The sequence below is a fragment of the Melopsittacus undulatus genome, chromosome 5 (genome assembly GCF_012275295.1).
Source record: "Melopsittacus undulatus isolate bMelUnd1 chromosome 5, bMelUnd1.mat.Z, whole genome shotgun sequence".
Taxonomy (NCBI): domain Eukaryota; kingdom Metazoa; phylum Chordata; class Aves; order Psittaciformes; family Psittaculidae; genus Melopsittacus; species Melopsittacus undulatus.
In genome coordinates, this window is record NC_047531.1 from 27,578,898 (window position 1) to 28,155,613 (window position 576,716).

General features: G+C 40.3%; 12 protein-coding genes across 20 annotated transcripts; 4 read left to right on the forward strand and 8 right to left on the reverse strand.

Moving 5' to 3' along the window:
• Positions 1 to 3,453: 3,453 nt before the first annotated feature.
• ERGIC2 (ERGIC and golgi 2) lies at positions 3,454 to 25,780 on the reverse strand. The gene is made up of 14 exons (XM_005148414.4): positions 25,607 to 25,780; positions 23,146 to 23,291; positions 20,144 to 20,252; positions 17,538 to 17,584; positions 16,658 to 16,728; positions 16,136 to 16,176; positions 15,320 to 15,421; positions 13,968 to 14,063; positions 12,181 to 12,236; positions 11,127 to 11,225; positions 10,248 to 10,345; positions 7,179 to 7,341; positions 6,236 to 6,315; positions 3,454 to 5,494 (listed from the first exon to the last, which is right to left on the reverse strand). The coding sequence occupies exons 2-14, from the start codon at positions 23,249 to 23,251 to the stop codon at positions 5,429 to 5,431; spliced, it is 1,134 nt and encodes a 377-aa protein (XP_005148471.2). The 5' UTR covers positions 23,252 to 23,291; positions 25,607 to 25,780; the 3' UTR covers positions 3,454 to 5,428.
• Positions 25,781 to 40,179: 14,399 nt separating this feature from the next.
• LAMB4 (laminin subunit beta 4) lies at positions 40,180 to 83,085 on the forward strand. Its single transcript, XM_031048318.2, has 34 exons — positions 40,180 to 40,213; positions 43,176 to 43,333; positions 46,679 to 46,814; positions 48,707 to 48,780; positions 49,432 to 49,620; positions 50,198 to 50,261; positions 50,808 to 51,022; positions 51,846 to 51,966; positions 52,618 to 52,806; positions 53,830 to 54,009; positions 54,790 to 54,899; positions 55,377 to 55,456; positions 56,435 to 56,585; positions 57,496 to 57,627; positions 58,337 to 58,522; positions 59,676 to 59,797; positions 60,531 to 60,651; positions 61,765 to 61,942; positions 63,276 to 63,419; positions 63,652 to 63,883; positions 65,471 to 65,628; positions 67,062 to 67,286; positions 68,418 to 68,638; positions 69,858 to 69,954; positions 70,308 to 70,683; positions 71,055 to 71,215; positions 74,286 to 74,491; positions 75,363 to 75,573; positions 77,086 to 77,238; positions 79,056 to 79,251; positions 79,872 to 80,010; positions 80,242 to 80,418; positions 81,383 to 81,536; positions 82,871 to 83,085. Exons 1-34 carry the CDS (start codon positions 40,180 to 40,182, stop codon positions 83,008 to 83,010), a joined length of 5,430 nt encoding a protein of 1,809 aa, XP_030904178.2. The 3' UTR covers positions 83,011 to 83,085.
• Positions 83,086 to 87,824: 4,739 nt separating this feature from the next.
• LAMB1 (laminin subunit beta 1) lies at positions 87,825 to 132,484 on the forward strand. The gene is made up of 33 exons (XM_005148413.3): positions 87,825 to 87,978; positions 88,129 to 88,298; positions 90,460 to 90,595; positions 92,536 to 92,609; positions 94,534 to 94,722; positions 94,841 to 94,904; positions 96,325 to 96,527; positions 97,746 to 97,866; positions 98,045 to 98,233; positions 98,583 to 98,762; positions 99,173 to 99,285; positions 100,262 to 100,341; positions 102,776 to 102,911; positions 104,990 to 105,148; positions 105,952 to 106,079; positions 106,520 to 106,643; positions 107,182 to 107,386; positions 107,611 to 107,754; positions 107,851 to 108,082; positions 108,536 to 108,699; positions 109,050 to 109,274; positions 109,956 to 110,173; positions 110,274 to 110,370; positions 121,122 to 121,491; positions 123,204 to 123,388; positions 124,586 to 124,827; positions 126,799 to 127,002; positions 127,377 to 127,521; positions 128,249 to 128,456; positions 128,650 to 128,791; positions 129,599 to 129,775; positions 131,019 to 131,178; positions 132,036 to 132,484. Exons 1-33 carry the CDS (start codon positions 87,942 to 87,944, stop codon positions 132,170 to 132,172), a joined length of 5,358 nt encoding a protein of 1,785 aa, XP_005148470.2. The 5' UTR covers positions 87,825 to 87,941; the 3' UTR covers positions 132,173 to 132,484.
• Positions 132,485 to 134,665: 2,181 nt separating this feature from the next.
• DLD (dihydrolipoamide dehydrogenase) lies at positions 134,666 to 146,893 on the reverse strand. Its single transcript, XM_005148412.3, has 14 exons — positions 146,792 to 146,893; positions 145,823 to 145,898; positions 144,730 to 144,809; positions 142,277 to 142,345; positions 141,465 to 141,534; positions 140,991 to 141,091; positions 140,518 to 140,661; positions 140,253 to 140,354; positions 138,984 to 139,174; positions 137,487 to 137,657; positions 136,908 to 137,097; positions 136,223 to 136,360; positions 135,392 to 135,481; positions 134,666 to 135,284 (listed from the first exon to the last, which is right to left on the reverse strand). Exons 1-14 carry the CDS (start codon positions 146,828 to 146,830, stop codon positions 135,219 to 135,221), a joined length of 1,527 nt encoding a protein of 508 aa, XP_005148469.2. The 5' UTR covers positions 146,831 to 146,893; the 3' UTR covers positions 134,666 to 135,218.
• A 26,628-nt stretch (positions 146,894 to 173,521) lies between these two features.
• Positions 173,522 to 185,895, forward strand: SLC26A3 (solute carrier family 26 member 3). Its single transcript, XM_005148447.2, has 20 exons — positions 173,522 to 173,652; positions 174,444 to 174,583; positions 174,681 to 174,791; positions 174,873 to 175,030; positions 175,791 to 175,955; positions 176,632 to 176,784; positions 177,558 to 177,640; positions 178,953 to 179,100; positions 179,232 to 179,345; positions 179,460 to 179,537; positions 179,958 to 180,053; positions 181,133 to 181,239; positions 181,497 to 181,566; positions 181,653 to 181,745; positions 182,355 to 182,450; positions 183,313 to 183,543; positions 183,746 to 183,800; positions 184,283 to 184,428; positions 185,194 to 185,259; positions 185,872 to 185,895. The coding sequence occupies exons 1-20, from the start codon at positions 173,522 to 173,524 to the stop codon at positions 185,893 to 185,895; spliced, it is 2,265 nt and encodes a 754-aa protein (XP_005148504.2).
• Positions 185,896 to 191,925: 6,030 nt separating this feature from the next.
• On the reverse strand, positions 191,926 to 199,138 carry CBLL1 (Cbl proto-oncogene like 1). Of its 4 annotated transcripts, none has more exons than XM_034063201.1 (6): positions 199,006 to 199,138; positions 196,231 to 196,398; positions 195,793 to 195,890; positions 195,452 to 195,535; positions 194,548 to 194,621; positions 191,926 to 193,989 (listed from the first exon to the last, which is right to left on the reverse strand). In XM_034063201.1, the coding sequence occupies exons 1-6, from the start codon at positions 199,016 to 199,018 to the stop codon at positions 192,948 to 192,950; spliced, it is 1,479 nt and encodes a 492-aa protein (XP_033919092.1). In that variant the 5' UTR covers positions 199,019 to 199,138; the 3' UTR covers positions 191,926 to 192,947. The 4 variants fall into 4 exon arrangements, with proteins under 4 accessions (XP_033919092.1, XP_012984330.3, XP_012984329.3 ...); XM_013128876.3 differs by lacking the exon at positions 199,006 to 199,138 and adding an exon at positions 198,407 to 198,566; XM_013128875.3 differs by lacking the exon at positions 199,006 to 199,138 and adding an exon at positions 198,407 to 198,566 and having other exon boundaries at positions 195,793 to 195,893.
• A 4,073-nt stretch (positions 199,139 to 203,211) lies between these two features.
• On the reverse strand, positions 203,212 to 225,234 carry SLC26A4 (solute carrier family 26 member 4). The gene is made up of 20 exons (XM_034063397.1): positions 225,080 to 225,234; positions 224,646 to 224,785; positions 222,399 to 222,509; positions 220,635 to 220,825; positions 220,025 to 220,189; positions 217,262 to 217,414; positions 217,068 to 217,150; positions 215,967 to 216,114; positions 213,418 to 213,531; positions 212,552 to 212,629; positions 212,256 to 212,351; positions 210,846 to 210,952; positions 209,421 to 209,490; positions 209,010 to 209,102; positions 208,811 to 208,906; positions 207,647 to 207,877; positions 206,133 to 206,187; positions 205,667 to 205,812; positions 204,841 to 204,924; positions 203,212 to 203,235 (listed from the first exon to the last, which is right to left on the reverse strand). The coding sequence occupies exons 1-20, from the start codon at positions 225,232 to 225,234 to the stop codon at positions 203,212 to 203,214; spliced, it is 2,340 nt and encodes a 779-aa protein (XP_033919288.1).
• A 7,060-nt stretch (positions 225,235 to 232,294) lies between these two features.
• Positions 232,295 to 270,144, reverse strand: LOC101879244 (tRNA-dihydrouridine(20a/20b) synthase [NAD(P)+]-like). Of its 4 annotated transcripts, XM_034063400.1 has the most exons (12): positions 269,281 to 269,883; positions 268,914 to 269,035; positions 267,415 to 267,532; positions 265,844 to 265,966; positions 264,698 to 264,924; positions 256,396 to 256,498; positions 252,812 to 252,912; positions 251,326 to 251,476; positions 244,824 to 244,959; positions 242,059 to 242,170; positions 234,656 to 234,756; positions 232,295 to 233,297 (listed from the first exon to the last, which is right to left on the reverse strand). In XM_034063400.1, exons 1-12 carry the CDS (start codon positions 269,385 to 269,387, stop codon positions 233,259 to 233,261), a joined length of 1,440 nt encoding a protein of 479 aa, XP_033919291.1. In that variant the 5' UTR covers positions 269,388 to 269,883; the 3' UTR covers positions 232,295 to 233,258. The 4 variants fall into 4 exon arrangements, with proteins under 4 accessions (XP_033919291.1, XP_005148467.1, XP_030904206.1 ...); XM_005148410.3 differs by lacking the exons at positions 232,295 to 233,297; positions 234,656 to 234,756; positions 242,059 to 242,170; ... (2 more) ...; positions 252,812 to 252,912; positions 256,396 to 256,498 and adding exons at positions 260,474 to 263,074; positions 270,075 to 270,144 and having other exon boundaries at positions 269,281 to 269,409; XM_031048346.2 differs by lacking the exons at positions 232,295 to 233,297; positions 234,656 to 234,756; positions 242,059 to 242,170; ... (2 more) ...; positions 252,812 to 252,912; positions 256,396 to 256,498 and adding exons at positions 260,474 to 263,074; positions 269,915 to 270,046 and having other exon boundaries at positions 269,281 to 269,409.
• Positions 270,145 to 270,147: 3 nt separating this feature from the next.
• Positions 270,148 to 463,170, forward strand: COG5 (component of oligomeric golgi complex 5). The gene is made up of 22 exons (XM_034063396.1): positions 270,148 to 270,286; positions 271,167 to 271,306; positions 272,278 to 272,335; positions 275,478 to 275,532; positions 275,627 to 275,696; positions 280,853 to 280,973; positions 348,296 to 348,426; positions 392,697 to 392,862; positions 393,963 to 394,075; positions 394,170 to 394,247; positions 415,035 to 415,116; positions 417,420 to 417,624; positions 418,790 to 418,951; positions 420,388 to 420,487; positions 438,085 to 438,195; positions 439,491 to 439,553; positions 440,343 to 440,446; positions 441,794 to 442,031; positions 451,787 to 451,863; positions 452,363 to 452,489; positions 453,041 to 453,120; positions 462,528 to 463,170. Exons 1-22 carry the CDS (start codon positions 270,202 to 270,204, stop codon positions 462,640 to 462,642), a joined length of 2,481 nt encoding a protein of 826 aa, XP_033919287.1. The 5' UTR covers positions 270,148 to 270,201; the 3' UTR covers positions 462,643 to 463,170.
• Positions 304,050 to 310,069, reverse strand: GPR22 (G protein-coupled receptor 22). Its single transcript, XM_031048329.2, has 2 exons — positions 309,627 to 310,069; positions 304,050 to 305,649 (listed from the first exon to the last, which is right to left on the reverse strand). Exon 2 carries the CDS (start codon positions 305,622 to 305,624, stop codon positions 304,323 to 304,325), a length of 1,302 nt encoding a protein of 433 aa, XP_030904189.2. The 5' UTR covers positions 305,625 to 305,649; positions 309,627 to 310,069; the 3' UTR covers positions 304,050 to 304,322.
• A 158-nt stretch (positions 463,171 to 463,328) lies between the features above and the next one.
• Positions 463,329 to 481,376, reverse strand: HBP1 (HMG-box transcription factor 1). Of its 3 annotated transcripts, none has more exons than XM_005148408.3 (11): positions 481,345 to 481,376; positions 476,997 to 477,189; positions 475,669 to 475,903; positions 474,666 to 474,798; positions 473,780 to 473,891; positions 473,528 to 473,640; positions 473,052 to 473,208; positions 472,363 to 472,507; positions 469,805 to 470,134; positions 465,973 to 466,114; positions 463,329 to 464,418 (listed from the first exon to the last, which is right to left on the reverse strand). In XM_005148408.3, exons 1-11 carry the CDS (start codon positions 481,357 to 481,359, stop codon positions 464,401 to 464,403), a joined length of 1,593 nt encoding a protein of 530 aa, XP_005148465.2. In that variant the 5' UTR covers positions 481,360 to 481,376; the 3' UTR covers positions 463,329 to 464,400. The 3 variants fall into 3 exon arrangements, with proteins under 3 accessions (XP_005148465.2, XP_033919289.1, XP_030904188.2); XM_034063398.1 differs by lacking the exon at positions 481,345 to 481,376 and adding an exon at positions 481,042 to 481,064; XM_031048328.2 differs by lacking the exon at positions 481,345 to 481,376 and adding an exon at positions 481,000 to 481,022.
• An 8,181-nt stretch (positions 481,377 to 489,557) lies between these two features.
• Positions 489,558 to 571,497, reverse strand: PRKAR2B (protein kinase cAMP-dependent type II regulatory subunit beta). Its single transcript, XM_034063381.1, has 11 exons — positions 571,130 to 571,497; positions 542,870 to 542,905; positions 509,535 to 509,587; positions 508,321 to 508,404; positions 498,734 to 498,840; positions 496,460 to 496,613; positions 495,103 to 495,204; positions 494,425 to 494,499; positions 493,512 to 493,577; positions 493,212 to 493,350; positions 489,558 to 491,761 (listed from the first exon to the last, which is right to left on the reverse strand). The coding sequence occupies exons 1-11, from the start codon at positions 571,470 to 571,472 to the stop codon at positions 491,628 to 491,630; spliced, it is 1,293 nt and encodes a 430-aa protein (XP_033919272.1). The 5' UTR covers positions 571,473 to 571,497; the 3' UTR covers positions 489,558 to 491,627.
• Between the last annotated feature and the right edge of the window lie 5,219 nt (positions 571,498 to 576,716).

Below are 576,716 nucleotides of genomic sequence, written 5' to 3' on the forward strand. Positions count from 1 at the left end.
GCTTCTTGAAGCATGAACTACTATACATTAATGATACACTCAGGCAAAAACATTTTCTCTAAACTACAAATCCCTGACAAGTCCAAACACTGCATGTGATTTGCATTAATGGAGTGTTGTTAGAAAACAGTGTCTTTACAAGAAGTAACTTTGCTACAGAAGCATCAATCCATGTAAGCAATCCATGCACTAGATTTATTCTCTCACACCCCCGGGGTGCCTTCTAAAACCAGAGAGAGATCCTTGCACCAAACCAGCTGTCCTCATTTACCATCTTCCCAGGAAAAACAAGCTGCAGAACTTGGATACCTCTGAAGAAACAGGGAGCAGGGAGTTCTAGTATCACTAATGCCACCAGAGGGGTGAACAAAGTGACACATCCATCCTGTTATGTCAGTAGCAAATTATACAGTACATCCCTAGCATTGGATCTTGTCACAAAGAGCAAGGTAACAAAAGGAAGAGGCAACAGCTGTCTCCCTGACCTTGCTTCGTTGGTATGGTGAAACACAGCTCCATTTGTACCAAATGTATGTCTGCCTCTGGCCGTTCCTAAGCAACTGCGCTGAGGATTAGGGCTCACTTCATCAGATCTGTCCCTGAAAAGCTCATGGGGATCTGGGCCAGGGCCAGGTGGAGGAGGGAGAGCCCTTGTCCAGCTCCATGCTGAGTCCGTCCCAGGGCAAAACCACAGCAGCAGAGCCAGGCTGGGGACTGCACCAACAGTGCGGGGCCCACTGGGAGCTTCTGGGATGGAAAGAGATGAATGATCTCTCCAATAACTCCCTGGTTTTAGAATGAGGATTTCAGGGCAGTAGAGTGCAGCTTGGGTTTGCTTTTTTAAAGGAAGCCTGGTACACCGGTGATCCCAACCCCTCTTGTGCTGAGGACACACGAGCATTTCTTCCTCAGCTTGCTGCAAGCAACAGCCCCAAGACATCTGCTAGAAAAGTCAGGAGAGGAAGAATGAAAAGAGCCTGAAGTACGGAAATTTCCAGTCATGCACCCACTTCACTCTGCTTGTCATCTGTCCCTCAACAGGCACCAGAACACACAGAGGTGGCAAGAAACATGGAGCAACAGGCAGCATGAAGACAGTAGCCACAATATACAGAAGGATCCATCATAGTCTGACTGCCACAGCTGCCCCATCATGCTGTTAACACTCCGAGCACCGCACACCTCACCTGACTCAGGAGCACAGCACATCACTCATCTAGAAGACAGCGATATCATAAATTACATTAATTTACTCCTTGTCACTCATTATCAGTTCCATCTGCCCAAAATTCTCTCACAGCTGTAGGATTTGATCACATCTTCAGTTTTTACTCTGCTCTTTTGCTTTTGCTGCTTCTTCAACAGAACAGGTACCTGCCCTGCAGAGCCTCCCCTCCCTGTGGAAACACATTGTCCAGTCTTCTGCTGTACCATAAATCATAGAATAGTTAGGATTGGAAAGGACCTTAAGATCATCCAGTTCCAACCCCCCTACCATGGGCAGGGACACCTCACACTAAACCATATCACCCAAGGCTTCATCCAACCTGGTCTTGAACACTGCCAGGGATGGAGAATTCACAACCTCCCTGGGCAACCCATTCCAGTACCTCACCACCCTAACAGTAAAGAACTTCTTCCTTATATCCAGTCTAAACCTCTGCTAAGTTTGAACCCGTTTGTCATGGGTTCAGCAGTAGCTCATGCTCTGCCAGGCAGGAGGGAGAGATAGGGCGCCTGGTCTGGGCTAGTCGGGGAGGTATTCCATACCACAGCACGTCCTGCTCGGGGAGGGGACTGGAAGCTGGCCGGAAGGGAAGGAGTTAACACGCCGGGCTGGGCTCGGGGAGGCAACTGTAAGCTGGCCAGGAGGGGAGGGGGGAAGCTCTCTCTCTCTTCCGGGCTGGCCTCGTGGCGGCGGGTGGTATTGTATTCTCTCTCCCTGTATGTCTCCTCTAACATTGATTTGTTATTGGTACCGGTAGTGATTCTGTTATACCTTAATTGCTGGACTGATTTTACCTCAATTCGTGGGAGTTGTATTCCTCTGGCTCTCCTTCCCATCCCTCCGGGAGTGGGAAGGTGGAGGGGGGAGGGGAAACAAAGGGGAAACTGTGCAGATTTAGTTTAAACCACGACACCGTTACCCCTTGTCCTGTCACTACAGTCCCTAATGAATAGTCCCTCACCAGCATCCCTGTAGGCCTCCTTCAGATACTGGAAGGCTGCTATGAGGTCTCCACGCAGCCTTCTCCAGATCACAGAATGGTTTGGGTTGGAAGGGACCTTCCAAAGATCACCCAGTTCCAACCCCCTGCCATGAGCTGGGACACCTTCCACTAGAGCAGGTTGCCCAAAGTCCAACCTGGCCTTAAACACTGCCAGTGATGGAGCATTAAGCAAGCAAGCTCCCTTACTGCACTCCTGCAGGTGCCAGGGCTGGTTATGTCCTCACTTTTTTCTTTCTCTGATTAGAAACCTTTTGTCACATACCCAGAAGCACAGTGAAGTGTGTAATCTTAAAAGGCTTTACAGCAACTTCTTGTCAACACTGTGATTCTAGCTCACGGTGACAGGGCCATGGGTGGCCTGTGCTGTTAAAAACCCAGCTCAGTGCTTCCTCTTGAGCCATAGATCTACCTGATCCCATCCCCTCTGACCTCTTGGGCTGGCGCTGGGTTTCTGTGATATGGGACACTTGAGCTGCAGCTCAAGGGGTGTGGGGACATCTACATCCAGACACAGCACTCCCAGTCTTGGAGGCAGCCAAGGCACTCCTGCTCCTGCTAACATAACCTGCAACCCAATAGCATGGCAGAGCGGAGCAGAGCCCAAACCACCAAGCTGGAAGTGGGGAAGGCTTTTTGCCCAGAAAGACAGCTGAGGGGGACAGAGTAATTGCACACAGCATGTCAGGAACACATCATATGAGGAATCAAAATTTCTTCCTACGTTCTCATTCTACACTGCGTAAGAGTCAAAGATAAAAATATGTAATTTTGACCATGTTTCCTGACCCAGAAAATAGTATTTTTTCATCTATCCCTCCCCCCCCCCCCCCTTTCAGAAGATACACATCAACATTAGGGCTTCCATTTCCCTTAGGACACCCATTCCTTTCATTTTTCTACACTACACTCACTTCTACACAATGTAAATAAGTATGACCAAAAGAAGTCACTGCTATAAACTACTATTTTCTCTGGAACACACTTGCACATGCTGGTTAAGGTAATGACAATGTGTGGAACAAGCATAAGTGGTTCTAGTGCAAGAACCAACCTGTCTGTGGAGAAAGCAAAGAGCACGGCAACAGGTTCAACTGATCCTGTATTTACTCTGCAATGCAGCATTTCACAGCTGGAAGTTGATCCCAAATTCTCTTCCTTTAAGCAACCAACTGCCACACAAGCTTTGCTCCTGACAGAACACCATGAATACACCACACAAGGATTTAAGACATACAAAGCCGCCTGGCTCTTTTATGTGAGAATAGAAAATAACACTTCAGTTCTGGTACAGAAATGTCAACCAAGGTCAGTATCTCCCACCAGCACAGTCTGCTCCAGGAAGGTAAGAAACAGGTGTCAGGACAAAGCCCAAAGCAGAACCAGTCCAAGCAGAAGTAGGGAAGAAACCTCACAGGGAAATGCCAAAGAGAAGTGGGAACAGAAAACACACAGCTCTTGATTTTCTTGCTCATCAGGGGCAAGCTTCTGAAGCTGCTGTTCTAATCGGTGTTAAACAAAGGCAGAGAAAACCCCAAACCTGGCTGCCAACCACAAGGACACAGCTTCCTTGAACTTCCGTCATTCTCAACAGTTGAACTGAGTAAAGATACTTCCTCATTTCCCACGTTTTATTTACTACTTCACGTAATTTCTCAGTTTAGAAAGCCCTTTGCTTTGCATAGCAAATCAGCAACATTATTTACACTGTGCTCGTCACCAAGATCCAAGCGTCCATCAACAGAAGTCAGCACAATCTGACACCACAGAGGTTTTTATTTTTCCATGATTAGTCCTCTCAATTGTAATATTCATTCCATGGTGAGTAAGGCCAGGGTCAGCATCATATCCTAATGTATTATTAGATCAGTTTTGCTGAGAAGGAATCACATTAGGATGTTTTTACCCTGTTGGAGTAACTGTGACCACAGGTGCAGGCCAGCAGTTCAGCAGTAAGAGGATGTTTAGTTTCTCAAAGCACCATCTGCATTAATAACATTCATTCTCTGTAGCATATTTACAATATAAAACTGATACTGCTCTCCTCATTTATTTTACAAAAGCCTTCATGAACAGAATTAATTCTGCAGATCCCTTCTCATCATCTGTCTGTAGCAAAATGAATCAGGTTCCCTGAAGCCACCTACTACTAACTCCACCACTCCCTGCCTGGGAACTGCCACAAATCCCGTGTTTCTGCAGTGTTCAGCTGAAACAAAGCAAGCCAGTTTCTTGCTCTTTTTCCCTCCCCATTTCCAGGATTTACATACCATAACTTCCATACTAGCAGCAGGGATAAAACAAAGGTTCCATCAAAGCAATTTACCAAGAAAAAGGTGTACAAAGATTTCCTGATGAGTCTTGCCTTTTACCAAAACTAGTGTCAAATGCCTTATTTAAAAGGCTTCTTATTACAATTCAAAAAAAGTACACACTGGAACCCCTCCTCAGAGCCCTTGGGCCCTCCCATTATCAACATCAGAAGTTAAATTCTCACTGTTGGCAAAGCAGCTGTGTGAAAACACAGAGGAACTCCTCTGCTCCACATAGTTTCTTCCCCTAAGGAATGGTGGGAATACAGAAAGGCAGTGGCTATGATGAGCATCACAGCTTGGGCTCCACCTTACAAGTTCTCTCATCCCCCTCGTCTTCAGGTTTTTCCAGGATAACTCCCCACCACTAACAACTTCTTAGCCCCCAGCCCCATCATTACAAAAGAACAAGAAAACCCAACCCCCAGGCTGTACACCCAGGAGAAACCCCAGCTCTTCTCCTCTCCCTCTTTGCCTGCTTCCTGGCCCTTCCACGCATCCCACTTGCACTCTTTTCTCCTTGGAGTCTGCCAGCTTTCTCAGGCACAGAACCAAGATCACTGAGGGGCTTTGGTGTCAATGGCAATCATCGCAAGGACGTTCAGCTCAACCACGAATACTATTTTGGCAGCAATGCTCCTTTAATCTCCAGAAGATGGTCCACCTCACTGGTCTCACAACTTCCTATGACTCCATGTGCACTCAGAAAGACAGAATATTACAGAAATTGTTTTGCTGGGGTTTTTTTGTTCAGATTTCCTTTTTTTGTGTAAAGGCTTCACTGTTTGCTGCCCGCCTGCACTGTCTCAGCATATTGCACAATGTTTTCTTTATTATAAAAAACTGTCTTCTGTATCAGGCAGGAAGCAAGAAAGTTTCCTCAGGAGGCTAATGCGTACTATTGTCTGTAATTAGAGGTAAGTGGTTGCTTGTGTGGCCATCAGGAAGTGGGACCTAGTCAAACAGAAACAAAGTGTTATCAATGGCTTGCCCAGAAACAGAATCTCCCCTCCCTCCCCCAAAACACACACTTCTTAATTCTTGGCCATTTCTTGTATGCCTTTTGCCTGGTCTCTCATAAAAGCTACACAAATCTGCTTGTCTTCGCTCCTTTCCCCCACTCACATAGCCTTGCCAGCTGGCAAACTTCAAATTGAAGAGGAAGGCAGAAATCTTAAAGCCTACCTACAAGCTTAAATGGGAAAAAAGTAATATTAAAGCAAGTAGTTGCTAGAGGAGCAATCCCAGTGGAGGGAGAGGTGAGGATCGCAGTTTCACATCACTTGGCAACAGCTTGCAGGCCAATCAGTAGCAACACAGTGCTTCTTGTTTGGTCAGCACACCAAGCAGAAGAAGAATCATGAGAGATCCTGATGAGGCCTAGGAAAACATTTTTGCAGCAATATGAAAATAAAAAGAATGTAATGGGGACGATGGAGGGAATGTAGCAGAGAAACCTCTGAGAGACTCAGTTTCATTAAGTTTGCTTCTCAGAAAACCCCTTGCTTCCTTACATGTCAGGTTTTACCAACTGTTTTTTAAAAGCTCTTAGATCTCTGCTCATATGCATGTCAAGGGGAGGGTTTATTGCCAGCATCTTAAATTCTGCTAGGACTGAGTCCCAAAGTTGTCCTTAACCATCCATCCTCAGGCAGCTGCACCACTTACTTAATACTTTGAGAAAGGTTTTCTTACCGTTGTGGATTTGTAAGAGCCCAGTCTGAAACGGCAAAAAATAACTTCTACTACAAACCTTCCAAAACCGTGTAAAATTCCTGCAATGCCAGACAAGATATATGTTGTCACAAGCAGTAAAACTGTAATACTCACAGAAATACTACAAGAAAACTTAACATGATACTTAAGTAGGATTCAGTGCAATGTAAAGCTCTGAGAAATTAACATCAGATAAAAGAATACATCTAGGACAGGGGAAATTCTAACATTCTGAAATGCATCGATGAAAGCTAAACCAAAAGCTATCCAAGCACATATAATCTCCTCTCCCCGAACTTCAGGGGTGAAAATACATTCTGTGGAACAGAAACATCTACTTTCAAAAAGCAGCTTACTTCAAGTGCTCTCTTCAAGTGAAAGCCAAGAAAAGAACTAACTTGTAATGAAGATATCCTATTATGTCTTGACTAATAAGTGAATTGCGCCTTTTCAACTTAGTTTATTTTCTTTGAAGAAGCAAATCCTGCAGTACATTGACAAGCTACACGAAGAAAATCCTCCCAATTACTTTCGACAGAAATTTTATCTCAGCTTCTGGCACTCATTCAGTATTGGATCCCAGCTATTGGAAATATGCAGAATATTGTAAGTCAGTTATGTGTGTGTGTATATGTGTATAAATATAGATTTCCAAGTGTGTATATATACATACACACACACACATATATATACTTACTCTTCCGGTAGTAAATAAATTATACTATAGTTACCAAAAGGGAGACAACCTCTCAGAACAGCAGAAAGCGCATACTGAATAGATTTCCTTGCACATTTCAGTGCACATAATGGACATTTCAGCCTGATACAGGTTCAGGAGTCCCCCAAAATTTACTTATAACATAATCACTATGACCAAAAAACCATTCTGATAGAATTTATGAGGGAAAGCACTGACAGTTACCTGTAGTTGAAAAAATTCCCCCAATAATACCACAAAGCCTCACTAAAAACTGCCAGAAAGGCATGTGTTCTTCTGTCACCGTCACCATCAGTGAACTGATATCATATTTCATGAATATTCCTGACACCCCATGGCTGCCAGCTGCATGGTTAATTACTCTTTCCTGAAAGAAGACAAACGCAAGTTAGTCACTTCTTATTAGTCCCAAGAAAAACAATCTTAATAGATATGATGTCAGAAAACTACTTAATCAGAGTTAACAATCAACAGAAGATGAGGGAACATGGAGATATCTTTGGCCAGTACCTTCTAAGAGTCAAACATCACTAAATGACACTTTACTTTCCCTGTCACTGGTCTTCTGTGCTACATATTGATGTTCACTGTCCTGCTCTGGTACTATCTGGTACAAAACCCTCATGACTGTACCAGCCACAAAGCCAGAGGCTTACTTGCATGATATGTCTATTCCTGGTTGCACCCTTTCCTTTAACTTGTAAAATGGAAGATAATTTAGACACCTCAAAATTTTTGTCAGTCAGGTCATTGCAAACAGTCCCACAGAAAGAAATCCACCTCAATATAAACACAAACTGGATTACCCTGACTACTCTAAACAGCTCAGATGTCTCAGTCCTAATCCAGGACCTTCCATAATTTCTTCTTGCTTGCCCAAATTCTTAAACCAAAAGACACCAAAGAGGAGGATGGGGAGAGTATAGCTACTATAAATCTCTACTTTTATAAAAGGTTTCATGAGAAAAAACCTCAGCACAACTTTTAAGTTTCTTTCAAAAGTTTGCTATAATGTTGTTGTTAGCAAAAGGTGCTGATAAAGACACTGCCAGGTAAGGCTGGCTGAAAATGTACAAGGGCAGCAGAAAAGAATGTAACTGACTGAAGACAAACTCAGCTCTAAGCTAATAAGAGTAGAGAAGACAGACAAATAACACTGAGCAGAAAAGCAATGTATCACAGCTCCATCCATCTGTAGATTTAACAGTCTGTGCTCAAAACTCATGCAGAATAAAGTATAAAATAAAAAAGCAGAATTCTGCTTTGGAAAATACAGACTAGGCAACTTCTCCAGTCAGCTACCATTGATATAAACTACATTGCTCCTTTCGCTACTGAAGTAAAATGTGTCACAAAACAATATATCAGTTATGATACCAGGTCACAGAAACTCTCCAATACTTTCTCTACTGCAAGAGTATGACAACAGTCAGCATTAGAAGATAGATGACCAGGCATATCAGGAAGAGAAGACTGAAAGTAGTTAAACAGAACCTTGCCATTGGCAAGGGACAAAAAGCCTTCTGTTTGTTCTTCCTCTGTTGTTTCTCTAAGCCTTACTGGTCTTTTGAGATCGAATGGTGAAAAAAAGAATATGAAGTTAAATAGAACACCCAAACCTCCACCCTCTTTTTCCACAGACGATTTTGGTCTGCTTCTATCTTTTGCTGCTGCAGATTTAAGCTCTGATCACTAAAACCTGCTAACTATAACTAACCCTGCATCAGGTATCTCAGTGAAGCCTTGCTAGAATGAAACACTTAACTTAGATGAACACAGTATCTCAAACAGCAACAACAGTGGAGAGGGTTCTGCGCATCTTTCAAACTCTGATTCCCACTGTTCACCACTGGCAATTCAACCCCACTGTATTCACATTTTAGCCATGGATAGCTGACCACCTTTTCCCACATCTGCTTATGTGCCTGCTCTTTTTAAATAAATGCACTAAGTTGTTCAGTCAGTAACTGTTACCAGTAGCCTTTTTCAGCTCATCTGCTGGGGGTATTTGGCTTCCAAAGATAAACACAAAGTTTTGCAGGCAATAGGGCTACCTCCTGAGACAATGAGAGCAATCAAGTATGTAATGCCATTTTACCTCCACTATTCACAAGCTTTCTCCTAAGCTATCTGTGACTGTTGCAACTACCATAAAAAATACATCCCACAAAAAAACTGCAGAGCTAAGACTGCAGAGTTAATTGACAGAAACCATCTTTATAGCAGGAGAGAAAAAACGAATACAAGATGAAAAAAATGCAGTAAGGATTTAGATAAACAGTAGACTGACATCGAGAATGCTTTAGTTACAGAGATTGTGCAAAGAAAACATGAAGCAGACTGTCAGACCATCAGGAAGTGGGAATACATAATGCATTATGGAATTCCTCTTTATTCCGGTTTTCATGCGTTTTAGAGCAAACCTCTCCCTCCAGCGGTCTGCACATCCCAAGCTGAACACCAAGATATCACTTCCATCTTACCTCCCCTAGTTATGTATTTTTCAGAAGCACAGCAATAAGTTGTGAGAAAATACAAAGACTTCTCCCTTGGAGAACACCACAAACTGTATTGCAGTGAACTCCTAATCTCCAACTTTCCTTCCAACCCAAGGTTTGCTTCTTACCTCTCACTTTTAGCTAAAATTTTTGCAAGTATTTTTTATTTCTTTGACTTTTGAATAAAAGATCAAAACAGAGTTTGGTTTCTGGAAATGAGACACATACGGTAAAGTCTTTTTCTTATTTACAGCAGCCTTTAAAATTAGTATCTTATGATCTGCCCATGTAGTATGCTGCAATACGTACCTTCTTTATGGATTCAGAATTAAAAGCCTCTCCAAGCCCAAGAGCAGAAGCTCTCTAACCTGAAGAATAATTGAAGCTGGTGGTTCAACAAAGGTTAAACAAGACAGCTGAGACAGAGATGCTATCTGTGTGATTAGTTTTTCATACAGACTAGCTTTGTTTTTATTCCTAACACCACAAACAAGGTCATGACATTCAAGTGAACTTTTTTTCTTTGCTTCCCACACAGATAAAAAGCTAAAGGTGGATTAAATGTTCATAAAGCTATACACAAGGCTACTGAGCTAAACCTAACAGAATGTCCTCAACATCCAGTGAAGTGGAAATGCCTAGGTATCCACCATTAATTCTAACATCAGATTCCAAAGAGTCTCTTCACACTAAAAGGAAAAACCACAGTACAACCAAGCCTCCATTTTCACATCACTGTTAGATTTTTCTCTGCATGGTTTTCTCTTGTACTTACCCTTTCTGTCACTGAAAACTGATGCGTTTCTGCTGAGATTTTATGTGTGTGGAGTTTGGTTGGCACAACTGTGATAAAATATTGGAACATCTGGTTGTCTAGAAGAAAACAATTCTCACTGTTGAATTAAGTACAGAGTCATAGACCATCTGAGACATGTAAATCAAACAAACAACATTTAAAATACTTAATGAGCTAAGCCATCCACACTAGGGATGCTCCTCAAGGAGTCCCAGCACTGCCAAGACTACTTCAGCACCATTTGCATTAACAAAGTTAGTTTCTGTGGGCAAGGCCTGCATCACATTTGTACTAGAAGAAATTTACTTTTACCCACGTAATGAAACAATCCATTAAGGTCAGGCCACTCAAAGCTTCAAATTAAACACACAGAGTGTTTTCCAGGGCACTACAAGTGAGCAAGTTTCTTACAGTCACATTCTGCATACATCTCAATGGTGGTTTGAATAGATTTTAGCCACTGAATTGTCTATACAATGCTGGAAGCCTTTGTAAACTGATTATTTTTTTTCTTGATTAGACATATTTTAAAGAAAATTCTTCTAGAGCAATCAGCATGCTTATGCATTTACAACTGCATTATGTCTTTATGCAGTTCCTTAAGAGAACAAACACTGGACTACACCATAAGCCATTCCGCCTGGAGCAGCCAACGGATCAACTGACTTTTGAGACAATGGCAGTATTAGAAGATTCTGGAGATGGCAAGTCACAGGATGAGGCTTAAGTACATCGGTGAAGTAAGTTACTATACTCCTTTATTTATATATGAGGGACATGAACCATGAAATATTTTAAATGTAATTACTGAAAAAATATTGAAAACAAGATTTTTTTTTAAAAACACACAGTACTTACGATCTGATGCTATTTTTTCTGTTCCATCCAAAGGATTAATAATTCCTGGAATAAGCTCTCCAAATGACAAATGATCTATTCTGTGAGAGAAGTTATAGGCTGAAAGACAATACAGAGAAATTAAACATTATTAAACTATGAGATTCTGCACTCAGAGAAAAAGATGCACCCATTTATCATATTGGAAAATATTAGTTAAGAGTATTTCAAACACTGGTGTGCATTTTGTGATTTGTGCCTGTAACTGCATCATGTACATACATTTCAAGCAAAACTCAAATAGAAAATATTTAACAAAGAAATATAATTTCTCTAGAAAGAACTTATGAAACAAATTCTAAATCTATCTGAAACCCTGAAGCTGAAGACAGTTAAAATTTTATGACAGGAAATCTCTAGTTGGCCAAATACTTACTTTATTCTACAGTTCTTGTATGTAATATTAAGTCTAAAATTTCATAAATTAAATGTACAGAGGAAACATGAGGCAACTTCCAAGTTACTACCCTTGCCTGATTTTGTAAAAGTATTTAAGATCTATAATATTATACGCTTGTGTTAACAGATTCATGGGCAGACATCTGGAGGTTTAACCAACACCAAGTTAATTTTTTTACAGCAAATCACCCTCGCATTGCATTAAGTATGGCGGCAACACACACGTAGTTTCTAGACTCATAACCTAAAAATGAAGTTTTTAAGGACAAAGGTCAGAAATTTTTCACCTTCTAAAAACATATTTTGCAGGAAATATGTTGCATCTACAGTAAAAATAACACAAAGAAAATCTCAGAGGTACTTTGTTTTACACAGATACATTATGAAATTCCTATTTTTCAGTCCAAAGTACCTAAAGACAATATTAATAGCATTAAACGTATGAAAGTCACTGCTGTGTCAGAACATTTTGATGAATATTCTTTACTTTCTTCTACAATGCAATTGCCCAGCTAGAACATCTTTACAACATCAGCCTATGTTAACATGCAAACTATGAGACAGCAGTCTGAACAAAATGATACTTGTTCATATGGAGATGATAGAAAAAACTTACACTCATGGCTTACAAGGGCTGCCAAGTGTGCATGGCCTCGAGGGTGTGGTATTGCCCTAAAGAAAGCAAGATATGTTTTATGAAAAATCTGTTTCACAAATCCACACAAAGGACACAATTTTACTAAACAGTACTATGTAGAAAAATTACCTCTCCCTATTTCAAGAAATGCTTTTCATATATGTATATAGAGAATATGTGCATATATTCGTATTTTATATATGTATAACATTACATGTTCAAATACATAGAATATATAAAAGTTTCTAAAACACATATACATGTAAAATGTGTGTATCTATATAAAGAACAAAAATGACATTTGTATTACTGCCAAGTGCAGAGAGCCTGAATGACATATGAACAGCAGACTCATGCAAACCCTCTTACACAGAATTAGTATCAAAACCACATCAAGCAATGAGGCTATCAGAAGAGCCACCAAGGCCTACCATGAAAAGCTGCGGAACTGCTCAAGTGACTGATGAGACCTTTAGCATACTTGTTCTGCTACTAAGCAAGTTAACTACACTCTGTATTTGCTCCCTGACTACACAAATTAACTTCAGATCTGGACACTTATTTGTAGATCTGCAAAGTACAATGCAAAAACTGGTAACAGTGCAAAGGGGGGACATAAAAGTGCAAGTCTGTCTGGAAGAAACAGCCTGTAAAACAGTCTCTCAGACACACTTCATTCCTACCACTACAGCAAACAATGCAAGAAACCTTCCCTACTTAGGCTCAAGTTAAATCATTGCCAAATGCATGCAAGTTTTGGACAAATAAAAGGCAGAGAAAGACCATGAGATCAGTCAAGACAGGATGGCAGTAAATGAACAGGCAATAAGATACAGAAAGCGGTCAGTGAATAAAGCCATAAAAATAAACCTCAAACCAAACTACAAGACAAAGAGCAACTTGGTAAAGGTACAAATGTAATGATGGGCAAAAAGAAGCAAAGGAAAACAAGAGATTATCAAGTGTGGCAGAACTAGAGACAGGAAGAGAGATGTGATGGCAGTAAGGCTGAAATGATCAGCTTTGACAAGGGCTTTCTTAAGAAGTTGGACATCTATGGGCAAATCAGAAAGGTGGTACAAGACCAGACAGAAGTGACATCTGGAAAAACATTCAGACAAAACAGCAGCTGAAATTACATGTGGAGAAAATTAGAGAGTACACATTGTGTGCTAGGATCACTGGTGACAGAGATGGCAGGAAGACAAGTGAAGACAGCAGAACTGGAGAGCACTGAGAAGAGTTAACAGAAGTTTGCATGTAGGGTATATAAGCTGATGCCATTGCTGAAGTGTATCAGAAAGCCTCTCCACAAATCAGGGTGAACTGGCATTCAGCTCCCTAGATGTGGTTCTATAACTATGTTATGTCAGCAATGAAATGTCATATATCCACACTTCAACCATGCTAGTGAACTGCATACTAACAGAAAAGAGAAGTTTAGACAGGCCCAAAGAATGGAGGGAAGTACAAGCAATCCACTCTACACCCTACACTTACAGAGGATCTATTTTCAAGGGTTTTCAGCCTGTAAGACACTGGAATTCGTAACCACCACATTGCAACAACGCACTGCACTGTCAAAGAAATTTGGTTTTAAACACTCAAGAACAGGTATCAGAGGGAAAATTATACTAAGCGTGTGTATGGGAAGGTTAATGAAAAAGAGTCGATAACTCAAAAGTGTGAAAGCATACACACACATGCGTGCACTACACAGAATGTAAAGTCAATTCTTTTATTTCCAGGAATTCAACAGAACATACTTGCCCACAGTTATATGAAAGTTCCCTGCCACTTTATTGACGTAGAGATGGCCATGAATTCTGCATGCATCTGGAGACTGTAATGAATTATCTTCCCTGTTTAAACAAAAACAGCATAAAGAGTACTTAAGAACATTCACTGTCTACCAGAAATAACAGCAGTATAGTTAGATTTCTTTTTCCTGGCATTATCATTATATGACATTATCATCTACCTCTCCTCATTGTATTCTTCTGAAATTACAGCAGAGATGGTTGAAGGGAGGGAAACTAATAAAGGTCAGTCTGATGAAACCTGTAAGCTTTAGCTCGTACTCAGAGAGCTGGCCTACAAAGCTAACTTATGATACCTGAACATGTGAAGAGAAAACATAAGACTGTCAGTGTATCCTGCTGCCCTGGGGATTTTTTTTTCCCCAATTACTTCTAGCAAAAACAGTTCACTGGGGAAGTTTTAACACTACAATGAACAGAACAAAACACATCAGTCATGTTAACAACACTGTAGCAAGAGGAGCTTTAAACATTTATTTTTTATGAAACCTTCCTCTTCCCACCCTTGTTGGGATCTCCACACCTCAGAGCATATTTCCACACCTGCTCCTTACAGTGAGATGAAAAGATATTTTTTTAACCACATCTCAAGCATACATACAGTCTCAAATACTGCACTAACAAGAATCACAGAGGCACAGAAGGGACTTCAATTAATCTGAAGACATCACTTAACTGAGGGGAAAAAAAAATCCACATATTTTGAGCCCTCTTCAGCCTTGCCTTAGGAAGAAAGGATGCATTTGGTCTTCAGACAGGGAAATTAAAACATGTGAACTGCATACAACCTTTTTTTGGTGTTTGCTTTGTTTTATTTATGGCTTGCTTGTTTGGATTTTACTGTGCTTGATTTATTTTGCTTGTTTTATTTATGGTTTACTTGTTTAGTCACAGCTAATAGCAGGACTCTTAAAAGTTGCTGGACAGAAAGATATTCTTTCATTTTTAATAAAAGAAGAGTTTAGCATTGCTTTGGCATTACTAATTCACATAAGGAGGAAGCATCAGATAAAATGGAATAAAAAGGGGTGTATGTTTTATACATATGCACATACTTATACACACAAACACAAAAGCTGAAGACATTCTCCAGGTTGGAAACACCAGAGGCTTTCATAAAACAACGGCTCTCCAAAGCAAGTATTAAGTATGCTATTTTAAAATGCAATAAAAAGCAGTAAGGCCTTCTCTTCTTACCTTCTGGGGGGAGAAAAATCATAACGACACTAAAACGTGAAGTCTAATTAAATAGGGCAGGAGGAAGGGGGAATGATGACACAAATTCCAATATTTCTTACCGTGGTGGCAGTGCTGTAGAAGCACTTTTAAAAGCACTTTTGAATATCACATCTTGAAGAGAGTGTTCTTCCTGCAGCCTACTCTGAATTAGCTGCAGCATCCTAAAGATTACAGACCAAGTGTGAAAGCATGCAACAGTAAAGCAAAAAATAACTTCACAATTAATTATCAGCTTCAGTTGCAGGATATAAATCAAGAAGTTAGCAAGGTTCATGCTGGTATTAAAGTGTTACATTAAACTTTGAGAATGGTATTTTATACAGAGCTTACAGCTCTGGTATTCACAGCACTGTGTGAATACTGAAACTTAGCCAGATTCAGGTTCTGTTACATGACTATCAGTATGGTGAGCACACACATAACCAAGCTATTCTAGTTTAAATCATAAACAGTGTATCAATTCACTTATATAAAAGATTCAAACTAATTTGCTTTTGCAATAATTTGCCAATTTCTTACTATGGTTCAGCTTTGACATTTAAGCACCAAGCTGTGTTATGCACCTGAAACCACAATTATAACTTGGCTACCAAATATTCATCTGGAAACATAAGTTGAGTGAGTCCATATATCTTGGCTTGCAACTGCATGACCCAATTCCACAAATAAGACCAAAGCCAGTTTTTTCCATAACAAAGATCTCAAATCATGAGAAGACCAAAGAAAATTAGTATCTTTTCACAGGTCTGCACTCTTAAATTACAAGCAGGAGCTGCAACACCCAAGATGCACTTCTGTCATGTGACTTTGGTGTACCTCAAAGTCACTTTCAGTACAAGTAATACAAACCATAGACAGGCATCTCCATACTTTACCTTTGCCATTCTTTTTGTTGTGGGGTGAGATCAAATACTACCTGAAACAAAAATAACACATCTAAAACACGTAAGAAGAATTGAAGTCCCATTCATGAAACCCAGAAGAGAAATGGGGTGTGGGAAGAAGTGGGGAGTTATAATCAACTTCAAAACTGGTACCACTTACTGGAGTTTATGAAATGACTTTGTGCTTTAAATAATACATTTAGTGGTCAAGTATGGAAATTTCTCTGTGTGTCCCTGGAATTACTCACTTGTTTCCATTTGTAACTTTGGCATCTTTTCCTGAAGCTCTTGAAACTTTCTTAGTAGAAATCCCAGTGCTTGCCTATTTCCCTAGCAGATTCCTGGGCTAAGCACTACAGATCTCACTCAAGAATGAGACAATACTTAGGGAGAGGTTCTGTGCAGTCCAACTGAGGTGAAAAAACCCCACAAGCAAGCAAACCAGCCCAGCAGTGTTTTGCACAAAGTAAATAGCAATTTCCTTTTTAAGTAAAAAGGTAAAAATCAGCTTACTGGTTCATAGATCAGCCCATCTGCAGAGGCAACCATTGTTTCTGCTAAATCCAGAACATCAGCCCCTACATCTATTTTAAACAGGGAGAAAAATATGAAGTCACACATACCATCAGAAACAAACGAAAAACATTTCAAGTTGAAACGAAGTTTCACAGTACAGTGAAGTTTCAGTATAAGTTACTGTTTCTTCAACCCACCTAACCTTCAACAGTAAGGGATGTACAGTGACCAGAAACAAACTCTTCATATTTGTAATATTTTCTAAGTGATGTAACACCTACAGAGAACTGTTACAATAACCACATATACCAGCTTTCTAGGACCTGTTATGCATAAATATTTTTCCTGTTTCATAAGCACTGAATACAAACCAAGACTATTCAAAACAGAAGATAAAATTTCATTTTCCTCAAATTAAAAAAAAAAAGAAATTTTAATATACACTGATGTACCATACTTAAATGGTATCAAAATAACAGTAAGCATTGCCTTTAAAGAGGAAGGCCTCCATATGTTCATGAGGAGGATGAAATTACCCGACGGTTCTAGTACTGTTAAACAGTAGACCAGGTTAATATTTGCCAAGTTCATAAATAAATAAAAGTTGTGATAAATTCCTGCTGTTGCTGTGTCTCACAATAAGCTTTTAAGAATATTCCTTGCTGACAGACAAAGCAAAGTTCTGCGAGATGCAAATGAAACGGCAGAAATATTTTTCTTCACATCTCCTACCAATTCTGCAAGTCCTACATCATCAAGATCGTAAGAAATTTCACAGTTAAGAGTATTCTGAACAATATCCAACTGTATTGCAAGTAAATGTATAGTCTGAAGAGCCCTTAAAGTGTTTCAAAACTTTCACTGATGGAATACTTACATTGACACCTCATGGCGACTGTAATATCAATATTGATTCTTAACTTACTGGAAAGAGAAAAAAAGGGCAAAAAGCTGATAAGTAACATTGAGCACAAGTATCAAAAGATGTATTACTAAAATTTTCAGATTCCTTGCAGAAACCCAGTCAAATAATAAAATTTACATCAATATAAACTTAAACTGTTTAAAATTTGAGTGAACCAAGATGGGCTTTAATTATTAAAATTTCTTGTGGCCACTCATTACCTAAAAGATAAAAGCATCAGATTTCCTGTTGAGTTTTACTCTGAAACTCCTAACAGATTTTCTGGAAATATTACTGGTCCAAGAGTTTGTCAGACTCTAAGAGTATATAGTTTTCAATGCCTGCAATGAGTTCTCAGGACAGTGCCAGTGCATGCCAGGCTTTGGAGGCCAGACCTGCCGCGAGTGCCAGGAGCTTTTCTGGGGTGACCCAGGCGTGGAGTGCCGAGGTGAGTCCAACCCCAGTGCCTGCTCCGCTTGGAGATGACCCAGTGGGCTGTGGTCACCCTCTGTGTGCTGGGACACTTCTGGGAGCAGCTCCTCCAGTGACCCCTGCCAGTGTCCACACAAGCCTTGGGAATGATGGAGATGGCATGGGGGGGTCTGTCCTTGCGGTTTTGGTGTCTCTGAGGATGGAATCAGCAGGAGCCTGGCCTGGCGCTTGCCTGGTTTACATTATTTCTTGTAGGACTCTTATCTGTGGAGAGACTTTTTAGGTGGGGTTGTTGTGATAGGATGAGGGTTGATGGTTTTAAACTTAAAGAGGGGAGAGTCAGGTTGGATGCGAGGAGAAAATTCTTTACAGTTAGGGTGGTAAAATACTGGCACAGGTTGTCCAGAGACGTGGTAGATGCACCATGATCCTGATGCAACCTGATCTAGCTGAGGCTGTCCCTGCGATGACCTTTGAAGGTCCCTTCCAACCCAAACTATTCTATGATTCTATGATTCTATATTTTACACTTCTTTTTTCCCCTCATACAACAGTGCAATAAATTCCACAGAATACAGTAGATCAGGACAATTCAGGAGTTACAAATATAAACCCAAGTAAATACTTGAGCATCTTTCTCCTGTCTGTCCTTAGACAGGCCATTCTATTTCCAATCCTAATCAGAATTCCTCAGGACATTCAAGATCAGGCTGAGAAATTGCTAAAGCCAGTTCCCAGAAAATGCTACCACGTCATAAAGACTGATGGTTCTGCTAGTACTGCTCCTGGAAAGACCTGTTTTCTCAAAACCATTCCCATAATAGCAAAGTGTCTTGTACTTTAAGACCATTATCCAGAATATTTCCATTAACAAGGGAAGGTAAAACATAATTCTTCCTAACACCCCAAAAAAATCCATCATATCAGAAGCCTGATTCTGTGGCATTCCCTAATATTCTGGGCATTTCCTATTGGTTTTCATGTTAGTTTCATGAAAGCAATTTAAATTATAAATAATGAATCACCTCACTATAATCACACGGTCCTCTCACCTCCTGGGAGCTTCTGGGAACTGAGCTGATCACCAACTGATCATGTAAGCAAAGGATTCAACACTGGCTCAACTTGGGATGAGACATAATCAGCAGACAGAAGAAAAGCAGTTAAAGTGATACCAATATCCATCGTTTTAACTCCAGGCTAAGTGATTAGCCCACAGTCCAACCAGAAAACCTGCAGCAGGACATCTCCCAAGTCCCACAATAGTCTCTAAACTGCTAGACTACCCTTCCCACACGATAGCTCCACTAGGGAAATAACCTACTTCAGCAAAGATGCTTTCAAAAAAGACATTTTCAAAACGTGAAATTCCCATCTGGATTTACTCTAATCTGAGTTCTTGATGCATCTCCCTTAAATTTCTCATAGTTTTTATTTTTTCCTTACAGAAACCTTTGCTATTTCTGATGTACAAGATACCAAATTAATACATGTATCTTTAGCTTGTTTCCACAGCAACTAATCAAACAGCTTTTAACTTTCTTTTTGTTCTAGATGCATAATATCTAAAGGTCATCAGTGCACAGAATCCCCATGGGCTCATGGCTGCCTGACCACCTAAGAAGAAAGCTGAACACAGACCAGACAAGCATATGAAACCAGCAGCAAATGTATCTTCAGCTGATCTCAGGGGCTGGAACTGGAGGCAAGATCAGCAGAAACCTTTAGATAACGCAGTCAAAGCTCTGAGTGCTAGAGGTTCACCTCCAGCAGCACAAAGTATAATGGTAGTAACAACTGTATAAACTAGAGTAAGCATCATGAAAATGTAGTGGGTTTACTTAGCTGAGGTGGATTTACGTATTACAATGAGGAATTATTTGCTCACAGTTCAGAGGACAAAGGACTCCTTCACCAACAAACCTACACTATTTTGATTTCTTTGTTGTGGAAATCTTCATTTTTCTTCTTCATACATTCCAGAAAAGAAAAAACCCAAAATCAATCATGGAAGAGAAATCAAGTCCCTTTAGTACTTCATTTTTAATATCAATCATAAATTGTTTGCAGGTAACACAAACATTTTAAACCTGTTCTTTCCTGAAATGCAGACAACTTAAATTTTAAAAATAATAAAAAGAAATTACCTCATAAAATCCTTGTCTACTTCATATTCATATTTCATCCATGTGTCCCGATATACCATGAACTCCATTACAGTCAGGAAAGCTATCGTCGTAAATGCTATCAGAGAAACTGAGTGGCCAAAAGCAAAAAACAGAAGTTTAGATTGTGAGAAATACTATACAGAAACATGATCAGAACAAAATTCTGAAGTTGCAGAATATTAGCATTACCAATACAATACTGGTATGTTTGATCTATGAATTCATAGCTACTTTTGAAATAATATTTGATTTTACGTGGGAGGGGAAAAGAACAAGTCCTACCTTTGCATCAAGGAAGAACTTTTTATATTAAGTACAGTCAAATACTAGAATGATGGGGAGGTTGTGAAATCCCTCTGTGGAAGGTTTAAGAACTAGATCCTCCTCCACACATAAAAGAAAATGCCCACAGATATCAGGGGTGGTCTAGGCAAACACAATACTGAATTCAAGCATGAAAGAAGGAGAAAGTGCACCCTGAAGTCCCTTCAAGACTCCACTTGCCTACAACCTAAGCTTCTGTGACAAACTTTTTATATTTAGTGTTAGAGCCAAGAAGCTAGCAGACAAGAGAAATATATGTACTGTTCAGGTAGAAAATGCTGCCCTGACTGTATTACTGGTGTACAGCTACAGTCAGGACTCCCACCCCAGTATTGTAAACAATTCTCCCTCTGGCCATACGCAACACATGGCTATCCATTCTACTAACAGCTAGGTTCGTGAAGAACTACTCTGAAATTGTTTTTAAGAAAAAGCTAACTGGCATGTTTGAATGGTATATGTGCATCACCTGTCTCCAAAGCAGCCCATTCATCACACTTGCAAAGTTGTACAAAGGGAAGATCAAACTGCTACCCACAGTCAGAAAGAGATGCTCAGAAGCACCTGCTATACCCCTTGTATTAAATCACAGCTTTTAAATTGGAAAAGACATTCAGTTATGGAGCACAGTAGTGATTTGTGCAGCTTATTGACAGGTTATGTTTTCCATTTGCAGGATATTTGTTTTCCATTATGTGGAGTATTTCTGTGGAGTCTGTGAAGACCAACTTGAGAAAAAAACAACCCTATTGTTCATAGGCTTCAACTCATGACACAGTGGTCTTCAGGCCAGACAGAGGTGGCAGCAAGGAGAATAAACATGCTGTCCTATGGAAACCATTAACTGTTGCATTGATCAGCAACATTTCAATCTCCAGCTTTCAGCTGAAGCTGTGTAACAATCATATATGTGAAAAGCTTCATGTCAATGCATACTGTGAAAGCAGATGCAAGAAACAGTGAACTATTCTGGCTACCAATTTCCTTTCAGATCCCAGTAGGCTAGACTCACCCCAGCTATGCAACAGAAAAGCTGGAGCCATACTGCCCATCCAAAGCCACAAGGAAACAATTTAGAGCTGTAGCTGCTTTCTGGGTAATTCTCCGCAAATGTATCAGTGGATCTGAACAGGAAGACACAGTTTTAGAGTTTCCAAAGACAGATCCTCTTTTCTGAAGGCTCTCCCAGCCCCAGAGCTGGAGTTTCAGCCTGTTTGAGAGACCAGTACTTCTTTTGCAATGGGTTTGAAGGCATTGAAAGTCTGAGAACATTCTTGGTATGTTTTGCATCATTATCACATTAGAAAGTAAGCCTGGCACTTTAATCCTGAATGAAACAGGAATATTATATACAGATTTTATAATGGCATAGAGTAAGACAATACTACATTGTCATTTTTAAGGTTACTGGGATAAACCAAACAATGCTAAAGCAACTTCTGGTGCTGAGAAATACTTAGAGCACCCTTCACCAAAGTGAGGTTCTCTCTGAAAGATGGTGCTACACTACAAAAAAAGGGTTGCTTTTCTGCTTTTCTCTGCTTTTCCGTGAACTGCAACATAAATCACTGCTTTTCTGTGAACTGCAACATAAAAACAATTTACTTGCTTTTTCAGGAGCTGGGACTAACATTAACAAAGAGTTATTTCATCAGCTATTAGAGATTATTTTATATACAATAATCATTTAATTATTAACAGCACAATTCAGGAAACACAGCAAAGTAATACAGATCCTTGTGATATTTACTTCTACAAGCGGCATAATGACTTCAAAAGCTTATCTGTAGATTGCAATTGCTTCGTGGACATTTTATTCAACTGAGTTTCAGATGTAATCGCACATGAGATATTTTAATCTTCCATTTCAAACTAACTGCTAGCAGTTTCCTATCTAACTGAAACAATTCCAATAGTCCAAAAGATGAAGTCATTATTTGCAGATCAGACTACCTCTAACCCAACCCAAGTTAAAAGCACAATTTTCTGCTCAGATACACATAGAAAAGGTACTTCTTACAGCTACCACCTTTTTGAGAGAAGTTCAAGTGTCTAATAGGGACAGTACAAGCACATGCCCTGGAGTGAAGTTTTTAGTTCTTCAAAGGGCTTTCCTTATTCTTAAAAACCAACAGCACCTTCAGGACAGAATGCTTTAGAAAGCTACTTTTCATCCTGATGCTTAACATAGCTCTTAAACACCTCTAGAGAATGTTTTTCTTCTGTTACAAAAGCACAGAGTTGAATCCAACCTGCATTTCAACTCACACTTATACAGTCTCACCCAGAAATAAGGGCTTAGTGAGACAAGAAGTGAGAAAGTTTTATTCCAGCTTTGGCACAGTGTTCTTCCAATTGTAATTGGTTACAAGTTTTTAGAGTGAACCTTTACATTGGTTGAAGTCTCACCCACCAATTTCACACAAAAATCTCCCTTCAGATAAGTGATGAATGCATCTACTTGGAAAAAAAGACTATGTCTACTTGGAAGATTAGCTCTGTCAATCCACGAAAGAAATCAAGAAACCAATTTTAGCTATTTTCAAGTGAATAGAGAGAAATGCCTGTCTTCCTCCTGTTGAACTCTCCACTCCCAAAGCATGTTGGACTGAGCTAACAGCCAACATGAATCACAGCAGCATCCCAGTAATGCCTACCTGTGCCTCCACTCGCTGAAGTCTCCACATAGCTTTCAGGAACCTTTGGAAAGGCATCCAATTCTTTCACCAAATTCAAGGTCTTCTTCCGATTCAGTCGCCTCATCTTCAGCAGACTCCTCCACCTCCTCCTTCATATATTCCCTCTGATTTGAAAATAAATTGTTGTGATTACAAGTCAAAAGTGAAACTGCTCAAACTATCTATAATTATAAAGCAATAATGAGGTAATTAAAACCTAAGAAATATGTTTCCAAGAAACACATGCCAGGCAAGTGGATTATCACTCTTGCTTCAAGAAAACTGTTTAAACTGGCCTGGATAGTGCTACTTAAATTCCAGGTGCATCCAGCACCATTTAATTACTATGGTTAAAATTCAATATATCCCATACCGATAAGGATTAAACAAACAAACTAACCCAGTCCTGAAGTAAGCTTACTGACCAGACCTAACAATGCTTGAAAGTCACTGACTTAGCAGGGAATATCTAATAGACTGCATAAACTCAGGATGTTAAACTGCTCTGGGCTTCTATATTCAGCTAATGTGTGCTAAAGCAAAACAAAAAAGGTAAAATAAAGGTGTGTTTGCATTTTTTACAGTTGTAGAATTTTATGACCATAACAAAATCCATGGGGTTTTTTCCTCTATAAAAATGCCCCCCAAAGCAAATTGAGTCTCAAATCCTAGCTCCATCCTTCAGACTCCTTTTGACCATGCATGATCTCTGCTCCGCCTGGAGCTGTTGATACATCAAGCAGCAGGATGCTGAGAGAAGCAGCCTGCTCAAGAAATGCTTTCTTAAACTGTTTCCAAATCATGCAAATATGCTCATAACCCAGTCCCAGCAATACACTGCATGTTTTAACAGGTTGGCACTGCTGTTCTCCTTCTGAGGAAATGCTGCGCTTTGCCCAGAATTTCTAAAGCTATGAAAACTATCATGCATTTACTATATTCTGAGAACACATCATATTATTGTTCCCTATTTAAAGACAACAAAGATGCATGCTAACCTACACTGCCAACATGTGAGAGGGTCCTCATTGTCTTGTAGATAAATCTGTTACCTCATCTCCCCTTTCAAGGGCACACCAAGTCTCCAGGGTGTCCTAGTGAAATTGCACAGAGTTATTCCCTGTTCTGCCCCTCCCTGGTGCTGTGCAGGCTCCGTACTGTGCAACAGCAAAGCAATAGGCTTTATGGGAAATGGAAGTTCATAGGGGAAGTATCATGATCCACGCCTGCAATACCCTCACTATACAAATTCACTTCAGACCCAGTGAGAAGGTATAGACTGCACTTGGTGGGAATATCAGTCACGTTAGCCTACAGAAACCAGCAAAATGATCCTGTGTGTGTTGCAGAAGATTCAAAGAAACCACAGTTAAGGCAGGCAGAAGACTGGTGTTGGACCAGAATGTTAGTTATACAGCATCAAATAATAATAATAAAAAAAAACCAACAGGGAAGCAAGGTGCTGTCCTTACTATGCTACATAACTATGTTTTAAGAATTAATACCATTCAGAGTAGCTTAAGAAAAAGCTGGAAAACTGGTGCACAGATATGGCAAAGCAGCTGCTTCCACACTGGAGCTACACCACCTGTTAGTATGGAGGGAACACAGGATGGGATTGCCTGCTGTCCTACACAGGAGTGAATTTAGCACCACTTCATTTTCCTTATGTCTTCTCTGTTATCACATGTGTAGAAACACATCATGTGATATGCTAGAAAATAAAACTAGAAAATTTGAGAGCACTTTACTAAGATACTTTCTAAATCATCCTGCATCAATAAGTATACAGATTTGTGTAATCTAGCTGGACGTATCTACTTGGTCTATTAATTTCTTTAATCCCACAGACTCACTTTCTGTTACAAACCACAACAGACATCTGATACCTCCCCCCTGCCCATCTTACCACACACACCTCAAAAACACCAAGTATAAAATCTGGAATCTATTGCTACCCAGGTAACGTATTATTAATCCAATATTCAATTACATGTGTGTATATATAAAAAAAAAATGAGATCAGAAAAAGCATAGCTCAAACGCCACTCAAAACCACAGCATCCATAGCCCAGACCCACCTGAGGGGCTCGGGCAGTTCGCTCTATCTCTCAAACTTGGAAGCAAAGCCGTGACGGGAGCCGGTTCGCGCCCGAACACCCGTACCCCGCACTCACACCCGCGGAGCGGCCCCACGCCTGACTCCCCTCCCTGGCCGGCCGACCCCCGCCAGCTACCCGCGCCGAGGGAGGCCTCAGGACGCGGCCGTCAGCTCGGAACCCACACGCCTGTGCGGGCCGCGGGAGCTCCGGGTGCGGGAACTCCCGGCCGCCGCCAGGCAGCACGCAGCCGCGGGACGGGACAGGCCGCACCGGGCGGCCAAGGCACGGGACGGACGGGACAAGGCCTCACCGACTGCCTCGCTGCCACCCTCCCCTACCTCTCGCTTCTCTCGTCGTTACCCAGCGCCGCGGACGAGGCCGGAGAGTGGAAGGGAACCGCAACGCCCTGCGCGGCGCCCGCCACGCTGAGCATGGCAGCGCTCGTGGCCCCGAGCGGGCTCACTCCGCCACCGACGCCCGGCGGGAGGCACAGGCCGACGGGAGCAGCGGCGGCGCCCCGCCCGCGCGCATGCTCGCCGCCCCACGGGCATGCACCGCCCACCGCGGCAGCGGGTCCAGCCTCCGGGAGCAGCGGGGCAGCGGCGCGGGGAGCGGGATGGGTGCAAGGGGAACGCGTGTCCGTACATCCAACGGATGCCGTTTCCCGCCCGTGCGGCGCTGAGCTGTGGCGGATGCCTCAGGCGACTGGGGCTTGGGAGCTGCGGCTGCTGCGGCGCTGAGCCGAGCGCCGCCAGCACAGGAACACCAACGGGAGAAACGTACTGCTCCGAAGAGGGCAAAATGGGTGTCAGAAAGAATTCGTGAAGCTGCAGGTTACCGAGTGATTGTTTGAAGTGATGCACATCAAGTACCTTCAAAAGCGCTGTAAGCTGAGCTTGCAGCAGTAATGCTGTTTAAGATGCTGTGGATGTAAAAGGAGAGCGTTTGGGAAGAGGCAGTATCTTTCCTTAGGTTTTCTACAGCGAAAAAGGATTCAAGGCAGTGGGCTATAGTAGTAGGGAAAGACAGATTTTAAGTTCACAAGCCAGTTTTCAGGCCTGAAGTGAAAAAAAGATCTTGTGCCCAAGACCTCCATTCATTTCCTTGTGTTGGTGGAGCTGCCTCTCGCCACAAACCCCACGCCTTAGTAAAAGCAACGTTAGATTATCTCCAGATTTTTCCTTAAAATTGCATCATTTTCTCTGCCAGCATTCCCTCTGGGGCTTTACAGTTGTGCTGCTACCAAACGGACTTGCAAACTCATTACCGTGGGGCTACATTTATGTTGCTGCCACCAGGCACTACAGCCAAAAGGAGAGCTCTCCAATGTCTTCTGGGAAATACGAACATGTTAGTGACATCAAAGTTATTCAAGCAAAAGTGCTTCATGTAAGATATAAAGATATATATACGCCAAATATTTGTATTCATACACCAGAAAAGAGAGACACTGAAGACTCCAGTGGTGTTTTTGATGAAACAAGTAAATCAAACCCACACCCCAGAACCACAGAAAGTGATGAGTTTCACAGCATTCATACAGATTTGCTCTTTGTAATGGTTTAGAGGGAACAGTAGATCCATGACAAGAGTTTCAAGCAGCATGCAAAAGTATATACAATTTGAATAAGAAAACCCTTTGTCTGGATATCTACAGCATTAGGAAACAAAAGGAACCTGCAAATGAGAAAACAGTACAGATTCAAAGGGTAATTTTTGCTTTTTAGGAATAGGCAGTGGGTTTCAAGGAACATACAGGAACAGTCTGTTGTGATCATTTTGGCAACTATAATAACAGTTGGATCAGAGAGTCACAAAGAAAAAGGGGGGGGGGGGAGAGAGAGAATGATACTAAAAGCGAAAAATAATTAGGCCAAAATATATTTATCGGTATATTTATTTCCTCATCTTAGAAACAGCAGGAAGCTTTAGCTACAGCACTTAAAGCTCTTATATTGACATGACAGTGCTCAAAGGGTATAATTCAGCAGCCAGGGATTTTGCTGGCTAAGCCCTATTTCCCCTCGAAATGCTGTACAGCACTGAGGCCTGGAAAGAGCAACTGATAGATCTGGTTATTAGCTGCGCATCAGAGATGCTCAACAGATGTTCTTACAGGCTACGAACTGAAGCAACCAAATCGGCTCACAGACGAAAACTGGCTTTGATACTCAATTCTGTACCGAGATGCCTCTTACGTCTTGTGGCTTGGGACAAAACTGCTTGCAGCAGTTTGTCCTTACAAGGGAAAATACAGTAAGCATTTTTCAGAATTTAAGAAAAATAGTGAAAATTATATAGTGAGAACACTATACTATATATGTACGGACACTATGTATTTGTCTGCACTGTGCTAAAAAATATTAACAGTGATCATATTGCATCCATCAAATACCAGACTCCTAATTCAAACTGTGCTCCTTACCTTATACCTTTGTGTGTTTTCTACTCTCCTGATAAGACTCAATGGCAGCCTACAAGCACCTGCCAGGAGCCTGAAGGGATCAAGGAAGGAGAGAGAAACCCCACTGTCAACTGCAAGCCATGTAGGCAAGGCAAGGGGCTGCCCCTCACATACACACCTCATTTCACAGTGGTATTTAACAAGATCCCAAAGCACCCTGAGACTTGAGTGCAGTCATCTGTAAAAGTACAGCTGCCTTCCCCCCAAAGCACAGCACTTCTTAACTGTTATAAATTTATGGAGTCCTTTGATATGTGCAAAGAGAGGAAACCACATAAGGTGTCTCGTATGTCAAACCACAACTGAAGCAGGACAAAAAAAATAAATTCCAGAAATATTAGGCTATGAAGCATATTGATATCAAGGAGAATAAAAGAGGAGTAGACCAAAGAGGAGGAAATGTAAACATCCACATATACCCCCCCCCCTGCACTTCAACACACTTCAGCGTTAAGAATGCTGGAAGCCGTGTGCAGGATACACAAAACTGAAAACCTGGCTAAAGCATTCCAAGACTAAACCCAAACCCCATCGTTTGCTGCTGCTGCAGTCGCCTGCTCGGGTGTTTCACAACGGCTAAAAAGGCGCTTTGAAACCGTTAGCAAGAAGCAGCGAGCAAAATGGAACGGGCAGCAGGAGCTGCGGTGATCGGCCGAGAGAGCCTAGGCGGAGCATAGGGACTGAAGCAGCTGGGAGGGGGTGAGGCGAGGCAGGGGTATGGGGAGCGAGCGGCCGCTTTACCGGAACATGGAGGCATCGAGGTGGCATTTAGAAAGGAGAAGGAAATACAGGTGCAGGAGAGCACATACGGCGATGAGGGGGTGGGAGTGGCTGGAAAGTGGGTGGAGGGAAGGAAAATCAGCCCTAGCGACTGAGCGGTGGGAGCTGGAAGAAGTAGGGGGTGTAGGTGTCCTCTGTTGGGACAAGGAGGATGGTGAGGGGCAGCCGCAACGGTAGTGAGAGCGCTAAACCCCGGCCATGAGGGGGAGCGGGCCTCAGGGCAGACCCCGGGTGGTGATGGGGGCGGGAGATGCTCTCTGCCAATCAGAAGGCACCACGCTCACAAGAGCCGGGGACCTGAGATTGCTGGAGGGTTCGTTCTGTGTTCGTCTTGCCTTGCCCGGTGGCGGGAGCCGGTCGCTGCCGCCCCCTGCCCTGGAGCCGTGCTGTTTCTTGCCAGCGTCCGCCCTGGGCCGCGGTCCAGCTTGGAGAGGCTCTGGGTGAGCCCCAGACTCTGCCGTAGAGGGGTCGTCTGTGCTGCCGCTCGCTGGGTGGCTGTGGTACACCTGCCCCTCAGGCGGCGAGGCTGGCTGATCAGACTAGGATTTCGGCATTTATACGTCCCCTACGTTGGCTAACTCTTAAAAGCGGTTTATATCATCCCAGGTTGCCGCACGGCTCTGTCTTCTGCCTGTGAGGTAACCCGGTAACAGCGAGCCCGGTGGAGACACAGGGTGGGCAAGGTCTTGCCTCCATCGCTGTAGCAGTGGTTTCAATGGTGCCATTTCCTTACCCAAAACCTGGATGGAGTTACCGTGACTCCATGAGTAGGAGCTGCGATTGCAATGCAGTGATGTAAGTGGTTATCATGGTGGTGTTTATGGTCTTCCATTTTCTTGGTGTCTCTGTGGCTGGTTTAAATAAAAACAACCTGGTGATGGAAGAAGGCCTTGGTCTCTATACTGCCTTGTTTTTCTGTCCCACTTCTGGTCTTTTGAGAGACCATTTTTTAAACTATTTTAATGAAAATTTCTTTTCATCGGGTCTCAAAAAGCAGCAATCTAGCTTACTGAAAGGAAAAATACATTAAAGCCACTTCAGCTACCTGAAGCAATTCTATTTGCCATTAATTTATTGTGTAAGGGGGGCAGCTTCATTCTATGAAATCACAACTGTTTTAATCCATACTCCAAAATAATTTGTCACAAAATCTTTTTTGAAGATAAGTTAATTCTAATTTTCCTTCTGAATATTTCTGTCAACTAACATTTAAAATACAGCTTTCCCAGCTGCTGCATGAGGCGCATCTCTCACAGGGGAGGTATTGTACGTAGCAAAGTACTGTGGAAACTGGGGTTAAAACATTACAGTGTAATCTTGTTGGGGTTTTGGTTGTTGTTTTTTTTTTCTTTTTTCCTTTTCCCAAGAATTTAAATTGTTTGGTGTAGACAGATAACCAGTTTGAAGTCATGTCTTTCATTCAGCAGAGATTTCCTATATGTTGTTGATGGATTGTATGGTCTGTGTGTGGAGGAAAGGAACATCAGTCATGGAGCTGAATTCCTCTCTAGATTACCAGTGTCGGGTTAGTAATAAATCCTGATCTATCACCTCTTGGCTATTTTTGGTAATTAGATCATGATTACAAAATAGAAATATTTTTATAATTTATCAAGTTACATAAAAACACTAATCTTTTCACATAATGGTTTCTTGAATTTTCTGAACACTTAGCACAAGGCCAGTAACTATCAGGAAACAAAGACACAGTAGTGTGCATTGTGAGCATCAGTATTTCTTTGATTTTGATGTTCTGTTTTACATTCTTTGAAGCACAGTTTTCCTGAAGAAAACACATGACCATTAATAAATAGGTCTCTCAAAGCTTCTTTGAAGTTGTATTCACAAATAATCATGTCTTTACTCATTAGCTACAAGTGTGCTGTGTCCCAGTATAAAGCTTAGTCTTGAAAAGTATCATTGGTCTTAAAAACCTGGATAGTGGGAAGGATTTAGGCTTCTGCAGGGCTACCTGCAGAACATTGTTACATGGCATAGTGGAGGGATATGAATGATTAGCCTTTGATAGAGGAAGAGACATTGATATTTGTTAATTGCATGAAAGTCACTAAAGTATTTTTCAGGGTGGGGGAGAGCTCTGGGTAAGCTTTATGTGAAATGATGTCAATACTAGGATATTCCTAAATAGTGACAAGCTTGACATTGTCTTACTAATATTCTATCTAAAATGTTCAAGCTCTGGTGATCCTTGTGGTTTTACAAATATACTAGTAGCATGCAGGTAAGTTGATGCTTAATTGGCAGAACAAGGGTCCCCAAACTTACTGTGAAATCTGTGCAAGGAAGTATGTACATTTAATTGTTTGGGCTCTACAAGAAATAAATCTTTAGAGTTTTCTTGAAAATTATTCTCTTGATGTTCTGCCAGGCCAAACAGGTTCTAAGAAAATCTTGCAAATGGCTAGAAAGGTTTTACTTTGTAAGAATATTGTTCTAGTTTTAATAATAAAGAACATTAACTCCATGTTTTAGTGCTGGTATTTTTTGTTTGGTTTTAGTTATTATTTATTTTTATCATACCTGTTACTTTCTGTAAAAATCTGAATATGACTGGTGAGAGCTGAACCTGGCAAAAATAACAATTGTTAATTAAGCTGCATCTATTGTAATTGAAGTCACCAGGGTTTCAATTAATTTTCAGGACACTTCTGCAAGGTGATCTGAGGGGGTCAAGATATTCTTACATGAGCACCTTAACATGCTGGGTAGGTCAGTGCATGCCAACTCTTTAAACAGATGTTGTGTTCTGCACAGACCTGCCCACACAGTTCATGGAGACCCTGTGGCCACATCTGTGGATAGCTCTGGTTTGCTTCAGCCTCTATTCCTGCATGGCCATACTTTTTTTTCCCAAACTCTTAGCACATGGCACTTCTTCAATGTTCATCTGACTAAGCCACAAATTCTAGTTGCAATTTTCAACATCTCTGCAATCCCCTGCCCAGCTCTCTCCACATCATCCTTGCCCAGCCTGTGTCCCTAGGATTAATTGTGGACCTTCTCAAAAGGCTTTTCTCTGCCAGGGTACCTGAATGAGCTGCTTTTCTTCCCTCTCCCACCCTCTCAATCCCCAGTGTCAAATTGACCCTGGCTTCCCTGAAGCTCCAGTTCTGTTCTACCCTGTTTTCTACTGCAGGTTGCTTTACCCTTCAAGATATAGCAGGGACTCTGAAGTGCAGCCTGGCTTGGTGTTCATTGACACCTACTCCCTTGATTCCATTGCTGGAAGTTCAGGTTATAGTCACAAACTATCTGTTGAGGAAGTATTGGCAACGTATGAGCAAGTCAATTGCTGTTGAAATGTGCTCCACATGGATGGTTAGCAAGTGAAAGACTGCTTCCTGCTTCCTTCTGCTGAAATAGAGCTACCTCAGTAATAGTGTTTGAAAGCAAGAGGTATTTCCTTCTCTAGGCTTGCTGCTGGCATTTTCTATGCTTGGCTAAGTTTTCATCATACCTAGCTGTCCTGGTGGTGACAACGCTTCCTTTCCACATGATAAGGGGATGTCAGGAAAATGAAGAGTGACATTAATTTTTCTGGCTTTCTCCCATCTGGTATAATTAAGTACTTGAGGGAAAGATAAAGCAGAGGTTATAAGTACTTGATCCTGGGCAAATTATATAAATCAATGCACCAGTAGCACACAGTTATTGATGTGCTACTGTTTATATTGTTAAAATCCATGACAAAATCTAATAATTTCCCTCACTTATTTTATATGTGACTTATATGTGATACTTCCTGTGTTTGTACAGATTCCAGATGTTACAGGATAGACACAGATAAAATTAAATGGCTTATAGTCAGCCAGCCATTATTCTGTCATACTTTTAGGTAATTAACATGTATATGTTGATAGATTTAAAAACTCCCCAGAAGCCTTCATATTAAGTTTCATTTGCAACTGAAAATGGACAATCTCCAAAATGTCAGTTTAGGTGTTTATACTGCCAGGTTAGGCAAAAGAAGTTGTGTACAACTGTTGAGGCTTTTGACTGAGTTCTGGTTCATCTAATGCCTGTCTCCTGCTGTCTGTGCTTGCTATCTTCTGCAGCCAGGAACATCATGGGTGACCACAGGAGAGGGGGCCATGTGAGAGTGCTGTTGTGCTGCGTAGCCAGACACCACATGTAGAACCCATGTGGGTGACTCCAGATGGAAAATGTCAGATTTCCCAGTTATTATACTGTACCCATCTTTGTTTCTGCAGCTTCCCAAATCTTATTCATTTCTACAGGTTTAAATGTACTTCCTTGGATTTCTAGTGATTTTGTGCTCCTTTTGTTTTCCAGTTATATGAGAAACTATTGCTTCCAGCCAACAAAATAATGAGAAGGAAAAGTCCATCTCACTTTTACTAACCCAAATAAACTAAACAAACCAAAATTATTTTATTCCAATTATACTGAAGTTTGTAGTTATTGTAAAAATAAAGGAGAAACTCTGAGGGCAGGCTTTCATTCTTGAGACCAGTAAGTTTGGACATTCCCCAGGACAGTAGAAGAGCTGTTTTCACTTTGTGCTTCCAACTGGACTGGAGGCAGTGGCTCCCATGGGAGCTCTCTAACCACCAGGCTTTGGTGGCTCTGCAGTGGATGCTTTTGCAGCTTCTGCCATCACCATTGTCTTACAGCCGGCACATTTTTCCTTCCACTGTTTTCCTCTCCTCAAACTGAAGCTGTCACCCTATGTCTGTCATGTTCTTTTCCTGGTGGTCCAAATTTCCTAGTTTTTTTTGAGGAGCTTGTGGAATTGACTTTCCCTTTGCTGTTTTTTTGGTGTTTTTTTTAATTGTGGTCTCCTGATTTTTGTTTATCCTCAAACAAAACAACCCAAACTTAGAACTTAGTTCCCAAACAGACCACACTATGGAAGGTGTGAGAGGTTTGAAAGGTTTCTGCATGGGTAGCAAAATGTTTCTCAGCCAGTAGGCCACAAAGGTTCCTCAGGGGCCAGAGAGATTCTCTGCGCTCAGGATAATTTCTAAACATCCATTTAACCTTTGCAGAAGAACTTACTTTAACCTAGACAAAAATACATAGGATAATTTAGGCTGACAGGTATGGGAAATCTAATAATAGGATTTTTAAACAGAACATTGCCACAGAAATTTGGGTGAATAAAAATAGCACAATCTTTTCTTAGCACTTTCAGCAGTACAGAGACCATTATAGCAGAATAAAAGCACTGTTATGCCCTATTAACAGATACTGTTGTGGGAAAAGCTTTCCACTGAGAAGCTTTGTGATTTTATATTGCAGGGTAGTGGCTGTTGTGGAAAACTGCTGCTGTTATCCTACCTCCTCATACAAATTGTACTTAAATTCTACAGACCTATAATAGAATTTTAATCTGTGGCTTATTAAGGGGATTCTTTGATCTTTTATTTATTTGCCAAAATACAGCTTGTTATTTTAAAACAAAGTATGATTGACTCTTTAAAAGCATATAGGTAGATCAAATTCAACAACTGTTCTTCATGCTACTCAAGTCAATTTGCTGGCAGAGCTGGAAGGACCATACTCTCTGGCCTGTGTTGTGTGTACTTTGCAGGTTTTGTTTTTTTGAAGAAGGCAATTGAAGAAATGTCTTGGTCAAATTGTCTTTAAATTAGCCATTTTGTGTGACTGATATCAAGCACCTTAGCATGAGCAGCTTGAAATGATCAACAGTGCCCTGACAAGCAAACCTTTCCATGTAGCTAAAATGTGAGATGGGTGAAGCAGACACTGGCTTTTAAAAATCTTTTCCAGTAGTCTTACTTGCAGAGACTTTAGATTATTCCTAATAAAGTTATCAGTATAAATATATCTCTCTTAACTTCTGCAGGTTTGATACAATGCTCCCTTTTTAGTGGAGACCTGTTTTAGACGAGAAACAGTGCATGGTTAATTCCTAGAGTTGTGAAGCATATATATGTAGCCTACAGCACTTCCATTAAAGCCTTGAAATGCAGTTTTCTCTTGATAATCACAGAGGAAACTTGTATGTGGACTTGATGGGGCCAAATAAAGGCAGGAACCCAGAGAGTGTGCTTCAAAGGGGAATTCTGCCCTCTTCGGTGTGCTTTTCCTTCATTCCCCTCTGGAAGGTCCATAGGGACCCAGGCAGCTGTGGGTGACAACCCATAGGAGCAAATACTCCAGGGTGAAGCACTTCTTCAGTCTGGGTCTTTGTTGATGTCTCAAAATCTGTAGTGGAGCCAACAGAGCTTCTCTGAACAGCTGTGGATATGTTGCTCTGTACAAAAAAAGAGCAGGTCATTCCAAGGGAAGAGGGTTATCTGTGCCTCCCCAGGCTGGATGTTGCTTTGTGTTCCCATTTGGAAGGCAGTTTTCATCAAGGAGGTACCAGTTCCATGGTTTTTTTTTTTTCAGTTTATTTTCAGGTATAATAAATCATCACTTGAAAAATATATCTTAAAGTTCACCATAGCTATCCTGACATTGTACAAAGCAAAAAGCAGGGCTATATCCAAGCCCTGGTTACTGGCACAAGGAGGGGAAGACTATTCACAAGGACTGTGGTAAGGGAGCAGGTCCCTTTGGGGGGACATCCAGAGCACCCACAAGTTCTGATTCACCATATGGCTGTGCTGATCTAACAGTTCTCCACTGCTGGTGATCTGGCATCAGCCTTTGTCCACGTACCTGGCATCACTACTGCTGTGCCTCTGATCCCGTGCACCATGGTACTGATGGATGCAGTCCCACAGCAGGCACAGCTAGGTAATGGTTTGTCAGTACTCCCAAGCTTGATAAAGGGTGAAGCAGGCTTAGGGGTCATCCAGAAGGTCTAGTTGGGAGGGAAGACAAGAGGAAGAACCAGAGGCATCTCTGGAGACAAGGCTGCAGCACCCTGTGGAGGCTGAAAAAGCTCTTTTGCTTCCTTTTCCTCATATGTGTCTTCAGTTGTTTCTTCCTAAACATGTTCCTTTTCTTTTTTAACTTTCTAGTCCATTCTGCTGTGTTTCCATGCACAATAATCTATTTTATTCTCTTGAATTTAGGGAGAATAATTATTTCTGATTAATAGGCCATTAAAGCAATGCAAAGTGGAAAAAAAACAAGAACTTTTGTTTTACTGATGTGAGAAGGCTCCTAGAAAGAGATTTGTCCAGTTGTACTGTGTGAACTCATTGATTCTGCATAAACGTGAGATGGCAACAAGGTATGTGACAGACTTCCCATCCTGCCAATTGTACCGCCAGCTTGGAAACGTCAAGACCTTAGGAAACAGCATGAAATATCGTATCTTGAATAGCACTTTGAAAATTATACTGATATTTTAAAACAAACCCGCTCTTGTCTTTTTTTTTTTTTTGTCTGTAGTGTTGATTGCTACTATCAACAATGCTATGCCTACCAAGGAGACAGTAGTCAAGGTGAAACTGTACTTCTTGTTTGTGCTAGAAAAACCAGACTTCAAACACCTGAAACACACAAAAGATGAAGGGCATCATGGTGTGCTATGGCTGTTAGAAGATTAAAAGCTTCTTATAATTCCTAAGTAGATTTTACATTATTTTGAACTGTGGAAAAGCTCTTTTAAACAATTATTAACTATGGTTTTAAAAGCAGCTGTTTGCTCGAGGAGCAACATGGAGAAGCAGCCAGCTGGTGGGATGCAAAGGCAAGGAGGCTGGGGGACTTCGTGGCCTCCCTCTCCCCTGTCCCTGAGCTCCTCAGCATGTTCTTCTGCTGTCCTGAGCACATTCCTGATCAGATTTATCAAATAAAATACGTATTTTATTGTAAGCTTATACTTCATTCTGGTTTTATTGTTCAGTGCTACATTCTCCCAATGTGTAGAAAATCAAAAAGTATGCAATCTTTGCCATTGAGAAATTACACTTTATAGAAAAGATACTCTTGAAAAAGTGAGAGAAGAAGCAAAAGAGGAGAGTTATGTAGCAAGATGGTTTTGCTTTTTGGACCATTTAATTTCATTTATGGTTTTGGCCAATTTTTAACGGATGGCATTAATCTCAGTACACTTTAGTTCTTACAGTAGAGGCATCTGTCCTCAGCTAGGGCAATCCCAGGCTCAAGTGATTTTATTTCTTACTGAAACATTAAGGAAAGCTGCAATTATTTTTTTTCTAATGTTTTTCACATTTTTATTACAGCAGAATAAATCCATATATCCAATGAGACATTCTCATTCTGAATATCCATCGGAGGAAAATGTGTACCTGTAGGGGCTTGTGCCAGCTGCCCATCATCAAGCAGGCTGGTGCCTCTACCCCTGCTCTCTTCCCTCACGGCTGGCTGGTGTCTCTGAAGTGCTAACAATTCCTGCCGTTTGTGTGTGTTACAGATATGCCTTGGGCTTAAGAAATTACAACCATAGGACCTGTGATGACTTGAAAACTCACACACCAATGTTATCTACCCTCCAGCCAGCATGGGACAAGTGATGCATTATAAATCCAGATCCTCTACCTGTGGAGAGATTAAAGCAAGTAAGAAGTTTCTTAATCCCTGCCTCAAGCAGTTTAAAACCTCCCTCTTGCTTGGGGTCCTACATAAATCAAAACACAGGACTGGCTATATTCTGCAAATAAATCTTCCTTGATATTTACTTCTCACATAACTTCTCTGTAACAAAATCTGAATCCCCTACCAAATATGCTAATAAAATGTCAACCCTTCTATAATTTAGTAGCATCACAATGTTAACACCTTCTTCAGTTATATGTTACTCTTTCAGAGAGCACTTGACATAGTGCTTACACATAAAGAGTAAAATTATTATCTTAATACATTATTTAGTCTTTTATTTTTTAAAATTGAAATACACTAAATATAAACCATCTGTACAATAACTAATCATGAACCAATACAAAACAATGTAGATTAAGTTAGCCTGAAAAAAGTCCCCCACAAGTAAGTTCCATATGCACTTGAGGAAAACGACTTCAGAAAATAAAAGTATATTAATTATTCCTGTTGGAGTGAACCATCATAGTAATGGCAGAGGACACTTCATACTGAGCATTGCAATAGGTTTGAAGAACATGTGTATTTATTTTTTCCTAAAAGAATAGGACCTACCAAAACAAAAGTGATGATTAGTCTATAGGGAAAACCTTCTGTTTGAGGGTGTGATGGTACTTTACACGCAATCTTGAATTAGGCCTTAAAAGCTGTCACAGGAGAACTGGTAACAAATATATCACAACTAATAATGTGTATCCAACACAACCTGCCATTCTGAAGATTGGAATCTAAGTGCCACAGGTTTCAACAAAGGCACCAAAACCCAGTAGCCAGTTCTGGGCATGAGCTGGTGAATGCCATTTTAAAGTGGCTCCATTACCATGTTTCCCATGGCCACACTGTACTCCGCACAGCACCCTTCCCTATACTTGCTGCTGGAGACAGTTACAGGCAAAGCTTATGCTGAAGTGTGGTGACTGTGACTCAAGCTGCTGTGTTGTCTTTAGCCTTAAATTGAAAAAAAACCTAGTGCTCCTTGGCAGGGATCCAGAACTTGAGCTAATCTGAAGCTGGTTCCATACGTCCACACAGGTGCGATCGCATCTTTCAGGTGTGATCCTCATCTGATTGCACCTGTCTGGATGGCACAAAACCCCAAATCAGCACTTCTGCTTTTGCACTGGATGCAAAACCCCAAATCAGCACTTCCACACCATTTGTGCTCCTGCTGGGAGGACTTGTCCATTCAGATAAGTCAGTGTCACGACTTTGATGTTTGATTGCAAACTGGACCAGCAGTTGATTAATTAAACAATCAAAGAGTTGTTGGCAGCACTTTAGGAATCCCAGCATTTTCAGTTGCATGAACTTTTCTGCTGTGAACTTAACCTGTCACAATTTTCTTTCACTGCACATATTTGCTGATGCCAGAAGCTCCGTCACAAAGACTTCACAAATCAAGTGTTTGGCAGGTTGCAGGCTGGGTCTCATTCTCACCTCCACCTTGGTGCCTCAGGGGACATGCTGTCTTCTCTAGCTGAAGCACACAGGTATGCCTTTGCTTGCTTTCCTCAGTCAGTTGTGCTCATTTCCAGCTAAAACACTTGGATGTTTGAAACCCAGGTAAGACCTCTTCAATATTTAAATTTCCCTACTAAGCATGAAACTAAAGTATGTTGGGGTTTGGCCAGTCCTTGTTTCTCTTTTAAAGGGAGTCATGTTTAAAGAGTATAATTGGTATTGAACATCGCGGTGTTAGCATAAGGACTGGGACATGTACCTACCAGGATTATTTTTACTGTGGATATCTATACTTACTGCAGTGCTATTGCAGTGGTTGCAGCTTAAGTCATCTCTGAGACTGTCCATTATTATGATAGACTATAAAATTTAAAGTACACTGCAACAGGAGATTGTTTGCTTGGTTTTGCTCAGACACTGGTTTCACCACCATCTCTCTCTGTAGCTGGGAGCCAGGCTCAGCTGCTCCGTGCTCACTGACATTGTCTCCCTGTCACACCCCAGGCTCTCTGTGGTTGTGGCAGGTGAGAGGAGCTAAAGCAGCATGAAAGGCTGGTGATCCCTGATAGCTTTCCCTACCTGTGGTTGTTGAAATAGCCATCTAGATATGGCTGTTGTGTCATGGGTTGTATAGAGCTGCGTGAATCAAACTTACATGCAGCCTACCAGAACACTTTTAATGCCTTTACTTATGTTGCCCATACTCAGGGCGGGGGGTGTTTCATCTTAGCACATTTAGCACAGCAATGATTGTATGAAGGTGAGGAACAAGAATGGAGCCAGAAAGTTGCACTTTGGGCATGCTCACACAAGGGATGCCCCAGCAACTTGAGCTGCATCAGAGCGTGCTGGCCTCACTGGTGCCTACAGATGGAGAAAGAGTTGGAAGGTGCAAAGATGGGGAGCAGGCTGTTGTTTCAGAGCTCTGCTTGGTGACAAGATGCTGGATTGTCTTTCATATCCATGTCTGCCTTCTGTTTTTCCAGCAGATATTTTGTGGTGGCAAGTCTTGCTTTCCTCCTGGTAAGCAGAAAGAGAATGGGTGTGAAGTAAATGCCACAGTAAAACGTCCACTGGGTTCATGCTTTGGTTCCCCCGTATGAGTTTTTTGCATTGATACAACATTTTTTCTTCGCTATAAGATGCAGTTGTAATCTTGTTTCTGCCAAAATTCATAGCACCTGACATGAGGCATTCCTCAGTGGCATCTTCATTAGGACTGCAGCCTTTGTTTTAAGCTAATGAAAAGAAATAAGAACCTCTAGAGAAGGAGTTAGACTTCTCCAAACAGCCCTGCTGAATCTAATTAAGATTAAATAGCTGGTATTTGAATCATAGAATCATAGAATAGTTACATTTTTGCTGATAGCATTATGTTTTTATTTTACACTAAATGTGAATGTGTTTTCAGTCTTCTCTGACAGCCTTTGTGACATGTCCCTCTGTTTTCATCCTGGTTTCAGTGCAGAAATTTCTGTGATGAGAAATTTTTGCTACAACAAAATCAAAACCAGGGCTTCATTTTGGTTTTTATATTTTTCATTTTGACTGTCACTTTACTAAAGGCTAGCTCTGGGTAAGCCTACACACAAGGGTGTGTAGACTTACCTTGATGAGGCAGAGCACCAAGTGACCCACCAGTTCTTCTCTTGCAGCAGTACCAGTCTGAGTTTCATTGGAGGCATGAAGCTGGGGCTGACCATCCTGTTGTACCTCAGTAAGTACAGATGTTACATTACTCAGGCCGGTGTTGGAATATTATCATGTGATTTACACATCTCTGCAAGATTTTATTAAAGTGCTTTTTTAAAGTATATTAAGACATATGTGGCAGTGGGTACTTATTAACCACTATTCTGCCTAGGAGCTATGAGTGATACGAATCCTTTAAGTACAAATGAAAGATACATGTTGTAACTCAGTTTGAACCAGGCCCTTAAAGGGGCAATAAATATCTGCTAACAAATAATGAACATGGATCTGTATAAATAAAGAAGAGCTGGCTAACCAAACTTACATGTTGTTTTATAACTAAAAGTCAAGTGTCGCTCATCGTCTGAAGTATAGCCTAAGCCATGAACTGAAATCTGGCTGTAAAATACTGCATTTTTACTGCTGTAATTGCATGACTGTTTCTAGTGTTCTGTGGGATCTTCATGTATCAATTTTTGGAGGTTTCTTTAACTACACTTTTTATAACAAGTTCAGCCAGGTAAAATTGAACAGATAAAGCCTCCAAGGTGCCCATTCCTGTTCAGGGTGTCAGGACAGAACTTGTTTAAAAGAACAAGCCCTGTAAGGGAAATCTTAACATAATGGGGAAAATATTTGAAGTTGTTTCAGGCAAAATACACAAAAAAGATCCTGCAATTATTTAAAGAATTCAGAATTACTGTGAGAATGAAGACCTTGGGTCCACTGTAGGACACGATCTGGTTCGAGACCATCCTAAGAACCTGAACATACACAAGTCCATGGGACCTGATGAAATCCATCTGCGGGTCCTAAAGGAGCTGGCAAATGAAGTTGCTAAGCTACTGTCCATCATATCTGAAAAATCATGGCAGTCAGGTGAAGTTCCTGATGACTGGAAAAAGGGAAATATAACCCCCATTTTCAAGAAGGGGAAAATGGATGACCTGGGGAATTACAGACCAGTCAGTCTCACCTCTGTGCCTGGCAAAGTCTGGGAGCAGATTCTCCTGGAAGGCATGCTAGGGCACATGAAAAACAACAAGGTGCTTGGTGACAGCCAGCATGGCTTTACTAAGGGGAAATCCTGCCTGACCAATTTGGTGGCCTTCTATGATGGGGCTACGAAACTGATGGACAGGGGTAGAGCAGTTGATGTCATCTACCTGGACTTGTGCAAAGTGTTTGACACTGTCCCACACAACATCCTTGTCTCCAAATTGGAGAGACATCAATTTGATAGGTGGACCACTCGGTGGATAAAGAACTGGCTGGATGGCCGCACGCAAAGAGTTGTGGTCAATGGCTCAGTGTCCAGCTGGAGACCAATAACGAGTGGTGTCCCTCAGGGATCGGTGTTGGGACCGGTCTTGTTTAGTATCTTTGTCGCTGACATGGACAGTGGGATTGAGTGCACCCTCACAAGTTTGCCGATGACACCAAGCTGTGTGGTTCTGTTGATACGCTGGAGGGAAGGAATGCCATCCAGAGGGACCTTGACACGCTTGTGAGGTGGGCTGGTGCCAACCTCATGAAGTCTAACCATGCCAAGTGCAAGGTCCTACACCTGGGTTGGAGCAATCCCAGGCACAGCTACAGGTTGGGCAGAGGAGAGATTCAGAGCAGCCCTGAGGAGAAGGACTTGGGGGTGTTGGTCAATGAGAAAATGAACATGAGCTGTCTTCAGCATGTGCTTGCAGCCCAGAAAGCCAACTGTATTCTGGGCTGCATCAAAAGGAGCATAACCAGCAGGTTGAAGGAGGTGATCCTGCCCCTCTACTCTGCTCTCATGAGACCTCACTTGCAGTATTGTGTGCAGTTCTGGTGTCCTCGACATAAAAAGGACATGGAACTGTTGGAACAAGTCCAGAGGAGGGCCACAAGGATGATCAGGGGACTGGAGCACCTCCCGTATGAAGACAGGCTGAGAAAGTTGGGGCTGTTCAGCCTGGAGAAGAGAAGGCTGCGTGAAGACCTCATAGCAGCCTTCCAGTATCTGAAGGGGGGCCTATAGGGATGCTGGGGAAGGATTCTTCATTAGGGACTGTAGTGATAGGAAAAGGGGTAATGGGTTCAAACTTAAACAGTGGAGGTTTAGACTGGATCTAAGGAAGAAATTCTTTACTGTGAGAGTGGTGAGGCACTGGAATGGGTTGCCTAGCAAGTTGTGAATTCTCCATCTCTGGAGGTGTTCAAGGCCAGGTTGGACAGAGCCTTGCGTGACATGGTTTAGTGTGAGGTGTCCCTGCCCCTGGCAGGGGGGTTGGAACTGGATGATCTTAAGGTCCTTTCCAACCCTAACTATTCTGATTCTATGAATTATTCTGTGTAGTCATTAATTAATATGCAAATACGTAATTATTAATTAATTTGTAACTATTAATTATTACTAAATTAATTATTATTAATTATTTTAAACTAAATTTAAAATTATTAATTAATGTGTAATTCCATGGGGTCTGAACAGAGGGTTCTGAGACCAGACATGGGAGTTCATTGTAAATCATCAGAAAATCTGAGAGACCCCTGACATCAATACATCAATCCCAGTCTCAGTTCCACCATTAGCACTTGGAAATCAACAGAAATCAATAGAATTAACCCAAATCTGTCTTTGCTCACAGAGTCAATCGAAATGCTGGTGATTCTGCTGCAGGAGTGCTGGTTATGGGTATGCCAGGGTAGGAAGCATAATAAATTATTGCACATAGCATATTGGCATGTTTACTGTGCAATAATGTTCTGAGAATTTCAGTTTTAGCATAGATTTGCAATATGCTAGCTGTATTTCTTATAATGATTTTACAGCAAGTGTGTTCAATATCAAAGCTCTTTGAGATTCTACCAAATTGTATCTTTAAGGGTAAAAGGAGTACAGCAAAGAATAATATAGTTTTCTGCTGATGTTGGGCTTTAACTGATTTTGTCTGGAGAATACTGCTGGGTACACAAAGCCATTTAATCACTCTTTGATCTTTTGCTCTCAGTGCTGATAAGACGCCAGCATGCTCAGGATGACTGTGATGCTGGATCCTGCCACCCAGCTGTTGGGGACCTTCTCCTGGGTCGCAGCAAGCAATTAACAGCTTCATCAACCTGTGGCATGAACAGCCCTCAGAAGTACTGCATTATAGGCTACCTAGAGGTTGGTTAGCTCTTTCTTTTTCAATAAACTGAACTCTGCTTACTAACAATAATATTCTCATCTGTAAAGGGAATTAGCTCAGACTAAGAAGTTTCTGTTGGAGATGTCTGAATAATCATTAGACAGTGTGACATAAATCTGGTGGAAGCTCTGCCTTACTGCAGCACATATGGAGGGCTTGGCAGCAAAGAGCCTCCACAGTGATATATAGCTTCTCAAGAGGAAGAAGCATCCATGAGATGCAAATAAGCACAGGGATTTCTGAAGGAGCTTTGCTCTGCAAGTCCTTTTCCCACTGATACCTCAAGGTGAAGAGCACAGTTTGCAGGAGTGTGAGTACAGAAGGACTGTGATCCTGCGGGCTGTGGACACTGCCTTGATGGACTTTCACTGACGAACATGTCTCATGCAGATTCACACCATGTCCTCTCATATCTTTTGATCTGAAATAAGACCAGTGTTGATAAAAGCAGAAAACCATGTCTGGCAGAGGGAAAACCTAATGATATAGTCCAGTCTTTGGTAGATAGGCAGAGCCAAACAGTGGATGATCAGAAAGATCCCTCTTGCTCCCTGGCTACAGTGATGGGGGCTGTGGGGGAGCAGCAGGTGTGTGGGATATGCACCAGACAGAAATGCGACACATCTTGGAGGATGTGGCCTGGCTGAGCAAATAAATTATCACATATAGAAATATTTTCACTAAATATCGGCTTAGGTTGAAGAGGAGGTTAATAAAATATAGCTTAATTTATAAGCAATTGAAATAATTACAGTTTATGACCTTCTGGCAAAATGGTGTGAGACATCTGCAGAGTAAAGCTAGGCCATACTGAGATGGCACCAAGCACTGCTCCAAATCACATATTGCAGCCATGGCTTTCTGCAAAATGTGAATGTTTCTTTCCTCTTCTGTAATAGCCTGAGTTTTGGCACTGCTTGGGAGATGGGCATAAAGAGCAATCTCAGAGACATCATCTTTCTTGCCCTAAGCCAGATGGTTGCCTTTTATTTTTGCTTTTTAAGAGGAGATCAAAGAGCAATAAAAAATTAATATTTTCACTTGCCTGTACTTATCCGTCAAATTGTGTAACTACAGATTCATGAAAAGGAACAGCTGTTCCACAATAATCCCTGTGATTTAATGCTGCTTCAATATATCTTGACCCCTGGTGACTGTCTCCTGAAGAGAATGAGAGCTACAAATTCTGCTGCTTTTCAGAGCTCAAGAGATAGGGGCTTATGCTCTGGCAATGTGTTCTGCTCTATCAGCTCCCCTTAAATGTGTGTGTCCACTTCAGTACATCAGAGTTCCACTGAAACTAATTCTCCTTCTCACTAGCATATTTCAAAGGCTTTGCTGGAGACAGGCCAGGAAGCTTTGCATCTTGCAAAGCAAAGTTCTTCCTCCCTCAGTTCCCCTCCTGGTGACTTGTGTCAGGCATCGTGAAGAGAGCAAACCTTTCTTGTGAAAGTCTGTGTTTGTCAACATGTAAAGAGCCAGGGCTCAGCTGGGATGTCTTATTGGAAATTAGACTGAAAAAAAATTAAGAGTTCAACTGCTTTGTGTTTGAAAAGCAGCACTGCAAATCATTTTCAGTCTTTAATGTGTCTTACTGTTTCTAAATGTATGTTAAGTGGGTTTTAGCTCTATGATTGGATTTACTACTTATACATGTTTTAAAAAGAAAACAAGAGCACTCAGTATTGAGGAGAGTATAAAGCTGCATACTTCAGAGGCAAATGGAATCTGACAGATTTGGTTTATGTGAACATGTATGAGTTTGTCCTTTGGGCACAGAAAGATGTTTATGTAGCAACCTCAACCATAAGCTGACTATCATATTGTACACCTCTATATAAACCAGAGAGTGGATGTATACAGTCCTGCCAAATGCTTAGATCACCTGAGCTCACCTTACCAGAGCTTTGTGAAATGAGATGACATGAGAGTATCTTTTGTATTTCTGTCTCATCTTCTAGATCATACATTTGTACACTTGTCACGTGTGGTATAGAATGACTGAATATATTCTGTATTTATTATACTGTTTAAAACACATGACATATCCCTGTAAATCTGTATCTCTTCACTTATTTAAATGTGAATAGCTCCCAGGTGATTTCACAATATAAAGACATGTAAATCATTCCTAATGCTTCTCTGTAGATCCTGAGCATCTACAGAGGGCAGGGTGCCACTCCATTAATCCCATTCTGGGTTATTTCCAGCCCAGCTTCTGCCACTGACTTCTACTTTCTGATTTCAGCAGCATCCCTATCAGCCTTTCAGCTTTGGCTTATGCTCTCATACTCATGCTCTGCTCAAATCTTGCAGAGTACATCTATGAAGGGCAGCCACTATTGCTCACCCTGCCATATGCTGCCCTGTGGCCCTGTGATCATATGCTGCTTGGGTCATCTCCCAGCCCAACAGTTTTACCCTGTCACCTCTCTTTACATCTCCCACTCAATCCCCATCTTAGCACCTCAGGAGTTCCTTGCCCTCACTTTCAAAGCTCTTTTGCAGGCAGAAGCTTCTCATTCAGCATTGAGATATTGGCCAATCACTGTCACCTTCATCTTCTGCTTGTCACATTTTCAAACAAGAGTCTTTCATCCTATTGACATCACAATTTTCTTCCTTTGCATTGCTTTTAAACTTTTTCAGTTTCCCTGCGCCTACAAAAGGCACTGACAGCAATTGGGGTGGTGGTGTCAGCCCAGGCCACCTATTTATATACTACCTGGATCCATCCTTTCTTTCCATTTGTACAATGGCATCTGCCTCCTGCCTCTGGTTGGGTCTCCAAGTTGCTAGAAAATAAGCAAAAGGGAAAGAAGAAAAATGTATAAATGATTTAGTGAATGCTCCTCTTCAAGGCTTCTTCAGATCTTGAAAGACCCTGTTCTCCCTTGTATCCCCTCTGCCTCCTTGCTGTCTGGCTGAAAGTTTCTACAGCCTTTTTGACACATGAATAAAAGATCAACTTTTAAAAAGTAAATTCCTCCTGAGAAACTCTTGCAAAACAAACCCTCTGGAAGAATCAACACCTTGACAAGCTTATTTCTTTGCTCTTTCTGAGATCACTTCTCCACTGAAAAAGTGCATTTTGAATAGAGTACCTGGGGCAAACTGAGGCTGACATTTATTATATGCATGCTTTGTGCATATGGTTATTTTCTTGGGCTTGTCCCTTGTATATGAAAGTCTGAGTGACTGAAAGCACAGACATCCAAAGCAACATGACAGGTTACAGTCTTGCAATGGCATAAATACATGTAGATCCACCTGATCTTTAGAGAAGAGACCAAGCCCATCTTTCTTCTCATTTTGTTTTTTAGGCTGAACAGAAGTGCTTTCTCTGTGATTCCAGGTACCCATATAATCCCTACACTCAGCACAATAGCCACATGGTTGAAAATGTTATAACAACTTTTGAGCATGACAGAAAAAAGACGTGGTGGCAGTCAGAAAATGGTAAGTTTCTTTGAGAATATATTACTGCATAATGTTACTGTGAGAGTTATTTATGCCATTGGCATTCACCATGTTGCCTTCATGAAGAAATGAAACAAAATTGCATCTATTTTTTGACTGGGTAATACTGAGTGATTTAAACCTATTTGCGTGTAGCAATGCAGGAGTTTAGAAATTCTGGTTTCCCACACAAAAGTTTTAAGCACAACATCTCCAACAGCTAGGCAGAGGACCTGAGACAGTACTGTGTTATACATGGTGGCCATGTATAACGGGGTGTCTCCCTTTCAGGGAAACATGATTTGGAGCAAAAGGTACATTTGCCTATGGAAGGGTAATGACAGAGTGTGTAGAATACAAATTTCCATTAAAAAAGGTAGTGCTTGCCATGTAAAGACATAACAATTTAGGGAATAAATAAAGCCTTACTATGATCACCCTTATTGCCTCATGTTAATTTTGTCACAAGCTTCTCTGTAATAGTTCTTCACTGATATTATAGGATAATAGAATAGTTTTGTTTGGAAGGGACTCTAAAGGTCTAGTCCAACCCCCGTGCAATGAGGAGAGACACCAACTAGATCGGGTTGCTCAGAGCCCAGTCCAAACTGACCTTGAATGTTTTCGGGGATGGGGCATTTATAACATCTCTGGGCAACCTGTTCCAGTGCCTCACCACCTTAATCATAAAATTTCTTCCGTATATCCTGTCTGAATCTCTCCTCTTTCCATTTAAAACCATTACACCTTGTCCTATTGCAACAGGCCCTACTAAAAAGTTTGTCCCCATCTTTCTTACAACCCCTTTTTAAGTACAGTACCTGTCTTTCATGTGTGTCAACCACACCATACAGTTTTGTGTCACCTGCAAACTTGCTGAGGGTGCACTCAGTCCCACTGGGTAAAGGTTGAACTTGATGATCTAGGAGGTTTTTTTCCAGGCTATTTGATTCTATGATTCTGTGTCACTGATGAAGATATTATCCTTAAAGCTTCTCTGTGAAGGCATGCTAGGAGGAATAGCATTTATCTTATTTGACATACAGTGAACACGTAAAAAAATATTTGACAGGTTTCTATGAAGGCATAGAAAAAATAAGACATGTTACTTCTATTTTGGGCATCCAACTAAGTATTCATAAGCCTTGTTTTTTCATAGAGTGTAGCAAGGAACTGTCACCAGCCTTGGGTACCACTGCCAATAAAGCTGTGGGCCAGCTGTGAGAGGATCTTTTCTTGTTCTCACCAGCTTTATTCTGGAATGAGGTCTCATGCACTTAACTGAGCTTGTGCTGAGCAGGAAGCCTAGGAAGCTGCATGGAGATGAAAATGATGGGGATATCAGCTGAGCTCCCTCAACTCTCTACAGAGAATGTGTGAATTGTGGGGATTTTTTCTATACTTGTTACAGTTTTGGACAATGCCTGGTGTGATAGCTCTGGTCATGATTGTTTTCAGGCCTGGTTGTATAGAAGGGTTTAACAGATCTGTTGAGCATGAAGAGAACCCCATCTTTTTATTGAGTTTCATTTTATTCTTAGAAATAAGCAATTTGTTTTGAGTTTAAAAAAATTCTAACTGGATAGAGGAAGCCATAAATCTAGAACCTTGCCATCAGCATTACTTACAGTCCAAATGGTCTGAACAGGACCTTTAACCATCTCATGCATTCTCAGTGACATGCAGCATCACCAGTGCCACTGCTGGAAAGGCTGCACATTGCATTGACATGAGAGAGCAATCCAGCCGCAAGTTGGGTTTGTGCACAGGGGATGCCCTAAAGAGTCAAACTGCTGTGCTGGAAAAGGTGTCTTTAAATTCCCCAAGGGAAAGCTGTTTCAGCAACCCCTCCAAAGTGTGCACTGTGTGCTTCATTTTCATTCTCTTTTCAGGTGTTGACCATGTCAGCATTAGATTGGACCTAGAAACCTTATTCCAGTTCAGCCATCTTATCCTGACTTTTAAGGTACGTCTTTTACTGGAGCTTTTATGTAATGTTATACACCAATTACTTAACCACAGGAATAAATTGCTTACAGAGGCAGTGAAAGCTTCATCATTAGAGGTTTGTAAGAACAGGTTAGATAAACACATGTCAAGTGTCGTTAAGTTATAGTTGATCCTGCCTTAGGGGAGGAGGATAAACCGAATAGCTTTCTATTCATGTGCCTTCAGGTTCTGTTTTCTATAATCTGAGAAGTAATGCTGGAAAAAAATTGCAAAATGAAGCCCTAAAAATTTATGTCATCTCTGAACTGTTGCTGTTCTTTCAAATCTGTTCAGCCTTCTCATGCGTACCCATTATGGTCCAGATGGTTACAAATTTTTTTTTATAAACTCCTTACACTGTTATAGTAAAATTCCTCACTTAGACAGTGATCTTCTATCTATGTGGAAGATTGCCCTTTCCTTTTGCTAGAGTGTGGTTCACATGGAAAATCTGGCTTTTTCAGAGAGGCATGTAACCAGCACAGTTGCACTGCAGTGAGTCTACAATCTCCCAAACAGAATTTTAGTTGGAAGCTGTTGGCATTACACAAACAGGAATGTCAGAAAAACCCCTGAGATGTTTTATCAGTGCCTGGTTAAAGGGTTCTTGAAATACTGTTTCTTGCAGACATTTCGCCCTGCAGCGATGCTGGTTGAGCGCTCCACTGACTTTGGTCACACCTGGAAAGCGTTCAGATACTTTGCACAGGACTGTGCAGCTTCTTTCCCCAACATCTCTCCTGGTCCAGCAAAAAATGTGGGAGATGTCATTTGTGATTCAAGATACTCAGACATTGAGCCCTCCACTGAAGGCGAGGTATTGCCAAGTGTCTGTGTTTGTATAAGTTCAGATCATATGTGTCTGGGTTTCTGGAGCTGAATGTCTCTCATCAGTATCCCTCAAATCCACTTACACACATTCTGAGACATGAGGTATTATTGACTTTACTGAATTAAGTGTTTATTTTATTAGCACTGTATTTTACCCTCAGTTTCACACTCAAATGACTTCATAAAACAACTTGCACAAAACCTTCTAGCGCTTTTTCCTGGTTTCCAAATTCACACTGAAGTGCCCGTTGCAAGAGACCTTGAGTCCCCATCTGCCTCTGCCACTAAAGGCTTTGATACATTTGACGGGTGCTCATTCCATCTCTACATCACTGTAGGGCATTGTTTTTACTTTCTCTTGACACATCAATCCACCAAAAGGTCTCTTTGCCTCACTTAGCCAAGGCCAGGTTAAAAGGATGAGAGCACTTGCTGAATCAGGGCCACAGCCTTGTTCTTTTCTTCTAGGTGCTCATCAGTACCTAATGGTCTCAGCTGACAGACTTTATATCTGAAAAGAATAGCTTCAGTGATCTATAGAGCTGCATTAATTTGTTTTGCAGGTTGTTTTAAAAGCTCTGGACCCCAGCTTTGAAATAGAAGATCCATATACGCCTTATATCCAAGGTAGGGACAGTACAGCTTTTCTCCAGCAATACTTTGCTGGTGTTGCTTTTTTGTACACTGAAAGGGTCAACAGCTCAGTTGGTGCAAGTTAATGATATTGAAAAAAGTAGCTAAAGATCTTAGGAGATATCTATGTTAATTAAGTAGAATGGGCCAGTCTTGTTCTTTAGCCCTGAGATCAAACAGCATAGCTCTGCAGACCTCATCCATGTAGCTAAACTGTCTGTCTTTCTGGGATCAGGTGGCCCAACCCACACTGCTTTTTCGGAACAGTCCCTAAGGTGTACATGAACCCAAAAAGGCTGGGAAAATAGGCTGGCTCCAGCCAGAGCCACACCAAGGAGGGTGCTTGTGCTTACGCAGCTGTGTGCCACGGCTAGGTCCATGGCTTGGCACTGTCCAGGTTACTGCTCTCAGCCAAGATCAGATAATTTTTACTATTTCTTCAGTATGAGGGTATTCTTGGATGACTGATCCAAGCTGAATATTTAATACTGTTCATTTTCAAGTGAACTTGGCCTCTTGATTTTTCTTTTTTCATTCCAGAGCTCATTACATTGACAAACCTAAGGATCAATTTTACTAAACTCCACACCCTTGGGGATGCTCTGCCTGGAAGAAGGCACAGTGAACCCCTCGAGAAGTACTACTATGCTGTCTATGAGATGGTTGTGCGGGGCAGTTGCTTTTGCAATGGCCATGCCAGCCAGTGTGATCCCGTGCAGAATCTGCGGGGAGATGTCTTCTATCAGCCTGGGATGGTGTGTCATTAACTCTGTCTCCAACAAGGGCAGTCCATACCTCATATCCTGGGGAAAAAAGGAGGTGGAGGGCGGGAGAGGAGGGAAAAGCTCTGACAATCTTTGTATTGACCATTTGCAACTCTAAGTTGTAAAATGTTTCAATGCATCTTCTTCCTTTAAAACCCTGGGCTGGACTGCTCAGGTTTCAGAAGAGAAGAGAAGCTAGCTCTTTGTTGACAGTAGCTGGTGTTTCAAAAGCAACTGGGACAAGACTTGTTGATAATAGCAGAAAAATACCACAGCTGTAATGGTGCAAATGTAATGCAGCCTGTGGTGTGTGCAGACCTGAATGGCCAGTCCTTGGGTGCATTCCACACTCCAGCTGGGCTCAGGGGCTTTGCAGCAGGAGAGGAGCCATAGGCATAAAGAATGGTTGATAATGCAAAGCTAACCCATGAAAAATGGATTATTAAAAAATAGAGGAACATGATTGTGAATTCTTTCCCTCTGAGAACAAGAGGGATTTTTTTTTTAACTCCTGGAAAATATGTATCTCAATTTAGAGAAATGTAGGGGAAGAGAGAGAATTTAAAAGGTCTCCTCTCCTTTGCAATGTTTAGAAGTTCGTTTGTTTTTCAAAAATGTTGCTCAATGCCTTTGGAAAAAAATTGGTTAAAGTTTGCAGGTATTCTTCAGACCTTTTACTCACGTAACTGAGAATTATGTCAGCTGAGGGAGCCAAAGAGCTTTGAATTTTCCTGATCCTTCTGATATACCTCAAGCAGATATCTTCTCCTCTCTTCTGTCCTCTCACCTCCTCTCTGTTCTCACCATATTGCAGGTCCATGGGAGATGTCTCTGCCACCATAACACTGAAGGTTTGTCTTGTGAGAGATGTAAAGATTTCTACAATGATGCTCCTTGGAGGCCAGCTGAAGGGACACAGGATAATGCTTGCAAACGTAACTCAAACATATTCTTTTCCTTTTTTATAGCTCAGGGTGCAGCACAGTCCCAGCCCAGTGTGTAATGGGATGGCTGGATTGCTGGGAGGGAGACTTTTCCATGCCTCACCTAAAAACAGATGGATTTCTATATCCATTAGTGCTGTGTTGTCCTACAAGGAGAGCTTCATGGTCTTTTGTTTAGATAAGAGGGAAGAAACCTAACAAACAATAAAGAGAAAAAAAGCAACTAATACAAAAACAGGTCATCCATTGGTTTGCATAGGGTCTTTCTTGTGAATAAAAGAAAAATTTAGACAAGGCTGAATTATTTATTTTCACAATAATGGCTAATGTTGGATATACAAGGATATTAGGGTCTGTAACAAATATTCAGCTAGATCTTTCTTCAGTGGAGCAGTGTTTTCTCCTACATATCCAGCCCACTCACCTGCATGGTATTTGCAAGTATAGGGCCCAGCTGTGTTTCAAGTATCCAGTGTTTCCCCTCAGCTGTAAAGCACTAGGCCTGGGAAGCTATGATCTTGCTGGGCACTGAGATCATGGAAGTAACAAGTAACCCTGTGTTAAAGGTGGGCAGCAATAATGGCAAGACCACAGTAATGGGAGTCATGGTACAAAATACTCCACTGTTTGTTTTGGTTTCAGGGTGTAACTGCAACGGCCACTCTGGCAGATGCCACTTTGACCTCGCCATATACCAGGCCAGTGGTGGAGTCAGCGGTGGTGTTTGTGAGGACTGCCAGGACAACACTACAGGGCAACACTGTGACCAGTGCAAACCTTTCTTTTACCAGGATCCACTCAAAGCCATCTCAGACCCTCAGGCATGCCTTCGTAAGCTTCCCTTTATTACCTTCTGTAAGAATGACTTAAACCAAGGTGGTTCTGGTTCTCTGTGCTCTGAACCCTATGACATCCCCAAGCTTAAATGTTCATATGGTTGTAAAAGTGTTACCAAACCTGTAACATCCAAATTGCCTTATAAAGTAACTGCATGACAGTTTCCTTGAACCTGCATTGTAAAAAGAGCTGCATGTTCCAACTCATTGCTAAGCTGAGCTTAGAAACCCAGCAGGGCTACTATATTTATTGAACAACATTAATATAAATATGAATAGCAGTAGTGCTGTTGCTTCTGTGGTAGTCAGAGATTACAGAAGAGGTGTGAAATGATGGGAGGAGTAATAACTGTTGTTAGATAACCTGCCATATGCAAGAAAAAGAGTCTTTCAGGCATGAAAGCCCTTCTTCTGGAAGATGAGTTAACTTCAGTATTAACATAGGATGGGAAAAATCCTCTGAGTATAATTTCATTGTAGTAACTAATTGGCATCAAGTCTTCAAGGAGCCAAGGGCTGATTACCCAGGGGAGTGGTGTGGTCAGCTCTGCTGTGAGAAATGGGTAGTGCCTTAGGGAAAAATGGGATGCATCAGGAAGGCAGTGTTCCATGCTGAATCCATTGCTTCCAGTAAATAATTCAGCCATAGCCAACTGGAGGTGTGGTACTGCTGCAACCCTACAGCTTTCATGAGAGCATCCCCAAAAGTATGGGGCCCACTCCTCCCTGAGTATTCTGAAGAGGGTAGGGAGTGGATGCATGATGCCTATTTCTACCCAAACAAAGGGTATATTTCTACCAAAGGAAAGACTGTAACTCTTCTCCAGAGAAAAAGCAGATCTTGGAAACATAATATTTCTTAACAGCTACTGTGCATTAATTGTAAAGCATCCAACAGCAAGCACAGATGAACATCTCTACAAGAACCCTGAATTTGTGTCTACCAGCAGCTCTGTCATTGAATTTTTGTGCTTATATCTTAATGTGCTTTTTTATGTCTCCTTGGCCATGCCTGCAGCCTGCAACTGCAACCCAGAAGGTACATTGCACAACGGCATGTGTGAGAGCCACACCAACGCTGCTCTAGGAACGGTCGCAGGGCAGTGCCCTTGCAAGGAGAATGTGGAGGGTGTCCACTGTGACCAGTGCAGGGCCAACTACTACGGGCTGAGCAGCAGTGACCCTCTGGGTTGCCAGCGTATGTAAACCACCTTTTATTCTTTTTTCCAAAACATTTTTAAGAGATGGAGGTAGTTGGATGCACACAAATACCCAGGTACCTCCTATAATTTATTGTTGGTGTAAAGTTCCTTGTTCAGCATCTAAGACTGAAAAGATACAAAATCACTTGCAGAAAACATAGTATACTATAACAGATCAGACTTTTGTCGATAGAAGGATTGTTAAATATGCAATTTAGTTGAAAAGGGAGATTCTAAACACGTGAAAATTATGTTACCATCAAAATCAGCATAAGGCTGAATGAAAAGCCGCGGTTAGGCTGTTAGGATAGTTGGACTGTGTACTGCACAGTGGAGTGTGTAGGTAACAGGAGCTGCTGTCTTGCCATGAGAGCTTTCAGCCAGCTGTTCCTCTGAGAGAGGTTCACTGACAAACATATCCCACCCCTACCCAGGCACACTGTAGGTTTGTGAGCATGTTAAGTCTACAGCATGGTACTCGGCACTAAGCGACGTGCAAGGACTATGTAGTGTGGATCAGCACACAGCACATGGCAAACCAGACTGGACTTCTGCCAGTGCCCCTGCTCCCTCCAGAGAGTGTATCCACTGAGGAAACAGACCATTCCCCAAGAGCAATCTGAGAGCTGTGGGGTGACAGGGCAGGTCCATCTGTAGAATATCTGTCTGGAGGATGGAGACTGTCTGTCATGTTGATGCCACATCTAAAAGCAAAAGCCAGCCCTGCTGCCGTGACTGGGGCCAACAGAAGTAATCGTGTATTTCCCTCCCTGTAGCCTGCAACTGTAATCCTTCCGGCAGTTTGCCTTTCTCCATCTGTGATCCTGCCACGGGAGCATGCCTCTGTCAGCGATTCACTACTGGACGGCGCTGTGAAAAATGCCTAGTACGTACTCAGCTTTTGTTATTAGCTCTGTATGCGGGTTTAGAAGTCTCCTCTGCCATCTCCCACTTTTTCATTGCCAGCAAAGTAAAAAGTTAGTCAAAATTCAAAAGAATTTTGCATCTTCATGTTCTCATTTTGCAAAAGAACACATCTGGTTCTTTTGAACTCTCGGAAACATTTGTGCAATCAAATTGCCCTAGGAGGAGCACTTCCAGGAAGGAAAGGAAATGCAGAATCATGTCCTCAGGCCATCTTTGCTGTTTAGAGAGCAGCTTGCTTGCACAAATGGGTAAATATCTGGCTTTTCTTGCAGTGGCTGAGCACCCAATACAATCTGGGAAGAGAAACAATCTCTCATGGCTAAACACAGACAGCAGGAGAGTAGTGCTCAAGAAAAAAGTTCATTCAGGGGAACAAGTTCTGCTGTACTTCACATAGTTAAATATTTGCTGTAAAAAGTCTTTCTTTTTATCCCAGGTAGGATACTGGGGTCTTGGCAGCAGTTTGCATGGCTGTTCTCCATGTGACTGTGACATTGGTGGATCCCAGAATAATTTGTAAGTTAATGTTCTTCAAGTTCTTTCTTTGTTTTGATTTTTACAAACTCTTGGGCTAAATTTTCTGGTTAGATTAATACAGTCTCAGTACAAATGGGAAAATAGACTGTGGACATAATTTTATCATATATAAACAGTATAAAATCGGGTTAGCATCTTGGAAATTTACTTGTGATAAAGGGGTTTATCTTCTTCCTTTGAAGTCAACTTCGAATCGGCTTAAGCCAGGGTTTGTTTAATAACAAATATAAACTGCGTGACTTGAGAGAACTAGAGACCCTAATATTAATAGAAATTAGAAGTTAGAGGTGACATTTTTAACTTAGCTTCCTACATCTACTTCGAAGGCTAGAAATATCTTATTTTTTTACATATAGGCTCCTATTCAAAATATATAATTTTAGAAGCAAGCTTGGTTTCAGTTAGGCTCCTCCAGAAGTCTGTTGGGCAGGGTCTTTAGGCACAGCAGCACATAGTCCAGTGCTGTAGAGCAGCTCCTTGTGACCAGGCAAATCAGAGCTAGTAATCATCTGGTGTGTTAAATAAGAGTGTAAGTATATGAAAACTACCATATCACATCAAAACAAAGGGCCTTCTGATCTCATGTCCTACCTCCAAAATTGCAGGTGATAGATGATTAAGGATAGTGATAGATACAGAAACAGATACTAGAAATGGATACAGGGATAGATAGTAACGGATGCTCAGGAAACAAAGGGATCTGTGCTTCAGTTGTGGAATGGACAGAGAAAGACAAAGCATGTCATGTCTCCCAAGCAATACGAAAGTATCACTGACTAAATCCAGCATCGGAAATGGAGGGGCTGAGTGGCAGGAAGAAGTTTAACAGGGCAGGCAATCCAACCATGGAAGAAACAAAGCAAAGCTGAAGCAAGGGTGGAGCTGAGCTGCTGTCATGCTGTTAGGCCCCAGCCATGCTGCACTCTGATGTCCTCTCTTTACCAACTCTCACCCCAGGTGCTCACCAAAGGATGGTCAGTGCAAGTGTCTTCCCAACATCGTGAGCCGCCAGTGTAATGAGCCAGCACCGGGCTACTTCTTTTTACCCTTGGATTATTATATTTATGAAGCTGAGCACGCAAAGCCCCTTTCTGGCTCAGCACCCTTGGTACGTAGTTGGCTTTTTAGGCATGTACTGAGAGGGGATGTATGCGATGGTGGTACAGGAGCCGAGGCTGAGGATTGGAGCCCTTGTTCATGGAGCATACAAAGCAGTGTTTTAGCAGGAAGGTCCTTTGACCATCCTCAGTTCATCCTTGTTCTTCATGGGCATGACTATTCTGTAACTGTGACTCTTACCAAAGGACAGTCACAGGTAACAGGCGTGACCTACAAAGCTGTCCTTGCTGCTTTTCAAGTGCTGGCTGGTCTAGCATAAATTAGAGAAAATAAGTTAGTTATCTAAATTACAGGAAAGTGAGTTGCCAACAGCTATCACGAGCTGTGATATTTCTGGGAATCTCCAACAGAGGAAGAATCAAATTCCTCTCTGTTCCATTGGACTCCTTCCTGCTGCCTTATATAATGCACTGATTGCAGCCCAATTTCCTCGAGAATTTGGCATCCATCTGGAATGTTTTTAGAAAAAATAATTTTTATTTATTTTTTTGGCCCTCAACATGGAGGTAGTTGTTCCCTATGCAGAGTACAAGTCTGGAATGCATCCCTTCTGATGCCTATGTTTTTACTAACATTTCCTTTTCAATGTGTTGTCCAGAAGTTATAGAGAAGGAATAATAAAAGATATGTTTATTTGCAGGTCACATCCGCAAATATTTAGCTATAATCGCAATCAGTAATCAGCCTACTGTCCAAAAATGAAATGGAAAGCAGATGTCTGGGACAGCTTGTGAAAGGAAGTGCAAGTTAATTTTAAGGGAGTGAGGGAAAAGGGTTTCTAGCAGAATTTCACCCAGCAAAGAATAGAGCTTTGTTTAAGAATGTGGATTTTCATGTAGCTGTCTACCTACCCTTCAGAACTGTTGAGACCATGCTGCCCATCTCTCATTACTTCATAGGTTAAACCAAGCACTCTTCCAAGGTGTGACATCTACTTCCGGAAGCAAGGCTATGAGTTCATGATTGAAAATGGAAAGATTGTGTTAAACAGGAGCAAGATACGAAGCATAAGAAAATCTGGACTGGAACAGGTAAATTGGTTCTTGAGTAGTTGCTTAAGGGTACCCCAAATACTAGAATTTTATTGCAACAGAGGGCAAGGAAATCTCTAAGCACATGGGATTCACAGTCCTGGATTTTACAGTCCCGACACCGTTGTGCCAGACAATTTGTAATTCATACAGACAGGTTTCCTCTGCCATGTCCAGTGCCATTTTAGACTGAGGTCTAATAATTGTTCAGAAGAGCACTAATGAAAGGCAATTTTTGTTTGCTTGTTTTGATTGCAAGACATTTCCAATGTTTTCCATTTACTAACAAGTTTACCAAGACATTGACATGGTATCTACTGCATTTAAATGCTGTCAACTTTGTCACTCTAAGTATTGACATTTATTTTTTTCAGCTTATAATGAAAAGTTCAGCCATGTATGAAATCAAGCTTCATCTGTTTAAGGTTTGCAATGTGAATGCTTGGAGATGCCATATATACAGAGATGGATGGACTATTCCAGTCCCTTTCATTCCTGTTGTTGCAAAGCTATAGGAAGCTTTTCTTTGTTACCCTAAGCATTTGGGAGTGTTCTTAGACTGTTGATCTCGAGCTTGTTTGGAAAATGAGGCTGACTGATGTCCAAAATAAGTAAATAATATGGCCAAAATAGTTTCTTTTTTTTTCTGAGTTTGTTTTTTTGTCATTTGACTCTGTGAGTTGTTGAAAATGCTAGTATGTCTTTGCAGGGTGTGATGCAGTTTGGACAGGACTTGGCTGTGCTGGTGGTTTTCAGGCAGCCCAGCGCTAATCGGTCTGTTACGTGGACAGGACCTGGCTTTGCCCGCGTTCCCAGTGGAGCTGGGCTGAGATTTGCCATCAACAACATTCCCTTTGCTATGGATTTTGATATCGCAATCCGTTACGAGCCTGAGGTACTCGTGATGTTTTGTGTGTCCTATGATGTGCTAGATGCATGGTCCATTTTGTCAGTAATAGGATGCAGCAACTTGTGCCACTCTCTATATTTAAAATTAAAACAGTTTGTCTTTTTGTCCTTACCAACCAAGTAACATGGCCTCCATTGAGCCTCTTTAACCCTTTCCAGTGAAATCTGAAAAATCAGCACTACAAGTGTTTTCTGAGCATCAGATCTCAGCTTCTGGAGTTCCTCTTTAGTACCTTTGCTTGGACCAGACTTCTGTTTACAAATCAGACACATGCAAAATGCATCTTCCTGTAGATGGGCACCTGTATTTCTAGCTGGAAGTTTCTGGACAGGAAAATGTGCACAGGCAGGAATGATTTGAGTAGAAATTACTCCAGAGCTTTTGCAGACATCCAGCTTCACAATGGCTCCAGATGGGCTCTGAGTTGTGTGAAAATCATAGAAAAATAACCAAAATGTTACATTTTTGCCTGGGAAAAGTTTCTCAGTGATGAAGACATGTCTAGGGAAACCTGTTAACTCAAATCTGGTTAAACCCAAGACAGCACTCATGTCTTTAAAAACACAGGCAAGTGTTTTACTAGTAGCAGTGTTCGTACATGCCTTGCTTTCAGCTCCATGGGACAGTCCCACCACTCAAGATCCTCCTTCTGTGTATTGTATTCTGTTCTCTTACTGTCATTCCAAGTCAAACAAAACTCCCAGGGTCTTGAAACATGAGAGCAATTTTGCAGTGGGCTGGCTGCTGCTGAGCTTTTTCCATCTAAGAATGTTTGACTTTTAAAGACTTATTACAATGTCTTTTATGTTTGTTATTACTTATTAGATGTGAGAGGAGGCAAATAATGAAGGATATCTCCGGGACAACACTGCACTGAGAAAGGAAACAACTCCAATGACTTTAACAGAGCTGTTTCCATTTGGACCAGCTGAGGTCCCATTTCCGTCCCTGCTCTTCAATAGCTATTGCAAATACAATGCATTTTCCACAAATAACTTTTTTTTAGTCCTGTAAAGAACAAAGAGAATCTGTTTTGTCACTGTAGTGTGCAATCATTCAGATGGCTTTCATTAACCCTGGCAAAGAGAAAGTTTTTCAGATGTGAAAAATGACCATAATGTTTGTCCTTTGTTTATAGTCCTTGGAAGACTGGCTAGCAAGTGTTGCCATCCAGCCCACTGGTACTTTGTCAAGTCAACGCTGCAAAAACAAGGGCCTTTCACAGGAACCTCATGCATTGCCTCTCCCAGCCACAAAGAGGTTTGACTATTCCTGTCCTTTTGCCTGTAGATTTTCTATGTAGAAATCATTTACTGAAGCACAGTATTTATTACACTGAATAATAAATGTGTGGGAAACTGGGAATATTAGAAACACATGTGTGGCCTTTCCTGTTGCTATCACACAACAATACCACGTAAGCTCTAAGGAAGAGTAATGCTCCAGTTCTCAGCCTGGCAAAGGTTTGTCCAAGCCAGGAAGGTGGCCTGACATCCTACTGGGGTTAGTGGTTGCTTTGACAAAGATTCTACTGCAGCTATTTCAAGTATAGAGAGAAAATATTGACTTAAAGTCACTGTCCTGGCCTGTTTTCAAAACCAGCTTTTCATCTTGTACCTATGTAAAGAATAGAGACAAGCCAAGAGGATGTGACCAAAGTCTTGATCAAACAGGGACAGAAAAGTACAAATATGAACAGTGAGTTGCAAACCCCTTTGCTTGAAGCAGTAAACCCTGCCATTCTCAATTTAATCTCAGCAGGTTTTAATTGCTCCTGGTGAATCGTCCAGGCAGAAGTCATGAAGCTTTCCTAAAGCCTGCAAGCAGTGAGGCTGGGCGTGCTCCCCACATCAGCAGGGATTGCTTGGGGGTGCAGGCCTTAAGGTGCAGGCCTTAAGATGCTGGCACAGAGGGAAGGGATTGCTCACAGCACCCTGTAAACTTGCTTTGTCCCAACTCCTGGCTATAACTGTGCTTTATTTCTGCTAAACAGGGTTGCACTTCTGCAAACTCCAGTCTGCCTGGAGCCAGGAACAGAATATTTTGTGGATGTGTATTTTTCTCAGTCCTCTGCCTCTGACCCAAAGGCCAAAACGTTCATCTTGATTGACTCAGTGAGTAGTTCTGTCACAATTCCCTTGAGGCTATATTTATACCAGTGGGATTTTTTTTTACAGTTACTCAAATTATTTTAAAAACACTTATAGCTGCCCCCTCCCTGGCAGTGTTCAAGGCCAGCGTGGACAGGGTTTTGAGCAACCCAGTCTAGTGCAAGGTGTCTCTGCCTGTGGCAGGTGTTTGGAGCTGGATGATCTTAAGGTCCCTTCCAACCCAAACCATTCTATGGTTCTATAATTCTATAATGTGTTTTAATAGAAATCAGGGAAGTGTGCTGCTGCTTACCTCCACTGGCACTGTGTTTGCGTGGTTTTGTATGGCAAGACAGAATTGCATCTGTTTTGATTTTCATGGAGCAATACCAAAATAGCTCATCAAGTCATACTTGTTGCATGTGTTAATGGTCAGAGTATGTTTCTCTATCTGTTGCTCATTTGAGCACACTCAACATATGCTGACAAGATGCTGTGGTTAGGGATATAAATTCAGGCAGTTTTTCATCACTTGGCTTTTTAAAAACATTCAGTAATTTATCTGAATCTAGTTAAATCATGGATATATTTAAAGATTACATTGGAAAATTAAAATTAGTTCTGTACTTTCCTGGGAATCAGGTCCAGCCAGTTCCCAAGTTTCCACCAAGTCAGGAACTGGGTGTTAGTTTTGAGTTCTTCTTGAAAAAAATATTTTTAAGTCTACTCCTCTAATTATTTCTGTAGAAGTGGACCTGACAAGGCCTGGCCATACTTGGACACAGAACCTTCAGCTGAATTTTCTCTATATCAGTAGTATGAGTGAAAATTTGGGCCAGATACTCCTTTTGGAGTCATCAGCATGGCACCTCTTGGAAGCAAAACCAGTTCTGAACATATATCTGAGGTCTTATTATAATCTGACTTTTTTATACACAGTCTCTTTTATTTTAAGAACTCAGGGAATGTCTAGACCTTCAGAATATATGTGAATTCAGATGACTGAGGAGCACAATGGCAGATTTGGAAACACGGTGCTCCAGGCCTGTGTCCTTGCAATGCGGAGCACAGTAAGAGAATGTGGGAAATTCAGTATATCTAAGCAAAAATATTTTCTTTTCCCCCTTAATGCCAAAGCTTGGACTTATTCCCAGAATCAGCTCCATGGAGAATTTATGCAGTGAAAAGGATTTAGATGAGTACCAGAAGTATCACTGTATTGAAATTGCATCAGAAGTTGGACCTCATGTCCTGCCTGAAGCGTGTGCACGGCTCATAGTGAGCATGTCAGCCCGCATCCACAACGGCGCCGTGGGTAAGGAGCAACCTGCACAGGCAGCTCTTTTGGACAGTTATTGGTTTTCCCTTGAGTTTGTAGGATATGTTGACTGGGAAGCTCTCAGCCCCTGGTGTTGTAGGTAAGTGTGGGATGTATGGATGTACAAGACACATCCCACTGAACCCTGAGTGTACTGCAAGCACTTTTTGTTGTCATGGCTTTCAGAGTCCATCACACCTGATAAGCTTCATGGAGCAGCATGACAAGGAACATAGCAGTGGTTGCATGTTTTCTGAAGAGCATTTCAATCAGATGCAGCTTTACCAGATGACCAAAGCAGTAACTTTCTTACTTTTCCAGCTGCTATAAAATGATAAAGGAGTTTTTAAGCCCTGTCCTTGAATGGTGCAGGCCAACTGAATGCACTCCAGACCCCAGGCATGATGGCACACAAGCTGACTGACACGTTGGAAGAGATTCACCAAGAAAACCTTAGTTTTCTCCCATCAAGAGAGTAGTGGCAGGTGGGGTTTGAAGCCCCAGGCATTTTTCTGGACCCACTGCAGAAAGGGCAGATGGGATTGGTGGCTCAGGAGACATCTCTGGTGTTGGACCCAGAGAAATGGAGCTCCTCTGCACCTCCAGTAATAGGAAGAGCCTTTCTGGGCAACTTCAGTGGCCAGCTCCTTTAAGGGAGCCTTGTCTCCATGGACCAAATAACATCTGCTTGGTTTGGGCTATTTTTAGAAGGACCAATGCCTCATTCACACGTTATGTGATGTGGTCATGGCTATGCAGCCACAAATCTCCCTCATGTAAGTTTGAGTTGTGCTGATGCTGACTCCTCATCAGCCTGATTCCCATAGTGATGGGATTCTCCCAGTGAAACACGGCAATTTGGTTTCTAGCACTAGCATCTGAGCATCCCAGACAAACAACCTCTGTGAATTAGCAGACCAGCTACACTCAACAAGTTAGTCCAAGGTGTCCAGAAAGCAACAAACTAAACATACGCAGGCTGTCTAAGCTCTGCTTGCAGGTTATGTCCAGTGCTGCAGCCAGACACTGATTTATGTCAAACCCTTCTAGACTTCAGGATATCCCCATTTTGGATCTACATTTAGAATGCCCTCTTCTGTCCTATCCCAAATATGTGCTGAAGGCAGTGCCCTGAATGTAGCAGCTCCAACACCAATATACCATTGCCATCAAATAATCCAGTGCATGGCCATCAGTGGTTAATGAACCCCTATTGAGAACAAACAAGCTCTTTCCTTACTACTTTTCAGTGTAAAACCTGCAAGTTTATGACTGCAGTCATTCTCCTTTATATAAGCAAACCTGTTTTGATTTTCTTTCCACTTGGCAGCCTGTAAGTGCAATCCCCAAGGGTCACTGAATGCCAGCTGCAGTAAACTGGGGGGCCAGTGTCAGTGCAAAGCCAACGTTGTGGGACGTTGCTGTGACATCTGCTCTGCAGGCAGCTATGGCTTCGGCTTCCACGGCTGCTACGGTGAGTACTTGACAGCCATCACTGAAACCAGCACCAAGACCTGGCTCCTCATGCATCCCCCAAGTTTTTAGAGCTTTGAATCCATGATTATGTATAAAGCAATATAAAAAATATTTCCACAAATACTGACTTTTCAATCCCCACTACTCGCACTGCCATTCAGCAGTGTCTGCAATGAGTGGGGCTGGTGGGAATATGTTCAGGACACAGCTTTGCTGTTGGTGTTTTCCAGCATGTGAGTGCCATCCGCAAGGCTCGCTGAGCACACTGTGTGACCAGATGACAGGGCAGTGCTCCTGCCGCCGGGAGGTGGATGGCCAGCGCTGCAGCCGATGCCTGGCTGGGTATTTTGGGTTTCCCTACTGTCGTCCTTGTGTGTGTAATGGCTTTGCAGAGCTTTGTGACCCAGTGACCGGTGTGTGCCTGAACTGCCGGGGGTTTACAGCTGGAGGCCACTGTGAAAGGTAAGTTGATGGGCAGGGCTGCCGAGCTCACTCAAATACTAGTGCTCTCTGAAACATATGTGTACCTGGGGCCCATCTGCACGCCCATGAATTCATTGGTGACCTTAACTGGAAACACATACCTAAACCTAGGATTAAACTAGGCCTAGCTGCTGAATGGCAGGTACCTATCGTCTTAGCAAATGCTTGTGGGAATGTGTGTGCATGTAGTGCCTGTGGGGGGACTGCAGGCAGAGAGTGGGCATGCAGCACTGCAACAAGTTCCCTACATGAAGGCATTTGAGACATGGGTGCCATGGCACCATGTCACTGCATGTGACATACACTGACCTCTGCCAGCTTTTAAATTGCCAAGGGGCTAACCTCTTGCTGAATACTCATTTTAACACCTGCAATTATCTCTGAGGAGCTTAAATAAACATAGCATTTTGCTGGTTTGTATTAGTTCCATATGACCAGCAAATAACTTTTCCCATATATTCCAGCTCCATTCAAAACTGTGTTCCCCTTTTTAATTCTATACACTGACAGCAGCATCTATACACAGACATCAGAGTTAAATTCATTAGCTATTTAGTTTAGTTTGGCTGGATTGTACCTTGTAATTTACTTTTAAGATGATTTCCCCAGGAAACCTACTGAGCTTTTCTTGCAGAGTTTTGGACAATACAGCCTTTGGCTATTGTGCTTGTAGGTGGCAAATAGACTGAAAGTGGGAGACTGAAATACTCGTTGCCCTGTGCCTCTGCAGGAGCTCCAGACCCCAGGATGAGGATAATAGAATAGCCAAGACTTTTTGCCTGGCTCATATGCATAAAGAGAGTTGTCTTCCCATTTACCATAGTAAAGCAGATAAAAGACTGAGGGTGCTTCAGAAGCTGCTGCGTTGTCACAGCTGTGGGGCCATGGGGATCCATGACTTAGAGGCAGTGGTGGCAGGCAGGGTAGCAGGGGTGGCTGAGCCCCCAGGGAGCCCTCAGAATCACCCTTTCCTGTCTGGGTGACAGCACAGCCACCACCACCTCGAAACAGCTATCACTCTGGCTTTGCAAAACATGTCAGGCAGAGCATGGCTAGTTTCAGTACATATGCTGTATCTAAAATATGCAATATTCTCTGAATGGTCTGAATTAATCATGGCTTTTTTGCCCATGCAAGGACTTTCTAATGTCATGGCAGCCACTCTTCGTGTGTGTGTGTGTAAATAAATGAATATATATGGTGACAAGAATCTTTTACATGGCAGCTTTTAGCTGTGCAAAGCATGTGTGATATTTCATATGTATATATATATATTATCATTTAGATTAAAATGGTTCCAGAGCAGGTAAAAGTCTTCAGAAAAATTCCTTGAAAAGAAGATGTGGTGTATTTTGTTGGTTTTTTTCTGCATATTTTGGGAATGCAGCTCTGATTTTCCATTTTAGAACACCTTTGAAGCTTGCTATACCTGTACCGATTAATGGGATAGCATTACAATGACCTGGAATGTTAAATTAACTATACATACATATAAATTAATTCACTTCCAGAGACTGAATGGAGCATTTAGCAATTTCTGCTGCTTTGTGTTGACTGCTTTGACAGGTGCATGGATGGCTATTATGGAAACCCTCTGAACAGAGAACCCTGCCGCCCATGCATGTGCCCAGAGGAACCTACAAGTAATCGGTATTTTGCACATTCCTGTTACCAGGATTTCCAGTCTGCACAACTAGTCTGCAATTGTCTTGAGGGATATTCAGGTACAAATCAAAATAAGGTCTGGGTTTGATTCTATTAAAATTAATGTAAGAGAGTAAAATTACCATCCTCTGCCCATCATCTGCTCAGAAATGACAAGTGAAGTAATGGTAAGAAAATAGATAAGAAAAGTTAACACTCAGATTTACTGAAATTAGGTGGGGAAGTCCTGACTGAGAAGAGCTGGAATTGTGCAACTAGGGTTTGAAAAAGGGATTCACTTACATGAATACAGTGAAGCCATTAATTTATCTGATGGCACTCTGTGGAAACCTTTCCAGGAGCACTATATTAGCATGATGGAGAGAGGGGGGAGAACTGCAGTTGCTTGCTACCTCTGAAAAACAAGCCCTGCAGGCCCAAATCAGAAAGAACAGAGCAGCAAAAGGACCTGAAAAGATTTTCTAATCAGAGAAAGTCTTTGTTCATGTAGAGACATTTTGCCCAAAAATAACTGCTTCCCTGTTCAAATGGTCACTATAGAAAGATCTCCAGTGATAGAAGCAAACCCTAATAGCAAACACTGCCAAAAACTGAACCAATGCTGTCATCTTTACTTAGGCCAAGTTCCATCATAAGTCAAGAGCAGCTTTGCTTTAGTAATTGCTAAAGGGCCACAGTGATCCTTGTTGGTTCTTACCCAAGGGACTTCTGTCGTTACAAACCACCACAATCCTCAGTTCTGCATTTTATTCCTCCTGCTCCTTCCCAGCAAGGCTCTTGGTCATCACTTCTGTGGCATTCTGTTCACTTCCTCAAAGATCATGGTCTGGCCCTGTGTAGCATGGTGAAAGAGCAAAGTCCTTGGTTGAGAATGAACCAGTGGATGAGGTCTTAGCAACACCAGCCTGCCCAGAAAGGTTTCTGAGATGCAGAGAGGTAGCACCCCAATCAGGGCAAGCATTGGGGTGGTGTGCAGGAGTAATTTCAATGCCTGCAAGCAAGGAGAGAGCATCCCAGAGCTCATATGACCTCCTGGGGATCCTCCACTGTGTTACAGAAAGGAGGGCAGGTCTGCCAGATGCTGGGTTACTCCAGGAAAGGGCACCTTCCACCTCCCCACGCTGCATGTCAGGGTGAAGGCCCCAGGGAAAATCCTGCAATATGGCCTGACTGCTGCCATTGAAAGGACTTTGCTGAAAAAAAATGTTTAGAGGTGTTGTGTGAGGGAGTACCTATTTACTACTACTGAAAGAACTTCCTTGATAAAAACAACTTGGGACAAAGAGAGCGTTTCCATCAGATTTTATTGAAAGAGATGTAATTTAAATGAATCATAGGATTAAAGGGCAACAGTCTCAAGCATGTGGATATTTTCTACTGGAAATGTGCATTTGAACAGTCAGGTTGAATCTTTTAATAGTATTACTGGAAATTACATGTTTCACTTGAATTCCCATCAGCCAGCAAATATTTTTACCTTCCTCTCCGACAGGCAGTCGGTGTGACGAGTGTCCTAGTGGGTTCTACAAAAACCCAGGCAGCCCTGGTCTTGACTGTGCACCATGTCCCTGCAATAATAACATTGATTTGACAGACCCAGAGTCCTGTAACAGGATCACTGGGGAATGCACCAAGTGTTTACACAACACCCATGGAACAAACTGCCAGTTCTGCAAACCAGGATATTTTGGCTCAGCCCTTGATCAAAACTGTCAAAGTAAGTAAGCAACAGCACTGCAACTGTGTATTGCTACCCCCCCAAAAAAGCAAAGAAATTAGGCTACAGGAAGGGGGTAGCCCTTGGAAGGACAGTAAACCCAAAGCGAAACAATGGAGCAAAACACAAGAATACTAAATATATTTATATATATACAAAATATATAAATCAATGAAGCAAATAACTGTTAATATGGCATCTTTGTCATCCAGGTCTCATTAAATCTCATACTGAATATCACTCCTAGGAAACATTTACTTGTAAAATGAAATCATTGCTCTCTGTTAGAAAGATAAATGTTCATTCAGCCCATTGAGGAAGGAATCAAAACTAAAGGAATCAAAGATGGTGGCAGGGGGGTTGCAACTAGATGATCTTAAGGTCCTTTCCAACCCTAACTATTCTATGATTCTATGATTGTTTATCCATGTTGCTGGCTAATGCCAGCTAAGCAATGCTCAGTTAACCAGATCATCCCTTGCTGAGCTCCCTGCCTTACCAGTTGTTTCCATTAAGTGACTACTAGAGTGAGACTGTTAAAGCAATTTAAAAGGCTCCATGACACTGTCAGTAACTCCTCATTTTTAACAGAAAGGCAGAAGTGTATGAAAAAGCAAGGCATAAGTTTCTTCCCAATGTTTCTCAAGGACTATGTTCACAAAGGTACCTGACTGAGGCTCTAATTTCTTCAGGACAGACAGTGATATATATTTTCAAGAAACTCTTGCTGAGAGTCTCTAAAACACAGTTAAGCCCATTCCTTGTTCATTCTTGGAAGATGTCCATTAGAAATGGTTGAGCAACAACTGTCTCCTCACAAGGAAGGCTTCTTATCTTACTTGTCTTACTGGCATTTCCCACGCTGGATAGTGCCTACTGTAAATCAGCTCCTCTTTACCCAACATATTTAACATTTCTCACTATGCCTTCATTTTTTGTGCCTGTATTAAAAGTACTGAATGCTCCCAGTAAGTTTGCTTGAAAAAATGTAGAAGCTATTATAGAAAGATAGGTAAACTGCATGAGATTAAAAACATGTTCAAGATTACTAGAAGTAAACTTACAGCACAGACTTTATGTACAGCTCTGATTGTCCATCAACTGTCTGTATTGTTGTTCTTCTTTTTGCAGAGTGCACATGCAATCTGTCAGGTGTTCACCCTTCTATGTGCCCAGGGGGGGATGCAGCCTGTCTGTGTGACCCAGCCACAGGAGCTTGCCCTTGCCTGCCCAACGTAGTGGGCATGACATGCAACCAGTGTGCCTCTGGGTACTGGGACCTGGCTAGTGGAAAAGGATGTCAGATCTGTGATTGTGATCCAAAAAACTCCCAAAGCAACCAGTGCAACCAGGTGAGAAAATTATTCTGCTTTCTGGAAACCTGGGTGGTTGTGTTTTGGTGTGGCACAGTGGGGGGGGCGTGCTTCTTATAAATGGTTTTTGTCATGCTCCCTCAAAACAAGTAGTCTTTAGAAGTTTGCAACTGGTGCAACCTGCAACCACCCTTAGAGTTATTAGATCAAATGTGCTCTTTTGGTAATGTGGCTCTGCTTGTAAGCAGTTTCCCTTTGCCTGTATGTTTCTTTGTCAAGTGGATCTTAGAAATACTTAGTAGGAAAACTTCATAGGAAAATACTGCCTTGGAAGTATATGTATAGGCAGGAGGGAAGTTCAGGCTTGGACCCAAGAGTCTTATGAGTATTTTTTAAAGTGTTTATTTTAATAAAGTAGCAGCTGTGGCCATTAAATTAATTGTGCCTCATCTATCAGACTGCTAAAATATTTTTCTCATCTTTAATTCCTGTGCAATTTTTAGGGCTAGAACATGGCATAAATAAAACAGTTTTAGAATAGAGAGGTAAAATTGCAGTTCTGTGGAGTCAATAGCAATTTTTCTATTGATTTCAGAGCACTTATCCCAAGCTCTTGCTGATGTACTTTCACATTTTCCTTTCAATATGCTTTCTGTTTGTTCCAGTTTAGTTAGTAGATTTATAATTTTTCCTAGCAAATGTAGATCTTAACCTCAAAGAACTACTACTGCTTTTCCAAGCTATACCAGTTACCAGAGCTGTAATTCCCTGCAGTTTAATTTAATAGCTGAATTCCAAAATAAATTCTCTAGGGCAATGTGCATAATGTACCCTTGAGGTTTTCAGTTACAGTTAATATATTATATAGTTAAAAGTTGAAATGTTAAGATGAGTACTTTGCCCCAGCAAGAATATGAAATTCATCTGTTTTGCTAAGAAAAATAATCTTCTCTCTTAAGTCAGAGGATGAGTTCTCAAAGAGTATCTGTAGGCTGGAACACACAAAATCCTTCATCTTAGTAAAGTAAAGCCACTTCTCAAAGTCCATTTTGTTTTCACATCCTTGAGGAACAATATGGGAAAGTTGGGCCAATACTTTATAAACCATGGTGTTCAAAGACCACATGCAAGCAGTGTCACTGCAGTCCTCATACATCTATATGGCATAAGTCACAGGGAGAAAAAGAAAGCCAGTAAATAATGTATATCCAGCCATATGACTTGGCAGGAAGCTATTTAATTCTAACTGTCTTTACAGCTTACAGGCCAGTGTCCATGTAAGCTAGGTTACAGTGGAAGATGTTGTGATGAATGTGAGGAAAACTACTTTGGCAATCCCCAAGCACATTGCATTTGTAAGTATTACTGAGAGGGGACAACCGGATTAGAAACTGCCTCAAAAGAAATGTTTGTCTTTTATATTCATAGGGAAGACATAACATACATATAAAAAAGAAAGCTTTCATACATTTATGAGTATGAAATGGATAAAAGTGTTTATATTATTTATCTATATCGTTCTTTCCACGGTTGTGATGGGACCATGGAAGTTAGAAATGAAGAAGAGCCTTTAACCAGGCAGTCCACTTTGCTCTAACTAGAACACTGGTTTGCTTTTATGTCTTGAAATGCACAGTTGTACGTTTTGCATGTGTTAATCCCATAGAAAAGGAATGACTGGTTGTAACTTGATGTCCCTTTCTTACAGCATGCGAGTGTAACCTGGAGGGAACCAGCCATCCCAAGTGTGACAAAGCCACTGGCGTGTGTAACTGCCGTGCTGGTGTCACGGGCCGGTTCTGCAACCAGTGCAGCCGTGGCTTTGAGAAAGACTTCCCCTCTTGCCGCCAGTGTCATCTTTGTTTTGATCAGTGGGACACTGAAATTACTGCCCTTGCTCAGACTGTTCAGGGTTTAATGAGGTTTGCTGCAAACCTCGAAGATGGAGGGAGACAAATGCCCAGCTGTGACACACGCTTCAAAGCCTTTGAAGATGCCATTTCTGAAACTGAAAGAATTTTAAAACATCCTGTTCTTTCACTGGAGGCCATCTCAGGCATCAAGGATTTCCAGCGCTATGTTCAGTAAGAGCTTGACTGCTCCTGAAAAAATTCCCTTGGCTGAGAAAGCAGTCTTCCCCCAGACTCCACCAGCCATCCCTAGACATCAAGTCTCTTTTCACTTATCAGCACACAGATGCTGGACTTTTAATTCACTGTTTTCAATAGATCTATGAACAAAATAATCCTTATACATATTATCTGTCCTCCACAGGCAGATACTTAAATGCTGGAATTTTCCAGTTCCTCCTAAGGGTTTTCTAAATAAGCCATTACAAGTAAATGTTTCTGCTCATTTAGAAATTTATCTCTTGTCCTCTAAAATATTGTGCATATCGGTTCTAGTTTAAGAACAATCTGGCCTGACTTCTGCATAAGTGCCATTTCTCTTTCAGACAGAAAGTTGCAGAAATGTATCCCCTTCATGGTACACAGTATGAGTTTTCTGATCTTAATAAGAGCATAGAAGACATCGGGGAAGAAGCTGACCTAGTGTATGAACTTCTACAACAGAAAATACATCTGCATCAAAGTTTTCATTACTTGAGCCTCAAAGGTAAGGCAGCCAGCAATTAATTGATATAGGGGGACATTTTCCATGAAATTTCAGAATGTTTTTCTCACTACCAAACCATACAACATTCCAAAGATCCCTAGATTTTAGCTTCTTATGGTAGTGCAAAAATAGAAATACTAACATTTTCTACTGGCTTTCCAAACTCCCTTTTATCTAAAATGCCATCTAGCATTAAAATGTATATGCTAGGGTCACATTGGTCAAAAGTCTCATGAATCCCAGTGTCTATATCAGGATTTAAAAGTGACTGAGTTTCACAGTATAGACTCACAGATCATACACTAGGAACAGCAAAGGATTTTTTCCCCACTTCTGACTCCTCTTGCTCTTAGCAATACTTAAAGAATGTTGTACGGCAATTGTTTGTTTAATTAAAGTAGAGATTCATAGCATAAATTCTTAGTGTTCCCATGGGAAAATACATGGCTTTACATGGTAAGGAACTAACTCTCCATCATCAAAAAATGTGAAGTCAGAACTGGGTTCCTTGGCATTTTTGAAAGAATTACACAGTCTGTGCTTGAGCTAAGTACAGTCTCCATCAACTGCTGATAGCAGTAATGACAATGTCACAGACTTGTTTCTGAAGAAAGATGGGGATATATCAGTTGGGGATCTCAAACAGATGCCAGATCATCCACAATGGCAGGAGACTATCAGTAGCATACTCTCTAGAGAAATGGTTGCTGAGATATGAACCCCCAGAAGATAAGGTGTGCACCACACAAGACACAAGCTATAGGCGTGTGTCTCCCATTTACAGTTCTTCCGTGTTTCATTCAGGCAAGAAAAAAATTGGCCTGGACAAGATTAAAAGAAGGAAAATTCAACAGAATACAAATCTGAGGGAAAGGAAGACGGGAAAAGAGGGATTAATTAAAATTTAGGGCTCCCCTGCTCTGTTGTACTTAGCAGTGCCCCCAGGGCCAGCTCTTTGCACAGTCAGCACAGCTCTCCCAGGCTCCACTTCCCAATTCAACTGAGTCTTGTGCAGATTCTGAAAAAGGCAGGAAGGCAAAGAAACAATAAATCCCAGGGAGGTCAGTGGATACACAGCTGAAGCATCTGTGGTGCTCTCTGGTCATGTTCCAAACCCGCTTCATCTTTTGGCCTCAGGAGATGAATAAACAGCCCTATAAAAAGCATATGGGAGTGTGGGGAGGGGAAGACCTTGGATTTCAGCTGAATTTCTGGTGAGGCCCATAAATATTCATTGGTCCTGCTACCAAGCATTTAACAGCAGAGAAATAACATTTCCCTCAAGAAAACCAGCTTCTCTGATATCCAGGAGAAAGCCTGGCTCCCTAATCTATCTTCATTTCAGGATCAGCAGTATGTCCTTAGCATGGCTCTTTCCTTTATCTTTTCTGCTGGGGTAGAGCAGGATATGGCCACATACACCACCTGGGCCACATTTGGCACTTGTGCTCTAGACACATGTGGGGAATGGGCTCCTACCTACTTCTCTTTGCAGAGAACCAGAACTCAGAGTCTTCATTTTAGGCACACATTCAGCTGACTGACCTGGAAATGTCAATAGCTAATGATGAATTAAAATCACTGGAAAAAAAGAAGACACAAGTGTCCTTAAAAGAATGCTTGCAGTTTATGAAAGCTCATGAAATTACAGCTTCCCAGCCTTGGCCCCTGGCTTTGAAGCCACGGTGGTATGGTAATGCATTGAGTACAACTTCCTAGGTTGTAAATCAAGCCTGTGCTGCAAGGCGGTGTTCAACGTGAAAGAACTTGAGAGCTCTACAGCTCCATAACAATCCAAGCATGGAAAATGCATCTGGGACACTTAATGAAGAGCTGATCTACTGTAAAATATTCCTGTGATGGAATTGTCACACAGAAGACAGTTTCTGGTTTAGATATGGAGTTACAGCAGCCTCTTGCTGGGTATTTTGGATTAGAAGCTAACTTTAAACTGTACCTTGTTTCCAAGAGTCACAATATAAAATAAATAGCTCTAGTTCCGTAAAACTAAACATTGTTCAGCTTCAACTAACCAAGGCCAAGGACTTCAGAGTCTGATTCAGAGCATGCAGGACTCGACGAGTGCCTTGTTATCGACATCACTAGTAACTGATTCAGTTACCAGCATGAAGAAGGATATTAATCAATGACTTCTAACACTTTTTCACTGCCCACACATCAGTTCTGGCTCATTGCACATATTTCTGCCCAGGGATCTGGGGACAACTTTGGGTTCTCTGGAGATCTGTGAAGCCTCAACAGCAGTAACTTTAAATTATGTGTTTTGCAAAAGGTCTGAGTGTTTTCCTTAGGCCATTAATCTGCAAAAATGTAATATTCTCCAACCCTTCTGAGTCTGTTTAAGGGAAAGCTTACATTAAGCAAACAAGACTCTAGCTGGAAAGCATTTTTTGTCTGGCCTACAAGCTTATAATGGAAATGCTTTTTTTTTTAATGCATCAACCTTGAAACTGGATTTTCCAGAGCCAAAGAAAACTCATAAATCCCTATTTCTAATATAAATTTTGGCCTCAGTTTGGTAGACCATTTAACTTTTGGGTGCTATGCTGAATAGGCTGGACAAATGCTTTTCTTACTCATAATCAGAGAGTTGATCATTTCATAGGTTTTACAACTGGCAGAAACAGTTCACCTGCCTAAACTTCAAAACATCATAAATGACAGGAACTTTATCAAATCAACAACAGCACCAATGGATGAATGCAGATTATGTTATTAATGCAGTAGCAGTTTATGTTATTAATGGGATCCCCTTTATACCTTTTTATCTTTGTATCTTTCATTCTCACACACTATGGACCCTGAAGAATTACATGGGATCCACTGTATTTGCATCTATTTGAGCAGGTTTTATGAGTATCAATAACTATTCCTGTTTAGCAACTGGCTAAGCAGTAAAAAGCTTGACTGAGAAAATGACAGCTTCTGTCCCTCCTTGCTGTCCCAAACCAAACACTAGTGGCAACAAACTTAACCATCAGTCACTCACCATTTGTCCAGAATTCAAGCAAACACATTCATTAAATGCAACCTATTTCTATTGCTACAGAGGCCATCAGAAACATTAAGAAACACTTTGAAGTATCATTGCTGGCAGAACAGAAGACCAGTGAGACAGCCCCTATTGTAAGATACTCAGAGTATACCAGGAACCATGTGCTTACTATGTTGGGCCATCAGGCCTTGAAAGCAAGCAATGTGCTGGAACAACTCAAGATGATCAAGAGCCCTGATATCCAAAACTTGAATGAAAAGGTAGGTGTTGTAAATTTTGATTGGAGACCAAACAAAACTCTCTTTTGTGATGATGTTGGAAGGTTTTAATTTAAAAGGGTGCTTACATGCTTTTTTAAATCTGAAAAATGACACTATCCTGGCAGGACATGCAGTCACATCGGAAACAGCTGCATCTCTCAGCTGCAGTTACTACCAACCTTGTGGAAGCCATTGCTCCTGAGGCAGACCCAGCACAAGGAACTGTTGAAGAACTCTCTAGCCTCAAGAGGACATCAATGTAAATTCAGAAAGACTAACCCCAGCCTCATCCATCAGTAACTTAAACTAAGCAGGGCAACTTTGCCTTGGACGGGATGCCCTGGAGTGTTCACATATCCTTTCCATCACCATGGGACAGGAAGGGATTTGTGTTTTGTGAGGCAGCAATGGGTACCTGATAGCACCTTCAGCCAGCTCTGACAGATCTGGAAGAGACCATCCATCTAGGTCTTTAGTCTCAAGATCTGTGTAAAACTATACAAAGGGCTAGACATAGTACTATGTTGTGTGAGAGGTGGTGTGCTTTAGAACAGGCCATTGACACATAGGCCAAAGGAAGAGTTTCAATCCTTTTGCCATAGAGGAGCAAAGCAAGGGTCTTAGTGCAACACATGGAGCCCAACAAATGGCTCCAGCAAGCCATGGGCTGCCATTGTATCCTTCAAGTCAGATATGGGGGACCTCTAACCAGCAGTGGCACCATCTTTGCAGAGACCAGACCACTGTCTCTTTTGAAAAATCCCTTCCTATGTTCAGTGTTCATAGGATGTCAAACATTTTCCTTCCCCCAGGAGCACATTTCAGGCCCTCAGAGGAGACCTGACATAAGCATCTTCTTTTCTTATTTCAGGTCTGTGGTGTGCCAGGAGACGAGACCTGTGTCACAGCAGCCTGTGGGGGAGCTTTGTGCCGAGACAGTCATGGACTCAGGCAGTGCGGTGGGCCAAACTGCAGCGGGGCTCTTCCTTTCTCCACTGATGCCTTCAGGAAAGCTGAGGAGACTTCTGTGTTGCTAAATAACTTGACTACTCAGCTACAGGAACCTGAGAATCAGGTGCTGTATATCAAACCTACATTTGTTCAGGGAAATGGGTGGAGGATGAGATTTGGGAGGTCACAACTCTATAAAAACTCACCCTGTCCCAGCATCACAGACCTATCATGGTTCAGTGCCAGTATTATTAAGCATCAGTCCCAATAAGAGACTGTAGCTTTAGCTATTCCTTCCTCTTCCTCAGAGCTTCCAAGATCTTATGGTTCATGGTGCCCTGTGTCTATGGAATTTGGTGGCATCAGGCTAGTATTGTCTATATTTTTATAGGGAAAGATTCAACTGGCACCATTTGTCAGTAGCCTCAGTATGGCCCATGCTTATTGCAATGGGATTACTGCTGTGCATAGGGTTAAGCTTTTTATACAGATTCATATTAATCTTATGTTTGCCATTAAATAATTTTTGCAAATAATTTCAAGACAAAGCTTTTCTACCCCTGGTGATATTTAGAAGGGGATCAAGTAGTCAGCTCTACTGCACAACACTAGTGAAAAATAAGCAAAGTGTGGCTGATGCAATATGTGCCAAGGAAACAAAATAGACAAATCCCAAAACACCAGTAAAGACAGTTTGTTCTTAATAACAGCCAGAGCCAATGCCTGTTGAAGTTACAGGCACACACATTTTCCAACAAAAATGTAATTCTGCTGTGGCTTTGTCCTGTCCCTGCAGGGTGCCTGGGCATCCATTTCCTCTTCTTAAAATGTACCCATTCTGCATCACAGCTAACCAGTTTGGAAAGGAGCAGTCAGGGCACATGTCTGGAACCCCAGGACACAAAGGGGCAGCAGCAAAAGGCATCTGCTGAGGTGATGAGCTCCAGGCTGCCAGGACATTGTCCTTGGTGCTCGCCAGCCTCAGGCAGCTCTGTGATAATATCAGTGAAATATTTTGAGATGTTTGGAATTTTAAAAAAAAAATCACAATTTTTCATGTTGCATGCAACAGTGAACCTCTTCCCTCCATAGACTGCAGAGAGGCAGTGCCTGTACATTTCCTTCCCAGCAAAGCAAAATAATGATGGAATTCAATGGTTAATCTAAAGCTGTCATTTAAGTTATCAAGAATACTAACTTAATGGTAAAATGTAACTTTTAAAGACAAGCCTTAAATTCTATGTTCCTTATTTGTGTTCTGTTAAGCGTATTTTTAACAGGAAGTCCAATGTGAAAAGGCAAATGGAATTGCATGCCTTTTCTGTGCTGAATCTGATCACTGACATATTGCAGTACTACAACAGAAGATAACAGTTAGCACCTTCTTTTAGAAACAGAGGGAGCTGTGGTTTATCAGAAAATAATTAAGAGAAAATAATGTTTGATTTAGGCTTTTCCTGAGACCAGATGAAGGCCATTTTGTAGCAACTTCTGGAGTCCTCCAAAGGGGACTCCTACTAATTTTCAAAGCCACATCAGGTGATTTCAGCTAAGGCCTAGATCAAAACAACCTTTGTGCAGAGCTCAACATGCCAAGCAATGATAGATAACCTGCAGAAAATGGCACTGCTATTTCTAATAACATTTCCAGGTTGAAAGCATTAGAAAAATGGCAGAAGACAGCAAGTTGAAAGGCTCACAATTTAATGCACAGCTGGAAAGGACTAAGAATCAGATTGAAGTGGATGGAGAGATCACTAAGGAGTTCATCCAAAAAGTGAAAAACTTTTTGTTAGGTAAATAGACAGAGTTCTTTCTGACTAATTTTTAACATATATTCCAATATAATATAGCATAATAAATGGCCAGAAAATTATCTAACTGCATATACAAAAGATTTCTTGTCTACCTCCTGCTCTGTGCGATCTTCTTCAATCCCTTTTTTCTAGTGCTTTTTTCTACCAGGTGACAGTACGCTGTTATCATTTCCCAATAGATCTGTTACATTCTGATTTTTGTCTTTTATTAATGCACTTCATTTGAAACATCAAGTAATTCCCTCAGCTCTTGGTTTGTCTGAATAAAGGAATACTTAAATGATTTCATACAATATATCAAGACCAGGCATGTCCAATACATCCTCAAATTGTTATTCCACCACCTTATTCCAGGCCCATAAATAGAGGCTCCCCATAGGGAGCGTGGGAATTAGGACACATACCACTCCATCATCTCTGTAAAGCTGTAGTTCAAGGAATCAAAGGATTCTGGTAGAACTTCACAGCTTTCATAAAAAATAACCAAACAACTATATATGCACTAAAACTTTTTCCACCCTCAGGACTGCAGAAAACTGCTGTAAGAAACAGACCCTTAGATTTTTTTTACCAGATGCACATCAAAAGAGTTCAAATGTGGTGGGGTTCTTTTAATCTCTTAAAAGAATCATCTCATAAATTTCTAAGGATTCCATGTTGGCAATCCTTTGGCATTCATACCTTTATCTCCATATGGGAGCAAGGGCAGAGGACACAGGACTTTGTTTAGGAATATTTAAGTTATTGTATTGAATTGGAAGAAAAACTCCATTTAAATCCTTAAGATCTCAGATTTTTATTTGACAGAGATTGAAAATTCTACCTTTGGCTCTCCTTTGTTTCTCAGCAGACATACAGCATTTACAAACAATTATAAAGCATTTTTTTAAATGAATTCTTGTTTTGTAAATTGAAGTTTAAAAACAGTAACACCTGGGACAAGTGCAGTGACATTAAATCTGCTGAGCTCTACATTGACATGAATGGTCACTTTAATATATTTCTCCAGAAAATAGCTCTCAGAAATGCACTACTGATTGCACAATAAATGCCTTTAATTCTTGGTGAGTTACTTTGGAACATTAGCACAAACATTTAATATGTTTCAACTGTTTAATCACTGAGGAAGGTCTTGTCTATAAAGGGAAATGAGCAAAAACCAGATGCGGTGATGAGATGTCACAAGGCATTGACTACTCTAACTACATGTGCCTGTGCCTATTCATAAAGAACTAGGAAGAGCTCTTTATAAGGAGAGTTGTCAAAAATACATTTTTTCTACTGTAAATTCCCATCCTATCCCAGTCTGACCCAAGTTCCCTCTGTAGTTTAGCCCTTCTCATTAACCACAGAAGGAACCACTTTCTCAATATTGTGGTGACTCCAGGGAAGGGATTACACCCACTGGCCGGCTTGGAAAGCTCCATTCACACCCCAGTCTCTCCAGCTCCTCTTTGATCTGAGGACCAAGGGAAAAATGGGCCCTGACACATCTAGCTGTGCTGTGCACTGATTTAAAATCTTCTACAGGCTCAGTTCTACATCAAAAATTTAATAACACAGTTCAAAGTGGGTTCAAATCCTCATTTTAGTCAGTTCTGACAACACTAACAGCAGTACCTGGAAGCACAATATTAAATTACAAAACGTTAGAGGTAATTCTCTTCCCCCCTTGCTGTGCCTGTCAGTTTTATTCTCCCACATAACTAAAAGTGTAGGCAGCCATAATGATCATTTACATTCCACTGGGAGGAAAGAGCTGCTTCAGGATACCCTCAGCTCCATTTCTACTGCAGATGACAGTGTGCCTCCAGAAGACATTGAGAAGGTGGCAAATTACGTTCTGCAAATAAACCTTCCCCTGACTCCACAAGAGCTCATGGGCATGCTTGGCATAATGGACCACTGTGAGAAGTACAAGCTGGATGCACATAAGAGAAACAGAAAATGGGAGAAAGCTCGGATGCTGCTGGTGGAGGCACAAGAAGCTGAGTGAGTAGAGCATTCTCATACTGATGTGCCACTTCAGCAGGGTGGCACTGTGCCTGTAGGACTGCTCCATACCCCAGGAAGCATCCCAGTAACACTGGAGGGAAAGTTCAGATGACAACAGATTTCAGCTTGCCATTTCCAGCAGGAACAAGCCAGTGACAACTGGGCTGTGGGAGCTGACATGCTGCAAGGAGGCAGCTCCTGCCAGCTCCTGGCTCCTCTGTCTGCTGAGTCAAAGAGCCCAGAGCAGCTACTTACTTCCACATTGGACCTAGTGAAGCATTACATCTGGTTCACTGGGAGGTTTAAATATGGATGAGAAAGAACTAAAAAGGATTGAGGAGGGAGAAAACATGTTTACCCATGAGTCTTCTTTAACTAGCAAAGCAGTGCACCACCAAGCAGCCTGCAGCATGCAGCCTCACCTTTAATACAGCAGCTCACATGCTACCACACAAAGTCCCCTATGAAGGTTTTGCTTTGCCAACATAAGAACCACAATTTTAATGGTTGTTGTTGAACTTGAGGGAACATTTCTGCATGCAAGCATGGATGCATTTGAAACATGTTCTTGCTTTGTTCTCCATGCCACAATACTACACATGCTTCTTCCATTTCAGCAAAGCAGCTAAAGCTCTTCTGCCTGTGGATGAAATTAATAATAAACTTAAAAATGTTGTGAAGTCCCAAGGACACTCCAAAAATACTGTCATAAAGATAAATGAAGAGATACAAGGCATCAGAACACAGATCTCACAGGTATCTTCTGTAAAACTTTTATTTACTACATACATTATAGAAAAAGATACTTAATTTCAAATTTTCCTTAATGTAAACTTACATGAAACCAGAATGTGGCGCAAATCTGACACAGATTCCATAATGCTTAAAGGTCTCTTCTTCTTAATCAGTTGACATTAATCTCCCTCATTACCCCACTCTCCAAGCTGGCTGGATGTTGCATAAGAAACCACAATTGCTCTGTTTTAGGCTGAGAACCAAGTGAATAAGACAAATGACAAACTAAATGACTTGTCAGCAAAACAGTCTGAGATGGAAGATGAAATTGCAACACTGCAGGCAAAAATGCTGATGAACAAGAATCATGCTACAAACGCAAGAGAAGGGGCAGAAGCAGCACACAAGCAAGCCCAGAACATCGATAATGTAAGCCTTTCTGTCATGTGTTAAGGGAAAAAAAAGATTCCTTTCATGTTTAATAGTACTTTTGCTTCAAAAGTGCCATTGTGTTACCCCTCCTCCTCAAAACTGTTACATTTTCCTTATGCCATGCAGTGTAAAATGTCACAAGTAAGAGTAATTTATTTTTTTATTTTAAGGCTTCTAGCATATAACACTTCTGTTTGCTTGAATGAAAACATACATATTTCTCTGGCTACTCTGTGACATTCTTCCTTGCACTGTGTATAAGACTTAGTCACCATGGGCACCAGTAAACACAACAGAACAAATCACAAAACCAGATATTAAAATATGCTACTGATGTAAGCAGACTGGCCATTCATCCCATGCCATTCTCCTTCAGGGGAAATTGCTCTGGGAGTTACTTGGAGTTTTTGGTAGGCTGGGTGCTCTTTAGTAGCTCCAATTTTTGAGGATGTACTAAAATTGCAAGAAGGACCAGGTACCCACAGTGCAAGCCTGGAGTTTCCACCAAGTTTCCTTGGAGTTTCACCAAGCTTCCAGGTTAAAAAACTTAGTCAAAATCTAAACTGCAGTCTCAACATCACCTAAATCAGCAGGGAATGGATTATCCAGTAAATATTCCTACAGACAGTGTTGCTACAGATAATTTGCCTCCTGGCAAAATAAAATTTACAAAAAAGCCCTATTAAAAGAAGTAAAAATACCATAAAATTTATAAAGTTTAAATCATATTTTCGTTACATCCTCCCCTCCCCTTTAGATTGCTCCACTGGCTATTTGTTTTAATTGATTTCTATGAGATTTTGTAAAGCGTTGTTCCATGTACCCTCATTATGGATGTTTTATTTAAAAGAATGAGGGATTTAAAGTTTGGTTCAAAGAGGATATTCAAAGAAAGTGTGTACCCTTCAGTACTCCGAATTAATTGTGAGATGCTCTTAAACCAAGTAACATTTTGTTACAGGAGTTTGCTGACATTAAAAGAAAGTACAGCATTCTTCAAGAAAAGCTGAAAGCCCGAGGACCTCCAAAAGCAACACTAGAAAAAGTGAAGCAGCTGAAAGAAGAAGCAGAGAAACTGGCTGAGGAGACTGAGAAGAAAATGAAAAGAATAACAGGTGGTGTTATTGCTTCAATAGCGAGAGGTGAAAATTGTGACAGCCATGAATTCAGCTGAAGCCTTTGCCCATAGACACTGACAGACCAGGATCACCTGAAATAAGGTTTAAAACAGTTTAACTAGTGAGAATCTCTTCTCGAAGCTACTCAATCAGTCTAAAAGTAGTTGAATTGATTTGGCTTATGTACTTTTTCTGACATAAACTTGTAGCTATACACAGGGACTTGCAGTGATTAGATTCAGTCAGTTTAAAAACAGGACAAGTGCAAAATCTGCTAAAACTTTGCTCCAGATTTAGCTGGAAGCCTTGATTTATGCACTTGCTTTGGGCATTTGGACCTTAAATTTTTTCTCTGCAGTCTATTTTTCTTACCCAAATGATGGCTTGTGTTGTGTAGCTGCAGGATAGCTGTTTTCCATCAGTCCATACTTCAGTCAGTTCTCTGAGCAATGGCGGAACCAACCAGATACAAATACTGTCTTGTGAAGACTGAAGCTGACATGCCCTGGGGCTGCAGGGCTGTGGCTGAGAGGGGTCACGGGCAGGAGACTGTGGCTGCTGTGGCCATACTGGCACCGGTTCTCACACAGCCTCTTGGGTAGGTTTAGAGGATCACCAAAAATGAAGAGCACATCTCATTTAATTGCACACAGGGAACCTAATTCTGCTTGCAGTGAAGGTCTGGGCATTCCCACTGGGAATCATTTGGCTTAGGATCCTGCCAGGCTCAATGTCCAAAAATACTATGTAACATCAGCAAAACTGAAGCATTTGCTCCATCCCAGGAGCAAACTCTTCACAATAGGATCTGAATAAATATTTTGAGAATATACCTTGACGAAAAGCATTAAGAGCATCCCAGTCACTCCGAAGGCCCGGATGACAAGTGTGTTGGAAACAGGCAGTGAATAATGTGGCTTTGATTCACTACCAGTATGTTTACACTGGTGTAGCTTCACAGGGACCAGCAGAAAACATTCCTGTAAATGAGGAAGACCTAACCTCATTATGCCCAAATTGTCCAGGCTTTACACACAGCAGTGGGCACACTGTTCCTCTAAGTGTTTCCACTTAAACCGGCTCCTTTAAGAGCTCCATGTCCTGCCCTATCCTAGCTGACAGACAAAAGCACATGCTGAGACATTAATTTATTTAAGGCTGTCACATTTCTCTTGCTATGCAGAAGCCAGACTTTTCCTTCCAGTTGCATATATAACATTCCCCATTTGAAATGGGCATATTGCCTCTTAAACTCCTGGGAAAAGAAATGCTGTTAATCCATGGATTTTATTTACACAACAAATATAAGGATCATTGCATATGTCTTCCAGATTTGGAGAAGAAGCTTCAGGATCTGAATCAAACCAAACAAGACAAGGCAGAGCAATTGAGACAACTAGAGGAACAAGTGATAGCCATCAAAAATGAAATCACAGAGCAGGAAAGCAAGTATGCAACATGTAAAAGTTAGAGTCTGAATAGACCATCAGGTAAAATGCAGCTGAAGTCTCTGTGCTCACCACTTCCTGAGCTTCCTGGCACAGAGGGCTGTCCTCCCTAAATAAATCTGAAGGTGCCTACAGTACTTTGGCAGTGAATAATGTCATTTTCTCTTGGGTATTTTTTGTCCAGCTGAGTTTATATGAAAATAGGAAATACCTTTTAATAAACCAGCTGATTAAGTAATCAGGATGTAGTCTTTAAGGGAGCTTTGTAATACACCCCCATGCACAGCCTAGAGCTTCTTGCTATAGGGGGTTGGAAATGCAAAAGGAGGGTTGCTCAGAGAGTAACTGCCTCAAAGACAGACTCCCAACACTCTGCGTGTTCTGCTGAACCCTCACAATAACCTGTGGCTGTGTCACAGCCCTGTATGGGTCTGCACAGACAAGGATGTGGTGATGTAGATGAAGGACTGTGGGCTTTGGTAGCCATCCCTGCTGACAACTGTCAGTGTCCTCAGGGTACTGTCACTCCTCCCCATCCCCATCTCTTCACTGAGACAGAGCAGGGGGAGCACTAGGAATCCCTGACCATATGGGGGTCCCCCTGTGTTCGCTGAAAATGCACACGTACCTCCATGCATACTGAACCATCAGAGGTGGACAACAGGGAGACAATTCCCCAGTGCCCACTGGATGGCAGCACACTTATGTTTAATGCTGAAAACTTCAAAATCATTCTTTTGTCAATGTCCCTCCTGCAATAGCTATTTTTATTATGCTTCTAAGGGGTTTCCCAAATTTTTAGTTAATGCAACTAACAGTTGTAAAATGACTCCATCTCTTTGGTTTAAGCAGTGAGTCTAAAGGCCCCACAAATGTTGAAAAGCAGTTTCTCCAGCTATTCTCCCACATGCAGCATCTCACAGAATTCAGAGCTCAGCCAGTAGTTTCTTATAGCCATTAAGAACATAGAAATTGTCCTAAATGTTCATTTATAGTTCCTTATATATATATATGTAAAGAAGGAGAATGAGGCTAAGCAATTGCTACAGAAGTGCTAGAGTTTTAAAAAGGCTGAAGGGACCTATACCTTGATTCTAAAATCCCGCCCTTGGTATACATACTTCTGCAGGATGCTGAACAGACCGACAGTGTCTCTCCCCAGTTAAAACCAGTTGTGTCATTCCTGGCTGGATTGTCCCACAGCAAGCATCCCAAGAGCAGCCCAGCATTGCTTCAGAGCTCAGGTGTAGCCCAGAGGACATCCGTAAAATGATGAAAGCTCTGCAGAAATACACAGCTCTTCTCATTTACCCATCCTCCTGCCAGCAGCACCCATAAAACAATCCTTATTGATCCGAGGGAGATAAATCATCCCAGTTATCACCCTGTGTTTAGAAGAGCTAAAGTAGTATTTGTATGCAGTGGGGACTTGGATGGGAATTGCTGGCATGGATAAGATTTCAGAGATACTCCTCTAACTCAAACCAGCTCTCCTCCAGGGCAGTGTGCAACACGCATTATCCATCTAATAGCTTCTATTGTGAAAATGATGGAATCAGATTATAACTTCGATATAACCCAACAAAGACCTGAATGCAGTATGCACATAATTTGCATTTTATTTTTTATCTGATTTTTAGCACTTTAAAAATTCACCTGTGAGGTGTGAGGCTTCTTTATAAGTCCCTAGGCTGTAATCAGATGAGTGTACTTAGATTGACTTTGCCATAATGAAATTGAGCATTTCTGTTTTACTCAGAGCACACAACTCACCAAACTGCTCACAAATGGGTCTCCAGGTAATGAAGGTTTCAGTGCACTGTACCTGAAACAGGCAACCCAAAGTGTTTAGATAAATTCCCACAGCATTCATGGCTTTAACAATCTGAATTCACAAGCAGAAAGTTGAAAGATAATGTCCTCCTAAAATCACTGTTGGCTCTGAGAGTTGCCATATGGCTTTTGACAAGCTGCAAGGATGCTAAGTCTGTAAACAGTTAGAGAGGCCTGGAGGGGAGATGTATCCATGTGGGAAAACAGGGATCGCTGGATAAAAATGGAAACAGGAAGAAGAAAGTCAGCATGGAGTCTAAGCTCCCCTGACTTCTTCCAAGCATGCTCAGACACACGAAGTGAGCAGACCAGAAGCTACAGAACACCAAATACATCCTGTGACAGCTTCCAACACTTACAGCTGTGTAGCATTCCCCACTGGATGTGACACAAAAGCTTTTAAAGTGGTTTTGCAAAGCTAATCTGTAGGAAAATGCTGCATCTGGATCGAAAATACCTATTTTTAGTTACCCCCAACCCTCCTTCTTGTGGGCAGAAGTGGTTTCAGAAAACTTTCTTGACAAAAAAATACTGAATGCTATAGAGCATTTTGACTTCAATGACATTAAACAATACACAAACAACAATCAAATTTACATATAATCCAAGATAAATTTAATCAGAAGTTACTTTATTAGCTCTCTTTGTTAGGCATTCAACCTCTGCACTGTTACAAAAAGTGGGTCTCACTGGGGTTAAATTCTGAAATTTGGCTCTTTGAGAAGACTCCATATGCAGCACAAAGACACCCAGGACTGTAAAGCTGCTTCACCAACCACAAGGATAGGACACAACACAAAACTGAATTTTTATCATTTAAAAAATCAAATTAGAATCATGGACTGGTTTGGGTTGGAAGGGACCTTAAAGCTCATCCAGTTCCGACCCCCTGCCATGGGCAGGGACACCTTCCACTAGACCAGGTTGCTCAAAGCCCTGTCCAACCTGGCCTTGAACACTGCCAGGGATGGGGCAGCCGCAGCTTCTCTGGGCACCCAGTGCCAGGGCCTCACCACCCTCTCAGGGAAGAGCTTCTTCCTAATGTCTAAACCTCCCCTCTGTCAGCTTAAAGCCATCCCAGTGATCACTATTGCTCATGAGCATTGCAGAGAGGGACGGACACAAACAAGTTCACTGCATGTAATGACCCACACAGTGAATGCTGGTAATTTCAGCTGCCTCTGAAAGGTGACCTCGGTTATGGGTGACAGTGCCCACCCTGGTCCATGACTGCAACTCCAAGTCGATCCCTGATGCCACACATTCCCTGACGCCTAGGCTGGAATGCAGCGCATTCCCTCTGCAGCAAGGCACAAAAGGAGCCTTAGTCACAGGGTAAGGAGCTCCAGAGGGCAACATGAGCCCACTTCAGCTTTAGGGGAGGATGGGACTTCTATATAGCTATGAAGCAGAAAAAAGATGAGAAAACGTTGATAAAAATTGAAAAAATATGGGACAGAAAAAAAATCCAATGGCAATAAAACACTGTCCTTGCACAGTCACACACAGAGCGATGCCACTGCCTGTCTGCCACAGCCTGGAGGAGCTCCTAACCGCTGCAAACAGTTTCTGTCAGTGGGATGAAAAAATTTGTTGTGCTGAAGCTTAAAAACAAAGCTGTGCTGTGATTTACATGACAGGATTGTGAAGCGGAATTAGTTTTGTGAATTTAGAAGACCACATTGCAGAAGAGGTTTAGTATTACAATACCTGCCATGTCAACTTAAAATGGTTTAATTTCCTGGATATCTTTAATGAAACAGCCCCACTAGTTCTTCAATTAAGAGTCCTGGGTTATGTTTCAGAACTGGTGTTTAACCTTTAGGGCAAGTCACTTGGTATCTCTCTGTTTCTGCTTATCCATCTGTAAAATGAGAACTAACATATTTACCTACCTCGGCAGGGTTTGCTGGACGGACAGACAGCGGTGTGTTTCCACTGCACTGCAAATAGCAAGGGCAAAGTGTTCTTGAGGGACACGGGTACCTGGTAAAGATTTACACAAGTTTAAGTGTTGCACGTGCACAGGCAAAACTCTGGTGTATAAACCCAGGGATGTGTCCCAGCCTGCATCCAGCTACAGCCATGATCTTCCAACACATCCATCTTTCTTACCCGCGCCTTGATGTTTATTTACCAGTAAACCTTTCTCCTGGTGCCAAAGAGACTCTGCCACCAGTCGATGAAGCCATCGTGTCTCTGGCACAGCCCAGGGAACTGAAGTTTGTTCAGCTCCAGCAGCGCCAACACACGCATTGACCCCTTGCAGCCACCCCAGCACCACTGGGAAGGCAGTAGCACTGCATGCTCCCAGACAATGAGAAACAGCCTGGGAGAGACTGACCCTGTATCAGCGGCCCTGCCATGGACAGACCCAGCCATGTATGGCCCGGGAATGGCACTAGGAACCACCTCTGTTGGCACCACATCACCAGGAAATTCAGGGCCACTGAGCATCACAAACAACAGTTGTCAACACTCTGGCCCTTTGCTGGGCTCTGAGCATGGGTATGCCCACTCGATCCATCCATCCATCCATCCATCCATCCATCCATCCATCCCTCTTTCCCTCTCTCCCTCACAGATGCCCAGCCCCATCAGCAGAAGTCAGGATTGGGTCAAAACCCCCATTTCCGCAGTTTCCCAACAGACAGAAGCAGAGAGGGGTCACCCCACCGGTGATATCCCTCCACCCCGCCGATTGCTGTACCCTGCCCAGAGCCCGCTTCCAAACCCGGGAAGCAGTGCGGAGGGCACAATCTGTAATGGTAGTGGTGCGCAGGAGTTCCCCTGCTCTCCCCTCGGAGCTCCCCAGTGCAGCAGGGCAGGCGACCCTTTCCCCCAGACTGCTCCAGCGGCTGGGTTACACTTCCTCGACGGCAGCCGCTTACCCGCTCCCCACGGCGGGCCCGGCGCTGCGGCTGGGCGGGGGGCCGGGACGGGCGGGGCCGCAGAGGGCGGAGGAAGAGGAGGGCCGGGGGGCGCCGGCGGTGCGAAGCCGCTCCCCAGGAGTCGTGGGGAGCTGCAGCGCCTGCGTGCAGGAGCAGCAGCGTTCGGCGGCAGCGTGGAGGGGAAGACCCGTCCCGCCGCGTCCCGTCCCGTCGGTGCCTGCCGCCTTGCCATGGGCCGCCTCCTCCTGTACCTCTGCTGCTGCCTCGGTAACTCCCGACCCGCTCCCCTCCCGCCGCCGTCGGGGCACGGCGGGCTGGGCGAGCCCCTGCAGCGCCCGCTGGGGCTGCTCGGGCTCCCTGCCTGACCGCGCTCCCGTTCCTCTTTCTCACCCATCTCTCCTCCCCGCGGGCGCGCAGCGCTGTGGTCCGCGGCCGCGCAGGAGCCCGAGTACAGCTACGGCTGCGCCGAGGGCAGCTGCTACCCGGCCACCGGCGACCTGCTCATCGGCCGCGCCGCCCGCCTGTCCGCCTCCTCCACCTGCGGCCTCCGCCAGCCCGAGCCCTACTGCATCGTCAGCCACCTTCAGGTGAGCCCGAGCTCGACCGCGCTCCGGGGCACTGCCCTCGGCTGCGGGGCTGGAGCAGGGCGAGCACCGTGCCCGTGGGGACCCCCGCGCCCCGCCAAAGCAGCCCGAGTCCAGGGAACCCCTCGCGGCTTTTGACTTCTTTCCCCCGTCCCTTATCGAGGTTAAAGAGGAGGAATGTGCCGCGGGAAGTTCAATTAGTTCATTTGCAGAGTTGCTCGGAGCCGTCTAGACAGCTTCCTGACTGAGAGTGGTCTGTAGGACCCGGGTAATGTTTTGGCCACTATTACCGTAATGTAATTGCATTTTTATGATTTCCAAGCGAAGGGATGCAAATAAGCTTGCCTTGCACATCTGGTGGGAAACACAAAACTCCTTACTCTTTGAGCCAGAAGCAGCTCACCAGACTTAAAAAATTCAGAGACAGAAGAGATGCTGGAAAGAATAAAGTATCAGTTATAAGTGGAACTCTGTTGAACTGAAAGCAAAGGATAATCTCCGGCCGAATTTACTGTGGAGACAATAGGGCCGGATTCTGGCACTTGGAAGGAAAACCATGGGAAGCATGAGGAGTGCTGCCTGAGGGGCTGTAGCACTTGGCCCATTTGTACCCTTAAGTTATCAAATTCCACCCCCCACCCAGCCTTCTCCTTCAGTTTTACCGTGCTGCTCTGTCTAGCAGAGTTGTGCTTGGTTTGACTTAAAGTTTCTCTGGGACATTTTCGGGCTATGTCCGGATTAACTTTAAGAACATGAGCATCTCTGGTAGAGCAAAATAACAAAAGCGCTTTGTTCTGTTTTCTGAACTGCCGAAGTGCTGTAGTAAAAAGCATCACTTCCGAACTTCACTCCTGACCTCACAGCCCCAGTTCAGTATTTGGGATGTCCCTGGTTACTTATGCATAGTAAGGTGGTATTGAAATCGCAGGAAGGTGCCAAGTCTCCTCTTAATAACATGGGACTTGGGTGGGATGAGTGCTTTGCAGGGTTCGGCTTTCTGGGATTGCGTTGTAGTGGGAGAAGGAGCAAGTCATGGCATGAGGCAGGGGCTGCGGTGCTGGCAGAGAGAGGCCTGGAGTGGGGGAGAAGGGGACATCTTTCCCAGGACCCTGCTCTTGTCATGCTCTCTGCTGGAGGAGTCTTTGGGACCTAGTGGGGGGTGAAGCGTGAGGCTTGGGAGGGGGTGGAATTGGTGAAGTGGGAGTCCTGTGTGGTACAGACCTGCCAGCCCTCACATTCTTGGCTGATAAAGCACCGCATTTGTCTCCATAAACCTGCTGGAGGAATGATGCCTGTATAGCTTCTGACAGTGATGAGTTGCTGGTGTGTGTGGGCTCCCTCACTGCAATGTGATGTGCTCCTCTGCCAAACCATGAGGTGGTTTGGGCAGGAACCCTCCCTTCTGGTTCGGTTTGCATCTTGCCTTGCAAAATTGGAAAGTGGTGGGTTTAGGCATCAGTGCAATGCTAAACCAGCACTGTTTGTTGTAATAGTCATGACAGGGTTTTGTCCTCCTGGAGAAGCACATGCCAGATTTGCACCCAGCTGTTTTTTTATGGGCACACCTGGTAATGCGTGCAAACTGAGTTTGTGTGCATAGCTAGAGTGTTGCAATGGCAGGTGGAGATGCAAGGTTTACTTAGGAGCTTGACAAGCAGGATTCAGGGTAAAATCAACGCTGTGCTGGAAAGGCTCAGTCACTAAATCATTGAGACTTGCTAGAGGTATCCCTAATGCCAAGAGCTTACATTTCCAAGCTAGCTCCCAAAAGCCAATGTTATTTCACACAAGTTGTTGAAGATGCAGTTTTGCATGTGTGCCTGTGCAGAAACAGCTCAGCAGTTTTCTGTAGATAGTATGTTTGGTTCTGACTTCTGCTGGAGAATCTCTTGAGCTAGAAGAGATTTCCTGAAACTGCAATTTTGATAGAAAAATATTTCTCCTAAAAAATGAAGTTTGTGGCATTCCGGGCATATTTTCCATTTGGCAATTTGCGTTAATTCATAAAGGTAAATACACTTAACGTTTCAACAAAACTCCCCTTTGATGACTCCTGCAGGCAAAATGAGTGGAATGTGATATGGACGGAAAGCACTCTTATCTGCAGGAAACAACTATTGCCCCACGGATAAAATCAGTAATGCTGGTTATTTTGTTGTTTCAGGAGGACAAAAAATGTTTCATATGTGACTCTGAGGATCCCTTCCATGATACTCTCAATCCTGACAGTCATCGTATTGAAAACGTTGTCACCACATTCGCGCCCAATCGCCTGAAGCTCTGGTGGCAGTCAGAAAATGGTATGGAGGGGGGTTGTCCATGCGGCAGCCATTTCCAGGGCTGGAAGCTGCTTCCCCTCCTTTTGTTTAAGGGTACCTGCAGGTTTGCTGTTATCTCTGGCATGCTGATTACTGCCCTGGGAAGGATCATGCTGTTCGAGGAGGACTGAGTAAAACTGGCTGTTTTTGTGTGCCCTGGAGCAGTTCTTAATGAATAATAAAGCCCCCTCCGCAGCCCCCTCATCCCTCTGGGAGTGTTGGAATGACCCCACTGTGCAGGAATTCCTAAAGAGAACTGGCTCCAGATCTCCCTCGTGTTTGGGCAGTGGGAGCAGAGCAGCCTTCCAGGAGAAATATCCCGTGGCTGCGCTGCCAAGGGAGCACCACAGGGCTTCCCCGGCGCTGGGCTGGACGAGGGTGTGGAGGGAAGGAGGAGGTTTGGGACTGCCGTCCTGCCTGCAGACCTCCCTTTTCCCCTCCTACCCTGGCAGAGCAAAGCCGGGGGTATCTCTCACCCAGCCTCTCTCCTGGCTCCCTGAGTGTCTGTGTCCATATGCCAGACAGTAAAATGAACACCAGAAACAAGCCAGCTACTTAGAACAAAACCCAATATATTGCGTGTTCGTTTGGTGGCTTTGTTTTAAATCCTTCCTCTGCCCTTTTTACTTTTATGGTTATGCTTTGGCATGCCTTCATACAAGGCACTGAGGTTTCTCAAACAGCAGTCCTACCCTGAAGCCTTAAAGCCAGCTGGACAGGATGGGATTTCTGCAAATGCATTGGCAGAAGCTGTCTTACTGTATATGAAAAGAAATGGCAATATTTGTAACATTTCTGCAGGCTAGTAAAGAAAGGTTTTCACTAAATCATTTTTAACCATTGCTGGATGAGCCTAGCAAGCCTCTTGTTTCCAGCAGCTCTCTTCTAGCGTTCCAAATAATTCATGTTTTTTGCAACAGGCTTGGCAGCATCCATGCAGAAAAGTTCTTAGCTCATAAGGTCATGAAAATGTCCTTCAACAATAAAAAACAAATGATTCTTTCTGTCCAATTCATGTTTTCTTCTATTCAGGCATAGAGCAGAAGGAAGCATTGCTGCACGCTCTTCATAATGTTACAGCTGGTCAAAAATTGAAGCGCTTTGTGGGTTTATTATTTTCATTTCTTACCCTTTCTCCTCTCTGTGTATCTTGATTTATCTTTTTTAATTTCTAACTACAGCATAATGAGCATCCAGCTGTTTTGAGAGGCCTTTTCACAGGACAAAATAATGTTTGTTACTGTTTTTCTTCCTTTCTGCATAGAGTCCTTGACTGTAGGTAGTCACACAGCAGAGGCTGGAAAACCCTTTTCTTCTCACCAGTTTCCTAGCTCTCATGATTGTAAAGTAGGACTGTAGTACTTGCTTTAGGAGTATTTCCAAACCAGGTTGTAAAGGAGCGGTTCCTGCATCTGGATGGACAGGAGAGTCCAGAGCAAGTGAAGAAAGGGCAAAACCAGCCCCCAGCAGCTGATATTTAGAGTGTTAGGGCTGCAGAAGCTCAAGCCTCTACTGGTGCCAGGTGTACTGCAGTGTATGAGGATAGTCTGGGGTCACCACACAGGTCCATGCTCAGTATTCTCAGTTGAAACAGCCCTGGGTGCTTTGGTGGCTGGATCTAGCCCACAGCAGTCCCCACCCTTAACGTGAGCCATGTTACGCAGCCTGAAATAATGGCAGTGCAGGCTCATGGTTTGAGTGCAGCAGATGATGCATAAGGATTCCACGTGCAATACTCTTCAGCAGGTACTTGGTATCCCCCCTCATACCTCAGTAAAGCACTAACCCTTTTTGACAACAGAGCCAAGTGGCAAAATAAAGGGTCTCTGCGCCAGTGGAGCAAAGAGCTTTGGCAGAATCTAGAGGTGGAGGCTGGCGGGTGTCCTTGTATGCTGCATGGCTTCTTTTCTCTGCCCCTGCAGGTCTGGAAAACGTGACAATCCAACTGAACCTGGAGGCTGAGTTTCACTTCACTCATCTCATTATGACCTTCAAGGTAAGGCAGGCACAGCTTACCCTGAACCCTAAGGCACAAGGAAATGAGAGGTCTTGTAGTCCTTCACATCTATTGATATTGGGGATTTGGGCTTTGGGCTGGTTTGCCTAATATTTTTAGAGTTTCCAACCATTAGCTCTTGCTGACATTGCACAGGAAGGCTGAGTTGTGACTTGTGGCTTGCGTTGTGTTTGAACCCCAGTGAGATGCAGAAGGAGTTATACTGAAGCTGAGCTTTGTGTTGGTGTCTCTCTCTGGTGGTTGTGTTCTAGAAGGTCATTAGCTAAATCATGTAGTAGTGAGGATTTTTTTCTTCTAAAAAAAAAGCAAAACAAAAATTGGCCATGGTATCATTTTTCATTTGGCAAATAGAAAGGTCTTCAGGAAGAAGAAACATCTGTACACAAAGTGTCTTTGTTTCTTTACAAACAGATGTCTTGGAATAGCAGATCATGTCCTGTATATCCTAAATCTCACAAAGGCAAGTACTAGTGGCAACCTTCAGCTGAGGTTTCAGAGGTTGCACTTCCTGCAGGGCTAAATCCCTGCTTGTTGCACGTAGACAAATTAATCTCTTCATTCTTACCTATCAGCTTTCTATGAGAGCTGGTTCTTTCCTTTGGCACCAACTTGAGTTTCTGCGCTTGCCTCCGGGTGGTGCCTGAGGTGGAAGGTGGTCCTTTCTGATGGACCCCAGCAGTGAAGGGCCCCTGAGAGACCCCTGACCTGATGCAGGTGCTGTGGCCACTGTGCCACTGGGATTGGTCTGCTGTTGAGAGGAAGACTGCAGGAAAAAGGTCGTTGTAATGAGGATATGTTGACTGTGTGGTAGACACTTGGGCTGCCTTACCTCTCTCTCAGTTGCTACATTTTCTATTGGGTGAGATGCCCATTTGTAAGTTGGATGATATTTTCAATCAGGAAGCAGAAAGAAAACTTCTTTCCAGCTGTGAACTGAAGTGCTTTTGTGCATAGCTCTCTGAGGGCCTCCTCTGAATACATAAAACTAATGAAGAGACTGTTTGCATTTCTTGTTCGAGCCAGGTGTTACATTACTATCTGCTCTGTGAAAGGCAGTGCAGAAGTTGAAACATGAGACTTTTAGGTCAGAGAGATGAAGAATATTTTTTAAATCTCATTAGCTCATGGTTCAGCAGTTGAATACATGTAGGTAAGAAGGACAGTGGTCTGTGTGAATCAAATGCAGTCAGCTGGACTCTAGGCAAGGCCAGCTGGAGGAGGGTCTCTGGGGACTGGGGGAGTCAAATGCAGCAGCATGGATGAAGCTGAACCTCTCAGTATTCTTTAAAGAAGAAGGTTTTCTTAATGCAGCACAGAGGACGGCTGGCATGGATGGCAGAGATGGATACAAAAGGTAGCGTGGTCAGACAAAGAGAGGTGAGCAATTGGAAGGCTTCTCTGAGCAACAGAGATAACTGCTCAGCAAGAGCTTCTGGGCATCGGCTGGAGGGGGAAGCGCTGAAAGTGGCCTCCTGGTTTCCAGGGCAGAAGAGGAGGCCCATTAGGTCCTTTGCAGATCAGGCAAGGAAGAAGACTATGTTGCTTTCTAAAAGCAGTGGAAAAAGTCCTTTTGAACCCCTAGAGCCCTGGTTTTGAGAAGGATTTGGAATAAAAAAACTTACAAATTTGCTTATTTATTGTAAGCATGTTTAAGTGTGTGGCCACTGAGCGCTGTCTTTTTAAAGATGGTTAGTCTGGGTTTTGATATGTGTTATTTCAAAGATCTTCCTCTGAGCAGAAAGTGGGGTATTAGCAGAAAACCACTTCCAGTATTCCCAAATATTGGAAATAGTGCAGGAAGAGAGATTAAAATCAAGCATGTGGATTGCTCATGCTTAAAAACACATGTAAATGCAAGTAATAATTAATTGAATAAAATCTCTTTTGGTTTTGTTTCTGTTAGACATTCCGTCCTGCTGCAATGTTGATAGAAAGATCATCTGATTTTGGAAAAACGTGGCAAGTATATAGGTATTTTGCATATGACTGTGAGAGCTCATTTCCTGGCATTTCAACTGGACCCATGAAGAAAGTGGATGATATCATTTGTGATTCCCGATACTCTGACATTGAACCTTCAACGGAGGGAGAGGTCAGAGGATTGGGGTTGTTTTTTTCCCTATTACAATTATTATGTAGACTTTTTCCATATAAATTTAGATTCCCTTATTTTTAAAGCTGAATCTTTCATTTTATCATTTTTTCTCCAGGTAATATATCGTGTTTTAGATCCTGCTTTTCGAATTGAAGATCCGTACAGTCCAAGGATTCAAAGTATGTATGCAGTTGCCTTCCAGACTCATTTGAAAGCATTTCTGTACTTAAACCACAAATAAAGCCATGTATTCGCCCCAGTAACAATTTTGAAATCATGTGAATACATCTGTGGTATGGCTTCTTTCACGTCAGACGGTGACATGCTGTGAAATAACGATGTGTTGCCATCTCAAGTGATTGCTCTTACATGCATCATTGTAGTTGGTCTTTTTCTTAATTGATCAGGGATTTATTTTCATTAAAGACACCCTCTCCCCAAAATACATGCAATTGTGGAGATAAAGTTGGAAAGTGATTCCATAATTTTACAGTGTTCAGAAAGCAGAGAAATGGAACCACAAAGGAACTTGGATCATTTTTGATGATTCTATGATTTTACATTTCTAACTAAAGTCAAGGGGGTCGTGTTTTATTTGTTAGAACACCTGAGTCATGAGTTTGGAACAGTTGGCCCTGGTAGCACCATGTGGCTGGACCAGTTCAAAGGTAGAGGGATCTGTTGCTGAGCATGGCTCAGAGAAAAACCTCTTCAGGGCATTTGGCTTGAGTAGGGAACTGCAGTGGTTTGCCTTAAACTTGACCTCTGATTTAATATGCGTTCTCAGTTTCAGTTCATGTCCTTCAGCATAAAACTAACTGGAGCAGAAGAAAATGTCTGCCATAGAATAGTGTCTGCTAGTTGCTGTATCAGTTGAATGTTTGGGGTTTTTTTAACCAACATTTTAAGGGAGAAACTGCTTTCATGGGCTTGAAGTGCTTTTTAAACCTAGTTTCAAGGCTATAAGAAATTAGGATTCATAATACCAAAGTGAACATGTAGCCTGAATTAATTACTGTAATACTGTCTTTCCATGGATTATCCCTTGAGAGCTCCTTTGTATTTGGCCAGTGATGGGGTGTTGCTTCTTTCAACAAAATGTAACTAATTATGTTTGCTAGGAAAGTTGGGCTCAGAAGAAAGAAGAATTATTTCTGTCTTGTTTCAAACTAAGATTTTTTTTTCCAAAAGGCTTGTAATTCTTAAAGCTCCTGGTCCACTTGTCAGCAGTTCCTTAGTATCAGGTCCTTGCCCATTTTGCATTATATAAAGCCCCAAAGAACCAGTGTCTTTTTGGTGGTACTGCTGTGTGTACCTTTGATATTTATGTTTGTGTCTATTTATGTATAACAAAGTAGGGTAGTATTTTTAATTAAGCTCAAACTCACTTATACAGCGATTAACCTGTAGTAAAATAATGTTTGGGTTTTTTTTTATTTGGGAGTGTGATGTGTAGCATGTGAGTATTGAGATTAAATCTGATCTATTCTCATAGGAAGCGTGCTTGGGAAGTCACTCCTCACTTCCTCCCATTCAATGCAGTACCTGGTAAATGATTCTAAACTGAGTTTGTTGTGTTTTTTTGTGTGTCCCCTGTAGATCTATTAAAGATAACAAATCTGAGAGTCAAATTCACCAAACTGCACACGCTGGGAGATAATCTCTTGGACTCTAGGATGGAGATCAGAGAGAAGTACTACTATGCCATCTACGACATGGTGGTTCGTGGGAACTGCTTCTGCTATGGACATGCCAGTGAGTGTGCGCCAGTGGATGGCTTTAACGAAGAAGTGGAAGGAATGGTAAATATTCATACTCTTCTGCATAAAGCTGTGCCTGTCTGTGCCTCTTTTGATTTAAACACAAATTTAAAGATGATACTTTCTCCTCATTCCCCAACATTGAAGCTATTCCTCCTCAGCAAACATTCTGTCATTATTGGTGTTCATCAAGCACAGAGAGCTCAGATTAGGTGAAAATTGTTTTAACATTCCTTTTCTAATTATATTAAAGACATGATGAAATTAAAAGGCAGGAATGCAGAAAGGGAGTGTATGGGGCCAGATGAGTGTGTGGGTTGAATTTGTTACCTTAAAATTGAAGGGAATAGAGGCATCAAAGAATAAAACACCTTTGTGAATCATACATGACCTGCATTTGTATTGGTTATCAGCTGAGAAGTGGAGACTGTAGCCATAATAGCAGGATCTGAAGGAAAATCCTGCTGCCCGAGTTGTACACTGCTGCCCAAGTGCCACATCCCTTCTGGGTTCTGGTTTTCCCCATGATTTTTGCCTGACAAGCACTAGTAGCACCCCTGTTAATGAGTGAGTTATTAACTAGATGAAAATGTGGAGGCATACAGGGAGGTTGTGTGGGCTATCCCAGGGGGTGCAGGATGCTGGTGAGCAGGTATACTCCATTGCCCTGCATTTGTGGTGAGTGCTTCCACCCGAGCAGCAGCAAAACTGGCTTTGCCCTTAAAATCATGGCTCCAGTGCTGGTAGTCCCTGTTGTCTATGACAGCAGCTGTCACAAAATCACTGTTAGTCTGCTTAGTGCTTGTTCTGTACATGTCAAAGGCACAGTCTGGGGTTGGTGGATAAAATACATCCAAACTTTCTGTTATCTTTGCTTTAAGAACCAAAGTAGGGCTGGAAAGAAGGTGCTGGGCTAGTGACCGCTAACTAGATGCATGTTAATAGCTAATTAACAGCTAATAAACAGCTAACTTGTAGGTCCAAGAGGCTTTTGTGATTATTGGGGTGGAACTGTGCTCTCCTTGTGTTGGAAAGCATTTATTCAGGCATTAGTTCTGGTAAGGAAAGGACAAATTTTGTGAGGACACGTCTGTGGCCCTTTATGTCTCCCTACATGCAATGACATGTATTAAAGTCTCTAAAAGTATATCCTTTATGTACTAGCTATATTTTGCATTACTCAGAGCATGTTGGGTTTTTTTCCCTGCTTGTTCTATAACCACCTATATTACTTTTTTGTTGTTGTTGTTTCAATGACAGGTCCATGGGCACTGCATGTGCAGACACAATACCAAAGGGTTAAACTGTGAACAGTGCTTGGATTTCTACCATGACTTACCCTGGCGACCTGCAGAAGGCCGCAATAGTAACGCATGCAAAAGTGAGTTTGAGTAAAATGCAGAGCTGGATCTGGTGTGAGCATTACATGCCGTTACTTGGGAGCTTGTGACAATACATGATGTCCTGCCTGTTCTTTGGTTGACACTGGAGTGTCTTTTCTGCTGACTTGCATCTCCCCTAGGACCAGACTCTTACTTTGTTTTCTGTCTTTGTCACAGAGTGTAACTGCAATGGCCACTCCAGCCAGTGCCACTTTGACATGGCTGTGTACATGACAACGGGGAACACCAGCGGGGGAGTGTGTGATGACTGCCAGCACAACACCATAGGACGCAACTGCGAGCAGTGCAAGCCCTTCTACTTCCAGCACCCAGAGAGAGATCTAAGGGACCCTGATGTCTGTGAGCGTAAGTGCAGTCACACTCCTTGGGTGGGAATGGCATGGAATCCTGACCATGCCCCCACCCCAGGGCTTTCCCTGGAGAATTCAGGATTTGCTGGCATTCTTTTGGCTGCTGAACAAAGATCCTTAAGGGAAGGTTGTCTTGAAGGTCTTGAGCAAGCCTGGCTGGGTTTTATCTTCTGTTCAAGAATCTGGAAGTTTATGTGGTCATTACTTATTCAACCCCTGCCATGTCTAATACTTGCAGGAATGATACACTCTCTACACCACAGCTGACTTCAGATAATTCAGTGTGAGACCTCGTCTTTCTTTCTGAAGCAGTTAATAAAACACATGTGATTCTTCCTTCCTAGCTTGTGACTGTGACCCAGCTGGCTCCCAGAATGGTGGCATCTGCGACCGCTACACTGATTTCTCCACTGGCCTCATCGCCGGACAATGCCGCTGTAAATTATTTGTCGAAGGGGAGCGTTGTGACCTCTGCAAAGAAGGTTTCTATGGCCTGAGTGCCGATGACCCAGCGGGCTGTCAGTGTAAGTAAAAACATATGTTCCTTTATGTGTGATCAAAAGCTCTTTGAGGAGCTGTTAGAGCTGGGAGAAGCTGGTTTGTGGGGTGGGTTTCTTTATTCCTTTGCTTCGTGTTCTTGCTAAGGGAAAAACATTCCTGTAGGTTTGCCGTAACTTGAAGTCCACCCACCCTTAAAACTCAGTTCCCTTCCAATGTATTTGGTGGAGATAGCAGAATCCTCCTAATTTGTTTTCAGTTATAAGTCTCTAAGCCAGGGAAGTTTTAGTGGGATGGGTGGTGGGCAAAGTGTGCAATTAATCTCCTTCCTGGGAAATTCAGGGGAAGCTTTAATGTAAATATTTAAGTTGGATACTGTCTAAAATGTAATACAAAACCTCTGTTTTGACCTGCTTATTTGTATTTCCCAATTTAGCTTGTGCATGTAATCCTCTGGGTACCCACCCTGGGGGGAATCCTTGTGATTCTGAGACGGGAAACTGCTATTGTAAGCGCCTGGTGACAGGAAAGCAGTGCAGTGACTGCCTGGTAAATAGCTTATAATCAAATAAATGAGGAGATGCTGGTGTGAGGGAGGCTGGCATGTGGAAAGCATGGAGTAAGGTGCTGGCTGCTGTCTCTGCCTGCCTGTGAGCAGGCACCTGGCAGTCGGGCTGGAGCGGGCACCTTGGAGTGTCAGGAGCCATGATGCATGCAGTGTTATGGGGAGCTGGGAGGCACATCAAGGCAGACAAAAGCATCCGCATTAATTCCTGGGTCTGTAAGGAGGGAGACATTAGGATTCCTGTAGTGCTTGCTCTGGGAAAATGAAGGATCTGGGGCAGATCTGCTAGAGCCCTCTCTGGGGTGAAAGATGAAATGGTCAGAGAAGTGTTAGCTTCCTACATAGGCCGTTAATTTGAGCAGGGGTTATTTCATGAGCATACATTTCCATTTAGTGTTTATGTGTGCTGGAGTGTTGTAGAAACACACTGTCAGATAACTGAATGTTTGTATAAACACTGGCAGGCTGTCTTATCTAACAGAGAACTACATGGAAAAGCTGAGCAAGGCTGCCTGTCCAACAACCAAGTTGCAGAGTAGCAGCCCTGCAGGAGCATTGGCCTATACAAAGTCCCACTGCCCCACACATGGATCTTTGCTGTGGTGTGATGTGCTGGGCTGTGATTATCCAAGCCCTTCGTGGGTCAGGAGCCCAGAGTGGTATAAGTGGTGCAGTAGGAGTGAGGTCTCTGAACTTGGGTCCTCTTGGGTCTTGCTTTTAAAGCTAGATGGAAAGATGTGGGTTTTCTTCTCAACCCCTTGGGATGGTTGACAAGGTGAAGGGGAGCTAGTGGGGAAGCTGCGTTGGTGGTTATGGGGGTAGACCCACAACCAGGGGAGCAGGGTTCATGGGTTGGGGACAGTCTCGGGTAGCTTATGCTGAATATGTTAAATGTGCCTTTGGGGTAGATGGGGTTAAATCGGCACCAGTTACAGTGCTGGTGATTTTTTTCTCTGGCAGCCTGAGCACTGGGGCCTGAGCAATGACATGGATGGATGTCGGCCATGCGACTGTGACCAGGGAGGAGCGCTGAACAACAAGTGAGTCTCAGCCTGGTTACTCTCTTGTAATCATTCACCCCAGTGAGTTCCACTTCGTTTGCAACCACAACATCCAGGATTCAATGTGCTCTGGAGGAGGATGTCTGGGACCATCTTTTTGCTCCAGAAAGTGGCAGGTCTTGGTTGCAGCAAGGGGTGACAGAGGCATCTGATTCTTCTCCATGCTGAGCAGCCTCCATTTGTGTCACCGGTACAGATGAACACGTGAAGCTTTTTAATGTAGCTTTGCCTTTGGTCAGCCAGGGTGGGAGCTAGCTGTGGGTTGAGCTTTGTCTTGGCCATAACCCAGGGTATGGTCCATGTCAAAGCTTTGTTCTCACAGGATCAAAGCAGGAATCATAGGAAAACACAGGTCTGGTTCTTGGTTTGCTCTCAAACTGGCCCTTTGGCAAATTTGTCTGTCTTTCTAGCAGTGCTGAGGGCAGCACTCTGGCAGCATTGTACTGCTGCATTGCCCTAGGGGTGCTGTGTGGGGTGGGATGCGGAGCTGGAAATGCCCATTGGGAAGGTGGAGATTTTTCAGAGAAGTGCGTAGTTTTGAAGGTGCATCCATCAGTAAGAGCATGGAAAGTGCTGGCTTAAATGCCTTGTCAGAGGGGTGCTGGGCAGCCAGCTCCTCCAACCACAGCAGTTTTCTGTTCATTAGGAGCATGTCTGACCCCAGGTTTTTCAGGAGCAGCAGCGTGCTCCTTCACTCTTTCCCCCTGCCCTTCCTTTCACAAGTCCTTTGAAATGTCCTGCTTTTGTCCAAAGCCACAGAAGTTTCCCAAGGGGGTAGATGAGCTGTTTCCCACTGAAACGCACCAGACCACACCAGGGCAATTTGGGACTGGTCCCAGTGTAACTCCTGTGGACACCCCTTCTGCAGCAGGGAGTGCCATGGGAACACCCTGCAGGCTGTCTCTCCCTTCGCTCCTCAGTGAATTATGACCCCTTCCTTAGCAGACAGTGGTGTGGTTCTTGGTGATCAGTTACTCCTCCGTGCTTGCTCCCTGCTCACTTACTCTGCACAGCTGCCCCAGCACAGCCACCTCCAGAGGTTTGGGGCACGGCTCAGCAAGGCTTTGCGGCATGTTTCCCATGCACTGAGCCCAGCGATTGCAAAACCTCGTGGGGAGGGGGACATGCAATGTCCTGGCGTGGGCAGGGGCCAGCTGTGCTTTCCTCCAGCTGCAGGAGAGCCTTGAAGCTCAGCTCCAGCTTCACTCTCTAACCTAAGTGGGAAGGGGGAGCTTTGCCCTACCCAGGGCTTCTCTCAGCTGCTAAATTGCTGCCTCCTGGTGCTGGTTCAGGGTGTGGGATGCAGGACTTGGCACAGCTGCACCTTACCCAAAATTCATCCCCTCTCTATGCTGTAGCCATCGTCATCCCCAGAGGGGAGACTTCCCTGCTCCCCTTCTGGGACACCTGGGGCACTTCTGGAATCTGAAAGTGAATCTCTAATTTCAGAACTGGTTTTAGTTAAAAATTGCTCTTAGCTTGGGGGCTTAAGAAGCCTGGAGATTTTCCATGGACACAATAGGGGTTTGACTTTGGAAAGTGTTCCTAAATTACACTCATATTTAAAGAAAAGGGCATATTTTGGTGGACCAAAAAACCTTTGTATGAAAACAATGTACCCAAAGATTCTTTATAATGTGGGGCTGACTCTCTGGGGACAACAAAATCACCAAAGGCAGTTTGGGGGTAGAGCTGTATTGAGAAAAGGAAATGGCTCATTATGAAGGAAGTGGAGCTGCTGTATGTCACCCTGGACAGATGTTCTGCATGCCCCAGAGATGGCTCTGGCTGTCTCAAGTCTTTAACTGTGTTTGTCATACTTTACATCAGTCAGGTGTGGTTTTCCCGTGTATAGCTGCTGGTGGGTGACCTCTGAGGATGTGCTTTGCAGCATACAAGAGTATACAATGTCCCAGGGCATGCAGGGTCATGCATGTTCTTGCTTTGCGTGAGCCAGACAAACAGATATGCTGCTTGCATGGCCTGCAAGCCTGGAGCTGAAGGCTGCCCTTGGCTTGCAGGACAGACATGCCTCTTGACTATGTCTGTGGTAACAAGTGAAGCTCCCCTAAGACTTCTGTCTGACCCCAGGGAACCGCCTGTATCCATAGCATGAAATCCTCTCTTAATTCAAATAGAGGAAACCACATGAAAACTGCCTACTGGAAATGGTCCCTGGTGTATGCTCATTCCCAGCCTGAGCCTAGGAGTTGTTTGGGAGAATAATAGCTGGGTTGAACCATTTTAGCAGTGCAGATGATCCAGCTGCAGAGCCTGAGAACATTCTGTGTCTAGACACAGCTGTGTCCAGAAGGGCTTCTCCTGTGTCTTAAAGCGTCAAAGCAGAAAATAGCTCTAGCACTGTCTTAGCATAGCCAAGATGTGTTGTAAATTCATTGCTCTTCCATTTTAGCTGCTCGAGTCAATCTGGCCAATGTGAATGCCGGCCCCACATGTTTGGACGTCAGTGCAACCAGGTGGAGCCTGGCTATTACTTTATTTCACTCGATCATTACATCTACGAGGCAGAGGAAGCCAGCTTGGGTCCCGTGAGTAGCAGTTTTAATGGGCTGGTGTTTCTGGACAGCAGCTGTGGGAGGGTTCTTTCACCATTTGAATGTTGGAAGCATCTGTTTCATACCCTGAGTGTTTTGCAATTAAAATGTGGAAAACAATACTGAATTGTATCAGAAAACCATCAAGCTATAGCTCTTCAATCTTAGTATCGATAAATAGTATGGTAATTTAAGGGGGGAAACTGCCATTTTTCTTTCTAAACCCATTTCTTTGATCATGACCATACAGTTCATTTCCTGTCAGCATCCTTCTTTGTCCCCCACTACATGTGCGCTCACCACACCCACTTCTCCTTCCCCTCTTATCTCTAGAGCTGGGGGAGACCAACACTGGCTCTTCCTTTTGGTGGCACTGAAACTGGTAGGAAACAAAGCACATATAAGCACATTGCCACAGCTTTGAGAGTTTCTGTACCTCAGTAACATTTCTTCTGTTAATGGCTTAAAACCATACTTGATTGTGCAAAAAACTGGTAGGTGACGTTGCCTCTGGCTTGGTTTTCCACCAGCATGGTTCATCAGGGTCTCCATCTCTTTCCATTCACCACTGCACGGCCTTGCTTTCAATTCATTATAACATCAAGGTGATTACATCAATTATTTCTGCCTCCAGCAAGGGGTCAGGGAGATGAGATAATGGTTCCTCTGAAGCAGCAGATGTCTGTCTGTTTGCCTGCAGCTGGGGCACCTGGTCCTAATTTATTTCTTTGAGGCAAAATGCAGCCACTTTGCAGTTTCAGACAAGGCAGATTTTTGCTCTCCAGTAACTGCAGAGAGAAGACAGTGCAGAGCACAAGTTGGGCTGCAGCAGAGGACATGTGAGCTGGCACAGGGAATTTGGTGCATTTGTGCCTCCCTGACTGGAGAGGTGGTACTCAAAACCTTGCCAAGGGTCAGGGATGGAGGATCCCGGTGTGAAAGCCAGCCTTGCTAAGCAAAGTGAGGGGATGTGTTGCTAGTTCGCATTCTGAAAGCTTCAGAACAAACCATTTTAAATAATGCCAGTACTGAAGATCCTCCTCACAGATCTGGTGGCGAACTGAAAACCGAATCCCTCGGCAGGGGCCCAGCACAGGACAAAATGAAGTGGCACAGAGTTGCAGGGATTTTCCGGGGGTACCAAGACCCCATGCTCCCCACAGCTGCATACCCTCACATCTCACCTGCCACCCTATCTAGGGAGCTCCAACTCTGTGTGCAAAGCGAAAGGGTAACAACTTATAGCCAAGCTCTCTTCAGAGTGTGAGAATACATGAGGGGATATCCTGAGGTGGTATATATGTATATATATAGTCACTTCCTTACGTTTTATCCCTGTCTTCTGAAGCAACTTCCTTAGGAATGCACAGGATGTTGTTCTATGGAGAGAACTATGCATGGATGCAGATACATTTAAACGGGAAGTTAAAGCACTTCACAACTCTGTTGCCTTTTTCCTCTCCTTTGCTTTATATAAAAAGTAGCACACAAAAACCTGGCCCTTCAGACCGAAAGGAGTGACCACATATTGATTTAACTATTAAATATCTAACAATGATTAGGATCTCTTGTTATTTAGTGACACCCTACTCGTGATGGCCATGGTCTGCTTTCCAAGTCTTATCCTGAGCAGTGGTTTGGTTTGGACCAGCCTGCTACAATCAGGAAGTAACTGGCACTCAACTTGGGCAGTTAACAGAGTAGTTACATGCCACTGCAGTAAATCCTGCTGCTGCAAGTATGATGTGAAAGGTCTTATGGTGAACAAGATGTAGTAGCTGGTGTATTAATTACTCACAGCAAGTTTTTAAATTTAATTCTCCATCATAACAGGAATGGGTGAACACTGCAGTGTTGTTTTATTTTATCTTTCTTGCTTTTTGTATATTGTTAAGTGGAAGGGCAATGGTGTGCACACATATGGGTTTAAAAGAGTTCGTGTTCTCTGGGCTGCAAACAATGGATGCTGTGATCCAGAAGTGATCCATCAGCAGAACTCATCACTTACATACTCCTGTGGGACTCACAAATTTAATGTATCCATATTAAATCTCTGTTCCCTGTTTCTGTAGGGAGTAAACATAATAGAGCGTCAGTACACGCCAGACCGCACACCATCATGGACAGGCATAGGATTTGTAAGAGTCCCTGAGGGGGCATACCTGGAATTCTATGTCGACAACATCCCCTACTCCATGGAGTACGATATCCTAGTCCGTTATGAGCCTCAGGTAGGTCTGTGAGCATGGGCATTACTGTATCCCAGCAAGTGCTGGCTGTCCCAGTGCATGACTGGAGCTTCCAGGAGTCATCAGGACTCTAAGGCAAGGATGGATGCTCAGTTAAATATCTGAAATATGCAAAAATCCAAGGAGACATTGACTATTACTGGTATTGTTTGCTTCATGGTTTCATTTATTACTGCATTGTTTCAGCACCTGTTTAATGAGCAAATTAAAAAGTGACAAGCCCTATCGGGACAGGTTAGAATATAAATTTAGCATCAGCCAGGCAGCCTTCTAGTGGGTAAAAAACAAAGTTATGTACCTTAGGAGACAAATTGTGTGTCTTAGATGTTGAATGCTGGCAGCCAAGAGTTTGCAAGCAGTTTGATTTTGCCTAAGGATAATTTGCAGGGTGAAGGGAAAGAGAAATAAACCCCAGGTCCTTACCTAGAGCTTGACAGCAATTGACTGCAATGAAAGATGCAGTATCCAGAGGTGGGGGGAGAGGAGGTCACTAAAGCCCTGTTGATGCTATGCCGCAGATGGGGCTGCTGCTTCCCTACACCTAGGAAACACAGGGAGGGAGGGAGAGAGTCTGTCGAGTTGGAGGATGACCAAGGGCACTTGCCTTGTCTTAAGCCAAACCTTCAGCTTGTGGATGCCCCATCGGTGCTGGAGCTGCAGCCCTATCCTCCTTGAAGCACACCAACCAACCTGTCTGTGCACACGTTTTTCCTGTCCTTAGCTCTGGATGCTCCCAGGAGCTTACAGCCATTGCTTGATGCTGATCACCCTTTATTGTCCCCCAGTTGCCAGATCAGTGGGAAAAAGCTGTGATCAGTGTCTCGCGCCCGGGCAAGATTCCCACAGGTAGCCGCTGTGGCAATACTGTTCCTGATGATGATCATCAAGTTGTCTCGCTGTCACCTGGCTCCAGGTTAGTACAGCTGGATGGGCTGAAAGGAGAAAAAAAACATTTAAAATATTGAAACAGCAATATCACGTTTTCAGCTTGCCTTGGCCTCCATGAACATGGATGAAATGTTATTTCCAGTGGGTTATAAAAACATATTCAGCATTGTATCTGTAGCCTTAAAACTTTAAGGTTTTTCTCATTTTCTGATGTATTTTGCTCAGTGTAAAGAGGGGGGAGTGTTTGCACAGCCTGTGGGTGAACATGGGTATGACTCTTTACCTTGCCGATAAGCTTTTCCTGTTCTACTTGCACAAGGCTTCAGACTGCCTCTCTCACATCACAGCTTTTGTTCTGCCTGGTCTTGGCTGCTTTTCGTTATCTTGATTGCTTTATAGGGCCACCTGAAATGCTTTATGGTGCTGGATGTTTGAAGTAAGAATTGTTTCCTGTTCTTACTCCAGATACGTTGTTCTTCCACGGCCTGTCTGCTTTGAGAAGGGGCTGAATTACACCATCCGCCTGGAGCTGTCCCAGTACTCCTCGGTGGATACAGAGACAGAGAGCCCATACACACTGATTGACTCTGTGAGCAGAAATTATTTCAGGGGTGCTCTGGGTAAAAGTGTATTTAAAAGCCTGAAAGTTTGCATCTCCTCTGGCATCCAAAATCCAAAAGTCCAAAGTAATGTTTTACAGCGTTGTTGCTTATGGCTGAAGCCAAATTGTAGCTAAACAATGTAAAGCAGCATAGGCTTCTTCAGTCTCAAAGTATGTGGGTTCTTCTGCTAAGAGACTTTTGCTGTATTTTACAGGACTGCAACTAGTTCCCCAGACCTATAGTTTCTTTGAGGGGGTTAATGTGTGCCGTGTATGTCATGAATGTTAACATCAACCTTTTTATTTTGAATGGATAAAATACAGATTTGGTGAGAATTTGGTAGATACCAGAACTGTTCCACCAAAAACTGGAGAAATGTCATCACTTCCCTTCCAAATTCTATTTGGCTATTTGTTTTGTGGATGAAAAAGTATGATAGAAAGCAGGATAATACTAAAATTGCACAGTTTTGATGGAGGTTATTTATAAATAGTGACACTCTGTCATTGTAAAATTGTTTTGTAGCTTGTTCTCATGCCATACTGCAAATCACTGGACATATTCACAGTGGGAGGCTCAGGCGAAGATGTGGTCACGAACAGTGCTTGGGAAACTTTCCAAAGATACCGGTGTCTGGAAAACAGCAGGAGTGTTGTGAAAACCCCCATGACAGATGTCTGCAAGAACATCATATTCAGCATTTCTGCACTATTACACGAGACCGCACTATGTACGTAACCATGAAGTTGTAGGGCAGCTGTTCCTAAAGTTGTAGGGCAGCTGTTCCTAAAACCCCTGTAGGGCAGGGATATCTTTGGGGTCAGCTGCGCCTGGAAGCTGGTTGGAGCTTGCAGGCAGAGTGGTTTGCATAGTGAAGGTGTGTGAATGGGCTGAGGCAGGTGAGTCATGTCTTGTGCCATGGTACTCACTCCCCCCATGCTTTTCTCCACTCAGCATGCCAGTGTGATCCGCAGGGCTCCCTGAGTTCAGTGTGTGACCCCAGCGGAGGACAGTGCCAGTGTCGTCCCAACGTTGTTGGAAGACAGTGCGACAGATGTGCCCCTGGCACCTTCGGGTTTGGGCCAAGTGGATGCCGACGTACGTTAAGCCCTTGGCTCTGGGCTCTGCTCTGGTCAGGGCCCTGCATTTAGGGCCTCCTTTGGAAATACAGCTCCTCTCCCTCTCTCCTTGCAGCATGCGAGTGCCATGTCCGAGGCTCCTACAATGCCTTCTGTGACGTGGAGACGGGCCAGTGCCACTGCCTCCCCGGGGTATATGGGCGGCAGTGTGACCGCTGCCTACCTGGCTTCTGGGGCTTCCCTAGCTGCCAGCCCTGCCACTGCAATGGCCACGCTGACGACTGTAACCCCTACACCGGGGAGTGCCTGAGCTGCCGGGACCACACGGCGGGACACAACTGTGAGAGGTACAATTGCCCCTTCCCCAGCCCCACTCCTTCCCCATATCAGAATATTTCCCTCCACTACTGATGCTCAGATGGGTGTAAAGCCACAGGGGAAGTCTCTGGATCCAGGAGCCAGAGCAGCGCTGGTGGTCTTGGAGGAGGATGGGAACGGGGACACCTTCTACCTGACTGCAGCCCTGCACCTCCCAGCAGCAAATGTTGCAGGACCCCAGGGCTTCAGAGAGGTTTTTTCCATTGCAAGCCTGCCTTGGGTCTCCTCCTCTTACACTGACAGCAGCCAGACAAATTTGCCGTTGTGGGCACAGCTACTTGGAGTGTGAGCGGCACAGGGGAGCCATAAGGGTGTTTCTGCCCTTTGGTTCTTCACAGTGATTGAAAACCTGAGCGTAGTTAGAGCAAGGCTACAGTCTGTTTGCCTGCAGTCCCTTGCATGCCATGAACCCCACTGTGCAGGTGCCAGGCTGGCTACTATGGAGACCCCGTCCTGGGATCAGGCGACCACTGCCGCCCCTGCCTCTGTCCTGACGGCCCCGAGAGTGGACGCCAGTTTGCCAGCGGCTGTTACCAGGATCCAGTGACGCTGCAAGTCGTGTGTGTCTGTAGCGTGGGATACATAGGTACTGGGCGGGTGCATGAAGGGGGGCTGGTTGGGTTGAACCTTCCCATGAGAAAGGGTCCAGCATCACTGTGTTGCTGCTGGAGGCTGGCAGCACTTGAAGGTGCCAGGTCAGAGCAGGTTGTACGAACCTCATCCTCGTCACCATGGTGGTTGGCAAAGGCAGACAGGACAGCAGTGGAACCAAGAGGATGTGTGTGCTGACAGCACTGCCTCTGTTGCTTTGAGCATAAGCCAATTAACACCCACCCCCCATTAATAGCCTTTGTCTTGCCTCAGTCTTGCCATTTATGGGGCTGGCCTCTAGCGATCCGTGATGGTAATTCCCACTGTGCCTGTTTGTTCAAACAGGCAGTCGATGTGATGAATGTGCGTCTGGCTTCTTTGGGAGCCCCGACGAGGTTGGCGGCGCCTGCCAGCCATGCCAATGCAACAACAACATCGACACTACTGACCCGGAGGCCTGCGACAAGAAGACGGGAATGTGCATGAAGTGCCTGTATCACACGGAGGGTGAAAACTGCCACCTCTGCAGACAGGGCTATTATGGGAGTGCCCTGCAGCAGGACTGCAGAAGTGAGTGGGGAGACAGTGGCCACAACCCCTCAACCAGCCATGAACAGTTCAGTGGCTGCCTCAGCTCTTCTGTTGGGGGACATTTCGGGTGGAGGGGAAACCTCATTACCTCCATCTGGCATTTTGTGCCAGTGCCCTGGAGTAGGGCTCCTGGCTGGGAGAGGAGTCCTTTACTTTTGACAGGGAGAGCAGGGACAGCATTTACATGTGCTTTTGCAGGAGCGGTGTTTCTTGCCTTCTTGTTTGCCTCTTCTCCAGATATGGGGTTGGTGGGGTGAGGGTTTGGCTTTTGTCTGCACCAGTATCCTTGCGGATCTGGCTGGACAGTGCGAGCCAATCCAGGCAGTGGGGAGGCAGACCCTCCTCTCCCTCAGCACCAGACACAGCCTGGCAGGGCAGATGGGTTGCTGGGTGGGTGAGCAGAGCCCTGCTCTGTTTGATGTGCCGTTGGCCGCTCCAACTGGATCCGCCACTGTAGCCAGCTGACGGGATCTGGTCAGGCTTAGGCTTTGGTTGAATACCAAAGGAGGAAAGAAGAGGGGGAAGGCTGGACTCCTAGAACAAGAGGCTGCTGTCACCTGCTTTGTGCTTGGGCAGAAGCTATAGAGATGGCCAGCCCGAGACATCAGTATTCTGGTACTGACAGGCAGTGGCATCAGCTGCCATGCTCTTCCCTCACAGAGTGCGTCTGCAACTACCTGGGCACCATGCGGGAGGACTGCGAGGGCTCAGAGAGCTGCCGGTGTGAGGCAGCCACAGGGCAGTGCCGGTGCCTCCCCAACGTGGTGGGGCAGACCTGCGACCGCTGTGCCCCGCACACATGGAGGCTGGCCAGTGGCACCGGGTGCGAGCAGTGCGACTGCGACCCTGCACGCTCCCTCGGGCCTGCCTGCAATGAGGTGAGGGGAGTGTGGGGCACACTCTGACCGCTTGGCCTTTGCTCTGGTGCCGGGCTGAGCTGCTGAGGGATCACATCACCTGTTTCATTGTCTTTGTCAGTTCTCAGGACAGTGCCAGTGCATGCCAGGCTTTGGAGGCCGGACCTGCCGCGAGTGCCAGGAGCTTTTCTGGGGTGACCCAGGCGTGGAGTGCCGAGGTGAGTCCAACCCCAGTGCCTGCTCTGCTTGGAGATGACCCAGTGGGCTGTGGTCACCCTCTGTGTGCTGGGACACTTCTGGGAGCAGCTCCTTCAGTGACCCCTGCCAGTGTCCACGCAAGCCTTGGGAATGATGGAGATGGCATGGGGGGGTCTGTCCTTGCGGTTTTGGTGTCTCTGGGGATGGAATCAGCAGGAGCCTGGCCTGGCGCTTGCCTGGTTTACATTATTTCTTGTAGGACTCTTATCTGTGGAGAGACTTTTTAGGTGGGGTTGTTGTGATAGGATGAGGGTTGATGGTTTTAAACTTAAAGAGGGGAGATTCAGGCTGGATGTGAGGAGAAAATTCTTTACAATGAGGGTGGTAAAATACTGGCACAGGTTGTCCAGAGACGTGGTAGATGCACCATGATCCTGATGCAACCTGATCTAGCTGAGGCTGTCCCTGCTTATTGCAGGGGGTTGGACTAAATGACGTTTGAAGGTCCCTTCCAACCCAAACTATTCTATGATTCTATTCTGATTATTTAGAAACAAATACCCCTGTTTAGAAACTAACTCTTCTTTAACTGTTATGTACCAATTCTGTCAGGTAAGCCACTGTGGTAAGAAAACCATATCACAAGTGCTTGGGTTGGAGAATTGATCTGGAAACCAGTTTACTTTGCCTTTTGGTTTTACATAGTGGAAGACCACTGTCTCCTCCTGTGTCCTGTCAGGGAGACTGGGTCTAAAGAAGTACGGTTTTTGGTTTAGTAGGCTTTTCTTATGTTGTGGTTTAACCCCAACCAGCAACTCAGCCCCACGCAGCCTCTCGTTTGCTCCCCACAGTGGGATGGGGAGAGAATCAGAAGGGTAAAAGTGAGAAAACTCATGGGTTGAGATAACGGCAGTTTAACAGGTAAAGCAAGAGCTGCACAAGCAAAGCAAAACCAGGAATTCATTCTCCACTCCCCATCACAGGCAGGTGTTCAACCATCTCCAGGACAGCAGGGCTCCATCACCTGTAGCAGTTACTTAGACACACAAACACCATCACTACAAATGTCCCCCCTTCCTTCTTAATCCCCACCTTTACATGCTGAACATGACTGCATATCGTGTGGGATATCTTTGGGGTCATCTGTCCCAGCTGTGTCCCCTTCCAGCTCCTTGTGCACCCGCAGCCTGCTTGCTGGTGGGGTGGTGTGAGGAGCAGGAAAGGCCTTGGCTCTGTGTAAGCACTGCTCAGCAGTAGCTAAAACACCCCTGTGTTATCAGCACTGTTTCCAGCATAAATAAAAACCATAGCCTCATACTATGCTATGAAGCTACTATGAAGAATATTAACTCTGCCCCAGCCAAAACCAATGTACCTTATATTTCAGTTGAAAATAAAGGAGCTAGTAGAAACCATGCAGTGGGTTAGCCATAGCTACGTGCCACAAAGCAGAGCCACCATGAGGTAGCTTGTTTAGAAAACTGGATGCTCTCTGTCCTTTCATTATAAACAAGTCTGTTCATTAGCTAGAAAAGAAACTTCAAACACTGTCCAGACCAGAACAAACTTGTAGCTCTGATCTGTTCAAATAGGAACCTTTGCCAGGAGGGTTTGCAATAGATTAAGGTATTTTTTCCTGCAGGGAAGAATGTGCTTGCTGTGGTCTTTAATAAATCGCTTACAATAGAGATACCTTAGAGGCCATTATCTAACCAGATAGGCAGGTCGCAGCTACTTGGTTAATGCAGCAGATGAAAGGAGTGGGGAATTGTCCCAGTTTCTGAGTACATACTGGGTTTCTTGGGGAGAGGCAGCCTTTCGGGGAGGCTATGTGTGTTCTGGCATGGTGAGGGGCACTGACCCTGCTGGCTCTGCAGCAGTAATTGTCTCTTGGTATCAGCTGTCTCCATCAGGGTTTATTGATGGAGTCCATCTGCATACCTAATCGTCAGGATTCTGCAGCATACCAGCATTTCTGGTCTCTCATGGAGTTTCTGCTGGCTTTTGAGCATGTCAAAACCTTTTTTAATGTTTCTGAAAGACAGGACCTATCCTTCTGAGCCTGTTTTTTACCATGCAAGCTCTACACTTTCCTTCTAACCTGCCACTCCTGCCAGGAGACTCATTCGAATGGAAATGCAGATTTTCCTTCAGGATTGCATCTGAGGCAGGTGGAGAGAGCTGGTGCCAAGCTGGTGAGGTCCATTGCACCCTGTGGCACAATGCTTCGGATGGGCTCCAAGTATGCATTTGCTTGTGGCACATATCCAGCCCCATGGTGCTGTGTGGTGGAGTCAGTGCTTCCTGCCTTGTCTCTCATCCTTCCTCATCAGGGAGAGAAGCAACTGACTTCTCAGCCCTCATTTAGTCCCAGTGAGTGGAGGGATGATGTTCAGGTTGGCAGATATGCAGCTACTGCATGGGCAGGCAGCCGAGTGATAAGCAGCTTGCAGGCGAACTGGAAAGCTGCCATTTAAGGAGTTATAGAGCAATACCCATGGAATATAAGTTAAATGTGGCCTGTGGCCAAGGTGAAGCTAGAACTGAGGTGGGGATTCATCACAAAGAAGTTGGCTCTGGTTGCAGGGGGACACATGGACTCCTGGCCATGGCATTTGCTACCTGCCCTTGGCAGCATGCACATGCTGGCCCAAGCAGCCAGTAGAGCCACATTTTGTGCTGTGCTCAGGAAGAAAATATGAACTGATCTGGGTGGGAAGTAGAAGAGCTTTGAACTGGGTTAGACTGGAGAGTCTTCACTGTGAGCACCAGGCTGATAAGAGGTGTGAATGTCAGTCTCAATGACTTCAGGGTGGGATTTTCCACTGGCCAGAGCACATGGCTTCTGCTCAAAGTTGCAAATTGCAGGGTGAATCACTCAAGAGGCAGTGATGTGTGATCCCCTCACAAGAGGTCTTCAGGCTGTTGGCACTAAGAGACATGGGCTTCTGCTGAGAATTGGGAACTGTACTGCCCATGTTGCTGTGACAACTTTTACAGATTTTTTAATTACAAAAGAAAAGATGAGGTCATGTGAACATAAGTGCCTGCAAATAACAGCTATATGGAGATGTTCTAAATGGTCCATCTAGGGAGCCCCCATGGGTTTCCCGGCGCTTGCAGAACACTGAGCTGTGGATGTAGTGCAGGGGTCCCAGCACACTGTGCTGGAAACCAAACTCCAGGGCATACTTCCCTGCCATCGCATCCTCATTGGTGGCAGTGACCATTGCTTGCTTGTGTTCTAGAAATCGTAAAATCGGAGATGGTGAAGCAGAACCCCAGATAGGCAGGGTTTTGCATCTGGTCTGGGTACTTTGATTTGCCGTCTGTGCTCCTTGTGGTGGAGAGAAAGTGTCACCACACTCTTCTCTGTGTGGATCACTGAGACCACACTGCTGGGGCAAGCTAAGGTGGATGCCGACCTTTGGGGAGCATCTCAACCCCACAGGACTGGGTATGCCCCCACCACCCACAGATGTTCACTGGGAATTACACAACACAGTCCGTAGGACTGGGTCTTCAGAGACTGCTTATCCTATGCCTTAAAAAAGCATAAGGCTTACTCAGTTAATTTAACATGAAGTGTGAAACAAGCATAGAGGACAGGGGAAAGCACGTTTCTCTTGGCCTCATCCAGATTCATAGGAGGATTACAATGAGAGGAGCTATGCTGTGAGAATCATCTGCTCAGGGGGGCAATGCCGGCCCCTTCTGGCTGTTGCTTCAGTTGCAAGCTATATGCATCTCTGCACAAACCTGCACATGAACATGTGTGTGTGCATAAGAAGCCTTGGTAAGGTAGTAATAAGATTTCAAATTTCATGAAACTCTAGTCTCCCAGGCATTCTGCTGGAGCTTTTCCAAAGCCTGGCAACCAGAGTGCAGGACTCTACATGTTCAGCTCTGCACCAGCTTCAGCCCACAAAGCACATTTCTGGCAGGAGGCTCCATGCTCCCAGGAAGCCTCAGAGGTACAGTGTGGTTTTATGTGCAGATCAGACCATGCCCTTTTACAGTAGGTATTTGAAATATATGTATTTCATATAATATAAAGGAGGTGGCAGGTTTAGTATCATTACTGTTTTAATGAATTGAACAGACAGAGCAGAGCACAGTTAGTGAAAGGTACGGTGTGAGATTGAAAGTTAGATTATATTGCTGTATCCCCTTTTCAAGAAGCATACCATTATCACTCTTTTTCTGTGTTGAACTTGAGTATCAAGCCCTGTTGTAAAAAAAAAAACAAACAAACAGAATTTAACTGAACTAAAATGAAATAAGTCATGTTTTTTATCCAATACTCATTGCAGACATTGCAGAAAGTTAATTTTATCAGTTTTTCATCTTTGTGATGTACCTGGTGCCAGAACATCTGTTCTGTGAAAATTACCCCATTGCCATTTAAGAATAGGCTTTGTAGTCTTAATTTAACACCTGTGTCTTAAGCTAGACAGGCTGAGAAAGTTGGGGCTGTTCAGCCTGGAGAAGGCTGCGTGGAGACCTCATAGCAGCCTTCCAGTATCTGAAGGGGGCCTATAGGGATGCTGGAGAGGGACTATTCATTAGGGACTGTAGTGATAGGACAAGGGGTAATGGGTTGAAACTTAAACAGCAGAGGTTTAGACTGGATATAAGGAAGAAATTCTTTACTGTTAGGGTGGTGAGGTACTGGAATGGGTTGACCAAGGAGGTTGTGAATGCTCCATCCCTGTCAGTGTTCAAGGCCAGGTTGGATGAAGCCTTGGGTGATAGGGTTTAGTGTGAGGTGTCCCTGCCCATGGCAGGGGGTTGGAACTAGATGATCTTGAGGTCCGTTCCAACCCTAACTATTCTATGATTCTATGTAGGCTGCTTTTACAGATGTTTATGGTTTGGAGAGAAGGATTAGCAGATGTTTGCCTTCTGTCATAACTGTCTAAAGGAAGTTGGACAAATTCTACACTAAAGAAAATATGGTTTTCACTTTGAATTTCAGAATTTCAAGTGACCTGTGGTCTTAGAATACTGTAATCTACACTGATAGTTCCCCAGAAATTGCCCTTTTGGCAAGGTCTGCTAATATGTTACAGTGCAACACAACTTGAGTAATTCTAGGCTGGGATCTTAACACTCATGCTGCAAATCGTAACACTGAGGAGTCAGCAATATGCTTATGGGGTAATTTGAATCAATAGCTGATTATTCTGAAGAAATTTGCTAGCTCTGCAAAACCTCCCACCTTACAAATTGCTGGATGGTTTTCTCATCAGAGTGTCTCACTACCACTGGGAAACGATGCCAGAAAATCATGTCTGAACAAACCCTTTGTTTTCTTTGCTGCGGAGGAGTTAAACATTTGATGCTTTCCATCTCCCATCTCAAGCTGCAAAGAAAATATTTCTGCAAAAATGACTCCTGTTCTGTGTAGGATGATGCAGGGAGCTTGCTTGTTCCTAGCATCCTGCAATAGGGCATTAAACACTGAGACTGATCTTCAAACAGCCCTTTCAGTATCCATTTTATCATCTCAGCTGTCATATCAGCCACTCGGACACACCTTAATTTAAATGAAGAAGTATGCAAATATGCTACGTATTAAATTACAGTCATTTAAATGGAAGTCAGTTCTAAACACTTAAAATCAGAGGGAAAGGTAACAGCTGTCAGAGTAAGTGAAAGATAAAGCAATTCATAGACACTCATGAGCTTAAAGCAAACTATACGAGCCAGTCATTTACTTTAGAATTTCCCCCCTTAGGTCTCCCTAAGACTACATTCAGTAAACATGTATGAGTGTTACTTGTATCTTAAAGATCAGGAAAAATTACTGAAAGAGGGAATGCATTGATCAAGGTGGTATAAAAATTACCCATGGATACTCTGTGTGTGTGTACGCACATACTGCATATGCACTTATGAACAGATGCAGCTGCAATCTTTTATACTTATAAGCTGATAATCAGCAGAGCCTGACTGAATTTGGCTAAATAATTTTCCTGTCAAAAAAGAGATTTCACTTAAGTCAAATTATGCCACAGGAGAATGTCTGATTGAGTTAAACACTTGTTTAAAGAAAGCAATACATCCAGTTACAAAATGACATTTCAAACCAGAAACCTATTAATTTAGTAAATAGTCCCTTGAAAACCCTCAAATCTTTGGCCAGCCATTTCAAAATACCTTTTTCCTTCACTGTATTTTCCATGGAGGACCCTGCTTTGCTTACCCATGACAGATTTGGTCCCTGTCTAACACTGATTTTCAAAGCAAGCAGCCCATCTGGGTTAACTTACAGACCTTCACCTCAGCCTTGCTCTACCCCTGTGTATGAAGGGAATCAACCATTTATCTTGAAGGCTGTTTCCAATCCAAACTTGTTAAGGCATCTAAATCTCTTGCAGTAAACTCAGTATCTCTGTGATTTTGCAGTGCAAAATGAACTACTTTTCTTAGTTTCTAGTGTTGTAAGCATAAGCAAGGCATTTAAAAGGGGCATACAGGACTTTGTTTTTCCCTATACCACATTTTCTATGTTAAGTGGAATATAACATCCTGGCTAGCTATTGAGTAATATCTATAACACTTCTGCATCCTTAGATAGGCCTCTCTGTGTGTTTCTTGAAAAAAAAATAACCAGGTATATGCTAGAATTAGCTGTGATACAGCTACTCAGGTGTTATATCAGACTTAGTGTGCAGGTTGGAGCCAAAATCTCCAAAGCCAATAAGATTCTGTTTGGGTTAGCCTGTTTTTAGTACATCAGAAGCAAATCAGTCATAACAGCATCATTAGCACTGGACTGTGTAGAAGCTGGCTTACATGGTGACCATAGGAATAGTTGGACGTCAGCAGAGAAGGCGTTAGAGGAGCAAGAACTCCATTGTGGCTGGAAGTGATGCTGAGATACTCTGGCCAAAACCAGTGCTGGGCATGACTTGCTGGTCATATTGGCATAGTGTTCACTTTTTTTCTAGCAGGTGATAAGATTCAAGGCATCTCCCGTTTTCACATCCCAGTTTATTGGTGGTGATAATCCAATGTCACGTGAATCTTTCTGGTGGATGTGCACCTACCACCATGAATGATGGATGAACGTGTAATACAGTTACTTTTCCATGAGCTATTTGCCAGTCCTGTGCTTGCCTTATGCAGCCTGTGCCAGCTAGGAGGTCCTCTTTTCCTTTCACATGGATCCTGCCAGTGTCACTGTGCTTTTGTCCCTTTTGGACAAAGTTGCTGCTTTTGTCACTTCAGGACAAAGCACCCTGAAATCTCACAGAGGCTGAGGCTGGTTTGGTGTTGTAGGAGGCAGAGAGGTGAAGCCTGTGTACTGAGCTATTTGCCTAGTGGCCTACAGTGTTCCTGTACTGTGGCCTACAGGAGCTCCTCACTACTTAGAAGGCTTTATATGCTCTTGGCCTGGGCTTGTTTACTTCCTCTTGAGAACTGGCTGCAACTCAAGTCAGTGGAAGGTTTGATCCCCACTATGCTATAAAGGGAAGATGGTCTCTGCAATGGCCTTGGACATGCTCCTTGCTGGGATGTGAAGTAGCCTGGTAGTGGTGGTATCCAGGGCCCAGGAAATGGGACTTGAGCATTAGAGGTGTGGCAGATGTTGGAGGTCCTGTTCCACACTACCTTGAAGGGCAGTTTCTGTGGGTTTCTGGCTTAATTTCATCATTAATGCAGTGTCCAGAAATTCGATATCAGCTTCTGGTAAAAGTACTCAGAGACTGCCTCTAGCAAGGAACAGAGCTGGTTTCTGTCATCTCTGGTGGAAGTGCTTGGCTACAGTCAGCTAACCTTCAGAAAAGAAGATCACATATAACCGAACACTGGCACGTGTGTGTCATTTGTGAGATGAAAGGTTTGCTCACAGTATGCGAAATGTAAGAGGGGCAGTCATGCTTTTGTGAGAGTTAAAAAATGTTTCAGTCAGTGCCACAACAAGGAATAGTCCAAGAGCTGTAGCTAGAGAGACCATACCACCAACCTAGGGAAATGCCTCCAAAATCTGTGAAATGGGAAGAAAATAAAATCAGCTGGAATCTTCTTATCCCAGTACTGGGGGAGGCTGTTTATTGTTTTCTTTTAACTTACGTGATTTTACTCAAAGATAAAATTGTCCTGTTCTAGTTTTTAGTTTGAAAGCTGGTGTGGCTCTGTGCATGGTTGATGACTTGGGAAGAGCATAAGGAAAAAAAAAAACAAGTGTGAAACCAGCACTTTTGAAGGCTATTTTATATGTTGGGTTCACACGACTGAGGTAATGCAGAGCCAGCATTGCCTGCTTCTGGGCTTATCAGAGAATCCTAAAATGGAGAAATAACCCACATTCTAGCTGCCTTGTATAATTTTCTCTTGGGCCCCACAAAGCTTATTTGTAAGGTTTGTAGAATTCTAGAAATGTGGTAATTCTTCCAACTGTGGTGCTGTGCTTAGAATAAATGACTTCTTTGCTCTTTATCATCTCTCAGCAGGCAGCTGTGGAGTTTGGGTTTTCACTTTGCGCATGAGTTAGTACTGAAATTCTCCTCTCCCCTTCCCCAGTATTTTCTGGCTTCAGAGATTTTGGAATCCACATTACGATGTAAATGCTACTAAAGCCATGTCATCTGCCTTTCCTGAACATGCAGGTATTCAGGAGTAGAATTACCAACATGTTAGGGTGAGGTTTTTTCCCTTTAAGCTTTGTAAATCCTCAAGTAAATATAGCGATCTCATTTGCCAGCAGCAAGAATTCATGTAACTTGATCAGATCTCTGGATCTTTGAGAAAAACCACATGCCATTTAGCCTCTTTCTGTGCAGAGGAATTTGGACAATTCATCATTATACTGAGGGCCTTATTAGTTGACAGAAGGGTTAACTGACCTTCAAACAGGAACTCAACAGTTTGCCTGCAGGGAACATATTCCATGGTGAGTTGACTACTTAAGCACTTTCGATGTAAAGTAAAAACACTCTCTTGTGTCAGGGTATAATTCAAAGAACAAAGGACCATTTTGCTCAATTGTGCAGGCAGCAGAAGTTATTTTTGTCTCTTGCCTATCATATTCACATTGTACAAGAAAGTCATTTTGTTGAGGAGCAGTTTGTTCTGCTGAGGCTCTTTGTGGGATTTTTGAACTGAAGACCACCACTGTGTTTTAGCATTGAAGCAAACAATGCATGATCTTGAAAACAGCTTTGTGTTTTACCCTTTTTTCAAGGGGGCATGTGCTTGGGGTGTGTGAATTGATTTATGGGCCTTTTTGAGCCATTAACCTCCTTCAGGGATGCCTGGTAAATGGATGTGTAAGTAAAAGCTTTTACTAGGTATCACAGTCCTCTCCCTGTTGAAGGAATGTGTGCGTGGCCTGCTTTAGGTGTACTCTGCCATGACTGTGGTAAATGATCTGTATATTTTCAAGGCCCCTCTTTTTGTTTCTTTCTGCCATCCCTTTATTGAAAGCTTTGCAGGTTGATAGTTTCTTCTGGTGCTGCCGCCCACGGAATTAAGGAGGAGAGGTGAAGTGTAGCACCACTGCATGGAAACACTTCTGCTAGCGTTATTGGGTACAAATTGTGTCAGTCCTTTTAGAAATGACTGTGCATCAGTAAATTAATTAAGTAACTTATCTTCATGGTGGGTTAGTGCCAAAGAAGTGCATCTTTATCCTAAAAGCATATTAAAAAAGGGTGGTGCTCAAACCCTATCACTCCAATTTGGCAACCACCTGGAGCCCCAGGGTCTTACCTGACTAGCATGTATAAAGATAGGTAGGTGCTCACAGTTACAGAAATAAAGTAAGAATGAACATCCATTTCAGGAAGGTGTGAATAGTAACTCCTGAGATGGTGCTCAAAATGCGAAGCAGGTAAAATAGAAATACCTGTTTCATTGTCTTCATTCCCACTTGAGAGTGACAGTGTGTGGGCTCTGGGTCATTAGCATCTGCTCTCTCAGACACGGCTGCCTATGGCCACATTCTTTGTTCTATTCTACCTTTCACTGCCTGATTTTTTTCTCATTTTCTGTATACGCAAAAAATCAGCCCAGTGCCAGGCTCCTCAAGGCACGTCCTGAGCCAGGCCCTGTACCTCTGCACAAAAGATCTCTTATGGGCTGTTACACCATAAATTTGTAATGTTCTTTTCATGTTCTTTGAAGCAACCTCAACTTTTAGCACCCATAGTGTCTTGTAGGAGGGAGCTCTGCATCTTAACGGAGTGCTGCATGAACTATGTCCTTTTATTGAGCTGTTTGTGTCAGGTGCCTGAGAAGGTGGTTGGGTTTTGATCTGCTGTATTCTTCAGTTCACCCCTACACCCTGTGCTGGAGGAGACTGTTAATGGTTGTTCCATGTTCACTTTTTCCATTTCATTCATGTTTTACTCTTTAAACCCTGTACTATATGTCTGCCTGTCATTTCTTTTCCTGTCTGGAAAGCCTTGCTCTACTTACTCTTCTCTGTAGGTGTGAAATTGATGTTGTCTTCAGTTGCTATTCAGTTAATATCCAAACACTGCAAGAAGTGTTCATCCTTGCTCCATACTTTGCCTGTTTCTGAGATGTGCAAATCCTGGTCTCCCTTAGAGTTCTTTCCCTATCTGTCTCCCCTTTCACACTCAGTCCTGCTTCCCTATACCCAAGCAGGCACATCCATAATTAGCTTTTTATAATCCAAACACAGACCACTTCTATACTCATTTCACCACTTCATTGTAATCGAGTTTATTTTCTCCCTGCCTCTGTCCCTGTCATTTCCCTCACCACAGCCTTCACATGTACCTTTTTCTCCTTCCAGCATGTGATTGCAACCCTCGTGGCATTCAGACCCCACAGTGTGACCGTGCCACTGGGCAGTGCATCTGCAATGAAGGGGTGGAAGGGCCACGCTGTGACAAGTGCTCCCGGGGCTACTCAGGCTTCTTCCCTGACTGCGTGCCATGCCACCAATGCTTCGCCCTCTGGGACATGATCATCAGTGAGCTGTCTAATAGGACCCAGCAGTTCCTGGACAGGGCTAATGCCCTCAAAATCACTGGAGTCACTGGCCCATACCAGCAGACACTCAATACCCTGGAGGAGAAACTCAGTGAAATTAAAACCATCATTGCTCAAAATCCAGCTGCCGAGCCCCTGAAAAACATTGGGAATCTCTTTGAGGAAGCAGAGTGAGTACAGTCACAATTATATGGATAAGTCTGGTGTGGGATGGCGTGGGAGTGAGTGCCAGTGAGCTGGGATTTACATGAGTGACTGGTGTCATGAGTGAGCTGGGATTTACATGAGTGACTGAGGACACCCAGCTCTGCTCCTCCAGATGTGGCTCCTAGTGCTGGTGAAGCACTTTGCCATGCTCTGTTCCAGCAGTGAGCACCTGTCCTACAAGCAGAAACCTGGCCTGGAAGGTAGGAGCAGTGCAGCTGACATGCTCTGAGCAGGGGTTGTCCTGCTCTGCTGTGCACCAGGCAGCTAATTACCACTGAGGCACTCATGCTTGCCTTGCACTCCCCTGGGGCAAAGGACAAACACTGCTATTATGTGAGAGAATGAAGAGGGGAGAGATTAAATTCCTGGATTTCCGAGTGTAGCTGATGAGTTGGAAACTTGGTCTCCTTTTGCACTCTGAGCATGTATGTGTGGGAAGCACCAGCTTTATAGCAAAGATTGTTTCCATTTTTCTCAGGATAGGAGCCTTGTATTTTGTGTTAGGGCAAGGCATACAAAAGATGGCAGTTTGTGCTTTTGGAGATGAGGCAGTTTAACATCAAGTAGGATTACAGATGCTTTCTAGTCCTGGGTGCAACCACTCGAATTTGCTTGTGCATTATGAAGGGGACTGCACAAAGCAAAAGGGTGAGGATTAAAGCACAGATGTCTCAATTAGGAATAGCTTGTGCCCTGCAGCTCACTCTTTCCAGCTGGAGAGCTGGGGGTTGCTGCTGCATTTTGGGCTCTGTGTGTGCTGAGGGAGGACAGAGCAGCTGAAAAGCTGCTTTTCCTTAATGTACATATATATATATATATGTACCTGTCTTGCCCCTTTCTAGGTGTATGGAAGTAGTACTGGCCTTTAGAGGACTCTTGGAAAACAGCAGGATTTTGGGCTGTTAAGAGAGCTGTAAATTGATCACAGAACTTAAAAACTGCCTGATTCTTTCAGAATGAGGAGACAGTGGGTTTGGTGGGGTCATCATGGATGCGAGTAGCTTCCTATAATCCACTTGTGTTCTGCAGCAGCACTAGTGTGTAACATATACTTGCTTTTCCTTTTAGGGTTATCCCACTAGCTAAGTCTGCTCTGTAGCTCACTGAGGCCATGCTGAATGCTGAAGGCAGGAGGTTTTTCTTCATAGCCCTAGAGAAATGGCTGGAAAGGAGGCATCTTTGTAGACGAGTTAAAAGAATCCATTGTGTTAAAACTAAAGCTCCCCCCTCCGGCTTCCTGAAGTTCCAGTCTGTCCCATGAGCTCGTAGTAATCAAAACTGCATTTGTAGCTATGTGGGATGGGAAGAAAATTATGTATGGATCATAGTAGTCAACCCTGACCTATGCAGTTGCCACGATACAAGAGCATTACAGCAGCCCTCTGGAATCTGCCTTCAGTTAATCTTACACAAAGCATGTGTTTTCTGAGCAGTTTGGTGCTTGGAGTTTATAAACTTGCTGTAGATTAAAAAGTAGTTTTGTATGATAAAGGAAACAAAACAGTATTCTAGGTAGGCATGTTGTTACAAATCACAGCTCCACCAAGGGAGGACAGGTCCTGCTGTAAGAGAAGTTCCGCATGGCTCTAACCACTGCTCTTCAGGGATGAGTAACAGTGAGGCTTTTACAACCCTTCCATCTCCCACTGTTGAGTCCTGTGCCTCTGTTTTACAGAAAGCTGACAGCAGATGTTACAGTTAAGATTGCTGACATAGAAGAAAACCTGTCAGCCTTAGCAGTGAAGAGCAACAGCACAGACACTGACCTGAGCGCACTGGAAACAGATGCCAAAAGCCTAGACCATGTTGTAAAAGAACTTGCAGAACAGCTAGAGTTCATCAAGATCTCTGATGTTCGGGGTAAGTGTCACAGGGAGGGGGAGAAAGCAGTGGGGTTGCTAAAGATGTAATTAGTGCATGGTTTTAGATACGAGGTTAATCTTCTAACTTGTAATAAAGCACAGTTCCTAGGAGCACGGCATCTTTCTGTGCATTAGCAGAGCTGCTGATGCAGCAGGAATTTTATTTTGCCCACTCCTCCCCTCTCTCTTCCTCTGAACATTGCAAATGGGCTTGAGTTATTGGGGTACAGAATTGTCTTAAAGCCTCTTCATTAATATATTTTAGATGAGACACAACAGCAGAGTGCAAGATACACCTGAACATCTCCCTTGTTCTTTGTCCTCTGTTAACTTCTGTTTCTGATTGAAACCAGCAAACCTGGGTCTTTATGACTAAGAGCACACCATAAGGGCCTCTTCTGAGCCACCCAAGCCTTGCAGGTCCATTGGCACACTGAAATGTGCCAAGAATCAAAATTCGCTGGAGAAGGAGGAATGTCACCAAATTCCTTGGAATTTTGAAAGCTGACTTCACTCCAGCTTGACAAAAAGGATTATTTTTTATTTAATTTTCTGCTTTGCAGGAAGTCTGAGATTGTTAAATTCCGTGTTCACTGGAAACAGAGGCAAGTAGGATGTAGAACAGGGGAGTCCCTGCTTGTGGCATTCTGCAGAGGAAAGCTGCCCAAGGTGCAGTGTGGCCACCCCCATGGGATCCCTCAAACCCACTCAAAGCCTCTCCAAGAGTTTTCCAAAACTAACAAGTCCATAAATCAGCATCTTTCATCAAGCGGTTGTTGTTTTTGGGAAAGCTCTGACCAGGTTCCAAGCAGTGACTCCTTAAGCCAGACATCCCAAGCAATAACAATTAATGGGATAACTGAATCCTTAGAACACAGACTGTTGGCCTATAAACCTCAGAGGCTGGATCTCCTTTTGCCCTCAGGGTAAGCAGAATTCAGTCACTAGAGTCAGAGAAAGGCTTAACCTCAAAATCTAGCAAATACTGCCAACCAAGAAAGAAAATTAACTCCTTTTTTTTTCCCCACAGTAGGCCAACTGCCTTGCAGTAGCTCTGAGTGCAGCCACAGAGGCTGGCATATCACTTACATTGATACGCATATTACTAACCCTGATGTCATCTGCCAACCACCATAATGCAAGTTACTTTGGGTTACTTAACAGATTTCTGAGCAGCTCCATTTGATTTCTGCAGGAGCCTTGGACAGTATCACCAAGTATTTCCAGATGTCCCTGGAGGCAGAGGAGAGGGTCAATGCCTCCACTGTTCACCCCAACAGTGCCGTAGAGCTGTCAGCACGGACGCGGCAGGAAGTGGAAGACTTAATCAATGAGAAGGAGGCCCAGTTCAAGGCTAAACAAGAGGAGCAGTCACGCCTGCTGGATGAGCTCGCAGGCAAGCTGCAGAGCCTGGATCTCTCTGAAGTGGCTGAGAAGGTACATAGCTGAGATTGCTGGTATAAAACCTCTAGCAAAACTAAAGTTGGGTTTGTGAAGAAATGGGCAGGAAGGAAGCATTTATGGCTCAAGAGGGTTTGATACACAGTCTGTTCATGAGAAGTGCATTTTTCTTGGGTGATGGGGTATTTTGTGGGCTAGAAGTGGGGTGCTTAATTGGTGGGCTCTGAGACCTACTGGCTTTCAGCTCTTCATGCTGGTCTTCTCCTACCCTTCTGCCCCAACAGAGTACCCATCTTTACAACAGTGAGTCTGCTGGACTGAGAGCCATCTTTTTGAGTCTGTCCTCAGTCCATGTGCTTGCTTCCTCTATGCTCTTCTCTCCCTTTTGTAGCTCCACAGGATACACATGATGCCTGTGCAGCACTTGGGCAGTGCAGCTGCTTGCGCCAACAGGCTGCCCTCCTCAGCATTACCATGGTCCCATCCTTGTGCTTGAGACAAAACAGAATTTAGAGAGAGCTGGAGTCAAAAGGGCATTTTCTCTGTTGAAGCTGCCTGCTCATCTGTAAACATAATCAAGGGTGGCTATTTCTTGGGAGAGGCTGGGTGTTCCCTCAGCTTTGCTTTGAAGTCAGCCAGCTGCATTGAGAGAACAATCCCTGGTGAAGGCAGGCGGCAGGGGACTGCTCATTAACTCCCCTTGGCCTGCCAGGCCTGTGTTAGAGGATGAGTTCCGCACATGCTGAATTGTCCCTTGTCCTTTATTACTACTGTCATCCCTCTGAGTCCCCCAGCTCTCCTTTTCTCTGGAGGGTTAAAAAAAAGACATCTTTTTGTTTAGCTTCCCTGCCCCTACATTCCTGCCTAACTGCTCTGGAGGACTGAAAATCTTGGATAGATGTTTATCAGGGCCATAAACACGGAGTTGCTCTGAGGTGTAATCCCAGGACACCAGAAAAAACAAGAAATGGGTTTTGCTTTCTAGCTCCTGCTGGGTTGCATGCCAAGCAGGTAAGAGGGACTCATTTACACTTCAAGGGAGACAGCTGCAGCTCACTTGGCACAGCCCCTAGGTTTTCCCAGAGAGGTTTTTTGGCAGCAAAGTATGTGACTATCATTTGGCAAAGGGGGGTGAGGAGGGGAGAAGCTCACAAGAATGGGAAACCTTCCAATTTTCTCTCTGGCTAATCACTCCTGAGTGATTTCATTGTCAAACAATTGACCCTGGAGTGATGATTCTCAGTACAGTGTTGCTGACTGATATAGTTTTGCTTTTTTATTTAAACAAAAAAGGTCTACCCTAAGATTTTCTCTGGGAACACATCCTTGACAGTAATTCGCAAATTGGAAGGTGTTCTGGAAAGATGGAATCAGAGGAAACATTCGGTGGACAAGAATGGGACGGCACTTTAAGGAAGATGGAAAAGTTTTCTGTTCAGCTTGGACCATCTTAGCTTCTATTTTGCTTCTAGGGCATTAGAGCAAAGGAAAATACACTATTTTGCACCAAACACTTTGTTCCTTAAAAAATAGCTTCTTGGGATGGCCAGTTTTTCTTCCAACGGTCATGAAGACTGATTTCAAACAAAAGAAGGCATGCACAGAATAGTAGCTTCTACCTTGAAACCACAGCTTAAAGGTAAACTCTCCAGTGAAATGTGATGTACAGGGCCAGTAAATGATAAAGGCAGAGCAAGGCTTCCCTCATAAACCTCCAGCTACTTCAGCATCAGAGAGCTACCTCTTTGTAACTGAATTAAAGCAGGAAGGTGCAGGGATGGGGGGCACAGAAGAAAGATTAAAGCCATGCTGGTATGAACCTGCTGCAGGAGCCACCTCCAGCTTGCAACTCTACCTCAGCTTCTTTCCCTGTGGTACTTGGGATGCTGCTGCAAGAGGCAGAATCAGCATCATGTTTCTGTCATGGTAGGGCCCTGTCCTGCTCCTTCCCTCACAGCTCAGGTATGGAAATAAAGCTGTGACCACTTCCCTTGTTTGTCCCTGCAGACGTGTGGCACTCCCCCGGGAGCCTCTTGTGCCGAGTCCGAGTGTGGTGGTTTAAGCTGTCGGACAGCTGAAGGCAAGAAGAAGTGTGGAGGACCTGGTTGCGATGGGCTGGTGACTGTAGCTCACAACGCCTGGCAGAAAGCCATGGACTTTGACAGAGACATCCTCAGTGCATTAGCAGAAGTTGAGCAACTCTCCAGAATGGTAACATGCCAAATCAATTGTTAGATATTGAAAAAAACACATAACACAAGTTTCGACACTAATTGACAAAGTATGTGCCTGGTTTACTTCAAAATACTGCTTTTCAGTTGCGTAACTCTGTCTTGTTTGTAAAGATCCTCAGAAAGGGAGCTTGCTCAAGTGAAGCCCCATGGATAACTCTAAGCATTAGCCTGAGTTGTTTAAACTAGCATTGGTGGTATGGCTCTTGGCCAGCTTTTAAAAGTGTTCTGGGAGTTTTATGAGAAAAAGCATTTCTCATTAATTACTAATACCTCTGCCTCCAACTGATTTTTTTGTTTTAAAATGGGCCTTAAAGCTTAAGCACGTATGCAGTCCTATTTTTCTCTTTTTAGGTTTCTGAAGCGAAACAGAGAGCTGATGAAGCAAAACAAAATGCACAAGCAGTTTTGCTCAAAACCAATGCTACAAAAGAACAAGTGGACAGAAGCAATGAAGATCTGAGAAATCTTATTAAACAGATTAGAGACTTCCTTATGCGTAAAAACCTTACATTTAAATTAATTCTGGGTTTATAAGAACTATCTTTAGCTCTGAATCATCCTCTAAGGGGTAATGCAATAGTTGTGTCTCCTCCTGCACTTCAGCCAGCCTCAGCATGTATGATGAAATCTAGAAACAAGAAAAAACCAAGACAATAGGAAAGTGAGAGCAAACTGTGACATGTTCTTGTGCTCGGTTCAGCTGAGGCTGTTGTACTGCTGCAGTTTGCCAAGTGTGTTCATAAGTTCTGGCTAGAAAGATAAAGTTCTATTAAAGGGGAGGAAAGTCAGGAACTGTGAGTTTATCTCTCCATAAGGCAGGTAAAGGTTAAATGAGGGCCTTGTTCGCTTGCAAGCGGCAGCATGGCAGACCCATTCCTTCCCTGTTTACACAAGGCTGAGTATACTGTTAAGCACAAATACATTTACGTGCAGCTGTTGGCTTCCTTTCCTGAGGGCTTATGCCTCCCCCCAGCCCCAGCATAGTGCAGCTAATCACTGAGATCTTGAAATGGTTTCCAAGAGAGCTTATGCCAGCTGGGCCTCTCCTGAGAGGGAAGTTTCAGCCTAAGGAAGCAGTTTTAATACCTTAGTTTTCCATAAGTCTGGGGGAACAGGTTTTCCTACAGTTTTCCTTCTTAAGGGAGCAGCTGGGCAAGAATTTGGATGCTGAGACCTGACAGAGGGAAACTTTTACGTCTTTGTCATTTGTGTCCATCTGCTAGAAGACAGCGCGGACCTGGATAGCATCGAGGCAGTGGCTAATGAAGTGCTGAACATGGAGATGCCAAGCACTCCCCAGCAGCTGCGAGCCCTGACAGAAGACATTCGTGAGCGTGTAGAAAGCCTTTCTGATGTTGAGGTCATTCTGCAGCAGAGTGCTGGAGACATTGCCAGAGCAGAAATGCTGCTGGAGGAAGCTAAAAAAGCGAGGTATGCAACCCTGCTCACGAAGAGCTTGAGCAGCCAGACTTTAATTTCATTGTATCAGAAAACGCAGTTTAACTTCCCCTGATGCGGATTCATCACTAAGGGGCAACAATAACCTTTTGCAGTGTATGCCTAGTTCTTTTTCTAGTTCCAGAGTAAAAGCATTTTTAACATTAACGTAAGTTTTGCTCCACAGCAACGGTGCAACAGATGTTAAAGTCACTGCAGACATGGTGAAAGCAGCACTAGAAGAAGCAGAAAAAGCTCAAAATGCAGCTGAAAAAGCCATCAAACAAGCTGATGAAGATATTAAAGGAACTCAAGACCTGCTGACCTCGGTATGTTCTTCATGATTATTTTAAGATATAGAAACAGTATCAAGTCTGCTACCTAGAAACTGATGGAAGCCTGTCTAGGGAAGGTTCCTGGGCACTGCAAATCAAAGACTGCACTTAAAATGAATCTAAACCATTCCTGCCTTCAAGTGAGCTTGTAGTGTGACAGATGCCAGGGGGACCTTATGCTCTTAAGAAAAACAAAAGCAAACCACAAACCAAAAACAAACAAAAAGGCTTTTCTGCACCAGTGACTTTAAACAAGCAGGACTGTAGCCTTCAAACACAGGTGGGCCAGGATCCCTGGGAAGCCCTGCCTGTCAACCACACTGGTAGTGTATTGGTGTAGCCACTCTGTCAGTGTCCCCTGCCACTACAGCACAAGACTAAAATGAATGCTGGATTCAAATGGTAATTGCTGTATTCTTGTCAGATACCATATCTTCAGACTTCATCTCAAGCCCTCATGAGGCCACAGTGCCTACACCCATGAAGCTTGCCCAGCTTGGAAGATACGCAGCTTCACAAGTCCATTATTACATGATGGAAAGTGAAACTTCAGATTGAAGTCTGAGGTTTTGCCTGTGGATTAGGGAACACTTGCACATGTAATGTAGCCCCATGTGTACCATCTCTTCAAACTGTGGGCTTTTTCACCCTAACTGCAAGTGGCCATTTGCAGCAAAACTGAAACCCTGGTTTTTGTATCAGGTCTATGGAACACACACTTGTTGATCAGGGCTTGTCTAGAAAGTTTAGTGTATGTTCAGTGTCTTTTGGAATTGTAACTCTCATCCCTCTTTCTATTAGATTGCATCTGAAAATGCAGCGTCTGAAGAAACACTGAACAATGCTACCTTACGTCTGTTTGAGCTGGAGAGGAGTGTTGAGGACCTTAAGCAAAAGGCTGTTACAAATGCAAAGAATGTGGACAACATAGAGGAAAAAATTGTTACTGCAAAACAAAATGCTGAAGAAGTTAAACAGGTGAGAGGCTCAGGAAAGATGCTAAAGGAAAGCCAACAAAACTCTCACCCCAGTTTGGGTAAAGGAACATTAGTGAACACATAGGATCCATTTTATTTATTGTTCAAGTACATGGCAGGGTGGAGGAGGCAGTTTACCCACTTGCCAAAGATAACTGCTTTATACTTTGGTACCAGATACAGAGAGGAAAAAAGCACTCAAAGTTTTGAGGTTCTCAGATAGCTGTAGGAAGCCTGTCAGGCTGCCATGCTGTCAGCTGTTCGCAGATTCTTTTCTGTTCCTCAGCTTTACTATCTGCTGCAGAACAATTAGTCATCTTTTTCCCCTTTTGTAGAGTATTTATGGTTCTATGACAATGACAGATTCAGGACAATCTGGAACTGGGCATATACAGAATCAAGAAACAAGGAAAAATTATTACCTCAATACAAACCCAAAGTAATTTGTAAATACGCAAGATGCACAGTTTGCTCTGTGAGCACAAAGCACTGCTCACAATGTCAGCTACCCTTTGTAATAGCAAAAGAATGCCCATTAACAAAACAATTGACAGATCTGCCACAGGAAGTTTCATTGCTCCCATCTGTTATCTCCAGTTAGCCCACCAGTCTCCAGAGAGGCATCTTCTGCCAGGAGAGATGTATTATCCATCAAATCAATTATTTGCAAACACTAAGTAGTGTTTCAGGTGGGTGTCCAGTAAACACAAGAGATTTCCAGCACTGCTGCAGCTTAGCTTGCTTCTTTGTTGAAATCATAGGACTTCTTAACCTCACAAGCTGAGGAACCAACTTCATGACTGCTCCAGCAGCTTCACCTATACAATCTAGGCAGCTGTTCTCATTGCTGAAAGGGTAACAAGGGTATTTATTTCTCCCCAAGTGCAAGGATTCCACCAGAAGCAGTACCAGTACTTCATTAGATGCAGCTTTCCAGGTGTACTGAGGCCATGTCTTCTATTAATTACAGAACTAACTGAATCCTGTAAAATCCTTGCCAAGTGTCAGCATTAGAGCCATAAACCAACCACATATCTGCAAAACGGCAGCTGCTGAAATCTTCACCCCAACTCTTAAAGTCTTGAATATTAAGTACAAGCTATCCCAGCACTGTTTCTGCTTTTAACTGAGCTAATTTTGCAGTCTGCCCTCACTTCCGCATTAGTAAGGCCAGAGGAAATGCAAACGCCAGCTGTATTGTCTTTTGAACGAGCTCCATCTTGTGTTTCAATCTGGAACAACAGGTCCTCGACACCGAGCTGAATGACAAGTATAAAACGGTGGAAGATCTCATTGCCAAGAAGACAGAAGAGTCGGCTGACGCTAGGAGGAAAGCCACCATGTTGCAAGATGAAGCTAAAGCCTTGTTGGCTCAAGCAAACAGCAAGCTCCAGCTGCTCAAAGGTGAGGCTGGTCTGAGGGGCAAGCGGTCATCTTAGAATATGAAGCAGTTTAATGTTGTTATACCAGCTGTTCATCAGCAAGGGAGAGAATGGAAGTTAATTCTTTGTTACTGAGGTTTTATCTGCTTTCCTTATTCTTATGCACATAGAAATTATTGATTCAAAAGACTAAAAAAATTGAAACTTACCAGTGAGGCACAAACTTCTAGTATGATCACCAATCACTGCTTAAGAACCACTGCAGGGAAGGAACATAACTACTGTGCTTAGGACAAGGCCTAACCTATTCAAGTAAGATGCCCATCTTTCAAGCAATGCTACACACACACACACACACACACACACACACACACACACACACACTGGAAAGCTGTTATAACAAAAGGTGATCGGAATACATTAGTTCCAGGTTACAGACTAAACATTTGTTATTCTTGGTTAAAGTTGATTGAGCCAGGAGGGAGCAATCTGCCCATAGCAGCCAGGGAAGGGGCTATGTTTTCCCTGGTTTTGCCAAGCCAGGAACACAATTCTTCCACTCATTTGCTCCTGCACACTGAATAAGCTTAACCATAACATTTCACCGTTCTGTAAAAGCCACCACAGGCCAGAGAATGCCAGTTATTTTCAACATGAACCAAAGTATACTTTTGTATTTCTACTTAATGGGCAATTACTTCCTTGTCACTTTATATTCCAACGTTAAAGAAAAGATTCCAGCCTTTGCTTTTTTTAAATGCCTGATCAGATTTTCTTCTGCAGTAAAAATGAATAGTAACTTATCCTTAACCATAATGATTTGCATTTCACTGTATTAAAACACTGATTAAGCTGGGTTTCCCCTTCCTTTTCTGACAGACTTGGAACATACATATGAAAACAATCAAAGAGTTCTGGAAGACAAAGCAAAGCAATTGGTGGAGCTGGAGGAGACAGTCCGCTCCCTCCTACAGACAATCAGCCAGAAGGTGGCCGTTTACAGCACTTGCTTGTAAATGGGAGCAGGAAATGCTTGTGTTCAGGATAGAGTCTACAAGTATTACACTGGTTCTTTTTGACACGAGATTAAGACCTGATAACGTGAACAGGTTTTGTATTGACTTTGAAGTTACAGAACCAAAGACAAGTAACTTTTTGATGTTGAAAATAAACAATACTTTTGTATCACTGTATGTACCTAGTATGAATCATTAAGTTCCTTCGTATTTTCAGTAGCTGAAATGATACCTCAGTTAATCCATTAGCAAGTCTTGTTTTTAAGCTGCTTAGAGATCTAATAAAATCTTGGCTCCAACTATGTATTTCTACATAAGGGTTCCAGTTACTGTGAAACATGGATGGTCACTCACCAAAATTACAAGTGAATGAAGAAACACCATCCCCTTGTGTGGGTATGTCATGGTAACTCAATATTTATGTCATGGTAACTCAAAAAGGATTATTTACCTTCTGCAGGTTTGACACTAGTTTCATGTCACTGATTATGAAACACTTGCTATGTGGACACAGGGCAGCACTGAAGATGTGAATGTCATTTACACTTCAAGCACCAAATTTACATCATAAACCAAGCCTATCTGAAAAAGGGACTACAGAAGTTCACAGGGTGCTGATGTGAAACAGTGAAGGAGCTGCAGACAGCTCATTAAGACCAGCTGCACTTTACAAAACACAAATAAGACTTTTGTCAAAGTGCAACTTGCAGATCATCATCTCAGCTAGGTATAGAGCAGTGCACCTGCAGTTGTACAGTACTGCACAGATTAATCAGCTACACAAATTAGCATCCAAAACTGCAATGTGCATTTTCACATCCTGAGTGCTAACTCTGAGCTAAGGAATACATCTGTGTATGTACTCTGACCTTACCTAACCTTGACCAATGTCAGTTAAAGTCAGTCAGGACAAGTACAGCACAATGTATCACTACCTAAGCAAAGTGAAGAGCAGTATGTTTAAATAATCATCCCCAAGCTTCCACAGGAATTGGTTACCACTGTACCAGCATTAGACACAATTTCACTGACAGTATATGTAGCAGCTGTTAAAAAACACAATTTGCAAACTTGCAGCATTCAGATTCTACTGCCATGAGATCACAGACAGGTGGCACAGTAGCACATCTTTTACCTTTACACACACTCTTTGTACATTCACTAGAACAGGAAGGACAGCCAGAGAAGTAACCATACAGTAACAATTCTGAGGCCTTGAATTTTATTTTCAAGTATCTGGGAAATTATAATCTCCAGTATAATTTTAGCCTCCCTGACTTCCCAAACTCCATTTAACATGAACAAAGAGAACTTGTAACTTAATGAACCTCAAGCATGAGCTGCTGTAAGATTGCCCCAAGTATTGAGGGAGGCAGAGCGAGTGGATGCAAAACTGTTTCAGGGCTTCCAGGAAGAACACAAGATCAACACTTCATAGCATTTACCTGCAGCAGCTAGAATTGATTATGAAATGATTATTGGAATGATCAAGTTTTTCTTCCCTCACTCTTGTCTTACCTTTGCTTTTCCCTTCAGCAGCTTCCTACTAGTGCCTAAAAGCAGATTCACATTAGTTCACTTAACCCAAGAGAACTGTGAATCAGATTATCTCATATCCTGGTGACAAGCTGTCATGGTTTAACCCCATCTCCATTTAAAACAGGAGTTAAAAGAACCCAAATGAAAAACAGCATCATTGATGCTTGTTGATTAACTGGTATCTTCATAAAATGGTACATTGGTATATATTTCCATCACTCAATTCAGATAATGGATCAATAATAGATCGAATAAGAAACTCTAAAGGCAGGGTATAACTTTGACTACACAGAACCAAGTAGCTTTTGCACCATTTTCTGCATGTACTTTTCTCTTTCTATTGGCATAATGAGAAAGGACATGCACAACCCCAGCACGTATTAAGGTCTTCAAGGCAGATAAGCCTAACAATTACAGAAAAGGTACCCTTCGAAACAAAACTTTGTATCAGCTACTGGAGTTGAGCACATTTCACAAATATGTTGAGGATCTTCCAAAGATGCCATTTGTTCATGAGTTTCTTCATGTATTCAACACTAAAAGGAGTAATGGGGCTGATGAGCAAACAAAACCCAAGATCACTCTCCAGCCATGTTAAATATTTATTGAGCTCTCTCATTACAGAAGAGACAGAAAGAGAGCACAAAATCGAAAACAAAAGAAAGTATGTCTTAATTCTGTGGAGAGCTGGCACTGCAGCCCTTATGTGTGGAAGGTACAGAACAACCCCCATTTCACAATACTTAACTGCAAGTGCTACTTCACTACCCAGTTTTAGTGTCTCAAGTTTAAGAGCTGGACAAAAAAGCTTTAAAACCAAAAAAAGAGTAAGTGCAGTAAGATCAATTCTTCAATCTTTCATTTCTCCATTAGCACTTAATTTTTACCTCCATGAGTTTTCAATATGAAAACATGACGTGTGGAGAATCACACACACAGAGAGCAAAGTCAACATAGTTTTAAAAGTCAACATAGTTTTAATTGATCTATACAAGCCCCTCTTCTCCCAACATCCTAACACTACTAGGTCACATACAAGTACCAAAACTTGTTTTAAGAAGTAGGTTAAATACTAATTAATCCTTTCAGAAGGAAACACATTTTTGTGCGAAAGTGACAGTGGCATTTTAAGTGCCAGCATTCAACTGGTTTAGCCTATCACTACTTCAAATAAGAAAACACCAGGTATGCTGAACAACTCATCCAGAGTTTTGGCCAGCAAACCTGATAATCCCATGCAGCAGCTCGATGTTTGGTTTTGAAAGAGAGAAGAGTTCTGTCAGGCTGTTTTCTGTAACATTCATCATGTAAATAAACATGTAATTTTAAGTATTTAATTTACAGAGATTGGATAATTCCACTTGCTCCAAACACTACTTGTTTAAATATCTGAATGAAGAGATTAAACTTAATTCAGTCCTAAAATCCTCTGACTCAGGATTTCATAAGGGCCCACAGTCCATGTCCAGAGATGCCCTATACACATACAAAGATCTGCTCTTTCATTTTAGAAGTTGATAGCTTTGCCAAAAGATGCTGCTAGGTTTGCTTCCCTGAAGGCTTCTGACACTGTCTGTAGAAAGCAAACACAAAAAGGTGTAAGTCATTAATAGTCATTAATAGCTATAGCACATCTGTCTAACAGTGGTGTTCAACAGCCTGTTTTAGGAAAAAACTTACTGGATGGGCATGGCAAACTCTGGCTACATCTTCACATGATGCTCCATATTCCATAGCAAGGGCAGCTTCATTAACCATTTCTCCAGCACCCTGTAATTTAACAGTATTTGGAATTAGCACAAATCTCTGTGCAGTTGTCTGGGTTCTCCTGAATGAGTAACAGCTTGTAAATAAGCATCTTTGGCTAAAAAAAAAAAAAAACAAAAGGAAAGTTGCATAATAAGCAAACCAGAGACAGATTAGGGTCTAACTTTGGAATGTGTGGGACAGCAAAAACTGATGCTTTTCCCAAACAGAATTACCTGATTTCTCATTTTTACAAAGGACTTTTAATCAAAGTTCCATAAGTAACTGACCCCACATTTGGTGACTGCAGCAGAAGGTTACCAGCTCTGCAGAAGTCTGGAGTTCAGAGTGGGGAAAAAACCCACCAAAAAAAAAAGCCAGAGTCATGTCTGCTCAGCTCCTTCAACTTCCAGGACTTGAGTCAGCAACTTCTGCTGTTCTCTCAGGTATCTGGCACTATTCTCACGACATACTCAAACATCCCACTAAAAACACCCCACCACCAAGAAAAAAATACAACCCAAAAATGGTCAGAGAAACGAATTCATCCTGCCAATTCTAGGGGTAAAAATAAGTGCTGGGTCTAACACCACAGTAACAGAAAAGTGGGAAAGCAGCAGGGCTGCAGAAGAGAAGAGAAAATAAAACTGACTATGGTTCTTTCTGCAAGCACCACTTCTCAGTTGACAGCTACTTTGCAACTGTGCAACACTAAACAGCAGACCCTTACAAGGCCAAGACAGCAGAACTATTTACAAAACTTACTGAGCCTAAAATGTGAGCACCCAGCATCCTGTCTGTTGATTTGTGACTAAGGATCTTCACCATTCCATCCGTGTCAGCATTTGTCTTTGCTCTGCTGTTCGCCGCAAATGGAAATTTACCAACTTTATATTCTACACCCTAAAGAACAATGGAATCATAAACACAATTTTGTAAGTACAAGAACAGAAACAACAGAAAAGTAAGAGACACATACTAGGAAGAAATTCTTCACTATGAGGCACTTGAACTGGTTGCCCAGAAAATCTGTGAACGTCTCATCCCTGGTAGTGATCAAGGCCAAGTTGAATAGGGCTCTGAGCAACCTGGTCTAGTGTAAGGTAGGGGGAGATTGGATCTGAATGACCTTTAAGGTCCCTTCCAACCCAAACTATTCTGTGATTCTGCAAGATGACACACAGAGCAATAGACAAGAACAACCACCAAAGGGTTAAAGAGGTATTAAAAAAAGATAAATTAACAAATAAACAATATTAACTCTGCAGAAGTCATTAAACAGTGATCCCTGGGACAGTGGCACATCAGATGAAATCATTCAATCACAGACCGTAAGCAATAAATTAAGATGCAGAAATTCTCCTGGAAAAAGTAGCCAGTCAGACTACTAGACAATGAACCCATGCCCAAGGGTGGAAAAGGTTTTGCTTGAGAAGAAAACAAACAGTACCTCTTCTTTCAGCTGTTCTTCCGATTTACCAACCCAGGCCACCTCGGGGTGAGTGTATATCACAGAGGGTACGCAGTTGTAGTCAATGTGAACTGCTCCTCCAGCCATCCCTTCTACACAAAGAATGCCTTCATCTTCAGCTTTGTGGGCCAGCATAGGTCCAGCAACTACATCACCAATAGCATAGATGCTATCAGACCAATGAAACAGAATAAGACACTGTTTAAAAACATCCTAGCACACCTAGGCTACCTTATATAAGTCAATTTGAAACATGTTACTGAAAACTTTGATCAGAACAGATTAAAATACTGAATTTCAAGAGAAATACAAAGTATTTTTAAAAAAGCAGTTTCCACAGAATGACCATACTTCAAGTATCAGACACGAAATACAAGCAGTGACTTTGAAATTACAAAGCTTCAAAGGTTGACTAAAATCCTTCATTCCTGAAATACACAGAAATCTTTAGTCTTCCTTTCAGAAAATAAAGATACATTCTGCAATTGAAACCAAACAAATAATTGTTTTAATAGGTTAAGCTTTTAAAAATAATAGAAAATACTTAGTCTTACTTACTTTGGAATTTTGGTTTGGAATCTGTTATTGACTGGGATTCTCCCCCTCTTATCAAGTTCAATTCCAAGATCCTCAAGACCTAGATTTTTGGTAAAAGGACGTCTCCCTATGCAGACTAGGAGCACATCACAAGTTATTACTTCTGCCTTGCCACCAGCAGCAGCTTCAAGACTATAAAAAAACAAGTAGCAAAAAGGTTAAGCTGTAAACTTTCAGCACTGCATTTCCCTCACTACTAAGATAATCCAGGCAGAGATCTATGGGCTGAATTGGTCATCAGAACCCTTTGATTCAGCCTGCCCCAAGCTTCTTCCTTGCAAGAGTTGAGGAATACAAGGGGAAGAAGGGACAGTAACTCTTACTACACTTTTTAACAACTCTTCAATACAGAAATTCAGGGTATATTTCCACTAGCAAGTAGCATGGCCTGACAGGATCAAATCTGTACAGCAAAAAAATTGGTGCAGCATCCACTGTATATATTCTTGGGGTGGGCCATTTATTCAGAGCCAGCTGTCTTCTGGCACACAGAACCAAACACCTGCTAGAAGCTGCCCTGCACTGGGTACACTCAAGTGCATCTTTAGATTTAATTGCCCCTGGAACAAGTTCGCTCCACATGCTCTGAGAGCACAAGAACCAAAGCACACAGAGTGAGAATAAGCACGAAGTGTGTTTCAACAGAATACTCCTGAAACAGAATGAAACTCCAGCCATCATCAGCATGGTAAACACCAAATCTAGCACCTTTTCAGTGGAAGACAGACTATCTCGAGCTATGGCAATATAGCAAATACAAGTCACCATATTAAGACTGCAGTAAAAAAGAAAACATTTAAACTTGCTTTTGTTAAGTAACATTAAGCATTTCCTTAAAACTCAAACTACAGTTTCTGCATAGAGAATACATTAACGAGAAAGAACAATAACAGTGTATACATATGGGCTTTCACAAAAAAATTGCTGTTAAATTTCTGTATTAGCTGTTCATCTCCAATTCTTCAATGGGCTCAAGTGGGGTCATTAAAGGACACTCCAGAGCAGTTTCATCTATTTCTAGTCAAGCACAATCAAATATCTGCCACGCTTCTTGTGAGACAAGAAGACGTATGGACAGAATAACCCTTACAGCAAGTAGCCAAGAATTAATGGCTTGAAAATAAATGTCATGATTGCTCTAACAGTCATGTTCCATGAAATGCATGATTTAGAATTTTTATTACTGATCTCAGTACATCAACACTGGTTTTGTACTAGCACAAAGTACAAGTCAAGTCAATAGAACCTCTCCTGAGTAAGCAATGTGGGACTCAATACACCCAAAATTATGAGCCCTGTAAATTACAACACAGGATAAAAAATCAAATTGCATTAAATATTTAAGTGTCATCCAAAACTTTTTTTTTACTATTTAAAAAACAATGTCAGACTGTTTGATGGATTGAGAGGAAAAATATATATAAATAGCATTCCTCCAGTTTTCTGTTAAACACTTACGCCACATCAATTTTTCCATCTGGTTTCTTGGTAGCACCAGTAACTTTGGTGTTCAGTTTAAATTTAAAACCCTGTTTCTGAAGAATCCGCTGGAAGTTTTTAGAGATCTCCATGTCAATTCCCATTCCACCAACATGGCCCATGAACTCAACAGCTGTCACATCTGCACCAAGGCGCTGCCAAACTGAACCCTGCAGTCACAGCAATACAGGGAAAAAAGTTATGATACGCAAACTTTAGATTTAATACTTGCCACAGACCATAAACTTCTGAAAAGAAGCAATATAACATAACAGCAAACTCATCAGTTTTTACAAATGTTACAGTGTAGAGTAAAACAAATCCAACATTCTCCAGCCTTTCCCACAAAAATGGATTTATTGCTGCTTGTTTGCATACCCAAAACTTCAATACTGAATTCACAGAAATAAGCCTTTAAAGAAAGAGCTAACAAAATAATTCAGTCCAGATCAGGTATGGTTTAGGTTAAAGGTATAGAAAAAAATTAATATCAAAGAACCCGAATGTATCTCAGAAAACCCAAAGGGAATTGCTTGTGGTGTTCTAACACCACATTAAGGAAACTATGCAATAAAATGGAGCCACTGCTGGTTGTGCATGTATTTTTAACCACAACCACTACAATCAGCTTCACACCCTATTTACCTGCAGTTACCCACATCCATCCAACACAGTATTTCACATTGCAGACTAAGCAGCTACTAAGTAGAAGTTTCCAAGCAGCTGCAAGAGCAGCAAATACACATTCTTTTTGGGCCACACAGGTATGAGACATAAGAACTCGAACCAAGATGAACTACAAAGTCTCCACTCCTTTAGTTGTTAGACAGAATATGTACAATCACATTACATTAAAATTTCTTGGGATTAACTGCTACACACAAGGATTTGTCCTAGCTTAAAATGGACTTCCCTTAAAGCAGGAAGTCCTGTACATATAAGCAGGTACAAACCTCAGTGAAAGATACTACCCCTCTTAACCTCCCCAAAAAACTCCAACACCTGTATGTTGCACTCCCAATTCTCTGCTTACCTAACCAGCTAAAGAAGCACAGATCCTACACACACTTATCCCAGCTTTTCTGGTAGAAAAAGGAGCTAGCAGGCTATAAAGCCTGAAGAGTTTCATTACAACTCACTCAGCCAAACATCTGTGAAATCACAGCCACACAATCAAGTGCAACACAAAGAAAATATCACTCCGTTCCACTATAAATTAAAAACCAAGTGGTTTAAATTTCCTCTCACCAGTTCCACACCAATGACTCCTGCACCAATGACAACCATCTTTTCTGGAACTTTTTTCAGTGACAGCGCACCAGTGGATGACACAATATTATCTTCATCAATCTAATGACAAATCCACAAAGCAAGGTTTATGACCTCTTTAATACATTATAAATAAAACACATAAAGGTGAAGTGCAGGGAGATGCACAAAATTGTTACACATTGGATTACTTGGACAAAACACATTAAAAAAAAAAAGTATCATTTAGAGTTCAAATACATACAGTAATTCCAGGGAAGGGAGCAACTTCTGAGCCTGTGGCTATCAGAATATTCTTTGTATTGACGACCTGTGTACTGCCATCTTCTTTGGTTGCAGTGACTTGGTTTTTGCCAGTTATTTTTCCAAACCCAGATACATGTATAACCTTCAGTAATGAGAACACAGTAAATTCATATTCAAATTACTTACATAAATTGTGATACATTTAATCTGAATCTCCTCGTTTTAAAACAGCTGCTAACGCATACCTTTGCATCACTATCTGCTGCAAACCACAAAGTATGTTTAAACTATACTTTTATGCAGTTTAAGAATGAAGGAACTGTTCTTTTAAACATCTAGAAGAGAAGCATTCAAATTCTGCCTTTACCAAGTCCATCCACTCACATTACGTGGCAAAAATATGCAAATGCAAAAAGAAATTCTGATCAGAGAAAATCCATGGATATACCTCAGTACATAATCCAAACTAACCTTGTTTTGTTTAAATAAATGAGCAATTCCACCTGTTAAGGCCTTCACTGCACCGCTCTTCTGTTCCATCATCTTCTCCAGATTCAAACGGACTCCTGCAACTAAGGTAAAAAAATCCCAACAGCTTTAATCAAGCACTGCGGTGTTTTTAAAGGAGCTAACCTAAACAAAAGTAATAGCTCTGCCACAGTAAGATGTGCTGAATGGCCCCAGGAATGCTAAAGGTTACATTCAACAACTGCTATGTTATATCTGAAAAGTATAATAAAGCATAATACTGCTGTCTTATCTATCCATCCAAGGAGCAGACACATATCCCTAACCCTCCAACTGACAGATAAAGGGCATTATTTGTAAATCTAAAAAGTTTTCTGACCAGAAAACTATAGTAGTCATGTTTGAGTGATTAAATATACTTTCTGGTGGAAGCCACTTATGTTAACAGGCACTGAACCAGTTACTCTTCACACTCACGTTCAATTCCTCTATTAGCAAAATCTTTTCCATGGGCCAAGTGGTACAGATGTGAGTTGTTCAGCAAGGCCTAAAACACACACAGAGAAATGTGACCTGGGACATTCATTCATAATTTCATTGACTGTATTATCAGGAAAAAAAATTCTCACGTTATTTGCAAAATACTCTCAGTACTATGAAAGTCTGACATGTATTTAAAGATGTATTTCAAACACAGAAATTGTACAGCTCTTACGCAAGTGTTTTATAGAAGTTATATATTTAATAAAAATAGAAAATAGTTAAATCCACACTTATCCTTTTGCTCGTTTCAGCAGAGAAACTGGTAATGACTCTACGGGGATTAAATACCACCCTCCCCAAAAGAATCCCACAGGGACAGACTTCAAGTAGAGGAAAGAAAGATGGTTCTGACTGACTCACAGGAGAATTTCCTTATTACCTCAGACAAAGAGACTGTCAACAAAAAGAGGATACAGAAAAACTGGATGAGGAAAAACTGTACTGAAATCCCTGTTAAAATATTAGCCTGAAACAGTTCTCATCACAGGTCACACCACAGACTCAAGCGCTCAAAGTGAAAAAATTTATCTATTTTGGCCAAAAGCAGTCTGCAAACAAAACATTTCTATTAAGCAAGTAAAACTTTAATCCTACTTATATTTATTTGCATCCTCAGCTCATTTGGATTACAATTTAAATGTTTACAGAAAGTACCACGATCTTAAGAAACTCCTTAATCTTTTTCCAAGTAATGCATAGAATACCTGTTGTTCTGAATGAAGTTACGACAAACTACGTGCACTTACCTTGGATGGAATACACCCAACATTCAAGCAGGTTCCACCTAATGTTTCATTTTTCTCTACACAGACAGTCTGAGGAAAAAGAAGGGGGGGAAAGATTATTTTAGCAATACCATGCTACCATTTCCTTAATGAACGTATCACAAATTCAGAGTTTGTGGCAAAGACCAGGCATTTACCTGGTAACTCTTCCTCTACAAGTGTCTCATTAATTTCATTCCTAGATTGATTTCCAGGCTCAGATTTCTCCTTCCTTATTTTTTTTCCTAACTTAAAAACCACAAAATGGCTCTTTGCAACAAAATTCTCTAATAGAAAAGAGCCACATTCTCCACTGAACCATTTATACTTTCATACAAGTTGAAATGGTAGTGTTCTACTTCAAAAATATACATTGCCTCAATTAAATACAACACTCGGTCTGTGCAAGATGTTCCCCTTACAATCAGGAAAAAAACACATCTGCATAAAGCAAAAACTGTAAATCACACAAAAGTCCCTAAAAACAACTAATCACAAGGAAATAACAAATAAATGGACCAGCACTCGTTGTAACTGCATGAAGCTATCTTTTCTTTAAAGAAAATAGAACAAAACCCCCAAACCTGAAACATTTCCATCTAAACATGCTATCCTGCAAGACCCATTATAAGTATAACTATATAGAACTACAAAGCTTGCCAATACCTAGGAAAAAAAAAAGTAAAATTCAAATAAAGCAAAGTCAAGCAAAAATAAGGTCAATAACAACAGGGATGAAAAATATTTCATCTCCTTCTCATCAACCTGTCAACATCAAAGTATGCAAAGGAAAAAAAGCCCAAACAAAACATCAACACAAAACCAACTGACAAAACCAGATTTCGGGGCGGGGGAAGAGAGTATCATAAACCTTTTCTATAGAAGCAAAATAATTGGCATCTCCTTTTCTGCAAAGCACACACATTCAAAATAATAGTTCCTTGGTTTACACTCTTAAGATCTCCAATTTGTGAGGAGTAACTGCCCAGGTTAAAAGCTTTTCATTATTTCTTGAAGTTGCTGCTTTTGTGTTGAAGCACAGGTGATGGCAACATGAAGAGCAGAATTTGCCATGTCAAACTAGAAACTCACTGACCTGCCTCTACCCTTCCTCCTGTTTTAAGCGCAGGAATGCATGAAAAAATGATCCAAGTGCTTTAAAAGCTGCACTATGGATCAAACAACACCAAAATGCTCTTACCTTTACCTCATAAGGAGGTTCTGCCTCATCTACTTTACACCAACTACACCAAAAAGGCCAAGCAAAGTTAAAAAGCCAGAAAATATTGCTGGCAATAACATGGGATACTGTGGTAGCGCTACAAGGGCTTAAAGCTTGTACTGGCAGATACAGCACTAAAATTGAAGGCTGAAGCTCAGTAACCCAGTAGAGCACACTTGGGTTCTTCCACTGATGGTGTAATTATAGAATCCATCTTTTTGAAAGTCTTACAAAAACATCTCCTTACATTCAAGGACAGCATAAACATTTTTCATGTTTATTCAGTCCTACAGGTGACACACACAAGCATGTACAAGGATTTTGCCCACACTGACTAGCTGTGAAGCAACATAAGGAAACTATTTTTTTGCTATGATAAAAACAGAATCCAGGGCACTTTTTAACCTCCTTGTATATGGTACCCTTTTGTTAATCACAGATGAAGGACCAGAGAACATCATTGCTCCAAGGAAAGCAGGCAGATAGCCAGAAAAGATAGGTTTAGAATAAACAAATATGAACTTACATGGCAGAAAACCTCAATCACAATTAAAACCTGTATCACTGAGCACCTTTAGAAAATCTGAAATGCATTATGCACATGTAACTCTCACAATACTCAATTAATAATTAGTCATACACACAATTAGTACACATCAGATAAAGTTGCCTCTCTCAAAAGGTAGACAGAATTTGTCTACCTCAATTTTGTCATCTCAAAGACAACAGAACAACAGACATGAACATAAATAAGTGTAAATGAAATATACGGCATTTCTACACACACATTTTCACCTCAAATTCTCAGGTCAATGGAATTCCTCTACCCACACTCAAAAAGCACATTTGTCAAATACTGTTTTTTCTTTCTTGAGTTTCCTCAGGGTAGTTTTTCACTGCCCTTTTTGTCACTGTCTTTCTTTTCCCACCTTCTCTTCCACAAGAATAACAGCCCACCTCAATTACAACTTCCAGTCAAAAGTGCACTGTCCTGAGCACATATGTCAGTAGCAAGGCTGCAGACAGTACTACGTTCACATCTCCATTTCAACTTCTGTATAATTTGGGTAAGCAAGGTAAAAAAAGATTACTGCCACATAAATAGCGTCTGGTGGCCCATGATGCGACAGAAGAATTTCAGGTTTTCAGTATTACAAAAATACCTTTCATGTTCATGGGGAGGACTATTCTGCTGAGTGAGATCTCATCTTACCTTAAACCCAAGCTGAGCTGCTTTGATAGCAGCAACATACCCTCCAGGACCAGAGCCAATAACTGTGACATCAGCATCAACTGAAACAGAACATTTGAGTTACTTTTGTTTCAGCAATTAATACCTTACTGCAGGAATATCAGCTTATAAATTCTGAAATAATTCACATTTGAAAAGGTATTGTTTAATAAAAGAAAAATAGCTATTTAAAATGATGCAATAATAAACTTGGGTTAGATAATTACACCTCATATCTGAAAGTAACTTTCTGCATGAAGGTTGCGTCAAGGAATTCACGCCTGGGAAGATTCTCTTTGGACACTAAGAGGAAAAATTTTCCCAATGAGAACAATCAGCCACTGGAATAATCTCCCCAGGGAAGTTGTAGATTCCCCAATATTAGATATTAAAGATTTGGCAGGACAGGGTGCTGGGACATACAGTCTAAGTCATGGTTTGCTAACGAAGGCTGGACCACATGATTCTTGAGGTCCCTTCCAAACTGGTCTTCTATGATCCAATAAAAGTAGCCAGTCTCAAACTTTACAGGGAAGAATAATGTAAAAAGAAATGAAGGAACTGAATTCTGTCTGACCCATCCTCTTGCTAGAAGTCCTTTAAGAACTTAACCCACAATGTCTGGATAGTTTATTGTAACATTTTTCTAACACAGATTCTACTGACATTTAGTGCAAAAGATAAATGCTTACTGAATGCCATAAAATCAGTAGTTTATGAAGGGGAAAACATGGCTGAAATAGGAATTTATAGAACCTCTACGAATTATGAATGCAACAGAAATGAACTTCATATCTAATTCATATCTCAAGACACAACTACCTTTTGAATATTAATTACCATCACTGTTCCTACATTATATAAAGCTCAACTTCTATTTATAGCTTTAGCCTGCTATCAAAAAAGGCAAATAAGACACTATTGTTCATCTAAATCTCCACATTGACATTGATTCCACTGTCACCTGGAACACTTATTTCCAAGTTGGAAGCACTGCTTTGGTTTCTGTAGGGGTTTATTTGGGAGGGTTTAGGTTGGGGGTTTTTGTCTAAAGAAATTCTTTACAGTTAATTACCTTGATCAGCATAGGACCTTTGTGACACTGCACCAATTCCCTGGAGACCATGATGAATTCGATCAAAATGGCTTCTCTAGAAAGTGAACAAACTTAAGCTGTAAAAGTTGAAGTCTACCTTTGAAGCCAAGTAAGCACTTGGCCACACAGAAACCAGTTACAGCCACCAGCTAAAACAGCACATGACTGAGGCAGACACAGAGGGCACTGACCGGTATGGGAGGTACAAGTCACTCTGCCATTTACCTGCTGCGCAACCTGAGCCGATCATTTGAACTGCTCTCACGTCTGCCTCGCCTAAGGCTGCCTCTACACAAACCTTCAATCCTTGATGTAGCTCTCAAAGCTTGAGTGGCTCTCAAACCACTTCACGACATTAATCAGACACCCACAGGTCATACTAAAAGTCTGTTTCACTCCCTTCAGCCACCTCCTGTGCGTAGGAACACCTCAGAGGTGGCAATGGGCCAGCACAGTCACTATACTCATGTCTCAGGCTGATCACCCTGTAACTGCAGGACGCTCCTTAAGGTATCCGGAAGCCCACAGTGCTGCCCAGGAGACGGGAAGCGGCGCTCGGACATCCCGCGGCTCCCACAGCTCCGCAGTACCACTCTCACCTCCGCCCGGCCGCTCCCCGAGGCTGCGGCCTCCCGCGGGCCGGGGCCCAGCGACGCCGCGGGCGCCGGGTCACCTCAGCCGAGCCGAGGTCGCGCTGGGCGAGCAGCGGCTCCCCTTCCCAGCGAGGGAAGCGAAAGCAGAGAAGGGGCAGAAGCGCAGCCAAGCTCCGCGCCCACCGCAGAGCGCCTGCTCCGGCTCCGCCCGCCTTCACGCCCGCTCCCGGCGAGGGGTGGGGGGGGCGTAAGGAAAGCACAGGCCAGAAGTCCCAAGCATGCCGTGCCGTGCCTCAGTCACCCACCCGCCCGCCAGCCCGCCCCGCGGCAGAGCCGCCACCCGCCAGCCCCGTACCCGGGCGAGCGCACAGGATACACGTCCCCAACACTGCATATCTGCACCCGGGCCTGCACCACCACCGCCGCTCCAAGGACTCCGCGGACTCGCGCAGGCGCAGTGGCCGAGGGAGCAAGTGAACGGCGCCACCTTGCGGAGACGGGCGGCACGGACAGAGGCGCTCGGGGGCGGGGCCTGAGCGGTGGGGGGGGGCATGCAAATAAGCTTCTTAAAGCAGTAGCGCGGTAGAAGGCCGGGATTGCGTTATGGGCGCTGAACTGAGCGTTTGTGTCCATCACAGCAGCTCCCAGGCATACATGCAATGGAGCAAAATGAACCGTGGGAACAGACAGAGGAAGTCAAAATATCTCACTTTTCACAATGAAACCGCATTCACCTAAATGTATATAAATTCAATTTTAAAACCTTTAAAAATACAAAATCTAAGGAATTTCATTTTGGAAAAAATGTTAAGTGACTCAGAATAATTTCTTTCAATTTATTTAGTCGGGATAAAAGATTAACTGGAGCACTGAGACGTTTTTGTTTAATTTCATGCTATTTATGTTCTTCCAGTCTATTTGTTCTGTAGAAGAAAGAGTGAATGCCCTGCAGTCCTCTGTTATTTGTACTGCAGCACAGCAGTATTTGAAAACCTTAATTCTTCTTTGCCTGAGGGGAAACAGCAACGGGCCAAGACCATTTTCCTTCTATCCTGAATTCCACCTGGTTTAGAACATGTGCAATAATCTATTCCATTTATGCTAAAAAAATCTCAATGTGGCTTTAGGTAAGTAATATGCAACATAGCTCGTGATGTTGGCCACTCATCTTGCTGGAAAGTGAAAATACTTTATGTGACAAAGAGTTTTCAGGTTTTCTAGGCCTACTTTCTAATTTCTTCCATACAATCAAGATTTCCATCAGGTGAGCACAAATTTTGGATATCCATTAGAAGAGATGCATAACATTCATAAATGTCAGGCTTTTTTATTAGAGCAAATTTTAATTATTTAGAAGAACCACCTGGGAGAAGAAGTTCACCCATTAATAAAATATAGTCAGATCTGTTGAAAGTACATTAGCTAATGAACGTGCCGGTACTTATTAACACTCTGAAAGCACCTGGGTTCAAAAGGAAAGGCCATGTTCAGTGGCCAGAATTCTTCTTCTTTCTTTCTACATAAGGATTTCACTGACTGCACCTCGAGCAACACTGGAGACTGGATGTGCCTGGTATTTTTATATTTAAATCCCTAACTCTTAGGCTGGCTAATGAGAAAACATCAGAGAGTCCCAATAGGCTTACAGTGAAAACTACTGTGGCTCCATCATTTCTTCCCATCCTCACTAATGGTCCAACCAAAGAGAATAAAAAGCAAAACTCCTTCAGCTGTAGCTAACTGAAAGTACTCAGCCAACATGTTTTAATTCTCCATGGCCTGTTCCCCAGCCTGCTCTGATGCACAGCAGGGTACCAGAGCCCTCCCCTCTGCACAGGCAGCACTCAGCAGCACATGAGTGCTTCTAGGAAACTAAATCTTTTTCAGACATAGATCTGAATGCCATGAGCATGTTTTATTGCTAGGACTGAATGAGACAATAAGAATTGACTCGAGGCTCTGAAGGACACACTTTGGGCAAGTCATGTCTGGCTAAGAGAGCAATGTCTGGGTACCAAGTGCAAAAACAGGACAGGGTTGCCAGTCACTGCATCCCTCCAAGAGGGAAGCTGAGGCCCCAGTGGAGCTGCGGGAAACCCTGCTGGGGAAACCTCTTTGCACTCCTGGTGTCCCAGCCAGAGTGTTCAGCCATGGTTTCATGTTTAGTTTTCTCAAATTAGAGAAGACACTGATGATTGTTGTGGCCACAGAAGGGAAGGTGGATTGTGTGGTGATTGCTTCAGAACCCAGGGTGTAGAGAACCTGGGGGATTGCAAAAAGCATCAAAGCATGTCTTGGTGGATGGGGACAGTGGAAAGGCAAAGGGGCATGGGGGGAATGTAGGGACCTCTCTATTCCACTTGCCACAGGCCTGGCAGTCACCTCTGAACAGTCTTGGCTATTAACTGCCTGTCACTTGGGGTCATGGTGGCTGGGAATAAACCTTTCTGAACCATCCTGGGGATTTTGCTGGAATTTGGAGGTTGTTAAAATACTTTCTTGAGGTTTTACATCTCTGAGTAATAGAGACAATGAAGATCAGATCCTTAGTGGATTGCCTTCAGGGCTGTGATAGTTGTAAACCATGATTGCCTGAGTGTTGTTTCATTCTGTTGCTCCTGGCATGACTCAAATTCACCTTTCTTTGGTTACGGCACCCCTTTCATGAACACTGAGGCTGTGATACCTGGGTACACTCCTGCTTTTTATTGAATTCATTAGTATACATTAAATGTCCCCTTACAGCAAAGCATGCCCCCAGGATCCTGGGCTACATGAGGAGAAGTGTTGCCAGCAAATGGAGGGAGGTGATCCTTCCCCTCTGAGCAGCACTGGTGAGACACACTGGAGTGCTGGGTCCAGTTCTGTGTTCCCAGTACTTGAAATATGTGGACATATAGGAGAAAACCCAGCAAATGGCCACCAAGATGATTAACTGGAGCATCTCTCCTGTGAGGGAAGGCTGAGAGAGTGGGGATTGTTCAGCCTGGAGAAGAGAAGATTCAGGGGGATCTCAGCCAAGCCATCAATCTGTCAAACATATGTGTATGTGAAGGGAGTGTACAGAGAGTACAGAGCAAGGCCCTTTTCAGTGGTTCCCAGTGACAGGACCAGAAGCAACGGGCACAAACTGAAACACTGGAGGCTCTCTCTGAATGTCAGGAAACACTTTTTCACTGTCAGGCTGACTAAGCACTTGCACAGGGTGCTCAGGGAAGTTGTGGAGTCTCCATCCTTGCAGATACTCAAAAGTCATCCAGACACTGTCCGCGGCGACTGGCCGTAGGTGACCCCTCTTGAGCAGGGGATTGGATCAGGTGACCCTACAGGTGACCCCTACAGGTCCTTCCAACCTCAATTATCTGTGATTCTGTGTCAGGAAAGTGAACTGCATCATGAAGCCTTCTGGTTAGCTGCCCTGAGTCAGCTCTGACCTCGAGCTAGAGGAAAGCTGCAGGTTCATACAGAAGTCGACAGAGGGCAAAACGGCTACACAGACCAACAGATCTGCAAGGATGCTTCAAAGTAGAGCATTATAATTCTTTGAAGTACTGAACATTTTCTTGCATTACAAATTTCATTTTTACACATATGCCTATGCACACATGTTTATTTGTACAGATCAAGATTATAAATCTGGACAGGCTATTACGCTGCCTCTGATTTGGGAAAACAGAATTAAAAACTCTACCACACTCCATCCAAGGATTGGATGGTGGCCATCAGTGTCTTGTAGCTTGCAAAGCTATATTTAACAAACACATTTTCAGATTATTCCTCCTATCTTTGGTAAACCCTTTTAGTAAACTCCTTTCTTTGGTGAGTGAGCAACATAGCAGGTAAGGTACCTCTAGAAAGAGACAGGGGTGGCACTTTGCATCCTTGTCCAATGCAGGGTACTATACTGTTATGCAGACTGCTCAGCTTACTATTCTGCTTAGAAAAGCTTCCTATCTCTCAAGCAGTAAAGCAAAATGAGAAGTGGAGAGAAAACTACAGCAAGCCCATGACCTCTGAGTTTCTGTACCAGTAAGTGGGCAATATGGGATAAAGAAGAAGATGGAAGGCAAGTGAGATGGGGCCAGGTGCAAAAGAGCAGCATACTTCAGATTCATTGAAGAGGCAGGATGAGTGCCTCAAAAGCATATCAGGAATCCTGGTATGTTCTCTGTTCTGGAGGTATTTTACAAACATCTGTGGCTCTAAAATGCTTGCAGGAAAGTTAATTGGTCAGGACATTCCTCTGGTAGTTGGAGCTTTATGTGTGTTAGAGCACACGTAGACAAGCAGGAGATCAGGGAGGCTGAATCACTGCATTTTCAAGCCAAAGGGGGTTGGAAACAAGTCCCAGCCCCCGCACCTCAGCTGGATCTGGTGGCAGGACCTATTTGGGTTCTCTCACGTCACACGGCAATCACAGAAAAGAGCAATAGTCCAAGCTAAACCATGACATACCTAACACCTTGTCATATACCAGGGTTAAACACCCGGCACCCTGCCCCTGGCAGTGGCTTGTGAGTGAGGTGCAATCCAACTGCCACACCTGTGGGAGTGATCTTGTTTGCGTTTACATGCCAGGCAACTAGTGAAGCCGTCCTCCTAAAGCAAGTTCCTAACTTCCCTGGATGGTCAGCAGGTGCCTTTAAAAATAAGCATCCAGGAGATCTTGTCTGCCTACCTTATATGCATGCAACAAGGCCAACAATACCTTCCTTGGGGCTTTTAGGGATTCCTGCCTTTGCTTTTACTACATGGAGAAAGTGAGCAATCAAGGCAGGACTTGTCTTACCTCACTGCAGCTGTCATGGTCCGACACAGTTTAGCAGGTCTAATAGAAAGCTTGTTTTCAGGGCTCTTGTGGGAGATACAGAAAACTAGCGAATTGAGAGGGTTATTCATCCGGTCCCAAGGTAAGTGTTAAGGATTGCTCTCCAATGGCTGACTGTAGCATTGCCATCCATTTGTGACCTGCATTAAACATCTAACTTTGAGATAGTCAAAGCTGGTGGGGAAAAAGCTCACACCTTGTTGACGAAGGAGTGCCTCCATAGACATGGAGAACTTGGGTGCTAGCTGAGCATTTCCACTGGGTACTGCCTTGGGTGTCACAACTGCACTGCTGCCCCTCAAAGGAGGCAGAGATGGATCTCCTTCTAGTCATGAGTTTGCTGAACTTTAGCAAGTCTGTGCTGCTTAAAGAAAGTGGAAGCTTTACATCCTTCCCTTCAATTTCCTTCCATCTGACTTCCTCCTGGGTATTATACATTTCTCAATAGCAATGAGTGTTTTTGCATATCAGTAACTCAGTGTACCTTGTAAAATTCTGTTCCCTGCACATTACTCAGCTCTGAAAATCTGTGACCTCATAGCTAGAGTGGAGATTACAAATGAGGCCTAAGAAAGCCTTGTTTGAACATGGGGAAAAAGTCTGCATTATTTCTAGTAAATAACACGAAAGAAAAAATGTATTCAATGCAGGATAAAATTATGCAGTGCTCCTAATTCACAGTCTTTGCAATGAGAATTAGGATAGGATTATGTATTACTGATGTTTTCCTATTCTTGTGCTCAATTTGTCATTGCCCATTTAAACTTCTTAATAAACATTCATACCAGAGCTCATCATGAAGTGCCAGTCAATTTTCACATTAAAAATAAGCACTTTCATTTGTTTTAAGCTTCCAGTCAAATGTTCAAGTTCTTCATAAAGAACAAACCCAAAACTAGGAATATTTTATATTTCTTAAACACTCACACAATCCATTGGTTCTATTGCTTGGAAAAATGTAAATCTAAACTGAGGTGCAAAGTTCCCACACCAGTTTTCCTGTTAAATAAATCTCACGTTTTTCCCTCAAACAAGGCCATTACAAATGCAGCCACTGCTCAGTATTTAATTTTCTTCCATTCCAAAAGCTCTGGCAAACATAGTAATTAAAATAAAAATGGAACCTAATTAAGAAGACAATTAACTCGAAGATGCCTTCAAAAGATATGTATTACTTCAAGCAAATGGCACATTTCTACTCAAGGGATAGGTTTTCTTATGCTCTGTTCTCCTAATCCAGAATCTGGCCTTCAGATCCCCTGAGCAAGGGGTGTTTGTGGTTAACAGGAAGTTTTGCACCATGAGTCAGGGACATTTTCTCTATTTAGACAGAAAATCTTCCAAGCAATAAATTCCCATTATTAGATCATCTTGGCTTCATGAAAGTCAAAGTTCTCCCTGAAGCATAATGTTGTTGTGCATCTTTGAGCTTTCTCAGTGATAGCAGGGTGATAAACAGACCATATTTCTGGTACTGAAGATTGCTGCAGTGTTAACATAGTAAGCACTGTATGATATCTGGATGAGAGAATGTCCTGACCTAGCACAGGAAATCAACTCACAACATGAAAATAAAGGTGCATGCACAGTGCTAATCTGTAGTTTGCCCTTGAGGAACTGTGATTGATATAGATTAGTTGTATTAACATTAGTGTTTGCTTGTGATATTGTGTGCTTGTGTCTTAATATAGTACATTAGAACAAGGTCATGCACCTGGGAGGCACTAACCCCACTCTACAGCATATGCTGTACCAGCTGTTGGGAAAGCAGCCTGGGAAAAAAGGATCTGGCAGGACTGGTGGGGACCAAGTTGACCATGAGCCAGCAAAGTGCCTTAGCAGCAATGAAGCCCAACAGCCTTTTGGGCTGTATAACCAAAGGTATATCCAGCAGGTGGGGAGAAGGGATTGCTTCCCTCTATTCAATGCTTGTGGGACTACACCTAAAGATCTGTGCCCAATTTTGGCTCCCCAATGCAAAAAAATAAGGTGCTACGGCAATGGGCACAAATTGGATTACAGGCGCTGTACGCCTGCCCAGCTATCCCAAAGGCTATCTAACCTTCTCCTTAGGAGTTCCAAGGAAATTTTCCAATGCTGATAGCTAGCTATTCCTCATCTCTAGTATTGTTAACATTAGAAAGTTTCATATCTACCTTAGATCAACCCTGGTCTGGTTACTGAATCAAAGAGAACATTTTATGACTTTGATAAAGTTTGTCCTTGAAAAGTGTCTGTTCATCATTGCTTATCTCTTTATTATCTGTAAGGTACTAAAATTTACATAAAAGTGTTGAAGTAGTCTTGGGTTCCCTTGGCTTTCCTTTCTCCTTCAGTTGAAAATATAGAGAATTCTTTTGCGCTCAGCAAGACTCCAACATCCCATCCTTCCCCAAGTCTCTGAAAACAGCACCAAGGCTTTTTCTGCTCCTCACACTGCCATGCTAATGAATGGGCTGGGAGTGCACAAGATGCTGGGAGGGGACACAGCCAGGACAGCAGACCCCAACTGACCAAAGGAATATTCCATATCATACGATGTTGTGATCAGCAATAAAAGCTGGGGGAAAAGGAGAAAAAAGGGACATTTAGAATGATGGAGCTTGTCTTCCCAAGTAACTATGACATGTAATGAAGCCCTGTACTCCTGGGAATAGCTGAACACCGGCCTGCCAATGAGAAGTAGTTCATTAATCCCTCATTTTATTTAGCTTGTGTGCACAGCTTTAGTTTACCTATTAAGCTGTTTGTCTCAACCCACAAGTTTTCATATTTTTACCCTTCTGATTAGCTTCTCCATCCCACTGGATGGAGGAGCAAGCAAGTGGCTGAGTGGGGCTAACAGCAGGGGAAGACCCTGGGAATGCACTTTGGTATACTGCACTTGCCTGCCTGCAGCAGGGCTGTGTGCCCTTCCAGCAGTTTTTTTTTGCCCCACTCAAGCCCAACAAGGCATGTGTTGTGTCTTTCACTCTAATTTGTGTCCTAGAAAGCACTTCACATGCTTGAATACAGTCACTTTGCCAAATCCTGAACTGCACACCAGTACAAATGTGCTCTACTGTCAACACTCCTGGACCCAGATGTGCAGGAAGCTGGACAGACCTTCTGTGCTACCCTATGACTTCTTCAGTAGGGAAGTCTCCTTACATCATGGACTTGCAGGCAACTTTTTAGCACCAGAGGAAGGCTAAAGTGCAGTCAGAAGTGACCCAGGGAGCCAGTAAGATGAAAAAAAATACCAAAAAAAGTATTGGATACAAGAACCCAGCAGCTGCAGAGCAGAAGATGTGGATCAGTTTATATGCAATTAGGTGCAAGTCAAACCAGAGTGTTTTCTGTTATCAGCATCTAAATTAATCAGTTTTAGCCAGTTCAGTTATGTCTACTTGACTGAGGGTGAAGTGCAGCCATACTCTTAAACATAGCTTCAGGGTGATAGGATTGCTTGGAAAAGCTCAGTGAGGCTCATTTTCTTTGGGAAAAAGATGTCTATGGATCCAAGGTTGGTTTCAAGTTGAATAAAAAAAAGAAGCACCCAGAAAAGCAATGTTCCTGTGCCAACTTCTGGGCAGATTTATCCCCACTGCCCTCCTGGGTCATCAGATGTTCCAACATCCCAAAGTCACCAAGAAGCAGCCTGAAGTACAGGGTCAGCATCTCAGCAGAGACTTCTTTTGATCTGAAAAAGGCAAGAGTCCTGTGGGACATAGCCATGACAACCTGCAGTTAATGTCTATATCCAATGCATATAAGCATAGGCAGCTTGAATTCTGTCACACCCTAATTTGGGATGCTTTATTTTGCTATCTTAATAGTTTTTTTTAACTAGTGTTTGTTTCTAGGTTCTTTAAAAAAGTGATAACAAGAAACCAGGAGATACCTGGCTTTGTTTTTGTCCTTTCTCAGCATGTCTGTAGCCTTGAGGCCCACTGCCTGGAGCATGTTGGAGTGTCAATGAGCAGAGGTGGACATTTCACAAGATAAAGCTGATGGAAAATGAATGCATTCTTCCTAAGTCTTATTCTTAGGAATACCTGAACCATCTGGATTAACACCATCCCAGAATTCATTCTGAAGCAGATTCTATGCACAGGAGCTTATTGCAAAGACCTGCAGCTCAACACGGAGCAGTACAGCTGCAAAGCAGGCCAGTCAGTGTTCACTTGCAAAATTCCTGTCGGACTACGGGCCTCAGTGACAGCATATAGTAGGAATTTAATCATGAACTGGGCACTTGAAAAAAAACGTTTTTCTTTATGGACTTTCAGTTTGGTTCTCTCTAGTTTAATTTACAATTTTGTGTTTCTAATATTGATTGCTTGGAAGATCAGAAACTCCCATTCAGTGTCCTTTGCACAGAGGTACATGTGCCTTTTATATAGCCACATTCTTAACATATTTGCTGAGTACAGTCATAGTAATGTCTAACAGACTAATGACAAATACCTGCAATGCCCCCAGACCTCCCAAACAACCTCAACCACAGTTAGTGCAATTCTGGAATGCTTGCCAGACGCCTAATCAATAACTAAAATGGATTAAAGAGATATTGTTGGGAAACAATCAAGGAAGACATCTGACAAGACATCCTTGTGGATGGCAGCACATGAACAATAGCACCTGAACACCAGGTCACATAGCTGAGGCACAACAACCCACACAAGGGCATGGCTGCCTGCCCTGTATGAGCTAGTCAGTCATGGAGCAAATCTGTGCAGACTCCTGAGGGACATGGTTGTGATTCTGAGCTGGTTGCTAGCGAGGACAGTGAAAAGCATGTCAGTGATTGCAGCACAAGAACAACAGCTCTGCCAGCATGATCCCCATTCTGCTTGTCACAGCCTGCTCCCCTGCTCAGGAGGGAGCAGATTTCTAGGGCGGAGTTTTTCAATCCAGGGATGTTAAGACCTATAATATTCTCAAGGACCTGTTACTGACTCGAAGCATGAGTAAGAGAGAATACAAGAATGGTGTTTTTCCTCTTGAAATAATTGAAAGCTTGGTCAGGCTCTCAGGAGGCTTCTCCCAGTCAAAGTTATTTTAATTCCAGAACAAAGAATAATGTCAATTGCTATGAGCTAATATCTGCCTCTAACAAGGGCTGCACTGGGCTGTGTGGGCACTCACAGGAGAAGGCTCCCTTGCAAAGGAAGTTTCCGAAATATCTATCAACAAAACATCCTTTGATATAGAACTGAATGATTTTTACATGCCTCACTTTATTTTAAGTAAAGCAAATGTCATCTGTTTATCTGCTATGGAAGGCTGTTAGAAAGTCACACTAACAGTTATAAAGTAATTCACGAATCTTGAGTGGAAGGCCCTAAAAAATTGGAAGTGCTATTTTATCAATATATTAATAGTGAGATACTCTGGGTAATGTTTAACTGTAGAATGAGGCAGTAGTAATAAAAATTACACTTAAATCAGCATTAATTGCTCCTCTAATCAAGATTGTGGTCCTCTAATTGAACCGTTATCTTCCCAGAAATTGGAATGATTAAATAAGAAGTATATTTACAAACACTTTATCTTCAGAGAGAGTGTAAACGTTATCAACATAGATTTATGTTAACAAATAATACTTGAGTAAGAATTATGTTTTGGATTAGTTTTCAAATGCAAACCATGAATACAAGTGTTCAACGGCATTTTATATGCTGTATTTTTAGACTGTCAAGGCATAATATTTTATATATATCAATATCAAGATCAATATAGTAAAATATAAATATATACACAAAGAATGGTTTACAGTAGCTGCAGGAGCCCCAGCTCATTTTTGTGTATGATCAGGCCAATCTAACGGTTGTGCTTTCATTGTTGTTGATATTGATTAATGGTTGTGGTGGAACCATTAGTATTCATTTGTGTTTTTGTAAGTGTACATAAGGAATCTGGCACAGACAGATATACATAAGTAGATGTCTGAGAAGTGAGAAGAGAACTTTATGTACTGATTCTTAAGAAAAAACAGGTGTTCCATCTACATTAACCAGTGCCTGGGATATTCTTCCTCAGTCTTTCCTGATGAAGATTTAGACACCAATTTATCGATGCCATAAGGAGAGACCCACTACTCTGCACATCATTTATTCCTTCTACACAGTTTGCTGGCACCTCGTGCCTCTGCCACAGACATGACACTCTTTCATCTTTTCCATCCTGCCTTCAGCATATTAAGACTGCCCACATTTTTCTTGCCTTCTGTGAGCACAAGGCACATGATGTCATAGGACGTTTATGGATGGTCTTCCGCAACCATTTATAACTTTAGCACTCCATCAAAGTTGCTTTCATCTGCACTCCCCAACCAGGTCTGTGGCTTTCCCCACTACTGGTGCTGCTCCCTCATCACAGGGACAAAGGCCAATAGGTTTCCTGTTTGCCCACCAGGTCTCCTTCCTGGCACAAACTCAAGTCACTCTCCCAGGATGCCTGGCAGGTCAGCTCTCATGTGTGATAGCTTCACCAGTAGTACTGCCTGCGGCTCCCAACTGCCTGCAGCTCCCTGGAACAAGCCTGGATCATCCAATGTGATGTTCAGCTCATGCACCATCAAGCTCTTGATCTGCAGGGGTGCATGCGAGCTCTGCCATTCAGCAGCTCAGACCTGCCCACGCTGTCTTTCTTACGCAGCATTGTTCAAATCACAAAGCCTTGCAATGGCTTCTTGGATAGGAGTCAAAAGACAGAGTTTAAATATTAATAGTCTGCAGTGCACCAGGCAGGCAAGGCTGAGCACAATATTCTACAACTGGGTTGCACCAGTTTGGAAAAATCTTAGATTTCAATGGTCTCATGTATACACAATAATGTTTCTTTTTCCAACACGCAGGCAAGAGAAGATACGATTTGTAGGCAAGAGTTGGCAAGAGTAGGTATGATCTGCTGCCCTTAATAAATTACTTTTTTTACCTCATGTGGCTAAATCATGCTCAGAATTGTCTGTTTTCAGCCTGCAAGGAGTGCTCAGCTGTTTCTGCTTCCCTGTGGGTGGACAGGAGAAGTGGAAGGGCTGGGAGCAGTGTGGTTAGGACATCTCCCTGCTCCTCCTCCTTGGAGGGGCTGATTTCTGAGCCCTATGAAGGAGCCTGATGATGAATTCTGCCAATCCAAACCAAGCCGCAATTGACTCCTTGGTGCTGCTTAAACCAGGTTTTGAGTACACAGTTGAGTATATAAAGGGATAGATAGGTTAGAAAAGCAGAGTGGTTTAATGAAATGAAGGAATACACATTTGCGTGGCTGTTTTTCCATGGGCCTGTCACAGGACAGACAAAATTTAACTAGGGTTTGTACTGATAGCAACATCAGACTGCAACCGACTCACATTTATCAGATGTACTTAGATATATGAAGCTCATTTAGAAGCTCATTTCCTGGGTTTTTATTTTAGGCCCATCCTGAGTCATAAATAAAGTCTTTCCAACAGACCTTGGAAAATATGACATCATGCAATTGCAGCCAGTATGTAAACAGTAATTAATTTTTCATCATAAGGGTAGCTAATAAAGAGAATACAGATATTTGAATGCATTTTTCATGAAAGACACTAGGTATGAAAAGGTACTACTATATTTATAATGATGAATCCTTACAAGTTGGTTATAATTAATGTCTTTGCAAGGGATATAACACAAATGAAGAATTTCCTCAAACTCTGCAGCATTTTGTAATACTGTTCCAGGTTTGAGCTTTAAGCCCCAGGAGCACAAGGGTTTATGGCATTATGAAGAGCAAGCATTTACTCTCAATTGATAACTAGACCAGATCACCCAAATATGCTCACTCCAAGCACATTGTCTAAGTGACCATTTCTTTTCTTACAAACATCCTGGGAAATGAGATAGTTGTGTTTGTGGAGCTTCCAGGTGCTGTTGGCCCCATCCCAAGGAGCATTTGCCTCCTCGCCCTTCAGTGAGAACTCTTCTGGAAATCCTGCTCTTATTTTATCCTCCTTCTGTTTGCTCTAAATCACCTTCTTCTTGACTTTGATAACTGGATGGTAAAAATGAGCAGCTCCCTTTTGCCCTCGCATTCACCAATGTCCCTTGTTCTCAGGGGACTTGTGTCAAGGATTACAGTTGTTTTTCCCAGTCCCAATGTTGCCCCTTCAAGGCTGACCAGTTCCTTACTGACTTTTATATTTAGGTGGCTTCTGCATGAAGCTCAGTGTGGGGGAGATTCCATTTTTAGTTTCACCCAAAGACCTTTTTCATTTGACAACTCCTGCCCAGCACCCCAAGCCCTATCAGTGACTCAGTGGGAGTGATGCCAGCTATTGAGAAAGAAGCTCATTTCCTGGAGTAACTATCTTTCCAAGATGGCCTTTATTCTAAACTGATTAGACACAATACATTTAGCTTGTTTGATCTGGCACAATTACAGCCTGAAGCAATCTGTGAAGGAGTAACGTAGAGCACCAGTTCCAGCAGTGGGTACTGTGGCCAGGGTCTGTTACCCAGAAGGTGCTGCAAAAGAAAGTGCCGTCACCCCCAGACTGGAGGGTTTTCCCATTGCTGTTAATGCCTGCTGGCTGCAAAATGCCTTGCATGTGAGTGGCTTTGGGATTTGTGGCTTTGTGTATTTTTATCCCAGCTGGAGGAAGTACAGCTCTTTTTATCAATAATGTTGCAGATAAGAATCACAATAGTGACCACTTTGGGATCCAAAACGAACTCTGGGCCTGATTACAGCCCTGGGTGGCCAAGCTATTCTTCAGGCTTGGCACAGGGAGCAAATTACTCTCTTTTTTACTGAAGCAGCTATAAAACCCAAAAAGGCTGAAACCACAGGCTGTTTGCAAGTCTGAGCTAAGCCACATGAACTACAAGGCTTTCTGTTGTACATGCAGAGGCCAAAGTATCAGCTACAACCATCATGCGGGGGAAGGAAAATAAATAGAAGTCAGGGCTTAGCTGACTGAGAGATGCCGTGGATGAGCAGAGGAGTCCTGGAGCTGGTGGGTCTGGGACTGTGAGCACACAAATACAGACACTGTTCCCTGCTCTTTGTTTCACCAAGTGATAGATGAAAATTCATTCAAATACTCCATTTGCGGTTGGGTTTTTTTTTTTTTGCTGGATCTCTCAGATGCCGTTCTTGTAAACCTTGTCAGGTAAGCAGTGCAGGTATGGAGTGCCACAGCTGGGATTGTCTTGTAGTCCTCAATTACCTGTTTTCTATTTCTGCCTTCTCCTGATCAGACAGCTTGCCAGGTCAGGCTGATCCCCATACAGAAATGTTATCGTTTCCCTGTGTCAGTCTACAAAGAAGCAGATAGGAAGGATATTCGGTGGTATGAATACAACACAGGGTACTGTGGGGCTTTTTAGCAGCATTTGTGGATGAAAATGGGAGAGAAGAACAAAATGGTGTTTAATTTCTGTTTACAGCTGAACTCAGCTCTTGAATTTTCCCTACTTATATTTATGATAATAGTAAATTTAAAGTATATTTAATATTTTGTTTATTGTTACGTTATTTTTTTCAGTACGTGGTAAACTTTAAAGAAGTGAAAGTTTGCTAGCACTTATCTCAAAAATTAATCTAATCTACTGATCTTCAGCATGCGGCCTTTGAACCTTCTGCTTTACTGCTAGAAGTAAGAAGAGCAGGCTTTTCTGTGCTAGATTGAAATGTATGCTTGAGAGACTTGCAGGGGAATGTTTGTGAGCCCACAAATGGAAAAAGTTACATATGTTAACAGTAAATTGAAAGATAAATTAAAAAAATCCAAATGATTCAGTGACAATTCATAGCACTGCAGGAACTGGGAGTCCCTCTCTTAATAATTACCAAACTATTCGAGAAAGTGAAGCTTCTTAACTAATCTGAAACTGTCATGACTTAAGAACAAAAGACAAAATGCTTCATATCCCAGCACTAACTGGTCTGTGCAATTCGAGGGGAAGAGCAGGCTGGTAATAAAAGTGAGTTTAGGTTAAAATTCACAAATCCAGATGTGATTTCAAAAGGTTCTAAAGAGGAGGGTTGTACACACTTGAATAGCTCTGGAACACTTGGAAATTATGTGGGGCATCATAGGTCCCAGATCTGCTGGGCCACAGAACCTGCAGCTAGGGCAACCCCTCTGCTAGACAAACCCAGCAACGTGGCTCCATGGGCCAAATCCCATGTCATTTAATTCACACATTCTTGCAAAATAAAGCTGAAGCTGATAGGAACACAAGAACTGACAAGAAACCTGCTGAAATATTGGGAAATATATTTTTCCATGTAACCTGAGGGAAACCCCAGGCATAATTCACACAGTTTAAGGAATGGCACAGTCTAAAGTATCGAGATAATGGAGTATTTTATTGCACTGCTATCTGCAGAGGTACACCACACAGTGAGACCTAGAGCACAAACATAAATGATTACAAGGAGCTGGCTATGACTTAATGTTTGAATATATTCAAATGTTTCACCAGCTACATAGAAATATCTGCTGCATATTTATTTATTTATTTTTAACAGTACCCTTAAGGGCGTTTTGAAATGGATAAACCACTTAAAGTGTGCTGAGCTGGATAAAGAGGAAATTGGGAACAGTGGCCAGGGCTTGACTAGGTAATGCAGTACCAGCGCCTGTTCATAGAAGCTGCTTGTTGTATTCTGCCAGGCAGCACTTCAGCCATTTATAATTACTGTTTGGTTTTGATTTTGCTTTCATGCCAATTTGACTTTGTTCCTAATTAACAGAAAGATTTTGGGCCTAGTAATTCAGTAATTAGTAATTCAGGTGACCACTGCTGTGGTCTTCAAGGCTCATTATCTTGACTGACTTCTGGGGAGGCACAAACTGGATCAAAGTAATGGCCTAGAGATGGAGTCATGGGCAAATGGTCCCACAGTTCTGAGGGGTGGGAAAATGGGCTTCTTCTGGCCCAGAAGAGCTGGACACAGACACTAGTATCAGGCCCCATCCAACACATGCAACAGCACCTGGGCTTCAGTTGACCAGCTCCCACCAAGAGACAAATAAACTGTGGCTCTCTCTGCCATCCCACTTGCCAGGAGGAAAGACCTCTAGAGAAACCAGTGAAGACACCACAGCTTTCCCTGGGGCCAACATCACTTTTCCATTATATTCACACAACAGACCTGCACAATCTCAGCAGGACAGGGCTGCAGTATAAAGCCACTGGCAGCCGGCACTGTGGCTTCCTAGAGACATGGTATACCTAGAATAGGGTTATACATAGCTGCTGTATGCAAGTCTGAGGTGGACAGGACACCCTGCAATGCCTTTCCTTTAACCTTGGTGGGATGTAGGATGCTTTTACACTCTCACATGGTTGAAAACCCTTTGCAAATGGGTGTCCCACAAGTATCAACTGAGGCAGGTGTTCTTGGAGCCAGCCAGAAGTTCAGGGTGGAGAGGCAAGGCTGTCCCATTCCAGCACAGCACAAGCAAGGCTATCTGTGCATCTGTTTTGTTTTCAGATACCTGAACACTCACTACTCTCTGTGTTAAACATAACTCCATGCACATATATCCGTACCAAGGAACAGAACACATCGGGTTGTGACACTGGAGATTCCCTGACTCACTCATCATCACAAGAGAAGCTCTGTGATTGTGCATCATCCATCACTGTGATTCCCAGCCTGGCTGAGCCTCAATTAGTGTGTTGCTATATTCAGCCATGGTGTAAACATGCAGTTAAATGCTGAATCCACAAGTCTAATCTGGTTGGTTGTCTCTAATGTGAGACATCTCTTAAGAAATTAATTTGCTTCATGACATTACTAGACAGGCAGCTTTAAATAACAACAAAGGAACTACATTTGTCCTAAGCAAAATATGGGAAGTTTGTAAGAGTGAAAATTACATTAATGTTGGAGTTTTTATCCAGTGAAGCACAAACCCCAGTTTTTAATGTTGGCAGAGGAGGATGACAGAACTCTCCCTCATCTGAAAGGCAATAAGCAGGATTTAGTGTTTGTGCTCTTTATGGTGTAATAATGCACATCATGCAAATGCCCATCATCCAGGCCAAAATTGATGGCTTTCAGGGCACAATAACCCTGAAGTCCATAATTAAATGGAATTAAAATTGAGAAATAAGTGTGAATAAAAAGTGAGAAGGATGTGAACATGGCACAATAACCCTTTTACTCTAATTTTTCAGCTCCTCTGCACAATACAGTGCTGTAAGAGCATTGGGTGTGCCATCTTATTGTGTGCTCTGTACAAAGGAGTGATAACCTTCAATGACCCGTACCCTAGCAAGGTGTTTTCTTTTCCTGAGTCACTAAGAAAAATTCAGACCCTCTTTTTCTGCAAAAAAAAAAAAAAAAAAAAAATCTGAGCAATCCAGAAATATCATTGTTGCTGGCACTGACCTTCCCTTCCTGCCCAACCTCACTGCCCTTGCCAGTCTTACATTAGCTGCTTGACACTTGTTTCTTAACTAAGCTCATCCTCACCCACACTTTGTGCATCACCACTGAATGTGACCTAGTAGCATGGCTGATTTGATTTGTGATTCAGGGTACTAGAAAGAGAAACTTGCTGAAAAAATCAAAGGTACTAGAGAGTACGAGAAGCTGGAAGTGAAATGTTATGTTTCTTAGCATAATGCTAGGCATTATGCAGACTTAGGAATCAGTGTCCTAAGTCTGTGAGTGCATGTGACATGTCTGTTTTTTCACCTCTCAGGGCCAACCAGTTTTCCTTTTATTTCTTTGAAGTCCCCAGTGGGGCTTCCTCAGGATATCATCCTCAGGCTGCAGTCTCCAAGATGGGAGCAAGAAACCGGGATCCACCAGTGGTGCATGGCCAGACTAACTACCACACTGCTGAGCAAAACTTACTTCTTTTACCCACTGAGCTGCCCAAGTAGAGCAGAGTGTCATGGTTGAAAGGGCTGGAAGAACTTGGGTTGGGGTGTTTTGCTCTAGAAACAGCACTGCAGATAGTGTTGTGAGTGATATTTTCCTTGAAGGTTTTGGGCAGAACCTGGCAGCAGGGTGACCAGCTGGGCAGCAGAAAACAGGTCATGGCCAGAAAGCTACTTGACAACAGAAGCTTTATACAGCACATGGTGAAGGAAAACATTGGGAAACACCAGAAATCTGCACAGGCCGATGATGTCATCCACATTCTCAGCCAGCTAATCTCCCAGTATCAATACTGGTGTTTATTTAACACTAAAAAAAGATGTGGAGCTCTTCACAAAACAAGTAAAATGCATCTCTGGCAGAACTGTTTTCTTCTTTCTCTGTGAAAAATAGCTTCTTTCTGCACCTGTAAGCCACTCAGACAATTTATTACTGCTTTATCTCCCTCCAGTCATTTTTTCTTCCCTCCCCATCTTGGCCAGGGTTGGAGACAGCATAGGTGAAGCCCTTCAGAGCAAAACTCACCAAGCAGCTTTCAAGAGCTGTGGTAGTTTCCAGCTCCCTTGAAAGTAAGAGGAAGCTGAGGGTACTTGAGACTTGGCAAAGGATCAGGCTGTGACTGATTTACAGCACTGAAAGAAAGTGGCTTTCTGAGAGAGAGCAATGAGGAATCCTCATTCCTTCCTCTTTGCCTTGCCTTTGCAGAAAATGCCATGCTTTCCCAGCTGGCTAATGCTGTTTAGCTGGTGTTTAAGCACCCAGTGTAAAGAGATCAGGGCTTTGCACAGCTGAAGTTCTGCAGTGTGAGACAAAGACAACTTGCCTCCTGTATGAACCTTGTGCATGAAACCTCTTCTGCACCATCAGGAGAAAATCATGTTCTTAACATTACCACTGCAAACAGAAAGGCCAAAGTGTTTTACTCCCTTTGACACTCCATGTGGTAACTTAATGCTTCAGTGATTTAGTGGAAATAATCCAAGAGTAAAGCACTTACAGGTGGATGAAGGTAAAAAATTTCATTAGAGCCTCCTTAGAGATCCTGTGTTTAAACCTAGTTCTAAAGAAGCTGTCCTGCTCTTCTACATTGCAGCTTCTCATGGCATATCCCCAACACAAGAAAATAAGAATACATTCAACACTTCAAAGGGGTTTAAAGCACTTCATGCCTGCACTTTGAGGAGGGAACTTCAAAGCTCTGTTTAATGGCTTTCTGGTTTGAGGTGTGCTACGTCTTTTTAAATGTTATTTTAATGGTAAAAGTAATTTCTGTGTCAGTTTTACAAACTACAGCAAATCCCTTAAGCCTAACAGCAGTTAGGGGTTACTTAACAGGGGTTTGCTGTCACAGAGAAAGCACTTTTGTCAATTTAGGAACTGACCTGGGATCTTCACCAACTAGGGGATCTTATGTTCTTGGTTAGAACTGTAGCTCCAAATTCCAAAAGCTCCTGAGCTCCATAAAGACCCTTAGGGAACTTGGAGCCATGGGCTAAGCCACAATAAAGAAACCCTGACTGAATGGTGGGGACAGATATTGGAGTTCTGCTTGCTTCATTACTTCTGGGTCTAATCATTGACTGATACATGGGCCAACCATCTGAGAGTAGAACCTCAGGCTCCTTCTGCCTCTTCTTCTCCTAGACCCATGTGTGTGACTGTCCCTCCAGAGTACACAGGATGCTCTCCCTCAAACCCTGCCCTATCACCAGATGAAGAAAACTCTGTTGAGGGACAGGGTCTGTGATTTCGAACCTCCAAAGACTAAGCCAAGATCTGGCTTCCAGCCTGGAGGAGTGTCCTAAGAAGCCTGGCACCCCACAACCTTCCTGATACTGTGGGTAGCAACAGCTGAAGCATTTCTAGGTGTTCATGGCAGAATGACCTAAAGAAAGAGTTTTAAGGACATTTTTCATCAGGGAGCTTTGATAGCTTCTATGGAAACTACAGCTTCCTCAGCAGCTCAGCACTAAAGACTTACTGTTGTCCTGAACATGGGACACCTGAACACGGGCACATGCAACTGAAGTTGCAGCTTCAGGCATCAAAATACTATTTCAGCCATCTCATCAGGTGGTTTTAGGTATCCCAGGAAAATGCTTACAAAGGCTTGCTTTGGCCTACAGAGCATGATTTCTCTTGATTCCTCTATACACAGTGGAGGGGAGCAGGACCCTGCAGGACAGTCCAACCGGCCCAACACCATATTTGTGCCCCAACACTTGGCCACACAAACATTCTGCACCTTTCCACTGTCTGTCATGTGATGACACAGCTGTCAGCACCACCAAGTCACAGGTGGCCTTTGGAAATCCCTGCAAAGGCTGTTTCTGGCAATAACCTGAGCATTCAGGACTTGCTTCTGGAAAGACAATTTAGGGTCCCTTAAATGTGCTTCGGACGAAGGTTGCCCCATCCCTGAAAGTGTTCAAGGCCAGGCTGGGCAGGGCTTTGAGTGACCTGGTCTAATGTGCCTGCTCATGGCAGATAGGTTGGAAAAGGATTATCCAACTCAAGCCATTCTAGGATTGTAAGGTTCACAGAGGCACACTTTGCTCAGGACTGGCATGCCCAGTGGCCCCATCATCCTTACCACTGGCTCATGCTCCTTCAGGAATGAAGGGTACCATAGCTGAGCTCTGGTCACTGCTTCCCACCCTGTTCAACAGAAACCTGGCAGATGCACAGCACAGGATTGCAACAGACAGTCCTTCTTATTCATCTCTCTTTTTCCATATTAGTCTCTGCAGGCCAATCAGAAGCAGTTTACCAAAGTTAAGCAATATCACAGAGAACTTTAAGAAATTACTCTTATCATCCCTCCTGAGGACAGGCTCAATGGTCAAGGCCACAGTGAAATCTTCCTTTTCTTGTAAAAGTTAACTGAAGTTAGCTATTAAAGTGCTGCCAGTATTTAGGGAGGTTCTGAAATGAAGAACAGCACAAGATACCTGCACTGCCTCTGAAGACTTCAAGGATATCTCTTTCCATAAAATCTTGGTGTGATTTCTCCTGAAGAATTTCCTGGAAGACATCTCAGGTACAGTTCTGACTTGTCAGTCTGGATGTGAGATACATGAAGTAATGTTTACAAATGAAATGCTTTTAGTAATGTGTTGTTTATACATGAAATGCTTTTAATCAGGTTTTGCACTTCTTGCAAAATGTAAAATTTTCCCTTGTGGAATTTGTATTTTTCAAATATAAGAGAAGTAGGGTTTGTGGGTGTGTGCACATGGATTGAAAAGTGGGATGAAGCATGCTAATATTTAATTATTCAGGTAAAGTCACCAGATTTTTGTCTACTTCTTAGTCAATATTTAGAGTAAATTAATAAAGGGGAAAAAGTGTGCCTTTTTAATCCCCTCAGCAAAATGACACACATCGTTATATGCATTACTAAGGGTTCACAAATATGGGGAATTAGCAGTGAAGTTGGAGACTTTTATGTGTGAGAGACAGTAATGCTGTTAGCTGCTGGCCATGAGAACAGAATCAGAGGCTATGTGGAATAAAACTGAACCAGAATGTTATAGTTCAGGCCTGGTCTTGGTCAATAGTGAGTGAAAGCTGTTACCACCCAATAGCTGTGCAGTGTAGGCTTGGTCTGGGCTCCTGTTCCTTGCATGTGGGTGGACATACTGAAGAAATCATCAGAAGAATTGTCCTCATTGGTCATGTACTACAAAAAGTTCAGGGATTACCAATAGGAGCACTCTGGAAAGGCAGTGTGGGTTACTGGAGCACAGACCTCTCTTTTAGGGGATTTTCTGAGGATGCTGGCTTCCACCACACTGGTACTCATCACAGTATCCCCATTTTCTTTAAAACATCCAAAATAAGTAATGGCGCTGACTGCCAAAAAAAACCTCCCAGTGCAGAGGGCTCCTATTTTTCAAAATACATATGGGAAGAAAATGAAACGGAGAGGAAGGCAATCCTGGCTGAAGTCATGGTAGTTGATAGCTGCCAACAGCACATGTGGAAGAGGGAAGGAGATAAGAAAAGCTCAGCTAGAGGGTGACTAGCAGTAGTGGACATCTAGCTGCAGCGAGGTGCTGCACCGTATGTTCTTATTTACCTGCCTGGAAACAGGTTGGAGGCACCTTCCACTACACTTCAAAGTGCTCAGTTAACTTAGTTAAACTTAACTTGTGTCATGCCACGTGTCTTTGAAGCCAACTCATCCTCACATGGCTCAGCTTAATGAGACCTTCAGGGCGAGGCTCCAGGTCTCCTTCAGCTCTAAAGCCATTAACCCAAAGCTAACCCAGAGGAGAGTTAGTAAATTGGGGTTCCTATCAGGAGGAAAACACATATGGAAAACATACCTTCAGCAAGACCAGCACTAATAAAAAGGAGATTCAGAGAGTTGTAAAGAGGTGTATTGTATGTTCCCAGAGATCGAGGCATAAATATGACCTGAGGGAAGATCAAAGGCTGGGCAAGGGCAGGAGTGACAGCTGAAGTATTCACAGAAGATGGGAAAGTCCGTTTTGAAAGAGTAAGCCACTGCACCCATTTCAAAGGGTACAAATAGTACATCTTGTCCCCTACAATGTAATGAGCAAAACTATTCAACTATTATTCCATCAATATTCCTCTCTGCAACAGATTAGGAAACAGAGCAATTCTAAAATCTTCAATAGATACAACTTCCTGAAAATCTAAGTACATTGAAATTTATCAGATAAAGAACAAAATGAATCATTTTATTCACTAAAATTTCATCTGCCTCAGGTTTAGAGATCTGATCCCAGCAGAGAGAGGGACAATAGTGTACAGTTACAGGACTGGTGTATTATTTTAACTGACTTTGGATGGGGTCTTGAATGAGCTTTGATTTTGGGTATTAGTCTGCTAGAATAATTAGCCAGCAGTTTTTGGAAAGTATTACCGGTCTAATATTTTATGTTAAAGCAGATTGTAAAAATGTTTAACCCATTGCCAAAATATTGAATCCTTTGTGGAAAAATAGCTTATCAACAAAACCAGCCTAAGAGGCTCATCTGATGTTATTTGGGCTTCTATACATCCATTACTGGATTAGGATGAACTATTAGGATACTTGAAATAGGTCAATACTGGGACCTGGGGTGTAGCAAAGTAACAGGATAGGATTCACATTTTAATGTCAAATTGTCACAGGTATAAAGCTTTCCATCTGTTCATAACTATGCAAACTGCTTTGTGCCACCTTAAAATCTGTCTTGTGATTATCTCCAAGTACTGAGTACACACTTCTGAGTTAGAAAAGCACGCAGGCAACAGACATAGGTTAGGAACTAGTGTTGGTTGGGTATCTCTCACAGGACCATCAGCAAGCACCCACACGCCAAGGACCATTTGCACTAAGGGAAAGAAAATGAAATGTTCTATCATGAATTGCTGAGGTGAGAGCAGCTCGAGAGAGGGCGCCTTCAACACCGGAGCGGGGGGGGGAGCTCAGCATCCAGGAGCCTCAGCTCAGAGCACCAAGAGCCACCGAGGGAGCCTCGAGTCCCCAACAGGACTTGCTCAGGAGCCGACAGCTCAGCTCAGGCGAGCAGGGACTCACAGGGAGGGAGCCAGGAGGAGCAGGTGGGATGGCTCCTCTGACTGGAGTGTTGGAATGGAAGGTTACAGGCTCTCTAGAAAAGACAGGCCCGGTAGGAGGGGAGGGGGAGTTGCCCTTTATGTTAGGGATAGGCTGGAGAGTATGGAACTCTGTCTGGGGACAGGTGATCAGTTAACAGAAAGTTTGTGGGTCAGGGTTAAGGGGAAATCGGTGATGGGACACATTACTGTGGGGATATGTTACAGACCACCTGATCAAGAGGAACCTGTGGATGAAGAACTCTACAGACAAATAGGAAAAGCCTCACGCTCACAGGCCCTTGTTCTCATGGGGGACTTCAACCACCCTGACATCTGTTGGGGCAATGGTACGGCCCGGCACAAGCAATCCAGGAGGTTTCTCAATTGTGTGGAAGACAACTTCCTTCTGCAAGCAATAGAGGAGCTGACAAGGAGAGGTGCCCTGCTTGACCTTGTGCTCACCAACAGGGAAGGGCTCGTTGGAAATGTGACTCTCCAGGGAAGTCTTGGATGCAGTGATCACGAGATGGTTGAATTCGAGGTCCTCAAGACAGTGAGAAGAGCGTGCAGTAAGCTCACTGCCCTGGACTGCAAGAGAGCAGACTTTGGGCTCTTCAGGAACTTGCTTAGCAAGGTTCCATGGGATATAGCCCTAGAGGGTAAGGGGGAACAAGACTCTTGGTTGATTTTCAAGGATCACCTACTGTAAGCTCAGGAGTGTTGCATCCCAACTAGAAGGAAGTGCAGCAGGAGGGCCAGGAGACCTCCTTGGATGGGTAAGGAGCTGCTGAGGAAATTTCGAAGGAGAAAAGAGGCTTATAAAAGGCGGAAGCAAGGACAGGCGGCCTAGGAAGAATACAGGGATGTTGTTCGGGAAGTTAGGGACCGGGTTAGGAAAGCTAAGGCCCAGTTAGAATTACACTTGGCTAAGGATGTGAAAGATAACAGGAAGGGATTCTATAGGTAAGTAGCAAATAGAAAGACTGGGGATAATGTAGGCTCCCTCCAGAAGCTGTCAGGAGAACTGGCTACCCTGGATTTGGAGAAGGCTGAGCTTCTCAATGACTTCTTTGCCTCAGTCTTCACTGGCAAAGGCTCTGAAAACACCACCCAAGTCTTGGAAGGCAGACACAGGGACTGTGAGAAAGAAGACCTTGGGCCCACTGTAGGAGAGGATCTGGTTCAAGATCATCTTAAAAACCTGAACAAGTCCATGGGACCTGATGAAATCTATCCTTGGGTCCTGAAGGAGCTGGAGAATGAAATTCATAAGCTACTGTCCATCATATCTGAAATATCATGGCAGTCAGGTGAAGTTCCCAATGACTGGAACAGGGGAAATACTTTCAAGAAGGGGAAAATGGATGACCTGGGGAATTACAGACCAGTCAGTCTCACCTCTGTGCCTGGCAAAATCTGGGAGCAGATTCTCCTTGAAGGCATGCTAAGACACATGAAAAACAACAAGGTGCTTGGTGACAGCCAGCATGGCTTCACTAGGGGAAAATCCTGCCTGACCAATTTGGTGGCCTTCTATGATGGGGCTACGGAACTGATGGACAGGGGCAGAGCAGTTGACATCATCTTCCTGGACTTGTGCAAAGTGTTCGACACTGTCCCACACGACATTCTTGTCTCTAAATTGGAGAGACATCAATTTGATAGGTGGACCACTAAGTAGGTAAAGAACTGGCTGAACGGCTGCACGCAAAGAGTTGTGGTCAATGGCTCAATGTCCAGCTGGAGACCAGTAACGAGTGGTGTCTTTCAGGGATCGGTGTTGGGATCGGTCTTGTTCAACATCTTTGTCGCTGACATGGACAATGGGATTGAGTGCGTTCTCAGCAAATTTGCTGATGACACCAAGCTGTGTGGTTCAGTTGATACTCTGGAGGGAAGGAATGCCATCCAGAGGGACCTTGACACACTTGTGAGGTGGGCTGATGCCAACCTCATGAAGTTTAACCATGCCAAGTGCAAGGTCCTACACCTGGGTTGGAGCAATCCCAGGCAGAGCTACAGGTTGGGCAGAGAAGAGATTCAGAGCAGCTCTGAGGAGAAGGACTTGGGGGTGTTGGTCAATGAGAAAATGAACATGAGCCAGCTTCAGTGTGCGCTAACAGCCCAGAAAGCCAACCGTGTTCTGGGCTGCATCAAAAGAAGCGTAACCATCAGGTCAAAGGAGGTGATCCTGCCTCTGCTCTGCTCTTGTGAGGCCTCACTTGGAGTATTGTGTGCAGTTCTGGTGTCCTCAACATAAAAAGGACATGGAACTGTTAGAACAAGTCCAGAGGAGGTCACGAAGATGATCAGGGGACTGGAGCACCTCCCGTATGAAGACAGGCTGAGAAAGTTGGGGCTGTTCAGCCTGGAGAAGAGAAGGCTGCATGGAGACTTCATAGCAGCCTTCCAGTATCTGAAGGGGGCCTACAGGGATGCTGGGGAGCGATTCTTCGTTAGGGACTGTAGTGATAGGACAAGGGCTAATGGGTTGAAACTTAAACAGCAGAGGTTTAGATTGGATATAAGGAAGAAATTCTTTACTGTAAGGGTGGTGAGGCACTGGAATGGGTTGCCCAAGGAAGTTGTGAATGCTCCATCCCTGGCAGTGGTCAAGGCCAGGATGGATAGAGCCTTTAGTGACATAGTTTAGTGTGAAGTGTCCCTGCCCATGGCAGGGGGGTTGGAACTATATGATCTTAAGGTCCTTTCCACCCCAAACTATTCTATGATTCTATCAATGTCACAAGAGAGTTGTTACTAACTTCTTCCACCTCTGAGTCAAATAGGGTAGAATATCCAGTTGGAAAGTTCCCACAATGGTCACCTAGTTAAGCTATGGGTACCCAGAGCAAGTTCCATGACTCCTGTCCAGGACTAGTACTGTATTACATATTTAATGATGGATGCAGCAGAGAGAAATATTTTTAGATAGTGCATTTATTTTGGTGAATTTAATGTGGGAGAATGTGAGGAACAGAAAGAAATGTAACATAACAGTGGGCAGCATAGTAACAGCATCAGTTAATTGCTGTAAAATATCTAGTGGTATTGAACCTTCTCATGTGTAATGTGGGCCTCAGGGGTCATTTCTGGAATGATCGAGGACATTTTCTATTCAGCACAAACATGCAAATGTGGGTTGGGACAAGGCAGAAAATAGCATTTAGGTGAGATGTTGCAGCAGTTGTGAGCAAGAAACAAAGAAGCAGTCCAGAAAACCTGTGGGAAATAAATCTCACAAATAACATGACAAGCAGCAGTACCATGCTCTGCTACTGAGCCTCCACACATAGACCCAGGATCAAAGATGCAGACCTGTCTCTGAGTCCAAGAGGGGATGGTTGAGCCCTGCCTGGGCTCTGCCTTTCCATCATGTGTCAGTGGGTTTCAGTCAGCTCCCAGCTCTCCTGATGGTGCCACAGAGAAATCTCTTGGGATCCACTTGTTTGTTCTTTAAGAAACTAGCCTCCCTTGAGGAAGGAAGGTTCTGATTGTTGATAGCTGACTCAAAGATAAATCCATCATGTCCACTTTTTGGCTGCATATTTAGAAAGAAATACCTCATGCTCCACTGAAACACTGCCCTGCAGTGGGAGGAGGAGGAGGGCAAGAGATTATCTTGGCAAAGTGAAGTGGATGTCTCAACCATCTCTCTTTTGATCTTCAAGTGTGGTTAACACTCAGTTTAGAGTTTATTCATCTGCACTACACCCACATGCCCCACATTACATAATCCTGTTCTCCATTTCAGGTTTTAAGTGACTACGGCCAGAGAGAAGCACACACAAGTCGCCATCCTCACTTGACATTTCAGGAGAAATGGTTGAACCTCTGGGTAACCACTATGTTGTAGCCAGACCTGTGTACTCAGAGAAGTTATTCAATGAAGAGCATGAGAAATTGCACAGATACCATAAAACCTTTTGGGATCACCTGAAACTATATTTTCGGTAAGGAGATCTTCTTGGGTTTTGTAAAATTACAGATCTAAGAAAGAGCTCAAACTGCCACTCTTGGACATCATGAACTCCATCCTGACAACTTCCATCTCAGATTCCAAGAAAGAAAAGGAAAACTCGTTCACTAAATGCACTGCTATATTTTTCTAAATATTTTTATCTGCTATTACCATTAAAGACTTCCTACAACTTCTCTTTCCCATGATACTTGGCAGCAGAGACTTTGGGAAGATCTTATTGTGGCCCTTCAATACTTAAAGGGGGCTTATAAGAAAGATGTTATCAGACTTTTTAGCAGGGCCTGTTGTGATAGGACAAGGGGTAATGGTTTTAAACTAAAAGAGGGGAGATTCAGACTAGATACAAGGAAGACATTTTTTTATGATGAGGGTGGTGAAACACTGGAACAGTTTTTTCCAGGAAGGTTGTAAATGCCCTGTTCCTGGAAACATTCAACATCAGGTTGAACAGGGCTCTGAGCAGCCTGATCTAGTTGAAGATGTCCCTGTTCACTTCAAGGAGCTGGACCAGGTGACCTTTAAAGGTCTCTTCTAACCCAAATGATTCTGTGATTATATGAGTATTTTGGTTGGAAAGGACCTGGAGGCCACTGGGTGTTGCTTGAAGTACAGAGGGCAGAGCAGGTTGATCTGTGTCTGGGTGAGATCTTGACCTCTGGCAACCTGAACCTGAATCCTTCCCCTTTAATTCTGCTCCAAAGACAGGCTGCAAGTCAGCCGAGCTGCTCACCAGCAGAGCTCTGTCCTCTTATGTTTTTACAGCTGCTCCCCGCAAAGGGTCAAAAAAGTTGCCTTGGGTTTGTTTCCCATTGCCTCATGGCTGCCAGTGTACCGCTTCAGGGAGTGGATCCTGAGTGACATCGTCTCCGGCATTAACACAGGGCTCGTGGCTGTCCTGCAAGGTACCTGTGGGAACAGCGTGTTTATCCAGACACAAAGGGACTGCTGTCTGCACCCTGTAACACACACATCACCTTCTCTGTGCCTCTGCCCCTACAGGTCTTGCCTTTGCTTTGCTGGTGAATGTGCCCCCTGGTTATGGACTCTATGCGGCATTTTTCCCTGTCCTGGTCTATTTTATCTTTGGCACATCCAGACATATCTCAGTGGGTATGTTGAGGCACCCTCCTCAGCGGTGAAGAAGTATGTGCTGTCCCTCTGGGTCACTAACGAATGTCTTGTGCTGCTCAGGTCCCTTCCCTGTCCTGAGCCTGATGGTGGGAGGAACCGTTGTCAGGCTTGTCCCTGATGACAGTACTGGAAATGGCACTTCCATAGATATCTCAGCAATAAATGAAGAGAGGGTGATGGTGGCTGCATCTGTAACCTTCCTTTCTGGGATTTTTCAGGTTGGTAAACTTATGCATGTGTGCCTACAAGTGTCTATATGCACATGCGAGGACAGAAGGATCGTGGACTGACCTTCCTCTTTGGTTTCTGCTGATGTAGTCACCAAAGTAATTCTCTTCCCCTTCCCACAAAACTGACCTTGTCTCATTGATTAGGAGACGCCTGGGCCACTCCAGTGACCAGGCACTGATCCATACTGTGAAAACCCCAGGTTTGCCCAGACCTGAGCTTGCAGCCCACACAGCTGCATCCCACCTACAGCAAAACCCAATCTGCTGGATAGGGAAAAAGTGGTTGTGAGAATGACGCAGACACACCAAGGGAAATAAAAGCTCTGTCTCATAATAATATATTTGGATTTGTCTTGTGAAAGAAACCCCACAATTTCTCTTTACTTCCTAATACAGAATTCTTACAGTTCCTTCCTTCCTAACATCATATGTTTGTACTTCATGAAACATTGGTACCATGTGCAAATACAGGTACTGAAAACCTGAAGACTAAGGAGGTTTATTTTAGCTATAAAATAAAAGGTTTTAACTGCTCTAGCAATTACTGTTGTGCTCCTTTATGTTTTATGCCCCTTGTTGCCAAGTGTAATTTTTTTATTGCAGGTCTGGTGACAGTATAATCCTTAATCCCTGGATGTATGGGATGAGGAGAAAATCTTTGTTTCTAGTAAATATGGTTCTCTTTGTTGCAGAGATTGCTTAAAAGTACAAATGAATCCTACTGACATAGGGTCATTTTGCATTCCAGTTGCTTCTGGGAATTCTCCAGTTTGGGTTCATTGTTATTTATCTATCACAATCATTAATCAGCGGTTTCACGACTGCTGCAGCTGTTCATGTTGTGGTATCTCAGCTGAAATTCATGCTGCAATTGTCTGTCCCTGGATATAATAAACCACTGGGCATCATCTATGTAAGTACTAAGTATTCATTATCTGCTAATGCTATTGAAACCTGCAATGTATATCTGACTGTGTGTCACAAAGCTGCAATAACAGAGCTCAGCATAAAGACACCCAAGCAGCAGGAAGCACAAGAGAAAAATACACGAGATGTGTTATTACCATATTGCCAATCTTCAAATTTATAACCAAATACCAAGTTACACCCACAGGGCTAATTAGATAATATTGTGTGTTGGCATATTTGAATTAAGTGTTCAACTTTGCCTCTAGTGTTTAATTGTTTATTTTTAATGGATATGATATATTTTTAATTTGGATATGGCTGTGAGTGCTGCTGGATGATAAACAAGGATGGAGAAGGACAGGAAAGGAGGAGCAGAGAGAGGCTCTGGCTCCATAATTCTATTGCTCACATTTGCTATCACATATATACGTGTTGTTCTGATGCTCTCTCAGGGAGAAGCCAGGAGGAGAGGGCCGAGGGCCAGATTTTTCATGGACACTTTAACCATTTGGATCATGTACATGCATATTAATTGGAACTTGCAATCCACATCATGCCCCAGGGAATAAATCCCAACTGCTTACAGCAATTCAAACCCAGGCTCTTCCAGAAGGGATAGTGCTACCGTGCCAGGGCACTACTATTTACAAAGTACCACTTGTTTGCTCTTGATTTTGCAGACTCTGAAGAGTATTTTCAGCCAAATCACAGATACAAATATCACTGACCTTGTCACGTCCCTTATTGTTTTGCTTATCGTGTTTGTGGTGAAAGAAATGAATGATCGATACAAAGCAAAGTTACCAGCTCCCATCCCCATTGAACTCCTTGTGGTAAGGGTCACTTCTCTCTGATTTTGCAATTGCTCCATCACTATAGTGACACGGGGAGTAGAGTTTAAACTATTTCTTCTCCTGTCCTGCATTAGATGATGGGTTATCATTTTAGTCATGAGGTACTGTGAGTTGTTTTACCTCTCCTAGATGTTTCACCTCTACTTAGCTGTCCTTCACTGAATACATCTGTAGGAAGTAAGATGCTATAAATTATATTTTCTTTGTTTGGAAGAAATTGGCCCTGACACCAACCAGCTGCAGGCCCACAGCTAGGGCCCCTCTGCACTACTCCTGCAAGCAGTCACTGAAGTCCTGGCCATCTGTGGCCAAGCACAAAGTACCTTGGCCCTCCAGCAGTTGAGGTTTTTGCCTACCCCAAGCAGCAGTGGGGTGGGGGAAACCTCACACAGGCAGCAAGTTCCTAAAGTCCAGGAGGGTGTTGCTATAAACACACGTAGTGCTTGTTTCCCCTCAGAGTTAGTACAGCACCTTGTTAGAAAATACCTGGTTTATTGGGTGGGATGTTCTCCACTGTCAGTGAGATATTCTGATATATGCTCTGTGTGATTTATGAACATAAACCCATAGCTGTAACGTGGTTCAGGAATGAATCTGAACAGCAAAGGCAAATTATGCACACCTGTGGCATAATTCTGACGCTAACGATGAGACTGGAGGGCATGTGGGAAAGGGAATGTAATGATTCTTATTGGTTTCTTTACACTCTTGCTTGAATGTGTCTAATGGAGGTGGGGTTTATTATCTTTCAGACAGTCTTAGCAGCACTGATTTCCTATTTCATTAACTTTGAAGAAAAATATAATGTAGCTGTTGTTGGAAAACTAGAGAAAGGGTAAGTGATTTACTTAAAATTCACCAGTGGAGCAAAATGTTCTCTCTAGTTTGTCAGAGTTGAATCAGTTCAGCTATGTTTGATTAAACTGATCTGCTTCATCATCTTTCAGTAAGCAAACATTTTGCTCTTGACAATAGGAGGACACACTTCTAATATGTAAAAGTTACTCACTAGAGCACATCTACTCAACAAAGAATACATGGGAACATGAAATAATCACCTGCCTCATTTTCTGAGACAGCTGTTGAGCAGGAGGTTCATATTTGTTCCTTTTACTGAGCTACTCACTCCTGAACCCCTCTGTTTCCCTTTGAGCACACACATGGTTCAGCATCCATCCCCAGCTTTGGGAAAGCACCAGGACACTGCTGGTCCTGTGACCAGTTGCCAGCATCTCCCCAGAGACCATTATCCTCCAGAGGCCCCAACATTTGCTCCTCCAGGCACATGTTCATATAGACAGTGTATATCCACACATGGAATATATATTCATATATACAGTACATCCAGCTATGCCAGAATTTTGGCATAAAAAAATAACAGGCACACATTAAGTTAAAAAGAGGAAGACAGGACAGCACTACTAGGACAGCAGACTGCACCCATTTAGTCGCCCAGGTGCTCTTGGTTGCCTCTCGAGGCCTGGGGGTTTTAGTGAATGAAGTTTGCAGAGGAACAGCTATTTCTGCTCAAGAATCTCCATTCTTCGGATTTCAGTTCATTGAAAAAAAAAAGAAAGAAAAAGAAAAATTAATAAAAGTCCAGAGAGTAATTCTCTCTAGAATCTGCAAAAGACCCTGATCAAAGGAACAGGAAATGGTAAAGTTACAGCACCTAGCAGATAGATAGCCTGAGAGACTAGTCAGCATTACCTGACTGAGCACATATTTGTCTAGCCGACTAAAGTGCTTCACACAGGGATGAATCACACAGAGATTTTTCTTTTTGTCGTAGTTAAATAAAATCCTGCTGTGCACAAATTGCCTGTGCAAAGGCTTCAGCTCTTTACCACATTTTATATCCATGCATAATGAGAAGGCAGAACTGTGCATGCACCTCAGACAAAATAAGCTGTGGCTGGTCCTGACCAAGTAAATGAGAATCTGCTGGGGCACAAACTGAGCCAAGTGCAGATAAGCAGAGTCCATGTCCCAGTTAAGGATTCTCCAAAGTGTCATAGGGTTCAGACATGCAGTTCTGTGTCACATCTTCCCAGAGTTCTCAGAATGAGCTTGACCACTGCCTTGCTCACTTGTTTGACAACTTGTTTCCTGAGGCATATCCTCAATGAGTAGTTTTTGTCTTTCAGATTTCAAGTGCCTGTTGCACCTGATGTAGGTGTCCTCCAAAAGTGCATTGATGACAGCATTTCCATCGCAATTGTTGGGTTTGCTGTAGCCTTCTCTGTGGCTAAAGTGTATTCCATTAAGTATGACTACTCATTAGATGCCAACCAGGTAGGCAAATAACACAGAAATCAAGGCAGTGCATTTCTCAATGGGAAATAAGTAATTTTAAGAATAGTTTGCCTTGTGAATAACTGTCATAACTTAGCTTTTTAGAACAATCTTTTCTGGTTTTATTTCAGGAACTAATTGCTTTTGGGCTGGGTAACATAGTTGGTGGATCATTCAAAGGATTTGCTTCCAGCACTGCTCTGTCAAGATCAGGTGTGCAGGAGAGCACAGGAGGCAAAACACAGGTACAGAAAACAACAGATCGTGATGACATTTAATGCTAGAAAGCTCTCTTTTTTTCCTAGCTGACTGTAATGCCTGTGGACACTTACTCATGGTGGAATTGTTCTCTCATGCAGATTGCTGGTATTATCTCCGCTGCCATTGTCTTGATTGTGATCTTGGCCATTGGGTTTCTCCTGGCACCATTACAGAAGGTATTCACTGGTTTCACCAAGCAGTTCCTCCTGCTTGACAAAGACAGGGCTGCTCTAGGAGTCACTGGAAGTGTTTTTGGGCTTCAGTGGGGGCCAAACAGGGTTTTGCAAAGCTTGGTTCTTCTTCCCAGATCATGACAGAGAAGACCACTACATCTGGTCCCTCAAAGGGAGCACAAGTGCCAAACACCAAACACCACAGCACCAGCTTTTAGGTGCCAAAAATAAGCGGGACTCGCAACTTCAAGTCAGACACCTGCACTGCACATGGCTAGGGAGGTTTCAGCAGCAATATATCTAGAGATGCTCCTTGGCCTTTAAGCTGAACTTTGGCCCTATTTATATGATAATTTAAGTCTTAATGTACAATATTTGCTTAGCTTCTTCAAAATTTAACATGTATTTTGGTCATTTTGACAGTCAGTCCTTGCATCTCTGGCTCTTGGCAACTTGAAAGGAATGCTCATGCAGTTCAAAGAAGTAGGCATCCTATGGAGACAGGACAAATATGACTGTGTAAGTTGAGTCCCATGAGCATTCAGGAATGAAGCACTCTGGAAAACTAATCTATTATGCAAATTCACTACAGGCTATCTTTTGTTTTCTATATATATATGTAAGTATATATATATCCCCACCTTACTTCTCTAAACAGAAATTACAGTAGTGGCAAGCCTTTTTTACTCATATACCCCTTCTTTGTGTCTTTCATTTTGTTCCACCCATTGTGAGTTGATTAGCTCTCAAAACTTCATTTTCATCCATTTAATCAAAATCTATTTAAATACAGTTCATTTTATAAAGTCAAATATAAAAGGCAGTTACAGAAAATGTCTAAATACCTACTGCATTGGCTATATATTCAGGGACACTTTCTCACACACATGCAGCATGTTACATGGAAGTTACACAGTAAAAATCAAGTGACAGCCATGGCTTGAAGGGTTTATTCCAAGTGAGCTTTATTTCTCATGGCTGGAGAGAAGGACTGCTTACCTCTAGCACCCAGAACATTTAGGCTCTTGTCCTTCTCATGGGCCAGCTCCTTGTCTTGCCAGATGGTTCCAGGCATTAGTTTTCCCAGCTACCAATCAGTTATTTACCATATGAAAATGCTTTGAGATCTGTGGCTAAAACGTATTATCATCTTGTAATTTGTGCTTACCAGTTGTGAACATTCACAGCACCTACATTTACAACTCTCAGCTTTACTAGGATCCTGATTTGGGTGTAACCTTGCCTTTCTGCTGGATTTTTGTTGAGCATTTAGCGAACCACCTACCAAAGATACACAACTCCCTGCCCATGGCAGGGGGGTTGGAACTAGATGATCTTGAGGTCCTTTCCAATCCTAACTATTCTATGATTCTATTCTATGATTATTCTAAGCCTTTATTCTGTAGAAATTGTCATCCCTAGAAACACTCCCTAATGCTAGAGTCTGGTCCTGTTTTACAAGAAAAAAACTCCGAGGAAACATAAACCCCTTTACCAAAGGCAAATGGACAGCCTGGACCAGATCTGAGGTCTGTTGCTGCTCTTAGCTGGAGCTCACAACTCAGCTTCTTGACACACTCATAACCTGCTCCTTACAGGTTATATGGGTGGTGACTTTCTTGGCTGCCATTTTTCTTGGTCTGGATATTGGACTAGCAATCGCTGTGGCATTCCAGCTGCTGACTGTGGTGATCCGCTCCCAGATGTGAGTACTTGTTGGATGCTGTGATATCTTAGAATCTCCTGTTATAAATTAAATCTCCCTGCACAGAGAAGGTCAACAACCAAATGCCTTGTTCAGTCCTGCAACCAGGTATGGAAAAACAAATCACAGGCATAAACCCTTGGATTTGGGGCCCCACTCCAGCCTACCACCACAGCTGAGGTTGCTTTCTCTGATCATTCCTTCTGCCGGGTTTTGGTACAGGGTACAAATAACTGCATGTGTGTGTTTGTTCACAGCCCAAGATGCAGCATTTTGGCTAATGTTGGAAGAAGTAACATCTACAGAAACAGGAAAGATTACAAAGACGTAAGAAATGTCTTGTTTATTTTATTATCTGCAGCATTTGTGTCTATATAGCAGATGTTGTTACTGATGCTTTTGCTTCATTGTAGAACTATGAACCAGAGGGAGTGAAGATTTTCAAATGTGCGTCTCCTATCTTCTTTGCTAATGCTGACTTCTTCAGAGAGAAACTCATCACTGCTGTAAGTGCCTGGGGCTGTTGTTCTGAATATATGAATTGCATGATGCATTAAGGTGAATACAATTTCCCAATTATTACTATATATGCAGTCAGTCCACAGTTCAAAAGATTATCACTAACTATTCTATGACTTATTCAAATATTGTTGTCACTAATGTAATCCTACATGTACCTACACATCCCTGAGAAAAAGCAGCCCGCCTCATGTTGAGTTTATACCATAAAAATGTATATATGTGTTTTAAGTCCTTTAGAGGAAAGTAGTGCATAGACATTATTTTATTTTATTAGCATTTATATTATTTACACCTAACAGCTGTTAGTTTACTCAACTTCCCCCAAAGTATGTAACCACACCAGTCAGAAGAACAGCTGAATGAAATCACACTGTCAAAGTGGTCTTAATGTTTTCCATGACAAACTGGGTGCAGGCAGCTGTTCTTTTCATAACCAGCACAGAGAGCCAGGACCCCTGAGCCCTCACCATACCAGATAGGCTACCATCCCCAGACTGAACCAAACTTGCACGGTAAAGAAAAGCCATGTGAGATGCTGTGTCCTCCCCCTGGTATCACTGGATTTTTAATTATGCAAAGTGCTGTTTCTGCAGGTTGGCTTCAACCCACAGAGAATCCTGAGGAAACGCAATAAGGCTCTGAGGAAGGTCAGAAAGATGCTGAAGAATGGAGAGCTGCGTGTGACGCCTGTATGTAAGGCAACGGCACCTGGGAGGGGGTTAACAGGGGGTGGGGATAAGCACACAGCTCCCTGGCTTGGCACAGCAAAGAAGTGCCTAGAGTCCCCTGTCCCACTTAGATATGATATTCCCAGGCTGCCACTTCATGACAAACACATTTCAAAAATAAGATTTGAACGCCTCTCACAGTTAGAAACCTACAGCTCTACTATGAGCAGAACTGTATGTCTTGACTGGCATTTTGTTTAGCATTAAATGGCAGGATCAGCTCCCACAGAGGCAATGTCCATGGTGCATTAATGGTAGGATCAAGCCAGTTTTCTCTCACCCCAAATCCTGCAAGCTCTTTGTTGTTTTATTCCAAAACTATCAAATTAAAGCATACAGAATCATAGAATCCTAGAATGGTTTGGGCTGGAAAGGACCTCAAGATCATCTAGCTCCAATCCTCCTGCCACAGGCAGGAAGACCTTCCAGTAGACCAGGTTGCTCATGGCCCTGTCCAACCTGGCCTTGAACACTGCCAAGAATGGGGCATTCACAGCTTCCTTGGGCAGCCTGTTTCAGTGCCTCAGCACCCCCACAGTAAAAAAATATGACAATTGACTTCAGAGAGCAGTAAGAAGACATTATTAATTTACTATAATTCTGATCAAATGATTGGTAAGAGAAAAGCCAATATACCCAGGCTCCTTCAGCCAAGGGAGAGACAGAACTTTTCCTATTGTAAAGTGCAAGTGGGTCCTGCTCCATCTCATGAGTACCTCAGCTTTGCATTCTCACCACTCTTATCCTTGTGTAAGATGCACTACTACTATGGCTGGGTCTTACAAAGAAGTATGAGTTATGCTACTTTTCTCTGTGAACACAGAAGGGCTTGATTTGCACGGCAAACCATACACTTGAGTCAGATGAAGAATTAGACCACAATATAGAGGAGCTGGACCAGCCCACCAGCATGACAGACTTGCCCATTCAGATAAACTGGGGCGCTGACCTCCCCCCCAGCATCACTGTGCCCCGGGTTGACATCCACAGCATCATTCTGGATTTCTCTTCAGTGTCCTTCCTCGATTTTTCTGCCATGAGAGTCCTCCAGAAGGTAACTGTAATTCACAAAATGAACAGTGATCATATGAAAGAAAAATGTATGAATGCAGTTACATGGGGGATATGCTGGAGGGAAGGGATGGTATCCTGACAGATAGGCTTGAGAAGTGGGACAATGCAATGGCTAATCACCATAACAGCTGTTATCAGCAAAACCAGCAGTATCTAAATGGTGTCTCTTTCTGGTTTAACAGACTTTGAAAGAATTTGTCCGGATCAACATCGACATTTACATTGCAGCAGCACATGGTGAGTACTTGCCTTTCCATCAGCATCACCACAGATTCCTTGTTCCACTGTCTTCCCTGTCTACCAACGAGGTTGGCTGCAGAGGATGACCCAATTTTACCTTCCAGTCTTGGACAGCAAACAGATCCATCTGAGCAGACATCTCATCCCTCCCATGCTGTCCCCAGCAGGCTGGTTTTACCTACAGCCATCACTGTGTTGTACAGCTCTGGGCTGTGAAACCCACTATAGGGCAGCCTACATTAGGTATTATATAAGAAATAGGGCTCAAATTCCCTTCTGCCTGGCACTGAGCAGAGAAAGTATTGATTGGCATTTATATCCCATCCTCTCCACGTCACTAAAGAGGAACTCATCTGCTCTAATAAAACAGTGTAATATACTGGCAGTTCCCATACTTCCTCAGTGGACATGCTCAGGAAGCACTTCTTCATTTTCAAGACCCACAGTTCACTTTATGCTTCGATTTTGTTCCCCTGCAGAAGGCCTCCTGGAGAAACTGGAGAGATGTGCGTTTTTTGATGAGGAGATTAAGCCATCCATGTTCTTTCTCACAATTCATGATGCAGTTTTACACATTTTGCTGAAGAAGGACATAGACAGCTCCCCTGAATTAAAGCTCCCTGAGGTAACACTACAGCTTTCACCTTTCGCTATTTTAGTGCCTTTACATTCCTGACAGGCATCCAGCAGTGCCCTGCATAGCCAGCCATGTGCCCTACACATTCTCTATATCCAGAAAGCTAACGATTACAACTGAGCAGGTCTCCAATGCATTTGGAGAGTAAGAGTGGCTCCTGGTCCAGACACCTGGCAAACCAGTAGTGAAAAAAGTGAATAATTCCCACTGAAGACTGGCCTGGCTGTTGACTTCACCTGAAGGCACCTCCTTGGGAAGAGCACAGTGTGGGGTGAAATCCCAGCCCATCCATCCTCTGTGGTCACCTATCAGCAAGGACTGCTGCATGCACTGTAGTGGCTCTAGCAAGGCAGACTTCATGCTGCTTGCATGTGGGCTTTCCACAACTGCCTGCCTTCAAAAGGAGTGCTAAAGGAGTGCACATACATCAGTACATCCAAATCTGGTGATGGCCTTTCTGGAAGTGTTCTTCCATCAAGAGCAAGAAAGGATCCTACATGTTAAATCTGTTTAAAAGTACCAAACTCAGAATGCTGTTCACCTGGAAACTGTCTAATCCCACTCAGCTAAACTGGCCCAGCTCTTCCACACTGACCCAAGACATGGTAGGGGTGTAAAAGGATGACAAGTGAGAGTTTCCTTCCTTCCAGGTCAACTTTCCAAGTGTGTTCCAGAGATTTAAAAAGCAAGAATGTGAAAAAGGAAAAAAAAACAGCAGTCCATTTCCTAACCCACAATTTGTGTTCATTGCAGGGGAAGGGTAATAGTAACAACTACATCATCATCCCCAGCAATGGACTGCGCAGCCGGGAGTGCATGGTAAGGTTCTCATCCCTCCTAGTGGCACTCCAACTGTAAGAAACACAGCCCCAAAAGCTGACATGGGAATTGCTAGGTCGGGTGACAAAAGCATCTTCATCCCTGAGCTCCTGTGTCAGGCCAGGGCAGAAAGCAGGCAAACAGCTTATTGATGGGATCTGACTTGAGGCAAAGCCTTAACGGAGTAAGAGGCATGGGGCTCAGCTCACAAGCCTTGTGCACTGAGAGTCATCAGAGGAAAGGTGGGCAAATGCCATCGCAACAGGCTCTCACCTGGTCTTCTCGCCTGTCCACTACAGTTCCCCTGTGATGAGCTCATTGGTAGAATGTCCAAGTGGCAGAAACATCGGCATTTGTTCCATTTATGTAAATGCTCTGGGCAGAAGGGGAGTCTGGAGACAGGGATAAAAAAGGGACATATGCAGCCTTTCATAATGACTAAAAAAGACAGGCAGTATCCAGCACAGAACAACCCCATAAGAAGAAAATGTCAGACCACAGTCTTTCCACACAAATGCTTTAGAGGGGTAAACTCTTAATATCACTCACCAGAGGGCACCTACCTTGTCTATTTCCTACAGAGGGTGACGTTTTTCTTTTTATTTCCTACAGATTCCAACAGAAACAAAATTTTAGAGATTCTAAACATAATATCCTCCAGCAACACAACATCACTTAGAGAAGATGAATGCAGATACAGTGATGAGCATGAAGACAGAAGGATACCTTTAAATACCTTAAGAAGGATTTACTACATATGGTCATGTTCCAAGTTTTGGAATGTGCTTTTTAGTCTTTATGTGTCTCTGTATATATAGAAATGTATTTATGTACATACATAGAGGCTAAAATCACACCAATATTCCATACCTTGTTGACAGCTTAGCACAGAGTTGGAGAAGCAGGTAATGTTAACCCTCTTTGCATATACTTGTATATATGTTATTCTGACAGTTTGTAGACAACCTGCACAGTTATTAGAGAAATATAAATATTTGAAATCTTGTAATTTATAACACAGACTAACAGTTGGGAACGATATTTTATCTTCAGCTTGTATATAACTTGTATATTTTTCTTGATAGTTTGTAAGTTACCTAGTACACTGAGTTATTAAACTTGTTTTCAGCTCACTGCCATGAGCACAGGGTACATAGTGACTAATGTATCTCCTGTCAAACATGAGGATTGTTCAGGAAAGTCACAGCATTTTCAGATCAGATCCAAACATGATTCACTGATTTGGTTTGGGCTGGTATAGAGTGCACAAGAGAGTATACATTTATAGTGAACTATTAAATAAGGATTTTGGTAATTCTGCATTGCTTGCTGTGTTTGTCAATACACCATCGAGGATGATCATAACCAGTGAGACCTGGCACATGTCCTCCAGGAAGAGGATGACCTGGGTAGGCTGGAAGGGTGGGCTAACAAGAACCTTATGAAGTTCAACAAGGCCAAGTGTAAGGTCCTGCACCTAGTAGGGGCAATCCCAAGCACAAATACAGGCTGGGTGGAGAATGGATTGAGAGCAGCTCTGAGGAAGAACTGGGGGTGTTGGTTGACAAGAAGCTCGACATGGCCAAACATAAACATAAGCTATATCAATATTAGCAGATGTTTCATAATTTTTGCAATGGTGAGATTCTGGAATATTCCTTCTAGTCAGAATTAGAGGAGCAAAATAAACCTAAATTACTTTTAAGAGACTTCATGTATTTATGAAAGTCATGATACTGCATCACATCAGTGAAACCTGGACTTTCTAACTCAAGACTGCTCTTTCCAGTCCTGCACTCAAGCACATCTATATAGACTGAAACAAACATCTCTAGCAAAAGCAAGTCAGTCTGGTGGAACAACACATACTGCATTTCAAAACCACATTGGATTTGCTGACAAGCTCCAAGTTAAGAAAAGCTATTCTTTCTAAATTGCATTCAAACCAAATAATTTCAATACTAATGACTCTTCTGACATAGCACAGTGGGCAAGAGCATAAATCCCCCTTCCAAAAATATTCACCATTTCTTAAATGAAGATACCTGGATAGCCTTACCAGAGAGCCATGTCACATATTCCTACCAGCTACTTACCATACTCTTAAATCACCCCACTCCTTATTTTTCAGTGTTGACAGCATCAGTGTTGTATTTCTTATGCTTTATGTAATTTCCCCCACCAGGTACTGGTTATTTCTTCATTCAGCTCTCTGTTACTCCAATACTAAAGTTCCTCTGGGCATTTCACCCTGATACAGATTGTAGCACATACATCTTGTTCTGTTGTGGGATATCGTGGTGATGCAGATTTACTGGCTTATTCTTGAGACAGGGACATTTGGAAACCTAGATACTTATTGATCCTTCACTGGGCACTGTTGCTGCTTAGTTAGAGCAATACCATTACCACTTTTCAAATGTTTTACTCAAAAATAAGCCAAAAGGCAAATTTCATACCTGTTTTCTTTTTGGAGAGCAGATGGGTATGGTGTTAATACATCATCACATATCCTGAGCCTATCTCTCCTCAGCGCTGTGCAAATGCTTGGTAACTACATAACAGGCATTTTATAGCCAGCAAGAGGGATGGAGAACAAAGAAGCCCATGGTCAAGCCTATTCTCAAACCTGGCTTTCATTTGGCGGTGCAGAAGAGATTGCCTGTGTGATGGAGAAAAAAAAATTCAAAGGGATTCAGCTATTCAAGGTCTTGGGCCCAACAGAGACAGGATTGCAACATGCAAACCTGGTTTCTCAATTTTAAACTAAGCTTCTATTAAAGAAAATGTATCTTTAAGTACTTCTTCCCTGAAATGTCACTCCCAGTTCTCTGCTCCTCACTTCTGTGCTGAAGGTGGACAGCTTTCTTTTCTCACTCCACACTTGTGTTCCCTTCTGCTTGCTAAGAAAATGCCTGAAAGTTTACCTGATCCAGAAATTATCATGGAGCTACACTCCAGCATTGGTTTTCACAAATAAAATGAAGAAAACTCATCATGTGTTGACTGACACATACAGCTATTTGAAATAAAGTGTTTGTAAGCAGTTAAGCTGAAGCTCTTTTGTGAAACATTACTACATAAAAATGAGAACATTCCTGCCTGCTCACACGTATTATCACTCTTTCCACTAACAGAATTGCATTACAATCACTCCTACTAGCACTCCAGAATCACTTGCATTGTATTATCAAAATTAATTACTAAAGGTTCAAAATTTACCAGCTTCCTGCTGCTATTACATCCACAAATTTCCTAATGTATGTTGGATTTTTAAATCTTTTAAACTCTTGTACTCATGAACTGTGTCAAAACTGAAAATAATTAAAAAACCTGAACAAACTAATGCCCCATATTGAGAGAAAAAGAGGGTACGATTCAGAGTAGGAAAGCTGCTAAAGCCTTTCTGTCTTATGGCTAAGGCAAGAGTAAAAGGAACTTTAAACTTCATCCTTCTCACTCACATTGCCCAAGCCAAGGCAGCTAGTTCAGTTCACAAACTGGCCAGTACAAAACATCAGTGTAAATAGAACACACCTGAAAACAGTGTAGAACCTCACAGTTATGAAGGCAGCATTACTACATAAAGATGATTTAACAGTTGCTACATAAAATAACATGAGAAATACAACTTGTATAACACTGACTTTTCTTTCAAATGTAGTCAGGATGAAAACGTATAAACCTCGTACATTTTTCTGCTGCACTGGACTCTGTAGTGTCATATATAGAGACAGGAGAAATTCATACTTCCCTCACATTCAATATTAGGTTGCAGCTGCAATCCACTGTGCTCCTCCAGGTTCCCAAGCTCGGCAGCACCTTCTGTTAGCAACACACCAATGCAGACAGAGAGAAATAACTCACAATTAGACACCAGTCTTACAGAACAGAAAACATTTTAAGAACAGAGAGGCCTGTTCAGAGTCCACCTACAGAGAAAGCATATCCACAAGTGTGCTTTTGAGAACATTTGTCTCCCATAATACAGAAGGTAGTTAGGCAGTTTTTCTCCCTTGCTTTCTGTGCAAACTCCAACATGGAATGAATACAAGTTACTTCCACTTTAGTTTTTAAGAAACAGCATTTGTCACTCCTTCGAGAGCAGTGAGTGAAAAGGAGTGAGAACTCCAGCCAGTACGGCTGTCTAATTCCTTGGATCAGATTTTGAAAAAATAATCCACATCCTTCATTTTTTGTTAAGAGGCACAAAAAATTATCCCTTAACACATCTACGTAACCAATCTCCATGTCAACTGTATTAAAAACCAACCAACCAAAAATAAAATACATGTTCACACAATTAGCCTGCTTGTGGTAAAGCACACATGGTTTCAGGCAATCCTTCAAGCAACGTTATAGACAGAATTGAAGATAAAGAATAATGAGAGAAGCATCTAAATCATAGATGTTTTCAGGCTATCTCCTGGTGCTCTTTCATTCATGACATAGTGGACATCAAACTCCTTTTCATTCCCTTATGTTGACATTACTGGAGGAACCTACAGTGGCTGACATATCTAAATATGGTCAGGAGTTACCTTCAAAACTTGAAATCTCCTCGGCAACGGCTTGGAACGGAGACCATTGCCACAGACAGGGGTATTCATTTACAATAAACATAAATCAATTAAAATGTTTGTCTTTACAGGAAGATGTAAGTAGAAATCCAAAGAACTTGCAAGAACATCTCTCCATTTCTAAGACTGTCAATTACACAGTTAAGTACAATACATGAATTTCTGAACTTCATACCAAAATGATCAGCTATTTTGCAAAAAAAACCAACTAACTGACTGAGGTAAAATAACCTTCAAGCCAAAAGCAACAACAAATCACAAACTAAAACACATCCCAAGCCCCATAAAGTAAACGTTAACATAAGGTTTTAACTAACACAGACATTTTTTAACTTTGGAACTAGGAAAGCATCAACAGTCCCCTTCATTACACCTGGATGCTTAAGACTTAATAAATGAAAAACAAAGGATTTAGGTCTTCCTACAGAAGCACGACACACAAACTTGATCCAATCCTGACTACCTGAGATGACTTTTCACCAAGTCCTCTATCACAGAGTTATCACTAAACAATTCAAGGGATCCCACTGATTTTTTGCACTATACATCACAGTATGACATACCTTTGCCTCAGATATAAAGAGCAAAACATTTCTCATACATTCTCTAGTGATATACTTTGTCCTGTGCTTTTTGATAGAGCAAAGCTGCTGTCTTCCCTTAATTGATTCATCTGCCTCAGCATTTTCAGAAAAGCACTTTACCAAGAACTTTAAGAGTAGCTTTGGACCCAGAGTTATGTTTGAAACCTTGACAACTGACTGGATGTGTAACACCAATGTTCAATCTGAATTATTTCTAAAAACAAGCATGATGGTATTCCCTCATCACCTGCAACTGAACAGGTAATAGGCAACTGCAGAATGTCTTATATCCCAACACAGAGTGCTCTGGGCAGGTTGATGTAACTCCCTGCACAAAAGCCTGCCATATCGTATCCTCATAAACCCCCATGTGTTACCTTCTCAGCCTGAACACAACAGAGCCTAGAACCAACAGTAAGGCTGCTTAAATCAGGTATGTGCAACCTAAGTCTGCCTTTGCAGTCAAAGAATATTATTCACACATGTATTTTTTCCCCCATGAAGTTACATGGTGTAATATAAACATCCCTATCTCCTGCTAAGCAATTTAACAGTGACAGAAGGGGGTCCCCTTTAAAGTTCCTCATGTGCTTATTGTTAGTTACTGAAACAAAATAACGCCCACAGAGTCCTTTTCACCTTCGTACACACTGAAATAGCAAATTTTCAGCCAAGCCAGTACCACAGCCAGCCTCTTTTTCTTTACCGGTGTGCTTTATTTTTTAAACAAATAACTTAGTTTTCAGAGAAAGCAAACCAAACAGCTCTTTGAAGAAACATATTACAGCTAAGCAGACTTCTCATGAGGTGACAATTCCCAGCCATTTGTATACCCCAGAATTTATCTGTATATCCCAGAATTGATTTGCCTATCTCTAAAGAAGTGTTTATTTGAAAGGTAGACTAAAAGACTGTCCCTTGGTCACAAGGAAATCCATGGCAATCAACAACAGAGCAAATCTGAAGAGCCCTTGCTCTGGTAACAAAAAATAGGCAGTTTATACGTAAAATTACAACATTTGGTGTGTTGCACTGCCAAGCTTCTATAAATTTACCACTTATGAGGCAGGGAAAGACATTTACAAAATAAATAGTAACACTGAGGCTTTAAGATGGTTCAGGTTATTCAAGAAGAGCAGGGAGTTACAAACCTTTGCAAAAAAAACCCTAAACCCCAAAAGATTTCTCCACCTAAAAGCACCACTGCTGGAAACGCAGCATTCTGAAAAGACAAAGGTTCAGCACTAACATGGATTAAAAATGCAAAGATAAGCACTCCAATGATGGACTGTGCTGTCATCTTACTGGCTCATTCTCCTATCAGCTGCACTAAAAAAAAAACCCGAACATTCTCATTTATTACATTTCTCTCTCTATAAAACATAAATTTTGGGCCAAAGGAGACCCGAGGGCCTGTTTACACTGCTACTTTTTGAAAAAAGAAACCAAGACACTTAACTGGTCGGTTCAGTTAAATCTGTATCACAAAATCAAAACAGATGAAGGATGTGTAGCTTTTTATTTCTTTGTATCTACATGTGGGTTTTCAGACCACTTCTTCCAGGTTATCCAAATGGGAAATTTTCCTACTGTACATGTTGTATAAAGTGACAGAGGCAAACACCACTTCCCTACCTAAAACAACCTGCTTCTCACAGACATGGCAAGCCAATTCACAGCCACTTCTGTACAAACATAGCCGTAGGCAAACACAAAAGTTTGAATTCAACACTAGTGAACAGCATACATATAAACAGAACCTTCCAAATCAAAACTAGCTTTGAAACAAGAACTCCATAAAGCCAAAACCCAAATTAAAATTCCCCACTAAACCCCACAATACATCACATGGTTTTATGTCATCCCCAAAGTTGTATTTCTGAACAACTTATCTATGAATTTAAAGAAAAAAAAAGAAGAAAGAAAAAAACTGAAATGCAGTATTCTGCATGCCTGGTTATAGCCTAAATTTGCTGTAAGTAATGGTAACTGTTAGTAGGAGAAATATTTAAGTTCCCTTAATATTTCATTACACTGCCCATTTGGAAAGCATTGGTGCTGAAATGGTGGCCCAGAACTGTGTTAATTTCATATAAAAACCCACCACTTTTACAATCATGTTTCAATTTAATTATTGTACACAGGTTAACAAAAATGTATCACAAGTGAAACACTGGATTTAACAAAAACAATATTCAGAATGGTACAACACGTGTTCATTTTCTCCAGGAAATAATATTACAAGTGTTCATCTTAGGACAATTTAGCCACAATAGAGACAGAAGTTCTGTTAAAATGCAACCGTGGTTTACTAAGCCACTTATTTTAGCACTACAGAGTATTTGAAGTCAGAGTCCTACAGCCAAGGCTTAAAATTCATTTAAGATTCAAACCCCAAAATGTCCTGCAGTCAAAATGACAGTATTAAAAAAAAACACAACAAAACAACTCCAAAACAATTAAAAGGCTGTTGTATATAACTTTATCCTCTTCATAGCACTCTCTATTCATGTAATTGCTTGTATCATTGGTAATAGGGTCTGTATCTGGCTTGATCAGGGTGGTGTGGTCCAGGAAGCGGGGCCTGAGCAGGAGGCCCCTGCATCCTTGGAGGTGGAGGTGGCCCCCTTGGAGCTGGCCATATCCCTGGACTCATTCCCCCAGGCTGTGTGAAAGGGGGACTAAGAGTTCCTTGATCTTCACTGAACTGCGGCAAAGAGTTTGGATTATAGTGATGGGGAGGGGGTGCATTTACATTTACGGGTGGGCCTCCATGCTGAGGAGGGGGAGGTCCTGGAGGAGGATGATTCATATATGGTGGCATCTGGGCAATTATATGTCCAGGTGGTGGGGTAATAGGAGGAGGAGCAGAGGTCATTGGTGGTGGAGGAGCTTGGCTATACACCATGTGAGGAGTACCTGCTGCCTGGGGAGGGTGCTGCAGAGGATGGCTTATTGGTGGAGGTGGTGGTGGGGGTGGTGCATAATGCTGCTGTGGAGGCATAATATGATGAGGGTGCGATACCACTGGTTGACCCTGGTACTCAGGATGATGATGAGCAGGTGCAGGGGCTGGTGGAGGTGGTTCTCGAGCACCTGAACTGGAATCATCCTGAATAGGGACAGTGATTAAGTTGCTGTGTTTTCTCGTGGAGATGCGGAAGGTGTCCTGACTGACTGGGCGAGGTGGCGGTGGAGCCATTGACATCTCTGCAGGAGGTGCACGAATGTCTTCATGTGGCTGGTTGTAATGCTCATGTGGCACATGCTGTAAAGGAGGTGGTGGCATCATGATGTGCTGCTTTGGCGGAATGTGGCTCATATGATGTTTCTCAGGTGGCATTATGAAGCGCTCAGGAATTTCGGCAGGCGGTGGGGCAATAGGAGGATGCACAGGTTCAATTGGAGGCCGACTAACAGGCTTCCCAGCTCTCATATGGCGGTGGTTGATGTGAGCTTGTAAGTCCCTCTGTGACAGGTAAGTTCTCTTGCACCCTTGAACAATGCTACACATGAAGAGAGACCCTCGTACACACTGCTCGATTCGCTGCACTGGCTCATTACAGCTAAATCATAAGAGAATATTGGTTTAGAGTCATCATAGAGAGCTCTATCTGCAATATTTTTTGTTAAGTCAACTAGTTTACCATAATTATGCAAATCAGAACTGATAATTTCTTCACCACCATAGCAAAGAAAGAAACATTTCATTGATTTTGAAGTTCATCTTGGTTTTAAGTTTCCAAACACAACTATGAAAGACCATTAAAATTTCATGAGGTGGAAACTTATAGATAGCTTCACTCTCACAAATTCCCTCAGTGCATTAAGACCTACCTAGAGTCACTCTCACTAAGTAAATTAAACTGCTGTTATAGCTCTAATTTGAAAAGGAATGAACAAGTTATCTACCCAGATACTTAAACAGTAAATGCTGATCTCTTGAAATCCCAAAATATAAAATATGAAACTATAATCAACTGATGTAGGAGAGAGTATTCTACTACCTCTGCTAAAAAACTACATAAATAATTACATAAATAAATGCTATCACAGTATCTAAAATAAGGTATTTAAATTACTTTCCTACATTTCATTTAATAACAAGTCTAGAGATAACTTACCCTGGACACATCTTGTCTCCCTTTTTCTCATGTAGTATAGCACAGTCATAGCAGAAAACATGCTTGCAAGGTATCTAGAGACAAAAAACCAGCTCTGTTAGGTCACTGTATATAAATATCTCTGCCATTCTGCAGAATGTCCTATAGCACAAAATAATAATAAAGGTAGCTAATAATAAAAGTAACTAAATTCTTTATAAGGTGAACAAGCACAGCCCACAAACAGGTAGTTTGAAGTTTACACCATCTTTGCATAAAAGCTTTCTAAAACAGTTTGTGTTGACTTTGGGTTTTTGGGGGTAGGTTTGTTTGTTTGTTTTTTAATGTTGGCAAAAACATATAGGCAAAAGTTTAGGTTTTGCAATAATACCAGCAAGAACATTCACAGAAGCTGCATATGAAATCTAATTACATTTCTCTTGCTGGCAAGGAAGAAAAGTTTTAAAAGCATTAACTGTCATTAAGTCAGATCCTGAAGCCTGTTACATCACACTTATAAATCTAATTTAATCTCAGGGATTTTGTCACAGTAACCTTAAAGAGACATAAAAGCAAACTGTTTTCTAACATCACTGTGACTCTTAAACAGCTTTCTTTTAAAGCTAAGTGGTGTAAGGTCAAAACCCAGTGAATTTGAAGGTTTTTTTTTGTTGATGTTCTGATTTTTTTTATTAACATTTTCAATCTTACTTTATTACATCAGGGGGTGAAGTGATATCAGCCAAATGGAAAAAACACCAAACACGTCAGCAACGAAGGCCACCAATTCCATCCTGATATTCTGCTGATTTCAGCAGGTGTCTGAATAAACGGTAACCTCTAAAGGCTTCACAGAAACACAGTAAAACCTAATTTTACCTAAAGGGAAGCCATGACTACATCTTGCAATGACAGTTTCACTCACCATGCGTCCATACATTTTGATGGGCAATCCACACTTATCACAAAAATGGACCGGTGTATCATCCTTTTCCCCCAGCAAGTTTATCTGATAGGATAGAGAGGGGAGTGGGAGAATAAAAAAACAACATCACTCAAAGCTTCTCATTTCAATTATCATCAACACACTCAGTATTTCTGAATTAGTTGAAAAGGAAGCAAGAAATGTGAGAAAGCAGAGGATGTATTTTTTAATCAGTCAGTCAAAAATAATGGAAACAATTTTACTTAAGAAGGTATCTACCAGAACTATCTACAGCTTGGAATGATTCACAGAGGTTCATGACTTCCCATCCATGACTTTACCTTACAGTCCCAAAAGATGGGTCCAGGGAATCTCCTTTGACTGCCAAACATTTCACCACCTTTGCATTCGTATCGCTCCTCTTTGTTATACTCAAATTCTTCTGTGAAAAGAAGAAACAAAAGAAAGACAGGAGCCAACCACCATGCTTCCCTGATACCAGCTGCTATTAAAAGCATGTATCATTCTATACTGAAACCATCAAGAAATGCACTTCCAATCTGCAGGGCCCATTCTACAGAAAGGTACAGTCAAAACAGTAAGCCAGACTGTTTCGGGAGTGTGCACCATGTAATCCTTATAGAGCAACAGTACCCAGGAATTTGAAATTTGTTTGCACTTAGAACCTTGGGCTCCAAGCCTTCAGGACTGAATACAGTCTTGAACAATGCTGCAGTATAATATGCTCCCCTGCAGGGCTAGTATTTATATCAATTTACCTTCATCACCAGCTTGTGTCTTCGAAGGCATCCTGTTCATATTTCTTGCAGTTCGAGGTGCAGGTTTGGTTTTATTGGTCTGTTTTGAGATAAGCTTTATAGGGATTCTTCTACGAACATCAAGGCCACCCAATGATCCTGAACTATTTGTTCCTTGCAAATCATTGTCTATGAAAGGGGAAAAAAAAGTTATGTATTTTTTTTAGTTATCTAATAGTTTTCAGAAGAGTTTTAAGAAAAATAACGTTTAAAGCTTTTTAAGACTCATACAGCATATCAAAGTTTAATCACTACAAAATAAATATCTTCACACAATTTCTTCTAGAAGACAAAAAAACTTGCATTGGGGAAAAGTGTGATTTTAGGAAATCTAGTTATAAAACTAAAGCTATTTAAAAAAGTTAGCAAGCCTGTCATTCCTCCACAAAAGGAAATAACCCCAAACATTAATTGTATAGCTTCTCTCACAGCATAAATAGTACTGAAGAGTCAATTCTTTGTACAACCTTGACAACACAGAATTTCTTATGAGAAAAGGTAATTTTTACAACTTATGTAAATTGTTTATTAAAATTGGAAGGAAATTAGTTTATTAACTCACCATCTTGACATATCACTTACAAGTTTAGCATAAAGCATCACAAAAATATCAATACCTAAGAATATGTAGTAGTACCGTTGCTAAACTGGAAATTATTGTTCCCCACTATACGCAGAACTCTCTTTAACCAGATTTAAATCTGAATACCATGCCAAAGGAAGCAAAAAGTAGCCTGACACATGCTTCAGTAGATACAACACTGAGAGATAATTGAAAGGGGGTTACTGCAATAAGCAATACCAATGAAGGCAGTACAACTCCCTCAGCTTCCAGTGAGTCCACCTTCAACCACTGCATTCACACAAAAAGAAAGTTGTCCTTCACAAATCTACCCAGCTCACTGTTACTTAAATGGAAAATGTAATTCTGGCAGCTTTCAAAGCTCAGCCTTGAAGGGGTGTACCACAAGCTGTCACAGCATAAGCCCTGCGATCCACTTGACAGAGCACTGGAATGATCAAGACCTCCAGGGATTACAGTACTGTAGCATCTGGACAATAAAATTAGGGCCCCACTAGTGTAACTCTGCACAATGCCTCACAAACTACTGTCCCCCAAAGCCTATAACCATCCCACACAACACAACAAGCAGGAGGAGAAACAAGAAAAGGGGGGAAAGGGATTGCTCTAAGCAGCTATCACTTGAACTAGGAACTGCAACAAGGTTTCAAATTAGGACTGTGACCTGACAGTCACTTAAATGTAAAATCGAGAGACCTCAATTTCTTCTGACAGATCAGACGTATTTATTCCTCTCAGCACTGTGGTTTACACATTTCATGCTAAGAGGCAATACGTAGAAAGGTAAAAGCAATGAAGTCTGGTTTTATTTCTGTTCATCTGTTGCTTTGGCTTAATCTCTCCTGTTGGGTGAAGAGGTGACCCAGCGAACACAACTCTCCCACTGGCCTTCCACAGAGGCTGCTGGACTAGAACATCAGAGTTAATGATGCTAAAGCTGTGTATTTTTCACTTGTTAGGAAATGCTGGTTTCTATCAGAACACACAAAACCACACCACCACAGACCAGAAAAAGTCTCTGCAGAGCCTTAATCCATCTGCAAGTTGGAATAACTAAAACAAATCTAAAAAAAAAACCCAAACCAACAAAAAACCAACTAACCAACCAACCTTGTGTATTATTTAGTCCATTAAACTGCCAATATTCTGATATCTTTGTTCCATATGCCTTTGCAAGCCACGGGTATTTACATGAGTTAGCAGCTCAACTAATCCAAACTAGCAAGCTTATTAGTCATTCATGTTTCATGAAAGGATAATAAATTCCAGTCTGTGTGAGCAGAACTACCAAAATTAAGTTCAGGAAAGAAATAAAACAAAACCAAAAACCAAATGAAAACATACCAAAATTGTTAAGACTACTCAGAGACGCTCTAATTAGAGGTGATACATCCTCCTGAACTGCCACGCTCAGCAACCTTTCTTAAGTTTTATCTGTGTGTTTCGGGTATTGGGACTTTTTAATCATCAATACAGTTCAAATACTATATAAATTTATAACGCAAACTTTGCTATGGAGAAGGCAGGGGAAAAAAAAAGCACAAAACACCATACCAAAAGCCCCATGTCCACTCATCTATCCGTTGGATGACGCCAGCACACGAACCAGGAAAGCTACGAAGCCAGATTTAAGCATTTATGCCAGTTTCCAGAGCACAAGCACCGATCCAGGCAAACACACCAGTTACACACCGGCCCCGCCGCCACTCCCGAGCCGCCGCAGACGCGAGGGCTGCGGACACACCGCCCCGCTTCACTCAGCCGCCACCGGCAGCGCCTGACGCCGCGCCCAGCCCCGCCGCACTCCGCAGCCCACCCCGGGCGGGTGAGTGGGCTCCAGGCGCTGGCGGCCCGTTAGGTGCGGGGGAGGGGTGTGGGGGGGCGGAGGCGGGGAGGCCGCGCCTCCCCCGGGGGAGTGAGGGACGCGAGCCCAGCGCTGTGGGGACGAACCAGGCCGCACCGCGCGGGCCGCGGGGAACCGCGGCAAACCTGGGCCCCGCTAGCGTTACTGAGCACCAGGCCGCATCCCGCCGCCACCCCGGCACCGCCCCGCGCCCGGCAGCCCCGCCGACGGCCTCTCCCCGCCCGGTAGTGCGGAGCGGGCGCAGGTGCGAGCGAGTATAAACGGGTCTCCCAGCCTCTCCCCTCCTCACCATTGTGGTCCATGGTTCGGCGCGGGGCACTGTGGGAGCGGAAGGGCGCGGCCGGAACCAGAAGCGGCCGGGAGACGGGTGGGGGAGCGTGAAAATGTGTGCGGTGGGGAAGGTTTTGCTGGGCCGCGCTCAGTGCGCGTCTGCGGAGCGTCCATGCAGCCGCAGGACGGTGCGCGCATGGCGGAGCTCTACGGACTGGGGCACCGGCGCAATGGGCCCCGCGATATAGGCCGGGGAGGAATGCGCGGCTGCCCCGCTGTGGCTGCCGGGAGGGAGGCGGTCGGGCCGCTTCCCTGGGGTATAGTTCTGTGAGCTGCGGAGGGAGCCCGGGGGGCCGCGGAGATGGCGGCCGGGCCGGGTGCCACCCTGCGGGGAGAAGAGCCTTGCCTGGCGGCGGGCAGGATCCGTGCTCTGGTCAGGCGCAGGCGTGTCTGCTGTGAGTCATCTTCGGGATGTCGGCTCCGGGGCCTCCTGCCCTCCCGGAGCTGGTTCCCGGTGGAGTTCGGCTGGGTGGCCTTGTGCCGCGACAGCGAGGGGCTCGTTAGAAACAGCAGGCGTGACCCTGTGTTGCTTGGGGAAGGGCAGAATTAAGAAGAGGGGTCTTTCTGTTGGAGAGCCGCAGCAGCGCTGCCCGCCGGCCCAGCGGGAGGGCGGTGTGGTGCGGATTCCAAGAAATGGGACAGATATAAGAGCTCTCGGGCTCCCTGAATTGCTGCTGGCCGGCCTCAAGTTTTACCATGGAAACGGCATATTCTTGACATTTGGGGCTGTGGTAACGTCAGTGACTTGCTGGAGCAGTGAACACCCAGGGCACCTGAAAGCGTCAGAGAATCAGAATAGAATGGTGTGGATTGGAAGGAACCTTAGAGGTTATCAGATTTCATCCCCCTGCCATAGGTAGGGATGCCTTCTACTAGATGCTCAAAGCTCCATCCAGCTTGGCTGACAGCAGTAGAGCTTACTACCTCAAGAGGCTACTCTGTGTTACTTCTGAAGACTTGGCAGTTTGTAAATGCTGTGTAATTCAGTGGGATACTATCATGGAAGAAAAATATAAATGCAATTAAAACACAGGTTACAGGGTTTGGTGACTGGCTCACTGAAGGTCTCCTGGACTGGGACCTTGTGTCCTAACAGAGGGAGTCTCTCATTATCTTTATAGCCTTAACATCTGAAAGCTGCCATTTAAGCCTATTGTTTCTTGTCTTACCCCCTCAAGGCAGATAGAACAGGTTTTCTCTTTTGTCTTTGCTGTTCCTCAAAAGGCAGGCCCAAGGGAAGCTGACACTGATTCCTGCTTCCACAAACACACACACCGCCAATAATGTGATTTATTTCTCCATAATGAGAATTCACAAAGAGTCTTTAAAAACCCAAATATGCAGATGCATGGAGCATGTTTTCATTATGTACAACTTTATTTTCTAGTTAATGGATACAATTGCTGTTAAAACACAGGATTTTTTAGAGGTAAAAAACTTAAAAATACATGTCCAAATTTAATGCTCAAAATGCATATGAAAGTATCACTTCTTCGTTCTACTGGAACAAGATGAGCACATCTAGTTGCATTATTCACAGATGTTAGTACAAAATTGTGGAGAATTTTAGCTTCTTTGCAAAATCCATTATTTTAGTATCCTTCGTTTTGAGGGATGCATAGAAAATTAAGAAGCGCATACCCCCAAAACATTGTGAAAGGCATTTTAATGCCTTCTTCATGTCACATTGTACCATTCTGTGTAACTGTAGGCTTTGTGTGAAATGCTGTTTTTGTGACGAAGAACAAATACAGCCATGCCTGGAAGAAATATGTGGGCCAAGAATAAGTGCATTGAATGGTATTTTATAATAATTAATTCCAGCTGAAGTGTTGCATTTGGAAAGGAAACTGGAAGACAGTTGAATATTTAACTGCTTTTTATAAATACCTGTATGGGTAAGAACTGGAGAAGGTTCAAAAAATAGGGTAAGCCCACATCTCTGTCAAGTAAGGATGTACACTCAAACTTCACAGTGCAGATGCTCTCTTAACAAAAGAAACAATTCCATTTGCATCTTTTCCATAGTGTGTGTTCTGCACAAAAATGAGCTGAAAGCTCATTTTATTAGTCCCAGGCAGAGTATTTTACTTTTTACATGGAATGTACATGCACTTTAGAAAAGCGATACAGGCTTGGACAAATGTGCCTGCCTTTGTCCTGCTGTTTCTGGCCTTATGGTACTGGCAGCAGTACCTTATGTTCAGGTTAATTTTAGCTGGGGCCATGGCCTGGTAGGGAAGTTTTGTCACTAACGTGGGCAGAAGTGTCAACCTCCTGCATTAGGCTGACGAATGGAAAGGGAGAGAATGAGGACAGGCAGCGCTAAAAGCATGACCTGTCAACTAAGAACAGCTGAGCCTAAGCATTAGTGTAATCAATTAATTTATGTTAATTAATGCTTCCATCTGAGGAGGTGCACGTCAGCCTGGTTTGCCACATTCTCACCTTGTGAAGGTGCCTGCAGACATGCAGATGACATGTGTCTTTGAATACAGACCTGCGTCTTGCAGGCTTAGGCTGGAACATCAGTATCACCTCAATTCAATCCTGTATTGCATTTGAAATGAGAAACTTCTGTCCGTTATGAAGGCTTAAGTTTTTGCCTCTATTAGAGAATACAGATGTCAGTCTGGTGCTGTTACCTACTCTGTAAGATGCTGTCCAACTGACAAGAGTTTATTGGATTTTCTTTTTTTCACTGATTTTGATGCAGTTCACTTAGGTCCTTACAGAATCATTTATGTAGTGCTTAGCTTTTCACCCAAGAGTCTCTGCTAATGTTACTTGCACCAAAAATCTTCTCTGTGCAGTGGGATATAGGAAAATTTTGCTGATGTAATCAAATCAGGAGATTTAAATATGTGAACATATTGAAACCAGTGAGCCCACATTGTGAAACTTAAAAGGGATTTTATACCTAGGTGTTTCTTATACTTTTGTTACTATCTGTTCTCTCACCATGCAAGGGTTTCTGCATTTAGAAAATTAATAAAAAGCTAAAAAAGTTAAAGGTAGCAGTCTGTTTTCCATCAAAAAACATTTCTTCTTTATTAAAAGTAAGAACATTGATTTCCTACATGTATTTTTTATGTAGCCCTAAAGTAAGGATTAAAGTTTTGCAGGTCAGATCCTTTATCTTTTGTAAATTATTGCACTTGTGCATTATGGACTGTGAAATGTAAAAGAACAGCAGCAGTTTAATGTAGAAGATTAAAAAGAAAAAAATATGCTATATAAAAATATAACTATTAAACTAAATAAAATCCTCTATTCCATTTAAAAATAAACCCACAAACTTCTGTACTCGGTCATGTTTTGACTTTCTCACTTGCACTCAGTAGCAGCCTGTTCTACAGATTCCATTAAGTACTTGGGGACTAAGTTTTTCCTTAATTTAATTTATGTCATGATCTGCCTCTTGATGAAAGATGCATAACCTAACCAAAATAATTTTCTGTGTATACTTTGTTTTAGGGATGATCATTAATAGTGGTGCATAATTTGCTATAATGGGACTAATACAGAACTAATGAACCTATATTCAAAGGTTACTTAATCCTATTTAAAGTTTTATAGTAGTTCGGTTCATTTTCTGTTTTTGTGACTGTTTCACCTGTCGCCCATTTCAGTTATCAAACAGCCTGCAGCAACTTAAGGAATTCCTTGGAAAACATCATCAAGACTTGTCAGCAGGTATGCTCACACTGATGTTTGAGAATCTAAAGCCTTGGCCAGCTAGAATTCCTGCCTTCTCATTAGAGGTACAAATACAGAATAAAAGGCTTGCCATCCAAAGATTTTGGTCTCTTAAATTCTCCTGGGCATACCACAAAGCAGTTTTTCATCCTGTACACACTGATAAACACTGTAATGCACCTTCTGTCTGACTAGTCCCAAAGCTGAGTACATGTTTTGTAATAGTCTTCTGATTTTTTTCATCAATCCATCATATGGGAAAGTGCTTGCTGAATCAAGGTCCAGAATATTTCCAGGATAACATGACCTAAAATTCAGAGTTTTCTAGAGATCTGTATCATTCACACAAACAATCAGATTTTTCTTGAAGTGCAAAAATTGGTTTCATTGCAGAAAATGCTTATATAGTACCAGCGGATAAATACTGCTGTGAGTTCACAGGTAGGACAATACCAGCAGCCCATCTTCATGAAGCAAGTCTGCGCATAGCCTAGTGAAATGGTTTTGAAAAGGTGGAAAGAAACAGGCCATGGTTAGTGCTGAGTACACACCACTTGGAAAATTAAATGCTTGTGTATGTGCCAACCAAAACCGACTAAGTTCAATGTGGCCTCAGAGAAAGTACAGAGAAAGTAATTATTCTGAGACAGGTGATCTCTGACTTGTGTCTGCTTTGGACAGTTCAGCCAAGGAGCTGCAGGTCTGAAGGTTACTAGCTCTCACCTTCAAAATGTGGCTGTAAACGTGGAAGACAGAAGCCTCCCAGAACACTCTTTGGCCTTGGATTGGAAGTTTTTTGCCTGGTTTCTTACTTAATGACAATAATATGAACATGGAATGAATCCCATTAATAGAAATCAGAACTAAAGTCTCTTTAGCCTTCCATTCTCAAATGCTCCTGCTCAGAATCATGGTGACTTTAGCTTTTTTAGCCCTTCATTCTTTTCTGCACTGTGACTTACAGAGGAGTGGAAAGTGCTTCTCCCCATGTTAGTGATAAAGAGTAATATTTGCATCTCGCAATATTCATACCAACCAAAAGAGGAGGGTGTGAATCAGGGATACCAAGTATCCCAATCAAATGACCAAGCCCTGATGAAGTTTGAAAGGCTTCTGCTTAGGGTCTAAGTTTCTCACCAATCTGCTTTCCAAGATTACATTTCCTATGGGACTTCCTGCTATAGCAGAAACTACAATGCAGGGTGATGCTGAGAACCTCTACTCAGTCCCAAACTTCTCTTACCATCTTCCCTCCAGGAACCTCTACATCCCACATATACAGAAATCTTGCTGCAGCATTTTGCTGGAGCATCACCAAGAGAAGGATCACATTTCTGCTGCTAGATCAGAAAGGCCAAGCACAGGGTGCTACCCTATTTTAGATCAGGAATCAAGAATGGTGTTCTGACTAGTATCACAGTAGCAGTATAGGAGGGACAGACAGTAATCATGGAATGTTCTGAGGTATTGATGCATCACCTCAGGCTATAAAAAGGCATTTAGCTCAATCTCCCTTTTCTGAGTAAGTGGGTTGTGTTATTTTATTGGCTGGTATTTTAGCAGTAAGTGCTATTTTCTTTTCTGGCAGCAATCTGTAAATACGAAATACCCTGGTATTGCTTTAATGGTATTGCTGCATGTTGTTGCATGGTAGTTACGTTCAGTACACTGCTTTGCTGCAGCTTCCTGTAAAATGTTCAGATTGTGCAAGAAAGTGTCTGTTGTGTTAAAAAGAGGAATGAAGGGGAGAAGTTGACCATCATTTTGGACAGCCTTGAGAAGCCTCAAGCCTTACCAAGTTTTCTTTTAGGCACCTAACTCATGCTTATCTATGTGTAAGACTGGGTAAGGCAGAAGTAGTCCTAAAATGACAGTGGAGATGCTTGTGCACATATAACCTACTATATCTCAAGACTTCTTCCATGAAGTGCTGACATATACGTACCCAGAGAGGTTATTTATTTATGGAGATAAAAACTGTTGAGGGCTCTGTATGTCTGTCATAGTCTCACAGCATGACTCAGTGCTACAAACAAAGGGATGAAGCCAGCAGTATTATATAAGTAATAGACACATTCAGTTCTAAAGTGCATACCTCTTCCTGAACATCAAGTTCATCATCAGGCCGGCTTGTTTCTGTGAATTCAATAGGCTGTTTAGACTCCTGCATGAGTGAAATCTTGACAGAAAGAAATTAAGAAACATAATGAGTTATGTGTTGCCTGTATCATTGAAACTGATTTATTACTGTTAAGTATCTTAAAACACAGAATGCAACTATGAAATGCACAGAGAAGGGCAGTAGGCATGAACACTAGTGTGGAACAGCTTCCATTTACACTCACACCAAGCAGAATGGGACTCTTCAGCTTAGATCAGAGGTATAGGAAATTATTAATAGTGTTGGGAAAGGGAGCAGGGAATGATTATTCATTGCAGTTAACAATCCAGAAATCCAACAGGCTTAAAACTAACAGGAAATATTTGTCATATGACCCATTTAAAATTACAGAAACCATCTCTACAGGATAGTGTCAAGCTAAAATGTGTAAAGGGATTCCAGAAGGGGTATGACAGACACATTGATGAAAACTCCATCTGTGTCAATTAAATATAATGGCTCAAACCTCCAGCTAAGGCAGTTCTTAAGCTGCCAGTTTTCAGAAAGTAGAAAATGTGTCTTAGGATTAAGTGTTCTCCATATGTCCTGTTTCTCGTGTTCTTTCCACTAACAAGGTCCTGGGGTTGATAGACCCTTCGTTTGATCTAGCAAAATATTCACATACTACAGAAGCTGTCCAATTTATTAGACTCCCACTTGTTTTTTACTACAGCTTTATGGCTAATTTTCAGTCATGCCATGCTACAATGGAAACTGCAAGAATGAATGACAGAAGGAAGGGAAATGTACTACTGGATACCTTTTCAAATATAGGATCCTGGTTTTCACTGTATGTCATTTGATTCCTTATATAGAGCACAGCATCATGGACAGTCAAGAAGAATATATCTTTCCTGACAGTGTCGTCAAAAAAGGCACTTCGTTCCAGTTGAGATATAAGGTTGTCTGAATAAAAGAAAGTCATAACAGATTAATAAAATTTGAAGTAATTTAAGAAATAAATGTCAAAATACATGGTTGCAGCTATCAGAAATCAAAAGTACAGCCAAATATATCAATCATAGCTTTGTCTTGACTTTTACTGTCCATATTTCCTTTAAACCCCACCATTCTTTGTGTGCCACCACAGCCCATCATGTTTATAAGTGTCATAATCCAAATATTTATTAGAACAAATGCTCCCACAGACACATGTAAAGATCCTGTCTCATCCCTTCTCATTTTATTCTCTGCATGAATGGTAGTAGAAATACTTGGATGTTTACCTTGATATGAAGCAAAGTACACCCTCACATCAATTCTCTCAAACTCCCGAATTATCTAAAAAAAAAAAAAAAAAAGGAAAAAGTTTGCAACAGAGACAAAGTCTGCAAGGAGAAAATGCATACATGTGTATGTGTCTATATAAGTACTGTACAGGCACACAAACACACGCTTCATTTGTTTCTGAGTGTCTTTATTCCAAATTGTATGTTTTGTGTATTCATGGTAAATAAGGAACTGCTATACATTGCTTAAAGATCAGTAGTTAAGTTGCTGAAGTTTCCTATTTTTAACTGTGTAAGTGGAACTATCCATTTTACACATACATACATTACTGCCTATTAAGGTTCTCATTCTGCTTTCATAATATGCATAGTCATGTAAGAACCATGTGGGCCTGAGCAAGCTTTATTTCCCCCCTGTATGTGTGATATGATACAATCTTTCATTGGCACATGCAAATTTGTCTACAGATTTTGCACTCATGTGATGCACCAGATGGACCTGTTCTTGGATGAAAAAGATGCATATGGAAAGAGTCATGTCTGTGGACCCCATATCTCATTTGTCTCAAAAGCTGGAGCTGAATCAAAGCTAGGCAGAAGGCTGAAGCAGGGCACACAGCATTCTTGTGTTTCAGGTATTTAAAAGGTGGGACACTGGATTCTACCCCTGGCTCCTTGGTGGCAGGCCAGTCTCTTAGAACAGTGTTTTCAGAGGTGATTGCTTATTCTGTCCCCTTTTGTTCATTGATAAACTAGAGTCTAGGTAATCTAAGGTCTGGTCTATAGGTAAGTTAAGCAATCCCAATTGCAAAATGAAGTTAATGAAAACATCCAGTCTGAACATAGAAAGCATCACAAAAGACTGAAGACTGAACAATCTGGTCCTACATACTTGCAACAGGACACAAAAAAATACTGGAAATACTTGGCCTTAATCTCTTCACCTCATTTACCCTTCCCTGAACTAGGGACATTATCTCCTTATGTAGTGTGATGTTTGAAGATGAATTAATGAATGTTGATGAAGTGCTTTGATATTAGCCACAGAAAACCCTATAAAGAAATTGTTATTCCTTCCTTCATAATTTAAATAATATTGAATGAATAAATAAATCTTGTGGTTAAAGACCAAAAAGTGATGGCAGGATGAAATTTTTACTACCTCTGTGTTGAGTGAGCATCATCCTGTGCCTAGCTTCAAGCAGGAGGCATGTGGAAAGAAAATACATCACTAAAATATTTCATAACATATGCATACAAGGGGACCACATTTTTCAGTTCTAATGTTAGATTACTTGACTATGCAACCTTCATATTGTTCTTTTAATGCATTTTAATTTTTTTCCCATGTAAAATAGGCACATACAAATATTCTGCATCTTGCTGTATGAGTTTCGAGATATTTTTCAACAACAGACTTCTAAAACCCCAGAAATTAACTTCAGCTCTTGATTTATGTACTAATGACCAGTTTCATTTTCATGGAACCCCAGAAAAAAAATTGCCCTTACTGTTTTTATTGATCTCACAGCCACAATATCCAAGAAGGTTACTGCTCCAAAATCAAGAATGAGACTGTGGATGGGCACCTTGGGGATGTTTACTTTGACTGGGAGTTCTGAATTCCAGTCCACCTGGATCTCTACTTCTTTGGTGGGAACTTGAAGATCTTGGTTGTCTTCAGGTTCCTCATCAGTCTCAAAAGCTTCATTATTAACACCAGGCTCACTGATGATGCCATTCTAATGCACAGACAATATATGGAATATAGTATTTAAGCATGGAAAAAGTTTTGGAGTTACAGGAAATACTTCCCTGGGATACCTTCTGTTTCAGGAATGAACAAGATAGATATTTATGACCAGTACTCCCTTCTTCCGACCCCTGGTAATGTGGTTAGTATAACTATCACCACTTTGTAAGGCAAGCAGTCATTCCCTGTGACTAAGCAAGTCACGTATTCATCCTTCCCCTCCTTCTCAGACCATGAAGGTCCTGTGAACCAGGTAAACAAACTGAACAGATTTCTTCTTTTCCTTCCTACCAGCCTCAAGATTGCTGGCCACCAATGCTGAAAGGACTCCCTTTCCAGCCTTGAAGTTCCCAGGCACCCAGCAGACCAGGTGTTGATGACCCCATCAAAGAACAGGGAAGGGTAACAGTGCACAGAGAACTCTCTATAAAATCAATCAGTTTTAAGTCCCAGGTGGGGAATTCAGGTAGAAACTGCTGCTGGAGAATGAAGTCCATGATAACCACAGTGGCTGCTGCTTTTAAGGAGGATATGGAAGGTTCTGTCTACCAACCAACTGATACAGCTTACCTGTGCATCTAAAGCTGGATGACAGGAGCATGTACCCATGAAAAAGACAGCCTTTTTACTGCACAAAGACAATCTGAGGTGGTGAGGGGTAGAGGTAAGATCAGGGAATCTCTTGCTTCCACTCCTGTTAACACCATGACTGTCAGAGCTGCCTGGATCTGTGGGGTCTTTGGCAATAGGTGTCTGGCTCTGCTAAGTCTTCTGCAATCCTAGACTTCCTACCATAGTAGTAAGTCACACTTTTCCATCTTTATTTTAGAGATAAGTACAGAGGAACTCATAATTAAGGCTCAAGTAATAAGCTCTAACAGTAATCCTTTGAGAAATAATAGAAACTAAAAAAAAAGCTTACCTTAGTAGCCTTTAATTTTCCCTTCTTGATTAGCTTTTGTATCTTCCTCAGTGCTTTGAGTCTCTTATTATATACCTTGACTGCATCAAATCCCACCTACAGAAAAAGTATCAGAATTACTTAACTTTACCTAGATAAAATTCTGAGGAAATCCCAAAGACATTTAAGAAGCATCCAAATCCATCACATTGTCACTTACTGTGGATTTGAGGCTGCTTTTCAGTCCATCAATGTTAGCATAAAAAATTGGACTTGAGAACCTGAGAATCTTCACACCTTCTGGTTCTATAACCTGATGCCGAAGAATATAAGGTTAAGCAGCAACAACCATATTTTGGCTAATAAGAAGCAGTTCAACTCTTTCAAAAATTCAGCTACATATCTAATTCACAAAACAATGGCATATCTTTGCTGATAATTGAGGTGATGTAGTTTTCAGAAGCTTGCAGCCCCAGCATGCAATATGGATCAACCATCTGGATCCAGAATTCAGTCCTGAAACTTGTTCTTTTTGGTCACTCCACTTCCAAATTCAAGCTGTCCACAATATGCATAACTTTGTCTTACACTGGCTTGTAGACTGAATGGAAACAACTCAGCAATGACTTACATTTTTGTAGTCCTTGACCTTCTTGTAGATGTCTGTGCCAGGAATGTTTCCAAAGCCACCCCATGAAGGACTAATAGAAACGAAAAGAAAAGACAGTGAAGGTAAACATCATGCTTAGGCATTCACATGATTGAATGCATTACTGCATACAAACTCTCTTAGACTTGTAGTCTGCTGCCTTTTGTCAAACTAAGTCTCATTGCAAAAGTGTTGTATCTGCTTTGTGCCACTGTGTCTTTTTCTGATTTGTAGTGAATGGTCCTTTTCAAAGACAAGGTACCATGGTCTCAGTCTACTTGGTGCACCATTTTTATGTAGAGCTGAATGAAGAACTTGTTCCATTTGTTTCCCAAACCAGAAAAACATTTTAAAAGCAGATTAGTTTAGTTCAAATGAAAAAACTTTTTTTTTTACTCTGAAAAAATTGGTCCCTTTTTCTTCTGTTTCAAATCAACTGAAACAAGACATTTACATTCTTTTCCGATTACTTACAATTTTTTGTCCAGCCCTTTTAATTTTACTTCCATCAATAACAAATCAAAATATTTTGCAGTCTCCATACATATTTTTAACAGCTCAAGCACATTGTTCTGGAATTTGTAAGGCCTCACCTTCCTTTTAATGTTAATTTCACATATCTGTGTTGAATTTGGGAATTTTGAGGGTTTTGAGGCTCTTCAAATTCCATTTTTTATGATCTACTATCATATGGCAACTCTTTCAAGGCTTTATTTTTCTGCATTTGCTGACAGTGCAACTGTTCTTTAGTATTGCTAGTAACCATACTCTCTGGACTGAAGGAAAGGAGTTATATGCATTTTCAGAGAAAAGATCAATGAAAAGTAATATGATGGCCAAACAAGATTCTGCAAAGCCATCTTTTCTCACCATTCCACTACCGTGTGTTCTTTGAGCAGCAACACATCAGCCACAAGAATAGTTTTTTCTCATATTCTCATGCTTTCTCCTCCTTTCACAGGTATACATTCAGTATTGTATAAGCGATACATTAAAAGGTTATTGGTATATGCAACATACTGTTCTAGTATTACATACTAAGAGTTACTATCATGATCAATTAATTACAGAAGCCCGTCATACATCTTTTTGTATTTGATCTGGAATATTCCTATCCTTTCTAGAACTCAATTATGTAGGTGCATAAATAACATATGGCTAAGAACCACCAAAATACCCACCATGATATAGAATAAATAAAGATAAAATAATGTCGTTTCTCTTTTATCAGTGCAATTAAGTGACAGCACACAGACAGTTTTTATTCTAAAGAACAGATTTTATCCATTTCACAATATCTGTAAGCCCAAGCATATTTTGTGCTACAAATCATCTCACTTTTCAGCATATTGTCTTCCTTTTTCATGGTATAACAACAACGATTATTTCTGATCCTATGTTACTTACAACTGAACTCTCAGCACAACTGTCAGCAAGCCAAACAAAAGGCCAGCAAGTAATCCCAAATCAAGTCCCAGAATGATGGATGCTACACATGTGAAAACCCAGATCACCTGGAGAGGAAATAACAAATGTAAAGTCTCTTACCTATAATATATAACTTATGGCCACACTGAAGAATCACTAGACCAGACAATATGAGTAGCAGAAAAATGTAACTATGGAGATGATCATAGCATACTGACAACTAGCTAACTTCCATACAAAAGAATTTCCAGCAGTTCTCAAGGACCCAGTTACTTCAGTGAAATTAAAGGAGATGCAGGTAACTATCGTATTTTCTTCTTTTCAGTGGTGGCAGTCTTTGTTAATCTTTCATTAGAAATAGAAAAAATTTACTTTCTCAAGATGTAAAATACTGTAAAATGCCCCATCTGCAGACAGATAGACAGGGAAGGGAGCTCCTCAGTGGTGTCTGAGAACTGTTGCAAAAAGGGGTATTTCATATTAAAGGTTGATGGCACTCTCTAAGGTCTCCACTGAATATTCAGGCAGAACAGCTGAAGTGGGCTCCTCAGTTCCTTCCTACGTCACTGCCCAGGCAGAACACCCAGTGGACCCAATCTTTCAGAAAGCCGAGTGCCTGCACTTCTCACTGCAGTCAGAGGGATCTTTTACCTATGAAGAAGACTACTATATGATTGACTAAAACTGTTCAGATCTACCTGAGACAGGTACTGCCCAGTAACTGTAAAACTAAGCACAGTAAGGGCTGCAAGGAGAAATTACTTTCCATGCAATCTTTTCCTGCCCTAACAGCCACACTCCAAGTCTATTCTACAGAAAACACAGTTGGATGTGAGCAAGTATAATGGTTTGTAAGGAAAGCCTGTTTATATATCCCTTAGCATGCCAAATGAATCCACATTCTACCTTGGGTTAGTCTTGCTACAACAAGAAATCATATTTTCTGAGGACTATCTGAGATTATCCAGACAAATGGGACACTAGTGTGGTAACAACATAAATATATGTGCATAAATTAAGAAAAGGTCAGCTTTTCTGACCCATTTAAACTGTGCAAAAGATAAAAGCAGAATGGTAAAGGTGGCAACAGGCCATCTTTATTGTGATTTCTAAGCCATGCCAACACAAGAGTGCTGTAAACTATGGTAATTGCTATGAAGTAGTCATCACTGCAGAGTAATACCCTGATTGGAACCCTTACTTTGAGGTATATGGAATAATAAAGATAAGCAGAATACTATGTAAAACTCTAAACTGGGGAATTTTTAATTGATGTGAACTCTACAAGAATTCTGTGTATGTGGTAGTAAAGAGAATTTTGGATGGTATTAAAAGGCAAAAAGTAAACCAGACACCATTCAGGAAAAAAGAAAAAAATAGGTTACTTACAGCATCCACTTTATTCTGTCTCCACAGACGAGGAACGTCAAACACCTGCATGAACATTCCTTTCAAGTTAGCTATGACTACAGCTGCCAACACAGACTGTGAGGAAAAAAATGATGAAAAAGTGTTACTCAGAAGCAGAGATGCATATTAAGATAGTGCTCAACACTGTAAACCAGAGCCTTGTCTGGTATCAGTCACCATAGTTTAAACAGGGCTATTAATCCTGCCCATCAAAGTTGAGCATTTGGGTGCCTGATTGGTGCTGGTGACTGTACTGCAGAGGACAATTACGGTACCTTTTGTAAGGGCTCTAGCAATTTCCCCAGGGCAACAATGGCAATCAGAACAATCCCAGCTGAGATTATACCAGCAACCTGCAAGGAACAGAGTGTTTATAGGAAATGAACTTATTAAGACTCTACCTTCTGTTTCTAGGATTACACAGGAAAATGCACAAGTAGTTTCACGTTACATTTCTCTAGGAACAAGAAGCCCTGCCAAATTGCCATTGTGTTTAGGCACACATGGGCCATCATTATACACTTCAGCTAACACAGAATTCAATTAAGCAGGTAGAATAAACAACTTCACGCAAGGTAGTAGCTCTTGGAAGGGTTGCACTGCAGAGATAAATGAAAGGAGCAGAGTCTGTGTGTCAGCCAGAAATGGGCCTGCTGGATAACGTGTTGCTCTCCTCTTTTAAAGAATGCAAAGCTGTAGTACTGTAAACTGGCATAGCTTACTCATCATGAGAAAGATAGCACATGGGTAGATGATGAATGGCAAATAGTAGGGCTGCTCAGACCAGCATACGGGAGCTTAAATATATCATAGGCAACTGTGAGAGGACTTCCTCCCTCATCCTGAATTCCTACTGTGACAAATTCAGTTCCTTAATTGGGAATGAAATTCTGAGGAATTAAGCTTGAAGCATTTCTGACCCCTAATGTAATTCACACCATGTAAAACTTCATTGCTCTCTTCCAGCAGGACACAAAAAATTACTCATTACCAGAGTACAAGCAGCTAGCTAAGATACCCGTGGCTTTCCACATGCCAGAAACACAATCATTTTAGGACTACTTTCAACCCAATATGAAAGCTGTGCCTCATACAAGATTAAATTTACCTGTACACAGTACCAGTAAGAAGAGGTCATTACCTGAGTCTTTCCACCTGTGCTTTCCTGGACTGCAGTCCGTGAAAGAGCAGTAGTTGCCACAAAACAAGAAAAGGCACCTGAAAAAATGTTGCTGATCCCAAAAGCAATAAATTCCTGAAAGATAATTGGATGATGCTGTAAATACAGACACCTGAAGACAATTCCACAATGGAGAATGACAGTATTTTGTACAGTAGTTTATAAAGTAGGTGGCACAATAATATTGAGAAGAGTATGGATTAGTAATAGCTGTCAAATGTTTACACAAATTCCTTTTGTGCCAGTGTAACCACCTGTGTTTGGGAATCAATACAATGAAGCTGACTGATAGACCCTCCCTGGCATGCACATACTCATCTCAGTATGAAGATGTTTAAAATTTATTTTTATCAATGTCATCAAACCTAACATTTCTAACAATTACACTGGTATAACTGCATCAAGAAATGGGACTTGTATAAATTTAACTCCCAAGCATCATCAGCTAAACAAATAATTTTAATCAGTGCAAAAGTCTGAGTTTATACAAGCCTTTCATTAATGCATTGTATTATTAGTAGAACTAATCAGGAACTTTGCAATAAAACGGTTACACTGAAAATATCTAGGTTATTGAGCCAGAAGTTTTTCACTCTGAACATCCCAATGAACTCACGCTGAGTCCCAGGCAGTGTTCTCATAGATTTGCCCCAGGGTCACAGATGCTGGCATCTACTGATGCTGGTTGTTCTGCACAAGTGACAAGGACCCTGGGGCCTTTATGTCCTGGGATCTGGGCCATTCCTCTGCTGGGAAATGAGGCATTTGGGAGCTGCTTGCAACCCCATATAATTGACAGAAACATTGTTTTCTCCAAGCCAACAGAGTCACAAGAGCTTTTCACTCACTGCAAATTTTTAAACATACAATTTAAGATTTGGTTTTTTGCTTTCTCCCTTCTTTTCTCCAAAATGAAATTTCCTGTAAGATTTTCATTAAGCTCCAACTACAAGAGCAGGAGTTTGAAGTTATATTCTTTAACAGAAGGACCTATTCCTATGTAAACAGCTGTGCTCTGCAAGAAAATGTTGTAAGTATTGTTCTTACTATTCTTAGATCTTAATGGTCTATGCATATATTAAGACAAAAGAAACACTGGCAGACAATAGTATTGACCTGTCCTTCAAAATTATTTCACTACCTGCTGCTGTGATGTTATTTTGACTTCTCCTATTCAAGCAAACTATTTGTCCATCATTCATGTCTGCATTTAAATTTTGTTATGTGTAAAATTAATAGTATAGTATTGAAAGGAAGGCACTTTGCTTTTATAGACAGTAATTCTACTACTACAATATTTGATTAGTATCTTCGAAGCACATCAGTGCTGGCAGAACAGCATATTCCTCAAAAGAACAGCATAAACAGCAGTTCCAGCAACGTGTGTTACTCTTTCAGATTTACTAAACTGAAAGTCAATGGATTTTAGGCAACTTTAAATCAAAGTGTTACCAGATATGAACTTTGTGTATTGTAAAGCGACCACCATGTTCAGAAGTGTATTTTTGTTACATACTGCAAAAGTTTTTCCAAAATTAATCTTTATGTAATCCATTAGTACTAAAATAAAGGACACATTAAACAAAGTACTCAGCTTATCTATTTATTGTAGTGAGTGCATTTTCTCATTTGTTCAAATGATAAAATTAAAAATGATAAAAAATTATAAATTTAAAAATTATCCTACACTAAAAAAGTGTAGGACAAGGAAGCTTTCTGACATTTTTACTCCCACATCCATGGGCAAGTCACATAACCCCTGGTGAAGACACTGAACAACTGCAGGAATCCTCTAAGAGTTTGTGAATGCACAGCTAATTACATTCTAGTCTTTAGAAACCAATGATTAAAGCAATTCAGCCATTTGGTGCAGACAGTTATTGAAGCATGTCGATATGCTGGTAAGCATTTACTTCTGTGAAGCTGCAGGACTTAGCTATATAGGTAAAGTACATTTATATTGCTGTAACTGGTGTCATGCTGAGAAGCACAACAATTTATTCTGTTGGCATAAAATCATGCCCTAACTGAAAAGTTCAACTGATACAAAACCTTCACAGAGCCTAAGCCTAAATAAAGCTGTCCAGAGGAACTTCTTAACATTGCACCTCATCTCCAGAAGCACACCTCAAAATACACCTTACAAGTGGAAATGGAAAGCGGGTGGCTAAAGCTGGCTATGTCAACTTGACATCACCAGAAAATCCCCTATGCAGTGCTTAGCTTTAGTTACCTTTTCAGAGCTACTTGAGTCACTGAAGCAATATAAAAGTAATTTCATTACAAGACCATACTTAAGATAGAGCACATCTGGCTCATCTCTCTGTGGTAAATTTGTCAGGTAATATATGGCCATTTCAGCTTTTTTTTCCCCCAATAGTTGAAAGAATTTATCCTGTCAGACTTCAGCTTTAGTCTGGAAAATGTGTGTGGATGATGTTTCTTTCATTTGGCTACATGAAAAAGAACTTACATTCACTATGTCTATGAACTCTTTTGGTTATACATACCTGGTTTCCATCAATAGCATAGTCATACTTGGTTGCATATACTTTCCCCACAGATACGGCAATAGCATAAGCAACAATAGCAATGGAAAAGGAGGCTGCTATCATCTGGGAAAACAGGCTGACATCTGGAGGTTCAGGAGGCAAAAATCTAGCATTTAGAAAATATATTAGTGTTATCATCTTTGATCAAATTCTGTTCTTACTAGAATTGTCAAGGAGTTTGAGGCAGAGGCATACAGGTTGCTTATAATATGAAGTGTAATGTTTCAAGTTAATAAAAAGGTGGAAACAGCCCATTGACATACAGAACACGCTTATCTAGCTCTCCCAAATCCTGATGCTATTAATCAGCAACAAAGCTCTCATTGTTCTCAGCATGACTGAGATTTGGCCTTATGATAGCAAAGTGAAAAAGTACATTTTTTTAAGAATTGAATAAAGGATGTATTGAATAGTATGATGAATTACATAAATATGTTAATGACACTTCATACTATTGTTAACATACTTCTTCAGAAGATCTCAAAAACATTTTATCTCCTACTGTGTTTCCTCAAATTTTAATTAATCAAACCCTGAATACCAAATGGAATGTGAAGGTTACTACTGTGAAGTGCTCTGAATCTTTCAAGTGAAAGTCTCTACCCGTGCAATCCTCAACATCCTTGTTCTTATGACTACGGAAGTAACAAGATTTATTGGGATAATATTAGCAGCATGAATATGAACCACAACGGGAGGGATAACTTGGGTCTACAGAAACTAAATCTATGCAGAATTTCATTAGTAAAAATCCTATTTTTTCTTTTTTTCTACATTTTCCCATAGTCATACATTCACTTTATGAAGTAATTAATTCTCAAATGAATTTCATGAATCTGGTAGACATCCCCCTAAGCCCATTTTACAGATGAAGGAAAGCTAGGCAACATATTTGGGTGCATACTCAACAGAGCCAGAAGTAAAACTCAGGAAATCTCCAGGTCTGAGTTCTAAACTCAGGTTACAGCTCTCAATTTCTCTTTTATATCTTTTCTCTTACCACTGTCAATTTTAGTCAATTAAAATATTACTTATTTCCCAGAAAACAAAGGCACTTACCCTCTTGGAATGCTCTTAACAATGCCTGCATTGTATTTTTTCTCGAAGTCAGCAGCATATGAAATGCCAGTGGCTACTATTGTCTGTAATAAAATAAAACAACAGCTTTGAAACTTAAAAAGGGTTCTAGTTTTCCTGTAGCTAGCCCCATCTATTTTATCTGTTACCAGGTTTTGTTGCGCTCTTTTGCTTACCACAATAACTTCTATTGGTATAGGTATAGGTATCTTGTGTTTGAACCGATCATTTATTTCTTTAACTACCATGCAGATAACAATGGTGAGGAGTCCAGCAACAAGATCTGCAATGTTGGTGGTCCCAATTTTTTCAAATGTTTCAATAAGAGTCTGAAAAATAAAAAAGACAATATAAAACTTGCCTATGTCCCCTTTAAGGATGTGAAAATACTCAATAAAAGATCCAAGATGCATGAGGGTTTGGAGGAGGCCAAGTTACTTGTTCATTCAGGAGAGTAACCCTCTCCTGAAGGATAGGCTGAGGCATCCTGTCTTGATGTACTGTCAAGGTGCTACAGAATCAGTGAATGGATTTAATGGTGAATTTAACTGAAAAAGCTCAAGTGCAAGAAATATCCACACAGGGGGCTTCTGCTTCCTGATTTTTAGGAAACCAATACTAAGTAAGAAGAGTTAAGACCCACCTGTGTTTTATTACCCCTACCCTTTCTTGGAGCAAGGAAGATCTATAACTTCTTCACTTTGTCCAAGGGAGCAAGGGAGATCTTCATTTCTCTATTCAAAAGACAGCGAGCAGATGCATGGGCAAAACTCTAGTTCACTGCGTACCTAATACATACGGTCTGTGGATTACGTTTCCTATTTCCACTGCTGACATACGGAGAATGAGTACGAATATGTGGGTGCTGCCAGGCTGTGGAGAATCCTACACTTGAGAAAAGCAGCCACTAATCCTCACCTTAGTGTATATTAACCCTCTAAGTAGAGTTCAGTCCCATGCTGGAGGACTTCCACAACCGGGCTGCTATAGGCAGCTCCCTTCTGTATCTTTGCTATGCCCTTGCTTGGTCCTATTGTTTATTGCAAGTAAGTGTACAGAGAAAACATGAAGTGATCATTACAGAAAAACTACAAATACTCCTATGTCATTCTCCTAAGCATCAGTGTAATTCTCACTTGCCCCATCTCCAAGAAAATTTAATCATTCCATGCATAGTGAAACAGCTTTAACAGAATGATCTGGTAGAAAATGGGTTAGAAATAGATTTCTTGCATCCTGGTTAGCTCCCCAAACACTGAACTGTCAGTTTAAAAACAAGGGGAGGATTGCAGAAGCAGTACCACTACTACCATTCTTTGGTGTTGAAATAAAACATCTAAGTAAGTGCTTAATCAGCCATGTTTTCTAAGCTAAAGAAGAAGCCTCCCTGAAACACTGAATCAGATGCCTTTCACCATGTGACTGAAGCCACTTCTTGCCCGTTGTACAGCATACCATGAATCTCATTCTCACTGACCATCATTCGTGCTGCTTTCGTTCACAGGGGAACAGTAATTTCCTCACTTGGGGTTGTGGATTCTGCTAGTGTTGGATGTTTAGTGTTGCAGTTTGTTAAACACCACTTCTGAAGCAAGTCCAAAACTGGCTGAAGCTGGTGCAGCAAGTCACTGGTTGAGCACACCAGAAATCACAATTTCTTTGCTCTACACACTTCTGCAAACACATTGGTGGCTTACCTGTAAGAACTCAGAAGCTTTGAGCTTTAACCTAAAAAGTCAGCATTCCACTCAGGCTTGCAGGAGCTGGAAGAACCATGTAATTCCTTTTCAAAAATACTTTCTACTAAATGTATCACCCTTCAATAAATATAAAAAATAGAGATAGAAAAACCTGCTGGATTAACAAGTCCATCACCCTGACAGGTCTGCTGTAAAGTCTGTTAGTACTTTGTCTCATCTGATTTTCCTTGTTTTGAAGGAAAAAGTTTTCATTAATTCTGAAAAGGACAATAACATAATACTTCCCCCCACCCAAAAAATCAATCATTTTTTTTTCCCTAAACTTTGCTTTGCTGTTTGCAGTTATATTCATTCTATTATTGCTAATCTAGATGTCTAATGTATTTTTTGCTGGTCTGGTTGCCTGAACAGGCACGTAAAATCTGTAAATACATTTTTTCATATAGAACAACCTCTTTCTGAAATCTGTAATCCTGATATGAAGTGCTATGGAAGATCTAAAATACCATAGTTATGGATAGTTTCATGCTGAAGTTAGTGACAAAACTCTCAGTAATTTTCTTGGGGAAGGAAGCTATTCCATAATACGAGACCTCCAGGAATTCAGTAGTTCTGTAATCCAGCCAAGACATTTCTCTATTTGATAATTTTCTCTAAGATCAACAAATGGAGTTGTGACAGCATTTAGCCCCACCTTAACTAACCAGCAGGTACCTGGCCACAGGGTGGGAATCCACATCCTTCTTTAAGTATTCACGAGTATGACCACAGTGTGGAATGGCAAAGGATGCCCTTTAGCAGAATGACCTGCTGGTTTAAGATAAAGAGGCTTGGGACCAATCAGCTTTGGGAGATGACCTGACAGTGTTAAGAAATGATGGAATATCCTCCACAATAAGACAGAAAGGAGGGGTGGGACAGAAAGTAGTCTCCAGAAGTGACAACTTGGAGAAGAACTGTTTTGCTGGATAATTACATTTAAACTTTACCTGAAAACCTGCTCTGTCTGAAAAAACCTTCAAGATGACAATTGGCTTTCTGTCTGGTCTACCAAAAGCAGCTACTTAGAGCTGCATAGCTATAAATGAACAGTAACTGATCTTCATGACAGTGAGAGCTAAGGGAATGCCCTATACTTACTGCCATATACATGGGCTGTTCCTGTATGAAATGGATGCAGAAGATAATCACATAAAAATTCTGGCATAAAACCAAAACAGATTAATAGGACATACTTACATATATTATGGAAAGGACACCATTATAGTTTTTTGTTGAAACATTTAGGACTATTTTCAATTGTGACACAAACACTTGAAAAGCAGCTGCAGTTGTGAATCCCCCAACGAGTGGGTCTGCAAGGTACCTCACAATGAAACCAATCTGAAGGACTCCAAATATTACCTGGAAAAATCATGAAGAATAATAGCTTGCTAAACAACAAAAAAGGACACTTTTATTTGGTGACTTCTTATGTTTTGTTCTTTTGTTTTTGTTGATACAGAGTCTTAGGACCATATTCCCCCATTGCCACCTTGTGTAGCTTAATATTGTGCCATCTGAGGAAATAAAGGAGACCTAAAGAAACATGTGAGCGGCTGCTCCAGGATAGGCACCATTAGCACTTAGTTTCATGGAGGTCTCTTGGTCTGCAATCTGCTGCCACAGACTCTGCCCAGGATAAGAAGAATAATCCCCCAAAAGCTCTCAGAGTTTGAGATTACTCTTCTTCATTTGTGTGTTTTATTACAGGAAAATGTCTTACTGCCCTAGTACATATTTCCATGCTGTGTTTTCCCATTAAAATTAAAGCAGTATCAACCTTGTGTCTTCAAGACAGCTATTTTACCTGTAAAATTCCAACCAGAAATGTGAGTGTACTAGCAATCAGCACTCTCTGTGCATCTCGGGATTCAGCATCTATCAGTGTCCCAGTAACATTAGTCCCTGTAGCATTACTGCTATCTATGAGAAAATTATCATCAGGGGCCATGCTCAATACAACAGATCCCACCATCAAACTGACTACAGGGAATGGACCTGTAATGACAAACAGAACACACTGAAGTTTAATATACAATAAAAAGAAGCATTTATCAGACTAGACAAATAAGCTCTAAATCAGAAAATCTGTATAATATTTTAAATGGGGTACATTAGTAGTATTAGGGAGCCAGGAGCCACAGGCACTGCAAAAATGACAGAAGGATACAATTCCTTCCTTACATAATTTTCATTATTCATCCAGGTGCAGTTTCATGCTTTGCTCAAGCCAACTTAGGTCTGTACCAAGGCCAAAAGGGGCAACATGTTCCAACCATCTCCCTTGTATCAGCACCACAACCAGATCAGTGATCCAGCTACAAGCAACAGTTCCTTAAGTTTTCTTTCTTTTTTTGTCTTTGGGTTTTTCTTTTATCATGGTTAGTTTTCAGCTGGTCCAGGTTGCCACACAGCTACATGGTCAGGAATCCAAACACCATGGTGGTGGCAGGAACATGCAGCAAGGGGTAGGACCACATCTTTTGGCAGTAGTGTGGTATTACATTGGCTAAAGATGACTGAAACTATACTTAGGGCAAGATACAGAGAGAGTAAGTGATCACTGTGTCAGCAAAATGCAATCTAAAAGTAATCTCGTTTTAGTTATTTACTAAAATTACACAGAAAATGTCATGAGATGTCTTAAAGAAGGATAAATTAATTTTACAGATACCTTAGGGGACACTTTATGAATAAGAGTACTGAAAAAAGCATAGATGAGCGTTTGAAAATCTAGAAAGTAGTAATGTCAACATAAGCGAACCTAACAGCTCAGACCTGGATAGAAAATGTGAGCTGATAGGTAGGGTAGGAAGAGGCTAAGAAAGTGGGGAAAGCATACAGAAATATTTGATGCAGCAGAGAAGAAAGTTGATGAAAACCATAATATCATGCCAAAGTTTGGGAGAGGAAAACAATCTGTTCTTAGTGGATATGAACAAGGAAAGACTATTTTATTAAAATGAAGAAAAAGAAGCTTCAGTGATCAAGCTGTAACATGAATTTTAAATGAGAACTGACAGGAAACAAACCCCATCTTTTACAGAAAGTATTCAGGAAGAATCAACAAAGTTTACCCATAGCCTTGATGTGAGGATCTAGAGCGAGGCTGGAGTGGACACACAGGTTCTGGGTCTCCGCGACAGGCAAGAAGATGACATTGTCCACAGTGATCAAAAAAGGATGCAGCAAGGAAGGCTCGTAGAGAAGACTAAAAGAGCTGTTTTAGCCATCTTGAGCTTTAGCTGATAGACAAAATGCCTGTTCACACTGCCTACTGAGGCCTTGATCTTGTAATTTCTTGCAAAGAATATAGCCCAAGACAAGATTTAAACTTCAGCATAAATGCAAGGAGAAAGCATGCAAGGGCACAACGGAAGTTAGCTGTTACACACAATTGCCTGGACAGAGAAGAAATAAGCCTTAAGTCTCCCAAACACACCAATATTAATTTTTCAGCACAGCCAATTCAGTTCAGAAAGTAGTTTTCTTGTATGAAATATGAATGTTCACAGTAAGGATTAACATTTTGTAATAGATAATTCACTGTAACTTGAACACATGCAGTTACCAACTGAGATGTGCCTTGATGTTCCCAGGAAAAAGTATGTCAGGATGGGAAAAAAGGCAGAATAGAGACCATATCCAACAGGAACTGCAACCAGCAAAGCATATGCCAAACCTGAAATGACATACCATCAGAACATCAGACTTAAAATCTCTCAACAAACTACTACCTTGTCTAGAATAGACTTTCAGAAAGGTTTACTCCTTTCGTCCAGATACAATTTAGAATATGTTTTGTCTGTAAATCAGTTGCAGGCACATATGTGATTATCAATATGTGACAGTAAGGGATTACATATCCCACACTGGTAGTTGAATGAGTAATGACTGAAGGATGTTCCTGTATGGGTAGCTCAAAACATAGGCTCAGGTACGAAGTTTAAGTGGGTGAACAGTGTAGCAAGAGTGAATGATCAGCCCCTAGAGAGAAAAGAGGGATATGTGAAGTGTCCTAGTTATAGACAGAAAATATCAAGCACAGACTCTGAATTATTGCACTACAAATATGCTTCAGCATGTCCAGCCCTTCTGAAAATCAGACTGCTCTTTTTTTCTCAGTATCAGCTTATAAACTTAAATACAAAAAGTAAATCACACAAGTTTGACAGTTTTGATCCTTATCATTGTTTTCCTTTGTATACCTGTGCAAGCTGTCAACTTCAACAAACAATGAAAAAACAAGTTGCTTTCAGTATCATATCCTGGTTAGCTCCCACTGCAGAGTAGTGTTCTGTCTCAAAGATACTGCAAAAGCCATCAGAGTTCAAAACAATTAAAGTCCTGGTCATACTACTGTGACTGTTAGGATGACTACAAGCAACACATAGTTGCTGGGAGTTAGGGACTTTAGGGACCTCAAAATGCCAGTGTTTTTGGAAAACACTTCAATCAATTTTCCCCTTATTACACCAGTTGGAATTTCAGATTTTTTTTTTATGTAATACAGCTAGATTCAGATTTGTACTAATTTGGGTTTTTAGTTATTATTAATACATAGGTGGGAGACCAAACAGTGTATTTATTTCAGCAATCAGTTTTGTAAGTGGAATCTAATTACAAGACAATGAGGCCCAGTGTAAAAAAAGCAAATGAGGGGGCTACAGTAAGAGCATAACAGCTGTTACAAGCCATATGAAAAGCCAATGTAGTCCAGTTCATTCTAAAAATGCAAGGGACTCCTGTAACTGGGGCACTACCTTCATCAGAGACATTCCATGTCTAACACAGACTCTATACAGGTCTGAACAAATCACTTTCTTATTCCTCAGGTCACCTGCTTCCTGGAACAGATGTCTGTAAAGCTTTTTTTACTCTGACAGTCTGTGTCTTCCTAGCATGCTCCAAGGGAACAGACAGTAGGGAATACTTGTGGCTAATTGGGAATGAGTAACCTTTCTTTGTTCCCCATATGAAGCTTTGCACCTGTGTGCAAAAACTTGATTTTCATTGAGGGAAAATGTGGGGTTGACAAGCCAGCTTAACCTCCCCCAGTCCTGAAAAATGATGAAAACAGTGTAAGAACACTACTGGGATGAAAGAAATGAATGTGCTGGATCACGTCAGGGTTATAGCTAGTGTTGTCTTTGACAGTGGACCTTAGCAGCTGCCTCAGAGAAAATGCTTCTCCCCTTTAGGTCTTCTTCCTTAACTAACTTATTTTATTTCTGCCACTTTTCTGTTTGTTCATCTATCAAATTCTTTCCTAATAAATAGAATAAGGAAATAAGGAAAACTTATTATTACAAGACATGTGCTGTAACGATCCATCAAGATTATACATTTTTTTAGTGTGAATACCACCTCCTTGAGGACTGTTTTCTGCAGATATCCAAACAACCATATAGGCCAGATTTTAAAGGAGAGTTGATGTCAAGGATGGGCCAAAAAGTAGATTTCTGTGGGCTGCTGCAGGAGAGCTATAGGCTGAGATAACCAAGAAAGAGAAATAATGCCACGTGACCCACCTGATTTATCACAAAGTAATTAACATTTTAAATATCAAAATGAATAGTCTTTGAGTAAAAGCCTTGGAAGAAAAGTTAAACACATCTTGAGACCACATCAAAGGAAATTAAAATCTTCCAGGCAAACAAAGAGAAAACGGGAATAAATTGAAACCATCAATTATTTATTGCAAAATAGTACCTAATATCAAGTATTAAATAACAAGTCTCAGATTTGTAATTCCACCTGCATAACACCCCTGTGTTCAGCAAGCTCCCCCACAGGGGGCCGACGTGCCGTGCTTTACCTTGCAAGGTGGCAACGAGGCCGGTGCTGACCCCCGAGATGATGTCGCTGATCAGCCACTCCTTCACCCGGTAGTTGGGCAGCCACTCCAGAATGGGCAGGAAGGACTTGATAACCTGGAAGGCCCTTTTTCTCGAACATCTGCGAGGAAACAAGTGAGGAACATACTCACTGCACTGGGAAGCTGCACTGGGAAGCCCCCGACAGCCCCGAGCTGACAACGAGCTAGGGCGATGCACTTTTAAATCGGCAATGACAGACACGGCGGTGTCCCCCAGGCAGGGATGGGGCAGGTGTCGGTGTCAGAAGCGCTGTCTGCTGGAGGGAGCTGCGTCCGCCTTGAGGGGAAGCGGAGATGGGTCTACCGGCAGACTGGCCCCTTCACCGCGCATCCCGGCACCCCCCCGGCTCCCGCCCCGCGCCTGACGGACCCACCTGCAGGCGGCCTGCGCCCGCTCGCGGAGCGTGGGCGGCAGCGGCGGGCTCCGCTCGTTCTCGTCCTGGAAGCCCGCCTCGCTGTAGATGGGCCGCGCCACCACGTAGTGGCTGAGCTCCGCCAGCGGCTCCGCCGCCCGCTCTCCCGCTGCCATGGCCCCGCCTGAGGCGGAGGGCAGCGAGCGGCGCCCGCGCCGGCCCCCCCTGGCGGCCCGCCCGCGCCGCCGGTTGCCCCGGCCGCCCGCCGCCCCTCAGCCCGGGGAGCGGCCCGACCCCGCGGCGCAGCGCTGTCCGCGTCCTGAACCGGCTGCTCCGGCGGCGCCGCCGCGGCCACCGACGGCTCTACCTGCGCCCGCTCTCCGGCGTGGGGTAGGGCGAGCCGGCCCCGCCGCAGCGGCATTTATACTGCCGGGCTCTTTATTTACGGGGAAACACAGTGACCCGGCTCCGGGCTGGCCCGGGCGACGCCTCCGTCCGCCCTCCCCTTCCAGCCCCGGCGGCCCCTCGCAAGCCCTGCCCCGGGCTGGCGCTCGCCGGAGAGACCCTCCCTGTCCCGCGGGGGCCTCCGAGCCCTTCCCCCCGTCCCCTCCTGTCCCCTCGGGGTGGGGGCTGCACTTCAAAGCTGCCGCCCGGGGCAGCGAGGGATGAGGGTCGTTGTCAGGGGAATTGCCCCCGGGGCGAGGAGCACGGCACCCCGCACGCACACGGACCCAGCCGGCGGCTCGTCCCCCTCCACCGTGTGCCCAATGGCCTGCGAAGGCAATCGGTTCTGACGAGCCTGAGGGACGGGGTAGGACCAGCCGCCGCACGCACGGCTTAGCCCACACGGAAGCCTCTCCCCAGTTTCCAAAGGCCTGCTGCTGTGTCCCGTGAGGTGTCCCTGCCCATGGCAGGGGGGTTGGAAATAGATGGTCTTGAGGTCCTTTCCAATCCTAACTATTCTATGATTTTATGATTCTATGATCCAAGCTTTGGGAATCGGCTCCATGCAGAGATACAAATGCCTGATAAACCGCACCTGCTCTGTGAACAGTCTCTGAGCTCACCCCGCTGCCCCAGCGGGAAGAAGGAGCGCTCCGGACTCTTGGCGTCACACCTGAAATGACAGAGGTGGCTGGGATGCAGCTTCTAGTTTGCCCAAGGAGGGTCGGAGGGAATGAACTATTTGGCAGCGCTGCTGTAGTTGAGGGTTAGGGATAGGGCTGGGGCTGAAAAAGCCAATCCTGCATGCTGTGTGCTGCTGGCTACATTGCAGTTCTTCCATGGTACATATGGAGGACAACCTAGGAAAGGTCTTGCAGGGGTGAAGCGAAGAATGCATCCTCCTCACCCTGGAAACTTCTTGAAATCAAAATCATTCCTAATGTTTCAGCTAACACCAAAGAGGTGCTGGGGGCACACACTGAGGGTATTGCATCAAGCAATATTTCTTCAATGAACTACTCAGGTGTGAATATTCTCAACGGCCTTGGTTTCAAAGTGTTTTAGTATAGTCCTGACTTCAGGCATGTTGGAGCCAATATTGATAAACTGTAAAGGAGCTTCTTGCTGAAACATGGTCAAAGTTTTCTAACTCTTGAGCAGGCTTCCCCTGCCAGTGTGCTGTACAAATTGGCTGAGCAAACGGCTGAAATGCTTTGATCTGAGCAATATCCAGCAGTGAACCAGCCAGCTACCTGAATTGAGTCTTGAAGTTCTGTAGAAGCTCGTAAGCACAGCACTGGAGTGAGTAAAAGCTGAAAGCTGAAGTCTAGTGGCAGGACTTCGTGTTTTAAGGGAAGTGGTCTTATGGTTACTCACTCCACAGTGGGGAGTGGGAAGGCTTTCAGATTTTTTTGCTAGCAGGTAATGCTGTGGGGAAATGGAATTGATGTTGGAAGACAGAAAAATAGCTTAATTCAGTTAGATGTGTACTAAAACACATACAGAAAACTGAGCTTGCATCTGAGCTGAATGACTGATTAAGTTAGAATCCTCTCCTGACACAAAAGAAGTAGCATGAACTGTAGTTTCAAAAACTATCTTGAAAAAGCTGTTGTGATAACATCTTCTTAGGTTCTAAAATTAATAAAAAGACAAAGAAATCACTCCAGAAGCTATGATGACTTCTAGGTTAATCATTAAGGCAAAGAATAATAGCAAAAACATTTGCAGGAACCCAACAGAGATTTACAACCTAAAAGCAATTTTCAGGACTGCATGTGTATTAGATATTATTTGCTATGAAAAAATCCCCCAAACTACAACTTTTTTATTATTCATATAACTAGGATTTTAGGAGAGAACTGGATAATATCAAAAAGAAAGAAAAGTAAAAATGAACATGGAATTAACACAGGAAGGCTACAGTCAGAAGAAGCTGAATTGACTGTAAGTTGCACTCCTTGCAAATTCATTGCTGGCAGCGTATGTCTGCCTGAATGGAACTGCAAGGTTCAGCATCTTAGGTGATGGGATGCCACAGGCTCAGCAGCAAAGAGTGTACAGATGAGAACTGGTTAGGACCACAGCTATTGGAAAGGCAGAAATATGCCCGTTTGAAGACAAGAGGTTCCAAGACAAAAGCTCCATCTGTGTAAACACAATGCGCTTGCAGAATTTTAAAAGAAAATTACTTGGGGATGAGGAGGAAGAACGTAAAACCAGACTCAGAACAGGTCCCTTGTACAGAGACAGGTCTGTGTGAAATCAGAAACATTGTGTTTCTGAATTGTGATGTTGCTGACCCTACTCATGATCCCAGGATGCTATCCCACATACATCCTCTTCCCCTGGAACACTAACTCTTCACCTAGAAGGCAGGCTCTTCCTTTCCTTTTTCAGCTTTGGCTTTTTGTTGCTGTTGGTGGGTCATTCTGGGATTTTTTGTTAGCCTAAAATCTACATCAGTATTCTAGATCCTTTTGTTCACCTTATTATTTGCTACTATTTCCTAATGAGTTCACATTCATTTTTTTTACGCAGGATGGATACACAGCCTGTTTCCAAGTCCTTGCTTACAGTATCCTTGTATGCTGTTCCCAAATCCTTAACTCTAAATGCCTGAGTCATGTCTGGAGAAGAATCAAAGCCTAAGACTTTGTGTTTACTGGCCAAGAATAACAGTCCTTCTCTTCCTTCCTCTCACATTGTCTCTTTTCTGTACCATGTTTGAAACTCAAAAAGAAAGGAGTGTTTTAGTACATTCCCAGCCAACTTAGTTTCTTCTCCTGTGGAGAGTATTGCTAAAGACTGGCTAGGTGAACGAGGACATAGAGACAGCGACATGTTGCAACTAATTCAACTCTCGGATGGAAAAATACAAGGAAACAAAGTAAATGTGTCTTGGTGATGAATTCCAGCCTGATGAAGAAAGCTGTAGGTAAAGAAGCAAAAGTAGCAGTGCAAGCAAGATGAAAGGGAACTGGGATGTGTTAAGACACAGTAGTGAACTGTTAGCAGGTTTTGGAGACCAGGCTCTCATCCGCTTAATGTAAACAATTGTATCTTAGTTGCTGTGTGCTACACTGTACATGTATCCACTAATACAGCAAGCTATTGATTATGTATCCAATATTAATACAGCCAGTTATTGTGTATGTATCAAAGTATAATACACTAAACTATTGTAAGCCGACACAGGCACTCTTAGCCAAAGAATGATGTAAGGCAGTAGAAAAAAGGTATATAAACACTGTAAACCCTGGCAATAAATGAGACTTTTAAAAGCACTGCTCGTGTCTCCCAGCACTCTGCGACATTCTCCATAGTCACAAGAATATGGATTTAAACCTTGAGCTAAGCAAGATGAAGAACATGGTCTCACCTCCTAGGTGAGCAGCTATTAAGCTACCTCACCAGACAAAATTATCACCAAAACTATGGCCTTTTCTGGCTGTGTTTTCAGAGAGAATGTTAAACCCAATCAGTATGCAGACTGGTGTCAGGCAGCAGAATGAAGGAAAGGATTTAACGTATGACTTAAATAGTCACAGCTTAAGATGCAAGTCTTACAGACATACTTTTATCACAGCTGCAACTGATGTTCATTTTTCTGACAAGTGAGTTTTGAGAGATGCTTCCATTTTCATTTTCCTTAGTGGGGTGGCTTTGGTATCTCCTGACTGCCAGTAGTCATGCTAGTGCTAGTATCTAACTCACCCTAGTCACTAAACACAGCAGGTAGGCTCCCACTTGCTAAACCCAGGTGCACCCAAGTGTGTTTGGGAATTTGAATGTCCCAGACTTGGTGTATTGATGTAGGCTGAAACCACCTCAGAAGAGTTCAGAAGGGAATCCTTCAGCATACACAGTCCTGGGCTGTATGAATATAGCCTGCTTCCCCTCCACTCAGCAACCCCGAAGCTGGAGGTGGAACAGCAACATCCTTGTAGGGCAGACTTGCACTTGCAGGTGGTAACAGAAATTTCCTATGGAGCACAATTTATTCCAGAGTGATGGGCACAAAACCCAAGGGACTCTCTTTTCCCTCACAAACACACCTTGCAGTGCCTGTCACTATTTGCACAATGCCTCAAAAATGAAACAAAAGTATTTTGTCATAGAAAACAAAATATTCCTGAACTGGGGATGCTCAGTTCTACAACTAGGTTTTCAGACGTTATTCAATTAACTTACACAGTGATGTTCAGCATAGAGTACCGCAGGACCGGAAAGACATAACTGACAGCTGATTTTCTAGCTTCACTGGATCTGTAAAATGAGTGGTATGTGGATTCATCAGGGTCCAGATTACAGTTGCTGCTGGGACAGGCACTGTCCAAAGCAAGGCAAAATGAGTGTTTTTGTCCCAGAGAGCTTAAAAAGTAAATTCAGCGTTTCAAGGAACACCTGAGAACTGAGGCAGTTATGTAATAGAACCACAGAACGGTTTGGGTTAGAAGGGACCAGAAGTATCATCCAGTTCCAACCTCCCTGCCATGGGCAGGGACATCTTCCACTAGAGCAGGCTGCACAATGCCCCATCCTACCTGGCCTTGGACACTGCCAGGGATTTGGAAAAACAAATGTTATTTCGATGCTGAGTAAAAACCAGAGCTTTCACCCTTTAGAACAAGCTAGGAAAGCACATCCATGAAGCTATGCAGCTAGGGATACTGTGGCAGCAGACACAGGGAGTGCTAATGCAAGAAGACATTTAAAGATACGTTTGTTGTGAAAATATAAGGAGTGAAAAATATCCTGCTAAAACTGCTTTCATCTAAGGAAACACTGAAGCATGTAGCTAGGTCTATTAATATTCAGGTCAGTTCTCATGCACCTACCATGACCTCACTGCTTTCTTGACTCAGCAGAAAAAGGAATTTATGAAAAAGCACAAAAACACATCTCAATTTTTATTTTTAAGCTACTATCAATTACATCCATGCAAATGTTTTTACAATTAATACTCTTTCCTATGCTTCCCCACCAAAGTACTGAAAATGCACATTCCTACTTTTGTAAAGAGGGAAAAAAGCTTCAAAACCAGGCAATTACTTGGACATTATTTAGAGTATACAGAGCTCTAAATTCTTACTTCTGGAGACATACCCAGAATTAAATCAACTGCCAAACAGGAAGTGATTTTTATTCCATTATTATTAATGGATATTTAATTCTTTTTCACAGCTCTTTCCTACAAAACAGGCAAACCTGACCAAAATCTGGCCAAACAGCCTGAAAGTCCGGGAGTTAAAAGCATGGAATTGGATCCACTCTTTCCTTGTGTATCTACCGTAAGCTAAACCTGATCAACCCAGGCTCCTGCAGGCTCTGAACTTAAGTACTGTGAAACAATGCAAATGTAAACTATTCTAAAGGTTTTGCCATCTACTGAAAGACTATCTAGACCTCAGGCTGTACAAAAGAAACATGCTCTTTCCACAAATACAGCTCTACAAAGTAAATACCACAAAATACTTTTAACTTGAGTAACAAAAGATTGTTTTCATGTGAACAAATCTGGGACTCATATGAGCTGAGTATGCAATAATGCAACTCAAGTCAAGTGTGTGTAACCATGTGCAAGAGACAAGTATAAAGATGATGATGGTCATATTCTACACTGACATGGAAATCTGGTGATATAAATAAATGTGACAGAAGAAATGACTGAAGGCAAAGCAGAAAGTCTGCGGGTAATTTTTAGTTAAGGAAATACTCTCTGTGGACTGATATGAAGGGCTTTTGGGTTTAAGCTGTTGTCTTTCACTTTCAACAAGCAGATCTCCCCACCTTCCAAGCAGCCTGCAGGAAACCGCTAGGCTGAGGTGACTAATCCAATTACAGAGGGCAGTGTCCAAGTACTACATGCTGAAGGCATATTGCACATTTAAAAATACCAGGCATCATTTCAGCTCCTAGGGAGCAGTACATACCACCACACACTCCTTCCCACTTCCATCATGCTCTAGAGCAAAAAGGACTGTAATTTGGACTTCCTTCTCAAGAAGCATCAATTCTATCAGTGCATTCACATTACCCATTGTTTTGTTCTGTGGTATTTTTAATAAGATAAATTTCTAAGGATGAATAGTGAGTGCACGATGTCTTTCATTGTACATAGCTAATTATCTACCTAATTATTTACTTCTGTTATAGAAAGAAATGCTTGGAATTTAGTGACCAAGCACCAGTAAATAAGTAATTTTGCTTTTGTTCTGGGCCTTAAAGTAAGAAGAAACAGGCAAGTTGAGTTCTGTTTCTAAAGTCAGCACTCACTATTATACCTCTAAGGCTTCCAAACATAGTCTTGAGATCAGACTGGAGAGAACACTCTGCCATAAGTTTTAGTATTTCAGAAAGAGACTGGGGAGGGAAAAAGGAATGCATTTAACTACATCACCAAGAGCTGTGTGTATGCAGGCTTAAATATGGCTATGAATGTTTTGATCTGAATAAACAAATCTCCAGTGTTGTGGAATCTCCAAGAACACATTCTGTACTACTTCACCAAGGATGAAATATTTTTTTTAACAAACATATGCATTCTTATTTAATATGCAATGCTAGTATGATTTAAAGTACTTGACAGTCCACATTTAAATTCTAAGCTAAACAAATCCTATTTCCTATTTCCAGAGCAATCAAAGCTATCCTCATGAAGAAGACTTACTTCAGGAAAAGTTAAATATCACCAGGTTAGAAGTGTATTTCTTTCTTTGTGCATATATGCCTATTAAATCTGATGACCTAGTATATTGAGAGATTTATATGAATAAACCCAGAAACTCATGAACTTAAACAACACTTTTAATAAAACATATCCAACTTTCAAATAGAAATTGAAACAAACTGACAAAAAAGAAACTCAAACCAATTTGCTGAATGCCAGGAAGGGCTTATGCAAAACAGTGCACATTTATTTGAGGTATCGTATCCATGAAAACAAAACAAAACAAACCCAACTATCTACACTTAAAAAGAATTTTTACTTAGCAAGGCAAAAGAAGTAAGGTGGCACATACAAAGTAAACAGATGTAAACAGTGTAAAGCTACAGAACTGTAATACCAGCAAACCCAAAACTTTCATAATGAAAATTAAAATAACATGATATATTGAAGAACAATAAAACAGAGGCATGCAAAAATGTCATTTGTTATAATACACTCATCCATATGGCTAACTGAAAGTCACAAGCCAGTGAAATGGGTTTAGAAAAGTAGTTTTCCATCTTTCTTTATTTTCCTTAGGTTGATTGTCATTCAATTTTTCACTGAAGTGGAATGGCTGATGAAAAGCTTTCAGCCCTCTACAATCCACTGGTAACTGACTTTTTTGGGGGACTCCAAACAGGTGTTGCAAAGGAGGTTTAGGTAATTGTGTCTTTATGATAGTAGTGTGATATACAACCTCGCTCAGATGCTACAAGCAAATGGTGCATGATCTGTTACCATTGTGAAAGGCAAAAAAACTTGGAGAACAGTCAAGTTGCTCCCAATGGAATTGAAAGATTTTTGAGTTTCTCCTCACAAGAGCAGCGAGGTATGGTAAATTGGGTAAGCCACTTAACATTTTATTTGCAACACAGAATATTTTGGCAACCAGGATATATTAGAGTAATTGGAATAGTGACCTGCAGTGCATGCGCTTTCCAGAAGAATCAAGTTTTGTTTCAGGAAAACATTGGAAGCCTGAACAGCATAAGGCTCTTCTCATTGAAGCAACTGTACTGATGCCATCTGTCTTGGATGCAACTACAGGTCTTTCTTGCCTTCCTCTTCATTTAAACTCTCCTGAAAAGAAACAGATTAGGATAATATTTTATGTTTGGCAAAATCAGAAAACATTGACTCCAGATGACACATTTTGCTCCTTTGCAGTCACACTGGATTTGTTCACTACACACCCTTCGAAGATGTGGTCCCATCAACACTACCCCACATAACACATGTGCTTCTGGTCCTGGTACAATAAGAAACCTCCTTCTGCTCCCTGTTCACGTTACAGCTGAACCGTGCAACAAACTTGGCAGAAAACATTTTCTGCTATTAACTGATTTATCTTCAGGAGTTGCATCTACTCATCTTGCTCAGTACCTTCTGTTCTTTCCATTCAGACGTAAACACAGAAAGCTGTAAGGATGTGTGTTCTAGACCACAAGACTGTTAGAAATGCAGCAGAACTACTACGGCTCATTACACAGGGAAGCACAACAAGGACAGGACATGCATGGTGGTCTTAATTCAAACACAGGCATCAGTTGAGCAATCTCTGAGAGCATAGAGTGTGGCTGGGAATCAGTAAGCAGCTTCACGGAGTACAGGAAACAGATAACCAGCTCAAATTTGCCTTTCTAATTAATACAGGACCAACCAACCACTCTTCTTGAAAAGCAGGTCACCATGATTTTAACATTAATAATTTCTTTTCTCCCAAGATCATTACTTGTAAACAGGCTGACTTTCAGTGTTATTGAATTTTGAGACAGATGTTAGGTATGGAACATTCAAACACTGGTCAGACAACCAGTATATAATTACATATTATGGGTATTAAAGCCACGCACATATGCAAAGCTAATCAATCTGCTAGTTCAGCTTTTTGCTTGCTATGTTGAGGGTCTTTTTTGGTGTGTTTGTTTTGTACTTCAGTCTGAATTTTTATCATAGCCTGTTTTTAGCTTAGGCTCGTTTTTTATTTCTTTCTCCTCCCCCCCTCCCCTGTATCAACAGTTTTGCAAGATTTATAATCCAGTATTGCAAAAGCATGTTTAAAGAGCAAACAAAATAAATTATAAATGATGTATATACCACACACACACATCCTATTATTGTCTTACAAGATTTCAGTATAATCATCACATGCAAAACTATCTGAATTTTATTTCATGAGTGACAGCAAAATAGAGTCTCATGATGACTTGAACTTTATCACCTCTAGTGGAAAAAAGAAAGTACTAACAGCTTTGCCATCCAGTCCTTGAAAAACAATATTCTACCATTTTAATGAAGTTTAAAGAGTGCTGCCCATTGTAACTTTATGCTATACTAAAGATTTTTGTAGATTCTCCTGCATAACACCCCCCAGAAGCAGAATTTTGCTGGTACAGTTTCAGAACATTGTGCTCATATAGTGATCCAGAACCACCTACCTGAAGCTGTTCATATTCTTTCATCAGATTATCATATTCTCTTTTAAGGCCTTCAGACTGCTTTTTAACTGCAGCCACTTCAATATTTGCCTTGTGGAGAGCTGTAAAATACAGGAATTAGTGGTTTACTTGTACTCCTCCAGTTCCTCAGAGCCCTAGATATGTATTAGGGCTCCACTCCACTTGACAGTCCTTCCTCTAAAAATCCTTAAATTTAAAACAAAGCACCACATATGGACACAGCAAGAGATTTATGGGACAGGGAGGGGAAAAAAAGAATTACTTGTGTTCAGAAACAGTCGCACAAGGAATAGAAGGGGCTGTAAGAAAGGTAAGGGCAAGACCAATAAACTGCTGACAAAGGTGACAAGTTAGTGATGACTACAGTTTTCTGTCACATTGCAGAAGACAATTCTAGAAAAGCAAAACTACAACTACAAAACTAAAACTGTCAGCCCTCTTAAAACAATGAGGGAACTCAAAACACTGGGCAAGATTTTAGCAAAGCAGCTGTCTAACATCAGGGGGAGGGGGCACATGCCCCTCTTTTTCACTCAAGAAGACAGAAATGGTGGTGTAGGACAGACAACTGTGAACAAGTTTTTAACATAAGAAAAATTATTACTGTATTCACAATCTCAACAGCAATAAATGAGAGCATGTCTATACTGCAGCACAAAACAGCCCAGGACTCTACAGAGGCTAACTTACAATGCAGGGTAAATCATCAGTGTTTCATAAAGCTGTTACTCCTAAGCTGTAATGTAAGCATTTAAGTAAGGTCATTTAGGCATTTTTATATTCCTCTGCTATAGGTATCTTGGGTTTCTATATATTTCCCTGTTGTAGCAGCAAGGCAAATCCTAAAACTTGATTTATTCATGCTAAAACAGAGAAAAGTTAATGACCCATAAGGCTGCTTCACAGAGCCATATTTAAAAAAAAATAAAAATCTTGATAGTACAAATAAAAGAGAAACATCTGCAGTTTCCCTTGTTCCAAAAATCTGGATCTATCCTTTGACTGTGAGCTCTCTGAAACACACTGTTCTTTTCCAAAGACCTCCAAGACACTCAAGAATTGCAGCTCTGTAAGATCCTGTTCTCAAATGATAAGCTAGATGTGTTCTCTGTTAAGCACCCAGCTACAAGCACTTTGGTCTGAACCACATTTCTCTTTGTGTGCTAGCTCCTGTAACAGTAGGACACGAGATCTGACCACTCTCCCACATGCAAAAAGGAAGAATCCCTGCCCCAGCATTTCTGCTATTTTTTAATTCATTTGAATGTATAGATTCTCACTTTAAAAGTATGCAAATAATAGGAATTTACTTATTCCAGTAACAGGACCTTAACCTAGCCTGAAATTCTGGTCTACTGAAGTTAATGACACTTATGTCTATTGATTTCAACATGGTCAAGCACATTCCCATCTCTTTACATCCTGTATTTCACAACCATACTCTTATTCAGATACTCACCCTTTAAAGAAAAAGAATCCTTGACAGCATCAATACAAAAAACATTTTCTAAAGGTTTTGATATTTGGAATAACCATGATTTGCACACATCTGACAAGTCAAACCCCACTGCATTTACTGTCTCTCTCTGATCTTGCTAATGTTTAAAATATTCCACATTAAAATTTGGAAATCACTCTAAAATAAACCTGTGACAATTTCATAAGCTTCTGAATTTTAAGGGGCAGACAATACCCAAATGCGTATGTCATTTTGCTTTTTCAAGAATCTGCAAATTAGAAAGCTAAATTTTGCCTCTATTAAACATTCTTGTACATAGTTATAGTAAAAATTATCAATATCTCACTTCTGAATAAGTTTTAACTTTGTTATTCATTTAATACTGTTTAGCTGTTTCCAAGCAGCAGCACTGTACTTTAGTTACAACTAAAAGAGACTGTATCTTTAAAACATGAATAAAGTATCTGCAGACCAAGAAAGCAAACAAGCCACTGTATTGTTTCAATGTTTTGACCAAAACAGATGTATGACAGAATACCTCACCTAACCCTAGATGAAGAAAAAAGCAAAGAACAGATTGTCCTTTCCACCTGTGTTGGCTATGGACAAAAAAACCCACCAAACCCAGACTCATTCCTGTTGGGGCTGCACAATAAAAAGGAGCATTGCATCTTTCACATGAATTCCCCAGTGCACCAACTTCTTTGGATGTCTTCTTGTCAAGCAACAGAGACCCTCCATACACCACTGCTCAGCTATTCTGCCGCTGCATGAACACTGCAGTGCAGACCAATCAATTGATCATACAGGTATATTGTCAGTCATATGGATCATATCATATTATATGAACACTGGTCCAGCAGCAAACAGAAGATCCTTTGTGTGCACAATACAGTCAGTTATTATTTCTGGCTTCCATCTGGCCTGTTTCTTTGTCTCATAGGAGGCAGAACAACTGGACTGCCAGCAAGCAAAACCCAATAGCTGACTGCTCCCAGCAAGCAAATGCAGAAGGCAGGAGGTAAGAATGCTGCTTCCATGTTAATGCAACAAATGAGAGGAACAGCCAGTAAGTCCTAAAACCAGAATCCAGCCTCAGTACTGTGAGAGGTGGGCTATCCTTTTTCTTTCCCTTCCTTTGAAAGAAAAATCTACAAAATATCCTTAGGGCAGTATATCAACAGAAGGTATTTATGGAAAACTACTCCTTAAAACACTTAATGTGTGAGTGAAGGTCCATAAACTAAAATAACATTTACAGTCTGGGAGAAATAGAAAACTTGCTCTTCCCTTACCACATTTTCTGTATCCTGTTCCAGGATAGACAGCTTAACTTCAGATTCCTCTAAAGTCAAAGCAGGATGAGAAATAAAACTGCTCTGAAGTTACTATACCCAAGTAGCTGTAGCATTTCTATTATCTTCTCAGTTTAACAAGGATGGAGAACTAAAGAGTAAAACAAAACTGAACAGCAACAAAAGCAACTAATGATTCTTTGGGCATTTTCCTGCACAACTACTAGTCCTGGTCTGACTAAATCCCTTGACTTACAGTGCTTGCTACTAAGGAAACGATCTGGAACTTAAATTAGCATTGCTCACAATGCAAGTCTAAACCCCAAATTATTTGGACTAGTTTAAGACTAGAAAAGGTCTCTCTTTTTCAAGAGTTTTAAAGTTGAGAAAGAGCTATTCACATTTAAGAATTTAGGCACTGACAGGACAACGAGATTTGCCAACAAATATTCTGTAAAGCTGGGAACACAACTCCAGTCAAATAATTCCATGCTAATTCTGAATTCTCTGAAGATGTAATGGTCAGATAAAGTTTGAAAAGAGAAGGCAGGGCCAAAAAATTATACACAAATTTGCTCTGAATACCTTTCACAACCTCAAACGAAAAGTTGTTACAAAAGGGATGTTACAGCATTTTCAGATGACGTAAGTGCACTTGCATAAAAACCCATCCCTGCCGTATGCAGTGCCATTCCTTTGAATCAACAGATATGATTATCGGCTCCAGCTGGATGTGACACTGTGCAAGGGCTCCCGATATGGGCAAGTAAGATGGACTATGGACTTTGTCTCCAACCCTCCCTCTGACATTGGCTAAATAACATGAAACTGTGGCCAATTCTTTCAACTTGTATCGCTTATCCCCAGCTTACAAAAGAAAGCTGATACTTGGTTTTTTTTTGATTATTTTTTGTTCTTAAAAGCTAAGAGTGCTTCAATGGAGCTCAACACAAATACAGTTTCCCTACATGGCACTAGCCTGCCTGGCAACACAAAGGCCAAGCTGAACTCTCTCTGGTAACAACAGTTCTATGAAAAGTATTCCCAGTGTCTGCACTGCTTAGTATCTAGCACCTACTAATATTAGCATTTAAGTGAGAGTTGTACATCTGCATATGCATGCTTTCTAGAACAGTCAACAATTAAAAGCTATTTCAGGACCAGCCCTCCAGATGAATTGTTGCTCTCTTACTGTCTCCTACAACACTGCGCAACCATGAAACAAAAAGCACTTGTGACACTTTCTGTCCACAAAACAAACCTCATTAAAGAATGTGTGGGAGTTCCATCAGAATTTCCTCCTGCCCCACTACACACTTATGACAACAATATATAAATAGAGAGTATTTTACGACAAAGTTGAACTGAGGTTCAAAGGCACCTAAACGGATTTGGTGAATCAGTCCACATTTCACAAAGTGAGACCCTAATGGTAGAGACGAAGAAACACTCTTTGGATTTTGTCTCAGTGTGGCACTACAGACTCAGCTCAAAGGTTCCAGCTCAATAACTGCACACAGGTGCTAGGGACCACAATGGCCATTATGCTACATCAGGTGCAGGTAGAAGCTTTAGGCACATGTCATCTGTTAGAAGAGTGAGGGGTCAGGGAGCTGGCCAGGAAACTGTGACCAGTGTGTTCTGCTGCACAACTTGATTAATACTAGTTGTTCATATAAAAGTCTGTTGAGTAAATGAAGCTGTAACCCTTATCATACACTAGGACAGTGTTACCAAAAAATGGCCTGAGATAGAAGGTGAAATCGTACAGCACTGCAGAAGTCTCCCTCCTGCCCAAAGGGTACCATAACAAACTGACATTTCACACTTCAGCATTTCCACAGTGTGGGATCTATGAGCAAGAAAAGGAAGTTAATGCACCAGAAGTCCCACTCCTGCCCCCAACCCAAGCACTGCCATAAGAACAGCTGCTTTATGAAACGTCCCTCAGACTCTGATCCCATGCCCAGTTGCAGACAGTTTGTTTCATTGCAGCTTTTTGCATAATTTTCAAAACTATCAAAATGAAACAGTATCATAGCATCTCCTTTCGCCAGAAAATCCCTGTAGGTCTGAGACCAGCAGCCAAACTGGTAGCCTTTAATTATGTGAATCAAGTATGTCTAATGTGTAGCAGGAGAAACATTCTCACATCTGCACTGGGTTCTCTCACAAGTATGTATTAATAAACGTAACGTATGTAATAAATATTTACAGGTATCAATGAGATGTTTTCCTTAACATACAGGTATATCAATAAAATACCATCTCAGAAGATTTCTAAACAGTCATGTTATTACATGTCCAGGTAAAAATTCACATGTTCAGCTGCAGAAGTTTAATAAAAACAACCGTAAATTTGATTCACATTAAACCTCTAACACTCCTCAGAAAACTGTGTCTATACACATAGTCATTATCAAGATAGACGTACCTTAACACCATCTAGCTGACTATGGCAATCAACGTAACCATTGTTTTTTCTGTTTTGGCAATGAGGGGGACAGCTTCAGAGAAAGGGTTGTAAACATTTTCCTATTAATTCCTCTCCCCCTTAACAAAAGACCCAAGCTTGCCTTAATTTATATATCTTTTGGATGGACAACAGCCCACAAGAAGAATGCAGCTGTAGCAGCATGTGGTAAATCTATTTATTCCTTAGCTTTCTCTAGCATTCCTGACTGAAAAGCTTACATTATATTAGTGTTATATACCACCAGTTAGTTTAAATAAAACATATGCATGTAAGTTTTTCATTGATCCTGTCACTTCAAAGGCAGTTTTCCCCCCTCTTTCTTTAAGAAAACAGCAGGAGGGGGAAAACTCACAATCAAACCTGCCTGAGAATGTGAACTAATGAGACTCTATTTAAAAGATTCTTGTTGCTTCAATCCCAGCTGAAAACAGCTATTCTACAGTTCTTGTTCGTCTTTCCAGTGGACACTGAAAAATGATTCATGAAATATTTGTTGTTATTCGCACAGGTTTGTAGCTGTGCCATGCAATATGAAAGCAGGACTGTGTTTTGATGATAACATGCTATCTGGTACGATGAAAATCTGTATTTTGTTACAGTCTGAACATCTGATTAATGCTTACAAGGTCACTGGCAGTGTTATCTTACAAACACTGATTTCAGATGACTAGGTGTCATAAGTATCATAGACCTTGACAGATCCCAATAAAACAGAACCAAACAGGTAAAAACTGCTTCTATCTCAGTTTGGGTTGCCTAGAAAGTAGTTTTGACAACCTAAACCTTAAACACGGAAGCTGCTAACCAAAGTATTATGTTACAAATTCCGAGGCATGTTTCCCTGTAGACAAAAAAAAAAAAAAAAAAAAGGTGGCTGTGTTAAAAAAGAAGCAGCAGGAGATATATAAATTTAGAATACTACTCAAGGACTTTACTTCTATCTGACTGATATCCCACTTTACAGAAACAAAAACTCACCCACATTTTATACAGGGAGAGTAGCTTATATGTGTGAAAGATCATGAAAGATCAATCTGATGCCTATTATATTTAACCATGCCAAGTACAAGTTCCTACGCCTGGATTGGAGGCACAGCTACTCGTTGGGCAGAGAAGAGATTCAGAGCAGCTCTGAGGAGAAGGACTTGGGGTGTTGGTTGATAAGAAACTTAACATGAGCCAGCTTCAGTGTGCGCTTGCAGCCCAGAAAGCCAACCGCATCCTGGGCTGCATCAAAAGAAGCGTGACCAGCAGGTCAAAGGAGGTGATCCTGCCCCTCTGCTCTGCTCTTGTGAGATCTCACTTGGAGTATTGTGTGCAGTTCTGGTGTCCTCAACATAAAAAGGACATGGAACTGTTGGAACAAGTCCAGAGGAGGGCCACGAGGATGATCAGGGGACTGGAGCACCTCCCATATGAAGACAGGCTGAGAAAGTTGGGGCTGTTCAGCCTGGAGAAGAGAAGGTTGCGTGGAGACCTCAGAGCAGCCTTCCAGTATCTGAAGGGGGCCTATAGGGATGCTGTGGAGGGACTCTTCATTAGGGACTGTAGTGATAGGACAAGGGGTAATGGGTTGAAACTTAAACAGGGGAAGTTTAGGCTGGATATAAGGAAGAAATTCTTTACTGTAAGGGTGGTGAGGCACTGGAATGGGTTGCCCAAGGAAGTTGTGAATGTTCCATCCCTGGCAGTTCAAGGCCAGGTTGGACAGAGCCTTGGGTGCCATGGTTTAGTGTGAGGTGTCCCTGCCCGTGGCATGGGGGTTGGAACTATATGACCTTAAGGTACTTTCCAACCCTAGCTATTCGATGATTCTCTGATTCCATAAGTAACCTGCAATTGATTCCATATCCTGGTCATGTCACTGATGAAGACAAGTCAACACCATTTAAATAGACCAGTTCAATTTGTTAATAATTACTATTTAACCAAGGCTTTCAAACTACACTGTACACATTTTCAGAATGAAAGCATTTACTAAAATACAGGGATGGCAATTGTATATTTTTCCAGTTCCCACTCAAATGTGAAGAAACCTCAAGTGCTCTGTAAACTGACAGAGTTAATTAATACTATACCTGAAAAATTTTTTGACATCCAGTGTTAAAATCAGCTTTTTCTTAACTGCAAAGAAATCCTTACTAATACTTACCATTTGATGTCATCTGTAACTCTGCTTTCAAAAGTTCAACTTCCTTCCTCAACTTTTCATTAGTTGCTTCTGTTAACTCTTTCTTTGTACCATTTCCTTTTTCACTCAAGGCCTATTAAGAACAACAATTGCTACAGTTAATTTTAGTTTCATTAGTCTGACATTAATGCCAAACAACCAGAGAACATCCACCTTGATCTTGCAAAGTGACAGGTTCTATCAAATGGCAACGTGACTCAGTCATTGGAGACTGGTGGGGGATGGAGGAGGAAAATGCTCAATGCTTTAAGTTGATACTAATGGCATACTTGTAGTAGTATGGCATTATCTCCTGTTTAAGAGTTAAACCATGTCAGAGTACTTGGTATCTCTGCATGAAGCCCACAACTTCTGTTTAGGTTATAAATGGCTTTTCCAGAAAACATATACTGCGACTGCAAGTGACAGAACACTGCCATGTTTACCTGCAATTTGTTCTAACAGTTTATTTTGATTTAAATCATGTAATACATCGCAAATCCCCCCTCATGGGTTTGCAGCTACTTCTTCAATCTTCAGAATGCCTCAATAATCAGATTTCCACTGAAATGAAAAAAACAAACAAACAAAAAAAAAAGCCCAAAACACCCCAAACCCCAAAATAAACTAATGCAGGACTCAGGAAGAGCCCTATAAGTACTTGGCACAAGAGCAGTATACTCCCTGTACTCTGAAAATGTTGGCTCTACTACACTTATGTACGCTTTTATCATTAAGGCAATTGCTACTGATGATTTGTATGCTAAGGATTAGACCCCATAATTAGACACTTTGCTCATATATCTTACTCTATTACCCAACCAAGCATCATCTGTTACAAAAAATACCAAAAGAAATTGTAAATGCTTAATGGGAAAAAGTAGAATTGAGATGAACAGCTGTTTGCTAACTGATGATATCAGAGGTTACTGGGTACAGGTGGAAGCAGAGGGGAAAGATTACTTTAGGAAGAAGGAAAAGAACAGTTTATAAAGACTGGTAAACAATCCAAAGAAAAAAATTAAGAAAAATCTCCAGAAGCTATTTAACTAAAGCACAGAGATTGCATTTGACTGCTGGTAACAAAACTGTAGATAATTTGTAATGAAATTAGCCAGAGATTGCCTTATTTACTTTGTGTCCACCTTTTCCCTATTAATACACACGCAATTATTTCTAAAAACATTTATCTTAAGTTCTGTTCTCTACGGTATCTCTGAACAGGAGACAGTGCACACATAGCACACTAATCTTACAATATTTATATTTATATCCAGTACCCTATATGTAATTGCTCTTGCCTCTTTGGTGCTGGAATGAAACACTTGTAAATGAACACAAATGCAGGGGCCAAGCCACAAAGGAATCTAAGTCATGGTATCTGTATAAAGTTAAAATAAACCAATTCTGAACACTTGGCTTCTCCAGTGCAATAGAGATCTGCAACAGCTATGACTGTTTTTGCAAACCATGCAATCAAACACACAAATAGAAACAGACAGGAATACAGTTTCCAGTTTCTGGCTATCACTTACAAGCAGCTAAAGAGAATGTGTTGCTAAGAGAATGTGAGAGCAGGACAAAAAGAGGACTTTTGGCCAAATCCCAGCAGCGGGGAGGGTGAAGTACCAGTATGCAGAAAGAGACAAATTCCATGGCTGAGGGAGGGAGTCTGAATTGCTTTAATAAAATACCAAATACCCAAATATTGTAATCAATTCATACTTGGGAAATAGCCAACACGCATTTCTGTGATCCTTGTTTTACATCACCTCTCAACTGGATTTTCTTTTTGCATCCCTTCTAGTGTTTTTTTGTTCAGAATCTGTTCTCTTTTTCTGAAGATTTATTACAGTGCTGGTAACCATAGACACTGCTCTGGATAAACAGGAAGGAAACCTGTGCACACCTGCAGTGAATTTTGTTTTAACAATGTACTAGACTGAAGATTGCTGTAAAAGTCTTCATAACTTGGGTATCTGCACTCTAGCTTATGATTCAGTCTCTTTCAACAGAAGTCAAACTAATCAATTATGAGAGATTTCACACATTTATCATCTTTGGTGGCTTCCCTTCCTGTATACAACCACAACAGACAAATGATAATTTTCTTTATTGTTGTCATAAAAATAATATATCTTTGGTCCACTGGTGGTTCTTTGAAGTCAGGAATTGTTGGTAACAACCTGATTAATATTATGTCAGTGCCTTACTGAGAAAAGAAAGCATCAGGAAATTGGCTGACCCACCCTAAGAATAGTTGCAAGAATACAAACCACAGTAAATACAAAAAGACCAATTTTACAAGTTAGAAAAGACATTTCAGGGCTGGAGCAAATCCTATTTAGAAGCAGCAGCCAGCACAAGAGCAGCTATATTGTAGGCTTCTCTGTACTGGACTGCTATAGCCCTGACCTAAACAGCCAACAGTTGAGAATACAAAGAACAAAATTAGTGTCTCCCTTCATTTTGTTTTGCTTTAATTCAGAAAGACATTTTTAAAATATATTACTATTTTAATGAAATTTGTACTGGAAATAGAGAAGTTCATTTGGTTTCTTTTTTTAATAAAATACTACTGAAATCCATGTTAGGTATTCTGCATTACATATTATAGAAACATTGCTTTTCCTTTTGCACCAGAAAGAAAGAAATGAACAAACATTATTCAGTTGCAAACCATTCTCATACATTCTGTACTAGACACTTGCTGTATAAGAAAATAACCAAAAAAAGCTCACAGATACCTCCTGTGGCCTTTCAATCTTGGCCAGGTATTTTTTGGCTGCTTCAGTAGCATCGTTCACTTGCATTTCCAGAGCTGCATGAGATGCCATCTCTTTTGCCAGCTGATTAAGAAGGGTAATAGTACGTCTCAATACACTGGTGAAGAAACACAGTGAACACAGCATAGTAATTCACAGCACAAATCAAAACCAAACAAAAGCCCCAATCCTCTTCTTTCTCTGCATTGTATGTGGAAACAAAACTATAAAAGGACTGTTCAAGCACACAAAGAGAAACATCCAGGCACATCAATGACATATCAGCAGAATAGACACCGAAAAGATTTTCATCCATAAAAAAAAAAAACAACAAAAAACCCCCCTCATTTTTACCTGGCACAGAACCTCCCTCCTCCCAAAAAATCCACATCCACTGAAGGTTCAGAGACCTGTTTGCTTAAAGCCTGACATGTTCTTACATAACCATCCTTTTAAAGATGTTGGATCTCTAAATACAAGACCCAAGCAACACATTAGGGTAATGAGTACAATGCAAAAACAACCCTCCCAACCCAAATAAGCACCCTGAAACTTTATAAAGTTTACAAAGCTTTATAAACTTCATAAAGCCTTACAAGAATAAAATTAGCAACACGAGCATATTAATCTTCAAAGTACTCTGTCAATACCATATAAATCATAACATGCATCAATGTCAGCACTCATATAGCACTTCAAACCTAAGCTTTGCAAATACCTCGCTTGATTAGATCTAGGGATTGCCTCTTTGCATCACTACTTTCATTATTCACCTTGGAGTCTTTCAAAGCAGTATATTGCTGAGCCAAGTAAAGGCCAAAGCAACACTGAATTAATTCCTGTACTATAACTATGCAGCTGCTCTTCAAAAGATATTTGAAAATCCAAGTAATTGACTTTTTCTAACTGAAAACATATTAATAAAACTTTTGGCTTTCAAGGTAAGCCCTCCCTGCCCAGCTTTTTCATCGAAAGATCCTATTCTTTTTTTAGTTTTAATAAAAAAATTAAGGTCCCCATGTCACTACTTTTCTACGGGTTAGCATGTTTTACTATTGCTTACTGATTTACAAATTCAGCAGTTGGGAGTCAGTAAAACATCATTAATAAAACAGAATCACAGCATCATGTAGGCTGAAAGGGGCTTCCAAACATCATCATGTTCAATCTCCTGCCCAAAGCAGGGACAAGTTGAGAAGATTGCTCAGAGGCTTGTCTAGTTGGGTTCCCACTGTCTTAAATGATGGGATACTCCACCATCTTTCATGGCCCTTGTTCCAGTGTTTGACTGCTCTCAATAGCAGAAGTACTTTTTACCACAAGCGTGAATTTCTCAGGTCTGTTGCCTCTTATCATTCCTGTGTGAATCCACTGAGAAGAGCTAGCTCCATCTTCTCTACATCTTACCACTAGACACCTGTAGAAGGCAATAGATCTCTCCTTCAATGTCTCTCTTTCTGGCTGAAGCCAAGCTCCCCCATCCTCTCCTCGTAAGTCATATGTTTCAGCTCCAACCTTCTCAGTACCCTGGTGCAATAATCCAGTGTTTTGGGAAGTCAAAACCAGACACAGTCCTGCAGCACCTTATGTGCCAGATACAGGGGAACAACCACTTCTGTTGACCTTGCTACTAAAGGCTCAATACATGATTGACTGTCTGCCAGGATCCCCAGATCCCTTTCTAAAAAGCTGCTTTCTACGCAGTCAGCCAGCCTGGATGCTGTACATGATCATCATATAAGATGTCAGAGTTTGCATTTGCCTTTGTTGAAGTTAAGATTTCTGGCAGCACACTTCTCCAACTTGTCAATCTCCCTCTGAATAGCAGCCCTGCAATTCAAGATATCAATCACTGATTTGGTAGTCTGCAGCTTGTTGAGTGCACATTCAATCTCATCATTCATGTTGTTAATAAGGACATAAACAGTACTGAAGCCAGTACCAATCCCTGAGGGACAATAGCTGAAATTTGCATCATCATACGTTGAGCCCAAAGGCACAGGAAATTTTCCATCCACTTCTTTCTCCATTTCTCCAGCCTATATCCCTCCACAGCTAGGCTATGAGGATACTACAAGAGACTATGTCAAAGGCCTTGCTAAAGGCACACAACATCCACTGCTCTGCCCTTTATCCATATACACAGTCATCTCATTGCAGAAAGCAACAGGGATGATCAGGTATGATCCATCCCTCAGTAAATCTATGTTGGCTGTTTCAAATCATTATATCTTTCATGTCCCTGAAAGTGGCTTTGAGTGAGATTTGCTCCATCATCTACCCAGGGAGGCGAGGCTGATTACTCTCTAGTTCCCTATATCCTCCTTTCCTGTTTTTTGTCCTTCTCGAAGACAGCTGCGATGTTTGCCTTCTTGCAATCACCAGTACCTTCCCCTTTATCATGACAATCTGTCAAAAATTACAGAGTACAGCCTTGCAATGACATTCACTGATTCCCACTGCCTGCACTGTGATTCATCCCATCCTAGAATGCCATGGACTTGTATATGCCCAATCTGCTTAAGTACTCCCTAGCTTCATCTTCTGCTACTATGGGTAATATTGTATCCCCCACCAACTCTCCTAGAAGGCTCAGAGAATTGGCAGGCCAAACAGCAGTCTTTACTAACAAGAAACAATGTAATGTAAGGTTGGTAATGAGACACTCTATGTCTCATTCTTCTCCATACCCTTTGTCCTTTGGTCCTCTGCAGTGGCCCATGTTTTCTTTAGCTTCCCTTTTGTTTTCATCCCTTCTTATCCCTCTCTGGTTCAGCATGGGGTAAGAAAGGGCCAGACAAGACTTAGCAGGCTCTCCAGGACATCAAGTCAGATTAGCAGACAGGTGCCTCTGTCCTACCCAGTAAAAGTCTGTAGTAACCATGACGCTCCGTTCAAACAGTTCGGTGGATGAAGTCGCAGTGGGTCCCAATACCTCCAATGATAGGAGGTAACTTTCCTTGCCTGTACCCAGTGTTCTGAAACTGCTGAACCACACAGAGAAAACAGCTTTTGGTGTGTTGCCAGAATGACAAGCTTCCAGCCTCCTCCACTTTGGGAAACTCCTTCTATCAGTTCTGGAATTCTCCTATTGGCTGATAAGCTAAAATGAACCAAAACTGACCCAAAAAATAAACTACAGGCATTCAAGTACCCACTCACACCTACATGTTGTTTCAACTTGGTTAAGCAATTATAGTAGCAGTATAGGATAAAGCAACCCAAGGAATACTCTTCCCCCTTTTCTCTGACAGATATTATACTTTCTGATGGATAAGCAAAATAGCTCACTAAGAAAAATGTCCATTGGTATAGCCATTAATATACGAATATTTATTCCTTCTAAATCTTGGTGAAAGGCCAGTACCCAGTAATGGCCTTAAGCCTTCTGGAGCAGAGCTTTTATCCACATTAAAAAAAAAAAATCTATTAGGACCACCTGACAAGTTTTCTTCCTGAAAAACCAAGTTGGAGTAGGATCCTGAGGGATCAGCTTCCAACTCCTGTGTAGGACACAATACAGAGGAATACTGCTCTTCGAGCAGAGATCACAAACAGATATGTGCATATTTACTTAACCCTTCTGAAGGAAGCCAGAGAACATGATACATTCCTATCACTGTTGTGCAAAACTACAAACACATTTGTTTTCTGGAAGTTTCCCTGCTTAGGTTTTATATGAATTTTTCCTTGACACTTCTTTCCATACAATGCTCCTCAATAACCAGCTAAAAAGGCCACACATGCCTCCAAGGGGAATACGCTTGTCATAGGTCTCTGCGATTACAGGCTTTCCCTGTTCTGTGTTCCTCTTTCATATCTAGGCAATATCACATAGCTCACTGAAGAAATGCAGAAGAGGGGCAGCATTTTTGCCCAGTGTCACTATAAAAACATACAAATAGGAAAATCATTTGACTTAGAATCATAGAACAGTTAGGGTTGGAAAGGACCTTAAGATCATATAGTTCCAACCCCCCTGCCATGGGCAGGGATACCTCACACTAAACCATGGCACCCAAGGCTCTGTCCAACCTGGCCCTGCACATTGCCAGGGATGAAGCATTCACAACTTCCTTGGGCAACCCATTCCAGTGCCTCACCACCCTTACAGTAAAGAATTTCTTCCTTATATCCAGCCTAAACTTCCCCTAAGTTTGAGCCCGTTACTCCTTGTCCTATCACTACAGTCCCTAATGAAGAATCCCTCCACAGCATCCCTGTAGGCCCCCTTCAGATACTGGAAGGCTGCTATGAGGTCTCCACGCAACCTTCTCTTCTCCAGGCTGAACAGCCCCAACTTTCTCAGGCTGTCTTCATACGGGAGGTGCTCCAGTCCCCTGATCATCCTTGTGGCCCTCCTCTGGACTTGTTCCAACAGTTCCATGTCCTTTTTATGTTGAGGACACCAGAACTGCACACAATACTCAAGTGAGGACTCATGACAGCAGAGCAGAGGGGCAGGATCACCTCCTTCGACCTGCTGGTCACATTCCTTTTGATGCAGCCCAGAACACGGTTGGCTTTCTGGGCTGCAAGCACACACTGAAGCCGGCTCATGTTACGTTTCTCATCAACCAACACCCCAAGTCCTTCTCCTCAGAGCTGCTCTGAATCTCTTCTCTGCCCAACCTGTAGCTCTGCCTGGGATTGCTCCGACCCAGGTGTAGGACCTTGCACTTGGCGTGGTTAAACTTCATCAGGTTGGCATCAGCCCACCTCACAAGCGTGTCAAGGTCCCTCTGGATGGCATTCCTTCCCTCCAGAGTATCAACCGAACCACACAGCTTGGTGCCATCAGCAAACTTGCTGAGGGCACACTCAATTCCACTGTCCATGTCACCGACAAAGACGTTGAGCAAGACCAGTCCCAACACCGATCCCTGAGGGACACCACTTGTTACTGGTCTCCAGCTGGACACTGAGCCATTGACCACAACTCTTTGCGTGCGGCCATCCAGCCAGTTCTTTATCCACCGAGTGGTCCACCTATCAAATTGATGTCTCTCAATTTAGAGACAAGGATGTCACGTGGGACAGTGTTGAATTCTTTGCATCCAGGTAGATGACGTCAACTGCTCTACCCCTGTCCATCAGTTTCATAGCCCCATCATAGAAGGCTACCAAATTAGTCAGGCAGGATTTCCCCTCAGTGAAGCCATGCTGGCTGTCACCAAGCACCTTGTTGTTTTTCATGGGCCTTAGCAGGCCTTCCAGGAGAATCTGCTCCCAGATTTTGCTGGGCACAGAGGTGAGACTGACTGGTCTGCAGTTCCCTGGGTCAGCCATTTTCCCCTTCTTGAAAATATTTCCCTTTTTCCAGTCATCGGGAAGTCCACCTGACTGCCACGATTTTTCAGATGTGATGGACAGGGGCTTAACAACTTCATTCTCCAGCTCCTTCAGGACCCAAGGATGGATTTCATTAGGTCCCATGGACCTGTGCATGTTCAGGTTCTTAAGATGGTCTCAAACAGATCCTCTCCTACAGTGGGCCCAAGGTCTTCATTCTCAGAGTCCCTGCGTCTGCCTTCCAAGACTTGAGTGGCGTGGTCAGAGCCTTTGCCAGTGAAGACTGAGGCAAAGAAGTCATTCAGAACCTCAGCCTTCTCCAAATCCAGGGTAGCCAGTTCTCCTGATAGCTTCCAGAGAGGGCCCATGTTGTCTCAAGTCTGTTTTTTATTTGCAATGTAACTACAGAACCCCTTCCTGTTATCTTTCACATCCCTAGTTTAATTCTAACTGGGCCAAATGTCTGTTTCCATTCATTCACATTAGTGAATGAATAGCGCCCAGTTAGTTCATGGGCTCCTTGCCCAACTGAGATCTGCAGGTTGTGGTGGCTATTGTGAAGATTCACAGGTAGTCTTGGCTGCTCCTGCTGGCCGGTACAGAACCATCCTTTCTGTTACCCTGTTTTTTTAGTTGTATTTAAACATCTTGAAAGGGATACTGCAATTAAGATCATGATATCGTAGCAGGCAGCTGTTATAAAGCCCTTGATCTGAAATAATATCTGAAACTTTCCTCAGAAGCTGGAACATTATCCTGCAGTTCCTAACTTCAAGCTTTAGACAAAGTGGCTCAAGTCAGACTCAAGCTTTGTTTCCTAACTTGCAACACATTAAGATTATTTAAACAGTGTTTTAGTTTTTGAGGGTTTTTTATTCCAGTTTTCCATGTTCAAAACAAACGGAACATAAGGCATAAGTTTAAGGAAGGAAATTAGTATTCCCTGAAGAAGCTTCTCCTGCAAAATACATGTTTTCTCAAGCATTCAAAATGTTTCTTTCCATGTGCTGCTCACAAACATTAGTAAATATCATCTTCCCTGTGCTTACATGCCTCACAGCCAATCTGCTCACACTTAATTCTTTGATCTCTTGAGACTGATCTTCCAATCTTTTTTTATAGTTGCATTACTTTGTGCGATAGTTCCTTTAACAAACATGCTATGTAGAAATCAGAAAAACATTCTACTTACAGCCAAAGAAACAAGGAAAAACCTGAGAGATAGAGGTTTCTTTGGGATCGGAAGAGTTTCATCTGAATATGATCAAAGGCACTGGAATTGACATTTACAGCCCTTTCATTCACATGAACTGCTGAGTACTTCTTGACTTCTCTAACAGCATCTGCAAACAAAAACAATTTGTTCTTATTCACATCTGTGGGTATTCATGCATGATAAACCAGACACAGTACTGGAAATATGTATTTGGGCTTTCTGCTCAGCAAACAGGCACAAGACAAATAGTGACATGACTTATGTTACCCATACATTTTAAAGATAGATCTTGATAAACGACTATAGCATTATAACACATTTCCACATATAATGCTAAACCCTTGCCCAAACCATGCTTGAACAGTCATTTCCAACATCTGCATCAAGCCACCAAGGTTCAGGCCAAAGCAACACACTCTACAAACGTTACCAGAGACCCTGCAGTCTCAAATTGTTACTGCTGATAATTGAATTAAAATCCAGTCAGTGGACAAACAGTGAGAAAACAGAAAGGAAAAAGAAGAGATGTCTTCTGAAGTATTTACTTCATATGGAATTTAGATAAGCATGTGTTTTAGTAATGACAGAAGTGCCTATAGCTGAATTACAGAGGGAAATAATTATTTCTAACATCCATCCAAATAGGAATACTATAGTATTGTTGAACATGAACAGAAAAGAGGGGATAACCTACACCTCAGCTTTCTTTGATCTGCCTTTCATCCATCTCTCAGTTTCCTTTCACCTGTCATATACTCCTGATAGTTCTGCAGAAGGGCCAATACACTGCCAACATTTTTGAAAGGACAAAATAATTAATTAGGACTTACATCCATATAAAACCAAGATCCTTTTATAAGCTCCTATTACAACCTATACATGTAAAGTCATCATATACATAAATAAGGCAAACACAATACCTAAAATCTCTTCTTACACATCAACAAAAATATACACTTCATGACACATCATCAGTTCTTACAGCATATGGGTCATCATTCAACCTCCAGATCCACTAAAGCTTTACTCCTACTTGATAGGCTTCATCATCTACTTGTAACAAATGTAGCCAACAGCTGTTTTGTAGCTGTGCTAGGCAAAAGTAGTCAAATAGTCCAGGGCTTTGATATATTCCTCTGTTCTATTTCAACAACAACCAAGAGAAAGAGTGCCATCTACTGTATACTGCACAGCTCAGCCAATTCTGGTTCTCAAACATTTAAAGTTTACCTACTTGTGTGAGAAAGAGAAACCAAGCAGCAACCTAGACCAAGCTCCATTTTTCCTCCTCAGTCACTACTATATTACGATTGCATTTGTATAAGCCCTCTCCTCCTCCATTCTATTGCAAAATGATGAAATAAATCAGATTATTTAAATTTCAACTCTCCCAACTAATCTACTGCCATGGCCTCCATATACCAGTTGCCTCATCCCCATTAAGAAATTACTAAGCACTTACCAAGAAACAAGACGATCAGTAAAACTATTATTGTAAGGAACATCTTGTTCCAAAAAACTGCCACTTTGCTCCATAGAGGAATCATAAAAATCTTCTGCCATCTGTAAAATAGCATTGTGTTATTCAAGAATTAAGCATTAAAAAAAGAGCATAACAACCTCACAGAGGAGAGCTTTATTTATAAGAGACTTATGTAAGATCTCTAAAAAGCTGCTTTAATTGCAACATAATTTAGGTATACATAGTTTCCCAACAATCCAACTTGCTTGTCTCTTTTTTGGTTTATTATTAGGTCCTGAACACAAATAAACAGCACAATTAATTCAGGGGTGGGGTAAAGATGTAAAACCCATTCCAACATTTTTATTTCTATCCATGTATACCCCTTGTTGCCAAACAAAATAAAAACCCTTCACAAACTAAGATAATCTCTACCATAGAATCATACAATAGTTAGGGTTGGAAAGGACCTTAAGATCATCCAGTTCCAACACCCCTGCCATGGGCAGGGACACCTCACACTAAACCATGTCACCCAAGGCTTCGTCCAACCTGGCCTTGAACACCACCAGGGATGGAGCATTCACAACCTCCCTGGGCAACCCATTCCAGCACCTCACCACTCTAACAGTAAAGAATTTCTTCCTTATATCCAATCTAAACCTCCCCTTATTTTTTACACCGATGACTCTGCATAATTAGAAAGTACAGATTGTTATTACATTCTATCTTGCAAATGATAACAAAATGACAACTCATGTTTATGTTTTGTCAAGGGCTAAAACCTCTTTCAAGAGCATAAATTTGTTGGCTAGAGAAACAACTTCAGAGGCCCATTGGTGGTGAAGACCATTTTGTTGTTTATACAATTGCTGACTCAATATTCTTGCAAGGAGGGCTCTGCAAGAATTCACACTTGGGAGTACAAAAAAAGCATGTGATGTGCTCAAATTAACTGAAACTCAGAGACAACAACAGAACACCTGCTTGTCTTTTGCTGCAGGTTAGAACCACTGCTACTGCACAAGTGAAGTAATATCTAATGATGACACTGGGGGTAGAACACACACCTGCTAGTCGTTCCAACTTTTGTTAAGAGTATTTACATTTTCCAGAGACTGTTAAAATTCATCCTTCAATAAAGCAGTTTCTAACCTACTGTGAACTTACATTAGATCACTGCATCATCTCCAATGTTTCCTTCTGGTTCTGTACCAGAAAGAAAGTGTTTAGCATTGTATGCTCAAAAACCCCATTTAAATCTTTTGGTATCATCTGAATTCTTTATAGCAGACAGCCATGGTTTGTGTCAACAAAAAAGCTTGCTTTAATTAAACCAAGCTACAAGTCAAACAAAGCTAACCTGCTAACTCTTCAAACACGTAATTCTCCAAGTTTCATACCAATCTCCACTTAAGAGATCTTCTTCGGTATAATCTTAGGCCAACTACACAGCCAAGTTATATTCAGGCTAAAAAGGAAAAATAAATCTCTAATGCAAAGTCTTACTATGTTACATTTTTACACTTATTTTCCCTCAAGTGTGGGCATTTGTTTTACTAACACTCCCATTTCCTTTTGGTGACAGAAGTCACATAAATGTAACTGTCCAAACTACAATACTGGCCACAACTAAAGATGTACTGCATCTGGCATTACAGTTCTGTCTTTTTGCTTACTTGCATTTTTCTATTGTCAATTTACTTATTCCATAGGAACTTAAAAGCTCATTAGCAAATTCAGAAATTAGTTTAACACTCAAAAAGGAGGCAAACAATCTGTTTGAAGACTGACTAGTAAATCAAAACTTCAGAGAACAGCAGCTTCATGTTTGTCTTCAGTAGTGCATGCTTTTACCACTGACAGAACCAGCTCCCAGACCACTAAGAACTGTTGCTCTCTGGTACTGTCAAGAGCAACCAAATCTAATCTGTAACCACATGTTTCCTGCAACAGTTTTATTAAGATGTTAATTGCACATATCACAAAAACCACTGTTCAAAGGAAGAGTTTAATGCTATAAACCAAGCACAAAAATCTATCCTTTGTATATAATTACGAGCACTGTTTAGTGTTTGAATAGATTTTGGTACACTTCAGGTTATGAATTTGGTTTTCAGACACAGGCTAGATTCAAGCCCTGTTTATGTCACAAGTGAAGCCAATACTCCCAATATACTCTGCATGTGTCATCAGCCAGCAGAAATTCTTGCAGCTTGTTGCCTCACATAAGCCATTAATAATCTGATGATTACAACACCCAAAATACTTCTCACTTTTTACATACAGTTGCACTTAGAAAACAACAGAAAATACCAGAACTCAATAAGCTATGCTGAAATGCTAAGGCCTTTCCAAGCCAGCCTGCAAAAACCAAACATTAGTTTAGATTTTAGAAGCGTTTCAAATTCTAAAGTTGAGGAAACATGACTCATCATTGGTATTGGCTGTGGAGGATCCAATCATTAAGACTCTCTTACATGTTTATGCAGTTAAATTCAGACTCTACAGGGCAAGGCTTTGTTTCAGATTTTGTTCCTGAAGGTATTACAGTAAAAGCTACATTTTTATCCTAAATATGAATTTAAATTTAAAAATGCAGAAAGCAAAGGTATAATGGTTTTTACACAACACAAAGTGGATTTTTTTATTTTGTTTAAAAAAAAGCTTTAAGGTTTCATCCTTTTTTTTTGTTTAGTTGGTTGGTTTTTAAGATTTACTAATCTTCTGGAAAGAAATCATAACCATTTTTCTTGCCTCTTGCAGAGAAGTTAGCTTTACTTCCCATACAGAAATAAAAGTAACATTACCAAATTTGAAGAGTTACTTATAGGAAAACAAGGTAATGCTGTAAGTCCGGCCTTTGCATATGGTAAGAGTAATTAACACATTTTGTTTCTTTCCCTTACTAAGAGCACTTACTTTACAAGAATGATTATTTTTCTTGATGTTTGAGTCATGTTCCACAAATGTTATCTTATTAAGCTACATATAAACTTACAGAGGCCTTTATTTCAGTATTTCTAAAGCTTTTGCATCAAGCTGAAGTCCACATTTTTTTAAACAAGCGACCACAAGTTTCCTGCAGCCCTTACACACGCTATATGCAGCCAGCTTTGAATATCAGATGTCTCTTATCTCTTCAGCACCCACACTGCCTAGCACATACCACAAGGCTGCAAAGCTGCTCCTCACAAACTTGACAAACAACTCCTAGAAAAGCCACATGTACCCTCATTTCTTGCTGAGCTCACAGCATGGGAAGCCAACTGTCCTGTATGCTGGCTGCTCCAAAAACTATGGAGACAAGAGGCCCCACTTGCTGATGCAAGCAATAGGGTTCATCCTGGGCACCCTGGCTGCTGTTGGGATGAATCAGCAGTGTGTAAAAAACCAACACTCTTCAAAAGAGGCTTATGGCTCTTGAGACTCCAGATGCTCAAGTTCCAAACAGTATTCTTTCAGCTCAGGTCACAAGTAGTTTAAGGAGCAACAAAGCTCCGTGTTTATAACAACAAAAGTGTAAACCAGAGGCAAGCCGGTGAGAAGACAGAGCTGGGGTTGCCAGCACACTGAAGTCCTACCTCAGCGGAGAAATAAACGGCAGGCACAGCACCAGGATCACTCCTATTTCGCCGTACAGGAAGGCGGCAACTGCCGTCCACTGGAAAGTCATGGTCCCGAGGCCTGCGGAGGAAGAGGCGGCTCAGGCGGGCTCTGACATCCTGCCGCCGCCGCCTCTCCGCTCCTCAGCTGCCCCGCGATGGGCCACAGGGTTTCAAAGGGAAACATCTCAATGTAACTTAACCGCAGGCTCGGGGTGTGTGTGTTCCTGCACAGACTGCCTGTCCCGATCCGGCCGGCGGGGCAGAGCTCCTCCGCCTGCCAGGGAGATGGGATTCTTACCGCTACCACCGCCACCGCCTCAGCAGCACCCGGTGCAACCCCGCGCGAAGAGACTGCAGTCCCGCCTGTGCTGCAGGCCGACAGCTGCCTCCCGCCGCGCCCGTTCCCCCCTGCACAGCCGCGGAGGCAAGGCCTGGCCGGCCACAGGCTCATCCCATCCCGTCCCCCCTCACGGCGGCCGGGCCTTCGCAACCACCTCAGCGCCGGCGCCCGGTTGAGCCTGACGGCGACGAGTCGCTAAGGGCCGGGAAGCGGAGCCTCCTCCAGCGGAGCCGGCCGGAGCTAGCAAAGAGTGGGTTGGACCTTCTCGCCCGCGCTGTCGGGCGGAAGCAACGCTCGGAGAATGTGGGCGGGACCGACACTGAGTGACACAGCGGACACAGCGACCCGCGAGGCAAGGCTGGGCGGGTGGGGAACGGGCTGAAGAGGCCGCGTTCACACCTCGCCGTCGCCCTGAAGGCAGGCCTCGGCTGGCTGTCCTCCTGGCTACCCGCGCTCTGGGGGGGCCCGAAGTAAGACATGGACTAATGCCCGAGCCTGACTGCCTTTACTGAGGACTACGACTCTGTTGAAAAACGCAGGGATCTCCACGTTGAGAAAAGTTAAATACTTTTTTCACACTGAAGGAATGGTTGTAAACGTTTTGCTCTGGGGTCTTGCTGCAATCATCCCACTGCTCAGTGACTTGAGCTTATTGGATCAGGGAGTTCAGCTCAGCTTATTTCTGAAGTACTGTGTATGTCTGTCCATCCCCCCTCTATGCATTACAATAATACATTAAGATTCCATAAATCTCGTTTCTCCAGGAAAGTAAGTCCAGTACTCATAAAGACACCATAAATAACAACCCAACAACAGTCTCCAGTGCTGTCAGACAGGCATGTTTGGACCTCATGAATAAGCCAGTATAAATTCAGAAAATCCTGTTCTATCCCATTGTCCTGTGTGGTGATTTTTACCAGCACAGCGAGGCTCCAAGCACATTATTTCCATAGCTTGTTACCTATTTTCCCATTTCTTGACCATCTCTTTTGCTACCTTTGTAACTCCTGTTCTTTGCCCCTGTATAACCCTTCTCTAAGCAACTTTCTGTTGTTGTTCCTAGTTCTGCTGTATTTGTACCTACACTCAGTATTTCTGATACCATTATTTGGGCAGCCTTGACCTCACGTGCCATCACTGAGGTACTGATACAGTTACTGGGAACTCTTGGCCCTGTGAGTTTCTAGTTCTGAATGGACCCACAAAACTACTCCAGTTATCTGCGTAGTTCAGCTTCTGTACTTCAGTTGTCTCCTTCATCGTTAACCTCTGCTGAAATCCAGCCATGCCTCCCAGAGCTATCTGCAGCTTTTACCAGCTGCTCACACTGCTGCATGTCACATCTGGCAGTTCCATGTGTCATTCATATCCAGTGTTCTGTGCTCTGATCGGTTAGCACAGGCCAGGACCCACACAGCAGCTTACTTGACTGCCTGCAGTCCTAACATGTCCTGATGTGCTGCAGGTGGAAGAGGTTACTTGCCTAACCTGGCATCACCAGCCCTCTTGAGCCAACTACTTGCTTTTGGGAATGCTGTCCAGATTAATTTCCATCAAAATGAGGCAGATTAAATGCTGTTAATAGTAGTTCTTTGTTACTTTAATCCATTGGAGCTGACACAGGGTAGGAAGTTCTTGCATAAGCAGTTTTGAGCAGAGCTGTTTGCAGCTGCTCACAATCTGAAATTGTTTACACTAAAATTTCACAGGTCTGTGGCCTGGGGATGGAGCCAGTGTGTTAACGTTTTCCTAGCTGCTGCCAAGCAATGTCTGGATGAAAGGTTATATCCCAAATAATTTCTTATGCATAACAAGTACTGGAGAATGACACAGTGATACAGCCAGCTATTTCTATCCAATCTACACACTGGAAACAGTTTGGGTTTTAAGAAGTATTTCTAACATGTTTTCATAAACATATTTAATCAGAAGTATAGACAAAACATAACCTCTTAGTATGTCCTGGTTATTACATTTTAGCTATTGGCCTACAGCCATTACACTTTATTTAAGCTGTTAAAATGTTATTACATACTTTCTGTCCTTTAATTCCAAAGCAGTTCCCATTTCTGAGCTGCTTACCTCTTACTAGCACTGTAAGCTGCTCTCCCAGCAGCCTAGCCTCATACTGGTAGGACCATATTTGCATATCCCTGCTGCCACAGACTGCTTTTTCAATTCAGGGGCTTTGTAAAATCTCAGATTCACTCTACAGTGACTGCTGTGCACTTTCACTGCAGCTAGTGCTGTTCCCCACCAACCTGGAGTGAGATCTGAGGAAGAGAGAGAAGCCTCCTGCAAGCAGCTGTGAGACCTCCCTTCTGTTGAGTGCATTCTGCCACTTCTGGGTGGTATTTTAACTGAAGCTGTACAAGTCTGGGTTGTTGATCTAAGGCTGTCTATCCTACTGTATGATAAATATGACATACAGTATATATATGTCTGGCTGCTTTGGGAAAAAAACCTCATGAACCGTAAGACATTACAGCTATAAGAAATAATGTTTTCTCCCATCAGTAAGGTCACAAAGTATTCAGAAGTAGAAATATAAAACACCCGTGTCTTAGCAGCTGGTTAGAGGACAGAAATCCGACTAATCCTCTGCTGAAGCAAAGGCAAAGCTCGAACTTGTTCTGTTCTAGTCTGTCTTGTATGACAGCTTGTATGGCATGTATAACATCATCACACACTGCATTAACCTAAGATAGAGAAGAGACCTAAGAAACAACTTACCAGTAAGGAACAGAGAAAATGGCATTGTATGGGCTGTGTGAGGGATTACTGCAGCAGGGTAAAAGTTATAAGAAAGTAGAGATATTACAAGAATATGTCATTGTTGTGCAGGGTGGCTTAACACCCTGGACAAAGAGCTGGACCAGCTGCAAGAGGCAAAGGACCTAAAATATGGAACAAAACTTTGTATCTTATCTTACCTGCAGAAGAACTTTTAAAAATTTGAAAATTAGAAAATAGACTCAAATTTGAAAATTAGAAAAAGCCTAAGTACCAGGTAATATAGTAACTAACAATAACATGCAAGTGTTGAGGACCATCTTATGAAAACAATGCAGCTGCATATACGAGGCTAGCCACAAAGTGCCAGCCTAAACAGATCAAGGAGAAAAATAACATTTGCTCCTTGTAGACTGCTTCAAACAGAAAGTTCTGGGAGCAGAAGATGTCTTGTGCTTAACAACTGGGTAGTTGTAAAAAGAAACATTGTCTGCAAGAGCCATGATTGCTTAAGCAACAACATAGATTGCAGCATCTAAAGCAGGTATCAGCTAGAAACAATAACAAAGAAATGGTTACAAAAAGTGGTGATTGAGTAACCTGTAGAGGAATATTAGTGTGGTGGGTTTTTACTGGTTGTCATGACACCCTTGTAAGCTTAACTATATAATCAAGTCACTTTGTTAAATAAATTATTCTGTACCGCCTTGGAGTCCGTGTCATCATACACCACAGGGAAGGAATCTATCTAGGGGCCTTAACCTGGGGATGAGGATTTTCCCATATTCAAAAGGCTTATAATGAGAAATATGACCATAGAATCACAGAATCATAGAATAGTTACGGTTGGAAGGGACCTTAAAATCATCTAGTTCCAACCCCCCTGCCATATTCTAGAACAATGCTGGGAGTTAAACAGCTAACTCCCATCTTTAGCAATTTATGTATATTAGAACAGTATGGCTGTTCAGAGTACAGCTATAAACTCCAATTTTGCCATTTATTCTACATCAATACAGTGGAGTGTATACAAAATTCACAAGACAAGAAGGCTTAAAATTAATGTAATTCTTAGAAAGGGATGATAAACTTCTGTGGACTTTCATGGTGCATAACTGACCAGATAAAGCATTCTTTAATTACTAGCAATATTAACAGCAACCTAGATCTTGTACTTCAGGCAGAAATCTCTATGATTGATCTCACAGAGGCACAACAACTGCTGCCTTCAAAATCATCAAGTATTCAACTCCTAAATAGGTCAAGGTATTTCAAGTTCTCAAAATTCACATTCCCCCCTAAAAAGAAAAAAAATCACCTTGCATTTGTGTTATTTAATACATGACTTTTTCTTCTCCTCTCCTTGTGGCTAATGGGACAAGTAATAGTTACTCATCATATCATAAAAATCTTGAGGAAATGCTAAGACAGGGCATGGTTCAATAATCCCTTTCAATGATCCCTTTCTTCTACATTTCGGTTGTATGGTTTAACTTTTTAATTTTGATGCAGAAGGCTGGACGCATTTTCAGAACTGAGGAGAACTGAGTATTGCACTGTAGTTGGATGAACTTGAGGCTGGAAACTGAGCAGTCCTAAATACTATGTAATGCATTTGGGATATAAGAACTTTTGCTGTAGAACAGGGAGCTCAGAAATTACATTATGAATATTAGTCAAGGAAAAGTGAGGCATCAGAAAGAGAAGTATTAATTGCAGAAGACATTGCTGGGGGGTATTCCTGGAATACAACATGTAATTGTGCTCATCCAATGTCAACAAAAAATACAATCCAGAAGGGTGATGAAAGGTGTCTGAAGGAATGGAGAACCTATTGCATCAAAAAAGGTTGCAGAGATTTTCTCAATCAGCCTACTATATCAAAGCATGTCTGTAGTTTTCCATTCGTTAACACATCAGAAAGGTGACCATACTGGAAGTTATATAACTCCACTGTCTTAAATAGTGAACTAAACTTGATGACCCCGGTCGTGCCTTTCAAACTTATGTTCATATGCCTAAAGCAGACATATTCATTATGAAAAATGATCTTTTATGCAACTGAATTAAAAATTTGTAAGTAGTTTGATATTTAAGTGATTTGGGGAGTATCAACAAAAGCAAACTCCCCTCCCTCACATTGTCATAATTTATAGTGTAATAAAAAATAAGTACAATTGTTTAGAAAACCAAGTAATTTATTTAGAAAATTTGGAACTATTCACTTGTATATTCACAGAAGTTTCAGAGGCAGAAAGTGAAGCAATTTCTGGAATTAATATCTGTGTAAACTTTGAAAGCAAACAAATTATTTGATTACAAATAATTGTACCATGCAGATTTGTGAAATTTCCTTTGCAGAACAAGTGCAGCTGGTGTGTAATGTTATTATCTTGTTCCAATTTTCACTATTTCCCTCCTATACAAAGATTCAAAGCCAAGTGGCTGCCATGCTTTGATAAGCAACATATCAGCAGGCAAAAAGGACTTCAAGAGCCCCACTGAGAAAATCTGTCGGCTTTTCTTTGACCTATAAAGTTCTGTTTTGGTAGATGACAGGGATTTAATATTTTATATAATCATTATAAAATAAATAAACAAAACTGAATTTAGTTAGATTGAACTTTCAAGGCTTGTATTTTAGATTCAGCTAAGTTTGTACATTGAGATAGTTTAAGCTACCTCTTCATTTTACTCTTTCCCCCCTTCCATCATCATTTATCTATTCCAGGTTTCTTCCACTATATGAAGTGTGGAATTTTTCTGAGTTCTAAGCAAGTGGAGAAAGTTTTAGTCTGCAAAAGCAACATCTAATTTAAAAGAGGATACTGTGCTGGGTTTCAAGGCCTCAGTCTTTTAAGCTTGAAACATCTATTCAAATTTAAAAGTACAGCTTAGTCAGTTGAGGCAAAAACTTCTACAACTGCCCCCTTTGTATTCTTTTGGTTTGAAATTCTTGGTATTACTTATAAGTAGTCCTTCTGATTTTAGGAGGTTTTATGTAAGAAAGTCCCTAGTTTTGCAAACACTGCTATATGCAATTGTTTGGTGAAAAACTAAAAATACTGGAGTCTTACAATAATCAATCCTCTGTGTCATAGTGCATTGGGAAGAGAATTCCGCATTTGTGTGGTCTGGACTATCTTCCAGAGTGAAAAATGTTGACATAAAAATACTAAAAATATAAAGTATCACCTTGATCAGAATGTTATGCTGTGTTGAAAATACATACTCAGTATAGGAATGTGACTAAAAAGTAGAAACACAAAAATTGAACAATGTATCGATAATTGCAAAAATACAAGTTCATATAGAACTAAAATACTTTTTGTTATCCCAAACCATAATGGTCATTCAGATAATCTAGTACTGCTGAAGTACTTGATAAAACATTAAAAACTTTCTTTTCTTGCTTTGAAGTTATGCGTTCCATCATGTACATTAAGTGATGGTGAAAACATGTAAAAGGAGTTCCAAGCTCAAGAGCAATGTCAACCCAGTCCTGGATGCACTTCAAAGGTGTCTCTTCATATCCTGCAAACATTGCTGGATTTGCTAAGAGTCCTCTAGCCACCATTACACCTTCAAATTAGAAATTCAAGCAGTAAGTTACATTAAATTTTACATTAAATCTTTCTGTAGGTTTTTTATAGCACCCCCTTAGGACAACCACCCAAAACTTACAGGCAAATAATGGGAGAACAGGGATGGGTATTATAGCTGTACTGGAGAAACACATTTAACAATCTAAACCTCAGAGTACCTACAACACCTGTCAACACATCCCACTTGATGATGCCTCCAGATGGATCTCTCCAGAATTGTGAAATGAAGCTCAGGACACAGGAGCCTTGCTTCTCTACTTTTGAAACTGCAACTCAATTGTATTTTGGTTATGTTTGCTACACACATACACACTTGCCTTCTTAACATAATATTACAATGGAAAGATGCAAGAGTAGCAGTAGGCTAAGTTTAGTTATTTTAGTGCAACTTGGCTGATTTTGCTGACCTATAATCCTTCTTCCAGTAACAGCTCGATGTCTCAATTATATAAATCTCAGGGTTCTTGACCTGCAGTAAATCTTTCTGAGCAAGCCAATGTATTTGCAACTGTAATCCCAAATTGTCAGACAAACTCATACAAGTCCTATTGTAATTTTTCTGTGGTTAAGGGATTCTGTTTTCCTGCACTGTCAACATACAACCTATCACACTTAGACTTTTCTTAGAAGAGAGGAAGATAAAAAATGAAAAATTTCTTCTACTATTTCTTTCACTATGTCTAAAGAAAAATTTCTTTCACTTTGATGGAAAAAACCCCTGATAATTTATAATTTTGTTATGGAAGGTCAACTGGGCTATGAAAATACTCTTTTCTGTTACATATTTCCTTTCTGCTTTGTATATGGGGGGAGGGGGGGTGTGAGTCACTGTAGCAGCATAGCAGTTTGGTTCAACTGGTCTCCGCTGTTGCTATTAAACACCAGTAGTGTCAAAAGAAACGTGCCACATGAACTTTTCCTTATGACACTAGCTAGTCATCTCTGTCCTGTTGTTCTCTAGCTGAAAGACCAAAGTGTCCCCTCTTCAAAACATCTGCTGCATTTCTTTATTGTCTTGAAACTACAGACTGTTTCAAGAATCTACTAAGTAACTGCAGGGCAATCCCGCAAAAAATCCTCAAATTTTACCACTGAAGTGTAGGACAAGGTAAACACACAGATATGAGAGTGCAATACCTCACTGTGTCCTTGAAGCTAACCATCTTAACTGTCAAATATCTGGCTTAAGAATAGCTCATTTTCCTGTCATATTCTTACGGTAAGAAATCTGCCCCTATGTGCACAAAGCAGAGATTTCCAAGTGGAAGTTCACAGTTCTTTATTAAAAGATGTTCAGCTCCATAAAGAGATAGACTGAATGTCTGAAGGTCTCCCTGAACTCCACTGAGTGATGAGACAGCATAATTAAGAAAAGAGCTTTTGTAATTTGCCTTGGAAATCATTATTTGTGGCTTTGAATAGCAGTGCTCTAGTGCATTTACAAGTGATTCTGTTTATGATTTTTATAAGGCATGTAAAACACCCTTCTTCATTTGTCTCCTCCAAGAGTCTAAAGCACTCAAATCATGTCCTACTTGTAGCTAAAATAAATACTTTCTCATTTGTAGGTTTACTTAGAAAACAGAGTGTTTAATCTTACCATCTGCTCCTGTCAAGTGATGAACTTTTTCAGCATCTCTTAAAGTTCTGATGTCTCCATTAGCCACAATAGGTATAGACATGCTTTGTTTAATTATTTTAATTGCATCGTAATGTACAGGCTGATGTCTTTCTTCTACACTTCTCCCATGTACTGTAATCCATGAAACTCCAGTTGCTTCAGCTTTTTGACACAAGTCAACTGTTCTTTTTAAGTCCTCGTGGATTCTACAATTCCACAGAATGAAAGCATTAGATAATAAGTTACCTGAACTGTATAAAATTCTGTCCTCCATAAGGAGGAGTTACCACAGATTTGTATAAATAACTATAAAGAAAATATTACTGTTGGAAGTTAATGAGGTTTGGTTTGTTTGTTTTAATAAAGACATATGAGTTTAATGTACGGAAACCACTATTTAATTTATCATTTCCTAATTTCATCACATCTCTGAAATATACATGATAAATTTTACAGAGATTGAACAAGGGTGTCCAAAAGATTCTAAACCAAACATCATTATTTTGTTTACTTTGTGGGGAAAAAAAATAATTATAGTAGTTCCTCTTTCCCAAAACATTGGAAACTGTGTTGAAACTTAACTGGCAAATACACAAAAGCCATATGGGATGTACAAATATGGGATGAACAGTGGAAGTGGTACAAAGCAATGCAAAGCAACAGTTTACAGAAGGATGTGTTCCTTACAGCAGCTGTGGGGACTAGCTCCCAGTTTTGTTACCCTTCCCTTTATAGCTAGCAGCAAATGTGTCTCTGGCCTCCAACAGCTCACAAAGCAAATCCTTGTGATGATACACACTATGTGTTGCTTTTCTTTTATGGAACCATGAGCCTTTTAACTTGTATTTTCATATCAGCTGGATTGCAAGAAAACTCTCAGCATCCAGTATGTTACCTGGATAAGTAGTCAAAGCCTGTGCTGGTTCTACTATCTAAGCCTGGATTACTTTTCCCAGATATTCTTTCATCTGGGGTCAAAAAAGTCTCAGCAGTCTTCACATGTAAGGAAAATATTATAATGTATAATATTACATTAACATAATTACATATAATGTACTTGTTCTATGAACATGTTTCTTAAAAAAAAGGATTATTCCATGTATCATGAACATCACTTAGATCTACCTTATTTTAATAGATACTGAAAATCTTGGTTTGTTGATCTGATTCCGTACACGTCTCACCATATCCTGAACAAGCTCTGGTTTATTTATTAAGCAAGCACCATAACCTTCTGCCATCGCCCACCTTTAAAAGAAAAAGAACATGTGTATTCCACATTTGAAAAAATGCAGATCAATTTCAGTCAGATACATTGGTTTTGTTATTTACAACCTTCAGAATGTGTGGTTGAGTAGACCGAGATAGTACTGACTGTAGATCAATAATTCACTTGCAGTTTGGCACAAGCTTTTAGATCTCGGTTCAGTCTCCATTTGGACAAGTTACTAATCTCTTCCAGTTCAATTTTCTGTCCACAAAATGGACTCACAAGGAAGATAAATTAACATTTAATCAACAGTGGTCTACAGCGTACATAAAATAAAAAAATGTTTTCCCCTCCATTGGGTCATGGATTTCCTCTAAACAAAAAATTACTTTGGATTGACAAGGGAGATTTTTGAAGTGCATGGAAGGATCTGAGTTCAGTAATATTCTGTTCTCCCTCAGCTGCAAAACACTTTATTTTTATTGGCATGAAATAACCTTTACCTCCACTTAACAGCAACAGGTTTTTTCTTATGTATTTTTTCTTATAAAGGCAGATTAAGTGCACAAAGTTTTGTTATTTTGAAACAGCATGTGCAAGAAACAAAGGATTCAAATGTAAGCATATTTTTTTGTCCTAAAAGGAACTTACAGTTTGGCATACTTAACTATAGTTTGCTTAGAAAAAAAATTACATTTCCATCCTGAAGTCTCAGATCTCTTCAGAAAAGACTTTTCTCAAATACTGTAATTGTCAAGACAACCTAATTAGAATAGACAAGTATTGGCACCATAGTATTATCTTTTGCTTTCCTACACTTGAGGTCTTCACTAAGAAAAAAGCTGCCTGACAAGCAGGGAATAAATGGTTCTCAATTGAACCAGTTAGCAAGAATCTTCATTTGTGCATTACTACTCTGTTTCACTGTCAAGACAAAATCTTTATTAATTTAAGAGAGAAGTAGATCACTAATTCACTGTACTTATAAACCTAATAAAAGATGGAAGAAATTCTTTTCATCACTTCCTGAATAATGTAATCTGTATAATTATATTTTAGAGACTATCCTTCACTTGCAGAAGTCTGAGACATCAGGGACTTGGCTCATTATTTTGGCAATTGCCACATCACTTCTCAAAACACTCTCCAAATTATTTGCAGCAAGCTGGTTTTGGTAATGCATATTTAACAGTTGCTGAGAAGGAATGGACCCTTCACTTCTTAAGCCAACACTCTGTATTTCAGAAATTAAAAAAGGCAGGTTGGCAAATACCCCTGGTTTACCCAGTTTCACCATGGTGACAGGCATCTTAGAACATTCAGAACAGTGTCTTGCCACACAGACATTTTTGACAGGTTAAAAAGCTCTTTCTCTCTCAAAGTCTATTTTTAAGTTAAGACAGAAATGACTATGAAAATGAAGACTAGCATTCTTTAATCTCAAATTATTTCATCATTATTTCACCGAGCTTTTTCAAATCTTTACCTCTGAGGACAGCCGCAGTTTAGGTCTATTCCATCTGCAAAAGGACAGATGATACGGGCAGCATCACACAAAACCTGTGCTTCTTTAGCAGCAAACTGAACAATCAATGGATGATCACCTACTCCAATGAAAAGGTACTTAAGAGATTAAACAAACAAACAACCCCCCCCCCCCCCCCCGATAATAATAATAAAAAATAACAAACTCTAAATTCATGGACTGTCTGGCCATGGTCCTGGGCAACCAGCTCTAGGTGACCCTGCTTGACCGGGGGGCTGACTAAGAGGACCTACATAGGTCCTTTCAAACTTGACTATTTTGTGAATCTCTGAGGCCTGGATTGCAAATAAATAGAGGTAACTGGCTAGTGGTTACTAAATGAGTATGCCTATCAAGAGGCAGGAATTAAAAAAATGTATCTGTCCTAGACAGTTGCTGGCTCAACATAAATTTTCTGACTGAAACTGGTCAGATGCTCATCTTTCACAAACATGGTATAGGAAATTAAGTATTCTCTATTTTTCAGCACTCTTCATGCTTCCCCTCCTGGCCTGCCCCTTCTTGTCTGCATGCTGCCCCTTTGCTGTACTGACATGGCTGTTTGTCTTACCAGGTAGGAAACTTGCTTACAGAACCAACCCTTCAGAAAGGAGCCAAACAACACACAAGCTCTTCCCTTACTTATCCTAGCCCATCTCTTTCTTTTTGTGTGCCAGCATAGCTGATTTTTATCCACAGTGTGATATGCAGAGTTGGAATGAGAACACAAAGGCAGAGGCAGCTTTAGCAGCTGTGTCTCAAGTGGGAAACCAAAGTGTCAGTAATCCTCAGCTTGGGTCTGATGAACCATTTGTGATTCACTAAAATCCCTGCAGAGAGCCAGATGGTCATTTGGAGCATGCTCTCCTCTTTTACAGCTACTGCATTACATTAAAAGCATCTAAAAATGTCTCAATCTTAGGGGTAGGGTAATAAACTCAGCAATAAAACTGGAGTGGCAGCAAAAGAAGTGTGTTCCAGGGTGCCTGTTGCTTGGAGACTTGTTTGGCATTGGTCTCTTAGTGCTAGGTGGGAAGTGATTGCCTTTGCATCAGTTGGTCTTTTTTTTCCCTCCTTCTTCCCTCCCTTCACTTATTAATCACTTATTAATCTACTTTTATCTTGACCTACAAGTTCTCACTTTTGTTCTTTCTGTTCTCCCCCTGTGCTACTAAGAAGGTGAAGGAATGAGTGAACAGCTGTGTGGGTTGTTGATGGTCACCTATGTTTGGTCAACCCAACAGAGATCTCAGTTTTCCACTATTTCGTTTGATAAACTGTCACTGGAATGTGTTTACTTTCCCCTGGAATATTTCTATGGTTTTATAATCAGTCAGATACAGTATAACAAAACTGTTAATGGATGTCAAGCTGTGTGACAGACTTTATTCATTCAGCCAATTTATCTTATCACCATGTAAAACATTCTGACAAGGCAACATTTTATTTAAAAAAAATACCTTTGTTGGTTGTGAATTCGCTGTCCCTCGCTTTTGCAGATCTCACAAAATCAGCTGCTACTATCATTGGCGTGTAACATAAATCACAACTGTATTTCCTAACCAGGGTTCTGAAAGCCAACCTGCAGACACATGAAAATCAAAAAATAAAATAGTAAAGCCATTTTCCTGACTAGCTGCTCTAAAACGCTGTTCTGACATGCTGTACTCTGGGGATGTCTAATATTATCATAAGATAAAATACATCCCACATCTGTCTGTCTTAAATGACTAAAGGAAAAAAATGTAATAATCCCTGTTTTTTACAGTCAAGATAAACTTCCTCACAGAACATACACTGAAAACAGTTGACATGACAGTTACTTACTTGGAATAGCGGACCATGGGGGCACATATTTTTACAACTTGCCCAGAATGAAACAAATCCACGGGATCTTTCAGTTGGCATTCTTTAGTTTCAATGTCACCAATCATGTATAATTGACCTTTTTAACATCTGGAAAAACAAGCAGTGTTTCACACAGAAGTCATTCAGCTATTTCTGACAGGCCATGCAGCAGCTTGCTTTTCAGTAGAGCAGCCTGCAAAGCAGGCCCTCGCTTGCGGAGTGCTGGAACAAGCATTTTGCCACAGCCAGGTGCTGAGCACCGGCCCTGTTGTACTCTGCCATCCCCACACGGTATCACCCCTGCGTTTTCATTCACAGAATCACGGACTGATTTGGGTTGGAAGGGAACATAATGTTCATTCAGTTCAAACCCCTGCCGTGGGCTGAGACACCTTCCACTAGAGCAGGTTGCTCCAAGCCCCGTCCAACCTGGCCTTGAACACTGCCAGGGATGGGGCAGCCACAGCTTTCCTGGGTAACCATGCCACCTAGGGCTCACATCTCGCTCGGGCCGGAGGGGAGGTTCTCAGCCCCCCTCAGCACAGGCCCGGCTCCAGGCAGCCCCTTCCCTGCCTCACGGAGGAGGTTTTTCCTCATGCCAGGCGAGCGCTACCCCTGCTCCAAACCCGCTGTCTCTTGTCTTCCCGCTACAGGCCCGGCTCCCTCCTCTGCCCGCACGGCGGTGCCTGCGGCCCGACCGCCGCAGCTTCAGCTCGCTCCCAGGAGCCGCCTCCCGCCCCGCTCCCCGCGGCCCGGCCCGGCCCCACGCTCACCACGTGCGCGAGCACCCCGCCGCCGCCCTGCCGTTCCCGGCCCGGCCCCGCTCCGTCGCGCGCTTTCGCCATCATCGCCGCGCGCCGCGGCCAGGGAGTGACGCGGAGACTCCAGGCACCTGCCAGCATGGAGGAGGCGGGGGCAGGCGGCGGAGCGGCCCCGGCTCCGGCCCCGGCTCCGGCTCCGGCCCTTGCAGAGCTGCTGGCGGACGGTGAGGCGCGGCCCTCGGCGGCGGCTGGGCGGGGTTGGCGCGGAGGGGTGGGGGACAGCTCCCGGCTGTGACCCCGGCGGCGTGGACCCTGCCGGGGTCCCTTATGCGGGCGGCCCGGGGAAGGCGGAGGGTCCTTTGCTAGGACGGGCAGCACCGGGGAAGAGGCGGCGGTGAAACCCCCCCCGCTGTCAAGTCACGGGAAGTTTCGGCGGAGGAAAAACGGCCGGGGCCGAGGGGCGACCGCAGCCCACCCGGTGGGGAGTCCTTCGCTGAGTGCCAAGGGACCCGGTGGCAGGGCCGTGCGAGGTGGCGTGATGCCGCTGAAGGGAGGAGTGCACGGGAAGGAGAGGTGAAGGCGCTCGGTAATATCGCTGTATGGAAGCTCGGGTATTGCTTCACCCAAAGTCTTCCTCGCAGTATCATCTCTTAATTCAGTGTTTATAAAGCAGTGCCCTTATAAGAGCCCGGAATGGTTTAATGAAATTGTGTCTCATGCCACTTCGATGCTCAGTGATTTGAGGGTGACTGGTTATCTGTGTTTGATTATGCGTACAACCTCAACAGCCTCTCCTTAGTTACACTATGAAGTTTGAAGAAGTTACAGGTACTTTTTAGTGTATTCTAGTCAAGAAAAGGCAATGCGGAGTAAAGGTATACAAGTCTTTATTTACAAAAAATCCCAAACCCAGTCATCGGCTCCAAACTTGTTTCTTTTGGTTGTGGTTTCTTCTCAAATTGGTGTTACGTTTGTATTGTGTGATCCAGAGAACATAAGCTGTTACGTCTGTAGAAACTGAGAGTCAGAGAACTGTGTGCTTTGGGTCTAGAAATATTATTTAACTGTTCTGAAGTGTGAAAGTAAAATCAAAATGTTTTTCAGAATGTTACGCTGACTTCTTCAGAGAAGACTTTGATGTGAAAGCTTATACTTCCCAGTCTATCCATCAGGCTGTGATAGCTGAGCAACTGGCAAAACTTGCCCAAGGTATTAGTCAGTTGGATAAAGAGCTTCATTTGCAAGTAAGTCTAAAGCATACCTGTTATTTTGGGGTGGTTGATATAAACTTGTCTAAAGCGTAGTAATCTTACAATATTGTTGCTTCTGAAATTGCCCAGTGTACTCTGCAAGCTGTAACTAAAGGTACAGTTTGCAGCAAAACTAGTAGTGAATCTGATACTTAACTTAATTGATGCCACTCTTTATACCCCTTACCAAGAAGCCATATGCTGCTTTTAGTTTCTGCAGCCTATTTCTGCATACATGGAGGTTCTGCTCTTCCTTGTAAGGATGTTCCCTGACTCTTTCCAAATGATCATGTCAGCTATCAGAAATGTTTTTTTGGGATGACAACTGTGATAAAACAAGGATTGATTTAACTTGTATCCCTTCATCCTGTGATGGAGAATAGCCTAGGCTCTAAGACTTACCTTTAGTGCGGCAGCTATAACCTATGTTAACACATCTCCATGCCTTCAGGAAGGCTTTTGAGTTTGGATAATAGAAGGGGTTTTGGTAAAACCTACACAGACATCACAGATCCACACTGCACCTTGCAGTGAGAATGCATGCTAAGTGCGCTGTTTCAAAACCTTCCTCCCTCTCCCTGTTCAGTTAATAAATTCTTTGGGAACTAGTATCTAAATGTCATAAATAGAAAATATTAATAATTTGAGTATAATTATTACTATGTGATTAATAAGCTTAAACTTACAATTGTTATTATCTATGATGGTGTGTTGAAGTGTGATTGCTCTGCTGGCTCTAAGATGTCAGCTGTGCTGTGGTTATTGACCCTCTTCTTTTTCTGAGCTTGTTGCTTTGTGTTCTGAAACCTTTCATCTTTAAGGTGTGGCTGCCTTTTCTTGTGTCTGCCTAATGTAGGGTGGATGAGATACTTTAATGCCCAATATAGGAATGATGCTGATATATTGGTATTCCTTTCAGGCACACATCCTCATTTTTCTGTTTTGATTTATTTTTTTTTTTTAAGGTTGTTGCAAGACATGAAGACCTGTTGGCCCAAGCAACCGGAATTGAATCCCTGGAAGGTAAATTATGTCATATTATGCTTGCTACTTGTTACAGTGGAGGAAGTGCTATTAATATCTCTGCCCGAAATACCATTCACTGCCAACTTTGGCCCCTAATGTTAAGGTTGCAAATATTCTGAGGAGTAATGTGGCAGCTTAATTTTTTTTTATGTCAGTAGATGGAGCTCCAGGGAGAAGATTTTGCTGGTACTTCTGTGGAGTTAACTACTTCATAGGGAAACATACTTCAATAGTCAGTTTGGAGCAACTTTAGCCATCAAGTCGTTTTGACCTTTTAATACATTTTTCTAAGTAAGCCTAATTTTGTTGCAACATTAGCTGATATCTGCTGCTGTAAGTACCAAGTGTGTGCCTGTTGCTTATGCATGTGTTGCATAGTTTGCAAGTCTTAACCTTAACACATAATCTTAATTGCATTGGGATATTTTTTTTCCTAGAAGGGGGCTATTAAGTTAAATACATACCTTTATGTTATTCCACTGCTTGGGATCTGGATTTTAATATAAACTGCAGACTTTCAAAGGCCTTACTTACAAACAATTGAATCTGTATAGAAAAATAGTTGCAATATTTTGTTATTGTGTAAAGAGCTCATCAAGCTTGCCATTCTGTTCTTTGTCACTTGCTGGGAACTTCTTGGTTTTTCTTCAGAAAAATATATTTACCTCTATAATATGCTAATTTGCATATACTATGGGATTCAAGCATATACCCTTTTCCCTTTCATTTTGTAACTTGCTAAGTATTTTATGTATTCCTCCATCTTCCAGGTTTTGGCATAACCAGAGAATTTCTGGTTACTGACAGTCATAGTATCTCCTTAGTCTTTGGAAGTTGCTGGATACAGTATTTGATAGCATTTGCATATAACTATAAAAAGAAATAAAAGCTTATTTAATCTAGCAATGGTAGCTCCTGAATAGCTTTTTGGACTGTTGGAAAATTAAGCATATGAAGACTGGAATCTGTGTTCACCCTCCAAATAAGAGGTAGATAGGAATCTGTAGTTAATCTTGTGATTAATAAATACCTCCCAGTCACAATGTTCACCAATTTGTCCTCAGTAGAATATTGTTTTGTGAAATCATGGTTGTCTCTGAAGGCATTCCTTCCTAAAATTGCTCTGAGGAAAGAATGAAGTACTTCAAAACAGCTATTCAGTTATAAAATACGTCTGTAAAGTAGGTGTGGTAAATAATGCATGTTTTATAGTTAATAACCTAAAGTAAAAATACAATCTAATTCTCAAATTTATTGAATTGTCTTCATTTACTTAGCACTATGATCTTTAAGAGGCCATTTCTGTGTGTGAGGGAAGGAGAAGCATGCAGAGGTTCTAACCTGAAAAGTATTTGTTACTTGAGACATCAGTAGGAGCTTCAGTCTGCGGTTGCCAAGAAAATCAAGTCTAGACAGATGTTTCAGGTTTTGCAAAACTTTCTTATCTATGCTTGTGAGATATATGGTCACTGTAAAAGAAACACTTGAGTCAGGTTTCATAAGAGGAAGAAAGATGGATGTCAGTAGAAATTTTAATTATGAACTTGGAAACACATAGCTCTTGGTATGTTTATCAAGAAAGGTAGCAAGTGAAGATTATGGAGCTGATTCACGGTATTCAGAGTCATTTGGATGTGTGAAAATGAATCTAATTGAACATTTCAAATTGACTTCAAATACCCAACTTGTAGCATCCTTTTTTAGGTCTGTGTACTTTCAAAATGGTATGCTGATGTGGTATACATACTTTTTTTCCTGTCCATAGGTAGCTCAATACATACCTTGAGCTCAAGGTAGGCTAATAATATCATCCCGTATCTCATGCAGCAGATGGAGAAGGTTGATTGCCTTTTTCACCCAATCTAATTCTGCCTTCTGGCAAGAGGACTCCTATGTGCTTTATAGCAATGTCACGGTCATAGATGTAGTAGTGTTGTGCTACTGGCCCTTCCCCCATTATTGTCATGTAAAGTAGAAAATGCAGCCTATTCTGCCAACTTTTCACTGTATCTCATGTCTTCATCCTCTGAGGCATAAGAATTGCATGCCTGTCATTCCATGTATAAATGTCAGGGAATTCCTGAGTGTCACTAGGCCGTGTTAATAATTCTGAAATATGGAGAAGATGGGAGTTTGCATATTAATACAAAATACATGAGATACTGTCCCAGTACAGGACAAGCTGAATAAGACTATTAGTAGTTATATGTGTCTTCCATCTTAGTATATCATATTAGTATATCATATTGCAGTTTTATCCAGTTTGATGATGACATGCTTGTAAACAGGGCTTTACAAAAAAATGTTACATGTTTGAGAATGGCAAACAATAACTGGAACAAAAATCATTTCATAGGCCTGGGTTTGTGTAACTTAATTAAATTCTCAGCAGGCTGATTCCATATTGCAAAAATGACTGCTACCCTTGACTGCTTTTTAACAAGAAAAGAACAAGCATGCTTGTGTTGTACTGTTTTGCCAAACTAATCTGGAACAAACACGGTTAGGGTAGTTTGCTCGGTGATCTAAATTAGATGACCTCACAATGACATTGATGCCTTGGTTTTTACTAATGGTGCTTATGGGCAGGAATAAAACCTTGACACAGAATTGGTTATCTTCTCAGTCTTCTTTGTTGGTTTCTCTGAACTATCTAGTCACTATGTTAAATAAATAGTGTTAAATAGATTGTACTATTTTTGTATGTCATGTTCAGGTGTTTGTATCAGGTTATGCCTTTGACCAGCAGTCCTGATCATCATTCTCTTAGAAAGTAACCTAATCTAAATATTACTTGAAACTTAACATATGATGGATTTCAGAGTGATATTTCTTCTTAGGTTTGTGTTCTCTATCAAGAAGTTTTCCCTGACATTTAGTAAGTGATCTATAACCTGCATAGTTTGTTTCCAAATATGCTGTGTTTCATTCATTTCAATCTGTTTTCACTTTTTGTAGTAAATGTGCTGTAAAGGGGGAAACTGTTGAGTTTTTGGTTCGGGGTTTTTGGTCTGTTTTATTTTATTATTACTTTTTTATTTTAGTGCTAAACTAGTCTGAAGTAGTTGTTATGATTTGAAGAACAGGTCTTCCAGTAATTGACAAGTGTTGCATGTAAAAAATGTGCTTTATTTTGCAGGGGTCCTCCAAATGATGCAGACTAGAATTGGTGCTCTACAAAGTACTGTTGATAGGTATGCCATTCAGTACGTGATTAGAAAGTAGAAATTCTTATTTGTTCTATCATGTGATTTATTAATACTGTTGTAAATAATTTTCTCTTCTTAGAATTAGAGTCAAAATTGTTGATCCCTACAACAAAATAGTGTCTCGCACAGCTCAGCTAGCAAAACTCCAAGTAAGTTACATTAAAAATGTATTTAAAACTTTCTGAAAATGTATTATTTCCCAATTGTCAGACATGGGTGGGATTTGCATACTGCAGTAGCTTGTATTTTATTGTCAGTATTTCTCAATGAAAATCATGATTTGTGTGTCTCTTCATGAGCTACTGAGAAGTGCTTTGTATTGCAAAGTAGGAAATGACTTTTGCACTAGCTAAGTCAGGTTTGTAGAGATGCAGAGAAGAGTGAAGGGTTATGTGAGTACATATTAATTAAATTCTCATTACTGTTTGTGTAATTTTAGTATTTAATGTTACGGTGCTGTTGTGTAAAGAAAACACTTTTCTCCTCTGAGTTAATGATGTTTGACTGCAGTTTAGTAAAGAGTTTGGGAATTAATTTTTTCAAAATAGTCAAGATGCAACTTGTGAAGCCAGTTGTGGTTCTGGAATTTTATAAGCCCCGGTACGTAGCTGTTCCTGGTTTTGAATATAAATGGAGTCTACGTGAGAACGTAGATCTCTGTTAGAGGACAGCAGTGGGAAAGGGCTTATTACAGTGGTAGTGAGATATGTGTCAAACACTTCCACTTTTAATTTTGTAATAGTTGAAAACTATTCCATAGATCTGCAGGAGTCATGTAGCTGCATTCTACTCAGATTATTGTTTGAAAACCAACATAATTCCAAATCAACAAGTATTTAATGAGTTATTGTCTGAACCATTTGTCTTCGTGAATTTGCCTTAACTTTGCAGAACTAGGAACTTGTCTTTTAGTACTTGATATTTGAGCTATGGACATCCACTTAAATATATTGCCATCTGTGGGTGACTGCTGTTGCACAGTAGAGTAGATGTAGCTGCAAACTGTCATGCAGTTTCTGGGGGCTGGTGGAGCACCTGCAGTAGTCTCTCTGCTGAACTTCTATTTTCTACATTACTTTCAGTAATAGTGAAGTTCAGAAGGAAGCGCTTAACATTCTGTTCAGCCAGTTTGTCCAGCTGCTTCTGTTCTTTTCAGCTCCAGCTGTTACTGTTCTTGCCACTGGGCAGAACTTCCCTAACTTCCATGTGGCAGAATTTAGGTGCAGAATTTTTTGTTCTTTGTGGAAAGTGTTGCAGAAATTTGGGTCTAAGATGAAGATTGTTTCTGCCCTGACCTTACACAAAGTCAAACTGCAGAAGGACATCTGGGAAGAATAGTTCCTGAATTTAGGAACTGTTTCTTGGATGCTCTTGGCTTCCTCTTTACTGTAGCAGGGTTACACAGATTTTCCTACGGTGTGAAAGCAGCATCTGTCCAGAGTCAGCAGCCTGTGCCAGGGAATTTGTAGTATCTGGCTTTTCTTGGCTGTAAGTCAGAAAAAAGAGTTTCAGGGTAAGGGAAGCCTGCTAGGCTACCCTTCCAAGTATCCATATCCACTTACTTTGGTGTAGAAAGAGGAATGATGATTCCAGCTTCTCTGCCAGTGGGAGTTTATCCTCAGCATGAACTTTCTTATGTTGGCAGATAGATAGTGAGTGCTTTGTGTTGCACTATACTGCTAGGAGAAGTTGAGGATCAGGACACCTGAATTATGAAATGAATCTGGGCTTACTGTGAATTGAGTCAATAGGCCTATGAAATCTCAACCCTCCTGCCTGCCCAAGATGTGAGACTGTGGTGTCTCTTCACCCAGCTGACTTGTTTGTTCAGGAAGGCAACAGCACAGTAGACAGTTCATTTCCTGGCGGTTGCAAGGCTTGTGATATAAAATTGCTCCCAAATGCAAGACTTGTTGCATGGTACACTTTCAAACTTACAAATTTTATCAGTTGGTGTACAGTTGGTAGAATAAGTAGAAAAAGGCAGATGACTGATAAAAGAGGTTGCCTTCTGTCAAAATCTGTGGGGTTGGCAGGTATGTTTTGCTGGACTGTGTGGTGTTTAAGAAACTCTTGTACTCATAATGGTATTATTTCAGTGCTTTTCCATTGATTGCTCTGGGACTGCTCACAAACTGAAGGAATATTTGGCTTGCATAAAGCTGGATTTTGCCATCCTTAATTGTTTTTAATATAGTCTGGCTATTTCATAAGCATACTTGCTGCAAATTCATTGTCAAAATTCAAATCTAGTCCTGAATTTTAAATCTCTGCTGTGTGCTTGTGTATATTATGTTGTCTTGTGCTCTTAGAGCTTCACGTCATCCCAGGGGAGCAGCACAGTCACAGAGCTTGCTTTCTGCTGTCCTCTACTGAGTCTTTCTGTAGTAGATCACAAGCTAAATGGGAATAGTTAGCAGCTGAAATATCTAGGCAGGGAATTTGTTCTTCTGAGGGTTATTTTCTGTGCATCTCTGTTTAAGCAGGTGTTTCCACATGTTCGCTTAATTTTAGATATCTAAGTGTTTAAAAATGCTTTTAAGAGTCAATTAAAAAAATCAAACCACTTCCAAAAAAGAATGATTCTGTATTTTAAAGTTATTCTTTAAAATAGTTGCCAGTAGCAGATTTCATCCTGATGTTGCTGTTAACTAAATGAGAAAAGTAGTCTGAAGATAGTGGACTGTCTCATCTTTCTTGATTTCTGTTGCCTATACCTCCAATTACAGTATGTTCTGGCAGATGCATGCAATTGCATGTATGAGCTATGAACTGACACATTTTCAGTGGTTCTCTCTTTCTAAGTCTTCTTTCAATAATTTCTTGAAATCAATTTGAGATTAGAAATAAGAGTCATTTTGATTGCCTGAATTGTACCAATAGTGTCTGTTAGTGTTGATACGGTGCTTTAAATTTCAGGAGGTACCTAATGTGTAATCTCCAGGAAAAGCAAGTTTCATTTTTACTAAACCCATTGGGACTAACTCAGGCCACTGGCCTTTTCCAAATCAGTTCTTGCCTGAACGGTGGAATTCATTCATTCTTGGATGGCAGCATCTCCCTTAGAAAAGCATACTTTATCAACTCAGGAAGGAATGTTTCCTGAATGAATTCAGACTCTGGTTATGCATATGGTCAGGTTAGAAGATCTAGCAGCTGTGAATAACCCCACTATTCGACAGAATTTTTTATTTCCATTACACAGTCCTTATATATTGCATTCCGTTACAGTGACTGTTTTATTAAGTTGGATAACTTGTGCAAATGGAAATACTTTCGTGAAGCAGGACCTTTGTTAAGGGTACAATTGCTGTGAAGTTAAGAGCGCATCTTCAGTGTCCTTGTTTTTTTCTCCTCCTAATTCATGGGGCCAGAAGTTAAAACCTTTTTTTTTTTTTCATTCTTGTTTCTAAATGTAACTTTTCCCATCTCTTATTCAGTTTGATAGGCATTTTAAGATTGTTTCTTGGGATAGGAGATAATGAGCAACAAGTAAATGAAAAAGAAATAATCTTTTGGCATGTAAAGTAGAAGATGGTCAGAAGATAATTGAAGTTGAATTCCTAGGGAAAATGATTAGCTAGAGGTATGAAATTGGATTAGAGAGTAATTAAATTTGAAAGCAAAGTAGTAATACTGTGCCCTCTTATTTGGCAAAGCAGAGTGTGCTATATAAAAAGCTATTTTTGATTCATCTTGCAGAAATTCAGTTTACAGATATGAAAGTGATATGTGGATGAAGATTTTTCTAATTAGAGAAATGAATTAATAAAAACTCATACACTAATCTGTCAAAGTAGGCTAAGCCCCACTTGATTCTTACTAATGGTAATAGAAATCATGTGTTTAAGTTGTGTTAGAATGCTTAGGAATCTTGCACTTCAGACTATGTGATACAGAGCCAAAATCAGTAACTATGCTCTTGGTGATTTGCCTCTGTGGGGATTTTCTGAACTTTTCCTTTTGGTTCCGTCTAGATGTTTAATGAAGTTGAACTATAGATATTTGTGTTTTGATTGTTTTGTGCTGCCATAGGGAAGAGACTGAGAAGTCGTGCAGTCTACTGACTACTGGTTGAAATGACTCACTGGTATATGTTCTCATATATGCAGTTTAACAGTTTTGAAGATACTAACTTGAAACTCTAGAAACCCTAGGAAGGGGTTCAAAGTCTGTCAGATACTAAATATTTTCTAAAGTAATTTAAATTTAATTTTAATATCTATAAAGTTCAGGAGGCTTTGCCTTCAGTACCAGAGTATATCAGAACAACTATATTTTATTATGTATTATGTAATTATATTCTAAATTTCTTGTTTACCTCTCTTATTAATCTGATTGCAGATGTTGGACTGTATGTATGACTGTACCAAAATCCACATACTTTTTAACCTTCTTCTGAATTGCATCTCTGAATCCTAGTTTAGATGTTACTCCAGAATGTTGCTGCTCCTGTAGACTGTACCTTCTAGCTCCACTGAACCAGTCCTCTAGTAGAGGAACTCTACACGTGATGTAACCCTTACTGTTTTTCCATCTCTATTATTTACTTTGTAGAAGCAGAAAGCCTGTTTCAAGATCTTAGTTGAGTGAAAAGTTATAAAAGTATTATGTTTGATTCAGATGCCAGCAATGCTTTTTTTCCTAAATTGGTGGCAGCGAAATACTCCTGAAAATTTACATATGCGTCCATCTTAATTTTTAGCTAAAAATGCCATGTATTTTAATAAACCTATGAGAAAATGTGAACTAGTTGGCTGAATGAAGCTGACTGGCATTAGGAAAGTTTTGTTGAAAATAAGTTTTTCTGTATATTCCCATAGTAAGATTCATCATCTGTAGTAACAGCTTAGCCTTTAAGTTTTATTGTCCTCTGAAATAAATGCTGCCATTTTGTTTATTTTGAATGAAGATTTGATTGGCAAGGCCAACTTCTTACTGTGCTTTACAGAGGAGAGGGATACTGAGAGGAGTTACACAACATAAAATAAAGCTCACTTCTAGTTACAAATAGAACATGTCTCTGTCATAGGGTTATCAGTTTCTTTTTTTTGTTTTAACCATGAATGATAGCATAATCTCAGTAGCCCTGTGAATGTATTTACCAGCTTTAGAAAGTACTGGTCTGTATTGCATAAAAGCATGTTAAAAATTCTGGGAAAAGGGATTGCAGTGTTCTAAAGTTCCTTGGTTTTATTCATAATCATATTTCCTTTTCTTCGTTAAAATATTTCCATATTTGAGGCCTTATACTATGTGTTCATGATGTACTGATAGTATCCCCTATGCTATGATTTCTCTGCAGGCTGCCTGTGACTTGCTGCGGAGGATAATACGCATCTTGTATCTCAGTAAGAGACTTCAAGGACAACTGCAAGGAGGAAGCAGAGAGATAACAAAAGCTGCCCAGAGCCTTAATGAACTTGGTGAGTCCTTCTTAGTTACTTTTTAGAGGCATTTTTAGCTTGCACTCACATGACTCACACTAGTGTTTGACTTAAAAAAACTTTTTATTGTGGTTCTTGCTATCTACTTATTGATTTGAACTGAGAAATGGTATGGACAGAGCTCATTAGTACTTTCAATTTTTTAATAACATAAAAATTCTGTAATAATAACTTGTGTTCTTTTGTGCAACAATATTTTTTATGAAGCAATTGATTTCCTGCTGGCCTGTGTTTGTATAAAATGCCTTCAGAGGCAGAAGATAGGTATGTAGTTTTTGGAAGACATTGCACTACATTCTAAGAGAAAATTATTTGCCCTGTGGCCTTTATGAAAGCTGTATGTTATACAATATACAGATACCTAATTCAGATACTGGAAGCATTCTTCTGCAGTAGCAACTAATTTACCCTGTATTTTACTGGTTTTAGGAAGAGTGATGAAATAGTTTTCGTGAAGCTCACATTCCATTGCAAGATTGTTTTCTGTACTTGAGCTAGCTTGGGTACTTCTACACTGTGCTGCAGGATGCAGTGAAGAGCATCCCGTTAGTCTTGGAGATCAGTTGTTGGTGTTGTATATGGTATCTTGCCAGCTGCTTCTCCTTTGATTTAATGGTATTCGAATTTCAGCTTCCAAAAATAGGTTGTGGGAGGGCTGAACTTATAAAAACCATTCAGAATCATCCTGAGGTTTATTGTGCATGTTTGTCACTACTGCTCTTTTTATACTGTGTAATCAAAAAATTATTAGACAATGAATTAGTCTTATAATTAGCAAGCACTGTGTTGCAAACGGGAAGTTTATATATGTGTATTTAGTGTGTCAGTCTGACTGAAGCACTGAAGCATCAATTGCAGCATTCTAAGCTAGAATAGTTTTTCTAATTTTCTATTTTTTTCTAATTTTCTGTTTTTTTCTAATTCTTTGTTTTCCTTCCGTTTTGGTCTCCCTTCAACACTTAATATATTCCTTCAGGATATATAAAGTAATGCTATCTTTTACCTACTTTATAAGTCTTGTGGGATTCATCTAAATACTAGATCTTATTAAAATGATCAGTACTGTTTAATGGTAAAACCTGAGATGTTTATCTTGTGTAGCTTTTAGGATTTAATTCTTTTAGGGGAAATGCCTTTTATTACTTCCCTTCTTCTCCCTTCCCCCATTTTTTTTCCTTTTACCATTTAAAAAAGAGCTTGTACTTTTGACAGAGTGACAGAGTCTTTTGAGTTTCTTGTTTTCATATACTTGGTGAAGCTTAGAAACGTCTGAGTAATTATTTTGGTTAAAGATGAAAGGAAACTTGTTCCCTTAGGAAGCTCTTTTGAGTTTCACCAGTCTGGGGGAGGGGGATTCAAGGCTTGTGGTCATTAGTTTAATTCTTAATTCTAGATGGTTTATGGCCTTATAAAATCCCTTGTCTACTGTAATTTCTCTCTCCCTCTCTTTTCGTGGTCTCTTTTCCTTTCTTCTCTCTCTCTCCCCCCCCCCCCCCCTTCCCTCCCTTGTCTTCTGGCTATCTGCTCTTTGTTACCCTCTGCTGCCCAGCTTGGCTGGTCTGAATTCTTATTGTCTGTGACTCCCAGCACCTGAGTGGATTGGAACACCCCCTCAGGAGTCGCTGGTGTGGTGTGTTGGAAGTGTCTGTGCTGTGTCATATTGCCGTGGCTCAGTGGGTGAGCAGATGGGGCAGCTCTGTTCAGAGGGGAGGAAAGTGTGCAGTGGCTGGATTCAAGACGCTTCAGGGTACTGCAGTGGGAGTCAGTGAGACTATAGTGTGTTGCAAGGAGGCTGGATTTTGGTATATTGCTGGGGAAGCACTGTGCTGTGCTTCTGACTTTGGAAAGCGCCGGGATGTGTGAGAGATCTGTAGGGTGGTGGTGGTATTGGGCAGGAGAGCTGTGAGGCTGTGGTGACTTGGGGTGAGGGTGTGGAAATGCTGTGCTTCAGAAAGATGGGAAATGTGCTGTAGTGCTCTGTGATATTGGGAGGGTGGAAAGCATGGGGAACAGACTCTGGGCGCTGGTTATTTGGTGGTGAGATATGAAAGCTTTGGGAGGGCTTAGGAAGTACTACATCTGGTGGCAGTAAGTAGGTGGTGGACGTGAGTGGTGTTAAAGCTTGGTATTGGATAGGGAGCTCTGTATCATGGAGGTTTGCTTTTGAATTGGGGGTCAGGGCTAAGATTAATATTAATCTGTGTTTTTAGCCAGGTATTTCTAAATATCCTTTTAGTTTCTAGTTCAGGGAAAGTTTCTTACCATTGTTTCTTACCCTTCTGGTGTACATGTGCAATGTGATTTCTGCTTGGTTGAAGTCAGCAGCACTGTGATAATACTGTGAAAGCTTTGCACTTTCTATGGTTTAATGTACCTTTCATTGCTCATAGGGTATTGTGGGTAGACTCTTGGGATAACTGGCCATTGTTTTTACATAGGGTTACATAGGGTTGTACTCTGTGTGTATGTTTGGGAGACACAAATGCCTATGTGCTCTTTTAGGTACATGTACTCCACATGTTTCCTCAACAAATCCATGTTAGTTCACTTACAGCTTTTACTCAGTTGTGTCTAGAAGTTTATTTTGCAGTGATGGGAAAAGACATGATAAAAATACAAAATACTGGAATTAGAAATATGGGTCAGTCAGAGGCACTACAAGAAACAGTAGCTTTTACTGAGAAGGGCTTTGTTTATTGGACACTTTGTTAATTGCTAGTAGTCTGCAGATCTCCAGTTTCAGTGGATAATGTTAGGAACTTTACTCTGAAAGCATCTGGTAATATTTTCACTGAGGTCTCTACTTAAAGCTAAAGTAGTTCAAAAATTCCTCTGTTTTGGATTTTAACATATTTGAAATGAGCTTTGGCGTGGTAAGAAGAGAAAACTTAGCATGTATGTATGTATGTATATATGTGTATAGATACAGGTATATAAACCCCCAAACTTTCTTCTTCACCTTGTCCACCTCTGAGCAATCTTCTTTGGGTTCTCTAGCAAAGTAGAAGCAGAACTGTGATAGTGCATTGAATAAACTATTAGCTGCTTCTCTAGTGGTGGTTCTTTATGTTATACAGTCCAATTGAGTGTACGGATAGGTAAGACAAATGGCATATTCAGATGTCCCATAGTGCCTAACGCAGTGAATTACATGCTGTATATGACACTGCTTCTTTGTGATATTTTAATACAAATATTTATGAGGTGAGAAAGAAACATTCCTAAGCAGGTTTAAACAATAGAATGTGACAAGAAAATGGTAAACTACATACAGTTGCCTTCCACAGAAGATATTTTGTAGGTATTAATTCTGCTGTCTTCTGTGTCAGTATGCAGAAGTTACTGTTGTAACTGTGGTCAGTAACTGATTGGATGAAGAGGAAAAAATTCTTAGTTATGCATCAAGTGTCCAGTTTGACTGTGGACAGGTTGTTAATTCCATCTGGCAGTTATAGAGCTAGCAATGGATTTATATCTTTTGCTTGTCGGATACCTCTAACTGATATCATCATTATTCATATAAATGCCTGGACTTATTTTAATTATAATAAATTCCTACTACTTATATAAGGTTGTAGTATAATTTATTTCACAGCAAGTGAATTTATTTGCTTGAATGACCTTGTGAGCATATAATACTTGTAGGCAGGTTCTCACAGCAGCCATAATAGTGCTCTTTTGTAAACTTGGAGTTGGGTCTGTGACTAAGCTGTGCAGCCATAAAATGAAGGGGAAGGGGTCTATTTAAATAAAGTTTTGTGTGTTTCCAATATAGAAGTTGCTCCAGGACAATACTGCCTTCCATGTAACCTATGAGAAGAAAAATAGGACTATGACCTTAATTTAAAGCTAAATAATTCTATAGGAAAAGCAAAATATTGTCAGTTACAAGACTCTAGCTAATATGGAGAAAACCCTACATATGTATTGTGTTCTTGTGGTTTAATCTCAGCTGGCAACTCAAGACCCACACAGCAGCTCACTCACTCCCTGCCTGGTGAGATGGGGGAGAGACTCAGAAGAATAACAGAGGAAACTCGTGGGTTGAGATAACAGCAGTTTAACAGGTAAAGCAAGAGCTGCACAAACAAAGCAAAACCAGGAATTCATTCTCCACTTCCCATGGGCAGACAGGTGTTCAGCCATCTTCAGGACAGCAGGGCTCCATCGCATGTAATGGTTGCTTGGGAGGACAAATGCCACCGCTACAAATGTACTGCCTTCCTTCTTCCCCAGCTTTACATGCAGAGCATAACTCCATATGTTGTGGGGTATCCCTGGGGTCAGTTGAGGTCAGCTGTCCCGGCTGTGTCCCCTCCCAGCTCCCTGGTGTGGGGAGCAGGAAAGGCCGTGGCTCTGTGTAAGCACTGCTCAGCATTAGCTAAAACACCCCTGTCTTATCAGCACTGTTTCCAGCACAAATCCAAAACATAGCCCCATATTAGCTACTGTGGAGAAAATAAACTCTACCCCGTTACAAACCAGCACAGTTCTTTATAAAGAGGGAGCAAAGTTTACACTATTATTTAGGTTTAATATGGCCATAGAAATACTTAAGGGAAAATCAAAGAAATAAAGCTCAAGTTTGATGATGCTTGTGAAGAAGCGTAGCTTGGATGCAGAAAACATAGTAAGGACATGCATGATACTGGATGAAATGTAGTTTGAACGAAGTTACTTGGCTATGCCTGGATGGAAGGCCTCTTTATAGCTGGCATAATATAGGTGGTGGTAGCCCTGTCTTCTAGAGTGTACTCTGGAATTAGTGACATCTGCACAAAGGTGACAGTGATCTTGGGCCTGAAAAATTCTCTTGTAGAGCTGAGAAAAAAAATGGACTTAGCACCTTTCTAGGGTAAAAAAGGTGGGTCATTAAATCATTTAAACAAGAAAAAACTTGGGTATAGGTGACGTGTCTGTTAGACACATCAAAATTAGAGGAAAGGGGAGGAGGAAAAGGACCTCTTCTCTACTTGCCTTAACGGGGAAAGTGTCGGTGGAATCTTGTTTTGTTCAGTATTGAGGTTTCTCTGTTTCAGTGTGCTTTTCTAGTACTCCTACTACACCTAGTAACCTGGAGTTTCCACCAAAAGGGAACACCATTGTAAAGACTGTGAAGTTATCTATAGTATTGCAGCTCATTACTAAGTTTGTGTCATATAGTAATACAAGACAATGCTCAACAAAGAGAGTTAAATTTCTTTGTGAAAATTCAGTTTCTTTTTATCTTTTGTTCTTGTGTTGTGGTAATGTCACATGGTCTGCATTTTCATCATCTTTGAAAATGCTTATGGTATGAAATATAACAAAATCCTTAAATATTTTAAGCATAAGAAATCTGTCTTTTTCTATGTCACTGTCAAAACATGGATGTATTCCATAAAAAGGAGTGTGTGTTCCTTCGTGTGCATACGTATGTGTATGAGTTTTAAGAATACAAATATAAACAATATGTATATAAATCTTAAAGTATCTCAGCTGCTTTTCAGAGTAATCTCTTTGTTCTCTGTGGTTGTCCATGGGAACTCCTGGGAGGAGAGATGAGATTCAAAACACTAGAGAGCTTGCTTTATTGGAAACAGAATCATAGAATCATAGAGTAGTTAGGGTTGGAAAGTACCTGAAGATCATCTAGTTCCAACTCCCCTGCCATGAGCAGGGACACCTCACACTAAACCATGTAACTCAAGGCTCTGTCCAGCCTGTCCTTGAACACCACCAGGAGTGGAGCATTCACAGCTTCCTTGGGCAACCCATTCCAGTGCCTCACCAACCTCACAATGAAGAATTTCTTCCTTATATCCAATATAAACTTCCCCTGTTTAAGTTTGAACCTGTTACCCCTTGTCCTATCACTACAGTCCCTAATGAAGAGTCCCTCCACAGCATCCCTGTAGGCCCCCTTCAGATACTGGAAGGCTGCTATGAGGTCTCCACGCAGCCTTCTCTTCTCCAGGCTCAACAGTCCCAACTTGCTCAGCCTGTTTCCATATGGGAGGTGCTCCAGTCCCCTGATCATCCTCGTGGCCTCCTCTGGACTTGTTCCAACAGTTCTATGTCCTTTTTATGTTGAGGACACCAGAACTGCACACAGTACTCCAAGTGAGATCTCACAAGAGCAGAGCAGAGGGGCAGGATCACCTCCTTTGACCTACTGGTCACGCTTCTTTTGATGCAGCCCAGAATACAGTTGGCTTTCTGGGCTGCAAGCGCACACTGAAGCCGGCTCATGTTAAGTTTCTCATCAACCAATCTGTAGCTCTGCCTGGGATTGCTCCGACCCAGGTGTAGGACCTTGCGCTTGTCATGGTTAAACTTCATGAGGTTGGCATCAGTTCACCTTATGAGCATATCAAGGTCCCTCTGGATGGCATTCCTTCCCTCCAGCATATCAACAGAACCACACAGCTTGGTGTCATTGGCAAACTTGCTGAGAACGCACTCAATCCCATTGTCCATGTCAGCGACAAAGATGTTGAACAAGACCAGTCCCAACACAGATCCCTGAGAGACACCACTCGTTACTGGTCTCCAGCTGGACACTGAGCCATTGGCCACAACTATTTGCGTGCAGCCATTCGGCCAGTTCTTTACCCACTGATTCTTTCACCTATAAAATTGATGTCTCTCCAATTTAGAGACAAGGATGTTGTGTGGGACAGTGTCGAATGCTTTGCACAAGTCCAGGTAGATGATGTCAACTGCTCCACCCCTGTCCATCAGTTCCACAGCCCCATCATAGAAGGCCACCAAATTGGTCAGGCAGGATTTCCCCTTAGTGAAGCCATGCTGGCTGTCACCAAGCACCTTGTTATTTTTCACGTGCCTTAGCATGCCTTCCAAGAGAATCTGCTCCCAGATTTTGCCAGGCACAGAGGTGAGACTGACTGGTCTGTAATTCCCCAGGTCATCCATTTTCCTCTTTTTGAAAATGGGGGTTATATTTCCCTTTTTCCAGTTGTCAGGAAGTCCACCTGACTGCCACGATTTTTCAGATATGATGGACAGGGGCTTAACAACTTCATTCTCCAGCTCCTTCAGGACCTGCGGATGGATTTCATCAGGTACCTTGGACTTGGGCACATTCAGGTTAAGATGATCTCAAAACAGATCCAGATTTATTTTATAAATAAAATAGAGCTATTTTATTTAGACAACTCTAACTTGACTTCCTTAAGCAAAGAAACTCTAGAACAGGTAGATTATTTGTGGGAATCTAAACTATAAAATACTATTAAATGGTAGGCCACATAAGATTTACAAATAATAAATCCTGTTTAACTAACTGTATTTTCTTTGTTGGCAGCCTAACAAGTCTGAGGGCTAGAGAGGTCAATGGCTGTGTTGTAGTTCGATTTAAACAGAGCTCTTGACATGTTACCACACATCAGCAATATAATCCAGATAAAAATGGTGTGTAATGAATGCAGACATTTTGAGAAAGCTGTACCCCAGTGATGGCCAAAATCTGTCATCAGTTGCTCACTGTTACCCAGCAATATCTCAAGTGGGGTTTTGTTGAAATGTATTCTGCAGCTGGCTAGTGTTTTCGTTAATGATTTGAGTGATGTAATATGGTATATCCTTATTAAATTTACAAGTAATAATCAAGCAGAGAAGAATGGGAAGTATGCTGGGAAACAGGATTAAAATGAAGAATATTCTAGCATGCTGGAGATTCATCTTAAGTGAACTGGTTTCATTTCTCTTTCAGACAAGTGCAAAGTCCTAGCAATAAATAATTGTAGTTAGCAGCAGAAATAGGAGAAATGAGTGTGTGGGTAACAGTTGTGCAGAGACTTCATAGTTCCTCACAAATGGAGTGCAAGTCACTTGTTCCATTTGTTTTGTAGCAGCATGACATTTTTGGCAATGAAATTTGTAGTGATCTTTATAAGGACAGGTGTTTTGTGCAAGACACTGAAACTAATCTTTTGTTCATGCTTCAGCTGGAGTGTCAAGATCCTTTTGAGACACCTCATTCAAGAAAGATGTAGGTTAATTGTGTAGAGTCCTAAGTACAGTAGTAATGAAGGCTGAAGTCTCAGGGATGGGCTGTCAGCAGAGGAGCTGAAAGCTTGTGGAACTTTGTTTTGGAGAAGAGGGGTCTACGAGGCAGAGTAACATTCTTCAGGTAAATAAAAGTTTTTCAAATGGGAAGGGAATAAATGCCTCTCCATATCTGCTGTGATTGAAACAGTAAGTTATGGGCCTGAAATGAAGCAAGGAAAATTGTTACCTAAAATGTTAGGAACAGTTTCTGCCAGTAATAGTCATTTTAGGGGAGCTATGAAGTCAGTATTTGAAGCTTTTTTTAAAAGCAGTTAGACAAAGCATGTACCAGGAATAGAGACAGGTGATTTTGCCTTGAAGCAGGAGGACTGAGTAAGCTGATCTGCTACGAATTGTTGCTTTGTTTCTCTCAGGGATGCTTGCCTCCCTCCCACCCCACAATAATAAATGTATTATAGAGAAGTTTCAGGGTTTGGTGGGTTTTTGGTGATGTGTGTATTTTTGTTTGTTTTGTTTTCTTTTAGTTGGATTATTTGATGTTAAATTTACTTTGCACAAGTCCGTTTGTTGGGCAGTGTGCCCAGACATCTCCTGGAATATTAGGACAGTGTGACTGGAAAATTCATGCCGTCACTTTAGTTCAGCCTCTTATAACTCCTTCAGATGAAATAAATAAATCTCAAAGACCTTCAACTCACTTCTCTGCCACAATTACTCTCTTCTGGTTGTGACCGCCATTCAGGTTAAATTCACACAGTTCATCATGTTACTGGAGTGCTGCAAAAATTGACCCTCAAAAACTATTATGTCAGTATTCTGTAGCAGAACGCAGTAAGCAAGAAAAGGAAGGTGATAGATACTGTGTGAATGTAAGTGTTGTGTATCTATTTTTTTTTTCCTTTGCAAGGAAAGAAGGCAGGCTCTCCATTTCTCAGTGACCCAGCTGTTTTTAGGAAAAGAGTTAATTTACTCCTGTAAGTTTTTAATATTTGGGAATGATGATTAATACTGTTTTGTGTTTATCAAAATCCTGAAGACTGCTAGTTGGTGTTCAGGAAACAACAGCTCTAATTTGTTGAAAACTTTTTTCAGTAGTCAGTTTTATACCATTATCCATATCTATTGCAAGTTGGAATTACGTGTACCTTTGTTTCCAAAGTGTGCCTTGTTAATTGAATATTAAACCAGTGTAAATAACCTGACTAAAACACTGAGAGTTACTCTAAAGTGACTGCAGGTTGTCACTGTAGCTGTGTCACTGTGGCTGACTGTAGTATTTGTCCTTCAAGTTAAATATGGTTGTACAAAAATTGTCATTTTAACTGCTGCAGTATTTGAAGTAATGTCAGATATCTGTACACATGTATTACTAAACTTGCAATGGTAACCTGTCTGAACACCTGCCATAGCTAATATGGCAGTTGTCTTTCACTGCTGCCTTCTCCCCATATCATATTCAGCAATGAGCTCATCTTTTTTCTATTCCAGACAAAAATTTGGAGTGTACATTAGCCAAGCCAGATCTTGTGCTGACTGCAATTAGAGTGAAGAAGGACTTGGTTACTGTCATGTCAGTGAGGTCTTTCACTTCTGGTACACAGAACAGAGAGATTTGTTGACATTAATATTGCCATGCACAGTTTCTCCTAAGAATCAACATACATCAATCTGGAGAAAAATTTGCTTTCATGATGCTTTTGCTTTGGGATTTAGATATATTACAATTTACTGCCTTGTGCAAGACCTAGTGTCCTCCAAAATAATATAGCATATGTCTGTGTAGTAGAATGCACTGTTCTGTAGGGGTAAGTGAACTGATTTGATTAATAGAAATTACACAGCCACGCTAGCATGATGCTTCGCCTGGGGTAATTAGTCCTGCTGGGAATGACTGAATTGTATTATTGGCTCAGAGCCATCTGCATTATTTTCGAATGCCACTGCTTCAGGTGGTGCATCTGCATCCATACCAAGTGCAAATATCTTGCTAAAACATTTTTCTTGAGTCCCTGGTGGTGTTAGCAGAAACACTGCCAGACCTTCACTGGAATTGTTTGGGCTAAAATATACTGTGCCTTTCTGTAGTAGAGTGTAGTCTCTATGTTCTTCATTTTCACGTTGTTCCTTTCAGTTGAGTTGTTTTTCTGTATAGTTTTGTTTTTCATGAGTCTCTGTTACCACAAGATGGAAAATTTTTCAAAAGTTGTTGTACAAAGTTTTATTTGTAGTATTCCAGAGCCAAAAATCCTCCCTGGTGAGAAGGCTGAGCAGATACACAAATAACTTAAAAGCCCTAATATTTGTAGCTTTAAAATAGAGTTATGTACTCACTTTAAACTGAAAACTCTTTTTTATATTAAAGCTTAATTTTTCCAAAATCAGACTTACAAAATATTTTGAAAATAAAGAGAAATTGTTCACAAACATGAAGCCAGGGTCACATGTGAAATACATACAGAATACACTATCAGACCTGCTCTTCTTCATCTCTGGTAAAAACTGAAAATGATGACCTGTGATTATCTGTGTATGGTTAATAGTGCATTTAATCACAATATAATGGTATAATGTATAATAAATATATATATATGCACACATCAGATATTATGTTTCTCATGGATAATAGTGGTTGTTGTGTGACAGATATACTGCAAAATAATTTTTCTTTATTGTGATGATGTTGATAGAACCATTCAGCTTACATTCATACAGCAGGGGCAATTGATATTATTTTATACATTGATAAAGAAAAAGAAAAAAGTGTATTTGGAATGCTCTAATTTACTATGTTTAGCAAGATTCTGTTTTTTTTAGCTGATCTGTTTATTCAAGCAAAGGAGTGCTGTGAAAGCTATGGGTAGTTAGTGCTAGCAAAAAATCCTTGTGGTGACTAAGAAGGTCTTGGGGTTTTCTTAGTGTTGTTCCTGGCTTCGTGTTTGCCAAAGTCATTACTTGATTTATTGTAAATTAACATAAAAGGAAGAACTATTTAAGCTTTTGCTATGTTGTGTTGTTTCATGTATTATGCGGTACAACCAAATATTTTGTTTAATGAGTGTAAAAACTAGTCCTTGTTCTCTTTGTTAGTTGCTATACCACCCATTTCTCTCTCTGTTTAAATTATGCATACAGCAATCTTGTTCTAGGCATTCTTATTTTGTGCTGTCTTTACCTTTTATGCAGAGTTAAGGAGCTTCTGTGGAGATTAATTTATTTCTTGTTGGCTTTTGAATAAAGAAAAAGTCTTCATGGTATGTAACAAGTTCATTAATATGAACTGTTCACTTTAAGATACTGAATTAATGTGTTTATAATAAAATTACTTGCAAAACTTAATACAATTTTTTATTAGTTAGAGGCTAATAGTGTCAGACCTCTTTATCCTCTTTGAGCAAAGCAGATAGAACATACAGAACATTAACTATCAAATTGCATTGTGCTGTGGTTAGGATTCCTGGCTTGGAAACCTCATGTTAGACAAATCTTTTTATGTAAATAGTTGGTATGTTTTACTTAATCTCTTGCACGTATTCTATTTCTAACAATTTTAAGTAGAAGATACTTGATAATTACACACACCTGAGAGAAAAGACTAAGTTTGAATTGATCCAAGAAAAAAGAACCTGTTGGAATTTTGGTTTTCAACATAACCTTTTAATTAGTAGGGGTTGAATTTACATTTCCTCAGGTTTTTAAAAGTTTGGTTTCTGTTGATGTAGCTTCATTGTAGTTTCATTGCTGTGTCACTGTTATCTGAAGTCCTAACTGTTCTGATATCTCAAAATATAATTTTCTTTATGCATTCAGTTCTAGAAAATGAATCCACATATAATTGTAACAGTGGCTTATCTTGATGTCTTGTTTCCTTTAAAAGACCATAAACATGTTTCAAATTTGCCATATTGAGTGAATTATGGAACTATTTTTTCATGTTAACATTAATCTAACTTCTGGTTTTGATGAGATTAGTCTTTTAGCTATAATACTCGAAGAATTTGATTTTGCTCTATTATTAAGTGTTTGGTAATTTTAGTCCCAGATATAGAGCTTGTCAGTGCTGTATGTCAGTGAACTTAAATGTGTGATTCTAAAATCTGAAAGCTATACTTTCATTGTGTTTCTCTAATTACAAAATTTGCCTTCTGCTGTCTTCTCAAAGTATCCCAGTAGAGTAGCAAGGATGTATACCATATCTGTTTCTGTTTTGCTGTTAAGGAATACTTGTTCCCCACCAGAAGGATGGTATGGCACCTGATAAAGGTGTTTGGACCTTGTTTTTTGCTTTACCCGTTGACTGTTTATTTTTGTGATTTTTAGCTAGGATGTGTTATGAAAGTAGAGGTATGAAGGAATTTGGAAGAACCAGGAACATAGATAATATTGTAGTTGTGAATGCTTGTGTTTAGCCAAATACAGGATACATACAACTTCAGAGGTTTTTCATGATTTCTTATATTTCTTTGGAACAGTTACATTGTGAAACTAATACACATCTAAGTGCATGTTTGAGTTTTGAGACAAAGTATTCTGTTACTGAATAGTCAGACTTTTAAAATAAACTACATAATTAAAAGTAGAAATGAAAGCTAGGGCTTTCTGTTTCCAAGTGACATACGAAAATTATCGACACCCAGACATATCTGCAAGCTTTGTCTGCCTTTGAATGTGGTCATTTTTTGTGCACTGACTTTAAAGCCTGTTTCAGTTAAAAATAAAATCAGGCACACCAAAGATGAGAATTACTTTTTGGCTGAGAGAGAAGGAAGAGGGAGGTCAGCTGTAAATGCCTGAAAGATCATCTTTTTACACCTTGTGAATTATCAATACATTGTAAAGTGTAAGAACTTCTGGCAAGAGTTTGAAAATAATTTATAGTGTATTTTGCATCTTACATAAACAAAGAAGTTATCCACTCACATGTGTCTGTTCATGGAAAGAAAGGCAAGTTGGATTACATAATTTAAAATAGAAGTGAATGCACAGTTATCAGCAAAGCAGGGAGATGTCATCTCTAAGTGGTGGTGAATTCTCACTCTGTTTCTGTAGGTATAGAAGTTTTAAGTAGGCAGTTAAAAGCTAGGGCTCAGTACTAGAGACACTAGTACTCAGAGACACTAACAACTACTATGGAAAAATTAGGTTATGTAGAGTTTGACACCATTTACAGCTAGAATGGTACATTTGAAAGAGCATGGATCTGGGTGTCCTGCTCTGTGTGGAGGTTCTACAAGGAGATGACAATTATACATTTCAGGAAGGTCTGAATATGCACTGTCTGAAGCTCTGGTAGGAATTAGCATTTATAACTTTCTCTGTTCTCTTTCTTTCCTGAGCACTTACATACTTGGAAATTCAATAGTAAACTGCAGACTAGTTCTCCCAGAACCACAGTAATGATCTCTAAGGTGATCAGACTCAGTGGTGTGAGTTAAATAGATAATCAATTCCCCATGGAAAGGTGTGATGTCACATATTTTTTTGTTAGGGAAGTTGGCTGGGGGTAGCTGAGAAGATGTGTGTTTGTTTTGTTGCATCCAGTGGTGAAGTTTATTGTTGAGCGGTTGAGGAAATAACACCAAGAAGCAGTTAATAATTGAAATTTTTTCTTTCTGCTGGGACTGAAGCATTCGCTAGTGCATAACCTGGTGGTTGTACTGAACAAGAACATGTTTAGTTATAGAATCATAGAATAGTTAGGATTGGAAAGGACCTCAAGATCATCTAGTTCCAACCTCCCTGCCATGGGCAGGGACACCTCACACTAAACCATATCACCCAAGGCTTCATCCAACCTGGTCTTGAACACTGCCAGGGATGGAGCATTCACAACCTCCCTGGGCAACCCATTCCAGTACCTCACCACCCTAGTTCAGAAATAACACTTCAGTATTGTGTGTCTAAGAAAAGAGATTATATTTTTTACTTTTTGAATGAATTCAGAAATAGAGTGCAAGAGAATAGAAGTGGATGAAATGGACAGGTAACTTGTGATTACCAAGGAAAATAAGTGAGCATTTCATTAGAATGCTCATTAGAAGATCAAATCATGGTGGTAGCAAATCATGTTTGGAAAATTTCATTGGGGGTTAATAGAATGACAGGTTACAGTAGAAGTATCTGTAAATGCATATAGATCAGAGAAGCCAGCTAACGAAATCCAAAAGATGTTACTTTTAAAACCCACTGAATTAAACCATAAAAATGGAAGCATTGCAGACTAAGCATGTTTCTGAGATGCATGGAAGAGTGGTATTGGAAACCTGGACTATTTGTCCTCAATGGACAGTGGTGAAAGATCACCAGTTTCTAACACAGGAATTAACAACAAGGAGAAATATTATTTTGGATTCTCTTATAAAAAATAAACTTACCATATTTGGGAGCCCCATGTTCTCTGAGTGGCAAGTCATGATGCATAGGGCAAACTGAGAATAGACCCAGTGTTTAATGTTTTATTTTTAAAATAGTTAATTTTCCAGTACAGAAGATCTTCTGTTCACTAGTTTGGACAAAACTATTTAAACAAAGTTGAAAGTAAAAAGCTTACTGAGAAGACTACCTTAAATCGTGAATTATTGGCTTTTTGGCAATCAAGAAGGAGGGCAGTCCTTGATAAAAGCTGTTCTAATGTAGTGTCAAAGCAAAGACAACAACTAGAACTGGGAAATAGTGTATGAACACAACTGAATGCATTGCAGGTGTATAGATATGTTAAAGTTAAAATACTGAAGAAAATTCTGTGGTTGGCAGGAACCAAAAAGACACCTATTATGGAATAATCTTACTAATATGCAGGTTTCCAGATTGTTCATAAAGATTTAGAATAGGAGGGTTTTCCAGTAAATGTTCTTGCCTTATTTTTGGTGGTGGGGTAATTTATTCTGTCAAAAAGTAAGGATACCTTCTAGTCCAATGATAATTAAGAAGGATGTTATACAAATATGCTTACTTCCCAGAGCCATTCATTTGTAACTCCTTACTGAAAAGGAAGGGTAAAGTCCAGCTTGTGTTGTTGCGACATTCAGAAGCATAAACAGGGTATTTCTGTTGAAGTCAGTCAGTTAGACTCAAAAGTTATTATAGAAAAATAGTAGAGAAGTTGAATTAATTTGAAAGAATTCAGGGCTGTAAACCTGAATTAATGATAGTCAATTACCTTGTTATGGACAATAAGTGTTTTCAAACAAATTTGTGTGTTTTGATTACTTAGTTGATGCAAGAAATTGTTTAGATGCATTATAGATATATTTTAGGTGCATAATCTACAATTTAGATGACTTAAATCTTCCTTAAGTTATCGTTCTCTTAAGTAAGTATGTAGATAAGCCATCCTCTTGCTACTCACAGTTGCTCTGCATTCTTCCTAGATGATTTTGTTTCTAGGGGAGCTGGAAGACAGGAACAGAGGTAAGTAAAGTAGCGGTAGTTTTCTGTGGGTGTACACCTCAGATTAAGGCAGACTACTGGAGGAGAAGCAGCTGTAAATGGGCAGAGCATCTTGAATGTTCAACACATACACATAATATGCTTTTTAAATAAAAAAACACCCCAAAACAACAAAATTTCTGTAAAGCACTGGAATTGTACTGCATCCATGCTGGGGTTGCTTTATCAGTGTTGTTTCTGTTTTAGCATTCATGAAGCTATGTTAGGCAAATCTGTACTTCTGCAATTGGCATAGGGTGTTGTGCTTTACAGATAAAAACATAGCTTTGTGGTTACCTGTGAATAAATGCAATTATACATGTCACAGCAGGAGATTGAATGTGCTTTTTTTCCTTGAAGACTGGAGAAGTGCATTCATGGGGAGAAAATAAAGGGTCGCAGAAGGGCTCCATGATTAGCAGAGAAAGAAATGACAAGAGCTAAGGACTGGAAAATGAAGCCTGGCAAATTCAGAAGTATAAAATAATTGAAAAATGAGATTGTATACACAATTCTGTTGTAATTCCTCAAGTAAATACTGGTTGCTCAAATCATAAACATATCAATTTTAGCTTGTTCATTTATAGCTAGTGAGCTAGTTCAGGTTAAAAAAATCTAACCAAATAGCTGTGAAAAGAAGACTGAAGTCTGTGTTCAGGTCATGCATGGAAGCCACTATTCCTGTAACTGTCATTTCTGCATTGCCTTCAGAATCAGTGAAGGTGTTGCTGTGTGTAATACAAAGTAAGTTGTACTGCAGGATAAGATGTAATCCTTGCACATAGGAAACAGCTTTAAGAACAGGCTGTTTTCACAGGAGTAGTTTGTTCCTTTTTTCTCCCAACTCATGGACGTAATTTTTTAATATTAGTTTAACAAGAATTTTACGGACTTTTCTCAGAGTTTGAAAAGTAAAGTAGTCCAGTCTTTTTACTTGTTTATTATTCAGGTCCAACCTTCTATTGCTCATGGGCACTAAATCTGATTAATGGCTTTATATCTTAAAGGTAGACCCTTTTCAGCTGAAGAACAGCATGGTCTCCTATCTATTCTGTCATTTCAGGGAAGTACGAGAAGGTCTTATTGAATGAAGCCTCATTAAAAGAAGGAACATCCTATTACATACTGTTTCTTTGGCAGATTGTCTACAATTCCAAAGACTTCCCACTTTCGGAACAAAATTGTGGCATAAGGAAGTCTCAGTGACTGAATCAAAAGTTCCTGCTTTTATTCCACTTTATTTAAACTGCTTCTGGAATGTTCTCTATAAGCTGTACAATTGAAGCAGGATTTGGCAGAAGTTTCTGAAGATACTAATCTTTTTAAAGGTGTCTTTAACTTGTATTGATGTGCACTTTTTTGTGCTTTACCCATGTTTGCTGTGACTACAGATGAGCTATATAGCTCCATTTCATATTTATGAGCCTCATAGGTTAAAATTATTAAACTTCAATGTTTGTTCCTATTTAAATGTAGAAAATGAAGTGATTCAATCAGTTTGCAAATTTCTTCTGATTTGATGTTTGGTAACTGTTCAGAAGATGAATTTATAATTCAAGTAACACTCTTGTTTTTATTACATGCAAATATGCTGCTAGAAAGTCTGTTGTATCTGGGAAAAAAAAAGGTTTCATGAAGTACCTTACCGATTGTAGCAGCAGCACATACATTTGCTAAGTCTTCATATTTTAGCTTTCCTGTGGTATGTATATGTGCAGTTGTGTGGTATTTTTGGGAAACACAAAAAATTAGTTTTCCATTAAAGTTCTTTTTGGTTTAGGCATAGAAGCCACTCTTGTTGCTGAACCACATAATCATGTTAAAACCTTCCCTAAAACCTGCCCCCTGATTTTTATTACATCTTTTGTTTCATTTATTCTGTTCTCATTCACTAATAGGTTTTACTAGCTATGAGAGCTGTGAGCAAGAAGAATTGATCTTCCTCATTATTCTTAAGGTATTTTACAACAGCAGTGCTCACATTCATGTTTTGTGTAGATACGTACATGACAAATAATTTTCCTTTGCCATTTTCATTTCCCTTATGCACTTTTTCAGCACACTGTTAAATACAACCTAGTGCACAAAGCATCACTGATACTTTTGATAATTTACTAATGTGGGGAGCTGTCCTTTTTTTCCTGCTTCTCCCTTCTCTGTTTATTTGTGTCAGGGATTTATGAAAAATATCTTGAAATAAGAACTGGAAGAAAACCATGGTGCAGAGTAGCAGTAGGTTGTTATCAGTTATTCTTCTTCCCCTTTTTCCCCACCACTGATTGAATTAAAATTGAGTTTGATTTGAAGTAACATCTCACAACAGATTGTGAGAGATCCTAGTACAGTTGAAAGTAAAGCTGTGCTAATATTGCTCTGCTAATAACAATCTGACATAGCCAGAGTGACAGATTTTACAGCAATGTTGTTTCAGCAGTGACATTGATTTGTTTATCAGATATGGTATCAAGTTAAACTGTTGCAAGATAGGGTAGGAAGTTAAGAGATCATAGCAGGGTAACAGAAACCAAAAGAGTATTTCCAAAAACCTAGCTTGGAAAGGAAACAAGGGCGTGCTGTTTGCCAGCAGCTTTGTGCCGTCAGCCTGCCTGCCTGCTTGCCTGACTGTGCAGTGTCAGGAATCAGAATGAGGATGTAGAAATAGTTACATTCAAAGGATATAAATAATTCAAACTATAAAGAATAAAATTTGTTTTAATAATTTCAATCTCTATGCTTGTCACAGAACTTTCACTGTACTTTGTGGTGGGTTTTTTTAAACTGAATTTCCTTTCATTGTGTGAGAATTTCTTTGTAAAATGGAAAAACAGCTGATATGGAAATCTATAAAGTAAATAGGAAGTTCTCTTCCATTCTGAATCAATTTATAATAATCGCTGAAGTGTAATTTTAGCAGAGAACATAAGGATTTCTAATGGTGTTTCTCCTTCAATTTATTACTCTACAAAAATAATTAAATTAAGATAAAGATGCAGTAACTGGAAACACACTCTGGTAGTGAAACACACTCAAAGCATCAAGACAGATCAAAGTGATCTGACCAGTACTGATTTGAGGGAAAATTCAATAGCATTATTTGAAATTTATTACTGGCAACAGACATCTAATAGCATTTTGTTTTCATGTCTGTTTTTGCAACACATGTACTCTGTATGTGCTTTGTACTTGGTGAAATTCATAGCTTATCTGTAGGAAAAGAGGTAGTAGAATAATTCTTGCTCTCAGTTTGCCTGTTATTCTGTGTATAATTTGTTAAATCAAAACCTTTTCTGGAGTTGCTAATCATGTTGTTCTCCCCTCTCCTGGCAATTTTGGCAAAACCACATATCACACTTGAACATAAGTTCTTATTGTAATCTGAAAAATAAGTTTAACATTCTTACTGTGACAGGTTGCATGTTGCCCTCCACCTTTCTGTGGTCCTGGTGACTGTAGCTTCCTTACATCAGTTCCTTCAATCTTGTGCCCTTTTCCTCTTGACCTACACTCTCTACCTACTTCACATCCTTCTTTAGTATTCATTGGGTATGAGTCAATTTTGATTTTTATCTTAGTCAGCTATTATGTCTGGTTTTTATTTTGTTTTCTTTTTTTTTTTCTCCAGACACATCCCCCCCTCAGCAAAACAAACTGCAAATCCTGTGTTTAATTTTGCTTCTTGAAATGCACAAATGTTTTATGAAGTAGAAAAAGAAGAAAGTAATTAGAGTCAGCTTCTTCTCTACTGTTGGTGTAAGACATAAATTCAGTGATACTGCAGCAGTGTTTGAAGTAGGAGTGGAATTTGGCTCTTACAAGCTGGAAGGTTTTAAGACAGAAGCTCATTATCCTTAGCTATATGTTAGAGGTATTTTGTTTGAACAATGTGAGAGGGAAGGGTAAGTTTGTGTATTATTTATTTTTATACTACTTTGAAGCTTTGCTAAAGAATGCTGTATTCTCTCCTTTTAAAAGAGTTTAGTGACCGTCAGTAACTAAAACACTTTCTTCAGAGGAAACAAGCATATGTCTAAAATATGCAGCTATCAAAGAATTCTGATGACTAGCACATACACTGATGTTGAAAAAGAGCTATAATGTGCATTGTGGTGTGATATACGTAATAGCTATCAGAGCAGAAATAAATCATCTTTGTGCCCAGGTAAATTATGTAGCTTGTTGAACATATTATTTCATTTTAATTAATGAAGTGTGGGGTATAATGCAGAGACTACTCTTACAGTATAGTTCAGAGATACCCTTATAAAAACCCCATCTGTATAAATAAAAAATTGATGCTAATGTTGAACTCCACTTTTGGTGTGTATGGCTACATAATAATTATGTATTATGTGCATGTGTGTATATAGGTAATAATGAAGGAAGAGAGGTGTATTGATCTAATATGTGTCTGGATGCATACATTTTTAATCTAATATATTTAGAAATCATTGAAGTGATTCCTAGTCCCCTGGTGCTAATGAAGTAAACAGAACTTCTGACCATATAGCAGTGCCTTGTAATCTGTAAAAATTGTTGCCAGCTTGAAACTTGATATTTGTGATGTATTTACATTTCTGTTTCACTGGTTTGTGAAAGTGCGTTAAGGTGTGATTTTTTAATATTCTAATTGATACTGGCACTGTACTCAGCTTTTCTGTATTTTTAGTGTGGGCTAACCTCGTTTTACAATGTAAAATTGAATGGAAATGCATTTGAAGTTGAAAGACGACATAGTCAGGTAACAGCTAACACATTAGAGACAGAGAATGTATGCAAACTGGTGGTGACTGCTTGTGTTTCTGAGAGGTGTTTTCTAGAATTAGTATTTTTAGAGTCCTGTGCAATTCTGCTTGCCTCAGGCAGAGTGGTGTGAAATGTAGTTGAACTAATGACTCATGGTAGTGAGATCATTTTTAAGAACGTAGTGGGCTTCTTATTGTACAATACTATGGCATGTATTTGCCCTTTTTTCTCCAGTGATGCTGCCTCTTTATGTTTTTTTTTTTCAGTCTGTCTGACAAGCACCCACGGCACACTTTCATATCCCTCCTAAAAATCCTCTTCTCTATCTGTAGGATATTCAGTGTTCCTTCATTTGTTACTCTTTATTTTGCCTTGTCTGTGTTAAATCTGTCATCTCTGTGGTACAGATCATGTATGATTCTGTTTTATAATGAATCTTGCATGAACATAGGATTGCATATGTTCTTTCTTGTATCATTGCCTATTCTATGCAGAATTTTCTTTGGCAGACCTTGAAGTGCACTCCAACGTAGTATAAGTACATTTTTTTGTTTAATGAAAGATGAAGAATAGTAAATGTAATGATGAACTTGCTTTATTCTTAAAGGCAATCAATTGCTGTGGTCAACATAGCCTTTAAAACCTGACTCCATCTCTTTTGACTAATTCCTAGCCTGCAATTTCTCTTTGTTATGGAGTACGGCTTAATTGAATATGACTTGCTAATGAATGAGCTTTTAACACAAAAATATGTAGTTCTTGAAGATTTATCAAATTTTAAAAGGTAAAGTCATGTTGTCAGGAAACCATTCACGTCTGAAAGCTTTTCTTAAATGCTTATTTCAGATAAGGATATGATGTAAGTTTATTCAGCTGTTGTGGTCATAATTTGTTTTTGTCTTCTTAAATAAATGAATAGTATTTTTGTTGGAAGATAAGTAATCAGTGAAATCGTATTATGCCATTAACTCCAGAGATTCCACTTTCTCCTTCAGTGTTCAGAGGACAGCTAAGCAGAGAAAGAAAGAAATGTTACAAAACCAGAAAAAATAATACTTCCTGCTTATTTTTTTGGGGTACATCTCTTTTCAGAAGAGCTCACTCTTGAAAGAATGCTTCTGAAGTGACAAATTTGGAGCATATGGGATTAAAAACCCCAAAAGTTTCTTGTGTAAAACCAGTAAATTTACTCCCCCCCGTAACCTCTCAAATAGATGAAGGATTGTAATTCTTGTAGGAACATAGTGATAGCCTGGATGAAATCAACACTATAAGTGGGTACAGTTGAATGCAGTGTTGTTGGGCTAGCTTTCAGAAAAAAGCCAGTGAAATGATTTGTTAATATATGTTACACAGTAATTTTAGATATTGAATTAGATAATAAAATTTGTAGGAAGAATTTAGATGATTTTAAGTTCCTGACGTTTAGGGAACATGGAGCTGTAAAATTATGTTTTTGAGTCTTCTGTTATGGTAAGCTAAGGCAGAAGTCTAAGTAAAAGGTACATTACAAATACTCCTTTTTTTTAACCACAAAGCCAGTTTTGGCAATACACATATGATTAATAATTTACTGATGTAATGGAAAATAGCTTTTTGCTCCCTTAAATCTGCTTTTTTTTATAAGCAACTTCAGAAAAGTGGTTCTGAAATCCTTATTTTTTATGTAATAGTTTAGTCAAACTAGCTTTCATATTCAAGGATATTCTCTGCTTATAATAATAAGCCAATACTTCTTGAGAATTAGCCTTTTAATTATACTGGTAGCTGGTGACACACTGAGCTATTTATATAACAAGACAAGTGAAATAATGCTAATTGATTTTTCAGGTTTTTGTTTTGTTTCCCCCTCCTGTTCACTGAAATTACGAATTTTTTAAGCATGCGAGAATGCAAACCACTCGACAGACTTTTGTTTGGATGAGTATCTTATTTCTTGCTTACAGTGCTACCGATGATAATGACTTTCTAAGGCTTCTTGATTCTTCATTGCAGGTATAAGATAGAAAAAGAGGATGTAGTATGATGGTATACCATGGCCATCCAGGAAATACAGAAATAGGGTAACTAGCAGTGTTGGTGATTGGTTTTGGACAAAGCAGTTGCATGGCTAGAAGGGAATATCATTGAAGGAGAAGTAAAGTCAAAATAATACAAAAGTTATTGAGGGTAAGAAAATGATCTTCTATTTCAGCTGCAGCACTTGACAGCCAGATCTGTCTATGTAGATAGATGGTACGAATGAAAAATCTCTGTATAGCAAGTGTCCACATCACACTAGAGTTCTAGCTAGGTCCCTTCAGTGTGAAAATCTAATAAGCCTTTGCACAGGAATGGCTTTGTTGGTTGGTTGTCTTTATCATCAAGACCAATAACTTTCTTGCCTGTGTTTTCTGCCAGCATTTGGCCTGTCTTTTCCCCTTACCTCCTCCACGCCTTCTGTGTAATTATTCAAAGTGGTGTGTTTTCTGTGAAGAAACTGTGGATGTGAGATTGTATCCGCAAGACTTGTCACTTGTTTTCAGAGTACTGTCAACTTTTGGAAGACACATGAAGTTTATTTCCCCCATCAAAGTAACTGATTCTGAAAGACTAATTGAAGGACATCACATAAATGACTTTGCCTACATGTGTATGGTAACTGCATGCTGGAGAAATTTGAAACACATAGCTATTTAAATGCAAGGTAAAAATGCATCCAAGTCATAGCTGTATTAGCATTCAGAATATCTCTGATCAATACTATTTATGAATTAAATTTAACAATAACACATCATGCAAAATGTTGAATTTGTGCTTTAGAAAAGTATTCCCTAGTGGAATTTTTGTTTAAAAATCCTTTTATATTTATAGAGAAACTGAGCCATACAAACGTTTTTAAAAGTTTACACTTCTTTAAGGCTATTTATTTTCTAAAAAAGAGAACTTGAATATTTTTGACAAATATACACGTTACGCTAACAAACGGCCATGCAACATATATCTTACATAATGAAGAAATTGAATATACAAGACCTACTCTATTTCACATATATATTGAAAATTTACAGTCTCGCCAATAGTTAAAAAAAGTTTTTCTTATTTGGCAGTATTTTTCTACAATTTGTTCCAATATTCCACTTGATGTGTTTTGGTGAATACTGAAATCTAGTCAGTGACAACCTGAGGTACTAAACATTTCTGCCTTACTTCTTTGTCTTCAAAGGTGATCTTTTTGTTCCTTTTAGGCTCTATCCATGAGTTGTGTATTACAGCATTATTTGGCATGGGATCTGCTTCCACTATCGAAACAACTCGCTTTTTCATCTTACTTTTCAGAACTTTCTGAAACTTTTGCCTGGTGAATGCATAAAGTAGAGGGTGAAATATGGTTGTTCCATATGCCATTACTAGAAAACATAATCGCAACTTTACCAAAAGGTCACTTGGGCCCAAACATAAGATGGTGGTGTTTAAAACAGAGATGGGTGTCCAGCAAAGAAGGAATGTTGAGATAATCAAGAGGGACATTCTGAAGACTCTCTTTTGCCGTTCTCGTCGCTCCCGGTGCCGTTTTACAGCTCGGCGTAGAGCAATTATGACAGACACAGAAGTCCTTACGCCAAAGACTACATTTTTTCCTCCGCTGCTGTGGGACACGTCTGTAGTCTCATGCTGAGTGGTCAAAGAAATAGTTTTTTTCTTTCTAGCTTTCTTTTTTTGTCCCGTGGTAAATCTTGTACCAATCCGAATATTTAGAGCCTGGAGTATTTTGGTGTATGTAATTAGCATTACTATAACAGTGAAGAAAAAGATTGGAATCTGAACGAGAAGGTGGTAGTACATTCCTAACTCAGTGTGGTACTCGTTTGTACTCACGCACAAAAGTGTCTTATTTTCCCAAGTACTTGCACTTTGAAGACTGAAAAAGTTGACTTCAATAAAAGGAATCAGGAAGGAAAAAAGTGAAATGATCCATATTGATGTCATTAATATCACAGCCCTTCCCATGGTCAGAATTCGATTGGCAGGTTTTACAGAGATGTCGTATCGGTCCAGAGTGATAGCAAAGACGTTGATTGCAGTTGAAACGCTTGCAAAAGAGACACAAGCCTCGTGGAAGCAGCAGATGAGAGCAGTGTTACTCTCCAGTGAAAGCAGAAGTATAACTATAGTTAGAGGAATACATCCCACACAAATTATTACATCAAGTACATGAAGGTTCATTGTAATTATGTTACTGACAGAGTTGATTAAGTTGGATTTCATACAGTAAAGTACCAGCACGGTAAGGTTGCTGCCAAGTCCCAAAACAATTTCTAACATCAAAAATCCAGTGAGAGAAACTTGAAAACTTAATGGATATGACAGTGGTCGGTACATGTTGGTGTCAATGTCATCAATGTCATCTCGAACTGTGATGTTAGATTCAGACTGCATGTTGACTTCCAGAATGGGGGAGAAACACATTCTTTTGTTGCAGCTGTTTTTTCTCCTGAAAGGTGAAATAAAATATGGAACAATTTGATTTTTTTTTAACATTTACTGCAGATATATGCTAGGGAAGGGGAAAGGGGGGAAAAGCATCTATTCTTGTCAAACTCTTGATTTACTGTATGTTCAGAGCTTTAGTTGGCATGGACTCAAAGGCCTGAGAAGCTAGAATAAGGTCTTTCCTTTTAAAAAGGAAAGCACGATTTGTTTAGGGAAAAGAAGAAAAAAAAAAGTGAAAAGCTTCCACTTAGGGAGACAGGGCTTTATTTATAGTGATGTGGGTTTTACAAAGGGCCCATTTGTTGAATAAACTATACTTGTGCATGGCCTTTGTAGGGCAGTGAGGGTCATTTTAGAAGAATGTTGTTAAGTATTAACAAATTGGTACTCAAGATCATTTTAAAAGGGCTCTTGTGGAAAAAGAAAGTGATAGGAACATGGAGCACTGCTATTTATGTATCATAAAAGAACCTTTAAATTATTTATGTCAATTTTGCAACTTCTTTATTATGAAGAGTTTTCAAGTGTTGTGAGCTGAAACTTGAAGTTCTGTAATTCAGCAAATTTTTATGGAGCTTGAAGATTTCTGTTCACTTTTATGTTGTATGCATCTACATGTATGAAACTTAACACTACAACAATTTTATGTAAGTGTATATAATTTCATATGTAAAATATTTGTAGCTTTGAGGAAATGGAATTTATTATAAAAATCCTGCATTTCCTTTTTCTGATTTGAATATTCAATTTCTTCAAGAAATCAATGCTTCCATGGAATGGAAGAATATTTAATTTTATCCCAGAATAGATTTAGGGGAATAATTTTAGAAAATAATACTTCAAAAGAAAACTCTTTCAGGGTTTTGCTTTGTTGATTTTTTTTTTTAATCAAAATGCAAATAAGTCCAACAGATTTATATACATAGTTTGTTTTAGGAGTAAGTGAGTTTCAAAATTAGTAGCATTTATTACATGTAGGAGATTTTTTATTTAGTGTCTCATCTGCTTTGTTTTACACATGCCGATAGGTTGTAGCATCTGCATGTAATACCTGATGTTTCTATTATTTCTATTGTCAGCCAGCTCTTGAGTTTGTAATGAAATTAATAAATAAAGAGAGGTTATTCAATTTCTTGTTATGATACTTGAGGGTGGGTTTTGTTTTATTCTTTTTAGGTAGCTTTAAATTTAAGAGGGAATGTACTTGGCATGAAAATAAATTTAAATGCGGAGCTTTGTTTCATTTGGAATACATTAAAAATGAATAAGCACTAAGGTGAATAAAAATAAGCCCTTTTTAATGGAAGTATGAATTAAGCACACTTGGGATATAATATGCAAATGGATTTTATCTGTAGTTCTGAAAAGCCTCACTTGTATAATACTATTAATTGCAAATTGTATGATGAAAATTCTTGGTATACTTCAACAGTTAATTCAGATGTGCCTCTTAAATACAAAAAATGTAAATTAGAACATATTAGTCTCAGATATGAAATGAAACAAGAAATATTTCAAAATAATCTAGGCAACTTTAGTTAAGTTTATATTAACCCTCAGGAATACGATTTCCTCTGTATATGCTGTCCTGGCTGTGAATGGATTTCAAGAAACCATTCCAAATGCATTACTGGTTAAATGAAGTTCTTTCCCATTAGCAAAAGCCAGGATGAAATCAAAAACAGATCTAAAACAAGTGACAGTTTTAACTCTAACATTATGTCAATAGAAATTCTGTGAAAACAGAAAACTTCAGATGTGCTAAGTCTTATGAACAGAGTAATAGCTTTCAGTTAAATAAAAGAAACATCGCAGGCAGTTGATTTACCCATTTCATCGCCTCTGGACAGTGCCTGTCCCCTTGCGAATGCTGAGCAGAGTTGGGATACATGCAACTGCTGACCTACCTGTTCTCTGTGCCTCAAGGGCCTTTCAGATCATTGCAGCAGCTTGTCATAAATTGATACATGGTGTCACTGACAGGTATTTGACATGCACTGTAACCTGGAAACCAAGTAGTAGCTGGGCTCTAATTTCATTCCTTGCAGGCTTTTTTTTTTTCTTTTTTTTGTTCCAGCACTTCAGCAGCAAAAAATTCTGCTTAAACATGGGGACTTCTGAATTGCCTGAGATACTTTTACAGACCAGTGCATATTCTGTGTGTCTGTTCTGAGTTTCAAGCCAGCAATAACAAATAAACCTTCGTTTAGGTGATGTTAATTTCTTTCCCTTGTTGCATTTTGTAGCAGCCTGTTTTTATTTTCCAGGTTTAAAAAGAAAAAAGACTTTCTGATTTCAGAGTGTATGTAGACATCCTTTAGTTTATGGTTGCGTATTTCTTTCTGTAATATTCCTGCTTGTTACTTTTGAATGATGGCTTAGTCAGAGAAGTTGCTATACATCATAAAATCCAGTTCATGTGCTTTCAGAGTAACCATGAGTTACCTAATTTGGTTTATTTTCATTTAAAGAGAATATGTAATAGACCATAAAATTGAGGAAAAAAATATCCATTAGTCATTATGACAAATAAGTTATTTAGGGAGTAGTATAGAAAAAGCTTGGTTAAACCCTTATTCAGCTTGCTGGTGAAGTATGTATATTCTCCTTTTGGGAATTCATGTTTCATCGTTTCTTCATGCATCAGTAGTTTCCACAATTCTGGTTTTAAGTTATAAATCCCTCTTTAAGAAATGCTCACCATTTTAAGTATCAATCATTGCACTCTTCTTTTAATGAAAATCTGAGCAGATGTATTAGTCTTCCATGTATATTGTTGAATTGTCATGCGCATAAATGGTAATACAAGTGTGTTCCATGTTTTGTTTCTAATTCCTTTATGTCTTAAGAATACATTTTAGTGATGCATCCTGCTGCTTGTAGGTCATACAGCTAGAAAGATACCCGGTCAACTGCATTCTTCATATTGTCAGTTGTAAAACTGAATTAGTTGCTGCATGCCCTTGTGAAGGGGAGGAAAAAAAAGGTTAAAAGTAGGACTTAAAATTTCAAAAGAAAGCAATGCAGAATATATTCTCTAATATCACTTATTTCATAAATATAGGATCTCTAAAATTGAATCTTACAGATTACATAGAAAACAAGTTAGTGTGTTCACTATTTGCTAGTAAAATCATGCCATTCTACTGTCAGCTTCAATGAATTTAGTTTTTTGGACAAGTTACTTGGTCTCCAAATAGTGCAGGTTACAAAAAGCCCCAAGTAGAAGCAGTAACTGTTGGATGTAGTATATCTGTGACTAGAGCTAGAAAATGTAGTTTTAGAGCTCTTGTAAGCAGGTAGTTTATACATACAGCTCTCTGGTCTTTTAATGAGAAATTGAACAGAGTCAATGAGATTTATAGGAAATATGTTTTTGTTTAATTTGCACACTCTTATAATTTCCTATCTTGAAACAAATGTTTAGCAAATCTGTGTTCTTAATAAACAGCTTGAAAGTACAGGGTAATGAAAGAAATAAAGTTAAAAATAAAACAAAACAGAAAAGGGGGATTTCTTAAGCAATCGGAGATTAGTCATAATAGCCAACCTTCATAAAGCAGTAAGTATCCACTAATTACAGACTATCTGATCCTTCAAAGAGTAACTGAATAAATCTGTAACATACTGAACTGCCAGTATTTGGAAATACTGGTGAGGGAGAAAAAAAAATATTTCCTATTGCATTATGTGCTTTTCCCCCCCCCAGTACTGTATTAGCTTAAACTGTACTGTCTTCATGTTACGCGAACAAAACAGGTTCCTAATATTCTACAAGACTTTCATACAAAATAACATTTTTCTACCATTGTGTTTTTAATGGGGAGGAGGAATAGCATTTGAAAATTTCCTGGTCTCAAATAAAGAAGATACTAGCACTTAATGTAAGTTGAATCTGCTCTCTTCCCTTTTTTCTCCAAATTTTTTTTTTGTTAAATGTTGCTTATTCTGCATACCATAATAAGGAACAGATCTTACCTCCACTAAAGATTTGATAAATTCTCGATGCAGGTGAAGCAGTTCCAGGTTGGAGGGATTCATTTTGTTCACTTGTTAGCAGAGTAGAAGGGAAAGAGGGTAATAAGCATATCTTCAAAAAATGACCTTAAGGAAAATTTGTGCCTGTACTGTGCCATTGTTTCAGCATACTGCTAATGTATACAACTGCTTTAGTTCTGGTTTACAGGCTGCTGCAGTCTCCCACTCTTCCTTCGGTAGAATCAATAAGCATCTGAAAATACATAATGAAAGTAATTTAACATACTGAAGGCTTCTTGTCTCCAGAGACAGCACTGAGATTCAGGCTTTCTAAAAAAGAAAAGCAGTGCTTCTGAGAGGAAAGCTTGCGATGGGCAGCTTTTGCAGAATGACAGCCTACCTTGTCGCTTCTCCTCACTGCAGAGAGATGCAGTGCATTCACTAATTTTGATTGGTCAGTGATCTTGGGCTTAAAATGTGCTTCATATATGGGATTGATGCCCTCCCTCCTCCCAATTTATATAAGGATTCTTTTATAAAAGGACTAAATTTACAAATGATTTATGAATTCTGGAATATATTAAGGGTATGCCAGTTTTATTTTTACCTTTTCACTCTTTGTGTACAGTGGAAACCACATGACGTGAAATAAAAGGGATTAAACATTTATTCCTTAAAAAGCTTCCAAGAATCTATATTTGAATGTGCCCACTTTCCATTTGTGATGTTTTGGGTTTTTTTGGCCTTTTTTGAGCCATGCTGAATTTTACCTTATATGTTTGTATGCAAGCGAACATTTAGGTCTTGTCTTGAATAAATTATATTCAGGACACCCACATGTGTGTTAGGAAAATTTCCATTAGGATTCACAGAGATTATTCAAACTTTTAAAATTGGTTGAGAATCAGTTTAGTTTGTGAATCGGAAAGAATTATTTCCATGATATACAATGTATGTTCAATAGTGTAGGTTGTTGATTTGTTGAAATGTTAACTTCTAAAAAAAATCTTGTTTGTTCCACATGAATTTTACTGGAGACTTCACAGGTTTTTGTGAGGATGTTTTGTTTGATGTTTGTGACCTTCACTTTGCTGGGGGCAGGGGTGTCTTCATTTTCACTTTTGTGTTTTTAATCTAGTTCTGAATCTGTTCTATCAGTATAAACAATGCTCACAACCATTTAATGAGGCGTAAGAGAAGTGTAGCGCAATTATCTATTTTAATTAGCATTAATGCAAACATAAACCTTGAGAATAAATTCTGTATAGAACCCAAAATAATATTTTTTAAAAAATTAAAAAACAGGTAAAAAACAGGTAATTTGAGACTATCTGAGTACTGAATGTTCTGCTGGTAGTTTTTAATCTCAAATAAGTGTGGGGTGTAGGGCTTTTTCTTTAGGTTTTTTTGTTTTCTTTGTTCTTTTTCATTTTTATTTTAAGATTTTTTTTATTTTTTTTAAGTTTTATAAGATACTGAATGTTAAAGCTTGGGTCTTACATAATCATCTGTGTTAAGATGGCAGTTTTGGTCAAATTTTGATGGGGTCCTCTGTTTTTAAGTTGCTAATGCAATTATAAAATGCAGTCTTGTAACTCAAATGTCTTCATTTCTTCTCTACTTTTTTTCTCAGGCACCCAGTACATTATTATCTTTAGGCAACATCTTTTATTCATTTTTTAAAAATGGGTGCATATCTGTCTAGTGTGCTTCCTGTTTTGTACTTCTACATTGAGAAAATACGTAAATAAAGATTGCAGAAACTTTGAACAAAGATCAGTAGGTACCAGCTGGCTATGCTGAGTAGCAACTGATTGAGTTCTTTGAGCTGTCCCTGTATTGTCTGTCTCCCAAGAGCTTGATACCAGTGGTACCAGCATAGCTGGAGGATTCCTGAAATGAAAGAATAAATACTAATATATTAAAGAGATTTACTTCCTTCACTTTCAGTATGACTTAGGATAAGTAGGGAAGCCTCTCTAAATTTAAACAGATGAATCTCTGTCTCTCTTTCTAATTCTTCAGTGTGTGCCTGAACAAGGATGGAGATATTGGGTGAGCTGTACTGTCAGAAAGAAAAATACTTATACATAGAGGATGATTGGAATGGGATTTTGGATATAGTGTGGATATGTGGTTCAGATGCAGGAAAAGGGGTCATGAAAGACTATCTATATTACAGGAGGTGATAATAGCAGTTGTTCTATCTGCAAAAAGTGTTTGAGAGGAATGATAAGGAGCTGAGTTGTGAATATATCAAGCTTAAGTGTTCTGGAGAGAAAATCAGGAGAAGCAGCAGTACCATATGGAGGGAATCAGGAGTAGGTGGATGGATAGACATGCTTACAAGCCATTGCTGTGCAGATGCTAGTTAAGATGGTGTGAACAGATGACATCATCCTCAAAGGGTAGATAGGGAAGAGTGGGCAAAAAAAGCCATGTGCAGACACCCAGCATAAACAGAAAAATGTGCTGTTCTTATACCTGTTTCTATCAGTACAGAATGGAAGAGAAAGAATTTGACTGGTATTTTGGGGTTTAGGGGAGTGAAGGGTGGGGTGGAAGGGTAATGAGAAGGTAGAAATATGAGGGAGCAGCAGGAGTCTTAAATTCAGAGATTGATGATGAAGGGTCTTAGGACTGAGAACGGCAACGCAAGGGGAGAGGGAGACTCAGTGTGACAGAGAATAGAGCTATTAAGGGTTGAGCCTGCTGGCTCTGGTGGGGGGAGAAAATAAGTGCAGAGCTTGAAGCAGAGTGGAACAGAAGGGAGTAGAGGCATGTGGATGTAAAGAGATGCTGGGTGCACAGAGGTAGAGGTAACTGCAATTGCCATAGCATACACCCCATAGTACTTCTAAACTGAATTTAGGAGTCCTAAATGTCTGTTAGACTATGCTTTTCTGTTTTCCTGAGAGCAGGAAGTCCAAAAATATGGCATGGTTCTTGCTCTTCTTTCATCTTCTAACTACTGTCTTTCTACGCACAGGAAGTAATGGCCTAGCACTGACTGCTATGGCATTCCAAAAGGGTGATATGTCATTTTGTAGGTCTGGAGGTCAAAACTCTGCAGGTGAGTTGATAAGAACACCCTGAATGCAGGTTCTTGCACTGCAGTTTTCAAATTTAGGTGTTGTTTTTTTTTAAGGAGAGACTCCTTTGGCTCACAAGGTCTGGCAGAGACAAGTGAATTATTAAAACAGTAATTACTAAAACAATTCTGATGTTTTCTAACAGAGTCCTTGATTTTGGAGCTTTAGCATTATTTTAATGTGCTCTAGGGTTTAACTTTACATAAACCTATCACAGACTCTCTTAATGTTCATATGTCATGGAATAGACACATTTATGAGGATCTTTATTGGCACAGTTGAGAAACTGTCTGCTTACTTCTCTTGTCCTCTGCATTATTCTTCAGCTCCTATGATTTTTTTTTCCTCCTGAACGCTTCAGCAGTACTTTCTTTCTTTGGGCTGCACATCTTGTTTCCTAGTTTGAGTCTTGCTGCTCATTTAGTGGCTATTTAGAATTTTGCTGCTTCTGGGTCTAAAATGTCATCTGTTTTCATATCTGCAGGAGACTTGGGCTCCTAACTCAAATTTTATTCAGTGACACAAAATCTCTTTAGAGCTTGCATCCCCTGTAAAAATTAATCTTGGGTGATTTTGGACATCTTGTCCTGGAATTGTCCTTCAGCATTATTTACGTGGTGTGCCTCCATAATTCCAGGTGGATAGATCCTCCTGTACCTTGCACTTTCCTACACTGGGCAGTGTGATGCCAAATTCTAGGGAAGCTCTTTTGGGTAGTTCATTTGTATCTGTTCTAGCAGCTTGTGAACTATATCTAAAATGTGTTTTTTACCTTGTTGCATCTTCATTTCCTCAATAGTCTGTTGCAAAGAACTTTGTTAGAATGCTGTTTAAAACCAGTAACTTTCGTAATATCAAGGAAGATAAACTGGATAACAGCAGTTCAGGTTTGGGAGTTGGGCTGATGAGACTTTATTATGTTCGATATGTCAGGGTGCTCTCTTTTACCTGATACTGAAATTATGGCTTGCTGGCCTGGATCATGCTGCAGCATGCTTTTATGTTGAAAAGGTGTAAATCTGACTCCTGACTGGTACACAAGTTCTAGTTGGGAGGGGTTTTATTATTGTTTAAGAATAATATGCTAAATAGATAACAAAACCTGCTAGAATTTGTACCCAAGAACCATTCTGACTCTGATGATAATTCAGTCTTTCTTTTGACACAAAGTCCTTTATTCTCATTTCTTTAATCTGTGGAGAATGGTTTTAAAACTTATTCCTTTACTGTAGTGAAGATTGACATGCACAAAATTAATTTTCCATTCAGTATCCTATCCTTAATGTTTATTTTCTTTTCTCACTGGTTAATTATCATACAGCTTTCTTTGTTTTGTTGTTTTTATAATGACTTATTTAGGTTGGGGGTTGGGTTTTTTTTGCGTTTTTAACTTCATAGAGTCATAGAATAGTTAGGGTTGGAAAGGACCTTGTTATCCCCTTGCCAGAGAGCACAAGGGAAATTGATCTCAGTTTCTCTATTTTAAAATTATCTCAATAGATTTAAAAATATGGATTTTCAAGCTTAATTATATATCATTTAATTGTGCTTCCTCTTGTATTTGCAAAGATGTACATCTTTGGAAGCAACACAAAACTAAGTATTTTAACATAGATATAAAAATATATAAATTGTATATATAATATACTATAATAATTGTATTATTTTATAGTTTTATATATAATGAATATTCATTTTCAAGATAAGGATTTAATGTTAGCATAGTAGCTTGAGTACAGGAAAATTACCTATTTAGGCTACAAAATATGAATGTCTTAGAAGATTAATTTGGTTTTGTGTAATTGTTTGGCATAGGTTATTTGGCCAGTAGTATTCCATGTTAGTTCAACTATTGATGTTTTCAGTACTGGAAGTTCCTGTATACATGAGGAAATGTGTAAGTTACAGAATGTCCTTTAGTAATTAATACCAAAACTGTATCTTTTTTTAGGTTTGTATAATGAGGTGATGCCAAAGAAGTATTACAGAACCAGTGCTGAGTATCAGTCATATATAGAGAAAGCTCCCTTTTCATATCATAACAGCAAATTTGATTTAGTGATGTAGCTGAATTGTGGTACTGGTGCATTATATTACAATTATTTAAGCATTTTAGTTATAAAATAAAATTCTAAACCAAAAATACACATACAAAAATAATTATCCTCAGGAGGGAAGCATGGCTGGTAAATTTAATAGTGATTTGAATAACATCAGTCTGACTCCAGCTTTTGTCCATGGAGGTGGTTTGTCCTCTGGTGTAGACATTCTTAGTGAATGGTGCTGTATCTTGTAGTAGTTACTGACAAAAATTTAAATAATCATTGTAAACTTTATGGTAAACTTTTAATTTTTCTCTAAAAATTGCAATATGTCTGTGAATTCAATTTTTCTTTCATTAAAACTGTACTTCATGTACTCTGACATTTCGAGAGATTTCTGCTTTTATAAAACATTCTTAGTTCTAAGTTGGCAATTGGTGCAGAATTTTAGTGAGGGTTTTCGTTATTACAGAAAGGCTTTTGGAGCTTTGCCATGGGATCTTTTGTATTATTTCAGATGTACAAAGGAAAAAGCTACCTGCTCGCATTGTTTAAGCTTGTGAAAACGTACCTGAAAGAATGATTCGGTAAGTTGGAAAGCATTTTAGACAAAGGCTGAAGAGTGCTGAAGCTGGAGTGCTGTCACTGTGTGGCTGAAATACTGCCTCCTGGTTTAAAGTCCCAGGTGATTGCTTACCTTGCTTCATCAAAAAAATATATTTTGCATGTTGGAAGAACTTTTCAGTGTCATTCCCTGTTGCCTGGGTTGCTGCATTTCCGAGCATCTCCAAGTACTAGCTCAGGACAGTGCTGGACTAGGTGCATGGCAGAATGGCATCAATATAAATGTTTCAGTAAGCTTTCTGCCTGGCTTATTACAGTGAATTGAGTTAGAGGTAGCTGAACTTAACATGCACGGTTTTAACTTCAAGATTTGGTTCAGGATTCTCTATCAGATACCTTTGATGCTGCGGAAGCTGTGCCTGGCAAAGTACATGCGATGGGCAGCTGCAGGAGCAGCATTAGCTTCCCTGTTACAGTCCCCTGATGCATGAGTTTTGTTGCACACCTTCCTGCTGTAATGTCCTTTAAGTGGAATTTCTAATTTAAAACAAAATAAGAAAATGGGAATATTTTATCTACATTTGTTAATCTGACAGAGATCTTTGGTAGACTGTGTTTCTAGTCAGTTTTAAAAATAGGAAGGCAACATGATTTGCTCTTAATTAAGACAAAGTGTTCACACAGCGTGCCTAGTAGCAAGCATTCCTGTAGCTGAAATTAAGACACAGAAGTCTTATGATCTTAATTGCCTTGTGAGTAAAGAGTCAACACAATATGAAGAGTTATCAGAACATAAACTGTGTCCCTTTAATTTTAGCATCACCCAGACTGTAAGGGTCACCACCAGAGTGAGGTTTACACATTGCAATCTCATTCAGTCAGCCTCTTGGCTAATTCGGTTTAGAAGTGCTGAAAAAAGCGTGTGCAAAGGTCCCAGTAAGCTTAATACCTTTAACATCAAAGTTTAGTGACCACGCACAGTAACTCTGCATATTTCCACATAACTGCAGTGACAGGAGCATACTTTGTCTTCTTCAGACAACTGAAAGCTATTGGCACTAACTAGGTTTTCCCCCCTTCCCAGTTGTGAATGACTGTTGTAAATGGTTAAAACCATCTGTCAGGCATCTGTCTTCAGTTCAAATACAGGAAATCATTCACATCAGTCTGATCGTGGTGATATTCCTCACATTAAGTTCTCAAAACCTGAAAAATGATATACAGTACTATGTGTTTTCTTGTTTGATTTTTTTTTTGGTAATGATAAAGTATTCTGTCTTCCCCTCTTTGCCACTTTAGTTCTTGAAAGTTATTATTTTTACAGGGTTGTTCAGGGAAACTGATAGAAAATCTGCTTATGTAGTGCCATAAAAGACATACGAGAGAAGTTTTTCTAGTGATAAGCTATAATGATAAATGCATAATAGGAAGGCAATTGAACTAAGGTAGTGTAGTGTGTTGGCTTCGCCGTTTACTCTGCTAAAAGGATTGTTCATTTGATTGATGTGCATGTTGATCTAAGTTTAGATTTGTGTTGGTATCATCTTCAGTTTATTTTCTTTCTTCCCCTGTTGTTTGGGTGCAGTAGTTTCCATAACTTGCATCTTCAGTATAGTTTAATTTTATTTAATTGGCTGTTGAAAAATATTTGACAGTTTCTTAAGGGGATAGATGAAATAGAAATATGGTATCCTCGATATTTTTTGGTTTTTGTTTTTTTTTTTAAGCATATATATTGTAGCTTAAGAATCTAAAATTAATACCTAAACTGTGTTTAAAATGTATGCATTTGCAAGCATATGAAGAACTAAATTTATCTGTGAAAATTTCAGATATCAAGGATTTTTGTGCCTAAACCACAGTTTCATTTTTTTTCCCATCTTCTGAACTATTTTTAACCTCACTGCGTAGTTGTTGTATTTGGAATCACTTATTGTAGTACTGAAGCAAACCAGAGCTTGTACGAAAAATGTTTTCTTTTGCTGTTTTTTGGAGGAAGGCTGAGAGCAATAGTGTCAGTGGTATGTCTGACAGAGGGAATACTGTTCCACTTCATATATGGTTGATGCCAGGAAGTGGTTTGCAGTCATTAGGCTAGAAGCCTAGGTTTTACTTTACTAATAAAATCTTAGGAAATTGGAAGTAGTTGATGGAGATGTTTTTGTTGCACTGATGGATGATGTGCAAATACATGTTTATGGAGAAAAAAACTTGTCAAATTCTTCAGCAGCTTTCACTGATGGTCCACTTAATAAATTAAAATGTATTGGTAGAATGAGTTGCAGTGATTGGACTATAAAGTGCAGTTGGAGTGGGAAAGAGGAAGATGTTACTTGCATTATTTCTGGTACCTTTAAGAGTGAAAAGCTTCAGTATTACCAGGTAGGCTAGCAGCTCTGCAAATTGGTACCTACGGTTAGGCGCTCCTTGAGGAAATGTGGAAGACAGAATATAGCAACTGCTACAACATATCAACAGGGAAACTGTGAGTTATTGCATACTGACTCTGCCTGTTACCATGCTTTCTACAAGAGAAATTGCAGTTCTGATGCAAGTAGAATTTTTTTCCAGTCCTCATTCTTTCCACAGTAGATAAAGTGCCCAGTGAGAAATTACTCCCCTCTGAGAGACAGCTGAATAGGGATGAACATTATTTCTCTTACTAATCAAGCAAATTCGTTTTCATGGAAGGAGAGCCTACTCTTTGAGAGTGGTTATTGTTTTAAGCCTGATGATTAGGTTGGAAATGTTTTTCTTTAAAGTTGTTGCATGTTGTAATACCTTTCCTGCTGTCTTGCTCTCGAAGGAGAAAGAAAAACTCAGCCAGCCCTTCCTGTTCCTCCCAGGGTCAGCCTGTCTATTGGGTTCTTGATAATACCCGCTTCACACTCCCACTCCAGAATCTTTAAGCTGGCATTATCATAATAATCAATATGTACTTTGGTCTAGGGTAGAATGCTTCAATATGACTTTTCCAGTCGTGTTTGAGTACATCTGTATGGTCTGTATGTCAGGACTCTGTGGCTCTTTGGATTATCAGTTAAATGCATACCTTGATGAATACTACAGGCTGTGATAATAGCAAGTACTTAATACAGTTTCTGAGAGTATAAAAGCTGCTGTAGGCAAAGCAGCAATTACAGTGTGCTTTGGGGCAGTAAAGGTTGATATTACAGAAATTTTAGCTTGTATCCAGTATTCTTAATCTCAGGTAAATTTCAATGTACAGTCAGAGACAGTGTGAGTTAACACTTTAACTCAGGATTCTAGCTGCTTGTGCAATGTCCATGACCACGATATGTGAGCATCCTGTATCTGTTTTAAAGTTTCCCTTCACATCATTCTGTTTTGTAGAGAAAACAGTTTGGCTATGTGGTAGAAGTCTAGGGCAGGTCTGGAAGGTCTGTCTGTGTTTCATGAATCTGTCCAGTCTCTTTAACACAAGACCAGTTGATTTTTTAAAAATGCAGAAACTATATAAAATTTCCACATTTATTCTCTTTGCAGGTCTTTAAACACAGATTTTTTTTAATGTCTAACTAGAATTGACAAAGACACCAAGGCAATGCTTTGTGGTAATAACGAACAAATTGAGGTTTAAGTGGAAAAATTGTTAATGTATCTAAATCTTTCAGGACGTTGTTTTTTTTTTCTTCCCTTCCAGTAATGTATTGGCAAAGTCAGAATCTAAATTATTTCTTACACTAACTTTACTTCTATCTAAATTGCTTTAAGCCCTCAACTGCACTGGAAGGGGGTGGGAGGAGCAAAACAAACCCCCAGAACTTGCAAATAATTAATGAGATTCAAAAAAATCTATGGATGAAACACACTATAGAGATCTCTACTTCATCATCCAGATTTTCAAAATTAAAAACACACACACACACACACACACCCATCTCTAAGGACACAGGCCTGCATCACATGCAGATGTGATTGTTAAACACAGGGAAAAAATACAGAACCATGTTTGGAGACTTATTTCACCTGGATTATGACATCTAGGAGCTGTTGCTTCTAACATCGGATAGGAAGTTAAATTAAGTGTAAAGATACTTGCTAAACAAAACCTATAATCATTTAGGACCTAACAGTTAGACAGATCAATATTGCAAACAGAATGAAGTAGTCTTTTTATGTACAGTACTTTGGGTTGTGCCATACTGGAAATTTCATTTATATATTAGGTGCCTTGTATTCTTGTGCATTTCTCCTTCTCTTCCCAATATAACCTGTATCTTCTGCATGCGTGTGATGTGGCTGAAGGAAGAGGAAACTATATGTATGTTTAGCAGAAGGCAGGCATGGAGTTGGTAGGATAAATTTTTGATGAGAACTAAAGGAGTCAGATGCAAGGGCAGAGAAGTTCTAGAAATTGTTATGAGGGTGACTGAGCTGCTCTTCAGAATTATTTATACAGGCTTTCCTGGTTTTCTTAATGATGGTTGACTGTAAATGGACAGAGAATGTTGAATGTTGAGTTTCATGGTCACTTTAATAGGAAATGAAGAGCTTGACTTGTAAACCTTGCTTCAAGTTTTCATTTTGGGTTGTTTTTTTTTTTTAATCTTCAGCAATATAAATATTTCTTTACTTTGGTGTCACAATGTAACTCCTTTGGCTTTGACTGCCATGTATGGCAATTTGCTGGATAGTATCCTGTGATCAGCTGGGCACAAAATTGCCTGGAGTAGATTTGCACACCCACAACACAAAGAAATGAGAATGGAAATGGGATTGCTCTACAAAATACCATGAACCAGCAGCTGCAGAGAACTGTGGACTGTAGAGAGTCCACGTAAAATTGCTAATCTGTAATTTTAAATCTTTGTTTAAATCTGTGCTAATGATGGAAAGCTGATTTTTTCTTAACCTGCTTATTTGAAAGTGTCTGCATTTTCAAAGTATGTTTTAAGATCGCGGAGAACTGCTTGTCAGAGATGCTAAAGAAATGAATTCACCGAATCACTAATCTTTTAAATTTTTTAGATTCTTTTTAGAAACACATCCAGCTGATATAATTTAATATTCTGTTCTTGTGCAGAGTCTTGGATAATGCATCTGTTGGATGAATAAATAAATGGAAAGAAATGCAGTTTTAATTCTGGCAAAAACTATTTTTATTGCTTGCTTGTAAAATTGGCAGCGATATTCTACTCTGGGATAGCATTATTGGTTACTGACACAGTGGAATAATAGTAGCAGTTAGAAATAAATGTGAATTTAGCTGAATTTTATAGCTTGGGCTTTTATTTTTGATTTTTATGTAATTCTGACACCTGCAACATAATACAAGATACTGGTTTCTCTTTTGACAAGTATTACACATTCACAGATTAATGTATAGTTTCTAATCTCCATTGATTACTATTATCTACCAAATGTTTGCTAGATACCAAAGCAGTCTGACTCTGTGAACAGGTCACAGATTGGGCCAACTTGTTCTTTGAGGCTCAAGAGAGCAGCCAGGCAGCTACTGTTTTATTCTCCAGATGGAAAAATAGATTTTTTTGTTTTCTTTGTCTGCCCTTCAGCTTTTGAATTCGTACTGAGTTAGGAATCTATTTATTTATTTTGGTATTTGAATGGTACTTGAACTTTAAATGAGAAAATTCTGTTATGCTGCTTCTGCGAGGACAAAATAGTATCCAAATAGTTTTAATTGCAGTATCCAGCTCTGCTGTTCAATTTTGCTGATAAAGACAGGGGTGCTCAAAATGCCCTGCTGTGTCTATCTCGCATGGCCTTCTCAGCGCTGTTCCAGATCCTCTACCAGACTTGGGGATTCAGGGTGCAGCCTCAGCTGGAACAAGACATGCTGGGTTGCTCTTAAAGAAATCTGTGGTTGCTCAGCTGGATTCAAACTCTGCCATCGTCACTGCTACTGACAAGCAGTGCTCACCTGAGTCTGTTGTTCAGCTGAACAGTGTGCACAAAGTAGTTATTCTATAAGTCCTGTAACTATGATACATATATCATAGTTACATTTCATATGTATACATGTATATAAGAAGTATATAATGGTTATAAAATTGACTTTAGCTGCCTAGAAGTGGTGTGAACCACACTTTTTCTGGCACCAGAAACAGTATTTCTGTAGAAATAGTTGTTATTTTATCAGTTGGTCTTATACTGTGGCCTTTCTGGCAACTGTACACTGAAAAATTGATGTCTAACACTTCTGTCTGCTCTTGTGATTTTTAAGTGTGACTAAAGCTTTTTGCAGACTGGAGTGGGAATACATTTACAATTTTTTTTATATGACAATGGTGAATTGTCTCCCTTCAGTTTATAGAACCATAGAATCATAGAATGGTTTGGACTGGAAGAGACCTTCAAAGGTCACCTAATCCAACTTCCCTGCAATGAGCAGTGACATTGTCAACTAGATCAGGTTGCCCAGAACCACATCCAGCCTGGTCTTCAATATCTTCAGGGATGGTAACACCACCTCTCTGGGCAACCTGTGCTAGGATTTGACCACAGTCATTGTAAAGAATTTCATCCTCACATCCAGCCTGAATCTTCCCTCTTTTGGTTTAAAACCATCACCCCTCATCCTATCACAACAGGCCCTGCTGAAAAGTCTCTCCTCATCTTTTCATTTTCTGAGTTCTTACTCCTTGAAGAGTTTGTACTGTTACTCACCTTAATGTAATGAACCAGAGAAGAGAACTGAAACCCACTTCCCTGCTACAGTTTGTCAAAATATCCAATAATGCATTCTCTAAAGTGGAATCCTACTTCTAGAAAGGTACCAAGAAAGAATGCTGAATTTGAGATAATGTAAGCACTGGACAAAATCCCAAGGCAGTACCAAGAGGCAAAGAGTGATGCTTCTGTTACAACACTGTTCACAGCACTTGGGTTTTAACTTTGGTTTAAATGTAAACTTGTTACTTGGACAAGTTACTTGGACAAGGTGTTCAACTTCTTCCCGTTATAGAAATGCTGTGACATCTAAAGATGGGAACTGTAGACAAGTGCTATTAGAAATTATTAAAAAAATACAGTCCCTGTAATTTTTGAGCGATTTTACAAACTGCAGCTTTGCATGATGAATGAAAAGCAGTAGGGAAAACGATTCTGCATTCAAGCTTCATACATCAATATGCTTTTTTAAATATCACAAGAAAGCGCTGTAGCAATTGCATCTGAATGTGGTGCTTTCCTTTCCTTAACTGTTTAAAAGATGAGCATGATTGACTGTGGAAATATTGATAGCTTTAAAGACCTGAGGAAAAATTACTGTGAAAAACGGAATTTGGGTAGACTCAAATACTGTAATTTCAAGATAGGATTTTTAGTGGAAGGTCCTGAGTAATTCTCCCTGGAGCATAATAAAATACACAAGTCTCCAAGGTACCCCATCACCTTTGGGGTGAAAATGGCAGCCAGGAAGAAGTTTTCACAACTTAAAGAATGTTTTGCAATTACATTGCTTTGAAAAGATTAACAGTTCATGAAACCCACATAAAATTTACCTTTCATTATTTATTATTGACTTTTTTGAATTGTAGACTGCCCATCATTGCCTACCGAGAGGAACTTTATTCATACATGAAGAGAGTAAACAATTCCATGTAGATGTGCATTGGTTTAAAATGACCTGAAAAAAATCTGTTTTCCTCTAGTTCTTTTTAGGCTTTCATTACTTGAACTCATGTTAAAATAAGTATGAATGAAAAACTGGGGTTGAAGTCATGCTCTCCTTTCTGTTTGTAGTCTGGGTATGATCTCTGATGCATTGAAAAAATGTGAATTGTTGCACTAGTACCCATAATTATTAGAATGAATTCACTGCTGTCTGCCTTAACCTGATGCTTATTATAAAAAAATTGCCTTTGTAGTTGAGTATGGCAATATAAGAGACAAAATTATAATTCTGCCATTGTGAATATAATGAATACTGCTCCTATCTGTATTACCAAAGCAAACACATCTACCTCTGGTAAAATGTAAAGCAGTGTTAGCTTTCTAGTAAAATACCAAGTATAGTTACTTCTCTTACTGGTGAGTGTAAAACCTGTGAATAAATCAGACCTATGAATGGTAAGAAAGTTTCTATCATACTATTATACCAGACTTCCACTCCAGTTACAATAGTTACGCATTGAGTTATGCATAGGGTGATCTGGTCCTCGGGCTGAACATACTAGGCTGGATTTTGAACTGATTAGAGCATTTTTAGGTCTGAACAAGTTTATTTTTAGTCTCAAAGGGAGTTCAATAAGTGAAGATGTCTTACAATTTTTACTTCATGTTTATTATAACTGGATTTCTATTTGGACAATTCCTTTTTCCCTTCATTCGAGGATGAATTAAATAAATTGGCAGCTTGCGTAGATATGGCAGAGCACAAAGAAAAGGCAATTCTGCCTTGGAACGTTAAACTGCAGCCTTTTCACCTACCTGAATCACAGTGAATGACACTTTTTTTCTTCTTCCTTTCTGATCTGAAGCTTTATTTGTAAAATAATAGTCTACTGTGCTATGGCAGCACAGAAATCAGGGTTCTGAGGTTGATGCAGAAAGTGGGTAGATGAAAAAATAAAGTTATATACATACCTGCAGAAGGAAATAGTTATGCTGCTCAGTTTCACTGGATAAATGATCCCACTTGAGAAGGAAGAAGTGCAGTGATCCCATTCCCAGGGAAGTTCTTCTCTGAATTCTTGCCAAGAAAATAGCAAGTCATTGAATTCCTGAAGTATCAGGGCTTGAGCTTCTGTTTCTAGCCCCACTTTCAGGTTTGAAAGTCTGAGCTGTGAAAGTTTTGGCTCATGAGAGTGACAAATTCCAAAGTGTTACTTATTTAAAGCAGGTTGAGGTAGTTGCACCATATATTATGTAATCTTATACTCAAAAAGATCCCCCCCAAGGTAGTCAAAAGAGCAGAAGTTGTTTTATATCGCCGTGTTCCAGTATATAACAGGTGATCTACTTTTGTGCTTTCTACATGGGAACAAAAAGAACAACACTATATTTATGTACTCTGAGATCTTCCTACACATTTCTCTGTCCTTTCTTCTTTAGTTTTTTCTTCCCCTTTTTTGTGTTCTGTGCTCATAAATGAGAATCTCAATGTAATAAAAGAAAATTTTAATTTGACCAATGTACAAAATATGCATAAATTTCTAGACAATATAATTCTAAATGTTCATTTTCCCATTTCTTTGAAAAGGATTTTTTTTTTACATCTGTCTCTTATATATACCTCTGTATTTGTCTGAATTTTAGGTTTTGGTATATGTCTGATAAATTTTATTATTTGTTTTTTTAATTTCCTTTTAAGAAACCATTGGGTCTTTTTATTTAGCCTTTAGGTTTTTTTCTTGGCAGTGGAGGACTGTGAAAAACATAGTATTAAATTTGATACATGCAAAATGCTGTTAAATGTATAGTTTAAATTAGACTTTTCCCCTTGCACTAACCTTTGTTACTTTATAATAAAGCATATTATTGTAACAAAGTCAGCAGAAAATTTTCAGGCAGCAATGTTTTTCAGATCCATGGCATCTGTTCAGTTGGTGTTTATGAAGCACTTCAAGATACTCAGATGAATGAGGCTATATTAGTGTATGTGTTAGATGGCACTGTTTGAAGGAGCGGCATGTCTAAATAAATGCATCTTGGACGTTTATAAATTTAGTTGTATACAAACCCTCCAAAGTAAAATAGCCTATGAATGTAAGCATTAAACTCCTTGGATGTCTTTTATTGGGAAAGCAGGATTGATAAAGCCACAATATGTTGCAGGCTTTATTTCACAGTTCTGCCAACACGAATCCTATCTGAGCTAGAGCACAGCTGCTATTCCTGCCAGTCCTCCTCTCTCTCCTGATAGAGCTTGATCAGCTTGCTTTGTTTTTCTGTGTTCTTTTAAAAAGAAGACTGTTTAATGTTCATCGCTAATGAATTAGCGATGTCCTGTTCGGGGGCTTTTCTTTATGCAGTGCTTCCCCCCCAGCATTAAAATATTCTTTATTGTCACAGTATAGAGAAAGGTAATGAGGAAAAATAGATGTGAAGTTGAAGATGGATTGTGATGGATAGAAATACACAGAGAAAACTGGATGTTCTTACAACAATTGTGCTATTCTTTTTATCTCTGTAACACAGCTACTCCTCCTCCGCCCCCCACACAACAGATTTGTAATGAAAGAATAGAATCTTGTGCAGGCTGCAACTCCCAGAGGTAAAACCCACAGTACTAGACTTCCATCTGTATAGCCTATTTTATTTCAGAGAGATTTCATTTAGTTTTCCTTGGTTAAATTAGTCTGAAATACTGTCTTTGCAAGTTCATTAAAATTATTCTATAATGGGTGTGTGCTATAATTTTTGAAGTTTTATATTCAGTTGCTTGGTGATGAGGCTTGCTATTTACCTGTTATGCTTTCTGCTCTGCATCCTGCTGTTTGTTATGGTCTCTTGCCTTTCCACTCACCCTCATGGCCACAAGTGTAACTCTTGATCTGTCCTCCACAGAATTCTCTCTCTCCCCTTCCACCCCCATAATGAAATACTGGAGTAAAGAAAAAAAGTCACATGTGTTAGTTACCTGTAGTTAGGGTGGGGAGGGGAATCCTCTTCGGTTGAATAATGTGTTTTTACAGAAGATTATTTCACCGTAATACTTATCTGTAATGTTTACCAAACATAGCTTTTACTGATGAGTAAAGGCTTTTATCTGCTTGGGAGAAACCTGGATTTGAGAGAAAGCTATAAATGTGTAATAAAAAAAAGCAGCTCCCTGGGGAAAGGGGTGGTGCTGGGTTTTGTTTTTACCCTTCAACCAGCATGCTAAAATATACTGAATCAATATACACGTATTCAATAGTTTATTAGGAGCAGTTAAACGTATGTAGGAGGCTTAATTCTGATGAGATCTGCGAATGTGGATCATTTAATAACCTGTACACCTGCAGGGGCGAGTAAAGCTACAGTGCAGTGCAGGACTGGGCACCATGTGGTGCAAAGACAGCATGGTCACTCTGCAGATCCAGAGTGCTCCAGGTGTCAGTGACTTCTGCTTTTCACTGGCTTGTAAGACAGTATAACGTTATCCCTCTCCTTTGCCAAATAATGAATCTCCATTTCTCCAAAAGACAAGCAAATAGCTGAATTAGATATGTAAATTAATATGAATCCTTTTAAGCAACTTTTGCGTGAAGGGCAGTGATTGAACACTTGAAAAGGGCTGATAACCTTTTCAAGTGTTATCAGTTATTCAGATAGTAAGTATTATCTGAATAATCTGGATTTCTCTAATTGCCATTTAGAAGGTCCTTTAATTTTTCTACACAGAGGTTAGCCTTACTGAAGGTATTTGTTCCAGTACCAGGTTCAGTACCACTTTGTGTTCCTAAGTTTGTTACTTTACTCAACTCTGTTCTCTAAAGAATTTGCACTTCAGCTTTGAAAATTTTGAGTGGTTTTGCCACAGCTAATTTGTGCAGTAGCTTATTTGTATGTTGCATGCATGTGTTAATTAGTTACTGAGTAAATGGAAACCAGAATAGATACAGTAATTGCTGAATAAGATGGTGGAAACTTGATGCCAGTATGGACCAAAACTTCAGAGAGTTTGTATTTTGTTGCTTTAATGTGGAGGTTCATAACACAGTGGATTAAAGATTCGCTTCCACATCTGGTTAACTGATATAAAATTGTTCTGCTGTGATTCTTGCATCTCTGCCACACACGCGTACTTGTTCCTATATAGGTGCTGATGCATGTATGTCTGGAAGAGTGAGGTGCTGATGCAGGGGGCTGACCTTGCTGAAAGCTAAAGGGGTAATTTTCGGCAGAACACTTGTGTAGGTGCAGAGAAGGGGAGGAGACAATGTGGCTGGGAGATGTGGGAGGAAGGAAGCCACAGTGCCTGGGGTTTAGATTAGTAGCATAAACTGATTTTGAACTGAATCCCAAGAGATTTGGGTCTGGTACCAGAAATCAGTATCTTTCTTAAAGTCTGCAGTATAGTCAGATTATATACAAGTAAGCGTGTGAATCATTACTATTCTCTCTGAACACTTGGCAAACTCCAGAGGAGTGGGAGAAAGCTGACCTTATGGCATGACTCAGAAAGGGTAAATGGACTGATTAAAAACCTGGGTCAATTTAACATTTGCTTTTGACAGAATAATTTTTGACTAATGATAGGGGACATGAACAATTAAAGGAGACCACCATTATTCTAGTGAGTGCTTCTGAAGAGAATGTTTGCTAATTAATTTTTGCTCTGTCTTTATTGTGGTAGCATTCTTTTGACATTGCACATAGGTATGGGGAGATCTGCTGCTGTGTATTGCAGTTACTGTGGTGTATGTTATGGTTTTAAATACTTATTTCTGAAAGTGGATGAGAAAATTAAGTCAGGAATTTGGCACAGACTCTGAGACAATCATTGAACATAGCTGTTTTGCTAACAGAGCTTGCAAGATCCTTTTGTCACCCTTTGTCACTTCATTTCTGCAACTACAAATGGAAAGTTTAATAAAAGGTAATAAACTAATTTGATTTTTTTAAATAAGATTACAAGTCTGGTAAAGCTTAAGTGTATTAACGCTATTGAATTCTGTAGGCCTTTTAGTACCTTTTAAGGAAAAAAAAAATCAAGTTAAAGATAAAAAGAAAAAACCCAAAGCTTGAGCAACTGGAGTGACAGAGTCAATGGCAGAGCAGCTTTTCTTTGAAAAATAATAGTTTCATCTTCATTGTCTTCTTTTATAGAGTTTATTCTATCCCAAGATCTGCAGAGTCTTTAAGCCTTCCAATTATTTTCATCTTTGAGCTGAAAGTCTTTTGTATACATAGTACATTGAAAAAATTTTGGTATAATTTCCCCCCCCAACCCCGAACACCTCTAATTTTTATTGTAATTTTCCTTGTCACATATTTTTGAAACTCTTACATAATTCTTCATTAGCTTTTTTTTGCAGCACAAAATATCCCGTCTGTCAGAGGCTGACTTACAATTCCATTCTTCATCCATCCACCAAGCATCTATTGTTACTTTTTGAATTTATAATTATGTCTTCATACAACAGTACAAGTATAGTACATCTAATGTAAGTATTAATGCTGTTTAAACAGCTTATAGCATCGGAGTAGAGTGAGAGCAGCAGTTTGTAGAGTTGCTGGGTTGGGGTGTAAGGGAATCGTGGAGATGAGCCCTGCTGTATGAGCAGAAGCATCTAATTCGGGTGAAGCATCAGCCATAGTTCTTTTCAGTTTTGTTCCTTGATATGCAGGTGCCTCTTGGTCATATTGATTTTTTTTTCTGCTTATTTAATGTACTTTCTTTTATGAGGCCTGAACAATCATTAAATGGAGTAGTTTGGATTGGGTTTGAATTATTTTCTCTTGCTGTGACATTGTTTTTAACATACTGGGCTCATTTATTGGATATCTGTACTGTTAGCTGCCATTAAGATAAAAATAACTCATCTACAATAACTGTCTCTAGCCAAGTGTCTCAGGTCAAATGGTCTGACCTACTTGAAAAATTTGCTCGGACTCTTATCTATATTTCAAAATGACAGGTATTGTCCAGTAGTTTGTTTCTGTTATTTTATTATACTCTGAAAACCAGTGAAATATTAATTCACATCAGAACAATTTGATCGCAGTGTGAGCAGTGCTGAAGATTGGTTTGCTTAGAATAGACATTTGCTGAGCAGCAGCCCATGCACTGCTGTGTGACAGCATCATTCTTAATTCTCAGCTTGCTGTCTGCGGGGCGATGCGTGCTTTAGGGGTTAGCTGGATATCAAAATAGGTGCCTCTTATGAAGCCCCTTCAGTGCATACTCTGATGTTGTGCTCTTTCAGTGATGAGGAGTAGCTTAGGACTGGTACGCACTAGAAAAAATTTGCTGGTATAGCTCTTCTAGATAATTCTTTCAGTAGATGTGTAGTGGTGCAAATGCATTTTTGCCAATGTGGTCTCTGAATAAAATGGGATAAATCACAGTGGCAACAGCCCTTTTGTACACTGGTACAAAAATACTGTGGACTTTTAACTTCATCGCCATGATGCTGCAGTAGGAAAAGTTTGTAATATAAAGCTGAATTTAATATAACTCTTTCATTAAAGAATAGAACATGGAATCAACGGTATTACACTTAATAAGCGAAGCTAGGGAAAAATATTGGATGAGTCATAAAGAATACTGTGAGTCTTTTTTTCTAACCCCCTTTTTTGTCCTCAAAACAATTTGATGGGGCTGGTTTAACAGATGGGCAGAAAACCTAAGAGTGTGTGTTGGAAAACTGTTTCCAGATGAAGAAGTTTGCTTAAGTCATTTACACTCTTTTTTCTTTGTTCAACATTGACTGAACTAGTCAAAACATTTTAAGCATATTAAGCAAAGACATATTAAGCAAGTCTATAAAATAATTAAATTGAAACTAGAAGCTAAGAGTTCTTGGAAATATTTACATTAATATTTGACTCAGCATGAATCTTATGATAACTGGTTTTGAATCTTTTAGGAACCTTGTGCTGAAGATAAAGAAGATGTTTGTCAGGGTTGGTATGCTGTTTCATGCTGAAAATATTTAGGATTATCTGGTAAATTTATTTCTGAATGCAAAATGAGCTGTGCTTCCACTTAGCTATAAGTGCTCAGATATGATAAAGCAAAGAGACATGAGGTGTATGGCTGCCCTTCCAAGAGAGGTTTTATAGAGTTATTAAGGTGTTGCAGCACCCTTTGTTTTTCATGGACTTTATTTCAGTTCATTTCCTTTTACAGCAGTTGTACAGCAGTGCTGTGCCTGAATTCAGGTGGAAGTTTTAATGGTCTTTCCGTATCTGTTTTGGTCTTGGTCACTGCTGTTATGAACTGTGGAGGTCTGCGCTCTGCATGTGCTGTTGGGAAGACACAGCTTCTTAAAATTTATGTAAGGTTAATAGTCTGCATAATTTTGCAGAATATGAGCAAGGACTTAGCAGGAGGTGCCAAAAAGCTGTGACAGATTTATGTTGTGCTCTGTAGTCTCAAAACGGGCTCAGAGGACCCTGATGATAGCAGGTGACTAATAATACACCATGAAATAACTCTTCTGTGGTGGAGATGAGTCAGGTAGTTATCAATTTCTAAACACACTTGCAAAGCAAAATCCATCTAATAAGGGGTGTTTGAAAGTTTTTGGATTTGTGATTTGCTGGAATCCTGCTAAAACCCGTATGTAGATTTTTGGGATCTTTTTTCCCATCCACATTGTGTGAAAAGGCATGGGAGAATCCTGTAATTTACTACACCTCCAGTGTCCAGTAATTCTCAAGCTCTCTCAGTGTCCCAGTATGTTTTCCCTTTCATAACACAAGAGGAATCTCTGGTCTGCGGGTTTTTTCCTGTTGAAGACGCTTTCTCTCTTACCTCTGCCTGCAGACTGTCCGTACAGTTCTTGCTAGTGAATCATCTGGCTCCTCTTGAAGCCCTCGCTAGAGGGGAGCCAGCAAAGTGATCACTTTCAGGAGGAGAAGTGAGAGAAGTGTATCTGAAAACCAGCTTCTTACCTTTCTCCAAAAACTGTATCAGTTGCCAATGGAGATACTATAGCTTCCCTTGTTATCAGGCCCAGACTTCTTACACTGTGCCCTTTTTTTTTCCCCGAAAATTCCTTTGAAGATCCGGCCCAGCCACTCCATGTTCTCTGAGAAGGGGAAAGGCAATACTCTGTCTCTACCCCTGCATGGCTAGCATGTGGCAATGTGGGACTGAAAATCTGTTACTTAAAATAAATACATTTCCAAATTTTTAGAATCCGAACTTTAAAGATCCCGTTTAGTTCTCAGGACTTCTGAAAACCATGGGAATGGTTCTCTAGAAGTTCAGAAATAGAGAAACTAAGTAAAATATACTCACCAATGTTGCTTTAGAAGAATTAGAACCATGCCATGGTTTCTTGAGGGCTGATGCATTTTTAACTCTTGGCACTGTTGCTGCTGATGTTTGCCTTTCAGGATGTTGTTTTCCAGGAAAAAAACAGTGATTGGGACTGTCTCTTCATCTCCCCATCTTCTGTTTCGTCTTTATTTCGTTCACCAGATTATCCAGCTTTACCTGGGGCAGAGGGTAAAGAGGCTAAGACTCACAGAAGCATGAGTAGTTATTCAGAGAATACGGGTAGAATGAAGAACATGCATACAGACAGTCATTAGAATCTCAAAATACAGATCCTCAAATATGTGAAACATGACGATAGGTATTCTGAAATGTTCTGCTTTATCAGACCAGGGATTGTTTGTTTCCTTTTCTGTTGTTGTTTTCCCTCAGAACTGTACTTCTGATAATTTGTGCATTTTATTAACTTAACATGATTCCCGCTTTGAGTCCAGACAGACATCCCTCTTGGTTGCGGTGGGGCCTTTGATACTCAATTTCACTTTTTTCATCTCATTATATTTCTAAAATTGGAATTGTTTTTAGCTTATTTTACCCTTGCAACAGGCTTCCTACAAAACTTTTCTGGTGTATTAACTTTTAGTGGCGTATGAACTCGGAGTAATTATTTCTGTTTTCGCAAGCCACTCTTTCTTGTGGTTATACATGAGAAGATGGAAAACTGGCTTTCTCTAAACGAGCCAATGAAATTATTATCCTATTTCCTGCTATCAAATACAAAATTTTATTATTGAATCCTGATGCTCCTAAGGAGTGCTCTGTCTTACCTAGAATGCCTTTGAAGACCTGTCTGCTTTCCCTTACTCCAGCAATTTGCCTTGATCCCTGACTCTGCTTGCGTGATTCAGTGCAAGTCAGACCAAGCGTAATTCACTTTGTGGATGAAAATGAGTCTTCGGAAGAGTTAAATGAAACTTGGAATTGTTCCTTTCTGGGAAGGTTTGACATATCGAAGCCCTGTTTTCATCCAGTTCACGACAAATCTAAAACTATAGCAGAACATATATCAGTAGAGTTGTGTACTTTGGAATTGGATAGGCCTTCCTTGGTTTTTCCCTTGAAATTATTTTATAACATAATATGACATAATTCAAATATTTTTCTTTTAATAGGAAGCAATAGCTGCTTCCAAGCAGTTACTGAAATAAAACCTGATACATTTAATTTTGAATTCTCATTTACATTAAAGCATGGAATAAACTGGAAAAAAAAGAGCCAATGCCTTGCAGAGGCTGCAGTTTTCAGTCTTAGTTCATTTGTGTAAAACTAATGGAAACTCTGTTAAATCTGGAATTTTTATACTTGTTCTCTTGTAATTCCTTGTCCTAGGGCCTTATTCCCTCTTCAGTGCATGGTCTTGGAGAGGGAAAAAGCTGCAATCCATCAGAGCTGCCCCAGCAGCCCACTGGTGGCTGTGCTGGCCATCACAGGCAGGACCAAGGGTGGCTGCCCCTCTAAGGGCATGCTAACGTGAGCCTCTGCCAGGTTCCTCTACTTCAGTGAGTCCTAATAAGCCATTTTATTTACAGATAGGACCTGTGTAATGTCTCCTGAAATGCAGTCAGCTGATCCCACCTTTTTAATTACTTACAATTACTTTAATTGGATCAGAAAACAGCAAGAAATATAAGGTAGTAATGGAGTAGAGTTTGCGCAGTGGGTGGACTCTTGCTGTAAGCTGTAGCCAGAGTGCTGTATTCTTAGTCTGTTTCCATCTGCAGTGGCCATCACCTGCCTGCCTCCTGGGTCTGTTGCAGTGTCTGGACTGCCATGGTAGCATTGCTCATAATATTGCTAAACCATAAATTTTTGTTCTGTGAAGCTTCTGCTTTCTACTTTTTCAATGCTTTGGACTTGGTACTCTGTATTGGAAGTGGAGCTTGGCTGTCCTGAGGGCAAGATCAAGTCAGGGAAGCTAATAGCCAAGAACACATCTAGTCCAGTATCTTGTCTCTTAGGATTTGTTTGCGATCGTTTTACATGCTTCTAGAGATCTAGAGATTATATGCTGCTTTCTGAGCAGAGATGTCCCAGTGAGATGTAGTTGACAATAGGAAGTTTTACATATTGGAATTGATTACAGATGTCATGTTTCCAGTCAAGATGCTTTGCCTCTACAGCTTGATTACTAGTATTTCAGTGATAAAGAGTCATGAGTGTATCAATAGCTAATTTTGAAGACCATTGATAATTTTCACTTAATTTTCTGCTAAGGATAAGTAGTTATTTTCACTTTTTATTATTTTGGTTTTGCCTGGCAAATTAAACTTCTGGGTGTTGGAAAGACGTAAATCTTAGTTGTGATGCAGTGTAATAATTTCTTTACTTCAGGATTGGGTTCCTATATGAAAATTCATTATATGCTACTGAGAAATTGGTTTTACCCTGTTTTTTCCCCCCTGAAGGAACAAGTGTTTAATTTAAACAATAGTAATGTTAGTTTTAGGGAAGTATCTGTTTCTTTCCTGATCTTGAAGTGATTAGTAACTATGAGCAGTGAATTCCACTTAGTGAGGCTTGAGAAGAATCTGTTGTCAGATTAAATATTCTTTAGAATTATTGGAACTGTAGTAAAAGTTAAGGGAGCATCATATAAGTGCACAATGAGTCTATATGTTTTCTCAATTTTATTTTGAAGTATTAAATTGCTAAGCATCTTTTATCCTTCAAGCAGCCCATTTTTTTTGTCCATTCAACTTTCTTTGTGTTAATTATTAGATATAATTGGCTAACAGATGTAGGTAGCAATAACTGGCTCAAAGATGATTATGTAATTTTACAAAGTATCAGCATTATTTATTTAATAAGTTTATTTGCTAAATTAAATGTTATCACCCATCTGTTAACAGTTTCTGCCTTTAACAACTGAAAGACTTTCCTGAACTTACTATTTGCTTCCTTGAATAGGCAATCTTTAACTCTGCTACCAAAGCTGTGCATTTTTAAGTCAGTATCTGTGTGGCAGTAGGGATAGTAGGACTCTAATGTATCATCTGTACCACATTTGAGAAAACTTCATTTTGCATTTTTATCTGTTTCAAAGTAATAGAAGAAAAACTACGGCTTCTCATTCTGTTTACATCAATGTTTAATGTATTGAAAAGACAAGTACAATTTTATGAAATTTTAACTCATGGCAATTCTTGATTCATACACATAATGTGCTTCCTAATTTTAACAATATAAGTATGTTTTTTTTTCAATGAAAAAATCATGATCAGTGTGTGTGAAAGATCCCAGACTAGAAATGATAAATCGTAATACTCTTCTAGGTTTTCGAAGAACTTTTACAGATCACAGAAAAGGTATGGTGCTATCACTGTCTAAAGGCAGACCTGGAGCATGTATTAAGGGCTTATTTGGTTTTTGGTCCATTTTTGAGGAGCAGTTGTGCATCTGTGCTGTTCAAATTCCCTTTCTCTGGTGTTTCAAGGTGAGCAGTGATTCAGGTTTGTGATTTAGCAGATTTGGTGGCTATGGTGAACACTGGAGAGCATCTCATATGGGATGGGTTGCAATACTTCCTTCAGCTTCTTTGCATTGCTCATGTTGCTGCAGGTACAACTAAAAGTTACAGTAAGCACTGAGGGTGAGAGTTGTGTTTCACCAATTTGTGTCTCTATACCTTTTTTTAGCAAACTGCAACAAATTGTCGGGGGTGGTGGTGGTGTTTAAAGTTACTTTTTTCAGTTTCACTATCCAAATTGTATGAGGTAGAAAGTATTAAAGCATCATCAGACGTAACTGCTGTCAGTCTTTGTGTGTCAGGCTTAAATACCTTGTATTTCTACTGGAAGGTCAAAAGACAGGCATCTGTAGAGGCTAACTTCAAATGCAAGTTTTGGAATCTGAACACTGTTATGTTAAGTTTGGCTTTCAAACAACGTTCTTTTCTTGCCCATCTTTTAGTACTGTTGCTAAGTTTTGTTACTGCTAGAAGAACTGGCAAGAATTCTGACAGACTGGGCAGGTTTCTGCAATAGGCTGATCTCTAAATTTAAAAAGGCTTGTCTGTAGGAGATCAGATATATTGCACAGTGTTTTACAATTTTGTTATATACAAGTTGTCTACAGAAGCACTCTGGATAATACAAGGTTCACTTTGTTCTCCCACAGAGTATGTGAGGTACATAAAACCTGTGTGATTTATAGCCTATGCAACATCTGTTGACTATAAAGATGATATAATCAAGTAAATCAGCAGCTAATTGTAGGAAGTTATTGATGGTATGCCAAGAAAGAGGTGGGAGGAATTAAATATGCATTTATAAAACACAAAAATTACATATATTCGAAAGTACCAAGGGAGTTAACATAGCTGATGCTAAAGAAAATGCAGTTCTGCTTTTTTAGAAATGTTTTCCTGAAGGTGTATGAAAGGGGTGAATGGTGGGTGTTGAAAAGTGGCAGGAGAGACCCATAAGGAGAGAGGAATATGAAAGAAATATTTACAGCTTATATTAAAGAAAAAAGTAGTATTTCCCCTTATCCAGGGGCCAAAATAGCAACATGGCTTATTAATTTGATTTTACAGCGCTGTAGCTCTTCTGATCTTAAAGTATCTCCTGGCATTTACAAGCATGCATTAGAAAGTGATCCTTGTTCTCTCATGTACAAACTGACATTTTTGGATGCATGTTTTAGTGCAAAAATAATGATAAAACCTCAAAAAATGAAAGATATATCTCACTGAAGTGAAAAAATAAAGTGCAGCTAGAAATAACCACTCAGTACTTGTAGACTTTTACACTGTAAGTCTGTAACTGTCTGTGTATACCTTTATCAAGATAGGAAAGTATTCAAGAATTAGGTCATTAACCATTAACATTGTGAATTAAACCACACGAACCAACATCTCTTGTGCCCTGCTTTGAGGGCATGGATTCAGTTAAGAGTCAGCTAGTTTGATGTCTCAGCAACTGGTGGGATGTTTGAAAGAAGTTATTTTTGACTAAGTTTTTTGAAACACATCATCCATTTTCCTTCTCTTTTATCATTGCCTATGCCTATTGCAACATGGGATGGTACTGATGGAAACTGAGTCACTGCACCTTTACATAATGCTCTATATTAAGAACTTCTACTTAGCTACTGAATGATACCAATAATATTTAAAAGCTGCCAACATGTAAATTCGTTATCTTTTACATCCCTCTACTCATAATTATTTTGCTTGCTTTCATGGCTTTAGTTACTGAAGTAAATAAGAGAAAGACAAAGTCATATACCTTCACTTAGATGAGTCCTTGTCTTTATTTGGGAAAGAGATGGTTTTCTTCAGCCACTCCAGTAATACAGTCAGAAGGGCATAATTTCTTTACATGGGTGTGTGATACAGTTGCAATATATTTTCAATGCAATTATCTCTTGCAGATATGAGAGTACATTTCTTTTCATCCTGCTTCATTTTATATACTGATGTGGTGCTCCATTTCAAGGACTGCTTATTGTTCATCTCTTTGGATTTTATGAAATATTTCACTGACAATAAAAATCCTGATTAATGTCTGCTTTAAATTTATTACAAACAAGTTTTATTCACCCATTTGTTTTCCAGTCTTGGATGTCCTCCTGAAATTTGAGCAGAAATGCTGTTGGCATTGGTAATGAGCAAGCAGTGCAAAGCTATGGGCTTAGGTGGGGTGGGGAGGAAATTGTCAAGGTGGAAAGCAGATGATGACACTAAATTAATCTCATGGAATAAGAAGACCAAACTGTGCAAACTGATTTGTACTGGTATTCTTTCACAGGCTACTTTCCTTCATAGTTTTCTGTATCTTTGACCATACTACCATTCTCATAATTTTCAACCTGTAAGTTCATTTATTTAGCAGTCCCCCACTTGGGCTGCATGTCTGTCCTGTTCTACATTATACCTTTCCGTCCCCCTTTCTGTTTCCATCTTTTTCACATATGCTGTACACATTGCTTTGCATCTGTGATATTATGAAGTCTGTTCAAAACAGAAATAGGACAACTAGCTTTTTACTGGCTACATTCTTTATTTTTCCTCCAACAAAAAGCTCAAGAGGAGTATTGACTTACAGAGGTATTATTGCTTTGTTGCCACAATAATTTTGATTTTGAAAGTCCACATATACCTGAAGAGCAGTTCCTTACCTGTGTGGCTTCAAAATTAAATGTCAGTGAATTTATTATGGAGAAGTGGGGTTCTTTTTCTGTTTATTTTTAATGAAGAACAATCTTAATTATCAGACTAAAATGTGGACTTTGTAAATTATAAAGATACAGGTTTTGTTTTTGTGATTATATATCTTTCATGTCAGGGTCTTGTAATATATAGGTATTGGTGTAAGGAGTTTTATTTTGAATAGATACAAAATATTTAGGGTGGATTTAGTTTCAGCTCTATCCAAGTGCTGCTGATGAATGGCATGAATGTTACAGTTCTTTGGAAGTATTTTATCACAAAGAATTTAGACAAAACGCAGTTTTAGTTACTAAAAATGTTTTGGGAGCTCTTGAGGAAGTTTCTCAGATTAGCTTGTTTTGAGGGAAAGCTTAAGAAGCTCAGGGTGATTTTTTAGAGTTGTAGATCTTAATGTTTCATGCTTTACCAATTTTAATTTTATTAAAACATAAACCATGCATTCCTGTGGGTTAGTATCCTCCTTGGGTAAGGTGTACAGCACCCAAATACAGTGCACTCCCCAGATATCTAATTAGAATTTCCTATGGTGTAGCTTCGGTCTCTTGCTTCTTGTCCTGTCTTTGTGCACCTCTGACAGAAGTCTGGCTCTGTCTTCTGCTGAGCACCCGTTAAGTATCAGATGACAGTAGTTACATTTCTTCTTAAACATCTCTTTTCTGTGTTAACAAACACAGTTCTCAGCCTCTCCTCATGTTCAGTCTTGGTGGTTCCCTGTTGGACTCACTCCGGTTTGTCAGTCGTTCTGGGAGGCAGTGAGTACAATGGCCCTAAAAGTGCCAAATAATAAAAATAGAATCATAGAATCATAGAATAGTTAGGGTTGGAAAGGACCTTAAGATCATCTAGTTCAAACCCCATTCACACTAAACCATGTCACCAAAGGCTCTGTCCCGCCTGGCCTTGAACACCGCCAGGGATGGAGCATTCACAACTTCCCTGGGCAACCCATTCCAGTACCTCACTACCCGAACAGTAAAGAACTTCCTCCTTATATCCAGTCTAAACTTCCCCTGTTTAAATTTTAACCCATTATCCCTTGTCCTGTCACTACAGTCCCTAATGAATAGTCCCTCCCCAGCATCCCTGCAGGCCCCCTTCAGATACTGGAAGGCTGCTATGAGGTCTCCACGCAGCCTTCTCTTCTCCAGGCTGAACAGCCCCAACTTTCTCAGCCTGTCTTCATACGGAATAGTTACTCCCCTCAATCTACTGGCTACACGCTAGCTACACCCAGTCAGCTGCCTCTACCACAAGGACATACTGCTGATTTATGTTGCTTTACTATTCACTGTGTCCTTTTCTACAAAGCTTCCTTCCAGCCAGTGAGCACCTGACCTGTTAGGATGTATAGAGTCATGTCACCCAAGGTGAACAGGGCTGAATTTGCTTTTATTGAACTTCATGATATTTCCTTCTGTCTGTTTCTCAGAGTTGTGGAGGTTCTTCAGGATGGCAGCTCTGCCTTCCAGGGTACTGAGCACATTTCCAGATTGCTGTCACCCATAAACTCGCAGAGGGTTAATTTTGTGCCATCACCCAGGTTCCTAACGCTGATATTAAACAGTACCATCCTCAAGGCTGACCAACACAGCTGGATGTGGAGTCACTGTGTACTGCCCTTTGAGCCTGGCAGTCCAGGGAGCAGAGGAGATAGTGAACAAAATAGGAAGTGTCAGGTTTGGTAGGCTATGGTTATGCAAGGTTGTGAGTGTTCAGGGGTAAGGGAAGGGTTGAGTCGGGGGATCTAATGGTGCGTTGGTGGGGGAACCTTAAAGGAGTTCAGCAGCTCTTGCTTCAGGCCTAAGTGAATGTGGGAGTAGTGTGGTATAACTTGTGATTAGACCTAAGTAATGTTTGTCTTGGTGTGTTAAGCTATTTTCTGAATCATGGCATTTTCACAGGAATGTCTCCAAAATATGGTGCTCATTGTTAAGTCAGTGATGATGATAAAAATAGATACCAAACTCATTTTCATCAATTCTAGATCCCGCCTGGCATCTGATTTCCAGCTCAGGGAGCAGCAGGAATTAACTCTTCCATCAAGACAATTTAAATGCAGCTTTAATATAATGTTAAAAATAACCAGTTGGTCTTCCTCACTGCTCCTCCAGTATTGCTATCAACTCTGGGTGGGTTTTTTTGAGTTTTATGCATGAATTCTGGAGAGAAACAGCAAGTCTCCTCTCAAAATAGGATTGGTCATAGATTATATTAAAACCCTACTAAATATTTTTACACAAACCATGTTCTTAAAAAAAAACAGCAAAAATCATTTGGAGGACACAAAGATGATCCCAAGTTAAGGACAACAACTCATTCCTTCTTATTCCAACCTGTTTCTACACCTAAAAGCTTTCCCATTGTTTTAACATGATAGAAGAAATTAAATTATTTCATATGTATGTGATCTGTTGAATTCCTAATTTTCTTCTGAAGCAAAGCTTTAATCAGGTAAGATCATTGGAAGTGTTCAAGGTCAGGTTGAACAGGTCTTTGAGCAACAAGGTATCATGACAGACGTCCCTGTCTAGGGTAGATGTTGGACTAGATGATCTTTAAATGCCCCTTTGACCCAAACCATTCTGTGATGATACATTATATACCACAAGTATATTTTGCAGTATGACATAATTGTCTGTGTTTAAATGAGTGATTCAGGTTTTGCTTTTTTTGAATCATGTGCTTTGCACTGGTTTGGTTTTGGTACTGTTGACCTAATTTCTCTAAAATGAAACCAGTCTTGGCATGTGATTGTTGATGAAAAACTGAGAAGTGTTTTGCTTTGTTTTATTTTTAATGTTCCCCTTCAGTAGGGACAGTTGTCAGGAACTATACAGGGTTATCTAATACATTCTATTTCCTTTCCTGGACTTAAAACAGCAAGGTTGTGTTAACATGCTGCCTGGGAAAGCAAACAGAAATACAGCACCACTGGCCCCACTCGTTTCTGGCTCCAGCAGGACAGTTTTGCCTCACTTGATATTACCTTCAACTAAAAAATGAAGCCCTATGTATTATGCATATGAACAGTTAATTTTTAAGATGGTAGAAATCGGTTAAATAAAGATCAGTTTTCACAGGAACTTACTTTCATTTTAGCGACAGAGAAAGATTTTAGTCTTGATTGTTTCACTAAGGAAATATTTGCAGGAATCCTGTCCTGTAGGAAAAGGAAGCAGAGAGCAGGAGTTTTGTAAGTAACTGGCATTTTAGAAATAAATTTTTCCTCCTCTTTAGTAGTGAATTCATAACACCTGCAGAAAAAAAATCAAAATTAATAATTTAAATATTAATGGTTTTGTAAATACATAGATTATTAGTTTTGTTTCTATATAAAATATATAGCATATTGTATATAGTACATAATATAGAGCAGTGACATTCTTATTTTGAATACTTTGCAAGGCAACTTTATCTGTGCAGTTTTCATAGGAATAAACATCTTTTTGTGAGGAGCTCAAGTTGTATAACCTGGCTGTAAGATACTGTTTCATAGTAACTGTAGAGGAATCCATTTCACTTGATTTAAAAGCCTAATATAAGCCTTGCTTGAGCAAGTATTTTGGTGTGATGCAGAGTGTGAGGCAGTTGTTTCAGCCTATGTGGAGAATTAGTCCAATTAGAACACGGGGAAAGGTTCTTTTTGGAGGCACCGTCTTCCAGCTTGAAGACATACAAATATGCCTGCTCTTGACATTTCCCACCTGCTTTATGCATCAATTGCACGGAAGATACAGCTGCCTCCAAGAAATAAACTATTCTTTAAGTTAGGGTGTTGCCTATTCCACTTAGAGAATAAAGATGTAATATAAAATGTTAAGTTGCTTTCACCAAAGGGTGAGCATTGGGCTTTTGGTGAGATGTTGGGATCTCAGGCTCTGTTCTAAGACTGTTTTCAGTTTTGTATTACTTGCATTCATAAAACCAAGCAGACATATTCAGGCCCAGTAGCATCCTGCGTTGTTAGTTCAGGTACAAGTGAGGCAAACAGAATCTCATCCTTGCTTTTCAGTAGCTAGGGCTATGACTGCCATTTCCATTAGGACCATGGAAGTTTCCACACTGGATTAGATTTGTGGCCCATTTGAATTAGTAAATTACTTTGAATTACTTTATAAGCATATGGAAAAAAATCAGATGGGTCCTCAGCAGTTGTAACAAATCAATCCACTGTTTGTTTTGTGCTTGTATCTAGGCACTTCTGTAGGACCAAAGACTGAACGTTTAATAACCCTTTTAAAAACAGAAACTGATCATCATGACTCAGAATTCTCCCTCATTAAAGATTTTATATGCTTTTACAATATCTGTCCAGTCCCTTCTAATTTTGTATGGCAGAAATAAATATTGCAAATAGCAATTTAGTTTCAGTTTCATGAGTATCTTCTACCAAAGCACACAAGCTTCCACCAAGTAGGGGAACTTGTATCCTGCCTGTGAGTTTCTGTTCTCTCCCTATGCTCTTACGTGTCTGCATCCTGCACCAGTTGAGAGAATGCCTTTAGATGAAAGCTAACTCAAGAAACTAAGTGCTAAGGGTTGAAGGCGGGACTGCAGTGAAAGAACAGGCGAGCAGGTTCAGGGCATGGAGGTAGAAATTAGAAAATGTTCAGTTCAGGGCAGCCTGTGCTCAGATCAGCTCTAAGTACTAATAACATTGGAGTTTTACTCCATTTTGACATTCTTTATTTGTAATATGCCATTTCTAATGGACAGTTTCAACCAGTTTGTTCTGATACTGAAGTTAACCTCGAGAGACATTTTCAGCATGAATGCTGTGCTCTATGCACTGTAATGTTTGCATTGTAGCAGTCTTCTGTACTGTTTTGTAATAAATTATGTTTTCATAGCCTCTTCTGTTCTGCGTACTTAAATCCCAGCAGAACTCCTGGGTTTCATTTCATATCTGTTGACTTTTTGGAATTTAAGCTAGTAGTTTCTTCCAGAATTCTACTTTTTCTTCATAGTGAAAAAAGAATGGCCTTAGGGTACAGATATCAGCAACATTTTCTACAACTGAGACTGCAGAAGCAAGATAAAACAACTGATCCATGCAAAATAAATACGCCCCAAACAGGGAAACAAAAATCTATGATTTTATGATTGTGATTTTATTTAGAATTTCAGGAATGGCTTAATTTGAGGTGGGCTGATGCCGACCTCATGAAGTTTAGCCATGCCAAGTGTAAGGTCCTACACCTGGGTCGGAGTAATCCCAGGCACAGCTACAGGTTGGGCAGAGAAGAGATTCAGAGCAGCCCTGCGGAGAAGAACTTGGGGGTCAATGAGAAAATGAACATGAGCCGGCTTCAGTGTGCACTTACAGCCCAGAAAGCCAACTGTATTCTGGGCTGCATCAAAAGAAGTGTGACCAGCAGGTCAAAGGAGGTGATTCTGCCCCTCTACTCTGCTCTCGTGAGACCTCACTTGGAGTATTGTGTGCAGTTCTGGTGTCCTCAACAAAAAAAGGACATGGAACTGTTAGAACAAGTCCAGAGGAGGGCCACGAGGATGATGAGGGGACTGGAGCACCTCCCGTATGAAGACAGGCTGAGAAAGTTGGGGCTGTTCAGCCTGGAGAAGAGAAGGCTGCGTGGAGACCTCATAGCAGCCTTCCAGTATCTGAAGGGGGCCTACAGGGATGCTGTGTAGGGATTCTTTATTAGGGACTGTAGTGATAGGACAAGGAGTAACGGGTTCAAACTTAGGGGAAGTTTAGACTGGATATAAGGAAGAAATTCTTTACTGTAAGGGTGGTGAGGCACTGGAATGGGTTGCCCAGGGAGGTTGTGAATGCTCCATCCCTGGCAGTGTTCAAGACCAGGTTGGATGAAGCCCTGGTGATAGGGTTTAGTGTGAGGTGTCCCTGCCCATGGCAGGGGGGTTGGAACTTGATGATCTTAAGGTCCTTTCCAACCCTAACTATTCTATGATTCTATGATTTCCCCTCCCCCATGTCTAATGAAACACCTCTGAATGTGTCCTCGGAATCTTGATAGTTATGTATTGAGGTGGTGGTGCTGATCTGAGGTGTTTGCTCCTAGGGAATCCATTTCAGGTCTTCTAATATCCATTTCCCCCCAGTTTATTAGCATTACTGAGGTTATGTCTCAGAGCGTGGAAGGATTTCTCATTTGGCTCAAGTAGCCTCTTGAGTGATGCAGTCTAATCACATTTGTTTATTAGTGGCTGTCCTGGTTTCCTCTTTGTTAGTGCACCTGACTGTCCTTGGTAGACTTTTGTTGATTCTCGAGTTCTAACAAAAGCTCACAAGCAACTCAGACTAAATGGAGAGCATAATACAGTTTTTTTGTGGAGCTCATAGGGGTTCTAGCTTCATAGCTATCTTCTTTACAAAACATATGTTAATATAGTACTATAAAAGGTTTTTTCCCTGTCTTCATTGCATACAGAGGTCAAAAAATGAGATTACATAATAGAAAGATTCCGTGTTGTTGAGTCACTTAGATTAAGAAAAGCTAACCTTGTTTCTCAAAGTATTGTTTTTGTGCCTCATGTACTGTGTGCATATCGGATTTATTGCTGTCTGTTAAACTCTGCTTGCATAACTAACTGGGTTTGAAAAATGCATTTTTAAGCATCTCAGCCAGTAGATTAGAGAAGGTGTTTACATTTATTAAATCAATAACATTTCAAATTGGAATGACAAAAATATTTTTCCTTGAAGAAATACAAAGTTCTAACCCTTTGTTAGGCAGAGGTAGGTTATAAATGTCACTGATTCCTAGGGCTCAGTGTATTCTGACTTGACATATAGTGTTTTTGTTCAAGAAGAGGATTCAGCAGGCAGTCTGTGTTTTAAGTCCTTAAAAAGTAATTTCCAGCTGTGCTTTCCAAGCTTAATAAGGTGTAATAGTTAGAAGAGAAGCAATACTAATACCGTATGGGAGAGTTAGGGATTTGCATTTATTTTTATGAACCTATGTAAAGAGTTACAGTTACCTGAGGATGAGAGGTAGTGGAGTGGCTACAGGACTGTAGCTCCCTCTTCTAATTTTCTCTCTGCTTCCACTGAGCGGAAGTGACTGGAGCTGGGGGACTGCATGCCGTGCTGGTGTGAGGGCAATGCCTGTCCGACTGCATCTGGCCCTGGCATGAGATGTTATAAAATATTTAGGTTCTCATTCATTTAAAGCACAAGTCTTCTCAAGGTTACCAAAATATTAAATATGTGCTTTTAAAATCTGATAAGGTAGAATGGCAGTTACAAATGCTGTACTCACTAAATCTGCTATGGCTAATGTAGTATTAGTTTTACTCCAGGGCTTTAAGGTTAAAGCAGAAGGAGAGCTGACAGGTTTTAAACTGGGCCCCAGTCTGCTGAGTCTGAGCTAACTGGAAGATAAGCCCTTGTGTGCTTGATTCCTTAGAAGACACAAGTATCTAACAACCCATGTCACCCTCACTTGCGATCATAACCACAGTGTTATTGACTGACTGCATGGCAAGAAACAGAGTAAGGATTGCATAAGCACCTGAAGCAAAATCCTACGTTTGCTGGTCCCTGGGTTAGTAACTAGGAATATCTTTGCTGTATTTCACATGATGTGGTTTCTTTACTAACCAAAACTGTCAGGTTGGAATGCATGAGTTCCTCTGCACTGTTTTAAATAAACTGGATCCCAAAGGCACCGTGGTTCTGCCTATGATCTCTGTATGCCTTTGTCAGCTGCCCTCCTGCTTGGCTTCGTTGTGGTCTCTGTGATAGCAGCATCACTCCTGAGAATACTCAAGTGTAGAGTTTTCTAAAATTGTCTCCTTAGACAATAAAAACAACCAAAAGGCGCACACCCTGCCTGTGCTGCAGCTTCTGCTCTTGCATAAGAATGGAAGGACAGCGCTTGCAGGTGTTTCTGCTGTAAACCTGCTGTCCTTACGAAAACTGCTTTTCTTCTGTAAGGGGTAAAATACGATTGCTAGGCTTTCCTACTGGTTAGAACAGCAACTGAGAGCATCTGTAGCAGGATGTCTAACCATGGAACCTCCAGAAATACCCTCTGTTTTGAGATCCTGCTGAAATGCATTGTCCCCAAGCAATTGTCCTAATTTTGTTAGGATTGCAGGAAATTTGCAGGAAAGCTGCAGATTTTGGCAGTTCAGCAGGAGGTGGCTGCCAGTCTAAGGCACAGATGGAGGTATCTGGAGAAGCCAAAACAGCATGGTTTTTCTGTTCTTTTCTTAAAAACATCAGAAAGATTAGATTTTTAGCACTTGAAATAGCTGAATTTAGATTTTGAGATAAAATGCAGCAGGGAGAAACAGTCTCCTGTTCAGATCTCTTCCACGGATTTTTCTGTGCATTTAGGAGATCAGAACCATATTTTAATTTCAGTTTGTTTAAGCAGCCTGGGGTTGCAGAATACAATTTATGACAGTAGTGAACTCCACAGCAGATCTTGTATTTGTGGGCTATATAAGTCTTTGGTGATATTTGCACCTTTTTTAATTTCATGTTGCCAAGAAATTTCTTCAGAGTTCACTACAGCAGTAGACTTATTCTGTGCTAAGCTCTTCACACTTTTTTCCCTGTGTAGTTCAGAGGAAGGGGTCAGAAAACTAGTCTCCACATTCAAGACACTTGTTCATTGAAATTAGTAATTGAAGTTAGTGGGGGTTTAATATTAGTCTTAATTGGTTCTGATGCAAGACCACCTGCAGTTAGTTCAGCTTAGTCACAGCAAAAAGTTGCAGGGAAGTAATGGGTAAGTGTGGCTGCTGTAGCCCCTAGCAAAAGCAGCTTTGTAAGCATGCCTGCATATAGGGCTTCGTTAACAGCCTGTACAGCATGAAGTGTGCTGTCATGCTGCTTGGCTGTCCTTTGACTTCTCTGATCCATTTTTAAACAAATGCATACAGACAAAAGCATTTTCAGGCCTATTCTTAGTAGGCTAAAGCCTATTTTGACAGACTGTACTGTTAAGAGAGTTGATTTCCTTTATGACATACTAAGCTTTGTGCAGTATTTCTCTAAACTTTTTGTTTCGGTTTCTGCATCTTCATTCTTTTTGGTGTTTTTCATCTGCAGGTATGGGGATATTATTCTCTGTCTAGCTGTGAAGTGACTCACTTGGAATTTTGTGTTCAGTTGTGAACATGTGGTTGCTAAATTTAATCTGATGCTTAGATTAGTTTATTGTGAATAAAGAAAAATAATTGGCTACTAAGGTGAAAAGTTACGTGGCAAAGAATTAAAAGGTCAGTCAGCTTAGTTGGAATTTAAGTCTGTGTCTTAATAAACTTACTGGGGGGACATAAAAGGAATATAACATTATTAGGAAGTCATAGTGGGTTGGTTGTAAATGGTACAACATTGTCCTATGAAGAAGTATCTGACACTGTGTGAAATGCCTTGGCCATTGTTTTGTTGGAGTTTATTGGTTCTTTCAAAGGAAGCAGTGGGATGACCTGCTTGATTGAGCAAAATGCTGAGAACTGTGTGGAGAATAGTCCTGCATGGAGATGCATAAAGGTACCTTGCAGTAGCATAAAGGTTATCTAGGCTGCTTTTACATATTTCTGCGGATCTAATCTAAGGTACCCAGACATGTTCATTTTATAAATTTAATCATCCAGTTCACACCTGATTTATGTTGTAATTTTAAGTGGAGACGTGCATCTGTTCTTGGAGGAGCCTAAATCAGTAGATGTTCTCAGATTGTGCATTCTGTATTCCAGAAACATGGATTTCAGAGCAGTGGTCATAGTTGTCTTGATTTGCAAAAGTGTGCAATAGTAATGGGTGTAATTGCATAATGTTTGACTGATTTGAGTTCTAGCCCAATATAAGCTCTGTATCTTCATTGGCCTGAAGGAAACTGAATATACATTTGCTGCATCCCAAGCGAGTGTCACTAAGAAGTTAAAGACATCTGGAAAGAGGCATCCATTCTCCAGTCCTTCTTTCAAGAACAGGTCACCAGTTAGGTTAGGGCAGGAGTGCAAGATCAAGCAAAGAGCCAACAGGAGGGAACATAGAGGTCAGGGACCTCAGGGAGCATGAAAACCTTGTTTTTTACGCCCTTAGTTGTGTTTCATAAAATTGTCCCATGTGAAAAGCCTAAATAGTCCAAAGAGTCACTCCTTTTAAAAGAAAGTGATTTTTTTTTTTCTGGGAGAAGGGATGTCACAGATTGAAGCCTCCTTTGATAAAGGGAGATGAAATGTTGGTTTTCTACATGTTGAAGTGCTGTCGTTAATAAGTAGTTATTAATGAAAGATTAACTGATTTGGCCAGATCTGCAGAGCCAGTGACAAAAGTTGAGTTCAAATAGATTTTCTTGTTGCAGTCACTAGTCCTGTCCACGAGTCTGTAGCTGTCCTACTGACTCTGGTTTCAACTATGATAATAAATATTGTGATGTTTCTGTGATTTTTTTTTAAAGTTTTCTTGCCTTTTTTCCATGTTTGATACCAGATATTTAGGACTGCAATTTAAATAGATGAAGTGTAGTTTAAATCTATTCCTGTGTAATACATCTGGAATTTCAGATCTTGGGGCAAATTATGCTTATTCAAATATTTGGTTAGAGAAGTTTAATTATCTGGTTAATGCTTTCGGTCAAGGAGATGACTTTTTGTGTCCTCCTGCCTGGTGCTTTGCACTTCTTCAGCAATGTCTGGGTTTAAGAGAAATGCGGTGAAGTAAATTCGTTGTACCAAAAATCCAGGTTTTCTTGGATAATAATCTTCTGATTTTCATTTTTTCTGGTATAATGCATTACTTTGATGTACTCTGTTGTCAACTGTTGTATGTAAAAATATCCCTTGGAACTAACTGTAAATTCTAAGTGTTTGAGTATGTTTAAGATGTTCCATTATCCTGTGTCATCCTTATTGGTATTTTGTTGCTTTTATAGATTACCTTTCTCAAGGGATAGATCTCTCTGGAATAGAAGTAATTGAAAATGACTTGCTTTTTATTGCAAGAGCTCGGCTTGAGGTGGAAAACCAGGCTAAAAGGTTGCTTGAGCAAGGTGTGGAGACTCAGGTAAAATACGCTTTCTTCTTTACTTCCTTTCAATAGTGAAGTGCAAAAGTATCTTTGACCTTGTTTTCCTTTGTTTTGTGTGGCATTGTGTAATGGAGATTAAACATGAAAGAAGTGAAAAATTCTCACACGAGAGATTGTCAAAACCATATTCGAAAGAAATTGTCAAAACCATCCTTCTACAATATTTGCAAGGATAAAAAATGTATTCTGGTTTTTGACCCTGAAATTTGAGGGAAAGTAGGTGCTGATCTGAACTTTTCAGCACAAAATTCTGTGATAAAAGCTTGGTGAATGATAGGACATTGCATTATGTCCAGTATATTGTGTTGCCAGTATTGCCACACATTATAGATAAATCTGAAAAATGCAGTTTCCTCAAACTGCATTTAGTTGCAGTTTTAAGTTGGCAGTAATATGTTGAAACATTTTATAAGATTTCCTATTAAGACTTTGAAGGGCGTTTGGTAAGTATTCACTGTAGGGAATATGAAAATGAATATGCATAATTACATTCATCCATATTAAATGTAATTATCTAAATTTTTAATAATCTGGCTATGTCTGTTATTTAACTATTTGTAGTATCATTAGTGCTATCTTCTTGCCTTTTTTAAGACTTATGCTCTTTTGCCTATACTTTTTTTGTATTCTGTAAAAAAATGTATTTTAAATCCCCATTACTACAGTGAGAGCAAAAATCTAGTACAAGTTCCTATCAAATTTTGGTTTTAAATTAAAGAACAAAGAGGATTAGAACAAGAGATTTTTATGCTGTTTGTTACCAGTGGTTAAGCTTACCTGTAAGTCAATATAGCAACTATTTGTACTACTGATAGTTGACATGAAAATAGAACATAGGCAGAATGGAGAATTTCTTCATTAAATTAACTTGTTAGATAATTGGGGATTAAAATTATTAGTGTCTCAAACTTTTGTTTAGACCTTTGATTTCAAGTAATTTTCTCTAATAAGAAGTCATGTGGTAAATACCTTTGAATATTTACTGATAGCAAAATAGTAGGAAAAAATAGCATCCCGTTTTTTTACTAAATTACTAGTCAAATGTTGAAAGTCCTGGCTATTTGAGTATGTTACCAAGCTTGTTACAAGCTATGAAGCATATGAAATGTTAAATAAAGACTGGACAAAGACAGGGCCTAAGAAAAAGAAAATGTACATTTATTTTAAATGTGGCAGAAGCCTTCATCTGTGTGTACTCCTTCTAGTTTTTCATGTCAGATTTGACCTTCTCTGATAATTTTCTCTTCATATTAAGTACTAAAATGGATCTGACAAGGAAACCCTGGGGAAATCAATCCCACTCCACTTGAAAAATAGACAGATTTATTAGGTGTTCCAGGCTGTATCCAGGTAATCAAGAGATTATTAAAGTATATGCCTGTTGTGCTTTAGCCAGGGGCCTGTTTCCAGCAAATGGAAGATTGTTTGGAAGAACGTTATCAGTGCTTAGTCAGAAGTGGGGATGTTTTCATGACGGGGTGTTGGGATATGCTTCACAGGTTTGTTGTTGGATATGATTCGTGGATTTAATGTTGGAAAAATAGTGTGCTTTAGAAAATATGCATGCAGGTATTACCGAGAAATGTAGAATTTGAAATATGACTATGAGATAGTATGTCTTTGATTGTTAATATTGTAGCTGTGTGTTTTTTGACAAGCTGATTTACATTTATACCTTCCAAACTCTGAAATTGCTCGTAAGAGGACATGGTATTCTTCTGTGTTTTGTACCAGAGAATTCCTCATATGGGCTGTTTTCCTGCTAGTATCTGCTCTGGTAGCTAATTATGTTCCTTTGTGATCAGTGTATGTGTATTTATCCACGTAGTTCTTCAGTTCCTTAGTATTTATATTTGCAATTACATTTTTAGTTTTCACATTAGTTTTGATCTGCTATGTAAATAATACATGAGATCAGTTGTGTACATAACAGTATTTCATCTAGCACTTTTCAGCAACGACTTAAGAAGAAAATTAGTATGTCCCCATTTGAGAGTATTTCAGTGTCCACTTAGAAGAGAAGCAGGAAATGGAAATATGTAAAAAACCTAAAACTTTTAAGCAGAAGTCATTAGAAGTTGGTGAGTGCCGCCTTTAGAATTCAGCTAAAAGTTCTCTGACAAAAAGCACAGAGCTAAGAAGTTTAAAATGCCCCTTTCAAAATTTTGATATATCTCCTTTGTTTATATAAGAAACTATTTTTATAGTTTTGATTATTTATTTAATGATGTGTAAGTCATGTGCTAGTAATCTGTGCTCAGGTTCTCTCAAACAATAGCCAGTAGAACATGAAAGCAGATACTTAGAATCATAGAATAGTTAGGGTTGGAAAGGACCTTAAGATCATCCAGTTCCAACCCCCCTGCCATGGGCAGGGACACCTCACACTAAACCATATCACCCAAGGCTCAGTCCAACCTGGCCTTGAACACTGCCAGGGATGGAGCATTCACAACTTCCCTGGGCAACCCATTCCAGTACCTCACCACCCTTACAGTAAAGAACTTCTTCCTTATATCCAATCTAAACTTCCTCTGTTTAAGTTTTAACCCTTTACTCTTTGTCCTATCATCACAGTCTCTAATGAGTGGTCCCTTCCCAGCATCCCTATAGCTCCCCTTCAGATACTGGAAGGTATCTCTTCTCTGCCTAACCTGTAGCTGTGCCTGGGATTGCTCCAACCCAGGTGTAGGACCTTGCACTTGGCATGGTTAAACTTCATGAGGTTGGCATCAGCCCACCTCACAAGTGTGTCAAGGTCCCTCTGGATGGCATTCCTTCCCTCCAGAGTATCAACTGAACCACACAGCTTGGTGTCATTGGCAAACTTACTGAGGGCACACTCAATTCCATTGTCCATGTCAGCGAAAAAGATGTTGAACAAGACCAGTCCCAACACAGATCTCTGAGGGACACCACTCGTTACTGGTCTCCAGCTGGACACTGAGCCATTGACCACAACTCTTTGCGTGCAGCCATCCAGCCAGTTCTTTATCCACCGAGTGGTCCACCTATCAAATTGATGTCTCTCCAATTTAAAGACAAGGATGTCATGTGAGACAGTGTTGAACGCTTTGCACAAGTCCAGGTAGATGACGTCAACTGCTCTGCCCCTGTCCATCAATTCTGTATCCCCATCATAGAAGGCCACCAAATTGGTCAGGCAGGATTTCCCCTTAGTGAAGCCATACTGGCTGTCACCAAGCACCTTGTTATTTTTCATGTGCCTTAGCATGCCTTCGACGAGAATCTGCTCCCAGATTTTGCTGGGCACAGAGGTGAGACTGACTGGTCTGTAATTTCCTGGGTCATCCATTTTCCTCTTCTTGAAAATGGGGGTTATATTTCCCTTTTTCTGGTTGTCAGGAACTCCATCTTGACAGCCATGATTTTTCAGATATGATGGACAGTGGCTTATGAATTTCATTCGCCAGCTCCTTCAGGACCCGCGGATGGATTTCATCAGGTCCCACGGACTTGTGTACATTCAGGTTCTTAAGATGGCCTCAAACCAGATCCTCTCCTACAGTGGGCCCAAGGTCTTCATTCTCACAGTCCCTGTGTCTGCCTTCCAAGACTTGGGTGGTGTGGTCAGAGCCTTTGCCAGTGAAGACTGAGACAAAGAAGTCATGGAGAAGCTCAGCCTTCTCCAAATCCAGGGTAGCCAGTTCTCCTGATAGCTTCTGGAGGGGGCCCACATTGTCCCCAGTCTGTTTTTTATTTGCAATGCACCTATAGAATCCTTTGCTGTTATCTTTCACATCCCTAGCCAAGTTTAATTCTAACTGGGCCTTAGCTTTCCTAACCTGGTTCCTAGCTTCCCGGACAACATCCCTGTATTCATCCCAGGCCACCTGTCCTTGCTTCCATCTTTTATAATCCTCTTTTCTCCTTTGAATTTCCCTCAGCAGCTCCTTATCCATCCAAGGAGGTCTCCTGGCCCTCCTGCTGCACTTCCTTCTACTTGGGATGCAACACTCCTGAGCTTGCAACAGTCTTGGCCCCCTTGCCCTCTAGGGCTATATCCCATGGAACCTTACTAAGCAGGTTCCTGAAGAGCCCAAAGTCTGCTCTCTTGAAGTCCAGGGCTGTGAGCTTGCTGCACACTCTTCTCACTGTCCTGAGGATCTTGAACTCGACCATTGCATGATCCCTACAACCAAGGCTGCTCTGGAGCATCACATTTCCAACGAGCCCTTCCCTGTTGGTGAGCACGAGGTCAAGCAGGGCACCTCTCCTCGTCGGCTCCTCTTACTTGCAGGAGGAAGTTGTCTTCCACACAATCGACGAACCTCCAGGATTGCTTGTGCCCTGCCCATTGTGCACCCTCCCCTCACCAGACCAGTGCAGGCACTCTCTACACTCCGAGCTCTGCGCTGCAGCCTCCCCTCTCATCTGCTCTGTCTGGGTGCCTACGCTGGCCGCTTGCCGGGGCAGCCAGGGCAGAGCTCCCAGACCGAGCCCTGGTCATCAGGCGAGTGCTCACCACCCGGCGCAAACTGCCTCGACCCGCCCTGTTCGCCGCGCTCCCTGGGCAGGTTTTTACCCACTCGGGGCTGGTTCCGCTCCTCCTGGCTCCCTCCCTGTGAGTCCCTGCTCGCCTGAGCTGAGCTGTCGGCTCCTGGGCAAGTCCTGTCGGGGACTCGAGGCTCCCTCGGTGGCTTTTGGCACTCTGAGCTGAGGCTCCTGGACGCTGAGCTCCCCCCGCTCCGGTGTTGAAGGCGCCCTCTCTCGAGCTGCTCTCATCTCAGCAATCCTTACTTACCTCTATGTGACACATTGTATTTTTCTCTGCATTGCTTTTTTTTTTTTTAATGCACGTCACTCATTGTAGTATTTGTATTTCTCAGTAGAAATCACATCTCTCTTTCCTTCTTCCTTTGGAAGCGTGTCATTGGCCATCAACTACTTCAGAAGTGAAGGCTTCCACTGATGTACATGGTGGTATCTTTAAAACTGCTATCTGGGTATAAACTTGAAGTGTCTGTCAGCATATCTAAACAGGCTTTAATAGAGCTCCTAAACACGCTTGTCTTACTGATCCGTTTAGAAGGACTAAGCCCTCTTTGCTCTTGTTGACAAAATTAATACAAATAATAGCAAACCAGTGGCTACTGGGAGGTTCTTTATTGTCATGTATGCTTTTTCAGTCACTCCTGGTGTACATAGCATAGGCTGATGCTCTTTCTTGAGCTACAAAACACTATCAAGAAAATTGATTCATACTGCATAGTCCTGAACTTCTTGCTAGCTTTCCTTCAGTCTGTAAGTGGGTTAATGGCAGGCAGTACAGAAAGCAAGAGAGGCTGCTTTAAGAGAGATGCATCAAGAACTTTAATAAAGCCACCATTCTAAGATGAGAGACAGCAATGTTTTCTGCTTTAAAAAAAAGCAGTCTTCATTGTGCAACTGCCTGAAGCATCCCCAGCGTTTCTTTTGCTCATAGGATGAACCCTAGGCAGAGAAATCTAGATTTTCTCTTGACACCACTTCACCTCTTTATTCAACAGCAGTATATCTGCAGTATAAAGCAGATCTAAATAATAAGAAATTACTTGGAACAAGAAAAATGTATTAAGATTACCATAGTTCCATTCCAGATAGAACAGTTCTGACAGAGACTGTTGTGGCTGATTTACTTACAAAGAAAACCTCTGCAGCTTAGCTCATGCTTCAATCCCTTTCTGCTATGCATTGTCACGCTTAGTATGGAACTTTGGGATACCCAAACTTAGTTTAATCAGGTAGTGGTAAGGTTGGTAGCACTGGGAGCCAGGTCTTGTGTGTGCATAAAAAAGCTGCATACCCATCTCCTCTATCTTTACTCCTCTGAAGAGGTAGCCCTGTTCTGTGCTAGGTTCACTGCTTTAGCAACAGTTACAGGTCTCCTCTGCATAAGAAGGATGGATTTTTGCATGTATGTACTCACATGTGTGAAATGGGTTAGGAAGCTGTGCTCTTAGTTTTGACTTTACTGTAACAGACTTCAGTAATTAGTTAGGATATAGGTGGTGAAGGCAATGGTATCATGAAAGATTGATTAAATTATAAAATATAAAATATCCATTTAGGTCAAACAAGGCATGGTGTCAAGATGACAATATTCCTCAGATTTCCTTGGGTTTGCACCTTAAACACAGTTTAACCACAGTTTTCTTTGTCTCTTTGGGGTAATCTATAGATGTCTCACTACTTTTTATAAGGAAGGTTTTTGGGTAAATTATGTGATGTTTGTTGCCCAGTTTCCCTTATTTAAGGTGTGAGCAAATTACTTTTCCTGCATAGCATGGATCTGGAGAGGGTTAAATTCACTGGTAAGTCACTGAAATTGTTCTGCTGATCATGTAGTGAAATTTCCTGATTGTGTTAGAGAAAGCAAGAACAGGTGTAAGTTTAATGACTACCGTTTGTTCAAAAGAGTGTTAAATTGTGTCTGCAGGTTTTTTTTAATACAGAGCTCTTTTTTTATTTATTTACTAATTATAGCCTCATGGAATAAAGAAGAGGAAAAAAAAAACCCAACCAACTAACAAAAATAAATCCTAAACTGGGTAAACAGTACAATGTGAACAAAAATGTCTGAATTTATTTCAGTGTAACATCTTTATACTGTTGACTCTTTGAGCATATTTAGGGGGCATTTTGAATTTTCATATTACAACTCATGGAGTTGAATTTGTTGTGTGTATTGTTCTGGTTTGCATTCTTTTTCATAGTGAGCTTTTCCTCTAAGTTGTTGTCTCTGGAACAAGTACATTTTTTTTTGTATTAAAAAATCACTAACTAGATGTATGTGCGTAATTGTTATTGACTAACACTTCTTAGTGCCTGAGAAAAGTGATGGGAGGATGAAGTATCTGCATAATTAACTAGTTGTCTGGAGGTGATTACCCAGGAGTTACCTTATTTATCTCAGTTCAGGGTTCCTTAAACTGGGTGCTTGTGTAGTATATCTTGCAATATTATGACAAAATTGGCAGAATTAATCTGAAATCTTTCATAGAAAAGCATTTAATATCATCTTAAAGATCCCTAACAATAGATCTTTGTTATCCCCAAGGGATTGAAGGGGAAAATATGCACATAATTGACCATTTTTCCAATTATCAAGACATTGCGTGATTCATTTCATTTCAGGATCCTCTGAGCTGAGTGCTTATGTAGTAAAACATGCAGTGTTACAGCAAGTTTGGTGAAATTAATCTTAAATCCTTGACAGGGAAATGTTTAATCTAATGTTAAGGATCTTAATAGTATCCTGTGACAGCATTTTCTGGTTGTGCAAATGCACTTGCAGGTGTTTGAGATATCCACGTAGTAGAAATGGCTGGCATTGGGCTCTGGTTTTCACATTTTTTAACGAAACTTGCAAAAACGTGATAATGTTCTATTCTTAAGTTACTTCTAATTATTACTGACAGAGGCATGGGTGGCTCTTGCAGCACTACTGTCTGGGCAAGGTACTCTAATCTTGAGTTTCTCATTTTCTATCTTGCATACTTTAGGAAGAGTATATCTTTCACTGAAACGCCATTTTTTTTCTAGATGAGTTTATGGTGTTTTAACACTTTGATTTATATCACAGTATGCCTGCTAGTTTTGTGTCATCTTCAGATTTGAATGCTTTATAGTAAAATGGGTTGTGTTGTATGAATGTGCTTTCTAAAGTTGCTGGCGCCGTGGAGAAGTACTTGACTGCAGAAGGAAGTCTAATGTCATAGGAGAATGTCAATTTTTGTGCCTCACAGTTGGGTAGTGGGCCTCTTACTGTTTATATTTAGTTCATCTAGCTTGGGCTGTGTTATGCTGGCCACACTGATGTACTGTCCTAGTCAAAAGAATTTAACTTCTGGATGTTTAGGCCTACATTTTGCTGCTTCTACATATTGTTGTATTTTGTTATGCCCTTTAAATAATATGAGCCCTTATGTACTTCAGGATGTCCATGGAGCCAATTGCCATTATGTAGGTGTGCATAACTCAGTATATATGCATGATAACAAAATTATAATTGTAATAGCAAATAAAGTAGGAAAACATGAGAAAAGAACCCCTCCAGTTTGGCACAAAACCAGTCAGCTTTTTATCCACATACTGTTTGTTACGCTTATAAAATGTCTGGAAAACCTAGACTTGAAATGCTACCCAGAGTATACAGTTACTTTTTTTTTAACTTAAAGAGTAGTCATTGCTTTTTTCTTTTTCTTATTTTTCTTTTATTTTTTTTTCCCTGACATTTATTTCTACTTTGAAAGCTAGAATTTGGAATTTTAACCTCATCACTGTCAAAAATTTAACCAGTATAGTACACTTTAGGCAGTAGATGTTATGTTTCCTTATTATTCCACAATCTTGATTCCCAGGAGGAGATCATGATGGAAACTAGACTGAGACAGCTATTTCATAATGAAGTGATTGACTACAATATGATATAGAAATGGAAGGCATTTTTGATTATTCAGTTTGAAGTCAATTACTTGAGTCTAGTGTAAGAAAACTGAAGTATTATCCACAAAAAAGGAAAATTTGAACCTGCTTGCTACTTTTGGCATAGGGTGAGGGTGGTAGCTATAGTTATCTCTAAATCATCTAGTTTTGCTTAGTGAAGTCAAAGGATGAGATCCAAAGCTTTGTATTTAAATTCACAGTAGCCACCCATTTTACTGCTTTTTTGTAATTCTAATGTAGGTGGAGAAGACCTGTTTCAAAATGTTATAGATGTCATATTTGCTTTTGTTGCAAAATATTTGAGTCTGTTTAATTAAAATCCTACTAGTTGATACTGCTTCCTTTTCTCTTTTATAATAGCTCTATATGCATATAGAGAATTTTTTATGTGTATATGTCTTTATAAGTTTTACTCTATCCTAACCTTTAAGTTTCTTTGTGACAGAAACATACTCATGTTGCATTATTCAGTTTTATTTTTCATCTTCAATATTATGGTTATGGTTTTCGTGATCTTGTTAACTTGCTAAATCAGATTCCTTCATCTGGCCATCTGGTGCATGGCATTACTGAAAGAGTTTTTGATAAATCTAAATTACTTTTTCCTTGAACTATTCTATTAAGATGTGGTATAGCAAAATACTGTTCACCTAACACCCGAAAAATATCTTCCAAGTACGTGTTGCTTATATCCTGCATCTGAATGGTAAATTTCACAGGGATTAACCAAACCTTATGAAGTTTTCCCTTTACTATCCTGGTCTAAAAAGAGGTCCTTTTACCTTAAAGTATCATCTAACAGAACTGAAGTGTTAACCATGCTTAAGTAATTCAGAATCGCCAAGCTAAACAGTCAAGCATGAGTTTATACCTCTGAACTGTGGATTAAAATAAACCACAGATTTCTCTGCAACATAATCGTCTGATACTGATATAACCTAGAATATCCTTTCAGTTTCCATAGGAACAGATGATAGAATGTTTTGAATCTTGGAATAGCTAAAATGAATGTCTGGTTTCAACATAGTTCACTTTTATTTTGCAGCTTTCAACCTCTCCATGTAAGTGCTACAAGTGTGCATAAAAAAAGAAAGGTGGAATATTGGCATAACACATATTAAAATGTTTTTAGTAGCAGTAGTAACAACAATAATAAAATTAAAGTACATTGACATGTTTCTGTGCATAATTCTTCAGGTGTTAGCTCTGTGTTTTATTATAGAGGTGCAAAAAGTATTTCCAAATCTGTAGGAAAAGAGAAATCATTACTTATTCCTGTGTTAATGCCTCTTTAAACATTTTACAACAACATAAAAAATCTGTCTTGTAGCCATCTCTAAATTTCATCTCCAGCTATTGCTTCATCTCACTGTGTGGCACAGTATGGGTATATTTTCTCATTGGAACCATTTGTACAACGCAAGAAAATTTCATGTAGTCAGAAAGAAAAGACAGCAGAACTTTAGTGGAATATAAAGTGTGTTATATAGGTGACTATGGCCGAAGGTGCTAATCTAGGAACAGGCAAAGAAACTTGCTTGCTGTAGCAGCACTTGTTTTATTAGATGTTTGGCATCTCTTTCTTAACAGGTCATGTTGCTGAGAAGATAAGCTTTGAGTGTAAAAACATTAACAAGATTTAAAATATACCTCTGTTTGAGATGAATGGATATGTAACTTCAATATTCATGTAGTAGGAAAACATGGAGACCTTGTTAAAAAAGCAGTAAGAATCTAAGTGCCTGTAACCTGAAGCATAATGAATACAGATAGGAATGATAGTGTGTGACTGACTGTTCAGTACTTGGGCTCTTTTTATCTGTTATAACTCCAGCATTTAAGATACTTGATCTTTAAAACATTTTGTTTGTGGAAATCAGGATGGTACTGAAAGTGCAAAAGAGAAAAGGCAAAAACTAAAATGGAGCAAAACAAGGAAGAAGTAGCAAATTAACTTGTGATAGTGTCACTTTACAGTGAAACATGGTGTTGGTCTGTGGAGCTGCACTGTGCTCATGTAGTTCAAATAGTAACTTTTTCAAATATCTGTATTCCAAGATTATTTTCAGCTACTATTAATATATGAGAGCTGTAGTTATTGAAACATACGGACAAGTTTAATAGCAACATTTTGAAAATAGGAGTTTCAAATTAAAGTAATATCTAGGGCTTTCCTGCTCAGTATTAGAATATAGTATACTGTTGTAAAGGTGCAGAGGATGCTGTGTCATGTTAGTTTCTGAATAGCGATTGTCTTTTATTAATGGTTCTGGTTTACATCTTTGCAGCATATTTTAGGAAATTCCTCACAAGCTGTGTAGTAGGTGGTTTAGTCAGGTATTGGCAAACCTCACTCCACAGGTGGGTGAATACAGGGAAGGTTTGGATGACAAGAAGTAAGCAGGAAGGTTCTTAACAAAATATTGGAATTTGCAAGTTTCTATGCTTTAAAAATTAGGCAACAGTGGCCCCCTTTAACAGGCCTTTTTCATAAAATGCTTTTTCCTCCGCCATATGAAAATAACATTTTTTAAAATGCAGTGTCCTCACCTGCATTTGACTTCATATCCACTTCTGATAAACTTCTGCAATATTCAGGGTCAGATTTAGTCCTTACAAAGTTGAAGGTTTATTATGAACCAGATACTGAAGTTATGAAGTGTCTATTAGTAAAACAAAATGAATAAAATTATTTCCTCTTTGTGAGGAGGTGGTATTGGGAGATACTTTGTCACAATATATTAGGGACTATGATTCAGGTTATGGTTTCAACGTAACCTTCAAATCTAATTAGGCTCAGGTTAGAGAACATTTTTTTCCTATCCTTTGGATTTAATTTTTTTTTCTCTTCAAATCACATGAAAGGAGAGAACTGAGAAATGAGACATCCACTGTTTCCCACATTTGAATTTTCTGACTACCTCCACTGAGGTGATGGCAATGACAGCAGCTTCTATCACAGTACCTAGGCATGTATGTGTTCAGGATTAGAGTACAGTGCCAATCCTATCTTTCTTCATCCTTCATCAGGGTACCATTATACTTCCATTTCCATAGGCCTCAGAATGCCTTTAGAAGCATCCAGATCAAGAAGTCCCCTCACATTGTTCATTTTGCTGTCATACCTCTATTGATTTCCAAACTGTGACTCAAGCTGAACCCACCACATGCCTTCTGAGAGCCCTGTATTTGTGTCTGGAATGCTCCTGTGGATCACCCATGGCTCAGGTGAGCACAGCAGAACTGGGAACTGCCACCTCCTTTGCTATTAGTGTCCCCTGCACCCTGCTGGAAGAGGTGTTGGCTCAGGGGTTTGGGTGGCTGGGCCAAGAGGATGATGTTTCTTGCTGATCATCTGTTAGGGCTCTTGGCTGTTAATTGTATGTCTGCTGGACGTGTGTTTCACAGAGTAGTTTTTGCCAGGCTGCAAAGTAGATAGCCCCAGTGAGATGTTGTCAGTAGCAAATGAAGCGTGAAACAGTCTTCCCTTTTCCCTTGCCTCGGTGGCAGGTAGTACAACATGGTGCAAGGAATTCATAATTAGTTGATGTGTGGCATAGGCTAAAAAGCACTGACTTTAAGCAAATATTGAAAATAGCAGAAAGCAGAAGAAAGCGTTTTGAAGAAAAACCTCTTTGGATAGACACATGCATATTTAATTGGTCTTCAATAATTCATGTAGTATTAATGTGATGTGTACGGTAATACAAGTGTTTAGTAATGGTTTTGGCTGAAATTCTAATACCTAATGGGGGATTGTTGCCTATTTTAATATCTTAAAATTCCTTGGCAAAAGGTAGAATTAAGTAAACAATAACATCACTAGTTATGTGCTGTACATACTTAGAACTGAAAACAGTTTAATCTTTAAAGTCATTAAGCTTTTACTAGCTGAAATCTGTGTCTGATTTTCCACAAATATTTTTGTGCCATGACCTCTTTCTCTGCCTTTCCCAGAGAATCCATCGCTACCTAAACTGTCATTTTCTCTTGTACTGTTTTTCTTCTGAGAAGGTGCTGCTTTATGTTTGCTAGTCTGAATTTTAAAGAAAACAAGATGCTACAACAAATAGCATAAAATGAAGCCAAAGACAACACAAAAGGGAGACATTGACTTTGCTGCTCAATTTTCTAGATTTCATAACAGTTTATACATTTCTGGTATTTTATTAAACTGATTAAATTAAATTTGTATCTTACCTTTCTAACTTGAACCAGTTTTATAATATGATAAAAGTCCTCATGTTTTCATTAAATGGACTTTAGATAATTTTGGTAGCAACCCTTTTACGAGCTCTTTAACAAAGAGTGGTATTTCTTTATGTACAATGCAGTGAAGATTGTTTGTGCAATTACTTGAATAATTGGTAACTTAAATCCTGAGGTAAGTCCAGCATTTCTGTTGAGTAAGCACATTGGAACTTTAGAAGAAAGGAAAGTGTAGTAATTTTTGAAGACATCTCATGCCAGAGATCCAAAAGTGAAGATTTTTGCAGGTCCACCCAATTAATTTTCAGAGATGTAGCTTTTCCTGTAATATGGTGTACTTTCCAGGGTGAAAGACTTAGTAACACAGCGGGGAGTGGTGAATTCCTTGGTGAATGCTGTTGGGAGAACAGGACTACTTGGGAAGTACCTGAGCACACGTTTTAGAGCATCTCTACAGTGTAATACAGATATAGCACCAAAGATGGCCATGATTGTGTTTTGTTTAATCTAGCCAGAATTACTTTATGCCAAAATACACGACTTGTACTCTGGTTGCTGAACCATGCTGGATCATGTGGTACTGTTGCTGCCCCTGGTAGTCTTAAGGAATGTAAGCATGGAAGCCCACACTGAAAGCTAGATTGGCAGTGTGCTTGTATTTTCATTCTGCTCTTTTTGATTGTACAGCATGCAGTCAAAAAAAACCTGTAATAATGGCTATTGGGTACTGATTTGTATATGTTCTCCAGAGCTCAGATGGTGCTTATTTTTGTGCAACTCTTCCCTTTCAGGAGTGGAGAAGAAGGGAAGCTGGGAGCTGAACTGCTCTCAGTCTTTCTCCCTCCCTTCTCCAGCACTGTATGTGAGCAAAGCTAAAATGTATATGCATTTGGAGAGGAACGTGTGCTGGAGTAGGAGGTACCAGTGAGGAGGGTGGGAGTGCACCATATGTTCTCCTGCACTGCAGGTTTTACTTTCCCTGGAGACTTACTCTGAAATCCTTTTGATTCCTGATCCAAAAAAAAATGTAGTTGTCTTGCAGTACTTGGTCAGTATTGTAGAAGAATTGGCTGTTACTGCTTAGTGCTGCTATCCTTGCAGTTATGGATATGTAAGCTTCAACTTTCTTGCAGAAAGCTTAAGTCACCTGGTTCTTTGTTATTGATGGTAGATGAAGGATTTTCCTGAATTCAGATCTAGCTTAGTATTTATTTATTATTATTATTAGTATTGTCTTTTTGGGTACTGCATGCTGGAAACAATATTCCTGAAGCACATATGTATCTCCCAGTAAAAATTTTTGGTATGACATTAATGTTACTCAGGTGCTTTCTGCTGCAGATTTTTTTTACTGCCTATGGAGATGTTAATGTACGAGGCCTTCTTCATTCTTTCTTCTTGACTCTTGTTTTATCCTCTTTTAAAATGCCAATTGGAAATCTGGGTTTCAAAGTCTTCTGCAGATAAGTACAAGCAACCTTTCCACATGCTGAAGACTTTTTCATTTGCTGTGTTGCTATAGGCCATTCCTCTATACATCTGGAAAATTCACTCCCCTTTATTTAGCATCAGTACTTGCACCACACCTTAACCTACCTCGTGATCAAGGATATTTTTTTCTTTAATACCAAATAGCATGCTTCTTGGAGATCTTCACACAGCGTTCTCATATACGGTGCAGTGGGAAAGCATCACTGTGTCAAGTTTATGTTGCTTCAGTGCAGGGTATAAAGAAATAAATAAATGAGTTCGTAGTAAAATAAATGAGTTCATCGATGTCTACAGTTAGCTAAGAAACCTTGTGCTTATGTGCTCTGACCTGTGGAGGGCTGGACACATACTTAAATTCATTAGGTGGTGAATGCTGTAAAGAAGAATAACTATTGTGAGCTGCAAATTACATTCTAAAGCAACGAATTTTATAACTAGTTAACTTTTATTGCACTGACCAGTCTTGAATTTTAAAAGAAACTATAGCCATGTAAATAAAGTAATCTTTGCTCTCTGGTGGTTGACATAGCAAATCTGCTGCAAAAATAAAGTGGATTGAAATAATGCTCTGGCCTGTGAACATCTGAAAGTCGATCTCATGCATATTACTTTAAAATGCAGATCAGGTCTATATTTATACTTTATGTTCTCTACTCAGTTTGGAAATCTTGCCATTTTATAGAACATCTTTGGGATTTTCTTTTCAGAGAAGGTAACTTTTAGCATAGCTTTTACTTCTGTTCAGAGGGCTTTTTTTCCCCTAGTTCTGAAACAAGTGGTAAAAACTTTTAAACAACTATAGGTAGTTGGCTTTAAATAGAAATTAGACCTTAGATTAGTACTTCAGTCTATATCTGAAGTCTGTCTCCCTATGCAGGAAGTACCTCATAGGTTGTGCCTTGATAGTTGCACATGGAGGAAGGAACTTAATCCTACATCTTGATAAATAACTGTAGCTACATGTAATTTCTCCTGCACACTAAACTCTTCCTATGAAGACTATTTCCATTGCATTTGTATACAGTTATTATAGGCAAATGACTAATTTTTTTTTTTTCCCCCTTAAAAATTATTTTAGTAAATACAGTGTGCCCCAGGTAAAAGTACTGAATGTTCTAAAACTCCATCATGTTTTTCACACATAATACTATTAAGTATTCCAGTTTCTGTAAGGGTCATTTACGTCTTTGTTTTCTGTAATACATTGTGGCCTTATTTGTATTTCATGGTTGTTAAGTTCACAGTTTATGTGTCATTCAAATAAGGGAAAATACTAGAGGGATAACAGCTGAATTTTAATAATGGATGTGGAATTGAATTGAAATGGCAGTAGTTTTCCTAAAGCCATTTTAGTTAAGAATCTCTGTCAGCAATTCTTTTGAATCTTATGTACGTATGGAAGTTTTTTACCTTATTCAGATGAGATCTGGCAAAGCTAATTTCTGTTTTGGTTTAGAATTCAGAATCCATTTTCCATTTTCCTTTCATCTTGTAGGCTTTTATCTTAAAGTTGGTGGAATTTTGCACAAATCATGCGTAGGGATGTTGAACAGTACCAGAGTTAGGACAGAGAGTGGGAAACACGGGTGTCCAAGTGTCACACAGTTTTGAACTGGATCATATAAATACTCTTTGAGTAGGTTATCCTACCTCGTTCTTTATGTCCATATCAATCTAGGCCTTTGGCTTACTTAAGAGAAAGTCACTTAATATCAGTCTTGCTTCAAGTCGAAACATACTACATCTCCCATTCAAAGGTACATTACTCTGCTGCAGAAACAAATTACTTTGGTTTGGCATGAGTTGTTTCTGACAAAGCCATCTTGGCTATTATTAAGCACCAGATTAAAATTTCCTTGTGCGTATCAAAGGTTAATTTAACTGTGCAGTCAAATGTAAATAAATTATTTGTATGAATAACACTATATAATATTACAGGGCTGTTTAATGGTCCAGTTTTGAAGAATAGAAATGTAATGAATGAGTTGCTAATTTCAGAATACCTCCAGTGTTAATGACTTAGTTATATGAGAGCTTTAAACTGTCTTGTTTGGATTTCAACTCAAGTTTCTGGGAATTTGCTCAAGTAGGCTGGTAATTAAGGTACTTTCTGGACGTAATTAGTGGAGCATACTGCAATTAATGAACTTCCAATCACTAAATGTAAAATGTGTTCTTGAAGTACTACAACTTGGATAATGAAAACATTTACAACCTTTGTCATTCATGGAGAACAATAGTACTCCTTAATATAATTTGCAATGAATCAGTGAGCTCTCATCTTCATCAGCCCCCGCTGCTGACAGTTATTTTAAGATCAGAATTAATACTTATGAACACACAGCTCCTGTAAACCAGATGAAGAAAACAAAATTTTGGTAATGCGGAAGGGCATTTCCTAAGGTTGGTTATACATCGGCTGTTCAATGTATAGCAGGATTCTTCTGTCATAATGTGTTTATAAAGCCTGGTTTGCTTGCTTAGCTAGAAAGTGTATTATTCTATTCATTATAGTCTTTTACTTCTGGAAGTAGCTGGACACATCCAGTTAAGTGGAAACAGACATTTTTCTGGGCTACTGTAGTTGGTTCTCTGACAGCCAAATGGGATGATAGAATGGAAGTGTCATCATCTGTTCTGAAACTTTTTCAAAGATTTGCCTAGTTTCTGACAGGTTCTGACAGTTTTGACCAGCTGTTAAATTAGATGTGGAAGTGTGGGCATTCACAAAGAGCTTCATGTTACCTCATGGGATGTAGCCATGATTCGTTATAGCTTTTCTGGTTTTGTTTTCTGGAAGTCACTGCTTGGAAGGCTGGAAAACTTGGATTGGGTGGGCAGCTGCTAGGTGACAATTTACATCTTTTCAGGTGGTTTGTGCCCTGAATTGTTCAAGTCACATTTTCTTTTTCCTTTTTTTTTTTTTCCTGTCTAATCACACAGGTCAAAATCTGTGAACGAATCCTTGTCCATAGGCCCTACAAAAATTGGGGTGGGCAACATCTTTCTAGTCCATTTCTTGAGCTCATGGTAGTAAAATTTATCTCTACTTATAGCTGTGACTCTGTTAGCCTATTTTAGAAAACTGATCTGCTAATTTAGACTTTGTATTTTTAAAAAGTCTGTCTATTCCTACGTAATTTGTGCATGTTACATGGAGAAATGTGCTAGAAATAATGAAGGTTAAAGTTTTTTACCAGTGATTATCTGAAGGTACAATAAGCAGCAACACATTCTTGACAGTGCCATGAGGAGCTTTGGTTGATTATTTCTACAGTTAGCTTTAAAAATAAAGTACACTTGGTCATAACAGTAATTTGCTGTGACTCTGATTTCTCGCTAATGCTAGAGAACTTCAAAAATGCAAAATGAGAATAACAAAAATCGCATTACCATTATTTTTGTTACAAACTTTAGAAGAATAATTGTTAACTGCTAGTAATGTCTTCACTCATGAAAATATTAGACTACATATGTTGCTGCATTTAGGAGCAAGGACATGCCAATATGTGTTTTGTCTCTTGAAAACAGCGAAGCACTGAAAAATCCAAATGGCGTTACTGTGGTAAGGTGTTCACATGGAAGTATTCTTGTATATTCTGCAATTTACTTTTTTACAAGGAGATCTTCCACAGCATTTCAGTGCTTGTTGCCTGTTTTACTAGCATTGATAATGACCTTTGGTTATAGCTTAAGTGAAGAGAGATTACAGTTTAACTGAGTAGTGCAGTAACTTTGTTACATTCTTCAAGGTTAGGAATTTAGTAGCAGTACTACTATTTAGTTCAGTAGGTTCCATTTCATAAGTAACCATCTTAACTGGTTATCAATAGATGCACCCCCAGTATCAATACAGGCTGGAGGATGCAGGGGTTGAGACCAGGACTTAGGACTTAGGGGTACTTGTGAATAAAAGATTGGATATAAGCCAGCAATGTGCACTTGCAGCCCAGAAGGCAAGTTATATCTTGGGCTGCATCCAAAGGAGCATGGCCAGCAGGTCAAGGGTGGTGATTCTGCCCCTCTACTTTGCTCTGGTGGGACACCACCTGCAGTACCACATCCAGCTCTGGAGTCTTCAGTACAGGAAAGGCATGGACCTGTTGGAAAAGGCCCAGGGGAGTGCCACAAAAATGATCAGAAGGATGGAACACACTGTAAGGAAAGGATGAGAGAGTTGGGGTTGTTCAGCCTCAGGAAAACTCCAGGGAGACTTTATTGTGGCCTTTCAGTTCTTAAAAGGGGCTTATAAGAAAGATGAGCCTTTTGCAATACGATGAGGGGTGATGGTTTTAAACCGAAAGAGGGGAGATTCAGACTGGATGTGAGGACAAAAGTTTTTACAATGAGGGTAGTCAAATCCTGGCACAGGGTGCCCAGGGAGGTGGTGGATGCACCATCCTTGGAGACATTGAAGACCACGCTGGATGTGGTTCTGGGCAACCTGATCTAGTTGAAAATGTCCCTGCTCATTGCAGGGGAGGTTGAACTAGATGACCTTTGCAGGTCCCTTACAACTCAATCTATTCTGTGATTCTGTAATGGGCACAGATAAACAGGGAAATTTTGAGTTGTCTGACAAGTATCTTGTGAGCAAATTTGTTCTCATAAAAATCAGCATTAAAAGGCACTTATTCATATATATAAAATACGTCTTCAGTTGCTGACTACTGCTAGTTGACCTCAGCTGTGTGAGCTTGTACATGACATAAGTGATGTCACACTGTTTATCCAAATGACATTGTTACAGGAAATAGCTATTATTAGCTCAAACATTTCCCTTTTAGGAATTCATTGGAACCTGATTCTGCCTTTGTGTTTATATTGGTACAAGTCCCTGAAAAGGTCATTCCTTTTTATTACAAAATCTTTTGCCTCTTTTTTTTTGCTTGATAAAGCAAGCAAACAACACTGGAACATAATTGTGCCCTCTGACTTACAGATGACTCAAACAAGTATTTATCCCCCAGGGAAGTTATATAAAGTCCCTGATGCAGATTTTTTGTGAAAGGTTTATCATATATCATGTATCATGTATCATATATCGTATTAGGTGTCAGAACAGTTCTACTAAGTTCAAAGGTGTTGAGGAATTATGAGAAAATTTCTGTAGGGCCAACCTAGGGTTCAGTTATCTTGAACCCAGCCATTTGGAGCTGTGAAGTCAAAAATTCTGCAGGAGTTATGAATTTGTATGCTAAACGTATAATTTGATGAGTGTATTTGTTAGGTTAGGCTATCTGATATTGAATGAAGTGTAGGAAAATAAGTATTTCTTTCATCTGTAGCCATATAAGAGAATGGATCTGACTCTGGACAAATACAGAGTTTTTTGACTTGAAGTCCAGCTGGTTTTGTACCCTCTTGAGCCATTTTAAATGCAATGTTTGGACTTAAAACGTACAGTAGAAACAAGGCTGAGCATTGAAATGCTGTTTTCAGTTTTCATTAATGAAAAACATGTTGCGTTGTGGCATATAAATCCATGTTTAAATTACATCTCCTCAGAGAGCCACCTGAATACCTACTGAAGAAATTCAGCACTTTATCAATGCTTGAGCCAAAACAAGACCCTTTAAGTACAAGAATTAATCAGTCATTATGAACACTGCAGGGTAAACGATGATACCTTATATATTATTGTTTACAATGCTAGATCAGGATTAAGCATTATTCCTTCAGTTCTCATTGCCAGTTTGGAATGGATGCATAAGACCATGCAGCACTTAGGCCTGGAAAAGAAGGCAATGTATTTTAGGACTTATTTTTACATTATCAAATCATCCCTTGAACCCCTAGAAGGTCAAATAATATTTTTTGTCCTTGCAAATTTTATATATAGACAGACACAAGCATTTTCCCTGATCTTATGATTCAACAAGCAAAGTTCAAATGATCAGGAAGAAACTGTAATTTCTGCAACACTGCCTTATGTGCTCTGTCAGGAAACAAGGAGAGTGAACAAGGATTCATCACCTCCCTACAGAAACAGGACAAGTCAGAAAGGAAAGTAGAGGATTATTTTTTTGGCTGACAGCAGATCATAGGAATCCTTGCCATAGTTTGTCACAAGTTTGCAGAAAAAAGGTGTCTGTCATTCTGGAATGGTACAGTTTTGGAATGCAGTGCAGATTGTGCACTTCATCTCTTCAAAATAAAGTCTTCTTTTCTGTGACACTCCTGTTCAAATCACAGGGGTGAACACAAAGGCCAACTACTTAGTATATTTTGCTAACAGATCTCTCTGCAAGGAAGAGGCTCGTGAACCAGGATTTTATTCAGAAAAGAAAATAAGCCTAAATTACTGTAATCAGTGAATTTTTGCTCAGACTGATGATAAATGAGCTGATACTCTAAAACTTTAATATCAGTATTGATGTCGGAAGGATACTAAGGATCAGATGAGTAAAGAATGAGCAAAATATCAAAAGCCTTCTGAATTGACAACTGTTCATTAGGAGCAAACAAACATCAGTTTGTTGCGGGTGACAGAACTACTGCTTCTGTGCCTGTCCTGAGTGTGTGAAGGATGTCGTATGTTTTTTTCTTTCAGGCTTAGACAATTGATAAATCAAAATCTGCATCTAGAATCTATCAAGAAGGTCAGAAGTGCACCTGGGATGGCTAGGAAGCTGTGGATGATTACAGATGATAGGATGATTACTGGCAGCATGATTAGATGATAGTCTGTTACTGTCTTGTGTAAGCAGGATGTTAGAGGGGTATAGTGTTTGTGTAACTGAGAACCCTTTATCTGCTTATTAATCTTCTGACAGCTTGAAAAGTTAAACTATGTATTTGTTTCTCTGACTTAGAGCTGATGTGTTTCTGCATAGATGAGATGTTACAAGATAGCTTGCTGTGGGGTGGTAAAAAGGCGACATGTTTTTTCAGTTCATTTATTTTATATGTTTTGTATGACTTGTAGAGGAATCCTCCCTGTCTTGACCCTCTCACAGACTGATGAATGAATGTATTCCATGATTTAGACTGTTTTGATGTTACATAATTGTTGATAGTTGTTTTTCAGTAAACTTCTTGTATTTTAAATATATTCAGAACTGTCTCAGTGGGTCTGATACGAGACCAACTGACGTGGGAATCAGAACTCCTAATCAAACATTTATTATTTCTTGTAATTGTCAGAGGTTTGTGAATAGCCCACCTATTTCCACCCACAAAACCCACAAAATGCTAACGGTGCAAAAGTACTGTTCAGTAGTAAACCTTCTAATGGGCTGTGGCTAACCATGTTGTTAAATGGACTGGTTTAAGTTGGTTCAGCCACTGATGATTTTTGTGAAAGCCTCTCCTTCAGAATTCTGCCAAAAAATAATACTGTGGGACAACCTGAAAATACTCGTGACCACTGTATGCTTATTAGCGGGCTAGATCCAACTTTAGAGACAGACTCTTAAATCATCTTTGCTCAGGAAGAAGCAATATCGAAATTATTTAAGTTGCACTTAACTTCCAATAATCAGTACTGTTAGAACAATTCAAATTGATCAGTTTATTATATGACAGTGAATAGATACAAATCAGGAGAGACCATTAAATCATTTTATCTGATCTCTGCAACCTGACTTTGTTTCAGCTGGAGTATTTTATCTTCAAGAGATGTGCCATGATCAGGACCACAGTAAGGTATCTGTATGTCAGGGAACTGGCAGGATGAAATATGCCCTTGCAAGCAGTCTGGAGGAAGAATAAGGTGAAATCCTGCCAAGATTAATGTGATTGATCTTTGAGAAGTATTCCTGTAATGGGCATATTCTGGCACCTATTAGAGCATTCTCTGTGGCTAGAAGAGGAAGAGATACCCAGTCCTTTTCCCTTGACATCTGTCTGACGTTTGGTAAGAATATATGAAGCCACTTGTGTGTTGGAGAAGAATATTGTTTCTGATCTGATCAGTTCCCAAATTTAGGCAGAAGATCCTAAGTTTAGGAACTGATTTAATTACTCCTCCACCACAGACTTGCGCGTGGTATAAAGATGTAGAAAACAAAGCAAGCTGCTTATTTTCTCAAAAGCTGTAGGAGAAGATTTGTGGCATACATAGTTTCACTAAAGCTGTCTTGCTCTTTTTCACATTTTGGTCTTTCTTACCTGTTATTCACTACTGCTGCAGACTTTCTAAGGAAACATGTTTTCTACATGGCCTTCAGAAGTATTTCATAGGGCACTCTCTTTAGAATCTGTTATCTTTTGAAGAAATGGCCTTGGTAAGTAAAAAAAGACTAGAGCATTTAAAAAGTAATCTTGTCTTTTTGCTTACCTTTAATTTTCTCTGGAATAATGAAATTGTTTTATCCAGTTAGTTGATGATTAGTAAAAACAGACTAGAGGAGAGAGAAGGCAAAGAATGTGCCAAAAATAGCTGAAGGTATAGTTGAATATAATCTATGGTTATAGTGAGCAGTTCTGGTAGGCTTTTCAGTGAAAAAAAGGCCAATTTAGATTTGATCCAAGGACTAAAGGGCACAGGTTTTTTTTGTGTTTAGGCTTTATGTTATTTGTCTTAATCCAGCCTTGTAACAAGCAACAACATGTCATCAGAATCAGTACATAGATTACATTTATTTTTTCTTTGGTTTGCTTTTTTTTGTATCAGGCCGGAGAGAATTGGGCATTCTTTTTACCTTCTCTCAATCTGTGGCTCATCTCTTTTGGTTTGGTTTTGGGGATGCTGCTGTTTGCCTCCTCCTTCCCAGCTGTTCACTAGAAGATTAAGGATTGAAGCCAATTCATTTGCTTTCCTACTTTATTACCAAAAATGGTAAAATTTTGCCAATGTTGTCATTTTCCCACTTCAATAGTAGATAATAAAGTTGCACGTGGGAATTTTTGCATATCTTCAATTTTTTGAGTGTGGGTGGAATACTATTTCAGGCTTACTCTGAAATGCTAAAACATGAAAGACTGTATTATGTATTTTTTTTCCCCATGATAACCGGTATTTTTAGCTTATTTCTGATTTATCTGAATCTGAGATAAGCTGTAAGAGGCACAGAAGCAAATGGTCATGTATATGCCCTGGGATTCCTTTCTTTAAGCGCCTTGGAAGACAAAGTTTTTGAGACATTTGCTGTGTAGAGAAGAGGGGACAACTCTCCCCCAAACTTCCGGGAAATGAAGGTATTTTCTTTTTGTGTTTTACCAGAAGAGGAAGTTTCTTGACATCATCTGTAATTGAGTTTGATAGGAACTAGTTTATATATATGGAGGACAAATTCTATTGAATTTAAAGACATGTAAATATTATATTGTTCAGGGTGCTTCATTTTAATTGCTTTTTTTAAATTCTGTATAGCTTTATTAAAAATGTTTTTTGACAATATATTGACATATTTTTTTTTAAGACAAGTGGAGAGCAAAAATGTGTTCAGATTCCTGTACTGTACCCAGGGCCAGGTATGGACATTGTGAGGAGTTACCAAAAAAATTGTCTGGAAGTAGTAAACTCTGGCATGTGATATTGCTGATGTGAAGTGACCTGTAGTTTTCATGCCAGATTAACATTCAGTAACATAGCATGTGTGTGCCTTCCTGCTCCTAGGAATTTTAAGAATTCCACTCTTCCTCCTTCAGCTTAAGTTTGTCTCCACCCTTATTGATGGAAACATATGTAGATATAAAGCAGTTTTGCTAAAGTAAGACCCTGGATTTTGAGTTACTATAGGTTTTAAGGTGAAAGGATAGTTTGACATATATGACTCAAGAATTCCTGCAACTGTGCATATGATCTCCAATGATGTTTTTGTAGAGGAGATATGTCATAGTTTAAACCCAACCACACCAACCACAGTCTCTCCACCCACCCCCCACCCTCCCGGCCCTGCTCCCAGAGAGCTGGGGAGGAGAATTGAAAGAATATAACTCCCACAGGTTGAGATGAGAACAGTCCAGTAACTAAGGTATAACACAAACCACTACTGCTATCACCAGTAGTAATAATGATAAGGGAAATAACAAGGGAAGAGAATACGATACCACCTGCCAAAACGAGCCCAACCCAGAAGAGAGCGAGCCCTTCTGGGTAACTCCCAGTTACCTCCCCAGGCATGATGTGTTGTGGCATGGAATACCTCTTTGGCTAGCTTGGGTCAGGTGTGCTGTCTCTGCTTCCTCCTGGCCTCCCCTCCTCCCTCCTCCCTGGCAGAGCATGAGACTCACAAAGTCCTTGGTCAGACTAAACATTACTTAGCAACAACTGAAAACATCAGTGTTATCAGCTCTGTTCCCAGGCTGAAAGTCAGAACAGAGCACTGCACCAGCTACTAAGGAGAAAAATTGACTGCTACTGCTAAACCCAGGACAAGATACAATTTGCTTTAAAGAATGAAAAAAATAAAAATCCCCAGAAGATTAACTAATCATTAATTTATCTGTTAGGTCATTGGAAGGTAAAAAATCTTTTAAATACTTCTCTTAGCATTCTGAGTCATATTGCTATCTTAATATTTTATGTTTCTGAAATCCAATGCCTTTCTCAGGTAACAAATAAATCTTTTGGTCTCCTAAATGTATTGACTGAATTTTATTTTTCTTTCTAACAGTTTTATTAAAATACATTAGATACTATTTAAAAATGGTAGTGTGTCATGGGAATATGTAATACAAGAATAAGTGTAGGGTACAGACTGATAGTTCAAAGATTCAGCCTTTGTTTATAGAACTTTTCAGCTACCATGTTCAGTCTTTTAAAAGAAAAATTTTAGAGGCTATCTATCTAGTTTGGATTTCAAACAAGGGATTGGATGCTGGAAGATGATATGTAACTTATTCTCTCCTAGAAATCAGAAATACTTCTCTCATAATTTCTTGATGTGATCAGAAAAGAATGTTCTCCTTCCACAGAATATTCCACTTCAGCAGAGTTCTTTAAGTTATAGATTTCTAGCAACTGATAAATGTTCTAAGGATGAGATATTCTAGTGGCAATCAGCCTTTGGTCTATGATTGAAGTGTAGTCTCTCAGGACAGCTGATCCAATCTGATAGCTGCTTGCTGCATGCCAGGTCATGTGGTGATGGTAGCTGCTTCCTATGGCTGGTGACTTTCATGATGCTTCCTAAATGCTTCCCCAATCATAGAATTATAGAATAGTTAGGGTTGGAAAGGACATTAAGATCATCTAATTCCAACCCCCCTGCCATGGGCAGGGACACCTCACACTAAACCATATCACCCAAGGCTTCATCCAACCTGGCCTTGAACACTGCCACGGATGGAGCATTCACAACCTCCCTGGGCAACCCATTCCGGCACCTCACCACCCTAACAGCAAAGAATTTCTTCCTTGTATCCAATGTAAACCTCTGCTGTTTAAGTTTCAACCTGTTACCCCTTGTCCTATCACTACAGTCCCTAATAAATAGTCCCTCACCACCATCCCTGTAGGCCCCCTTCAAATACTGGAAGGCTTCTATGAGGTCTCCACACAGCCTTCTCTTCTAATGTTCTCCAGGCTGAACATTACTCTGCACAGTCTTTTTAGTTACATTGCATGCATGAACACAGACACACACACACTTTCTTGGTGCTGCATCATGCCTGATAATAGTGCGTGTGCTGAGTCTACTTCATGATCAGCACAGATTTCTCAAGGGTGACTCCTGTCAAACCAGTTTAGTTTTCTTCTGTGGAAGGGCAATGAATTTAGCATAAAAAGTGGGTGTCTCATATTTTGTCTGTAGTACTTTTATGTGCAGCATTTTTTAATTCAAACTGAGGAAGATTAATCTAGATGAAACTGCTACAAGATTGGTGCAGAACTGTTTGGAAAGCCATACACGGTGTTGATTCCATTCTAAAATGGAAGAAAGCATCAAGTGAGTTTCTGCAGGATTTGCCCCAGGGCTAGCACTACTCAGTACTTGCATTCATGATCTGAGTGATGGAATACAGAAGATAACTTATTAAATTTCCAGACTGTGCCTGCCTAAGAAGGATTAAGAGGTCTTGTAAGGACAGAGTTAGAATTCAGTATTATCTTGAGAAATTGATTTGAAGAAACAGGATGCTGTTGAAAAGGAACACGTGTAAGGTATTGCATGAAGAAAAAGGGAAGAAAAACTGCAGAAGGGGATTTTGAGGTTATAGTGGATTACAAGCTGAAAGTCAGTCATGCCAAGTAGATACAAAGGAGGGGAAAATACTGTATTGGGAGGTGTAAACGAAAGTGTACGTTGCTAAACATGGAGTAATTCCTGTGCTTTACTCATATAGAGTGATCCTTGGGCTCTACTCAGCCCTGTGGGTTCTAGTGGTGAATTCCAGCATATCAAGAAGGATGTAGACTAACCTGATACAGAGCCAAGTGGGGAGCAATGAAAACTAGATTTAGGAATAATATCTTGAATAAATATCTACTAGATGTTTCTATTTTTAGCTGTAGATACAGTTGGTTTAGAGAAAGAGAGTAAACCTGCACTGCTTTAAGATCTTCCTAACCTGTGTGGTAAGTTTAGTATCTTCTTGGAACAGTCAGATGATATGGTACCCTGGAACTGACGCCTGGACAGATCATCCAGCACCCTGATTGCAGCGGATGCACACATACAAGATAGCACACATTAATGTATGTGAGGGCCAGCTCTGCAGCAAGTGTCATGTCCCTGACTCACACAATACTGCCAGCATGTCTTCTGTAGTCTTCTCATAGGGAATATGCCCTATGGCCCCCTCCTGCACCTGCAGAAAGCAAGTGGCCCACCGAGCCAGAAAGGCTGGGCATCCCTGCAGCTGCTTTACAATTTACAGTTGACATGACACTCATGTTTTTAATGTATTTGAAGTTTCACTAATGGAAAATACCTGTTAGTGTAAACAAAGTACATCACCTTGTTGACAGTTCAATACTATATTTCACACATTGGTAAGTTTGTACTCTGTTGGCACACTACTTGATGTGGGTGCAAGGACACTCAATACCAAACAGTTTGCTCTCTCTTGTGTGTAGGCCAGCAGAATGCTTTGAAGGTGAGCATAAAAAAAAAAAAGAGGATATCTTTGTGGTTTGTTAGAATGCTGAATGTCTGAATGATGACTTTTTTAGGTAGCTGTTACCTGCAGCCCTCTTACCTGCAGAGTCATCAGTTGCTAGCTGTGATAATCAAACTGAAAAGAAATCAAGAAAACATTTGAGGAAAAATCATGTCAGGTTTTAAATTAAGAAAACAAAATTGTTAAAATATTTGCTACTTGGATTGATGAAATGGATATTAATGTAGCCTGTTTGTTGAGTAGAGTAGGGAAGAATATATGCTCTTGGAAACAAAGAATAATGTGAGAAAAGGACACTTCCTTGAGGAGCGCACTAGAGATACAAGCTTGAATAATTTATTTTCCTGAGTAAATGTATACGTTTCAATAATGCTATTTCTCCAGAAACATACATAAATCTGTATGTTTAAACTAACAGTTAGTATTTAGTTAAGCTTTTAAATTAGAGCATGAGGTTGAAGTACAGTGTGTATGTTTGTGATTTTCTTGGACTCTAAGGAATGCTGTGCATGCATTTTTAGGCATCATCAGAGAGAAAGTATTTTGGCCTTTTGAGGGGTAGTGTTCCTCTAAGGTACTACAAGTAATTTGAAGGGATCCAGTCGGGAATTTCTCTCAAAATATTTGTGCTGTACTCACTGCACCCACTCACTTGCTTAATATAAGATTCTGTTGAAAAGCTTGTGTGCAGATGTAGAGATAATAGAGTCATGTAAACAAACAGTAGACTATAGCTCACACCGTAGGAATTTAAATATGTGTTACGGATAGATCATTTTTGTGTGAGGTAATTAACACATACAACCTAATAGGTTTTCAGTTCCTGTATCAGAGATTGTTTTGAAGATATGAGTATTACTGGCAGTCAGTGAAGGTGAACACAGTACTTGTATAGGTTGAGTGGAGCTGCAGAACTTGAGCAGTAAAGCACAGTGTAAATTTATACTTAAAAACCTCTGCACATTGCAGAACTTAACACTTGTGGTAACAGAGGATCATATTGTATCAGTAAGCTGAAGGGGACAGTAGGTAATTTCCGTCAGGTGTCAGTTCCCCAGATCTCTTCCTTTCTCCCCAAATCTGTTCCCACTGGCAATAGTGTCATCATGTTGAAACTGGAATTGTGTGTTTCTGATCTTAACTTGCTAGCATGTGACAGTGTTATTAAAAATGGTCCACTTAAACACAGATGAAGGACAGTGTTACAGACTGGAGAGCTGCATCTGGGAATTCGTCTAGAGTTTTATAAAAGAAAAGAAAAGGGTGGATTTCAATCATCAGACATGGTGGCAACAGTCCATGATATAAATGACACTTTGATCTCTGTGCAGGATGTCTGGCTGACCTGAAAACTCAGGCCAATTTGTCCTATTTACTTTGGTTGGTAGAGGTACAAAATTATGGATGTATTGTGTAAAAGAGAAAATATCACTTTTATTTTCTCAAAAAGTATCTAGCATCAAATAAGGTCTTATTAACTCATCTAGTCTAAAAAAGACCTTATACATAGTTGTGTACATCTTCTAATACCTTTACTTGTTCTCAGTCCATGTGGCTTTATTTACTGGTATATAGCTAGAAAAATACAATTTTTAGCTGGTGTGCTCAGCTGTCATGTATTGTTTAGTCCTTGTGTGAGCTGTTACAAACATGTACATGTGTTTTAATGGATCCCTTCATTTAGAGATAGTACTAAATTGCAACATTTAATCAGATTAGTTCTTTGTATTCATGATAAACCAATAAATATCTCTTTTGATCATGTACATTACCGAGGTTTCAAGCAGAAGGAAAGCAAGTACCAAGAATGAGAAACCTTTATGCATCTTCCAGAAAGTCCCTGTGCCAAGTTTCATGTTTACTGCACATTGTTTCCAGATGTGCATAGCAAAAATGCTGTTGCTGTTCCCTGCTGTTTTGTATTTTCTGTTTTGAGCTGAGGGATCAGTGTTTTCAGCAAAAATTTACCAGAATTTGATCTGTCCCTCTACATCAACTAACTCTATAATCTGCATTACCAGAATTCCTTACAGTTCCTATTGCTGTTATCCCTACACCACCTTTGTGACAAAGGTGAAGTGCCATTATCTGTGGTTTTGCAGGTGAAGAACAGAGGCCCAGAGAGAAAGGGATCGTGCATCAGATGTATGATGCTTCTAGGTGTTGGCACACACAGTAAGGGTTGTGGCAGTGGGGAGTGTGATATGGGGCTGCAAGAGTGAGGTTCGCAATGCCCTTTTAGTCATGTAGGTTCTGCCCTCAGTGAATTAAGCACCTAAGAATGAGATTTGCCACAGAGAATGTCAGTGTATAAAAGCTGAACCTTGGTACTCTTTTGCAGCTCTTCTAGGGGTGGTTTTGCTAGGATTCACCAGCTGTTACCTTTCCTGTGTGTAAGTAGCTGGGATTTCCTTGTAGGCATGGGTTACTGCTTGTTTAACTACACAAGTGATAAAAAAACTTATAAAGGTGCTGGTGAAGAAGTGTTAAAACAGTTCTTCAGGAAGTGGGAATGAAGACCAGGGTCATCCTAAGCCTGAAGGGCTTTCTCCTGTGTCTCATTTGGGAGTGACCTGCTCTTGAGCACCAGTCAGGGCTTGCGTGGTCACTACTGTGACTGCCAAGGGCAAGTCACTAGGTGATCTTTGATAGCCTTGTAAAAAACAAGACAAATCATTTGTGCTTAGAGGTTGGATCTACTTAATAAAGACGGTATAGACCAAAAGAATGTGATATTTTTGGGTCACAGGTAAGAATAACTGTAGTCCAGCATGGACAGTGTATTTGGGAAACTCTAGTTTCAGCTGATCTTGTTAATTTAGGCCTCAATAACTGGCTAAAAATCACATGTTAAACTGCTGGCTCTGAACTCTAGTCAGTGGATTGTTTCTCCCTATAACTGAAAAGCAGATTTAAGCCATTGGAGGAAGTGCTGCTTTGCATACTGTTCATTAACTGTGCTGCTATTGCTTCTTACCCAAGAATTTGCATGTTTGAAAATGATTTTAAAAATAAAATTGTCCATACTTTGGTGACTTAAACCTGCAAAGGGGGAAGGGATAGCAAACAGCATCTTTCAGTATTGCTTCTTTTCTGCTGCTGCTCTGGCTGTAATGCAATTTGGTTGGGCCTTTTTTTGTCTCCCCCTGTTTTTGCCACTCAAAGTCGGGTTTTTTTAAATAGAAATAGAGAAGGCAGAAGCAGTGATTGCTGCAGGGAAGTACTATGGAAACCTGTCACGACAACAGTTTCAAATGAAAGTGAATCTTCAGCTGTTTAAAAAGTCAAAGTATTTGTCAGATTCTAGTGTCTCCTCTAGAGGCAGAGTTGGAGAGGAAGGAAATATATAGAGAGGTGTGGAAGAGAAAATACATATTCTCGCTTTTCAGTTGGGGAATATGCATTTCTGGGCTCAGCCTTGCAATCATATATCCTGCAATGGACTTATTCTCTGAGAGCTAAAATTGCCTAATTATTTAATGTGTACTAATGTTGTGCAAGCATTATTGTCCTTTATGGCTGATGAGACACATTTGCTGTAAAATCTAGTTTGTGTTTCCAACTGCTTCTTTTTAAACAAAACATGGGTAGACTCTTCCGTTCTTGGAAGGAATTATTCACTGAATTCAGCTGAAAACAAGTTGCTGGTGGTGCATACAGCAATAGTTAAATAAATACACCGTTAGCATACATGTCAGTTGTGGGTGATTGTCCATATTTTCCAGATGGAAAACGCAAAGCATGATGTGAATATGTTAGATCCCTAGTCACTTCGTAATTGTTCTCTGTGCCCTTGCTAGAGAAAATGCCATCAAATGCATTTTGTTGTTACCAGTAAAGCACACAGAAGATAAATAATGACGTGAAGATGCTACTGCTAGTAATGTTGTGATTGATAGATTCACTTTGGTCTTCTGGTACATCCACATGCCTTTTAAAACTTGCTAGCTGTTCCAGCACTATGCTGATGCATGATAGTGTAGATACAGCTAGATACATATGTGAACATTAATGTTTCTGAATTAAAATAAATGTTTGGAATGCCAGTGATTAATCACTAAAATAAAGTGTCCAATGGCACTACCCAGGGATATTCTGAAAATGTGCAGTGAATTCAGATACCAAAGTATTTCATATCCCTCTGGTCACTAAAGTTCCTAGGCATATTTTGTAATGTCTGTTGGTCATGTTCACTGCTACTAGAAGTATTGGAAAGCAGTGCCTAGTAAATAGAGGATATGTAAAGGAGGTACTTTTTTTTAATTTGAAAAACACTGCTTTTCTTAAAGGGTTTTTAAGAAAAAAAAGAATAAGAAGTCATGTTGGTGTTGAAATCGTTCTAAACTAGCAGTTTAATCTTTTATACTCTGTAAACAGGAAAACAGAGGCTTTCTTTTAAAATTAACAGAAGTGTTAGTTTCACACTGACAGATTTTACTGCTGAGCTATAAACCCTTGAAAATAATAGACATGGTGATAGTCTCTTTTGTCCTTTGAGATGCTGATCTTTCAGATTTTTATGAGTCTATGTGCATTTATTAAAATATGTATACTGAATTGTAAACAGATTATGGGATTGTGCAGAATTTGCTTTCAGCTGTGATAGAGAAAGCTTTGTATCACTTTGCCATTGTGCACTTGCCCTATATAGAGGAAAATTAGGAAGTTTAATGCAATTGATGTCCAAGTGTGGCACAGTATTTTTGTGGAATTCTTCACAGCTCCTCTCCTGTGTGAATGGTTAATCAAAGTGGATTGACAGATTGTATGTCTGGGGTTTTTCTTTCTTTTTTTTTATTCCTGTAGGTGTTCGTGACTCATAAATGCAGAATTAGACCGAAAATCTGTGACTGGATAATGGAGTATTTGCAAGTACTTTACTGCACTTTTCAGTGCAGCACAACAAATAGCTTGCACTTTCCGGTGTTTATTTGTAAGGATTTATTATTCTGTCGCCCTCCTAATCCCGTCTTTTCTGGGCCTGTTTTTATGGTAGTGCAAGAAAGTGGTTTATAAATAGTTTCTATAAATGGGTATTCCTGAAAATACATCTGATCTGAACAATATTTTTATATAACTGTCTTTTATGGTAAAGTAATAGGTGAAAATTGAGAAGTCATTAATGTTTTATATCCCTTCACTTTGCTATGAATCATCACTTAACTGTTTGCCAAAATCTTTATACTCTGTTTAGTGACAATTTAATATGAGAATCAGCTGGATAGTTTTTAAATTCACTCACGGTCCTTTTCTTTGAAGATTCATCTTGATTAATTTGGGCAGTTGCCAACAAAATGTTAAAACTTAATATTCCCATGTAGATGATGTTCTAAATACATATTGACCTAGAGCTTGGTAATGCTTTTTGAAGAATACAGATAGCTTTACTGGTCCAGAAATTGTAGATATTAAATAAATTCTAAAGAATTAGCAGCTATGCATTTTGTTAAAGTAAAAAAGAAAAAGTCAGAGCACCTTAGAAAGCTCAGAAGCCACTTTGTGTGTTAGATCTTCCCATTGAGACTAGTTATTTTGAAATATGAAAGAGTTTGGTTTCATACCAATTAGTAAATGTCATTTGTGATCACTAAAAAGTTATTCCTCATAGAAAGCCCATCATGAAAACACAGGAATGTTTAATAACACTGAGTTCAGCTTTTTTACAGACAGAAATGATTTTAAATTAGAGGCTGCTGCATAGTCTGCTTCTGTGTTCTGGTTATCCATCTGTTTAGGTGGATTCTCTGGGCATGTCAACCATTATGTCTTGGACAGCTCTGACCACAGTGCAAAACTGAAACTGCACCAAGACTAGATAATACCTATAAGGGCATGAAGATATCTAATACTAATGCTTTTAAGAGAATTAATGCAAATATGATAATTGATTCATCCATTTATATGCAGAGAGGCATGGGCCACTGCTATGAACAGCTCAACTGTGAAAGGCTTTGTAAATAAAACATACTGAAGGGGGAGAATGGAGGAGAGTGAGGACAGTATGTGTCAATGTGGAAACTGGAAACTGAGTTTAGGAGCTGAAGGTAGCTCCAAAGAGAAAGATATGAATGGAAGGAGCTGTTAAGCAAACAAGACTCCAGAAGGGCTGGAGGGTGGAATGGGAAATGGATAAGGTGGAGCTGTGAAATAAAGAAGTGGTGTTTGCCTTGCTACAGATCAAGAAAGGCAGGCTAAGATTAGATCTCTTTGAAAATAGTTGAGGTAGGATTCGAATGAGAACCATAGAGGTTTTTCTTTTAGCAGACATTACAGTGGTTTAATTACATGGGTCTAGTCTAGAATGAGCTGAATCAAAACTGAAACAAGGTAGTCTTTCAAAATCCTTGTCCATTCAAATGTTTTATACCAAATTGATTAAAATGGTTTCTGATTCAGTTTAAATACTCAAGGTAAACAGCGTGTATGAAATTCTGCTAGGATTCCAGGGATAATGCTGAGCAGAGACTGACCGTGTTTTTTTGGCTGGGTCTCTGTATAATTAATCCAGTTTTTTAATTGGTACTTTCATGTATCTGTCTCTTTTCAAACCTAAGACTACACTGAGGTTCTTTCTCTCCAGATAAGATAGTATGTTACTGTTAAATGCCTCTCCCAGACTGTAATTCTATTTGTGATTTCTACTGTTGACTGTTGATTGTTAACAGGTTCTGAAATAATGCAATTAGGTGGTCCAAGAGAAGCATATAACGCATTAATAAGCCACATCTGCATAGAGCAGAGTGAAAAATATGATCAACTAGCCATGATGCTCATTGAAGCAAGATAATATAATTCATTTTGCCTTTTTCTCAGGTTAAAATTCTGCTCTTTGTCTTACTCTTCTCTGAAAAATGGGTGTTTCATCGTGTTCTTGATCTGCTTACTCAGTGCCACATGAAATTCCGCATTATCGTACATTTAGAGATGTTCTTATGGTAACAAAAGGTTTAAAGCTTTTTGTTGGCTTGAAATGGCATACAAAACTGAACAGTATGTTGCTTTAGAAAGGAGAAATCTTGCATCAAAATGCTGTAGTTCCTAGGTGGTGAATGATGTCCTCTGTGTGGAACAAGTTATACCCTTAACTGCATATTTTTCTTCTCTTTTATCTCCCTTCTTTTCTTCTGCAGGTATTGGCCCAAATAAGTTCTTACTTGCGTGAAGGTTTTAAAATGCTTTACTGGCAGATAGATGAAGTGAGGGATGGTCACTGACTTTTTTCAGTAGCAGAACTGCATCCCAGATGCATATGCAAGCTGCAGGAAAAGCTAGACACAGTATTTCTTTTAATTTTAGATGACTTAAGGTGTTTTTTCTTTGTAGTAAAGTTCTTGTATAATATAATGTTGCCCATTTATTTTTAAAGAGACTACACATTTATTTTTAAAAACACTAGAAATATATATTTTTCTTTAAATGTAGCATCTGTAACAGAAATAGGTAAGTCTTGTCATGCTTCTCCCAGTGGATAAATTTACAAGAGGGCTTGGAAGCCTGATCTTACTGTCAGGGGGTGGGTAACACTGCCAGCACTAAAGACATTTTGTTAGGTGTTTGTTCTCTTGCTCTAACTTGCTCTCTTTTGGTCTGGCCTCAGTGAAATTCAGTGAAAATGACTGCATGAGGCGCTTGTTAGATTTTCCTGGAACTGTAAGCAGATCTAGGAAGGGAAAATGGAGCAGGAGAAGGATGTCTTCTAGTTAATTCGAACTACCCTGTCTCTGCCTTGCAAGGCCCTGAGCAGCCTCATCTGGTAGACTCTCCTTTGAACAGGGAGGTAGATTAGGTGTTCTCCAGCAGTCCTTGCCAACCTCAACTGTTCTGTGATTCTTCACCAAGTTATCTGCAGAGCTAAAGTTTCCTTTAGGTGGGTGATCAAGGAATTTGAACTTTGTTTTAAGGAAAAAAAATGTTCTGAAATGCGATCCAATGTGAACCTGACATTGATGGAGGTCTGTCTGTAGCTGAGTATGAAAATAATAACTGAAAAGAATGTAAAATAAAGTAACTTTTTGAAGTTCATTCCTTTTAAGTATTTAAGGGCACTTTGGAGCTGTTGACAGGAGGTGCACAGATTTCAGAAATGAGAAACTGTCACTTGCATAGGTAATGATTATCTTGTTGCAAAGACTAGCAAGAGAACAAGAAAACCCAGATGGCTTTTGGTAGCTATTTAAATCATTCAGAGTATACCATTTAAAAGATATTTTTTCTGAACTTGAAGGTTTTTTTTATAAACAGAGAAGAAGAATATTATAACCCTTCAGTAGCTGATTCCTAATCTTAATTGTTAAGACTGAGTTAAAAGCAAAACCTGACATTTCTGTTTTGTAATGGCTTTGTTCAACCAGTTAACAGTGAGCACGTACATAATGATGTTGTGAGATGGGAGAAAACATCTGGTCACAAGCTGCTGTCCAAAGATCAGAATTAGTAATGAGATTGTGTCCTTTATTTTTGTGCTTCAGTAATAGGACTTGAATCAGCAGATACAAGTCAAGGTTGCACAAGGCAGGTGCTAAAACCTTCCCCTTTACTCTGACCTTCATCATAAAGTGGTAGCTGTGTTCTTAACAGAGAAGCCACATTTTCAGATTAACTGGCCAAATGTGTCTTTATTGATGAGGGCTTTAGAGGTTGGTGAAGTTGTGTAAGATATAAGAGAAGCATTTTAAGAAGCTTGATTTGGTTTAGATGCCCCTATTTCCATGTTGCCTGTTAGTTTTTATCATTTTGTATGATTTCTACTCTGCATTTGTACTCTTTGTACACTCAAATGCAGCCCTGTAGGATAAAATTTGTAATTGTTATGGTCTAGCTGATCTAGCTGATCTGTTCTCAGAGGTGCCAGATACTTTCTTCGAAATTGCTGTCACGTTGATAGCCTAAGGCTTGGTAAACTTTGGAATATTGCTTGATGTTTCATGAGATAATTCTTTACAACAGTTCCTGATGCCTTTCTGTTCCATTAGCTCTTAGCCATCTGTTGCTTTGATTACACTATTATAGAGAATAAGGGTTTTGGCAAGCTGTTTAGTTGTGTTGAAAAATCTTGCTTCTTTGCTTTCTAGTATTTTATTGCTGCCTTTTTTTCCCCTCCTCCCCCCCCCCCCCCCCCCCCCCCCCACCTTTGTAGTGCAGTACTTCTTGTTATTTACTTCCTGTTATTCTAAGAAAGAAAAGTTTGGCCTAGTTTGAGGACGTGATCAGTTTTATGGCTGTGCTTAAAGACTGCTTTCCTTTCCTGTGGAAGTCCTTCTACCAAATGAAGTTGCTTATTCCAAATATGGGCTCACAGAAGGTAGATATGATAACCTAACCATATTTGAATGTTTTGCTTTGGGATTCTTGCTGTTTACAGCTTAAAATGTGCTTTTCTGGAGTCTAGCCAATACGTTATGTCAGTATTACATTCTATAGAAAATTATAGCATCTTAACCTCTCACTTCTTTCAAGACTGCAGATGTCAAAACAGGAAGAACTGGAAAATCATTAGAAAAAAGTCTGTATTCTCTGTCTTTACATTGTCAATCTGACCATTTTGTGTATTGCTCAGATTTTAAAGATGAACAGTGTAAAAGACAGATGGAGTGATAATGAACATAGAGACATGCTTCCCTAAGCAGGTTCATTTTAGGAGTTGTGATGTACCAATTAATTTTTTTAAGACATGGACTTTTGGAAATGAAATAAAATACTGTTTTTAGACTACAGCTGAATTTCATTGGCATTTAATTTTTACTTTTAGCTTTTTATTATTTTTTCTTGCATTTAAAATAGCTGAGCGGTACTGTGAAGCAGGAGTTCCAACAGTTCTCAGTGAATTATTAATTCTGCTCAATAAGTCATTTTGCTGTGGCTGTGACTGAGGTGGCTGAGTTTCCTTCACTGCTTATCTGCTTGAGCTCATGAAATTGAATTTCAGCTTTTCCTTCTCACTTTTTTCATTTTTGATGTCTGTAAGAAATGACTAAGAACTACTTGTAATTGGTAGCTGCAAGAGCTTACAAATCATTCCTAAATCACCCAGTCTTCAAGTAATAGTACTTGTCATTAGCGGTAGTAATGTTATTTATGGGAAAATTATTTGAAGGAGGCAGTGTTTTGTGATGGTGGCAAGAGGGGAAAGTGAGGTTTATCAGTCTCACAAGGGGTCTTTTTTATTTGAATTATTTAATGGACTTTGTAAAGCTGTACTGGGTTGGAAGTTGCAACTACTATCTCATACAATCAAAATGAGCTGTGTGAAACAGAGAAAAGTAACTGAAATAGTTCCCAATATAGTAAATCTGCTATCAAATTAAAATATTTGCTACTAAGTGCCAGTCAAAGATACTTAGATGTATCATTCTGGAAGCTGTTTTTGCATTTACTCTGGAAGGACTGCAAGAGCCTTTTGTATTTCCTGTCAGAGAATGTACGCTAGTTTACAGGTTTGGTTATTTCAGTGTGTATCCTATTCTACGGTTATTGAATTTTAATGTTGATTATTTCTTGATGGCGAGAAGAATGTCTGTGGTTTTGTTCAGACTATTATTCATAGTATTTCTTCCTTGCCACATCGTCAGACCACTCTGTTGAAATGATCCCTCGACTTATTAGTAATAATGTATTTTCCTTCAGCTGAGCAACATATGTAATTCTTTTCATACTGTGTTCTGCTTTTAGTGCTTGTGTATGGGACACGGTAAATGTTTTACTATATAAGGGGTAAGGATGTGGCAGCACACTGAAATCACAGCTGTTCAGTAATATGTGTGTGTACAAATATACATAATTTGGTGGCCTTCTATGACGGGGCTACAAAAGTGATGGACAGGGGTAGAGCAGTTGACATCATCTATCTGGACTTGTGCAAAGCGTTCAACACTGTCCCACACGACATCCTTGTCTCTAAATTGGAGTGTCATCAATTTGATAGGTGGATCACTCGGTGGATAAGGAACTGGCTGGATGTTCGCACTCAAAGAGTTGTGGTCAACAGTTCAATGTCCGGCTGGAGACCAATAACGAGTGGTGTCCCTCAGGGATCGGTGTTGGGAACGGTCTTGTTCAACATCTTTGTCGCTGACATGGACAGTGGGATTGAGTGTGCCCTCAGCAAGTTTGCCGATGACCCCAACCTGTGTGGTTCAGTTGATACACTGGAGGGAAGGAATGCCATCCAGAGGGACCTTGACACGCTTGTGAGGTGGGCTGATACCAACCTGATGAAGTTTAACCATGCCAAGTGCAAGGTCCTACACCTGGGTCGGAGCAATCCCAGGCACAGCTACAGGTTGGGCAAAAAGGAAATTCATGGTAGTCCTGCGGAGAAGGACTTGGGGGTGTTGGTCAATGAGAAAATGAACATGAGCCAGCAGTGTGCACTCACAGCCCAGAAAGCCAACCGTATCCTGGGCTGCATCAAAAGAAGCATGACCAGCAGGTCAAAGGAGGTGATCCTGCCCCTCTACTCTGCTCTTGTGAGACCTCACTTGGAGTATTGTGTGCAGTTCTGGTGTCCTCAACATAAAAAGCACATGGAACTGTTGGAACAAGTCCAGAGGAGGCCGCAAGGATGATCAGGGGACTGGAGCACCTCCCATATGAAGACAGGCTGAGAAAGTTGGGGCTGTTCAGCCTGGAGAAGAGAAGGTTGCATGGAGACCTCATAGCAGCCTTCCAGTATCTGAAGGGGTCCTACAGGGATGGTGGTGAGGGACTATTCATTAGAGACTGTAGTGATAGGACAAGGGGTAACGGATTGAAACTTAAACAGCAGAGGTTTAGACTGGATATAAGGAAGAAATTCTTTACTGTGAGGGTGGTGAGGTACTGGAATGGGTTGCCCAGGGAGGTTGTGAATGCTCCATCCCTGGCAGTGTTCAAGACCAGGTTGGATGAAGCCTTGGGTGATATGGTTTAGTGTGAGGTGTCCCTGCCCATGGCAGGGGGGGTTGGAACTAGATGATCTTGAGGTCCTTTCCAACTATTCTATGATTCTATGATATAGCGAAAACTTTCTTTTTCTAAGTGAGGGACTACTCCAAGTTTGACTTCTCCGTATGTGGTGCTTCTGAACTGTCACATGAAAGAACATTTACTTGGAAAACTGTTCTGATTATGTGATGTGGGCACTTGTGAAATTTAACTACATGACAGTTAGCAGTTAATAGCATTTGTAACATTACTTCTTTGTGAAAGTAGTTGTAATTGACCTTACTTGTTCTGGGCAATTAACACATCTTCATTTGAGAGGGAGGTTGATAGGTGAAAACCCTGCAGTGGTGGGGTCATATGGGACAGATTCACATTGGATAAAGGAATACTGATATGGAGTTCCTGAAAAAACAGCAGTGTTGGGAGAAGAAAGGTGCACATGGTGAATCCCATACCCCGAGAAGGTAGAATGTGAGTTTGAAAGCTGTGTTTGTATCCAATTAGTTTTGCCTATCATCCAGGTTTCCTTTTTGGTTCAGCCTTATGCTAGGAATCTTCCTGTCCCCAAATTAGCTCAGTGTCATCACCACATTCCCGTGTGAGGAGCAGGCTTGCTCATCCAAGCTGTGTTTCTAATGATGAAAAAGAATATTGCTCTTTATTTAGCCATGCTTTCAGCAGATTATTCTGATAACACCAGTGGCAATCATAAAAGACTGCAGTATAAAATAGTTGCAGTGTTGGCAGTTAACAGAAAAAAAAAATGACTTGGTTCCATCCTAGGAAATATTTTCAAATGAGAAATGTGATATTTATTTATTTAAGTATCTAATGGTATTTCTATCTAGTCTTCACCAGGTTATTATCTTTGTGGGAAAGGAAGTGATCAAATGGTGTTCTGCTCTGCAGAGTGACTGTAAATGTCATGCTGGACTGGACAGCATCTTCTTGGTTATTGAGTCTAGTTGCCTACTCTAGAAAATAACCACATGACATAACTGTGGAAAAAACATTCATATTTAGTGAGTGCATGTCACTTTTCTTCTTGTCTGTAGTAGTCTACAGAACCAAATGGGACGGGATAAAATGAATCAAAAATTATATTAGTAAAATGAACAGTTCTCAGTGATAGAGAAAATGAGCAAATGCATCTCCTCATAGTTGCTGCTGAATGTATCTGTATGTTTTGCTAAAACATAAATTGAAACATCTGTGCCTTTTTTCAAGTGGTGGCAAATATCACCCTTCTGACCAAGATATTTAATGTGTTGTCTGATGGAAGCTGAGAAATTTCAATGTTTTTAAATATTTGTGTGAGTTGCTTTCATGGTAGAACTTGCTTTTGAGGAAGTTGACTTTTTTCTTTTATTTTCTTGATATGTGAAACTACTGATTCACTGAATCTTTCTAAGCTCTTAAATTTCTGAAAATTGTAGTTTCCATATACCTGTAGTGTATTCTGTTGTGACATGTCAGATGAAAGAGCATTTTGAATGGAGAAGGGTATTATTGGTGGACTTACTCCATCTCTCCTTCCCCCCTATTTAATTACAATTTTTGCAATCTGAGCATCACTGTGGTTAGTCTTGGAGTAGGTAGTGTTGTAGGCCTGCAGTTCATGGGCATGGTTTTATTGCACTTGTGTATGGTTGTTATTTGCACATGAGATTTTACCATACTGCTAACATATTACTAAATGCTGTACTATTTTCCTTTGTTCCCTACTCTCTTGATTGTCATAACTAAGTTCTTGGCATATGTACAAATATTTCTAGGATGGTAATTTATTGTGTAAAAGGGTATTTTCTTGTAAGACATTAAGTATCTTGTGAGAAGCAGAATGTCTTGTTGTTGCTCTAACTGCCCATACATTTTTAGATAGTAAACCAGTCTGCTTTGTGCTTGGTATTACTTCTCCTTTATTTACTAAGCAAGACACTTAACAAAGGAGCATAGGATCTTGCGAACATAGATTCTAAGGAGAACACTTAAAAATTGCTAAGTGTAGTTGCCTGCAGTGGCAGGCAACTTGATTATAAAATACTGCTAATAAACTCATTAAATTCCATCTTAGAAATAGTTATATTATTTTCCCTGTTGTTCCTGTTGGATAGATGTTCTGAATAGTATTCCCTGATGTGATTCCATTTCCCATTATAAATGACTTCTGTAGTCAGTTTATTTTTCCTTAGAATAAATGCTTTCCATTTGATAAAAAATGTGGCAGTCTTTTGAATCTCAGAAATGTTTAGCTTAAAGCTTTCTCAAGTAAAAATTAAATACTAGGGGAAATTCTTATAGATAAAGTCTGTTGATAGTGACAAATTCTGCAATGCTGATTGTCAAAATTTTGTCTGTTTTAATGATAAGCAGTCCAATTTTGAGATGTGTCTGCAAGCCTGAAAATACAGTCATTTGTTTTCTTTCTGCTGTCCAACATTTTCTTTCCACATAATAATTTTTGTCCCAAGAGATGCTCCTTTTTTTTTTAACATATTGTCTAAACCTAGAAACTAGCTGTGCATAAAAAATGCGATTCTCTTAGGATTAGTGACAAACCAACAATGGACTTTAGATAGCCTGTCTGGGGCATATAAAACACACTGTTTTTCAAGGAGAGAAAAATGCTGTATATGAAACAAATAAAAAAGTTATTTTATTGTACATTGATATGTTGAATATATCTCTAATTCCTGTTGTACAAGATGAATACATGAAATAGAAGCCCTCTGTCAGTGGCCATATCCACAATTCAGAGCAAATAAGAAATAGGCCACCTGCATAATCTATTCTGATTTTAACTTTGATACTAAATTTGGAAGATACTTTGAGTGAATAGCAGTTTTCTATAATGTGTTTTGGTTATTCTTAACTATTCCTAAGTTCAAATAGAATTGTTTGACAACTTTTGACTAAAACCAGTTTCTTTGAAACATAGCTCAGGGTCTTTTTGAGCATATATTTGTGTATTTTTTGACCAGTAGCTTCAGAGTTAGTTTCCTAAACTATGATGTGGGAGCTCTTCTGCCTGAAATTATTTGTCCCTATACTGCCTGTTTGTCAGGAAAGCAAATATCTGGCCATTGGTTATTCAAGACTGGAGAGTGCCCTTCTCACCTGTTGATGCTGTTCTATTTTTTTTGTTAGGTTATATGTGATCATTAGTGTCTGACTGAAACCATAGTAGTAAGGTATTGATTTTGTATTACTGACTCTCTGCCTGGTTTTATAATCAGGTAAGTATTCTATGGAAATTAGAACAATTTAAACAGGAAAGATTGGTAAATGAGGTGAGTCTTTTATATCTTTGCTTTCCTTTCTTTCAGTTTCGTTCTCTTTCTTCTTTCCAGTTTCTTTTCATTATATTCCCCATCCTCTTACCATTTGTATTTTCTTTCTCTTGTTCATTCTGTCCCCAGATTCCCTCCTTTCATTATACTACTCTTCATTTTCTGACATCCCATTAATCTTCCAGTCTTTATGGCTCACTTTCCCACCTCCACAAAAACACCCACAGGATGCTTAGAAATTTTGCAGCATACCCATTTGTCAAAAAAACTAAACCTACAAGTCCCAGACCCATAATACTATGCTGGTAATGTTCATTAATTCCCACACTGTTTGGAAAAAGAAACTGGTACAGTTAGTATACGGTCTGCAAACCATAATATGCAAACCTAATATTCCTTTGCTTTCCACTAAACCTGGAAACACCTCTTTGGATTTGGGAAATGAGATGAGATCTGGCTTTTTTTGCTTCAGTTATGGTTCTGATCTTTGCAGAAACCCTATAAAGTGTGACATGAATGTGTATAGTGCTGTGACCTCTGAAACAGGTTTGAGGAGAATGTGCTGTTCGTCAGTGGATCAGAAAACCTATTGCAGTAGGTGAATGTACCAGCAGGTGAATCCTCAGCAGCTATATTGTAGCTTTACTTCTGTGGTCTCAGTGCAAGTTCCCCACACTTGAAAAGTAGATGAGCATACCCTTTTTCTTTAACTGTGGAGTGTCTGGCTGAAAAACCTGTGACTTGGGGAAGATGAAGCAGAGTTGCATTGGTCTTGCAGCAGACCTTCCAACAACTACTGCTGCAGCCACCAGCAGGAAGAGTGCAGTGGTGTAAGGTCTCACTGACAGAGGAGAGTCAAAGCAGGGTTTCTAGTGGGATGTGCCTGTGGTCTCAGATGCTTCTGTCCAGTCTAGGTGCCAGGATTTCTGCCAGGCCATATTTTTTACTGCTGGCAGAAGTCACTAAGAAAGATGACAAAAGACTGCATCTCTAATGTGTGTATGATCAACTGATCGCCCCCTCCACTAATTGCATGTGAATGCAAAATAAAAAAGCAGTATTCAGTGTACGGATGACAGTGCTTAGTTTCCAAAGGCAATAATTTGAGGCTTTTCTCTTGCTAAATAGCACCCGTGCCAGTGTTTAGTATTGCTCAGTGGAATTATCATCAGATTTAATCTTAATCAAAGGTCTCTTGAACAATGGACCTGAACAGCTTTTGGATAGTTTTCACTCTCCTGTATTTTGGAACAGCTGTGAACCATGCAGAGATACTTGAGGGTGTTTTGGATTTGGTTTTGTTGGTTGTCAGTGTTAGGAATAGAAATGTAGAAATACAAGCTTAAACTCTGCAGTAGTCAGTGGTCGGGGCATCACCTGCTTGCTTCTGCTTGTACTTGGTTGGGATTTTTTTTAAGCCTGTATCACATTTAATTAACTGTTTGTCACTTAAATCATGGTACTGTAACAGACCGTATGTGCATGTTTAAACAATATTGCTAGCTATACCATAGCTTAATACAGCTGTAGTATAACTAACTTTGGAATTATTGGATAAACCACTGGTAACTCACCCTAGGTTAGATACTGCCAGCAGTGCTTACAGTTCTTCCTTTTTTTTCTGTTCTCATTCAGAGGATAGTACCAAAGGAAGCTAAGCAAAGCATTGCTAAAGCAATCAAAGGAAATCAGTCCTCTCCTTTTTCTTCTGTTCTTTGTTATACAGTAGGGATGCCAGTTATTTAATGTTAAATGAATTAGCAGTCTGAACTTAAAGATGAGCTTGCCTGGTAAAATGATGCCTCTTTGTGAATAAAAAAACCCCTATAGTACAGTTAAAGATAATAATTCATTTTGAAAATCTTCTTTCTCTAGAATCCTACTCAAGTGGGAACTGCTCTTCAGGTTTTTCATAACCTTGGGACTTTGAAAGATACCATTGCTAATGTGGTGGATGGATACTGCACAGTATTGGAGGAGAATATTAAAAATGCTTTGGATATCAAAGTATTGACCCAACCATCTCAAACTGTTACAAGAGGTATGATACTTGTTTTACAGAGAATGATAACTGAGTTTTTTGTGACAGAAGTATAGTATATTGTCACATGGAAGAAACTCACACATCCAAGCCTGTTACAGGAACATTTCCCTGCTTGCTTTCACCAGTAGAGGATGGAAGTAGGCATGTCTCTGAAATCATCTAATACAAAGCCAAAGTCTGGCTGTTGTTACTGGGCTTAAACGTTTTCCTTTTTTCCCAAGCCCCTCCTTTTTTTTCCTGACTTGGCCAGAAAATTGTCCTTGCTAGTTTACAGCTTTGCAGCATTTTCTTAGCAGTTTGTCATGGAAAGATCAATCCAAATTCTGCTTTCTTTGTGTTGGTGGGAGGATCATAGGTAGATGTTATTTGCAAGCAATGGAATAAGCCTGTAACTACATTGTGGTGCTTTCATCAGATGGAAGTAATTCGAAAGTAGTATATTCAATACAAAGAGATGTTGCAATAATAAACTTAATTTCTCTTTTTGCAGCAAACTGGGGGGTCCAAAGCCATAATCACTAGCATAAAGAAAGAAATACAGCCCCTCTCAAAGAAAGTGATGATTTAGAAGCTGCATGTCCTTCAGCTAGATTATCACTTGTTATAGCAGTTTGCCGTGTGTTTCAGTTCTGAGCTGGTGATACACGTATTTTTCATACTTACTGTCTCTGCCATTTCACTTTGTGCTCATTAACATTACCTTGATGTCTCTGTGGAGGTCTGAATTGGTAATGCAGGTAAACAGTGATGAACATTGAACTATCCTCACTGAACTTCAGAGTTTATTTGACTTCTTTAGTTGAATTCTCAGTCAGACAGCTGAGGCCATTCACAAAGTTCTGTTTTGAAGCTGTTTTCTTAGAATGATATGGTTTGGTTTGGAAGGGACATCAAAGATCCAGGCAGGGACACCTTCCACTGGACCAGGTTGTTCAAAGTCCTGTCCAACCTGGCCTCGAGCACACCACCCTCACAGTAAAGAATCTTAATTAAAACACCCCAACCTTATGTCAGAGGGCACAGATCTGTATTTCCAATACACAAATTTTCATATTGGAAAGATAAAATGTGCTGCTGTGTTTTTAAAAACCATTTAGGTGGTCCTGGTAGAGCTGCTATGCCAACGCCTGGGAACACAGCAGCTTTTCGAGCAGCCCTCTGGACAAACATGGAGAAACTCATGGATCAGATCTGTTCTGCTTGTGGACAGGTACTCAGCAACTCGTTTCTGTTTTTATAGACATGCAGTTTTGCATATGAGATATTAGATGTTACTTTTCCTCTCAATAAATTCTTTCTTACAGGTGCAGCATTTGCAGAAAGTATTGACAAAGAAAAGAGATCCTGTGTCGCATGTCTGCTTCATAGAGGAAATAGTTAAGGTAAAGTTTTAATGAAGCTGGATATGTTTTAGTAGTTCTGTTAAGGAAAATTAGATGAGAGAATGCTTTTGTTTACAGTTTTACAGTTCCATAAAAATTATGTAATTAAACTAATGGGAAAGTGTTGCGAGTCAAACTAACATTGAAAGCTATGTTTATGGTCTGTGGGTTACATCTGTAGGGTGTAAACATGTTCTTTTTATAATAATTTCTTCTGCTTAAAGGGAGCTGATAAGACACTGCTGTCAGTTTTTATTACTGATCATTAATGTCATTCCATAAAATACCATGTGATTTGAGTAATTAATTAATTCTGTTAGTTTACATAGGAGAACGTGTCTTCATCTACACTTGCAGCCATCTGTTTCTCTACTTCTTGGCAATTTCTTCCTTGAAAAATAATCGTAGCTGTTCTTTTAAATACCTATTCTTTTCCATTCAGCTGCATTGTTTTCTGTTCATATTTGGAATAAATTGATTAATGGTCTCACTCAATGTTAGGAACGGAATTACTGAAGCTATCTCATCTACCTTAGTAGATGAAACAGAAACAAAAGATGTGTTTATGCAGACATCTCCTTTTCAAAATATGTGGCTGGATTTTTAATTTACATCATTTTAATTTTTGAAATATGTTGTAGAAACTCTTCATGTGCAAAGGTGGTCTTCTTAACACTGAAAGAAAATAATGAAGGTTAAAGCATTTGAGTTTGTCTGTTAAACCCATCTCTAAAAGATGTTGCATAGAACATCACTTTTTTGAGGCACTTCAAGCTTCTCTTTCTGTGTTGTAGAAAAAGGCAACAAACCAACCAAACATTTCAAAAGTTTTATAAACTTTTAGCATATTTTCTTTATTAAAAAGTTTGATCTGGCAAAAAAATTCTTTGCTGCAGCACTTCAGTAGATCAGCACATTTAAGGAGACACATAGAAAACTAGAGACAGAAGGAGGAACTCTGGAAGCCTCAGGCAAAGATTGGATGGAAAGGGAGCATAGATAAATGAGCTTTCAGCCTTCATGAATGGCTCCCAACATGAGCCTGTGCTTCTCACTTTCACTTTTCCATTTTTTGTAGAACAGCACTTGAGGATCATAATAGAGGGAAACCAAAGGAAATCCTGGAGAATAAATGAATAGGGAAAATGAATCTCAATTGAAGATAGATGCAGAGTAAGGAAAAACTCATTAGAAAATAAAATAAAAAGCATTTGGGTTGTGCTGTGCTAAGCATGTTCCGTGATCTCTCTCATTAGTCTTCCTTCCCTTTTTTTGACTTCATACTGAAGGATTGCATCTAACTGACAAATTGTATTTCTCAAATAAAACCAAATAACTGTATTTCTCCACAGTTACCACTCTTCCAGTAGTTTGCTCTTCAGTGGGTGTTTTAGTGTAGTATAACACCAGGCTGGAGAGTTGTGATTCTCAGTGAGGCAGCCAAGGATTAGTGGTTGTCATGGTTTAAGGCCAGCTGGTAACGCAAAACTGTGCAGCCGCTCACTCACTCCTCCCTTTCCTCCCCCTGCTCCTGGAGAGATGGGGAGAAGAATCGAAAGAATGTAACTCCCACGGGTTGAGATAAGAACAGTCCAGTAACTAAGGTATAACACAAACCACTGCTGCTACCACCAATAATAATAATGATAAGGGAAATAGCAAGGAAAGAGAATACAACTGCTCACTACCCACCAACCGATACCCAGCCCAACCTGAGCAGTGATCTAGCCCTTCTGGGTAACTGCCCCCAGTTTATATACTGGGCATGACATGCTGTGGTATGGAATACTTCTTTGGTTAGTTTTGGCTAGTCCTGTCTCTACTTCCTCCCAGCTTCCTCTCCTCCCTGGCAGAGCATGACACTCAGAAAGTCCTTGGTGAGAGTAAACATTACTGAGCAGCAACTAATAACATTGATGTTATAAGCGCTGTTCCCAGGCTGAAAGTCAAAAACAAAGCACTGCACCAGCTACTAAGAAGGAGAAAAATGACTGCTACTGCTGAACCCAGGACAGTATCCACCCCTTATTCCATACCATTCACATCATGCTCAGATCCTGTATTTTCAATACACCATCACTCTTGTCTCACACATATATATGTATGTATATATATATATTCATTCACACACACACAAAGAGAGATCATTCTTTAGTGCATGGATCAATTCCTATAAAGCTGCTGAGTTCATCCAGTCCATGATGTCAGGCTCCATCTCTTGTAACAGTCTTTCAGAGCAGGAGAGGCTGTGTGCAGTGTTGGATTGTTGCCTGCTGATGATACCTCAGAACTTGTCTGGTTTCATCAAAGTTAATTCTTTGTTGGGATGATGGTTGGAGGGAAGTCAGGGCCAGTCGCTGGTGACCTGAAGACATGTAGTTGGTGGGCTTTAAAAGTGCTACATAGCAAGCAACAGCATACAATTGAGTTCATTGGCTGTTTTCCCCTAAAATCAAGTCCCCATTTTCCCGCATTACCCACCAAGTATATCCAGGTCCCTGAGCAAAAGCAATCACATGAGTGGGATTGCCTTTACCTGAAGCAGGAATAACCCAGACTGTCTTCCCCAGCAAACTCTTTACGTGCACCGCAGGAACTTTGTCCCCCTCTACAGTATGTAAAAGTTCTGACTGGGCTGGGGCAGCCCTGTTGGCAGATCCTCTGGTGTTGATGAACCAGGTGGCTTTTGGTAAATGTGTGTCCCAGTGTTTGAATGTCCCACCACCCATTGTTCTCAGTGTAGTTTTTAACAGCCCATTGTACTGTTCTATTTTCTCAGAGGTTGGTGCATGGTAGGGGATGTGATATACCCACTTAATGCCATGCTCTTTGGCCCAAGTGTCTATAACATTGTTCCGGAAATGAGTCCCATTGTCTGACTCAGTTCTCTCTGGGGTGCCATGTCGCCACAAAATCTGGTTCCCAAGGCCCAGGATAGTGTTCCAGGCAGTGGCGTGAGGCACAGCATATGTTTCCAGCCATCCGGTGGTTGCTTCCACCATGGTAAGCACATGGCGCTTGCCTTGGTGGGTTGGTGGGAGTGTGATATAATCAATCTACCAGGCCTCCCCATATTTGTACTTCAGTCATTGTCCTCGATACCAAAGAGGCTTTAACCATTTAGCTTGCCTAATTGCAGCACATGTTTCACACTCATGAATAACCTGGGCAATAGTGTCCATTAAGTCCACCCCTCGATCGGGGGCCCATCTGTATGTTGCATCTCTGCCCTGATGGCCTGAAGTGTCATGGGCCCACCGAGCCAAAAGTAGTTCACCCTTATGTTGCCAATCTAAGTCCATCTGAGCCACTTCAATCTTAGCAGCTTTATCCACCTCTTGGTTGTTCTGGTGTTCCTCAGTGGCCCAACTCTTGGGTACATGAGCATCTACATGGTGTACCTTCACTACCAGGTTCTGCACCTGGGCAGCGATATCTTGCCACTGTGCAGCAGCCCATATGGGTTTACCTCTGCGTTGCCAGTTGCTCTGCTTCCATTGCCGCAACCACCCCCACAGGGCATTTGCCACCATCCATGAGTCAGTATAGAGATAAAGTACTGGCCACCTTTCTCGCTCAGCAATGTCCAAGGCCAGCTGGATGGCTTTCACCTCAGCAAACTGACTCGATTCACCCTCTCCTTCAGCAGTTTCTGCAGCTTGTCATTGAGGACTCCATACAGCTGCCTCCCATCTCTGATGCTTTCTCACAATACAGCAGGACCCATCAGTGAACAAGGCATACTGCTTTTCACTTTCTGACAGTTTATTATATGGTGGTGCCTCTTTGGCACGCATCACCTCCTCCTCTGGTGACATTCCAAAATCTTTGCCCTCTGGCCAGTCCATGATGACTTCCAGAATGCCTGGATGACTGGGATTTCCTATCCGAGCTCATTGTGTAATTAGTGCAGCCCACTTACTCCATGTAGCATCAGTTGCATGATGTGTAGAGGAGACCCTGCTTTGAACATCCAGCCCAGCACAGGCAGCTGGGGTGCCAAAAGGAGCTGTGCTTCAGTGCCAATCACTTCTGAAGCAGCTCAAACCCCTTCATAGGCTGCCAGTATCTCTTTCTCCGTTGGGGTATAGCTGGCCTCAGAGCCTTTGTACCCCCGGCTCCAAAAGCCAAGGGGTCAGCCTCGAGTCTCCCCTGGAGTTTTCTGCCAGAGGCTCCAGGTAGGACCATTCTCCCCAGCTGCGGTGTACAGTACATTTTTTACATCTGGACCGGTCTGGGCTGGTCCAAGGGCCACGGCCTGAACTATCTCACGTTTAATTTGCTCAAAGGCTTGTTGTTGCTCAGGACCCCATTTGAAATCATTCTTCTTCCGGATCACATGATAGAGATGGCTTACAATCAAACTGTATTTGGGATGTGCATTCTCCAGAACCCTACAGCACCCAAGAAGGCTTGTGTTTCTTTCTTATCAGTTGGTGGAGACATTGCTGTTATCTTGTTGATCACATCTGTGGGGATCTGGCAACGTCCATCTTGCCATTTTATTCACAAAAATTAAATCTCCTGTGCAGGTCCCTTGACCTTACTCCATTTTATGGCAAAACCAGCTTTCAGCAGGATTTGGGTTATTTCCCTCCCTTTCTCAGAAACTTCTGCTGTATCACAATAATGTCATCAATAATGTTATCAATGTATTGCAGGTGTTCTGGAGCTTGCCCCTGTTCCAGTGCAGTCTGGATCAGTCTATGGCAGATGGTAGGGCTGTGTTTCCACCCCTGGGGCAATCGGTTCCAAGTGTACTAGATGCCCATCCAAGTAAAAGTGAACTGTGGCCTGCACTCTGCTGCCAAAGGAATTGAGGAAAATGCATTGGCAATATCAGTTGTGGCATACCACTTGGCTGCCTTTGACTCTAATTCATACTGAAGTTCTAGCATGTCTGGTACAGAAGCACTCAATGGCGGTGTGACTTCATTCAGGCCACGATAGTCTGCTGTTAGTCTCCACTCTCTGTTAGACTTTCGCACTGGCCATATGGGGCTATTAAAGGGTGAATGGGTCCTCCTGATCACTCCCTGACTCTCCAGTCTACAGATCAGCTTATGAATGGAAATCATGGAGTCTTGGTTGGTGCAGTATTGCCACTGGTGCACTGTTGTGGTCACATTCTTCAACCTTCAGCAACCCCACAACAGAAGGATCCTCTGAGAGGCCAGGCAAGGTGGACAGCTGCTCAATTTCCTCAGTTTCCAAAGCAGCAATACCAAAAGCCCACCGGTACCCTTTTGCATCTTTGAAGTACCCTTTCCTGAGGTAGTCTATGCCAAGGATGCATGGAACCTCTGGACCAGCACAATAGGGTGCTTTTGCCATTTTCTCCCAGTCAGGCTGATTTCAGCCTCCAGTACGGTCAACTGTTGGGATCCTCCTGTCACTCCAGAAATAGAAATGGGTTCCACCTCTTGACAGCTTGACGGCATCAGGGTACACTGTGCACTGGTATCTACTAGAGACTTATACTTCCGTGGGATGCCAGGCCATCTGAACCACACAGTCCCGTAAATGCGATTGTCCCCTACCTCCACCTGACTGGAGGCAGGGCCCCTCTAGTAGTCATCACATTGGTCACTTATGTCTTGTTGACAGGGATTAGTCTTTATCACAGGAGCTGGAGTAAAATCAGCTCTTTTGCTCCATCTGGGAGCTTGCTCACCAGAGCCTGAAGCTGCAGCTTTCATGGGATGATCAGTCTTGACCTTTGCTCTCTTCAATTCATGCACCTGTTCCTCCAGAGCTGAGGTAGCTTTTCCATCCCACTTCATCATGTCTTCTCTTCATCCCACAGGTAAAACCACAGGGAGGCCCCTGGTGTGTTCCTCCTATGTCTTCTCTCTCGAGCAGTAGGACACCTTTTGTTAATAGCTGAGACGTGGGTTGGTACATGTGAGGAGCTGGATAGATTGTTTGAGATCCTGGGACAGTTTTTCCACAGCTGAAATGATGGAAGGGGTGAGATTGTCTTCGAACTCTCGGAGTTTATGAATCATTTCATCCACTGTTGTTGGTGCTATGTCATTCCAGGTTATTGCTGCCAGTGAGTGGGCATATGATGACGGCACATTCTGTGTAAATTTCTGCCACATGGGTCGTGTACATTTGACTTCATCTGGATCTACGGGTCATTTCCCGGCATCCAGCTTGTGATAGATCATTTCTGCAATGGCTGATTCCCTCAGAGACTGTGTGCCTTTCTCTAGAGTAGTCTACTTGGCTGAACGACTCATAACATCATCCTTGTATGGAAACCTTTCTTTAACAGCTGCCAAGAGCCATCTCCAAAGGCTGAGGGACTGTTTCTCTTTTGCAATTGCTTTGTCAGTTCACCCTTCCCTAGCAAGTGATCCCAGCTGCTTGGCTTCTATACCTTCTAGTTCATGACTGTCGATCCCATTGTCCCAGCATCAAAGCAAGCAGATGATGATGTGCTCCCCTGGTTGACAGGTAAAATCTTTTCACATATTCCATAGCTCAGTTGAGGTCTGGGGTCTAGAAGTCATCTCTTCTTCTTCCTCTGATTCACGTAATAGTAACTCCTGGTCAGATGCTGTCCCAGGTGGTGAGTACATTGTTTCTTCATCTTGCTTCATCTTTCTTGCCTCTTTTTTGCTTTTCCCCTTGCGTACAGGGGCAACCAATATTGGTACGAATTGTTCCTCTGGTTTAGCTGCAGTGATTATCACAGTGGTTGGAGTGGCTGCAGTATCTGTTGTCAGGGTTTGTGTAACTGCTGTACTTGTCACTGGGGCTGGTGTAACTGCAGTGCTTGGAGCTGGAGTAGCTGCATTGTCTGTTGCGGTCAGAGTTTGAGCAGCTACTGTACTTGTTGCTGTGGTTGGTGTAGTGCTGTGCTTGGAGCTGGAGTAGCTGCACTGTTTGTTGCAGTTGGAGTTTGAATAGCTGCTGTACTTGTTGCTGGGGCTAGCATAGCCACTGTACTTGAAGTTGGAGTAGCTGCATTATCTGTTGCAGTCGGAGTTTGAGTAGCTGCTGTACTTGTCACTAGGGTTGGTGTAGCTGCTGTATTTGGAGTTGGAGTAGCTGCATTGTCAGTTGCTTTGCCATTAGATACAGAGACATTTTTTTCCCTTTGAAGGTGCTGGATAGTGTTGAACAGGGCCCTGTAAGCATAGGCCAAGCCCCAGCACGTTGCCATGAGTTGTCCCTCTCTGGTATGACCAGGATGACAGCACAACTCATTTAAATGTTTTACTAATTTTTCTGGATTTTGCACTTGTTCAATGGTGAAGTTCCAAAGCACTGGAGGGACCCATTGGCCTAGATACTTGCCCATACTATCCCACACACCCGGCCACTCATTACTGTCCAGCCTAGGGTAAAATCTCTTGGTCCTCCTATATTGTCATTTAACCCTAGACAAGACCCGAACCCAACTCTGCTTAACTTTCGAGATCAGACAAAATGATTGTGGGTAAAACACACTCTGTATGTGTGCCAACATGGTGATCCCCATCATAATCAGCAGGCAGATCTCAACAGTATTAAAAGGCCATTCAGAACCTTCAGAACTCTCAAATAATGCTGTAAACGGTTTGGTGTGGGGGCTGGGGAGGTAAAGGAATGTCTCCTTCACAGGTTGACCACCCGAGGAGGGGAAAAAATATGGGTAATTGCTGAACACTTCTGTTACATACCTCCCAAAGTATAGAGGTGGTGACCACACTGGGAACACAAGCCAGATCAGTTTCATGGTCAATGATTCTATTGTATTACAAGTCATTACCATAAAGTACAATGAAACAAGAGCCTTAGCCCAGGCCCCCCAGCTGATAAACACTAACACAGCAAATACCGGCTGTAAATAAGGTATGACATGCTGAAACTGAAAGATCAAGAGCAACAACTTTGAGAGCCAATAAATCAGCATTGTGACGCATGACTATTAATCCGAAACAATGAATGCTTGTCACAAGTACGATTAGACACACTCCAGTCAGATCTGTTGTTATCTCAGCCCTTTGTGCCCCACATTGGGCACCAGAAAGAACTGCTGTGGTTTAAGCCCAGCTGGTAACTCAGAACCACGCAGCCATTTACTCACTCCCCCCATTCTTCCCCCCACTCCCAGATGTAACTCCCATGGGCTGAAATAAGAACAGTCCAGTAACTATGCTATGACACAAACCACTACTGCTACCACCAACAGTAATGATAAGGGAAATAATAGGGGAAGAGAATACAACCACTCATCAGCTGCCAACTGATACCTAGCCTGACCTGACCAGTGATCTAACCCTTCTGGGTAACTTCCCCCAGTTTATATACTAGGCATGATGTGCTGGTATGGAATACCCCTTTGGCTAGTTTGGATCAGGTGTCCTGTCTCTGCTTCCTCCCGGCTTCCCCTCCTCCCTGGCAGAGCATGAGACTCAGAAAGTCCTTGGTGAGAGTAAATATTACTGAGCAGCAGCTAATAACATTGGAGTTATCAGCACTGTTCCCAGGCCGGAAGTCAAAACTACAGCACTGCACCAGCTACTAAGAAGGAAAAAAATGACTGCTGCTGCTGGACCCAGGACAGTAGTACATCCTTGTCTGATGCTACCAGAACTCATGACATGGTACTGCTAACAGTAGTGATGCTTTACTTTCTTCTCTACCCAAGGTTGTTCAGTGTAGCACAGTCTTTTTCTTGCCCCTTCACGCCATTACACCATTTGTTCTAGTGTCCCTTGAAGAAGCAATGGCACTAGCTTGCAGACGGGTGAAGTCACACCAAACATAGCTGTTGTTTCGACAAAACCTGACAAGTACTACATGCTGCTGAAATTCAAGAGTGTATGTACAGATGGCTGTATGTGAGAGTATGAATTGTTGTGTACATTGAAAATAGATATAAGTAACAAATTGGTATTTTGCCATTGACTGAAGAAGATTCTGCCTTATATTAATCCAAACTGAAAGAACATGCTTTCCTCAGCACTTGTTTTGGAGAGGGAGAAAAGTTGGGTTTTCCTTTTGTATTCAATTTCATTAATAAACTGAACAAATAAACCAGACTAAAGGTACTAACATTATACCCATGCACTAGGGCAGCATGCCCACACCAGAAGATAGAAAAACGAATCATCCACTCTACTACAGTCTGTGCACTAATTACTGTTACTGATGTCAACATTATTATTATAGTCATCTTCTGCAGCAGCTGCAGTACCACTTTGCCTGTCCATCTGCTTCCTTGTTTTGATTACTGCAGTGCAAGTATCATCCTAGGAAGCATAAGAGAGGAGGAGACCCAGCTTTTTTAAAGCACAAGTCCTTTAATAGCAAGGAAGCTACTTGCCTTTTTTTTCCCTCTTTTTTTTTTCTTTTTATTCATTCTTTTTCCCATTTTTTTGCAGGTTTATTTGTGGTTTTCACTTCACAGATAGCACAGCCTGTGTTTTTTCTGATTTTGTATTATGATCTCATACATGTGCTTTCCGGCCTTCTAATTACCTGTTACCATCATAAAATTTTCTAGTGTTGTATCATGTTGTATCTAAAAATGTATTTTTAAAAACACCTGACTAATTAATTAAAGGAGTCACAAAAAGTCTTTGTTAAAAAAATAAAAAGGAAACAAAATCGTAATCTGACAGATGTAGAAACTGAGACACAGAACTTGTAAAATTTATAAATACTGGAGTTCAGCAGGAGGGCGATGACAGCTCCTGTATCTTTTCTATCCTGTTTCTCTTACACACTTCCAAATTTTTCCACCATTAGACATGGCCAAGAGTTAAGTGACATAATCAGGTTCACGTGGTTATCATGGAAGAATCTGGAGATTAAATTTACACTGCACTTTATTCCAGTCCTTCCCTTTGCAGATGGAATTTTGAAAAATGAATGCAAAACTGTTATATCTCATATTAGTAATAAACTATAAATTCATTATTAATCTGTCAATACTAAAATTACATATTAAATTTCCAGAAAAGATATTTAAAGGAGAAATAAATCTTTTAACAGTGAATAGACATTTTTTATGGGTTTAAAACACTTTTAATGACTAGATTTTAGTTGAGGAGCAAGTCTAAAAGAATTCAGAATTCATTAAGTTTTGATTTCTAGTTTTGGGGAAAATGAATAGAGAATAAATTTTATATGTTTTTCCAAATGTGCAGTTATTGTTTTCATGATGTTGAGGGTAAAAATTAAAATTGCAAGTAAGATTTAAATAACATAAAACTGCTATTTTTGTTCACCTAATGACTGATTATTTATATAACCTCTTTCAACTGTTTAATTTACCTTTGAAGAGCTCATAGGTTACTCCAGTTTGTTCTGCTTTATTGCTTCTCTCTTTCAATGTGTAGTGACTAATCCTGCTTCAGCTGTTGTAATACCTAAACTACAGTTGACTTCAGAGTAAGTCACAGCAGAACTTATCTTTCCCTGACAGCCACCTTCCTAATTAGAGATAAGAATCCCTCTAAGCCCCTTGTAGAAGAGTTGAAAATGATCTCTGATCCTCATCTATTTTGGGTCTTTCACTCCTACATAGGCATCAGCAAACAGTTCTGCAAAATGAAAGCAGCCTTAAAAGCAACGGATAACTTTGTAGGGGGTATTGGGATGATCAATAGAAAAGGTAAGCTGGCATCTCTGGGCTGGGCAGAAGGTACTCCCTGTGAGAGGGCAGATCTGCCCTTGATCGCCTTTGATCTGCTTTTTAGCACACCCCTGTCATTTACATAAGCTCTGGGTAAAGCTGAGAGTTGTAGGGAGTGTTATTCTGTAATTTATGGAGGGGTCTTGTCATTGTCACTCCTGATGAATGTTTGGTGAGTAAGCAGACTATTTTCCTGAGTTGTCAACACTGGTAATATGAGGTGTTAACGATATAGGAGGAAATGTCCTCATCATTACATAAGATAAAGTATATACATGGGAAATAGAAATGTTTATTGCCCCAAGTGTACTTACATTTCACCTTGTTATTTCTCCTCCCTGTCTGGACTTGTTAAAAAATGTTGCTGCTTTGAAATTATTCACATTTAACATCACACATTCATGTTCAGTTGACCTAATTAAAAAATAATCCTATGTAGAAAAAAAATAAAAATAATCAAATTACTGCCTTATGTGAATTCAGAAAATAATCTGGTTTTCACCTATTATTACAAGTGTGTGATTTATTTTCCAGATTTTTTTTGTAGAAGCAGAATTGGATTACTTGCGCATCATTTCTGCAGTGTTTTCTGTTTATTATTTCAGCAAAGTGCTTTGTAGAGATCTAAACACAAGTGAAAGAGCAGGTTTTTGATCTCCAAAATATGAAGATGCTCTTCATTTCAAACCCACTGAATTCAGTCTCCCTTAAAATAACCGGAAAAGGTCTTACCAGTCAAAAGTCTTGATTCTAGTATGGGATGGATCAATGTGGCCAGACAACCATGCTAAAATTAATTTGGTTCTAATTCAAGTAGGAGGGTGAGAGCCTGCACAGTGGTTTTGTAATGACACGGTATTTTCTGTAGAACTTTAATTCCGTTTCTGTGACAGAAGTGTGCAGCTGCAAATAAAGGGGAGAGCATGGAGGTTGCATGAGTTACTCGATTCCTTTTCAGTTCTGGCTTGGTGGGGTTTGTGCAAAATGCAGTTAGGTGATGACTGAAAATTAAATAAGTCAAATTGTTTTCCATCAGCTATTGGAATAGAAATGCATTTACTGGAAGTGCTGCCTTCTATCATCGTTCTTGTCAATCTTACCTGAACAACTACAGTCTGAATGGGTCTGGTAATGAACCACACTTTTACCCTTGAATGGGGTATGTAGTAGTCAAGGTGAAAGCGTAGCCAGTGTTGCTGCTGAAAATATCAGATCAGTTCTTCGGATAGAAGAAAGCTGTCGAGTCCCTTGAGTAGATACTGGCTTTTGGAAGCACAAAGTCCATTTACTTCCAGTTGATGCATATCTTTCACGAATATGGGAGGATTAATTAATGTTTTAAGTAGTTTTGTAGATGCAGGACACTGTTTAAGACCTAAGTATTTTTGTTCCTTAAAAAATGAGGAATCATTTTCAGAATTGTAATATTCTGATAAAGAAAATGCACAGTCTTAACTTTATTTTCTCTTTGAGAAGGTTATATTTTAAAAAATCAAACAGGTTTTGTTTCTTTCATCAGCTGCACAGAGACCTTTTTAAAATGTTGCATTACTGCTGGAAGTCTAGAAACTATTACATCTTGGCTATAACCTGATAAACACAGTGTAATGAAATTCTGTGCCCTGCAGCAAAACAAAAAAAAAAAACAAGGTAATTTTTAAAGTCATGGTGTCATTTACTGACATCTGTTCACCTGTGGTATATATTGTGTAATTCTAGTATAATGTAGACAACATAAATGCGCTTGTTGTTTTAAGAAAGTTAATCTTGACTACTTTGAGAAGATAGAAAGGTTTATTGAAAACACACTCAGAATTTGTCTTTTTCTTTGCTGATTAATTGCACTACTGAGGATGATGGCTTTTTGTTCACAGTCTAACATTTGGCAATTATGTTGCTATAGAAATAGTGCAAATAGATTTCCTTATTTCTGTCCCATAAGATCTTGCCGTACAAAATTGTTAAATCATTTGCATTGTTACTTTATTGGTGGAAAAATATTTAGCCTGTCCTTTAAATGTCTTCTCTTTTTAGAGCAACATTCGCAAGTCCCGCATTTCTTTATGGCGGAGCCTTTGATTACAGATAGAAAACACTGTATGTATTAGTATGCAAAGCCTGATTTCAGGAGCTTGCAGCAACTAGCTGCATGGTAATATTCACTATATTGTTTTACATTTCAAAGAGGCTTCACAATAAAGTTGTTTTTCACATTCTACTCAAAGTATCAAAATCTCTACAGGGAAAAATGAGCTGGAAGTGATTGTCATGAAGTGGGAGCCAGTTTAGAATCAGTGGGTCAGATTTATTATTTGAATGCTAGAATAGCTATTTTAGACACACACAAATATGATAATTCACAGATGGGAAATTATACTCATTAAGTTCTAAATTTACAGTGTGGAGGAAATAAAGACATTTGTAAAAATAAATATATGCCTTTTCAGCATCTTCTTGCATTCTTATCTAATACTGAATAAGAGGGGTACTTTCATTCTCATTCCTTGAATTTAGATTTAATGTCAGATACTAAATAGTTATATTAAGAACAGAGCTCAAGAGATTTCATTTCAGTAATAGCAAAGTTAATTAGTAGTTTGGTATGTTTTTTAAAAAAGAGGTAAGCTGTTCTGCTTTTATGTTTGAAGGGACTTGAAATCAGTTTTCCAGGCTGCAGCATTAATTTTTTGTGGAGTAGCAGTGAATACAGATCTTCAAATATCTGTGCTCTTATGCTGCTGGTACTTGGCTCATTATTGGTCACTGGTTTATTAACTTACTAGTAGCTGTTAGTGGAAATGGGTTACACTTTTTGAACTGTGAAATCAAGTCACTTCCATGTGAGTAAGTGGCAAGGGGCTTAGCATATGGATTCTGTCAGCCTCTAGTTTTTTTCCATCAAAGATAATCTTGTAATCTTGTGAACAGGCAACATTAATCTAAATTTCAAATCTATACTTCACGCTATTTAACAAGTCTACTATAATACAATGCACTGAAGATATAAAGACGACTGAAAAAGGATTTTTTAATATGCAAGTATGTTCCCCCCCCATTCATTCCATAACAATAAAAGAACACTGATCTGAATCCTTTCCTTACCACCATCCATTGCATAGAAGATGGTTGAATCTGCAGTCTCTCTGTTGCACAATGTACTGTAACAGCCCTCTCTTTGAAGTTCTGAAACTGAGCCTGTTATGAACGTAGGGTTGCTCGTGAATGGCCCAGCTGCATGGTGAAGCTCAAAGGGTGATGATCAGTAAAGTAAAGGCTAGTTGGGGACCAGTAACTAGTGGTGTACCCCAGGGTCAGTACAGGGCCCAGTTCTCTTTATCACCTTCATTAATGACCTGGATGGTGGGGCAGAGTCAGCAGCAAGTTTGGAGATGACACACAACTGGGAGCAGTGGCTGATGCTCTAGAGGGTTGTGCTGCCACCCTGCTGGAAGGCAGCTTGGCAGAAGAGGACCTGGGGGCCAGTAAGTTGAATACAAGCCAGCAATGTGCTCCGGCAGTGAAGAAGGTGAAGTGTATCCTAGGCTGCCTTAGGCAGAGTACTGCCAGCAGGTTAAGGAGGTGATCCTGCCCTATTCACCACCAGTGAGGGCACACAAGGAGTACTATGTCCAGTTCTGGGCTCCTCAGTGCACAAGAAATGAGGACATACTGGAGAGAGTCCAGTGAAGGGCCACAAAGATAATGAAGAGACTGAAGCATCTCCTGGAAGGCAAGGCTGAGATAGATGAGACTGTTCAGCCTGGAGAAGGCTCAGTCTCATCAGTGTATATACATACCTGAAAGAAGAGTGCAAAGAGGACAGAGCCAGGCTCTTTTCAGTGGTTCCAAGTGACAGGACCAGAGGCAATGGGCACAAACTGAAACACAGGAGGTTCCCTCTGAACATCAAGGAAACACCTTTTCACTGTGAGGGTGACAGAGCACTGGAATAGGTTGCTCTGGGAGATTGTGGATTCTCTATCCTTGGAGGCATACAAAAGCCACCTAAACACAGTGGCGGGCAACCTTGTCTAGGTGGCCCTGCTTAAGCAGGGAGCTGGACTAGAAGATCTCCAGAGGTTCCTTTCAACATCAATTGATCTGTGATTCTGTTGACTTGCAGATGAAAATCTCTTCCTAAAAAGCCAGTCAGTTGCTTAGAATTTGGCATCTACTAAATGTAGATCTTTCCTGTCCTAAATGAATCAAAGTGTTAAACTTTTACTATTAGAATATTAAATTTTAAGAGTTATTTTGTTTGTATTATTGGGGAAAGACTCAATTCTAGTTGTTTACAACAGAAAGATTTACTTAAGAGAACCTTATCTTAAAAGACAGCTTGCTAGTCTGTGGTCACATGGAATGCACAAGCCTATGTTCAATTTCATGTTCTTGAGCTGGATGAACTAGTACTTTCCAGATGCCTCCTGGCACTGTTATTGTGCAATATTAACACAGATTTTTAATTGTTTTATCTAAAACCCCCCTCTTTTGCGGGAAAGTTGTACAATCTTACTGTCTGTGCAGAGTATTGACAGTAGTAACTTTGTAGTAATAGTTGAAACGGAATAGTTTCACTACAAGGTGAACACATTTTTTGCTGTTGATAATGGCCCTGATTCAGCAAAGCACTTAAGCATATTCTTAATTTCACATAAATAAGGTATACCATGGAAGAAAACCAGACAGCCTGCATCTATTATTCTAATAAGGGTAAATTTTATTGAATTATGGCTTGCACTAATGGTCTTTCTTCAGTTCATGTACACAATAAAGGGAGCCCTACTATTCAACTGCAAGAAAATTCATTGTAATTTGTGGTCTAGCCTGCTGGACATGTTTTGTCTGATTTATGTGTGTAATTTCCATGAGCAAACAATTCCTGTGTGAATAGCATGTGTGATAGAGTACTAAATTTTTAAGCAGTGTGAAAAAGGGTAAAATTATAGTAGATGGGCCAAATGTGAGTCTGATCGTTGTCTTTTTCTATTTTACTCTACACAGATGCAAGTGGATTTTCTAAGAATAACATTTCCAAAAGTAGCAAAGTGCGTATAGTCCATATGTCTCTGTAAAGCATCTTTCTGTTCCCCTGGTTCTGACCAGCTGTCCAGTAGGTTAAAATGGCAGAGGGTTGCCCTAGTTTATGTTGCTGGGCAGTTGTTCAGTTTTCTGAAAGCAAAGAATTGACAAGAGGAAGACAGATTTAAGCTGTCTTGCACTGCCTAAGGAGTTGCATAGGAGCTACTTAATCATTTGAGTGCCTGCTCAGCTGCATCACTTCTGGGGAATAAAGCGGTCACTGGGCACAGGAACAGCAGTGACAGTTATTTTTAATTCCCAGCTTGGGTTGGTAGATCATTAGTTTATGTAAATGTAGTTTAGGTACAGGAGCATTTTCACAGCGGATTTGTATGAAAAATAGCCAGTTCTGTGGCTGATCGTAAACTCCCAACCATTTTGCAGTGGTGCAAAGCATAGGTTTATATGCAGATTTTCTCTGCTGTGAGATGAAACTAAAGCTGTGAATGGATAGTACCATCAATTAAGAAACGCTGACTTAAATGGTGAAAATCACGTTTTGCCATTATAGCCCTACAGTTGCTTGTGGTTAATGTTCATAGATTTAATTAATTTTTAATTGTATTCCGTGGTGGGGAAAATATATATATGTCAACCTGAATCTTGCCTGTGCTGCGTTTTGGATATCAATTAAAGTTAAGGTTCTTTTGTTGAAGAAAGAACATATTGCATGGAAAGAGGAAATAGCATTCTGTTATATGATAAAATATAATAATTTCCATCTGAGAAACTTTAAATTATGTCTGCGTGTTTTATGTAGATTTCTGTATATGCAATATGCACCTGAAACAGTTTTGCCCCAGATATCAGTACCAGTCCTTTTAAATTCCAAAGGTTTATGTGTTCTCTGCATTATTAAACACATGCACTAATGGGGGGGAGGGGTGGGGGGGGCAGGAATATGACAGAATGGTGACCTTTTCCCAATGTTGTTGGTTATGGAATAGGAAGCTGTTGGAAAATGATTGCCACAGAGCTGAAAAGATAATCGGATGCAGTTCATTACTCATCTTGTCAGCTGCTCCTGCTACAAGGGATTGTATCACAAGATGTTAATCTGCTTGTGACTAGATTTCAAAGCAAGCATTTTTATTTTGGAGGGGGTGTAAGTAATTTAACATCTTTCAATTTTGTTTCATTTCCAGAAGCAGGAGAAATGGAAAATTCCCAATTTAAAGCCTCAGAATGTTAATTGATAAAAATATTAGTACATCCTTGTGGGTTCTGTTAGAAAAATATGATGATATGCTACAAAAAGCCATTTAATTGCAGGAGTTGTTCTTTTTAAGCTAATGATGAGGTGGTGTATTCCTTGACTAGTGGAAGTTGGACCACTAACATAGTTCAGTGTGTTCTGCAAGACAGCAAGTATAGACAGAAGACAAATTTGCACCAAAAAGAATTCCTTTTAGATATTATATCATTAATCTGGATGTACCCAATGCTCCCATACATTGTCTACCAGTGAAGATATTTGGTGTAAGTGTAGAGGAGGACCAAATTCATTACTTACACTCTACAGATGGGAAGATGACACAAAGGCAATTTTAGCTAGATGACATTTTCTGAAAGTGAAAGGCCCAAAAGAGCAGTTACTTTCTGATTCTGTGGGATGTTGCTCAGAGTGCTATATGAAGCATAGGGAAGGCTTATCAGCTTTCCATTAGAATAAGATGAGCTGGTAGATGTGCTGTGCACCTTTTAGGCAAGCATTACTGCCCTTTTCTCTTCCACCTTCTTAAGTCCTTGAAGTTGTCCAGTGCAACGGGAGGGACATTGCTGTAATATCATGCTAAGCTGTAGAAAAACACTCCTTTTGCTACCCTTTTTTATGTAATTTTCTAGTATCAGTAATTTTGAAACAGAATTGCACATATTTTAAATAGTTAAATTATAATTTCCATTGTGATCTGCAGGCGCAGATGTAGTCTCTATTAGAGTACCTTATTTAAAAAATAAGCAGTGAGATACTTAAAAGCACTTTAAAAATAATATATTGAGTTAACGTGTAAGCAAAAAAATTACAGGTTTACACAAAATAAATAAATGGTTTCTGGGTTTTCATGGTTGTGTATGCCACTTTTTACTCCAGCAGGAGTACCTAATGTTAATGCCTTGCTGTATTGCAATTTTGGTAGCTACAGTCCACCCTCTTAAATACCCCTTGGTGTATGCGTAGGCAATAGTATTCTCAAGTTCCTGCCAAAAACTCTTACATGGTCTTCTGTTTTCTATTAATCAGCATCTGTATTTCACGCCTAGAGTGACTGCATCTTGACAATGGACAGTGTGAAATACTGTATCTTACATTATAGAAGTAGCTAATAATGACTTTGTAGATTGTGTTTTTAGTTGGTGCCAAACTGGGGCATTAATTTTTTTTCCCTAAACTTTTTTGACTGAGCAGACAGTCAGTATGAGATGCTACCTGAGTTTTCCATGTAAGAAAAGAGAGCTTTCCCCCTCTCTTTCTCCTCATACATAATGCAGTTGGTTAGCAGAGATGTGAGGGCCTTCACTATGAAATGCTGATAGAGTTAATGGGCACCATTTGCTCAGGCCAGAGGACACAAGGTAATGGGCAGAGGCTTAATTGCACAGATCTGGCTACTATACAGATGTTTACATGAGTGCATACATATATATGTATGTATGAATTTATATTTTATATATAGGTACATACAAAAGTTTTATATTTTCACAAAGACATTAAGTATTGCCACATGTATGTTATTGTTATTCGTCATCCTGTTGAATCTGACAGTTAAGATAGAAATGTTGGTGTGAGGGACTACATGCAGGTCTGTTTTCCAGACCCTTTAATAATTGCATTTTCTGCTGAGACTATGACAGAGGTGTAGATGGTGATTACAGTAATGAAAAAAAGTTGTTTGAAAGTGCTCTGTAAGTATTTTTCCACCTCCATTAGATTATTTAGAAATTGAATTAAATCACCATGCTGAACAGGCAAACATTGTTCCAGGTTCAGATAGAAAATATGAAAACTAATTAATTTACTCTATAGTTGATGTGAAAGGCCATTTGTTCTATAGTAGTTTTCATGTTTTAAGTGTAAAACAAGGAACTGAGTAATTTCACGTTTATGCTATAGTAATAAATTTACAAAAAATATCAAAGATATTTTATGCAGCGTTCCTTCCAAATCATTGTCTGATATTGTAATTTTACTTTGCCCATTTATGAAAATCAAGTACAATTTCACAGAAAATACAAACATAACTATAGAATAAATTGCTTCAGTTTCTAAATCCATTAGTGTCAAAAATGTCAAAAATGAGTTTCCATCATCCTGGTTTATTTTAGTATTCTATCTTATTTCTTATACATTTTGTGAGTATGAGTCCAACAGCATAAAAGATGTTCTCTCTCGATTCTTAACACATGACCCATAAATTATATCTTTCTTTGAATATCAGTACAGATAAGAGGTAGGGTTGGATGAATTCCTTGTTGAATCTCAGAATTTGTGAAAGGATTCTACTGGATGATCGTGGTTTGGAGGTTTTTTTGCCTCTTTTTATTTTTTCCTTTATTTTTAAGTGTCTCAGTGCACCTTTGACAGATTTTCAGGGTTGATATCAATTCTTTTAGATGGTAGTTTTTTAATTGCTTGACCTTGAACTTGCAGTTTTACAGTTATCAGATTTTCAAGTGGAATGCAGTGGTGTCATGTTAATGAATGACATTCTGAAAACCTTCATTGCTTCACTTGCCAATGGAAGCAATTAGAGTGCATTTATTTTTTCCTCTTCTGTCTGAAGTAGTAATTCAGTTTGGAGTAGCTGGACTTCTATATTTGATAGCTCATCTCCTCCTCTTTGTGGTGCTGGGCAGTGCTAATCTCTGTGGTGCTGGGCAGCGAAGAAGTTGAACTGACACTGTGAAAGGACTTGTGTTATTAACAAGAATTAGGGCTGTTTGGTTGGGGTTTTTTTTGCGTTTTTCTCCTAGTGAAGTCACTGGCAGTACCAAAAGGAAAGCTGAGGAAATGCATCCCCGTTTGACACCCATTTCAGCACTGAGCCCTTTGCTTAACATGTTTAGATGTGAATGTGCTTTGATTTAAAACCTTGAACATTGTCAGAGTGAGCCAAGTGCCAGCATTAAAATCCCTAGAATTCTTGACATTTGTCATCACTCTGCTGTTTCACTTATTCATCTGTGTACTTTTTTCTGACTATTATTAGTGACTTGGTCAAACAGGTTAGTTTGTACAGCAGGGTAAATATTACATGTGTACCATGCAATGAAGAAAGCAGTTCTGTCCAGCATGAACTTCCTCTTCCCATGACAACACGGGACAGCCTTCCAAGTATCTGATTAGTGGGCAGGACAGGATGCTCACCGTCATCTCTTGTAATTTTTTTGTACCTCAGACACACCAACAGGAAGAAAGCAAGAGACTGAAAACAATATCATGGTTTAATGCTTGAGCATAAGTGCATGGTGATGGGGGGAGTAAGAAAACAGCCTGCCTTTTATTGTATGTCCTTTTTGCAAGAACACACTAGGTGTTTCCACTTCTGACAGCCAGCCCTGCTGCCATAAGGTGGTAAAGAGTCAGCTGAGAGGCTCACTGTATTTTCATGTGTTCTATGTTTTTAGAAATAGAAGACTGTTCTGTGGGAAGCAGAGCACTGGTTTCAGTCCCTGGTCAGTGTTAGTAAACATGTTGTAGTGGCAGTAACAGTAATTGTCAGCATGAGAACCCCCTCAGAATATGAAGGTCACTGTGGTGCAAAGAGGTTTTCTAACACAGCTCCTAGTGTTTACTGCTTCAGTCTGCACTCGTGTCTCAAGAGAGCTGGGAGCATTTCTCAGACTTGAAGGAAAATATTCCAATTTAGAGAAGACTGAAGCTTTTTATTTTTGTTTTCTCCAGTATTTTTTCCTAGCTTCAAACTTGAGGAAAACTTCTCAGACTTCATTTACTTTGTTTTTGTTCTCAGTGATTTTGAAGAACTTTGACGGGAAGTGTATGCATTATTTAAGATTCTTTGAAACGACCATGTTTTGAAACTTGTATTTCTTTTGTCCCTTGCTATCAGGATGGCCAGTCTGATATTTTGTACAAATTTTGGACTGCAGTAACTCAAACACTTTTCTCTCAGTTCCAGTCAGCAACAGACTGTAAGTATTCAGAATAAATGATTTGTACTGTGTTCGATAGTTGTTTTGCATCTCTGACTTAAGTAAGCCCTTTGCTCATCATCTCTTCTACTGGAACTGTAGCAGTGGTTCACTCAGTCTGGGATCTGTGCACTTAAAACTTGGTTTTGTAACCAAGCAGGCTGATCCTCCTAAACTGTGGCTGACTTTACAGAAAAAAAATATTTAAATATTTTCTGCTTCAGTAAGTATTTATTATCTAATAACAAAAGTGTATTTTTGCTGCTGTATGTAGAGGTAAAAATGGCTGGAATGGTACGTTAAGCTTTTCAAAGTGAATGTTTTTGCCAAATTAAAAGATAGTGATTTGATTTTGAAGAGCAGTTCTTACAGACTTTCCTTGTTAAACTCAAGTAAAAATCTGATTTTGAACATTCTTGAATACCTTTATAAATAGGAGTTGGGTTTCTTCAAAATTGGGTTTTGTCTAACTGTGTATGAATGGTTGGTGTTGATATTATACATGATATTTTGTACATATGCAATGTATAAATAGCAGATACAGTCAAGGAATATTAAATAAAAATAATGCGTAAGCGTATAAACTATTACTGGTACATGCTAATGCAATATGCATTTGGGTCAAAGGTGAATTTGGTGCTTTCATGAATACATCTTTCATGTTTGTATACAGTGTCTAAAGTTAATTCTTTGCACACACAGATAAAATGCATAAGATCTGCATTTATCTTTGTGATCTCAGTTCTTGCATTGGCCCTTCAGAGTTTGGTCCTTCCATGCTTTATAGCAGCAATATAATCTTGAGGAACTATCTGGTTGATTCCTGTTCCTTGGTTGCTAAGTAACTAGATGATCCCAAAAGTAAATGTATTAATCTTGTGTTAAAACATACTAATTTTACTGTTTGCCTTACGCATTACTTTAACTGCAGTATGTACATACCCAGGATCTTTTATGTTCAAACCAAACGTGTGCTACCTGTTTTCAGCACTCAGTTTTAAGATTGCAAAATTGTGACATCAGTTAATGGGATCAATCAACATTTCACAAGTAAGGGAACTTACTTTTTGTCTTACATTTTGTCAGCACTTCTTGGTATGACAGGTATTAAAAATATTTTATTACTTATGATTTTTAGTCATATTTTTTATATAAAGGTCCCAAGGGAGTGGTTGGATTTTTGAACTGTGAGGGATGTTTGCACTTTGCTACAGATGAGTTTTGGGGAAACAATGCTTACAGCATTACAGACTTTTTCATTCAAGTGGCTCATCTGTATGAGACAGTTAATTTTTAACATAAAAATTGTAAGTGATTGAATCCATTGCCGTCAGTCTCAGATGTCTGGATCATATAGATTTGGGGAAAACTAGATGATATCAGAAAAATATTCTAAAAATAGGGATTGATGACAGTTTACAAAGTTTGATAATATTTGTGTTCTGCTTTTGTGAGGTTCGGACAGTCTTTGTGACCTAAAATAACCATATTTGATAATAAATGTGGATCCTCCAGTATTCCAAATTAGAACATATTTGAGTTGAAAGGATAGGCAGGGTGAAATGGGGCAGATTTCCGGAATCTGAAAAACCTATGAATGAGGGGAACACTGTTAATCTCCTAATGTAATGGGAAATCCATAAAGTATGAGTGATGTTAGATCAAGATCAACAGCGATTGCTAAAACAATTGTGCATTTTTTTCATTTCCTGTTACTTATGGCAAGCCTCTCAAGGCTGAAAATAGTGCTGTTTTATCTGCTGGCTTTGTCATTATTTGACAAGTTTAGGAATTGAATTTTAGGTACCTGGCTTTAAGAGGTGTGTGTAAATGCATATGCCTCCCACATCAAATTTCGGAGGACTGTGGCTCATGGAAATTATCTTTGTTTATTTTAAATGGGTATCTTCAAAGTTCCACAGCCCCACACTTTCCACTTGTCAAGCTTTTGTAAGAAAATCTCTAGATTTAAAGTGTTCTAATCACACTTGGGCCTTAAATGAGTGACAATACTAATAATTAACTTTGATACCACACATATCACAGCCACGATTAGAATCTTTATTGTACAAAGTATGTTTTCCGTGTCCCATCTTTCAATTGTGGATTTTATGCTGGTGCTTTAGATATGTACCTGCATTTGTGGTAGCTCATGCCACTTTGAGATTAATTATTAATATTACGTTGTTAATATCGTAGATAGGATTACACTCTATCAAAATGAAAGGGTACAGGTTGGTTCTATGAATCAAAAAATCAGTTTAAACTTGGCAGTGCTTATTGTTTACTGCTTTATTTTGCAGCTTCTACATTTTTGAAACAAGCCTTCGAAGGAGAATACCCTAAATTACTGAGGCTTTATAATGACTTGTGGAAGCGCCTGCAACAATATAGTCAAAATATTCAGAGGAATTTTAACACAAGTGGAACTGCTGATCTCCTTACTGAACTACAACAAATGGAAGAAGATGCACAGGACATATTCATGCAAAAAACCCAGGACTATGAGTATGTATTACGAACCCTAAGGCAATAAAATGTGAAGCTTTTCACCCTGCAAGAAAACAGGATATTTGTGAGAACTTAGTGTAATTCAAATTGTCAGAGCAGGAGAATTTTAGAGGCTTTTTTTCCCTCTTGCAGTTATTGGTTTGGTGCTATTTTAGAGCTGTAGAATTTTCACTGGTTTATACAATTGACAGTGTTGGATTGCTTCAGTTTTCAAGAGGTCCCTGACTTTGAGTTAATTTTACCTTTTTGTCTCTTTGGGTGAAAAAAAGAAGCGGAATGATGAAAATTCAGTTTTGTATGTGCAACAGTAGCTTTCTCTTAATTATACCACTATCATTGGAGCATGGTAAATGCTCAGTTTGTTATGATTCATAGTTATGTTTATAAACTGTAGGATAAATGTGATCTGAGTGGTGGATATCAGAAAGATCAAACAGAAACAGGCTCATCAAGTCTATTAGAACTTCTAGACTTACGTAAGATAAAATGAATATTTTATGTGAGATTTATATTAGCTTAAATACGTTCCTGAGCAGTCGGTGGGAGACTTAGTCACTTCAATGGAAGCAAAGTTTGTTTCACCAAACTTCTGACAATGAGGTGAAATGCTTGAGAGAGCTACTGCTTACTTTTTCCAAAAATAGAAATACTAAAGACTAAAGCTTATTAAAGGTAAGTTTAAGAAGAGTCTTTATATTTGAAGCTTTCTGTACACATAAGTACAGCAGGAGATACATTTTTATTTTTTAAATATCTGTTTTATACTTTGTATCATGTTTTTAAATATATCCCTAAGTACAAGCTGGCTAAGGAAACGTGAATATAGACAGGTCTTTTGTTGCAGTTCTGGATAACTTCTGGATATTTTGCAGCTGGTTTTGGCACTGTTTTTCTCAAGAACACCTTGAATTAGGAATTCCTTGTGGGTCTCACAGAAAGTGCTAAGAACTGTATTGAACTACACAGAATAGCTCCCTGACTTACTACATGGTTCAAGTGAAAAGCAAGGTTTTACACACTGTTAAAATCTTTTCAAATGCATAAGTTTAAAGAGCAGAAAGAAAAGCCAGGTTCAAAACTGTGACATTTGTATGGTCTGGAAAGATTCAGTGCTATAGTGTATTTTAATTTAAAATGTAATAATTCTGTCTTATACCCGCAGTCCAGAAAAGGCCTTGAAAGATTCACTGCAACAGTATGAAGCTGCTTATTTGTCAAAATCCTTATCTCGACTCTTTGACCCCATCAATCTTGTCTTCCCTCCTGGAGGTCGAAATCCTCCTTCTTCTGACGAGCTTGACAGCATCATTAAAACTATATCCAGGTATGCACATATAATACATTGCAAAATGTAATCTTCATGAGTTACAATTTTAGAAATGAGACTTCCTCATCAGTGAAAGGTTGATTACTCTTCAGTTTTGAAACTGGTTCTTAAATTGTGGGGTCCAGAACTGCACACAGTATTCAAAGTGAGGCTGGATCAAAGCTGAATACAGCAGCATAATTACCTCTTTTTTATTACTTATGATTTATTATAGATTTTTTATTCTTTTTATTTTGTTTTTATTGCATAACTGAAATTTTCATTTAGGTTTTACTGTTTAAGCTTATAAAACATCAGGAAGAGAAACTTAACATATACTGCAAATGTCTGGTGTCTTTATTGTTCTGACTGTGTCAAAGGGAAGATGATAGTTGCTTGCCTGCAATTGATAAATACCTAATGTAAATATAATGTAAACCAGCAAAATAATAGGTAAAAACTACTATTCCAGGTAACATTTGTAAAATGAGATACTTAATTACCAGGGGTGTATTTTCTCTCGTAAGGTTTTGGTAAGGACTACTCTGTTTAATACAGTCTGAAAATGATGGGCAGTATTGACTGTTGTGAATGTGTGTGTGTGTATTGTTAAAATACTGACACTGTACTTGTGACTGGGAGTTGATGCTCCGAACATGCCTGTTGTGGCTATTGATGGCTATTTTGCTCCTTGCAGAGCAGAAAGGAAAGCAACATGAAAAGAATAAAATTTGAGCTGTTTTCCAGAGTGACCTTTAGCTAATGATGTTTGGGGCCTTGTGGAGTTCTCAGAGGAGGTTATTCCTATGTCAAGGTGCCTAGAGTCTCTCCGGTCTTTGGAGAGGTTAATCTTATCCATAGCAACATGATGGCCCTTGTGCTTGTCTTTTCTTATGAATGCAGTCCCAGATGATGGAGATGGGGGGGAGGGGGCAGTCCATGAACAAGAAATACTAGAAGTAATTTAGAAGTCTTTTCCTCCTTCCGTTTGTTCTCTGTCATTCCTCTGGGGCCTCTGTTACTATAAAGGATTGCCTAAAACACAGCTTATTAGTTGTGTCAAGCTAAGGTGTCCCCTGGGTATTTCTGCGCAGCTCATGTAATTCCAGAGTTGAATGACTGTGTATTCACCTGTAATGTTTGAAGGCTGCTGCCAAAGCTTGAATGTAGTTAATTGCAGTCAATATTTTTGAATGTCTTACTAATAGTGATTTCATACTGAAGTGTCGTTCCTAAACTTTGCTCATTTTTACTAGAATAGGAACACTGCACATAAAATTCCCAAGTGACTTGTTAAATTGTAAACTGAATTACAGTGCATAGAAAGACTTGGTTGTATGTGCTACTCTCTCCAAATTGACACGCCACGTAACTTCGTGTTCATAGTTATTTCTTTATCCATTAAATACATCATTGTTGAGTTGTTAATTAAGATTTGTAATCTTTGCTTCCAGTGAGCTAAATGTGGCTGCTGTTGATCCAGACCTGAGTTTAGCTGTGGCAAAAAATGTTGCAAAGACCATTCAGCTCTATGGTGTAAAGTCGGAGCAGCTTGTAAGTAATTTTAGATTTCTAAAAAGTTTAATTTTTCAATGTCCAATGTTCTGATTTTTGTAGTTTTAGAACACAACAGTAAAACAATCTAGATAGACAAAAGCTTGGAACTGGCTTTTCATTGTGTTTGGAAACATTTTCAGTTAAATTCTGCCTTCAGATAAACACAGTCTATTGAAAAGAGTAAAACTGTCTGTATCACTTAAAATCGAATTTGCCATGTGAATTCAAAAAAATCAAAATCATTGATGTTGTTAAATGAAAATGAAACAATTCAATTCATTTTAATATTTGCCAGTGTTTGATATTCCATCAGTTACATAATATATTGCCTTTATGGTGTTAAAATCTGGACATTTTTTCCATATATTTATTATTTGCCTTATATTTAACTCACCCTTGATTTACTTACATTTGTCAAATGCTTCCAGTCATTTGCTGTGCAGTGTTATCTAATGTTAAACTGAGTAGAGGAAGGAACCCCAAAGCCTTATCCTTTGGATAACGATCCCCCAAAAGCACAGTGAATGTCATTGTCATATGCAAAAATAATTTTCACAATCAACAATTTTTCTATTAAGTCTATTGCAGAAATTTTAATGCTTTTTTATGAAGAGATGAAAATTAACTTTTGCAATATGCAGACCCACAACAAATGACTATTTGTATTTGTAAAGGAGGTTTTCATTTAAGTAACATCAGTTCTTGAAAGCAAACTCAGACTCCAGTGACAGTCATTTACTGTATGTTTCATTTCAAGAAAGGTTCTTGCTTACAATTTTTTGTAATGATTGGCTACAAAATGTTGCAGCAATTAAGTTGGTATGAGCTCTGTTTACCCCTGCGAAACCTGCTGTGCATGAATAATGTGAAAAACATTGAAATTCAGTAGTGCATACCTTGTTTACTGTGTGTGTTCTATGAACTATATTGGGAGTCTGCAAACCGGAGTATGGAAGAGCAATGCAGGTGAAACAGCCATGAAGACCATAAAGAATATTTAAAATAAAAATGTGTGTTTACATTATTCTGCTATATGTTACCAGCATAGTGCTTAAGTTGGGTCTTCCTTTAGAGACATTGAATCATAGCTCCATAATTTCAGAGTGAAATCTGCTCCTGAAAGAAATCGGGATTTTTAGTAGGTTACAAGAGTCATCATGAGTAAAAAAATGTTACACTCATGTCTGTATTTGTCATGGAGTGTAGTGTCAAATAGTGGCATTCAGCTGGGAAAAAAAAGACACCTCAGCTGTAACTGCAAAAGCACCAGGATCTATTGTGCTCATCATCTCTTGTTAAGAGTTTGAACCTGGCCAATGGCTTGGTCAGAAGTGTACATGATTTTGTTATCAGCCAGCTGGCAGATTCTTAAGAAACCCTGACAAAAATGTAAAGGATATGGAGAAATAAGCTGACAAATGTACGATTTGTGCCTTTGTATTAGCTGACCTTAAACTAAAAGAATGTAGGTGTAAAGAGGGAGTCTGAACTTGAATTTGGCAGCTGAAAATAAAACCTGAAACTTTGAAAAACTGACAGGATTAGTCAAACTGGCAGAATGATGGTGAGTGTCCTTCAGGAATATACCTGCAAATTGTGAAGCAGTATCAGCTATGTACTGCACAGCTACGTTTTCATACTTTTTTTTCTCTCCTTACTGATACACTTGTTACAAAATTAAGACCTGGGAGGGCTCAACACGGTTGCAAGGCACGGATGTGTAGTGCTATATTTGAAGTGCTAAAACATCATGCCTAGCTTCCATCTTGCCCTCCAGAAGGGCATGGCTCTCCCGCTTGTCACGTGTCATGCTAACACCAGCCCTGTGGCTATAATCTAGAACATTTTAACTTCTTTCTGTGCCTGTTTTTTGGACAGTCAGATTGAGCCTGAAGTGTGTACCAGGAGCTATGTTAGACAGCACTGTTTGAGTATGTTTTAGCGGTGTAGCCAAGAATGCAATCTTAATTCAGTCTTTTAATCCAGCCTGCAACGATAGGTTTTTAAAGTTGAGGTGGGTGACCATGTAACATTTCCGCTCAGATACTTAATTTCTGATGGCTGTTGTAGAGCAGGGCTAAAGATGGAAATGTAATTTCCTGGAGGAGCTCACAACTTAGTTCTCTTCCAAATTAAAAGTAAACAATAGAATCTCAGAGTTCTCAGTGAAGGAAGATTGTGGAGGGGTTTCATTTAAGAGTCATTAGGTTTTTATTCTTTTTTTTAATGCTGTTGTAATATTGCAGGTAGATTTGAATGGTGAAAAAATGCAATTTGTAGTCATAAAAATGTTGAGACATGCTAATGTCAGGGGTTTTATTACTCAATTTCAGAACAAAAGAAATTGCAGTTCACTGAGATGTCATTGCTGTTTCTTCAGTTAGCTTTAGCTAGGACAAATATCAAGAAAAATGTTATTCAAGACACAAAGATTTTACATGTGAATAAAAGCAGCATCTAGAAATCTGTACATGTTGTACTAAAGCAAGAACAAATAAGGAAAAATGGCCTCTTCCTGTGAATCCAAAATATGTGTTCATGTTACTTGTGACTTGGTACACTGCTGGCTTTTGGTTTTCAGCTTTCCCCACACCAAGAACTAGCTGTTGCTGTGCCTGAAATCTATTCTTGTATTAACCAGTTCAAATGATTTCAGGGAAGATATAAATAACCCTTAGTGAGCAGTAGATAGATATTTTCAGCTGTTGGGTGAAATTTCAGCTAACCATTTTCTGATGCTTGATGTGCTTTGGTGTACACCATGAAACATTCAAAATTATTGTTCTCATTTCACTCAGTGTAATTTCAGATGTTCTTACCATAGAGGTTGAAGGGATAATTATACATTGCGCTAAATTAAAAAAAAAACAATATTTCTGTTAATTTAAGAGTATTATCTTTCAGCTTCACCACACATCTTGTGCTTTGTTAGGTGGTGCTGAGGAAGGTTGCTTGGTACATTTTCTCCATTGCCATTATTATATTGTCTCTTCTTATTCACATTTTGCCTAATCATCTTCATAGTGATTACAGACACTGCAAGATTTCAGGTTAGTTACCATCTCTACATACTTCTCATTCCAGATTGGAAGAGAGATTAACAAATGTAATCATCGTGTTTTGGTTAAGAGCAAATTTTCCCTCTTCCGCATTTGCACGCTGTAATCCATTGCTTGCTTTTTAACATAACAGGGGCTTACTGAACCAGATTTTGTTCACTAGCCACTTTTTCATACAAGTGAGGTAGCCCAGACAAAAAGAACACTAAACTCTCTACTTGATTTAAGTGGTTTCCAGAGGGGTCATCCATTCCCATTTGCAAATACCTAAAGTTACCTGTCTTGATTGACACATAAAACATGTTGTTTAACTGGCCGCATAAGGAATATAGTCTCTTTCATCAAATGTTGACAATAAACACAGTGGAGGGAAGAGATTCATGAGAAACCAGTAAGCTCTGTTTCCTGAAAACAAAGAAAAGTTGAGTAATTATGCGGTTTTTTTTAGAATCCATGCTGCTTAACAAAAGACAGGAGCTCATGGATCTGCACCCTAGAGAAATTTTTACCCATTTGTATAACTGAGAGTTGAGAAGAGGTATTAAAAGAGAGCTTGCATCTCAACAACATCTTCATTTGATGCCTTTGACATGGTAGCAGTAATTGCATGGCAGAATCCTCTAGGGCAGTGGTCTCTAAACTTTCTTGGTCGTGCATACCCATCAGTATGATTTTTTTGAGCATGCACCCCCCTATTTATTTATGAATTATAAACATGTACTATTGAAGTTCTGATATTTTCTTCCTGCACCCCAGTGGATTGTCTTGCAATGTCTGTGATGCACACACCCCACTTTGAAGACCACTGCTCTAAGGTAATGCTCTGCTGTAATCTTCCATAATAAGAAGTTAACAGATTTTGGCTGTCAATTTTTGGAAAAGATGCCTGATTGATTGCAGAAGTCTTGTAAATTCATGTTTGATTTTGTTCATGTACTTTTAATCAGATTTCTCATTTATTTATATAAAAATGAAAATGATAGTCACTTGTGGATTGAAAGTGAGACAAAACTGTATTTCCCCAGTTAACTACCTATAGTTTTGTCATTTACTGAACTGAATTTTAAAGGTAATGGAAATGTGTTTTTTCTCATAAGTAAAAATCTTTTTGTTGCAACTTTGTAATCACTATGTTTTGGTTTGCCTGTTAATTAGAGCTACTTCTCTTACTGATACTTAGAATTGGATGTCTTGCAGAAAGAAGTAAGAAAACATTGAGGGTTAAACACTCTGAAAGTTTACAGAAATGCATAGTTTTGCCAAAAGGCAGAAAAATCAATTGCAAGATCCATTGTCCTCATAGAGATTGAAGATGGAAGAGCGCTTCCCAGCACAGGACTATTTCAAACAATATTTATTGTTGGGGGTTTTGTGGCATTCTTTCTGCTTTTATAGTGATGATTTTAGTTACCTGAATGTAAGTACTGTATGTTCTCTTACTTTTGTGCTATTTCTGCTCAGCTTGGCATGTGGGTGGATTGAAATACACTAACACACCCACCAAATGCACATAGATGAAATGTGTTGTGCCATGAACATGAAAATGCAGCTGTTTAGAGAATATGCAGTTTTACTGCCTTTTGAACCTGGACACCTCTACTAGTTTCTTCCATAGAGTTACAGTCATCCTGTCAAGACTGTCTTTATTAGTTGCATTCAGAGTCCCAAAGCAGTCCTTCCTGTCTTGTGGAGGTTGTCTTGCTGCCTCCTCTGACTTAAAAAGCATCACTGTAAGGGACAAAGTGGCCTGGTATCTTTTGACCAATAAACAAACAAAGTATGATTTGCAGAGGCAGATCTGTAAAAATCAATTTGCCCACTTGCTTTTCAATGGCAGGTGGGTTGATTATGCTGGCAACGTCTAGTGGATCAGATTAAAAACCATTTTTATATGTGGATATATATGTATGATATAGGCAAATGCAGACTCACTATGCTGTGCTCCCAGATGGTAGAGCACATCTTTGCTCCACTTCAAGCCAGGGTGACCAGCTCAGCCTTGGAACCTTGCTGAGTATAGCACACTCATTCAGCCTGGAGTATGAGCAGAGCAAATTCAAGTCTTCTTGAAGTACAGGCAAAGTAAGAATTTGCATGGCCGTATCATAAGAGGCAGATTTATCCTAAGGTTAGGGTCGGTAAGGCTAAAATCAATGGGAGCTGTGATTGCCTATAATTGGAGAGGTTCCTAAATATGGAATATTGTATTTTATGGAGTAATATGTTTTAGAAAAGTCTGTCTAAAGAAGGGATCTTTCCAACAGACAAGAGGCTGCAGGCAGATGATATAGTGGAGATATTTCCAACTCTCAGACTTGTAAGCAATCATGAAGAGGAAGCACTCAGAAGATGGAGAAGGAGAGTGGGTGTAATGAGGGAGGAAGGAAATAGAGATTTTGAATTTTTTTATTTTTTATTCCCTTAACTAAATGTGGTTGGACTTATGTCATACATCTCACAGAAGCTGATGAATTAAGTGGAGACCTGACATACAGGCTCTGGGCAGAGCTCTGGGAGCTACTAATCTGTCCTTTGCTGACAGCTCATGATAGACGCTTGGCTTCTCATGAGGATTTTACCCTGGGCAGTGGTTGTGGGACTTTCTGATATCAGGTTTGCCTAGTGTAAGCCACGTGGAAATTTTTAAGCACTATACAAAGAGCACAGGCCTTCCTCGCATTTTGAAGAATTCTTTCCTGACCTCCTTAAAAAAACATAAAGTAACACTTTGTGTATTATATATATTTCATAGGATCACAGAATGGTTTGGGTTGGAAGGGACCTTAAAGCTCCTTCAATTCCAACTCCCCTGCCATGGGCAGGGACACCTTCCACTAGACTAGGTTGCTCCAAGCTCCATCCAACCTGGCCTTGAACACTGCCAGGGATGGGGCAGCCACAGCTTCTCTGGGCAACCTGTGTCAGCCCCTCACCACCTTCATAGTGAAGAGCTTCTTCCTAATATCTAATCTAAATCTACACTCTTTAAACATTCAAAGTTAAAGTCCTGAAGACTCAGTAGTAGAAGTGATTCTTGAGGCTGAAGAAAAGATAGAAGTGCCTCAAAAATTAGACTCCCCACACCAAGGTTCAAATAGAAGATCTCTGGTACCAGAAATATCAAAAGGCAAAATGAGAGAGAATGTGCTATTCTGATCTCATAAGCAGTGGACCACCATACACTTGGGACACAAAGAAATCTGTATGGCTTTTCTTTGGTGAATGAGGTTTTTAGATTCTGGGTTGTTTTGAGGGGAGAAGTCAGCATCAGCTGAGATCGGTGATAGAGAGTAGTCAGCCTCTTTCTCACTATTCTGGATCTCAGTAGTATATTGAGATCTATTTGCATTTACTTAACAATACATCTGAGTTACGTAATGTTATACATGGTTTTAGAAAGTGTACCAGTCACAGAGTACTAGAGCAGTAACATCAGAAGTAATATGCAGGTACTCTGCCAAGTACAAAAAGGTTCTTGGGAAGTAACTGGGAAGCTTTGATATTGCCTGGTATTGTTTTTCAATGCAATGGTGAAACTGGATTTCAGATCTTCTAAAACAATTCTGAATATCTAATTGGATTAATGTTTAAATGCAAAGTGATTCTGATATTAAAATTCTATGATTAAAACTATTATACATTATTTCTAAACTATATTTTGATGGTTTACTGAGCTCTACTTTTCAGTAACTGGTACTAAATATTGTAACTGGTACTATGTTTTTGTAAAGTATTATCTGTCATAATGATGAGTAATGGGTACTTGACAGATTTTTAGTACATTATTGTTTAAAAAAGTAAATACCAAAAAAGGAGCATAAGAAGTAGAAAACCTTAACAATTCATTGGTATTTGAACCCTTCCATTGGAGTAAAATACTGATATATCCTGATCACTCTGTCCCCGAATGGTCTGTATTTGCTTTAAAGATAGCACATAGGTGTGGAAACTAAAACATGTAACTGTCCTCAGAACAGTAAATGTGAGTAAATAAATGAGCTTGGTCTCACCTTGTCTGAAGGCAAATTTGTATCACTGAGGCTTATTCTGAGTAGTATTGGCCTCACTTCAAGGACCAGCAAAGCACTTCTCTTCTAGCTGCAAAAAGGCTGTGTGTTGAATTGCTTCACACTGTCACCCTGCTGTTTATGCTAATGTCTGCCTCTCAGCTGAGAGTACAAGGTCAGTAAAGGTTTATGACTGACACTCAGGACTTAATTTGCCATTTTAGCTGTGAACCCTCTCAGTCTCCAACATGGGACTAGCAGTACTGTCTGTGCTAGTGAGCAGCAGGTGCCAGGGCAGTGCTGGGCACCATGGCCAGCATGTGCAGGGCAGCCTGCGTGGCAGGGCTTCTCTTCCCCGGAGCATGTGGCTGCCTGCCAGTGTCCTGCTGGGGACAGCCTCTGCAATATTGCCTCTCCTGAGCCGTGGACGGAGATTATTTGGGAGAGGAGTTGTTGGTGCATGCCACAAACTTGCTAATGACTGTCCTAACAGCTTAGCGGTACAGGTGTTCACGTGCCAGATCCAGGAGCCTTTGCCAGCCCTGTTCAGTTTACTGCTATGGGTGTAGCCAGTATGTGAATGAGACTGAACGAGAGCAACACGCAAAATCTGTTCAAGAGGAAGCTTAAAACGCTGACAGATCAGGGTGATATTTTTCTTGCATCTGGAATTTATACTTTCTTATTTCAGATGTAAATAAATCTCTGTAAGGCAAAAGTTAGGAAATGCTTCTATAGGAACATTGCTTTTGGTCTTAAGATTTTCTTAGATTGCCAGAGCTTCAAAGGATATGCTTTTCTAAACATGTTTTTCTATCTGTAATGCTTGTCAGCCGTACTTGACTTATTTTCAAATAGCATTGAAAACCTTGAAAAGAGCACAGTTGTCTGTGGTGTTGTGACTATTCAGTAACGCCAAATACTGTTGAAGGGGTGCAAGAAAACTCTTGGGTATTAACTCTTCAGGAGTTCAGCACTTCCCTTGGGTAGCCACATATTTCTTTGAGCCAACTCAGATGACATCTTTTTGGATGCCAGTGCAACCAACTCTTTCTGTAATTTAATATTCTATTTTTAGTGAACGTAATGGATGGAGATATAGGCTGAGGAGCATCTATCTATCTGTCATGTTCAGATATTTTTAGAGCACAGATCTTTGTAATGCTGATCAGCACCAAATGCATTACATAAGATTAGCATCAAAATATATACAATGGAAAGTCAGCTCTCTGCAGTTGTTCTTAAATTATTTTTAGTATTGCCCGCAAAACTTGTATGGCTCAGTGCATTATCCTACCATTGTGCTCTGTCTCTGCTCTGTAGGAATCATTTTCAAAGATGATTTTCTCTTCTCTCAGACCCCTTTTCAATCACAGGTCTCCTTCCTGAGGCTTCAAATAAGATTGTCAGTCCATGATATATGACAAGGATTTTGATAAATGCTCATTTTGCACTAGAGCTGAAACTGAGAGAAGCAATTCATCTCTCATTGTCCTTCAATCCAGTTTATATTTGAACTCGTGATTTGCAGGTGCAAGATTCCAAATTCTGCATTACTTACATCATCAGCTACTGTTGTGTTCTTTAATGCTGCTTGGGTGGCTTAATCTTTTGCAGTTACCCATAATGATCTTCTCAATTTTCCACTTCTAGTAGATATTCAGAGTTAATATCTTCTTATTAAATGTCTCTGGTCCCCTAACTAGCCATTCAGAATGGGTTGGAATAGATTATTTGGGAGATCTTTTGTGTTTAAAGAGGCAAACTGTGTGAAAAGAGCCTATGTTCTTCTCACAACTAGAAAATTTATTTTTGTCTTTCAAATTTTCTTCAAAAAGATTTTATCTTCTTATCCTTTGAGTATGGTTCAAAACTACTTTGTAATTACTGAGGTTTAAAATAGATCTCAACTTTCTGCACATCCATCCCATCATCATAATGATTTGTGATATTGTGGTAGATGAGTCTTGATATTTTTCATCATTTCTTTGTGGGTTTATGGTGCATCTGATATAGTCAATAGCAAACAGTCTGCTGTTTGGTTTTGGTGACGTAGTTTTGGAAGCATAATTCTATCATACCATGGCTTCACAGATACTCCAGGATCTCTCTTCCTGAGATTACAATTAAATGTGCTGTGATTTTGGGTTATATTTTTACTGTTTAAAAGCAACCTCTAATTAATTAATGCTTCTCGTTGCCTTGTAAACCTTGTTGCAATAAAAAGTATGCGGAAAGAAAATGCTAGAGTGCCAGGTGGAATAGGAAAATAACAATTGATTCAGCTTAAACTCTGAGGTGAGAAAGAGACATCATCTTTACAAGGAATTTTTGTAATGTCATTTATAGAAGAAAAAGTGTCTGTCATGCTTGATCAGGGGAATGAAGATTTAAATAAGCTGTTTTCGGTGGGTTATTTAGATGATGAGCAATATGAATGGCATATTTTTGTCCAGAATCTAAAAGGCAAAGTGTATTATAACTGATCCAGAGACTATATTGAAACATCTTGGTTCAATCAGTGAAAATGTTCAGAAAAGCAAGAATGCAAGGGAAAATGAGATTTAAAAGCTAAACTTATAAATAAAAAAATGATATAACAGTTGGATGAGAAGCATCAGTTCTTAGTTTTCTCTGAGTGTCATGGAGATAGGAATATTTTCTGAATCTTTCAATCTATACTTAGGATTGACTAGGAAAAGGCAGAGTGGTGGGCTTCATCGATTCTTCATCGACTGTGCCCCTGTCTGTCCAGTAGCAAGGAAAAATACCCATACTCTGTTGCAAGAAAAAAAGATGTTGCTCTAAGAGGGCTATAATTCTGGTTTCTTCTTAGAGAAATGAAAAAAAATTAAGACCTTACTTATGGATGAAAGTATTTGTTGGGTTGGCTTTAGTCGTACATATTTCTAAGGAGAAATATACCTTACACCAAGTAAAGATACTGGTTTTGTTATTTAATTTATACAAGTTTCACAAATGAAATATGCTATCGTAGCAAGAATATGGATGGAAGCTGCATCTCCTTTAGGATGTTTACTGATCTTTACTGACATAACTATGAGATTTGGGGTATCTGGATTGTTTTTTTGTCCACTAGGCTCTTACCTGACATAGCTAAATTTAGCTAGCTGAATAATTGAACAAAGTAGGGAGAACTGGGTGGAGAGGGAGAAAGAAAAGATTTCCTGGAATCAGATTCTTCCATTGAAGAGAAGAATCCTCCTGGAATTTTGGCACCAGATTTAAATTCAATCAAATCTGTGAGACCTGTGATAGTTTTGAATTGAAAAGCATGATGAATTCTCATTGTAATGATATAAAGTGAATTTCTGATTGCTCTTTTTACTATGTGATCTTATAAGAATTCATGTCTCAGATTAGGTGGTGTTATACTGAATTGTGAGCTTTCATTTGTGGGTGAATCACTATTCAGGACATCTTCCAACAATGAGATTTGTCTGACAGTTCCAGGGAAATGTATCTAGTCCTCCTGTCTAAATGTCGAATATTGTGAACTTTGGATGGAAGTATGAAATGGAATAGGTTCACAAATCATCAAGAACTATAGTGAAATGACACTTTGGGAAAGGTTTTCAGTAAATAATGGGTCTGTTACAATGGTGTAAGTTAGGTGAAGGATCGTATTTTTCTCACTTCTTTTGGAGATAATATGAATTAATTGTATTATACCAGTATGTTGAAGACGTGGTGTTACTGTCATTGAAAAACTTGTATCTATGCTATTTAAATAAGAGACCCCCAAAATATGAATTCAATATTTGGCACATTAAAAGAATTCATTAATAGGTATTTAAATAGAATACGTGGGAGGCTATTATATACTAAAATAATTTCAGAATAATTACTATTTCACTGTACTGTAATAAAAGCTAAAGATGGCAGTAGGTCTAATTTAAAAATAATAAGTCAGTTAAGGTTTTGTAATGACTTTTTTAATGGAAAGATCAGAAGAGTTTTGTTTAAACAGTCATTAGGAAGCTGGTTGTATTGGTCAGAGAGTACATAGAAATGTCTAGCTGATAAGTCACTTTAAAAAGTATTTAAACTTAAAAATGGAAAAAATCTAGAGGAGAAAGTTGCATTAAAAAATAACTTCATGAAACATTTTCTTCATTCTCGTGTTGTCTTTTGCTGGTTAGATCGTGACTCACATAACAAATGTGTGATTCTTTACTTTTTTTTTAAAGAGATACTGGCTAAACTCCAGAAAAAAAAAACCATCCAGGCATTAAAGGCTGGTTTTGAGAGTGAATGTACTTCATTTTATCTTTCTGGGAAAGTGTTTAAAAGACATCTTTAGATCTAGCATGTAATTCTGCTAACAAGTAGAAAAAGCAAGATTGCACAAACCCGCACAGTATTTTGTTATAGTGCATCATATCTAAGTTATTTCATACCAAATTAAATTCTATGATTCAGAAATAGATTAAGTTATATATATGTTGATATGGTAATGGCTTTGGAATTTTGCAGTTTTGGATCGACTCTGATTAGAGCTGGACAATGTAAAGCTCATTTATAACCTTCTGCAGGGTAGAAGTATTCTAATCCAGTTAATGCCTGGATGTGATACAAAAAAAGGCAGATGGCAATTAAATAAGTTAATTATATTTTTTATGTGTAGGTGAATATCACCCCATCATGTTGGACCCGTCTCATATGTCTTGGGGATGGATACCTGCTCTTCACTTCTGAAGGTGCATTCTCAGTAGTTGGTTGGGACCAAGAGCTATTGGGATGACATATAAAATACAATTAATCATTCAGACATTCATTTGGCAAGCATGAAAAATTCAGTACACTCTTACAGTCAGAGGTATCAGGATCAACACACATTGTCCTTGAAATCTTTCTCAGACTTGGGCTAGCTGGGTAAATCTGAGTTTGAAAAACTGTCAAATACAAGGGCCGTAGTTTTCAGAAGTTGAGAAATGGTTTTGAGTAGTTCAGGCTTAGGATTCTCTGTGATTCCTTAAAGGAACTGGATTAGGTGCTTTCTGGTAGCAGAGTTGTTTTAAAGCATCTCAGTATTTAAGGACAATGAACCATTACTTACTTTTGATTATTTGTGCAGTGCTTTTCTTCTCAGGTAATTCTAAGGTTTAGAGATTGATCTTTCCTGTTACAGAAAGACCATTTGCTGCTTTCCTTCGATTTCTTCCGATTTTGAAAATGGAAGGAAGGAAGGAAGGAAGGAAGGAAGGAAGGAAGGAAGGAAGGAAGGAAGGAAGGAAGGAAGGGAGGGAGGGACGGAAGGAAGGAAGGAAGGAAGGAAGGAAGGAAGGAAGGAAGTGAGGGAGGGAGGGAGGAAGGAAGTGAGGGAGGGAGGGAGGGAAGGAAGGAAGGAAGGAAGGGAGGGAGGGAGGGAAGGGAGGGAGGGAGGGAGGGAGGGAGGGAGGAAAGGAAGGAAGGAGGGAAGGAAGGAAGGAAGGAAGGAAGGAAGGAAGGAAGGAAGGGAGGAAGGGAGGAAGGGAGGAAGGAAGGAAAAACAGAACAGAAATACCCCTGAGGGAGCAGTTTGACAGTTGCTGTTATTCTAGCATGAACAGTGTGAGCATGACGTTCAGTCTTCTTTCTTGGTCAAGGACTTAACAGTCCCCTCATATTTTTCTTCCCAAAATAATAGTAGTATTTGGTAAAAGATTTTGACCAAAGCTTCACCATGAAGCTCCTTTTCTACAGTACAAAATTTAAAAAAATAAAAAAAAGAAAAAAGATTTTCTGGAAGCTGTAAGAATGCCCTGAGGGTGCAATATAGTGCATATATATGGGTTTATGTACATATTAGGTTATTGCCTGAACTCGCAGCTATCCTCATGTATTGAAATAATTCTTCTTGCAAATATTAGAAGTCATTCCAAATACATATATTCTTATTTATGACTTATTCTTAAATTCTTAAAGTTTAGTTGGTTTTCTTTCTTCGTTTGTTGTGGGATTTTTGTGTGTTTGTTTGGTTTTGGTGGTTTGGGTTTTTTTAAGGCAGAACATTGGTTTTATTTTATCTGCCTTAGTCAAGGACCTCATTTGCTTCAACAAATTCTTTCAAATCCTACACTTTGAACCTCTAAATTATGACTCTTCTTTTTGCAGATTGTCCTCTAAGTAGCCAATAGGTGACACAGCCAGTGGAGTTCACATTGTGAGGTATTTTTCTGCTGACAGTGTCATATTTTTACAAAAAATAGGAAACTGATTCTAATAAACATTTGTGTTGCTTAGGTGGAAAGAGATTGTAAAAGACTCCTTCTGCCATATGGAAAGCATTAAGCCTAACAGTAAATCATCCAAATTATTTGTAGCTTATGGGAGAAGTCCGAGGGCCAAACCCTATCAACTCAGAAATTCTGTAAATGGATTCTGTGCTTTTTAAGTTGTTATGATCAGGCAGGAGGCCACCTACCAGATGGATTGATTGCTTTCTGCCAGAGGTATGGCCACATCAGCTGCCTCTATTAGGAATATATTTATTCTTGCAAATGTCAGCTTGACAACTGAAGTTCAATTTGTGCTATCAAAGCACATTAGTCTTGTGATACTAGAGTTAGAGCAGCACTACTTTCGTCTTATTTTGATTTAAGATCTCTGTACTCCTAAATTATGATGCTAATTCCTGCTCTTTTGAGAGTGGGTTTGCTGAGGCTGTTTTGGAGTTCTCCAAAACTGTCAATAGGGATGCACACACCATCTCAGTTACTTAGTGTGAAACTGAGCTTTTTCACAGAATGTTTAGTCTGTGAAGGGAATGGTAACAAACCAGCACACAAATCAGTGTCTCTTCTGAGCTGCCACCTGTTGGAAGAGGGGAAGTTAGTCACTTTGAAACACTAAACAGATTATAGGAAAAGATGTATCAGTAATCTGAGCTTTTCTACAAGAAAAAGACAAACACATTTAGTGTTTTTTTTTATAACTCAAGGGAGAACTGATTTTTTGATTCACATGCCAATCTAAATTCTGCATTCACTGCTTCATGAATTTAAACCCAAAGGAATCTCATCACAGCACATGTCTCAACATGTGAGATCCAATCCATGCTGTCAAATTGTATGTCTGTACTTAGGTATTAAATAGAAAATGTAAAATCCAGATCTAGTTATTTTTCAAGACATATTTCCAAAGCAGGTCTATGCAAAGGGGTGCTGGTAGCTGATGTTGGCAACGGAGCTCATACAGATGTAACCCATTGTAAAATTGCTGCTTGCCTGGGGAATAGGGTGCCTGTGCTTTGCTGCCCATGATTGTTGTAAATAGTAGACAGGGCTTGAGGTAAAAGCAGGAACAGTTTACCCAACTAAAGTGAAGAGTGTAAGAAATCAATTGCTATACTTAAAGACAAATACAGAAAAGTGGAACAGTTACAGTCCTTGTTCTTACTGCTCACTCAGGTCTGGCTTCAGGAGGGCTTCTTCTCCTGTTTCAGTTAGCAGCCTCAAGCCAAACTAACTCCCAGAGTGACTGACAGTTCCCTAGAGATGGGATCTGGTCCCTCAGCTACGCTTTGTCTCTTGTTTCTTTCCCAAAATAGATTCTGATTTTGGATTGTCACCCCTCCTGTCCTCCCTGTTTCTGCTGAGCATGAATTCATCCATCTGGCCTTCTACATTTCTGGATGAATGTAACTGAATAAAAAGACACTACATTTTGTCTCTAGTGCCTTCATAAAAAAAAAGGCCCTTTGACTGTGTCTTTCATCTGTGGTTAGGCTTCATGCTTACTTGACTTAACCTATTTTCATAGTGCAATCCCCAGTGGGCAGGCAACAGAAGAGTTACATTACCACTGGGCTTAAATGCATAAGCTGTGTTCTGCACTGAACTTCAAAAGTACTGGCTGTATAAATGAGAGTGATGGATGTGTATCATTGATAAAACCTGGTGTGATGGAAAATAAACTAAGGGGTGATTTGTGTCTAAACTAAATGGGCCAGCATAAGCATGGTTTGCTGGAACTGGGGAGACATAATGATAGCATTTTTCTAACTGGATGCATGATTGTACAATAGATATTAGAGGTGTCAAGAATTCAGTCTGAGGCATTGAAATATTGGATTAATGATAAACTACCCAAAATCCAGGTACACGGCAGTGACAAAGTGTATATACCTGAACCTTGTTGGACAGAGTCAGTGCAGAACCTTCTTGCCTCAAGGCAAGGTCATAGAAATCATTGTGGCAGCAGCAAGAGATGGGAACCACCACCTGAGACTTCTTCTGTAGATGGTAGGGCACACCTACCAATTTAGGTACCACTTGTGCCCATGGTGGTAGGGCACCCCTACCCATTAAGTACCAGGTGTTCTCATAGCACACTCTCAGAGGAAGTGGTCTTAGGGAGCCTTGTGCTGCCCAGTTCCTACTGCTCCTTACAAGAGTCAAGTTTTCCAAGCATGTTTGTTTTGGACCAGCGATTTTATGATAAACAAACAATCAACACATCTGATTGTCAAAGTTCAGCTTGATTAATTTAAGGGAATATAATATGGCAAGCAGTTTTAGAAATTGTTTAGAAATGGTTGCTTTTAAGGCATTTTTAGACTTTGCCTCTGAAGCTGTTGTGCATTATTGCTGACTGCGAGAGTTGCTTGTTGCTGCAGAAGGATTTTGTTTGCCCTTGTTACTGGTTTTAGTTATCAGTTAAGCTTTTTTCACCAGCAGAAAAGATCCAGTCTAATGTCTAAGAAAATGTCAGAACGTCTGAGAAGAGGAAGTTGTGAAACCTTTACAATAGACTCTGAGGAACTTAAATTAAAGTGACAAGGATGTAAAATTTTGCTGTCTTACTAATGTCTTTTATGTTTACTAGTTGTAAATGTGCAAAAATCTACATGAATAGTCCATACAGTGCTTAAAAAAGGTGTGGGGAAGAAATGTTATTTGTGTCTGAGAAGACAGTCAGCTGGGTGGACAGGCTGTTTCCATGCACAACTGTTATTAGTCTGTGAAGCTGTAAGCATGAGAAACAGAATTCCTAGGACCAGTTAGGTCTGTCAAATGGAAATATCAGGAAGGAAACACAGGTGTATGTAGCTCACGTGGCTGTTCTCATCAGGAAGCAGGAAGATGCTGAGAGGATATATTTGTCAGCTAGTTTAAATATGCGTTCTGATGTCAAATAATTAAAAGATAGGTTGGAAAAGATTTTTCCCTCTGAAAGGCCTCAGAAACCTATTTATCCTGAAATAATCCCAGGGAAACGAACTGATATTGTCACCATAGTGTTGTGAATAAGTTTGAGTTCCCATCTGCTTGCAAGAACTTGTCTAAAACTTCATTATTAGCAGTGCTGGCAAATATTAGATAACTTTGCTTTCATGCTCTCTGTGGCTGTGCTGAATGGCAGTTATGGGAAGTTCAGGAATAGTTTTTCACTGATAAAGATTCATTGTTTCTCATAACTTAAAAATTCTTATCTAATGTTTGTTCTTGTGTTCTAAACAATTGTTAGTGTATATTTAATTTTAGTTTAGGAGTTTTCTGTAGGACCTACAGCTGTGTTTAAAGACACACTTCATGGAAGTCTCTTAATGACTTGTTCACTGAGTTGAATGTATTTTCACTGAGAGAATTCTGGAGCTAGGCATCTTCAGGAGTTTCCTGGAGGATAATATTGTATCTGAAATATAGATAACTAGTCAGATCTCTCTGTAAAGCCTTCTATTAATAGCTATTCTTGCTATAATATTTAGACAGACTTCTAGAATTCACGTAGCCTTTTGTCAATTCTTTGTGCTTCTGCAGCTTTCAGTGCACAAGAAAATTTCCATTTCTTTCTCAATTAGAATTTATTTTATTTTAAATTATAAACATATGCTGTGGTATCCTTATGAGACTGTTCTGTAGTTAATTGCTCTTTATGTACCAGTCTGGAACTTTGATTTCTGTGGTAATGATAAAAAATGCAGGCTTTATGGAGTCTAAATATGAAGAAATACCTTTTTTTTTTAATTTATTTTTGCTTGAAGATTCATGGATTGAACTCTTTTTAATGGTAGGATTAGCAATTTTAGTCCTTGCAGTTTTATCTTTGTGTTCATTTACAAGCCACTAATATGTACAAAGCTGTAAGCCATCTATTTAAAGAAACAGAGTTTGTAAGGATATGCTTGAATAGTTGTCAGAAGTAAGGACTGAGGGTATATAGGAAAGCATACCCTTTTCAGTTCTGCTGCTGCTAGTTTATACTACGTCCTCGGGTAGGTGACTTCACCTGACTCTTAGATTATAACATTGAAATTATGCTGGGACCAGGGATCTCTAAAAGATCTGTATCTGAGTGCTGTGGAGCTGAGACAGCAGTCTCTCATGGTTCCTGTACCTGTTGTTCAGTTTGTATTATCTGGAGCTGAAAATAATTTAAATCAAGACAAGAGTTAAATGGAAGAACAATGCTATGGAAGACCTATAGCTTTTAGCCATGGTCCAAGTTTAGTTAAGTATAATTTTGTGGTGATGCACTGTTTAAAGAGTTGGTACTGTTCTAACAACTTCTGCAATCACTGCAGCTGTCTACACAAGGAGATGCCAGCCAAGTGATTGGACCACTCACAGAGGGGCAGAGGAGGAACGTGGCTGTAGTTAATTCTCTATACAAACTGCACCAGTCAGTTCTGAAGGTAGGCTTCCTTGGTATTTCTTTTCTTGCTGTAAGGTTAACTTCTTTGATGTGTTGTATGCATATTCTCCCATTAGCTGATGAGAATTTGTTGGCCCTCTGCTTTGTGACAAATTGTTAGTGTTAGGAGTGAAAGATAAGTTTATAGAGAATAATCACGTCTCACAGCCATTGTTTTGTGAGTCTGACCAACTGGGCTCTTTATGTTTTTCCTTCTCAAGTAAGCTGTCTTTCTTCTGATAAGCCTGATAACACTTGTCCCAGCCTAAGCTTATCTTTCTCAGAAGACCCTCACTGCTTTCCCAGAGTTGTGGCCAAACTGAAAAGGGGAAGGAAAGTGTGAAATCAGGAAAAGCAGCACATCATAAATATCGCCATCCATTGTTCCTGTTACCAAAGTCTGGCCTGGCATTATTTTCAGGAATAAGCACAGTTTTGAATAATTCCAGTTTACTGGCTTAGTGATGCCAATGTTTACCGTCTCTGTAAATTAAAGTGAACAGGTACAGTGGTTATAGTGTAGTTAATTGTGTTTAAATCCTAGCCTGATTAGAAAAAAAAAAGATCATGAGTACTCTTGACTGTGAACATGTTTAAAGAATATTTAAAAATTCTGAAAAGCCTATAAAATTTGCTTGGATTTTGCAAACAGATGGTAGATCAACTTTTAAGTCTGCTTTCTCTGATGTATTTAGTAATGAACCTCATGTGCCTGAGTGTTGGAGAGAGATCTGATATGATTCAGTCTTTGATTTCAGTATTTATCTGGCTTAAAAATACTATTGTGTGGCATGTTCATAACTGTAATGAAATTGGTAGGATATTCCTTTAGATCATTCTTTGACTTTTAATTCTAATATCATAGCTGTACATAAACAGTTCTTTAGCAAGTGGTATTATAATAGTCACAATACTGAGAAAGAACAACCATTCTTTCAAATATTTGCTGTAGAGCTGCTTGTATAGTTCTCCATCAATTCTATGCTTCACAGTGGGAGAAGACACCACTAATTTTTATTCAGGTCCTGTTAACCCTTCAGCTAAATTTCAGTTGAACTCAACTGAATCATTCATTTGTGAAGGCAGAAGCAGAGCCCGTAGGAAATTTGAGTGCAAAGGCCTGATACGGCTGCCTTGAAAATTCTGTTTGTATAAAGCCTATTTGACAGTTATCTAAACCTGTGTAAACTGCTCACTACTAAAGATAACTCGGTATGCTTTAAAATAAAATTAAATATTATGGATTATAATAATTTGTTGAATGTTGACTATTAACAATTACTTTAAAATTTGTAGGTCATTACCAATCAGAGCTCATTTCCAGCAGCTGCTGAGCAAACAGTCACGACTGCCTTAAAGGTAATTGAATGTCCATATGCTGCAGGGATAGGGCTGAGCTTTGCTTTGCCTGTTAAAACAGGCACTTCTTTTCCCAGGTGTTAATTGTGTGTCAGTATATGTTAGTCACAGGTATACAGATATTTAGAAATTTGTATTTTGTTGTATCTGCAGCTACATGTATGTTGTATGTGCCAAAATCACTGCTTGAGTAGCCTGTGTATTCAAGAATATTCTTGTTATGGTCGAACTGTGAAAATGAATGTCTTTCTCTGCAGCATTCACATAGCAATAACTGGATCCTTCATCACCCGTTTACCCACCCTGACCCACACATAGGATTATGATTTATATGCTACCTGGTGCTTTTCTGGGGTGGGGGGTGATAAGGATGACCGTGCAGTCCTCTGCGGATGACAGCTATCCACATCCATCCTGCTGTGCACTACTCTGGGAGGGGTTGTGTGCAGAGGAATGAAGGGCAGCTCGAGTGTCTGGGAATGAACAGCTGAACGAAGCATGTGCATCAAAACATGTACATTTACAAATCAGGAATGCCAGATTGTTGTGCACCTTTGAAAGAAGGCTTTATATAGATGTAGTAAACAGCCTTATCTCTGTACTTTACTGGTAAAATCAATTAAAGTGAAATGTTATCTTAAGCTTTTGTCCTATCTAGCAGTTTCTAATGCGGAATAATAAAAAGCACTGTTAAAATGAGCTGTTTGGCAGGGTATTTTTGAGGTGTCAAAATTTAAATGCTTCTAATTTCTGTTTCCTTACTTCTGCCTTTTTCTTATCCTATTTTAGGCAGTCCATGATCTAATGGGTAGTGCTGTTCAGCCGTTACTGAACTCTGTAGGAGATTCAGTAGAAGCTATTATCATCACTATGCACCAGGAAGATTTTTCTGGGTAAATAGAAAGATTTTTTAAATATACCATTGCTTTAATAAGATGTCCTGCATATACATAATAGATTGTTATTGCCATAATGTCCTTGGAGCAAGAGCGCTTGTTTGTTAAGGGTAAAGAGATCCTTTATGGTCGTCAATGAACAGAGAAAGCAGAATTACACCTATCTGTTGAAACGAATTAATCAGGTGTCATCTGTCTTCTTCCCTCCTCCCTCCCCCTTTATTTTTTTCCCTAAAGTTTTACATTTGAGTTAAATTCACTTTAAATAGAAAAGTAAAGCCAAGCAGAGGTGCTTTTTGTGCTTAAAAGCCTCCTTTTGCTTTCAAAACTTATTTTTTGTGGACAGTCTTCAGAACTGTTAATATTCTCTCAAAATAAAGCATATAACTCTGTTTCAGAATTACACAAATTTTCTTTTTCTAACATATTAATGAATGCAAAATGTTTCATAGAATTTTTTCCGTTAATTGCTCAATTTAGTGCATTTGGCTGTTTACACATAGCATTTTAATTAAAATCCCCAGTATACTTCATCTGCAAAGATCTTGAGTCCTATCTTTAACTGAGCCTTCCTTCCTGAGCGTTATTTTGGTTGTTATCTCTGTTCTGACATTGCTTGGATTGTCATCAGATGTCCTGTTTCCTGTCTTGGAAATTTACAGAAAGTAGTGTATTTTCAGAGGTGTTTTAAATTTTCCTTTTTTCTTTTTTTTTCTTTCAACAGTATTTTACTCTCTCTATGTTTCTGATTCCACCCAAAAGCTAAGTTTTATTAGACACCCTGTACACTTAGGCTGCTGGGTTTGGAAGAGCTCTTTTGTCTGACTGTGATTCAGAGAAAGATAAAGATGATTGATGTCTGTTTCCCACAGCTTCGGTGCTGCTTCTATGATAATTAGATTGACTTTATAATACTGGGTTTGGAGGAATCAAGGAAACTGATTCTATACAGAGAACAAGTTTGGGATAGGCTCAACTAGTAACCTTGTGACATATGCTTGTGTTTTCTGATCCGTTATTATAAATCAGCAACTGGGACTTTTAAATCTAGGGGCTGGGTCTGAGAGTTAGGCTCCAAACTGGTGGAGGCTCTGCAAGTTGGGTAGGAGTGGGGTGATTTCCTTTATCTTCTTAAGATGGGAATGGCTGATAGATGTTTTGAGACTATAGTTTCAGAGAGAGCTATAGTGTTCTTTTTTCTCAACAGAAAGTGAGTCTCCACAATTCATGCCATGACTTCTTGGGGTAGGCAAAAGAATCAAAAAGACTCCAGTAGGTTTTGGTTGTGTTTTAAAGATGTATTTAGCTGTCCCCATTTCTTTTTTTCTTTTCTTTCTTTTTCAGATCATTATCTGGCTCAGGAAAACCAGATGTCCCTTGTTCTCTGTACATGAAAGAACTACAGGGTTTTATAGCAAGAGTCATGAGCGACTACTTCAGACATTTTGAGTGTTTTGACTTTGTCTTTGATAACACTGAAGCCATGGCTCAAAGAGCAATTGAACTTTTCATTCGCAATGCCAGTCTAATAAGGCCCCTCGGTGAAGGTGGGAAGATGCGGCTTGCAGCGGATTTTGCACAGGTACCCTCAGTACTGATTTCTGCTTTTTCTGTTGCTTCACTGTGTTCTCTGAGAAGTTACAATAATGTTGTTCATATCAAAGTATAAACAGGCAGTTGTAGAGATTGGTGCTCTCCAGTTCTAAACATCCTCTCTGATGAGATACTGTAGCCTGAGAAATGCATCCACTAAGTAATTGAAGATCCCTTGTCACCGTGAGGCACGTTCAGGGAGGTCTGACAGCTTCCTGCCAAGTGACCATTGCATTTAGATTCAGCTGTGTCTTGACATTTTATCCTGCTTGTCTGACCACTTCGGTACGTCCATCATTTGCCACCATTCATTCAATTCATTCTTTCTCTCTCTTTTAATGGAATAGTGTGTCGCTTTCTTAATCGCTTTATATATCACAGTGCCCACACTGTTTAATAGCTAACTCAGCTGCCTTGCAGCAGAGGAGACAAGCTAAAGAGATACCAATATCCTGTGGAAGAGCTGTCCTTTTGGTAATGGAAGGGCAGTTTTCTTGTGGGATTCTCTTCATGACCTGATTGACTTATCTGCGTCTCAGCTTTATCTGGCTTTTACACTGGACTAAAACACAAAACAAATTGCCAGATTAACACCCAGTCCCTGTCTGCATTATCTACTATATTCAAATATAATTTGTCAATAATAATGCTCTGTCATTAACTTGCCAAAGAATACAGGAATCCACTAGATCCGTCTAAGGGTTATTATTATCCAAGCAGGAAAAAAAAGGGAATTAGCACCAGCTGTATGCGTACTGAGTGCTGCTTTTGACTGGTAGATACTGAAGTAGGAGAGGAGGGCAAGGAGGGACTGCCGTCTCTGCTCCTGCTTTTGGCTGCTTTGTACCATTTGCTTATGAGTTACATACTCCTGAGAGTAAAGTTTTTTTATTCATTACTCAAAAGTAGCAAAGCAGCCTTTAACTACAGAAGTTAAGGGGAAGTTTTCAATTGCTTTCAGTGAGAAGGTTCCATTTCCCTTCTCTATTTTGAAGACAATGGCATAAAATTGGAGAAAAGAAAAAAGAACACTTGACTCCTCTGAAAGGAATATAGATAAGTTTTATAATTTATGCTGCAATACTAAAGCCAGTCATATAAATTTGGAAAATTTACCTTCACCTAGTTCTACAGTAAAGAGCATCTGATCTAAGCACCTATTATTATAATAATACTCATTCTGACATGGGCTGCCTTTTAAGTGAAAAATGAAGGTATGTTTTCATCCTGAGTGTAGGGGGATTTGCATGTTCTTCCCCACAGTGCTGAGTATAACTAACTCCTGAACGGACAACTGTGTGAAAATAAATGTTCTGATTTCTCTTCTTTTGTACTGTAGAATTAAAAAAAAAAAAAAGGTAAAAGGCTTTGAATTAATTCTTGTCTCCTGCCTTCAACTGTTGCTGCATCAGGCGGGCTGCCTTGTGGTTTTCTCATCTTCACATTGCACCATATTTTTGGCCTGGTTTTGGGGTTAAGACAAGAACAGTATGGGTCCAACCAGCCTCATACAGCCACATCAACGCTCACTTGTGCTTTTGAGTGTCTCTGCACAGTGCTTCTTAGGGCATCCCAGGCTGCACAGTGTCCAGAATGGCCTGGGCACTACACCCTGTTGCTTGGCATAACAGAAGAACCAAATCATTTTGTGTGTGGAGGCTGCCTATATCCATGTTTTCTGAGATGTGTCTGCCCCTCCCAAAAAGCTGGTGGATTTTGAGCATTTGCCCATGATGCCAGCTCCCTGTAGCCCCACTGGGGAAGGTGTAGTTGCTCTCACCTGGCCAGGAGTCCTGGGCATGTTCACCTCAATGTGGCTGTAGTCCCTAAATAGGACTCATTTCACTTCCATGCTCCACAGGGCATATGGCCTTGACAAGGAAAAGAGTAGATTCCTCCAAAGGGCAATTTGCTGCTGCTACGGGCTGAGGAAAGCAGGTATTTAACTGGGATGACTTGATGGGAAGGGTAAGATCTTCCAAATGGCCATAAATACTGCATGCATTTTTAGTCAGTCCCAGAAAAGCATTGCATTGTTGGACTAAACCCAAACCCAAAGGGAAGTACCTGCCTGGAAAGACACTGTGTGTAGGAGGAAGTTTGTTTATAAACTGTGTTTACTTGTGCGGTGTCTTGTAGAATCATTTTGAATTTCTGTACTTGAAAAGGGTTACATGTTCCTGCTCAAAACTGGCTTTTGTGATCTAAAACCCCTTTTGGTGCTTTGGGGTTACTTGAAAGCTTTAGACCTGGGCAGAAGTCTGTTGAGAAGCTTTGGTAACTTTGAGGTCCTATACATACATGCAGTAAGTCAGTCTTGGATTACATCAGGTGCTGCGTATCTCATGTTGTGCACATTTCTTTCAGTGTACTCAGTTACAGCTGCCTTACACTCAGCAGAATAGCTTTGGCTGAGGGTCAGATTTGAAACCTTTTGCACTGGAAACATGTTTTACTGATAGGTTGCCTCCAAACAACTGGTATCTATGCAGAAGGGGAAAAAAATGAGGCCTCGAGTTCTTGTTCCAAACTGGGTTCAGTGAGGTGCACAGCAGCCAATTGTCTTCAGTAAGGCTCAGCTACTTACACAGTTAGGAATTATTGCCATAATTCTGTTGAATTCTCTGTCTTACCCTGTTTCCAGTGTTGGTATTTCACTTTGCTATCTGTGCATTACAGATATTTCAGCACAAGACTAGGTGTGTGCTAGTGTGGCAGCTGTAAACAGAGGCATGATAGGCTTGAAATATGTCTGAATATCATTAACATGATTGCATAAGGATCAGTGCTTTTAGGAACACAAACTTTCCAAGCCCTAGAAAATGTCTGCAGTGCTGCAAGGTTGTTATCACATCCTGTGCTGTTCCTTGGGACTCTTGTTCTTTGAAATATTTCCAGTCAGCAGGCTGATTTCACCTTTTTTCATGCTCCCAGTTTTTATGTAGAGTAGTACAAGATTATGTTTCAGTACAGTCCTTTAAATTCCTAGATCGGTTTGTTTTCATTTGTTTTTGTGTTTTTAAGGTGACCATAATTCAGTGTTCACGTATGTAATCCCACGTTTTTGCTTTTTAATTCAGTACTAGTCAGACTGAATACAAATGTTCTCCTGGAGGCAGGCAAGCCTGCAAGCCCTGATGGGTTTTCAGCTTCTGGGGATACCAGTACAAGTTAAAAGAGGACATTTTAACTTGCTTGATACTCAGAGATGTTACAGGCACACTTTGGGATTGGTAGCTTGTACTTCAGGCCTTCCTAAAACCCAGTGGAAGTACTGGGCAATTGAGCAAATAATGATATAAAAGCAAAATCAATTGAGAAATTTATTTAGAAGAAATGAGGAATCTACAGTAATAGCTGGCATGGAAATTCCTAATCATCTGCTACATACAGTTTGTAAGCTGATATAGGAAAATAGCGGTTTATTAATAGCAAATACAAATCCCAACTGCATTGAAATAAACTAGTCTAGAAATTGCTAGACTAAGGAGCCTTCATGATTCATGGCATGAAGGCACAACATGATTTCCCATCTTTTCATAGTACATGGATGTGTTTGAAGTGACACATAAGGCAGGAGCCACTGTGTGCAAAGAACCTTATCTCATGTCATGAGTGATTATTTTGAGCCTTGTCAAGTGAACTATTTTTATTGATTCTGTCTGAGTTAATACTATTCTGTATATATCTTCATATATTTCTTACCTAGGTGTGATTTATAGTTGGAGGTTTTGGCATTGTTCAGTACTGCACTGAAATAGATATGATGGGCCATAGTTAACACTGCCACAAACTCTTCAAGTTACTTTACTATAAATTTTTTTTTGTTTTATTGAATTATCCTAGAAAAATGTTTTTACTGTAGAATCATAGAATAGTTAGGGTTGAAAAGGACCTTAAGATCATGCAGTACCAGCCCTCCTGCCATGGAAGTTAGAGAGCAGACTTTGGCCTCTTCAGGAACCTGCTTAGTAAGGTTCCATGGAATAGAGCCCTAGAGGGTAAGGGGGAGCCCAAGACTGTTGATTGATTTTCAAAGATCACCTGTTGCAAGCTCAGGAGTGTTGTGTTCCAACTAGAAGGAAGTGCAGCAGGAGGGGCAGGAGACCTCCTTGGATGGATATGGAGCTGCTGAGGAAACTTCTAAGGAGAAAAGAGGATTATAAAAGATGGAAGCAAGGACAGGCGGCCTGGGAAGAATACAGGGATGTTGTCTGGGAAGCTAGGGACCAGGTTAGGAAAGCTAAGGCCCAGTTAGAGCTAAACTTGGCAAGGGATGTGAAAGATAACAGTAGGGGTTTCTATAGGTACCTTGCAAATAAAAGACAGACTAGGAACAATGTGGGCCCTCTCTGGAAGCTATCAGGAGAACTGGCTACCCTGGATTTGGAGAAGGCTGAGGTTCTGAATGACTTCTTTGTCTCAGTCTTCACTGGCAAAGGCTCTGACCACGCCACTCAAGTCTTGGAAGGCAGACACAGGGACTGTGAGAATGAAGACTTTGGGCCCACTGGAGAAGAGAAGGCTGCATGGAGACCTCATAGCAGCCTTCCAGTATCTGAAGGGGGCCTACAGGGGTGCTGGGGAGGGAATATTCATTAGGGACTGTAGTGATAGGACAAGGGGTAATGGGTTCAAACTTAAACAGATTGGATATAAGGAAGAAATTCTTTACTGTAAGGCTGGTGAGGCACTGGAATGGGTTGCCCAGGGAGGTTGTGAATGCTCCATCCCTGGTGGTGTTCAAGGCCAAGCTGGACAGAGCCTTGGGTGACATGGTTTAGTGTGAGGTGGGGGTTGGAACTATATGATCTTAAGGTCCTTTCCAACCCCAACTGTTCTAGGATTCTGGGATTCTATGATTCTAAGTTGATAGTGCTAAATTGTAGTACAGAAGAAATATTTCTATTTGCTGGTTAGCCTATCGTCAGAATCTGCTTTCCTGATTCAGTATGGAATTTTACATTAAAAAAGCAGGAATATTAGGCATTTGGGTTTTAAAAATGTAAACAGATTTGCTTGTTTGCTCAAACATGATGATACAAGTGTAAAAATGCTTTTTATACTTTTTCCTAAAAGCTGTCCTTTCTAGTTTCTTCCGGAGAAGTGAGAGAAGCAGGATTATCAGTTTTATGAATCACAGTTGTAGATATAAGGACAGGAACTACTAAAACTAAAACACACTTGATGCTCAATGCTGTCTTCCTGGAAGGAGGAAATAATTTTCTGATGTGTGTTATTTTGGAGGTATTACTGCTGGAGGATTTACTTAAACATCAGCCGTTTTGGGATTACTGCATGGGGGAGAAATCAAATTCCACATCCCTTCAAGGCCGGCTTCTGTCATGTAATGGTTCAGAGCTGTTCTGCTCCCTTGCTTGTTAAAAGTATTCTCTTCTGGTGAATGACTAGAAAAAAAGCATTTTGAGTTAACATTTAAAAACTTGGAATTCATCTTGGCTAGGAGGAAATGTAATTGCTAAAAAATTAATGTTAAGATTTTCCAGCTGAAAAAACAGCTGTTTAGTAATGAGAGATCTTGAAAATACCACAATAGGCACTAAGCAATAACTTCACTATGGGGTTTTTCAAAGCACTCTTCAATATATGTGCATTATGTGTATCTAGACTACGTATTAACTTCACCCTTGGGTTGTTGAACATAATCCAGTTAGAGAAGCCAGCCATGTGATGTATTTTTCACAATATGGCTATCCAGTGAATAGTTCAGTAGATAATTGACCACCTAGCCATGGGCTATGGCAGGGTCATACGAGAAGAAAAGATTATCTACCCTTTTTGTGTTCAGAAAGTAAGAATCATTGAGAAGAAGCATATGCTGGGCAGGATTCCATCACTGTGTTCTGTGAAGCATAGCAAAATAGCATGAATAAATCATGGAAAAGCAATGGGGTTTACACCTGCTGTTCTAGCTGTCCCTTCCTTTTCGGCAGTTACTACTGCTTCCCTTGGATCCTCTGTTCATGATTATCCCACTATAGTCCATCAAGCCTCTGTGACTGTAAATTACTGCTTGGACACCTGACTTAGCCCTGAATTTAACCTGGATTTCTGAATTTTCAAATTTGCAGTTCTGGGAGAGAAATTTGGAAAAGGAACAGTAAGTACTGCTTGCCCTTTCATGTGTAAACTCCATAGGACATGGCTGTATGAAAGGCCTTGCACACGATGCAAGTTCTGGCTTGTAGACAGCCAAAAACATCACCCAACCTCTAAAATCTCACCAAAATGCTTTGGAATCTGCAGCTGTACATCACAGCAGAAGCTGCTGCATGAATCAACAGTTGATGCAGCTTCAGGTGATGACAGGTAGCAAACCCAAGAAGCAGTGTATGCTCAATCATCTGCCCAACTCCAGCACCTTAAAAACAGCAGCTGTTCCAGCTGAGTGATTCCTCCCAGGCACTTGCTCCCAGGCCAGCGGTGCCAACCAGCGTGCTGCTCAGCACAGACACAAAACCCTGCTCAGAGAGCCTGCAGAAGTGAATGTAACCACAGAAAGATGGTGGAGCATCTCACTACGTGATTGGGCTGAGACGAACAGCTAAAACTCAAGTGAAGAAAACAATCTTGGTTATTATGCAGTATAGAATTTTTTGTTGGAGAGACTGGGTTATAACACACAGCAGACTAGGGCTGTAGATGAAAAACAAAGTTTCTGTGGTTTATGTACATTTTTACCACATTAGTTTTCACTCATTCCCACTCTTCATGAGTCAAGTTGAGATGGTATAGTATGCTGCAAAGCTTAAAAACAATCTTTTTCTTTGGCAACTAGTACTTCACGAATCAGCCATCTGCTGCCATTATATCTATCTAGTTCTAGCAATACTAATAATTTCCTACAGTGAATAAAGGTTGAAGATGAAGTAATAGAATTTTCCAAAGTAAATTTTATTCTTTAGTACTGAAGACTAAAACCTGTTGGCTTATGGAAACTGCCAGGTATGTTCAAGAGAAATCATTTAAATTTGTTTTAATGAGGAATTGGTTAAGCTGTAGAAAGTTTCACTTGCATCTCATTACATCATCTTATATTTCAGGAGTGAAACAATGATTTTAGACTTATTAAACAAAATTCTATTTTGCAAAGCTGAGATTTCTTTCCCCTTGCGAGTACAGTGTGATCCATGCGTCTCTGTTTCCAAGAGCCAGACTGGTAGTTTGTTACCTGTTACCAAATTCTCTAAAGCACCTAAAAGAATTATCTTCTTCCTGGTTCTTCACAGCTACAAGCCCACAGCTCCCACCAGCTCCTGCAGGATATCAGTTCCTTCCAGCTGCCCCTAGGTAGTACTGATGCCTGAGGAGCAGCTCTGGAGAAATCAGTCTTGCTCTCGTTTGTTTTTGAGGGTCTGTAGGGTTCCTGTGTACAGCAAAGCCTACTTAATTAGCTCCTGGTTTTGGCTATTTGCTTCTGATCCTCTGCAGCAAACTGGCATTTTGGCTCCCATATATGCTCAGAAATGTTCTGGGGGATCCGAGGGAACAGCATGCTGAACTTATTCTAAGCTTCACTGCAGTTTGGAGCATCTCCCTCCAGAAATCCCAAGGAACAGTTTTCCTGTCCTGGGAATGTGTGCTCAACCTCACTCCTTTGTGCTGCCAGTTTCAGCACAAGGCACAGCAGCTGATGGCTCCTGAAGCATGAGGACATTCCCATTTGCACACCTTTCACACTGACTGGTGGATGTTGGGCTTGCTCAGGAACTGCAGAGCTGGGTTGTACATGGTCTTCAGCCCAAGAAATGCGTACCCCTTGTGCCTGAGTGTGGAGAGATGACCTAGCCCTCAGACTGTGAGGGTTACAGGGAACAGGGCAGGGATCCCCGCCAGCTGTAGAGAAAGAACTGGTTCATAGTCCAGAGTAGATTAGGGGCCAGAAGAGCAGCAGGCAGGAGGGAGCCAGGCTGATACCCAGGGCTGGAGCATTCATCTGAAAGTCAAAGATCCTTATTTCCATTCCTGGAGTTTTATTCACTTTCTGCTTGTGTGAGATTCTGGTTAATATAAAATGCACATTTCAAGCAGCCTGGAAGTGTTTGATGTGGGGCATGTACTCCAGAGTTCCTAGGCTTTGGGAGTGGATTTTCACTGCCTGTAGGCTAGCTCTGCAGGGCTTTCAGAGATGCCCTCCTCTCCTTGTCTGTAGAGGAAGTGTAGGTGCCTGGGTTATACCTTCTGGCTTTCCCAACTTTGTCTGGCTTTTTGTCATGTACATGGATACTCCTTCAGCATGACCCACTTGACCTGTTTTAGGTGTCTGCTTTGGGGAAAGATGCATCATATGCAGGAGTGGCTGCTTTTTGCCACTGAGCATGAAGAGAGCTTATAGATGTTGAGAAGCAGGTGAGATGACTCCCATCCTGCCACTTGCTTTTTAGAATGGGGGCCTGAAGTATATGGCCTTGATTTGCATTAATTGCCAATTTGGTTTCATCTGGTTTTAGATGCCACACCATCTTTCTTGTTCATGCTAGAACCCCAGCATAGTTACATGCTCTTGGTGGAGCTGGCAGCAGGCAGTCAGCTCTGTCTGAGGAAATTCTACAGCCAGACAAAATAATGGTATTAAAGACTTCACTGTAAATAGTGTGTTATCACAAACGTTTTGAAACTAGTTCAGCAATGTTACTTAAACGGGAAGCTCACTGAATGGTGGTTTTGATCTTGTTACTTATTTTAGCTCTTATGCTTTGTAACTTAGCTTGATTGTACATTATGTGGAAATCAAAGTCTGAATAGCCCTTTAAGTTGGGGATTTCAAAATATGTGGAGAATAAAGCTTGCATCCCTCATGGCTCTGACACTTCCGGAATGCAAAAAATAAAGACTTAATGCGTATCTGGCTAAAATTACTTTAGCTATGGGAGGTTTTGGGTTGTGGTGTTTGTATTGGTGAGCATATTAACTGAAATTTTGCTATTGTTCCTGTTCAGTCTGGGATCTGGAAGTGGAATTGTTCTTTCTCACTTCTGTGTCTTCACTGTTAATGAAGAGCCTGTGACAGAATTCAGTCTCACATGAATGATATAAAAACCCAAACAGAGCCTGTTTGAAAGGCAAGGGAAATCCATTGCTTAAGAACCAGAAAGTGTTTAAAAATCAGTTATTTTTAAAGATGGCTGCTGTAACTCAGGGACAGAACACTACAAGAATAAGTATGAAAATAAAGCTCTTACTATTGCTCTTTTCCCTGTGATTCTATACAACCCTGTGGGAATAGGTGCCACAGGGACTTCTAGCTAATCTTCATAGGTTTTGTGCCCCAGAATTTGGAGCTGAATGTCCAAGAAGGAATCACTTCAACCCTGTGCTTTGGGTATGCATTCTCTCTGCTTTAGGAATGGTTTGTGTGCCTAGGTTTGCTTTCTTCCCAGGCTGCAGTCATATTTTTTGGGGTACTGACATCAGGAAAATCATCACCAACAAACTAGACCTGAGAAAAAGAGTTTCAGTCACAGAAAGCTCACGATACCCCTTCTGTTCTCTGTTCTTACCCACAGATTATCACTACCTTTTGTCATGGGATGCTTACTGTGTTGCCAAGAACAAGGCAAAATCTTGGCTTGAGCAATGCAGTGTGAAAAGAAATAATAGCTTCTTGTATCAAATTCAGCCACCAGCAAGAAGTCGGTGACTTGGTTTGCATGTTTGCTACTTCAGTACCCAGTTTTGTGTTTTGGGTCACTCTAATTCAGATGGAAACATTTGTTTTTACAGATGGAGTTAGCGGTGGCACCGCTGTGTCGGCGAGTCTCTGACCTAGGAAAATCCTACAGACAGCTGAGGTCATTCAGGTGAGTTGCAGTCTCAGGAGCCAGTAATTGTCAGTATGATTAAAATGCATTCCAAAACTGATTTGTTATCTCATGCTAATTCTGATTGAACAGAGCTTTTTTGGCAACACCCACCTGCAAATTAGAAATAGATTAAAGTTCTTTGTAATTCTATGCAGAGTATAACTATGATTTAACAATCTTTGTCATGCAAATGTTGGCCAAATTGTACTTTTTTTGTGTTGCTTTCAGTACAACCCCTGCATGACAGTGAGTTCTGAAGCGACATGAAGTGTTTGCACTGAAATATAAAATTTACAGTCCTGGCTTGTTTCATTACAATAGACAACTTTGTACATTTTTGCAAACTGAAGCTGTGTTGAAGACCTGGGATGCAGACTGGTAGACAAACATTCGATGATTCTATTCTAGCACAATATTGTCACCACATAGGTATTTTTCTAATGTGTAAGATAAGCTTTTTCTTCCTTTCACAAGTATATTTTTTACATTTTTCCAGACCGTTGCTGTTCCAGACCAGTGAGCACATTGCCAGTAGCCCAGCTTTGGGAGAGGTTATTCCATTCAGCATCATTCTTCAGTTTTTATTTACAAGAGCACCAGCAGAGCTAAAATCACCCTTCCAGGTAATAAGATCGACTTCTCTTTCCTTTCAAGATGTCCTAAGGAGGAATGAACATTGTAATTCATCCTAGATATTTTAGTTAAAAAGCATTCAAGCTCATTCTTTATATGATTTATTGGCTTTTGCTTTTATTGTGGCAAAGGTGTTCTGGTTATTGGCTTCATATTTTAATTAATTAACAATAGGAAGATGACAACCTCATTTTAAAAAGACTCTAAATTCTTTGGTGTTCTGTCGGCTCACAGAAGAAATTGCAAGTCTTATCCCTGAGTGCACATTGCCTGGATCCTGGTCAGGTCAGATGCAGGAAAACTAGATAGAAACCCCTGTCAGTATTGGGCAAACAGCTGATGTGGGAGAACACCTCTGAGCTCCTGCATAACATATTGGGCTATTTCTGTTAATTGTCCCTGATTCCTTAACTCATTCAGCATCACTGCAGTATTAAATGAGCCTTATGTGGCTTCGTTTATGTCATCTTGGATCTGAAATTGTTAGGTGTGTTTGCTTTTTCACCTTTATGTGTAATTGGTGTTTATTTCTCTGTATTAGAGGGCTGAGTGGTCCATTGCCCGCTACTCCCAGTGGCTTGATGATCATCCATCTGAAAAAGACAGGCTTGCTCTCATACGGTAAGAATCATTCTTCTTTCTTCTCCACATTTATGATAATGGAGCAGTAACTTATCTGCATACCAACCCTGGTCTCAAAAGGTAAAACCATGTGTTACAGGAGATGTGTCATAAATACCATTGCCCTCTCTCCACACATGGATGAGTTGTAAAATGGCAAAATATATTAACTGAACACTCTCCTCCAGCCACCATACCCAAGACCTTCAGTGCCTTTGGAAGCAAGACATAATCTTCTTGAAAAAGAATGAAACCATACATCATGGTGGTTTTAATTAATACCGCATTTCAGTAAAAGTGCCTCTCAACTGTTGGAAAGTCAGAGCTGCAGCCATACAGTCTTCTGCATCAGGAAAGAGGAGCTTTGGAAGCTTTTAAGCAATGAGAATGTAGGTAGGAATTTAAAAATGGAAGACCCTTGCTATACTCCTGTAATGTCATTCTTCAGAAAGCTAGCACAGGATCTTTAGGAAGTGATGATGTTGTCAGATTTTTAAGATCTTCCTAAATACTGTTTTGCACCTTAAAATGTTAGCAAAAGTTACGAAGAGTCTTTTTTTTTTTTTTTCAAAACAAGCAGATTTCTAACGTTAGAGAGAACAAATGTGTGGTATGAACGTGACAGAGCCAGTTTGAGGATCCTCAGGATTCAAGGTGATCATTTAGTTCCTAACGCCCTAACTCTTCCAGCCATCTTCTCAGTGTCCTGTCTGACATCAGTGCCACCCACTCCAGTTGTCACACAGCTGCACCAGGCTCGATCTGGCCTGGGAGCCAGCTCTGTCCTTGAACTTCGTGTGGATGTTGCCAGCTTTTGCTGAAATCATAAAAGCTGACTTTTCAGTTCCAGCCAGCAGTGGCTGTACTTGAGAAAATCAGCCATTATCTGTCCACACTTCAAAAGCAGCCAAGAGGAGTCTGCTATAAATATTTACAGTTCTTAAAGCTGACAGCACCATACAGTCCAGTGTAGGGCCTGGGTCAGTTAAGGAAATAACTGGTTGATCACCAGTATGTGTTAGGATCTATTTCCAAACTATTAAAATGCAAACTGTCTCTTCATGTGTATTAACAGGGTATTTTTTGAAAATCACACATGCTGTTAGTCTGGTTTGGCTGCAGAACTAAGTTTTCTTGAATCTCGAGCCATGACACCTTGAATTACAGGGGAATGGATAATAGGTACAGGGTTGACACAGCTGTATATGTAACTTAGTTATGAACATTTTGGTCGTGATTTGTGTCCTGATAGTACTGGCAAAACTGACAATGTTGAACTTCAGATATGTTAGAGAGAGCCAAAAATGCAAATCGTTTGAGAGCTGATGGGATTTTGTTCTCTTCAATCCTTTCGCACAGATTTAAAAATGCTATCCTTAAACTACAACATTTTTGTCTTTGGTTGCAATTAAATTTCATTTAGACTGATTCAGCTAATGAGCTTGCTGGTGGTAATGTTCAGACACTGATAAATTGCTCTGACCATGAAGGTATTATGGGACAAGCCCTAGGACAAAGCTTTTAGGCAGAGAGAGTGTCATCCATTAGACCAGGTAGTGTAAGCTGGAATATTTAAGGTTTTCATTTCGGTCCTTTAATTGAATCCATTATTCATTTTGCATGAGATACCACTATTAAAATATTTCAACTTTGTAATCTCAAGAATGTGCTGCCGCAGGGTGGTCACTGGGCAAAGTTATCACCTGAGCGTTTTACAGTGAGACTGTTGCTTTGCTCTGTGGAGTGCTCAGACATCCAGGGCCAGGGCAGCTTTGAAGATCTGCTCTTCCCAGAGGCCTCTGTTGAGACTCCAGTGGCTCTCCCCTACTCTTGGTACTCCAGAGCAAGGCTGTTTGTCACTGCCCACATTTGATTACTTCTCCATCCATCCCCAGGTCCACTGCTCATAGGCACCACTCATGCAGCTTTGCTGAGCTGGATGAACTACTTTGGATTTGTTAAGCAGACTCTTCCGTCGGGTGGTTCAGTTGGCAGCTTGTGTAGAGCTGCATGCCTGGAGCAAAGAGCAGGGGGCTAGCTGAGCAGCACCAAATGCAGTGAGTGCAGGGGGTGGTACCTTGGCAGGCACAGGTAATCTCTGCAGGTATTGCTCCACTGCTCTGTGCATTCACCTTTTTTACCATCTCCTCTCATGTCTTTTGGTCTTTTCTAAATAGGCTCCAGTTATCTGTACAGAAGGCAGGCAACCAAACATCAGTCACAAGCATGACCATGTCTCATTCATTATTTCTTTAATATGCTACTGGGTGATTTCTGAGCCTGCTTTTAATGTGTCTCATGAGCCTCAGTTGAACTACAGGCATCTTGTTCATTTGTCTGGAGTCTTTTATCAGTCACCCTCTTCAAGCTTTTTCCGCCTATAGTTGTTCAGCTGTGCTAATTGAGCCTTGGATGTTGTGAGCCTTCAGATCCCTGCACTGGCATACATCAAGAAATTGTCTTTACATTGGCTGCAACCTTGCAAATGGTTATTTTCTGCAACTTCCCTCTTTAACAACTGTGCAATTACTCTAGGGACCTGCTGCTTAGATATTAATTTACTTGTGTTATCAGAATCCTTGCAGCTTCATATTAAAGCTTCTTCCGCTCTGTAACCTCAAATGCTTCCTATGCAATATGGTGTTAATGTTATGAATTAGTAGCATTCTGAGCATTTTTGTGCATTTCTTTCTGCTTGTATTCAGCATGAAGGATGGGATTTACCTGGCCAGGGGTATATTAGCCAGACTCCCTTTATAGTCAACAGAGAGAAACAGGCGCTGCTGGCGCTGATTCATCTCGTCCTGAACTAGGTACCTAAAATAGGTCAGTTGCGTTGTGTCCTGAAAGCTCCATTTTCTCTGCTCAGTGAAGGGAGCGTGGGCCAGGACACGGGAGCTCTCTCAGGCAGACAGCTGCCCTGCAGGCATTTGAAGTTGGGTGCGATGACCCTGTGGGATTGTGTTGAAAGGAGCTTTTCTTTAAGTGGCCAGGGCACGTTATTTTCTTTCTGAATTAAGTTTGAAAACTCAGCCTTCTTTCCATAGAAGAACCCTGATGGATGTGGCAGGATTTGATCCAGCAATGAAAGGATTGAATGAAAGCTCATCTGCACAAGGGCCAAATTCTTGTCTTTACCGTTGGTGTGTGTGTAAGCTGCCTTTAGTCAAGCTCACTGTTGCTGGAGCAGAGTTGAAATTTAGGTTTAGTGAGGGTTCATTTTCATAATGAGCTGATGTCCTGAGCCAGAGCACAGCTCTGACCGCTGACCTGCCAGGGGCAGGGACAAATGCCAGGGTGGAACCACCACGGAAGCCCCATATGTGTGTGCTGGGTTCAGCCTCACAGCAGCCTTGCCCCGAGCAGCAGAGACGTGCTGGGTCACTGCTCCACTCTGCTAAGCCAAGTGAGCAGCAGCTGCAGTGTGGCCGGGGGATGCCGTGGAGCATGGCTGCGGTGCCTGCAAGCGCTCCCGCCAGTGCCAGCCATTCACAGGAACCCTCCTGTAACCCACGTGTCTGTCAGTGCATGGTTCCTTTGATGTCTCTATTCTGCATAAGCTGGAGCTGGCTCTTGCTGATCTGTGGTCCTACAGGTGATGCTGTTGGAGATTTTACAGTAACTGTCATAGCACTCACTTAATAGACCTGGTTTCAGAGCGAAGTACAGGATCATAGAATAGCAGGTTGCAAGGGACGGCTGTGCTCTTACGTGGCTTATTTTCCATTTTCCTCTTTGCCCTGAAGTGTGCAGAGCAAGCAGACTTTTAACCAAGGGCTAAAGAGAAGCCTGGCTCTGCTGTCCTCCGGCTTCCCTGCTGATTGATCAGGACCTGAGTGCACCACTGAGCAGAGGGATGATCCCTGCCTCTGCTGAAGCTTGTCATTTAAATCAGGCTCCTTGTGACCGAGTCAGAGCCCAGGAGGGGAGTGCTGGTATTCACAATTCCATATAAAATTAACTAATTAATTAGAGTAATCCTTAATGATGCACATTCATCTCCCTTTAAAAACCACAGTCCAAATCATATACTTATCATCCCCCCCCAAATGTAGATATAAATCTTCATGGATTGAAATAACATTTCAAAAAAGAACTATCTGGTCTTACATAATCAGCTTGTCCTGATTTCCAAGAAAGCTCATGTTTTTGCTCAAGCAAGTGAAGTAATTTAATAAGTGCTTTAAAATCCTTTGCCTTATGTGGGAGGGCATCTTAAACTTAGATATTTTTTTCCCTTACTTCTTAAGGCATTTTTAATGAAGTATTAATATGTACAGAACATCCCACCAACCCTTTTCCCATAGCTCTTTTTTTACAAACAATGTTTGTAATGTATACCATAGCTTGTCTTTTAAAATAGAAACAGATTGCCAAACAGGTTTTATGTCCTTTATTAGACTGGGAGATGCTGAATTTAGGACATTATTTAGTCTAATCCCTTCAAGAGCATGTTTTGTGTATTACATAAACAGGGTTTCTTCCATCTTCTTAAACATTGATAAAATAACTATAAAATACATCTTTATATATGACAACAGCTGTGATCTCTTCCGTGCTGAAGACTTGATGATACTGCTTTCACCCGGGGTGCTGTTTATTTTTCCATTACTACTTAGGCACCAGTGTTTTTACAGTGTCCTCTACAGGAGCAAGTCTACCTTTTTTTTAAGACAAGATTTTTAATGCAAACCCAGTGCATGTGAATTGGGTTCTGTGCTGCCAGGGGAGTTCACAGAAGCTCGTTTGAGCTGGGACTGGTGAAGTTTACAACATGTCATCATAAAATCTGCATATCAAGTGTTAACAAAGCTACTGAACTCATTATCTGCCCACTGAGGGACACTCATGTAGGCACCTCAGCAGCTCCAATGAAGTGTATCATTGCATGCGTCCAGCTCATCCAGCTGGAACTGAAATCTGGCCACATGCAGCAGAAACCGTCCTGCTTCAACACCATCCATATTTCTGTGTCACAGTCCCAAAATCCTACCCTTAGACTTGGTAACTGTCTTCAGAGAAACAAAATTCCCATCCCAAATGTACTTGTGAAATCATAGAATCATAGAAGAGTTAGGATTGGAAAGGACCTCAAGATCATCTGGTTTCAACCCCCCCTGCCATCTACTTTATGACCATTGGTGTTCCATTTACCTCTCCAAGCCCATTTCTCCCTTGCACATGGAAGCAAGCTCACCATTAATCTCTGGGTTCCAAACATCCTTTCTCGCTGGATTCATGTTTTCTGCCATTTTACTACCTGGACCTTTCCTGACCAGCAATGCTGTTCCTAATAGGATGCTGTATCCTGGCCTGTCTCTGTTGTGTCATTACCTTGGGAAGCAATGCAGAGGAGTTTCCTGAGCTAGTCAGAACTTGACCATGCCTATGAGAAATTCCACACTCACAGGTAGGGTATGGAGCTCCAGGTGACTGCAGCTGCCTCTTGGCTGCCAGCCTTTAGCAGCTGCAGCAGCTTATTTTTCTGACTGTGAGGTCCCTTTGGCTGTTTTCTTTCACCACTGCTCCTCTGCCTTGTGCATGAAGCAGGTTAGCTCTCCAGGCCAACTCTGCTCTGCAGTAGCTGTTGTTCTCTCTTTGGTGGTAGACATTTCTCCATAACTTGTTCATTCTTCACTGCCCTGTGGAGGAGGACTTGGGGGTGTTGGTAGATGAGAAAATGAACATGAGCTGGCTTCAGTGTGTGCTTACAGCCCAGAAAGCCAACCGTATCCTGGGCTGCATCAAAAGGAGTGTGACCAGCAGGTCAAAGGAGGTGATCCTGCCCCTCTACTCTGCTCTTGTGAGATCTCACTTGGAGTATTGTGTGCAGTTCTGGTGTCCTCAACATAAAAAGGACATGGAACTGTTAGAACAAGTCCAGAGGAGGGCCATGAGGATGATCAGGGGACTGGAGCACCTCCCATATGAAGACAGGCTGAGAAAGTTGGGGCTGTTGAGCCTGGAGAAGAGAAGGCTGCGTGGAGACCTCATAGCAGCCTTCCAGTATCTGAAGGGGGCCTACAGAGATGCTGGGGATGGACTCTTCATTAGGGACTGTAGTGACAGGACAAAGAGTAATGGGTTTGAACTTAAACAGGGGAAGTTTAGATTGGATATAAGGAAGAAATTATCTACTGTAAGGGTGGTGAGTTGCTGGAATGGGTTGCCCAGGGAGGTGGTGAATGCTCCATCCCTGGCAGTGTTCAAGGCCAAGTTGGACAGAGCCTTGGGTGACATGGTTTAGTGTGAGGTGTCCCTGCCCATGGCAGGGGGGTTGGAACTAGATGATCTTAAGGTCCTTTCCAACCCTAACTATTCTATGATTCTCATGCCACTGCAGTTCCCATCAGTTCCCACGGGGTTACAGTGAAATCTCCACCAGTGGCAGCTGTGACATTTTCAAAATAAGCTTTGCAAGTTGAAGGTTGACAAGTCAAGGGACCCTGACATAAATGTTACCTCAGGTGAGAAGCTGGTGCTCCCCACACCTTTGTCACAGCAAAACTCTTCCTGTCTGAGAAGGATCAAGATTTTGTCGTAGAATTTCAGGTGAAGTTATTGATTATAAATTGCATTTTGAAATGCAGCTTTAGGGCACTGAAATACTTTTACAGGACACGGGAAAGCTGTGAATGCATTTAGTCTTGAGAAAGCTTTTATTTTTGTTGTTTAGTGTAAAGCTGCAAAATGTCTGTTTTAGCAAAATGCCTGAGAATTCACCTAATAGTATTGATAGAGAAACAATGATTGGTTGTCTTTTGAACTTGAAGTTTGTCTCTTTGAAACAACACAAGGAAAGCCACAGAAAAAGAGCATGCACAGCAAAAGAGAGCTGGCAAGGATCTCTTCTTGCTTGGCAACAGCTTCTGTTGGCTGTTGGTCTGTGCAGGGAAGGAGAAGGAACCCTAACCCTGAGAGCAGTTCTGAGGCCACCAAGACAATGCTGAGCTCCTTTTAGCTGCTTATTGAGTTGTAAGAGGGCAGTGGCTGCCACTGGTGGAGTTGGTTTTGGCACTTAAATCAGGTTCTTTTGAAGCAGAGAGAAAGAGAAAAGATAAAAGCTGCTGGAAGGTCTGACAGTGGGACTCTAATGTTGGTGTTTGGCACTTAGCATAGCCTAAATCTCATTCCCTCTTGTTTGATCTGATGGGAATAACAGCCTGGCTAAGGATTATCAAGGGCTGATGCTGAGTGGTTTTGGGTGCTGCTTATAGGGTCAAGCTTCTCCCTTTCATCTGAAGGGATCTGGTTATCTCTGTCATCTCTTTCAAGGGCTTTTTCAAAGCAGAAACTGATAGATGATAGCAGTGTTACCATCTGGATAGCGATGCCAACCCACAACTTCACCAGGAGGTGTCAGCACTTTCTAAGTTAAGCAGGTCAATGTGGGGTTCTTTCTATATTCAGCTCTTGGTGACTTTTAAAAACTATTTGGGCCCAAGAAACTTTGGGGAGTGTATAGAGCTAAAAACAGAGGCACTGGTGAGAGGAAGGGGAGAGATTCAGCAAGATGAACAACAGCTACAGTAAAACTGCTACAGGAGTTTCTTGACTGTTTTTTCAATAGTAACATCTAACATACTTAACAATTACTGCTCCCCAGAGCACTTGAGTGCTGCCCTGAGTGGAAATGTGAGACTCTTCCGAAGGGTCTCCCTTCATCTTGATGGGATCCTTGAGCTGTTTCTGCCTGCATCTCCCGCTACTACTCAGTCTGCTTATCCCATGCTTGCCCCTCATTGCCAGCTGATCTGAAAAGCACACTTACCTGCTGTCCCTTTCCCCCAGTCTCACCTCTTCTCTTTAAATCTTGGGGTTTAAAACTGACCTGCAGCTGTGCCTCTTCCCTCTGCAGTCCGTCATGTGGACAGCCTTTGCTGGGAGCGACGTGAGCTGCACCCAAAAGCACTCTGTGGCTGCATCCAGCAGGCTTTCAGATGTTACGTGTTTCTCTATAGAGCCTGTGCTGCTCCCCAGAGACCATTGGGAAGAGCGCACCGAAGGTTTTCAGGGAGCTGACCAGGTGCAGATATTTGTTCCCTGCCTTTCTGGCTTTAATGGGGGAATAACTTTTCTCTTGCTGTTTGTTGATGTTTCTTCAGAGTGTTGGTACCTGGTGTGCACCCCTCAGCAGTAGTAACTCACTAGGAAGTTGTTAGCAAAATTGAAGAACTCCCAAGTGCATTCAGGCCAACACGAGAGACTGTTTCTGTGCTCAGTCACCTTATCCTTCTGAAACTTCTCAACTCTCCAGTAATCCAACACATCCTCCCTTTGCATCACCTCCATCTCAGACCGTGTACCCTGGGCTTCAGCCAAAAGGGAGTCTGGGGATAGGAGCTGTGCTGGGCATCACCTTCTGCCTGTGCTGTTTCATTCCCATCCTGTGCCCAGAAGAAAAGCTGCTGCGCATTCCTTCCTTGCACAGTTGCACACTTCATTCTCTCCCTATTGAATTCCATTAGCAGTAGGCCAGGGACCCTGACTGCAGGCATATGTTTGTGTGTTTCTGTGTGCATGTGTGTATGTGTGTGTATGCATGTGTGTACCATGTGTGAACACCCAGCTCCTCCTGCTGCACTGACAGTGAGGTTCAGAGCCCTCACTGGTTTAGCAATAGCCTTACTCGCAGGCAAGAGGATGATATGAGGAAAAATCAATTAAATTGAAAGCCAAGTATGGCAAAACCGACCTGACCTACTTAATAAAGTTGGAACCTGAACAGCTCAGCATTTACAAAGTCTGCTCATTCAACAATACTATTTCCTAGACTCGTTGGATGAAAGGTGGCCCCATGTTGTACAGCAAGTTAAATTAGATACACGTACATAATCACAGCTGCCCTTTAGCTTTGACATGCCTGTGTGTGACTCACACAAGACTACTGTGTGCAACACCATATAGGAAAAACACTGCAATGCCTTACAAACATACATGCACTTAGTCAGTGGGTTAGTGCAGTGTTTCCCAAAGGACCGCAGCAGGTCCAGAGGCTTGGACTGCAAATCACCTGAGGGCATCTCCGTTGGTCACCACTGCCCCAGTTTTCATTCAGCATGTTGCACTTGCAGCAGCTGGTGTCTATCCTTTCCGTTTCTAAAGGTTACCAGTACAGCAATGTGCCCAAGTCTGTGCGTCAGAGCTGTCATTTCAAGCCATCTGCAACATGCTGCCGCTGTTTATTTAAATGTTAACTTGTTCGCTCCTCAAAACATGCAAAGAAAAACAATCATGGAACAATTATGTAGAGCTTTGTAAGGCCTTTCATGGCCACTTACTTCCGCAGAGATATGCAAGGTCATCTGAGGCAAGTTCTGTAGCAGGGAAGAAGTCACCTAATTTCAGTTGCAGCTCCTTAACTTGCATAACCTGCATGCTATCAATTGCTTTTTCTTTTATTATAGTGGTGCCCTGGAGGCTTACGTTCAATCAGTGCGAACAAGAGAGGGAAAGGAGTTTGCACCAGTCTATCCCATAATGGTTCAGCTGCTGCAGAAAGCGATGTCAACCCTTCAGTGAGCCAATCTGGGTAACTCTCAAATCTTGGCACAGTACTGCAGTCACGGGTCCTTGGTGCCATGCAGATACTTGCATTCCCAACTATGTAGGCTTTGCAAGGAAATGTGTTTACCTACTTTATCTGTGAAACTTCTGTCTTCTTGCTTTACATTTGCATTATAGGAACTTATTTATACAGAAATGTCATAAGGAAATTGTACAGTTTTTATGTGCTGTAAGTCTACATCTAATGAAAGCAATTCTTCAGCATTCCTTTTGAATTCAGAAAAACTAGAACATGCTCAAACACTGCAGTGGAATTCATGAGTATCTCAAGTAAGGAAGTAGCTCTTATAAGTATGAACAGTTGGATACATTTTAGCCTTATTCAGTACTTCTGAATCATCATTTTCCATCTAAAAAAATCACTAATTTTAACACAAAAGTAGCAGAAATGACCTCTAATGCACTGCTCCTTTGCTTGGAAATAATTTATATAGATTTCAACTTCCTTTTGGCTTAAACTGTAATAAAGAACATTGACTCCAACTCTGAGTGCAGTATTTGAAATCCTTCAACAGCTTCCTCACTGCACAGCATCACACATGCTTTGGACAGGTTCATGTACAGACTTCCATGCACAAGGTGTTCATCCCACAGGGCGAACTTCACAATCAGTACACTTCATTTCATATAATACACACCACCAGATTTTAATGGATTTATTTGAAATAATATACAAGAATATAGTGTGCAAAAATCTGAGGGGCAACATCACATAGACATGTGTCATAAACTGAAATTTACAGTTGTGATTCTTAAACAAAAAAAAGGAACACACAGCTGTTTAGCAGACGAAAAGCCATGATTGTAAAAGTTCACAGCAGAAGCAGTTGGAATCCTAACGCAGCTGCTCTAATTGTAGACAGTTGGAGGAAAAAAAAAGTAAAGTGCAAGTGTTGCACGTATAGTTAAGTGCAAAGTTTGCCCCCACCATAAAGATGTCTTATGGCAAAACAAAGTATTGTAGAGTATGTGGCAAAGACAAAACACGCAGTTAAAACTATGATGGTGATGGTATCAACAGCACCATTTTTCTGGAGATAACGCTATTTATTTGTTTCATCCTGTCCCGGGCCATGGTTGCCAGCAGCAACAACAGCTCTCACTAGCGCCAGCTTGTGCAGGATCTCTCGGCCCCTTGTGGGGATACATTTCCTCCGGGGCAATGGGAGCAGTGCCTCCGCGCTGCTTACACTGTGCTCGCCACACTGCGGTGCGGTGCTGGGCTGGGACACTACCACATAACGCATCTTGCCATCTCAGAGAAGCCCAGGCCCCAGACTCGTAATTAATAATATGGTTGTGCAATACATATTAATCAGCAATAAGAATCAATGTATATAAACAGCTGTTACATATTTTAAAATTCCCCTTTTTGTACATTTTCTTTTAAAAATAAACATTTATACACGTCTCCCTCACCTTTCTAAAGTACTTTAGCACCACAGGATATCCATTTTCAAGCCTATATTACCTGATACATATATGAAGTTTGGAAGAAAAATAAGGCAATTTGGTTTAAAATGTTGATAGTTTTAGCTTACTTAATGTTCTATTGTAAAAAGCAAATCTGCACTCATACATTTCCAACTTGATGGTGCCAGTATTTTATTGGCCACACACAGTCACAACAAATAGTAAGACCTTGATCGTGCATCTTCTTGCCATCAAGCAACAGCCATTCTGTAAATACAGAGTTAACAGGAAAAATCCGGCTTAATGCTGTTGTGAGCCCTGAGAAAAGAGAGAATGAGGTTAGCGCTCATCAAACAAAGGGGAAGGACACATTATCTTAAATCTAGCAAACCTTTGTTTTGAAAGCCACAAGTACAAAACAAATAATCATTGGTCCAGCTACTCTGAAGAAAACAAAAAGCCCAGATTATTTTATCCCCTCGTCATCAAAAGATCACCTAGACTTCTTCGTCGCAGCCCAGACCCCACCATCATTACCTGATAAGGTAACCATGTTGCTAACAAAATTCTTAGTTCCTTAAAATAAAACCGTAAGAAAAGGTATCCTGCTGTAACACTGCAGTAACAGGTCGTACAAATACTGTTATCTTGGTCTGAAGACCAAGGAAAATCCTATTAGAAGGCAAGGTGAGAAGGCCATCCTTCTTCCCAAGACTAACTATTCCTCTCAGTTATACATAAACACTGCCACTGATTTCCCTGAAGCTGACAAGTGCCATGTGTGAAACTGACCTCACTACCCAATGCCCAAGACTGCAGTTGTGTAAAAGCAGAATAAATACACAGTATTATTTTAACTAAACCCACAAGGAGATCTAACAGAAGCTGTGACTGTTGGTTAAAATAGAATACAGCAAACAGAAAAACAGCTTGTTCCTTGCAGCTGGGGTTCAGTGAAATCTGCAACAAGGGACTGGAAACTCAGCACCAAGTATATAAGCAATAAGCAGGAACTGAGAGTTGGAGCATTTCTTAGTGTTAAGGCAATACTTGCATATGCTCTTGAGAAAGTATCCTCAGTTACACAGAAAAGGGGCTAACTTGAGGATGGAATCTTAAACCTGTGAAGCCCACACTATACACTTAATACCCCTACACAGGCATAAAATGGATGATGAGAGGATCTGGCGTTCTGTGTGCAATATGGATCTTTCCTTCCAGCTTCTCTTCTAGCTGAAGATGCAGGCTGGCAGAAATCTCTTTTTTTCCTATGTTCTCTTTATATGACTTATAAGCTTAAAAGCCCTTATCTTAATAGATCCACTGCTGCAGACTCTTAAAATGGCCTTCTGCAATGTGGAAACATTTCCCTACAGAAGAATTGGTATCTATTGTATTTATTTTACAATTAAAGTAGTAAATGAAAGGGATTAATGGAAAAAAATAACTTGCTCCCTCAGTAACTTCACACAATTATAAGCAAAAAAGATACAAAATGGTAAAGAAAAAGTTTTTACTGAAGAAAAATGAGACTGAATCAAAGGATTTTGTAGAAGTTTAAGTATTTCTGAGGAGACAGATGTAATTTAGGTACAACCCTGTGAACTCAGTTACTTCAAACAAAAGGCGACGGCCTTTTGCAAGCACACACACTTCCAGTCCAATAGAATTAACGGAATTAAGAAAATATTCAGAGACCCTCGCTTGATCTGTCTCCTGAAAACTGTCCAAAAGGAGGCTACCCAACACAAGGGAGCCCGAATGAAGGTTTGGGCTACCAAGAAAGGAGCAGACAGCAGTTCATCCTCAACAAAACACACTGTTGCTACCATATGAACACATTTACTGCACAATGAAGCTTCACAAACATACAGAATTTGTTCGTTTTCGTTTCCAACAGTCAGGATTTAGACGTTTCTGTTCTTCTGCCAAGGCCTTGGCTTCTAGAGTGTACATCCGTCTTTCTTCGTTTTTCATTTTCTTCCACCTGTCACCAAGTATCACACTTATGGCTCTGCAAGACAAATGTTTACAGTGTGGTCAGGACAGGGTGCTAAGAAAAACCCTAATTTTATTCTTTTTATCTGAGCACTTCAAAGAAGACAAAAGTTAAGTGTTGAAATCACACACAGAAGTCAACTGTATCTTTAAGTTTTCTTAAAACAATCCTGTTTCTGATTATCTTCTCATACTTCTTTCAGCAGTTAAACAGCTGAGATTCTGTGCTAGCTGAGCACGGGTCAATGCACATTCTAACATTTCAGCTGGTGTACATTTGAACACACAGCAACTGACATAAACCAGCAACACAGGGATGTTAAAAAACCACCACCAAATGGTAACTCACATTTGTTTCGCTCTGCTTTCATACTAGAAGATCATATGACAGATTTGCAGAAAATATGTTCTCTAATAATTAGGGCAATGATCTGAATATGACCTTAGCCAAACAAATACTTGATTAACTGCAAATCCCCATGTCTACTTAATAGATGTGTGTAGCCTCCTCCACCTTTAATCCATACTGGGCAGAACATATTGTAAGTTCCCATTCCTACGCAAAAAGAACTATCTGTTCTAACAATGAACTGCTGAATTGCCTTCCTGCTCCTTATAAACTTGCTGTCTTTTGGACAGTATTTCCCATAATTATCATGTCAAATTGCTCAACTGCACTCCCAAATGCTGGATCAATATTCCCTTAAAGCTTTAACTCCATCCTTTAGCAGAATGAAAATCTCTGAACAGCAGCTCTTTTACCAGTGCTCAACTACTGCGCAGGTGCTTTAGTTTCAGATTACAGCAATCAACGTTCTGTGATCAGCTGTAAAAAAAAAAACAACAACAAAAAATGGTGCAAACACCTCTGCTTCATCACATTAAAAGGTTCCTTGCTGGCAGCAAAGTTATTCACTGACTTTCTAACAGAATCCAGAAGAGCAGAGTGTCAGCCACCTCTTCCATAGGCTGATGCACATACAGCATTTCTGAAGGCTTTTCTGCACTGTAACAAGAAAATGCATTTTAATCCTGCAAGACCATGTAGTACTGTTCAGGCTTCCAGGAGCTGCAGAGCACCCGGAGAGCACAGCAGGAACTCCATCGCGGCTGCCACTCAGCCTTGTGCTGTCACACGCTCTGGTGGCTCCTGAGAGCAAACTCCTCAAGTTGCAACCAGACCCATCCACATCAAATCCATGTACACAGCCTGTCTCTCTGGCAATGGTATTTCTGGTTTTCTATCCAAACTGAGAATCAGTATCTTGGGTCTGTCACCAGAAGTAAGCACACTTAGTTAGCAGATTTTCCATGTTTTAGCAGTATCCAGAGGCAAATCAACAGCACCAGAAACCTGTCTGGTTTTGGTCACCAGTTTATACTGGGTCACTCATACCCCCAGGAAAGAACATGGTGACCCAGAGAGAGCAGCTTTGCTGAAAAACACACTGCATTTCCAAATAAAATAAACTACAAAACCTTTGTGTTTTAAATGCAAAAACATGTATTTTATTATCTCCAGAGAAAAAAAACTGCACTGAGGCACTGAAAGTGAGCACAGATCTGTACGTTTCAGAAAGACTGAAAAATCCAATGCAGAGACAAAAGCTCCATTTTGCCAAGGGAACAGTTCTGTGAGCAAACCACTGAGACTGAAAAAATACATGTACAGAGAAAGTTCCTGACATCACAGAGACTTAGTTCACCTGACCAGAAATAAGAAAGAAACAAGTCTACTGCTTCACTGCCTTACATGTTCTTCACCTCACCAGAACTTGAGAGCACAAGGTACCTGACAACTTTTTAGCAATCAGGATACAACCTGTTATAATCCAGCTAATTCAAAAGAAATTGTCAAGCAGTAGTTGAGAATGCCTCAAGTTTATTTAGTAATTATGTTCAGCATGAACAAATGCTCTAAATAGTTTAGGTGATTTTGTCTTTAGAACATACACTACTCAAATTATTCAGGTATTTCTGAAGGCACAATCAAGTCCAACTACACTTACAGTGAGAATATCTAGAAAAGAAACAAGTACTACTCTAACACCAGTTTCTCAAGTATGCTTTACAGTACATCGTGTTTTTAAGTACCATGTGAATGTTGACTTGTGTTCCGAATGTTCACAGCTCACTATCTTGTTGACATGGCTTGAGCTGCTTTGTCTCAGAGCTTATCATTTAATTCCAAAAACCTCAAGGTCTGTCCTTTCTTACATGCCAAGAAAAAATTAAGTAGGTGTAGCAAACATAAGAACTGCAGTGTACAGAAATTAGTACTACATGTAACCAACCATAAGATCTACTCAGTAATCTGAAAATGACATATACTGATGTTAAAATCATGAGAGTTGCCTCTGAATAGCTAAATTAATAAATGTCTCAGCCACATTTAAGCAACAGTAATTGAATGCATATATAATCAATTATCACTAACTCTGTGATTTCATCTGTATGGAATGCCAATAAACTGCATCCAAACGCACTGCCTTCCAACTGGGATGGTGAGCCATGCATTTTGAGGTTTACTTGTAACTTCGTCATCACCTTCCATCAACGTAAACCTGCTTACTGAAATATTCAACTTATTTTCACACATCCGTCCAGTTGCAGCTCCAGTTCACTGCATCCCTTTGAAATCAGCATTTTAAGATAAACCATCATAGACTTTCCTAGCTGACGTTCTGTTCGATCTCTCTTTGATAGTTGCAATGAGTTAGAAGGCAGCAGATCTGCTTCACTGAAGCTACTGTAAACACTGCAGAACATCACTGCCAGGTCACACAAGACTGGCTTGGATTTAAGGCTGGATTCTTTGTATGACAGGATTTTATTTCTCAACACCAGTTACAGCCTCCTTACCAGAACATTACAAAACAGTTAAAACCCCCTCAAAGTCCTGTAACCTTTAGTTTTTACCAGATTTAGTACTAAAATCTTTATGTGTCATTTTTATAGTAAAAGTTTCATAGTACGTTCATGTGCTTTATATTTACATATGCACAATTAGCATGAATATTAAGACTATTTAAAACATTATAATTGAAAGCTTTATGAAGAAAAAAAATTGTTTAGACATGAACGTGTATAGATAAAAAGAAGCCAAAAAGAAACCAACAAAGAACCTTCACTCCAACACAGAGTCATACAACTCTTCCTGTAGGTTGCTGAATGCCTTCAGGACAAGCAACATTTGGCAAGGTACTGTTTGGATTAAGATCTTTCAGACACCCCAACAATCAGTACTCCGTTTCTCAATACAATGTGCAGAGTGACGGTAACTCACTCTGACAGAACTTCACTGAACAATTTGCAGTATTGTGTCAAGACTTCATCAGAAGGATCAGAAATTCCCTTTTTCCACTTTAAGACACAAGTAGAGAGCCTGGTGCTTTTTTTCCCTCCTTTTCTCACCAGTATAAACAAAGACTGTTGCGTATTTGTGACTCTGCTGGTGCACATACAGACATACATCAGTTGCTTTACCCAAATGCTTTCTCACAAGGCAAGACTGCCAAAAATGGCTTGTGTCCTATTTACTGAGTCTGCCCATAGATTAAGATTTGTGTCAGCATCTTTCAAAACTTGTTCTTTAAACAATGTACACACATTTTATTTCAAATGCAAAATTTAGTCCTCTTAAAGGTGGGACACAGCTATTCCATAAGCTCACCAAGAACAACAAAAGTACAATTTTTATCATTACCTGTTGTCTTTCCCTGGATACATCTGAGTGTATTCAACTCTGTATTTTTTGGCAAAAAGCATGAAGGCATTCATTGGTCTTTTGCACTTGTTTGGAGAAGTGGCACTCACAGTACTTGCAGTCCCTGAGCTGTGGCTTTTGCCAGCTTTGCTGTACAATGAACTGGAGGAAAGATGTGACGATGCAGTAGATGCACAGTTTTTACTACTGCACTCTGATCTCTCAGCCTCCTGACTGTTTGATCCTCCACAGGACAGAGAAGCGCGACGCTGACGAGCCATGCTGCTTAGCACATAAACTGCAGAGGAATCCATTGGGGTAAAATCGTAGCTGCAAGAAAAATTCATCATAAGAAATTGAGTAATTTTCACATAAAACTCCTGAATAGCCACTCACTCTTCATCTATACTACATTTATAGAATTTTTTTGTGCAACATAATGATTTGTACTTGATGCAGATGTCAGTATGAAAAAATAACCAAACCTAAACAAACAAAAAAAAAAAAAGCCCAAAACTTCGGTACATGAGTTAACAGTGTTTTCAGTGTGATGGCATACTGCAACTTAGCAAGGTCTGCTGTGTCCTATCAATTCTCCAGCTGTGAATCGTTGTACACTGAAATAAGCTTCCTTCTTTCCTTTCGTCCTTACCATAAATCAAATCTGGTCAGTGAGTGACAGGTACTGAAAGGGACAACTAATGAGGGAAGAGTAAGTGTTTAACTCACTTGAAAATATATATTAATTACAAATATAAAACCACTATTAAAATAAATTCTATTATATAGGCTAATGTACAAATAACTTAAATACATATTATTTTACAGACAAACCTTCCACTGAGATTGAAAAACTGATGCATACTCTTTAATTTAGAGCTGACAAAGTCTGCCCTCTAGTGACAAAAATGTGAGGTTCCTCAATATTTCAAGGTATAGCAACAGCTTAGATGAGTTGTTTCCATACAATTTAGACCTCCAAATTCTGTGAAGTATTGTAATTTTTTGTTGACCAACAACTACAAATTAACCTCTCATCGCTACAGAAGAAGTTTAATTCCACAAACTGTTATCATCTCCAGGAACCACAGACTATACTGCCTTTAGCATGCTCTATGGGCAAAACACACCCATAAAGGTGATAAGCAGAGATCTAAAACGCTAAATTACCACCACAAAATGAACAATATATCTATAACTCAAAGACTCTGCTCCCCCACTGCTCAATGTGCCTATAGCTGTGTGACTGATGGCAAAAATAAGGGCTTTTAAGAGCTTTTTTCAGAACATAAAGCAGAACTAATAACAAGGAAACACTGCTAGTGGTAGCCCAGCCCTCCCATGCAAAGGCAGCTCCTTTCTATGGGCAGAATCACCAGCAAGAGTGGAGCCTGAAGATTTGCCTCCAAAATCCCTTAGAAAAGTAGAAAGCAACTAAGAAGGGATAGTGCTTGTAGGCAAGCTCATAAGACAGTAAGAAAGAGTCTCTGTTGTACAAATAGTCCAGCACCCTTCCTATTCCCAATCTCCTTCCCATAACACAGCAACAGGGTTTTGTTTTTGAATTCCTCTGTTATCCACAGCTGCTGCTACATATTCCTTTCTCTGTGACTTACTCCCTCCTGTCCAGAAAGACGAAACAAGGAATTTGAAGTGTCCAGGCCTGGCTTCAGGATAAGAAGCCACAAACGAGATGTAAATAGACTGATTCTAACAACTGTCTACACATGTAGTTAGAACAGGAGTTAATCAGAAAAAAGCCAAGACAACAAATGAGTGAAGACAAGCACTTGAAACAGTCTTTTAAATTCTTTTTTTCTATTTTAAGAACACCAAAAAGCCATCAGACTAAAAACAGATGCTAAGAAGGAGGTAACATCATAGAGGCTGGATTTTATTAAACCTAGAAATCATAAATATGGGAGTATGGAAAGTATGAGAAAATCTTACTGGTAATATTATTTCCTTAGAATAATTTATGTGGACAGTACCTCTGAAGGTCATCTGGTTGAACCTCTTGCTAAAAGCAAGGCAAACCTCATAACTGATCTTTGAAAGTTAAGTGAGTTTGATATATTGGAAAAGAATCACGAAAAGCTGAACATACAAAAATAGCAAGAACTAATTATGAAAAGTGTTGTACCCTAAAGCTATATAGCACATACATCTATTACTAAAAAAATACTAATTCAGATGCATAGCTGCATAGGAAGCACAAGTTAATAGCTATTGTGGGAAAACTGTCTATAGACTTTTCAAACATAACCCACTTTACCTGTAGAATTTATACAGATAGTATACATATATGTATTTACTGTTTTATCTATCTCTCTTAAACTATCATATTATTCCACTCCAAGGTGAAATAAACTTTGCAGCTTAGCACAGCACGATTACACAGCTTTCCTAGTATTCAGTCTTTGGTTTTCCCTCTCATTTGTTTCGTATTACCAGAAGTTTTCTCTCTTTGCTCTGCATAATGCTTCAAATTCTTGCAGACATAAGGTGCCTACTCATTAAATACAAGAACCACTGAGGCCACTTTATCCAAAAATTACCTTTTAAATGTATCAAAAACACCTGAATCATCAAAGTTAATGGCATCAGGGTGTCCAGGAGGTAGACACAGATCTCCAAGATGCATTTCACAGCATGGAATGCCATGCTGTACCACAGTCAAGCTTGGATAAAAAGATGACCAACCTGAAGTGGTAAAGAGTTAAATTAGACAAACGGCCAGACAATCTCTCTAGTTCTTAATTGGAGCAATCCTATATCTCTATATGATAGCACTGTATAAAACTGTTCTGCTGTAGCTTCTTTCACCCAGATGAAAAATCAGAAACACTCGGGGAATTCTTACTGCAAATAGTTTTAAATCTAATTTTAGCAAAAAAGCAATGAAAACCTGGTAACTTTTATCATCAGAAGTTCCATGTCTAGCAAGTGAGAAAAGCCTCCTTTATTTGTAGCTTTCCTTTATTCCCCCTCCCCCCCATTTTTGTTTTCTTGAGATCCACTTTTGTCCTTGATCAAATCTTCCCATAAGAAACATGCAGTATTTCTGTAGCTTTATAACTTTACAATTTTGTTTGTTCTAATTCTGCATTTATTCATAAAGATAGCAAATTGATTCTACAACACTGCTTTTATCAATTTCTTGAGCAACATGGGATGCAATAAAATCTGCAGCTGCTTTCTAAGAATGTTTTAATATACAACTAAGTATACTTATAGCATTTCATACCTTTATTTTTAACATAAAAAGGGTGATCGAGTCTGCATTCTACTGTAAGCAAGCCATCTTCCACTGTGCCAGGATCAAAAGTCAGCTTCAGCACTGACTCACCAAAGGAAATGCTTTCTTCATGAGAAATCAACTTCAGACCATCAGAACCATAGCCCTGTAAACATACATATAGTTCAAGAAAAGCATACACCTGTGTATACTATAGGTGTATATTCATCTTCTCATATTAAAAAGTACCAACATTCTAAATGCTCTTGCTAGAAACGGACAATGCAAAATTTAAAACGTAACTAGGATTAATTCAGTTTGATTGGTTTACAGTAAGATGCTCAAATAGCAGTGAGCAGCTCTAGGCAAGTTTAATGCACACCTATCTTCCTGAGACAGTAATTAAAGGCAAATGGATAAATAACATTAAGAAATGAAGTATCTGCTACAGTTATTGAAATGAATTTATCGGAACTAACAGCTACCTTGTATGGACTTGCTGGCAGATTTTCATCTTTTCCACAGCTTTCAGCTCTTGCAAAATCCTCAACATCCTGCCATTCTTTATTGCGTCCTTTATGAAAGCACAAACGAGAGCCTAATAGATTTTAAGAAAAAAGATTAGTGTTATGTAAAAAGGTCTGTGCTACAAAAACAATCAAACAAAGCCAATCAACCAACAACAAAAAAAAACCAAGACAAACCAAATACTTATTCAATAATACATGTTAGGTTACCTTTTAGAAAACAATGCCAAACAGTTGAGGGCCAGGAATGGCACCATCCTAAATCATCATCATCTGAAAGTGATGACATGCAGAAAATGCCAGATTCTGATTCACTATTTGCCTATTAAAAAAAAAAAAAAGCATAATGGTGTTGATATTTTACTGCCAAAGATTTTAGGGTTGGTCTTGTATGTCTTTAGATACATCCTTGACTTTGCATCTGTCATTATTTTGCCTGAAATACTAATAGAAATTAGTATTCTATTAGTATTAGAATGCAGCAAACGTAAATAGAGTACTTTCATCTCCTCTTGCAGTGTGCCATCCAGAATTTTTTGGGTTTAATTCTCCAAGATTCACTTCGCACCTATGCTTATTTTATGCATAGGTGCAAGCATTTTACAAGCCATCATTCCTTGGCTGTCCATTGAACCACTCAAAGCACGTATTACTCCTTGGTCAAATTACTGGAAAGCTGTAGGGCCAAGTCAGTTCTAGACAGATCACTGGGAAAAACTCAAGTGTCTTTAATAGACAAGTTTCAGACACAAATTACAGCACAGGAAGGGGAGAAGCAGGACCGACAGGTTTTGTGCATCTAAAAGGAGATGGCTCTGTATTTCCTTTTCAAGACAGTAAAGAAGTTAATGTAATTTTTCAAAGCTTTCTATAAAAGGAACTACAAGAGAAGAAGAGCTTTCTTATAATCTCTTCACAGAAATGTGGACTCTGATAGAGCACTACAAGCCTATTGTGTTTGGTAAACAGAAAAGTGACAGAAAATCTAGCTTAAATAGAAACAGTATTAGAACTAAACAGATGATTTTTAACACTAATTTATCTTCTCAAAAAGCTTAACCCACTACTCATGCATCTTTATTTCAGAACAACTCACCCTTTCATGTCTGACTGGTGTTTCATCCACATCATTCTTGGAGAAGCTGGGATCATTCTTTGAAGATCCTGGTGGAGGACGTGCATAGGAATGTAAACTTTTGCTTGTAGCTATTATGTGAACAGGAGATGATCTATAACAGAAAAGGGCATTTTAAAATATTTCTGATTAAGGCAACACAAGACTTAGCTGCCATTACTCTAATATGCTTTTATTTACTAAATATTTCTATTTGCATGAGCTGAATACCAATAAACTTCCCACACCCCAACATTCAAATGGAATGATTAAAGGGTACAAGCTCAGACAAAGGGAGTATTTAGCATAACTCCTGCACAGCTTCTATTATACCACCCAAATGACAGTGCTTACCTCCACATCAGCGTCTCCTGGTCACAATGCTGACATTTTTACAAGTATCTTCAATACTCCATTCTTACTGTACATAAAGACATCTGCTCTGTCCCAATGATTAAATCCCAATTGCATTACTGCACTGCATTTGATTTTCTTATTATAAACCACCTAAGACCAAAGCTGTATAATAGAAGGTAAAGCCCAGAAATTTCGCTTCTCACAGCCATGTGGAATTTAAAGATCTCAAATCTGAAAACACTACCAATAAAAACTGCATTATACTTCCAATTGGCTATTTTAAAGAAAAAAAAATCTAAAGTCAGTGAGCTAGTAAGTATAAGAATTTAATGCAACATTTTTTCATCTGCTGCTCCACATGAGGTAAATGCCCATAGTTTCTGAGCTTTCTGTGGTTAGGCAATGTCCTTATACCATCCTAACTCATCTGTGCCTGGCAATTAAGCAGCTTTTTCAACAGGCTCTGAAACAAGTCCTATGCAATCTTCCACAGAAGAATAAAGTTACTGTATAGAGAGATCAAAAACAGGGTTCCAGTTTGAAGTCAGAGGATGTCAAAAGTGAAGGAAACATTTCTGAAGGCATACTACAGATCTTCACAATTCTAAATTGAAATGAGTATCAGTACCTGTTATAAAAAGAGCACTGCATCAAAGGACTCTGAGGACTTGTGGCTATATTTGCTAATTCTGTCAACCAGTTCACCCCATTCTCACAAGAATAAGCACTTTCTGAATTGCTGTTTGAGGTATGTTGGTTCCATGAAGGCCTTGAACATTCCTGATGTGAAACATCAGCACCAAGCTGAAAAAGCGCAGGTGGGGTAGAATCTGTCTGCACAGCCTGTAGTTCAGGAAGATCATCTATGAAAAAATACACAGATTAACATCATTATACCCACTGCTAAGTTTTAGCTGACACCACATCTTACAAATAAAGATCAAAATGAAGGAATTGATTTTACTTTCTGCATATCAAAACGACCAATATCTCACAAATCCTATTTATACTACCAACAAAATGGCCACAAAAATAATCACATCCTCATTCTACTATACATTCATGCAAGCAATTTAAGTAAAACATTAAGTATGTAAAAATGTAGTTCTAATATTAAAATTTTCACTAGACTGACTAGTTTACAGAGCACTGTACTGCAGAACTGTGCATAAGTGGCAACACGCTTCACTAAAATACTAACACTAAAACATTCAACAAAAGGCAACTAAATTAATCTGTCCTAGCAGGTGGGACATTTAAAGTTGTCAATAATGGGGGCTGCACAAGTTAAAAGTTTTCCATATTTCCACCTGGGAACTGGAATGAAATAACTGAGAAGTCATGAAAGCTGTGTATACAGCTTGGTAGGGGTGAATTCTTACCAATAACCTCCACATTTCATGTTATATGGAATAGCACAAAAGAGCTCAGCTTGTTATCAGAAGTCTGTGTTACATGCTTTCCTGTAACTAACTAACATTATTCTTAACCACTCCATAACTCCACTGAAATGTATTAACATATCACTGCTTGTATCAGTACTTTCTAATGTACATGGTATTCTTCTCAAATATATAAGAACTGAAGTTAAATGTTCCTCTAGCACAGAATCTCTATTTGCAGCAGATCTAAAGCAGCACAATTTCCCTTTAGGAGGAGCTCGTGAGCTTTCAGTTTGTTATTCTTGTACCAAAAAAAATCAACTCTGGAGGTTAAGAGGAGAAATCTGTAGCTGAGTTCAAGAAAACATTTAAGTCAAAAGCCCAGTGTGTCAGAACTGGAAATGGGTTAAAGTGACTGCAAAATAAGACCTTAAGATGTTATAATTCACTGTCATATTCCCTTCCCTGCTGAAGCTAAAATTAATAATCTCAGTCATCTTCCAGTAATCTCACTGCATGAAAACTACATCAAACTTCAGGATCTGGCATCTTCTGAGAAAGTCACATTGTTTACCAAGTTCCATGTGCTCATCGCAGGATGCATATCCAGGAGAAGAGGGCAGATTTTCATTACACTTCAGCAACTCCAGTGACTCATTCATCCCTGAAGTTCTCTTATCCACTACCAGAAGGAGTTTCTGAACAGCATTAGGCATTTGATTTGTCTTCACTTTCCACACCATGTTAGGATGCTCCGAAGTATCTGACTTTAAAGAGACAGAGGTTAAAAATTTGTACACAAACTGTTTTAAGCTGCATCTGACAGGTTATATCATTACCAGTACCCTAAATCCTCCGTAATCTGTTGAGAATCACAGCATAATTTAGCTTGAAAGGGACCTCTAGAAACGATCCTTGCACAATCCTCGCAGAAAGCAGCTCCAACCCTGAAGTCAGATGGGGCTGCTTGCAGCCCTAACCACGTAAGTTTCTAGACTCTGGAAGGATGGAGATTCCTTGACACTCCTCAAGAACCACTGATTACTCCTGCTGTAAAGAAGTTGTTCCTTATGCGTGGTTTGAACTCCCCTTGCCACAGCCTGTGCCCACTGCCTCCAACAGCCTAGGGTCGTCTCCTCAACCACCATGCAAGCCAAGGTAAACAACATTCCCTAGGTACCCTGAGCCACACATGCCGTCACAGAAGGCAATCAGACAGGTCAGACAAGATTTGCTTTTGGTAAATCCATTCTGGGTATTCCTAGTCACCTTGACTTTTAAGAGCCAGGATGTGGCTGTCAGTAGGACCTGCCCCACAGTCTTCCTTGAAGGCTAGGGTTAGACTGACCAGCCTGTAGTTTCCCCACATCCCCCTCCCTGAAGCCAGGTGTGACATTTTTTTTTCCTGCTGCTGGGAGCCCTCCCACCACCACATCTGCCACCTTTTGGAGACCATCCTCACAATGACACTGGGCAACTCCCCCTGACACATCCTATCCAGTCTCACCAACTCATGTGTGACAAGCTCACAAAACTGACCTGCCCCTAACTTGTTCTCCCTGCTGTATAGACAAAGAACTACCTTGCTCTGTCAAATGTGTGTTGCTAGGCCCAGGGACTCAAGGAACCTGGAAACAGGTTTTGCAAATAAAGACCAAAGCAAAGATGATGCCAACCTCAACCTTTTGACATTAAGTCCCAAACACCATTCAGCATCACATCTGTGTTTTTCATAGTTGCCCTTTCAGAACTGGTGCATCCACAGAAGCCTTTTTCACTGCCTTTCACATCCCCTGCTGTGTCAACACTAGATACAGTCTCAAACACATCTGCCTGCTAATATCCTTCTTGCAAAAGAAGCCTCTACTAGTAAACTTCAATGCAGTTTCATTTCCCCAAATCCCATCACTGTAACATTTATACCAACAGAAATATTTTAGATCATCTGCAGGAGTCAGAACTGTGTGATTATTCTACACAACCACTGCCTCTAGAAGCTGGGAAACAAGGTTATCCAGTCTTTACTAATTTGGTTATCTACTGGGGTTTTTTTTAGATGATGATGATGAATTAAAGCTACCCTAACATGATTACCCTGTGCTTTAATGAAGCATCACTGAAAAAGTAATGAGTCCCTCATAAGAGCAGAAAACACAGCTTAGTAAAAAAGAAAATCTAAAAAGTCTACCACAAACATGTCCACTAAGTAAGCTATCATGCACACTAAAGAAATACAAACTATAGCTAAAATGTCTCATATTTTTATGTGAAACAGCAAGCCCATCATACTAAAAGTTTCCTTAGTAATACATAAAAATCCATTAAAATATTGAAAAAACTCCCCAACTATTTTAATAAACAGTTAAAAGATAGTGTGCATATACAGCAAACATGAACAATATTACATATTTTTACTCATGCTATGGATCTGTTTCATTGAGCATCTCCTGTACATAATATGGTTCAGACACAACCCTCTGAATTACAAACTGGCCCTACCAGAAAAGGTTTGACCTAAGCAGTAATATTTTTTTTACTGGAAAATTTCTAACTTCTCATCTCCCAGTCTTTCACGTACAGACAAAGCTTACAGAAACTTTCATTCCAAACGTAGAAACATTTTTGATCCTACTGAAACAGCACTACTACAAAGCTGCAACGGCATAATTCTGATTTTAAGAAGGCAGAGTGGGAAATTCCTCTACCACCACAAGGGACAGCAAAATTACAGAACAGCACAAGAGCAGAAAGTTCAGCCATTTCTGCCAGAAAATCCCGATCTCGGTAGCACAGGTCAGGACCTTGATGTTTATCCCCACATAATCAACTGTGAAGACACTCCTTGTTTTTCTGGCTTGTCTACATCCTTTCCCCCTTCTATCTTGTTTTTCCTTCTATTTTTTTCTCTCTTCCTTTCCCATTTTCCTGCCAAAACGAGCAAGCTAGCATGTTTTGGGACTGTTACCTTCTCCTTCCTTTCTGCCAGCTGCCAAGATTTGAAAGTGCCTCCCTGGTATCCCAACACACTGAAGGTCAGAGAGAAGGTACAAATACAACATGCTCGTCTGACAAGAAAGATATTATGAGAAACGAACTGTTCTTCCAAGTCACAAGAATTTATCTAAACCAAAACCACACATGTACAAAAGCCAAAATCTCCTCTAAGAGATGAATTCAAAACAAAACAAAAAAGAAAGTGTCCAACTTTACTCTTTCAATTCTACTTGATTAAACCCTGCTTTGGGCATCACGTGCTTCTCTTGTTCTCAGTTGTTCAATGTTTTGGAACATTAAGGGGAATGGTTAGCTTGTAAAGTTGGGGTTTTTTAAACTCAACTTCATGTTCAAAACTCGTTCTGCTAAATGTTTTTAGAAGTATGCTTCACAAAACCATGATTACTGCCATTATCTTTAGAGGCTAAATGAAATAATTTACAAATCTCTGCTTTAAAATAGGTCAACTTATCACACTAAACCAAACAGCAATATTAACAAAGAGCTTATTGATTGAACCATGTCTATTTTTGAGGAATAAAAATAAGTTTAGGACAAAAGTAAATAAAGACTATGGGTGAGAAGGGGTTCAGCAGGAACTGGGAAGCATCCACCCAAACCGCACTGTGAAGGAATGCCTGGGTGGAAGTGCTTCCCGTGGTTTTCCTTCTGGTATTTGCCTTCCTTCCCCGAGCCTACCACCAAAGTCTTAGGAAAGGCCTATGCCTACAGCAATTCACTGGATGGAGTTTAACACGGTGAACAGCTTCTCCAAGCAAAACACAACATACTGGCAAGACTGGATCTACACCAGGGACTTTTATTGGCACAGCTGCTTTGATCAAAGAGCCTCGCTCCACATCTCCGACTCGCACAGCTGTGCCAGAAAAACGCCGCGGAGGCAGGGCCTCGGAGGAGCACAGGACATGATTCATGATGTTTTTTCACAGACAGCCTTTTAGCATTACTCAGGCCGAACCATACCTTCCACCCAACTCCATCGATCTCTGCCGTCGTGCCGTCTCCCCCCGCGGAGAAAGCACTGCCCTCCCCGCACCACTTAAGCGCCCGCCGCGGAACAAACATTGCTTTGATTACATAAAGAAGATATTTACGACAGAACTAAAGGCGCATGAGCAAGCAGCACTCTGCCATGACCCCGAGACATGGCCGCAGCCGCCCGAGCGCCGCAAGGGAGCCCTACCCCGGGCCGGAGCCTCTGATATTGTTCTCCTCTTCCCCCCCCCCGCCCACTGCGGGCCGGTGCCGCGCCCGGGAGCGCGCTTCTCGCCCTCCCCCCCCCCCCAGCACACACCCGCCCGTCATGTGACCCGCCTGGACGCTGCCCTTGTTTATAAACTTCAGCAGGCAGCGCGCATGCGCCCAAGGCCCCATTCATTCACAACTGCGTAACAGCCCGGCCCGGGCGCCCCCCCCCCCCTCAGCCCACAGACCCCACTGCCCGCCATTATGCCCCCGGCCGCAGCCGCCAGCCGCGTTCACCCTCCACACAGTTCCAGGCCCCCTTCCCCAAGCAGCCGCTGCTCCCCGCAGAGGGGCAGAGCGCCCTCACGCTAACAGACCGGGCGCTCCCGAAGAAAAAGGATGAGGGGGACCCGCTCTACTTTGCTCGTTCCAACGTCCGACGCCGCAGATGAAGGAACCCGAAGGCGGTTTGCGCTCCCTGCGTACGCCGCTAGTTTCAGCCCAGCAGCGCGGGAGGGTGGCGGCTCCGCCGGGCCAGTGAGCGAAGGCGCCCAGTAAACAATGTCCGGGCTCCTGCCACCGCCGACAGCCAGGAACCAACAGCCTCCTCGGCTCGGCCCGCGGCAACCGCCACTCCCCTCCGGCCTGGCGGACCCCGTCCGTCCCGTGCCAGCGCCTCGCGGTCCCCCAGAAGCGGCAGCTCCAAACTTTGAGGCACTTACCAAACCCGTCGCCATTACCAAATTCCCCTCTGCCCCCCCCCCGCCTCCTCCCCTCAGCGAAGTCCCGCCCCAGCCTGGCCGTGCTTGGTTGCCGAGTGGCCGAAGTTGACGTTGTTCAAGCATTAGCCGCCTTCTATTGGCTGTCTGGTCTGCCGATCAGGAATCCGCCCGGAGGGCGGACATGTTTTGACTCTCCTGCCCTGCGGATTGCACAGCGCATCACATCAATCATCCCCATGCGGCTCTCCGATTGGCCGATACTTCCTACGGCTCGCCGAGGGGTATTCTGGGAGTTGTAGTGTTCTCTGCCGCTGCTGCCTGCCAGCTCGGACGCGATAAGACGACAGCCCCCAGGATGCCCCGCGTGGCCGTCGGCTGATAGTAAACAACAGTCACAGGGACACGTGTACCCGCGCCGCTGGCCGCCCGCACCGCAGCGAGCCCGAGCGCTGAGCGGCGCTGCCTGACCTGGTTCTGCCCAGGGACGGGCGGCGGAGCAGCGGCCGACCCGCTCCCCCGCCGAGGGAGGGCCCTTGCGCGGCGCTGCCGGACCGGGCGGGGCGCGGGCCTCGGGCCCGAGATGGCGGCGGGCTCCGCGGCGGGGCGCTGACTCACGGCCTCAGCCTGGAAACAGTGACAGGGCTCCCGGGTGGTGCCGGTCTGTAACCATCCCCGGGGAGCCGGCGCCTGCAGTGATTGCCCACGGTGACCTAACGCCCCGCAACGCTGCTGTGAGACGGGCCCGCTCCGCTCTCGCCAAGTAAAGGCTGCGGCGTGCGGAGGTAAGAGCAAGCTGCTAAAGGTCAGGGAGTGAGTCAGCAGCTGCGCTTGGTCCCGGCCCCAGCCTCGCCCCTCGGATTTGTTTCATTAAACAGACACAGGGAGTAGCTTGGATCCAAAATACAAGTTGGTGAGAGGGAAAAAAAAGCCCAGCTTCTTAAAATCCACACAGGTCTATCAGTCCTGCTACCCTATGTGTGCCTTGCTAGTGATCCCCAGACATTCCCATACATTTACTGCCAAAATAACAACCTGGCTTGGGTATATGCGACTCCTGTTTTACTGTCAGAGACACTACAGGTATTGGCAGGGTTTGCCAGCCTACACAGTAACTCTGGGTGACTGCAGAGCTAAGAACAGACTCCTGATCACCTGAGGCCAAACCTTCATTGTAAAATACATCACTGTGCATGATCTGATGCAAAGCAAATACGTGCACAATTCAGAACATTCATCAGGGTTTGAGGCTGATGCGAGGATTTCAAGATTTTGCAATCGTTGGGATATTTTCCAAGAAAAGCGTTCCTTCCTTATCCCGTTTTCAACATCGTCCCATCACGTGAACGTGTCCCAAATCCTGTATGAAAGCGTGTATTGTAATTTGGTATCTACAACAGTTACAACAGTTCTGACTTTCCGGCACGCTAATGTAGCTTTGGGAATAAATAGGTAACACGAACCCCAACAAACAACCGGTTAATTATTCCAGATTAAATAGACATGGTTCCGTATTTAGTGCTCTCTGCGAGCTTTGTGTCGCATGAAACATGCCGTTAGTGGCCACTAGAGGGAACGCTGGTGTTACTGTTTCCACGGGTCTACGGGGTCATGCAGTTGGAAATGAAACACACCGAAGTCGTACTTAGTATGAAAGCACACTCGGTGTACAGGTGTCCTTGGCACATCAGCTTAGGGTTTGGCTTTTCCACGATGTAAGAGTCTGCCTGTTAGTAAAGGCATTGCCGTCTGGAGGCACTGTTTGAAGACAGACATTACTTTCAAAACCACACAGTATATTCTGAAGGGTGAATTGGAAATTATTACTTCTTACACGTGCACGTGCAAGTTTAGCTTAGCAAGAAAAGGTAGAAAAACCGTGCCATGGAATTTAACTAAAAATCTTCTGTGCTTAATCACGTAACAAAGAAACCCTTTAGAGGTCATTTTCCCAGTTCAAAAACATGGGAGTTATTTGAACAAATGCCTCCAGGAAAAATATGAAAATTGATGTTGAGATTCAACTATTAAGTGACTAGACAGTGTATTACAATATCAAGTGTCTAACCCTACATCCCACAAGCTCAGATTTTGCCTATATTTTGAATTCAGTTTTTTCCTAAATAACTGATACATCTTTATATAGGAAAGCTTTCATGGTGTCATCTAAAATACATTTTTTTCATAAATTGAAAACTAGTGAACCAGGAAATGTCTTTTTACACCACTCCACAATAAATTTAACTTTGTAGTTGTGGTGTTCCTTCCTCCCTTTCTCTTTTGAGCTCCCGTATACATCTGAACAGCCTTTAGGCTCTTTGGAGAAAGACTCAAGCTTCTTGGTTTAATGACTTTTGATGCAGACCCTGCATTTCCAGACCAGAACTTGTGTATGCAGGTGTCTCCATTCTGCAAACAGGCCACTCTGCTTGTGGTAGAGTGATCTGAAAGGCAAAACTCACAGTTTGCTCTCCTGAAAGCTCTGCCTGTTGCAGTGTGGAAGGTGGAGAGTTACAGAGGCCAAATCAAGAACCTACAGAACATATAAAATCCTGTCTCAAGCCCCCTCAGATTCTTCAGAAAAAGACTTGTTCATACCTTGTTACAGAGCATGTTTCCACCCCACTGTGGGCTTTTTCTACCCAAAACAAGAAGTGTTTTCCCCAAACTAAATGTTAAATCTATTTGCTGTGCAGGTTCACAGTTCTCTACAAAAAGCTTATGTGTGTTAGGTGTGAAGCCAAGTCCTCTGAGATCCATTGGCCCAGATTCCAGGTACAGACCTCGACAGTAAATAGCACTGCGGAATTAGAGCCTCAGTATCACACTTACCATCTGTGACATACCCAGAAAGCACAAAAATATGCATTTTACCTAGAACTGAGATAAAAATCTTGTAAGAATGAATGTCTGAATCGTTTTGAGACAGATATGTAGCAGCTTTTTCATTTGCAAATTACCTTTCCTCTTTTGCATGCATTCACTTTGCTGAGTAAATTCATATTCACTCAGTGATGATATAAAAGAAAATGAGTAAAAGGACAGGTAGTCCATGAAGCAGACGGCAGCAGGACACATAAAACTGTATCAAAGCTTACTTACTCAGTCCCTTGGTTGAAGCCAAATATGCATCTTCTAAATTTCAGAATTAAGATTATGTCAATGCCATCCTTCTTGCTCTGTATGCCTAGGCTCTAATTAAACCATTACTCCCCCTCCACACACCCTACCTCACCTTACGCCGTGCCCAAAATGAATGGGTGCTCAGAGAATGAATCAATACCATGTAACACAGACATTGTTGGTAGATTTGCTGATTCAGTTGCTTCTGCTGTTGTAAGAGAGGTAGAAAATAAGGTGGGGGATTGTTCAAGGCCAGGTTGGATGAAGCCTTGGGTGATATGGTTTAGTGTGAGGTGTCCCTGCTCATGGCAGGGGGGTTGGAACTGGATGATCTTAAGGTCTTTTCCAACCCTAACTATTCTATGATTCTATGATTTGTGAGTTCTTGTCATATTACACATGGCTACCAAGAAGCACAAAACAAGCAGGAGAGACCACACCAATGGAAAATAAAGATACAAATAAGTTTGTACCCCAGCTATTTACCTCTTGAAATTGCCAGCCACAAAGTTAAGAAAACATAATGTTGATTTGAAAAATGTGTAATATTACAATGTCATATTAGGAAAATATATACTGGGTTTGTGCCTATCTCTACTTTTAATCTCTCCTTTCCAAAGCCAGTGTCCTGTCCTGATGACACAGCTGCTATTGCTGACTGTGAAATACAGCTATCATTGCTTTAATTCTGCTCCAGGAGCTTTCACATCCACATGCAGACATCCACCTTCAGTAATTAACAACATACTCATCAGGCATCACAGCAACCCTGCTCACCAGAGCTTCCACCTGTTCTGTAGCCATTCTGCTAGGCCCTCTCACATCAGTTTTCTCCTTTCACAATGACTTGCAAGCTATTTGTACTCAATTTCTTCTCATAGCCTTTTGTGGCTAGCTGCAATGGCAGTTGGGTCTCCACCTTCTTAAAAACCACCTTAGGCATGCCTGCTCCCACATTTCACCTCTTTTAATCTCCTCACAGAGGATGCTGTTGGAAACACAGAGCAGAGGAACAGAGGACTTGTTGCTCCTAGAAAAGATCTTTATTTCTCCAGCACTAGAAGGGAAACTTGTCTCATGCAGTGATTCAAGTTGGGGGAAAACAGAACAAATAACATGCCAGGTATATATTTTGTATTATTTTCTTCCAAGACAGGTCAGGCATTAATGAGAAATTAATTTCATGTCATTATGGCAAAGATTCCAGTTTTAGCTAAGCTTCTATCACCTACAAAGATACAGCAAGATAATAAATGACAGATATATCAAAAACACAGAAAGACCTGACATATCAAGAAACAGACCAGAAGAGTGATAAGAAAACCCTATATCCCAGCTCAAAAGTTGCAGTAAAACAAGAGACTACAGATATCTGCAGGTTCCCCCTATGCTGGTTGGTAAATTAAAATGCCAGGGAGCGTTCCTGGGAAATGGAATACAATCATAGAATCATAGAATAGTTAGGATTGGAAAGGACCTCAATATCATCTAGTTCCAACCCCCTTGCCATGGGCAGGGACACCTCACACTAAACCATTTCACCCAAGGCTTCATCCAACCTGGTCTTGAACACTGCCAGGGATGGAGCATTCACAACCTCCCTGGGCAACCCATTCCAGTGCCTCACCACCCTTACAGTAAAGAATTTCTTCCTTATATCCAGTCTAAACCTCTGCTGTTTAAGTTTCAACCTGTTACCCCTTGTCCTATCACTACAGTCCCTAATGAATAGTCCATCCCCAGCATCCTTGTAGGCCCCTTTCAGATACCGGAAGGCTGCTATGAGGTCTCCATGCAGCCTTCTCTTCTCCAGGCTGAACAGCCCCAACTTTCTCAGCCTGTCTTCATATGGGAGGTGCTCCAGTCCCCTGATAATCCTCGTGGCCTCCTCTGGACTTGTTCCAACAGTTCCATGTCCCTTTTTATGTTGAGGACACCAGAACTGTACACAATACTGCAAGTGAGGTCTCACAAGAGCAGAGTATCTGTCCTGTAAATGTATTATTTTTTTTAGACTAGCCCTGGCATGGATTTTGTGTGGGCCAATAAGAAATAATTTTTGGATACAGTTGGGGAGCTACCATAGGCCAAGGACTATTCTCAGTTGGCAATCTGTGTATAGCTACCCATATGGAAAGCTGGAAAAAGCTTGTAAGACAGTTTATAAATGAGGCCATAAGAATACTGGAAAACACAATGAATGTTGGTCATTCAGTGCCTTAGTACTAAAAAATAGTCTCAGGCACATAACATACCCTATGATGGGTATAACCATACAGATGCAGCCATAAACTAATGGTACAGTGAAGCTAAGGTTGAGAAGGTCACACCAGCTGACTCCACAAGGACAAAGATACAGTATGGTGGTGAGTTGCATGGCCTTTTCCAAATAAGACATTTATCAGAACTGAGTTTCCAGCATCTTCAGAGATGTGGGGAGCAGGTCCCAGATACTCGGCTGCCAGGGAATTAGTCTTCCACAGAGACACCTGCACAGCACATTTCCCTTTCCCAAAACTTCATAGCTGTGCAGCTGAAATAATGCAATACCTTAAGAAAGAACAAAGTATTCATACCATGATGCTATTTTTAGGCCATCCTAATTTAACTTACCTCAGTAAGAAAAGGCTGAGTCAGCAGATAATGTCACAATGGCCTAGTCTAACTTAAGCATCAGTTTTTCACATGGTTTTGACTGGGCACAGGTTCTTTTATGCAACAGTTTGTCTCTTCCCTGTTCCCCTATACATACCTATACATGTACCAGTTCTAAGGGAGAAACACAACCCTACCCATGGTATTCACACAGCCATGGCAATGCCATTTCTGCACTCCAGCTCATCTTTATCTGCTGCTATGGAAGGGACAGGGATGGGACAAGGCAATGAGGAAAGGAGAGCCGCTGTTCAGTCAACCAAACCACTGCATCCCAGCATGCACCCAGCCAGTCACTCCACCTGCCTTACACCCTGCTACTGCCACTGGCTCTTCACCTGTCAGAATAAACAATTTAGAGGGAAAGAAGGAAATGGTTTGAAGAATAGACACTGTTAAAATGTATTTTTCTTTGGGTTTTTCATATCCTACAAAGATTATTTGGCTTCCCTTCAGTCCATGAAGTGAGTGTCCAGCCTGTTAAGCATCTTTCTGAACCAAATGGTAGATTAAGAACTTGGAAACAGCCTTGGTATGTATGTGAAGGAAATACAACTCTCAGAGTGATTTGAAAATGACCCTACATTCTGTGTGACAGTCAACAGCACAGATCTGTACATCCTCAGCATACAAAGAAGCAATTTGTCCCAGAGAAAACTGCAGTAATACCTATTTCAGAGCTACAGACACAGGGAATATCTTAGAAACATATAAAAAACCCCAAACCACCACACCTATAACCATCACATATGAGAATAAAGAGCTTGAAACTAACATAAAAACTTTAGCAAGAGCATGTTAGAATGTCCATGCTCTGGCAAGCTGACTTTGAGCAAAGCCACTTTTCAATTTGTTCAGCAAAAGCTGTCAGATGCTGTGTCTGAAAAAGGACTAGGAGTCTGATGTGCCAGATCTGTGAAGGATGACAGCAGATACTGTTTTTATACTTCTGTGAATTCTTGATTTTGAAAAATAATAATGCTTGCCATGGAAAGTCTGTTATAAACTACAAAATTACACAAATTGTAACCTAAGTATCCCAGGGTCACCATATGGAAAGCTTAGAGCACCCAACATTTCAAACAAAACAAAATAAAACCACCAAAACCAAGCCACAACCAAACCTGCCTTTCCAGTAATAGTCTTTACTGAATACAAAAGAAAACACAAAGAAAGAAGACAGAGTGACAGTGATTTAGGTTGCAGATGGTTTCACATTGCTCTTCACAGATTTGCCCCAAGAGTTCCATAATCAGTCACTTCTGGACCTCAAACAGAAGATCCAAAGGGAATGGTTTTAGAAGTGTTTATTCCAGATGAACTTGAACAAAATCATGTGAACACAAAGAAATGGCATTTTAAAAGTGATGGCATCAGCACTAATTCCAAGGAGGCTTGTTTTCCTCAGGGTTTGAGTCTTGTGATCATCAGAGGGCTGTAGTTGAATTTTGTTTCTCATGGTTAAAGCATTTGTAAACATTTGCTGCCATGTGGATTCTCTTTAGCTTAGTAACATGTGAGCCCATGAATGCCTTTTTCATACAGGATTCCTCTTAGGCTTTTCTCCCCTCACCCAGCAGGGCGTGTTTTCAACATAGGAGCATCTGGGGTTTTTCTTCCCTTTAGAATTTAGCCAACTATTAAATTAATTTAAATAATCTGGAGAACTATACATCAGTGGTGAGGCTGGAGAGGAAAGAAACAAACATGTATGTGCCAAGCAACTGCCAAAGCCCTGTTCCTTTAGAGACCTGACTACAAATAAAGATGATAAAAATCTTTAATAACAGAAGATTCAGTTCTAAGTATGGGCACAGATAGTCTTACAAGGTAAACATGATATAGTTTAAAATTATTAGAGCTATCTTTTGAAAGGTCATTAAAAACCAGTGACTTGGTATGATTTCCTTCTAAGATGAACACTCACCATATTTATGACATGAAGACTGGCATGTTTGAAGTGTATGTATGAATAGATGCAGGAGAAATCCCATGTGCTGAGTGATGGAGGATATAATGATTTGGATGAAACTTACAAAGCAACAGTTTATTTCTGTTGGTTAAACTGCCCTGAATTTACCAACAAAGAAAATTACAGAAAACATCCAGTCCCCAAGAACAACACAATAAAACTGCTGAAACAGGAAGTTGTACTTCAGGACTCAGAAAATCCCTGATTATCTCAAATTTGTCACTGCACAGCTTTTCTCCAGATATAAACACCAAGCAAATCATCAAATACAAAGTAGCTATGGTGATTACCACACAACCATGTAGTCTATTCTGAGCAGAGAGAGCATTCACAGAACATCTCTTTATGAAAATCAACATGAAAGAATTCCAGTTAAGAATTATGAATGTTTCAAGAAATGAATATAAATAGCTCACTTGCAACCTGATGATAATGGAATTAGAACACAATATCAATAAACAGAGGGTTTTTATATAAAAGTGTTGTTTATTGTAAGGAAACTTTAAATATAACCAACGATATTGAAAATATGATGACTGGCATTTATGGCCTTGATAGTAGTTTACTGCCATACAAGTAATTTCTAGCATTTTTTCTTAATCACATCAAGCTAGTGCAAAATATAGGTAGCTTTTAGAGATTAAGCATACAGAATGGCAAAAGTGTAGATTTTGGTTACCTGATATTTCTTTCTAGTATAACAGGCTTCTCTTTTTTCCGTAAATCAAAAGTACAAAGGCAATTTATTGTATGTGCAATTATTCATACCGGGTTTCTAGGTAAAAAAAAAAAAACAAACCAAAACAACAACAACAACAACAAAAAAATCAAAAAACCCCACATTTGCAAATTTTGCTCAAATGGCATTTTTTAGGAATCTGATGTATAATTTATACCATACTGTATGATATAAATTATATGTTGTTATTATATAATCATAATTTCATTTACAGGTATGATTATATAAGTTGTCAGAACATATAACTAACTATAGTATAGTAATTACATCGATGTACACAAATATATGGCATTAGAAAAGTCATTATCTAAGAAGGAAAGATGGTAATAATTCAGGTGTTTGAAACAGGGCATAGCAGCCTTCCTACAATTCTTGTAGTATCATTTTGGCAGAACTATTGCCAGTCTCCATTATGTGCACTAGCTTTCCATGAATATCAACAGACAGGTCAGTAAGCAGTATTAAAATTGGACTGTGCCTGAAATTTCCAGTCACAGACCCTTGTAAGCAATGAGCCCTGTGCTCATAATGAAGATGATATTCTCTCTCCTCAGTCTTAGAAGGTATCCCATGCTATTATAGCTAAAAAGCTGTTATTTTATGATGACCTACATGTTTCTGAAAGCAGGATGTGTTAGCTTTAACAATGACACACTTTATAGACTTATGCAAAGCTTCTCAAGTATTGATCTTTCAAACAAAAAATATTTTTGTACTTCCTGATACGGGCTTTTCAAGGACAAGTTTAGTTTAGCATGGCTTTCGATATCAATCACTTCAGTAATTGAATTTGGTCTTTGATAGCTAAGATCAGACTGCAAGAAGAGAGAAATACAGAGATCATTTAATCTGAGACAGGTAAAATATTTAACAGATAAAAAAAGTGAAATCTAAAAAAATCTGGAGAACAAGCATAGATAGAGAAGACAAAATGCATAAATATAACACAAGGGAGAAGGAAAGCAGCATAGGGTTATATATGATTGGGTAGAACATGACAACGACCTATGCTTTTAAAGCATGAAGGTTAATTTGTCAGCTGTCCTCACTCATGTATAGAATACATGTAACTAATAAAAAAATGCAGTTTATTGCAAAAATATACAAGTCCTCTAAATTGCATAAGATATTACAATGTCGTGCTGAAACATGACATATTAAACAAAGAGGACTTTAAAACAAATTACAAAATGTTAAAAATCAGATTTGGGTCATGAGCATTACACAAAATGCATTGTCATGCTTTATCTTACGATTAGTCTTGTGATTCACTACATCTGTGATAAATGCAACATAAAATCATGACAACTGTAATAGTCAGAAAGTAATATCTACTGTATATCTTCTGTATTAATACATATAAACACTTTGTGTGCACTAATACTTTCAACATATCACATTCAAACTAACAGTCTTTCCAGAAAGTTGTAACCTTTTTGAAGAACAGAAGATGGTTTAACAAGTTCATGGCATGTGGGGTTTTTTTTTTGAAATCTACTCTAAGGAAATGCAGTGTGAAAGGACTTGATTTTCAAAGGTGCTGTGTTACTACAGGTCCTCTTGATACCAGATGAAACTGTCAATGCTCAGCACTTTTAAAAATCAAGTCCATTATTTATTAAATTCCTGTTTTGTTTACTAGTATTTCCACTGTAAGAAGTCAAAAAAATACCCCCAAACCCATTCTTAAAATCACAGAAAATGCTTGGCATCTATAGGAAGAAAGACAATTTCTCAGTGGACTAACCACTACTGTGCTATATTCTCATAACAGATCTTGTTGCTCCAGTGTTTAGTTCATGCACTGGTATCGGCAATGTCCATGTTTGTTCCAAACAGAGCAACTAGCTGCTCTTCATAGTTTGCAATGTTTCTTTTCAGAATTTCCATACAAGGTCCCAAAAGCCTTTCAAATGCCTGCACATCCATAACTAATATAGAAGGAGAGAGAAAGAGAAAAAAAAATACAATGTGAATGTCAGTTGCAGACACTAATCTTGCTGTTCATGACATTCCAATGTAAGATTTTAAACGAAAGGACAGATACTACTGAGGTATATACTTTGTTTGCACAGAAGAGAACCACTTACCATAGCAAAACCAAGATCAACCAACACATTGCTGCTGCCTTGAACCTTCTGAAATAAACATAGAATTTGCTGCATTTCTTATATTGAAAATATTTTCTTATTAAGATTTATGTCACTCAAGAGCTGCTGAAGAAGTCTGGATTCCTCCCAAGAATACAGTTTTAATACCCTTGAGATTTACAAAAAATACATCTTTTGCTGATGTTACTGGCTGTATTTGGGGGCTAACTTGGCATATATCCTTGCTATTTTTACTTGCTTCCACCCACAGTGGAAATTGTAATAAATACTTATTTCCCAGCAAACATGCAAAAAGTTGGAGACAGTAATTCCCATGTAATGTCAGTGCACAGCTGACCAGATTTTTTTTTTAGCCCATCACATACTGTTATCCATTATAGTTCTAGGGAACCAATAGGCCAGGGATGAAACTTCATACATGAGCTAGCTTCCAACCTGGTGGCCTGTAGTCTCTTGGCTCCTGAAAAAGAGTCAAGATCTCTGCTATTTGGGAAGTGCCAGAGATCTTTGTGACTCACCCATGCTGAGTAATGACACTCTTCCTCACCACTGCCTCTTAGTCTTTCCTGTCTATCCTCTTTGATCTTTATTGCCTGATCACCTCTGTGTGTTTGGAGAGAAGGATTTAAATAAAACCAGTACCTTTTTAAGTGAGAAATTTCTGGTTACTGGCCAAATCTGTCTTTGCAGTATACAGTTTTCCCATAATTAGATAAAAATATTTAGGAGGTAAGCACCAGACCATGAAAAGCAATGGATAAGAAGGGTTATCTATGAGCACAGCTCCTTTGGTCTTTGCATTCCCTCTGCCTGAGACTACAGTGTGATTAAATTAACAGCTTGTGAAGACGATATGCTAAAGCTTAAGTCATGGTAATAAAATGGGACAGGATTTTTACTACAGTTATTTCTTGGATGAAAGTCTACTGAGAAAAGAAATAATTTACCTTTCTACAGGGTATTAAACATTTATCTGATAACTATAAATGGTTTGCAGCAATACTCCCTGTAATGTCCGGAAACAATTTTTACTTCCATGCAATCAGAGAAATGTTGGAGAATTTGTCTTTAATACCAGTTATTAATTACAAATAATTTTTTGCAGATTAATTATGTAAATAGGAATGCACAGTTATAGATGATAAACAGTCTCATTTGGGTAAAGGTAATTCAATCTTATATTCTGGAGAAAGACAAGAGTTCACAATGAAAATAACCAGGTAGATTAAGTATCATTTCTTATTAGATATAAAATACTATTGAACAATACCTAAACATTTGACAGTGCCAAGAGCAAATGCAGAGGCGGCTCGTGGTTTGTTAGTTACAAGCGCAAGTTCTCCAAAATACTGTCCTCTTGAGCATCGAGCTATCTCAACTGCTCCATTCTCTTCTACCTCTTGTTTATCCTGAAATATCAGGTAGAAAAAGAGAAAGGAAGATAGAGAATGATACACAGATCTGCTGAACTCAGAGCTGCATAAGAGAAATAAGTACCAATGGTAACATTACTGCTTAGCACTTAGAATACATCAAGATTTAAAAAATTTTGTGGTTCAGGGATGTTTACCTTCCTTGACATTATAATCCTTACTTCTCCAGATTCCACAATGAAGAAGGAATCAGCCAAGTCACCCTGTAGAAGAACAAAAGAAATTGAATAATGGGAATGTGAAATTTCCTTTTTAGTTTCTTGCTACCGTTAAAATATTTGCTGCCAGTGCCTTGAAGCTCATTCTTTAGATATCTGTTGCAAAAGAAAGAACTTTTAATATGAAAAACATACTCTAGGCACATAATAATTAAAACATCTATGCAGAATTGACAGCAAGGCCTTTTCATGCAAAGACATAGCTGACTGTGCCTTACCAAAAAAAATAGAGAAAAACAATGTTATGGAAGATTTTTTGATCCTTACTCTTGTTTCTCCACCTTTGTATTGCTTCCAAATGATTTCCAGTATCATAATCCTGCAAAGGCTATCTGATGCCCAATAATTATTTTGGGGCAAGACAATCTCAGCTGCCTACCACGAAGAGTCTGCATTCTTCTTCAAAAGATTATCGTATTTTAAGAACACAACAAGGTAAGTCTTCAGTGCTCCTATTGGGGAGATGGTTTAGTGGTAGACTTGCCAGTGCTGGGTTAACAGCTGGATTCAATGATCTCAAAAGATCTTTTCCAGGCTAAGCAATTCTATGGTGCTACTGGAAGCAAACATTCTTCTGTATAGTTTGAATTTCTAAGTATACTAAAAATGTTGACTCCTTTACTGATACGAACAAAGGATGTTTTTCAATGTACCAGAAGTGGAAAAATTAGCTTCTGAAGCCAAATAATCACCTCTCTTAGATAAAAGATATTTTTTGTTTTGTTTTGGCTGAAAAAGAAAAACTTAGCTTAAAAGTAAGTATTGTCTATAGGTAAAATAGTAAATAGTTACTTATTGGAATAGAAAAACTAAAATTAGAGATAAACTGTACCTGAGCAATGATTTGTTCTCCATCTTTGTACACTTTGGTACCAATCACATCAACCACTTTTAAACGCTCAGATACCTTCATTTAAAAGCAGAAAATGTAAGAAACATTTGGTTAACATTACAATATTATACTTAGAAAGTCCTTTTTTTTCATGAAACTTTGTGCAGAAAAATATATCTTTATATTCCTGGTTTGGTAATCAATAAAAAAAAGGAAGAACTGCTGAACAGTGTTACAGAGGGCATATTATAATCTTAACAGCTAGATGTTTTGATAGAGCTTCCATTTTTGTAAGAAGTTTATGTATCCCAAGTCATTCAAAAATTATTTTCAGAAAAGCATGCAGGTAAAAATATAGCTGTTAAATGAAAATATTTTGTAATTCCCTAAGTCATTGTTTAATTTTATTGGCTAATGTCTAGTAAAATTAAGCTTAATAAGGTAAAGTTAAAAAAAAAAAAACAAAACCCAAACATATATTTTTTAAAATACAATATTAACAATAGCTCTTTATCCTGGAAAATGAGAATCATCAAAAATATGGTATCTCTCCAAAAACAAATGAATTCAAAATTTTACTGTGGAGAAAAACTGAATTCCAAATTCAAACTTTGCAAAAGCAGAATCTTATCAGGTACCTCTGATACAACCATTAAAATAACACAACGGAAATCTTACTTCTAAAGATTTAAGAAATGGCAACGACTGAATAAAATTTTCATACATTCTTCTCTTTTTGGCATTATTTTTTACAATGATTCTTCGGAACGTTACCCTGTCCTGTGAACATAAAGAGGAAAGGAGAGTTTATTAACAGAAAATACATGCATGGTAGAAAATACTTTAGACATAGCCGAATATGTCCAAATTGCCAATTTTAGTCCGTGTAGCCATCAAACTAGCTGGCTAGTCTCCCCATACAGTCAGTTGAGAAAGATTCCTCTAGAGGTCAATAAAGAGCTCCTAAAGTTAAGCTCCTGATCTGACTCACACCGAGAAATGCTCTGTCCTTTGGCAGAGAATACATACAGAGTTTACATATAGAGGGTACAGAGTTTACCTTAAAAAAGGTCAAGTGGGTAATTTAAGACATTTAAGAAAGCCTTAATATTTAAATATTTAATTTACAAGGCTTATTCATTATCCTGAGGTCCCACACATACTGATATGTACTCCAAGAGGCTTTTATATTCTTATACAAACAAAACCAAAATACACTGGGTCTTAGGTTAGAGTCCACTTTCTGCTATTTCAGCAGAACAAGACTCACTGCTGCCCTAAACAGCCAACTGGACATTCCTTAGTGTCTGGCAATCCCAGTGAAGCAGACAGATGGAAAAACTACTTGTATGCTGTTTTCTTCTCTTAATTTCATAAGACTGTGTCAGAGACAGAGGTGAAATGGTTTGCAATCTTCATTGCTACGGGAGGGACTTGCTGGCTAATAGAACCCAACACAGCGTAAAGCCATTCTTACAGTGTCCTAATCCCTGCCATGATCCCAAAATTCATGTGGATTAAAGTGGTGCAAAATCACGTTCTTTGCTTCAAGAGGAAAATGTTATCTTGGGATCTGTCATTACATAGGTATGTTCATCTTGAAGAAGGTGGCTATCCCAATTTCACTCTTTTGGTAAATTCTATTACTGTTGTCAAAGATCCAGATAATATAACACTGAAAAATAACCTCTTATTTGAGTTGTACTCTGGAACCAAAGGCATTTCCTATCAAGATGTGGAAAAACATTTTATATATTTGTCTAAGCACTTGTCAAATGGTCTGCCATTTGGGAAATGATCATTAAAACAGAATAACACAAAATTATCTTTTTTTTTTTTTAAACTGTTTTCTTAAGCTTCAAGGTTTGCTTCTGCAGATTCTCGAAAAAAGACAGCATTGTGTTGGGACTTCTCAGAATCTTTACAATTAAAATTTCCGAAACTGTATTTCTTTTTAATGCTGATACAGCAGACCAGTGCAATTTATATAGAACATTTTAAACAACTAGTATCTTACAACAAGTATTTCACTTACCAAGCCCCAGATGGCACCAGGAGAGGTAGCTATAATTGTAGCTGCTCTGGGTGTGTTGTACATTAAGGCCAACTCACCAAAACTTCCTCGGTTATCATAGGTTCCAATACACCTCCCAACACCATCGCATTTTACATAAATATCGTATGTACCTCTGTCAATAAAATATGCAAATACAGTGAGTAGAATCCAGTCTGGTGTTTGCTAAGCAGCCTCTCACTATGCATTTTTTTCACCATGAATCCCAAAGATAACGTGTTTGAAATACACATTCACTTATTAAACACCTTGCAGAGATGTATCAATCACTTCCATAAATAAATAGTTCCTTTTTAAAGGGAAGGATAGGATTATTAGTTTTTACATTAAATAAGGTTAAAGATAGACTGAATGTACAGTGATCTACTGATCATTGGAACTTATTTAAAATATCTAATTTAGTATCTCTTTCTTAATTTTAAACACACTAAATACAAATGTAACAAATTTTTGCAGAAATTGCTATGGTATGGTCACTGAAATAATAATACAAGTTATTTGACATTTAAAATACTCTGAAGTAGTAATTTATAATGTAATAAATAGAGGACATGCAGGAAACAGAAGGAATGGTTATGAATGCTATTTAAGATTATGAAATAAAGGCATGTATTTATCCAATATTTTGGATTATTTCTTTCCATCATTAAATTAGGAACTTTTTTTTTGCTTTGGGAATGCATTAAAATCTGGTACCTTGTAAAACATGACATAGCCATTCCCCACTAATGCTGAGTCATCATTTTGTTCAGTGCTGAATATTCGTATGGTATGTGTGGATAAATCATATGAATGCAGCACAAAAATCTGTACAATGATCTTATTGATAAGGGACTTAAGAGGTGATTCACTGCACCTAAAAACTGCAAGACTGACAGAATACTGTGAAGTCCCTGCAGCTTTTTGGGTAAGAGATGACAAACTGCAACCTCATGAAGCTGAAAAACACTGACTTTTAAGCCAAGAATCCTTCCACACTTCTATGATCTTCTGACAGAGTATTTCAGTGGGAAGGGATCTGCAATGATCATCTACTCCAAAAGCTCAACCTCTTCAGGGCTGAACAGAAGTTAAAAGCATGTTACTAATGGCACTGTCCAAATGTGTCTCAAACACTGACAGGCTTAGGGCATTGACCACTTGTCTAGGAAACCTGTTCCAGTGTTTGGCTACACTTTTGGCATAGAAATCTTCCTGATGTCCAAACTGAGCTTTCCCTTGTGCAGCTCTGAACCATTCCCATGCATCCTATCACTGAATACCAGGAAGAAGAGCTCAACACCTCCCTCTCCACCTCTCCTCATCAGGAAGCTGCAAAGGGCATTGAGGTCATCCATCAGCTTTCTTTTCTCTAAACTAAAGAAACACAAAGTCCTCAGCTGCTCCTCACAGAACATGCCTTCCAGCCCTTTCACCAGCTTTGTTGCTCTCCTTTGGGCACATATAACTTAACATCCTTCTCAAACTGTGAGGCTCAGAACTGCACAGACTACTCAAGGCGAAGCTGCACCAATGCTAGATACAGCAGGATAATCACCTCTTTTGGCCAGCTGGCTATTCTGATCTACACTGACCAAAAACTTTTGCGTTTATTTAGAGTTTTAGCATAATACTCCTTTCAATCTCTCTCAGAAATCACTGTGTTAGCCTAAAAGTAAAGGTAGAAATAAGAAAAAGTGTTTTGGGACAGCTTGGTTGAGCCTGTGCCAACAGACTAGTGAAGGATTCCAAAGTAAACACTCTTCCTAAATCACTGGATTCAGCAGTGACCGACAGCTTTGTGATCAATAAGATTTTACTTAGTTACCTGCTTTTTCTGATACAGATTTCCAAATGAAGTGTAATGACTTAGCTACTCAAGGACTAATAACATTCATGTAAACAATAAAGTTTGCACATAGTACTGAAATACAGTAAGATTTAAAATATTGAGCTGCAAAACTTTTACCATTGTGTTTTGCATTAGATTTCTTTCCATGTAAATAAAATTAAAACCAGCCTTTGGGATCTAGCAATACATAAAGAGGTTAGGGACATATTTCCATATGAATATTCTGTCTCCTTTCAAACACCGCTTTCTGTAACTCAGAGAGCTGCACTGGTTCATGCATATTCTTTTCTTTTTTCCCCCATGCAAATATATGTTAGAGTTAAATACAAGTACATAGAGGAACAGATTTTTCTCAGTGGACTTTTGCATAATACTTTGTGCTATAATAAGACACAGCGATTCACCTATCGATGACGTAGAAGTTGTCACCATCATCCCCTTGATCAATGACATGTTCCCCTCCTTCAACCAGCTTTTCAAACATCGCATCTAACACCTGAGACATCTGTTCCTATTTAAAAGAACACAGGCAAAGACAATAAATTATCATCTGCTTTTAAAACTTTACTCTTCAAACTGACTAACTGACCAGCCTCCCAATATGCAGGTAGAAAGTATTCATGCATGGAAAACATTCATGCTACAGAAATGTGTGGATCAATCAGAAAGACAGTTTTATTTGGTATTCACTGTTAGCTTTTTGCTCTTCCAGAGCCCAGCTTCCCTTCTTGTCCCTGCTAATGATAACATAGGTCTTGTCTGCAATATTATTAGGTCATGAGCATCCAAAGACAGAGTTTCACCCTTCAGAATTGTGTAACATACGCAGTTAAAAGAACTACATCCTCATTGCATGCGACACACTTACCTGTTCTTGTCTTTTGAATTGTTGTACAGGATTTAGACTTTTAAAATGATTGTAAAATATTTTGAAAATCTAAATTATACAATGGCTGCACAATGGTGGGAGAGATGTAACCTTAAAGGTCTGCAGTGCTTTGGCTGACTAAGTAAATGCTGGACTCAGGAAGTAAGATTTTATAGGCAGGTCTTTAAATTAGTTTGTTAATTTGAATAGAATACAAATGCTTAGAGGGACATGTTAACGGACCAACAAACTGCCAGCATCTGAATTATGACTGTCTAATAACAAAAATCACATAATTTGTCCTGTTTGGTGTAAATCTGCTAAAACTTAAGAATTCACATTTAAAAGAACTCAAATACAGCTCATTGCAGATTATAAGAACTATTATTAGGATTATATGAATCCTAAAAATGTAACTTAATAATTTAAATTTTATATTCAGTTTATCCAGCAATATGCCTAAATAAACACAAAACTATCCTCTACTTTTTAGAGCTTTGTAAATATGTATCATATAGAAACAAGCAAGTTCTAGTGAAAGACATTGTAAATAAAAGCCTATGATTTAGATACCCATCTTACAATGGACCAGTTCTAGCATTTCCAGCCACTGAAAAATGGATGACATTTGACTTTTCAAAGACCACCAGCCTAAGCCAGTCCTCTAGAGTTCTTCTGCAGCCCTTGGACAGAAATAACCATACTAGATAGCTCAGAATCATTCTCTAGAGATCCCACTTTCTTTCCTCTGATAATAAGAGTAATCTACTGTAACTCACAGTTAGATGCTTAATTTTTAGACAGATAAACTTAGGCTCAATTAATTCCACCCTTATCCTGTTGAATTCCTTCAACTACTCAAAGCTTTTCAGAATATCAGCAGTACCATGTTATCCAAGCCTTTTTTAAAATGGAAGCTAAATACAATTTTACTTCACAGAGTTCGTTGTGTGTGGGCACAAAGAACAACAGAATGTCAGCATCCATCCTCAGTATTGTGGTAAAATACAGTAAGACATCACACAGCCTACCCAGGCCAGCACAGAATCATTTAACTATGCCTCCATTTAGTACCTTTTTTAGTATAGAAAGGTTGTGTATTTGCGAAAAGAATCATTTTACTACCAATGAATGGGTTATATTTTATTTCAGAGAAAACTCTGTGTGTGCGTCATTGGGAGAGATTGAAAAGTAGGTACAGGAATTGCCTTTAAAAATCTTTCATGCTTAAATTAATAGGTAATATTACTTCACTATCCCTATGGAAAGTCAAAGGAACTCCTACAAAATCTGCAAAATGGACCAAATGACACCTAGTTGTCTAAAGCATTTGAAACAGCACATTTCCTTCGCCTTGCTTTACATCTGAACTGGCAAAGTGGCTCCTCAACGGCTGTTTGACAACAAGTAATAACATGCAGAACACTCCACACTTCAGGGGAGGTTAGAGTAGATGTTATCTTCTAAAAGCAAGCAACGCAAAACCAGAAAGTATTATATGGTCTCCAATCTTTGGAAATTAAAATACTCCCAAGACATCTTGGAAAAAAGATTAGACTAACAAGATGGCTATCTGCTGTATTGAAGGAATAGTACATATAGCTGTAATCGTTATTTAGTATGCTTTATCTCAAATTTCAGGTTAAAACATTTTCAATCCCTTAATTACAAATCAAGTTCACCAAAACACAACTCCTCTGACAGGTAAATCTATGAGTTTTTCAGACAACAGAGTAGAATTCACAAATGCAATTCCCGTTAAAAAAATCTTTTAAACACCTGAAGGTATTTAATACATTCGAGAGCTGCCTATTGTCTGCTGAGTAACAAGTATTTTAACTTTCTAAGTAAATTGCAGCTGATGGAAAGACGATCAGTCCCTTTTCCAAAGCTTTCTACATGAAATTAAGATAGAGCAGACTGTAATAACCAAACTAGGCATGTGTTTTTTGCTTTTACCATGAGAATTACAAAACTGCTTGCCCAGCTTGCTCTACATGAATCCTCTTGATTCTCTGTCAGACTGAGACTCAATTTACTGACACCCTTCATAGTTACTTTGAAAGGATAAAGATAGGCAATTTTAGAATTAAAAAGAAGATCTGTTATCATACACATAATTAATTCTGGTATTTTGTAAAATGGTGCAGTCTGAAAGCTATTCTTCCTTAAAGCAGTTCTAGCTTGAAAAAATACATATAAAACAGGAAAAGGTTTTTTTATATCAAGTGTTTGTAAATCTGCCATGTGTAATGCTATGGTAATCTGATAATCAAAATTCTAAAGAGTGATACTTTAAAATATGATAAACTTTTTCACAGAAATAAAATTTATAGATCTGAAGTATTAAAAATGTATGTTGTGCAATCTTTATGGTTTCTGCTAAGCATTCACGATCTTTAAACATTTTTTTCAAATACAATAAAGCAGTTATTTTTCTTAAGGATAATGCACTTTACAAATATCAAGAACCAAAACTGAAGTTTAAATTATTTGAAATGTTATTATTTATATAATGCTTATTTACATACACTGATTAATATACTCAGTGATTATTTTATTAATTCTAAACTGCAAAGTATGTAAATACTTAAAAAAAAGAATGCTTTTTAGAAACAGAAACCTTTGGTTATTGTCATGAAAGCATGCTTTGATCACCATCCTTTGTGATACAGAGAGGAGGCTGAATGGGCAATCTTATTTTCTGAACAACACATTCCATAATACAAACCAAATTTATCTATCAAAATTTTCTTTTTAATAAATAAATTTCCTTTATTTGAAGTGCAGTCACTGCATTTTTCCCAAAAAGTCTTTCTACCAATTAGACTTTAATAATAGAGTGTGATTTCACAAAATAATTTCCTAGACGAATAAACATGACATAGTTACAGCCATCATTACTGTTTCAATCAGCCTTGCTTTCACATATGAATGTAACTGCTGGGAAGCCAGGGTGCAAAGGAGGATTAGCTCCCTTATCAGTATCAGCCAGCATGATATACCCTTTTGTATCACCTAAAGCAGGGATGATATGGTTTTCTTTCCTCTTACTTAGACTGAGATGATATCTACCTTAGTTTTATACCAACTTAAATGAACTCTGCTAGTAAAGTTCTTTTGCCTATTCAGGTCAGTCAGAATCAGAGACTACAACTAGAAGTACAAACTGAACAGGACCAGGGGAGGGTTTCAAGCACTCACATGATACAGTCTGGGCTGGTTTGCTATTGGTGCAGTTATTAGCACAGCTGGTGAAGCTTTGGTTTGTGCCAGCTGTCACTCCTGATAAGCCCTGGTCATGGCTTGGAGGAATGCTTGAGCTAGAGCTTCTTCCCACAAAAGGTAAAACCACTCTGGTTAATTGCTTGGTTTGGTGGGCTTAAGAGGAGAGGACAGTGCAAGACAATTTAGTTTTATTTATATATGTATGTCATACTGCACTGCATGGCCTCAGGGACGGAGAATGTCCTCTGATCTAGTTTGCTGTTAACCAATTACTGAACTGCATAAAGGTGACAAGAATGGAAAATGTCAAAATAATCTACTGCAGTCAGTCAAACTCTGTCTTTGGGCATCCTTATTAATTCACCGACAAACAAAATACACATTTCTAGTCAATCAAATGACATTTTCCCTGTAATTAAAGTCTTCAAAATACTGAGGAATAATGAAACATTTAATATGAAGGGCATGTGACTACAACTGATAACTAGTAAAAACAAACTAGTTAGCAGGTAGGTATTCTTAGTCACGAAGATAGATATTCTTTAGTCTGTGAATCCACAGTTCTTCTATTACACCTGAGTTCATAAACCACTTTATTAATTAATGCTTATTATGATATTAAGAAGGTAATGAAGCAGACACAATAGCAAAGTAGGAAGTAGGAAAAGAAAAAAAAGGCCCAACAGAAATAGTTAGCAAAACATAGGGAGGGAAGCCACAGGAAGAAAAGGAATTCTTTATCAACAAGTCAGGACATTGGAAAGGAAGAGTCAGTTACAGAACAGGCCTCTGCATTTGTTTTTCAGGAAAAAAACCACGTACATATATTCCCCTGAAACTCCAATATGAGTGTCAGCAACACCATTGATCCAATTCAAATGTTTAGCTCCATTGTGTAATATCCACTTGTAAACTAATCAAAAGGCATTTAATTCTTCACTATCAAGTAATCTTATTTGTATTTCAATGTACAATCAATATTTTCAAGTAATAATATTTTCCTTGAGAATATACCTTAACCTTCCTTCACACAGCTCAGTGTTAAGTTAGTATTCTGCCTCTCCACTATCATGCACACGCTCATCAGTCAGGCTCACTAGCACTTTTTATATTTTGTAACTAGTCCTCTGAGCAAGTTGGCTGACTCTTTCTGGCTGTTGGCTAAAAAAAGAGCAGAAATAATTCAGAGTAGCAAATAGTTTCCAAAATTCCTCAGCCAAAGATGAAAGCACCATACATTGGGCAGTCCTTTTGCAGAACATCTTCAGTAACTGCTTATAGAATCACTGAATCATTCGCGATGGAAAAGACCCTTAAGATCACTGAGTCCAACCATTAACCTAGCATTGCCAAGTCCACCACTAAACCACATCCCTAGGAGCCACATGTACATGTCTTTTAAATGCCTCTAGGGATAGCAACTCAACCACTTCCCTGGGCATCCTCTTCCAATGCTTGACAACACTTTCCATGAAGAATTTTTAACTGAACCTCCTGTGGCACAACTTGAGGCTGTTTCCTCTTGTCCTATTACTTGTTACTTAGGAGAAGAGATCAGCCACCTTCTCTCTCCATCCTCCTTTCTGGCAGTTCTAGATAAGGTCCCCTGAGCCTTCTCTTCTCCAGGCTAAACAACCCCAGTTCCCTCAGCCACTCCTCTAAGACTTTTGCTCTAGGCTCTTTGCCATTCTCATTGCTCTTCTTTGGACCTGCTCCAGCATGTCAATACCTCTCTTGTAAGAGGGGCCCAAAACTGAACACAGTATTCACGGTCAGCCTCACCAGTAACAAGTACAGGAGGATGACTACTTAGTCCTGCTGGCCACACTCTGATGCATAGACAAGGTGGGGAGAATCCCCATTTCATAGATCTGATGTAGGCATTAATTTTGCTTTAGAGAAAAACTGATGATTAAGTGCAGATCTATTTTTTTGGGAACCCATTAGTTTGCAAAAAGCTTTGTGCCACTGAAGAAGGTAGTGCATTAACTCTGTTCAGGCATTCCGGGCTCACTCATAATATAGATAGATCTATCTGTCTATGTATTCCTATTAATTGCTTCAGCATCTGTAGTCTTAATTCTTTACCAATATTTTTAAGAACGTAAGGGTATTATTAGAATCTTCTGTTGTAGCACTTTTCAAGGAATGCTTTGGCATTGAGTATGAGTCCACTATTCATAAAATACATCTGCATTATGCTTTCTTTCATCTTACAGTTAATCAACTAGAATTGATTAATCAATATTTGTTCACTCTTATAATAATTCTCCAGGTGCATGAGTGGCAATATGCCCAGAAATTGCTCTTGCATATTTGTGAAGAATATGTATAATTTATTACCTTTTAGAAGAGGTTCAAGACCTATCTGAAACATTCTGTAAAGCATTAGCAGGGCAAAGGTCTCCAAAATAACATTTCCCTGAAAGAGAACAGATTATCTAACACTGCCTCTGAATTTTTGCGAGAAATAAGAATGAAAACTTTAAGTGCAAGGGTGTTACACAGCTTTGATGCTACCAGTCCCTTGAGCCACCCTGTTATTCTGATAATAGGTTCATCAGTTTAACCGCTGGCCATAACAGCCAAACCAAATAGCCTGTTGTTAATCAGTCCCAGTGTAAGTTTCCTCTTGAAAGACAAAACCAGAAGCATAACTTCTCTAAATTGCATTGTACAAAGGAAGAGTAGAAGGCTGTGTTGGCCACTAGGTGAGATGCTGCTGCTGCTATTCCTCTCAGTGATGAAACAGTTGTCAGGCTGAACAAAGACAAATTCCAGTAACAGAGACTTGGGGCTTATCCTCAGTAACAGCTCAAGGCATCTGTTTATCATCTTATTTTATCCTTGCTAGCTTATACAAAGCGAACTTGGAGGGGAAAGAGGACATGCAGCTTCTGATTCCATTGCCAGCAACCTCCAACATCTGGAGCATGAAACAGTATCATGTTTTGTGCATGCATGTAGGGCAAGCAGTTTGGCACACTGTATCAGTCCTGCTTCTGGTTTAATGATAACCTTATCTTATCCTTCCATTCAAATTAAAACACAGTGTGTGAGGTTGGGATAAATTTTTAAGAAAATGTGGCCTCCATTTAACATCACATACTGAAGGCAAGTCTGATCATGCCTTACGACATGTTGTTATACTGTATTTGAGAGTAGTGTCCTATCTAGGAATGGCGTTTGCTAAAAGGCTATCATGGAAAAGCTATTAAGCACTTGACATTGTCTCTTCCCCTTCAACTCATCGACTTCTGAAATAATGTTTTTCATACACAGAACTATAGCAGAAAGAGGCTGAAGATAAATGGAAGGGAAATAAAAGTGGAAGTGAGAGATGTTATCAATACACAGCTTGACTTCTGTTCCAGAGACTTTTAGCAGCTGAAGATATTATCTCTCTCCAAGATCACAGGCTTTTTTGCTAATACACCAGAGAGGAAACTGTAGCAGCTGACACCCTATGTGCTTGTGCTACAGGGTGGAGAGGCAGAGGTGAGAAAGAGAGCTTGGGTAGGAACATTTAAATTACTGCAACTACACTGGTAGGGCTCAAGTCACTGCCTAGCAGTAGAACAAGAAGGAGGAATGGGAGAAGTCCCCTGGGGAACTACAGATCTTAGTTTCACAGAGAAGCAAGCCAGAGTGAAGAAGGCTACCTTTTAATATCCTTGCTATCTTCAGAGCTCAGTACCTTTCCAATGCCTTTTATGAGCAACACTATTTTAACGAAAAATTAGGAGCAGATTTCAAGGCATTGGATTGAGAGCTACACAAGGGGAGGACTGAGCTAAGAAGTCTGCTGAACACCTGTAACAGACTATGGGAAATGTTAGCAACTACAAGTAACTGAATGAGAAGCAAAATTAAAAAAAAAGTTTAAAACATTAAGGGGATATGGTATCGAGACAGCAGCACGGTTCTGAGAAGACATCCACTAACATGGGAAGTAAACCCTTAGTATTACTTGGGAGAGTTATAGAATCATAAAATAGTTTGGGTTGGAAAGGACCTTAAGATCATGTAGTTCTAACCCCCCTGCATGGGCAGGGACGCTTCACACTAAACCGTGTCGTGCAAGGCTCTGTCCAACCTGGCCTTGAACACTGCCAGGAATGGAGCATGCACAACTCCCTTGGGCAACCCATTCCAGTGCCTCACCACCCTCACAGTAAAGGACTTCTTCCTTATATCTAACCTAACCTTCTCCTGTTTAAGTTTGAACCACCATGGAACAGTTTAATGCTCTATGTCTACACAAGATTACAAAGCAAACAGATCCCTTTCCTGCAGATCAAGGGGCTGATGACTGTTCAGACAGAAGATTGAGTTCTCACTGGAAGCAAAAGCAGATCACACCCAGAGGTTTGATACTGTAAGAAAGTATTACCAAGAAACCATGTAAAGCAAGAATCAGAAAAGCAGTATCTCAAAATTAACACCATGGCACACTCTAGAAACACACAGCATTTAGATCCATTGGGTCACAGGGCTCATAGGAGAGAAATGCCCAGAGGCTCACCAAGAGCAATCTTGACAAAATGCCATTGGCAGGCTAATGTAACAATGGTACTGAGAAGAGGAAGACAGGACACAGCAAAAAAAAAAAAAGGAAAATACACAACAAAGCGATTTCATACCCAGAGCAGATGCCCATAAACCATTTTGTATCCCTGAAATTATGTAGGAAAATAATTAGGGAATGGAAGAGCCAAATTTTTGTATTATTTTAGCTTGAACAAGTATAATAAAGCAGCTAATTAGCTACCCATTAAACAGACAGCATGAGGGAGGAAATCATCTGTCAGGATCCCTAGTGTCCCAAAATGCACACATATTAACACCTACATCAAGACTTTTGATGCCCTCCTATAGTTCAAATGGCAGGGTTCTGCAAAGCTGGGGGTCTGTGGCTCACTGCTCCTCAGGACCTCTCTGGGAACAGGTAAGCAGGGCCAGGACTCAGCCTTCATGCAGACAAAAGCAGGAGCTGGAAACCGTGCAGCATGAATTAACATGCCTTCTCTGTAACAGCACCTGACTTCCAAGCAGAGCTCCAGGCTGGTCATTCCATTAGCTCCCTCTTGAATCAAATTTAAACCTTTTTGTTCTCATGCTTCAAATTCTGCATAATTATTTCCCTTTCTCCCATGCTCCCTCCCCTGACAGCACTGAATCAATTCTCTTGGGAAAGCATTTGCTGTGCTCTGAGTCATTCCAACCTCGGTATGCAAATTTTGATTGACACACTTGCCTTTTTCCTTAAACAGCCCTGTGCTTCTTTAGTAGCATTATCACCTTTGTCTGATCCAGATCACTCATTCACTGCATTTTGGCTTTCTTAAAAGCCCATAATTGTTTTATAGGCAATAGAAGGAAATTATTTGTGCAGAAAAAAAAATATGTGTAGTGGTTTTACAGTATCTGTATCAAATGAAATAATAATGTAAACACCTCACTACTGCCTTTCTCTTTCCCTCTGTTTCATAACTTGGTTGTTCAATTGCATCTATTGATAAACTATAGGCTTTGGGGATAATTTTAGGTTTTGATGAAGCACTCAGCACACTTTTGGAGGATAAAAAGTAACCAATAGAAATATCTTAAACATTGCAGTTAACTGATGAGTTTATATTCAATGTACAACAAGATTTGAAGTAAGAAAATGCAATACTTTACAATCATATTAATGTATACATTCATATTAACGTGCTTCAAGACTGTCATTCATGACATCAGTTATAAAAATAGCATTTTTGGAGTTTATGAAATGGTCAAGAAAGCATACTTAAGGGCTTCGAAAAGTCAAATCTGTAAACTTCTATTCAAAAGTTCAAGAGTATTCATTCTTAGCAGCATTGCCAAATAAGTTCATTACAAAGAATTTCTTACCGGATCTAGGTTCTTGAAAAGAAGAATGTCCTTGCATGCCTCCTGCAGTCTGTTTCGTTGATCATCTGTTTTAGGGTGAATAATCTGAGGGATATAATAGAAAAACCTTTAAAGTGGTTATCATAAAGCAACAGAGGCTGAAGGACTGAGCTAATTCAGCTAACTAGGCATTTTACCCAATACTTTGGCCATGCTTCATAACACTTTAATTTTAAAACCTTTAATATTTAAATAAAACACTCGATAATATTATATCACCACAGCATTAGCAAATGAAGCACTGCTGTATTTAAGCTAATAAGGTCTTTACATTTGTAGAATCCAGTTCATTTCTGCAAGACATTCTGGATACCTTAATGTCAACTTTTGCTGCATAAACATTACTCTACTACTCTCTAATTATATTTGGAGCATGCATGTTTTATAAAAAGCACCACTGTTACATTTAGCCATTTCCATGACTACCTCCCGAAGACTACTTTGTGAAATAGGATCTGTGTTAAATTTATCTCAGAAGTTTCCCTGAGTAAACAACAGAATCAGCACTATCCAAATGAGATTGAGATCTATTAAATTAACAATGTCTGGTTAATGTGAATATCAGTCAAGTTGAACTCATGCTTAGAAAGATATGCTAGGTTTCAAAGCTGTGATACTACACGATAATCTTTTTGACAGTTTTACATGCCAGAAACCAGAATATAAACATTTAGACTTGTTTGAAAGTCATCCTTATGCTATTTCATATTAAAAGCTACGTAAATGCCTTTAAAAGGGTGGCATAAGTAAAAGAAATAACTATAGGTAGTAACTGCCTTGTACATTTGAAAATCCTAGTAATTTTATAATTTATCTTTTTTCCTGCCTTATGAAAAAATAGTAGAATAATGAGGAAACTATTGCAAGATTATAAGGACACCAAATAAGTACTTTTAGGAGCAGATGCTCTCTGGGCAGACAGTTGTACAAAAACGTTTCATTAACAGCCACATATCAAAGGTGTGTTGATTTAGAATAGTACTTATATCAGATCCTACGCGGGTGACTATTACAGAGGATTTTTAAATGTTCCTTCAAAACCCCAAGAGATTATTAAAATATATTATAAAAGATACTTCTGGAAAGGAATGGTAAGGCTTTTTAATTTTTTCTGCCTAAATTTAATGCCCAAGAACTGATAAAAAAATAAGTATTTGACTCAAAGCATTAAATACCCTTGATTCTGCATCGTCATCTTCCTCATCAGGATTGTAAGCTTCTGCACACACTGAAATAATAAAAATGTATAAAATTAATTCAAAGTACAATAATCTTGCACAAGATTTATAGAACAGAAAATGCATTGTGTGGCACAGTAGCAATATGCAGTAATGTAACACAGTAAAGAATAACGGAAGATACTGCTGACAGGTTCCATAGCAGGTAATTTCTAAACTGCTGGTGAAACAAAGCTACACTTGTAACTTTGTCTATTTGTACATCATTTTTGGCCATGTTTTCAGTGCTTTAAAAGACCTCTAACATACTTACAAATTTGTCACCTAAGCTGTTCCAGGTGATCTTACCTTTATATCATATTTTTCTTTCCTAACATCTAAGTTAATAATTTCTTGATAGAATTTAAGCTACCCATACTGGATGCAGAGATCAGATCTTTCTCTTCATCTGTGTTAGGCTCAAGGTGGTTTTGCATTATAGGGTTTTTGGCTTTTTCTGCCTGGTTTGGGGTTCTTTTTGCAGACTCAAAAACTTTTCTTCTCTACCTTTTACTTTCTAGAGTAACTAATTCCGGTTCTTTTTTTTTTTAGTTTACAAGTCATGTTTTTCAGCCCTCTAACTACCCTCATTGCCATTCCCTGAACTCCCTTCTATTATCCTTATCTTTATTGAAGTGGAATGCTCAAAACTTGACCCGGTATTTGAGCTGAGCAGAGTACCAACTACAACAGATTAATTACTCCATACATTTTGGGGGCTTTATGTCTTTTTCATCCACTCAGACTTTTTTCACAATAGCTTGATTTTGTTTACCCATGTAATATTCATGACTTACATATTGTTCTCAAAACCCACTGCTTAACCAGCTGTCCTGTGTCCTGTATATGGCTATTCTGCATGTAGAACCATGCACTTACACCTATGAAATATTACCTTATTCCCCAAGCCATTTCTCAATGTGTCAAGATAATTTTCAAACCTAATCCTGTCCTCTGTCATCCTTCCAATCCATTCTCAGCTTTGTGACAATGGCAAATTTAATATGCATACTCTCTAATACATAATCTAATTATTACAGAAAAACCAGAACAGTGTCTAAAATAAATTCTTGTGAAACAAACACACACGTGACAGTGAGACTGCAATAGCTGCTTCGGGGTTACCTTATCCAACTAGTTTTGCAGCTATATCCCAAACAACTTACATTAAGACACTGCTTGATGTTCCCTAGATTGTTAATAGGAGAGTCTTGTGAGACAGCATTTGGAAGTTTCTTAAAGTGAAAATGTAGGACAGTTGCTCCTTTTCTTTTATCCCTAAGTTTTAGTCTCTTGTTACAGGGTATTAGATAGTTCCAACAAACCTGTGCTGATTGCTGTTTGCTGCTTTCCTTCAAGTACTTAAAAATGTTGGAATATTTGTCTGTAACTTCTTTAAGAACAAAAATGATCTGTAAAGCGATGATAGGCCTCTTCCCTCTGTCGCTTCCCTGCCCTTTTAAGGATCAGGTTTTCTATTTTTCTGGGGTGTTTTTTTCCTACTCTTTCACATTTTTCTTCTTCAAATTCTCAATGGTAATTGCTAATGGGGCTGAGACTAATTTAGCCAATTCTTCCAGTTTCCATGTATAGCATGTCTCAGGCACAGCTAACCTTGAAACACCAAACACATTAAGTACTCCCTGATTTTTCCTTTCTCTATTTTAGACCAAGTTTACCATATGCTCTTAATACCACTAGTGAAGACTGATGTACTTCTGTTAAGCAGTAGAGCATCACTTTCCTGGAACGTGCTCTTACCAGAAATATACTTCCAGAACAATTTCTGTTATTCCTCATGGTTTCGAGGATTTTTTTGTACACAGTCTTTTCTTGTTCACATATTTGGCCTTGCTGTCTTTGATTATTTCTTTTTTCTCTACATTTTTTGCTATTCTTTTGCCCTTGTTCTAAGTAATCCAAACAAATTTTCTACATTGTTCCTTCTTGTGCTTGATATAAAAGAGGTGCTTATATTTTATCCAAATTTGTTTTACTATGTTTTTTGTCCTTCTATGCTGTCTCAATTTGCAATTTGCATTTTTTTATCTTTATACTTTTTGAGGAACAACCAATTCCTTTAAGTTATTTTCTCCAGATTCTTTTCCAAAGGGATTATGTCCACAATCCTCTCATATCCTTTTCTGTTGTTCTGATTCTTTTACTCAACTTCTTCCCCTTCCTGAAATCTGTAAGCTTTATCATGCCAGGGTAATTCTCACTCAACTGCCTTTCCTCTCCCTATTCTTGAACAGTTTCTTCCTTAGAGTTGGTATTAAATAGAATAGCTTCCCCTTCAATTGCTTTTGCCAGTGCCTCAACATTTGGTTAAGTACATAGCAGAACACGTTGGGCAGTTGGTGTTCTCATTTGTTGGTTTCCAAGAGATAACTGATTAATTAAAACCTCCCATCGTCACCATCCCCTGTATTCTGCTCATAAATATCCCCACTGACCTGATCTGTTTGGCGTCTGTGTAATGCCTGCATAGCGATAAAGCTCATAAGCTTTTCCCTTTTTAGTATTACTCATAAAGCATCAGTATGATAAACTCCCTCTACAGCTGGATCACAGCACAAATATCTGAACCCAATACACAATAGCAACAGCCTCTTCCTCATCCCTATCCGAACCCAGTGACTTTGCTATACTAGTTCAACCACACTGTTGCTCATTAAGATTTCAGGTCCTCTTTGTTTATGCCCCGTGTTTCCTATATTATTATACAAACAACTTCTAAAGTAGTGAACAGGTAGACCAATTAACCTCCTCATTATCTATCCAAGTAAGACAATTTCATGGTAAAGTGTACCATTGCACATATGATGCAGAGTCCCAGGGAAAGTCTTAGTCCTCACCACATCAAGCACCCAGCCCTCAGTAAAATGTCAACTTTATAAAACTTAGCATTTTCAAAAACTTAAAGAAACTTGATACAAGTCCCTCTGGAGCTGACTGTAAGACTCCTGTGAAGCTTACTAGGAACTGGATTTGGTCCCATGTATGCCCACAAAAGGAAGTCTGCAATCTGTTGAACAACTATAACATTTTACATCTACATAAACAAAATGTTCCAAATGACTGTTTTAGGGTACTATAGTTACTTCAGTCTTGTTTGAAATAAACCTATGGGGATTTTATTTAAATAGCAACAATAGTAACATGCCAAAAAAGTACCATAACCCATCTACTCTGTTTCAGCTGGTGTCAGCCTCTGTGCCGTAGTCCGTGTATGTGTACATGGGAGGCAACAAATCTGGATAACAATACAGACTGAGTGTATGAATAGTCTGTCTCAACCTGAGGTATAGTTACATCCTGTCCTTACCTCCAATAAAATCTCTACATAAGAAAAGATATAGATACATATATATATAAAACAGGAATTTAATGGCACTGATACTCTTGTCCCAGAACTGATAGCTCTCAGATAGCCTGGCTGAACAATAACAGTCTTCCAGACCACACAAAAGAAACTGAATTTAGCCTTATCCATGCACATCCTGAATCATCTTACCAGTCCCTTTCAAATGGTCTGAAGGATCAGTTCAGAGGGAGAACGTTCCTGAGGTCTTTTGTGTCATCGACTGTCTCTGCTCTAATGTCACTCTTCTCTACTAGAAAGTAATTTCAGTAAGTCTCATTCAGCAGGTGCCTTCATTAAGTATTTCTACACTGATTACAGACAGTGTATTTAAGAATTGTAGCTTCTCTTAGCTAGTGCCCATCTGCCCAAATTTTAAAATTATTTATTCTTACGTTCATCTGTGATGAGAAACTTCTGGTCACAACTCAGTACTTATTATGCCTTGGCTTATCTTTCTGCCATAATCAAGGATGAATCTTTCTTTTGGGTCACAACTTAAAGATCATACCAATGCTGTGGCTCTGCTGTTTTAAATATGGAATTTCCTTTCCTTCATTGCTTACTTCAGTAGCCTGTATCACAGTCTAGTAACATATTAATTCCTAAGTGCATACTCCTAGATGTCACTTGGAAAAAATTGGTTAACATTACTTCTGTTCTTGAAATATGGTTTCCAACATTACCACAGTCCACTGAATTTCATGACATGAACATTGGGGTTTGGCACATGAGAATCCCAATGGCATAAAACATCTAAAACTAAATGACATGCCTCTTATGTACACAACCACACCTGCAGAAGTCATCTGGATTCCAATTGCAGCCAATGGAGAGAAACTGTAACATTTACAAAGTGATTCATCTGACTTGTATGACATGTCCAGATTAAGATAAGATAAATTAAAAATGTGTCTAATTGGCTGAGATAAATCCTTCCCTCTTGAGATGACTCCTGTTAGTTATAACAAGCCGCAGGACTGGTTCTCCCACTTCTCCATTTAGTCCGTGTTTCTTGAAAAATAAAGAAGCCACCATCAGATGATGATGGCAGGTTGCTCACGCAGCAGCACACTTCATTCATTTTATATATTCTAGGGAGACAGTCTGTGGTTCCTATCTCTTTTGTCTAAGGCAGACATTCATTATTCTGAACCATTCCACTGTCGGTGGCTGCAACACTCAGTGTTCAGTATTCTATTTTTCTACCTCTCCAGCTCATTCTGCACTCACAATGATACACAGTACGTGGTGACTTTATCAAGCTCAAAAGGCCTGCCACATTTTGCTATATGTCGCTGCTGAATGCAATACTCACATCATTGTCCAAAAAGCAGTCCCAATACCATTCTTAGGGATCTGTTTCATCCCATGTGTAATTATGACATTAAAAAATAGTGATGCAAACACTGTACATATTTTTCCATAGGTTGCTAAACTCAATTAAGTGAAACTATTTTTATTCAGTTTTTCCAACTGAAGGTCATGTTTCACAAATAATTATGCAAAATTGGACAAAAACAAGCTCAAATACATCAATAAAATGTATTTGTAGGAAAAATCTGAAGTGTCAAAGGCAGTTCATTATTAAAATATACATGCAATGAAAACTGCATACAGCACTGGATGGATTGCTTTGTCAGCAAAGCTTTAGCAATTTCTAATTCATCACTCCAAGTAAAGTCATTTTTCTATTTTTCAGCAATGAAATACGTTTGATATTCAAAACCAAGAATACAGTCACTTCAGATGCAAATTAATTCTAAAATGAAAATTAACATTTAGTAATTGTAAAATCACAAAAAATGTTAGTCATGCTCTATCTAGTCCCTTAATGTATAAGGAAATAAAAAGCTATCAATAATTGAATGAATAAAAATTCAAATATCATCATGAAATAACCTATTACATGTAAAGCATGGCAGGAAAACCAACCAATATGTGTGTATCCTTTCCAAAGCACAGAACCCCCAATTCATAATGCATATTACAGAGAATTTTACAAGAGAAAAAGAGCTGTGGAACTATCTCTGCATCCCATTCAGGACAAATCAAGACTATAGTCTTGGCAGCATAACAATCAGGCTGGAGTGTGAAAACAGACCATCTCTAGCCCCTGCAGCTACACCAGCATGCCAAACATCCCTACAAATATCCCTAACTACACCAGTTACTCATGAACCCATCCCCTCATACAGCAAGAATGTAATTTCCCTGGTTTAGCATACAAAAATTGCTAAGGTAACTTAACAGCAGTGTGAGATTTCCTGCAGTTCTTACCATTGCAGGAGGAATCAGAAGAAAACCCTGCACCCCACAATCCCGATTTCAGAGTTTTTATTTAAACAAAAGCTACCCTGTGTGACGGTAGCAATGACAAACTACTGCTCATGGTCTCTGATGCTTGCAGTTATCAAGTTCCATATTATTTCTAGACCTAGTTTTGACTGGACCACATGGAAAATGAGACCGAGGAGCTGTAAGTAAACATAAGGACTAAAGAACAACCCAGAGAAAGGAGATCACCTTTCTCCTCTGAGTGCACAATGAGATGAGATGAAAGTTACCTGATTTTACATGTGAAATAATAAGGCAACACTGACTTGCTCTGTGCTGCCGAGATCCACCATTTGGGCAAAACCCCAAGGAGTTAAGTTTCCTTTAAATGTAAGCTAGTTTGGAACAAAGCATGATCATTGGGATCATCATTTCCCCTGACACTGTCAAAAAGCAGGCATCTGTGAAACGCCTACGCCTGACAGGGTCACTAAACTGAAACTTTAAACTTTATCTATACATGTTTAGGCAAATTAATATACAGAATGCCTGATAACTTTCAATTCCATGTTATTACTATTTTAGACATAGAGCATTTACATTACAAATGCTATCCAAACTGGAATAAAAATATGTATGCTCAAAAAAAAAAAGATCTGGCAATCACAGAGACATGAATATTCTTGAGATTTCCTTGCATACAAACCAAAAATTGAAGAAATTCGCCTCCAATCTAACAGATTTATGGGGTTACAACTTTTGCGTGGTCCACTACCTAACACAAATCACTAAATGCCCAGGACATCAGCCTAGAAATCCAAAGCTGGATAAAATTCAGGCAGCTTATTTCCTTTTAATTATCAGGAAGGTGGCCTTCAGTTCATTAGATGGGGACTGACTGAATCAGAGTCTTGGGACCACTGCCAAACAGTCTGTTTCAAGATCAGCTGCTCATGAAGGACAGTCACCTACTCTTGCTTTCAGTGCATACACTGAAATTCTCCAAAGACTGTTGGATAATCATGATCACATACCAGATACCAGGGTTTTGCTCAGGTGTGCAGCTCAATGGCAAAACCTTTTGCCAGAGTTGGAAGTCCTTACTCAGCATGTACCACATGCTCATAAGGCTCACACAATCAACATTTCTAGTGTTTTCTCTTGTCCATCTGCTACCAATGCTATTTCTAATTAGCCAAACTTCAAGATACTTCCTCCAGCATTTGTAAATAACATGAAATGCCTAATATAAGATGTAGCATTCTGAATGAGGTCCATGCCAGCAGTGAGTCATAGAGCCTCCCCAGGATTCTCCGTTGAAAAGTCTACATGGTGTTTATTTGTGTTTCACCAATCCTCACATGGAAACAGGGATTTCATCAAGAGTGAATTAAACACCATGAAAGCCCATTTGAAGAAACACAATGTCCCACGCGGGACTTTTCGGATAACTTTATCTCAGTTGAGTTAGTTATGTGTGGGCACCTTGTAGAAGTTCCTTAATGTTCCTTTCTATATCACAGTGAAAATTATTATGTAAGACCACAGTTACTTCCTGCACTCCATAGTCCAAAACACTCTGCATCACAGCTAGTACACTTATGGCTGGGTCAAAGATGCATGCTCTTCCCTGAAATCATAGGGGTTTGAATCGCTAAACAAGCTCCTCCACAGAAAGAGTATGCACGAACTTTACCATAAGTAGCTGAAAGTTACTTGTAAGTATGGAACCAGAAAGAGGCTTTAACAGAATTTCCTTGAGGACTTACGTAGTACTGAGTCCTCTTTCTAGTCCTATTTCAGTTATTTTCATTATTGTGTAACTTGTCAAGATGGAGCTAAAAAATCAGCCAGGCTTCTGACTGATGGTAGGAGACAGTTTTGTTTGGCTTCTCAGGAAATGCTTTGACTTCATCTGTCTGGCTAGTGAAAACCAGCACAAACATTACAGTGTATACAACACTGCAGGTAGTTACTAACTAGTAAAATCATTACAAAAGTAAGATGCACTTCCACTAGAACAGCTTGCCAGTATATACCATCTACTATACTACTTACTTTATAAGTTTCTCTAATAAAGCATATGGAGCAGCACAGCATACAGCAACATACTCTGATGCTGACTTGTATAACCTTCTGTTCTCATTCTCATAAGGATCCAAGCAGTTCACAATGTTACAGTATGTTATTTGGGACATATCTGAGATATGAATAAATATTTGACTAAGTCTGAGCAGACACAGAACTCTCTGCATACATTTCAACTTGACATTTGCTAATACTGCAGCATAAAACCAGAACTGCACCCAGATCTTTTCCCATATTTCATACTTCATAGCCATCAATCAGATATTTTTTTTCTTATTATTGAAAAGTCAGCATCAGAAAGACCTCGGAGAGAGTACATTATTTTCCCACCAGAGAAGTTATCACTTACATAGCAAGTGAGCAAATATCAATGGCAGCTATTGAGAAAACATATTCTGAACAATGCAACCTAATCTTTTTGCCTATTTTGTATCTGCTTTATACAATCAGATTTAATATTGCTTTACATCAAAATATTTTGAAGGATTCTACATAAGCTTCAAATACTAAACAGCTCTGAAACCTGATTTGATGCAAACATTTTAAGAATTGAATCTACAACTGTTCATCTCAAGCACCTACACCCCCAGATGTACATATATGCATTTTTAAAAGAGTAACATAGTAAAGAAATCAGGATCAAAGTTGAGCCCAGGAAGAAGCAGGGGGAGGGGGAAAGGTGTTTTAAAATTTAATTTCTCATTATCCTACTCTGATTCGATCTCAATGAAATGAGAAATGAACTCAAAGTTCACTTCCCCAAGTCAAGTCTGTTTTGCCCATGATGGTATTTGCTGAGTGATCTCCCTGTCCTTCTCTCGACCCATGAGCCTTTCATCATGTTTTGTCTCCTCCTATCCAGTTGAAGATGGGGAGTGACAGACCAGCTTGGTGGGCAGCTGGCCTCCAGCCAGGGTCAACCCACAACGAGGTAAGTAAGGACATACAGAAGGTGAAGAAGTGAAAGATACTCTTCTCCAATGCACTCTAACTAATGTACTGGAGGAGGGGGAATACCTATGCTTTGTAATGGAGCACTTGGAAAAGCAGGAGTAGAACTGAAAAAAAGCGTAAGACACACAGAACTCAAGAGGGGAAAATAAACAGCAGAACTCAGGTCTGCCAGAAGGTCACCAGGTAAAACAGCCAACACCACCCTGATTTATCTGGGCAAGAAGTGAGGAAAGAAGAAGAACTAGTGTCAACAGATCTGCAGAGTTACAAAGGCTAATAAAATTAGAAAAAGAGCATGGCTTTATGGAACCATATATTTATGGCTATTTTATATGCTGGTGTTTTAAAGACTAACACAAGATCTTGATAGCTAAAGGAAGGATGTAGTAAGGGAAAGAAAACAGGATTGACATGAAAAGACAATAATCACTGATGACAGGCATGTAGAGACACAAAAGAATTCAAGAAAACAGGAAAAAAAAAAGTAAATTAAAGGCAGACAAGAGAAGGTGACCTCCAAGCCAAAGACTCATTGGAAAGAATGACTGTAGGGAGGTTAGGGACAAAGCCAAAATTATTGGTTCTGACAAGCTTGTCTCAGTGTCCTGACAGCTGAACTGATTTGACCAAGACAAAGTATGATCAATCAATCAAAGCAGTATGATCAATCATCAAGCAAAATGAGGAAGGTACAGATAATACTAAATCTAGAATACCCCTAGTAACCTTTGGAATTATGCCTAGTTAAGTCATAATTACAAGTGCTCCTCAGAGGCTTGCCATCAAAACCAGTGGGCTTTTCCCACATATGGGGTAGGCTTGGTTTAGGCAGCTAGGGGAGTGTAAAATTCAGTCTCAACAGGGTTCACAGAAAACCCTGCATCCTTATGGGATTCAGAATACCAAGGTGAGGACTGGCACCTAAAAAGAGGCAGAGTCCTCCTTTTAAAAAAATGGTTGCTATAGCAAATTTACCTGTTAAAAGACAGCTATGGGACAAAGGGAAAGAAGCTTAAACCCACCTTTCCCCATTTTCCAAAAGTGCCCTACATTCTACACTGCAAAATACTCTGTAATGAGATGCTCTTCATTCCTCCTGGGCACAGGCTGTTAAGGAAAATTAAATGAGGTAATGAGCTAAAGGAGCTTGTCTCCTGTAATTTTAGCATGCTGATTTTAGGTATGCTGGCTTTGGTCAAATGTGTAAGTCATGTTCACATAATCTAAATCAGAAATATGATAAACCAAATTTACTAAACAGGTTCCAGATAAAACAGGAAGACAGGGAGATGAAAAACATTATGGAAAATATTTCTGCCAAGTTTTGAAAAGGTTGATTTTGAACATCTGGTTTCTCAATCATTCCAGAAAACCCCTTTAAGACTTTTTGCTGACAGGATCCTCTTTAGATAGCCAAAGGAAGTTTAGAAGACAAGTCATAACTATGAAATAATATATGCTGGTTTACTTTTTCATTGTCAGAATATAAATTATTGTTATGAAGTAATACTGGTACTACATACTAAGGTAAGAAAGCAATCACCCAGCATAGCAATCACTACATACTCACCTGCATCTGTAATGGTGCAGCCAACTGTAAGAAGCCAAAAAATAGACTACCAGTATCTTTCCAAGAACTGGAACTGTAATCACCCTGAGAACATGGATTACCACACTTATATTCCCTAATAACAGAAGTTGCTCATAACTGTGACTACTTAACACTCAACAAGAAAGAAGGCATCAAGGTCTTTAACAGAGCCAGTTAATCTAAGAGAGGAAAAACAAATCACAAAAGAAAACATCAACAAACCTCCATTCAGTCAGCTAATGAGTTCTACTTGGAACTAGTATTTCTCAGAAAGTCCTTAGCCAAAGGTAAATGCAGACAGTGTACTCAACTGAAAAAAGCCATGCATCTTTATTCCCAGCTTTCTAACCACCCTCCACCCCTCCCACACACACATATTTGGTACCATTAAGAACTGAATATTACTATACTCAAGAGATAAATGGGTGAACACACAAACTGTTGTGAATCTACCTTTTCCTGCATGCTGTAAACCCAGTTTTATTTCTTCTATTTATAGATCTCACAGATGCCCACAGTGCTGTTTTGTTCCCCTATCATAAGATGATGCAGAAAGGCTAGACGAGGTGTCAACAACTCATGTGGGACGTTCCAAGCTGTATTACTCTTATGCTGGTTACCAACACTTAACTCCATTTTCTCAGCACCTACTTAAAACCACACTGAACTGGAAGAGAAGCTGGCTAAAAATGAAAAATGACACAATGCTTGCAGGAGAAGATCATTAGTGAATCCCTGGCAACATGACCTCAAATAGTCTCAGAATGTTTAAGACAGTTGTTTTGGACTTCCCAGTCTACTCCATACCCAAATGGCTGTGGTGACAAAGGCATGCTCATCCAACTGCAGCTGACCAAGAAAGATTGTGCTTTTTCCTCTTAATGATGAAAGGATCCATGGATGAATGGCTTCCGGAGTTCTGCAACAAATCTCTAATAACGGTCTTGGAAAAAGCTGACAGCATCTCCACACATACCTTACTACTGTATTCCAGTCCCTGTTCTGTAGAGTTCTTTGTTTTACACAAACCTCAACTAGTCTCTTGTCTCAATATCCAGGATCTCCACTGGGATCAGCTCTCATGTTCCCCCACACAACCACAAACTACAATGTTTCAGCAGAAAATTAAACTTTCAAATAGCAGCAGAAAGCTGGTGACTGCAAATAAAGCAACTTTCTCAGCAACTGCACCCACAGCAGAAAACTTCTGAATAAAAGTGGACTTGCCATTCTAAAAGCTAAACATAAAAGTCACGTTTCTAACTTGGTTTCCTCTTCGCCAACTATACATGCAAAACAGGTCCATACTTTCAGGGAAACAATATACTAATGAAATTTTTACTGTATGGAAGGGAGAAAAGATCTATTTTTACTTTATGAGAGAAGTAGTAACAATACTTGCTCCCTCTGTAAACTACAAGGAGGGGGAAATAAAGATCCTAACCTGAGCCAGACACACTGAAACCAGTATCCTAGGAAATCATGTATCCCAGGTGACCACTTCTCAGAAGAGCTCTTAGGATTATAGCACAAGTTAAACAAACAGCTACCATTTCATTTTGCAGGGTACTAGAGTTCAGGCTTACAGTTCAGGCTTTTTCTCCAGGGAAAGGATTTACCTACAGATGCTCTTCAGCAACAACTCTGTAAAATATCAAAGGAGAATAAATGAACCCTTAGGATAAAGCAGAGGCACCTAGCTTTCTTCAGCCAATACAGTAATTTGTAACAGAATGATCTTTGAGAGATAAAACTTAGAATAATCAAGGCCACAGAGAAAGCTTAAGGAACCCCAAGGAAATTGTATTCTTTCCTAAATGTCCTGTGTTTAAGCAGCAGTGCTAAAGAACTTCATGATTTAATTTGTACAAAGTTCCCTAGACAATAATATTCACATTATCTGTAGTTCTATGCTGTTCTCCTGATGCCTTTAATTACCTGGCAAGGGATGTCTGAATAGTTATCAAAAAGAGCAACTACAGAACTGCTTTAGAGAGTGCACAGGCATGATCAAGGCTTTTCTGTCACCACTGAGCAAAGGAAACATCTGATGTCCTTGTTCTTCAAGATGGGTGTTAAAACTGGAGATTTTGCACATTTTGGCCTGGTCCTGTCACAAGGAAAGTGTTGCAGAACCTGAAGAATAATGGCCTGCTTGCTCTGCAGATTTATCACAGAAGATGACAATGAAGCCAGAACTGGAAGTAAAATCTAATGTGAAATATCACAAAAATTCAGCACACCACTTGTCAAAGGAGACATTGATGCTTAACAGTTGACCAAAAGGTAAACCATTGACTTACAGTTACTATAAACTAGAATTCATTGTTCTGAAGTCAACAACTGATGAAGTGAACTTTATAGTCTGTGATGATACAAGATTTGACTTATAAATGCACAAAGAAATCAGTAATATGGAGAAACTGAAAACTCTGGTTAATAGTGGGATTACAGAGGAATTAAAATCCAGAAAAAAATATTTCCAAATGCTTAACATTAGCAGCATGTACCTTCGGCATGCTGGTGAAGACTGAAGGAACTGAAGACAGACAAAAGCACAAAAGAAAAAAAATGCTATTGATTGTAGCCCTGAGCACATTATTGGTGTTTATGTCCCAATGCCCCTAACAGATTTGAGCCCACATCCTAAAGGAAGATACAGATCTACTTCCTTCCCAATTAAGCAGTTGAACCGAGGCATCCAGTACTAGTGTTGGTTAAAATAAACAGAAAACTGGGTCCTCAATATTTACATCAAGAATCCAATAATCCATCAGGTGCAATGAATGACCATTATTCTTACAATATGCACAGTTCCTTTCCCCTCTTCTGGAATAAGATGCATTTCCAACTGAACACTACTACCTCCCACAGAAAGTGCCCAAGAGAACATCAATTTTTATACCCACATTCACATCCTAGGGACTGTACCACAGCACCAAGGTGCTACGATTATTTCTGGTGTTGAGGCATGAATGATGAGGCTGAAACAACATAGTACTTTAACAAGTTAAATTCACTTTCTTGAACAAAGTGCTGTTACTACTGAAAACAAAATGTCACTTCTACAGAGGTATCCCCAGCTGGTGCCAAGGGATCTGACAGAATTGTAAATCACACAGTTGCTGGACTGGAGAAAACTGATACATGCTTGATGTCTTGGTGTGCATTTGTAAGCCAGTCTTATGGAGTCAGTGGCAACACACAAGCTTCATTCATGACACAGGTCAGTGGTAACTCTACGGGCCCTGCTGGTCTTGTCTTTATCAGGACAAACCTGCAGAAAGAGACAGGCACCTCCCTGAGGAGTCATCCTAGGAGCAGCACCCCAATCAGTTTAGTCCCAGGGATGCACAGTGTGGTGCTGGTCCCTAGCAGTGACCAAGAGCCTCACTGCAACCTCAGACACCTGAGCCACATGAGGCCTTTACGGCTTTTTCAGCTCCACTGCTATCCAACCCAGCCACCCAACCCCTTCACACGCTAAATTTAAAAGAACAGCAAACAGAGCGCTCAGAAATACATCACTTTCTAAGCGATAAAAATGCTTCACATATGGATCAAAGATGGAATTCAAACCTACCGAGTCTCACAGCAATAGATATAAAATATAAAGACATTACTGCTTTAAAAAAAAAATGAACAGGATAAAGAATAATCAATCGTGCAGAAGAAAATCTGCCTAAGCAGAAGCGGTTCATCTCTGCAGAGTGGCTGGGGGAGCAGACATGCCCCTGAGCATCTTACAGTTCATGCTGTAACACACTCCTCCCTCTGAGGATAGCAGAGGGTTGGGCAAGGAGTTCCTACAGGTGCTGCTAAGGAAAAATAATGATGTGATCTGCAGTGAGGAGGAGTATGTACACTGACACTGTCAATGTTCAGAGTATCAACCACAGAAAGACACAATTATTTACTGATAATAACAAAACTATCCAAAATAGGCATGAATTCCTACTGTTACACTTACACCCAGCATGAAAAGGCCTTTCATAGTTTTTTTTATTCTTTTTCAAGAACAGTTCAGTGTAAAGTGTTTGCTATTACACTGTCACCACTGAAAATCTAATGACTTAGAAAAGGTACAAGAAGGAAGATAAAAAAGTTCAGTAAGCTACTAAGCAAAGGAAATTTTAAGGCCTTCCAGATCATATAAACTCATTTGTAACTCATCAGCGTACTACACTGACCCTGAAAATGTCATAGTTCAAAAAAATCAGTTAAAATTTGGTTTAAAATAAGAGTATAAGTATTACCTCTTGTTTCAATGGGCACGACCAAAGACCCTCAGAACATTTTTAGGCCCTCACGAGGATAAATATTATTAATGTAATACACCTGTAAAGATTAAGTCAGGTAATAACTATAGGACTTTATAAGAATTAGAGACAACCTCATAAAAACACAGTACAGACAGTATGGATAGCCTGTAGGATTTGGAGAACGGCAGACACACCATATAGAGAGCGAACACTCCCTCACGCTGGTGCATCTGTCCCCCACAGTATCCAGCCATTCCTTATACCTGCATGAATGCAATCGAAAAGGTGTAACAAGGTGCTTTCAAGACCTGAGAGAAGACAACAGCTCGTGGTTCAGGGTCTCCACTCCCTCATCCAGGTACTACCCAACAACTCTGCGCCTTCAGTTCTCCATCATGAACAACAAACTTCTAAAGTTTAATGGACATAAGGGCATAGTGTAAAATGCTTATGTTTAATATATTTTTAGATGGCAGGGAACCACTGCTGAACACACTACAGTTACAGGCTCTTGTTCTAATCTGTGTCATGTTGTTTATCACTATAATTATATATTGTGAGAAGCACAAAAGAGATTGTACAAATAATATTTGGTTTCTCGGGGAAGCAAAGATTAAATGACTTGGAAGTAAAAAGAACGCTCAAAAGCCTAAAAAGAAAGTTTTCCAGTCACCAGATTTGTTGGCTGCATTAAGAAATTAATGTTTTAACTTAGATTCCCCAATATTCATGTCAGACATAAAGGGAAATAGCATAGTGTTCCTAAACTATGTTTGGGGATGTATCAGCTAAAGGATCAATGACTCAGCTGGAAAATAGAACTGTAAGTCTTCATTGGACATGATCCTCCACAAAAATAAGAGGACAATATGAAGGAGCAGTCATGCTGCTCCCACTTAATTTTGCATGGAACACAGAATAGGCATTATTTTCTAACCTATGGTATGTAAGTTAAAAAACTCCAAAGTTCTGATAATAAGCATTTCTTTATTACATGGATATGCATGGATATCCCAGATAGCTGGGAACAAAGAGCTTCCATTAATCCAGCCAGCCCAGGGTTACATTATTCCCTTCTGTTAAACCATTTATGCATATTCTACCCACTTGCATCAATGGGCAATTTCATACTCTAATCATTAAAGTGTTATCTTCAGAAGAATGGATAGTGGTAGTTTTAATTTTGCAAGCATGAAAAAATTGCAAGGGAAAAAATTTGGTAAGTTTCATTAAAAAAAGAGTATTTATTAAAAACGGCAACATGGGGATGTAAATGCAGAGTTCTTGCTGGTACTACTCACACGATAAATGCACTAAGAAACATGGAAGTCAGACATGACTGCGACTGGCCTATAAATACCCACAATTCCAATTGCTCATAATTCTTTGAAAATGATCCATTAGTCATATGTTCTGATTAAGGAGCCCTGCATGATAAGTGTGAACTGAACAGAAATTCCCCTGAAATTTGCTTCCTCTCTTGAGCAATACCACCACTTGCCACCTCAGTCTCCATCTATCTGAAGACCTTCACTCTTGCTGAAACCAGCCAGAGATACTTTGCACTTTTTAAAAATAAGGTCTAGTACTGAATACCTCAGCTTTATAAATTCATGACAGAAAACATAACTTAGTCAGTTTTAACTTTTCATAAACAAGCTTTTTCTACTTAATAATTCAACCTTAACGGGGAGCTTTTAATCATACATTTTAAAGCTATTTTGTCACATATCTGGTCATTAAACTAAAATCACATAACTCAGAAACTGATTTTGCTTCAGCTGTGAAAATTTCACAGATATTGAAAGAACTTTGCTCAAACTCCAATCAAGAATTACATTATAGTCAGAGAAAAAACACCAAAAATTACATCCTAAAAATTATCTGTCAGAAATTTACAGGTATGTCAGAATTATGGGTATCATTGGTACTTTCTCTAACCATATTTATGTAAGCCCAGTTACCTAAAGAGTTGTTTAATAGAAACTGAAAACTGAAACTTGATAAACTACTTTTTATGAAAACTAAGGCTGGTACATTCCCTCTAGAAAAATTTGTAATTCAAATCAGCATTTCAAATAAATGTCAGTGCACAATAACACAATTTCAAGTGGTTTTATCCCAAACTTGATCACCAAAATAGTATAAAAATAATAATAAAAAAGATAACTGGTAAATCATTGCCACAGCAAGTGTCAGAGAAATCCAGTTAGCATCTCTGAAATGCTCTTTCAGAATAAAAGAAATTTGAAATGCAATGCAAACAGCAACTGAATCAAAATAAAAGAAAAAAGTGCCTGCCACAGGAGATGAATAAGTATTACTTTGAAGACAACAAAATTAGGATTCCACAAGTACCGAGAAAGAAAACACATAAGCAATTCTACTGAGGAAGTAAGAATACGTAAATGAACAATAGTATGTGACAAAATATATTACAGCTTTCAGGCAAATTTAACAAATACAATTACTGTCTTGTGTCTATTATTAAATATTTTTCCAAGTAATTTATTTTGTAACAAAATAATGAACATACCCCATGTTCCACTTAAAGCAAGTCTCTACACTAACAGTTACATGCTATGCAAATATTCCACTAGATTTACCTAATTTAAAAAGTTAGACAACATAAAACATAAGGTTATGTGCCATGCCTGTAATGTGTGCACACATGCCACAAAAACTGTACAATTCACTATTATACAGTTAAAAGAGAACCATACATATCAGCAAGTACATTTGAAGGTGCACACACACACTAATCCTTTCTCTACTTCATACACTCTTCTCCATCCTCAGACATAGAGTATTTTGAGACTGCCATGGGCTGAGAACAATAGAGAACAATTACACAGATTATTTAATTTCTAACCTTTTATTTATTCAAGATACCATCTACACTGCTGCTCTGTAACATCACAAGAGCCTGAGCTGTAAATCCCAGTGATCTAAGGTACAGTCCCACGTACATTTGTTTATGATCTCCAGTGTGTCATGACCAGCTAAATCTACTTGTGAATTCAATTAACTCCTTTTCATGTAAGTTTGTCAGCTTTCTGTTCTATGTCAGGTAACAGCAATATTCCATCTTTAGGGGGGCCAGAGCAACTACAGGAATGAATTTATTCCTGTTATTTTCAACTTTAAATCTACACATATTCTCAACCATTCCACAGTCAAGCTGTGTTGAGGAAGTTTCAAGCAACTGACAGCCAGAGTCAGGTTTGAGGATACCATGAGTTGCATGACCACATCAGCAAGTATAGAGCATTAGCATACCGATACACATGGTTAACACCTCTGTCAGACTGCAGCAAACCACTCTCTAATAGCAGTCTTTGTCTCCTTTATGTAGCACAGCTTTTATGTCATCATGTATTTTAATCTTCCCTTTGAGACCAGGTTCTCTGCAGAGATAGGAATGTGCACAGTGTAAGGAAACGAGGGTGTCTCACCCAACAAGCACTGCTGCCGGGCACTTGGTGGTAGGCGTACCATGAAGGATTTGAAACCCCACTTAACTCTTTCTTTTTGACTGCCTCAAGTACAGGCTGCCTACTCTCCTCTTCTAGGTCCTTGATAATCCCGTGTATCAGTTACTGTCACACTGTGTAACTAACTCCTCTCTGTCTCTGCTTTGCTAGTGTGACAGCTGCCTGACCAGTTCTCCAAAACCCCATTTAGTATTTTTCCACACAATCCTTTACACATGGGTGCAAGAAGTAGGGAGCATTTGATGGTGGAAAAGCCTTGGACTTGTGCTTTGACAACAAACACTTTGTTTAAACAACTAAGACACACACCCTGCCACTCATGGCACCCTGCTTCCTATGAAACATACGGAACTGACATTGAGCAGTTAGGAAGCAAAACATCTAGCTGCTCTTCATTTTATACAAAGTGCATAAATGGCATCTGGTGTTCTAAACACCACAGTATTTAGTAGAGATATTTAAATACACAATTTCCCCCTTTCTTTGGCTCCACAGTATTTAAAAGTAGTAGTATTTGCCAAACACTGAGCCAAACTTGTAGGTCAAAGGCCAAGCCATTTGTAGTATTGTGCTCTTCAAGAAAACTTGCCAAGCAAAACATTCCACAAATACTGTTATTCCATTTTGAACAATTTACTATGTAAAACATGCCTTGCCTTATTCATCTTATCCTCCAGAACAAATCTTTTATAGCACCAACATCAAACCACATGAAATCACAGATGGAAAGGAATTGTTTTGGAAAAATGGTGAGGGGATACTACAGCCTACAGATTCATGCTCTACCACCTATTGTAGAGGCAGCGTATCTCCCTAATCTAAATACAAATACTGAAGTAAAAAACAGCCCAGCAATGAAGATTGAGTTTATCATAGACACGGATACTAAAATATTTTAGAGAATATAAGTCAGAATTATTAAATATCAACTATCAATACACAACTGCTCCAGAATCAGATGTAAAATCCTTCCTACTTCTTTCAGTAATGTGTATACTGATTCAAAAAATAGCAATTATTTTAATTCTTTCAAAATCATGGGTTATGAGCAAGCCTATAAAAGCACTGGAAGATTATTATCTTCTCTGATCATGTTTAGATTCTGGGGTGCTATTAGGATCTCTGAGATTATCAATGGTGAATGCGAACTTGGAAGCAGAATGAAACAGAAAATACAGCACGACCTACAGGTTGTCAGACATGGGTAAAATTTGTTGTGCATCCAAATACTAACTGGAGACAAGAGAGGAACTATTAAAGTGAAAAACCTGGCTATAAAATGAAGAAAAATTAAAATAGAACAGAGGATAATCTGTATTTTATAGAAACTGGTTCACAGCATTCGCTGTCATCTGAGAGCTGATTACACTGAAATCTTAGTATATTTATTCAATAATCATTGACATGTGCAAATTACTGCTTTGCTGATAAACAACAGCCATATTTATTGGGTTTATTATGGACATTTGGCCTCATTCCTATATTTACTTTGATAAAGTCTGTTTTATCTGAAAAACTTATTTTCTTTGGAATTTATTCACTACTACTTAGTTACATAGTAAGAACATGACCTCTCTGTGTATAATGCAATTGATAGGCCATGAAGGCAATGTCAGATAAAACATTAAACCATTCAGAGTATGAGAGTGCCAAACATTAGTCTAAAATAAGAGGGAAAAAATTTACCTCCTTATAGATGCCTATGTAGTGTCAAGCAGAAGAGCAGGCTATACCATCCTGAGCACCCAAAAAGCAGAGTGAGCCAGGTCCCAGCATGGTCCCTTTCCACAGTCCTAGACAGGGCTGTTCCCAAATGGCAGTACAGATGAGGACACACTCCTAGATGTGGCAAGGGCTTAGCATATAGACACAAGCTCTACTGTGGCACTTACATGCACCCATCTTGTTTACTAGTTACCTACATAAAATGAGTTTCAAGGAATGTATAGTATATAGATAGAAAATAGGAGAGTTTTAAATGTGTGTTGAGTTCCCAAATTACTGCATACACACATTTATGGGATACAGTAAATTTTTGTGGCTGTTTTAAGTATTACCTCTCAAAAATATTCTGCACATAATTTTATATCAATAAAATTAATCAGCACAGCTTTGAACTGCCAGAGACCCACTCTCAGCATCGCATCGGCAGATGATGAGGGTTCTGCTAGGAAGTATATGAACACATGCTCTGAACCAGACTGATCCATCCCTTCTTCCGAGTCACTTCCAGAGGAGAGGGAAGGGGGTGCAGATCTCTATGGGATTCTTCATTTCCTGGCAGGAAAGCCAAGTAACTTACGGCCATTTGTCTCAGGTGGGGAGACTGGCTCAGTTCCTGAGGTGAGAGCAGCTCGAGAGAGGACGCCTTGAACACCGGAGCGGGGCGAGCTCAGCGTCCAGGAGCCTCAGCTCAGAGCACCAAGCACCACCGAGGGAGCCTCGAGTCCCCGACAGGACTTGCCCAGGAGCCGACAGCTCAGCTCAGGCGAGCAGGGACTCACAGGGAGGGAGCCAGGAGGAGCGGAACCAGCCCCGAGTGGGTAAAAACCTGCCCAGGGAGCGCGGCGAACAGGGCGGGTCGAGGCAGTTTACGCCGGGTGGTGAGCACTCGCCTGATGACCAGGGCTCGGTCTGGGGGCTCTGCTCTGACTGCCTTGGCTGTGGCCAGCGTAGGCACCCAGACAGAGCCGATGAGAGGGGAGGCTGCAGTGCAGAGCTTGGAGTGTAGAGAGTGCCTGCACTGGTCTGGTGAGGGGAGGGTGCACAATGGGCAGGGCTGCTCTCGGTGCTCCCTGGTGGAGGTCCTCCTGCACCAGGGGCTGAGCTGCGGGATGCTGTCAGTAAGCTGAAAGATGACAGGGAACCTGAGAGGAAGTAGGAATGTTTGCTCCAGGCCCAAACTCTGCAGTGGAGTCCACTGTAGCTCATGGAGGAAAGAAGGAGACTGTTAACCCAGGAAGCTGGGAACTAGTAACAAAAAAAGGAGGAAGAGAGCAATTTAAGGCAAGTGGCTCCCTCCCGAATCTGTTGTCCCCACCCAGAACTGCCTTGCTGTCCTGCAGGGGGCTGATGAGGAAACACACATCATGGACAACCGGCTAGTGCACTGGTAAAAAAGATCTCTGCTGGTGCTGCCAGGAAAAAGCGGGAACGTCTTAAGAACCTGAACATGCAAAAGTCCAAGGTACCTGATGAAATCCATCCACAGGTCCTAAAGGAGCTGGCAAATGAAGTTGTTAAGCCCCTGTCCATCATATCTGAAAAATAATGGCAGTCAGACGGAGTTCCCGACGACTGGAAAAAGGGAAATATAACCCCCATTTTCAAGAAAGGGAAAATGGATGACCTGGGGAATTACAGACCAGTCAGTCTCACCTCTGTGCCTGGCAAAATCTGGGAGAAGATTCTCCTGGAAGGCATGCTAGGGCACATGAAAAACAACAAGGTGCTTGGTGACAGCCAGCATGGCTTTACTAGGGGAAAATCCTGCCTGACCAATTTGGTGGCCTTCTATGATGGGGCTACGGAACTGATGGACAGGGGTAGAGCAGTTCATGTCATCTACCTGGACTTGTGCAAAGCATTCGACACTGTCCCACATGACATCCTTGTCTCTAAATTGGAGAGACATCAATTTGATAGGTGGAGCACTCAGTGGATAAAGAACTGGCTGGATGGCTGCACGCAAAGAGTTGTGGTCAATGGTTCAGTGTCCAGCTGGAGATCAGTAACGAGTGGTGTCCCTCAGGGATCGGTGTTGGGACCGGTCTTGTTTAATATCTTTGTCGCTGACATGGACAGTGGGATTGAGTGTGCCCTCAGCAAGTTTGCCGATGACACCAAGCTGTGTGGTTCTGTTGATACGCTAGAGGGAAGGAATGCCATCCAGAGGGACCTTGACACGCTTGTGAGGTGGGCTGATGCCAACCTCATGAAGTTTAACCATGCCAAGTGCAAGGTCCTACACCTGGGTCGGAGCAATCCCAGGCACAGCTACAGGTTGGGCAGAGGAGATTCAGAGCAGTCCTGAGGAGAAGGACTTGGGGGTGTTGGTCAATGAGAAAATGAACATGAGCTGTCTTCAGTGTGTGCTTACAGCCCAGAAAGCCAAATGTATTCTGGGCTGCATCAAAAGGAGCGTGACCAGCAGGTCAAAGGAGGTGATCCTGCCCCTCTACTCTGCTCTCGTGAGACCTCACTTGGAGTATTGTGTGCAGTTCTGGTGCCCTCAACATAAAAAGGACATGGAACTGTTGGAACAAGTCCAGAGGAGGCCACGAGGATGATCAGGGGACTGGAGCACCTCCCATATGAAGACAGGCTGAGAAAGTTTGGGCTGTTCAGCCTGGAGAAGAGAAGGCTGAGTGAAGACCTCATAGCAGCCTTCCAGTATCTGAAGGGGGCCTACAGGGATGCTGGGGAGGGACTATTCATTAGGGACTGTAGTGATAGGACAAGGGGTAACGAGTTGAAACTTAAACAGCAGAGGTTTAGACTGGATATAAGGAAGAAATTGCTTACTGTAAGGGTGGTGAGGTACTGGAATGGGTTGCCCAGGGAGGTGGTGAATGCTCCATCCCTGGCAGTGTTCATGGCTAGGGTGCATAGAGCCTTGGGTGATACGGTTTAGTGTGAGGTGTCCTTGCTCATGGCAGGGGGGTTGGAACTAGATGATCTCAAGGTTCTTTCCAACCCTAACTGTTCTATGATGCTATGAATCAGTCAAACAGTTCTATACCTTGCTAGGATATCTGAGTTCTTTATCAAACCGACTGGGTAATAGCCTATTAAGATATTTGATTCATATATCACCAACCTCACATTTATGTTTCATATATCTGAAACAAGATCAGCCCAAACAGCTGAAAAAACTGTGGTGTTTAATTTTATTGATACAAAATTATATGCAGAATATTTTCAAAAGGTAATACTTAAAACAGCAGCAAAAAATTACTATATCCCACAAATGCAGTAATTTGTGAACTCAACAGACATTTGTGACTCTCCTGTTTTCTATCTATAGAAAACAGTTGCTGTTTAGCTTTACTGCAACTTAATAATAACTCTGTACATTTTATTCAGTCTAGACATATGTGCTTGCACGGACATCTAAACACTCACAAAAATGCAGATGAAACCACAAGAAATCATGGAAATCATTCTATTCACTGCTGTGATAGGAATTACACCTTTATCCCTGCAGAAAATACATCTTACTTTTCCTTTATATTTCTGAGATAACAATATTCCTGAGCAGTTTGGTCTATTGCTTTACTAAGTGTTTAGTTAGAAAGTTTTCCCCAAAGCATAGCCTAAATATTTGTGTGTGTAAAAATTAGGCCAATCACCATTTGTTTAGTTCCTTCCTTCCCTGCCACCTCCTTGTGACAAATATTGATAGGCCTCCCTATAGCAACCTATCCACAGCACAACACTTACGTATTTATTCCTACCATCACCCCTCCCTTCCTTCACCACCTCAATCTTTGCCTTATAGTATGCGTCTACTAAATCTCTTTTTCTTTTATTAAGCTTAGTGTTATGACAAAACAGATTAAGCATAACCACATCTAAAATCTGGCATGACATCAATTTGCAACAGTTAGCCTATTTCTGTAATTCCGCTCCATAAATGGACTCTGGAAAATTCATATTTAACCTCTGATGATGATCTATACAAGGAAGCACTTTGATACAACATGCTAGAAACTGTGTTTCCGATTTTGAATGTTTCATAAAGGAATAAATGAATGTTAAAAATGAACTGGTTTAAAAGTTCCAGAATCATACAGATAGCATAAATTTTGTTTACTTTAGAATAAGAATACTACTGTTCAACTATATACTAGGCATGGAATAATTATGGTATAGATGAAATGCAATCTAGAGAAGTTTCATAGACAGAATCTTTTACTAGAACACCTAAAACGACTGAACGAGGAAGGAGGCAGACAAGCTTCTGAGTACACGATCTCTTCTTCAGGTCTGCAACAAAAGCAACAAGTACTTCATGTTTAATGTCATGTTAATTTATTAGACATTCTGAACAAAAACAGTGGTTGGCGTTGGGAAGCAAATGTACATGCTCTCTAAGCTTCCCTAAACCCATGTTGCTAAATCATTTATCTACAGAAACTTGTCTCAAATTCCCAGAAAACAGAAGTGGAGACTAGGCTGTGCAAATTAAAGTCTTGTTTTGTGACTGTCGCATCTGCAGCAGAACTTGAAGTGCACAGCAAACAAGCTACACTAGAGAAATTAAAGAAAGGAAGCTGGATCACTTGGTTATAGATTGGGTGTGAAACAGCTTCTAAGTCTCCACAGACCCAAAAGCCTTGTGTGGCAAGTCACTGAAATCAGTTCTTCATTCTCAAGAGTTAAACATGTGCTTTCATCAGGAACAGACCGAAGCACAGCACTTTCCCTGATCCAGTGGCTATAAAGTGCCTACAGCTCAGTGCACTGTGCCTATATTGTTATACAGCAGCCCAAGATCAGTCCTGAGACAAGTCCAACCATCTCTTGTGGCACCTGATATCAGAGGCTACTCTTGGGAAACTCTGTGGCTCATTTCTCCCTGTGATACCAGCCATGGGATATATAAGATGGAATATATAAGTTTCAAGTTTCATTGTAAGTTTCACTATGGCACACTGAAGAAAAAAACAAAACAGTGTAGACCTGCCACATGGCAAAGAGATACAAGCACCTTATCTTTAAATTGCTTTGTATGTAGAATTAAAGCTGCACTCTGTCAGAGTTGCAATGCTAAGTGCTTCATAGAAAGAAAGCAGGGAATGCATGTAGGGCATTCCATTTCTGATGCAGGCAAAATTAGTGATACACATTCCGACTTGAATATCAATGCTCCAGTTCCTACAAGTTCAGGATGCTACTCATTCATTGATGGAAATGGGTGCTGCGTAATTTCTCGAGGTCCACAAAGGACTTAAGTATTACAATGATGGTAACTTCGAGAGACCATGATGAGGAAAGACAATATTCTCTGTGAGGACTGGAGAGTACAGAATATGCAATGTGTTTGTGCAAAATCACAAAATAAAGAAGGAAGTGTGTTCTCAGCAATTAGCAACTAAGGCAATTGCTGTTACAGAATATGGTGGAAGAGGCACAGCTGTATAGGAAAGCTGCATAAAATGGAAGTGGTGACTGCCTTGCAAGGGGAGCAGGAAGTAAAAGAAGGCAAGTTCACTCACACAACAACACACAATTTACGTCTGCACCGATGGGCAGCTGCAGCCCCAAGGAAGTTAAGCACAGTCTAACAATCGCTTCAGCAGTCTGAACACAGGGAAGATGTTCTGCTTCCAGGACCTCCAGTAAGCCACAGCTTGTGACACTGATGTGCTACCATAAGCTTAGGTGCCTTCTTTACTGTGCTCTGTCATGCAATGTAGATACACCCTAAAGTTCTGACAGCACTTTTTCTTCTGGTTTTCTTCACTGTTTAATGGCAGCCTTAGTGCTTAACTGAGTTTTAGTATTAGATAACCTCTGTATTACTATTAGATACCACCTGACTACACCCCTGTTGATTGAAAAGACCTGAAGGACTGGGCATTTTAAATTATGGACTATATGCATGTAACAAAGACAAGTCCTACATCATTTGAATTCAATTTGGGGGTTATTCATCACTCAGAACAAGCAGAACCAGTAACTCTGCTTGAAGAACTACCCTGGAATTACTGGTTCATCAATGAAGTTCCTTATTCCTTCTGTCACTATGACTTCATTTGCTTCTATAACAACACTGCCTCCTACCTGAGCATTTCTAAGAGGAGTTTACAGTTGCTTCATTCCTCACCATTATTTTTGGTACAACTCCAGCTTCTGCCTTATTTTATAAAAGGGAATAGCACTTCATTTCAGTTAGCTGCCTTTCTCTGACAATTTTTAACATGCCATAGGAAAGTGGATGCCAATCTCCTTAAGAAAATGTAATTCAAGTAGATTGAAATCACAAATGAAACACTGTTCCTAGGGGCATAGTCTATTCTTGGCTAACAGTATTGATTTGTTCTTCCTAAATACTAGTTTATATTTAAAAATGGAATTTAATATCACTTATGTTCTTCCATACTTATAATTTCAGAAAGCAATTAGCCATTCCGTCACTAACAGGGCTCCCATGGTCTAAATTCTATAAAATTCCTCAGTGTTTCTTAAGTAGGTTGTCACATTTTCTGTAGAAATAATTAAATTGAAAACTAGCAGTGATATATATATACACATATAAATGCTACTGCGGGCATGACTAATCCACAGTCCACACATCTGTTCAGAATGATGAAGCCCAAAACTTTTATTTTGTCACTTTGATCCTAATGGCACCTTACACAAAGATGAAGAGTTAGATGAAGAATAAATTGTTCTGGCAAACTTGCTTCCTGATCTCCCCTTTTATGAGGGCTGCGCAGAACCTCCCTCATCTTATCTGAATGTGTGCCAAAACACAGGCACCTATCATATGCCAGGCAGAGGCGTGAGCCCTCTGCATTCAGACAGGGAGAGCTGAGAACACTCATCTCAGGTTGACAAAGGCAGAGCCGATTTGGGCAGGAAGGGCTGCAGGTCAGTCATACCACAGGCACAGCCTGGTAGTGTGACCTGTGTGTGAGGAAGTGTGCGTGTGGCTCAGTCCTTGCTCCTGCTGGCCACACTCTTTCTGATACAATAGGCAAAGTGGAGAGAATCCCTGTTTGATAGATCTGATGTAAGTAAAATGGAGGATTAAGTGCAGTTCTGTTTTTCTGGGGAACCCATTAGTTTGCAAAGAGCTTTGTGTCATTGAAAGGGCAAAGTATACCACTCTTCCCCAGGCCTGTAACACTGAATGGGGTTGTGATAACCCAAGTGTAGGACTCAGCACTCAGCCTTGTTGAACTTCATACAACTGGCCACAGCCCATCAGTCCAGCCTACCAAGATCCCTCTACAAAGCCTCAAAGCAGATCAACACTCCTGCCCAACTTGTTGTCATCTGCAAACTTACTGAGCACTCAATCCCCTCATCCAGATCATTGATAAAGATACTGAACAGAATTGGCCCCAGTACTGAGTCCTGGGGAACACTCCTTGTGACCAGCCACCAGCTGGATTTAACTCCATTCACTCTTGGGGCCTGGCCAACCAGACAGATTTTACCCAGCAAAAAGTACACCCGTCCAAAACATGAGCAGCCAGTTTCTCCAGGAGAATGCTGTGGAAAATGGTGCCAAAGGCTTTGCTAAAGACTAGGCAGACAACATCCACAGTCTTTCCCTCATCCACTAAGTAGGCGGGGCTTAGAAATTAATCTCTGTGTTTCAATTAAAAGTTTTACTTATTTCTGAAAACTAAAATGGCTGAAAATGTGTTAGGTTTCCTATTCAGTGTTTTCTGCTGTCTGAGTTTAACAGAAAGTACTACTAATGTGTAGAAATTCTTGCTGGAAAACATTTAAATAACTGCAGGGCTTGAGCAAAGTGAACTGAACTTCTTTACCATTCAAATTAACTACCACCTGTATCAAACAATTCCGTTAGTACCGCTTTTGAGCGTCTCAATTCAGAATAAAGAAAATGCTGCATCTCCTTTTTTCCTCTTTAAACTGTTGATGTTCTATAAGCCTAAAATTTGTTAAGTAAAATTCATTTTGGTTCTTAAAGACACTTCCATATTTCTGTAAAAAGGTGGGGGGGGGAAGAGATTGGCCACTAAATACAGTCGCGTCCTTCTCAGGAATTACCACAGTACTTGAGTACAGAAAACACTTTTAAAAATATTTCAAATTCAGTACCCCCTAAATGAATTAAACACATGTTTTTTTACAGAGCATAAAAGCCATCTTTTTTCCTTCCTTCGCAGCCTTTCTTCTTCAGCTAATCAGCCATGCACCCACAAGTGACAGTTCTTAGCAATGCGTGTAAAGGCAAAAAGTATTTTTGTTTTCAACAACTGCAAATTATAAAAAGGTTCAAAGTAAAGAAACAAAAAATAAAAAACTGCTGCACAGGGATCTACTCTACTGTCATGTGAGATTCTCTCTCTTCCCCACTTCAGTCAATGGCTGATACAGTAGGTGTTTAATGTAAGCATGTATTTACTGCCAATGTGTTTCCGTCTTTTCTTTGGAGAGGTCCTTACCAGCATCCATGGAGAAGAAGCCTGAAAGTTTTCACCTCTGCTTCCTTCTGTTCTTTCCATAATAGTGTTATCTCCTTGACTGCAAGCTTATTCCAGACATACCTAAGCCAGTTTCTCCCTAGATGTTGGGTGCTAATGTAATCTTCCTGTTGACAATGTTCAAATTATATTTGTTTAGATCTTTATGGAGAAGCTGGCAGATAAATAAAGCTACTTCTCTTTCCCATTTAGTTGTGAGACTATTTGAAACTTCATTTGTTTCTTTTCCACAGGATGAAAATGGTATTTTGAAGTTAGATATTATTTGGGGGAAATGAATGAGGAAGTTCTCTCTGTTGTTAATAAGAGATGCCCCAAAGATGCCTATCTACCAGTTCTTCTTGGCTTTAGAAGGTTAACTTGGCCAACTTCAGTTAGGTTCTAGTCACTCTTTCAGAAGCTTAAGCAGATACATAACTAAAGTAACTTTATAGATTGTTATCTATTTCTTAATTAAGATAATATACATTTGTATATAATCCTAGTAAATGGGTATAAATAGCCTCTATAAACTGTATTAATCAAGCATAAATTTAAGCTCATTCTGTAGCAAGCCCATGCTGGTTTTGTTGCATTATTCTAAACTCCTGCCAGTATTTAATGAGATAATTTACTCATTTATTTACCCATCAAGATGCTGAAATGCAGGAACCCAATGCTTCTGCTGACATACAGAAACACATTAGCTCTTCATCCCCACGTATCTCATACTTAGATGGATTAAAGCTAATCTCATCCATAGCAAGAAAGTATATGTCTATATTAAAAAACTGCATCTCTTGGCTACCTCAGCTTGTTCAGGAATTCTCACTTATTTTTCACCTCATGAATATACCCACAGCTTTCTCTTCCATTTCATGCTGCTTCTACCTCCTTCCCCTCCCTTCTCAGCCTTCAAGTCTCTTGGTAGCCTCAACAGTTTTTCTCCTTTCTCTTCATCTCAGTCCTACCAGATTTTAAAACAAAAACTAAGGATTAACTACTTGCAGCTGTCTCATTGTTCATTCTAACTTTATAAAGTATTTTTAACTTCCTCTTCTTGCTAAACTCTTCTATTTAAGACTGTGATACCTATTATTCTTTGTGCATTGCCTAGAACAATGGAATGCATTATTAACTAGCTCATAAGTACCTATGTCATCTGCACTATGGTACACTTGTATTTTATGTATAGAGCCCACACTGGATATATACACATATGGATAAACACAGAGAAGAGATAGTAATTAGGTTGTTCAATAAATTTTGAGAATTGAAATTGAACAATTAGATGATCCTAGTTTACTTATGCCTTTATCCCTTACATACCAATGACAGTACATTAATACATTCACAGCATGTTAACAGGAACAGCTGTTAAATAATAAATGCCTTACTATATTTTTGTCAGCAGCTGCTTCAGCAATTAAACTCTAACTTCTTAATTTCTAGCTTTGTTAGGAAAAATAACTATCTTATGCAACCAAGTAAAATACTAGGCATTATCCAAAGAGTAAGAGAAACATCAAAATCAAGATATTCACTGTAGAGAATTACTGTTCTTTGTGAAGATATATGTCATCTCATAGCTTCTCCCTGCTTATCATTGCAATAGCTTAAAAAAGCAGCTTTTAGCAGAATAGTCTAGGAGCTGTTGCTGCAGATATCATTGGATGTTTTGCCTCAGCTTATGTCAGTGGTTCAGCTCTTTCTCCACACTACCACTGGCTAAAGGCAGTCATTACTACCCCTCCTTCAGATGTTGTTATTTGGGAACCACATCAGAGTTCAGTTGAAGACCCAATGAAAATCAACACACCAAAACCTCCTGTATTTCTGTTTTCTTTAAATCAATGCACCCTTAGGAAGCACAACTCCTAGGTCTATGCAAGCGAAAATGAGACAACATATGGGCAGAGGCATGACAAAGGCAGGGACCCTAAAAGTCACACTCTTGGGATCAGTCTGCAGCATCACTAGATCAGATGCAATGTGAAGCCGTGTACTACAGCTAATTCTCTGAATATTCATCATTAACCTGGAATAATGGTCATCAGAAGTAAATCTTCAGAAACACTCAAGAATGAACAATTTTGCACATTTAAATTTTTGAAATAACTGTTAGATAAGTAGGCTAAAATTAAGAGAAATCCATATTTGAGAAAAACCCTAAATTTCATTTAGTCAGCCTCTCATTTCCTAAATATGAGGATCAACTTCGATTACAGAATGCTTTAAGTTACCAAGCATACAAAAATCAGCTCCTATCTGGGTTTTCCACTAGCAAGGTATCTTGACTACTTTAATGTAACCAAACAACTGCTGCTCAATTAAAGCATCCAGAATACAGTCAGGACTGCAGACACCCCTGTAAAATGTATTATCAGCATAATCTTCTTCATATTTTTAACTTTATATTTTATCAATCAAGTTTCTTAAATGTACTGTACCTTTCCAGTTGACATTGAGGAGCAGTAAGAACTGTTGCCTTTCATCAGCTTTCTTGATTGAAAAATAATTATTTTGACTATCAAAGCTGCCAGAAGCTTAATAAAATGGTATGCATAGTAGAATGCAGTATTACCTTACTCCAGCTTGGACTGTACTCACACGATTTATAACTGGACCACACTATATAACTGGACCATACTACATAATCCACAACAAGAGCAAAACACATGAAATATTAATTGCTCATAGAAATCACTTCTCCAACAATTGTGAGGAAAAAAAAATAAATCAGGACAACACATTTTTAGCTTTCTTTCAAAGGAATATTAGAAAGAATTAATTTTTTTTCTGAGCAAGTACTAGCTTTTCAAACAATCAAACTCTCCTACTGAAATGCAAAAGCTTATCACACATCTAAGGACTGCACTCATTAAAGTCAGCTATCAATCAGTGGCAGTAAATCTTATCCTTAAGACACTCAATGTAATTTGCATAAAGCTCTGCTGTTACTGCATGCTATTTAATGAATCATTCCTTCATGTCATGCTACAGTACCTTATGAAGTATTGCCATTACTTAAAACATGAGAATATTTGGAATTCATTGCATTTTCTTACTTTGTGCTACCTATGCCATGCACCAACTCTGCAAACGTAGACCTTCATTTTTCTGTACAGTTCCTTAGTAATCCCGAGGATCTCCACTAATATTTTTATACTGACAAGGAACTATCTGCCTGGGGTTGTGTGGTGGTGCAACCACCCCCTTCCCCGCCTAGTTCTCTATGAGTTCAGGAATTCCCATCAGGCCTTGACCTTTGTGCAATAAGCTGGGTGGTGAAGTATCTGTTGACCATACCAGGAACTCCTGCACATGGCTAAGGAGTGAGGCACTGATCATACCAGGGATTCCTGTTCCCTGGCTAAAGTGGGAAGCAAGAGCAAGGATAATCAGTCATCCCCTGACAGCCACAGAATACTTCCCTTGATTGTAGTCAAAGTGGAACAGCACCATTGTTAATGGAGTTTTGAAAAATTTCTAGTATTTACTGATTCAGGCTGTGGCCAGAATGGAAATTTACTAATGATTTCAGCAAATCATCTTGCAGCCCAGTAATGGTCCTTTGAGGTCTCCTGGACTGCAGGAGGCTGCAACCAGCATCTCCCTCTGAGTGGAATACCTCTCAGAGTTTTTAAACTCTCAAGTTTGCCATAACTGGAGGACCATCACTAAGAGACAGCACCTGGACTGAAGTACCCCCCACTCCTAGAGACTAAACCTTTGCCCAGTGATAAATACCAAAATACCACATGTGAATATTTCACTGACCTTGAGGGTAAATTGAACAGACACCTTTATATGTCTTTATGTATGCATGAGGGTGTATGTGCATACAGGCTGCTGTAGCAAGTGTAATAAATTCTATTGACTCACTTTATAAGATCCACCTTAAAACTGTAAACTGCTGCTAGATGAAAGCTGTGTAAAATTCCCCCTGTGATGAACTGGTACACTTGTAACCTGTTAGAAGTATATTGTTAACCAAGTCTGAGACTAAGACTAGATCCAGCCACATCTTGACTCCTTTGGGAGTTTAGGAAGCATTCGGAACCTCATGACCCAACAGGAGGATTTCCTTATCTCTTCCATTACATATATACCATTGTATGTGGAGTTCAGAAAGCAAGGGGTCCACTCTGAGCCTTGTGACTCAATGAGAGGGTTTCCCATACCCCTTTTGCATCTTCAGTTTCTATACAAATCAGTTTGATTCTACCTCGATTTTCCTTTTATGCATTCCTCTAGACTCAAACTGTTAATCACATCTGAGACTAAGACTAGGCCCAGCCACACCTAGCTCCGTCAGGAGTTTAGAAAGTAAGGGGGTATATTCTGAACCTCATGACTCAATGGGATGGTTTCCCTTTGTGCCTTCGGTATCTGTATCAAACAATTTTAGTTCGATTTTACCTCATTCTTTCTTAGGATGCTTCAACCATGAACAAGTAACATAATTTGGAGGGATCTTTTACATGTGATGGAGTAAGGTAAATAGTCCTCTGAGGAAAACAAACCAAGTTAACTTGAAGAATACATACACTGGCATCAAGCCAGGTAGGTGTGCTCCTAGCATCACACACCACCACCACAGCAATGCTGCTTCTAGGACCTGATCTTTCAGCTAGGCCCAACAGAACAACACACTACATACACAAAACAGCCCAGTTTCGAAAAACACAGAGAGATTTCTAGCACAGCTATACATCTTCGTGTACAGTTGATCACCAAATTGCAGTTTCAGGCTGTCTATAAGTAACCAAGATAACCCTGCATCAGATTACCTTCAGTTCTTCCTTCCAAAGTTCCGTTCTATTAGGACTAAAACTATTTTCTTTAAAGAAAAAAGAAAACCTTAAGTTTCTCAAATTCCACAGCAACAAGAAGGCTTCATATAAGTTCTGTGACCTGGAACCTTGGCTGCATTTTTCAGTAAACCAGACAATAAATTTGAGATTAACCTAAGTTAGTCATCTTTAAAGAAGTCTGACTAATGGCATATTATGTTTTACATGTCAATCACTGTCAGCATTAGGTTTCAACTATCATGTAGGCCAATGAAACATGCAACTTTATCCAACTGACCTGATGCCCGTCTGGTGAACCGGTTTACCGCTGGAGCTGAAAGAAAATACAACATTTCAATTAGGTTATTTTTGTAATAGTCTAACATACTTTAAACATAACAATGCAATACTTCATTCAAAGTGTGACACCTACAAAAATCTGTTAACCATTATTTTTGTGTCTTTATAGAAACCCATGTTCAGACACACCTAAACTTAAAGATGTGGCAGGCAGTAACCAGTAAGCTTTCTAGACCATTTTCAGCTTCTTAAGAGTTACTGTTACTTACTGCTGTTCATAACTAGCTGTGAAGCATTTAGATCTGCATTTCCATTATTTATGGAGAGCACAGAAATTGGTATCGTACAAACAATGATGCAAGCATGGATTAAAAAAGGATGTAAAGAGAACTAATTTTACTTCTACAAAATATACCTATTAGAACCTATTGGTACTATATACCTATAGCACCAAAGATACTCCTACAGAGAAAATGACTATTTGCAGTTCCCTCTGAAAAATAACTTTTGCTTTGACTAACCTTTAGAACTCCTTGGGTAAGCCAGTTACAATGCCAACCCCCGCCCAAACCCCAGTTTTACAGTGCAGACAACTGCTTTATAGTGCCATCTTGGCACATCTCCAACTGTGTGCTGCAAACATTTGGAATCAGACTCCTGTCTTGTTTCCAACTGGGAGAGATTGCAAAACATCTCAAAACACACAGTGTTGTCTCTATTCAATTTCCATGTTTACCAGCTGCTTCCAGAGCCACTAGAGATAAAATAGAGAAAGAAATAAAGTTGTATGTTTGGCCTTCCAAATAAAACCTTCAGCCTGCTTCTAATCAGTATAAAACACAAAGTATAAAACCTTAACTCTTCTTTCATGTTATACATTAACTGCTGGAATAAACAGTAAGAAGAAGAAAATCTGAATGACCTAATTTCAAACGTGGGCAGCAGCTACATTAAAAATGTATGCCCTTACACTGCTTATTAATATTCAATCTTAAAAATGCTCCTAATGTTTATATGGAATTGAAAAATTAATTTTTATATTTTTATTCCACTTAAATTTTACATGGAAGTTATGCACCTTTTCTTGAACATCTAAGCCAAGATAAAGGGAGGTGGGGGGAAAATGATGAGAAAACAGAAGACACAATTACAGCTTGAGACACAAACTGACTTTTAGTCCTCTGGGGACCAGGAAAAAGGGGCAAAGCTACAATGTTTTGACCATAGTTGCAGACAGTTTGTGCAAACATATACACTAGTGACAGGTCCAAGTGGCAAGAAATACATTGGGAAACACAACAGGGGTTCAGGGTGCTGGTCATAAGCAAGGAAACCTCTGGTGAACAAGCTATCACAAATGCCAAACATACACATAGATAAGCGAGAGAGTAGCATAACCAGCAAAGTTTCTTTGAAACATCAATTCTAATTCCCCCAGCAATATTTTAAGGTTTTAGTTAATGAAAATCCAAGAAATTTAGACACTTTTATTACAGCAGACACCATATTTTATGCAACTACTGTTTTGTAATATAATGGACTGTTTCATTCCTCAAACCTCATTTAGTTGCTAGGGTTACACTAGTTTCAGGACACTAGTCATGACTGTCACCATCAGACACCTCAGCTGTTACCTCCAGCATGTAAATCAGCAACAGTTCTCAGCACATCTGCTCATAAGAAAAAAAGAAAAAAAAATCTTTGGAATCTGACATAGTTCTAACAACAAACTGTAGAACAGTATTCTGCTCCCATTCAAAAGTTTTCCCCAAACTCAGGGAGTGTGCTTGGCTTTGGCTGCAAGTTCAGTACCTCAGCTATAAGTATGAAGCTGTAAGTATGAAGTATTAAGCTCTATACGTCTACCTCAATGCATTTTACCAATAATATTAAAAAACAACATCTAACGCAAAACTAACGTAATTCAGAGACTACTTCTCCTTGAAACAAGTCACCGGGATTGTCAGAGACAAGTCCTTTTCCAGTTACATACTTCTAAAGTGATTTTTCTGTTTGGCTGAAGAAAGCTTAATTTATTTTACAATAAACTTTACAAATTATTTACCATTAGGAAAAAAATAAGAAAAAGAAAACGTAGCAGAAATATCAAAACCTTGACAAGCAACCATTTTTGAGCTCCTGTGAATAATCACCGCTTGAGCAGCAACCAGGCAAAACCTTCCTCCCAGACTGGGGATTTCATGAAGGTAGTCCAAATATGTTATTGGGAGATTAAAACTCTGGTTCTGGGAGAAGCAGCACCCACAGTTCTTTGTTAGGGAGCAAGCAGAACTACTCTCTCTTTCTCTTGTAGCAAATCACAATATACTTTCGTTGCCTATAAAGATGAAAGCGTTAGCTTGCAAGAAGTTCGTAGAGAATCATTAGCCGTACGGAAATCTAGGTGGTATTTGCACTACAAAGTCAAGCATGGTCAAGCAGGTCACTGAGATGCCTGGTAGGATAAGCATGGTAAGGTGGGCAAAAGACAGTCCAAGAAGAATTTTGCTGGTGCTACCAAAACAAATAAATAAGTATCTCTCAAACATGTAAGGAGGTGAAATTACCTGAATGGATAGAATGTACCCTCAGCAAGTTGGCTGATGATACAGAGCTGGGGGCAGTGGCTGATACACCTGAAGGCTGTGCTGCCATTCAGAGAGTCCTTGACAGGCTGGGGAATTGGGTGGAAAAAACCTAATGCGGTTCAACAAGGGCGAGTGTAGGGTACTGCACCTGGGGAGGAACTGCACCTGGGGAGGAACTGCACCTGGGGAGGAACTGCACCTGGGGAGGAACTGCACCTGGGGAGGAACTGCACCTGGGGAGGAACAACCCCAAGTACCAGCACAGCTTGGAGCTGACCTGTTAGAGAGCAGTTCAGCTGAGAAGGATCTGGAACTATTGGTGGATGATAAGTTGACTGAGCTGGCAGTGTTCCCTTGCAATTGGGAGGGCCAATAGTATCCTTGGGTGCACTGGGAGGAGTGGGGTCAGCAGGTCCAGGGAGGTGATCCTTGCCTTCTACTCAACCCTGGTGAGGTCACATTTGGAGTGCTGGGTCCAGCTCAATACAAAGTAGACAAGGAACTACTGGATATTATCCAGTGGAGGGCCACAGGGATGATCAGGGGTCTAGAGCATCTCTCATGAGGAGAGATTGTGGGAGCTGGGCCTGTTTAGTCTCAAGAAGACTGAGAGGGAATCTCAGTGCAGATAAATACTTCAAAGACGAGTGGGGTGGCAGGAGGGTGGTGCCAAACTCTTTTCAGTGGTGCCCAGCAACAGGATGAGGAGCACCGGCCATAAACTAAAACACAAGAAGTTTCACTCAACATGAGGAAGAACTTCTTTACGTTGAGGGTGGCAGAGCACTGGAATGGGCTGCCCAGGGGGGTTGTGGAGTCTCCCTCTCTGGAGACTTTCAAAACTCACCTGGACACGATCCTGCGTAACCCACTCTAGGTGGCCCTGCCTTGGCGGAGAGGGGTTGGGCTGGATGATCTCCAGAGTCCCTTCCAACCCTAATGATTCTGTGAAAATCTTGGCTCAGAAACAAATAGACAAATCAATGGCACAAATACTCAATGAGGGATATTAAACACTCCTCCTGGAGCCACACAGCACCAGGAGCAGCAGAGAGCTTTCCAGGGAAGAAGCACTACTTGCTCTGCCTGTGCTTATCATTTCCCTGGATCTCTGCTTTTAGCCACTGTCCTTACTGAGTTCTGGGCTAGGCTGACTGTTAGGATTGGACTGAGATGACTGTCCTGATTCACAAGGCTCAAGCCAAGCTACATGCACATACATGCTCCCCAGGAGAAACCCAGGCAGCCTTGTCAGAGGGCTACCCCATCCCTGACAATACGTCACTTGGAACACTGCTGACACACATCAGTTCACAGCACCATAATATTCCAGCCAATATAAACTTGGGAAGAGAATGGCCTTGAGGCAGTACCAATGTAGCTATTGAAGTTTTTGAGGCAAAAGTATACTTTATATTAAAGGTGACATTGTGCTGAGGGTTGGTTGCTCAGATTCAATGAAACAACTTGCTAGAAAAAAAACTGCTTACAGTAGCTTACAGCAGGTACACACACAGAGAGACTTGTGCAAAATGTATAATGAACAAAAACCACAGATTGCAAAACCTCATCATTGCAAAATCCAGGGATATTTTTCCAATAAAGGGTAAACTGGCATGTGGATAAATTCAGAATGTCCACTGACATTTGACCTTTTTGGAAGTAAGAGAAAGAGCACTGCACCACAACTGAGTAACGTACTGGTGTGCACAGAGGATCATTTAAGTGCACAGTGTCACTCCAATATTAAACATGACTCCTCATGTTCTACTTTACCTCAACCAAAATCTATTACAAACTTAAAACAGGGGAAAAATAATAAATGTGGGGCTGAAATTAGAGATGTTTGAATCCTGATGAAGTTTTGATTAATTTATCATTTGAGACTGTACAAGTCATCGATTTTTTCATGAAATATTACAGTTGTTTTGTTAGCTCTACAAAAGAGAATTCCACCATCTAAGATGTTACCTGCTGGTGACTGAAATTCATGGTTGCAAACCCTTGCTCAGATGGACTTTATAAAAGTACAGTTTTTAACATATTTTGGCAATACAGATCAAGTAAATAAACAATTGACTGATAAATTATTAGAGGCTGAAGTGTTTGATACATCTATATACCAAGACTACAGGTTTTTAAAATAGTATCAAACTACACACAACATGCACTAAAAAGTTTTCAATTGCTCAGCTAACCATTGCTCCTTGCCCCACTGTGCTTTACCTCTCTTAATACTCTTCCTGAGCATTGAACAGTTACCATAATACTCCTGTGAAACAGACCATAAAAACAGCATAATTTTTAAGTAGAGGAGGAAATGAGACCCTATAGGATTGTTTGCAAAGCACCAAGATTAAGAAGGTAACCATAAGAAAGGATCCCTACCTGGGTGGGCATGGTTAACTTGTTCTGATAGCTCGAGCTGTCCCTTTTTGCAGGCTCCCAGTTTAAGTGCTCAAAGGCAAGTTTGCTTCAGAAACTGACAGGAGACTCTTGTGCCATTAATGTCACATGGAATAAGAAACCTAACATGTCACAGACATTAGACATGCAGCCTTCCTAAGAAGTCAGGGACTGTCAGCCTGGGATTTAACACAAGGTATGGGGCTGCTAAGGATGTGCTCAAGCACTCTCTGACAACCAGACCTGTAAACTGGTGCCTTCTGCAGGTCTGCGAACCAGGGAAAGTACATAACTCTGGGCTGAGTCCTGCATAGTAGCAGGACTATTGTACTCAATTGTATCCAAGCCAGGGTAAGCACACCCAGCTCCCTGCAGCTGCTGTGGTGGACAGAGACTATCAGGAGACTCACCCACTGTGTGATTTTCTACCATTTAACTCTAGTGATTACAGAAGTTATTCCTGGTTTACACATTTTTTTGTCATGCATCTCAAAATCCCAGGCCAAGTTTCATCCAATGAGCATCATGGGCACTACAGGCTCCACTTTTTCAGCTCCAAGCTCACCTATTTCTGAGAGGCCCATCAACTTTCAGAAATATTTTGAATTATGCCTATTGCAATCACATGCCTATATTATGCAAAATAACATTTGCTTGTCTTCTTTCATAAACAGATTATTAATTAGAATGAACTGATCAGAACAAGAGAAAATCAAAACTAAATGAATGCCTTTCTAAAATGCACACTTTAGTCAGACTTGGTTTTATGTCCCAAATGGGTGAAAAACAGTTAACTCTCCACCATCCAGGACAATGGATGACGGGGACACCATGGATGATAATAAATTGGAGCCCCTCTGTTTGAATGATTATTTCAGAGGTTGAGACAGACATAAAATAATCCAAACATGTTAATGTACCTTTACACTAAGAAGACCCCGCAGATCTCAAGGAAGGTAGGACAAGCGCCACCACTTTGTGGGCTCTCACCAGGGGAGTCATCCACAGCCAGTCTCAGCAGGCGGATGAGTGCCTCTTACAGCACAGCTGCAGCCTCAAGCACAGCTGGAGCTGACCCTAGGCTAACAAAACTCTCTTCCCCAAACTAACTCCAGCCAGAGGCTTCTGAGTGTGAGCTCTGCAGGCACATCACAGGGGCACTTGAGGCACCCCGGAGCAAGGGCAGCTATGAGGCAGTGGCAGCACTGGAGCTGGGTCTAAAAGCAGTTCAGCTGGGCTCGTGCAGCACAACCAGCACAGGCAGCAGTGGCACAGGCAAGCCGCAACCACAATGGCACAGGCTATCCACAACAGATAATTTACCAGTGGAGAATTGACAGCTGATTCTATTTACAGTCAGTATACCCAGAGTGAAGGCACATTCTTGCTTAGGATCTCTATATATTGAGTAGTACTAGAATACAGATTTAGGAAGATGATAAAATCAAGCTGTTAAATGAAGTGACATAAATTATGTAATAAAACTGAACAGTATAGATATCTATATTCCTTAAGAATTTTTTTACAGTTGAAATAACTTTACAAACAGTTCATTTTACTCCAAAGAGTTAGTCTTCCTTCCAGTTATCAGACTTGGGTTGGTACATTCACTGTCAGTTTGAAGAAATTACTCTGACAAAGGAGGGAGTTGTCAGGCCTGTGGAGAATGGTTCTCGTCTTTTCTCTGTGAAAGGCTGTGACAACTGTGAGGAATGAGGACAGGGGATGAGCCCAGGGAATACACGACTATCATTGAGAAGACAAACAAACAGCCCTTGCAATACAGTAGTTAAATAGCATAGCTTGCTAAATAAGTGTTTCAATTTCTGGAAATTTAACAGCAAGGGTAATATTTTAATGATGAAATATGTAAGATGTATTTTATTAATTCCCCTCACCAAATAAGTCAGTTTCAAAGGATGAATTTTTATAAAAAAGATTCAATAACAGCACATACACTGGGCCTTTACACAAGGAGAAAGGTAAATTGCAGCCACATGGGTGCACGCTAAGTAACACTCTGCCAAAGAACTTGAACGGTTAGACAGCTACCCTGCCACCAAATTTCCCAATAAACAAACTTTAACATCTCAGCGGACTCTGAAGTCCACTCCAAAACACTGTTTTATCTTGAGGAAGAAAACTCACAGCTCTTCAATGACTAGGATCTGCACCCACAGGGATCTGGTCCCATCCAAACAAGGGTGTGCTGCTAAAGGCATTGCAAGTATGTGCTCTTAGGAAGCACATGCTCCCTAAGGAGTCATGGCTCCTACGTACCCAATGAGGCAGAACACATATATATATACATGAATTCATATACATAAATTCATATACACAGGCAGAATGCAGGCAGTGAGACATGAAGAACATGCAAGCTTTCAGGGAGTACCAGAGACAGAGACTGAGGATGAGAAACTGTGCTATGCTGGTTGTATTTACATGCTACTGGGAGAAAAAGTGAGAGATAAAAATGCGGCTGTTGTAAGTAATGTAGATGCTGGTGAGAGAAAGTGGCTATGCCAGATGGGATGCCCTATGATTTTTATTTCTTTAAAATTAAAAGTGACATCTACCAATTCTAAAACCACCTGCACCACAACAAATACATATAACTGCTCCTATCTCTGAAGACGTTGATAAATCTGCAGAAGAGTATAAATACACAGAAACCAGAACATCCTGTTATCCTCATTTTTATAATGTGCAAAAAAAAAAATAAATTTACAAGAGCTTGTAGTCCTGTCAGTTAGTCAAAAACAACTTTTGAGATTTTTATTTGCTCTACAAATTACTTATTACTTGTCAGTCTGGAAAACATGTTCCCTTTCACTGCAGAATAGTTTCTCAAGAAATCTGGGAAAGCGTTATAACCAAAATTATTTGAAAACTAGACCAGATGATTGCCTTGCTCTCCTTGTGATTTACCTCTGGGGCTCGTATGTCCAGAATTATGTGCTGGAACACTAAGATCGTCCCTTTCCAAACCCAACACCACACACTTCCAAGGGCTGTATGACTACACAGTAACAAGCCACAAATTATTACTTGACAACTGAAAAAGTCTGACTTCATAATTTGCATTAAAAAAGCTCTGTAAAATTTTTGGCAAATTATTTCACTGATTATTAAGATGTCACTGCAAGAACATGAATTAAATACGTAGATAAATACTTTGGGGTTTGATTTGCTGAAGATGAAAACTGTGTATCCATTTAAACACATAATATCAGGAAAATAGCAACATTATAAAGTCCCTGAAAATGTTTAATAGAGAGTCTAACATATTATTTCAGGACTTTTACATTAGTTCCAGGTTATAGTTAGTGTTAATGTTAAATACATGTGCTTTTAAAATGCTACTATGGAGCAGCACACTTTCATGGTCATGCTTTGACATGCATATACAGCAGTCATTATGCCACAAGTTGCATGGTTATTTAACCTGTTATTTAATACAAACCTCAAAACAGAAGCAACCAAATCTTTCCTACTTTATCAGTTAAGAGTTTTCAGCTTTTATGAATACTTGATGCTGTTTGTAACTACTTACACTGAAAACAGAGATGAAATGCCTGTCTGATGTGTTAGACCAATGACCAAACACAGTGAAACAGGCTGTCACAGCCTATTAATGGGAACAAAATGCTGCTGTAGGAGATTGTATTTACTTTTCCCACACAAGCAGCTCATTCAAGATTTGAGCTTTTTTATTTTTAAACGTATCATTTCTTTGAGATTAGTATTAGAACACATTAGTGAAGACAGTGCTGTATTGAGTTTTTCCATCATATGCCACACATAGCATGTTTCCTCTTAGAAATTCAGCTTCATTATTGCTTGTGACCAGTACACTGAGTCATTATCTCATTAAAAATAATAATCTAGAAAAGGGGGGGGGGGGGGGGGGTGGGGGAAAAAAATACTTCACAGCAATGTTTCTAATCCTCAGCTATCCTACAGACTGCAACAAGTTCCTTCGTGTTAGAATTTGTCTAGGCACAGACTGCAGAAGCATACCTGTGCAGAAGTCCTGGCTTGGAGTACTTGCTGCCCTCAGCCTCAGGTTACTCAGCATGTATGGTGAAGACTGTGTATATATGATAAGGTTTCTACCCACCAGAGACAATATGTTTTGAAAGCTAAAAGAGAATATTAAATTGAGCACAAATATACCAATGGAATAAATGTATGTCAGAGCTCACCCTTCCTGAGATGTGACCTGAGCTATGAAGACCCAAGCCTTCCCACAGAGCCAAAATCCAAGACCTAGAGCACTGTTTTAGCTTGGTTACCACCTATAGATGCTGTTTTTCTTTCACCCTGTCTTACACAATTTACCAAACTGCCTATTTTTGCCTACCAGAGGTTTGTTTAGTTTAGGGTTTTCAACATAATCACTATACCCCAACACCACTTGCAGTAACACCCCTCTTTGCTAAGCAATTTATTACCATCTCCGAGTAATATTCCTCTACATCCATAGCACAGCTTCCAAATGCTACTAAACCCCATCTGACACAAAATGTCAGTAATACTTTTATCTTCTTACCATCTGTAAATGGCTTCTTTCCACTTGAAATTTCATAAGCTATTTTAAGAACTTTATGGTTATTTGCTTTCTAACACTGCAGCGTAGGCATTTAGATCCAATTTCATGTTCTTTTCTGCTTTCTAATTCTGCTGCCTGAAGCATATTTACTAACGTATGCATGTTCACTGTCAGAATAGGAAAGAAACTCGTCATTTTGCCAAAGCTCTACCAGCAGTGCCTAAATCAGTTGGGTGGTGCTGCTCATCTGTAAACTATCAAACTGACATTTTTTTGTGGCATCAGGCTTCAGGATCACCATCTCATAAAACAAAGAATGATCTGCACCAATCCTTGAATCAATATTTTTGTCAGAAGGCTAACTAGAACACCCAAGGCTTTACAAGAATGACCTGTTGTCTTGAATTCCCAACAGCCAAAAGCTTCCCTTAATCATTACACAACGGTGCTTTAGGCTCTCTTTTCTTGCAAAATTTTGGCCTACGTCTTTTGTCTCTTGACAGTACCTGAAGATGTATTTCTTACAAAGGAATAACATTGCAATCTCGCTGATGGTAGTGGGTTGGAGAAGATGTCATGGCTGTCAGCATTGTTCTCTGAGGGAGTACACCTTTGTGTAGAGTTTATAATTATCTCACCTATTTTATATGGTTTAACAACTGTGAACATAACTGCTTTCTCCCATATGCATTCATACTACTAGTGTTTAATCCAAAGCCTCAAACCTTTTAAGACTCAGGCTTTCCTACTATTATTTCTGGTTTTGTCACTTTGATGTTAGTATTGCAACAAATCCTACATGGGATAAACTTTTCTGAAGTTAAGATTTTGTACAAAGTCTCTGCCTGCTTCCCAGGACTATCTTAGCAGAAACATATGGTACAAAGTACCTTGATGAAGAGGTATACAAATATGTACAACCTGCAGTCTGCATTGCCTGCTTCTTTACTTGCTGGTGAAATTTAAGATTTTGGACTTGATGTGTATTTTAAAGCTTGTGTATTTTAAGAACATTATGCACTTAAAGGGAGATTCTCTTGCATTCATGATAATTTGTTCTCAGCTAGTCAGAACAAAAATTGACAACTTTGTTAGCTATCAGATCGTAAGACAAAGTCCATCCTCGCACTTGGTTTTGAGGAAGGCTGACAGATGTACCTCAGCAGAGAGGACAGTGACTCTAAAAGAAAAAAGAAAAAAGACCAAGCTCCAAGTCTTACTGCTTGAATATAATGAGAATACGACTGAGACTGTTTCAGAAAAGAAAAACAACAAACCAAAACACAACCAGAAAAGTATACACAAGCCTCTAAATAGAAAAGTCATGACCAAAAAGAGAAGCACTTGAGAACTATCCTGTCCTCATTCCTACCACACAAAAGAAGCTTGCTGATGATACTGACAGCAGGATGGTGCTTCCTGACTGATGAAACATCTAACAGTCCACAGGCAGAGCATTATCAATCCTGGTCAGATGTCTCTCTGGTTTAACAGCCTACAAATAACATACTACCCACCATTAGACAAACTTCCATTCCCTGGCAGCCAACCAAGCCAGCTAGTGAAACAAAAACAAAATGAAAAAGCTCCAGTGTCCTCCCGCCAGCTAGGAGCACAGGCACTGGAGTCACCTAATTTGGTGGCTGACACCTTCCTCAAGCTCTGGTCCCAGAGATCAGAGTGCAGCTTCTGAGAAGGGGTTTGAGATATTCTGGGTGTTTTTCTGTTTCTGGTAAATACATGTAGTTTTAGGCTGCAGGCCTGCACAGCACCAGCAACATTTAAGCCTGGGCTATCAAAAACTAGTGTTAAGATTTGACAGGTTGAACTAAAGACAGAAGAGAAAGGAGGGAGAGAGAGAAGAGTGAGAAGGAGTGAGAAAAGAAACAGGATTTTACTGTTCACTTCCATGTATGTGCCATGCTAAATGACTGCAAGCTGCTGTCAGGGATTATGGTGAAGCTGTCAGCCAGAGCATCCTTCATGATTTGGCTTTTCCAGTTCTGAGGAGCAAGTGAATGAAGCATGGCTGGTGCTGGTGGCTGCACTTGCTTCAACACAGACCTTTGGTACTCCTGCAACATCTGCTCTCATTTACTCCTCCAAACATGCAGGACAGTATGCAAACATGACTCCAGGGAGAAGGTGGGATACACGTTCACTTTTAATAATACAAGTCTCTTTCTCTTTTAGACAGTCAAAATCTCTATCCACATCCACAGGACTACTGATGCTGCACCAACTATAGAGATCCCAGGCATGATTCAGGTTGGCCTCATGAATGGCTTCCTGAGTCAAGGATGGATGTAAAGAAGGTCACCAAAGAAACCTTGGCATCAGCAACACCTAAGTGACCCCACAGATTGTCACAGCCTGCCAATATGGCACCAGCCAAGCAGGTGCTGCTGACATCATGCAATCTGCCAGACCAGTTGAAGGACTGCAGACAACAACAAAAATCATCAACAGGGATCTACCATGACTCCCAACAAACCAAATTGTTGTTCCCTCTATTGCTGAAGAACCACACAAAGGGCCACCACATAGATATCCTGTCACTGATGCCAAAAGAGCTGCAGAAACTTATGCAAGCAAAGTCCATTATCTAATGTTTCTGTTACCCAGAAGGATGTCAACTGCACATCTTACAAATGGCACCTCCCAAATTGCACATGTACAAAGATCTACCTTGTGTTGTCTGTTTTCTTCTTACGATGCAGTAGCATTAAAAGCATTCTATGAGATGCTGTAAAACTAAATCCCATTGTGTCTTATGGCTCCATTACTTGTAGATCACATTCAGAAATATCTAGCAATGATGAATAGTGGATTTTTTCAATGCTACTCTATTTTGCTCCAAATTTGGGCAGCATTTGAAAAGTTGCATCTGTTGTAAGTAAACTTTGGCATCACAGTCACTTTCACTCCCATTTCATTCTGGCTAGCAAAGCTTGAGAACATAGTTCTGACTTCCTTCAGTAACTATCTGTGAGATTCCTACTAGGGGCCAACTTTCCATGACTTTTGATAACAAAACTCTCCAATGAGCTGATCAGTCATCAGACAGCAGAGTAACTCTTGGCATGAAATTATGTTCTTCCACCAGAGGGCTTAAAAAAAACCCAAAACCTACTGTGCTCCCAGTTTGGATTCCCTAGCAAAATTACATTTGGTAAGACACACCATTACCTAAAATACAGCTAAAACCAATCATAACTGATGTACGTGGTCATGACTCAAAGATCCCTCCTCTCTACACTCATCCACGAAGTCTGACACACACTTCTTCATGCTGTCTTTTTACAGTTACCTATCTGGGCAGATAATTGGAGATCAGAGTACTGAACAGGGAAGTATATAGAGACAGAATAAAGGTAGATCAAAAGACACAGGTGGAGATCTGGATTCTTGCTTAGACTCTGCTTTGAAATCATGTCAAAACCTCTTTACTCTGTCTGATGAGGTGCAGCTTGACCTGTCTAGTATCCTCCTCCAACCTCCACTGCCTTTCAAGAAATTCTATTTCCTTTAGAGCAGGTAACATAAAAGGTCAAGACTGCATAAAAAAGGCAGAAACAAAAACTAAGGGATGAGTCTGATTGACTGGTTACGTATCAGACTAGGAACCCACACATCCAAAAAAAAATCTTCAGGTCATGCCATATCCCAAAGGCAAACACTAAAAGCTCTTCTCCTGAAGCCAAATCAATAGGCAAGCAAGCATGCTAAAAAGCAGGTAAGACTCCTGACTGACCTAGTGGTCTGTATATTCACGTGTCCACAAAGATAAGCTAGAGTTTCTTTTTCAGCATACTAGAATGTGCATGCTTTAAATTATACCCTCAACAGAAAAAGAAATCAAATCTATTTCTGTTACTTGAAAATTTCTAACATTTTTTCCTTGCTTTCTAAGTGTATGTGTGTATATATATATATGTGTGTGTGTGTGTGTATGTATGTGTGTGTGTGTGTGTATGTGTGTGTGTGTGTATACACATAAATAATTAGACTTCTTTGGAAGGTTTCTGAAATGAAAGGATACTTCATAAAATTATGATAAACATTACTTTTAATTTATACTCCCAGTGACATTAGGTTACTAGAAGTGAAGATGAGGAGTACTCCTGCTTTTTCTTTTAACAATTATTTTGGAAAAGAAAAAGTAATTCCACTTTTTGTCCTATTAGTAGATTAAAAAAATAAAATCACAAACAAGGACAACTTTCTGTTTTTAAAAACACTGACTCAAGGCAAAAATTTATTCACTGTTTATAGGCTGGGTCTACATGTGACCTTCATGTAAATTGTGGACAGAAGAACACATGGTTTAATGTAGTGGTTATACACAGAGGTCCATATTAATAACCACAAACTGTCTTTTGTATAAACAATTTGGTAAATGACAGCACAAGTTAGGAATATCATGAAATGCAATCTCTTCAGTATGCAGACAACACAGTTCTGCATTTGCTTCATGCAAGGTTGCATTTGTGGTGTTCTGCTCTGGTTGGAAAGGGCTGGCTGTTGGGGATAGAGCTACAAAAGGTCACCTCCAGCATGTTCCACTCTCTGCAACAGCCAATCGCCTTTGGGGCTGCCTCTGGATTTGCTTTTTCCTGCTCCCTCCTTCTCAGGCTCGTACAGAGTTTCCATCCCCAGTCTGCCCTGAGGCTCTGCCCCAACACTGCCTTAGCTGAGTTCATCTCCATTTGGGAATATGCTCTTCATTAGAGCACGGTATTATAGTTATGAACAACCTTACCAGCACTCTCCTATGATAAAATCTGGAAGAAAGCAAGCTGACCCAGATATAATCTATGTAGGACAATAGCGAAATTCACCAAAGCTTTTTCAGTTTTGGTACTCCATTTATAGGCAAACTTTGTAGCCTAAACAGGCCACATAAGTTTCCTCTGTCTACAAGTATCTTGCTGATTATTCAGGCATTCCTGCACATTCAGGTGAATTATTTTCTACATTGTCAGAAAAAAAAAAAATGATGCATCAGACAAAAATGTCTTAAATTCTAGCATCAGTTGGAACCTGGACTATATACCAGAGGTTTTTGGAACTATTGAAGGCAAACAATGCTACATGAACCCCTTGCAACCCTTCACACATATATTGCTACTGACAAGATGGGGATGGCAAGTATTCAATTTTGCCAAATTACAGTGGTGCTCAAGCATACTGTGCAAACTATTCAAAGGCACACAGCAAGTCTGTGACACACACGGAGATTTAACCCCATTTGTTTTAACTCTCAGAGCCCTACTGTTAATTGTTGGATCATTGTTTTTTAAGGGATGATTATCAAGGGATGAGATTAGAAAAGATCAAACCTTAGCCTTCAGTCCAAATTCCTTTTTCTTGTGGATTTCATTCACACCCACAGAGTATTTAATTATTTTTTTTCATTACTTTTAAGTATCTCTTATGACTGGTAGGACATGGGAAAAGTTGACCTCAGTTATTACACTGCACTACATACACTCATTCAAAAATGTGTTTATCACTACCTTGACAGACCACAAGTGCTTCATCAGGCCAGCCTATAAAAATAGACATGTATGTATTTCCTAAAGCATGCAGTTCCATTGGCACTGTAGGTGTTTCTGTATCATGATGTTAAAATTTCAAGGATAATTAAAAAAAAGTGGCCGTTTTAATATTCAGTGGCAAGTCTCATCACACAGACTAACTGGAATTTCCATAACTTTTCAATTAAAGACTACAAAACTTCAACCTTCTTTCCAATCCCTAAACTATGATCAATTATATGCATTCAGATCCTCACTCTATATAAACACAAAACCCAGCGTCAAACACAAACTACACTAAGAGAAGCTATCTTCAGAAAACATTGCAACTGTTGAATCGAATACACAGTTTGGGCAAGAAAAAGTATGAAGCTAGTTTTATAGAGAAAACCAAACACTACTACCTGAGACATACTCAGTAAAAAGCTCTTTACATTGAGATGAAAGCTAAATTCATCACCTAAAAAAATTAATTAAAAAAGAAGGGATGCAGTTCTACAACTCTATAAACTGTTTTCTCCTGGAAGGCAGAACACAAGTCAAACAATGTCAGTTCCTAGCCAGCAGTAAATAAAGGGTTTCCGGAATGAATGCGTAAATCTTCTTGGCTCTGCCTTCACATTTTTAAGGCAGTGCATGTGTTTATATTCTGAACATCATACATTTTCCAAATAAAAACATAAAAAGAGAATCAAAGAAATACTTTTCAGCAACAACCAGACTCCCATTACCTTCTAATTGTTGGTTACAGTGACAGGTAACTGCCACAAGTGTCACAGCAATTACGTTTCTGTACTTGGGAAGAGAGATCAGGCTTCCACAGAACCTGACCAGTGAATTTTAAGTTAGTTTCAGGACAAGCTATTTAAGTACTGGAAACAAGAAAGAGTAATTTCATTTTACAAGTGATATACCAATTCCTTTTAAAAAAGCAATAAGAGAGGCTATTGAATGCTCCGTTGTTATTTATTGCTGTCAGTCATAACTACCCCATTTAAAAAAAAAAAACAACTTCCTGTTCAGTTCTTTTGCCTTGGTTCATGGAAAAGTTTATACCACTACATTATCCATTTGCTTGCTCTTACTAGCTCTGGAACAATTTCAATTAAATTTAACAATGGAGAAAGCCTCAAAGGGAAGAAGTTCCTACTCATCTGTGAAAATTAACAGCCAATACCAAACTAATACCGACCATGAAGGAAAAGTTCCATAAATGCAGTATTGGACTGGCCCATTTGGCCTGCCTGCCAGCTGATCAGTACTAGGCGCTCAGGTCCTGCCCCTGTCTGAACACTGTAATGTACCTTTTGTAATGCACTCCCTGAATAAAAATAAATGTTGCAAGACTGTGACACATGCTCCCTGCTATCCACCAACTGGCTCTTTCTGGTCATAAAACATGCTTTGTTTTGGTCTTACACCAACAGGACTAACATATACCAACCAACCTGAGTGCTGGAATAACTTCACATTATGACTTTTACACTATGATTTCAAGAAACAAGAGTCATGTGCCAGTCTATATTCAGAACTGTGTAGTCAGCTTTGTTAGTTCTTCACTAGAAAGTGCCTAACAGCTTCAGCAAATAAAACATCAAAACAATAAATGTTGAAGGTGAGACACTGGATTGCCATGTACTGTCTTCTACCACAGCCATGAATGGTAATTCCTTCCTCAGAAAAGTACAGAGAACACTAGGCACATGAGAACAAAAATAAGGTTGCTCAGTGGCTGAATTTCCCCACTCCAGTGGCACAATGCCCTGCTGGGGCCCATCCAGCTCCTGCCTAGTGCAGGGACCATGCATCAGCCCCCCAGAAAGGGCCCTGGGTTTGTCACCTCCGAGCCAGAAAAGGTAACAAATGGCCTGTGTTATCAGGGAGAAGCACTAACAGACTCCTTAACCTGTAGGATTTAAGGGCATTTCTTCTTTGAAGCTCATTTGTATGCTTTGTTTTGATTCTGTCAATGATTCAGATGCTATAGTGACAGAATTCTTCCAGAGTTTGACACACAAAAAAAATTCTAACATAAAAACATACGTTCCAGTAAGAACCCAATGAGGTACAGCCTGATTCAAAGATCACTACAATGATCTGTGTCCAAGAGAACTTCCCTCTTCTTCTGAAAAGTCTATACACGCATCTTTGTTCAACTCACTTCCAGATTGTCTTCCATTATCTGGTGTTACAGCTACGAAGACAGCAAGTGTCATGACACAACTGTAAATGTCAACCTGCCTCCTTTCGACTGAGAAGTGTGATCACACACACTGCTGTGATTTATCTTCCATTACAGTCAAGCAGAACTGCAAATAAGCTTTTATCTCAAAACAACAGAAATGGATGTTAGCTGCTGATTGAGCTTCTGTATACACAGCAGCGCATGCAACCTTCTTAAGTTCACATACTGCAAAAAAAGGAAAACAAAACACTTGATACACTCTTAACAACAAAAGGTAAAACCAGGAATGTTGTTACTGTCTTATCATCTCTTACTACCATTTGTTCCGTTTTGTTTGCCTTTGTTAATGCAGTGCATGAGAAAAGATCCTTTAGCAAAAAAAAAAAGATTAAAAAGCAGAGATGGAAGAAGTAGGTTTACAACTCACTGCAATTACTCTTGTGCTCCACATAACCTCCTCAGGAAAACCCTCTCTTTGGTGGAAATGAATCAATAACATCCAATTTTGACAGAAGCATGGAAGTTGGGTCTTTCTAGCAGTGCTTACAGAAGTTCACATTAAGAAACTACTCTAGAGGCTGTGCCACACTCCCACAAGTCCCCAAAGGCAGAGAGAGAAGAGGACAAACACCTACACATTTACACGGGAGCATACTTTTCTCTCACAAGCTCAAACTGTTCCTCGATTTAGACTTCCCAAGATCCTAAGACTTCCCAATCTCTTTATACATCAAAAAGCCTACATCTGTGCCAAAAGCAATGATTTGAAGGATGGACATAAAGAAAGCATGACACTGTTTTCTTTTTTCAATTTTATAAGGCCATAACTTGAAATAATTACAGATGGGCCATATTCATATGACAATATATCCCAGTTAGAAAGCAAACCAAGGTGCACTTAATACGAAGACTCCATTTTATTGGTGTTCCTAAGAAAGCAAAACCAGAAGAAGAAAATACTTCTTGTTGCAAGGTGGATAATGGAAATTAATCTACATTTACTCCTACCTCAACTGCCAGCAGCAGTTACATTCCAGCAGAAGGACAAAACTGACAGATTAGCAAGGGAGACATGCAGATAAATACTGCAGATAATTTTTTACTAGGAACTGAAGTTAGTAGTATCTAAGAATAAATAACCATCTCTCTCCTTTCATACCAATTTTTATACATGCATTAGCCATTAAATAATATTTCCTGTAGGCTCAGGCAACAGGAAGGAAGGAAGGCTGTTAACTTTATATTTAAAGTACCTCACAAATGCTTAAATAATGTAGTACTGAAGGCTAGATTAGAGTTTCTCATGTTTTGAGTACCTATTAAAAACCAATAGAGACAGATAAATTACCAGCTAAAAGATGGCTTTTAGAGAAAGATGCATGAACATTACTCAAAGGTATTGAACGAAACGGCTGGAAAGAGAAAACATTACGCATTAAAATCAAGAAAAAAGAATCAGAACTAAAAATAAAAATATGAGTGGGTCTAGTACTAAAGAGACTCATGAAGAAGCATACCTATAAAGGTTCTGGATTCTAGCTCCTCAATTTCAACAGAAATTGGGCATAACTGGGGGGAAAAATAATCTGTCCCTCTAATGTTTAATAGTGTCTATTATTGAGAACCTACATTGTTAATATGTTATTCATGATGAAAAAAAGTGGTTTTTTAGAATGGCAGAAAACAACATTTAAAGCCTTAAGAAAATGTTAACATATGTCTGTAGTACATATCTTAATTGTTTCTGTGTGATGAGTATCACATAAATTGTTTTTAAGAGAACAAGAAATATCAAGACAATTCCAGCTCTTCATTAGATAGCTTTTGTCATTAAAGCTCTCAGCCATTGTTAATCCACGAAGAACGTTTAAACATACTTACTGGTTTGCAAACATTCATTTGCCAAACCCTACAAAGCAAAACTTCACCATTTCATGATCAACACCCATTTCAAGGACTTGGAATATTAATCCATACTTTTTATCAAAGGCAATTACTGGCCTAACAGTGGAGTTCCTTAAGCATCAACGCAGTGTTGCAGCTTCAGAATAGGATCTAAAAAGGAAGAAGTTTAGTGCTGAAAGTAATGGGAAAAAAAAGTCAGAAGGACCAGATCAATGCTGTGACAACATATACTCATTTGTGGGGTCAAAAAAACATCACAGTAATGTTCCCGCAGACAGCCTCAGTTTGAGTTAGTCCGTACCTTGCAACAATTTCAAATTACTTATAACTTATGGCAATGGGGTTTATTTTTCACACTCGCATTTCACATCTATCATTAAAATCAGAATGAGAAAACATACCAAACCTTTCAGTCTGTGCTCTCAGCCTTGTAAGTCTGCATGCTTACACTTGATTCCAGCTTGTATTCATCCCAACACTAAGGATTCTGTACATCTTTTATTTATAGTCTATACTGAGCCTTTGCAAAAATATTTTCTTTCCAGTACTGGGCAAGGATTTCTTTATTTCCTGTCTGGTATGTTTTACAATAGACATGTCTGTTAAAAAGTTGTACTATGAAGAGTCTATCACTATTTGTAAAAACACATTTTACATCTTCATCAGAAGGGATTCAGAAGGGGTTGATGCTGTTAAAAAGATCTTTATACAAGCAAAATGGTATCTGGAACAACTCTGAACAGGAAAGATCATGTCACTTCCCGCGAATCTATTTTAAAAAGCAATTTTCTATTCCGTCCATTAGGAAAGTCTTCATAATATTTACTAATTGGCCTTTTTAGCCCAGCTTTACAAAAACCACTTTAGTCAAATAACTGGAACAGTATGTGTAAGAAAGCTATTCTCATTATCAGCTTTTACCTGCTCAAGCTCTCAGCTTCAAATTCTTGCTGTGATTTTTTTTTAAATATTAATATCATTAAGCAGAGCAATTTAATAGGAAACATACAAGTGAAGAACACTTTCTGTTGTTACAGCATGTTTTTTATCACTTTACCTTCCATTACGCAGAGTGTTATAGTACAATAAGGCAGTGCTGACTAAATTAAAATTTGGATCTTTTTGTATTGTTTCATTCTTTAGCAATTCCTCCTTTTATCTGTGGTCTGTAAATTACTTTTCTGTGCAGCAATGCTAAAAGGATGCCTTTCATGGGAAGGATGGCAAACTGCCATATGGCTGTTGTTCAGTTCACTCCATGGATACCTTGTGCCTACAACGTGCATTTTACTCCCATTCACTTCAGTCACCCTTGCCTGTCTACATCCCCCTTCATTTCAGATCTCCCACTTTTTTGTGTGACATGGTATCATTTAAAATTCTGAATGAGGTACTGCACATTTGATTACCATAATCTTTTTATGTAGCCCCAAAGCTGCATGTCTTCTAGGTTACTTCCATATCAACTCAAATCTGGATTCATGTATCACACTGCCTAGAGACTGCAAATAGAAATTCTGTGTGAATTCTTCTGCTATTTTTATCACCAAACGCACAAAAACTTGAAATAGAGCTCTTCAAATTTTTAAATGAAAAATAGAATTGACAAACATGAAGCCTTTCTTTGAAGGAAAACGTGATAACACCAGTCAATCAGAAAAGTAAAAAATGAAGTGAAAACAAATAACACTCAGAGCCAAACTTCACCCTCTTCAGCATCTTTAGTACTATGACTGAAAACTGATCTTCAGAATAAAGACTTATTCTATAAAGAAAAAAAAATCATAAAACCAAAATTCGCAAGTTACTTGTCATGATCAAAATTCACGCTAAGAACATCCTGTTCAGTTCCATGAAGTAAACACATTATCATTCCTACAGAATGAATGAATGGTTAGACTTAAAGTTTCCTGAAAGGACAAGGGTTTTCAAGATAAAACCTCTGCAGCAAGTTACCTAGAACTATCTGTGTAATCATTTAATGTCCCAAAGAAGAGGAAAAAAAAAAAAAGAAATATATATTTCCTTTAGAATTCTCATAAGGCTGCTTTCAGGCAGTACCATAACTGATGGATGTTTATGGTAGTAATACCTACTTATATATGTGCATATTTCTTTTAACAGATTTACCTAGCACATAGTAACTCCTGCATACATGGACTTCTTCTATGCACCCACATCCAAATAACAACCTACATTTATCAGTCTTCTTTTATATCATATCACCCCCTAAGATAACTTCTTTTTCTCCTAATTCATGTACATCAAGACCCATTCAAGCAGCAGAGAACACAGAGGCATTTTAAATGGCTCTTTTTTCTCAAAGCCTTCTCTCTCCCTTCATTCATTTGTAAAAAAACACCTTTTTAAAGCACAGAAACTTCTCTATAATTATATTTACTTGAAGCTCAAAAGAAGAGCTCAAACCTGGAGTGGGAACAGTTTTCCTATAACAAGACTTTAAGGCATTAAAATAATAGTTGGCAAAATAACCACTTCTGTTTTCATTAAGTACTAAAAAAGGGACATTTCACAAAGTGTTTGTTACTTACTATTCAATATTTCATTTTTCCCCCAGCACCAAAACTATGTCAAGTCTCTATGAAGACTGCAGCTGTACCCATGTGCCTACTGACTTCCTTGACTATGACCATTACTGTTACTTTTTGACACAGAAAATGGTTGACAACAATCTGGATTCTCCACCACAGAAAAAGTTGAAACTTTCATTAGAATACACACTCCTTAGAATACAGGCGTTATGAGTCTCCAGACATGGTAATGACAGATGACCATGTTGAAATACTTAAAAGCTCTCTCAGCATCATCAGATGACCAAGTTCACATTTCATATAATGCTCTGACCATTAATTTTAGTGTAAGATTGCATTTATGACCTTTCAAAATAACATTTATAAGCCAGAGTTTCATTAGAAAATTCAAGGCATAAATTTGGGATGTGTACATGAAAAGACCAGGGTTCTACCTGTGTAAAGAATGTAAGTGCAGAGAACTTAAGGCTCTCTCTCTCACATGTGCTCTCTATTGTTTTATCTTCCTCTCCTCACTTGAGTTCTGTTCCTCTTCCTTCCCTCTGTTCCTCCTTTGCATTTGCCTTACCCCACATTGACTCTTCTCCTACCTCTATTGTTCTGCCTTCCACCATGCCTTCTTGCTTCTTTCACCACTGTCCAGCAAATGGAATTTCCCAATGTAGAGGTCATCTTTTATAGTGGAAAGCCAGAAGTGGGGCAGCAGCCCATACCTTGATTAATCAGTACCTTGTGACCTAAATGTGCAATTTCCAAACCACATGTTCCAGATTTACAAGAGCAGCTAAAGCCAGTAAGTCTGCAAAGATTTTACTATTTAAGGTAGGCTTCCCTCAGACTGAAGGTTCTTACCAGACAGAACTAGATAATAGAATGTGTAATACCTTTGCCTAACAGACTGGGGATGAATTCTGTGATATACATGTTTTAAATCAAGCTTAACTTACAGATGCAAGAAGTACCTCTGTGAAAGTTAAAACACTTGGCTGTTATGCTGGTTTTTATAACTTCAACAGGAGTACATTCTAAAAACAAGTACTTTCTTAGTGTCCATGGATAGACCTTCAATCTGTTGACTTAGAGAGCATTTTTCTGGGAAACTGAACTGAAGTCAGCAAGTGACACAAAACTCCTAGAGCAATCCTGAGGAATGCCAATTTTTGTTTAAAACAGATGTAATACATGCAAGAAACACAGTGGTGGTGTACAAATGTTAGTACTGATACTGTTTGTACCTTACCATTCATAATGCAGTTATTACAAACTCATGCCAAGAAAATTTTAGGTCTTCCTGTACTCACTGAATTACTGGTGGTGTCATTTTCTGAGCTGAACAGTCAGTCAAAATTAATTTCAAGTTGTTTCTTTAGAGAAAAAGAAGCTGGAGATAATTTCAAATGTTTTTGCATCCTTAGGTCTTAGGAATTTTCTCCTGCTTCTGTTAAATACACAGACATAAACTTTTAACAAAATGATAGCCAGCACAGACACCTTCACCCATGCACACTAAGGTTTCAAGCAGGAATACATATATACATTGGATTGGAGGCCGCTATCATTTCAACTAAGTTCTTAACACAAACCTTCTTTTTTTAAAAGAGGTTACAGCAAAAGTATGCTTTTCATCTACAATCACAATATAGGCACATCTGAGAGAAAACCATACTCCTTACTATAAAGGCTACTGAATGCTACAAATCACAAGTTCGCAGTTCTAGTTGCTTAGAATTTTGTCAAACTAAGTTTTTGGACTGCAATTATCCCAACATGAATAAAGCATAAATTGCCAACTTGCTCAGGTTTGCTTTCTAAAGTAACTGCTAGCAGAAATATTTTATCTTGCTCCTGTCAAAAAAACTATGTCAAAACTATTTTTTCAAGAAGCTCTATTGTTCTGAAGACTTCCAGCAAGGATTGAAAGCACTGTGGTTTTGTGCACTGACTTTATGACTAGATAAAAGCATTCAGTAGCCATCTCCTGACCACCAAGGCCCACTGAACCAGCAAGGCGCCCATCCACACAGCTAAAATTCTTTTCTCTCCCAGAAGGCATCTTCCCAGTCCAGAATGGTGTCTTATACACACTACACTCTGACCCATAGAGGTCAAGGAAATACAGTCTAAAGCTTTGCCAAGGAGCAGATAAACAATGCCATGCTCACTTGCTCTCAGGGGCTGGTCTGTAACTGGAAAATTCTCATTTCTAAACTGTATCCACTGTAAAGCTGCCACAGCCTGGGTCTGAGTAGGTTTGTCCTTATAACCACACAAATAATGCTTAGTTTATTTCTCTATTTCAGATGAGTGACTGTAAAAACTAAAACTTCATTCTTTAAGCTGGCTAAACACATATTCAATAGCAATGCTTTCAGCCACCACTCATCATAACCCAGATTTTCACTTGTATATCCATTTAAAAAAAAAAAAATCACAGGGTTTTCTCATGTGAATGCTTCCCATGTGGTTGTTTTTTTTCATACTTTTTCCATAGTCTCTGATTTAACAATATCCTACTACCTATACATAACATACCTATACATAAACCTATACATAGAACCATATAATCATAGAATAGTTGGGGTTGGAAAGGACCTTAAGATCATCTAGTTCCAACACCTCACAAAAAACCATGGCACCCAAGATTCTGTCCAACCTGCCCTTTAACACTGCCAGGGATGGAGCATGCACAACTTCCTTGGGCAACCCATTCCAGTGCCTCACCACCCTCACAGTAAAGGACTTCTTCCTTATATCTAACCTAACCTTCCCCTGTTTAAGTTTGAACCTGTTACCCCTTGTCCTATCACTAAAGCCCCTAATGAAGAGTCCATCCCCAGCATCCCTATTCATCATTTTATATTGTCCCCTTCCTTTTACAGACCCTTCAACTGCTCTAATCTATCCATTACCATCACATGACAAACCTGCAAGAAGGTTTAGTGCTTTCTGGTTTTACTTAATTTCAGAAAGAAACCTGTAACTAAGGTTAACAGAACTGATTTATCATCACAAAGCTGGCATGGATGTGGTTGTGTACAATGTTTTCTCCAGTGCTCTGCTTTATACAATTTACCTACTATTTCAAAATTTGCATTCACAGTATGTGTGTAAAGCAATTCAGACTGAATAAGGGAACTGAAAAAAAGACAGACCTTTAACATTGATGTTGTAAGCTAGAATACATGTTTTACCTAAGCAGTGATCTCATGTTATTCAACATAACCAGTGGGTAAAGCGGAGATATGTACTTGCATTTTCTAGCTCAAGTTTTCAGGGAAGGAACTCAAAGCAACCAACATACCAATAGAAGCACACAGGGGAGGAAAGGGAGAGCTGTAGTATTTTCCTGTTAAACTACATCACTCTCCGAGGAAAAAAACGACCAAAACAAATCAAAGTAAAGCAAAAGAAAATCAAAGTAAACAGAAGCTCAGTGACACCAAATGGTACATACAGCACCACAGGCTTTTAGTTGCAAGAACAGCAATGTTACTTCTAAAAACATCTCTACTAATTCATATTAAAGATAGATGACATATGAATTTTTAGCTATAGCAAATATTTAAAAACAGCTATTACAGATTACATGGGTTATTACCCATCAAAATAAATTTTAACTGGTAGAGAGAGAAGTATAGTCACTTGTAAAAGAACAGACAACTTACTCAGCATTTCCAAATTTTGCAGATACAGTATAACAAATTTTACAATGCACTTCAAGCCTGCAAAAAAACACAACTAGAAGACCTAAAAATCATTCCCAAATTAAGTAGTGCTTAAGAATGGTCTAAGTGCTCTGAGTCTAGAGAATTTAATTTCAGAGGTCACCTTAACTCCAGGTGATAATTTAGAACTATGACACCAATACAACAAACTTCTCCCTCCAGAGAAGGTAACTGCTTTTATCCATATTTGATATCTGCAACTAATGTAACGGACAAAGCAGAGGACCTGGACAGAGATTAATTCACAGTTCACATATGACGCAATCCCAAGCATAGGCTTTTTCTTTTAAACACAGTTTATGTGAGTTCCTCATTTCTGAACAAGGTAATGCTGATGTACCTTCCCAAATGCATCTCAAGGACAAAACTGACACTGACAAAGAGTTCAACTGCAGTGCTTGTAGGTATTTAGAAACAAGTTGGGAGGGGGTGTTGGAGACAACAGAATTTGCAAGGAGCTCTCAACAATGTCCTGCTCGAATTAACTGAAGAAGTTAGCTTGACATTTCAAGTGTACTGCTTTAACAAAGAAAAGATCCACCACCAGGTCTGAGCTCCTTCACAGGTATTTTTATTTTAAACCATTTGCTTATAAAGTTCTTCAATTTGTTTTCCTCTCCTGTATGAAAGCAGCTCAGGACATGTACAGAACAAATAGACTATACAGAAGCAGTTTGATTGTTCATAAAAGCAAAAGAAAAAAATTAAAATTCTGCCCCCCCTCAACTTAAGTTCAAGAATTGCTACTTACAGAAATGGAAAGCAAAGGCACAACAGAAATATACTTTTTAATTGGTATTTAAACTCATGGAACAATGATTTGAATACAAGCCTTGATGCCTCCAGATATTAACAAAAGACTGAGCAGATGCATTGCTACATTAACTTAAAAGAATACATATTCAGGGCAGACATAAAATTTGAATTTAAAATACATACTCCTGCACAACGCACAGATACACAAGCACACTATTAGTAATCATATATTGTAACTTACTATGCACCCTCGACATGGTTTCACAAATATTTCCATTTCTGTTACTTCCAATGGTTAATTATTTCAAGTGACAGAAATTACAGGCCATAACATGATTAAACTTTCAAAACATATTAGGCTTAAAAATGTGGTATTTTAAAGAGGTTTTGTCAAATTAATATATCAATCAGTTAAACTAAGTCCTTCTAGCACATCTCTTAATGCGAATGTTGACAGTAACGGCTTTTCTTCACAATCACAACAAAAAGAGTATCAAGAGAATGTTGATTACAGGTATTAATTGGAAAAGCTTTCAAAGCTTCTTACTGCATCCTGTAAAGTTGTACATATGTAACACTACACACTAATAAATCAGGCTACTTTTCTGCAGTTCCCTCCATTCACCATTCCAGTTCTCCATTCACCAATGAGTCTGTTCAGTGTTACAGTAATTCATGTTTGAAAACCATGTTTAGTGTTAGGGAATTAAGATAATGATTTATTCTTCCATGTTATCACCATTTCAGCTTTCAAAGACAGCAAATTTCCAGATTTTTACTAATTTCACATCATCAGACTTATATGGTAATTTTGAGCTCTAACACTGCAGAACCTGATTGACAGATTCAAATTCTCATGAAATGCATATGGTTATAGCTGCAAAGAACAGATGAAAAGAATGGCGTCTGTCTTATGGTGTAACATAAAGCATTTCGAAAACTCACCCAGTTCTCAAACATCTACATTTTTCTTGATGAAATGCACATAACACATTATTCCAAAAACTGCGCTGACATTCATCTAGCAAACAGCTGGCTTCTGTGCTCTGCTAAGTAAAGCTACCTCCAGCATGACCTGGAGGGATGAATGCTTCAGTGATCTGATGAGATACACTTCAGTTTCAAGCTGTTCTCAAAAAAATAAGCTAACAATAAAGGTGCTTGCTGCTTTCTCTTCTCCATCTAACCTTACTGACTGACATCTCCAGTCTAACCGCACTGATTGCCCCTGCTCGCAGCACAAAGGCAAGCACTACACACCCTTCAAAGACAGCTACTACTCGTCCCATGAATCAGACCGGATGATGAACTGACATCCTCTCTAAATAAAGCCCATCAGCCACAAAAGGGTATCATTAGCTGCGTGCAGATAGGTATTACTCTCGAACACAAAGATACCACAGATTCTTTGCTGTCTTCACAGCTACACTTGCTCCATAGGGCCTTCTACCGTGGAGGAAATTTCACCCTGGCTCTCAAGAAACAATTATGTTTTAAATTGTGCTCTACTTTTGAAACGCATGTAAGTACCTCTATGTGAAATGCTTTATCAAGTGTGTAATTACAGTAACATGCCCATTAGAGGTGTTTTCTAAGGTAGCCATGCCATTGGACTAATTACAAAACGTAGATTTGCTCTCTGGTGCTCTTAGGAAAAGGAAACATATAGCTCTCCTGTTAAGAATATCACAGACCTATACGCTATAAGAGATAAGGCTGCGGACGCTGGCGATATCTGCGTGCCCAACATCCAGCGCTACTGAACAAAAGGGCAAAGCCCGGGAGGTAAAAGTTTGCAGCGGGAGACGGGAACCCTCCCATGGGCTCCCTTTTACGGCGACCTCCTCTCCCCATTCATGCTCCGATCACCGCGGCCACCGTGCTCCTCACGTCCCGCTGTCACCAGCCCTGCACTGACCCGCGGCCACCAGGAGGCCGCTGAAGCGGGAGCCCCCACCCTACCCTGTGCTCCCCACCTGAGCCCGGACGCCGGAGGAGCCCACCCGCCCTGCCCGCTGCTTCCAGACCCCAGGCGGGGGGGGGCCTTACCCGGGAACTGCTGCGGCGGCGGCGGCGGCGGTGGCCGTTCTTCCTCCTCGCCGCTCTCGGAGTCGGTCTGCATGGGCTCCTCGACGAAGTTGACCCCGCGGGCGTCGAGGGGGGCCCGGCGCGGCTGGCTGCTCCTGTCATGGCCGGACGCGGGGGTGCCCGCCTTGCGGCCGCTCGCCTCCTTCTCCGCTGCTGCCGCCGCCTTGGCCGCCGCCGCCTCCTCTTTGAGGCGCCCGAAGTACTGGAGGGCGAACTCCAGCAGGTCCCCGGGCTGACTCCGCAGCACCTCCACAGTGAAGCCCTGCAGCAGCTCCGTCAGCCCCGCCGGGATGGAGATGCTCATGCCGGGGCCGGCCGGGGGGGCGCAGCCTGGTGGGAAGGGGGAGGGAGAAGGGAAGGGGAGAGGAGGAGGAAAAGGGGGGGAGAGCCCGCGGGCGGCTGCGGGGGCCGGGGGTCCGCAGCCCGGGGACGATGCGCGCCCGGCAGATCGCCCGTGGGCAACGGGAAAGGGGCGGGCGGCGGCGGCGCAGGTGGGAACGGGCGGGGGGCGGGCCCGCGGGGGGCAGCGGCTCGCTGGCAGCTTCGGCGGCGGCACCTCCTCCCCCCGCGCCGGGGGAACCTCGCACACATGTGACCCGGGAAACCATGACAACCTCCCGCCGGGGACTGCGGCCCGCAGCGCGCCCCGCCCGCGCCGCCGGAGGGAGGCACCGAGGCACCGAACGGAGGCCGGACCGCCCTGTCCTGCCCTGTCCTGCCATGCCCTGCCCTGCCCTGCCCTGCCGCGGAGGGGCGGGGAGCCCGTCGGGAGCGGGCAGGTGCCCTCGCACAGGGCCGCGGTGCTGTTACCTCCCCCCCGCCCCGAGGCCTCTCCCTGGGCTCTCCTCACGCCCCCTTCCCGCGCCGGGCCGTCACCACAGCGGCTTCTGGGGTCCCCTCAGCTTTGGGTGCCCTTCCCCTGCGGTGATCAGCGGGGATTCCGTGTCAGCGCACATGTGAAGGACCACAGTGGATGTAGTATGTGCTTTTTCACAGCCATGTACCGCCTTAGAGATATTCCCCGCATCATTCATATACATAGACGTGCTGTCTATTTATATTCATCCATGTTATTCATGATGAGGTGGGGTCATGTGGTGCTAGAAAATGTCTCCTGCTTGTCAGCCGGTTGCCTAAGGTCCATTAAAAATTTAGCTAGAGAAAGAAGCAATTATTTGGGGGAAAAAAGAAAGAAAGAAAACCCGTTCAATTTAAACATTGCCAAGTGCCAATGCTCAACACAGACACTGTTCCAAGTCGTGCTGCAGGGACTACTTAGCACAGCGGTAAGTAGGTGCTGCTTGTCATCACCAGGAAGCTTAAATGTTTTAAGTAAGTCATAATTACGGGTGCCATGTTTTTCACAGGGTGTTTTACTAAATGCTTCTTGAAAGTGAGATCCTTGGAATGATGAGAACTGCACCACCCCCTGATTCATAATCACCTCTGAACATTTGGCCAGCATTTTGGGGGCTCCAGAAATATCTGTGGTAGTCTTATTTTTATGCGCCAAGCAAATTAATTGCTAAAACGTCTAAGGTTGGGACTGCTTGGCTGTTGGATAATTGATTTTACTGAATACTCAGCATTGCACAAACTGCCTTGAAATATACTGTATAAGAGCTTAGTGTAAGATAAACAGTCAAAATTTAAGTTCACAGCAGCAAGATACTGAAAGACCTGACTTCCAAAAGTAACATGCAACAGAATACAGAAATCCCTGTGATGCCTTTCCAGAAGATCTGGATCTCAAAGCCATTTTAAATTGAATTCGTTTCCAATGCTCCCTTTGTATGCATTTTCAAATGGAGCTTTGTTCCCAGGTTGAATCTTCACAGTATTGTAGACCAGGCAAATTAGTGATCTGTGCATGCATGAGTGATATTGCTGCCCTGTAGCAGTAGGAGACACCTCTGCCGATGGAGTTGTGGAACACTTTGAACTACACCTTGTGGCTTCATTTCTCTCCACAGGAAAAGCCCGCAGCTAGCCATTATGAAGTACTTATTTGAAGTGAAATTCACTGATGTTTATCACTGTCCAGCCTGAGGTCAGCCATCTTCAAGGTCAAGTGGAGTCCCCTTGGCACAGACCATGAGTGCTCACTGTGCTGCAGAAGATTGCAGCAAGCTCCACTGCAGTGTCCTGGGGGGCTAACAGCCTAACCACACACCGCACTTCATGCAATGCCCCAGCACAAGCACACCCTGACCACAGCTGCCTTTACAAAGTGCTGGTGTTGCATGTAGCCATGTACGTTGCAATGGCTGGGAACCCAATGCAGCAGGAGAACTGACGTGTACATTACAGACAGGTGCAGACCATAGTCATCTGAGAAGTTTAGCTACAAATGTCAGATTGATTCATTTGCAAGTTTAGGAGCTTAAAAGGCCTCTCACACTCCTGAGAGGGCTGATCTGTTTGTCACGAGGTTGAGAGATACCTGAACTCTGACAAAATGTCCAGGAAGGAGGTGTTGGTAATTGGTGCTTTCCAGGCACTAGGTGTTCTGTTAACATACAATGTTTCATTTACTGGAGTCTTCTAGGATTGAAAGGTTTGTTATCCCTGAGGTTTTCCTCTTAGTCAGACAAGGCACTCTGTTATTCTAGGAATTTACCAGCAGCACAATGTTTTTTGCAATCTAATCAAGGACTTCCCTAGCCTGCCAGAGCCTCCTGTCCTCCCACACATGAAAAGAGATTGTTTCTCTGAGGACATCCTCAAAAGCCAGCCTTTGATATTTGTATACAAAACTGGGATAATTTGAATAAGATATTCCAAAGTGGTAGCACTCTATAGAATTCTTTTTCTTTTTTTAATTTTCAAAACAGCCCAAAATGTTTGTTTCTAGTGAGACCTATCTTGAGTTTTGGTGTATCTCAGAGGATGACAGTGAGCTTTGTAGTTCATGTTGGTGTCATCTGTTTTCCTTTGATGCTTTCTGTTCCAAAGAGTTTGCATTGACATCTAAATTGCTTTTAAATCCTCATGAGGGGGACAGCTGTCCCAGAATGTGTTATGTCTAGCAGAGTGAAGTTAGGTAATGAGAGTATCAGTTCACATCTCTCCAATAAGTTTTATTCATTGCTACTAAATTTTGTGTGTCATTGTAGGTCAGCTGTGAACATCATCTTGAAATGAAAAGAGAACACAAAACCTTCACAAATCCTGTTGTACTGAAAAGTATTTGGGCAGAACGTTCCCCTCGCAATTATCGGGAAAATGACGCAAAGTGTCAAAAGTGTCAAAAAACACTTGTGTTGTCTCCTTTTCTCCTAGCCAACAGATGCAGTCTTCATAACATAACACCAGCTTTGCATGTCAGTCCGTCCCTTCACCTGGTTCAAGGCTGTGAAAAATTAGGAGACTACAGCTAGCAGCTAAGAAATAGCAAAGACTGTGTCTCCCACACAATTCCAGGCAGCATACTTAAGTGGTTGGGAATGCTTCTGCCAGAGATTAGAGAATTAGATCTTTTCTGATCACGTAGAGGATGAACAGAGTGCAGAAGAAGGAGAGACAGATTTCCAAGCCTTGTCTTTATCAGTGTAAATGCAAATTTAGTAAATTTAATAAACTTGAGCGTTAAATGGACTTTATTAAAAGTCCATTTAAATGAGTTTTATTTAAAGACCATCCAACAACCAACTACAAGCCTTTTTTTCAGCCAGCTTTCAACTTTTTACCAGATAGGCACATCCTTCTCCAGCACTTCAAAAGACACTAAAAACAGCCATCAGCTGTACAGAGGGGCAAAAAATGTGCACTTAATGTTGTGAGTCACAGACTGGGTAAAGCCTTTTTTCTTGAGTGGAAAGTAACTTTAGCGAGCACAGTATAAACCCCTTCCTTAGTTGTGTCCTTGGAGGCAAGAGGGACTATTACTATTGTCTGCTTGGACCAGCTGCAGAGCTAGCACAGAAAGAAGAGACCCTAATCTTTTCGTGTGTAGTAGTCTCCTAAATTCGCAACCTGGCAACTCCCGGTAGTGGGTCTCAATGGAATGATAGTTCATATTGTACTGGAGAAAACACTGGACAAAACCTGGCCATATACCTGCAGTGTAGTAGGAAAAGACTGATGTTTGGATGTGGGAGATGTTACTCTCAATTTCCTGTGTTTTAAATATTTTGGTTTATGTTATCTTAAATCTTTTGTCCTTGCTTTTTAAATTTTAGATGCAGGCTAACTTTGCATATTGCATGATTAAACACTAGTGCTGACAAGCAACCTGCAAATCCTTTCATGGGATTTTATAGGTATTTCAAAATGTCTTTAGCTGCATGGCAATGTTTTTCTTGCTGACTCTTGATCAAGCAATAGCTGGTTTGGAAGTTTTGCACCACAGTTCATAGGAATAATGTACCAATTTCTGATCTTCCGTAATACCTTTAAAATGTCACATATATTGACTCTTTTTGTCTTCTCAGCTCATGCTGGCTTACTAGGCAAATCTTGCTCACACATTTTTCTTACAGTTTTTAATGGCAGTCATTCATCCATAGATTTTTTCAGTAATAACAAATCTTGCAGCTGTGAAGATCCATAGTTTATTGCTTTTCTATTCTTCTCATTAGAATAATAGGTCACTATTATTATTTTACCAAATCCATTATCAAACCCAAATCTATTTCGCAGAAAAACATTCAATTCTATCAGCAATATAAGAAACTAGTGCCTGTAATTCATGGATCAAATCTGAACACATTCTTCGTGATGCTTCCTTTACTTGAGTCTCCTGTTCTCCCTCTCATACCCTTTGCCCTGCCCATTTTTATTGTTCTGTAGATTAAAAACACTTAACTCTTCCTCTCCCTAGCATAAATACAGAGCATCAAGATTCAAGTAGCCATTTACATACTCAATTAAAATTCTTATTTGTGTCAATAGGGTTTTCTCTGAACAAGCAGAAAGGCTGAGTTCAAAACTTGGGCTGGAAGGAATCCACCTCAGAAAACAGAACAGTGGTGAAGCACTGTAAATTAAATAGCCCCCGCCATTTTCACTACCAATTCACCACCAGTTTAACCTGATAGAAGATTTGAGAAGTTTCGTCCCACCAGAATGGCACCCTGCTAACCCCTGAACAAGTGTTTATTTCCTCTCCCTTGTGTCACCTTTTTAGCATTTGTAGGGCAATGTAGTCAGCCAAATTTAACACCTGATAGGGTGGAGATTAATTGTCATGCTGACAGGGAGAAGAGGGCAGAAGTCACAGCTCAGGAGGAGTAAGTAACACACTATCTTTTCATTATCAGTTCAAATTTAGGTTGGCATACACGGGTAGTGAAGCCAAGTCTTTGAACAGCTTCATCTATGGAGATAATATGGTCAGAAGAATTGCAGAGTGTCATGTCTTTTGACCTAAACTTCCTACTTTTCCATTCACCCTAGTTCTTCTTAACCCCAGACCGGACTTTCCAGGAAGTATGAGTTTTGTGACTTATTGCAAACTCTGCATAAAACTGTTATTATTCAGTGAAGGAGCTGTTGATTTCCATTGAAATCCATTGGTTTTGGTCCTTGATATTCAGAAACTACTGGA

Bases quoted from the DNA above. Each gene is read 5' to 3' on its own strand.
- ERGIC2 (XM_005148414.4), bottom strand. From the start codon at position 23,251: ATGAGGCGACTGAATCGGAAGAAGACCTTGAATTTGGTGAAAGAATTG. The intron at 16,729-17,537 runs GTAAGTATTCCA...TGTTTAAAATAG, and splicing joins AGTCGCCATGAGGTGTCAAT to ATGTAGGGGCTGATGTTCTG. The intron at 6,316-7,178 runs GTAACTGTCAGT...CTGGCATTGCAG, and splicing joins GGGAATTTTTTCAACTACAG to GAATTTTACACGGTTTTGGA.
- LAMB4 (XM_031048318.2), top strand. From the start codon at position 40,180: ATGAAGCTGGGGCTGACCATCCTGTTGTACCTCA. The intron at 50,262-50,807 runs GTAGGGACAGTA...TTTTCATTCCAG, and splicing joins ATATACGCCTTATATCCAAG to AGCTCATTACATTGACAAAC. The intron at 52,807-53,829 runs GTAAGCTTCCCT...CCATGCCTGCAG, and splicing joins AGACCCTCAGGCATGCCTTC to CCTGCAACTGCAACCCAGAA.
- LAMB1 (XM_005148413.3), top strand. From the start codon at position 87,942: ATGGGCCGCCTCCTCCTGTACCTCTGCTGCTGCCTCG. The intron at 97,867-98,044 runs GTGAGTTTGAGT...TCTTTGTCACAG, and splicing joins CAATAGTAACGCATGCAAAA to AGTGTAACTGCAATGGCCAC. The intron at 102,912-104,989 runs GTGAGTAGCAGT...CTGTTTCTGTAG, and splicing joins AGGAAGCCAGCTTGGGTCCC to GGAGTAAACATAATAGAGCG.
- DLD (XM_005148412.3), bottom strand. From the start codon at position 146,830: ATGCAGTGTTGGGGACGTGTATCCTGTGCGCTCGCCCGG. The intron at 145,899-146,791 runs GTACGGGGCTGG...TTCACTTTCTAG, and splicing joins TATCCTGTGCGCTCGCCCGG to AGAAGCCATTTTGATCGAAT. The intron at 144,810-145,822 runs GTAATTAACTGT...GTTCTGTTTCAG, and splicing joins AAGGTCCTATGCTGATCAAG to TTGATGCTGATGTCACAGTT.
- SLC26A3 (XM_005148447.2), top strand. From the start codon at position 173,522: ATGGTTGAACCTCTGGGTAACCACTATGTTGTAGCCAGACCTGTGTAC. The intron at 180,054-181,132 runs GTAAGTTGAGTC...TGCTCCTTACAG, and splicing joins GACAGGACAAATATGACTGT to GTTATATGGGTGGTGACTTT. The intron at 183,544-183,745 runs GTAACTGTAATT...CTGGTTTAACAG, and splicing joins CCATGAGAGTCCTCCAGAAG to ACTTTGAAAGAATTTGTCCG.
- CBLL1 (XM_013128875.3), bottom strand. From the start codon at position 198,428: ATGAGTGGACATGGGGCTTTTG. The intron at 195,894-196,230 runs GTAAATTGATAT...TTCTTTTCACAG, and splicing joins GACACAAGCTGGTGATGAAG to AAGAATTTGAGTATAACAAA. The intron at 195,536-195,792 runs GTAAAGTCATGG...CTATCCTATCAG, and splicing joins CCATCTTTTGGGACTGTAAG to ATAAACTTGCTGGGGGAAAA.
- SLC26A4 (XM_034063397.1), bottom strand. From the start codon at position 225,234: ATGGCAGCGGGAGAGCGGGCGGCGGAGCCGCTGGCGGAGCTCAGCCAC. The intron at 220,826-222,398 runs GTAACTGCATGT...TTGTCATTACAG, and splicing joins ATCAAGGCACATCTCAGTTG to GTCCATTCCCTGTAGTCAGT. The intron at 208,907-209,009 runs GTAAGTGACAAT...CTTTTTCTGTAG, and splicing joins AAAGCAGCCTCAAATCCACA to GTGGGATTTGATGCAGTCAA.
- LOC101879244 (XM_034063400.1), bottom strand. From the start codon at position 269,387: ATGATTGGTGACATTGAAACTAAAGAATGCCAACTGAAAGATCCCGTG. The intron at 251,477-252,811 runs GTAAGTGCTTAG...TTTTGTTTGCAG, and splicing joins ACTGATCGTCTTGTTTCTTG to ATGCTGTTAGAGAAGTCAAG. The intron at 233,298-234,655 runs GTAGGTGGTTCT...GTTTCTTTTCAG, and splicing joins AAGAATATGAACAGCTTCAG to GAGAGTTTAAATGAAGAGGA.
- COG5 (XM_034063396.1), top strand. From the start codon at position 270,202: ATGGAGGAGGCGGGGGCAGGCGGCGGAGCGGCCCCGGCTCCGGCCCCG. The intron at 440,447-441,793 runs GTAAATAGAAAG...TTTCTTTTTCAG, and splicing joins CACCAGGAAGATTTTTCTGG to ATCATTATCTGGCTCAGGAA. The intron at 453,121-462,527 runs GTAAGAATCATT...CTTTTATTATAG, and splicing joins GACAGGCTTGCTCTCATACG to TGGTGCCCTGGAGGCTTACG.
- GPR22 (XM_031048329.2), bottom strand. From the start codon at position 305,624: ATGTGTTTCTCCCCCATTCTGGAAGTCAACATGCAGTCTGAATCTAAC.
- HBP1 (XM_005148408.3), bottom strand. The intron at 473,641-473,779 runs GTAACCTAACAT...AAAATCTATTAG, and splicing joins TTGGCATTGTTTTCTAAAAG to GCTCTCGTTTGTGCTTTCAT. The intron at 470,135-472,362 runs GTAATTTTTGGA...TTTTTCTTGCAG, and splicing joins GTTTTTGATACATTTAAAAG to CTACGATTTTACCCCAATGG.
- PRKAR2B (XM_034063381.1), bottom strand. From the start codon at position 571,472: ATGAGCATCTCCATCCCGGCGGGGCTGACGGAGCTGCTGCAGGGCTTC. The intron at 493,578-494,424 runs GTACAGTTTATC...GTTCTTCTACAG, and splicing joins GAGAACAAATCATTGCTCAG to GGTGACTTGGCTGATTCCTT. The intron at 493,351-493,511 runs GTAAACATCCCT...CTGATATTTCAG, and splicing joins GGATTATAATGTCAAGGAAG to GATAAACAAGAGGTAGAAGA.